The sequence below is a fragment of the Haliaeetus leucocephalus genome, unplaced genomic scaffold (assembly GCF_000737465.1).
Source record: "Haliaeetus leucocephalus isolate CR32 unplaced genomic scaffold, Haliaeetus_leucocephalus-4.0 Scaffold656, whole genome shotgun sequence".
Classification (NCBI taxonomy): domain Eukaryota; kingdom Metazoa; phylum Chordata; class Aves; order Accipitriformes; family Accipitridae; genus Haliaeetus; species Haliaeetus leucocephalus.
In genome coordinates, this window is record NW_010973092.1 from 4,666,963 (window position 1) to 5,189,239 (window position 522,277).

At 40.1% G+C, this 522,277-nt stretch overlaps 2 protein-coding genes across 3 annotated transcripts in view; one reads left to right on the forward strand and one right to left on the reverse strand.

Annotated features, from left to right (window-relative positions):
* Window positions 1–73,849: 73,849 nt before the first annotated feature.
* Window positions 73,850–394,391, forward strand: SPOCK1 (sparc/osteonectin, cwcv and kazal-like domains proteoglycan (testican) 1). Its single transcript, XM_010578881.1, has 11 exons — window positions 73,850–74,017; window positions 179,482–179,490; window positions 182,619–182,664; window positions 263,181–263,295; window positions 294,465–294,597; window positions 332,222–332,336; window positions 379,751–379,867; window positions 386,645–386,866; window positions 387,470–387,532; window positions 392,752–392,889; window positions 393,914–394,391. Exons 1-11 carry the CDS (start codon window positions 73,850–73,852, stop codon window positions 394,102–394,104), a joined length of 1,317 nt encoding a protein of 438 aa, XP_010577183.1. The 3' UTR covers window positions 394,105–394,391.
* Window positions 394,392–476,224: 81,833 nt separating this feature from the next.
* The window catches only part of KLHL3 (kelch-like family member 3), a 59,614-nt gene continuing 13,561 nt past the window's right edge, over window positions 476,225–522,277 (reverse strand). Inside the window, exons 3-16 of one of the 2 annotated variants that reach the window (XM_010578883.1) lie at window positions 514,585–514,701; window positions 511,518–511,624; window positions 505,944–506,065; window positions 497,805–497,967; window positions 494,702–494,811; window positions 489,637–489,753; window positions 488,469–488,618; window positions 485,758–485,875; window positions 484,816–485,013; window positions 483,874–483,975; window positions 481,074–481,202; window positions 477,471–477,611; window positions 477,113–477,256; window positions 476,225–476,856 (exon numbers count right to left, since the gene is read on the reverse strand). In XM_010578883.1, the coding sequence (XP_010577185.1) occupies window positions 476,828–476,856; window positions 477,113–477,256; window positions 477,471–477,611; window positions 481,074–481,202; window positions 483,874–483,975; window positions 484,816–485,013; window positions 485,758–485,875; window positions 488,469–488,618; window positions 489,637–489,753; window positions 494,702–494,811; window positions 497,805–497,967; window positions 505,944–506,065; window positions 511,518–511,624; window positions 514,585–514,701 (1,747 nt within the window). In that variant the 3' untranslated portion in view covers window positions 476,225–476,827. Of the gene's footprint in view, window positions 476,857–477,112; window positions 477,257–477,470; window positions 477,612–481,073; window positions 481,203–483,873; window positions 483,976–484,815; window positions 485,014–485,757; window positions 485,876–488,468; window positions 488,619–489,636; window positions 489,754–494,701; window positions 494,812–497,804; window positions 497,968–505,943; window positions 506,066–511,517; window positions 511,625–511,721; window positions 511,790–514,584; window positions 514,702–522,277 lie in introns of those variants that run through there. The other variant, XM_010578884.1, reaches the window with a different exon arrangement.

The window sequence follows — 522,277 nt, forward strand, 5'->3', positions numbered from 1 at the left end:
GTGTGGTGTGTAGGGCGGGGGGGGGGGGGGGGGGGGGAGAAGGTGGATTTTCCACAGAGGGGTAACACAATAGAAGATGTGTCAGGGAAGAGCAGGGGAGTACTGTTGCAGATGTCCTATATTCAGAAATAGCATTTACTATATAATATATTCTTATTTTCATCCATGTTTCAGAACAACTAACAAAAGAAAACATTTTTATATGTGCATGGGGAAAAGGGGGCATAAAGCTCAAGCACCAAGTTGGGACTATAAACCCTACCTTGAACTACTTCGTGTATTTGTAATAAAATTCTCATGTAGAGTCTGATACACCTACAGCAGTGTATGCTTTCCTGGGTAAAAGTCCCATTTGCTGATATATATGCCACTGAAGAATGAATAAAGACAGTCAGACTAGAAGTCTTGCTACTTGTTAGAAGAATAATGCTATCATTATCAAGTGGATCTAATAATTAATTTAAATAGGATTGTGTTGTAACATCATCTTAGCCCCAGTCCTAAAGACAAGGTTGTGAATGTGATATGCTGAACTCCATCAGTCTCTTGTAAAAGCTGAAGAGTCCTCTACGCTTGCAGAAGACAACTGTTAATGTACAGACAGGAGAGCTGGACTTCTCACACCAACAATATCTTTATCAGATCTGGTGCAAACATTTTTGACCAAGGGAACTGCTGTGTATTTCTGACTTGTAAGGTTGGCAGGGGTAATAATACAAAATAAGAAGCTAGCTGGGACAGAAAAGCTTGCCTTTCTTACTCTTTCCATGATAATGCAGAGAACAGGGTGAATGAGGAGAGGAAAGGGAGATATCATCAAGTTTGCAGGCACTTTATTGTGTAGGTTTGACAGCTACTTTGGTCAGAAATCAGTTATAGAACAATTGGTGTTGGCTGCATAAACATTGCATGAGCTGTTCGGTTTAGAGTTTTTCACAAAAAGTTCAGCGATGCTCCTTTGGCTTTATTCTTCCCCTTCATAGCTAAGTGACCCTGTTACTCCCCTGAAATAATACGTTCACAGTTTTAGGAAAGCAGACACTGCTGGGAGAATGATGCAAGCCTTCATCTTGGTGAGGGATGCCTTTGCACTTCTGCAAAGTCAACGCTGTGTTTGGAGACTTCAGTAGCTGCGCTTTCAAAGGGAGAGCAATGCCTGTGTTGCCCTGAAGACCTGGGTGTTATGAAGCAGATAGCTTTGCATTTGCACCTCTCTTGGGGTGTGATGGAGAATGAGGAAGTATCTCCTGTTATTTCATTTCAGTGTATCTTCCTTTTCCTTGCGTGAGCTTATAGAATATTCTACATTGATTTATAAGCCTCCTCCCAGCTTGGCTTTCTCCTGCTGACAATGTCCATAGTCATAAAAGGTAAAAGCTTCTCTGAAATGGATTAAACCACTCAAATTTTATGACATATTTTCTTCCCTCTACCAGGAGATTTTTAGCACTGGACATACAAAGCATCGCAGACTGCAAATCTGCAGTCTCTCGCTGGTGGTAAGAATGAATTGGATTGGCTTTTCTTGGTGAAATGGGATAAAAACAAGACACCTAAAGGCCCAGCTCAGAGTGTATACTCTGCGTTGGTACGCTGCTGAGTACTTACTGATTTCTGTGGGACCCTGTATATAACCAATACTGATCAATGTGAACGAAGGTTCTGCACTTTGCAGTGATAATGGCTGCACTGAGAGGTATGTGTGCTTTGCTGGCTGGTTCCTTAGGTGATTACCAGCCTTGAGATAAACACACCCTGATGCAAATCCCATACATCCTCCAGACCCAGGACTTACTGAAGCATGTTGCCACAACATCCCTGCCAGCACACGAGGGGTCCCGTCTCCCGCACGAGCAGGGTGTGCATGTGGGGACCAGGGTACGCAGCAAAGAGCACCGCTGGGTATCTGTCTAATGAGTCCTCCTGGTCTTCTGCTGGCCTAAAAATCTGGTGTCAAAAGAGTAGTACAGCCAGGAGAATTTGCCTGGATGGAAGAACATGTTGTTCAATACAAATTTTCCTGCATCAGAAAGCGGAGGAAAGAAATGAGCTCAGTGCTTAAAGAAGTTGGAAGGAGCTGCCTTTTGAAGAACAGTGTAGTAGAGCCAGAGAGAGCAATTCCTTTCTGGCTGGGTACAGAAAGACAAGTGTGTGCTATCTTGAGCAGTTAAAAAAACAAACAACCCCCCCCCCCCCCCCCTAAAACCAAAAACCAAAACAAACCAGCAAAAACAATAATAAACAAAAAAACCCTGAGCAATGGTTCAGTTTTAAGCCTTACCCACACTGTTTAGCAAAGGGAGAAGCAATTTAACAGACCATGGGCCAGTTTGATCACTTGCTGTCCCATGTTAGCCCGTTCTCCTGGAAGGCTCATATGCACCCTGAGCAACTGTTCTTCTTCAGTAAAATGTAATTCACTCCTGAGTTTCTTCTTTATGCCTTAGTTTCTGCTTAGGGATACTAGCCATTCGGAAGGGAAGGCCTCCATATTTTCCCCCATGTAAAGGTGGCATCATTATACCCAGCTATTTTGTGCTCCTTGACTTTTTTTTTAATGAGTAATGCTTGAAAAGGATGCTGGCTCTGACTATTGTGTGAAGTAGTACCCTGCACTGACATTTGTGAGAAAGCTCTTCAGTCCAACTCAGGAGTGATATTGCTGATGTGCCTTTCATATAAGGTATCTTATCCCTCTTTCTTACATTCAGATTGATGGATTTACTGGGATTATTCCCTCTGGGCTAATAGCTACAATTTCTTTGTACATAGAAAATTTAAAAGGAATAGTACATTTGATTGATTTGTTCAGGAACTAGGTGTGATTTTTGTGAATACGTTTGAAGTGTTAGATGTTTAAAGCTAAATGCGTGTTTAAGTGCTGAGCTGCGCTGAGATTTAACTTTAGCACTGAGGGCCAGATGAACCAGCAGGTACACACAACTGGCTAAATGCTAATAAAGCAATGCAACCCTGCCTATCCAACTTCTACCTGGGTTTTGTTCATGGCTGCATTTTAATCATATTTCTGCCACTAGAGGTTCCTCCCTGCAAACAACCTTGCTAATACCTCAAAATGAATTTTGAGATGAAACAAATTGCCTAGAGAAATTGTGGATGCCCCATCGCTGAAACTGCTCCAAGTCAGGTTGGACAGGGCTTTGAGCGATCTGATCTAGTGAAAGATGTCCCTGCCTGTAGTGGGAGGGTTGGACTAGATGATCTTTGAAGGTCCCTTCCAACCCAAACTATACTATGATTCTATGTAACTTAAGATTTTAAAGAAAAGTTGTTATACCTCCAAAACTTGGTCTCCCTTGTTATCATAGTACCAGTGATAGGCACTCTCCTACCTGGCGTATTGGCCATACTGTAAACATCTTGGCAAAACCTACTTAGTTTTGGTAGACTTGGTATTTGTGGTGGCAAGAAAAGCATCAGCCGTGAGGGGGATGGCATTGTTTCTGTATCACAGGCTTGTAGAGGCAATGGGCTCAGGGGTGATTTACTACTGGTGAGTCTTGGCCTTGGATTATTTACTTGCCCCATCTTTCATGATTCTATGAATTTAAGACAAAACTACGTTTTTAGTGAGGCTCTCTATGGGTCAGTAAAAAGTGGATTGAATCCACCATCTTCCCTTGCAAGAATAAGCGTTAAGCTGTGAAATGTCACATGCTTATTGGAATGCCAAAACCACTACTATCTGTTTAGATATTTTCAATGAAAGACAGACATAATTATTTTTCAGAAAAGATATTTGTTACAAATAAAACCACAACGCTAAAGAAAGCCTCCAGCAAGTCACTCAGGTACCAGTAGCTTTTTGCTAAAAAAATACTCAATTCCATTCCAATAACACTTACCAAATGTGGCATATTGTTCACTATGTGAAGAAAGTTAGGAAAGCATTGTAAGAAGGCAAGGTGGACCAAAATATTTTCCAGTTTGTTGCAAATCTGCAGCTGAGGACATAAGTGTGGGTAGGGTGCCTACAAATGTGTTAACATCACATCATTAAAAGAATACATGTGTTTAGCATAGTCAGGTATTACCATCTACATCTGCAATTATTGACACTCTATTTCATGCAATTATTTGATTGTCATTTGTTATAGGCACTTATGCCTAAAGTTGATATTTTTAGCTTTTATGTACTCCATTTTATATCTGTAATCCTAGAATAAATCACTAACTGCAGAGCTGTGCAGAAGGGGCAACTGCAGAACTAACACTGCTGCAGTTTTCTGTCACTGCTGTATTTCTGTCCTGATGCTTTTCTTTCATGGTTATGCCGGATCAACATATCTTGAAAAGCCTGATTTCTTTTTATTCCTGTCCATAATTGATGAATGCGATCAGTACTTTTAGGTAATTCTCTTACAACAGTTTTTTTTAGTGCTTTTTCTAGATTTCCTTTTTCTTTGGTTTGCTTTCTGAATTAAAGCCACTGTAAATACCTGTGCTGCAGCTAGTTATGATTTAGCAATAAGATTCACTCTAGCTTTTGCAAATTGTTTTACTTCTCCTTTGAAGCACTTCATTTCTAGACTTGTACAGTATCAATCTTTCACACAATGTAGAGTCTCTCTCCCTGAAAGAAATGCTTACTTTTGCTTCAAAGAATCCATCTAGGGAGACAGAAAATTGGTTTGCCAGGTTTTGGCAAGAGGTCTCAAGAGCATCCAGCTAAGTACCCCCATGCTATTGCAAAAGTGTGAAGACGGATTCATCTGACAGGGCTGGGGGGAGAGAGAGCTGAGCAGAAGAGGGGAGGGGAGAAATCACATTCACCAGACTGACTGCTGCTCCAGCTGCTCGGACATGGAAGTGTCTGAGTTGTAGATAATCAAGCACAGCCGCGTTCGCAGCTCTGATTAAGAGGAGGAAAAGGATGTTACAAAAATCAGTCCTGTCTGGCATCTACACTTGCTTTCTCCAAATTCCAGAAAATAGATTAATTCAAACTCTGCTAATAGACAGCAAGAGCAGAGTCTGTGCTATAACACCGCACCATGGCATAGGGGATAGCAGAAACCATCCCCCTGTTCACAGAAAAGAGAAGAATAAAAACAGTATCTCCACAAATTTAAAAACATGGAAGGGAAGTCATACCAAACACAAGCTCCTCTGGTCCCGTGCTGGTCCACTGTGCACAAGAGGTGTGGGTCAGAGAGGTTTGTCCCCCACAGCCAAAGGGGCAAGGGCTGGAACACAGAGGAGTGTGCAGGGTGGTCTGCAGGTGATATTCCCATGGGGATGAAGAGCTTATGCCAAGTGTGACACTACCAGAGCACTCCTCTTGGAAGCTGCGTCCCCACCACGTAAGGACTAACAATTCCATTCTGGGTCAAGCAATTTTTCCCTCTCCTGGTGTCAGAGAAACAGGACCCAAAGGTTTTCTAGGCAGGCAGACTCTGTTTTCTCAGTCCATCTTCCCGCAGGGGTATTCTGGACATGAGGCTATGGAAAACTGAGTCAACGCTGAGCCCGTACAAATGAACTGTGATTGTTGCTACTTGTTCTCTTGCCTTGTGCTGACACTTCAGCTCACTGTGTATCTCGGCTATCATTCATGAGCGTAGCTTCTGATTTCTTGGCAATCATCACGCTAATTATTCATTTCTTTCCTGCGTATATACACATTTCCTAAGTCCCAAAATAAGACACCTCAGTGATGTGAATAGAAGGCATGTAGGTAAGTCCTATTCTACATCATGCTCCTGAATATTTAGAAGGTAATTTGAAAATGAAAAAAAACCTGCAGCTTGCTAATGAGTTATAGCTCAATGTTTGCAAGTCACTCACAGATAGATATTCTGCCTGTTGATCACTAAGAAAACTTGTCATGCACAGGGAGGATCAGAGGAGCTCTGGATTTAAAGGTTTGCTGCCCTGCAGAGCAAAACTGGAATGTAAATAAGAAAGGCAACTTTTAATGACCTTTATTTATTTATAACAAAAAAGAGGCAAAATTTCTCACTATAAAAAAAATTTTTAAATTGCCCCAAACACTCTTCCCTCTACTGCTGAGATTTCTTTTTAGCTCCAAACTTTTCCAGTAGAAAAATAAAACAAGGAAGAGTGAAATTTTTGTAGCCTTTACTCTCCCTCAGGAAGAGTGGTTCAGAGCAGTTTTATCAGTATGAGCTATTAATGAGCCTTTCTTTCCAAATTCCCTCTTTCTCCTTTCCTGGAGAGACCTTATTCTCTCATCCTGAGCCCTATAAAATGGCACAAAGTACAATTACAAATAAAAGATAAAAATGACAGCATTAATAACCCAGGAACTGCCTCAGTCATGTGGCAAAGCTCCTCCTGGCAGATGCAGTGTGACTTCGGTGACCCCTTGAGCAGTATCTGGGTTGGAGCCATGCGGGAGGTTGCTCCTTCGTTATGAAGCAGATCAGAAAGATGATATGAAAAACTTCCCAGCAGCAGTTGTCTGCTCGAAGAATAGGACATGGAGTAAGAGCTGTCTGGCCTGTATCTTCCCTTTTAGAGGTCTTAATTGCGCTGAGTTCAGTGTTCTGGAAAACCTCTAGGCACCCTTCACTCTGCATTAAGTTTCTTGTCACTGAGTTATATGGACTTCCTTGATCCGCAGCCCCGTTATGATTCTGTGAGATGACCCTGGGACTCTGCCCGCTAATGCCGTCCTGTGACGGAGCAGCCGAGGAAACACACCTTGGGGCAGAAACTTGTTGCCCTCTCTGACCTTGGCATCATCGTGGGGAAACACAAGGGACTGGCTGGACTGGAAAAGGCAAGGCGCTCCTGACCATCTACCCAACGTTGTATCCTTTTGTGCCAAAAATTATTTTTGGGGGTGGGACGTTTTTGGTAGAAAAGCAAAGAGACAAAATTGTCTCACCTATTTGTAGGCAGAGCTGAGGCTCGTCCTCTCCCCACAGCAGAAGGGCACCGTGCAGGTCGAACACCAGCTCATTTGATGCTGCAGGCTGCCAGACCCGGCTGGCTCGGCTACAGCCTTCCTCTGCTGAGACGGCACCGTCCTTCACAGGTGGAGTCCTTCTGATTCGTACAACTGCACAGGTACCACTGCAAAATATATCATTTGCTACTTGCAAGGGGGTTTCTGGTGTTGAATTAGTCGTGTGAAGCAGCATCCCAACCAGGCTTCTGCTATGGGTAGGGTGGCAATCTTTTGCTTCTGGAAACTGAGCTATATATGCTGTACAGGACAAAGTTGCTCTAACCACACTAGAGTTTTGCCCTTGCTGGTGACTCAGCCTCTCCCTCGCTCCTAAGTATTCCTTGTATTTCTTTATGGCTTTCTTCTTTCCCTGTAATAGAGAAGTGGACCACCTCCCGAAGAAAATAAATAAATAAATAAATTTCTTACACACTCTACCTGTGTAGCAGCAGCAGCACTGTGGGAGATGTTATTTACATGAACTTCATGAATATTTATAGTAATATTTATAGCTTTGTTCAGCAGGAGGCTTGATCAAGTCAGTAGTATGTCTGGGGATCAGTCTTCAGTATACTACTTTTAACGAGAATAATTTACATTTAATAAAGGGCCTGAAGTAACAAGTTTCAATCCAGATTTGAATTTTCTTGATATTTGGGGAAATATTTGGATTAGTGCTTTTATTCCACATCCATTTTCACTAGCAGTGATGGAATGAAAATGGAGATCTCAATGCAAAGAAACAGGCTGACAGGAATGGAATGAGAATATGCCAGAAATTAAAGGGGAATTTTTTTCCCTTGTAGTCCCTGCAGCATGGGTGCTGCATAATTAGAGCTGGACCCTGATCGCTCTTGGTGACTGCCTTTCTCTCTGTCATAATTGCTGAGACAACTAGGATGCGCAGTTGGAGAAGCCTAGGAGCCGTCCTCTGATGCATTTTAAGTGTGGTGTACCTCTTAAATCCACCTTTCCCTCCCCACAAATGTATGTGCTCAGGCTGCTCTGGGCACCCCATGTGCAGTAGAGCCTGGAGGGAGGTGTGGGCTGGCTGGGGGGGCCTGGGGCTGCCAGGCTGGAAATGCAGAGCTGCTCTGGTAGTAACTGTGCCAGCACAGCCAGCGCTTGGCACTCAAGGGGTATCTGCTGCCCTCTTAAACCTGCGCCAATAAAAATACCAGGTACCACCCTCCCTGTTACACCAGTTATCTCCTAACTGGATGTCTTCACCTGACCAGCTTGCTGTTCAGTGTTGAGCTAACTAGAGAGAAGTAAAATCAGTTTTTTTCTCTGAATGGAGGTGTCTGGAGAGGAATCGGTGCTCTAATTTCACCTGTCCCTAGTTGTGGCTTCATAGAGATACTATTTAGAACAAGGCTGTTTTCAGGACCAGCCTTCAAAGGGATCCTTTTGCCACTGAAAAAAAGCACAATATTAACTTGGCTGTAACTATTTATAGGCCCAAGTGTCTCCACAAAAAGTTGAAAGGCCAAGGAGTTAAGAGATGCAGAATGACTTCAGCTGAAGACGGTGCACAGAAATAGCTCCAGGATAAAGCACATAAGAAACCTCTTTCATTCATCCTGACCTCTGGGTAATTTTGGGGAAGGGATTTATTGTCTTTTCTGATAGAAGAGAAACAGAAAGAATTAGAAATACGCTATACCTAGTTATATGCACCACTGTTCCTCATGCTTTTGTACCTTTGTGATTTGGTTTAGCTGAAAAAATTTTTTTTTTTCCAAGGATCGGTGTTCTGCTGGCAGCAGTATTCTACCTGGGCAGCTGGTACGGACAGGCTGTGTCTACAATGGGATCTGCCTGGTGGTGGTTGTTATCGCTTGGGAGCATTAAACTGTGACCACTGTAAGTGGTATTATAGAGGAATTAATAAGCAACACCAAATTACTGCATGCCCTGAATAATTGTGATGCATGTGGTTCCTACGGATCATTTGAATCCTGTATGATGCGTTTCACAGAGCAACCCGCTGGGACTGAAGATGCCCAGGTTCCTATCTCTTGCTTTGGTTTTGGCTGCATCATTCCATTTTTTGAGTTTTGCTGCTAAAGCCAGCAGCTTTGCTATAAAGTAGTATTTGACAAGGGCTTGTGTGTATTACTATTAGAGTTGGTGTGAGCCATAAACGTTTGGATCTACAGCTACCTCCAGCCGCTCACAGGTGGTTGCTGAGTTGCCATCTCCTAGCATAAATGTTACAATAACTTCACTAAAACCCATTTACAGCTAAATTCAATGTATATGCTTGCAGTTTTAATGTTCTCAGCTAGAAAAACATGAGTGTAAGGATTGTATTATGGAGACTAGAATCAAGTTTTAAACAGTAGTTAGAACAATTTCTTCTGGATAGGCATTTTCTGTTGAGCTTGTTTGCATATTTTGCAATCGTTTCAAGAATGGTTCAGCAAACACTAAATGAAGGGGCTCACTGAGGTCTGACCTTGCCAAGATGAAAGGAGGAGGAATAAATAGAGGATCTGCATCTGTAGGTGCTTGCAAACTACTGAAACCTTGACCCAGGATGATTTAGAGCCTGAGCAGGGTTTATGCAAATGCTACGATTCTTTTGCATTCATACTTCGGTGCTTCTTCACTTCCTCAGGAAGATATTATTGTGTCCCAGGTCATTAATCTCACCACACAGTGTACTATTGCACTTGAGATTTGTTAATACATTTGGCAGTCTTACTTGTTGTTCTTAAGCGTTTGTTGAATATTTACACAGCAGCTATTTGTACAATTCCTGTAACATGCCAGGACAGATTCCAGTTAGTGTCAAGAATCAATTTTCTGCCTCTCTGGAAGGACTTTTTGAAAAGAAGGAAAGATTTAAAAGACCTTACCAAAACTTTTTTTACTATTTCTATCTCTCTTGCATTGAAATTTACCCTTTGGCTATTACATGCACCTACTAATGTATTTATTAAGAATGTATCTTCATGATTTGAATAGGGTTTTTTTGAAGTTTGGGGGTTGATCACTAGATATATTGGGGTAAAAGCCAGCGAATAATTTTAATTACACTCTGGAGGATAATTTTAAGGTCTCTCTGACCTTCTGCAGAATTTGGCCCATTGCATTTGCAGATAACAAAGAGGGTCTGGTTGCTCTGTGCTCTGGGTTTGCATTTCTGGAGCTGTTAGGAAAATCCAGTGCAGAGCCAGACTGACTCCAGCTATTGCTTGCCTGTGTTCACTTCTCTTCTCTCCCTGCTTTTGGGACTGAAAGGGTGTCAGCTTTGTACGGAGTGAAAGCTTATAACTAGTGCAAGTTAAGTATAGCAGGTAACTGAATCTCCACTGAGGAATAAAACTACTAGGGGATGGGATGTCTGTGTGTCTCAGCCAGGCTCTTCACTAATTAATCCATACTCACTGCTGATAGTCTCTGCAAGAAGCTTCCAAATGTTAATTTTCATTGCAAAATTTTCTGAAGGGTCTATTATTGCTTCTTCTCAGTTTATACTTCATAAAATAATCGGATGTTAATGGTTGCTCTGCATTTCCAACCATACTGCAGGCAGTCCCTGTGTAACAGCCAGGGAAAAATATTCTGGGGTCTATATTTCCAGTGTGGAAATACATACTTTTGCTTTGTGTTCCTGTGCAATATAGTGGGAATCATCTGCATTCACTAGTAAAATATGATTAATGGCATCGCTATTCTAAATGCAGAAGCTGAACACTTTCAAACATGGTAAAGAAATAGCAGAAGGAAAATTTTAGACTTCCTTGTTACAGTATGCAAAGATGAACTGTCCACAGGAAAGGAAATTAGTGGTAATGATGATAACCTAGAAATGTATGTTTATAATCAAGAGGGGAAAATTAAGATAAGTCTCAATAGTTGTATGCACTTTCACAGTTTCACAAATGTCAAATTCTAGGGCACTGTGGAAAATCATAGTTGTATTTGATTAGTACAAAAAACATTTAGATATAAGTGAGAATTAAGACATATAGTGTGGAAACTATATCAATAAAGACATTGCAATATGCAGCAGTCAAAATATATTGTTGTCCATGTTGTAAACAGGATGTTCAAAACCTGAAGTGGTTACAGGAAAGAGCTTCAAGACCGGTTTGATGTTGGACAAAAACCTCTCCAAACGCTCTTTCCATTTCATACAGCAAGATCAGAAAGGTTATGATTACCAGTCAAAGTTATTTCTCCACCGGTACTCTTTAACCTAGGAGAAAGGGATGAGAAGAGTGGGTGACTGGAACCTGAAACCAAACCAATCCTATCGAGAAATGTGATGGATGTTTTTATCAGCGTGCATGATTAGCTACTGGAACGACGTGCTGAGGATAGTAATACTTTTTTTTTAATCAGGGTCTTGTCACAAAGATTAGGAGTCTCTCTGAAATCTGTGCTTTAGTGAGAACTCAAGTTACTTGGCAAACACCAGTTGGTAAAGGATATTGGTTTACGACATTCATGTGCTTAAACGAGGACATCAGATGGCTTTGAGCAATGTGCATTGGTCTGAAGTCTCTACCAACACCTCCACTCCGGTGAGGTGTCGGTGAGCAGCGCAGGCAGCCAGCGCGTCTTCTCCACCCGGCTCTTCCTGCCAGAGCGGCACCAGAAGAAATACTCCCAATTCTTACACTGGCATCCTAAGACACCCCTTTGATTAGGGTACTGGGAGTTTTTAAAACTAAGGATTGTTTAAACCAATTATTTTAGCAAGTGAAGTCTGAAGGTGTCGCTCTAAAAGGACATATGTACACAATTATTTCCACTTAATGGAATTAGCTAAGTAAAATAACTACATGCTTAACACGCACTCCATTTATTCAGCATCCAGTTATCAATTTAAAAAATGCAATTTTCTAATACAAGTAATTAATTATTACTTAAAGCTATTGGGATGCTCAAATGAATGTAGAAAGACTAGCCTGCACTATTTGCTTCCTATCACAAGTGCCGCTTTGCTTGGTTTATGTTCCCTAACCTCTTCCATATGTCACACAGCCATAATTTTCTTCTGTATTAAGAAGAAAGTGTGTGATAAGGCAGATTGAGATTTCTGTATATTACACATTTTAATTTCTTTCAGGACATAGTTTTCCTACAGAATGCTGTACTAGGAAGTATCAAAGCTGGGAAAAAAACGTTAGAACTAAGAGCTTTATTAGTATGATTTATTTTTTCAATTTACTACTATACCTGGAGCTATTTTATATCAGAATTCATATGCAGAGGACACAATTTATAATACAGAACAGCTTGCAACTGGAGTTTGTTTGAGATGTTTCACTGCAAAAAATGGTTTTGATTTAAAAAAGAAGAAAAAAAATCACAAAACTGTACCGATGTCAGTGGAACTTCTCATGGAGAAATATTTCCACAAGATTTTTTTCCACACCATTTCAGTTCTTTGAGACCATGACCTTGATCCAGATTTGTATTGTATTACAATAGGTTAATATTTTGGTAGTTAGACATCTATTATGCTATCTACTGGGACAAAAGTGAAGGGGAATGAGAGCCTCCACTAATCGGTTTTGAAGGATGCCAAGTGTGTTGCGAAGGGGATATAAAGTCTAGGATGTATTTGGGAGAAACGAACGGGGAGATACCAATGAATTATTAATCTCCCTATTTTGAGGTATGTAATTGTCAGCAGCAGTTTGGCAAAATGTTTGGGGGTTTTGTGTTGTGGGTTGGTGTTTTTTTTTCCTTTAAACGTTAGCCCATAAATCCACAAATAAATGCAAAGATTAGAATCAGAAACAGTATCAGTGCAATCTGGAAGTCGTTCCAGTAGAGTTAGCAGTGTTAACCTGGTTTGCATAAAAGCTAAGGAAATCTGGCCCTGTGCGGAAAGGGTGAGAAGAGCTCAGGGTTTTCACTAATAGAGTGGGTGTCTTGTGTCTGTCTCGCATTGAGAAGTCACAGAAGAAAGGCATCATGATACATGTGCTATAAGGAACATTAAAATGTATCTGAAAATGAAAGATGCAAAGCTGCAGAGAGATTTGGGCAAATATTTCATTTGATTCTCATCATGTAGAACTAGTTAATGCAAATGGATATTTTTATAATCAGGGTTCAAAGGTGACAAAAAGGAAGCAAATTGCAGTCAAAATGGAATCATTTCACCGGAGGCACATGCACATGAAACCTTGAAATGCTGCTTGACTTTTATAGGAAACTGTAAATCAGGCTTCGATTACTTGAAAAGTTCAAGAGCCTTAGAAAATGTTTTAGCAAAATGCAGCTGAGTTTTGTGATTTGTGCTTTTATGCATCAAGCTCTGAATATGCGCAATGCAATGAAGTTATTCAAGAATCTCCCTAAAGCAGAAAGCTGTACCTGTCAAAAAGAAAAGTAAAAACTTATGATCTGTTTGTCATCTTTGTAGATGTAGCTGTAAGGTTCACTAAGGTGAATGCATGCTAAAAGAAGCAGCATTCTAAAGGTTGCAATTTGTAGGCATTCTTTATAAGATTAAAAAAAAAATCATGGAAATCATATTTGTCATGTTTTTAATCACAATTGTAGAGCTTTTAAGTGCACTGTGTATTTTGTATTATACAGGAAAGCAGAAGAGATGCAACACTTCTAAACTAATGAATTTATTAGCTATTTGCAATTCAAGAATATAATATTAGCCATTTTGATGTCAAAAGGCAGGGGGCCTAGGATCTTACCCTGTAACATAAATGTGCTCTGATGTTTCCTGGCTGCTCTTTCTGCTTTCTATGACATGGGAAAAAATGGACTGTTATTTTGTCTATTTACTTTAATATATCGATAGAAAGGTCTACCATAAGAAAACGCAGGTTCTATTTTGCAGAGCAACAGACATTATTCCTAAACCACAAATTAAATCCCTATAGTGATGCCCTGATTAACCTTTAATACACATTTTTTCATGCAGATCATCCTGCTTTGGTGCAAAGGACAATTTCCATTGCTGCTGTCCTATTTAAACTACTCCAAAGGCTTGCAAACCAACTGGCAGCCAGAGCTGGGAATCTGAAATGTGTCCATTACAACCTGGCAATGTAGTTTCTTGGGTTTTAAGGAAACTTGAAAAGAAATCAATTTTAAGTGTTGAAACATTTTGTGAATTGATACACAGTAGTGGTGTGCTGCCTGGAAAAGAATACAGAGGAAGAGAGAAGAGGTTTCCATGCCAGCAAATGTGTCTTTGACTGTACCAGAGAACAAAGTGTACAGACCTTGAATATAATTTATATTTGCCACGAGACCTAGAGATGTCAGAAGACTGAATTTAGTCAGGATGAGGGAGCCATCCAGGGGGACCCTGACAGGTTTGAGAGGTGAACCCGTGTGAACCACATGAAGTTCAACAAGGCCAAGTGCAAGGTCCTGCCCATGGGTCAGGGCAAGCCCAGGCATAAATACAGGCTGGGCGATGAGTGGATTGAGAGCAGCCCTGAGGAGAAGGACTTGGGGGTGTTGGTTGATGAGAAGCTCAACATGTCCCACCAATGTGCATTTGCAGCCCAGAAAGCCAACCGTATCCTGGGCTTCATGAAAAGCAGCATGACCAGCAGGTCCAGGGAGGTGATTCTCCCCTTCTACTCGGCTCTCATGAGACCCCACCTGCAGGACTGCATCCAGCTCTGGGGCCCCAACATCAGCAGGACATGGACCTGTTGGAGTGGGTCCAGAGGAAGGGCACAAAAACGATCAGAGGGCTGGAGCACCTCTCCTATGAAGTCAGGCTGAGAGGGTTGGGGTTGTTCAGCCTGGAGAAGAGAAGGCTCTGGGGAGACCTTAGAGCAGCCTGCCTGTACCTAAAGGGGACCTACAGGAAAGATGGAGATAGACTTTGTACAAGGGCGTGTAGTGATAGGACAAGGGGTAATGGATTTAAAGTGAAAGAGGGTAGATTTAGATTAGATGGAAGGAAGAAGTTCTTCACTGTGAGGGTGGTGAGGCACTGGGACAGGCTGCCCAGAGAGGTTGTGGATGCCCCATTCCTGGCAGTGTTCAAGGCCAGGTTGGATGGGGCTTTCAGCAACCTGGTCTGGTGAAAGGTGTCCCTGCCTGTGGCAGGGGGGTGGAACTAGATGGTCTTTAAGATCCCTCCCAACCCAAATCATTCTATGGTTCAAATTGAAGGATTCCTACTGTGTTCTTTAGCCAGAATGTCTCAACTGTGAAACACTTCAAAAAGGAATAAAATTGGGTTTTATTTCACTGACTGACAGCTGTACATATCATTTGCAGGAAAATCACCAGCGACATCTGTTAGCTTTACTTATCATTTGTAAACCACAACTGCTTTGAAAACCCTTCATTTTTTTTTCTAGATCATCATTTATGTCAACAAGATTCACCCTTGGCTTGAGCCCATACTGGAGCCCAGCCAGGGTTGGGGTGAACAGCACATGGGTGCAGCTCTGCGTTTGGTGCCTGGCTGGGTGAACACTCTTCATGGAGAGAGCAAAGAAAGCCAAGCTGAGAGGACAAAGATGCTGCTGGAGCAACTCGGCCCCCTCCCTGGCGTGGGCTCTCTCTGAAGGGTGTGTTTAGCACTCACAACCTGGTGCCTGAGGATCTGCTTTCTCATAGAAAGGTGCAGAAGTTACCAGTTACAGTGGCTCGTAAACTAGCTAGGGGTAGCCCTAAATAGTGATGACCATGGGGGATCATATCCTCAGGTACCCATAAGCTCTTGGTCAAGAGCACCGGAATGACCTGCCAGCGTGATGCGGTGAGGCACAACATCCAGGTTGGAGCTGAGCTGCAACGATGGGTAGGAAGGCAGTAGAAAGTGGTGCAGCCTCTAGCACAGGGGCTTATAAAGTCAAGCTTTGGTTTAACAAGTTATAGTTGCAATTACTTTTGTGGCAGGGAGTGACAGTGCCTTTATAGGGAGCTAATCAAGTAACCAGCACATGCATTTTATGGCAGTAACCGATTTGATTCGCAGATGTGATTCAGGAAACTGGACTGAAAGGTTGAAATGATGATGACAATCATTGTTGACTTCGGCATTAACTCACAAAAAATCACTCTGTAGGAAGTAAATTAAAATCCATGAATGAAATTAACTTAATTTGTACTACTTGACCAGTAGGCTTTATATTCCATCAAAATGTCATACACTACAGCATGTACTTACAGGGCATTTTTGTCACAGTTATTTGAAGAAGGGGGGGCAGGGAGTAGAGTGAAGAGTGGAGATGTAAGAATTAATTTGAACCCAGACTCAGCATGGTGCTTTGGCAGATGTCTGATTTTAAGCAGTTATAGTCACAAGTGAATTCCAGCTTATGGGAACTTCTGCTGAGGCATGAAATTCCCAGGTATGGAAATAAGGAGTTTGAGCTACGGCAAGTGCAATTCTGCTTATGGAAAGTATTTCATGGCTGAGCAGAGCTAAGTGCTGAGATCCCCTGCCTGGGGGGCTGCGGACCCCCCTCCATCACTGAGGTCTTCCTGAGCCTCTCCCAGGAGGGGTGCAGGATTGCTGACCCTGCCTTGCAGTGGGGGATTGGACAAAATGTTTCTGAGGTCACTTCCAACCCTTATTTTCTGTGATTTTATGAGAAACTTGGCTTTTTAAAGGAAAACCAGCTGCTTCATTCTGCTGGAGAGAGTCATCCATATCCTGGGGTGGGGGTGAAACGTGAGGTCAAATTTGCTGTTTCTCTTGGTGCGTATTCTGCCACTACATTTGCTAAGGCAGGCAGTGATTCTTCTTGTGGAAATCAAATGTAATTAGCTTTGTGCTAATTTCTTTTCCCCTCACTCTTTGCATGTCTCCCGGTTTCCTTTCAATATTCTGGCGGTTCTCCAGACTAGAAATTTGAAGAAAGAGCAGGGATGTGTTACGAGCATTGACAAGGTTTCTCATCTTCGCTTCTTTGTTCTCTGCTTGCTTACCCTCACGTGAGCAATGAACAACCATGCCTCTATTTTGGGTAATGAGTACATGGTAACCTGTCAGAAAAAGTAGATGCTATTCAAAGTTTCAGACTGTAAGAGTATCTAATGAACAGTAAGCATGTCTTTAGACACTTCTGAGCCTGCCACAGGAAAAAAGTCCTGGATATCATTATGACTTTTTGGTACCAAGGAAAATTGAGCTATTTGACATGTTCCCTGCTCCTGGTGATAGGTGCTGTGCTTTTGTTTCTCAGCGATGAAAACAACCCTTGGAATCTGAAATCAGCTATGAAACTTGTCTGCTTAATGCTGTCAAATCTAATAAAAGCCAAGACTGGTTTGCAGGCTCTTTTTGCACTAAGATTGATACAAGGTGGAAATTAATAAGTCAAGTATACTTGCTCCTTAGGCCAAGCATATCAAATTCTTTCACTTTTTGGCCTCTGATCCTCTGTTTCTGACATCTTACCCTGGACATCCATCCCTGCAAGATACAAGTTTGAGGAATAACTCAGAGTGTCCAGAGAAGCAGAACTGTGCTGTTCCCTGCTTCCATTGAGGAAGGGGTGGCCCTTGCAAGTCACTCCAGGTAGTCAAATGCAGAAACGCCCAGCTCTGCAGTATTATTCCCAAAGGACAACCACCACCACAAATAGGAACAGGACTCGTAGGCCATCCTATCCCTCTGCAAATCAGTTAGAGACTGAGACTAGTCCTTCATCTTTGCAGACACAGATCTCTTACACTGCCTATAGAATTTAAACCTGAGGTACATGGAATAACTCCCCGTGACTGCTAGCAGTAAAACACCTCATAAAGGGGAACATTTTTAATTGCAGCTCAATGTTATCTGTCCAGGTATGTTCAGAAAATGTGTCAGCTGGGCTCTTGCTTGTACAGATGGGCAGAGTTTCAAGCAGCCTTCCCCAGCAGCAGTGAGGGGCAAAGGGGAGCCCTGGACCGATTGCTCCATTTTGAAAACCTGAAACTTCTTTTCTGAGGTTCAGAAATGGACCCTCCCTTTTGCTAATCATGGTGGATGTTATAGTTGTGCCAACAAGACAGACCTGGGCAATAGAAGCACAAGGAAAGTCAGCGTTAAGGAACTTGCCATCAAGTGAGCTATTGATTGCTGCACAGGGAAGGCTCCAGCACTCTGCCTGGCTGACCGAGGCGGAGCAAGTCTTTTCTTCTTAGCAGAATTAACCAAAGCTTCAGCGTGATTTCACCCTCTACTTACACATCAGAGATGCTATCCAGCAAAAAAAGAAAACCGCCCATGCCTGAGGAGCGAGTTCTCTAATATAAACTCCAACAGTGATTGCTGTTTGTCTCAGCGTTTGGGTGTTTGAAAGTCTCATCTGGGCTTTCTGATCCCCAAGAAGCGTTGTTTCTGCTGCACTCTTTCCTTAGCGGAGGCGTTAACAAGTCTCTTCTCTTCTTGGCTGTCCATTTTCACAAAACTTGCAGAAACTTGTTATGTCTGGGATAACAACATCTTTGTCACACATGATTCATCTGAGGGGAGAAGAAAGCAAATCATAAAGGCTACAAGGCATAAAAAAAAATGAACTGTGGACATGATTTCATTCTGTGATAAGACAGGTGGGGCGTGGGGGGGGGGGTGGTTTTGTTTTTTTTTTTTTTTTTTTAAATGCTTATACATACTCCTTTCTAATTAATGCCAGCAACAACAAAAATTGGTCCAAGTAACACAATGACAGAAATTATAGATCAGTTTTCTAAGAATACAGACCTTCACTTTTATTAATAGTAGACAAGGTTCTCTTTTCAATAAATGATAGGCAGAGGAATCAGGATAGACTTAAAGATTAATCATAGTCTCTAGGTTTCATTCTTCTTAGAGGAGAATAAGAAAAAATAAGTCACTCAATTTTTCACATTTTTCTTGGTCCTCCTCTCCCTTAAATACCCTGTTCCTCCAAACCTGGGCAGCCTTAACCTTCCTATTTCACAACATGCAGCCAGCCTTGTCCTCAAAACTTACCAAGAAAAGTGAAATGGCATGTGATGTTTCTGAAAAGACTTTGGTATTCAAAGCTTGAGTGAGCCCTGGGAATCCTGGAGAAGAAGCAGAAGCTCATCAACAAGTAAACAACAAATTTAAAAATGGAAAGGTTTCTGATTTAATATTCATACTGTAAAGTAATAATATTATAACAAGTATGGTAATGTCTGTCCAGAAGCTTTTGTGTAACTTTCTGAAACCTGAGAGAAGGCTGATTGAAGATTATATGTTTAAAGCCTTAATCTCATCTATGCAAGTTTCCATATGTTTTCACTTTAATAGAGAATACCCCTTTGGAAGATCTTCAGTGCAAGGTGGTACAGCTAAACTTGAGTTACAAGGTTAATAATTTGTTCTGGCACTGTTGTTAAAGGTAAAATTCACCTTAAGGTCACATCCCCACAGTGTGACTTATAAACAATTTACTTGCTCCTTTTCAGCGTGGCTGACATACAGTAGAGAGCCACCTATACTAAAAATATAGGAAAAGCAATAATTAGAACTGAGCAAAAGCAAATATCCATGCCAATCCTGTAAATCTGAGAAATCCCATGAGGATAAAAGAACAAAAAGAAATTAAAGGGTACCTCAAAGCTGGAATGAAATTTGAAAGATTCTGAAAATGTGTATAGGCAGGCTTACAGCTGGAATATAAATAGCTTTGCTGTCTGCCTTTCAAGAAATCCAAGGAAAGGTGCAGCTATAACTTTCCCTTATTGCCAACTCTAGTGCATCTGCAAAGATAGCAATATTTCTATGTAACGCTTCCAGCTAAAATACTGCAGAAGTAGAACTGTAGACTTCCAGGCTGGCACACGTACGTTAGATCCTGAGACCCATATATTCATGCAAGGGCAGTACTCGGAGACTTGCAGGATGCCAGTCCTGCATCTCCTAAGGCACTGTTGCTCCTTCAGTAAATAAGAAGTTCCTTTATCACCCAGCTCCCCATCTCCCCAGCAGCTCTTTCCCAGAAAGGGTTAGAGAGTTCTGGTGGGTGATAAACCTTTACAGCTGGTCCCTGTCTCTGTCTCGGGGACCTGCACCAAAGGGAGCTCCAGAGTTCATCTGTGCTGCAGAAATCACTGTCCCCAAACTGTTGCAGTTTAACCAAAAAGTCTTCTGGTCCTGGGCTCCTTGCTGATTGCACTGGGGTGCTGTAACAGTGCAGTCTTGGAGCTGAAGAAAAAGATCCCAAATCAATTCTGGCTTCATACAGCAGAATTAGGGTCCGAGTACAATTTATCTGCTCTGTATCCAAAACTGCAAAGGCTTTATTTCCTGAATAGAAGGTCCTGTGTGGAAAATAGCAGAGGGCATTTTGTTACTGTGTAATCTAGAAAAGGAAAAAAAAAAACCAAACCAAAAAAACCCCAAACATAAAAAACCAAAACAAAAAAACCCCCGTATAGTCAGGTCTCTTTCTGAAAACAGGACAAGGGAGGAAAAAAAACCCAAGCAGATGTGTTGTCTTGGCTGGATGATCTCCTTTAATAATAACCATAGGGCCACCATTTCCATATTAACTGGCAAGAGGAAACAATTAGCTAAAGTATCTCACACCATTTTGTCACTGCCACTTCCAGGCCTGAGACAGGAATGACAATCATGTCCAAAAATCAAAAGAGTTGCTTGCTAGCAGTATTAGTGTGTGTCAAAAATGCTGAGATACAGCAAAAATGATTCAGGGATATTCTGCCAGGAACCCACTTATCCAGGGTTCATAACCAGTTTAAACTTTAGTCTTAAGCGTAATTGTAGAAAATAAAATCGTTTTCAATGCTTTATATATATTCACAGGATTTTTCTTAACTGCAGTACTGTCATAGGCACTTGAAGAGGTTTTTTGTTATTTAACAATAATTTTTGTATGGTTTGAAAAGAGGTTTCTATGCATGAAGTTGAGGTCAGACAACAAGGTAACCCAGCGCAACCTGGGGCACTTGGTGCATACGCACGATTGCACCCCCCAGTTGCGTGTCCCATCACACCTAGTTCTTGTATAAAAGCACAGAGAGAGCATTTTAGATGGATATATTATTTGCAATAAGGAATTAATTTTCCAAACATATATCCAGCACTTGTAAGATCCGTTTTGATTTTATTCAGTGAAGAGGCTCCAGACTGATAGGCGCTGACCGCTGCAATTAAGATCACAGTGTGACTGTTGACCATTAAGTGCAAGATTTTAATTCGTAAAGATGTAAAGGATGTTGGTCAGACACTGCCTGGGTAATCAACCTGCTGTTTTGTGTGAACAAGCATTGAAGAAAACCATTGTACATGCCATGATTTTTTCAGTGAACCCCAAGGAATAATTTAATGCATTATTAAAAATTCTGTAATTCAGAAGGAGAATATTAATGGTGTTTGGTGCTGAAGTTGAATATTGAATGGAGAGAAGCAGAACACTCAATTATAGTGGAATTTCTTACCATTTACTTTCACATACTTCAAAGTAATTTAAATAATTAGGTAAAGTTCACTGCCTCTGCCCTTTCTTCCAGGTGGTAGCATCATCTAGTTTCAGCAGTTTCTGTGTAAACTGCCAACAAGTTGTTGATTGAAACACATTTAAAATATTTCTTTAGATTAATGAGAATTCATTGATTATTTTGATTCCTAATCAAATAGCTGAAATTATGTGTGACCTATTTGCCTGTGTGTATTTTCAGATCTGTATAATTAATACACCTCTATTTTTTTTTCCCATAACATAATCATTCTAACTGTAGTGTGACCAGCACCTCTGTAGTGTCTCCTCTTTGAGGAATATATTCTTGGTCTCACTGACAGAAAAGGAGGGCTTAGGAAGCTCTTGCCTATAGGTGAGAAAGGTGGTTTAGGAGCAATTAACTGCAGCATCTTAACCTGAGACAATTACTGCACTTTAGACTATGAAAGCTCACTGAGTGAGTTGGATACTTGGAAAGCAGCAGAAACACCCTCGCAGCATCCTGCTCTGAACTATGCCGTGCTCCAGAATTAACTCCTGGGACTGTCACCGGCCCCTGGAGCAAGGGCTTCGGAGAGGTGGACGTGAGCCCTGGGGAGCATCGCGCAGCGGTTGCCGCTGCTGCCCGGCACGTGCACCGTCCTTCTCCTTCGTAGAGGAGCAAGGGCCAGAGACTGACTGCTCTGCATCTCCAGGGAATGTCCTGCTCTGCTCTAAAAGGTCACTGGCTAATAAGATCACTACCACCGTGATACTGTTAATAGCTGGGTGCATGATTTCGCTCTTACAGGGTTTGTCCAGTTTTCTCCTGCCTGTTACTGGAGTCGGTGCAAGAGAGACGTTTTGCTTTCTCTGGCACTTGCCTTGAAAACCTCCCCAGGTGCTCCAGGAACGCGCAGCAAGGGGAAAGTCATTACACCAAGAGTTGTACGACCGGATGGGTCCAAGCAAAGGACGAAGAAGCACGAAGTACCCAACAGCAGCATGGTTGTGCTTTTAAATTCATCTCTGCTGCAGGAAACGCTCAGACCTGGTGAATGATGGTTTTGAATGCAGGAAGCTTAGGATATGGCAAATCTGGGGTTTGAGCGATGAAAGTGTCACCTTGGAAGAGAAGCACAGCATTTCCCAGGGCTTATGTCAAGTAACAAATAGAAGCAAGCAGGGACAAATTTCCTGCGGTTTCATACTTCACGTGCTAAAAGGCTAGTTTGATGATTAAATATACATTGCTGTCCCAGCCTCTGCTGTAACTGTTCTTTTCTGTTATGTTTGTATGTGTTTATTAAGAAGGCCTTTCAGACTTGGGGAAATTATTGTCCTGCTCAAACACTGAAACGCAGACAGAAGGATCACTGCACAGCACCACTTAAAAACCCCATTATTTTTTTAAGGACTTGTGAATCTTCTGTCTTCCAGCACTCTGACACAGCGTGCATCCCCAGCACCCCGGCTACTGGCCATGGGTTAGGCATGTGTAAATCAAGAGGTTTTCATGCCAGATAAACTGGAGTTTGAATTTTTCATATTACTATTCCCTTTGCAATATTTTTCCCTCTGCCTACTAGAAACCACAATCAGGAGGGATTTCTGCTGCTGATCTCTTTTTGTCTGCGCGGGATGCTGGTGCCCTCTACTGCTCTGCCCACCTCCGAGCCTGAATTTGGGAGATTTGCCTGGAGGCAGCTCTCCCTTGCTAAATCCCACGGGACAGATACACACTATCCTGGCAAAGGGTTTGTCCTTAGTAGTGGAGAAAAATTTAGCAAAACTTAGCACCTCTGACTTTCTCCAAGTGATTTTTTTAATTCTTTGGGGAAAAAAAATCCCCAGTAAATTAAATACCACTGTCTTACTGGCTGATATATGCGGATGTATGGAAGTAACCACCTGGCCGGGCTCCTACGGTCACTAATGTACTCGTAAAACCACTGTATCGAGGTATGTCTGCCTCAGTAGCTCTGCTTGCTCCCAGGATCAGTGTGAGTCTTGATTTGGTTGTGTCAAGTTCTGTCCTGGTTATGCTCATTGCCACAGGTCACGGAGAAACCCGTAGGATGTAGTCAAGTTAAAACCAGCTGGTTCCTAAGAAATGTCCTGGAGCTGTAATGCCACCTGCAGCCCCACCACATCTGGCAGAGAGTCCCTTTTGCAGAGTATTAAAGCCATCTCAGAGAACTCTATTAAAGGGAATGATTCTTTATTGTCTGATTAAGGTAATTCTGTGCTGCTGTAGAAACACGACAGTGTCTTTTTTTTTTTTTATGTTTCCATTAGCTCTGTAATTTTTGCACAGTATATTTTTATCCCATTGCTGTATATTTTTAGCCACACTTCCATTTGCAAGTGACACATAGTACGATAGCTGTCATTACAAGAACACCCATGTCTGGCTTTTAGCTAATCATGTGCTGTCCCCTCTAACATCAGCATTTAATGTCTCCGTATAATACCTGGAGCTAAAAATAACACCCCACCCTCCTCCTTGCAATGTGAAAGCTGCTTAGTGCAGAAGCATCAGCACGTTTTAACTTTCATAGTCACTAGATGTAATGTTAAATGTCAGGTCTGTCACCAGCATTTCATCCCACGAGCGGCTCCCCAGTGATGTTCAGGAGACTGAATACATTGGCCACCATACACGCTGCTGACTTTGATGGATGTTTTAGTCTTTTAGCTCTTTACAAGAGTTCAAAACAAAACATATGAAAACGTATATATAGAAACTTAAAAAATGACCTTGTTATCTAACTTCTGTTTATAGGGTGGGAGTTTATATAGGGGAAAACAGTGTTTATGCATAGTGTAATTCTTTTGGGGGGTAACATTTGTACTAAAAACAGTAGAAAAAAAAGATGTGCCAGTGATGGTAGAGGAAATACTTTAGGTCAGGCCTAAGCTAAACTGTTTTTTTTCCTTCTGTCTAGTCAGTGCTAGGAGTACGTTGGACACATTTGCAGTTGGATAGATTTCTAACTAAGAGATGTAGCTGAAAAGGATTTACACAATCCTGAAAATTCCAGAGGCATATATGGTTATAAAACTTCCTTATTACTGAACTTAGTTTTCTTCCTTAAGCTGTCTTAGATTTGAAGTGTTGTTTGAAATAAGGGCTGGGCTTCAGGGGAGTTGAAAGTGCACCCTGGGGGTGCCTGATCTCTCCTCCTTTGCAGAAGAGGTATTGAATTTGTCTTGTAAAACAAAGTCAACTGTAAGAAATCTCTATAATCTGTAATTTGGTCTAGCCTTACCACTTGCTTTTATCGTGAGAGTGTAAACAGATCATAGGTTTTTGCCAAAGATATGCTTTATTTGGTCTTGACAATGAACAACTGTTTGGTGAGAGCAGTAATTTGTGCTTTTTCACAAAACTTCAGGAAACAGGAATCTGAACAGGCTACCAGCACAGATCAGTGCCTCTGCCAACACATGAACCTTCAGCTAATTACTGGTCAGTCTCCTCGGGAACCTAAGCCATTCCCTCCCCAGCTCCAATGCACTCTGCATCTGCACAGGCAGCCTTGGGGAAAAAAAAAAAAAAAAAAAAAAAAAAAGAGGCAATTAACTCTTCTGTCTGAAGCAGGACATTCAGGAAGATCTGCGTAATGCTGAAGAAAAGACAAGTCAGAATGTAACCAAACAGATATTGCTTCAGTGCAGAGCAGCAAGTGCCCAGGAGGTGTTTATTCTACCTTCTCTGGCACTCCCCGGCACGTAGATGGTGACTTCATGTCTGGAGCTGCTACAGCCAACTGTACTGTTGCTATTGTATCCAGCCTGTTTGAGCTTACAGCATCAGAACCTTTAAAATAAAAATGCCTTTATTCTGATTCTTCATGGATTAAATACTCCAGCTGAGTTTCTCAATGTTTTCATGTCTTTTAGAACAGCTAAGCATCTGTTGCTAAAATGCTTTATTACAGATGAGTCACTAATCCTTGATGCTGCAGTTCTTCTGTATTGTTTTTTTTTCCTCTCTCCACACAAGGCAGAAATCCTGAGTTTCCATTTCAGCTTGATCTCCAAAGCCTGAAGAAAAAACAACCAACCCCCCTAATTCTTTTAACTCAAGCAATCTTACCTGCTCAGATGTTTCCTCACTTTTCTTTCCTTTCCTCTTATTAGCCTTCTGCCCTTCCTAAGATTGATTCTCGTGCAGTTGTCTATAGTCACAGGCAAAGCACTCTTACTATTGCTACAAGGGGTTTGTATTTGAAAACAGGTGTCAGAACTTGTGATTATTTCTCCCTGAATTTCAATTGTGCCCATCAAACTTTATTTTATCTTTCATAGCTGTGCATTATCTGTTTGTTTCTGATTATTATTTGCTGTTAGCAACTGTTCTGTCACTATCTGTGGGTTATTTTGCTGGTCTTTCAATTATGTTGAGTACACATGTAAGATCAATACAGTTGCCTGACAATTTGTGAAAAGGCTATCTATTGCTGTTGTGATTAACTAAGCTTTGAAAACTTTAAGAACTGAAGTCTGATTTATAAGCTTGAGTATTTATAGCAGTTTTAACATAGCTGGAGTTTAACCCTGAAGGTGAACACTCAAATGAATTTTGCAGAGTTGCTCAGAAAAACCTAGAGAAACTCTCTCGGGATTTCCCAATGTAAAGAGGAATAGAGGCGGGAGAGACTCATGTGGCAAAGACCCAGACTAGGGCATTTAAAGAGTATTTCAAGGGATGTAAATTCCCGAAGGGCTTCAGGGCTCCTGAGATACTTTTCTAGGTGCTGGTGGAGCAGAAGTTCTCTGGGGGAGGTTACAGTGGGGCTGAAGGAAGAGCTGAAGTCGTTGCACACAGGGCTCTTGTTAGTGATGTTGCTGGGCACAAAAAAGGGGCAGAGTGGCCCTGAAATTTCAGAATTTCAACCAGGTCCGGAGAATTTCTGGTTTATGATACTGAACCTGGACCCAAGTCCTGAGTATTTTAGCATCCAAACCAGCATCTAGTGAGTTCACGGTGTAATTATTTTCAGTAGGAATTTTTCTCTGTCTTAATATATGCTGCAAATCAGTATAAACATGCTGGACAATGGTCTAGAGGTCCAGGTAGTCTGTCTGATATCCAGTACCTAATATTGAAAGTAACAATTTGAAAAACGATTTTAGAATGTTGTTTTTTTTTTCTAGCTGCTGCTTAGTGTTGCACACATCGTTCTTTTTAAGCATATGAAGAGTAATAAAGTAATGGCAAAACACACACAGTTTACAGCCACCCGGTTTTAAATGCCAGTTTTACTGGAAGAAATTCAGCAAGAATCCAGAGGAGGGCACTGTTGGCTGCCTTAAGACTTCAAGTTGCAAATAGCTTTTTCTATTCGTGTCTGTGCCCAAGTCTGCCACCTACAAGAAAGACCCTCGTTGCATTTGGCCACGTAACTAGTGGGAGTACTGGGAGCCTTTGCTCAGTAGCATTTACAGGTTACTGTAATGATTAATATAAGTGTTCATGGTTCTTGGTTAAGTCAGTTCTAGTCAATGATAAATCTGTGTCCTAAACTCTGATCGTTATGTTCACAAATAGTGCTGAGCAAGTAGGACTCCAGCTGATGCTCTAGCTGTTTCAAATTAATAAAGCAGGGGATCCCTATCTCTGTGAGCACTTGATCCATTTCACGTGCCTTTTCATAACACATTTTGTGCTACAAAATTCAGCCAGGGATGGATGTCGATGGTCTGTTACTGAGGAGAGAGCTCCCCCAGGATCTCTCTCCTTCTTTACCAAGGAGTCCTATCAGCAGCTGCCCCAGCGTGGGCGGGTGGCCGCTGTCAAACACTGGTCGGTTGAGAGCTGCACGATGCAGTTTCCATGCTTGATGTTCCTAATTACAAATTTCCCTGGGTCTAAAGGAATCAACAGTCAGGTACAAAACTGAACTTGTCTTCTCACAGGAAGGTTGTAAATGAAGCTGAATTTTGCTCTCAGATTAATCATGAGGATGAACTCACAAGAAAGGTCCAAGCATATAAATGGAATTCAAAGCCTCTGCTGGATTTGTGTCCCAAGAGATGCCTGTATGTGGGAGGAAAGGTCAGGAGAAGCCTTTGCAAAGTGATCCAGATCAAAGAGCTCTCCCTTGCTGACAAATCTGGTTGCATAAAGGACAACACCTCTCTCCAAAGTTCAGGCTTCTGAAGTTGTCTTTAGATCTGTGAAATGAAAGTCAGTTCATTGATCAAATGCCTTTAGATCCCAGCGATTTTCAAGTCATCATCATAACTTTGAGCACGTAGAGTTGCGAAGGGGAACGTTTCCTCAGGTTCGCAGTGGGGGACAAGTGCATCTGTGCCGGTAAGGCAGTAAGTGTCATAACCAGAGCCCTGCACTCAATTTTGAAATGTTCCTTTTATGAGCTGGCCAAGCCTCAGATATTTCTTATGCATATGTTATGTTAAAAGGGTGATTTACCAGAGGCTGTACCTTTATGTTAAAATAAAAACTCCAACCCCTGTTCTGGAGATTATGAAGAGTGTTTAGCCATGTCAGCTTTCTCCTACAAACCTCCCTTGTTCTGAAATCCCTGACTTTCCTAGCACTAGTGTTTCTTTCACCCTGTTAGCCTTCAGCGTGAATGACACAAGCGTCCTCAACAGACCCGGTAACGTCTGTGTGCAGACTACCGCACGGCCCCTGCAGTCCCTGGGCTCTTTGGGGGTCTCACGGCCATGCCCATCCCCTGCAGCTCCTGCTGCCTCCCGCATGCAGCTGCAGGCTCCTTCCCAAGACCATCCAGATGTATCAGAGCAGTTACCTCTCTCCTATATGGCATCTTCATAAGCAGGCTAAATGCCCTTACTTTTTTTCAGTTTCTTTGTTCTTTCTTTTCTGTCTACACAAGAGGAAGGTAGATAAACTGTAAAAACAAGTCACTGCTCACAACAGTCTCATCAGCCCTTCTCTTGCCCCCTTACAGTGCTGTATAACTCTGTGACTGGTAAAGGACCTTTACACCTTCTGAAATGCCAAAGCCACAGAGGGAAGCCCAGTTTCAGATCCGATGTTCAGTGGCACTAGAAGCTGTATGGAATAAACCAGTCATGTTCCTAACAAGACTCGCATAGTGTCTGTGTAGCCAGAGGAGGGCACGCTTTCAAAGACACTTGAAGTTTGAAGCTGTGCAGATACTCATGAAACAATTTGCAATCAGATTTCATACTGTTAGCTGGGCAAATGAGTCATTAAGGTGTACAGGGAGCTGGCTTCAGCATGGGTAATAGTTGTTATCATTCCAGTGAGCAGGAAAAACAACAAACGTGTGACTTGATCTATGACTCTTGCGTGTATATTGTGTATATATATACACAATATATATACATTTTGCCTGTATATTTTGCTTTTCAGCTCCGACTTCTCAGTGCAGAGCACTGTATCTGCAAGAGCTGCATGTTTCCCATGTGCTGCAAATATTTGTGCCTCATCTATATCTTTGCGTCTGGGATACAGATTGCTTTTAGTGATCTTCCTTTCAGAGGTGGGTAATTCATGCTACTGCGTTTTAAAAGCATGCAAAACAAATGTGGCATCTTTGGCTTGGGCACGGATAGTAGCTTTCCACTTTATTTTAGAGAGGAAATCAGTGAAGTGTGTGAAAAAAGCACTTGTGAAAGAAAGGTGGAGGATATAAGAAGCTTTTGAAAGCTAGAGAGCAGCAGCGTTCCAGTGAAAACAAGCAGGGAAAAAGGAATATTAAGGAGGGCAGTGTTAAATGGAAACCTGGCGGGATCACAGAACAAGTGAGCATCTAAGATTAACAACACAGCTAAGAATTAATGAGCCAACAGTGCTTTCCTCAGTCTGCAGCAATAATGCATAATGCCTATGTGGATTGCCTCTTGTGCTCTCCTGCTCACCACACCTCATCTCCCACTGATGCAGAATCATTTTGCAAATCTACATTAAAACTATAGGAGAGAGCACTTCATGGGCAGTGTTTTAGGTCATTCCTACAGTGAAGCTACAGAAGCCAAATTTCACAGTCCTAAAGTCTGATGCTTCCCTGATGAGACCTTGAGCTGAATCAACCCAGGCAAAAATCTAGATAAATGGGTGGCATCAAGCAAGATGGGTATTTGGCATATTTGCATCCTCCTGTCCTGTGGCTCTTTGATCGCTATTACTGTTTGCAGAGGAAAAAGAAAGGCCTGAAGCCATTTCAATCTGCTGTGACATTTCATATTCTATAGGGGATTAGGTCTAGAAACTACAGAGCTGCTGGACTGAAAAGAAAAGAATTGCAGCAGTACTCATCACCTGGGTGTTTAAGATTTGAACTTTTTTATATCACCAAAAAGATAAATAAATTTTAAAATAAATATGCATTAAAAAAAGAATGTGGCATATGATAATCTTAAACTCTTAAATGTAGCTAGCTTTAAGGAGAAAAGAAGTCTAAAAAACAACCTAAAAATGCTTTTCCAATAACAACCACTATAGGCTTGCTCACATAGGTATAACTGTTATACAGGTTGCTATGATGCCTTGGTTACTAGTAAAATGTGTGCAAATTGATTGCAGTGTCATGTGTGAGTTTCAGTGAGAAGATACATCTATGCTGATTTAATATTGTCTATCACTTGCATTTCTCCCATATACATCAAAGTGTTTTCTTGTGTGCTAGGTTGCTTTTGCATTAGAATTTTTTTTAAAAGTTTCCAAGCTTTTTAAATCATTTTGCTGTATCTTTTTCCTGTCTTCTCAACTCTTAAAAATTCTGACAATTCTGGATTGTAAAGAATCTCATTCAAAGTTGATGCAGCAGTGCTTCAACCCAGACATAATAGGGAGGATCAAAATGAGATGTGAAGGTTAAAGATAGGTCTGAAACAGAGGCAAAAATACATTTAATCCAGGAGCTATCTCAGTAGGTACAATAGGTGACAGTTTTGTATATTGATAATCAAGGGCTCACTCTTGTTGCTTTTTAAGTCAGTCATAAATTTCTAGTGACTTGAATAGGAAAAATATCAGAACCTTGTTGCATAATTGTGCTCCATAAAGAAGAAACAAACCACTTCACAATATAGAAAACAAGAACCAGAAAATAGCTCATAGTGCTAAAAATAGCACCCCCAATTCAATTTCTGAAAATCCGTGGTTTAACACTGACTTGAGTTTCCTGTAACTCAGCACCTTCCCCTGTCTCTGAGACCCAAGCCCAGAAAGAAGAAGAAACCTGCTGCCAAACCATCCCTCTGCTCCACACCATGTTCTCCCCAGTCATTTCCCTCCTGCCTTTCTTCCCAGCTCCCATTATAGATGCATACATCCTATAACGCATATGCTGAAGTGATGGAAACTTTACAGCCAAGTGAACGCAGGCAATTTCAGGTTACTGCCAAGAACAGAACAATTTACTAAGAAAAAGAACAATCAAAGTTACCACCAAAGTCTACTTGATCAAAGCCTCCACTGAGAAATGCCCTTTGGTGGGAATGAAAACACGTATCGGAATAAGGTTTTCAAAGCAGCTATTTGCATATTATTTGTTCTGCTGTTACGGGAGTTCAATAACGCTTGTACTCTAACCCCCCAGGGACTCTTGTATGAGTAGATTCCTCTGTTCGTGGGTTACGTCTAAAACCAGAAGAACCATGGTGATAATCTACTTTGATCTGTTGCATAACTCGGGACAGGAACCTTACCCCATTTCTCTGTTAAACTCTTACCTCCTAGTCAAGATGTGTCATACCACTAGTAATTTCTTTTCTGGGGGGGAGACAGTTTCTTATTTGGTGATACTAACTCCAGGCTGCTTATTGTAGGAAGTGAAACAGGAGCCAGAGTGCAACCCTTGCTGTGCAATCTCAATAGAAGCTGAAACTATAGACTTCGAGGGAGCTAGGATTTCATCTCCAACCTCAGAAAGCCTCACAAATGAATCGCCCTTCACATTTGCTCTTGTTAAAGGTTAGAATAATCTATTCCTTTCCGTTGCTGCAACCTAGAATACCGTTATCACTCCTAAAACCTATTAGATTTCAAAATACAATTAAGTGGATTCTTGAGGGAAGTCAGGGGTGGGGAAAACTAGGGTGTTTTTTTCTCCTGAAAGGTTAAAATTTTCATTTGAATATCAAGCACACAGCTTATAGGAATTCTTCTATTTTATGATGGTATATAATACCCAGAGGAATTACATATTAAGAAAACCTATTGATCTCTAGATTTTCATAAACACTAAACTACTGAGCTTGTTGAAATAATGTTTTTTAATCATGGATGATTCCAACGTGGTGAAAGAAGTATCACAGTGTTTCAACCTGCCTTTTTCAAAAATGTTGCCATCACACATAATGACTTGTTGAATCAGCTGCAAGGAGCCGTGAAGAGGACAGCAGTTCTGTCTCATTAGAGACTGCAATCATTTCAAATGGGATTTTACTCTGAATCTGAAGAAAAGCAGAAAAGGTCAAAATTTCTGAACGAGTACTCCTGCATTTGTACATTTTGCTCCAACAAAAAGGAAGTGCTTTACTTCATGACTTTGTTTTGTACTTGTGGATTTTATTATCGAAGGAAATCCAGACTAAATGACCCAGTTGTGGTGAGAGTTATGAGTGAAGTGGGTGGGAGACGATGTTGTCATCTGGCATCAGGTGCCACGGGAACGCAGACCTCCCTCCGCCAGCTGATGCTGACAGCACAGAGCTACTGCAATACACCTGGCTCTTAACTACCTGAGGCTTTTTGCCCCTTTTTTTTTTTGTATTATGGTAGTGTTCAGGGCATTTGGGTACTCTGAGAATGTGATAATTGCACAGTCCTAAGCTAAAGCTTTTACTTGAGGTTGATGTTGAGTGGCTTTTCAAACTGCTTTGAAAATAGGAATGCAGGCTATTGAGCTGGAGCTAACCAGCATCTCTAATACATTCACAAACTGCAAGATAGCTTCCAGAAAGAGATCATTTTGTGCCATGGGACACTAGATGAAAGGACAAGATCAGGAACATTGCTTAGGATATCCAATGCCTTCCTTAATAGTCAGCTGGCCTCCCTCCAAGGAAACTCAGACAGCTGCTTCATCTCAAGGCCAATTTAATGCTCAGAACAAACTTGGGTTTAAAGTATTCTCAGAACAAGGGTAACATGAGAGGACTGAGTGCATTACCAGCACCATTGCCAAACTGAGAATAACCTGCATGCCACTCAGCATGCATGTTTGAAGGCACGGTGGAAAGGTGGTGTTGCTCTGATAAGATTCCCTTACGTGACAAGAAGTTTCACTCTGCAGAAAGACACTACACTGTGATACAGGGGAAACAAAAGGGAAAAGAGTGAAAGCAATTTATGATATCTCTGCTGTGAGTCCTGCTGTCGTACTTTAGCTAAGTTTCTGGTTTGGAAAACACTTGACTTGTAATTTTGCCTTATGTGTTATTTTCAACAATTAAATATTAAGTATGGAATTTCTGTTTACTGTACCCTATAACTATTCTCACTGATAAGCATGTCCCTTTGCTGCCTTTCCACAAACCCATATATTTAATTTCTTTAAAATATTCAGAGTTGGAGGCTATTCTGTTACTAAGTTGTTTGTTTTGGTGTAGATTATGCATCATTAGAGGGTCTATTTCATCACTGCTTCAGAATCTGTTTGATACTGTTGTTCTGGCAGCATCAGGGACAGTTTCTCTAAGGGTAATAACACTGGAACCCTCTATGTGCAGGTTTTAGATGAAGACATATTTTAAAATGAAAGTAAAATTGTGTTACTTCTAAAATGCAGTGAGATCACTTGATGGGAACTCAGTCTACATTTATTCCACGGCTCCAGCCCTTTAACATTAGCCCCCAAGCATTTTGTAAGTGCAAAATGTTTTAGGACATGCGTGTGGTCATGAGCCAAAAGCTATGCTGAATTATGAATCAAAAAACTCCAACTGGTCTATCATTATTAATCTGTAATTCCCCATCTGCATGGTATAACAGATAAAGAACCCGGTGTTCAGAAACAGCATCTGACAAGCCAAAGAAAAATGCATGTCAGCAGTGGTAATGACAGAGGTAGACTGAAGAGTGAAAGGATCTTGCACATGTAAGAAGCATGCAAAGACGTTTTAGCAGAATAAATGTGCATGAAAACTCCTGATGCACGAGTACTGGAGGCAGAAATCTCTGCATTTCAACTTTATGAAGTGATTTGGGTGACAAAACAAAATAGCATTTAATATCCACTTTGCATAAGTGTTAATGACTGTACAAGGTTCAAAAAAATGGCAAGTATGGTCTATTTATTTCATCCAGCATAATGCTATAGTGCAGTAATTTGCACAGTAAACTGTGCTCCAGAATGTCAAAATCAATTGTTTTGTCACCAGAATGTTACTGTCCACCAATCTCAAACCTAAAAGGCATAATCAAAACTGTATCCAAGAAGTAAAAATCCAAATTTTTTAAGTCAATGCCTGTCAAGTAAATAGGGTTTGAGAAGTGGGACTGTCATTTAATCCACACTTCAAAGTGGACATACTGTGGAAATAACAGAAAATACATTGAAGAAAGCTCTGCAGAGCTCCTCTTCCTTTTTGCAGCAGCTCTGTAAGTTGCTGAAGGATGCTAGTTGTACTGCTACCTGCTGTAACCGATGTGAAGGAGAACAAGTATCAAGTTGAAGCTGGATCTGGGAAAGTAAACACAGAAATCAACACTTGGAGAGCTCTGGAAAGGAGTCCTCCAGAGAAGCCACACGTGCAGATATTCTTGCCCTCCACTTATGTCTGCCGTTTCACTTGTTGTGCTGTTTTTGGCTGAGGTAGAGTTAATTTTCTTCATAGCAGCTAGTATGGGGCTGTGTTTTGGATTTGTGCTGAAAACAGAGTTGATAATTCAGGGATGTTTTAATCATTGCTGAGAGTCAAGACCTTTTCTGCTTCTCCCCCCAACCCCACCAGTGAGCAGGCTGGGGGGGGCACGAGATGTTGGGAGGGGACACAGCCGGGACAGCTGACCCCAACTGACCCAAGGGATATTCCAGACCATACGACATCATGCTCAGCATAGAAAGCTGGGGGAAGAGGAAGGAAGGGGGGACGTTCAGAGTTAGGGCATTTGTCTTCCCAAGTCACTGTTAGGCGTGATGGAGCCCGGCTTTCCTGGAGATGGCTGAACCCCTGCCTGCCCATGGGAAGTGGGGAATGAATTCCTGGTTTGCTTTCCTTGCATGCATGGCTTTTGCTTTACCTATTAAACTGTCTTTATCTCAACCCACGAGTTTTCTCACTTCTTTTACCCTCCTGCTTCTCTCCCCAATCCCACTGGGGGGGAGTGAGAGAGCGGCTGTGTGGGGCTTAGCTGCCGGCTGGGGTTAATCCACGACACTTATGTGATTGTGTTGACAACTCAATAATGCACCGAGCACAACCCGGCTGCAGGCAGGACCCACCTGACATGCTTCCTCTTTGGGAAGTGTTGAGGATCTCACCTTGAAGGCAACCTTGGAGCCCCTCTTTGTTACCGATGTGACAGTCACTATAATGGCAAACATTCCCATGGACTTATTTCTTGTTCAGTCCTGGCCTGCCCTTCCATTTTTTTCTTCTCTGTAATTAAGCTCGGTTTTAGCTGCTGTAGCTCAAACAGCAATTGTCCTTTACAAGATTACACTGAAAAATGATTTAACATTGTATTACACTGAGCAGACAAAGGGTGATACTAAAAACAGGCAAGTATGCAAACATTTCAGTAGGCAGGTAATCACTGTAGCCAGAAGAGTATATTTGCTAGAAGTTCTGCAAATATTTAGCGATTTAAAGGTTGCTGCTGTTATTGTACAGACTTACAACGTCTTACCAAATTATACTCTGCTAGCCTGAAAACTAATTATTTCTTTAGCAGAAGTCATAGATGCCAAAAATTAGTCAGCTTGTATGTGTTGGTCCTCTGCAGTTTTATGCAGTCTTTTCTGTAAGCAAACATCTCAAAACTCTTTATGAATGATGCATGAAGTTTTAGTCCAAGTCAAAAAGGGACTTCAAAAGTTGTAGGATACTCTGTCAACACAAACCCTCCATCCGGTAGGATTTGTATCATGACTTTTTCTAAAGAATCTAGTTCTAACTATTGAAACGCTGCTGCTTATATATTGTGTGATGGGAAAAGAAATAGAATATTTCACTCAGAAGTTCTGTTTCTGACTGCTTATAATGACCACTTCCTATTTACATCTATAGCAATGCCAGTGTGCCTTCTCATATAAATCAGACATGCAGCATTCTTCTGATTCAGCATGCTAGCAAGAAAACTGATTATTTATTTCAAATCTATAAGTAAGCCTTGGGATGACTAACCCTACATCCCCAAATCCTTTTTCAAAACAAGTTCTGTTGAGATAGCTGTCTTGTGGCCAGATCTTCCTTGAAAAGTGAGCAATTTCAAATCCATTTGTCTCTAATAGAATTCAGATTCATAGAAAGTCACTGTAACACTTAAAATGAAAACACATCCATTATCTCTCCCACTAGTTTTTATTTTTAAGGTTTTTTATTGTTGATTTTTGACAATGTGGACTCCTCAGCTGCCTTCAATAAAACAACTTTGGAAGAGTGGCCAGCTGGAGGCATCACTAGGCTGTCTAAGGTTTAATCTCATGAGGTTATAATGACCAAAGACTCTTTCCACCCAGAGGTTCTACAGGCAAGATCCCAAAAGATGGTGTTACAGGTCTAAGAAAGATAAAGAGCTATTTCTTGCTCAGCTGCACCAGAGCATACCAGGAGTAGCTCCATTAGTGTTAATATACTTGTATCAATTGGGAACTGATGTGAGAAGAAAATAAATATGTGGGTTATCTCTCTACCACTGGCCTTTAATTTGTAATGACAGTTATCACAAAGTTCTTCTAATCACTTGTTTTCCACTGAAGATTAATACTGAGTAACAGGGTTCAAGAGAAAAGATTTTTATCCTGTAAGGTCTTGAGTGCTATTGGAATATTTTTCAGTACTGTGTACTCTAGAGGAAGCAGCATGGATGATTAGAAAGGGCACCAGAATTAGGAACTCTCTTAATGAGGTTTACATTGGTCTCTTGTATAACAGAAAGGTCTTTTCAGTTCACTGCCCCTGCTTCTTCATCCAGACTGCCTGACATTGGGATGCTCCTTGCCTTCTTTCAGTCCAGCATCTGCTTCTCTTATTCTGAATATCTCTCTCCTTGTCCTTGTTATGGTTTAAGCCATACAAAGAATAATTTCTAAAATAATTCGAGAATCAAGCTCCCCAGAACTGTGAGATATTTGGGGATTTTAAAAACCATTTTAAATTAGATTCAGTTAGGTTGCTTTTCAGTTTTCTGAGCTATTAGAAGTTACTGGTATGGGGCTCGGGGAATCTAAGCAGTGTAGAAGATAGAAATTTGCATTTAAAAATAATGACAGCTAAGATTCTCAGGGGGTTAGGGAACCCAGACTTTAAAGGAAAGTACAAAATATTTTGAAACCTAAGAAGTGTTGCAAGAACTGACAACTCGACTACACTGTGCTTTTCGAAGAGACCGTGCAAGCTTTCTGTTTCTTTTCTAAAGACATTTCTATCTCCTCCTTGTGCTCTTACTCTCAGAGACCAAAAGCGTGCCTTAGATTAACACCTGAGTCTTCCTAAACAGCTAGTTGCAAACGGGAATTCCTCTTCCACCTCCTCCGCATTTCCCATATGCCACCACTTCTTGTGAGGCTGCAGGTGAGTCATTTAGCTTGAGGCCACCCTGTTCGGCAGCAGATAGACATTGAATCAGCCTAAGGCCAAACTGCAGCCTTAGCAACCAGTGGCTGCTCACACTGATAATTTCTCATACTCCCAAAGTTCTCCTTCCACTGAGAAGTCTGCTGGGCTTTTATTCTGCATTGTTTTCCAGGTGGCCTTTATAGGACTTTGAAGTCGTTAGACAAAAGTTTCAGAAGAGCCTTGATCTCATAGAAATCAGCTGCAGGTCAGCAGTGAGTCTTACTGACTCATCTCTCTCTGTGATATCCCTTTCATAAGCACATACGTGACTGTGGATGCCCAGTGTCAACAGCAATCTATTTTCAAGACATGAAAATATAAAATTCCTTGAAAAGGGACCAACTTGTGAACATTTGGATATGGTGTCTTCTTTTCAATAACAGTAAAGAATTGAAAAAAATCAGTGCTGAATAAATGGCTACAGAAGCTGTTGCAAGCTGAGACAAAATAACTTCCCATACTGTTCTGTTTAAAACTGAAATGTGAGTTGGATTTCATCTGTAAGTAACAACAAATAAATAAAGTGTTGTAATTATTTGTGTGTGCTGGGAAAGAGGGAGAAGAGATGAGTATTGAGCAGAAGACTGGACTTTAACAGCTCCAGATAAATTAAATGCTACAATACAGCTTTGCGTCTTGGGTCGCTGTGTAGGTAAATAGTGACTACAGAAAGGTTCATGTAGTTTCACATCCATCAGTGGCAGATGGCATCAAAGGTTTTGATGAGGCATCAAAGTTCCAGCTGTGCCGAGGGCACTTAATGATGGCATTAAATGTGTTCCCTTTTCTTGAAAACTGGGGAACTTTGAAGGCTGAAAGACCACGTTAATCTTTAGGATGTAGGGAAACTAAGACTGGCAGAGCACCAGTTGCAGACATTGATTTGAGTTTGTGCAGTTCTTGCAAATTCAAGGAGATTCCTCAGTCTCCCCACTCAGTGCAGAAGGATCTGTGTACACGTGTGTGTATAACCCCTCAGCTTAACAGGATGGGCTTTTAGCAAAATAGTGTGATGAACTGTAGATGGAAAAACTCCTGGGAAGCAGCAAAGTGCTGAGAAGCCTCAATGTTTTCTGTTTGCTATCTCGCAGGAAGCTCTCAGCACTTTTCATTTGATTCTATATTTTGAATCCCTGAAGAATTCATCAGCACCAAAACCAAAAAAAAAGTTCCACTGCTTGTCATGCTCAGTTTTTGCATGAGAGTCTCTGAGGGATAGAGTGTCTCTGCAAAGACAAAAGCAAAACTCCTCCTTTGTCAAAAAAAATGGTCCAGAAAGTTAATACCTTTATCTCCACACACAGAGTACTCAATATCTCTAAAAGCTTTTTAAATTTACTTTTAAATGGAGCTATACATTGTTAAAGACAGTATTTTTGTGTGTGTGCATAAGGCTCTTTTTCTGTTGGTTGAATTTACTATGCATAACCTTTCCTTCACATAATAAAGTCCCCAAGGAGAACAGGTCTCTGCATTTGGAATCTTCAGTGCCACCAGCAAATTGAAGGGTAAACCTGTTCTTAAGGGAGAGGCTTCTTGGGCTGTTTAGCTGTAGATATTCCCAACGTGACAAAAGAAGAAAGGGCTGAGGAGGCAAGTGCAATAGGTTGACACCATAATGTCAGAGAAGATACCACATAGTCCACAGGAAAACTTCAGTAGCATAAACTGTGCAAATTTAAAAAACCAAAAATAGGTCTTGCGCTACGTTACTTAGAGTTAAATAAAGACAAATTAGGCTGTAGTTGTTTCCTACAGTCAGCTGTGCTGTATCAAGCACTTGGTTAGGAAGAGAGATCTTCACCTAAGTCAGGAGTCATGGTACCCAAGAACTGCATCTGAATGTGAATTTCAATTTTACAAAATGCATCTTTGTTTTTTTAATAGATCGCTAAAACTTTACATTACAACACTCTGGTACATTAAGGTCTTGCAACTAGTTAGAGGTATATGACCAAAGGGTCAAGTTATTCTCCACATGTTGCAGTCTACAGAAAATTCTCTCTGGGTTTTCAGCAGTGACAGGTTCACTTGCTGTGTTTGGTATAAGAGGATGGCTCAGTGACGAGGATTTAGGGACCATCTACCCAAAGGGTTCAGACAGAGACCCAAATACACGCTATGCTCCAAGCTGCTAGAATGAGCTGTCTGGCAGAGCTAGACTTGAGGCTGAGACTGAGTAGATAGATCCTGGCTCTCAGCAGGGGCAGAGTGCTCTGCTCAGAGTAGCTGCCTGGCTTCTGACCTCCAGCAGCCTCACGTCTTGCTGGCCTGAGGGAAGAGCGAGCTCGGATCAGTCCCTACGGAGATGTCCCCAGAGAAATGGATTTAAGTCCACTGGGAATTTAAGAAGTTTCTTAAGTACTGGTGAAAATCCCTACTAGGCTGCTCTCTTTGCAAATGTAAACACTTTAATAATCTGATTCCTAGTGTCTCAGTCTCTCTTTCGCAGTCTTAGTTTGCCTTTAAAGTGGGGAAGTCCTGTCCTCCTCAAGCATATTAAAAAATAAGGAGCTCAGCCGATGTAATAAACCAGGGATTGCAGAGGAGTTCATAAGGGAGACCATACAGATACAAATATTATAGCCTCTTTAAGCTCTGTTTCAAAAAGAATTTTGAATTCTATTAATATATTCAATTCAATATCATATCCAAGAGCAGTATATGAAGACATACAGTTTTCACATAAAGTAGATATCGCAATGTTGCACAGGGCTCCAATACCTGTATTGTTATCTGTACTGGGTTTGCATGGCAAGATTTTGGTAGCAGGGGGTGGATTACAGGGGTGGCTTCTGTGAGAAGCTGCTAGAAGCTTCCCTATAGCTGACAGAGCCAATGCCAGCCGGCTCCAAGTTGGACCCACTTCTGGCCAAGGCCAAGCCCAAGCCCATCACCAGTGGTGGTAGAGCCTCTGTGATAACAGATTTAAGAAGGAAAAAAAAAATTGCAGCAGGCACAGAAGCTACAGCCAGAGAGAGGAATGAGAATATGTGAGAGAACCAACCCTGTAGACCCCCAGGTCAGTGCAGAAGGAGGGGGAGGAGATGCTCCAGGCACTGGAGCAGAGATTCCCCTGCAGCCCGTGGGGAAGACCACGGTGAGGCAGGCTGTCCCCCTGCAGCCCAGGGAGGTCCATGGTGGAGCAGATCTACACCTGCAGCCCGGGGAGGACCCCACGCCAGGGCAGGTGGGTGCCCGAAGAAGGCTGTGACCCTGTGGGAAGGACCTGCGGACCCGTGGAGGGAGGAGCCCACGCTGGAGCAGGTTTTCTGGCAGGACTTGTGACCCCACGGGGGACCCCAACGGGAGCAGTCTGTGCCTGAAGGACTGCAGCCCGTGGACGGGACCCATGCTGGAGCAGCTCATGAAGAACTGCAGCCCGTGGGAAGGACTCACGTTGGAGAAGTTTGTGAAGGACTGTGTCCCATAGGACGGAGCCTACGCTGGAGCAGGGGAAGAGTGTGAGGAGTCCTGCCCCTGAGGAGGAAAGAGCAGCAGAGACAAGTTGTGATGAACTGACGGTGACCCCCGTTCCCTGTCCCCCTGGGCCGCTGGGGGGGGGTAGGTAGAGAATCCGGGAGTGAAGCTGTGCCCAGGAAGAAGGGAGGGGTGGGGGAAGGTGTTTTAAGATTTGGGTTTATTTCTTATTATCCTACTGTGATTTGATTGGCAACAAATTAAGTTCATTTTCCCCAAGTCGAGTCTGTTTTGCCCATGATCGTAATTGCTGAATGGTCTCTCCCTGTCCTTATCTCAGCCCATGAGCCTTTCGTTATATTTTCTCTCCCCTGTCTAGCTGAGGAGGGGGGAGTGATAGAGCAGCTTTGGTGGGCACCTGGTGTTCAGCCAGGGTCAACCCACCACATCATCCTACAAAAAACACTATAGGATGTAGTACTCGGTACTTGCTCACACAAACAGCAAGATTTAAGTCCATATAGCTGTTTCTAGGAAGACAGATCAAAAGAACTGAGCTAACTGAAGGTGAATCAGCTGTGCTATTCTTGACCACCATGGTAAGAGAGCTGAAGTACAAATACAGATTTCAGCAAGGACAGCCTCTATTTTTCTGCCATCAAGATTTACCCTGGCTGATCAAGAAACACGGAAGACATTGCAAAATATTTCAGATCCATATTTTAACTGTTATATTAAGTTAGTTTATAAATTGCCTGCTAAAGATGACTGGCCCGCTTAAGATTGCTTTTATTTGGAAGTGAAACATATTTTATACCTCCCTTTGCCAGCACTGGAGTACCTATGGCTCTCTGCTTTGAGGCAGTTGTTACAGAGGAGAATCACTGGAAGGTAGCTTTTCAGGTCACTAGCCATTTTTCAATGAACTGAAAAATCTGCCCTCTCAGGTGGTTGGCATATAGCTGGGGTCTGAACCTATATTTCCAGTTGTCTAATGAGGACAGTGCTTGAGCAGCATATAAGAACAGGCAGAATTACTTTCTGCAGAAAATATTAGGTCATGGTGATTCTCTCATCCTGCCCAAAGGACATGTCTCAGCTGAGATTTTTGAAGTTAGAAAGTTTATGAATTTGTATCTATGACTTAGAAGTTCTTTATGGCAAATTCAAACAACTGGAAATGTAGTTGGTAAGTTGTAGTTGCCTGTTTGTGTACTGAGCTTAAAGAAATGTATATTATATAACCTGGGCTTTTCTTACTTCCCAGTGTACTATAAGATATCTTCTCTCTGCATTCTTGCTTTAGGGAGTTAATCAATGTAGATGTTCGGATCAGATTCTCTATGCAATACATAACCTCTCTAGTAATCAGGAGACACCAAGGAGTTATAATTTGACTAATGACAGAGAATGTCCAGGGGAGACCATTCCTGCCAGGATATATGCTAGAATACACACAGCCTGCACAGCTACAGCTCGGGGACAAACATCTAATGACACTTTTCACTTATGTTCAAGGAGACAACTAGAAACAGCGTCTAAAATAGCTACCCAGAAAGAAGTGGGAAAGCTGCTTGTAAGGCCATACAGTTATTTTTTGAGATGATTTAAAGATGTGGGTGCTGGAAAGCAATGAAAGGGAGCCTTTTACATCCCAGGTTGGATCCCATTGGAAAGAGTCACTATTTCCTATCGCTGGTAGAAAGGGAAACTAAGGCCCTGGGGGCAAAGGGAGCAAGGACTAGAGGGGACCAGATCTGGGACTATCCAGCTCTACAAACTTTCGTGCATGACCATGACTCTAATCAGGACAAGGCCTTAAATGCACAAGACAAGTATTTGCGAATGACTAAAAGTTTGCTTTGTCACGAGGGCATTGCTACAGACAGTTCAATGCTGTCCCTTGGCAGAAGGCGGCTTTGTACCTCTAAGGCATCCTTGCAGGGCAGGATGCCTGTGGGCAAACAACCAGAGTGGGAAAGGACCTGATGTGGCTTCCACCGCAGACTACATGGTGGTAGAGCAAATACATACTTTATATAGCTTGCCAGCTCAAGCTTGCTCAAATAGCTGTTCCTGTTTTATGTTCCTCTAGCTTCCCAATGGGATACGTTTTTTTAGTTGGAAGCAGAGATGTGCATTTCTAAACTGCAGTGGACCCATCCCTGGAAAGGAGGTCTGTGTGATGACCTTTCTGTAACTGGATCATTTTTTGTGGTATTTTCTACAGACTGCAGCAGGTAGCAAATAGTTCTAGTCAAAGCTTTCAAATACTGTAATTTGATGTTCCAGATGGCGGTGTATGATGTTATTTTGACTCTGCCGTTATACTGTTTTATGCTCTTTTTGAAAACTAAGTACATAATGTGAAAAAAAATCCTATTAAATTATTCAAATATTTTCTTATGAGGCTATAATATAGGCAAAATGTGGAACAAAAAGAATTGCTGGAGATGTCTTTTTTCACCTGAGAACTATGATTTTCTAATAAATGTAATATTCCTTGCTGAAGAAGAGATATATTTATTAAAAAGAGCCATTGTTTGCTTTTCAAGGTAATGTTTTAGACTTTTGTTTGCTTCTTAAGACTGAATGAATAATGTGTATTTACACTCACTGCATATAAACCCACATTATCTTTCATTACTCTTGCAGCCTTTCTAGGGTGTTAGGTTTGGAAATATATTGTAATTAAAAACAAGGAGCTAGCTTTAAAAAATAGTTATCCATTGCCATGCCTGGGAAAGAAATGTTATTTCCTTTGTGACAAAAGAATAATAACCCTGGCAGATGGGTTGCTGCAGAGCTGGAAAAAAAGCTCTGTTAGAGTGGGACTGACAAAGCCGTCTGTGCAGAACAGGAAGTCCTGTCGGGGAGGTAATAAAAAAGACACTATTTCAGCCCAACTAGTTCCAAATAATCCCTACTTCAAGCTTGCCTCCTGACTTGCTAGGTAAATATCATGGTGCTAAGATATTAATGACTCTTCTGGTTTATTGAAATGACCTTGTTGTTGTTACCTCAGCAGAGACTGTTTGAAATTTAAAGTTGTGTTGAACACAAAGCTTCAGTGTCTTCTGGCTTGAATGGTACAAAAGTATTCAGACATCCTCTGTTTGCTTTGCCTGGCTCTTTTTTCAGCAGATTGCTATTGTTAGAAGGCTATTAATATGTCATTGAGCCTGCACTTTCCCACATCTTTTCATCTTTGGAGAGGGGTGATACTTCTTCCCTGTGAAGAGCTGTCCAGATGGCTTTGATATCCCATCAACTTCAGCTTCATAAATGATCCCACCTGAGGGAAACAGGGACAGCTCCACTAATGCCCCTGCACTGTGAACACAGGTTATGAAGGAAAACATTTCTTTAAAATACTGAACCCCGTAAAACTCATCTTTACTTTTTCCCCATGACAATCAGCAATAAGCCTTCCAGTTTTCCAGTAAGAACTGGACCAAAGCTGAAATAACTGGCACAGGGGACACTAACAGATAACCACAACTCTGCAAGCCTCACAAACACGGTGTCCCCACATCCCAGAGCAGATGCCCTAAGCAGGACTGTATTCCTGGATGTGTCCCTTTTCCCACACAGGTCTATGAAACCTGCAAAGTCTGTGCTGCAGTATAGTCAAATTAGCTTTAACTGTGGCTGTAGTACCAGATGTGGGCTTGCTGCAGTATTGTGGGAGTCTGTATCAGCTGTAATATCAGTAAAGAATTGAGTATCTAGTCTTATTCTTTCCACTGGATTGCTACCAGCACCTGAGCTAGCTGGCATTAACCCAGTGCAGGTCCGAGTAAGTTATATTGCAGTCACAGCCATGGCAGCTATAGATGCATCCAACCAATACAGGAAGAGATGAAACATTCCTGTATTTAGAGAGTAAAATGAGTTTTTGAGGAGGATTATCTGGAGCAAACTTCTCAGTAGAACCTCAAGGGAATCATTTCAATTCAACTTTTGTTTGTTGACTATTCAATGTTACCCAACCTCTTCCTCTCTTAAAATAGATTAATGGGTTTCCCACCAATCATTTTTTCTCTCATTCTCTCTTTCTTTCTTTCTTTGCAGTGGTTTTCAGCTACTTTTGAAGGGGAGGAAGGGGTAGAGATTTGAGTATTATTGTCTCCTCTGGCCTCTTATACAAACGAGGCAGATTGCTGGCAAATAGGAGCCAGATTGGATCCCCACTATTTACTCTCTTTATTTTTACATTCCTTTTTTTGCTAAAAAATCCATTTAAAAGAGGTGAAGCAGAAAAGCTCCTTTCACAAATAATTAGCTAGAGTCTTTCCAGCCATGTGAAAAGGAACAAAATCTAAAAACCTAAATCTTCAACAAAGAAACACGAATCCAACAGTAACAAGGCCTACCTTGAAAAGACGGAAACGTGCAAACCAAAACATTCAGATCCAAATCCCACAGTTTCTTCTCGAAGATAAAGATGCCATCAAATTCCAGATCTAATCAGGATTCTGCTTTTTCAGGGTTGGTAAAGTCAGACCCAAGCAAACTGGAGATTGCTTCCCGATTTGGTCTGAGCTGCAGCCAATGTCCAGTCTTTCACCTAGTATTTTGTTAAAAGGCAAAATATCAGAAGGGCTATTGATGCTGTGATCAATGCTGCGTTTGAGAATAGTAAGAGTCTTACAATAAACAGCAGGGGTTGTCTTCTCATTTGTGGAGGGGCTGAAATACTGTAGCAACTTGCAGACATTTGCATTATAAAACCTGACTTCTCCTGGCATTCCAATCTCAGACCTGTTGAAGATGTAAAGCCAAGCATCTTCCTGAGCTTGTACCCAAAGATGGTGCCTGGAAAGCTGGTTCAAAGCATGTGGACTTGAGCATTTACTTTGTCTGAGGCTGTGTGCTTAAAAGGAATACAACCATACTTTTTTGATTCCTACTTGATAGACTTCTAGTACCTAATACAGACTTCTTACTGTATTTTGAAATTCAAACATTCCACATGAAACTTAGCAGGCTTTCAGATTAAGCAGTGAAGGTGTATTAAAACATGTTATAGGTAGCATTTGTCATTTATGTGTTTTTCACTTGTCTTTATTGACTAATTGATACCTACAGTGCTTTCTTTCAACCTACAGTTGCTTGGAATAAATTTGCTGAGACAGTGCCTCTTTGCCAAGTAACGTGTATTACTATTTACAAAATCACTTCTAGGGGAGCAATTATTCCTAAAGATAATAACGGGTTCTGTGTAAAAAAGGCTGCTACTTGATTAATTATGCCTTTTTGCTGGTTTTGTAAGAAGGAGCTGGACAGGGAAGGAAGAGCAATATTTCACAACTTAGCATTTGTAGATGTTGCTGAGAAAAGAGTTCACCAATAATATCTGAGTCTCACTAAGCTAGGCTTAAATTTTTTGCCTATATGAAGGGGACAAATGCTTCAAGTCCAAAAGCAGATTTAGTTCTTTGCTTTCCTAATCTGTTTTCTGACTCCAAACTCATGTTTCTTTGCTTTGCTTTATTGACCCCCAAATTAACAATGGTGAACAGCCCAATATAAATCACCTTGCTAAGATTAAGCTCTTCTTCCATGGGCCCTCTCATAAAATATCTCTGGGGAGTCATTGCATGATTCTTTGTAGTCAAATAAGTAACAAATAGCCTTAATTCCATGGATGAACAGAAAACACATAGTTATTTAATGGTACTAAGAAAAGTTAATGAACAAAGTAAGATGATTAATTCAGTGAGATGTCTCAAGTAAACACAAGAATTTGAGTTTAATCTCTGGATATGTATCCACTGGTGAAACTGTTATATTTTTATTGTAATAGGGAAGAGAAAGTAGAGCTGACATTTCTGTCAAGAATGTGCTTGGCTCATCCACAGGCACCACAGTTGCAAGCTTTTGAGGTTTTTAAGTTGTGCTGTCCATGCCATAGCATTCAGAATTACTCTGCTTGCAGAGGTCAGATTTACAAAGAGTATGAAAAAGAATTTCTAGAAAATTAGATCTATAGCCCTCTGCTTCCATTACTATTATCACATCATATGCAGCAAGGAATGTAAAAACTTAATTCAAATCAGTGCAAGCGACTCCTCCTCAAGTAGGCAACTGGAGAGCTCCAGCTGCCTGATTCCAGCTGACTGTCTACCACAAGAAGCCTACCGTAAGCCCATCTCATGTCGTAAATGCAAACACACTGTCTGGGGTTCAGATGAGACATGGCAGATTGCATTTATGCCAAGGAATGGGTAGTCCTATTGAAAATGTTGGAAGAGGCTGAAATCTAGCAAGAATAAGTCCTCAGTTGTTTAACTATTCTCTTTCAGCAAGTTGAGTTACTGAAGAAGATGGGATCCTTTTCTATTCACACTTAACTGCGATTCCTCTACTGATACTAGAGATTATGTGCTGAAACAGATACTATTGCTTCTGTTGCTTAAATGTTTGCTGCTTTTGGGCCTAGATCTTTCATTGCATTTAACAGGGAGTTAATGGCACTTGAAATACTCTTTGAAGACATTTAAATCTCAGGCTTTAAGTACTGACCTAAAGCCCACTGACATTGACCCGGGTCCTAAAACCCTCATTACCCAGTGACCAAACTGTCACTCTCTGAAGACATTTCTCCTTCTGCAGTAACCCTAGAGTTTTCTGAGAATAGCAAGCAAAATTTCATGAAGATTTGCAAAATCTAATGATTTTGGAGCAGAATAAGAGCTGATTATACATATCCAAGTAATGAAGGGAAAGTTTTCATTTGTATGGAGAACGTAGGACAAAACTCACTGTTAACAATTGCCTCTAACTGGGGATTTATTAGTTGCTATGGCAGTCTTAAGACTTTTAAGACTAAATTGGACTCTTTAAATTCAAATGTCTTTATATTTTAGCTCAGTCCCAGTTAATTCTTTATTCTCCTTGAAGAGCAGCTTAGTAACAATTAAATAGCTTTTGTTCCTAGAAGATAAACCAACTTATGAAATGCTCTATCAGAGAGTCACAAACATGAGGTTGAAGTGAATCTTACTATTGGGGGAATGAGAAACAGTCTTTATGTTCAGTCTTAATAGTCTATCTTTGCCTGTTTAAAAGACCTTCTATAGTAAAACCCATTAAACTGGTGATAACAGTTTTTCAAAACAGATTGAATTAAATGTTAAAATTTCAAACCGTGTTGAACTTCTGTTTCTGACAGAAGAAAATTAAATGCAAGATGAATATAAAAGTTAAGAAACTATTTCCTATACCTGTGAAAGGGCTAGGATGAGAAAATTACTTTCCTTGTAACCAGTCAATGGTTCAGCTACCTACAAAGGGACCATTTCATCCACTGAAAAAAGCATGGGCAGAAATATCTCAGCTTCAGAAGTGCTACTTTTGAGGAAAGGTTTTTAATTGTCTTAGGCTGAACACCCCTAAGTGTCTTTTGGTCTGGGGAAATTATTTTCTTAGTGCCTTCACCTTTTCTGACAGAGAATATAACACGCTTCTTCTGTTCTACTAAGCACTCACCATTATTGCAATATGAATGAAATTTATAACATTCTGAGCACCATAAAGTTAGGCGGGCTGCATCTAAGCCAGTTGTCATCATTCTCTCAGAAATAATACAATTCTAAATAAATGCAATCCCAAATGTTCCCTTTAGTTATCACCACAGAACAATGCATGAAAATATTGCTTGCTACAGCTGACATGATGACTGATGGTAGCCCATTGAAAAGACCACTCACTTTCTTAAAATGCAAATACCTCAATACAAAACCTGAAAACAACTAATGAGCAATTGCCTTTGGAAACATATAAGACAGAAGACGTTCCATCCTGTTCCTTTATATATTCAGAGGCATGACTTCTTGGTAATCCACCAGAGCCATCACTCACTATATGATTCATTAGACGTTAAAAAAATGTTTGAAGTTGTCATATATAAGATGACAAATGTGCAAACTAGATATGCAGCTGTGATGAATCTGCAGAAGATGAACAAAGCAGACTTTCATGCTATTCAGAAAGTTCAGAAAATGCTTTAAAAACTCTCAAACCACAATACTCGAACATAGGCATGTCCCAGTTTAGCAAAAGCTTTCATATACTGTTTGTCACAACAAATGTATCTGTTTAATTCTCAAGTAAATGTTCTATAGCAAATTGTCAGATCTTGTGACGAAAGACTAAAATAAAAGCAAAACTTCTGAATAATCATACTATACATCTTAGCTATTCTGCCCAAAATGTTTTGTTTGACCAAGTGTAAAGGTTTTTTTCTGCCAACTTCCAAGATTCAGAAAAACCGCTATGTATTATTAAACTACATAAAAAAAGAAAATAATTTTGCTCTAGTTCTGCCTAGCCATACAATAAACTTTCAGACACTGCACAGCAGTTGAAGATTCTTCAAAACACAGACTGTATCACCTGAGAACTCTGAAATGTTCCTTCCTTGAAGACTAAATCCCTACATCTACATGCAGTCTCCATGTAAAGCCATTGTAAGCTGTAGCTTGAAAACTGGTGTGTTTGGGGCTTTCAATACTCCACCTAAAGAAATTCATTTTGTTGGTCAAATTCCTTCTTCTAGTTTATGGTTTGAATTTGCTCACATTCAGTTTGCCTGTGAGGTACGCAGTACTGTGAATATTGCAAAATAAGAGGAAAGCTTACAAAGGTGTGTGAGGAGGATAAAAATATTATCAAATACAAATGAAGATGACCCAAAGTTCTACAAATTTGGATTGCATATTAGGAACAAATTAAGGACTGTAAGTTTGCTCATCAGAACCTTTCTCTGATTCCTGATCATGTTAGTTAGTTGAAAACCAAATGCTCTAGTTTGGTATTTTTTTACAGTTTGCCACATTTCTATAAGAGATATGGATTGATGTCAAATGATGATCAAAATGATATCGTTCTAATGATGACTGGCAGCTTTCAGCTGTACATCTAGTCTGTGCTCTACTTTTAGGAAGTATGCCAAGCAATACTAGATAATAAACTAACCTTGTTAGTTCAACTAACAAAGGTTCAAGTTATATTTCTGTACTGTGTTACACCACTGTTTAGAAATGGAGACAAAATAGTTGTGAAACAAAGAAAATGGTCAAAGGAAATGAAGAGTTCTACATCAGTATATCTCTTTCTTCTTCTAATATGCACATCATCACAGATTTTTTTTTTCCAGGCAGTGTTTCTGCAGAGCTAAAAGGCTTGTAGATTCAACTGATGTCCACATCATGCTATGAGATTAAAGGAGATGGGGTATAAAGATAAAATACAGGAATGACTTATACACTCTGTGAAAGCATTTTGTTTCATACTATTGTAAAGAGTCTTTTGATTACGAAGTAAGGAACTAATTTCATAAGCCTTTCATGTAAATAATTCAGCTCTGAGAAACCATGCAAGGCCACTTTCTTTTTGATGCCTTGCAATATGTGCACAACAGCAATCCTAACAAAGCAAAACTTCTTGTGCTTTTGAAAGATGCTGACGACTCTCCAAGAATATTTATAACTTGCCAAATAGCCTGAGCCTACTAACTGTGGGTGCATTGTTTGAACCTTTTATTTTCCTAATCAAGATTTGCACATTCTGAGGGAACAGCTGGGTTGCTTGCACTACTGAGACTTTGTAATTCCTTCCTTTGCTCCAAAGTGGAGACAAAAAAGACTTCAAGTTTTCCTGCAGGTAACAGGTCAATTCACGCCATCACCCTGTGGTTGTGGCTCCCATTTCAAAGCACCTTTGCTACCCTGTGGATAGGAAAACACAGCCTGCTGTGCCACACTACAGAGGCATGTATAGAATAGGTAGGTAAATTCCCTGATTCTCACGGCTGTGCACACGTGCTGCATAACCTGTCCCAATGGGGGAATCCATGTTCTATTAAAAGACTCTATACAAACAACAGCATCTAAACATGACAGAAGCCCTGAATAGTACAGAATGGAGGGAGACCTGTGCTATGGGAAAGGAAAACAGCCCTAAGAAGAACTTGTTAAGTCATCCTGGGATGCCAAGAAAATGATTTGGGTTCCTCTTCTGACAGATTATTGTGTACTCTAGGAGAAAAAAAAAAAAAGCCATACTGTGAATAAAGAGGCCAGGATTTTACTTCTCAGTCTCCTACAGGAAAGACAAGCCCTACCAGAAGACTGCCTTTACATACTGTCCAGAGATGAAATGTTCAGGTTTTGATCAGCAACTGAATGCTTTGGCACTGCTTTTTTCTTGATAGCTTTCACAGGGCTTTGGTCCCATTCCTGCTTACTGTGAAATAAAGCTGTCTAATCTTGAAAGCTGCTATGGAAAAGAACGTGCGTCGTCCCAGCAGTTTCGCCTGTCATTGACATGATTGTTTCCATGCTACACACAGGCAAAACAAAGCTGAGAGATTAAAAGATATGCTTTCCCTGTACATTTTAGTTCAGGTTTATGTCCTCATTTATCCTCCACCTTTATCCCCTTCCACCCTTTGGTTATCCTATCCTATCCTATCCTATCCTATCCTTTCAATTTGTGGCTTCTAGAGTCAGAGTGTGCCAGAGCTTTTGGGTAATTTGTAGGTTGGGTGTCTGCATAGCATGAATGAGTCCTGCAAGCTGTCTCTTTCCACTACATCTTGCTCAAGACTGTATGGGTGTCTCCCAGTAGCCTGAAGTCAGAAAGGGCGGCTCAAGTGATGGGTGATTTAAGCTTCCTAGGTTGACTTTTTGCTCAAAGAGAAGAACAGTTCTACAGCATAACACCAATCTTAATTGGGAGTGAAGTCCAAAGACTACAGCTGGCATGCCTAGCTGTCTCTGAATTCTTGGACTCGGGAAAGGTGAGCCAGGAGAGCCATGAAAGCCAAATCAGTGGCTCAGGTCACAGGTATGGATGCTACTGAAAATAAACACAAAGCTAATGTAAAAACTGGCAACTTTTTCCCAGATGCTCATTCCTACTAACCACACCACCTTTTCATTTAAACCATCTTGCTTACTTTTGCACTGAGTTATGTGAAAAGCAAATGATGCTTTGAATCCATGATTTCCCTGCATGGCACTTGGAAGGTTTATTTCCTCTCTGTTATGTTCTCCCTCTTGCTGGGAGGGTCCAAGCCAGTCCTCCCCACTCCTCTCACTCTGCTGCTGCACTTACTTTTGTTGTAATTGATTGCTGTCTCCTGCCTGCTTCTTAGGGATTCATTTTGCCCACCTTCACTTCATTATCTCATGCCCTTTCATTTCTACTTAATGTGGACATTTTTGTGTGTTGGCATCTAGGCTATGCCTTAACATATGCAGTGAACCTTTCTGATTCCAGTAACAGTCTGCTCCTGGGTGACAGAATTATCTTACGAAATACTCCTATTCTTTTGTGACACTTGTTTTCTCAGGTAGGAGCTTCTTTGTTCTGTTCTCACAACTGAATTCTTCCAGCAGAATCCTAATACAGGGATCTTTTGATCTGAAATTCTCAGAATTTGAATTTTTTTTTCCCCAATGCTCTGTAGTTTTTATTTCCATCAGTTAGCTTTAGTGAATGCAGTACTTAAAATTCCAGTGAATGTGTTCGGTCTCTTTGTTATATGTATATGAGAGAGAAACTCAGTACAATTTCATGCATTAAAAGACACAAGTACCAAATTTAAGAGTCTTTTTATTGATCTAAACATTGAGATGTACCTGCCTTACAGAAAATTCCTTCAAGCATGTTAACTCTGAGATGGTGGCATGCTCAAAAGTGTAACACATTATCACAACATATAATATGGCTATTGCATAGAACTCTGTTTTAATGATCGTGAATGTGACTACCTTGTAATTACATGATATTCTCTACATAGCTAATAAAAATACTTATGAGCTGATGGGTGACTTATGTACACGATTTGCCTCACGTTCTGCAGTGAATCTGGATTGTGTTTTATAGGACTTGGCACAGGAAAGCAATTAAAAGATCAAGCTAGAAAGCCCACAGGGGAAAGAATCTCTCCACTGCTCTGGGGAGAAGGGAAAAGAGCTGGCTCTTGCCACAGTTATGCAGCATATACAAGTCTTAGCTTATAAACTGTAATGTTGATCCTTGTTGACTCTAGATAGTGTGTTACATTGTACTTTACAGGGCTCATTCCATATGGGACATCTCATAAATACTGTGTGTAATTGGACAGGAACATTTGTTCAAGGTGAAGGCTGGAGAAAATTACCTGATAGCCCAGTGCAAAAGTCAGGTTCAAGAGTGGCACTGGGGTTGAAGAAGCAAGCTAAGAAAGTTCTGCTGTACTCTTGGTTTCCTACCTGGACACTCTTGCCCACTGGGGTAATTCTGAACTTGTGACACTTGATCAGGAAGCAATATACCAGCCCCATAACAACTTAGCTGCTGAAACAATCTTCCTGTGAGTGCTGATGCAGGAGCTCTGATTTTATAGAAATTGATCTAAAACCAATGAATTTTGGGAGGAACTGCCTCCAGCCACTTATTTGACCATAACGAGAGTTGATTAGAATGTGTGCCTGAGGTGAATGAGAGACTGCAATGTTAATAAGCTCCAGACCCTACTGAACTAAGTAAATAATAACCAGAACTGTGAGACTGGGCTAAAAGCCTCAGACAATCTTTTGTTGCTTTATTGGGTGAACTATGTCTATCTTTCCCTTTGCACTTTCTGGCAAATGAAAGACGTGATCTATGTTCTGAGAGTTCCTATATGAGGGGAAAGGGGCAAGTAGTGATGAAAATGCTTGGAAGTATAAATATTAAATCTAAGTGACAAAAATATTAAAACAACTCAATTTTTACTGTTACTTTTTTTAGCAGGCATTTCTAGACAATATCAAAGCTAATCTTTGCTTTGCTAATGACAGACTGCATAAAGATCAGAGAACCTTTTAAATCCCAGAGTGCTTGTTAAGGTGTATCTTGTGCATTAGACCCATACAAAAGATCCTGCTCTGTCTCTCCTGTAGTGATGTCTTAGTTGGTTGAAATGGTGTCATTTATGATGGGTGTCAGAACTTCTCTAGGGGGGAGAGATTTGAACTAGAGCAAGAATATCATTAGATACTATTAGATTACGGTGACCATATTGTAGCATTTCAGTAAACATCCTCTTTAGACCTCTGGTTCTTGACCAATCTGCACATAAACCAATAGAACAGTTTTATCTCTTGTCAAAGAAACATGCAAAAATACTGCAGGGCAACAAATACTTGGGGCAGGCAGATGATAGGCCTTTTTGCAAACTGTCTTATTCATGATCCTCTGTTGTGCCATGTATCCAGATAATGATGGGATCTGATTTTTTTTTCCTCTTTAGAGAAATAGCGTCTATTTCTGTGGATCCTAACAATGAAATTTACATTACAATGCATGGCCTTTCTAACCTTCTGCCTGCAGTGTTCAAACTTTCCTTGATCATGATAATGATTAAAAATCTCCCGAGCACACTGTATATTCTGATGTTAAAAGATTTTATAAAAATCTTAAGTTAAAATGCATATAAAGAAAATTAAATATAGAGGGTCTACCTTACACCTTCCGGTTTGGTGTATTGCTGCAGGTTTCATTGCTTGTGATCAAAAGATGCATACAAAGTTCAGATAGACGCAAATAGGTCATACTCTCTTGCCTGGCTGTATCAGTATTGTGCAGCTGTAGTTGAGGTTTGCAAGATCTTTAACAAAAGTTCATTTCACATTCAGAACACAGACAGATTTGTGTTGCTGAATCCTTTTCACATCCACTCACCACACAAAAAGCATGTGCTAAATTGAGTTCAGCCCATAGCAACAGTTCTTCTGATAACCTTGGAATGCAAGCTGCATGGACAGAGGACACTTTAAGTCTTTAGGAGGAATACTTATTAAATAAGCCCCTGCATTTATAACAAAAGCCCAATTTTAATAAAACACTTTCAGGCATTCTGTTTAAACTAACTACGGCATTTATATAGCCAGGTGCTCATCTTGCTTTTATCTCACCACTTCGAGCACAATCTCAATTTATGGTTTTAAATCTTTTTCCTTCTGACTTTTGCCCATCTCTTTTTATCATTGGCGTTTCTGTTTAACTCCATGCTTGCCATCATGAAATCATGAAAATGCAGTTGCCACAGCTGTTCAGATTCTGCCATTTCAATTGTTTAATTACAATGCTTCTGGCACTTTATATCCTATTCTTTATCACTCTAATCCAGATTTCATTCTGAGGAGAAGTAGCAGCAGGGAACCACGGAATTGAAGTGAGATTTCACACTTTCTCTCTCTCTTTTCTGGCTCTGAAAGGTAGGGCACTGTTGGAGGTGCACAAACAAATGTTTGGATTTCTCCTTCCCTTTCCTCAGCATCTGCACCATCCAGCAAAAATCAGACTACTGTTTTTTTGCCTAAGCTTTCTAACAAATACAATTCAGCTTTTTGGATGTCTGCTGAAAGAATCCTGTTAGCGGGCTTACACTCTTTCATTTTGCACAATACAATGTGCCCTGCTCACTTTCTAAGAATTTGTCTTTGTTTAACAATGGCGATGTAGCAGCTATACAAAGAGAGATTAATGGGCATTAGGCAATATTGGTCTCTCTGTCCTCTCTGGGGCCACATAGCTTAACCACGGGGTTGGCCTGCAAAAGAATCCAAGAAAAAACAGATGAATGACCTCTCAACAGATTATCACCTACTTTTACTGGTTAGGATAATACAATATAGGTAAAATACTGTACCACATGAAACTCCCATTTGATAAAAGGAAGGCAGAAAAATCCCATTAAAGTTGAGCATACATGGAATATTTTCAGAGACTCATCTGCATCTAGTTTCATGGTATTGTAGCTGCATATCTTTATCATTGTCCTTAGCAAAACTATTCCAAATTCAATTACTATAGCCACTGAAAATATTTACTCTTATTCTTTTTAATTTTACCCTTCTGAATTTTCCCTATCGCTAGGTGTCATCCTTTTTTTCCCTCGATTCACTTCCTTTCTAAGGAGACAAATTCTTATAAGCAATAGAGCCTTCCTATCATCCCATATCTTGATATGCTATGAGTCATCCTTTAGGAAAGCTTTGCATATCTTTCCTCAGAAATCAGTTATGTCAGCAATTAGTGAAGTTAGTGTTTCTTATCTAAATTACCTCCTAGTTCCACCTGGCATTTGGATGCTTGAAGTAGAGGACTAGATCTTTAGCAGACATAAATCAACATACCACTATTGATTATAATTATGTATGGTGTCTCATACTAGCTGATGATCCAGCCTGGAATTATATTCGAACCTGGAATAATAGTATAATAGATGGCTTATGCATTTCAAGAAAGGAGGCACTTGTTTTTTCTCACTGAAAGCATCCAGCCTTGTTGTTTACACCTTTTTCCTTCAGCAGCAACATCGCACAGGGGTAATGAGACTCTCCTAAAGCTTATCCTTTAACAGAAAAAGCATTCTTGTGGTACAGGAGAGTTTCTACCTGAATTAGCCTTTGCTAGTTCAAGATGCAGTTGTACGCTACCAAACCTGATTCACACAGCTGTGGATCTGATTTAGTAAAAACCTTTCCACTAACCAGTGTCCCTTCTCTTCAAGCCTGGATGAAGACACGATGACTTGATGAAGAATTACTTAATACTTCTTCCTTAATGTTAAAGAACCACTGTGGATTTGGACATGGTTGAATAAAAGGTTGGTTCTGAATCCCTGCTCTGACAGAAGACAAGTGTGCCTTTATACTTTATGTGATTTATGTGCTAATTAGACACTTCTTCTCATTAGCCAGTCTGAGAATGGAGCTGCCTTCTCCAGAAAAGAGTCAAAAGCTTCCTCAATTTCTGTGCAAAATACACCTGTTTCAGTTGCTGAATCTGATGTGTACACACAGAAACTGACACTCAAAAGCCTACAAACTACAGGAAAGTTAAAAACAATTGACTAACAAAAAATGTGTGTGATTCTCCATCTGAGAAGACAAAAAAGGGAAAAATACAACAAAAAAAATCTTAAGTATGGCCATTACATGCTGGAGGAAAGACATTTGATACAGCAACATAGGTGACACTGAAATTCATCAGCTAAAATAGAGTATTATTTTTAGGGTTAGCGATGGCAATTGCAAACAACTGACAGTCCTGACAAAAAAAAAAATATACAAATGTTAATAAAACTTTTTTCTTCAAATACAGTTCATAGAAATAACTCATAAAAGGAAAGATAATTCTGTTTGTCTCCCATTCAAGGAAAGAATAGTTAAATTGTCAAGTAATTGTAAAGTTCCTAAAGTTGTTTATACACACTGGATTACAGTGATGACTAAAAGTGACCAAAAGTCATGAGGGAGTACTTAGATTGGCATCTCTCTATAATGAAGTGAAAGCTGTGTTCCTGTTCCCTCTGGTCAATGCATGCCATGAAAGATATGTATCGCATATACTGGGATCAAATTTTAAACATAATTGTTATAGACTATAGACTGAATAAAGGGCTAGATTCTGCAATCTAGTCTGATTATGTGCAAATTCAATGTGACACAGTCTTAATTTGACACGTACAATTAAAGGTCATAGCAGCATTTCCTAGTTTCAGAGACTGATTTTTTTCACCCTGTCTCAGCTACTTAGATACATTTTAAGGAAAATTTTATCCGGGAGAATAATCACAAAATTTTTAAAACTGCTTTCATATTCATATTTAGTGAGCAATATTTACTAAAAAGAATATAGACAGTGACTTCAGGAAGGCTGTTTTCATGAATAAGATTGCACACTGTAAATATGAATTCTAGAATTAGGCCTGACTGACTTTTTTTTGTAACTGCACAGTCCTGCCCATAATGTTACTCAGCATTTGCTTTGACCCAGGTTTATTAAATTTATCATACATAGCTACATCATGACAGTTATTGTTGGGGCTGAAGACAGGAGATGGTGAATGCTGAACTGTACACCACAGCTGAATTTTGAAGATAGGAACTGTGTTTTAGGTAGATGTTCATTTCACAGCAAAGCTTTGTCATTCAACAAGTTAGTGTGAATGTGGGGAGTGCACATGTAGCTGGATGGATATGGAAGGTGCCTTCTGAGCGCTGGATGAATATACAGTTATGTGCTGTGAGTGTGCACTGAATACAGTGATGCAATGTTGAAGAAAGTCACAGGATACTCTGAGTTGTGAAAACTCCTGTTGCTCACACATGGTAGAGAGAACTCAAAATCATGAAACCTGGGCTCCTGCTGGGTATTGCAGACAACAGTGGTTATGCAGACCGTGCTTCCTGAGTCAGAAGAACCTTTCATAAAAAAATTATTCCAGTGCCTACTTTTGCAAGCCTTAGACACAGCTGAACATATCTAACTCATTCAGTAGAGGGCCCTGAATGTACCCACTGTAGCCAGTTCCCTAGCAAAATTTTTACCCTCATATTACAGACTGACACAACATTCCACTTTCTTCCTATGGTATGAGGCATAAGGAAAACGTAACCTAAGCAAGAACTCCAATGGAAGTCAAATGTCTAAGGTAACAGTGAATGAAAGCAGCCTTCTGAAAACAAAAAAGCCCCATATATAATATCATGAGAGTGGAAGAGAAAATAAATGCTCTCTAGAGTTTACCAGTCAAGAAAAGTGCATGAAAAAAACAGGCCAGCAGGTTTTCTGCTGCTTATCTGAGACCTGAGTAGTCAGACCAACCTGATCTTGAGGAATAAGGTGTCTCTGATGCTGTCACTGAAGGTCCTTATTGAATTTCTGAGTGTGAATTACTTAGTATTTTAGCTATGCAGCAGAACTTGGAAGCAGGAATGGTTAGGTTAAGATACTGTATCATACTTTGCTGATATTCAACCTTAGTAAAATGTTTCCAAAATAAAAAGGCAAGTAATTTTCCCTCCTGATAAGGAACAAAGTTACTACAAAGATGATTATGTCTCCTGAGTTTCTTTTACTACTGTGCTTCTCTTTGGGGTTCTTAAACAGCCTACCAACTTGGGGAGCAAGAGCTTTAAAAGAAAAATATGGGAACAAAACAAAACAAAAAAACCCACAGAAGTTGCCTCTAAGTTTACTCACAAGGTCATATCTATGTTTAAGCATTTGCTGAACAAACTTCTGCTATTGGGGCTCTGGCAAGGACTGTCTCATATTTTATGTATGAACTCTGAAATCCCTGGTTGATGTTATAATATAAACACTAGTAATTATTTTTAATGTTATGGCTGAAGATAGCAGTCAGCTACTGCTGATGTAAAAGATGTAAACTATCAGGTTGCCCTTGTCCTGAAAATTTTACAGTCTAATTATTAGTTGAAAGTGGTCTGAGGATCAACAATCACACATCTACATACACATATATTTTTCTCCTCAGTTCCCCAGAGAGATACACAAAAACAAATCTGTACTTCATTTAAGGCCACATTCAAAGAAAATGAGATGTAGTAAATAAAGCTGAGACTGAGGGGAGAGAAACATATGAGTAGGATTTCTCAAGTTGCATGGAAAGGAGAGGATTAGGAAGAAATATACTTGAAAAGTTATTATTTTATTAGGCAGAACCTGTTCACACGAATTGGACAATAATCAATGGGATTCAAATATGTACTTTCTTATAATTTACCACTTTAGCAAAGAGAGACTTCGAAAAATAACATCAAAGTCCCAAAAGAGTCATGTACACAGATGCTAGGAAATTTGATAGCTTCCAGAGCAATGATCTTTGTGTGCTTCATCTGATATGATCAAGTCTGTGAAGTGACAGAAAAAGGTTAGTTAATAAAATCAGGGTTTAGAATAAACATACAGGAGTTTTTAGTGATGGTATAAAAAAAAAAAAAAAAAAAAAAACAAAACAACAACAACAACAAAAAAAACCAACCAACAAACAAAAAAAGCCAGAACAAAAAAAATCAAGAAATTCAAGTACTATTATAAAAAGAACAGAGAATGTATCTCATGTAAAAGGTCAAAATGACATTCTGCCATTTTTAGGGTTTGCCAAAGCTGTAGTTAAAAGTTGCAATCTACATTACAGACTGTACTGCAACCTTAAATATAGAGGGGTCTATATTTAGAGCAGCATTGTTAGTGCTTTGTTAAAGTGTTGTCAGAGCAGACTGTTTTCAGATGCATGAGGCAGACCCAGTTTGTGCAAGGAATCTCAATCAAAGCAACCCCACCTTAGAACTTCCACTTCAGGTGCAAATCTTCCATGGCTCCGTGGCTCCTGCACCTCTGTTTCTCTTCAGTAGTCCATCATTCTCAGAGCATAGCCTGTCCCACTCGTCATCTTTTCTACAGACCATATAAAAATAAAATACAGGATAAAATGAGATACAGGATTTTTCTGCATAAGGTGATGGGTACTTTCTTTTATAGCAACAACAAAAGCAGCTAAATGTGAAGCAGTAAGGTCTTTCCTCTGCTTATAAGAAAGAACTATGCCACCACTGTCTATGAGAAGATAAAAGTCTTAGATATATAATGAATATAAACAACTTGATACATTGGATTGCAGATACAAAATATCACAAGAAAATTTCACATCCTCTGGAAAACTGTTACCAAAACTTGATCCTGTTGCTTTGACTTGATACTGTGCCATTGTAAAGTTTTGCTGCCTGCCTCAGGGTTTGGGAGCAGACCCTCAGCATTTTGGGTATGTACCTGGAAAACAACAAAGATGATCTCAAAGTTCCTGCTGTGTGGCTTGGTAACCAAAAATGATGCAAGAGGTGAAGAAGATGTGAGCTCTCTTCATTTATGGAACTCTGCAGGTATTTATTTGTCTGTGGTTCACCAGGAAAATCCTTTTCTTTTTAAAGTGTACTTTCACAGGAATTGCTGCCATACCCATTCTGCATTAATATTCAGGTTCTGCACTCATAATCCATTGCTAAGCAACACTTAACAAAATTGATCTTGCATTAAGCAAGCTCTGGAGCTTGAATAATACATTATTTCCTCTTTCTACTTATAATCAGTGAAAACCTTTGGTTGCCTTTTGAATGTCACAATATTAAAACTTTTTATTTTAAATACAGGGTTTAATTACTAAGAAAGTCCATTTGGATTTAGGATCAGATGTAAATTCACCCTTAGTACTGTTTAATGTGAAGAGTAAATAAATTACAAAAATTGTTCAGCCCTTGAAGAATGTGGAAAAACTTAAAAACCAAAAGGAATGTAATACAAAGCAACCATATCCCATTTTGTATTCAGATACATTGAGGGCAATACTTTGTCAGCTACTGTGTGTATATCTTAAGCATCTCTGTCACTGTTTATTTATATTCTGTATTAAGATCACACAACTGTGTGCATTTATATGCTGAATACAGGAGTTTCTGATTCCCATACACGAATTTTATGTACATAGGAAATAACCTTGCCTCTCTGGAGTTTTCTGAATGGCTGCTGAGGATGGAATTCCATGCCTTGAAGTTGCTAGAAATTACCTGGTTTGTCTTCTAGCCCATTTCTCTGCCACTGCAGGATAGCTCCCCTGAGTATATTCACCAATGCCTTAATCATCCTGTTCTTAAGAGTCTCAAGCAATCTCCCCTTTGGGAGTTCACTGCACAGTCTATTAGATCTTAGTGCTAGACAATACTTATTTATATTCAGCCTGTATTTATTAAGCCAAAGTCCTTCCTGTCTCTATCCTTCCCCAGCCCCTGCTACACCAGTGCAAGAGAGAATGCAGGAAGTGGTTTTCCTGTGATTACTGAAGGCCTAGGTGTTGGGATAATTATGTATGCTACCACCATCAAGATTTTCTTCACTTCCACAGACTTATTAGATGTCTTAAAACTCTAAAAATTGGGCCCTAGAGAACATGTATTGATTCATTTTAATTATCTCACACTTCATTCTGTAAGACAGTTTTCTAAACTAAATCTGAAATATAATTTTAATTCAAAATTCCTAACAGGATCCAGACAAGGTGTTAATTTGTTGACATCTCCTATGAATTATTTTTGCTTATGCTCTGTTAGTGTCCATCAAAGAATCTAGTATCCATGTTGTAACACTTATGACTGATGTAAGGAACTTTAATCAAAAGCTCCTCCAGGAATCTATACCTTGCATTTAGGAAGCGTATGAGTTGTTTAAATGAGTCGAGAATATAAGCTCTGCATCATTTTCCCTAGGGACTTTTTTGGTAAAATTAACCAAAACACTCCATGTAAAACTTTATGTTGGGACTTCTCTGTATTTCATTATCCTGATCCCTCCCTGTTTAGTATTCTACACAAATTTCAGTCCTGGGCTGTGCACTCCTTTTGCCAGGTAATAGATGAAAGTGTTAAATAAGATAATCCTAACATTCATACTTGCTTACTTACTATTTGTTTCCCACCAGCCAGCATCTCAAATGCTTGACTAACACATTTACTGGTCTTTGACCATTCATTTCCATCTGGCAAGTCTTGTAACTCTACTACAGACATAACCTCCAAACCATGTTCCATCACAATCCAGTCACAGGCGACAGTGTACGCTAAGTGCTGCTCTGCAAGATGCTTCCTTCCCACCTGGCACTGCTGCTGGATTCATCCCCACTGACAAATACTTTGTATTTTTGCCTGTCTGGGATTCATTAAGAATAACCTTTCCAGACAGGCCAACCTTTCCAAGACCAACCTTTGGCCTTGGTTTAGTTGCTCTTCTAGACATCCTGTGTTAAAATAAAATTCTTGGTGTTTTTGAATAATCATGCAAATAACTGAATGAAATCTTCTATGACAAGGTATAAGTAAAACCAGATGCATTCAGGCCAATGAATGCAAAACTTCCCAAACAATCTTATTGTTTAATTCAGCATAAATATCCAAAATGCTTTTCTCATCATGTTGCCACCAATTTATCTGATATTCTTACACAGCTTCTGTGAGAAAAACATAATATGTAATCTTTATTTAATAAAAATGTATACAGAAATTAAAACCACGAGCATAAACTTCAAATATTCAGTGGGGAGACATTTAAGCCCATGATAAGACTGAACTTGATTTTTGAAAGGTATCTGAGTCTCAACGTCTTTATCTCACCCGAAATTTTGCTTATTCTATATATTTTATCCCATTTTATTCCTTCTCTTTGTTTATAAAGGTTGAAAGTTATGATTTTTCTCTGACAACTCATGGTCCAATGCTGTGATGGCAGTGTATCTCTGTTACAAACATTCCACCATTTGAGAAGGTGGTTTGTATTTTTTTAAAGATGGAGGGAGTTGTATTTTTTCCATCCAGTTAAGAAAAATCCATTACTCCGTGCTTTTCCATATGACCTTAAATAACATTTTGCTCGTGCTGAATTGTACTTTATATGCTTTCCTGTCACTGTGTATTTATTAGGCATAAACCAGGATGTAAACATCTGGTCTTAATTATACAGTCTTTGTATTTTGCAGTGAACATAACAGTTTGCATTCATCCCTAATACAGGAAAACAGAATTATCACAGTAAGTCAGAAAGAGTCAGGTTTTTGTGCCCATATGTCCTTCTTTCTGGGATTTAGAGACAGAGAAGCCTTGAGTGAGAGCTGTGGGATAAATCTGAGACCCAGCTATATGGCTGGTTTTATACCTTCTTCTTGTGACTTTTTAGCTGCATGCCTCTGATGAGTGCAGCTTTAATTTTTGAACATCCAGGCAACAGGTTTTCAGTTTTCTGTTGAACAAAATGTCAGCAAGTGATGACCTATGTTTTGCTAAAACTGTTTTTTAATTTCAGTGTGAAGTCTGGAAAAAACTCCAGTCTGCCTGAGCAGGTTCTTTGTTCTTTTGACACTTTTTCCCACCAACCGTTTGGACTATGAATTATGAGAAATATTGGTCAGGAGTCCAAAGCGACATTTCATGTTAATGGCTTGAAATCATACATACTAAGCAGCCTATTGAGCTTGTCAGTATTTACATATCTAGAAAAATAAATTGAGACACAGTATTGTCTATTTAATTGTAGAATCTTGCAAGAAAGCTGATGAGGGGGACAGAATAATGTAACTATTATTTAGTTGTTTCTAGTCATTGTTGTTAAATCCTTCTATTGGAGAGGACAGCAGAGGACAGGCAATTCTTTTTATGTGGCATCAGTGTGATGGTGATTGTCTCCTAATGTGCTCTTTCACTCAGCGTGGACTCTATTGCTGGCCTAGGTGACAATATTTAATAGCTCATGCTTCATTTGAGACCAGACTTCAGACCTTTTCTTAGACTTTTCAATGTCTAAAGTCACCTTTGTGTATATCTTGACACATTTTTCTATGAAGCCTTGGGGGATCACTATCTTTGCCCCTTTAACAATTTAATGATCTCATTAAAAAAAGTATATGGGCCCAGAACATGCAGACCTGACTTGTGCTAATAGTATTAATTTCTTTCTTCAGAGGGATCTCAGCTGTAGCTTTGGAACTTGCAGTTTTTACTTCATCTGAGGTCAGATGGTCTGGTTTTGTGAATTGGATTTAGAAAAACATGTATATAATCAAGCTCTGCACTTTGCCCTGTTGCACTCCTGTCAAATGCTCCAGAGCGTGTGCATGCAACCAAGAATCCTGTGCTTGTAAATGAGGAAAAATAATCTTCTCAACAGGTTATTTGCCAGATCCTCTGGCAATGGCAATAAGTTGTCTATACTCAGTTTGAGCTGACTTTAGGATCCCAAAGTACCTAAGAAAAATGTTAAACCTTTGACTGAGGTGAAAAATTCCTTATCTATCTGAACACATTACTATTAGGTTTTTGCAGACATAATGGCCTTGAGACTAAGAGAACTGACTAGTCTCTTTGAAAAAATATCTATGACCAACTTTGCTTACTCTATCATAGTGTCCCAGACCTCAAAATTGGTTACAGTTTGACATGATTGGCAAGTCAGGATAGAATTGCAAGATCAAAATTGGGTCCAGGCAGAGTAGCATTGTTCCTATTTTGTCAGCCCCATAGATATTGGTGTGGGGAGCCTGTACTACATGAGACAGACCATTTGGTTTTCAACTGGGCTAACTTGTACTTACATGTGTAATATAGCTCTCTTACCTGAAACCAGAACCGTCCAGATCAAACTATGATACCTGGAAAGTCAAATTCCATCTCTGTCATAACTTTCAGGTTTCAGAAGTTCCATTAAACACAAATATCCTTTTCCAGTTAATTAATTCAAGAAGTCCTCATACCTTCTTTGGTGTGTTGGAGGAATATATGGTGTCAATGGATAATCTTCCTGGCTCTATTAGTTTCTCTCATTGTCTCATTTATTATTTATACTACATGGAATCTACTTAATTTTATTTGTAGGGTCTGTTAGTTTGGTAGCTCTCATTACTTCCAAAGCTGCCTGGAGATTTTATATTGATACTGTGGTTTTGCCCTTGATGCAAATCTTAATTTTTTTGTGTCATCAAAAAAAAATGTTACTTTTTCTACCAAAAAAAAAAAAACCCTCAGGAAGTATGGAAAAAGACAGATCTTTCCCAGAAGGGATGTTGAATGCACAAGAATGAGGAATCAAAAGCATAGGGGCAAGAAGACTTCAAGAAGCCATCTAATCAATCTGCAAAGACTCTCAGAAGTCATCTTGCCTGCTTATATTTTGTTTCCCTCCCTACAGACCCTTTTCAGAGCTTGATGATGCACAAAGAAGAAAGGTGTATTGTTTCAAGGACTTCTGTCCCTTGGTGAAAAACACTTCCAGTTTATGGGGTTAGTTCCTTTGAGTCTAATCATGAGGAAAAGTTTCTACTTTTTCCCATCTCAAGGGAATACTTCCCTTGGGATAAAACAATGAGCACTGCATCTCGTTGCTTTTCATTTTGTCCTTTTTTTAAATCTCTGCCTTAAAGTGAGAGGAACTTTCCTAGGATTCTTCTGTGTTCTGAAATACCTCCTCTGTCCCCTGGATAGACTCACTTATCCTCCTTACTTATTTTGAATTTCTTGCTTTTCCAGTGACTTGACATCATCAAGAGCAGGAATCAAACAATAGGCTTATTTTCCCTTGAAGCAAATGTAATCTGTAGCTTTTCTCAAATTCATGTCCCTGTAGATTTGATTAACCCTCTTAAGAGAATATGTGAGCTCCCCCCTAAAATGCTCCAAACCACAGTCACTTAGCTTATTCTGTTTGGTTTTGTTTTCTTTTTATTTTCTTTCTCCTAAGAATACTATTTTTGGCATTCCATTGGATTGTGCACCAAAATCCAACCTAAAATTAATACATCTCAGTTCCTCTCAGGCAGATAGTCCATCTTCTGCTTCAGTGTTATGCGCTGCTCCTATGAAGAATTTTTCTGAGCTGCTAATGACACTGTCATGTTTTTTGATGCAGCACATACTCTTCTAGGGCATGTGAAATTATGTATGCCTTTGCCATTGTTGCATTTCTTTCCAGGCATCGGCAAAATTTTGGCTCAAATATATGGCACAGTGTACCACCCCATGTGCTACTTTTTGTGTGGACTTTGACATTTAGTTCTGTATATATTCCTGGCCCCAGGCGTACTTTCTTGAAATATTAGCAGATTATTTCTACTCCCTATGGAATTAAAGCACTGCCCACCTTTCATAAATTTCACTGTAGCACGAATTTTACTTGGCAGATTCTGATTGCTTTGTCTGGGGTGAATTCTGGGTCTTCTGCAGTTTCTCTGCCAAAGCTTTGTTCCCACTTGTGAGCTGGTCTCCTCCTCCCTTGGTGGATTCATTTCCTCCCACACGCCTTGGAATTTCAAGACCTTGAGCTGCATTAGAACGTGGGCAAATTCTTCTATTCTTTTTGTACTCTGAATTAAAAAACTTAACACTTGTCTTTCATTTCTATGCAGAGTGAAGTAGTACTTAGATTCCTTTAATACAGTTTCAAATTTGGCCAGAGTTAACTGAAAACACATCAAGCACTTCAGAATCACTTACTGTGAGAAACAAAGCTACTGTCTGTCTGCCTGCCTTTCTGCCAGTCTCCATGCTTGCTGACACAAGGTGAAGTTTTGCATCCTCCACATTTCTAGAGACTGTCACTGTCAGTAAGGCATTTTCCCCCTTTAGAATTCCTGACGCTAAGAATATTATATGGGTTTGGAGGTTATTTTTCTTTGTGTTTATAATCCTGTTATCATAGACAATTCGGTAATTGCTTAAAACAGAGGAAGATGTTCAGAATTCTTTTTAAATTTCTGTCCATTTTCTGACCACCACGTGGTCCTTTGCAGAATACTGTCCCTGGTGCAAGGACCTGCTTAAAGTACACATGACTGAACTGATTGTTTATAGCAGCAGAACTGTTTAGCTGGATCAAGGCCTGCCTCTGCCATGCTCGAGCAATGACTGTGCTGGGGTAAATACAGTGATACAGGCTTGTAGCAGATCTGAGCCAATGGCCAAATTTTGGTCAGTCACCTTCAGCATCCCAAGGCCTGAAGCTGACTCTGAGTCAGGTGTTCAGAACCCTCATGCCATACCTAGGACTTATGGTCCACATTCCTCAAATTTCTTACAGCTACCCTGGGTGCTAGCAGACAGATGCTGACCCTATATTACACCTTTTACCCCTCTTTCAGCTATTGCCACACCTAATGCCTCTCTTCCCTCCCTACCCACATTCTTCATCTTAAGCACACTGATTTCAAGGGATTCGGTGTTTGTGTAAAATAGCATTTGGTTTTCTGTAAGGGTTCAAGTTATTGGCAAAGAGAATCATCAGCTTCCCTAGAGAGCTTAAGCTTCATGCCTAAAATGTAGCGGCAGGGAGAAAGAAAATTGTTTCTTTACATTATCTGAGAGTATTGCATTCTAGCACATTCTTAACATTATCCCCCATAGGAAAACACTGAAGCCGCAAAGACTGAGAAGGGTTTATGAGTATGCAAACCATTATGGCTCCTCTGTGGCTCATCTTTATTGTCCTCATCTGTAGACATCAATACTTTTGTTTTATTTTCTTTAATGAAAAGGGGGTTTAGTGAGAGCCAGAAGATTGTTTGGTACAATAAATCCCCAGTTCTTGTTGTTTTCACACTACTCAGCAAATTCAAATCTGATGTTAACCATATGTAACTGGGCTGATGCCAAGCCTGGCCTCTGAAGCTGCAAGATGTTTTGGGACTCTTTGTCCATCAGGCAGCACTGCTTCCAGAATGGCTCCATAATCTCCAGGAAAGCTCCTGCTTTTGTAAGGATCTTAGTATGTGTTTATATGAGCAAGAAAAAAGGGGGGTGGGAAGAATGAAGTAAATGAAAGGAAAAAGGGAAGAATGGAAGAAATGATCATTAAGAACCACAAAGAGCTCAAAATGAGAAGACTGCATAAGATCGTGTTAGAGAGAAAAGAAGAAAAAGTAGCAAAAATGGGGAAAATTGAGGAAGTTTAAAAAGAAGAAAAGGAAAACATGGGGAAAGAACAAGCACACTTGAGACTTCTTTTACATTTATATGAATGCAAATTTAATTTTTGTAGTTCAGCCATTAATAATGCTCCATCTTCCATGCAAATTTAATTTCTGAAATCTGACTGTTAATATAAATAGTTGTTACTGGTTGTTGTTTGGTGCTGTGGTGTCTCACGGATGTTCAAAACTGGGTCTTACTGTGGTAAAGATTGAACAAACCCATTTGATATTCTACATGTTAATCTCCAAATCTCTGTTTCTGTTCATATATTATAGAGAGGGCTTAAGGCAACTCTCTAAGAGTGCTTGACAGTGGCAAATCTTGGGATGATATGCTGAACAGAGCTACAAAACTTCGTACCAGTGTTTCATCCCAGCTAAGTATGAAGTCTGAGGACAAATTTAATTCTATTGACCTTTTCAGTCTGAAAATGAAGGCTGCATTGGCAGAGTTAACTCTGGCATTAAATGGTGAGAGCTCTTCACTGCAATATTTACGTTAACCGATTTTTGTGATGCAATTCCTAGTAAAAGTTCCAGTAGTAATAAAAGCCACTATAAAATAAGGTTGCCATTTTACAAGATACTTTGTGAAATACCATAAAATTACTTTTGTCATGATCACTATACCCACTAGAAAGATAAGAAAGTGAAACCATTTGTCAAATATGCAGGGATTATCTTCCCATTAAACACTTGGTCTTTAAATTGATGAATGTTCTGATATGACCCGAATAGACTGATTCATGTGGGTAAAGTTGTTTTTTTTTATGTTAGTCTGCAGGTCCTTTGGACAGTAATCACAAGGTCTAGCTTTTACCTAGTGTGCCTCTGGTTTTGTAGGCTGTTTCTGAAGTCAATAATATCCTTCAGTAAACAATCCACAGTGGCTAGGATAGACTTCTGCTCTGAGGCATCATTCAGGACTTGTTTCTTTTTCCTGATGACAGAGGAAATTGAGGATTAGCCTCAGAAGGCAAAAGTTAAGCATCATGAATACCTTAAATGTAACCTTGTATTTGATTATGCGTTTTATCTGAACACAAGTCTTTTCAATTTTAAATGTATTTTACTCTTTTCTCTTCTAGACACCTGTGGGCAAGATAGCTCTGTAAGGTGGGAAAACCTCAGTCCTGAAATCCACCTCCAACTTCTGTAGGTGATAACTGACTTTATTTATTTATTGTTTTTTACTGTTCTCTTGCTTGAGTTATTTTGGTTCTTATACCTCTCTACCACAAACTGTGTTCAGATTTTACTTTGCCCAGAACTTGCCAGTATTTCAATTCGCTTTAATCTGGTATATTACAACTAATATATGCTAGCAAATAGATTGCAGAACATGTTGTAGGATCTTTCCAGGTCAATGGATGTTTTCTCTTACACTGAAATCACTGACATAGGGGTTAAGTGCTTCAGGAGGACGAGAACACAGGGGATTGCACCAACTGCAATGTCTCAAAAATAGCTGGTGCCACTTTGCCTGCTAGAAATCCATAATTTTCCTGCCATGTGACATACTTACAGCATTTCTAGTTGCAAGCATTTAGCAAATTCTTGCAAAATTCCAGACACTGTTGCAATGAAATATGGCTGTCTTATATAGAGAAGAGGCCAGGAGCAGAGATGAATAAAGAGGTCAAATCAGAACCTGTATTTGTAGTATTTTTCAAGAAGAGGAATTAGTCTGTTGTAAAATGGACAATGTCTCAGGAACTTTGTATAAGCCAACAATCACTTATTGCACAAGTTAAACTAGTTTTTTTCTGCACAATTGCCTAGCTAAGCTAACAAAGCTGAATCTGCAGTTCTGAGAATCATGGGAGGAAATAAAACCCCTGTCTATTAAAAGGATACAACAGTATACGGAAGATACAAAAGGGATGTTAAATAAAGGTCTGTCCCACTGCATGTACCTTTTTAGTGACATATTTTTAAATCCAGCTAAATTACAAGAATTGAATTTTCCTAATCCAGCAGTGAAGGACTCTGGTACACAGTAAAGTACAGAAATGCACTTTAAACATTTGTTACTGTAAAGATTTTCTTTCCTGAGTGAATGTTTAAAAAAATGAAGTCAGTGGAATTGTGCCTCACAAGAGGAGGGGAAAAACCATCAATAAAAGTCCACAGAAGATTTTCAAGGCTTTACTACAAAGGCTGCAGCCACTGCCTCAAGAACTATGGAAGCAATCAAGAAGGTGAAAAAGTGAGTCTTGCTGCCATGTAAGTATAACTGGGGGAAATAAAATCCTTTACATGACAATGTTTATGTGCTATTTCTACCAACTTTACCCTACTGGGTACACAGCTGCTGGCTACTGGCTATGATGTGGGGCAAGTTCAGTGTAGCTTTAGAAAAAACAGGAGTGGCTGACTTGGTTTCCAGGCATTGCTGTTTTGGTCTAGCGGGAAGTTAACGTGTTTCAGTTATGTTGCCTGCAAGACTGGTGCTGAAGGCTTTCTCTATTAACTCTAAGTCCCAAAGTGCCCTATTAAGACAACTATAACATTCCTCTGCATGGGGAATTTAGCTGGAGATGAGATCTGGCCCTTGATCCTTGTGTGTGTGAAATGCTTTCTGCACCAGAAGGTTCTGCTTCCAGAATGAACCTGGACAGGCTACAGCATAGAGAAGCTGGCAGGGCATGGTTGTAATTAGAACTTCTGATCAAATGATTTATACAGTTGAAGAGAATTATCAAATAATATCCCAAATCAATACTGTGGCACTTTTTACAGCTTCAAGCATGATAAAAATGATTTTTAACTCTTCAATAGTTCTTCTAACTTGGAACAAAAGAAATTTTTACATCCAAAATACTGAAGAGTTGAATCATTCACTATAGAGAGATCTCTAATATTATATTCTTGGATCAGGATTAGAGGCAATTATAGCACTGTCCAGAGATAAAAACCAGCTGACAAGGGTGTTTCAATTCTAGTCATGGATGATAAACAGTGCGGAGGTGAAATGCTGCAGCTGCTGAGTGATAGAGATTGCTATCAGAATTAAACAGGAAGCCTGTGTTTTGCTGGATCAAGAAAGATTAGCCATGTTTTGAATATGGGATTATGAAGTAATTAAATGAAGACACATTTCTGACACAAATACTACAAGTAAGAATGTAATTACTCACTTTATATACAATGTTTCTGTAATTTATCATTCAGGTCTTTGACTTGCAAGCATATCAGCCTGCTTCATACTAAGTGAAGTCAACCGTACTGAAGTCACTGAAGGATTGAGCCTGGTGTGCTGTGCTAACAAGTGTGTTTTACAGGGATGAAGTAGCTACTGCTATAAATATATAATGGGTAGAATGCCTACAAGTTTGGGTGGAAACAATGTTCCGCTGCTCCTTACCAGCCTGGCCTGGCAATTCATGACTTGGAGAAATGGTCAAGGGAGGATTAAATTGATCTGACCTCCAGTGGGATCAAGAAAGTAGTAACTATGCAAAACTGGTAAGCACTGGTGTAGTTCCATATGCATAAAAATCCTCAAATATGTAGCAGGTAATGTCTTTTGTGTATGATGGTGCTGAAATGCAGCAATGTCTGGGGTGAAACACGAGTCAAATGGAACTGTATATAGCTGAATGACAATAGATATCTGTAAGCTCACTGGGGAAATCTCTTAACCATAAGATTTAAGATGGCGCAAGATCTTTAATGTCTGTGCAGAGAAGACAAATTTTCTGTTGTTAAAAGCCTTACAGAAAAGGCGCATACAGAATAAACTGCACAGTACTCTGTTAATCTGAGTAAGAAAGGAGAAAGCTTGTGTTCACCCTGCCAGGTGGAAGTTATATAAACCTTATCTGTCACTGAAACTAACAGTTTTATAGGAACGTCTGTGCAAAACAGAGAGATATTTGAGAGGAATACTTACCCTGGACTGCCATCAGAAAAATGGTATAGTCCAGAATAGGAGTGAAGGTGGAGCAAGGTCTTTGGATATGGATTTACATCCAGATCTGCAGGGCTTTGGTTTGGATCTCTTCTAGTTGTTGCTTTTATTGGGTTATACTTTGCCCTCCTGCAGGCACGTAGCTTTCGTTAGATTCTATGCGCACCAAGGGGAGAATGCAATGTGGGGTACTTTTGTGTGTATGTGCTTGTTCTCTGCTGTTAAAATTAATAAAACCTCATTTTATTTTATTTTTCAGTCCCAGAGGCTTTTATTATGGTTACGTGGTATTTAGGAACTGTATTTAAAATTAGATCTAGGAATAGAACTGTATACTGTGTTCAGTGCTCAGACATAGCAGTAAAAAACAAATAAACGTGACCCCTTCTGCGTTACTAAAGAAATGCCTAATGTGTCTGTCTGGACAAAGTGGAATTAACCCTGTTGATAGTTTTCTTGGAGAGAAAAGGCACTATTTACAAGACAGTTTAATGAACCATATTTGAAAAACGTCATATGGAACACTAGTCACAGCTGTATTTAAAATGATTGGCAAAAGTAAAATGTCCTCATTTTTGGGCATCATATTAATCAGCAAGGGATAAGTTCTCTCTTCCATCCAGGTGCAGAGAATGAGACCCTCAATGAAAGCCTCCCCTCCACATTTTAAAAATAGGGTTTGGATGTGAAATTTCCTGCTTTCCTGTCCCTCGAAATGCTCAGAAGTAAAAGGAGGAGGAGGAGTGCCTTCCTCAGGTCTTTGGGGATGTATACAGCAACAATCACCCAAATCCTGACGTAGGAAATCACCCAGCCCTCTTTCCCACCTCCTCAGTTGACAATGGAGAGCTTTCTCCTCTCTTGCTGGAGAAGGTCTCCAGTTTTCACCCTAGTTCCTAGACCAGTATGTAGCTCCCATCATCTGTCTCCTTCCCATTTTAAAAAATGGAAGATGGCTTTTCCCCACACCCTTCTGATGGCCTGGGCAGTCCCTACTTGATTATCTGGTGTGGGAGCACAAACCTCTTCACGGTGTGGGGTGCGTTCACCAAGGGAGGGGAGCTCCTTGTCAAAAGAAATTAAGAAACCTGGGATGACTCCTGTGCCTTTGAAATGTCATTACTTTTGTAAATTGTAAAACCATTGACTCAAGACAGTCATATCCCACCCAGGGCTTATAAAAGCTGGCATTTGTTGGCGGGGTGTGTGTGTGTAGGTTTTTAAGGCCAGTTTTATGGCTCTGTAACTCTCCGGAGCGCAGCAGCAGTGGAGACTTGATAGCCGACCCCTCTGAAGAAGCCATCCCCAGCTTTCCGCACAGAAATCCTCCCCAGCTGCCCACCCTGCCCCGCCCTTGTCTCCACAGCCCCTTCAGCACGTCCCCGAGACACCGACCGTTAGGGCGACCGTTGGGCGCGCGAGCGGCCCCTCGCCTCGCCCTTTACCTCAGGCGGGCGCTGCCCGCGAAACCGCGCTCCGCCCCCGCGCCGCCGCCGCCGCCGCCGCTCGGCGGGTAGATGGCGCCAGACCTCGGCTGCTGGCCCGCGTCCGCCCCGCCACCACACACACACACACACACACACAGCCGGAGACGCTGACGGCGTCTACTCGGGGCTCGCCGGTTCTCCGACCCGCCGCCCGAGCAGCGGCAGCCGCACAAAGGGGAGGAGGAGGAGGAGGAGGAAGAGCGTACGGTGGTCGGAGCCCCGGCCGGCGGCACTGCCCGGAGGTAGGGGCTTCCTCTCCGCCCTGTCAGCCAAAGTTCGTGGAGCCAGCGCTGGCTGCTCCGGCGGGAGGCTTTACTGGGGTTTCGTAACGCTCTATTTTCCCCTGGCTGGTGTCTCTGCCCGGCCCCAGGTGGCCCGTTTTATTTTTATTATTATTATGACTGTCGTTCCCCGCCCCTCCAGGCTGGGCGGGTGGGGTGGGTCTCAGGGCACCTGACAGCTCCGCAGCCAGAAGTTGGCGAGGGGCGTGAGGGGAGACGAGCCCGAACTTGGGTCCCCTCAAACTTCCCCGCCCGAGAAAGCCGCCCCCGCGGCCGCTGCCGCCGTCCGCGCCCGCCGCCGCCGCCTCGCCGCTCCGCTCCGCTCCTCTCCGCTCCTCTCCTCTCCTTGCAGATGTCGGGGGTGCTGGTAATCGCTGCCTGGTGCTTCCTCCAAGTGGAGAGCCGGCATCCTGAAATCATCACGAGTAATAGCAATCATGGCAATTTCCTGGACAACGACAAATGGCTGAGCACCGTTTCGCAGTACGATAGAGACAAGTACTGGAACAAATTCAGGGATGTAAGTACTTCTTCGTTTACCACGTACTTCTTGTTCGTTCCATTTGACCGTAGCATCCTTTCGATGGGTGGCTGCTGGCTTTTAGAAGCTGTGGGTAGAAGAGAGATGCAGCTTGGGCAACCGGTTGCTGCTTGTGGGAAGGATGTTCAGAGCTGTTTGGAAGCTGGACAGACAGTCCTGGCATTCTTGATTACCCCATCAATTGGGGCAGCTTGGGCTCGGTGTCAGTCTCACTGAAAGCATATAGTCTTCAATTTTCCTTTGGGGAGGAACTTTGAGCAAAGTTTCTGTGCCTGCTGCTTAAGAGGCTAGTTAACTGTAAAACAATTAAATGGTGTCTGTGTAAGAAGGGAATATTTACCAGTTCAAGCCACAAGGTGGTAAACAGTGAAGCTTTTTTTGCCTGCAGATTCGGTGGAAAACATTTTATTGTCAATTCTGCTCATGGAGATCTTTGATGCTAGTATAGGGTTAGAGGAAGCAGATCTTTGGTTCAGGTCTTTTTTCAGTCTGGAAAATAGGGGTAACTTCAGGATGCGTTATGACATGTATCTGTAGAAAACAAATAATTTTCTTAAGTTTAAAATTAATTCTTGAATACCCCTACTTTGAATACAATTGTGTGTATTAAGTCAATGACTGGAGAAAGTGAAATGCAACATTTATGGTAAATGTAATATTTACGGAGCTCCTTTTGCTTCTGTTGTCTATACACTGAAAAAGCTTTCTGGGAGCACACACAGAAAACCCTGCTTCAGTCTGCCCAAGACTGGATAAGGGAAACATTACTGTTAAATCACAAGCACATTGAGGTTAAGTATTCCTTATTGCATGGGATTTGTGCACTGTGGCTGCATTGTGACTCTAGGAAAGGGAAGAGCAGAGCTGGCTAGCAGTTCTGCTAGTACTATTCTGTAAGAATTTTTGTTTGTTTAGGAAGCTCTGGTGTTTTGTTAATATATTAACAAGTTAAACTTTGATGCTATATGTTTGTGGTGTTAACACTGTATCTTACCGTGGCAAAGAGGAAGTCAAAAGTATTACAGTTAAATGTGACCTGTCTTTGCCTAGCTCGTTCTCTCTACATTTTTCTGTAATTGTGGTCATCTCTGTGTCTGAGAAATCATGCTGCTCTGAATCTCAATATAACAAAGTATGGCCTTAACAATGGTATCAACAGATATGTCAGAATGTATATTTGTGTGCAGTCACGGTGATGACATCCACCTGCTGGGACTGTTGAAGTTCTCGTATAATAAGTGTCTGGAAAAGCCTATGCTTGTACAGTAACTACTATTTTATTAAGGGGACTTTATTAATAAACTTTATTAAGTTAATATGGATTTATAGATTTTTACCAGGCTCCAAGGGAATCTTTGTTAATATCTGGTTTATTCTCCTGGGGAATGCAGGTTAAGGGTTTTACTTGTTAATTTCTACATCCAACTTGATGTGAGAATACAGCAGCATTTGAAAATGGTAAATTGAATGGACTGCCAAATTAATCTGAAAACACTTTTAACTAGGGACAGATTTATAGCAAGGGACATCTTTCAACAGGCTCCTTCCAAATTGAGGCCTTGTATTAATCACAGTCCTTGACCTTAAAGTTTTTATTTAATTTTATGCCATTATTCTTTTTTGAAGCCTGGAGTCATTGCAACTTGTCTTCTAGTCCCCTTTCCCTGATCTAACAAGTGCAATTGTCAGACAAATTATTCCTCTTCCTGTAGAAGGTGTTTGTAAAGACTACCTCTTTCATGTTTTAAGGTTTCACATCTGAAAATGTTTTTTTAGACTTTCTGAAAATGCTAACAAAACCCATAAAGCCTCAGAACTCTTTTCTATAGGAAGAATAATTTTATGGAAAAAAAAAAACCCTCTTAACCAGTCCTCTGCCAAGCAAAAGCAAATAGTATAAAGTTCACACAAAGTTTAGGTACCTTTTCTTCCCAGCCATCTTAATGGTTCTATTTAATTACTTCAGAACTAGCATGTTACGAATACATATATCCATGAAACCTTTTATGGAGCAAATTAGCAGAGACTGCTAATCATCTCCTACCTAGCTTTTTTGAAAAAAAAAAAAAAAATCTTGCATATGTAATTAAGCTCTTAATAACTTGTCTTCAAGCAAAGTGATTTATTGCATTGTAATCTTCTGTGAGAGGTTCTGTGTCCACAGATGAAGACATGCATAGGTAGAGTTGCTGCCAATGTAGTAGGTACAATAGAAACAGCATGCTTCTTGCATACTGAGATGTCATTAGAAGAAATGTGGTCCTTGCTTCATGGCTGTGTTGTCGGGGATATATTGTTAAAACATTTGTTAAAAGACTGCCTGGTGAGATGCAGCATAACAGTATGAACTGCTATGTATGGGGTAGGCTAGCATTTCATTCATAATTGTTGAATTGTAGGGAAACTGTCTCCTCATCTTCCCTTCATTCCCAAACTGTAACTATATATACATCATTGCTAGATGAGTGGGTGTGGGCTTTGCATGGGAGGTGGAGCATAGAAGTGGTGTTTCAGTTAAAACCTTTTTGGGTCTGACACTACAGCTACTACAGAGCAGACGACCTAGTTCATTCCCTGTAAATCAGCAGAAGCAAGGTTGCTGTAATTATCATAATTACCTTTAGTAGCTTTCTGAATTTTATGTTATATAAATAAAATTGCACAATTATTTACATAACTGTGTCCTCATGTAGAGTAGGAGAAACACTGTCACGTATGGAGCTAAGATTTGATTGGTTTTGGGTGTGGCCACTTTAAACTGTACATGCATGCAGCATAAACATCTGCGCGCACATGTGTGTATAAATCTGTTAAAATGTTGCAGTACTGTGTGGTTTTTTTACAGATGATATATAATTGAATATAAAATTTTAAATTGGGCTTCTCTCAACTTTTTTAGTTATTCTTTTCAAAATCAATTGGTTGGTCAGCCTTATTGAGCTATGTCCAATATGGCCTGATTTGAGAAGACAGCTATTGATCGCTTTTTTTAGTATGACCCATATTTCTTTTGGGCGAAGACAGTGTGGTAGTTGCACTTAATGGCCCAGAAGTCATTACTTTTCTTCTGTGAAAAGACAGCACAGAAGTACATCTCATTTGAAGCCTAATCAGGCTAAATTTTTAAGTCTGACTGAATTTAATAGTGTGAAATGATGACCTGTCAACATTTTCAAAAGGCCTCAAGGGATCTGTTTAAAACAATACTTTACAATACAATCTTTTCACATGATATGAACACAATTTGTAGAATATTCAAGTGCTCCATTTTTAAAAACAAGCAGAGCCTGTAAATGAATAGTAAGACCAATGTGATTGGTCTGTTGTGAAGCACATGCTATTGAAAATCTTGTATATTGTCCAGCTGTCCAGTATCAATAATGGTGTAGTGTCTGATGTATTAATAAGCTTTTGTTACAATCTGAATTTGATATTCCTATCTGTCTTCCACTCCTTTTTCCTTGTCTGCCATGGGTTTTTTGTGTGACCAATGACAAAATCTTAGCTCTGTCTTAAGTCCCATTTATATAGTTGGGGATAACAGTATTTCTCTTCCTCACAACTGTGTGTTGAAGCTGTAAAAAAGAAAGGACAGAGCTCAGGATCTGTGGTAATATGGAATTTACTATTCACCTAATCCATATATTGAAAGTGGCTTGATACATACTTGAGTAACTGACTAGGTCTAGTTTAGTAAGTATCTAAAAAATAAAACCTAAATCAGTATAATGCTTACTTTTTTCTAGTAATAAAGCTGGAGTCTGTAGGGAGGAACTGCAGCTATTTCCTTTGTACAGATTTGAGGCCTGGAAAAGCAGGCATCAGGGATATGAGAGTCAAATTAGACTTTTTGATATTACGAAAACAAATGTTAAGGCCTCGATCTTTCGATCAGATCTATCGAAAGAGATCCCTTGGCTTCAGAGGAGCTCAAGCACAAATTCGACACCTGAATGTGAAGTGAATTCTTATGAGTCTTAGAAAGCATTTATAATGTGAATAGCCATACACATTATTGTAATAGGTCACACTGCAGCATCTCATTGTGTTCATAGAGGCTTGGCACAGAAGGCATAGAGTAAGTGTCCACTTAGTGTTAGGCCTGTCTTTTTAATCAAAACTATATGAGCAGACTAATTCTATTACTTCTACTTGGAGTTATGTCTATTACATTATTAATGCTTATATATAAAAAGGTAATAAGTTCAACTAGCTATGGATTAAACTGCAAAAAGGAAGAAAAAATTGAAATTAACTTGGAGGATCTAGTATAAACCATACAAGGAATTTCTATGAAGTTGAAAGCTAAGAATCTTGGCATGAACTCTGGTTTCAGTGCATGTTTATGCATGGCAGGCTGCCAGACCATGTTCTGAGCATTAAGTAAGCTGTTTCTCTAAATGTTATTGCTTACAGAGTTCCAGTTCAGGCTATCATGTTAAAACCCCCATGCATTATATGCCTGGAGATGCTTTGAGACTGCGCATGCCTAAGAAACAAGGCATGAAATGTTATCATCTGTGTGTATACATTTCTCAGACTTACTGTGGATAAATAAATAGTTACATATAACTATCAGCAGCATGAGTAGTCATATATAAGTAGATTAGATTAGATATTAGATTTCCCAGGTTGGTCATAGACTACCATTCCCTGATACAATCCACTGAAGAGACAATTTTGTCAGTTATTGAGTACATCACCTTTCTGAGCCTATGAGTTCCTCCTCACGCCTGATCAGAAGTGCAGTGTTAGGTGATAAACAAAATACAAGGCTAGGAACTGGAGGACCTGTATTGTTCCAGCTTTGCCACTGATGGATTGTTGGACTTTGGGCTGGCTCTTCACACTTCTTCACTGCTTTTCCCATTGTTGCACTTACCTTTCTCTGATTTGTTTAGCCCAAAATTAGAAGTGTGGTAGTGAAACTTGATAGCAGAGAGTTGGAAAACATGACCAGTACTGAGAAGGGTTGGAATACCAAGCAGGCAGAATTGGAAGACCTTGGGAACTCAAGTAATAGAAATGAAATGAAATTTAAAAGTACAAAGTAGAAGGTCACGGAATTGAGAGCTAACATGAATTTATTCTGGGTCCTGGCCGCTCAGCTTGAAATAGATGAGAGGGAAAACCTGTGTACTTTTATTGATTTGCAGAGTTATTCTAAGTAACAAAAGTAATGCTACTCTGAGGAGAGCAAATAAATTGTAGGAATGCATAAAATGAAAGATCTTTGGTTCTGTTGAAGAAATAAAATTGTACAATGTATAGAAGAGAATATTAATTATTAATATTGTGAGCACTTCTGGTCACTGAAATTCAAGACAGACAAATTTTTCTGGAGTTGGTGAGCCAAAGGCCTTCCAGCATCATGGGGGAAAAGAGCCTGTTTTAAAATAATATAGTATATTAGTTTACTCACACAAAGCTAATTGTGTAAGAGTAGATTTGCTAGAATGTTTATTGAGAGAGGGACAGCAAAAGCTGCCTTGCATGAAGTTGAGATGAAGTAAGTGGATAATTGGTGACAAAAATAACCTTATTTCTGAATTTAAGAAAAAGGTTATTATTCCATCCACAGTTATGTTTTAAAAAGTTATCTTAATAAGCACTTCAGTTTCAATATGTAGGTTGTATGTTAACAAAAAAGATTATGATGTAATAAACTGTAATCAATGAACCTGGATTTGGGGATTTTAGTGGCCTCGGAGTTTTATATCACACGTGGCTGTCTGTAAGTTTAAAGCCCCTTGCAGGTGGTTGCCTTGCTCCCTATCCATACAGCTCCTAGTGTGGTGGAACCTGATCTGCGATACCCAGCTATCCCCTGACCCTTTGGGATTTTTGAGCTAACAGTTGATTTGTGTAGAGTGGGTTCTTTCTGCTGTCTCTGCCCTGGTAGATCCATGCCTTCAACATGGTCTCACTACCAAGGACTCGACCAATTTCAAGATACCACCTGATACACTAGATGCTAAGGGGAAGCTACTTAGTTTGGGATTGCATTTTCTTTTTCTATGTTGTATTTAGGTCTACAGGCAGAATGAAGTATTTTTCTGCCAACAATTTATTACCAGAACATCACATTTTCTACTTTCTACTAGCCTCAAATGTAGGCACAGGTTTTTCTGTGATTCAGTGATCAATACATTCAATATATATATTCCTGGAGAAACCATCCAGGCTCTGCTAATTATGTAGTAGTGAAGATAGTCATAAGGAAGGTTACAGTACACTTGAAGGATGCCTACTAGTTAGGTAATGGATGTACCTGGTCAGTAAAGTGGCTGGGTTATGTGATGGGACACAGGCACCTCAGGCTTGCTTCCCAGGAGATTATCATTGCAAGCCCACCTTGAGATTTAAGTGAAGATAAAGATTGTGTGTATGGATTCCAGTGGGTCTGGACTGAAGTACAACAGAGTTGAAATGTGATTTATAAGTCTACCCAGATATTCTTAGCATAGGTTGTCTCTTAGGGCAATTCTTAGTCAACAGAAGGACAAGGCTGGAATATAAATGTGATTGAAAAGTACAGCTGAGATGTACTTGCCAAAGCTGCTTGAAGTTTAAAAGAATAGCAAAACATGAGACTGAATCTGTGCAAACGTAATTCATAATCAGCTTCTTACAAACAGAAGAGGTATGCTTACTAAAAATGCCCTTCTCAAACTTGACACTTTCCTTCTGCAGTGGACAAGGGGAAAAATAATGGCATTTATGTCAGAATAATTAACTTGGCAGGTACAGAGAGCCAGCTTTTTGTAATTAACTGACACTTATCCAGCTTCCCTGGGAATTACCTAAGACTCCAAAGCTAAATAGGTCAGTAGAAAACTAGCGTGTTAGTTTCTGTATTATATGTTTCAAATTATAACTTGAATAGTTTCCTCACTTACAAAAATGTTCTGTAGACTGCAGTCACAAATCATATCCCTGCTATGGAATTCTGTAGATTTGAAGTTTTCACTAATATGTTTTACAGGTTTTTAGAGTAACCATTCTTGTATTCTACTGCTCCCCCCCCCTCCCCCCCCCCCCCCACCTTTTTATAGGATTTCTTTTCCATAGGGGCTCTCTTTATTACAAATTTAAACTGCAATTTTGTCAGATTCCTGAGAGGTGAATCTTCTGTTACATTTCTGGATGTAGACTGTATGTTTTAAGAGTTGCAGCGGGACCTATAGGAAATATAATGATGTGAAGAGCATGCTGCACCTTTGTAGAGGACAAAAGAGAAATCTTTTGTTTCTTGATGAGCGTGAGGTTAAAAAGGAATAAAAAAGTGGAAGAGCCAGTTTTGATGTATTGCAATGTTAGTGCAAGGGTGGGTGGGGAGAAAAAACAACAAATCAAAACCTGATACACAGTTGTGGGTTAGATTTTATTTATATATTTGTCAAAACTCACTCTTGTAAAAGGAAAAAAAGGGGGGAAAACCCACACAAATGAGCCCTGCGGCATGTCAAACCATGTCAGTGTAATAAAAAAATCAGTGGACTGAAAGTAGTCATAGGAGGCTGAGTTCTGATGTGTTAGTGTAACAACTGTTATTAGGCTCAAGTATCCATGGGTAAATGATACTACTTTTATCTAAGGTAAATTGTCCAGGATTAGGGTTGAGAAAATCAGGCTCATTATTCTCAAGTGACAAAAGTTAAAGCTCGGTTATGATACTATGTTTTGAACATCAGGGACATCATTGCCTTTTTTTGTCTCAGATATTTTACCTGTTTGCTCTATGTTTATGGTTTTAACCAGCAGGCTAGAAATACATAATTTCAGTCAGCACATCTTTAACAGTGTATGCATTTTTTGAGGATAAAATACAAGACTGTCTGTCTGAATTTGGGGTGGGGCAGCTGAGCTGCTTTTACAAGAGGTAGGACTTCATGAGGGAAATGGATGTCAAATACTACATCTAGAGGTATGAAAGCTCTTTTCTTTTTGACAACATCTGCTTATACAAGGGCTGTCTGATTATTTCTTTCCTTGTGTAACCAAAAATGAGATTCGTCCAAAACAGCTGTAGTCAAGTCTTGGTTATGTTGAAGCTGATGACCAAATTCTCAAAGACTTTAGTGAGGCCCAAGTTTGATTCCCATATTCCACATCTTCCTGTTCTCTTAGACAAAGAACAACTGTACATGAAAGACCAGTTAGATTAAACAGTTCTCTGGCTTTTGGAGGACATTACGTAATTGGAAAAGGCTGAAAGATCAGTTGTCTGGCCAGCATAAATAGAAGAAGCTCCCTCAAAGTCCCTGGAAGAATCAACCTATCTGAAAATCAAACATCTGCAGTCTACAAAGTACACATTTTGTAGATTCCAACCAAAATAAGAAAGGGGAGTTGAAACATAGCAAAGTTAAGGTAATGCTGCTGCCTCCAGTGTGAATTTCTGTACTTCCAACACTTAACTCTGTTTCAGCTTTACACAAGGCCTTATTGCTGCTAAGTTACCAAGCCTTAACTCCATGCAAGTAGTCTGTCATCATCAGGTAGATAACTCCAGCAGTTATCATTGGTGGATTTACTATTGCAGGTTGGCAGCTAAAGGTGAGTTATACATTTGGACTGAACACCTAAGGTCTAATGAGTTTCAAGGCTAAGATATGATTCAAAATTCAGTTTGCAGATAAATTGCTAAGCTACTGAATAGAGGTTTTGGCAGGGAGTAGATTGGTCTTTATCTGTCACTTCTATAGCTTGGTTTGTAATCCAGGGTAACAGAAAATCATTCTCATTAAATAGGTACAAGGGGGCATCAATTAATTCTGTGATCTTAGCTGTCCTCTTAATGAACTTAGCGTCATAAATCCACTTCACTGATTGCTTTCTCCCGGGCAGATAGAAAAATACTTTATTAAAAATTACTGTTAGAGTAACTATATTCAGATTGGTTTTCGAAAACAGTTTCAATCATGGCTTAGAGTTGAATTCTGACTGACACTGGGATTGATAGAGGCAGTGATACTTGTCTGTCTATGCAGGTTATCTTGAAACTGTCTAATCAGGAAATTCAGCTGTGTGTACAATTTCATTTGAAATATCACAGCACATTCTGTGAATAGTTTTTATGTGCTTTTTAGCTTGGACATCTGTGTTTCCCCTTCCTTCCCTGAATTCCATTGGCTATTCAGAAGTCTATTTCAGCATTGTCTTCTAGTGTTTGTATATTCTCCTCTCTGCCTTTCTTTTCAAGTTGTAGCAGTTGGACAACTTGAACCTGAACAGAAGGTTGAGGTAGAGGTAGCTGCAGCCACTGGAATTGGGGTGGGGAATGTTTAAATTTTAGAGAATGGAGTGGGCGGGAGGCTGAAAATTATAATTGCAGGATTGAGAAGAAATGAGGCGAGTTGGTCATTCAAGGCAGTGAGTGGAAAACATTGTTTTTAGAGTAGTGTTTCTGGGTGTATTAGGGTTGTTGAGGTTCTTTGTAGAATTTGATTGCAAATGGTAAATATTAATAAAAATCAATTTTAGAGAATTCAGAAATGCCTGTCATTTCTTGTTTGATAACAGGAGTCAGCTGGACTTTGAACACTGATTTCTAGGAGAACTCTGTTAGTCTTCCAGGACTTGCGTATGCGCCGATACCTCCTGTACTGTAAGCACTCGTACTCCTTGCTCGTGCGGGCGTTTTGCTGAGCGTGTTGTGTCATCCGCGGCGGTACGCGCAGGGCAGCGCAGGGCAGCGCAGGGCGGGCGGCCCGGCCCGGCCGTGCGACCCGCCGCGTCCGCCGCGCGGAGCCCGTCCGGCTCGGAGCTGTCCAGTGCTGAAGCCGCCCCCGGGGTCCCGGGCTGCGCAGAGCGAGGAGAGGCTCCTCCATCTCCTTTTAAGAATTCCGAAGCTTTTTGTGGCTTGCCTTACTACGCCTCAAAGCGCTTTTCCGGTGTGGTTAGGCCTACGGAGATGGATATCTAGATGAGACAGATGTGGAAGCAGAGGATAAAGCTAGTTCAGAGTTATCCATCAAGCTAATGCCAGATGTAACAACAAAACTTAGGTTGTTTAAGTCCCAGGACAGTGCTCTTCTACTGAGCTATGTACTGTGTTGGAATACAGAAAGACAAAGCTTAACAGGTCTGTATTCTTCCTTTGGATATATCTGCCAGTATCTGACAGCAATGTTAATTGGGTCAAATTCATTTCTTTTTTGATAACATAAGCTTCGCTCAATGTATAAAAGAGATAAATTTTGTTAATTTCTTTCCTAAGTGAAGTCAGGGTAACCAATCTTTTTGATGCTAGCTAGATGTTATTTATTTATTTAATGCTAGGTCGGTACATCTCTAGTTTGATATCATTTTGATGGGGGACTATGTATTTCCTGTTAAAGCAGAGATATTAGGCAAAGCAGATTTCCCGTATCTTGGTTTATTTCAATGTTAAACTACATCTGGTGAAACTGGTGACTCTCACAATTTTTAAATCTACTGATCTTTTTAAAACTTGTTTCATGTGGCTAAAAAAGAAATTGTGTCACATAAAAGAACACTGGAGTGCTGCATTCAGTAAGAATATCTGCAGGCACAGGGTAATTAGTGATTTAAATACAGAATTGTCTGCCATATTCCTTAAACACAATCATGAATCTCCACATTATGGTTCACTCAGGACAACAGCATCCAAAAAGAAATCATGTCACATTTAATTAGGGTAAATACAAACTTGAAAAATACAGCACAACTGTCAGTTATGCATATAACTGCAGTTCCAGAGCATGAAGGAAACTGGTAAACCAGATATATTTGCTCATAAGGAAGCATGTAGTAATTCAGATCAGTGGCCACAGATTTATTAGTCTCTTCACGCTTATATAACAAAGTTAACTTGGATATAACAAGACACTTAATGGTTTATTTTCATTGGAATATGAGGCAAGATGGACTGAAATGATGATCCTTATGTGACACAAATGTCTATTTTTATATCTAGTCTCCTTTTCTTTCTATAAAGCCTTTGGCTCTTCTCATGAAAAGGTGCTTTGTGTCTTATGCATGTATCTTATCTTAATAAATGTTAAAATGATTGGCAGAGCGAAGATTTTGTGGCTTGTAATGAACTTCTTATAACCTGAGATGAAAGGTAATCTTTTTCCCCCAGAGATACTGCGGTTAGAGCTTGTGAGTAAGCATTTCCTATCCAGGTGCAATGCCTTGTAAAAGAGAAAAGAAGACTGAACACAAGCGCAAAAAACTTTAATGGGTATAAATGGACAATTTTTGAGCATTCATAAAAAGATAATATAAACAATTTTAGAACCATTTAAAAATATATTGAAACTTCCACTTCTAAAGCAACATCTGCCATCACAAATAGTCCTGTCTCTGTATGTAAAGGAAAAAAAAATCCAAACTTCTTATGGGCCTTATTCTGCTATCACTATTTTTTAAAGTAGTCGCAGAACCTCAGCATTAGTTTCTATTGAGAGGGTTTAATGGCAGAATATGGCCCTATGTAATCAAGAATGAGCAATATTCTATTGCAGCAGGGCAATGTACAAATAGAGATAGATGTGACGTGCTCAGTATGGCTGTAGTTTTCATTAGTAGTGAAAGAAGCTGCTAACAGGAAGCAATTCTGAAACTTACCTCCATCATTGCAAAACCATTACTGATATATTGGGGATGGTGCAGCTGATGTGTTCCATCCAGAATGATGCAAGACTGTCTGTAAAATTTGAACTCAATAAGGAGATATGTAGATATAAAATAAGGTACTAAGCTGAAGCCTTAGGGCATGGCTGATTTTAAAGCTGAAGCTTCCTGAAATTAGGAGTTACTGAAACTGCAATGATGGAATAAATGTGGTTTTTTCAGTTGTTCCTTAAAAAGAGAAACTACAGGTGCAAGCAAATGAAAAAAAAAAAAAAATCAACAAAAAACCCCCAGACATACAGTCTGTGTCATAGGCAAATGAATACTGGATTATTTAGTGGATCCAGCCAGAGGAGTCATGGCTGAGATGCAGATATGCTCAGTTAGGTGAGAAATCATGGTTGGAACAATCTTTTCTAAAGCCCAGAGATCTTTCCTCATGGAAAATGCCTGGCAGAAAGAGGAAATGAAGGCCATGACATGCGTCTCTGTGTGTACTTAGGTAATGAATTTATAAACACAGAATAGGAAGGAGATAGATAAGGAAAAACATGTTCTGCTTTATTAGAGAGGATTCCAAAATGGTCGGTTGATGATGGTGTTAGGGCCAGAGGGAGAGGAGAGCAGGAAGGGATTTAGAGAGTACACAACTGAAAAGTTAGCTGCTGATCAGTATCCTGCATGACCCTGACCTGGGCAGCAAGTGTTCTTGTGAGCAAAGCTACTGGTAAGCCCCACTTAAGAAATGTGTGTGATTCTGGGCGCAGTTGTAAAGATTGTCTTGCTGAGTATACACAATACATTTTGGACTCCAAGCAATCACCATGGGCTTATTGCCAGATGAGAAGCTATAAACATCTGCCCTCACGTGGTTTTCCTACTGTGTGACTTGTGTGTTGTGTGGCGGGTGGTATTGCTTCTAATTTGAGATAAACAACAAAGATGCATTGTAGAAAGAATACATGTGCTTTAATCACTTTTTTCCTTGCAGTGTAGTTGTGGATATCTGTAGCATTCATAATTAGCAGAGGAACAGATGGCAAAAGCTTGTTTTAAAACAGAGCATCCACTGAGTGATCATGTGCTGCTGCAAACTTATTTGGGAAGCTGTTTGCTCTGTTCCCTTGGATGGTGCTCTAATACAGTGGTGCAGAAGTAAAGTAGGAAAAGAATTTGTAACGGTTGGTGTAATTCAGCGTGTAGGACATATATGAAGCAGGGAAAACATCTAAACTTTCAGAACATCTCATGGATGCTATTGTCTCATGCTGCACAAGGATGAATTTCAAGCTTTATTGTCCTGCATAGCTGAAACCTGTTAGGTATGCATTCATATATAGGGTAAATGTAACAAAATGTCCATAAGATTTCTCCTTTCCCCTGTTCTTATTTCTGCACAAAAGGGAACAATTCTGTTCTCTGCTCAAATTTTGGTAAGTATTGTACTGTAGCTTACTTTAAAAAAAAAAAAAACAAACAAACAAAAAAACCCAACAACAACAAAAACCCCTATATATATATTTTGCTTGTGTGCTTCCAAGATTAGCATTGTGCTGCAATTTTTCAAAGCTGGAAAACATGAGAGGATTTTGTCAGCATTTCACCATGACACTTGTTTCACATAGAAAGCCAGAGGGCAAAACAAAGTGGTTTCTTTTGGTCCATGTAATCTTTTTAGAAAGCAGTGATAACCCTGCAGGCACAATCACGGAGATTCGTATGAGGTAATGTTCAGAATGATGAGATCTCACATGTAAAGGCTGATTGATTAGTTGTGTGATTCCATTCTCCAAATTAAAAACTTAAAAATATTTGATTTTAAGGAGAGGCAGGAGCAAGGAGAACAGAAGGTTGCTAAAGAGAAAAATAGTCTAAATACGTTTTTCATCAATAAAGTAAAAATATTGTATTCTCTGTTCCAGAGGAGCTGGATGGATTATTGCAACCATCCAATCTAGTCAAGATCACATTTTCTTTTTTAAAAAAAGAAAAATGAACCCATGTTGAGATGTTTATCTTGGTGAGATGACCTGTATTTACCTTCAAGTCACAGTGAATTGGGTATTCTCTTAGTCTGTGAAACTATTTTATATCACTCTTTCTCCCTGCAGACTCTATGGATGCAGACATAAAATACTTCTGTGAAAACAGTGGTGCCATTCCCTCTATGTATAGAGTATTTGGGGCAGTATCTGTAATAGTCAATGAAATGATCTTTGATAGCTCCCATTTTTCTCTATGTGCTGAACTATAAATTTAAATCTGGTGTGAACTGTTTTCTTTTTCCATCATAAACTTCCTGTATCTGCTCACAATAAGTAATTCACAGAATAAACATGTAGTTTTGTGTTTGCCTAGACATCTTTCTACTCTCCAATTTTCATATAAAACTGACTCAAAATTTTTCTAGTATGAAAATTAAAGTTTCCAACAGTGCCAGTCTCTTTGCTGACAAGATTGAATGAATTGTTTGTGTTTATATGGTTCAGTTGACATTTTTTTTATTTTTGAATGTATTTAGATTGTAAACTTCTTGGGGTGGAAACACTTCTATGTGTTTTTTCATGCAGAAGCCAGCTCACTGGGGACTGTCATCTTTGCAAGGGCTGCTGACCAATACAAATTTTATAATACAAATAATTAATCTTTATCACCAATGGATGTGGTCAGGAGTAGAACTAAATTTAAAAAACCCGCGTCGGTTTGGGGTTTTTTTTTTTTTTTTTTTTGGACAATCTCTGTGTCTTTTCAGTATGCTGCTCTTGTTAAGAGTGTTTTTCTCAGACTAGAAACAAACTTCAGCTAAGTTTATTGAAAGAACATCACTTGCACAGAGTTTGACTTTTCCTGGGCCCGGTGTATCTTCCCTTTCCTCTTGTAGACCTCACAAAACTAGTTCAGGTTCAGGATTAGCCTTTTCTAAGTTAGTTGAAGTATTTTCAATTTAGTATTGAATGAAGTATTTTCCATTTGGTGATTATCAAAACAGTCACAAGCATCATGTTCTTGGGTAACAGCATTCTAGTCATCTAAGTATTCAGCTACAAAAGCTGCAAAAGCAATATAATTTCAGTTGCTCCATAACAGAACTAAACCTAAGCTGTTTCAAGCTTTAGTCAGAAACACTTCCTTGATCAAGACTTTTCAGGAATTATTTAGCTTATTTTAGAACCACTTGAGCCAAAAGGTTCATGAGTCATAGGAACTTTGCCCAGAAGAGTTCCACTCTCCCTTGTCTTTGAAGCTAAGACAGTGAATTTTTATGATGCCTTTTTCTCATAGCGATTCCTGAACACCAGATCAGTGGCTCTTAGTTGCATGTTGTTGCGGGGGGGATTTAAAAATGAGGGGTGGGGGGTGTTTGAATTGCTTAAAGAATCACCTCCAATTGTATTAGCAATAGAAAAATGATTTAACAAAGTTGTATAAAAGTGTGACTTCACAGAATTTGATGGCAAGGTTCACTCTATTACTTGGTACATGGATGAAATGCACACACAGGAAAATTAAATCAAAATCAAACTAAACTTACTCTATTATGCTTTCAGTCCCTATATACATAAAAGGGAATGTGGGAAAGGGTAAGGAAGACCCTCCTGTTGAGTCATGAGGTTCAGAGAAGACCCCCTTGCTTTCTAAACTCCTGTCGGAGTCTAGATGGGGCTGGATTGACTCCTAGTCCCAGACTTGGTCAACAGTTTCTATCTAAAGGTATTATGAGTATAATAGCAGCCTAAAATTCATTCACAGTTGAATAAAAATCATGACAGTAATTTAAGTATAAATTTGAAAGTATTAACTTATATGTTATAATATACTTGTTATGACATACTTGTAATATACTTGTTATAACTTACTATAGACTGTTCAGGTTAGTACATGTGGGTGCATAAAGACACTAAGAGAAATACATAAAAGAGAGTAAAAGAGGGAGAAAAAGAGGTATACCTGTTAAAAATTCCCCTCGAGGTCAGTGAAAATATTCATGTCAAATGCTTCAGCATTTGTCTCAACGGGCGAAGGGTCAAGCCTCAAGGAGCGAAGAGAATCAGCCCAGGTTGTGTTGGCTTTCGGCGACAGATGTCCGATTTTCACAGACAGGAAAGTCTGCAAGCTCTGAGATGTGTCACACTCAGAGGGAGATGCTGGTCACAGCCTGCTGTGGTCCAGGAGAGCTCAAAGGGCCTCACTCAGTACTGCTGTTTATAGGTTCAGGAGATGATTGACTTTTGTCATCAACAAATTGCTAGAATCCCAGCTGCACTGGAAGATTCTGAGACTGTTTGAGAATAACTCAAAACATAAATACAGGATGCTCCAAGATTGCCAGGGGAGGATTATAATGTCTTGAGGCTGTTACGAGAACAGGCTGCAGGTTGTTGTGAGACCTGGCTGTCTCTGCTCCTGTCCCCCCTCCTGTGGCGGGCAGCAGGAGTCCTTGAGACACACAGCATATCTCTCTGTTTTAGCTGTGTAAGAGTTCCTGGCACAGCCAAGGGTCGCTTAACTGCCTGACTCATTACACATATGCTAAGGCCTAGTGAGCCTTCCTAAGTTTGTAAATCAGCCTGGAGAGGGGGAAAGACATGCACCACCACACGTATTCATGGCTTCAGAAGGTGATGTTTCTTAATTGTTGAAAGTATGGAATAGCAAGACAAAATGACTTATCACTCAGGATCTGAAGTTACTGCAGCAGTGCTACTTGCAACTTCAACTGTCTTGAAAGGCTGAAGAATTACATACCATTCCCTATAATGATAGGGCTTGCCACTGCCTGCTGAGTGGCAGAATTGTTTCTTTCAGGTTGGACTATAACTTGCACTAATGTGACTGTGCAAAAAACTGAGGAAGAAATGAAGACCACCTAACCTGCGCTCTCAGTAGTATTTAGGACTGTTTATTGACTGGCTGCAGATACTTTGAGAAAGCATGGGGGACATACCACAAGAAGGTACAGAGAGTTGGAGACCTGACTTGTTCTTTTTAAAAGGATCATTAAGTTACTCTACGCAGCAGTAGAACATGAACAATATGCCTGCTATGGTGCTATAGAAAACCACATGAAATCCAATGACAGGGAGTAAGCAGCTTATTGTTAACAATTTGGGGGAATGACAGGAGGGAAAATAAAAAGGGTTTTCGTAAAGCAAATTTTCACTTGCTGCTTAGGCAGTGTTTCTTTCTGGGGGAAGGGAGAATGCAAGTTGTTGCTCACTTTTGATCCAAAACACTGTTTATAGAGTGAATTCCTGATTTGGAGGAACGGCTACCTTCCTGAGCTTTCTGGAAAGGCAAAGGCCATGTTAACTCAAACCATGTAACATTTGCACCCTGCTGTGACATACAACGCTTTCTCCTCCCACCTCCTTTGTATATGTCAGCAGCAGTGCTAGGCCTTTGCCTGCTTGCCGTTTCTGAGCTCTACAAATCCTTTTTACTGGGCCTGTACACAGAGACCACATATGTAGGAGCTGGATAGTGACTTCTATATTCCTGCATAGAACAAACACAACAACTACCTAGCCTTTCATCTATGTCTTCCAGTTCATAAGTCCTTGTAAACCTGACACAGATTTCAATTCTGTGCTTAGTTAAGGGTGCTTCTATTATCTTTTGCTTTCACATGCACACAGCATGCAAATAGGAAAAGCTAGAGCAATACAGGACTAGCTCCTCCTTCGTTTTGGCCCCATCATTTGTGTTACATAAATGGTTTTATTTTTATTTTCAGCTTTCACTTTCTGAAAAGCAAAGCCAAATATATGGATTTTTAATCTCTAAAGTCTTGTTTGTACCCTACTGAATATAAGAAAAAGGCGGCTGTTTTCCAGAGATAGACCTTAGATCATGCTTCAAAAATTCATAGTAAATTCCCAAAAGTGAAGCAGTGGGAGCTATTGCTGTAATTTGGATAATAAAAAAAATAAGAAAATGCTAGACTAAAAGTCATGGCCAGCCTCACTTAACAAATGAAATGGCAAACTACCAGCCAGTGTTAAAAAGAATATCCAACTGATGCTGATTTTATCCCTGTACGTTTGGGCTCCTAGATTGGTGCCTGAGAGAGCGTTGATACTTGTCTTGGGTATGACTGCACATAAGTGGACTAGGCCACTAAATCATTTGGCACTTCTGACAACTTGATCCCAGGAGAGCACTGGGATTTCTGCTTGTCTCCATTGAGTAGGATGGCTGCTCTGGGAAAGGAATCCTAATGTGCTTGAGACCTGAGTGGAAAAGATCCACTGGCATTTTCAAGTACTTCAGAAGTTCTGACAGTATGAAGCACTAGTGTCCCTGTTACTGAGATTCTGAGGGTAAAAAACCCTGAGGTTAAAACAAAGAAACAAACAACCCAGATTAAAACTGGCTCTAGCAGATTGTTTGCATGAAAATTATTCACACTTGGAGGCGATTAATTCAAACCATTGTCTAAGATGTAGAGTTTTAAGCCTAAATATAAGCCTGTTTGGGTAGGTTTTATTGTTTATTGTCATTGAAAAATTTGTAGTATTTTTCATCAAAAATGTTTCAGGAATCTGCATGCTCATTTTATAAAGATGTCATCTGTAGAGTGAATTTACCTTGTTCTCGAAGAGCTTCTTTGTCATCAAAGATATATTCAGGAGCAAAACAAGCTGCTTTTATTACTGTTGTCCTTGCTATCAGCTATGATACTGTTTTAGTTTCCTCTCAGAAATAACTGGTATTCCGTCTGTTCTTTTGCTGTACTTTGCAGTGAGCCAGGCTGTGAGGTAATTCCTTGTAACATGTTGAACTCTCCTATGGAACTAATAGAGTGTGACAACAGAGGCCAAACTTTCATGATTTCTAGAGATGCAAATTTTAATGTGATACTAGAGCTGAAAAGAGTCTTTGAGAATGGAAAATGGATGTTTTCTACCTCCATTTTGAAGTGTGGTCTAAAGTAAAAACAATTAACAGCCCTTTATTTTTCTTTCTGGTGGCCAGTTCTCTGACTTTTGCCAATTTGGTGACCACTTTATACTCAAGCCAAGTGTCTCGAAAAACAGATAAGGTATCTTCCTGCTCCACGCGAGGTTAACTTAGTATTTCTGAAAGGGCTGTTACTAGTATAATTATCCTTCAGGCAGTGCTCTCTGCCTTTGGAAACTCTGTACTGACATTTAAAATCCTGTATTTGAAATATTCATCAACAATATAGGGATAGGTGATGTGCCTCCTGAAAGAGATTTAGTTCATAAAGTATTTTGATTCATGCCCTAGATAAGGAGATCTTAGTAGAATTAAAGCATCTTGGATTACAGCATCTAACTCTGGATCCATTTTGAATGAAAAGAGAATAGAGAAAATATCTCTGAAAGCTGTTGATGTGAGAAAGTGTCTCCTTGAACTGTCCACCTGTCCTGCTAGTTTCTTGATTAATTTGAACAGCCTTTAAAGCTGTAATGGCTCCTGGGGAGGAAGGGGGGAGAGTCTGCTGAGAGCCTAGATTCTCCAATAATCAATAAGCCACTAGATAATGCTGTTTCAGAGCTATCGAAACTACAGGTCTCTGCAGCCCTTTTCAAACAGGGACTTGGCTCTTGGCCTTTGCTTAAGACTTGACTGAGTACCTGTGGTGTCACACTGTTTTCAAAGTGTGTTCTTTCTGGTTTTTAAGGCTTTCTGCTTTGTCTCCAGATTCCCTGGAAGCCATCTACTCTTATTTATCTCTGAAGCTGACTTTAAGTAAGACCTCGGCTCTCAAGGAAAGAAAGCTTTTAAAGGATTTCTCATCAAAATGTTGTTAGCAAGGCATACTTAAAAATAAACTGCTGCTCTCCTTCCCTCCTTTCTAAAGTGAGCTGAGAGGACAACACCAGTTGAATCATCCGTCTGAGTCATGCAAACAGCTGTCATTGTTAGATGTAAAGATGAACTAAAAAGCTGTCATTTGCTTGGGAGTATTTTTATACTTGACTCACTTGTCCAGTGAAGGGGAGAGTTGTTTGGTTTTTTTTTTCTTTTTGCCTCCTTTCACATGGAAAATTATGATGAAACCATGTGTTGTGGTAATGGCTATAAACTCTCTACTGAAAAAGCTTTACAGAAATCTTCCACCTCAGAGCATCTGTCACTCTGAAAATTTTTTTCTTTTTGCACTTGTGCACAAGCTCTGTGAGGCCCTGTGTAGACATCCATGCTGTCCTTCCCTCAAAATGCCTGGGCCTGTGCAAATACCTTCTCCTTCCCAACTGTGTGCTGCCTGAAGTAATTCACTCTTGCATCTGGAGTGTAAATATGGACTACACTCTCAACCGACATATAATACTTGACCCTCAGATTCATGGTTTTTTTTCCTTGCCCTTCTCCATCTCTCTTACTCTCCGTTGTTTTATATTTCTGTGTCTCTTGTAGCTGACCCTGCAGCACCTTCTTTACTTTGCACTTCTCAGTTTTTTTTCTTTACTCTTGTCATCTCTGTTGTCCATTCTTTCTTTACTGCACTTTTCTAGTTTTAATCTTTCTCCCATCCTTTTTTATAGGTATCTTTCATATCTTCTTCCATTAGCCAAGTCCTGTGAGTTTGCTACCAAATATTGCTAGCCAGTAAGTCACCGCAGCATGGAGCTATTTTATCCAAACTGATGATGATGTGGTCAGTCTGGTTTTGATCTTAAACTTGGCTCATTGAAAACTGGTGTATATTCCTGCACTATGCACCGTGGGGTAGCAGTACTTGAAGAGTAAGCCAGTGCTGTAAGATGACACAACCTTGGCAAAACACAGAAGTGCAGAGACTACTTTAGAGTCCTAATTTCTCTAGTACTCTGTCCAACTTATTGTGAGCATTTGTTTAAGCTCTCTAATAACAGCTTCACAAAAAAAAAAAAAGTTTTGAAAAACTGTCTAGTTTGTAACATAATCTCTACTTCCAGTTCAAGGCAGTGGAAAGGAGATGAAGATGCAGCTACTCTTTATTACTGTGTCTACCATAAAGCTTAACATCACTGACTTAAAAGGCTATTATCATTATATCTCTGAAACAAGTCACGTTTTTAATACTCTTCTGACTTAAGAAATCTAATTAATACAAATCTTCTAACATGAACTGGAAGGCTTATCTGTCCAGTTCTTGAGTACTTGAAGTTTTTTCTAGGAGCCACATTAAAGCAAAGTGCCATACTCCTTTTTAAGTGTAGTAATTTCAAAATTTATTATAGTTGATCTCAAAATATTAAAAGAAGGGAATAGTGATATTTCTGCTTATATAACCCTACAGGAGCATTTATTTATACTCCAGAAGATAGAATTTATGTTGTGTAAGAAGCTTTGAGGCTAAGCCCAAGCATAACACTGTCCACAGTGGCTTCTAGGATGCACTATCATGTTTTTTTTCCTCATTTATCTGTAGTCAACAGGGCAAGGTTCTTTTCTGAGATGTATCACTCTCTAAAGTTTGTTGGTATGTTTTTGAATGCTTTTCTTGTTTTGGAATGGGTTCATATTCTTTACTTTCTAATCACCTAGTCACAACTCAGCAAGCAAAAAATGACTGGATGTGACACTGGCTACTCCTTACAGTTCCTAATCCTATGACACCAGGTGTTTCCTGCTCCCTGGGAAGTGAGCTGTATAATCTGGCAGAGCTGTGGGTTCAGAATGGGCTAGTACAGCCTCTCTGCTGTCCCACTCTAGTGTTACTCCTAGTGTCTGACCTGCTGCTTTCACTCCTTCCTTCTCTTCCTCCTTTTCCTGTATGTACAGTCACTAACCCTAAACAAATTTCTGTGGTTGCTTTTTCGTGGGGTTTTTTTGCTTGTTTTTTGTTGTTTGTTTGTTTTCCCTTCTCTGTGCTGCAATTATTAGTTCCTTGCATTGTGTCCTTTACATGGGTAAAATCTTCTGGTGTGTTAGGATTGGGTATATTTGTGAATATGTGGTGCTAAATAAATGTTTTAGCATAGTATTTGTCTGTAAGAACTTGGATTCCTGAGTAAGTGGTATATAGGTACCAGACCAGTAAGAGTTTGGATTCTTGAGAAAGTGGTATATAGCCTCTACCAGATCAGTACAATCTTTCCAGCAAGTTTAAAGCCTAGCTAAAGACATTAATTTTTCTGTCAGATGGGAGATCATTAACAAGTGTAATTTTGTCTGCCCCGAAAATAAATTGAACCTCTTGGAACACTGCACAAAGGATAGACACTAACATAAAGCACCTATACTCATTTAATGCAGGAAATAAAGCTATTGTATAAAGCAAGTTGCATTATGTAAAAGACCTGTTTGAAACCCAAGGTTAACGCTTCATACTGAGTATTCAGCATTATATAGGTGCTACAAAACTTAATTTAATTTGTAAATGTCATACTCTATTTCAGGAAAATGGTAGTCATACCATTATTATGTAAAATACCATGGAATTAAAATGCATTCTTTTGATTAAGTCATTATTATGTTAACTAATTTCTGTAGCCAGAATTACTAAGCGGACAGCATGTGTATGTTATGTTTTCAATACCATGCCTGAAGCTTCAAACAAATTGCTGTTTATAATGAAGTTGTGAAGTGCTCACCCTGATAAAGCTTTATCATGTTCAGATTGAAGATACTGTTTCAGCATATTTCAGAAATTCATAATAACCCCCCAGGTTCTCTTATCTTCTTCATGGAAAACGATAGTTTCTACTTATCTGGTCACTTACCTGTCAAAACAGTTTCCCTGAGAGCTTGAGAAAATTAAGTGTGAGGCATATCACTGCCTCTTTAAGTCCCACACCATTTTTCTGAAAGAAAATCTGCTGAAGTTGTTGGTACCCTTCCACTTTAGCTATATACATGTCGTGTAACCACAGCGATAAAAGTCTGTCATATTTCCATTCTCCCCAAGGGAGTTCTGATTGTCCAATAATTTTAACGTGTACTTATTTTTACATTTGTGTTTAGACCCAATGCAACCAGCAGGCTTTTTGTAGATCCCAGTAACCTGTTCAAGCAATTGGGCTCCTCACACTTAAAAGTAAAGAAATATATAACCTTTCTCTTTCTTTTCTGCTAGTTTTATCAGACAACTGACTACAAGTTATCTTTCTATTCTGTTGCCCTCTCATAATTTTTCTTATGATTCTTGTCTTGTGTATGATAAAATAAGGTATAGCAATCTGTAACATCACCTGACATTTTATAACTAGCTTACTTGCAGCAGTCTTTTAAAATCTGTCTCTACTTGTCCATATCTCCATATTTGTTTCTGCACAATAGTGTTTCTGATGTGTGTAAACAAAAAAACTAAAAAAAAAAAAAAAAAAAAAGCTAGCTTTTTGGAAGGGGGTGAGGAGAATGCCTTCCTTTCAAAGGAGTTTGAAATAAATTAAACCAAAGAAAATTCATTATTCATAGATTCATTATGAATTTTGGTTACTGTAACAAATACGTTAACAATTAATTTTGTTAAATATGTAGACAGAATGCTTAGTGTTTCCAGATCTGAAAATGTTTAAGTATGTGTTCAGCTTTGGATGAGCAATGATGAAGAACTGTGCATGATGAAGTGGACTAGTTTGCATACTCCAAATTCCAAATTAGTGTCTTCCATAGGTGTTTACAGGATTTATGTTCAGTGATGCCTTTGATTAGCTAGTGGTTGAAGTTTGAGCCCCAATATGTAGTTGCATGATTGCAAGTTTAAAATCTGTTTGCTTTCACCGGAAAGCTGTTTATTTTACAAAAGTAATTTAGTCATTCAGTCCTTGTAAGAAGACTTTGGTTATAAACAGTCAGAAATTTTGTGTTTATTGTGGTGACCATATGTTGACGCCATAAAGTCATAAATACATTACCAAAAGAATAGCTGTGTTTGAATCCTAGAAACAGTATTTAGGAAAATCTTCTAGTGACTGACTTATTCCTAAAATTTCATAAAATTGTGAAACACTTTACCTGCCTTTGAAATGCAGCTATCTGCAGGGTGAAATGTAGCAGCTGGTCTTACACAAAAGAGTTAACCCAACCTGACCCTGCAGGGCTTGGTATCTGACAAAATCACAGTGTGAGGCTGTAAGGCTGCAGGCAGACCTGAAAATAAGCAGTATAAACTACTGGCAATTCCAAATAAATGAGTAAGTGTTGTAGGAGATACGGAATGTGCCATTTTGTATTTTACTGTGTGGGATCACAAAATGCTGAAATGTATTTTATTTTGTGAGATCAGGTGTATTTTGAAGCTTTTTTTGAAGCTGAGCTTGCCTTCTGTTTTAGTGGGGTTGATACTTCTCTATGAACCCACTTCAGTGGTTTTGATTATAGGTCCATTTCAGAATGACAAGGTGATGGTATTTTCTTTCCCTGTTTCAGTGTTGTTAAATTCTCAGTGCTGGCAGGGCTGAAATATTAGTCACTGGGAGAGATTTGCCATTTTTTTCTAAGAAGTCTGGTGACATATTGGTGCTCTGAGGTTTTCACTTTAAAGAGAACGAAACCGACCTTAATGGTTGTCCTAGCTCTTGTTTCATGGTTGAATGCTTCTATATCTGATGTGCAGGTCTTCTCTGTTGCTGATCAAAATCAAAATAAATACTCATTTCTGAATTTGAACTTCTCCCAATGTTTTCCAATCTTTAGCCATTTACAGATGTTAGTTATTTGTAATTTTCAAGTGCCTGGTGTTTAAGGTTGAAATTGTGGTCCCACTGAAGTCAGTCAGATTTACCTTTAGTGGAGTCATGTTTTCCCCGTGAAAATGTTAAATCTTTACATTAATTTAAAGCTGCTTCTTCTGAAGACAAGAAAATAAGCCTTGCAAAAGAAGCTGTTTTTTTCTAAAATGTCTCTGTTTTGCTATATAAGTCAGCCTTAAGTAAAAAATTAGAGATGTAGGCAGAAAAATATAATTTCAAGTCAGAACACAGGGAAACTATTGCAAGTGGCCTTTAGAAATTGTTCAGTAGCAGAATTCATACCTAGCATGTGCCTTGCTGCTGTGACTGCTGCCCTCCCATTGAGCTGTTACTGGTAGTTCTTAGCTGCCTGCCATGGTCAAATCGTTATCAAGAGACAGATGTTTCTCACTTGCAGATGTTGGTGATTGTATTATTTTTTTTCTTTCTTACTTTTGGAGCAAAACTTCTAAAATTAGATTCTAGCAAAACGTCAATTTGAAGCTGTCAGTTGATAGAATAAGCTGCTTTATTTTTGTATTTTTTGTTGTTTTTAATGTCAGGGCTCTAAATGAATATGAAGATCAATACTCCCCTTCCCTTCAATTAGAATGTATCAGATAAACTGAAATTACTTTTCCACCCGGAGTTGCTGTTTCTCCTCTGTTAATGGCAGTCATCACTGCACGGCTCAACCATTCCTCAGAACCATTCCTCAGAAGTGTTACATACTAGCCAGAATTGATGATGGGGACCTTCACAGGCAGGATTGTAGGAGCACGTATTTCTGTGCTTCAGTTTAAAGTGAATGGAGAGAGGGGGAATGAGGGGATACCAATACCTTTCAGAGAAGATAAGCAGTTTAGTACTATGTCGCCAATTGTTTTTTCAGTCTTGGAGAAGTATAAGAAAATGAACATTGGTCATTAAATCACACCCAAAGTATATTGAACCACCACTACTTTTCCCCTTGTTAGATGTGCTGTTGTTGCAGAAAGATCTCTATTCTGGTGACTGCAAGAATCAAGAATGCACAGTTGTAATCCCGAATGTTCATTCTCATACTTCACAGAACAGGACAGTGGTTCTCAGTAAGGGCCGCTTAGGCATCTAAAATTTCATCGGCTTCTGGAATGTTCAGATATTTATTTTGCAGCACTGCTATCCCAAGAATAATGTCATTCTTTTTGACTTTTATCTTTCTTTTTTGTATCTAATTTCTTTTTTTTTTTTTCTTTTATTTGGTTTTTTCAATATGAAGCTTGGCCAGGAAGGCAACAAAATTCATTTGATAATAATAAACCAGGCTCTTCACCTAATAGTAAGCTTGAGTTTCTCTCTTCTAGTATTGTAGCTTCACTTCCTTTCACAGTCTCAGCCTTATGTCTTTCAGTTATTTTCTTCAAATGCATAATGTGGTTCATTCTGTCTTACCATTGTCTGTCTGTATGTAATTCTTTCTTCTTTAAATATGTTTCTCCATTGACCTTACTTCATCCTTTCTTTTAACTATTTGTGTGTGTCTTTCTGTATCCCTTTGCCATGTACTCTGCTTCCAATACCTTTCTTCTCTCTTAATTTTCTGTTTTGTTCTTCTCTATTCTTTAATCTCCTCCTTTAGCTCACATACCAGCTGGAATTATTGAAGACCTTGCTATGTATCATAGTTAATTCTGACATGATTTAAAGTGCCTTTCTGGAATACTTTCAACATACAGCAGTCCAGAACATTTACCTTTACTAAGGAGTTATAGCAGGTCAGAATAAAACACCAACTGGAAAATTATTTTCTTGGTGATTAAACTGTAATCAGCCTCAAAGAAGTCATTGAAGCTATGCTGATTTACACCAATTGAAGAGCTGATTTTTTTTTTTTTTTTAACCCAACCTTCATTGTTATTTTTCAACTTGGAGTGTTGGACAGTATCTAAATTCTTCTGTGGCATACTCTGCATACGAGATCTCTCTGTTAGAATACAGATGATGCACAAAAGATGGAAGAAAAGTATATGTGCTTCCAGACTACTAGCTTTGTTACTGCTGTGCTTGTCACAATGCCTCAGTAGAAGAGCTGTTGGTTGGCTTACTGCAACGTATGATTGAAATGACTAGCATCAAGCTTGTTTTCTTGTCTTTCTCCAGTGAATAAGTAAAAATGCAGGAATTAATCACTTGCAGGAAGTAGCATCTGGTGACTCTGAAGATGACATTAACCTTCATAAAAAGGACTCTATATCTGTGTATAAGTGTTTCTGTCCATGCTATTGATGTCGACAATGCTGCATTTAGTTTGTTAAAAATGAGTATTTTCTTTCCACCATTAGCATAATTTTATTTTTAATTATATTTTTTAAATTTCCCAGTCATCTTTCTTATGGTTATAACAGCAATCATACTGGGTAAGTCCAGGTGTCTACCTAAACTAGTATTCAGCCTGTGTCCAGTAGCAGATGTCAAGATAAAACCTGTAAGAAACAGGACGTAACTGCCTATTTTATTTGTCTTCTTTTAGGGGCAGCATTTGTGCTGGGGACAATAGTGCCCACTCCCACCAGAACTTTATAATCATTTTTCAAAGTCTTATTTCTAACTGGCATTAGGTGCAGATGACAGATTTTTTTATTTTTTTTTTTTTTAAATTTCTGCTGTGTTTTATGACAGTATCAGCATGAATGCCTGTAGCACTATGGCAAGGTAGTTGTATGAGCCATCTGTACATGCAAGAAGGCATCCTGGGTACTACTTAGTTCTTGGACTTTTTTCTGCACCTTAATAGAAGAGTCTCAAAGCGTGTACTCACATATGTCATGTCCAATACTCTTACAAGATGAACTACAAATTCATGGAAATAGTAACAGCTTCTAAATACAGGGGTGGGAGCGGGGCAGGGAAGGGGGCGGGGGACCTCAAACCCTGAACTACCTTGAGGTCTTGCTTTGTTTATAATGTGTGCTAACTGTATAAGGGGATGGGGGGATTATGATTTAGCAGTTTTAATCTGGTTACATTTGCAGCTCTAATCCAAGGGAGTTCTGGTATTTCTACTCAATCAATTTATGTGTCTTTTCTGGTATTCTGTAGTTCAGAGTAATTTCAGATACAGGCAGTCTTCTCTATTGATTTTATTCCCTGTGATATTGCATTTTATATGGCAGTTTTTACTGTTAGTATTTCATCTGACAACCCATCTAAAGTGCCCCAAATATAGTACTTTGTACTGCTTCAATTTGTTTACCAACTGGATGAGAATATTAAAGCCAGACTTTCATTGATCTGTTGGTATTCTTCATAGTGAGCTCCCAAGTTTTCCTTGGAAGAGGTTGGTATGGCAAGTTTGAAGCTTTGCATCCAGGTTTCCTTAAGTTGTGTTATACACAGGTATATACAGTAGAAATGTATCCTGCTATTCTTCTTAAAAATAAAACTATATACATTCAGGTGTGTAGGGTATATTCCTCAAAAATAATTTTGTAATGGTAGTGATTCATTTAAATAATAATTCTGATGAAGTTTCGTTGTGAGAAATGTGCAAATACACAGTTGTGTTTTTATCTTGTTGTAGGTATGACTGAAAAATAACATAAAAAATAAAAAGCTGAGAAAACCTCCCATGTTTTCATTCTTCTTGTATCTTCTGGAAAATCCTGTAATGTGTTTGGTTCGTGTGTGAGGGCTTAAAACAAAATCCCTCGCTCAGGTTTTCATTTTATGCTCTGTATGTGCTCTTATCCACAGTAACAGAATATTAGCAGTCACAGGAGCTTGCCAATGCAACTGAAATGGCTACATTTGACCAATAGTGTTATTTGCTTTTGACATCTGATCAAAATAACGTGGTGGTGAGAAGTTTATGATCAGAAAGCATTAACTCACTCACTTGTACTTTACTGGACATCAGCATCAAGGGAGGATGATAAAAGAAATAAATAGATTTTATTCTGTCCCAAATAGGTGTGTCACTATCTGCTGTTGATTCAATGGACTCCAAGTTTTAGGCTGCATAACACAATCTGATAGATGTCTCCAAAGTAGAAACACATGGATTTTATTGAGGGACTGACAGCCCTAGGGAAGGAGAAGGATCATGTTAAGAGAATGGACAGAAGTAGCTGTTCCTCATTTATTGTTCTTAACTGGATCTACCTCCATAGGTTATATTATACTTGCTCTAGTTTGGATTCCTATTTCAAAGTAGTATTGCTACTTAGTAATTTATGAAAGGAGATTTTTATTTTCCAATTAAGTCTTATGCGTTGACATTAATGAATGATGCTATGATATTTTGAAACACCTCACTCTTTTTCTTTCCTTTTTTCTTTCCCCTCCGTATAATTAGTCTTTGATTTAAGGTTGCTATTGATTTGTTATACACTTGTCCTTGGTCATTGTGCTGTGTGGTTTCTTGGTGTAAATAGATAACCATTAAACATCAGATAAGAAAGCATGAATGACACTTCCCATTATAGAGTACTGTGCTGTCACTTACCAGGAAACATTTCCTGCATTTGAAAGGATCCTCCTATGGATTTTCTTTTGTCATGGAGTCTATTTTGGGGTTATTCATTGATGTATTATCCTGGATGATAATGGAAATAACTTCTTGTCAAATATGATTAATTATGTGCCAACAATCACTTTTCTATCAAACATAGCTATATAACTGTACATGGTTTGAGTAGAAGGTTAAAATCAGGTAGTTTATTACAGAGTGTTTTTTTAACTAGCTTTCTGTTTACATGTGGTGTCTTTAAGTGGTGCTGAAGAACTTCAATGCATTTGGAGAAGTGAGCAAGAAAATCACAGCTCTTGTCATCTACAGTTCTTATTGTACTCTAGCACGTTATTTGCTTGTGCTGACTTCTATTGTTTCTGTGGCGTGATGCAACATAATGGTCTGTTTGCTGTGACAGCCAGTTTAGGTACTGCACGCTTAAAGAACATCATGAGCCAGTAACTAGATCAGTGCAGAATTCTGCATCTAAATCCAGCAGTAGGAGTGGGTTGGTGTGTTCTCTCACACTGCCTAGAAACATGTGCATGTCTCGGGTGTTGCATGGTTCACAGAGAAAGGGGAAATATACTTCAGATGAAAATGCCTTTAATGTGAATTGGCAGGTAAAGCAGGAAGATGCAAAGGTTGGTCTCTGATCTGGACTGCATTTTTCCACAGACCTCAGGAAGAAACCCTGCATTTTTCAGAGATCCCATTTCTTCCAGTCTCTTGAAAAGCAGTTGCAGGCAGGCAGGAAATAGTGGCCGACTGTTGCGGGTCCAGAAGAATTGGAGTTGAACCACTGTCTTCTGCTGAATGAATGCTAAGATCAGCAAGCCTTGATGACATTAATCTGCAGACCTCATAAAACCTAGTAGCTGAGTTTATTAAGTCTTTTGTTAGCCTTTTCCTATATATGCATGAATGCATGCTGTCTCTTTCTCTCTAATTGAGAAATTAAATATAATTATATTTAATTGAGAAATAGTAAACATCCTTGGTCATAAAAGAACATTGCCCTCTCCAAGTGAAAACACTAAGACAAAGTAACATCACCTGACCTGATGATGCAATTTTCCCCAAAGGCACTGGACAGGGGCAGAAGAGTTTAGATGTAGGAGTTGTAATTCACCCCTGACAAAAAGACCTTGAATTTCACATAGTTCCTTCTGCTTCTTTTGTAAGTTACTGAAAGTTCTTTTGTTACTTTGTTCAAAGATCATCATCATCCTGGCAAATCTCTTGCTGAATTTAGCGTAGCCATATAAAAGCAGAATTCTCTTTCTGGTAGTATCAGTCCTGCTAGGCAATGTAAAGACGTTCAAGGATTGTTCTGTCATTAGCATGCTTCTCCAAGCAGAGAGCCTGTCTTCAGGGCAGCTGACATGTTTGTGAATCCTGGAGATGATGGCATGAAGTGAATCCTGGCAGGAGTCTGGACAGACTGCTGCTCTAGAAACAGGTAATGGAAGTGCCTCATTATCGCAAAGTAAAACCAGATTCTTTCCAGTATGCAGTTCTTCTCTAAAACCAAGATTCAGCTCATATTTTACAGACTGAGCCACAAAGGTTTGCAAGGAGAAATTACCTATGGCCTAAGACAGAAGGAACTGGTTTGCTTTCATAGGACATGCTTGTCAAAAGTCATCAGTGTTTGCTGGGTATGTCCAGGGTACAATAACTCTTCCAGCAAGTTCCCCTGTTGTACTTATCGCTGCTGCTGGAGGTAGGATTTTGATGTATGTGACTAGGAAGCCAGAGTGGAAGTTGCTGTCTGACTCACACTTCAGTGACTTACTGCAGGACTGGTTACCTGAGAGATTAAATGCTGCTGGACTTGGCATGAAAAGGCTTCTTGGTAAAAAAGGAGATGGGATGTCTAGGAGACTGTTTTCAGTGAGAGTTCATTGGAAAGTTTGTCGCTTTTAGTCTGACATACGGACTACTTGCTGACCTTCAGAGGAAATAGCAGCATTCTTTCTTTTATAGAGATTCTTAGTGGAAAAATTTTTCCTTGGGAGGGATTTTTCATCTTCGTTTTGCTTCTGCTTCGAGGCCTGATCTGATTGTCACATGATGCATGGATGTTGCTACATTTGGTCATTGATTGTGTCATCGTCAAGGCTTTCTAGCCCTCAGAAGAGATGCCCTTTCATGTCTGTCCTTGTGGTAGTCACTGAGTTTCCTGCAACAGGAAACGGGACATACGCAGTAAAATTGAACTGTTACTGTCCCATAGCATAATGAATTTTAACTTTGATTCAACAGGAAACACTAGAGATACTTGGTGTCAAAGCATTTAGATTCATCTGCCTGATGTTTTCTAATGCTCAGAAATCTTAACATAATGCTGGTTAATATGCTACCTATTTTCTAGTTTTGCAGTACGGAGTAGCATGTCACAAACAATTGATCTAGGATCATATTTTGCTTTTATTGCCATGCAGCTAGAAAGGTATACTAGTCACTTAATTAGAGCCAGCTTTTAATGAAGATAATGAAAGGAACAGCAATAAATGGAGCAGAAGCAAGATGCAGGTGTTGCTTAGTGCAAGTTACAGGATAAAGACTCAAAAATGTCCTTTATAGGCCCTTGATTCTGAGGCTATTCTGTGCAAGGTAAGCAAGTGCATGGTTTCTGTACCCTATAATAGCCTGTTCTAGCCCAACAGAGAATAGCATCAATCTGGAGATGTGTGGTATGTAAGGAGAGTCTATTTGCATCCCGTCTTTTGAATACATCTCTGGCTTAAGCATCTGGAATGGCAAAAGAATTTATCCAAGAGATTTGGTCCTGAGCAACAAACTTCCATCTAGATAAAAACCTTGCCATACTCAAGGCATATAGAATATTCATATTAAAGGCACCAAATAAATAAATTAATTAATCTCTTGAAATAAATATAACATAAAGGTAATTAGTTAATCTAAATAAAAATACTGTCTAGGAATCACTAGAGAGATCCAAACTGCTACCAAAAGACTGTTTGTGGCACCATGTATTATGGCAGAAAATCAAATGCATCAGAAATGCAAATTCATAGCATAATAATAAACAATGTTCCAAATAATTTGCAACAACCTATAGCTGAAGAGAAATATAACTGTGATTGCTACCGCAGCAAGTGTTTTCCAAGTTTATGGAATTCCAAAAGAGGAGAGCAGTAAAGCTGTAATTTTTTTTTTTTTTTTTTTTAATCAGACACAGATTGGCAAGACACAGCTCTGAGCCCAAGGACTCAATAAATGAAACTACAAGGACCTACAAAGTTGCTTTCAATTTGAAAGGGTTTTGGGTAAATGGCAGCATTTTAAACATGCATTCAGGGGTGAGAGAACAATTGTAGATAGTGAAAAAAATGATGTATTTGTGTAGTTCCAAAGGCAGAGGAAGTCACAGAAGAATCTCTGGACTTTTCTAAAACCTGTGGCTCCACTTGCACTGGATCATTTGAGAAACTTCAGAATGGGGGGGGGGGGCATGGCAGGAAGGGGAAGAGGGAAGTCTATTATAAAGAGAACCTTCCCTTTTTTATTTCTGTGAAAAATCTCAATGCAAGAGACATAGCTTTGTAGTTAAGTTTGTAAAAAAATGCAATGTAGAAGTGGTAGTGTTCCTACAGAGATATTCTGAGACCAAGGAAAACATCCCCTTTTTCATCCTGATAGATTTAAGGACGTTAAATCAAGGTGAAAATATTTTCTTGATTTGCAATGTATTGTCACAATGTAACACGTTAAAATAAAGGTTGATTTCTGTCTTATTTGGAGGTCATTATGAATTCCTTTTAAAACAATGCATGGATCAGCAAATTCCCTATTTGTAGTCTACCATCTGTAAGTCTTACTGGATCTATTTAATTAGATTTCAGTGCAGCATCTGTAGCACTGGTAAATTCAAATAATTAAGCTTCATGATTTCTTGTGTATTATAAATGTCACAAAACTAGTTGCTGCAGAGCAGATAATTCCTTTTTGTAATTGGAATTTCTTTCATGAATTGTTTCCTCATTTACAGCTATTAGAACTTTGAAAATAATTTTATATAATTCAGTTCAGTTTGAATTACTTTTTGCTATAGGTTCACTTTTTTTTTCTGATGTATCTTATTTTCTTTTTCTCTTCAGTTAAATTTTATATGTTTCCCCTAAAACCTCCTTTTTTCAAAGCAGCTGAAATAACTGTGGTCTGGAAGAGGAAGAAACGGAGAAACAGAGCTATTGTGACCCAGATGTAAGCTGAGTTGGATTCATCCCAAAGCATTACATGCTTGTGCCAAGACTTGCGTTTCTAAATGCGTGTCACAGATGACAATCTGTTTCATTTAAAAAAAAATAAAGAAAATCCAAACAGCAACATAGGCAATACCTGGAAGGCTGATACCTGCATTTCAGTCCCTGGTTCAAGGGTTGTTTCTATAGTTTTCAAGATTTTTCAGTAGTTTATATATAAGTCCTCTGAGTAGAGATTCAAATGTGACCTTCTGGGGGTTTCACTGTATGGCAGTTGCTGCCTAAGACATCTGAGCCCTAGCGCCTGGCAGCTGGAAAGTTTACATGGTATATTCTGGGCAGATACAAAGTCCCTCTGGCTGTGTTTCAGATCAACTCAAAGCCACCAGGTGTAGGTTAACCCTGCTCTGAGAGGTTGGCTTTATCAGCTTGCTTCTGTCATTGCACTAATACAGTTGCCTGGCTTCTTGTCAGCTGCTGGCTCAGTGAGCTCCTGTCTGCCTGGAGCACGCTTTATATCCAACCAAGGTTAACAGCCCAACAGTGCTGGTATCACTGCCTCTGGGAACCCAGCACTGGCTACATCACAGAGCAAGGGGGCTTCAGAGACCAATTTAGCACTGTTAATTAGTAGCCTGTTTATTATATTTTCAAAGTTCTGTATGATGATAAGGTTAATCGTTGCTGTTATGCGAGGCAGAAAGGAAGATGTGAGCATCCTACAGACATGGTTCTTTGCAGGACTCTTGTGGTTGTTTTGTTGAATGGAGAGTCCTGTTACACAGCATGTTGAGTTAGACTTTGGATACTGAACGAAGTCAACCTTAACTGGCCTTTGGCACCTGAACGTGAGAGAGAAAGTTAGCTTAAAACCAGTCTTGTATGTTTTAGCAACTATCTGAAGATATCTGGTCTTGGTTATAAACCAGTTCTTGGGGGCAGATCAGGTCATCTAGATTTCATTTTTGTTTCTACCTTCAAAATTTTGGGAAATAGTTGAAAATGTAAGTAAGAAGTACTGTAAATGTTCTAAAGCTAAAACACAAACAAAGCCCTTCCACATAAAATTTACTTATCTTTTTCAAATCCTTTGGCTGAATATTTGATCTCCAGATTTCTATGACTTCCTGGCTTATGATGTTTAAATTCATATAATTCAAAATAACAAGATTAAAACACAGAAGTCTGTGGAAGGTATCAGTTGACAATGTAATTTAATTGGTCAAACACTGACATTTGAGACTAAGGATTATTTTAATTCAAGACTGATCTTTTCAATGAAGCCAATACGTGAAATTTTAAAACTGTGACCAGATTTTCATTTACATTGGCACCTAGCTTCAGGTGTTGCCCCACCACCCTTAACCAAATGAGTGAGTGGGTAATCAGGCACTTTGATCCCATTCTTGGATAAGACCACAAAGCTTTCTCACTGTTCTTGCAATGTAAAGGTGTCTTAACATGTCCACAGAAATGAAAATGTATGGTGCCCCTTAATGAGGTTGGAGTAATGGGAAACCATTACTTTTACACCTCATGCTGTCTCTGCAGTCACAAAGTGTGTTTCCACTTCAGGAATCTGAAGCAGAGAGATGATATAACTTTTGGGTTTGACACTTTGCTGGGTGAAGGGCAGAGCCAAGAATAGAATTCAGGTCTCTGCAGTGTGATCCTGCTCTAGCTGCCCTGCCTCGTTCTTTCAGCCTGCTGCTACTAGAGGCTTTGCTGACCCCGCTGCAAGCAAATTTGGGGACAGCCAAATTTTACTTTAATTGCATATGTTCTTTATGCAACTGCAATTAATGATTTTTCTTTCAGTTATTGAAAGTAACTGCACTTGCATCTTACTGTTTATGTGGTAATTCTGCCAAGCGATGGCAGATTTGCAGTGATGCTTGTGAGAAATGTTGCATTTATCAAGTGTTTATTACAAATCCCTTACTGTAATGGAAAAATAAGCAGCATGGGGAGCATGCCAAATAAGTTTTAAAGAAAAAGCTTTAAAGCTTTTGTTAAGAAACACTAGATACGGAAACACTGATATGCTGACCAGCTCTTGAGAATTGCCCTTAAAACACTCAGAAGCCAGTTCTAGTGTCTGTTGGGGGAGACTGTGCGTCTGACTGATCAAAGCTAGTGTTACACTGGTACCTTGGCAAGGTACTGCTTAAAACATAGAAAGTTAGCATTGTGATTCTGTAGTTTTGTAACTTGTGAGCAAAACAAAGATGCTCTGGGATCAGAAGAAACAATGTGCTCTATAGGTTTGATTTCCAGCGCAGGCTGTTGAATAAAAAGGTTAAGACAGAAAGAAGGTTCAGTTTTATAAATGGCAATATCAGTGGCTAGCCACTTATTATGTTGGTCGTAGGTCACACCGTGTTGAACATTAATGCAGCAGTCCCAACACATATCTTTTGTAACATTACTGACTTTTCCAGTGATTAATGAATTAAGCATTAATCTATTACCACCACTGGGAATTGAGTGGTATTGGGTATTATTCATAATTTTCCATTTATACAAGTTATCAGTTTCCAAAACATTTCTAAACTAGTGATTATTTGTCTTTCAAGGGGTCATTGAATTCTTTGTTTATTTTAAACATGTTGCATGTGATTTATTGTGATTTATGGAGCTGACAATGACTGGATCATTGGGAATATAGTGACTGAGTTTGCATATCTGTTGAGTAGTAGCTTTTGTTGGAAATAAACTATTATGTTTTGGGGTAGTTCTTAAGAAATGTAATTTTCCTTCTTTCCTCTTGTTGCATTTACTTAATGATTTACAGATTTATTTTTTTTTTTAGTATTCTATTTCATTCTTCATAGAAATAAATCAAATTCTAGCCATCTCTTTTTCGGTCCCACACAGTTCTATACAAGCCAGTCTACAGAATGAATTCAAATACTCTCAGCCTAATTCACTATCATTGTTTTTAAGCCAGTGAAACTTCACTGAAATAATGAAATTAATAGAATCACAAAGCATAATACTGGAATACTGTTGTGATGAATCAGGTTTGGCTATTAGCCAAAAATCTGCTGATCTAACTCCAGTAACCTTGCATCTGCAGAATTAAATAAACCAGATATTTTTCAAACCCCCCCGAGACTGTGTTTTCCTGAAACTTTAATGTGCTTTTATTATAGTTGCATATCTGTGACCTTTGGAATCACATAGATTTTTCATGATTAATATGGATTCTCTGTTAGCATAGAAAAAGAGCATCATCAAAATTCATATGTATGTCACCTGGCAAGTAGCATCACTCAAGCGATAATATGAAAGCCTCTGAAAGCATAGAAAAAGCTGATGTTCACTGGCATGAAAAGAACATCCATAATAGTCAAGCCTACGTCTCTTAATCCTAATGAGTTGTTACAGAAGTTTCTGAAAGGTAACTGCATGTTTTTCCAGCAGTGGCTAAAAGGAAAATATTGATCAGCATGGTTGATGTAATGTAGTATATTAAGACTTTTGGCATGTTCTAAACATTAGGCTGGTTTGCTTATACCATGGTTTTAGCAGCATTCAGGCAAATAACAAAAATGAAGGTCAATAAAAGCATTAGAAATAAATGTTATTCACTTGGGTGAAGTAATACATTGTGTTGCACCTGAACAAAGCATAGGTTTACAATATTGTTCGTGAGAAAGCATGATGGCCAATTGATAAAGGAGTTGTCCCAGAGATCCTGTCTTCAATATTAGAAAATCCTGTTATTGCCGTTAGTGAAACAGGTAAAAGTCAATTCTGTGGACTGGCTTGTGTAGAAAAGAAGCTTGTGATATAGAAATTCCCAAAAGCACTGTACAAACTTCGTCCTGTCTTCTGACTTGTCAGTGCCATTTTACTATGTATTTCAGAACATATTTAGTTCATACGTAGTACAGAAATAATACCTTTGCACCTAGAAAGACTGAAGAGATCCTGTTCATTAGAATTGGGTCAAACATCTGTCAAAGAAATAAGTGGCAGTTCCTGGCTCCTGTAAGAAACAGGTACTGAGATGATTGAGCCTAGATGTCCAGAACCAGTTTTAGAATAAATGGCTGCAAGGCATATTCTTGAAAGTAATGGACCATGAGGGCAGTCTCAAATTTGCTGCATATCACAGACTCAGCCAAAAAATTGCCTATTTCTGTATATATTGGGCATTCAGTAATGCACGTATGAAGACAGTTGTGTATTTGTGTTTTGAGCGGGAGGTTGGATGAGAGACCTCCTGTGGTCCCTTCCCACCTGAATGATATGGTGATTCTATGATTCATGTCCTGATACAGATATGTTCAACAAAAATGATTTGAGGTGGTTTGTTTTTTCTTCTCTTGCTGTGTTTTATAACTGCCAAATTGAAATCAGGTGGCATTGACTACTTCAGTGTTTGAAATCTGGATAGTTGTGACCAATGAAAACCTGTTTTCTGTTACAGAAGGTGTCTCTGAAAAACACAGAGACCCAGAGGACACACAAGCAGGATTTCTTCCTGCTTCTGGTGGGACGGGGGAGGGGAGAGAAAAGAGGCAGAGGCTTCATAAATTATTGATGGACTCTTATAGCTGAAATTTGTTGTCCTTACTGAGTGGTTGCACAAACAGTTGCGACGCATGTGACTCCTGCTGAGCTGTGCTCTGTGGGAGTTGAGACACGGTGTTCTTTTTCAGTAGAAGTGGCTGTCATTTTCTAAGCTTGATGTTTATGTAAAATATGGCTTTTAAGTATTAGGGTGTCTTGTGTGTGTGTGTCTCTATCCAATAGTAGTACAGTTCTTTCAGATTTATGGTGCATCGTCTTTACATAACCATTTCCAAGCTGGTTCAGCAAATGAAGCAAGGAAGAAAAGATTCTGTTGAACCCCTAAACCATGAGATTTTATTTCTAGTCACTCCTTTGGGGGGAATATTCACATGGAATAAGTAGCCTTTAAAAATAATACCCCTAGTCCATATACTCAGAGCTGATCCCCAAAATTAGTGTGTAAAAATACAAATAGAAGACAGCTGTTTTGGAGGAGCTCTGATCAAATGCCATTTGGTGAGTTGGTTTTATTTCTTGATTATTTTGATAGCTAAACCAGAGAGGGGGAAAATAAATGTATCCTGTTTATTGGTCTTATTCTTTCACTTCTTATATAAATTTCTATATTTTAATGGATTCTAATATTTCTAAGTGGGTACTTGGGCAATTCTTGCAATCTTGTTCTAAAGGGGAGATTCAGCGGTAGTGTTTAAGAATTGGATCACTTTCTCCATGTGTCTACTTTCACAGTAGGCATGTTGAACAAAGCAAACATAGAAACAGAAGGCAATGCTGAAAAAGTCTACACACAAATGTGTCTGGAATTCACCATGTTTTCCCATTGCCCTCCTTTTCTACTTGTTGCTCAGAACTGCTAGAACAAGATTTGATTTCAAGGACAGCTGACATTTGAATCATTTGAAAACTTGCTCTGATGTCCCAGAGTTTATGGTTTTAAATGGCATGTTATCAGAAAAGAAGTTAAACAAAGGACACATGTAGAAGTGTGCTGAAAATATCAGAGGAAACGGTTGTTGCACTCTATGATCTGAAAAGCATGTTGCAGCTGATAGGTGTTTTATTCTAAAACATAAAGTCATTCTGACTGTCTGTGAAAAGAAGATATTAAGAGCATGGTAGTAAGGGGATAAAAAGTTCAGTACCTGTGTAGACAATAAGCTTTACAGAATGTAGACTTGGAGAGAGCTGAAGTAAAACAAGGAAATAAAAATTACATAGCCATAGTGCCTAGTTGTCACTTATTTTAAGGCCCTCTTTGGCTGGTCTGGCAATGCAGAGCAACATTAAAGTGCAAGTAGTGTAAATGAGGATTGGGCCACAGTCAAGGGAAGAAGGGAAACCTGTCGCAATCATTTAAACAGAATAATTAATGAATTCTCAATGCAGATTAAAAAAGCCCTAAATACTTGCTTTATTTTGTCAGGATCTGTTATATTTTGGGGTATCTGCTCCATCTTCAGCTACCTAGCCACTTTCAAGCAGGAAGCAGGTCCCTTTGCTCTTCAACACTTGTAACATGCTTTTCCCTAGGTATTGAAAGTATCTTTTTTTTTTTTTTTATTCAGCTTAATTTAAATTATTTCCTTAGCAATTAATAACTTGCCTGAACACAGAAACATTGGTAGGTGGCAAACATACAATAGGCCCTCTTCTGCCTCCCACCATCGTTTTCATAGATTCTTCTCTGTCATGAATAGAACTGTTCAGAGTATTTTATCAAAATCAGCATTACTTCTGAAGCACAAAATGTTTCATGGGTACCTTTTAAATGTCCCATTTTCAAGTGTGGATGTTTTCCAAGCTCCAGAGCTCTCTTGGTGCAACTAGTAAGAGAGGAGCACTGAAAATGTTTCAGTCTTGTTTCTTTTTCCAGCTGGAAAACAGACATCATGGTAAACTTCTACTGTTAGAAAAGTTTTCAAATATTTAGGAATTTTATTCCACTGGGAAATAAGGAAACAAATTTGAAACTTTTCAAGTGTTGATGGAATGGCATTGTCTGTCAGTGGTCAGCTCTGGTAACACTCACATGTCAAATGTTTCCTGTGTCAGGATCCTTAGATGGCTCTGTCCGGCTGTCACGGCAGGCAGGTGGGTGGCTATGCTCCAGTACGCTGATCAAAAGTCCTGTGGGTGTACTCAGTTTAGCTGCCAAATGATGGCATTCTTGTGGAAGAGAACTCACACGTGACTATTTGGGTGACTGATGGGATTGAAGGAGAGTAAGGCAAAACGAGTGCTTTACAACATGGTTCGTTGGGCAAAGGTAATGGTGTGAACCCTGACGGGCATAGCAAGAGATTTGCTTTCAGAGAAAAGTCATAGTCACAGGAGCACTGCATTTCCTAAAAGACTATAAATTAAACCTGTTCCTATAGCTTTGCTGGGTAGCAGAGAAGCATAAGATTAGATGGGCTGAGTTGTATTATTCTGAAATAATGTCCTATAATGTTGTGTTCTATTTAGTGCTAAATGCAACTGTTTAAGAAGATACCAGTCACTTTAAACCCTGGTCACAGGGTCCTTAAAGGAGCACAGGTTCTGTTATGCATGGTTGCAGTTAAACAAATGGCCCAATTGAGGATGTCTTTCTCAAATCACAGAATTAGGAGTGTGAGAATTGCTAAATGTTGTCGCAAACCAGGAAAGTGAAACAGCTGTCAAATTTCAGATAGGCAGGGTAGAGGGACCAGAAAAGGGCAGAGGAGTAAGCTGCCACATTACTGTGATGCTGGTTCTCTCACATGTCTGGACACGCACAGCCTTGTCTGCTTTCATATTTGTGTCAGTGCAGGACTTGAACCTGCACACTAATTCAACAGGTAGGCTCTCCATACTACTACTGTATCACTGCTGCAATATGTCTGATAAGGGAAAATGCCTTAAAAATAAATGATAAAGGTTTTAATTTAAATGAGGAAAAACTTGATTTCATTTGAATTCTGGATTTTTGGTTGTCTGTTCTGTCTCTCATACTGCAGTGCACTGCTTTTAGTTCAGAATTTATTATAGCATTTTAAATAACAAATAAATATAAATACCTCATTATAATTTTAGTCATATAATCTGGTGACTTGGTTTGATTTATATAGTGCAAGCAAAAGGGTGTTATTTGGCTGTTATGTACCCACAGATGCGTGCCTAGTCATGCTGTTTTATGTACAACACAGCTGCTACTGTGTTACTGAGTTTTCCATCTAAGTGAAATCAATTTCTCCCACGTACAGCCTGATTAATCAGCCTGTACAAAAAACTGAAACCAGGCTGTAACTAAAATCTACCATCCTTACCCATGCATGGCTGGACTGAAGAATAGCAGAGCAGGTGAGTGGCATTTTTTTCATCTAAGGGTTAGGGTAGCAACTGCAGCTTTTAAGTGTCACTTGTACTCTGTTAAAGCCATCCATCACATCTGCATAGATACAAGTCTTTACCCCACTGTCTTTTTGAAGCTGTTATGGGGGGCATTTCACAAAGAAGAGAAATATGCAGGCATTTCAATTGTGAATCTCTGGCTGTGACCACATCACAGAGGAAGTGCAGTTCCATCAAAACGATGCAAGTCTGGGATTTAGAAAACTGGCTTTCATTTCATGTCGCTTCAGGTTTGCTCTATGACCAAAGTCACTACATTACTGTATACCCCAGGTTACTGTCCAAACACCTTTGGAGTGGGAACAATGTTACTTGCCATTCCTGTAGGGACGGTACAGATAATATACCAGCATTTGTGAGGCTTACAAAGATCACCACACAGTGGCCCCATTAAGTGCCTTAGATGGACTGTAAGAAATGGTTTCCTCATGCCATGAATGTCTCTTAACTCTCTGGAGAATTCGGGTTTTCTGTAAGCTAAAATCTCAGGTGCTAAAAGTGCTAGGACTTTTCCCTGACTTTTCCTTTCCATACTTGTGTCTCATTATTCTTCTGTTCCCTGTTTATCATTCCATAGTTAGCTGAAATAATCAGGGTTCCAGCAGGAACACCTGCCGTGATTAAACTGAAGGACCATATGTTGGCTCAGCAGGGCAAAGTCACCTATAAACTATTTTAATTTTTTTGAAGGGGAGGACAGATCTTACTTTCAGGGAACAACTTGTATGAAGGGGTAGTGAAAAATCCCTCTCCAAGTGAACTGGCATCAGTGTCCATACTGCTAGGTAAGCAGTGCAATGATACTTCAGTCTTGATTTTTCATTACAGAATTCTGCCAGGCTGGTGATCTTTCAGGCTTTAACAGAGCAAAAGATACACTTTAAATGTGATTCATCTAACTTGAGCTAGTTGTATTTCAGCCAACTGGTTAGACTTGTTTTGCAGCCACTGGAATGAAGCAGACAATTCATTCTCGGATGTGGTTCATCTGACCTGATTTGGATAGCTGTGTTAGAATGAGATGAATGGTGCCTGCTTCTGCCTATTGACTAAAGGAAACCTAGATAACTAACTTAGATGAATCCTACCTTTCATGTCAATATTCAGATATCTTCTGATACATGATCTTTCTATAGTTTAAGCTCAAGCAACATATAGTCCTGAATGGAACAAGAGTTTTCTTATTAAAATAGCACCAAATTTTACCAAGTCAATGTCTTCAGGTTGCAGAGTTGGAACTTTTCTGACAGACTACATATGCAGTTCTTTAAATACTGCAATATTATGTATTTTAGATTATAGATGGCCAAAAATTCTCAGCATTGCAATATTAAAATGGTAATGTCCTAAAATAGATGAAACACATATTACATATCAAGATGAGATGTGACCTATTGAGAAGAGATTCTTATAGACTACTCTTTTTCTTGATCCACAGAAAACAATTATAACACCTATGTATTTGACAGTAGTTTTGGTATTTTTCTTTAATATGATATAGAAAAATACATTAGTAGAGTGATAAAGATCAATACATTACAGGATTTAGAGATGTCCTAGGTTTTTTGTACTTCTCATTTTTGTGGGAAGTTCTTCAGTATTTCATTGTAGCAATGATACTAATAAGCTGTTCTAAAAGCAATTCAGTAACCCTCAGGATTCCTGCTGTAACACTCATAGCATTTTATTTCCATTCAGTGGATAAAGATTAGAGGAGCATTTTATGGTAATCACAGCAAAACTTATGGTGACAGATGACAATGCCGAACTCCAAAGAATAGTGTAAAGTTAACCTCATAATTGTGAAGGTGGTTGCCGCTAAAAAGTAAGATTTTCAATTTGCGGTTGAATTTTTGTATTGTATTGAATTTTGTATTGTATTCTTTTTTGCTATAGAGTTGAACAGAGATTCTCAAGATGCACAAACCCAACTAAAACCTTACTGTAACTGTGAATAGTTTCTACACCTTAATTGTCTGATTGTCTTGTATTCATATGAGAATCAGTGATTGTTTTGTAACAAAGCAGGGGGCTTCTGTGATACCTTGGATGTGAGGGGAGACGATTATCATTGCACCCTACCACCATACAACTCTGCTGACTTGATTAGAATGGCTCCTGATCTTTACCTTCAGAAATGAGATGTTTTAACCTTATGATCTGGAAGAAATGGCAAAAAAATTCTATTTCATATGTTTTATGAATAATCCGTAATTTGTAATTTTGAGTCTGGCAAGCACTTGGAAGTTGAAACTGGAAATGGTGCATCTTTAAGTTTCCAGAAATCTAATAAATACATCCTTTTCTTATGACAAAATCTACTCCCAATTGTAAGCAGATGCTGTGCAATTTACCAGAAGATTATTATCAGAAAGGAACTTCTCTCTCTGTCTTTCTTCTTTTCTTTCTTTGGATAGAATCTGGTGACGTAACAAGCCTCAGGTTCATTTTGGTAATGATCAGATTCATTTTACCAAACTTTTCCTGGTTTCATTTATATAAAGAAGCCCAAACATATCTGTAATAGCCTCAAGTTAGTTGTTACCATTAAGGATTTAGAATATAACAGCATGATGATGCATACAGACCTGAGTGTACAGCTCTGACAAAGCTATGGAGGGGAATCCATTTATGGTTTTTTCTAGAAAGGCCAGTTTTGTCCATCAAAATGCTTTTAAGGTCTAAGGGAGCCATTTTTGGAGAGTATTTCTTCTAATTGGTGAGGAAGGGACAAGTGAACTGGTTCAAGCTAGTTGCTTGCTGGCTGACACACAGTGAAGACTTATGGATAATCTTGCATTTTGGTTATCATATTGGAGATGGGGAGAAAACCATGGCTGTGCATTGCTGATGCCCTTTATGCAACATTTGAGAGACTTGGGTGGGTGGACATGGTAGACTTTGCATTTCCTGAAAGTGTTTCCAGATGTCTGTTTCTTCGTATCCTGAACCTGCAATCTGCAAGAGCTTCCAGCAGCTCCGTTCACATATAGCAGTGAAATGAGACATGTTTTTCTGTCAGTATATCCTGTAACTCTCACAGTCTTTTCCATGTTATAACATATAACATATGGAAGATAAAGATTTTATTTTAAAGAGAACATTATTTTACACACAAGTTTCTGCTCATAGAGAGACACTTTCTTATGAGTATTTAAAGTAATATTTCTAGCTAGTTGCGTGCAAGAGGTGTTCCCATTGACTAGCATCATGGTAGCATCCTTGATTCATTGGCAATATTTCTTCTATACGGGACAACCAAATAACCCTTAAGGGACAGCTATTAGACTCATCATTAATGTTAGTAGATTTGTGTATGTGACTGTGCAAACCCAAATCTGGAGAGACAGATCTGAGACCCCTTGTGGAGGAGGTCCTGGATGAAGCTGGATCTCTTTACTCCTCTTTTGTGTTAGTGAGATTCCTTTTGCTGTTAATCATCAGATTAAAGAGATATTCTTCAAATGGATTATTAAAAATACTGCTGAAAACTGGCAGTCACCCATTTTCTTACTCACCAAAGAACCTCTCTGTCTCATTAGAAACTACCTAAAACTCTTTATTGTATACTGAAAAAAACCATAGTAAAAAATAAAATAAAATAAAATTTTGAAGCTTTGAAAGTCACATATTTTTTGCCACAAGACAGAGCTGATGCTTACTTCAGTTTATATGAATCTCTATTGAAAGATTGTCTCTCTAGTCCTTCTACAGCCAGAAGTTACTAAGAGGGCCAGTGTTTTTTGAAGGTTTTTCCATCCTATTTGTTGTCTCTTTTAGCAATGTAGTTAACTGTATTGGTGAAACTGTAAGAGGATTAAGGGTGGGCCAAGACATGAAAGATATCTAAACAATCCAGCTCCTGGCTAAAGTCTCAGATCAGGAGCTATTTGCTTTGGTCTGGGGAAAGATCCACCTAGTGTAAGACTCTAGTGCAGTACACATGAAAAGGCCTAAACTCATGGATATGCCAGAGTTATTAAATTATGTCCCCATTTACTCTGGCTAAAGAAGATATGATCACTTGGGTTCGTTCGAGTTGTGTGCCCTTTTATTCTTGCTTTTTCTGCTACGCATTCTTCACAGATTTTCTGAATGGTTTCACAGATTCTTTTGTTATAACTGATTGGTCTTTTCCCCTCTCTTTCTTGGCCATTTGGATTACAGCACTTACATGTGTTCTGAAGTTTCCATGACATCTAAATTCTTTCTGTGTAAGTGTGGGCATTGAATGAGCATTTAACATGCCACACCAAGTGGGAATTCTGTTCTGTATGTCCTGAAAAGATATGGTCGTGTCAATCTGTCTTGTTTGGGGATTTTTTTTTTTTTTTTGAGAAGTACTTGTGGATGGATAAACATGAAGCTTCATGGGATCGTGTGACATAATTATCACTAACCAGTGGCTAAAAAGATTTTTAGATATTACAGAATATAAATGAGTGCAGCTGGTGTACTCAAGAGGCAATTGGCAGCATGGAAGAGACTGGTGCCAGGTTATGATTCTAATAAATCTTGATATTTAATATGCAGTAGTGATCTTCTGTTTGAAAGATAGATAATCTAGTTATTTTGCAAAGAGGACAAAGAAAGGTATATCTCCAGTGCGAAATGTGAGAGAATGTGGCCTTCCCTCTCCAGAAGCAAGACATCCTTAACAAGCAGACCACGGAAATAAATATATTGGGAAGAGGGTAGGAGTAGAGTATTCTCTTCTCCGTCATGCCCTGGTGACCCTTGGGTTTCCTGACAGGAAATCTACACAGGAACTTGGCATGTAAAAATGTACTTAATTTTCCACTCTACAGCACAGAGGGAAATGCCATTATATCAGGTATGGGGTTCAGATATTAATGAGCTAAAGTGAGCATTGCCATCTGATAACCTCATCTATAGCTCAGAGATGCGGGATTCACTATCTCCATGTCTAGACTGGAGAATGAAGCAAGTACCTGAGTGTGCCCAGAAACACTGAGCTAAAAACACTGCACATGGGGAGAAGCCAGAGGCAATATTAAGTTCTTAAGTAAGACTCTGTGCACATCGAAGTACAGACTTGAGATGGCAGGTCAAAGCAATAGCAGTACTCTAAGGAGAACAGAGATCTGGAGGGCAAGACACAGCCTTACCATAGAGGGTGAAGATTATTCACTTGGGATCTGAATATGGAACATCTGGACTATACTGTTTTTCACTGTCAGTTCTCATTGTTTGCCATTTTGTTACTTAAGCCATTGTTAATTTGAAGGTGTTGTCCATGATCAAGCTACTTACTGGACACTTTAGGTAAGAACTTTGTGTTCAGATAATGTTTCATTTCATTCTAAAAGCAAAGTAGCTCTAGAATCGAAGTCTATACCTGCTGGCTTTTCCTCATTTGTATGGTTAAAAAAAAAAAAATCTTTGGCATTTTTATGGATTTTTTGAAAAATTAAAAGAATGGATCAGAAATGAGAAGCTGGGTTGGAAAAATACACTTTACTCTTAAAAATAAAATAAAGGATGGTGAAAAGTAGAATTCATTAAAGTTATAATCTTTCTGTTCACGTGCTTTGTAAACATGTAGTTTTATGGTTATGTTCCATATTTCTACACCATCTGGAGAGTAAGAATTTTAAAGCAAATTTTTTTTTTCCTTATTTTCATCAGTGTGTCAGAAGTTTGCTTTAAATGCTTCATTAAGAGCAATTTTCTGATATAATGAACTTGAAAGTAAGTTTTGATAGAGTCCCCCATTTGTCTAATAAGTAGAGTTCCGTAATCCAGTATATGCAATTGCTGCTGAGAATTTTACAGATTAATTTTCTAATGTGCAAAATGACATTTAAAAAGTAGTTTACTTCTTATTAGGACATTACATGCTCTTTAACAAATTATTTTACTCTTTCAAATTCTACCTGAAATGAACAACATGTTTTAGCAGTAACAGCTTAGAGTATTTTTATCAAAAAATACTTGTTCTAGTGTATTTAAAAATCAATGTATCTGAATGTCTGGTTATATATTTGTATTCATAAAATAAATACTAAATGCAAAAATAATTTGATAGGTTCTAATGTTAATTAAATTGAACAACCAATCAGAAAGAGCCATTTGAAGTTCTTTTTCCAGAGAAGGCCAGAAAAGAATTAGCATGGAGCAGTGCGCTGAAATGAAAATGCACAGTTGAACACTTTACATCATGCAACCAAGGACATTTCAGAGATTCTAAAGTTAAATCAAACCAAACCAGTGGGTGTACAGGTCAGCTGGTTTGCCTTTGAGGTTTATGCCATGGCTCGGAGGTAGTGTAACTATCTAAAAGTATGTTCTGTGCTTTTAGAGTATGTTCTGTGTGGTTGCACAGAGCCAGTCTGAGTGCCTGAAGAAACAATACAGTATGTAAGAGCACTAGACACTTGCAGAAGGTAATTTCTTTTTAATGTCTTATTCCTAGAGTCATTTGGTTATATCTGAATCTCATCTTTTATGTTTTTCCAGACTGTATAGGAAAAGTTAGGAACCCACAAGTCAGAAGCTGCTAGGCTCACACATTCATTTTGTTTAACGCCGTCATCTTAATTTTTTTTGTGATTCCTTTTGAATTGCGCTTTTTTTTTTTTTTGGTAGTAGTAGCTTCTCTATTACTCCTTGAATGTTTGGAGTTAGTAATGCTGAAAGTACTGTCTGCTGATACATACAGTATTTTTCATGAGATGGTGGGGTTGGGCTATCTGTTATACTTCTTATAGTATCTGGAAGCAAACTGCAGTTAACAATTTGCAGGCCTGTTGCAAAAAAGTCTTAGTGGATGGTCCTTGTAATAATAATAAGAGCAAGTTTGGGGCAAGACTACTTTGAAAAAGTTTGTTGTATTTTCTCCTTTTCTAATATCAAATGTAGAGGGATCTAGGTGTCAAGTAATGTTACATAACAGTTAAAAATTTAAAATCACCTGACACCAAACCCACAACCTTTGAGGAGGACTTGTGAGTTGCATAATCTGAAAGAAATTTTTTAATAAGACTGTTAACAGACTGAGACTATACCGGGTGGGAAGGGAATTCCCTGAAGACAAAGGACATTTTGTTGGATCTCTAGGAGTTTTGTATCGATCTCGCAATACATGTTTCCAAACTCAGTTATTTTGACAGGGAAACCTCATTCTAAATGGACAGAATAGCTTGGAGGAAAATATGAGGGGGAGGCTTCCCTTCCTGGGGAGCCATCTGGTTCACAGTTTGAAGTTTCCTGATCTACTCTCTAAATTGTCTTTAGTTGCAATGACTATTCTAGATGTGTCCCAACACTTGGATCCTAGTACATGTGGTAGTTACTGTAAATCAAACAGAAGATATATGTCTGCAATGGTCTCTGAATTTTAATTTTTTTGATAGATTTATTTTTAAAGCATGATTTTAAAAGTATATTAGAAAACATTAATTTAATCAAAACATTTATTCTGCATTTTGGATTATTTTTTCTCCTGTATCATAACACACGGAAGTATTCCTTTGGATTATTTTCTCCTCTACATTCAAGAGATGTGCCTCAATAGACTCTTTAAGTCATAGCCTTACAAAACAGCCTTACAAAAGCTGATGGTTACCTACTGCTGAATGTAATGGATGAAAAAAACAGGAAATACTTGTAAAAGTTATTCAAAATGCTTCTTTGCAACTCTTCAACATCTTGAATAGCCTTTGAATGTCTCTAAAAGCTGCATGCAGTTTCCTATTTTCTTGCCTACTGCAATTATATAAATTTAAAATTTTTAAAAAATGCTATATATAACAACAAGTGAATTATTAACAGTGAATGAGGGTTGCTCACTGTGACCCAGCCTTTTTTCCAGCCTAACAAATGCAAACCTTTGCATGGTCAACAGAAAGAGTTATTTGGCTCGTTTAATTCTCAGTTTAAATGAAAATGGATTGTGGGAAAGAGAATCAATAGTTTAAATAGTTTACTTAAAAGCAATGCGGAGATCAAAAAGAGGCTTTATAACAGGTCAGATATGTTGAGAGTACAGTGCTCTGTGCTTAGTCAGCTCTTGGCAGCACTACTGCTAGCCACGGTAATATTTATATAGCACCAAGGTACAGCAGGACAAGAATGATATCTTCCAAAGGACAGTTTGAGAACAAGCTTTTGAAACCTTACAGTTCTGAGGCTATTACAGCCAGAATCTAACTCTTTCAAGGTAGAAATCCCAGATTTACAGAATGAATAGGTTAGTCATCAGACTCAGATGTTATGAAAATGAGAAGAGAATGATCTGTTCCCTGGCAGTTGATAGCACTCGTTTGAAGATTTCTTTCTTGTGTTCTTTTTCATTGTATCGTCTGAACGACTGTAAGTAATGGATTTCCTTGTTGCAAGATTTTTTGGAGTTACAGAATCTTTCATCCTAGTTCACAGCTGGGGTTGTAGACAGCAGATAGCCTATAGATTTATTCAAGTATTGTTCAGAAGAGTACACTGAACCCGTAACTGAGTCCACTTTCTTCATGAACAGTTTATTGTCCTTACATTTTCCAAAATGACTTCTCCATGGATCATTTCTTGCTGTTGCACTAAATTTCAATAAATTTAATCTGGAAAAGCAGAATCGTTGTAAATCTTGTTAAGTTTTGCAATTAAGGAAGCTGAGTACTACTTCTCTGGGTCAGCTTAAGCAGCAGAGGTGATTTTTTTTTTTTTTTTTTTTTTGTTCAGTTTATGAACAGAAGAGTTTGAAGAGGGGAAAAAAGAAATCAGTTTCAGTGCAACCAAAACTGGGGTAGAAGGCATTGTTTTATTTTTTAAAAAGCCTATACATACCATATATGGAAAAAAACTTACTGACAGAACACAGTATTTAATTTGTTCTGTGGAAAGACGTTTTGCACCTTTTTTGTTGTTGTTGTTGTTGTTTGTGTGCGTGTGTGTCTCGCTTTAGTCTTTTATCTAAACTTTTCCACTTCTTCCAGTGATGAGAATTTTGTGGAGACTGTAGTGGTTGCTCCAAGAACACAAGGATTGCCTAGTGTGTGTCCAGCATGCATCGTAATCCAGTTGATGAACACAGTCCTTATGTCTGTTCCGGGTTATATTCTGCTAAGTTTTATAGCATGTCAGAAGGAAGGAGAGAATTAGATGCCATTAGAAACTCAGACTATTCCAGTTTAATCTTTTTTCTTCTCCATTCACTTCTTCTGGCCTGCATTTGGCTGGTAGGATATAAAAGAAGCTAACAACTTTATTTTTATTTGTCCTTTATTGTATGCTGATCATACTATATCACAATAAGTGCAAGAGGGTTTTTTGGGTTGTGCTTTTTTAAAATAATCTTATCTGAAAAGAAATTCTGCCTGAAACAACTGGAATATTATCCTACTAAGCTTGGATGAAAGTTTTTGTGAGTTTGTGGTTTGGTTAAAATGGAATAAAATAGGACTGGTTTGTCTGATGTTAAAGCTGTGTGTGGCAAAGTGTATTTTAAAGTAACTTACAAAAAATAATGTTGGGAAAACACAAGGGGTGTATAGCAAATTCAGTGCGTAACATTCTTGATAACCTGACTGCTGACTGAAGATGAATGGACCTGTACTGAAGCAGTTTGTTAGAATGGTTCCTGGAAAAACAATGTTAGATCATTTATGTCTGAATACACATCATTGATAACAGATGAAGAATATTAACATAGAATTACAGAGTAATATAATTAATTGTATTTTTGCTGTGTTTGTAAGTGGTCTGTAGCCATTTATAAGTTAAATCTGTTTGGGGTTTTTCTGCAATGAATATGTTGAGTGCAGAATTTAGCTGATGCAGTAAAATGGACAAGCTGTTCAGTCTCATTGTGTGTGTTTCTACGGGACTAGAGGCAATTCAGAGATCTGTTCTCAACTAATTTCCAGAATTCAGTGCTCTTGAAAAGTGACTTACTAGCCCAGTCTTGTTCCTACAGATCATAATTACAGTCCCTCTTAAATCTTCCTCTGGTGGAATTGACAGTAGAAGGTGCAGCTGAATGATTAAGAAGTCCTTGTGAAAATACCTAACAGGGGTGTATATATATAAAGTAGCTTTTTAAAAGCAGAATCTTGTTAGAGCCCAGCAAGAAAGCTGAAATAATTTGCATGTTTTTCCAGCAGAATATGTCACGTAACTTCTATGCAGTATTTCTAAAAGTGTATTTATCTTGCTTGTAATTAAACTTGAAATGTTGATGTAATTGCAGCCTGGGCTACATGCAAAGTATAAAACAACCTTGCTGTGTGTTGTTCAATGGGCAATTTAGAAAACTGCTAGTTGAGTATAAGCATATTGCTGCAAGCTCCACAGGATGTAGAGGTAGAGTATTCCCATAACAGGGCAGAAGAGTAAATCTGAGGACGCTGCAGAAATACAGAGCAAGCTACAGCCTCTGGTCATCAGAAGTTACTATATCCAGTGTTAGTGTTTCTAGTCTAGTACTCCTAAGGGCCTTTGAAATTTCTCTCTCTCCTACAGTAGTTGAAGATTTTCTTTGCTATATGCCATTTCACTTAGAAGACTGCCACACAACCAATAAAACCGATTTCTCCTTTGTGTGCGTATACACAAATTGATCAACAAAGGAAAGCAGGCTCCATGTCTTCCATATGCAATTTCAAGATACTTTGGTGTTAAGCTTACTAGTTAGCTCTCAATGAAGTTAAGAAGCTTTCCTACCTGAATTTCCTACCTACATTCTGTAGAGACATACCTTTAATCTGTGGTTTCATCGAGTTTCAAGAAGGAAAGGATCTCCCTGAGTCAGCAGTAGTGATTTCTTCCTCATGAAGAAAGCATGGCATTCAGCTTTGTATACTTGGGAAACAGGCTTTGTTTCTCTGAACCATAACCTCACACAGGCTTTCCCCAGTGAAGCTGGGCACTGCCTCATTCTCTTGGGTGCAGTAGTGAACCTTCTTACTTCCTTTTGGCATAAACAAAAGTAAATTCACTATGTGTATAGGGCTGGGCCTTGAACATTGCAAACTCTGGATTTGTGTGGGAGTTTTGGAGGCACAAGTGACTCTACCATATGATCGATTAAATGCCTTTTTTTTAGCAGTAATAATTAATGGCTGTTAAAAGTGATTTAACATGACTTGAAATGTGGTATCAATATCAAAGATTTATACAGTTTATGAAAGAACAAACTAAAATTATAGAGAAAACTAAGTGGTAAGGTGATTAGTATTTGTTTTGGCTCATTTTACAGAAAGGAATTGTCCTCTTCAGTAACATTATTATTTCTGCTTATTAAAGTGCTGTTAATAAGATCTGAATAGTTTTGGAAAACATGCTCACTTGCTGAATACTCTAAGGGAGCAAAACTTGAAAGGAACCATGCCATTTGAAATGTGTCAAGCACAAATGATTGATACGTCTGTCTGCCAAAATTATATGGCTTCAGTTGGCTTTCTAAATGGTTTTTTTTTTCACTAGAGTCATACATAAGAGATGATTAATAGAATGAGGAAAATGAGGAGCTGAAAAAAAAATAAAAATCACACAATAATTTCCTTCCCTTGTGTTATTACAGGGTTGAAAAATCCTGAGACACCCTACAGCTGTTAGAAACCATTGCAAAGAAAGCTTTTTGCCCTGCAAACAGCTTCATGAAAAGTAAGCATAAAAAGACATTGCCATTTTAGCAGCATCTTTTGAACATTAAGTGTCTCTTCTTGTACGTTAAAGCCTCAGAAACACTTTCCCTTATGGTCTGGGAATTCTCTGTCTTTGAGGTAAGGATGAATCTGTGTTTGTTTGATCCATGTTATGTTTAAGGAGATTAACATATATTCAGGATAATGAAAACCATTTCAAATGCACAGTGCATCTTTGTTGTGATAAAAGGCTGATATTAGCTTCCTGCTGAGGTCTGCAAAACCAGAGCCCTTTAATTTAACAGAGCTCAGAGGCATGCTTCTGGACTAGCATTGTGCGTTAAGAAGTTTCTTCCTTGCCATGTTGGGTTGCAGCATTTTTTGTTATGGTTTTGGTTTGTTTGGTTTTTTGGAGAGGAAGGGTGTTGTGGGTTTTTGGGGGGGGTGGTTTTTGGTTTTGGGTTGTTTTTTTTTACTTAGACATAATTCCTATTTATTTTCTTTTGCTACAAAGGGACTCAAAATATGTTTGTAAAGTTGTGAGGTCAAGGTACTGTGTCCTCCTCTTATTTATTTATTTATTTTCAACATGTATTAAAGCACTAGCAGAGCTGCTGGAGTTTTTGTTTTTCTTTCACTCCTCTTGTATGGTTGCCTAAAGAGTTCTGTATTTAGATCTCTGAATATAACTTAAATTACAGACATGTTGCAGTTCTTAAGTCTAGCTTCAGATGCCTGCCTTCAGGTTCTCATGTATTCAGGTTAGAGAAAATGGAACAGGGAGGAACTTTCTTTTCATGTTGGTCTAAAAAATTCTTCAATATGTTTCTGTAGAGTATCTATGCCTCTAACTTAAGAATTGTTAGATTTTTTTTTTTTACATTTATGAGTCTTTTTCTACATGAACCTTCTTTTTGCGATACCAACTTCTAGTAAGGAAAAGTTTCATTTGGTGCTTGTGAGTTTCATTCCTGCGTGAGAGTTCATGGCTTAATGTTGTTATGGAGTGATGGGGAAAAATACTAAAGGTGGCAGCCCGAATATACAGGCCTTTCATGCTAGACCTATTAAATATTTTCTCAGTTATCAGTTTCACAAAAAAAATAATTCAATTATAAGTAGCTTTTTTAATTACTGAGCGTCTCTGAAAGTGCAGGGGGTGATTGTCCTGGGGGACTTGGAAAGCTACCTTAGGAAGCATGTAAGTCATTTGGAGTTTCCAGCATGCTGCGTGGCAGACAGTGGTGGCACAGCTTGAGTGTACCCTCTGCCCTGGCACTCTTCCCTGGACAATTTTGGATGCCAGCCTTTTCTCACTCTGCACCATGCTAGGGACCAGCTGCACGAGGGCAGTGTGGAACTTGGATAGGCCAAGGGAGCTGGTGAACTGAGTTGTCCACTGGTGAGAAACGTCTAGGAACAGCAAGGTGTGTTTTGGGGAAGACCATCAAGGCTGTCAATAGATTGAAAACCAGAGTCAGTGGCACAAATTGCATTGAAGGGATGATTAAGTTCTTGGAGTTTTTTTCCTATCTCTTTCTTTTTTCATTTGGTTATTGGTTAGGATTACAGGTCAATTAACAACACTCCTCTGTGCCTTACTCTGCTCAGTTCTTCACTGAAAACGTTGAAATCAACTAAGTTGTCAGACTCAACTCCTGCGGAAATGATGAAGGCTTTCAATTAAAATTGTTAAAATTGTTTTGTTATAGACATATTGTGAATTGTTAATATACAGCCACCATATTGGTATGTTGCTATAATTGTGCTATATAATTTATACTAACTACAATTTTAAAATAAAATTATAAAAGTTGTTGACGCATCAGGGCCTGTAGACTTTCCACAACTAAAACTTACCTTCCAGAGCATCCCTTCTCTCTCAAGAGCTCTAACAGTATGATTTTATACAAATTTGGAAAATGCAGACTCATGAATACCTTGATTTTTGAACAATCATGGCTCTACTTAATAGAGCAGAAAATTAGATCTATTAAATTTCTGGTAACTATGTAAACCAACATATTTCATTAATGTATGTGTGAAACATTTTCTTCCAGGCAATTACAGAACTTAAAGGCATCCATGCAGGAGAAAGAAGCAGGGCTTTCCCCTTTTTAAAATTCTGAACTCTGATACTTAGGAGAAAGCAACATGACCTTGTTGTGCCAGGCTCCTCAGGCTATGTTTCAAATGGGGCTGTGATTATTATAGTTGGCTTCATTCATTATTAGTTCATCTTTTCCATCAAATGCATTTGTGTATATGCCTAGTCCCGAGCTAAATTTTAGCCTGTCACCATCAGCAAGCCAACTTTTATTTTGATAAAACCAAAGTAAATAGGCATCTGTTTTGTGTCCCTTTTCAGTGCCTTGCAACATGCTTGTGAGATGACGTCATATATCTAAATCAGCCCTTTCACCTAATTTTAAACATATTTTTAGTATTTAAGGCATTCTGACACTTTTTGCAACTAACTTTATGCAAAATCCTCAAGTAACTCAGGCAAAAGCATGAAAAAATCTTTTTGCTCTGCAGAATCCAGGGTAGGGCCCAATACAATACAGAAGGAAGCTTATAGAGCAAGATCCTATGAAAACAAATCTTCTATAAAAGCCTCTTAGTCCATGAACACTTATAATTTATACAAAAAAAGACTCTTTAAAACACCTGGAATTCTTTTACCTCCTATGATTATCTTGTGTGCACTACAGGAAGGGTTAGGGCTAATGGGTGGCAGTAAGTCCTTACTGTGTAAGAAATGTCATAAATATGGAGTAACAGAGAGTTTCTGGTCAAAAGAACTTAGTCTAAGTATACCTAATCTTTATGGTGTTATTGCCCTTAAAAATATTTGTCAATGAATCATTTTTCTGCCCTCAGCCTTGCTTAAGAATTGGAACAAAATATGTCAGAGGAAGATGTCTTAAAATATTTCTTGGAGGTTTCTGAAAAACTTCTTTGTTACACCATAGCTATGGAATCTCTTTTTTTGAGCTGTGATAATTGATATACTTGGAAATGTTTTCCTTATGGGATAAGGACCTCTGGTTTCAATAAAGTCTCAGTAGCATTTCCTCCTTCTTTTCACCTTTATAACCGTTAAAATTTTTTTAGAACCAAGTGGAATATATTCTTCTATTTCTTTGTGGAAAGACTAAAACTTTTTTTTAATGAAGTCTTCTCTAATGGTGAATAGAAAGATGTCTTCAAAATGTTCTAGCAAACCAAAACATTCCCATTTTTTAAGGACAGCAGATGTCATCTTTAAGAAACGGCATATTATAAAAAATTTACTTTCAATCAAAGTGTGTTTTTCATAGAAAATTTTCAACCAGTCTAACTATGCATCACTTCAAGCATATTACTGACTGCAGTTTGAATTTGAGGGGGAAAAAAGCATCCCCAAACTTTGAAGTAGCTTATTACATTCTCTCCGTATTTCCTGAGGACTGAATACATTTGACAACTGTTTATGGTTATAAACTTAATCTAAAATGAACTTTCCTAGGAAAATATTACCAAGGTAAATGCACTGACAAAGGTAACTAAGGCAAAACTCTGCTTTGGCTTTGTTTCTTCAGTAAAACATTTCATAGATAGAAATTATATTCTCAAGAGTGAGGAAAAATCATTATAAGAAGAATTTCATTATTGCTGAAAAGAATGTAATGGGTTTATATATGATGGAGAAAGACGGTATCACTCATTTGAAGCCTCCCTTAATGCACCAGTGACTTTACCATTTCAGTGAAATGCCAAAAAAGATGCATGTTATGAACCCTGGTGTCTTTATTACTGCAGCATATTATCCTGGCATATTCTTTATTGAGTAAGTGCCATTGAGCAGAGCCAACGTTTCAGAGTAGAATTCTTCTCTGTCTCAATTTTTTTTTTAGCATTTTCTTGCCATTTGGTTCATTCCTCTTCAACTCCCTCTTGCTTTGAATTTGCTGTTCTTATTCCTCACTTTTTGCTTTCCCATTCCTTTTATAGTCTTGTTAGCATTAGTTAAGTGATGTTCATTGCCATTTAAACAACTCTGGGAAAAATTTAAGACTTGCATCTGATTATCAAATTGTCTTAGAAGTGATAATTCAGTACCATTCAGGCCTGGTTTTATTACTTTTAGGTAGTTTGCTTTACTGTTATAGCTAAAAATAAAATGATTTATGAAGATAAATCAGATGTGCATCATTCTTCTAGTTTGCAAGAAGGGCTGCATATCACATTATTTAAGTCAAAGCGGTGTGAGAATATTAATAACTCTGTCAGTCGACTTAATGTTTCTTCATTTTAAGCCATGTTTTACCTCTAATCTTAAAGCAGAATAGTAATCCCCAGTTTTAAAGTATAACGGCTCTCCAGTCCATTCCAAAGTGCCTTTCACTGTATTATTCCTGTTTTATAAATCAGGAAAAACTGAAGCAAAAGGGGAAGCAAAGGTAAAATTAGATTTCTGGGCTCCATTCAGCTTTCCCCTCAACGCCATTATACTTCACTTGTAATTATAGCTCTTTAATTAAAAGCCTTTATTAAGATGGTCATCTTCTCTTGGATTCGCACCACAATCATGGTCATCTTTTCTTATTCTGTCCTTTTTGGCAGCAGAGAAGAGGGATAAGTTGCTTTTTTCTTCACTATCACAAATGAGTCAGAGGGCTCATAAATATATACAGAGGGCCTTATCCTACTCTGAAAGTAACTTTAGCCTGAAATAATTTCAGAAGCGTATCTGGCCTTGCTCCTGAATTCTGCAAGTTTCTGGGAAGAAAGCTGGTGTCTAAGGAGATGAATAAACCTCTGTGGAAGCAAGGAAGACATTAACATCTTAACCCGAGCCTGCAGTGATGCTGAGGGCAGCTGTGACGTGCCAGCTCTACTGGTTTTAGCAGCAAACAAAAGAAGGGAGCTTTTTTCAGATGAAGGTAAATGATACCTCTTTTAGAAACAGTTGAGGCTGGGATGAATTCTTATAGGGAATAATAGCTGGGCTAAGGATCCCAGACTTAGTATGCTAATCACCACCGTACAGTTTCAGCCCTAAACAGATGCAAGTTTCAGACAGCAGTGAAGCATAAAGAGAAACTATGCTGCTCAGAAGCAGGAAGCAGTCTGGCTCAGTATCATAGAGTTCAGCATAAGGTACTTCGCCCTGCCTCTAGTACTGTCTTTATGCATTTGCAATGATTTTGGTGCCCAGACCAGCTCAAGTGTATGTGATTGGTACAGGGGACACAATTAGTTGAAATACATTGCGTAAACATGCTCACAGTTTTTCTTTCTCTCTATTCATTGGGTGACTGTAGTCAGCCTATTGCGATGATCATTTGGGGTGTAGCTTTTTTTTTTCGTAGCCCCTTGTCAAAAAGAAGGGTAGTGCCTTAGACGTACCACCTCTGTATGGTCCAAACACTGTTCTCATAGAAGTCCTCCACCTTTGTCCAAACTTAATAAGTTGTCTTAATGATTCTCTTGCTTGGTGAGGAAAGTGGAGAGCATAGTTGCACTGTGGGGATATGATTAGCAGAAGTGCTTAGACTACTGTGTGCCATTTAATGAGAAAGGAAGTGGCAGGTGCTCCATCTCTCTCAAATCAAGGTCTTTGTACATCACACTGACATCCACATATTGGGTTCCTCAGACTTGGGTACAGCCTCCAGGCAAAAATAGCATGTCTCTATTGTCCTGTCTGTTCTGAAAGGTTATTTCTAGGATGGTTATTATTTATTTCTGTTTTCTTTCCAGCTGTTAACACTAGTGTTTCTGCACATCTTGATTCCCAAAGCCCAGCTGTTGATTATGTGCTCAAGTAAATGTCCCCAGATGTAGTTTTCAAGCATTCACTTCATAAGTAATATTCAAGTACATATGAATGCTGATATATTGAAAAAAAAACCCCAAACCCTACCACAACTGTGGATTGGATCCTTTCCTGATGTAAACTGATGTCACTCGGAAAACATGTAATTCAGAATGTTTCTGCTGGGAGTCAACATGGAGTGACCTTAATAGCTAAAGGTTGGGAGACACAGTTGCATGGAACCACTTTACACCTTTGTAAAAGCAGTTTTAAAATACTCTCCAATTGAATTCAAAGGCTGTTTGTGGCAACTCTTTTGAAAAGGTCATTGAGTGTACAAGGATGAAAGTTGTGGGCAATCAAGTTCTGTAATTTATTTCTGCCTACTGAAGAAAAAGGGCATATGTTTCTAAAGAATTTGTTGACTTTTACTCCTTTTGATTTATAAAAACTTTAATTTAATAATTTGGGGGGGGGCAGGAATAAACACACAGGAAAAACACAACAGACTAATTGGCATACAATAAATTACCCAGAATACATGCAGTCTCAGAATTTCTGCATATGAAGTACATGGCACCGTTTAGAACCTGAACTTCAGGCTTCTAGATGAGAAAGTGATGATTTTATTTTATGGTATTTTGGTGGAGTATTTATAAGTTCAGAGTAGACATACATGATGAGAAAGAACATGTTGTCTGCAACCTCAGATTATTTGGCTGAAGGTGTTTTTTTTAAAAAAAAAAAAAAAGGGGGGGGGGGGGGGCAAATAACTTGCCTAGCATGTTGCTGTCAAGCTGTGACCTACACAGCTGTTTGTTTGAGAACTCTTGCCCATACTGTGATTTCAGAGACGATAAATGTGAAGCAATTAGCACTGATTCATGCTCGTAAGTGCTACTTGAAGGTTCAGTTGAGGAGCTGTGCTTTTGTATGATTTTGTGTAAGTGGTGCTTCAGCATATTTAATAAGGTCAGTTATAATACATGTTTGAAAACTGCATAAATGCAATCAGGAAAACATTTCTGATTGCATGAATAATAGTTGTTCTACATGTTTAAAATGCAGTAAATTATAATGTGATATAAATTGAGCTCTAGAGACATTTTTACATTAATAAACTTAAAATCTCATATATTTTGACTAAGTGTTATGATTAAGCAGGCATTTGAAGAGAGTGAGGAGGGAATACCCAGTTGCTGAAGAAAAGGCAGTTGCACATGTTGTAGAACCAAATCCTATGTTGTTTGCATTAGCACATACATTCCAGGCAATCACAGTACATCAGTGCAGGAGCAGGCTTGGAGACCTCATGACAAATCTGCAAATGATGTAAAGCTACATCCAGAATTGTGTATGAAGTCAAAATGTGGCGGAAAAAAACTCTGGCCACCTAAAAGCTGTCATTTACAAGAACAGCCAATGATTCTACCTGCACTCTGGCTTAAATATCAAATTGATGTTAAGGGGTTCATGCTTGTTTAGAGTAGCTAAAACATAGTATGCTTGATTGTCCTAGCAAAGGCCTAAAGCTTGTCTAGAGTATGTCCATTGATTACCCTGAGCTTAATCAGCCGCGTCCTTCATGGAAATTCTCACCTGAGATGATGACACAGACTAGGATGGATGGGAGTTGTGCAAGTAAAGTGTAGGTGATGCTTAGATAAAGCATATTATGAAGAGGTCTCTCCAGCAGCAAGATGATGATAGGCAGCGTGCTTGTCCCTCATTCTCTGCTCCTTGCAGTGTCAGTGAAGGTAAAGAGCATATATGGGCAGTCCTTTGTTTCAGGGGCTCAGATCGGCTAAATGTGAGGTGAGAACAGAAACATGGACACTTGGAATCAGAATACCTGTGAGAGAAGTGACTGGAAATGTCGTGTGCTGGAAAAGAAACATTGGTTCTAACAAAAACCCAACTGCTTTACAGATTTATGACTCAGTGTAGTAGATCTGCATACCTGAAATAAGAACTGCTAAAGGGATTCATGGGAACCCAGTAAACTTTGTAGCAGCTTTACAAAAAAAAAAATAAAAATCAGATGTGTAAGTAGCCAGCACTAACAGTGGTAAGGAATCCTGCAAAGCCTTTCTGCAGATGGTTGTAATATCGTCTACTAATGTTTTTCATGTTTGTACCAGTTGAAAATTGTGTAAGTACCTCTCCATTATACTGATGAGAGTTCTATGTGGTATTTTTTTCTTGTGCATCAGTGAGATCCCTTTTGAGGTTTTGGTTGAAACAATTCATACGTGAGAATATCTTCTTGAAGATGCACCTGCAGTTACGTGCTTTCTCTATTCTGATACAGGTACTTCAGGCTTATTAGATGGTCAGCCAACCAACACATGGTGACTCTTTTAAGTCATAGTAGAATAGGGCTGGCAAGGCCTCAAAGTTATTTGGCCCATACTTTTGCTCCAATACCTGTGCTTTTCTTGACAAATATTTATCAAGCCTGTTCCCACCCTGAATATTCCTACCATGTGTTGCTCTGCAACTTGCAAATGTGCTTTGTTCTTCTTGACTTAAATAAGATTTTTCTAGTGTCTAGTCAGAATCTTTCTGCTGGAATTTGAGGTGATTGTTTCTTGTCCTGTTTACAGGATGTAAAGAATAGATACTTCTCCTCTCTATATGAATCTTCTGGGGACTGTTTCTTACCTTACCTGCAGGCTGCATGTGTTATTAGTTACTCGAGAGGGCACAGTATCTGTTTTTCTCCATTTCCAAAGTCAATATGAGTTTCCTTCACTGCTGTTCATTTACGGACTATTGCCATGATTCTGTTACATTCCCCAGCTTTCACTCCTGGAACAATTCGGAAGGCCCATTGAAGAATTCAGTGTCCATGAACAAGTTAATATGGTTTCTGGTTCAGTTAAGTTTCCTTCTACTTGCAACTGCTTATTTGCCTGTTAATTGTATTCCCCATGTCCTTTTGATATGCACATTACATGTGAAATTTATGTACATAAAAGCTGTTTCTGTATGTTTTGCTGCATTTTAAAGAAGTCAGTACTGTAGTTTCTTGAGTATCGTTAAGTTTTGGGGAAAAAAGCAGAGGCTGTAGGACTTGAAGGACTAGTGTGTTAGGTAAGAAGAATGTAGGGATGAAGGTGATGAATATGGTTTCATAGGTGTATGAGAGCTTAAGGAACTCTGGAGAGTAATTGGCTTTGTGCTTAGCCTCTAAAGAGAGGAAAATTGCATTGACTGATACTGAAACTCCCTTGGGTTTCCTATTCAATTCCAACCTTTTACTCCATGGGCCAATAAACAGATAAAAAAGAACTAATATAAAAAAGAATCAGGTTAAAGAGAGAATCTGTAGCTGCTAGCACTGCTGTGGTTAAATCCTGTCCTTGCATCATAGATTCCTGTCAAGCAAAATCATTCACTAAGGCTATTGAAGAGACAAAAGCTTCTGCTTTTAATCGTTGCCTGCTGAAGTGATTGACCTCTGGCTGTGCTGAGGCAGGAGGGCTGCAAAGAAAAATGCAGATTGGAAATTTGTTTGCCTTCATTTTTAGGACTGTTTCCTTCCTCACTGCAGGCCATAGCTGCCAACAGGTTTCTCAGAGCCACTCAGATGGCCCTTGGGCTCTTTGCGATCCACACACATTTCAGATGGGGTCAGCAGTTCTTCAGGTGCTGGGTTCTCTTGCTAAAGGCCTTTTCTGCCCTCTGATAGCAGAACTGTATCTTCCCTGCATGTGCTGTAAAGAATGAGGAGATCTCAGTTAATTTCTGGTTGTTTACATTTATCCAATTATGACTCTGACCCACTTTCTGCCCTTTGAGTTCAAGATATCCATTGATTAAAAAAAAAAAAACCCAAAAAACCCCTAAAGAACTCACTAGAAGTGGTTCATGTATATCTAAGGACAAAATATAGCTATGTGTATATATTTTCTCTATTCTTACATTAAATTGCATGACTACAAATCTTTGTTTGCTTAGCCTGCTGTATTTTCCCATGCCATGGTATGATGGCAAAGCAAAATGCTTCTGTGTAAACAGAAACAAGTTCATTAAAATGGAAACCTTTAAGTTGGAATGAGTTTCAAATCAGGCTTCTAAATGTTGCAGTGCATGTTTAGTACACCAATTCCCGGTGGTATGTGCAGCACACTTCATTCAGGTGGATAGCTTAAATTTTATTAGGTCTGGCAGTTCTTTATTTCACTGCTGATTAGATGACCTATGAGCAGTGTAGCATGTCACCCTTGCATTGGAGAAGAATTGGCACTGCCTGTGGAGTTGGATTCAATTGTTGGAATGTATGAATGTCTGCTTCCAAATGCTTGACAGAGATTAATAAAGTGCAGAGTTTCTTAAAGCAAATCAATGACAAAATGGCAGATGCTATTTTCTTTATCTTTTTTTCTAGGGGGGTAGGGAGGGGAAGTTGCATTTTCAAAGTAACAAACATTATAAAGAATTGTAGACAGCTAACAAGGGTTTGTGAAGATCTGGTACATCTTGAGCTATCCTGTGTGGTGGGTTACTGCTTACAGTTACATATAGTTTATATTTACTAAACAGTAGGCAGGTGTTTGATTTTTTTTTTTTTAATTATTATTATTATTTTTTCCCATTAACATTTCAATGCAAGTTTTGGTGTGATGTTGCTCTTGGGAAAATCTGTTCTTGTGGAAATGTGTCCTCAGAATGAAAACTCTATGAGGGGGGAATGAGAGGCCCAGCATTTTCAACAAAATAGTTTCCTTCAGCTCCCATGAAAACCCTACTTGCTTTTCAAATCCTGTTCCAGCTGTTTTAAACTTTTAGGCCTACAAGATAGTCATGCTATTCAGTGCTTTTATAGAATCAAAAAAAAAAAAAAATCCTACCACCACCAAAAAATAGAAGCTATTGATATGTCAGAAAGTGTTAATGCAATCCACCTACATGCACTTAATTTGGTCTGTTTAATTCTTCTCGCTTTTCTCCTACTCCCCCAACATTTTTGAAGAGTTACAGGGTATGTGGCCTTGTATATATTCCTTTGCAACTCAAGTCCTGATGTAGCTGAGAAAAAGAGTATGGAACCTGCATCTTTCTGAAATAGTGTGCCATTTTCCTATAGATTTATATGCTCCCCTAATAATAAAAGTGTTCATTTTAAACACAATTTCCCCAATAAGTATTTCTCATATATAACTTATACTGAAGACTCCCTACTGAGTTAAGTTTCAGTAACCTTCCTTTGAGACCAACTGGCTTGTGAGAGAATTTTTTCAGACTTCAGTTCCAGAAATAATACCTGAAAAAGCAGTCCTGTATTTCCCTGTACTATGGGCTTTGTGGTCATTTAGTTCCTTTTGTGGTATCACTGAGCGCCTATTAAATTGGAATTCAAGGTAGCTAGATATGAGGCAGGAGATACAGGAAGAATCTGTTTTAAGTGCTTAATCTACCCTAGCAAAGTTTTTGATAAAAGATCTGCAAAAGCATATCACGTTCTGATTGGTGGGTGTATATAGAAAGCAAATGGAAGGAAACCCTTTTCATCACTTGCAGATAAATTTAGCTGCAACATAAAAATATACTGTAGGGGGGAAAAAGAGAATGTATGTTGAAAAGTTGAAAGACTGTTAGGGGGAAAAAGTCATTCTAATCTAAACAACACAGTTTGTACAAGGGAAAGACAGTTTTGTGAAAGTTTCACCCATTAGGTTACATATTTCATTTCTTTTATCTGTATAGCATGTATGAGTGTATTAAATGAAATATATTTTATTATGGATTTTAACTGGTAAAAAAAAGGATTATTTTTCATTTGGGTCAACATACAGATTTATTTCTGATTTTGCTAATAGCTCTAATCTCTACTGTAAAATTTTTGCCATCAAAATTTGCTGCATATATAAATAGAAAAGGCTTATATGGAAGAATGTATCCAAGTGATTAAATGACAAATTGTGTTGCTTTTTTCTAATAATAGAATAAACTAAGGGCTTCAGAAAGTGAGAGGAAAAAATCAGGAATTAATTCCTTTTATGAGTAACTCCTTTTATGAGTAACTGCCTTTCTAACCTTTATCTAAGTAGTTTTTTACATTTCCCTCTTGAAAACCACGAGTTCATTCAAACAAAAATCTTTCTGTGGGAAGGTACCTGTTTCCACAGACCTGTTATCAGAACAGGATAGGATTTCATATCCAAACTGTATTGAGACAGACAGATGAGAGCAGGTCAGTAATTAAGGTATCAGCTTGGGTATTGCATGTCTACCTGAAGTGCTTGTTCTCACTCATTAGGGTGAAGGATTTGTGCAGCATCACAAGTATCTTTTCAGTGGAAGTACTACTCTAGGCAGATCCAAGCTTTTTTGCATATGTAAACCTGCCTCTTTGCAGCCCACTAAGTTGTGATGGTCCATTCAAGAAGGTTGTATCTGCCACACAGACATTTGTATTTGGTCTGGGGGGAAGAACAGGTAGGGGCAGAGGAGTAGGGCCGCCTAATCAAGCATTGTTGTATAAAGAAACATTTGTCAGGTTGGGCCTTAAGTTCCGGACATACTTATTGTAAGGAACTGAACCCAATGCTGCTGCCCTGTGCAGTAACAAATAGCTTCATAATCTTGGTCTCCTTTGTTTCTGAGCTTCTCAAGGGATAGTGGCTATCAGAGATTAATTGATGACTTTTCATCAGTGTCAGAATACATTCTTTTTCTATCAATGTGAATTTTGATGCGAATGTGGAAATCTTTTCTACAAATATGTTTTTCATTTGTGGGTTTTTTTCTTTTTTCCAAGTACTATTAAACAAGGGCCACTAGGGGAAATAAAAACACTTTAGTTATTAACTAGAAATGTAAAAGGAAGAAAATCACAAAATGATGAAAAAATAGGGTCAGCTTTGGACATTTAAGAATAAAAACAACTTTGGAAGTTCTCAAGTGCTGTCACAAGGTTTTGCAGTTTTGAATCAGTTTTGCTTTTTACAGAAGTCTCAAGTCCCTCCTCTTGTGACTTGTTACAGTTTTTCCAGATCCTTTATGAAGCTCATGGAGGCCAAGGGATGAGTGATGTCATGAGAGGGTCGTCCATCAACTTCTCTGTAATTAAGCTAAAAGCACAGTGGGAGGCTCATCTTCATGCATTGACCTTCCTGCAAGAAGGGAGGTTATAAAATAGCAAAGCAAAGTTTCTTTCCTGGTGTAATCGAATCTCTGAGACTAGGCTTATGTACATGCAACTTGTAACCGTGACAGAGAACAGAGCACTAAACTGGCAGTACAGTTATTTTTTTCTCTTCTTTCTGATAGAAGCCTAAATATTACACAATAAATACATTAGGAAGTCACCATTTGGCAGACAGATGAATTTCATTGAAGTATTTTATTCAGGATTTTGCCATCTCTTATTAGAAAAATTATTAAATTACGTTGGGCAAGACACAGGTTTCTCGAAGGTGGAATGGAGAAGGTGACATAGGGAGCTTCAGAGAATGGGACTAAACCCAGATTACTTTAGTAAAAGACCAACAAATAGGTAAAGAGCATATTAATGAAGTGTACAGACAGCACTGGGCAGGAGAAACTGCATATACAACTAAAGCTGTGACTGTAATGAACAGGGACTGAGCAGGTAAAAACCAGAAAATTACAAAAGGAGAGCCATCTGTGATACATCCAACCAATGCATGTGAAAAAAACAACCCCCCAAAATTACAATCAGATTATTAGGTAAGACACAGTGGTGACAGTGGGAAGCAAGTGAAGTAGAAGAAATGCAGAATATCGGATTTAGAATTTCAAGGTTAGTTATCTGTCCATAATTGCAGTCTAAATGGGGCTGCTCTGACTAACATGGCTTCTGGTTTACCCATCCTCTGTAGTGAATTAAGTTCTGCTGCTTAAACATTTTCAAATCTTAAGGGCATATTAAATGGTCCTTCCTTGAATTGTGTGCACTGAACCACACAGTGCAAAGTCCTTCAGGATTTTCAAAGTAATCAGAATAAAATCCTTATGACTAGAAACTAATGATGACAAGTTTCTGAAGGAGTGAGAAAGCACGTACTGCTGGGTTGTTAACCACATAACTTAGTGAAGACAAGAGAAATTGTTTTTTTCTCTCAACAGATAGGTCTTACCTTTTATTGTGCTTATACTGTATTCCCAGCAAACTGCAGGTGCTGGTTTTTTTTCAAGATAGGATGTTCTGGCAGCTCCTAAACTCTCATAGTACACATGACCCAGTGCTGTCCTTTGAAAAGCTGCAGACTTCGAATGTATCTGCCCACTTCTTCAATGATGGATTTTCCAGTCAACACATCAGAACAGTTTTCAGCGTCTTTGCGCTGGCTGTTCATTTGTGTTCAGGAGCAGTGTGGTTTTAGCTTGTAAAGACTTAGCTGTCTTGGAACACACCTTTTTAAATAACTGTCTTGCGTTGTCTAAGCTGCTGTGATATGAGAGAGGGCTGGTATAAAGAGTCTTGATCGCTTAAAAGCAAAAAGAATAAAGTGTGGGTTACTGTCACACTTTTTGCTTTATTTCTGTAGTTCTTACCTATCTCAATTTGCAAGAAGCTGGATTTATTAACTTTTAAGGTCCTTAATATTTTAGCTTTATTCTCAGGTTTTTGAACAGAAAGCATGTTCACAATCCTGGGTGTTTCATACTGAGTTTGTGCCATGTACTAATACTACTACTTAATGTTAATTGGATGCTTGCTAGGCTGATGCATCTCATTACCTAGTATATGTTCTGTGGCTGCCTCCTGTTCTCTGTGTTTCAACTACGTAACTGTGTCTGGGGTTCCTGACCCTGATCTTATTCGTGCTGCAGTGGCGCACAGGAGTCTCACTCTATCTTGGTGCGTCTACATTTTGAAATATAGTTGTCGATGTTTGGCTGGTTTATGCTTTGAAGAGATGGAAAGCTAATGCTAACAATTACCTTTCCTTGTTAAGATTTAGGGATACTAAGCTGCAGAGGAGTTTTGTACAAGGTTATTTTTTGTGAGGTTATAACACACTTTAATAGGTTGCAATTGTTTTAACCAGAGGCTGTAAATATTAGAGAGAATTACATATGCTATAACTTTTGCAGGTTGTTAAACAAAATTATAGGGGGAAGGGAGTGTAGGAGAATGCTTTCATGTGAGATGCATATTCTGGGTAGACAGTCTAATGGGGGTCAGTATTAGGATATGTGTTCTCAGCTGTGTAGCTGGTCTGCTGGGTGACCTTGTGAAATACATTCCCAAGTTTGTACCTCAGTTTCCTTACCTGTCTGGCTATAACCACTTCATTTGCCCTTCAGTTCCTACAGGGTTGGAATATATTGTACTGCTGCAGCTACAGTCAGCTGAGTTTTGCTTGGTCCTTGACATGCCTTCTTCTGCTAGCATTTTCTATGCCTAGTAGTTGTTGGTGAGGAAAAGGTATCTGGAAATCAGATATCTTATTTTTTTAAGGCAAATGATGCTAGATGTGTCCCAATTTGCAAATTGTCTAGAGAACAGTCACCACTTATCATTAGCAAAGGTCTAGGTCTGACACTTAAGTGCCAAAATACATAGACAAGCACCTATCAGGATTTCAAAACTCACTTTCTATTTCAAAATTATCCCAGAAGCTTTCTCCATCTGTCTCCAGTTCCCTTCCCATTTATTAATACAAGTTCATGAATTCAGTTTTACTTAAGAAATGGATGCAAATTTGGCAGTGATGCTCTCTTTTTGAATTGTACTAAATTAAACGTATGCATCTTTTAGCACCTAAAATTCATTTTAAAAATCTGGCCCTATGAAAGCAGATTTCTGATGCAATAGTTCTGTATACCCAAATGTTTTCGGAGTTTGGAAACAAACATTTGACAAACAAAATAATCAGTCAGCATATCTACTTCAATTAAATGTGAAATAGGAAGTCTTTTTGCTGTTACAGGATGTTATACAAACATGAAATGATTATTGATTGCCTGCACTGATTTCAGCTGTTACCCATCACTGTGTTGAAATGAGACAAAAGTGAAAGGAGCTAGAACCGATATTATGATACCAGATTACTTAGCTCTTTATTTTAGAATTCATCAATCTTAATTACAGGGGGAAGATTTTTTTAGGTTTCATTCTTATTGAAAGCCATTCTCTCCTCCAGTCTTTCTGAAAAAAACTGTTGGGATTAAGCCTCCTTCTACCTGCAGTTATGAGAGTTGTTTTACTTTTTTTTTGATTTAAGACCAAACAGAAAGATTCAGGGCTATCTCAGACTCTTACCTGGATGTCTGGATAAAGAGCAAAGATCCAGGTGCAGAGATGCAGCAGAGAACTTTGTTCTGCTTAGGAACGCATGGAGCATCTCCCCAGTTATTTCTGTGCCCTGGGAGAGATTTCTTCTCCCTCTTGCCAGAGTTTTTGCTCCTGTCTAGAAACTACTGCTGTTTTCATGATTTGTTCCTTAAATGTTAAAGGGTGTGGAATAGGAGTTAATAGGGAGTTAACATAACAGTTTTTTAATCTCACTGTTTTCTTCTTCTATGCAGTTTCCCTGATAGAACCAAATTCTGCATCTCACTCGTAGTTGGGGCTGATTCTTGTTCCTGTAATGAATGTCTCTAGACCTTGTGCCTAATTGAGAGGGACTAAGTTGTATGTTCAGGAAACATGCTCCTTTGCTATACCCTTAACAGCTATGTTTGATCTTGTGTGCTGTTCTTGAATCTTCTCGTGGTAGAAATTTACAAAGCGTGTAATTATCACAAAATGCTACTCTAGAATAAATAAGACTAGGAGAAAAGATAGCTTTCATTTCTCCCAGCCACACTTGCTCTTTGGGGAAGAGGGGGGAAAAGTGGGAAGGAAATTAGGGTCAAGAAATTGAGAGAACAGAACAGATAACAAAGCACTCTGAGGCCATAAAAAGGAGCAGAAAGAAATTATATAAAAATATATATTGAGTGTATTTCTTCTGAAAAATTTTACTGAAAAAATGTCAAAGTAGTAGATAGAGTCTGGAACTTATTGTCTTCCTTCCCATTATTTGCCTACCCGTTTCTTTGCCTTTTTCTTTGGAAAAAGCCAGGTCCTTATATAAATATCTGGAACAGTTTTTATAACAAGAGTGGACAGACTGATAGAAGATGCATTCCTTAGGGAATATCTGAATAGTTTTCCCTTGCAGCTGTTAATGATATTTGTCCCTCAGATGAGAAAGCTGTTCACTGGCAGTTGATCGAGCATACTTGACACTATTTTAATAAACATTGCATATTTCCCCTATGTTGAAGTGGACTACTTTTATCTGATGGGAGAGATATTTGTTCCAGATACAGGAAGGGCACCTGACAGTGGTGCAAATATGCCACTTAGATTAATATAGTGATGGACTACCATCCTAGTCTGACTTACTTTGAAGAAGCCAAAGCACTTATTTCTCCAAGGACTGGCTGCTTATTCATATGGATGAAGTATAAACAAAATAGAAATGAAAAAAAAAAGTGAAGAAATTAGTACACTAACATTTTTGTTAAATTTTTCACAGGATTTTGAAAAAAATTATGATAAAAGAAAAAACTGTGAAAATTGGCATGGCTTTCTTGCCAAATGTAATATTAATAAAAGAAGGTGAATAACATTGAAATCAAGTTTTCATCTTTAAATCTAACCTCTGGAAATGGCATGTCTTTTATTTTGTGTATTACACTTACTATGAGCCCTAATTAATATACATAAACCCATATGCTTCTATATCAACAAAACCTTTTGAAATTCGCACAAGAAAAATGCTATTGCTATGCTAAGTATTTGCATGAATGGTAATATATGTGACTTTTGCTACCAGTGCTAATAATGTGCTGGGGTTATAGAAACAAGCTATGGCAAAATAAGCTATGTCTGTTTATTTTTTATGCAGATAATGTGCCCTAGCCCCACCTGTGGCCAGCTCTGCAATGGAAGCCAGATAGATGAATCCTATATTGCTTTTGGGTATACAGCAGGAATCCACAAGTAGTCTAGTTATCCATTATTCATCTAGAGGTGATACCTGCCTTAAGAAGTGCTAACTCATTTGCTTCCAATTGTTAGAGTGTGCCCATGGTGGAAATGGTATTTCCACTTGGGTGTTAACAGATCGGTAATTCACACCAGCAGAACTGTGGCCATGGTTACCTGGTTGTTTTATTCTTAAAAACCAAAAAAATCTCTCCTTGGAACTGAAAGGATTTGTTCCAGCCCTGCGTGGCTCCAGCTTTTGTGTGGCAGTGTAGGAAGTCAGATCCGAGAACTGCTCTGTCTGAGAACCAGACTGACTGAAAGAGAGATGAGTTTTCAGTCTGATAGAGATGTAAAAGTCCCTGTTTTCTATTTCTGTGGCAGCAGAGATTCATGTCAAATTCAAGTGGCTAAGTTAAACATAGCTCGAACAAGGAATTTAGCCTAATCTGTGGTATTTACTTGGCATAAGAAAATAGCTGATATCCTGATGACATAAGCAGGGCAAAGCCAGCATTCTGATCTTTATTATGCCCGTGTAATCACACATACCATTAAATTTAATGGCTTTACTTGGGATTTAGTATAGAATAGCTTCTAAATCTTCTAAAGAAGTGCAAATAGACATGATGTCTTATCTAGCATCTACAGAGCTAAACTTGTTCTAGAGAACTTGGAGACCCACAGTGAAGTACAGTTGAGAAGAAATAACTAGATGATGGGAGGTTGAATGTAGAAGAGAGCAGGACTGAAATACTTCACTGAAAAGAGGACATGTTGGGGAAGGAGCCCATTGGGATATGTAGGGTAAGAGGGGATTTTCTGCTGAAAGTTGGGGCTTTGATAGTAGCTGCTCAACTACTACATGGTGTGTATACTCTGTATTTCTCCACAGACAACATGGGAAAACTGTAGGTAGTGTTTGAATATCAGGTATCAAATCTGATCTGTTATGTGTCTTCCTTCCTCAGAGTAGTGCACATAGCTTGCCTGCTCGCTGCAGCTTCCGTAATGGTATTGTGCTTCTTGCCTTGTAAAACAGTGATCAGAAAAGTGGGCGTTTCACTTTTCTGACCTAGTGGTATGGCCTTACCTTAGAGGTAGGTCTTAGTGGTGTGTGAAGGAGATCACTGGGTAGACAAAGCGACAGTTTCAGAGCAATGATTGATGCAGTGTGTAACGTGGTGCCAACAGGAGGTATGCATGGTTCCTAAGCAGATAAGGAGAAAGAAAGTCTGTCTGAGAACTGCTGCTGCTTTTTTTCTCAAGTTTTTTTTGAGTTGTGAGATATTCTCTGCTTTTCTTGCTACTGTTTCCACAACTAATGAATAAACATAAACTAAAGTAAGGTACTGTGTCTTGGATCTACCCATTTCTCTCCCACCAAGAGAATACAAGCTTGTCTATCATGCAGTCACCATGGTTTCAAGTCATGATAGCTGAATCCTCACAGCTAAAAATCCTTGACAAGCCTCTGACACTATATTTAATCCTAGCTTTGTTTTAATCATGATTGTGTATTCTATACTTCTGAGACATGATTATAAATGTGTAGTAAGCTTGTCAAGAAGTCACTTCAAGGCTTTACTGGTTTTGGCAACTGATACACAAAAAAAATAACTTTCCAGTGAAGAGCGCAGCATGCTGTATCTAAGCCTAGGGAGTGCTATGGCATCATCAGTTGAGTCCCATACTGGTGTTGCCACAAGGGACCCTCGAATAAGAGTTGACAGCTTCCCTTGTGTCTGTGTTCATATGATAGGCACAGGAGGCTGCACTGTGCACTCTGATGTGACACCAGAGTAACTGAAACCAGAATTCAGTCCAGTCTATTATAGCAAAAACGGCTGACATAGGTATGGCCTGTCATACTGTTACAACATCAGACATTGAGGGACGAAAGCAAGCCGACTTTCAGTAACCTGAGTAACCAGAATTTTTTGTTAGATTTTTTGGATGAAAGATTGGGGTTTTTTTTCTGGAAGTTTCTCATAATTTAATGTTTTATTAAAAAAATAAATTTTTCCCTACAAAACTGGAGGGGGCTGGGGGGATGGGCAGACGCTGAGGATAGTGTAAAGAGAATAACTGAATTGGGCAGCAGCTAGAAAATACAGCTATGATGCAATTATGAAATAAGCAAATCTGTATTTCGATACTACACTAACTATGGAGCAATGAAAGCTACCTACTGCACTTGATGACTGTTTGGATTATGATCAAGTAACAGCAGAAGAATATGGATTTCCAGACCAGTGCAGTAAACTCAGAGGTTTGGGTAGGTCAGGTACCTTGAGATGAGCCTATCGACATTAGGATGTTTACCTGAACTTTGATAGGTTACTAACTCTTTTGACATTCAAAAGTTAGCAACCTAAATCTAACACATTTTCAACAAGTAGTTAAATCCAGAGATAAAGGATTGCTCCAGAGGCTGAAAGTAAATTGTAATGTTTCCTTATAGCATATCTCCTATTAAGTGCCATCTTGTGATGCTGAAGTATGTAACATCACACATTTTAAACACTTTGGGAGAGGGAGATTGTGCTTTGGAACGCTATTTTTAAAAGGCCATGTGATGAGCAAGTAAGTTACTTGAAAGTCAACTTAAAGAATAATTGCCTAGGTGACTCTGAGAGCTGCCATTAAACAAAAGGATGAGCACAAACCAATAAACTATTTGGATCCAATAGCTTCCATGAATCTGTCTCCTTTTAAAGAAACTATTGATCTTTACCATCAAACATCTAGACAATCAGTCATTCTTTCACAGCCACACATATGCATGCAAGCAGTAATCATATCGTGCATTCTGTTCCCCAGCAAAATATTGAATTTTTATTTAAACTTTTTTTAGAGAGTTTTCCAAAGATGATCTTTTTTTAACAATTTTTCACCACACATGGATTTTGTAGGGACCCTATGCGACGAGGACAAATATGCAGTGTTGTGATTTTTTTTAATTTTTTTTTTTTTCTTTTTTAAAGCTGTGAAATCTCAGGCCTGGCTAGGGGACTAGTTTAAAAGAAACATTGATTTTTAGGAAGGTTATTGAAGTCTTAAATGCTTAACTGCTTTATTTCCATTCAATTATATTGAAATCACTGGTCTTAACAGTTAGCCAAGTCAGAGTTTTTTGCTTTTAAGAAAGATTTAAACATTATCTGCTCTATTGTCCTTCACAAAACATCAATATTATATGTTGATGCATCCTCACAGTGTGGGAGCAACAGACAATTAATTGTCCACCCAAATCATTTAATGCTAAAGATGTTATAGTTTTCAAGTATCCATAAAAAAAAAAGAAAAGAAAAAAAAAATCCACCAGAAAAACTCGAACACTAGGATTGAGGGTTTTGAATGTGGTTTCACTGAAGTGTAATCACTTTAGTTTGGAATGTGTTATTCTTCGACTACGTGCAGACAAACTGTAGTAAGATGTATCTAACGATTACTGGAATAGCTTCTTTCTTGTAAATTAATAAACTGCCTTGTTATGTCCATAATTGGTTATTACATATCTCTCTTCTGCTATGCTTGTGGTGGAATAAGCCTCTATTTATTGTTATTGTTTTAATTAGCAAATGTAAGATTATTTTTTTTTTTTAGTTGGAATGCTTGTATGATTTCTTGGGTGCATTGATAACCGGTTATTTACTGCAGTTGATCCAATAGGCAGAAAAAGGAAAACATTTATATGTGTTCTCTCCAAGTGATGTTGATTCAGGCAGGATTTTGAGCTTTGATTTTTGTCATTAAAAGTAGCTGACGACTCAGAGAAAAGGTGCTGAGAAGAAAGAGTGATCAGAAAACATAACTGAGCATCTGGTTTCAGAGAACTGTTTCAGATTTCAAGAAAAAATATTTAGAGGCCATTCTGTTTTCCATGGATTATCAAGTATAAAGTCATAGTATATTGAAAGGTTTCTTGCATAGTTATTCGCACTGAAATGTTGACTTCAAGTCAAAGATAAAACCAAAATTTCAAAATGGATGTCTTAAAGTAAATCTATAGCTTTGCTCCATATCACTGTTCCCTGTATTTCAAGAGATGTCTGGGTAAAAATATTTCCTTATGTAAAATGATTTCTTAGACCATAAAATAAATATTCTATCCTTTTTACAGGACTTTTTTTTTGTGTGTGAATGAGATTTTGAGTTTTTCCTTGAATTTAGAATTGCTTTAGAAGAACAGGGCATTTGTAGTCTGTGTTGCATTGTCACACTGAGACTTCTGAATAGATCACCGATGAAATTCACAAGAGCTGTAAGTATATTTTTATCCCTTATGTTTAAGAAACACATCAGGCAGAGTCAAGAAAACTATTGAATGAACTTTCTTAAAATTAATTTTGCAGCACTGTTAATATTAAAGTAGCACAATGTTAAAGCAATCCTTCCAATATTTGAATCTGCTGACTAACATTTGTAACTTTTAATACTTTTAAGCTTTAAGATAACAAAGGAAGTACATTCCCTAAACCTAATCTGGGAGAAATGTAAAATTCGATCATCGGACACTATTTGTGGGAGAGATTCTAACCCCCAATAGCAAGAGCATTCATGAGAGGGGATGAGGTATAATAAATAATCGCTCATTTTGCAGCACTATTATGGGTTTCTCTCTGAAGCTGTGTTTTGTGTGTGTAGTTTTATCTGTTTATTTTTGTTTTTCTCTAAACAACTGTCAAGGAAAGATCCACATCAATAGATATACAATCAATACTGAACTTGGGTCACCTAGCTTCAATAAGACAGCCTGCTACAAACTATTCTAATTGAACTCTCAGCACCCAAACTATGCTGATAAGATTGGTGTTGCCTTCTGTTCAAGGATGATAAATCATTCAGGTGAAATCTCAGTTCATTTAAACAAAGTTGTGTATAGGATTGAGTTTTATTTTCTGGGAGAAAAGGGGTTTATCAATAATAGTGGACTTAGAGTCACAAATATTGGTCTTTGGGCTGCAAAATAATTTTTCAGAGGAAAATCTTAGAGAAGGAAAACTACAGAGTGAAATTCTGAGGGTTGTTTGGGTGAGGCATGTTACTTTCCTCTCTTCAATAATTGTATTATCTGCAAGACACCTATACCCCCAGGGAATATACCAAACACAAAATAGAAGGTACTTCCAGAAAGCAGTTCAAGGTGGTGAGACTTTTCATTTTGCATTTTTCCTATTTGTGTTTTTCCTATTAGAAACATCATCCCTTTTTTTTTATCATTTAAGTAAAATGCATTAAGGTTTGGTCTTGTGGCATTCCAGATAAAGGGCCAGACCCTTTAACATAGGAATGTAAAAGGCTGGGCCCCAGAAATGGTGCTGTGTTGGAACTGATCTTCATATTTGGTCCAAGAGGAGATCCAAAGTAGGCAACAAATGCACTGTGTAGATAGCCTCAGTCTACAGCTACCAAGAGACAGCTAAAAGGCAAGCACTCAGGAAGGACATGAGGCAAAACCTGCTGCAATCAGAGCAGCAGAGAGAGCCTGAGGTCCCCAGGTGTAATTCCTGATGGGGAAAGTCTGTTCTGCTGTTTAAGGTCATTATTTTAAATAATTTAAATTTACATTTAATTTTAAACCTCTTCAAAAGGAACTCTAGCAGCAGAGCTGGATAAGGTGCTCTATATCAATGTCTGAATTCTAGAGACATCCAGGAAGAGTGTGAAACATTCCTTTCTGTGCTTAGCTAAAGAAGTGGCTTGAACCCGTGGCTGCAGTTACTGTCTGATGCTTTTGTTGTAAGTTGTTCTTCTCTTGGAGCCTTCTTGTTGTATAATTCAAAATTGATCGAAGCAAAAATAGTGGACAGGAAGGGCCATAAATCTCAACCCTCTGTAGGAGAACATAGCCATATTTTTAAGAAAATACCAAGAAAATGTAGAAAGTGTGCCCTGATGTGCCGTTATTAGTGCAGGACTACTCCTACCCACATATCCCAGTGCAGAATACAGGATGGGAAATACGCCATTTGTGTCAGATTCTTACATGACTTGATGTGTGGAGTCCCTGTCTCCATGCTTAGTGCTTTGGGAAAAGATTATAATTTAGAAGTGTAATAGGTAAAATTACACATCCTGGAGCAAATATAGTTCTGAATATCTTCACGCCACCAAGATAAGGACCTGTGTTCCTGACCAAACAAGAACATTGGGATGCTCTAGTGTAGTGGTAAACATCCTTACTTGGACCAGTGCAGTTTTTGTTTATTTTGTATAAATGCACAGCAGCAAGTGAAATTTACAGTAAGCCTTTTGGGTATTTCAGACCACATTGGTTTTAACTTTTTCATATTGTATCTAGGATTCAAGGGTGTATACTGAGTTTTTTGACCAGAAGATCCTCCACAATAAAATAATGAGATGTGCCGCTTGAAATGACCTCAGCTGATCTGCTACAACTAGAGATGAGGTCTGTGTAAACATGAATATCTAAATGTTTCAACTATAATATCAAACCCGAGATTTCTAAGCAGTTTTTATTTATTTATTTGACTAAAAATATGAGGAAAACTTTCTTTTCTCTCTAGTCTCACATTTTCATCCCAGAACAGCAGGAGCTGAGCAAGATAGATGGGTTCTCTTGAGAGCAAGCAAACTACTTGCTACTCATAAATAGAAAATAATGATGTAATAGCCAAGAGAAATAAAATTCACCTCATCACTGAAACTTTAATATGTACAACCAGTCCTCTCCTGCAGTCTCTTGGGAGGAATCTCATCATTACTAAAAAAAGATTTTCTTGGGGATTTCAACAACACTTGACCCTTTGATTTAACATTTCAACTACTAACTTAAAAGCTGTGGAAGAGTCACACAGTAATTTCCATTATACATTGTATACACTTATAACAGTGTAGGATCTGCTCATATACTGCAGGTTGAAGACTATTTTATAAATGCCTATGGTCTAATACAATAAAATATTAACCTTAGCACATGCATGAATACATTAGTTATGTATTAAATATATTATTAATGTATTTAATACATTATTTAATATATTAAAATACATTAACCAGGATAACAATAACTTGCAGCGGTTCTTCATATTTCTTATTACTTAAAGCTCTGGGTGACCCTATTAATTTTGATTAGATGTCATCCATGGGTGTCTGTACATGCAGATATGTGTGAAGGAAATAAATTTTGAAGACAGAAATAGCACTTACTTAAATATAGATTGCTTGACTATTGTTTGATACTGTGTACTAAGTACTGTTCTTCTGGAGTCTCCAAGAGGCATCCATCACAAGTAGTCCAGGACTTGGGCCTAGGTTAGTAGTCTTCCCTGAGTTTGTGCCAAGTCTGAGAACATTTTCCACTTAGCAAATATATCTCTAATGGAGATACAGGTGACTTGTATACTAAACATATGCTCCGTACTGGAGATTTAGTGGGGGGTGTACGCATGTGTCCAGGCATAGCCTGGACTCACATGTTACATTAGTTTTACTCCCGTTCTCTGTAAGCTACAGAGATGAATCACAAACTGTGACATTTCTCAGCTCTGGTAATTGTAAAGCTATGTGTTTCTGTGCTGTTTTGGGCAAATGGTTTGTGTTTTCATTTCTTCCAGTAAAAACTGGACTATTTCAGGAGGAATACAGTATTGTCTGGGCTCGTCTTTCAAAACAGAGAATGCATCTAAGCAAAGATGTGGCATGCCCTGCTAAAATCTTTCTCCTAGTTGTAGAGGTTTAACCTTCATATCCCTAGACAGCGAGGAGGTATCTTGCGACATATGTTACGCTGTGTGTTCTCTGACTCCTTGGTTAATATTGTTACACTTCCTACAAAAATGCGTAAATATTAATGAAAGCCTCTGTTTGGGCTGTCTTTCAACTTTTACATCCAACTGGCAACAGAAAAATTATCTGTCTGGCCTTTTGGATGAATCAATATTTAAATATCTTATGCAAATTGGAAGATTTTTAACAGGCAAATAAACTTTTAATTCCAAGGCAAAGCAGGGGTCTGCAACCTGTCAGAAAATGCCTTTAACCACAAGTGGGAATAAACCTGCTGTTGTGTGCTGACCCTAACGGAGTACTTCTCACATCTTTGCTTCAGCTACTGAGCCAACCAACCAGGAAAGCTGAAGACTCCTGCAGTCTTAGTTATTGGCATAAATATCATAATGTAGTATTTATTTATTTTTTTTACTGGAATTTTGCTCTGCTAGTTGCCTTTTTTTGCCTTACTCTTGCTACTACTCAGGGTTAATCATGTTTTGCTTTTTTGGGTAGTTCTGGGATGTGGAAATGTGGCAAAATCCATCCCTTAGTGGCTGCTTTGAAATGCTGTCTCCTCTCTTAATTTTATATAGTTAACCCCCCCCCCACCCCGCCAAACCAAAACTTGTTTATAGTTTCTTCTATCTTCAAGAATTCCTAAGCAACCTGGCTTCTTGACAGATCGATAACAAGAATTCAGCTCATATGCCCAAAGTAAGACAATTTTTAAATCACATCTTTGATTCCTATAAAGAAATGATTTTTCAGACCTGTTTTGACACTGTTTATCTTTGATGCTGTCAGCTACCTGCAGCAGCTCAATGGGTAGTGTCTAGAACTGATACAGTATTTCCATGCCATCACAGTCATTCCTCACTTACCACTAAGGCAGCATAAATGAAAAATAGGTGAACAATAACAGGCCTATCAAGTGATACCTATGCCTCCCATGAAATCTTAGCTTCAGTTGGTCAAGATTCTTCACTAAGTGTTTTGAGTATTGACCTTGAGTATACTCCTTCACATGGGTGTGAGACATTGATTACCATATGTCAGAGTAGCACAGGAGACTTATGTTGTCTTTTTCCCAGCTGGGATAATCATGTTTTCTTCAGGGAAGATCTACAGAGTAAATTATCTTGTTTCTAAAGTGTTATGGAAATGCTGCATTAACCCTAATGAGGGCCATGTGAGTAGTTCGACTTAAGTCCTAAAATGCTTTGTAAAATTTTAAGTATTTTTAATGATAATTAAGCTTGCTAGAAGCTTGCCACTTTTTAGTGTGGGGTGGTTTTTTTTGGTTTTGGTTTTGGGGGGGGGGGGTTGTGTTTGTTTTTTTTTTTTTATTAATCATAACAATTGGACTAATCGGTCACAGAGAGGAGAATAGTCCTACAATAGTATCAGGCTTGTTCATGTTGTTTGCATCTCTGGTCAGCTGTAGGTCAAATGCCAAAATCTTAGAATCACACATGTGGAATTGGAAAATACAGATAAGCCTGCAGTGTCTCCACTGATAATTAGGTTGGATGAGCAAATATTCTCATAGCAGCAAACTAACAAGGTTTCGTTTCCTACAGATTTGTGCCATGTGAAAGCTTTTCCAGCTTTCATGGAGCCTCAGGCACATGAATAATATATGTGTTCATACTACAGCCTCTCCCTTAGTATTCTGTTAGGGGCAGTTAGACAAGCTCCCTTCTCATCCATCTCTCATGTTAGGACGTAGTTATCTATGAGACCCCCTACCCTTCTATCACACCGATTTAAAATCAGTCAGTGTATTCAGAACTTGGTGGTGAAGGAGATTTATAGACTTGTACACAAACCCTAACAGAGAAAGAATGTATAAACAGTGTAGCCTTAGGAAACTAGACTAAAAATTTAGTGTAGGTATGAAAAATGATTATTTCTTTTATACCTGATGGAGTATATTTCTTCTCTTAATCCAATTACATAAGTAAATGGCTGGTTTATCTGATGCTATGTGTCCTGTTGTTACCTTAGGAAGGATTGGATTCAATGTGAAAATTGTCTCCATATGTTCTGTGTTGAAATATTGGAGAATGGGAGGTCTGCACTCCCAGTAATGGCTGAAAGTGGTCTCTGGATGTCAGATTACAGGATGCTAAGCCGTGATAGCATGACTGAAGAGGTGCAACAAACTGTCTGTCTAAGTAATACAAAGGTTTTCAAGTCCCTCCTAGTGTTTCCCCTGAAATAACGTAAGTTACCTATGAATTTTTCTTCCTTCTTTGTTGGCTTGTGGCAATCAAATCCCTCCACCGCTCAAGACCCTTTCTTACCCACACATCAGCTCTCTTCTAAGGATCTTGCAGAATAACCTCCAGAAGCAGCCGCTCTCTGCAAATTGCCTTCTGATGCCATCTGCTTGATGGAGAGGATTAAATCTATAGTTTTCCTGCACTCAGAGAGATCCATTTCACATGTCATTAATGAATACTCTTGTCTAGAACCCTAGGCATTAAAGATGGAGTTTTCTGTGTACTTTCTACATATCCAGACCAAATATACTTAGGCTTTGAATTTCCTGCCACAACTACATAAACTACAATACTTACCTCTCAGTTGTGTCACTGTGATACCATGGAACATCTGACCCTCTATCTGAGCTGTTGAGTGGACTATAGATATCTTCAGTTCTAAGGAATTATAATTAGAGGAATAAGCACCTGCAAAAATACCTTTGTATATGCACCTGAGAATGCATATTGTTTCACTCTTTGTATCAACTATATCATGTTTTATTTTTGTATCACTATTACTTTGGTAACATAATTGCATTCTAGGAGTCTTCTCTCTACATTATTATTAATGGCTATCATATTGGCAAGTTAATTTGGATACAGTTACTTCCTTCTTCTAATACAAACAAGATTTGATTAATAAGAAACATTAGGAATATATAATGTGCCCATTATTACAGTTGTGTATTTGCCAGTGTGTATTGATGTTTGGAAGTGGCATTGTTTGTTTTCATTCATGCATGCATTTGTTTCACTTGCATTCAGCATTTTAAATAACAGAAAATTGCTAAAGCAAGTAGAGAAGCAGCAGTAAAAAAATGTGTTTAGAGCTGGTGATTAAGTCATGTGAGTCCGTTACACTCCAAGGTATCTGCAATAAGTATGGATACCATGAGAAAGCCCGGTTATTTCCATGCTTTTCAGAAGCTGAATGCTGTTCCTGTTCTGAATTTGCACTAGTGTCAGTGATGGAATATTGATGTGCTAATGCTAACACTCACTGGTGCCTCCTGGTTTGAAAAGGTATCAATGAGTGAGACAACATTCATATAAGTACATAAATAGTTGTCCTGCCTGTTTATGGAAAGCCTGAATTATGAAAAATAAATGTTTTATGTATATCAAAGAGAGTGCCTGGAGTTGAAGGTGTAATCTGTTTCCAGTTCAGTCCACCCCTCTACCTTCATAGCTTTCTACAACAGTTAAATCATACTGCACTATTTTTATGCTCGGTCTCTGCTCAACTCTTTTTTTTCTCTACCTCACCCCCCCAATATCTGGTTTTGATTTGTAGGAGAAGGTAAAATATACAGTTCCTAAGCATTTTTTTTTTTTTTTTTAACAGGAATATTGCTATGTTTGAAACTTGGCATAACAATTGTCTGTATGGTTTGGGGAAAGAGAAGGTAAGAATAGGCACCTGTAACATCCCTTTCCAGTGTTCCTGGTTGGACTCTTCAATAATTTTAGAAGAGCCTAATGAGAACTTGACCCCTTACAGCATCATTACATGCTGTCTCTCAGCAAGCACTGAACAAACCATGCATAAACACCAGACAAAATAAAAAATTTTGAGTATGGAAAGTGGCAGGGATTCAAGGAATGCGACATCCCTGTAAATTTTGTGTGTACCACATAGCCTTACAGGTTCAGGTAAAACAATGTTATTCTGTCCCTTTCTGTTGTGAATATAAGGATATTCCAATATATGCCACTAGGCACCTATCAATAGCCAAACTGAGTGAAAACTTACTGCTACCTGTTGGTAGGAAAGTCCAGTTAAGGTAAGAAGGGTTCAGGGAATTCCAGAATTGGAAAATCAAAGCAATATATACTGGAGGATTTGCTTGCAACCCAGTGTATGTTGCAAGAAGGACAAGTGAGCTCAACTCCCATAATCCTGTAGATATCACAGGCTCTGCAACATTCATTCAGTGTATGCATCAAAAAGAAACAAAGATGCTGTATGGGCAAGGGCAAAGATCCAATTCTCCCCTTCTCATGCTTCTAACCTTTGTTTGCAAAAGCAAAACTTAAGTCTTTCCTTCTTTAAGACCTTCAGAAGGTCTCAGCTGAAAAGTAGCCATCTTTGCCATATTCTGAACCCATAAAGTACTTACTTCTGTGGTTAGCTTTGTTTAGCAGGCTGAGACACACACCTTCTTCCTTTCAAGGTCTTTAATATTTGTTGGTCCATCTACTGGTATCATTCTATTGAGTCTTCAGATGCAGCTATGTTTTTAGTCAGACCCGTTGCATGGGTAATGCAGTGCCGCGGGTTTCAGGCACACCATATGCACTGTTCCTAGAGATGTACAAGTATACCTTAGCACAGTGTGTTACAAATCTTTTGATGTTTGATTTGTAGCGTGACAAAAGTTGGCTGCCATTGACCTCCCTTCCACTTGAAGTTCTTGAGCATTGTGCTTTAACTGAAGGGTTGGTTTGTTTTGTGGGATTTTTTGCTTTTGCATAATTTGAAGAAAACTGCCTTGAAATTTCTGTGAAAAAGAAGATATCAGAGCCAGAAATTACCTGAAAACAGACTGAGGCATTTAAAAGTATTGCTTAGGAAAGTTTTCATCTTTATTTCTTATCTCTCTGTCCCACAATTGTCATATGCAGGCACTGTCAGGGTTTTTTACCCACAAAATGCAGCAACATGAGAACCAAAGGTCCCTGTTCAGTAACACCTTCTGGAGCCTGGACGTTCAATTCAGTATGTTCTCTGCAGCACCAAGGCATGAGTAGAATTGAATTTGCAGGGAAGAGTAATAATACATATGTATATTCTAGGCAGTGTGTGAATTCATGAGGCATTAGGGATAATTACAGAGAAATATCAAGGATCAGTTTCCATGGTGTCTTCAGCTTATTATGGCCAGTTCCCAATTAAAAAAAAGCTGCTGTTTGCCTGTATTAATAGGCCAGTGACTGTTGTTTACAGATGCTTTGTAAGACTTGAACAGGGAGATTATACTGATGAGTTTGGCCCTTTTAGTACATAGAAATATTATGCTGGGTGCTACATTATATATTTTTCTATGCGCTAGTGAATTATTATTCTTCGTAAGTCAAGACATAGTTTTAAGCAAATAAAAAACTTTCTACCTATACCTCGTTACCCATAATGATAGAGAATATGAATGCTCATTTTGAGCTCATGAATCTTGTGTTACTAAACTCAAGAGTGCTGGAGACCTCCTCCTGCTCCTCTTCCTTTCAGACACAAGTCAAGTGGATATGACATTTTCCTGAGAAGCAGGTGGTGTGATTTGAATCCTGTTAGGTAGAGAGGGAGCTGAATTCCTCTCTTGGCTCTTCTTCCCCTCCTCGGTGGTTTGCAGAGGGCTCTGAAATCACCCTATTGGGTCTGCCCCTGTAGCAAATTACAAACACCTCTGTGTCCTGAAAAGTACCTAGAGTAGCCAGGTACTTCTCTGCTCGGCACCATCAGGACTTTAGCTATTCTCAATATTTCCAAAGGACATCCAGTGGGGGAGGGAAAGATGAATAGGAAGCAGAGGAAGCCACCCAAAACTTTAATCAGTGCAGTTCCTGATCCAGGTGACCACATAGCTAGCTGTGTGAGTGCTTGTACTGAGATGATGAAGAGATAATATAGGAAAAAATAATGACAAAGAGGGTGGGGCTCATTTTTTTCAGCCTACGCCAGGTTCAAGTAGCTGTGAAGATGTGGCCCACCCTTGCCAATAAGGAAGCATGTATTGCTGTATCCTCCCCAATGCAAAGCTGTCTTGCAATGTCGTCAAACCTGTTCCGTGTATTTTAGAAGGTACCACCAACTCTGAAGGAAGTAAATGCTCTCACTGTAATATAGTCATGGTTGTTCAACATACAGCTTTGAGAAGTACAGTGAATCATGAATAAAGAGGATGGGGGATTTATTCTAAAAGTTACAGAACATGGATAATCCATTTCACCACTGATGATATCCATGAATCTGTTTGTCTGTTTTGGCTAATCTGCGTAGGCATTTGTATTATGAGCATCACTGTGCTGTCTCAGTGCTTACATATCTGTTGTATATTAGGGAAGAAACATCTCTAATTTAATTAGTTCAATTTATGGCATGAATGAGTTTAGGATTTATTATATGATGGTTGCTTACTTAAGAGAGACTTAATTATTCATTTCTACGTTTGGGTAAGAGTAACGTAGCCTTAACAGAAATACATTCCCGTTAAATTTATAGGTATTAGTTTCTTCCGCTGAGCTGTATAAAAGTCTGATGAAAGAAAAATCTAATGCAGACACAGTAAATTACTCTGCTCCCACCTCACACTGGAATTGAGCTCAGAAATGATTAATGTGCTATAGATTTCTATAGCAGGTCAGAAGAAGCAAAGAAAATGATCCACTCACTCTCACCAGGACACAACAGCTCTAGTGTTTAATATGTTCATCCATGCTTTGTCTGTCTGAGGGATACAAAATAAGAAGCCAAAAAGGCATTTGTCTTTATTCTATGTAAAGGAGGGAGAGGATGACAATTAAATTACATAATGGAAAGGCAAAACCTTTGCAATTTGTATTTGATCTAAAACAACTATTATCTAAGAAAAGTGGATCAAATTCTACTTTTGGTGATGTTGTTACTATCCTGTAGTGCTAATTAGGCAGCATGAGTGCAATTGAAGAACCTTTCTCAGTATCTGTTTCATTGGGTGTATAAAACACAATGTTATTGATTAAGAGAAAATTATGAGAATTAAATGGGTGGTGATTGGGACGAAGAGACTGTTTTCTTCACAATTCAATTCATGATCTCTCTCTCTCCCCTGTTGTCTTGGGTGTGTTGTGGCAGCATTTTCCCTAAGAGGTTGCTTAGCCTAGGTTTTGAAGCAGAACTAGCTTTCACTTCTAAATTAATGTGCTTCATTTCAGGACATACTTGGGACATATCCTGTGCTGGGAGAATTGCAAGTGTTCGTGCACCTGTTTGGCAGTCCTTCTACAGCAAACAGACACTTCTGTTTCTCTTGTGTTGTGGGTGGTGTTTTCGTTTTTTTCTTCTACAAAGTCATTGTCTATAGGGGAAGTTAATGTACTGTAAGGTTGCATGGGAATGAACAACAGCTTATGCAACAGATAGGCTCTTTGTACTCACAAAACGTGTAAGGTAGGTTATTGTGATAAGAACAGGGGGATGGGTTTTCCTGAGGAATTAGTTGTGTTGTATGCAGACAGGACTTCAATTTGATTGACAGATAGCCACAACTGAAGTGTGGTTTTGGAAATATTAGAAGAAACAATAACTGATCTTTTCTCAGGATACCCATTTTGTTTCTCAAGCCAACATACATTAGGCTCTTTGGGTGGTCATTAGTTGTCTAGGTTTGTTGGAATGGTTTAAAGTATATGTCAGTCACTGCCTCTTGAGCATGATTTTCTCTCTATTAGTAATCCCACTCCCCACGCCCAACTTGAATCAGGGATGAGCAAAAGTCGGGAAGTAAAATAAAGCTGTGTGTGAAGCATAACAGAACTCAAGTACAAGGAAAACTGAAGTAGACTCAACTTGAAAACCATTGCAAGGAGAATGGAGAACCCATTTGGAAAAGCTATTTGCAAACAGCTCACTTTCTCACACATTACAAGCCCAGTCAGCAGCCAGGCTACAGCAAAGCAGTGAATCTCCAGAGCTTCGGTGCTGTGTATTCATGTCTGTGCTCAAGAGAGGCTGCCAACATCAATATTGATTGTGCCGTCCATTCCAAAATACACTATATATGTCACAGTTTTGTGGCAGTTGAATCAGCTAATATTGAATACAGGACAAGTGCCAGAGCTCAGTGGCAAGATTGTGAGGGAGGATTGTTAGTTTCCCAGCTGAAACCAAGATACAAGTGAAAGACATTTTCCTTGACCAATACATGTTTAGGGGGTGATGGGAAGGAATTTGATTTTCAGGGGTTGTTAGTATTTTGGATGAAAATCCATGGAATTTTTCATTTTATCAAAAGATGTCTTTTTTGTTATCTTAAAAAAAAAAAAAAAAAAACAAAAAAAAACACCAAACCCCGAAAAACAAAACAAAACCACTCCCCCAAACCCAGATTTTTCTTTATGGTCTATTTCACGTGCCTAGTTTTATTCATGCAATTAAACATAATGTTTCAAATAACAAAGTTAAGACAAATGTGAAATATATCAAAGGTAGATCTTTGGGAGGTGTAATCTGCTAGTCCATTGGTATTTTGTTAATATATAGCTGAAAATCTGCACCTACACTATAAATAACCATACTATACAGTGTATCATCAAAACTTAGCTATTTCCTCGTAAGGGATGAGATTTCAGGATTTGTGTTGGTTAACATTCCTATCATATTCTTTATGTATGTATGATTATACCAAGCAGACAAGTTTACATGTGGAAAAGGTTGAGTCTGCATTTTTAGCCTGTGAGTCCCTTGGGTTCTGCAAGATCCTAAAAGATAAAGATTTTGCCAGCTTTTTCAAATTTGTAGGGAAAGTAATTAATTTCTTTTGCTAGTGAAAAGACACCAGAGTGTCACTGTTGATGCTTAGAATTCAAAACTAGACATATTCAGACTAGCAATAACGCTCTTAAACAGTGGAAATTAACTAGTAGATATCCAGATGCTTCTTGGTCATGTGAAATCCTTAAATTAGAACTGGATATCTTTGTAAAAGTTTAGGCTACAGTAGGTATACAGATTCTGAGTTTAACACTGAAAATACTGAAATTTAACATTACAGGTGGTCATCTTTCAGTCAAGTTTTTACTAGCAGGGCAACTGCTACCTTACTTTTTTTTTAAAATATGCAAAACTTAAGTGTCATAACAGAGCCTTATAACATTAAGGTAAACTTTGTTTTAAAGTCACAGACTGTAGTGTTCCTGCATAATGAGGCAGACAGTAATTTTGAAAATAATTTTAAAAGGTCACTTTTTCCCTTTTTGTGCATGGGAAACGTGCCAGCTTTTTCAGTACTCATAGTTTCATAGACTTCACAGTCACAGTGGTCTCCTATGACACTTTAATACTTTAGTCTGATTTCCTGCATTACCCTTTGACAGGAGAGATTGAATTCTTCAACATCTTCTTTGATGCTATTATCTATTTGTTTGTTTATTTATATTGCAATTTTACTGGAGATCTCAAGTCAGGAGTGGAATTTCTTCATGCTGGGGTAAAAAAAAAAAAAAAAAAAAAAAAAGCCAGAATACCCAAGATTTTGTATAAGTCTCTATTTCTAGTATGTTAATTACTTTCTTCCATTGAATGAGCAGTCAGTGTTTTGGCTTCAACTGTATGGCTTTTCATTGTGGCTCACACAGCTGCTGTATCTTTTTTATTTTCCCAAGATCATACTCCAGTTTCCAAGACATTTCCTTATTGTTCAAGGTGTGTCTGCTTTTGAGTTTGAGTTGGTTTATACCAAATTGCCCCCATTCTTTTAATGTAGGATAGCCCACATCTGATTGAAATAACCCTAATTTTCCATTGCTTGTCATTTGAATGTTACTTCCAATCATCACAGTGGCTCAAGTCTACCTGTAACTGTATTTGGAAAGAGTTTATGGCTGACTTGTTTCAGTTTCCTCTGTTTTAGGAAAGATAGTGCTACTCCCCTTTTTTTTTCCTTTCAGAATAAAAGTTATTTCTTTATTTCATTCAGTGCTTTTGACATCACATAAATTTCATAAAATTCTGTAACTTAAAAAATTAATAATTTTTCTGTCTACTATTAATAATAAAATAAGGAAATCAAGTGCAATTATCTTCAGAGTCTTTCACAGAAGTGTACAAAGCTACACATGTCTGTGTTTCCCTACAATGTTCCATTGTGTTTAACTGTTTCTACATTTGTGGCACATTGGTGGAATATTTCACCTTTCTGCTTCCAGTTTTTTAATTAGGGCTGCCTTAGTCTGTGACTAACCTGTGTATCAAAGTATGTAATTTCTGTCTTGATTGTCTCTGTGTATGTGTAAGGGAGGAAAGCAATGCTGCAATCTGTTCACTGGCATTTCTTACAGTAATAGTAAAAGAAGGTAGCACCAGACTTCAATGAAGCCCTGTTTTGTTAGAGCATGCGTATCTCTGTGTAAGAAAATAGTAAATTTATTGAGAGAATAGCTCTGTATTTGATACGAAATTCTCTTCCCCCCTCAAAAAAAAAAAAAAGAAAAAGCTGGGTGTAACATTTGGGAGAGGAAGGTTTGGGTGTGGATTTTTTTCTTCTGTCTTTTTTTTTTTTTTCCCCCCTTTATACTGAAGGAAAAATGTGTCCCAGAGAAATGTTTTTTGTACTACTTCATGGTGAACTCAGACGCTTCAGAGTCAGACTTTCAGTTCATAGAATCAGCCTCAACTCACATGCTCTCAAAGTTTGGTCAACTTTCCTCATCTGGCCGTCAGAATTTCAGCAAATCTGTTCTGCAGGAACATCTAGCTTCTTTTTGAACGCTGCAATACAATATATTCACTGTTCTGTCCTGGTTTGTTTATTTTAAGCAAAGTGTCTTTTCATGCTTATGATAGGTTAGTCATCATCAGAAAATTATCTCTGATGTTTGTTGATCAAGAGTGTATGCTCCAGAGGAAAGGGAACTTGAAGCTGTCACATTATTTTTGTTTGTTGGAAAATATATGCCTTAGTTGCTATCAGATGTGATACTCAGAGTTGCGTTAGGACACAGTCATTCACTTTGCCATACCAATGATAAAGTCAAACGAATATCTTTAAAAAAGAGCAAGCCTTTTTCTTTCCCTTTTTCCAGTGCTCCTCTCAGGTAGAAGACAGCTAGCAATTTAAATGAGTTGAGTTTATGGATGGCTGCAGAAGCTGTCTTCATTCACACCCTGTATATATCCATCAGCCACTCTGCAGCATTTTACTGCAGCAGCAGGGGAACAGCTAATCAGGCCCATCCCGGTGGAGTGCTGTGACGGGATGGAGAGTGCTGGACTGTGTGTTTGTGTAGGCTTGGAAATGCACTGGAACAAGAAGGCTGTTTGGAACTTGAGCAGTCAGAGGCATATTTTGTGAGTAACACACACCCCCCCCCCCCCAGCAAAAACCCATATTAAAACCCTTGGAGGCTTAATAATGAAACAAAACGTACTTTCCTACTTTTAGCTTGTTCTTGTGTATTTTAAGGGCAAAAATTGCTTATGGCAAAAATTAAGTACCCATTAAAAAATTTGTGGACTGTACCTAATGTAATCAGACTTTCCTTACATCACAGCAACTGAATATATAACAGTATGTTTTTTCATCTTCAAATCACTTTCAAGTGTAGAAGCAATGTTCGTGCCACTCTACTGCAGTGGGTACATTGCTCCAATTGCTAAAGAGAATATTTTAGTAAAGAAACAATGTTAAGAGCTTGCTTGGCATACAAAAGTGTAGGTCGTCACACTTCAAAAGGAAGAAAATTGTTTTAAGTAGAGTTGGGTATTTCATGGATTTATATGAATTTGACCCAGGAGATGAGAGGTCCCTAGACCATCCCCCAGATTCTTTCTGAAATTACCTTCTTTTGACTGATGAGCTGAAATGAATAATATTGCTATATAATGCAGCCAGTATAGAGTGATTCTTGCTTTGGAAGCTTATTTGTGTTGCACGTATGTCCAGCACAGTTCTTTCCCTCTTCCATCTCAGGCTTTTTTGCTATGCATTCCAGAAAAGCTAAGCATACTCTGTGACAACCAGGTGAATATATATGGTGTTAATAAAAACAATATTTTAGCTATCAATCTTCTGAGCTGGAGAGATACCTGTAGTAGCTCAGTGCTCAGAGGTAGCTCAGAGCTCTATACTCCAAAGACCCAAGCAAGTTTTGACATTATAAGAGATGTACTGAGGAAAAAAAAAGGGTCCTTTCTGGGATCCAAAGAGTATTTTGGGGTGTTATGATTCATCATCATTTTGATTTGATAATCCTAGGTGCTAAAACTTGAATAGGTCACTCGGGGGCGGGGGGGGGGGAATTAGCTGTTCCTGAATGACTTGTTTCCCAAGTGCAAGCACTGGGAAAGGAGAAGACATTTTTAAATGATTGAGGAGAGAGTTGGGGAAAGTGACTGTCTGCAGCAAGAAAACTGTTCGTCTAGGAAAGAGGAGAATGGTCTGGTCAGCCATGTGTGGAGAACAGCAGAACAAATCAGGGAGAGAAGGAGCAGAGCATAGGACATGTAGATGAGTTAGAGAATAAACAAAGGCCAGCTGCTGCCTTTTGGGGAAAATTACCAATTTTAACTTTGGCAAAGTTACCTTCAAAGTTTACCATGCCATCTATGGAAAAATAAGTTTCAAGATCACAGCTGTGTGAACAGCCCATAAAACTCTGTAGGCAAAAATTTTGAATAAGGGATCAGAGACCTTTCTCCTTCACTGCTTTCATCAGTGGTCCCACTTCATTTGCCCCTAGGGTCAGCAGAGTCCTGTCCAACCTGCCCAGGAGACCTAACCTGGGAGCAGGTGTGTGTGCGTATCTCTACATCTTAATTGTTCTCTGCCTGCAGCCTTAAGGCATCCCTGACACATTTCACATTTCAACAGCCCTTAAATCCTAGCATCTTTTGCCCTCCCACAGAGGTTTTATCTGTAGCATTTTACGCGCAAACCTCTACTCATCTGCTCCTGCTCCACACCATATTCCCAGCCTCATGCTGTTTGCTGATGAACTGGTGCTCAGCCTCCTATCAGAACTCCTTTGCCATCCACTGCTGCCAAAGATGTCCTACGGTATTGGCACAGCGGCACAGCCCATGCTCTGCATGCCTCTCTCCTTATACAGTTTGTCTTGTTGCAAGAGAAGAAATGTGTCTGCATTCAGGGGGCTGCTGCTTCATGCTGGTAAATCACAGGTTGACCATCACTGAACGTGTCTTCGTGAACGAGCTAATCGTAAAATAAACCAAAAAAGTAGCAGTGGACCAAAGGTGTTTTGCAACCTTCAGCATAAAAGAAGAGAGACCTGACAGTTTAAATAACACATGGGAAATAATCATGCATTAGAAGCACTTGGAGGATTTCTTCCTAGTGAACTGGAAATTTTAATCCACTGAATGAAAAAATATGTTATTGTCTGGCTAGAATGAACTGAAACTAGATTCTGATTTATCCAGTATGGGAATATTGGAATTGCCATAAACTGTGAGAGCATTATTATGTTCTGAGCTTACTGGCAGTAAGTTGTTGAGGTATGTCCATAGGATTGCATTATAGCAACTGTCTAACTTTCTAAAGATAAATTCTTTGGTTCAGTTTTCACAGAACTACTGGATGATTGAATCTTCAAACAAATAAACTACAGTCTGGTTTAGATTTCTCTAAAAGCTAACATTTTCTGGTTTTAAATATGATGTAGGAGGCAATCCATTGTCTAGCTGATGAGTATAGGTATAAATAATCAGTGTTCATCAGAATGTCAGAGAATATGTGTAGAATCTGGAAGTGGCAGGGTGGTGAAGAAAGGCAACATTCTGTGAGTACCCCCTAAAGAATAAATTAAATTTTCAGGAAATTCCTTCAAACTTTTCTTGACAGGTATGTAATAGATATGTAACATTCTTTGTTTTTTCTCTGTAGCATCAGCAAATCATGAATCAGTGTTTTTGCTAGTGCTGTTGCTGCAGATGACCAATATATTCAGAAAGGAATCCATTATGCTTAAGCTTAGGAGGAAGCATTGTAAATTCTCAGCCATGATTTTCTGTTATTTGTATAGAAATAAATTAGGCATTAATTCTTTAGTCCATATTCTGCTCTCATTTCTATCACTTTTACATCTGCACAAATCTGCTAATTTCAGTTCACGTACTCCTGATTTATACTGAAATAGCCGAGAATATAATCTGTCCCAGTAAGTGCAAAGTAAACAAAGAGAAATAGGTAATTAAAGATATCAAGGACATATAGGAGACAGAAACTCTAGTGAGAATCCATCAAATGCGTCAGGACAGACAGTGAAAAATCATGGTATCTAGATGACAGCCAGAAGTGAAATAGAAAGCAGAATAGGAGTTGTTTTTCTAAAACATGTTGAAGAAATGCCAATGTGAAAGATAGTAAGTGAGAATACATTGAAGATGCTAATTGCAGAAATCCAAAAAGGTCATAATAAGAGGAAATAAAAAAATTAGGTGCTTATCCTGAAGATCAAGTTAGAAAGACTTGAATGCAAAAGGGAAAGAGACAGAAGAGAGTAAATGTAAACTGCCTTTTACTAAAAAAATTTAATGTGGGTGGCTGATGAAGTTGAGAGAAATTTAACAGATCAGTGGGAGCAAAGGCTTTTTCAACCTGACTGAATGCAAAACCAAGAAGAAAATCTGAGCCAAGGTGAAGAAACACAGGTAATGAGAATTCTTTTAGGGAGTTGCATACTAAAGTTGAAGCAATAGTCACAGAACAAAAACTACTGCTAACAATCTTCAGTAAACACTCATTCTGCTGCTGGAGTCATCAGCAATCACAGGGAAATCTTCACAGTGTTTGTAAAATGTAGAACCACTGAACCTTGCAGAAAGAAATAAAAGATATATAGGTAATTGTGCAGTTCTCTTTAATGTTAGTACAAACCTTCAAGAGAAAAGCTGTGAAATTCAAGAGGCACTCAGAAGATGCTGAAGGTGTTAAAATCCAGAATTATGCAGATTTATGATTAATGACTTTTTGCCTCCCCAGCTTGTTTTGAGATTTTGATGATTTTTTTTGAGGCAGGAATTTTAGATTAACCATGCAGAACTAGATACAATAAGCTGTAAACCAGGAAGTAGAGGCAGTTTGGAATGAAGGCAAAAGGCTGCAGTTGAAAATATAATTGCACAGATATGGTAACCAGGAAAGCACACTACAGGGTCACACCTTATAGTGACAAAGAATCACACAGAATATTGAATATGGTTGTTTGAGATGTCTAAGTATATTGACTTAGTGTGGGTTTTTCAAAAACGAAAAGCTCCATTTTTGTAGCCTATTTGTAGATATAGGGAAGAGGGCATCATACTGAGTGTAACACAGTCAAATAAAGCAGTACTGGATCATGCAGGGATGTTGGTGTGGGGTGTATGTTTATTCATCCTTCTGAGCAGATGTGAGAACTCATTGTGGCCATTGTCTTCAAGCTCTTCCCAGCTCTTGTCATGATTAATGACACTTGATTTTTGAAAAGGTAGTTACAGATGTATAATGATGCCTTCCGGCAAATTTCAGGATCTACCAGTCTTTCTCAGAGGTGAACTGTAGATGTAATCTCAGAGGAGGATCTGCTGTAAGGAAAAGAATAATTTAAAAATTCAGAACATGGTCTGTTGGCAGCTGGTTCTTGAGGTTCCTGCTTGCCCTCTTGCTATTGCATTCATTACACTTCACTTTCTGGATTCATCTCACACTGCATCAGACTTTCCCATCACTTTCTCTTCAGTTAGTAGGGTTGCTCAGCCCACAACAGTCTAGCTCACGTGATCTAGATCTCTTAATCATCCACTATTTAATCAGGATCTGTTTTGGTCCTTGAAGGTCTTAAAAGTAGTGTACAGTGAGCACAGGGCATTTCTTCATTAGCATTTTAGTTTGCATCAAAGTATGCCTTGGAAGCAAGTCTCCCATTTGTCTCCAGTTACTGTGCTGCTGTTCACATTGCAGAGCATGTGAAGTAGATTCCTTATTGATGAAAGGAGGAAACAGATGTGCTTGGAGATATCTGTACCTAATAACCAAGAGATTAGTTCAGGCGATCAGGCTGGAGCTAGTCTGAAGCAAAGTGTGGACTTCACGTGCAGAGCAGATGTTAGATCCTCAGCATGAATTACTCCATTCTGCAAATCCACTCCTCAGGTACCATGCTGCTTGCTGATGTAGATGCCAGAATCTGTACTGTAGGAGGCTTATAAGCTATGTTCCTTCCTTCTATAACATGTATCTGCAAACCTGCTTGTGTAAATTGCAACTGGTGAAGGGTCCAGTCCTTCCCCTGTCACATAACATAGTGTTTTTCAGCCATCAAATATTCTTAACCTACTGTTAAGAAACAATACATTAAACCATCATTTGCATTTTATTAACTGATTGCAGGGTTCTAACATGAAAACAAGTGCACGTAGCCTCCAGACTGGTGCTAAGGGCTCCGTTTCCTTTTAAGCGTCCCCTGTAAAGCTGTGGCAGTCTTAGTGTCTCAGTGTGGTCAGCTGTAATTTTCTGAGGACTAGACAAACTGGGAGATTTAGGAGAGTCTCATATAGGGCAGATTTTTCCAGTCCTCAAGCTAATATTAAAACTCTGTGGGGTGTTTTTTATTCAGCTCGATTTTTGTCTCTTGATTTCAGGTTGCTGTTCCCCTCACAAACACTTTTCAAAATACTTTTTTGAAAATGTGTTCACTTCTGTTGAAATATTCTACCAGCTCATATTATGTTTGACTGAGCTGACAAATGGCTTGACAGCATTCCTGGAATCTGCCAAAATACAATTTCAGAAACTACAGTGCCAACCAAGGTAATAATCTAAATGAATGTTACTGCAGCTGAGCACTCACATTCCTGACTTTCTTTAATTCAGTTAGAACCAGGCAAGTCCCCAGTTGTTTGTTTCTTAGTAATTGCAAAAGTTTCTGGTTTGTATTTCCCTGTTAACACATGATTATAATTCACATTTCATGGTTAGCTTATAACAATTTTAACACCTTTCAAATTGTTCCTTAAATAATGGGGTGAACAGTGGGAACGACCTTAATGTACAACTACAAAGAAGAATGTACAACTACTAAGAACTAGCTTCAGTGCAGGAAATGCTATGTTTTAATTAGCTGTTCAAACTCCATTGGGTCTCCTAAAAAATAAGCACGGGCTGCTGTTGTTTAGTTCCTCAGAAATCTCAAACATATATGAATTGGAGTTTCGTAGTGTTTGTGGAGATGAAGTTTATCTTGTGCATTCTGTAATGTTACTGGGTTTGAAATGTAATTTTGAATTTGAGCTTTCTTAGGTATTAAAGTTGCTTTAGAGGACCTAGAAATAGGCATTATAGCCCAACCACTTCTGCAGTTGAGAAAATCGCCTTCCTAGGACACAACAGCAGGGAATTTTGCCTTCAGTGGAAGCAGAAGGGAGCTAAAAATCAGAGAAAAGATGATGGTTGGGTGATGTGAAAGTAATGCTAAATCTGTGTCTGTCTCCAACAACAAATATTTAATAAAGGTAAGATTGAACCATTTCAGGACACTTTTCTTAGAGGGTAGATTTCCATTTCGTTCCTTTTGCTAAAATCTGTTAGGATGAACTCCTCTCCAAGTCCATTCTTGTATATATTGAAACAAATAGAAGTGTGACTCTCAATCTCAGCTCTTAGCTTGCGTGAATACTGGTCTTTATTAAAGAAATCTGCATTATTAATTTGCAAGTAAAACATGCTATTTTGCTGGAGATTCTCAGAGCTTTCCACTGCTTGTGACACTCATGAATAAAGTTGAGGCTTTGGCTTAGCAGCATGAAAAATTGTTTATGAAGAGCACTTAAGGCATATGTTCATTGATTAGGTCACTGAAGACAGAAAGAAAAAATCCCTGCCCCCCCCCCCGCCCCCAACTGGGTAAGTTAATTATAAAGCATCTGCCTCAAACCTTTTGGTACTACAGTCCATGGAACCAAGAAAAGGGTTAGTTTATAATGTGTATGGTGTTGAACAGAAGACAGAAGAGTATTTTAAGAGTAAGGGATTAATGTTGAGTTTTACTCACTGTCATCTTAATATATGTGTGAAATTCATAGTAAATGTGTGTATGTGTGTCTGTGTTGGAGGGAGGGTTCAATTAGGGCGCATTTCTGGAGATCCTCAGCACATTTACTTAATAATTCTTTATTCTGTAGATGCAGCTGCTCTCCAAGATATGTATTTCCTCTGATTTTACATCTCTAAGGTTTGGAGATTAGTTAGACTGCATGTTTGAACTATTTTCTCAGTTGTTAGAATTAAATAGCTGGTTGTACTAGACCTAAGGTGTAAAATTGCAGGTGATCAAAATTCAAATGTTCTCTTGTGTCTAAAGCATTCTTTATGACCTTCAGTACTCTTCAGTTGTCTCTCAATGCTGGTTTTTTCAGGTTCTATTCTTTGTTAAAATTCTGTTTTGATTTGCTTTGGACCCATTTCATTATTTAATCCCTTTAACAGTGAGCAACTGTAATGTCTAGAGATCAGGAACATACTTCTGTTTACCACAGAAGAGTTTAAAAATACCTTTTTGAGATCTGGAAGCTATTTATTCTCTTGAGCCACGGTTGTTTGGTTAGAAGGTTCCTGCGATTGTAAAATAAAGTTTTGCTACATCTTACTTTCTTGTGTCATTGTTCATTCCATGCTGTGGCATGCTACATACTGACCTTTTATCACTGATGCACAGAGGCGTATGTTCTGGCAAGTTCAAGAGTGCATTATATCTCCCTACAGGAGACTCTTTCAGATGTCTGTCCTTGATGCAAGAAGCATGCTACTGTAAAAAACGAAAGGTCACTTAGTTTTCTCAATTTGGTCAGAAGAACTTAGCTTGAATGTTGCTTTATCATCATAATCACAGCTATATGGAAGCTTAATACAATATATATTTCATATTTTTAATTCATCCTTTTCTGAGCAGCTCTGAACATGCATCACTAATGACAATGTTCATGCTGAATATTGTTTCTGGAGTGTGTATTGTGTGAAATTCCCTATGTACACAATTGAGAATTTTACACGATGAATCAAGAGCCAATGAAAACACAAAATGTTCAAAGTTTCTGAAATCATGTAGCACCAGTGTATCATGTTTGAATCTTTCTGCTTACTCATTTGTCATGATTCTGAAGCAAAATGGAAATACAGCCTGAGTATAGCTGACATAATGGTGCTTGCTAGTATATCGACTTGTAACTCGTGTAATGATGTAGTGTCTGCAACAGTACTTTTGGGGGGCGTAGTTCTGGGCCTAATGTATAGGGTATGAGGGGTCACTATCTCCCTCCTTGAGGGGAAAATACTAAGATGGTTGTAGTGGTCAAATGGAATAAAAACTTTATCCAGTAATGATGATGTTGCCTTTGCTAGCTAGAACTCTTGCTAGCAAATAGAGGTGTGCAAATTAAGCTATTAGATCATATTTTTCATTGCAAATGCAAGTAGAACTCTAGTTTGACTTTTGTGGCTTAAAATGTTCAGCATGGATCTGAAGTTGCCTTTGGACAGTGTTCCATGGACTTCTTGAGAACAAATTATGCACTAATTGGGCAGTCAGGTGCTATCTTCTGCTAAAATAAAATAGGATCAATGCATATGGAAATCTTTGTACTGTGGACACTAACAGCCTTGGCATTTAAATCCCACTGGAGCCATTACTGCAGTTTACCTATCCTTTGCCTGAACCAGAATATTTTGTTTCTTTGGCCTTTTTATCTTACCTTTTTTCTTTTTTTTCCATTGATTATTTGAGCTAAATCTTTTAAAATACCATTCCAACAAAAACTGTTTCTTTCCAAAATACTATTGCTTCAACCAGATGGCAAGTAGCAATCATTTATGAAAGGTAACTTTTTGTTATTGTTACTTTACAACTGACACAAGAAATTAGTTTCTTAATATTCAGAATAATCTGTTTTATTTTGTCAGTTTAATGGATTAATGAGGTACCGTCAGTAAAATGTTACATTTGTGCACCTCCTATGATTTTTCAGGAAATGGGTAGAGATAACATAAGTCTGTCAGAAACAAAATTATGAGGGACTTTACTTGAATCAGCCAGCCCCAACTATTATGGAAAACCTCATCACATGATAAGTTTTATAAACTGAGCAAGGTATTTAAAATAACCTTCTATACGTTAAAGTTGTTGCTGATAAAGTGAGGAGCACTTTCTTGAGGGAGGACAGGATTTCTGTTTGCAGCAACTGCTGCAAGTATTTAGCTGTTTTGTTTCCATTAAGCTCGCTGTCAGTTTTGCATAATTATTTTTGATGTGTTCTTTTTTTTACAATGGATAAAATGCCAGAGACAACTAACAAAATGGTATTATAAACTGCAATGGAAACCACACATTTGTAATGGCTCACAGGCTTTCTGATCTGAAAATGTGTACAACTGTCTCACACAGTCAGCAACTGGTTATTTCCTAGACTAGTTGACCATGACTGTTTTTTCCTGCTGCAGTTCTAAGACACTTCAAATATTGGCTAAAACTGGCTAAAAGGCTGCAAAGTTGTCCTTTCCAAGAGCAGCCTGGCTAGTTTGATCTCACCTTTTGCAAAGGTTTTTCTCAACAATACTTGGATTTTCCTTGAAGCTACAAGTGAAATACAAACAAAAGCATGTGTGCTCCCAGGGACAGTTCATTGCTCATAATTCAATATAATTCATACAGCCTCCTTCCAGTCATTAGTTATGCATTTAAAGAAGTAATTTTAAAGACTTAGGACACAGTAACTAGTTTAACTGTCTCTATGGATCTCAGGAAATCGTGTCACTAAATATCAAAGTTAGATAAGTTGATTTTATTCAAGTACTGTTTGTTCCCTTGTACGTTTTAACCACTGGGATTTGTGTATCTAAGTAGAATAGCAGTATGATTTTATTCATAACTTTTATTTTATAACTTTGATGTTAGGAGAATTATCGCTTTATCTCATAATGAAATTATTCCTATAATGGTAAATTAAAAAAAAAAAATCACATGACTCAAAACAGATTTCTGAAGGCTTGTGAAATAAAACAAGAAATAACTATGTATTTACTCATTATGCAAATTGTTATTCACTGTAAAGCAGTTCTTATATGTGAAAGCACTGGTACCATTAGGATTCTTTTATGTGGATGTTGTTCTCCAGATACAAACCCCAAATGTTCAGCTAAAAAGGGCCAGTGAATCTGTCACAAACAGCTACTGCAAATGTACTCTCGAAGCAACAAAGATACTGAAAGTGAAGTAACATTGCTAATGGCTTTATAACCTTCAAGCTCAATGTGTTTGGCTTTCAAGCTGCCTAAAAACAATTGCTTTCTAAGTGTGTAATTTGAGTCTTGAAAATTAAGATGTGGAAAGAGTTTAATAGCTATCATTTCAAGGTATGTTTTAAATATTACACCTATTGAGAATACGATTTTATTAACAATACTATTCTCTATATAGAGGGAACCTGCATGGGGCCATTCTTCACCAATATTCACAATAATAAACCTAGATGAAGGCACAGTGGTTTTGATAAGTGGAAAACAAGCAAATGATCATGTGAGAAAACAACACTAAGCCAGGTTCTCAACTTGTGAATCTTCAATTCATGCAGCAGGCACTTACGTTATTTTTGTGCATTTGTTGGAACCTTGTAAGGATCACTAGATTCAGTGAGTTAGCCTGTCTACCCAGTTGCTAATTCATGCGTAGTGTTAGTTCAGAGATTGGAAATAATGCTGCTTTAAGGAATTCCACCTGGAAGGAGGAAGAATATATTTCTGTAATCTCTGGCTCTGCTTCTTGCTTCCTGCTCGACTAGGTGCTACTCAGTTTGTGAAAGTGGGAGTTAATGATTCCCAGGGCTGCTTCTATCTGTGCTCTGTGCTGAAGCTGCTGCACAATTTAAGTAGTTCTTCACGGGTCAAACTGAGGACCAGCACAAAGCTCACAGGGAAGAGGGCGTGTGTATTTTCTAGCTAAGAAGTAAAAAAACCATTGGTCTTGACTGTATTTTCCCCATCCTCTGAAAACAGTGTAACTCCATTGACTTGAATGTGTTCCATGGCAGACTTTTGTTTTCTAACTGTGTTATATAAATGCCACAGCAGATAGTACAAGTGCCAAGCATCATTATACCAGAGGGATGTCTCAAGCTTATTTTACTGAAAGAAGTTTGTTCTCTGGCCTCCCACGAAGGCACTCAGCTTTGCTACCCTGTATCATCCTGCTTGGGCTTGGCTCCTTGGGTGGGAACTCCTTGGTAATGAGACCACAAACAGCTGCTGCAATCAGGACCTCTTGCACCCTGTGGAGCTCTGGTCCTCTTTGTCCCAGAATTCTGGTGCTGTCCTCTTCCTTTTACTTGTCTCCTATTTGCCACCTACATCTTCCCTCCCGAAGAGTCCTGTTTCTGAATAAGTGATTATAAATTTAATTTACTGTCTATCACTGGGAACCCTGACTAAAGTTCAGAAGCTGAAGCAACCATGTTTGTTGTGGAAGGCGGATGGGGAATTCTGGTTCAGTAGAGATTTGCATAAACATGCTGTAGGTATTGGGGTATAATCGGAGAATAACCAAAGAAGTCGGAAACGCTCAAGTGTCTGGGACCAAATGCTGGAGAGTGTAGGGCCTTACAAATTTGTTTAGGGGTCAGTAACTATTGAGCTTCCCTGCAGATTGCCCCAGATTCTGATTACCTGAGGAAATTGTTTCAGCTGAGATGGTAAATCATCTCTATACCACCTCTCATCCTCAGGCCTTGTTAGAAGTATTCCATTGCCTGTCTTCCCTCCATCCTAATTCCTTCCTCACTTTGCTGCCTCTCCGATAGCAGCAGTGGAGGCTCTTTGCAAAGGTCATGGAAGGGGAACTTGTGACTGGAGAAAAAAATGCATTGAATGTGACTCTGTAGTGCCTCTAAGAGAGTTCTGAGTGGCTGAGGCACTGTAGCTAGTGAGTATGTGTTGTTAATTTACAACATAAGCAACCAAGTAGCGTTCTGTTTTTCAGCCTAGTCTTAGAGTTGTAGCATCTGTGAGGACAGTAGGGCACATCCAATGCAACAAGGATCAGTGAGCCCATACCTTGGAAGTCTCCTGAGTTTTACCTTTCTGGGCTTGTGAGAGCTTTACAGCTTGCAGCGTAACCTCGTGTGGCTGGTGGGACATACTGAAGAGTGAAAAACTTGATGAAATTAAAGTTAGAAAGAATTATTTAACTCTAGGTGGGGATAACAGGCTTTTTAGCACATGCTAATGGGAGGAAGAGTTCAAGCAGAAGTGATAATGTATTTCTAATAACGTCTACGAAAAGGGCCAGCAAAGAATAATCAAACTCAGGCTTTTTTTCAGTTTTAGGTATTTCAGCACAAGCTAGCGTAGACAGTTGTGTGATTGTTCCAGCCACCCAAATATATCAGCTGTGTATGCTGGCACAGTGCTGTGCTAAAGCAGCTATATAGCTTCTGGCTCACAGCTGGGCCTCGTTCATCCTGCTTGAAGCACAAGCAGAATAAATGAGCATCTGTTTGCCCTCGACATTGTAGACATATCCTCTGGCTTCATTCTTACGGATAAACAAAGAGTGGTTTGGGTTTTTTTAAGAAATATTTTTAATTCTTACTCTATTTATCTTTTTTACCAAAAAAAACCCCAACAACAAAAAAAACAATAGAGCAGCTGGAAGATTTCTGTGTAAAAGGCCATATGATTGAGTTCTAAAGAATGAGAATTCTTCTTCTGGCTGACATGGGCTCAGTGGTAACTTACTTCTCAATGTTTTTTCAATTTTTTTAAATTTCATTTCTGAAATTTTTGCCACGTCAATGAATCATTGTGACTGTGGGTAAAGAAAGCCTATGCTGAAAGTTTTGCCTACCACTTTCTTACTGGAAAAGTCTTCCAGTACAACAGGAGTGGCAAATCTTGTTTCCTGATATAGCAAAAAAACCAACCCCAACCAACCAAAAAAACTTTTAATTTATGAAAATAAGAAAAAAGTAACATTCTGGGCCATATTGAGGAGAAGAAATTTTTTTGCACGTTAGTGGTAGCTAAACAAAAAGTACATGTGCTGAGAATTTGAGTCTTATGGGACATCTGAGATTGTAATACGTGGTCAAGGGTCTTTTCTATGCCATACATATCTGAGGACTTATTTGGATATGTATTTATGTATTTTATACTGTTATTAATAAACAGGTATTAATATATTTAACATAATATACAAGTCCAATGTGAATCCTTTATACCATTTCATTCTAGGCTAAAGCATTTCATTATATTTTTATTACTGACTTAGCTACAGTATTCTAAACAGGTCCTGACATCCTCAGACCTTTCATTACATGTGGTACTACTGCAGTCTGGAATGGTTTCTTTCAATTTCACCACTTACTGTTGCTAGCTCTTTAACTAAACCCTTACATTCCTGGCCTTTCTGGGAAATTTATCACTAAACTTTTCAAAGATTTCCCTTACCAAATTTAAAATTAAATATCCACAGCACAAGCACTACTAATTCCCTAAGCAAAAGCATTAGTTTTGGATGCATATTCTCTGATTCCTGGGGAAGAGAGCGAGCTCAGAAGTGGTTAGAGATGTCTTAAAGTGCTTAGGAGTTTGGGGTCAGCTCTTGACACTAATGCAGACTCTGGACACTAGCTACCACTGGGAAATCTTTATTCACTGAAGTACTCAGGGGGTAAAATATTTTCTCTTCCTCTTAAATAAATAAATAACATGCAATTTGCGGACACAAACTATTTGCTTAAAACAGGCAATAGGCTTTAGGGAGATATTTACGATACAAGCTAGATTGACTTTAGCAAGCAGCAGCAGCTGGTGCTTTAACACTGCTCAGTGTTGAAATGATCTTCTGTTCTGCAAGGTAGAGAGGCAGAAAATGCAGCTGCATCTTTCTGGAGCTAATTTTAAAAAAGCAATGAGCTGGTAATTACCACTTTCCCCAGCTGGTCTTTGTGAGGGTAAAAGGTTTGATCATAGATTGAGGATGGAAGAGGAAAATACTAAGCAGGCTGCAGACAAGTCTTAATAAACGTCCCTCCTGGAGATACTTAGAAATTTAAGCTCTTGTGGGCTGGGAGGAGCTGGGAATGAAGATTAGTTCCAACAGGTTATCTGACAGTCCTTGGGGTTATGCCTTTTGTATATGAGTTTTCTCAGGAAGGCTATGTGATGAGGGTTTCATGATGGCTGTGTACCCTGTAGGCTCACCCAGTTGAGTGTGATCTTCCCAGCCCTTGGGGGAGGAAAATGAACTGAGCTGGTTCTGAAAGGTGCAAAATAAGGCAGGGGGTGGTTCTGTGGAGTTTCTTCAATCAGCATCTCATTTCTGCCTGATTCATACAAGTAATTTATAAGCTCAATTAACGCAACAAAATATAAATATTTATGCACCCATTTAGCTAATGTTTGGCTCTATTTATAAACAACAGCATCTTGCAAGAGCTTCTTTTTGACAAGTAAATAAAGTAAGTATGGAGAGTGCCTGTGTGTTAAATTAACCATGCTTCGTTAACTCCTCCAAAATATCAAGTCTTAGGTAATAACTAAACCAAAAAGTGACAGTAGAGTAGGTTTGGAGGGAATAACTTAAATACCTTAAACTTCAAGAGGACAAGAAGCTGTTTTTTCCTTTCTTAGTTGATGGGGGGGAAGATGATAAATCTGTTTGGTTTTACCATTAATTTCACTTTTTAAACTGTATTGTAGTAATATGGAGGGTAATAGGAAGGAAGAGCAGTCACATATTAATGTACTGGTCTTACGGTCAATTTCTATTTGCTAACTTTTTTGATATAACTAACAGGAAATTGTGCCAGACCCAGGTCTAGTTCAAGGTTTGATTTTTGCAAATCAGAACCCAATCTATGAATTCTGATGAATCCTTGTGCTCTGATGAATGAGGTTTTTCATAGTACTGCCTGTAGGAAAGCTTTTGTGAGCTTTTAAACTAGCACTTTTTAATATGCCCTTTGCATACTTAGTTTAACATATGATCAGTCTCTTGATTGACTTTGTTGATGGCATATCAATCTAAGTTGGCTGGATTTGACACCTATGTATTGAATGATAAAAGAATATTTTGCTCTTGTTAAGAAACAATAATATGCATAGTATGGCAAAATGGATTTAAATAACTTCAAAAAGTGTTTCATATCATCTCTTGATTGCTGAAATCAAAATAATCAAAATGTAATAAAGAACTGAGGCCCAAATCTAGCAATTTATACTTGCTTTTCTAAATTTTTTTCATTTTTATGATCATAACTTATTCCTCAGTTAAATTTCCTGAGGATAAAATCTTGAAGAAGGATTCCATGATGCTAAGTGATGAACAGATACAGAACTGAAAAGACAGCTCCTGTCCCAAGTCTTGTAATTGATTTAGGTCAGAGGATGTCAAAAGGGAGCTGTTCTCTGTGTGAAGAACCATCTGCTATCCCAGGTGGATGTCAATCCTTGGCAGGCAGTAGACTTTATGAGGGGGCAGGAGGGAATCTTGACAAAGGCCTCATCCTGCACCCAGTAAGAACAGAACTCGAGATTTCTTCAAGAATGGGGTTTGGGCCAGTTTGAGAGGAGTCAGATTTCTTCTCCTGGTAGTGGAAGCTGAGTTTTGACCTGTGATGTGAGACACTGAGTCCATCATGGACCTGGAGTCACAGGACTTGCAGTAAAGCTCTGTACCATTCCCATCAGTGTGTCTGTGCTCTGTGACAGGGACAGGCAACTTCTAGAGTTTGGGGTTCACGTTTATTCCTGGCTGTGTGCGGAGGCCAAGCCAATGCATCACATTTATATAATGCTGGGTTGAGCTAAGGGAGTCAGATCCAGTCTTGGTTTGCAGTATCAATTCTTCTCTTTTCATGCATGACTTCAGGTGTGCAGTCCCTTCAGTTAATTAAAAGATTGACTTAGTCATATGCAGCCACTGAACCATAGGCAGAACCTTCAAAGTGTGAATTCTGTGCAAGGAGAAAGATATTTTAAAGTATTTGTTAACCAAAAATATTTCTCAGTTGCTGTCACCTGTTGTATTGAAGTGGATCCACACCTGGTTTTGCCTTCCCTTCAAAGTCCATCAAATAAATAGCCATTGAAGTCAGCTGGGGGTGGGGGGAATTCTCTTTTATATCAGGTATATAACAGATGAGTATGTAGGAAAACACTTTCTGGTGGTTTTGTCAGCCAAAAGGAAATGAAAGTGCCTTTTTTTGGAGCTCTACAAGACAGAAACGTGCTAATAGAGTGGCATTTGGCTAATAGTGCAGCAGATGAAAACTGGGCTATGACGACAAAGGTGAAAAGATCAGAAAAGAAAGAGAAAATTATTTCATTTGGAGGTGAAGGTCATCTGAAATAAGTGATTTCACATTTAAAAGGCCGCCAAGGAGAAAATTGATGAATGTTAACATATTTTTATATTGTTTTATTTCATTCTTTTTTCTTTTCTCATTTGTAATGCTTACGTATTCAGGAAGTTGAGGTAGGTTTTTCACTTTTAACTTGTAAATATCCATAGAGAGAATGAAAGTATTTACAACATATAATTCGTATTATACTTTAAACTTATGATCAACTGTTAATATTGTTATAAATGAAATGGTTTGATATGTGTTAATTATTAATGTGTTAATACTGATCTATTAACATGTTAATATTAAAATGACATAATAGTTTCACATTGTACAGCAGGCATGAGGTATTTTAAGCACATTAGTATCTGTCCTAGTAGAAAGCTCAGAAACACACAGATTTCCGTGCAGTCATTTTTGTCAGGAAGGTGTTTTATTGAATGGGAATGCTAAATCTCTTTAATCAAGCTGATCCTATTTTATATACATATATACACACACATATATGTGTAAAAAAAAGATATATACCTGGAAATCACTGTCGTGTTTAGGCACTGTATATTGTTATATCAGCATGCTGTTTTTCTGTTGGAGGAAGTTACAGTGAAATTGATGGTATCCATTCAGAGATGTTAAGAGTTCCTCCTCCTAACAAAAGTCATTTCAGGTTAATGTATAAATTTCAGCACCTTGCAGAGTACTAACACAAAAGCCCTGTCCATTTTTCAAGTCAGAGCTTTAGGTGGTATTTAAATGAGACATAGATTTTCTGCTCAGCCATATCTACAGGGTGAATTTCACCTTTACAGTGCCATAACCATTCAGTTACAGTTCTTGCTGGTATCAGTACTGAATTGAAACTCTAGTGCTGTATTTTCCGTTGTCCAACTTGCATAAGTTATTTCGAACTGCTATTGACCGTATTGCTCTAATGTATGTATAGTCATTATTTACTCCTTTGAATAATAGTGAGTTTTATATATTGAAAGTATCAAAGATTTTCTCTATTCTACTTTTTAGGTTTTTTTCCCGTATTTTTTTCTTGTGTATTTTCCTATGTTATCATATTGTAGTTTCAGGCATATTCTAAAATAAATATAGTTTCAATTTTCAAAAAGGAATACTAAGCAGGTGTGCATAAAGGAGAAAAGGAGAAAGAATACGTTTACAGAAGAGATGGGTGTTTTGTAGGTTTCTTGTGAGGAAGGTGCATTTTCTGTAAAATATTCCTTTGACACTGAAATTGAGATACACCCCCTTTCCAATCCTTATTTCAAAACTGGTTCCATATGCCAACAGCATAAGAAATCTTTCTTGGGATTTGAATTATTTAACAGTTTCTGATGCTTAAAACCCAGCAGCAAAGCAACACCTAAGAAAAAATGTAAGCAGGCAAAAAAAGAATATTTTGTTGCTGGAGAAAAATTATTCTGCTCAAAAAGCTTAAAACCCAACACATTCTGAAAAGTGATTAATGCTTGGTGAATTTAGCAGTACATCATAATCAATTACAAAGCACTGTATAAACATGAGGGGGTTTTTGTATTAACAAAGCTGTGGAATTCAAAGGCAAGTCTGTGATTCTATTTCTGGTGCCAAACCCTGTACTTCTGAAGAAAAAGTATAGACACTTCTGATGTATCTGAAATAAATTATGAATAATAATCTCTGTTGTTATTGTGGAACATTGTCACTGTCCATGAAGTCAGTATAGACACCAAGCACGAATATACTTTGAAAAAGAAAATGCACTTCCTCTGGATAGTCATGCAGAATTACATCCAGTCCCCTTCATTACAGGGAGCATTTGCCTGTCCTTGCCTGTCCCCAGAGCAGGCAGAGAAGAGCAGGATAACAGTCCACAGTTCTCCATGCTGTAAGCATTAGTACTTTCTCCTTCTCATGCTGGCCACAGCATTCAGAAAGGAATGTGCTGCATCTCCTGGGGTTCAGTGAGGGCGTGGAGAGTCCCTACTCCTCCTGTAGCAGCCCTGTGGGCTGTTCTGAACCCAGAAAGTAAGACATGCTGGCTTCCAAGTCTCCAAAATATTCCAGGTTAGGGTGACTGGATAGCATGAGAGCATGTGAAATTCAGTGGACTGGAGATAAATGATAAACAAAGCCCTATGGAAGAAATAATTTAGGTGTCTTATTCACACTGATGGGTTTTCAGTTACCCTCCTGGCATGCAAAAGAAATCTAGGTGTCATTCTGGACAGCTTGATAAAGACATCTCTTCAGTGGCAGCCCTCAAGAAATGAATATAGAATACTGGATATATTAAAAAGGAAATAAAGATTAATATGCAGAAAAATATCACAGTGTTAGAGAAATCTTCCGTGCTTCCTCACTTCAAATACATTATTCTGTTGTTATCACATCCTCTCAAGGAGGACACAAGTGAGATGTACAGAATATGCTGAAACTAAATATTCCAGTTCTTGAGGACTAGGGTTGATGGCACTCTGAAGTGGGGGAAACTTTGCCTTCAGGTAAATATTTGCTAAGTGCATAGAATACAGATTGATCCAACACACAGAAGGGTTTTCTGTTCTTTCTGTGCAGAGATTCAGTTGCAACAGGACGATCATTTGCCCAGGCACTCTGACATTTTCTACTTTCTCCATTTTAAAGTCCAATCAGAATTATGTAAAACAGAACCACAGGACTCACAGCAGAATAGTATCTTTACATTAGATTTAAGAAGATTTTTAAAATTTAATGATGGGAACAGTGACAAAAGTATTCACTGCAAGTGCTCCTGGATTTTATTGTACTTTAAGTACAACGCTTATGATATTATTGCTGTATTTCTGTACATTCACAATGGTGTGATTTACATGTGTCCAAAGGAGTATAAGTATTTTTGGATTTACTTTGCTGACCTTTCACCAAACCAGGATGGTGTGGATCATGTTACGTTATCTGAACAATATGCTCATATCTTTGTTATCAAAAGTTGTAGACTGATATGAAATAATACAGAGTTATCAGAAAATATTTAATAATGAACATACTTTGAAAAACAATTCAGAAGAAAAATTCAAGGTGCTGAATCCAAGGAATTTTTTTATTCTTTAATTTCTAACCTGCATTTTCTATTCTGTAGGACACAACCCATTGAAAGTCTTATCTGATTTGGGCTAAATATGTTGGCATCAAAAGATGAGTTGATGCATTTGTAGTTTAGTTATGTAAAATTGTAATGAAAAGACTGATTATATTTTTCCTAAGTTTCCTTTTTTTCCTCTCCATTTAGGATGATTATTTCAGAAACTGGAATCCAAACAAGCCTTTTGATCAAGGTAAAGTTAGTATGTATTTTGTGGTTGTCTTCTGCTATTTTGTGATATCTCCATATACTTTATGCCTTTCTTCCTCATCTGTCCCATGCATTAGTGAAGAGCTATATTCATACTTACGTCTCATTCCCAACTTAGTCACAGCTTGAGCTGGTTTTTGTATAAGGGTTTGACTCATCTCTGTTTTTTTCAGCCACATTTTTTAATCCCCATCCATTCCAGTTTATAATCAATGATGATATATATGCTTAGAAAGATTCTCTATAACCATGAATCTCGATCTAACATGCAATTTAAACCAGGTATCTTCACGTACATTTTCTTTCGTGTTAAAAACATGATTACTGCACTTCCTAACACTTCAGGGGCCAATTCTTTGAAGCCAGTTGTAATGTATGAATTTCAGGGCTGTTTTTCAAAAGAAAAGGGTGTTGTGTATATGCTGCTGATTCAGATGCAGATTCTGTAAATGACACTTTGCACTTTGTCTTGGTGAGTTCTTAAGTTATGGCAGTACTTCAACGATTTCTAGGCCAGCCACTGAAGGATAGGAAAAACCAATAAAAAAATATTCTAATTGTTATGTCCAGGGTAGCACTGGAAACAATAACCATGCCAGGAAAAAGAACTTCAAATTGACAACTTAAAAGAGATCTCAGATAGCAACTCCACATTAGGCATTCTCTGCTTGGTGTTCATAGCTAGCAACAAACTTTTCAGCTGGGATGGTAAGAGACATTCACTCTAAATGCCATAGATGAACATCACTGGAAACACTAGTAGCCCTGATGTTGCTGGGTTGTATTTGATACTTAATGTCTCGTCAGTAAAGAACACTGTACGCAAAGAAATCTCAGCAGTCTGTCCTCCAAAAGACAGATACAAAAGTAGTGCAAGCTGATACTATGCCATAATTTGGTCCTTAAAATCAGAATATTGCACTTTAACTTTGCTATTTGTTATATTTGTCACTCTGACACTAAGGTTCTGTAATGGTCCATACCGGAGCACCCTCAAAAAGTGTAATATGAAACCACTTGGGTCTTGTATTTCATTATTTCTTAAAGCTTTCCAGAATGTATTTTTTTCAGGACAAATGTTAAAAATTACATTTTGCACAGCTTCTTTTCATTTGGTGGAACCAATTATCAGCTGTTTGATTTGTGGAAGATAACAGCAGACAATATAAAGAGCACGTCAGTTAGCTTCTCTGTTTGCCTTTTGACAGTTGCTCATTTTTCCTGTTTGTAATGTTCAGTGAAGCTCATATAACTCCTGCTTGAGAACACATATGAGGGGAGAATATTACAGCTGTAAAATCACAGGTAGATGGTAAAGTTTTTCCATTGCTTAAGGTGTTTTTAGGATCTTGGATTTCTTTGAGTAGTTTTGGTTCATTATTCTCCATCATGCCTCTTAACTTGCAGAACGGCAGTGTCCTAGAATTTTATTCAAATGGTATTCAATAAGTTTCAATCTACTTCTGCTCTGAAATTTGTAGGGATTTGAAAATATGTTGTCCTAAAGTCATATAGAAAGGAATGATCATGTACATGGTAACTACAATACAAATGAATTTCAGTCATGTAGATCCCTTGATTCATTGCACAGTCCTCCTCTCTTTGGGATCCTGTGTTCAAAGTTAAGTGGCATTCAAGTGGAGTGTGAGATTTCCTCTGCCCTTCAGAATGTGAAGTGGCTATCTGGATATATAATTGTTGTGATTTTTACATTCAGAAAAGGTATTCCTGCAAGAAAATTGCTTAGGCAAATTAATGAGCAGGCAGGTAGTGCGCGCTTTTTTTTTTTTTTTAAAGAAAAAAAGAGTTCATGGTGAAACAGTCACAGTGTGGTACGCAGAAGGAGACAGCAAATTAAAATGTACATGGCCTTCTCCAAGCGTGACTTATGCCTGGTGTCACTGGGATTTAACCAGTGGATAATGGTTAAATAATGTTAGATAATATCGGTGTTGCATAATTGCAGGAGGTGCCCAATAGTTTAGTTAGTTGCTATTTTTTTAATAACTGCTTAAGAAAAAAAGCAAGTCGTGTTACAGAAAAACATTTTTATGCCTCTGGAAGTCAAACACCATGAAATTATACTTGTGAATCATACCACAAACAAGAAGAAAGAGTGAGTCAGTTCAGAAGGAGAAGGAAAGGCATGAACAAATGCATGAAGGGACAACTAGATAAATGACAGGCCAGTGGAGGAGATGGAACTACAATGCTTTCTTTATTTGCTTTCAGTTTCAGCTTTGGCAGTCATTTATTTTACAAACAGGAGTCATAAAAGGGAGCAGCTTTGCTGATCAGAGATTTGAATCTTCAAAATTACTAAAGTGTTTAGGGAAAAAATACCCATTGGAAGTCTCTGAAGGTGCTTTTGAAAATTCCACTTTACATCTACTTCTGTATTTCCATTGCCAGGCATGTTCCGTGTATTGTCTGTAGGTAGCTTGCAGGAATATCCTTGGGGGCTTTTACACGTTACAGCTGAAGAGTGTGGATTCTCTGTCTGTATGGAACTTAAGTGTCAAAGGAAATGGAAAGATGATGTTTTTGTTAAGGCATATATCCACAGAGATTTTCAAAGGCATTTGAGGGATTTAGGGTTACAAATCCTATTGACCTCAAATGGAACTTAGGCTCCTACCACCTGCAGAGGCCTTGTGACCCTCTTTCTTTCCAAGAGGAAAAGCAAAAAGGTAAATCCTGGCAAAATGTTGCAAAAAGATTTTGAACTGACATGCTTTAAAACTGTATTGTTCATTGTGTTACTGAGATGTCTGACTGAGCAAAAACACAAATCATTTTAGAGAATCTAAAATCACAGGTGGGTACCTTGAAGCAATACAAACAGTTGTACATCTGTTAAATATTCCCATCTCTTTACAAAGAAAAGGATCATTTCTCTATCAGTGTAAAATTTCTCCAAGACTATGGATAGTCTGTTGTCAGAAAGCAGAATGCAGACTAGGCAATGCAGTCTGAGCATGATACTCAGCCTTGCATAGAGATCTGTGCACTGCTTTTGTCTTATTTAAATCTTACAGATGGATTTTATTTGGCCAATAGGTCATTCTTTTTGACAAAGTGGTCACTACTCTTGGCTGTGGTAAAATTCACCCTCACTAGAATGTTAAAATAGCCACTCCTTTCTAATGAGATTTCTTACACAAAAAAATTACCTTAGAAAACTGTTGCTTAGTTTAGTTACATATACGTGGAGCATGTGAGTCTTTAGCCACTGACTCCTATGTTGTTGTCACCCAAAAAATGAAAAGAAGAGAAATCATGTCATGTTGCTGCTTTGGCCCATATGAATCAGACGCTGACAAGACTAATGCTCGGTTTATATATCCATATAATTATATATACATGTGTAAAGGTGTATATACTATATATATGTGTATATAGAGTACCATTTAAATAGGAAGCACTGAGACGAAGGAAGGAATGCTTTCTTTCTCTTTTCCAGGTGTTTTCCAGCACGTTTAATTTCTGTCATTTTCCACACAGAGAAAAAAGAATAGTCAGAAGAATTTGTCCTAGACCTTTTGTGGTGCAAACTGCAAGAAAATTGTTTAATCTGGCTTCAGTCTTTACTTCTCCATTCACCCTGCCCTGACATTTTTTTCCATGTTGTTCCTTTTGGCTTTGGGGTCTTTAAATGCCCCCTGTGCTCTTGTATGTTTTTGGAGATAGAAAAGCTTTCATTTTGTATTCTTTGGGGTTCTTATATCCAGAGAGCCTGTGCAGATCCTGCAGTAAGGAGTCCTAGCTTGCTCTTGTGTAGTAGCAGCTCCAGGTTCTCACCACACAATTGTTATTTTGAGAGATATCCCAAAAGCAAATTTTAACCTCACAACACCAAGGTTCTTCCTACAGTGACTGAAGAGAAAAAACTTCTCCAGTGGGTGAATGAAAGCAAAAAACTGCCTCTCTCCCTGGGCTGTATGGGAAATCTGAGTCTAGCATTACTAAGCTAAGGCTAACTTGTATGAATACCCACTGTTCGGGACAAATTTACAAGTTTTTAATGTTTAAAGTCTATTTCTCAACTCTAAATGTAAAATCATGTTTGAATATTCTAATCGTGAAGTCTTTATATGGAACCCAGACTGTAGAATCATGATGAGGGAATTGGGAGAGCAGTGCTTAGAAGTAACTGAAGGTGGCTAGTACCTGCCAGAAGTGATCTCACAAAGGCAGCTGGAGGGCTCAGTATGTTTAAGAGATTTGAAAACCAACAGCAGCCAGAGGTTTTGAAAATGAGCAGAGTTCTGCTTCTAGGCTTGTATTTCATTTGCATCTTTTTAAGAAGAGTCTGCTGGGTCCAACCAACTTACATTCTTGTCTACAAAAAAAAAAAAGCTAGCTTTATTCAGCAGATTGAATTATTTAATTATGCATTTAAAAACAATAGCAGTGGAATCAAGCTGTCTGCTTTCTGCTTGCAGTGCGGAGAGAAATATCTGCATGTATGTCTCAAGAAAAGAAATACCTTGTTTTGTAAAAAAACACACCTGACTTTCACTGAAACAACCCCTAGAGAGTCACACAAGGTATCTTTGCATAACGCGCCTTTTCAAGGGAAGTCAGCTTGAATGGTTCAGCTATGTCTCAGAGGGTACTTGAGTGATCAGCATTTATTTTTAGCCTAGCTACCAGCCCAGATTTTTATTCATCTTGAACCTAGTAGAAACCAATACAAAGGTGAGCATCTTACCGACTGAGCCAAGCTAACGAGGCATTCGGACTGCAGAAGGCAGGAGAGCGTATAGCCTGAAAATGATTGCTAGTCATTAATATTGAATTCAATTCTGTCAGAGTTGCAGAATCCAGAAATCAGAAGAGTGGAAGGGGCAGGTTAGTCAGGTTTTTAAAATATGAATCAAAGGGTTAGTTTGGGGTTTTTTTCTGACAAGGTCATTTGAGAGTTCTTAAGGAACTTGACGGCTAACTTGACATACATTCCTAGTCTTCTCCATCTACATTGAAGAAAGAAAAGTGGGAATCAGAGAAAAAGTTTAGTGTAACATTCTCAAGTCAGAGATTTTGGTATGGAAATTAAATGTGTCTGATGTCCTTGCCAGAAAATTAACTCATTAAGACTTTATGTATTATTATAAGTGAAAACTGTTAAATAAAAAAAATAAGTTTAAGTTACTGACAATTTCTGCTAAAAGCCACCTCTCAATAGCTGTAGTAAATTCTTCTACAGACAAACAGATGTTATTAATTTTTCCAATAAGGTGCACAAATAAGAGTATATTTTGTTAGGTTTAAAGCTTCTGGAAGCAGTTTGGAATGGTGTCCAATTTGCTTGCCACATAGCTTTTTTTTTTAAAGTATCGTTACCCAGAACATAGGAACTGTGGAAATAATGGAATGCACTCTGTATTGCAGATACATAAGCTCTGAATCCAAAAACGTTTAGACCATTGACCTGCCGTTATTATTAACAAGGCTGTAGAAGGACACAGTAAGAGGGGGGAAAAACTTGATTCTGTTGTAGTGCTGAGCTTTTTCCCAAACCTATGTCTAAAACCATCCACTGAACTGTGGAATTTTCTGTTCAAGTAGGTGCATGTCTCACCCTTTCCATTTTGATTTGACACTGGCAGATGACTGCACTGGACTGAGCTGGCCTGAGTCTTCTACCTTGACTCTGCCTCCTGCACTGAGCAAAGGGACTGGCTAGAAACATGGTACAATTTTACTCATTGCTGGTGATAGCAGTCCCAAGTATTCCAAGCTGCTGGACTTCTCAGGAAAAGAAGCTCCTGATGAGAAATAGTCTGAATTTTCCCCCTTGTCCTCCAGCCTTTGTCTTTATTTTTCAGTCTTTATTCCCAATCCTCTTCCCCAACAACAGAAATCTGAGCAGGGATATTACTTCTCAGGGCTTTCATTATCTGTCCTGGAGGGGGAAACAAAAAATTCCAAAATCCCTCTTCCACTGTACTGTGTGAAAATCTTCATCTGCCTGAATTGGACCTATCAATGACTGTAGTCATACATGCTCGCATAGACTCGTCGTGAACTCTCTATCATTTCAAAGAATTCCCCTTGAGCACTAATGAAAGTCTGAACTGGCAAAATACCCTCACTTTTGAAGAGGAAACACTGCTTTTGAGTGAATTGTGGCCTCCAGCATAGCATAGCCTATGACTTTCACAGTCCAGCAGCCCCATGGAAGTGAATTTGTCAAATTTAGAGCTTTATATCTAGAGATGGATGTATTAGTATTCACGTTTCCTCTCCTGCATTGAATTGTACCTATGCCTTTCCAGTGTCTAACTGGCAAATCCAGACTCCAGAAATGGCTGCCTGCAGCTGTGCAGAATAAAGTTTGCCTAAAATACATAAGCCTTCCAAAACAAAAAGGATGATAATGGGAAGCCTGTGATGCAGGATAAAAATCATAGAACCTGCAATTATTTTTGAACATGTAATTTTCTGTTAGCCCAGTTAAGATGTTCTTTCAGAAAAGCCTGAATAAATTCCTTTCAGAGAGTTATTTAGTACTGTACACATCTCTAGCCACAAATATATGTTAGTTTTATAATAAATGTTTTCTATTACTGTGCCTCAGATGGCAGATTTCAATTGAATAACTTATTTCGCAATTTATTTTTTGACTGTGGTTGAATTAGAGGCTTATTCGTACAACAACTACACATGAATTATGTTTGTAAATCTTCAGTAAATCAGTACAATTTTAAAACATGCTAACTGAATCAACAGAAAACAATAGCTAAGATGCAGCACATGAAATATACTATCTTCCATCAAATGCATTTCAAGCACATATGGCTGCTTATATCCTCCAAGCAGATGCACGTGGTTCTCTTTGTGCACTAGAAGCATAATATTAAATTCCTTATATGCTTGTAAGCAACCGATTTTGTCATTAAATATGGCATCAGAAGTGACAGAGGTGGGGTCCCTGTCTGTGATTGTATTATGGCTGATGTACTTTGAACTGAGACAATGATTGATAAGGTTGCTTGTCTGGAATTTTATTAGCACTTGGGGAGCACTTGTTAAGTTTTGTCAATAATGGTGCTGGCTCTCTTTTAATATCTCTTACTTCATTGACTATGAAGCAAACATGATTTTTAAAGGGAAATTCATGCCTTCCCATGCTCATCCAGATCCTACTGAAGTAAATACATTTTTTGGAGTATCACAGGGCCCAACCCTTCTCTCATTGACATCACTTAGTGAGCAGGGGTCTCCTTCCCTTTGCTTCAGTTCAGTATATAGGAGATCATTTTTGGAAATTTACCTAAACCTTTAAAAATGAAGTGTGTTTGGAAAATACATGCCTGCAAAACTTCCCTCCTTATTTGCTGTAAGAGAGACCCCAGTGTATTATTCAAACTAGCTGCTTCGGTTTGTTTTCTGACTTAAATAGGCCAAACCAATCAGGGGCAAAGTCTCCAGCCTTGAAATATTATTTTACTTAAATATTGGATGACATAGCAGTAGATTTATACTGCATGTCAGAGTTAGTTTTAAATCACTGGCCAGTCAGAAGAGTAATTTGCACAGTATTTAAACTTGTTTATATGCTTGTGAGTTAATAGGTGATTACTAGCTGTCATTTGATTCTAATTGAAAAACAGGAACTCCTGTGGAGAATGAAAGTAGAAGGCAGAGTGACAATGGCCATAAAAGGGTATAATGCAAATTTTTTAGGAAAAGAACATCAAAGTAAAGACAAGTTATTTCAAAATCAGTTTCAGTAAACTGAGAATTGGTAAGGCAGAAATTAGAGGAAGAAAAATTAGGATAAGTGGCATTTCCACAATGTAAAGGGCATGAATAATCCAAAAGCTTGGATAATGGTAAGGCTCTTAGCAACCGCAGTGGCAGGGAGTTAGTAAAGAAAGCGCAACTAGGTTGAACTCTTAAGGGAGCGCAAACGGTAGCCCCAAGCTCAGAAAGTCAAGTATAAAATGAGATGTTTGGGCAAGGACTTAAGAATAACAGTTTTTTATAAGTGTGTTAGAAGAAAAAGAAAAATCAAGAAAAATGATGGTTCACTGCTCAGTGGAGAGAGATGCTTATATAAAGGCATTGCTGAGAAGACCAAAGCATTGTTACCTGTCTTTGCTTTGGTTTTCACTTAAAAGGTCAGCTGTGACCAGGTGGCTATCATAATTAATATCTTCAGCTGAAGTGTAAGATTCTGGATTAGGGAAAGAACAGGCTTGAGTAAATTAGATGGTTGCAGATCAGCTGGAATTGATCTAAGGTTTAAGTGAATTGGCTGAAATAAAGATACTGAAAGTTATGTTTGAAAATTTATGAAATTGTAGAAGACTGGGAAAGGACAAGCAGCATGCACATTTTTTAAAGTTAGAGAAAAGAAGAAAATTGGAAACTATATCCCGTGAATTGAACCTGAAATCCTGAAAAAAAAAGTACTGGAATAAATATTAAAGCAAGTATTTGTTAGCATCAAGAAGATAAGGGGATAAATAAAGCTGGTATGGATGTCAAACAGAACTAATTTTCTTCTGTGACATTTACAGGTCTTGAGACTCTGGGATAAGCTTGCAGTAACACATATCTTTAATAAGGCTTTTGACATTGGCTTACATTACTGTCTTAGAAACAAGTTAAATATTGTCTAGAAGAAATAATTATGAGGTGGATACAAAATCAGTTGGAAAACTACATTCTGGTAGTAGCTGTCAGTGGTTCAATGTCTGGCTGGAAGGATAAATTGAGTAAGGTTCCTCTAGCTATATTGGGTTCAGTATTATTCATAATTTTCATAAAATTGTAGATCTTGAAATTAGTATGCTTATTAAATGTAGCACAGAAATAAAATTCACAGTTGCCTTAAGAAATTAAAGAAATGGTCTGAAAACAAAGGATAACTTTCAGTCTGGGCAGATACAAAGTTCTTAGGTAAGAATAACCATCTGCACAAAACAAGATGAAAAAAATTGAATAGTAATAAATTTGGAGAAAAAGGGTAGGGGATTACAATGGATTACAAATAGACCATGAGTCAACAATGTAATTCTGTTGCAAAAAAGGCAAATGTTGCACTGGCATGTGTAACTATGAGTAATCCTTCTGCTCTAGTCAGCGCCAGTAAGACCTTGGCTGGAACACGTTGTCCAGATTTGAGTACCAGGCTTCTAGAACACTATGAATCAACTGGAAAGTACCCAGAGAAAGGTAACAGATATCATCAGAGTTGCAGAAAATACACTCTCTGAAGAAAGACTGAAGAAGAGGAGCACCTCCTCTGTGGAGAGAAAACAAACAAACTAAACTAAACAACAACAACAACAAAAAAACCCCAAAACAACCCACAAATCCTATTTTCAAATACATAAAATGAACTGCAAAGTGGGGGACTTGTTCTCTGTCCATTGTGGATACAACACGGAGCAATATGTTTACATTGCAGCAAAGATGATTAATTTTAGCCTTTGTAATGACAGCAATACTTAAGCACTGGGAGAGTTATTTTAAAGAGGATGTAGAGTCTCCATCTTTGAAGGTTTTCTAAAACGTGTTAGATAAATGTGTTGCAGATAATGACACATTGACAGCAGACCTAGCTATGGAGAAGGGGAATCGAATCAGCATCCTTCCCAGAATTGCCATTCTAGCACTGTGATTCTGTGATTGTATTTTGATTAATGGAAACGAACTAATTTCATTGAAAGTACAGAAGAAATGCTGAAGAAGGTATTTCTTAAAATAGATTTCCAGTCAAAGCAAAGAAGTGAAAATAAATGAATCAGTATCCTTGACAGACATTTTGGCACCACCTAAAAAAATACAGGTTCTCATTTGATGGGAGTAATGTGCATAAAATTCAAGATCGACAAGCATGGTTGTCACAGGCTTGCAAACCTCCATGAATGTAAAGAGGGACTGGCAAAAAGCAGTCCATTTTCTCTGACTGCTTCTCCCTATCTCACTTGCTTTCTAATATAGAGTTAGGAGGACTTCCTATGGATGATTCTGTACTTGGATAATAGTGGGGGTTTTTTGTCCAGGCAGGAATAAAGGCCATGATCTAACCCTAAGATTAAAGATGTGAATGAAAATTGGTTAATTAGTCTCTTTCAATTCATTAGATAAAACATGACAATGCATGTGTATTTAGGACTTAGGTTTATAGCAGAAGGAGATTTAAGTGCCCAGGTCATCAAAACACTAATTGAATCACAGCTATTTTTCTTCCTGTTCTTATTGCTTCAGATTAAACGTATTTGCATAAAATGATAGTATTTCTGCTCCAATCTGATTGATTGCATTCTAGCTTTGCATTCCTTGGTCATTTGGAAAGTTACTTTAAACTACAAAATGGTGTGAGCAGCAAGATTAATAGAAAAAGTTTTCATATGTTTTCTGGTGGCGTTCTGCACTAAAAAGTTCCCTAATCATAGTGTGTTGAAAATTAGTATCAGTTTGGTAAGCATTGTTTAGTCATTTAATTATGTTCTGTCTTTTTTCTGTGTCCTCTGGTTGCAATATATCAATGGACCTTGCCATTGATATGTGTGTCTGTGTTGTCAGTTATTGCCCAACAGCTTTCTTTAAAGGTCTTGTCAACTTTACAAACATTGTCTTTAAAGTGTAGGGACAGGAAAGCTATATCTGAGGACCAGAATTTGACTTCCACTGTCCTTCTTGAAACCTCTCTTTGAGGATTTGATCTGTTTTATCTAGGGGAGATTAGTAAGCAGTGTTGTTGTCTTATATACGTGCATCTTTCCAGTGTCTCCTTAGTCGTATGAGAGCGATGCATACAAGCGAAGTGCTGCCACAAAATCTGGAACTGTCATGTTCACTTTAACCACGAGGCAAACAGGAGAATTGAATCTGTATATATATATATATAAGTAAGTTCTGTTCCTGGGATAGCTTTAATTTATAAGCTGAGCAATTGAATCACCTAGTCCTCTGCTTGCCATCTTATCCTTAGCAACAGATAAACAGAACTCTGTGATAAATGGATGTACAGATAAGCAATACTAGGGATCATTGCACATTACAGCAATCTTTAATGCAATGTAAGTAAGCATTATAGTAATTATTTTAATGTGATACATCAGTGTGTTAATGGAGTTTCTCCTTTCTTTTAATTGCTGGGGGTTAAAAAAAAATCAGAAGATGCATGTAGTAGTCTCTAAGAGCAAATGTATCTTTGTTGTGAAGGCTCCAGCATTTAAGCCGATTTCTCTGTTCAGTGGGGACCTTTGTAATGACCTTTCATATTTAAAACCAAGCAATGAAAAGTTGCTGACACAGGTTGCAGAAGTCTGCAAAACTGAGAAAGGGGAAGAAACCCTGCTTTTCATAGGGTTGAATACAGACATCTAAGAAAAAATGTGTCTGCTTCTCTCTCAGTAGACCATAAAGCTACCTAAGGAATCAGTGTTAGCTTAAAAAAAAAGTAGCCATGATTTGTTAATTCTATTCTGAACTCTAGCACTAATGGTTTTTACGGTTATAGTACATTCACTCTAACCCATAGGACCTATTTATCCTCAAAATCCAGATTACATTTAGCTATGTCAAAGGAGAGCATGGTGCAATAATTGTGTACTTATGTAAGCAACATTTCCATCTTTGATTTTATCAGTCATCACCACCTTGCATCCTTGACATTAATGGCAGAACTGCAAAATGTCCATTCTTCTGTAGGTGCCAATGCATTTGTTTCTCTTCCTCCCTCCTGGTTTTTCTACAACTTGCCTGACATACAAGTGGTACAAGAGTCACATGATGATTGTCTGCAGTGTGCCCTTAAAAAGGCATTATATTTTTATCTAGTTTTTCAAACAGCAGTGCTCATTTTAAATTTAAGCTTCTCAGCACCCCTTCACTGTGGTGAATAACCACAGTGAATATCCGTCTGACAGCCATTTATACAACCAAAAGCCAAATGCTCTTACTCATCTTCCAGGTTGTCTTTGTTAACTGTCTGTCTTCCACAATTGCTTACCTCACTAAGCTCAAGTTACTTCAACAGCGTTGAGTGTTTAAAAACCTGTGCTTAATTATGTGAGGGTTTTCTTAAATCTTGGGAGATTCTCAGGTTGCTGACATAAAAATGCAATGTTAAAAAAAGTGCGTATCTCCAGCAGTACTGAGACTGTCTGGTCCTTCTGCGTGCACCGTGCATCAAAGGGAAGACTGCTTCTTCTAACGTTTCAAATTGCACATTTGCGTGAGTGCCAGCTAAAATCTGACATTCATGATAGAGCCTCAAAACTTTTCAGCAATCACTCCTTTCTTTGTTTCTTTTTGTGTTTTGTGGGGCTTTTTTCTTTTTTCCTTCTTTTTTTTTTCTTTTCTTACTAGCATGGTAAGAAAATACCTGATCTATCTGAATGTCCACTTGGGCTGATGACATTTACAGAGGTCAAACCATTTGAAGTATCCAAGTAAAACCATGAAAAGCCATGTCAAGTAAAGCCATGAAAAGCACAAGTCTATTTGAAATATACCAGCAGGACCTTAATGTGGATGATATGTCCCAGTAACAGAAACATAAATATATTGGTCGTGATAGTTTAGAGCATAAAGATCATGAGTTATTACTTCTCATCCTTAGATATTTCCTCAATAGAACTCCTAAATTTGCCATTGCTGTATGCTGGGTATAGGCTGTACTTAGTTGTTCTCACTCCTAATTGCTTAACTTTGCTCCCAGCTTCATCGTTACTCTATTGCAAGAAATGTGACTTGGATATTTAGGCAAACAATTTTCATTTTCTTTATGTTTCTCCTTTTGAGCTGCTTTTTCATAAAGTGGCACTTCTAGTGTATTTTCCTACACAGGACTGTGTCAATAACATTTTTCCAATGCCTATAAATAAATTAAGTATACTGTGGCTTGAAAGAGAAATTGCTATCAGCTGGTGTACTACTGCCTACAAAACATTTTATCTTCTTTCAGTTTCTATTACTTTGTTCTCCCTTGACTTTGTATAGGAAGTTGTATTCCCTGTTAGTGTCATGTGGTGCATTTGTGTGTAGCATGCTTGATGTATGGAACTATTGCAAACACCTACTGCAGATAGCTCCGCTTTTGAAATTGCATTGAAGATGAACTTTTTGACAGATGGAGCTGTTGATATGATTTGGAAATAGGCCTTTTTGTATCAGTCAGTCAGGTACTCCATTTTTCAAAATGGAAAAAAAATAAAGGTTTGAGATGAAAGAGGAGAGAGAGGCCACCCATCTAGTGAGAGCTGAGAGCTTGAGCCCAAAAGGAGGAATGCACTCGAGAGCTATAGATGTTGTTTTTATAATGATACAACGAATAAATTCCTTTTCACAGGCTGTACTTTTAAACAGAACATAGTTGCTTAACTTCATCTGTCTGCACAGTTGTCCAAAAGCCAGATGCCTAGCCTGAGGTAGTTGTCCATTTTGTCTTTGTGGCAGACACTGAAATAACTGTTTGAGATTAGGAAACTTTGAGGTCTAGATAAGACTAATTAACTTTCAGAAGGCTAAAGTTAGGTGGATTCAGACATTGCACAGATCCTGTCCAGGAAGGCAAGATGCATATGGGGACCTCTTCTAGACACTGTGATCTCAACTTCCCCAGAGAAGAAGAGGTCAAAAGCACAATGGTTGTTAAATTTATGAGGATCCTGTCCCGGTTTTGAAGCTCAAATTGAGTGAATTTTATGCTTGAAACTACTTCCGTGTTTTGTGGAAGAGATGGTGCAGTTCAGGAGAGAAGCTGTGCAGGCTGTTGTAGTTCATTACATGACCTCCCTGTTTTGCAGGAAGGATGCTGCAGTCCAGAAGGGTTGAGTGGATTAGCGTCGTGGTACCAGCTATGCTGTGCGTAGTCTTGGTGCAGGGTCCTCGATTCTTTTCAGTGTCTCGCATTCCCCTTTCTTCGGGCTCCCTCCGGAGTGTCTTCCCTCTGAGTCTCCCCAAAAATTCTTTGGTTCCCTTAGTTATAGGATGGGAAAGACAATACAGGTTCACAGGCTTACGCCAACAGCTGTGCTTATTAGGCAGAGCTCATACTAGTTTATACACCAACACAAGATATTTGGAAATTGCTTTACCCATGTTTTCTGAAACATTAAAGAACAACAAATTCTGCCAGGCTTTCAAATGAAGAAAAGAACTCAGAGGAGTTGTGTGACATTAAATAACCATGACAGGTGTCCCTTACCAGCAGGATTCTCCTGGAACACACCCCTCTAAGCATATGCATCATCTTTGTGAAGGCCAGAGTATTAGAAAATTACCCAGCTAAGAATATGGCAAAGCACCAGATAGTCAGTGGGGAAAAAAAAAAGCATGTTGGGGTGAAGGCTGCAGGAGCTGGAAATTTATGATAGTGTCACTTTTACTGTTTTCCATTAAGTTGGGAAGAGAGGAGGAAGAAAGAGAGAGCTGAGAGAAGTGAAAATGAAGTATGCAGTAGATGATGTTTAACACTTTGAAAAAGCATCAGATAGTTTAATAATGGATTTGCTGTGTGACAGTCCTTTGGCATAGCTGATTTTTACCTGTCCATTAGTATGCTGTCTGTTTTGTCAATCTAGCAAAGAGAAAAAAGTCCCTTGCTTGCTTTTCTGAAAGAACTGGAATTCTGTGATCTCTATGCAGCTTTTAAATTAAAAATTATTGTTTTGAATTAAAATACTGAATCCAGACTCTCCAGACCTTAAGATATGAAGTTTTTATCTCACTTCTAGTTAGTATTCAGTGAAAGAAGGGATGGGGCTTCAGGGGGTTGCTGGAGCAAGGTAGTACAAGATGGAAATACTGCTTTCTGTGCAGTGGAGAGGCCAAGAAGGGAAGATTTAAAGGTATGTCTAGAACAAAGGTTTTTCTTATGAGAACATTTTTATTAATTTTGGGGATGTCTACGTTAAATTCTATTTTGGTATCTCTCTCCATATGTTTGTCCAGTACATTGGCACAATAAGATGTTTCAAAAGGAAATTATTAAAAATTAAAGTCTGAAATATTCACAGGCATGCTTTTTTTTAAGGCACTGAATAATTATAAGATGCCATTCTTATATGTAGGCAATTTCCTCAATGATAAGAACTGTTAGTTTGAGAAATTAATTTTCAGCATGCTGACTAAATAAAAAAGTTCATTAAAATCTTTGTATGGTCTGTAGTAGCAGGCTAATAACAATGTTTTGTCTTGTATTTCAATTATGGTAGATGTGAATTAACTAGTATTTTAATAAAACTTAGTAGTAACATTTATTTTCCATTGAGCAGCATGAATTTACGTGATGTGTCTGAAACATAAAGAGCCTACACTGTGGATATGTGTGGTGAATGGATTTTATTTTAATGAATTATAATATAATTGCCCTGTCTTGGCAATTAAAGTTGGGCATTAAATCTTAATTCATTAATTCCTTTGCATCCTTTTTTTCTTTGGGGACAGCAGAGGAAGTACTAGAAATTCCTTTAAGCTTATAAAGCTGGAAGATGTGTATGACAAATAGATTTAAAACGGATTAGTAAGAGGTAGAACACAAAGGCAGAATTACATCAGTGTCAAATTCTGCCCTCAGTTACGTGCAGGCTCCTTAGTGAAGTTACAGTGATTTAAATTTAGCTTAGACTTGCATTACTTGGATGGAAAATGCATGCTCACTGGATATTTCTCTTTTTCAGTTATTCTGATATAAACCTGGCTAATGAGCTTTAGTATCACGTGCATTTTCCTATCAATATAGACAGCATATATTATGAGAGTAAATTTGGGCCAGATTAGCTTCTTCTTTTAAATTTAGATGAATTGTTTATCTTGGCTTGTGGATTTAGCCCATTTCTCCTCTGGCAGATAGAAGTACAAAGGTGCAAAAGCAGTGTTGATAATGTTGGTAGAAATATCTAAAACCTTTGAGGGATTAGGAAGCCACCTTCTCATCTCTTGCCCTCCTTTAGCACAGTAGCCACAACAGTGCTGCAGATCTCTTCATCGATTCTGCTGGAGGTATACTTCTGAGTAGTGACCTGGTGGCCTTCTTGTCTCTCTCGTATGTGTGTGGGCATACTTATTTTAGCAGAATTGGACTAAGCTGTGGATAATAAGATGGTGTCTGAGGTATCTGGCCTCATTCTTCAAATGCTTATGAATTACAAGGCCATGGATTTGAAAGAAGTTTCAAAGTGACTAAAGCACATGAAGCAGAAGGATTATGCATGTGTCCCATTTTGCAGTTTTGCTCTTCAGCACTGTTTTCTAGGGGATTACTTCATAGCAGAGACTAAAAAAATACCAATAGTCCAACCATTAAAAAATGAGCATGTGACCAGATCTCTGATTTCCACAGTTTCCTATCAAATATGCCGTAAAGAAGCAATCTGCAGATCCAGTGGTAGTGATGAGCTCAGCATGATTCTGAAGTTTGACAGTCTTAGTTCTGTTCTTCTAAATGCTGTCTGATGCTGTTATGTGCTGCGTCCTTCTACTGAAGCAATTTCACACCTCATCTGCTAGAGATGAAAATGGCAGAGAACAAACTATAAATCCAGCAAAATCTTAGTTTAGTAGGTATATCATCCTATCAGAATCTTTTCACATAAATAATTAGTTCATCACTTCCTCAATCCACTAAACTTGCAAAGCTTTGGAAATGATATGGGGTGACGTTATCTCAAGAGACTCTCAAGGAGTTAGCTAATCCACCCCTTCTCCCAAGGCAGCATCAACCGTAGCTGCATCATTCCTGACACTTATTAACCATGTTCTTAAAGACCTTCGGTGCAGGACGCTCCACAGTCTCCCCAGCAATTTATTCTGGTACTCTCCTCTGGTACTCTTAGCCATTAAAAATTTGTAACCTGAACATTCCTTTTTAGAGTTCAGACCTTTGAATTGAAAACTTTTGTGTTGTGTGCCATTGACGTGACAAACAATTGGGTGCCACCTTAAATTTAGTGTCCTTTTCATAACAACAAGCGTTCATATAACATTTCCCTTCAGTGCTGTCATCTTAACCACAGATCTGTTAGTTCTTCCTCACCGATCGTTTACTAGCCTTATTAACCTTTCTCAGACTCATCAAAATGGGGCTTTTCAAACTCGTGACAGCAGATAGCAAGAAACCACGTGTTTAGGAACTAGAAGGTCATCCTCTGTGTATGATGGTACACCTGTGTACATGCCTGTGAGTTTTTATGTAAGTGTGGAACAATCTATGTATACGTGGGCATGGAGGTGAATGTATTTGGTGCTGGTTTTGCAAATAGGCAGGATCAGAGGAGCAAGAATGATATGCAGTAGGATTTGAAATGGCACTTTTACATTCTGTTCTTTCCAGTTAAGCTAGACAGTTTGAAAGATTCTTGTCACATCCGCCCAAGATACAAAAGTGGTAACGCAGTTTCTATCACAAAGAGTTGTTGATATGTTTTCCAGAGACCATGTCAGAGGCTTTATAGCTCCCAGTTCCTTAGTGCTAGGGCATCTGGACATTGGAGCATATGTATGTGTTAAGATCTTAATTATGCAGTCCAGTGATAAAGCTTGCACATGCAACTGGGACTGTAACAAATTTAGGATATTATCAGGGCAGATAAACTACATCTATAACTTTCCTCTTCCCTACTTTTTCACCTCGTGTTACTGGTCTGAAGAGGGTTGTAGTCTGTTCCATCCCCTTGGACTTGTTGACTGCTGGTATCATGGATCTGGCAGAATTGCCAGAATCAACAGTTTGCCATGCACCTGAGATTCTTTAAGCACCTCTCCAAAGGTCTATGATGCCAAACCTAACTCTTCTGACTGCAAGCATGGGCATGTACTCTTCATTTTTCATACCTCTTCGATAGTTCCATCTTGTTTTGTATGCTTTGAATGTGCAGAAAACTGAGATACGATTTCATGTGTGCACCCAGCTGTAATGCTCCAGGCATGAGATCTAGGAAGGTTTTCCTAAACTGGACTAGTAATTATTCAGACACATAAAGAATATCAGTCTAATGGAATGATCTGGCCAGTGGTAGATTCTTATTGTTGTATATGACTGTTCATGTTTTATTTGACTGCTGTTAGACATTTGCATTCATGTGCAAGCATTTGAACAAAATATATTTAATCTTTCTTCAGTGTAAATTGCATGTAAAATTAAAGAGAACTTGGGAATTTCTTTCCTGCACTTTGGATTTTTTCCCAGGATTGTATCTTCCATAAATAACGCAACCCACTGTTTGTATTCCTTGTGCTCTTCACCAGAATCTCCAGTTTTCAGTTTGAAACAAATGGTGTTTCCAAATTGTTTGAAATAATTTTACCCTTGTTGCTTTCATCTGGTTAAATAATCCTTTAATCCATGCTCAGAACCAACAGATCTTTTATTTTTTAATGTTTCACTAGTGGATGCCTATATTATGCTATGGTAGTGCAGATAAGGTATGATAGATCAGTTTATCAAATGACACTTATTACTGGACCATTAATTCTGGCTACATAGATGATTAGAAGTACAGATTTTTACACCTAGGCCCAGTGATTTTTTTTAATAATATGCATTTAGAAGATATTTATGCAAGCAGAAAATTGAATCAGCATTACCATCAGTGCATTAAATTATGGCATTTTATTAGAGAAGAATTCCTTTAGAATATAATAGCAGATATACATGGGGGGGGGGGGGGGGGGGGGGGGGTGGGGATTACCAGGAAGGTTTTAGCATCTTTAAATTACATTTTGAACTTTAAAGTATTGTACATGCCCAAAATCATTCCTTTTGCCTGCAGGATATCACTCCTATATGATTTATGTGTGTTCAGTGTGCACACCTCTCTCCCTGAATCACTAGATGCTAGTGATGATTTAGCTTATGTGCTTTGATTTGTGCACTTTGAGATAGTATGGTCTCCTGGACCAAATTAAATAAAAGAAAGGAAGGCAAAAATTCTTTGCTATATGGAGGGCTGACTTCTGTTGTGTTGCAAATAAGTGAATCATTGATATGACAAAGAATAACTCTGCTACTTAAACCTGACTCTGAGCAGCAATACTGTGATTGAAATTTCTGTGCCAAGCTGCTCTTGTCTGAAGAGTCCAATTCAGCTGCTGACTGGCAGAGTTAGTACACTTGAGCAGAAGACCGGGTGGGCAGGTAATTCCCTTTTCTGTACATCCCCTCGCTGCCATAGAATTTCCTCCTAATGGTTTGCACAAAGGTACAATTGCACACCAATTAGACATTCTTGGCACCAAAAGCTGTCTATAAACTAGATGTCATACAGTGAGCAGAGTTTCTATTTTCCTGGCATAAAGGCATAAATGCACAATGCTTGATGGGAAAACAGTCGAGTTTGGTCAATGGTCATCCTGAGGGAGACCTTCCACTTGCAAGGGGCAAGCAAATGGGTGGATACATTTTTTCTATATGTTGTTCTACTCTGGATACAACCAGAGGCTGCCTGAGAATGTCCTCACTCCTGTAACAGCAACCTGTGAGGATGAGTTGAACGGAAAGACTGCTGGTAAAAGAGTAGTGGAACACTGGATCCAGTTAATCTCTGCCTTCAGGTACCCCAAAACTGTTACTTTTGTGGAACAGGGTCACCAATGCATAGCACAAATCCCTAATGCATTGCAAACTCCTGTTTAGGTTTTGGGGTTTTTTTGTTACTACTTCTTTAATAACTCTTGTTTGTTGATTGTAGTCTATTTGCTTGTGTAGCAAATGACGTTTTCCATACATGCAAATCACCTTAAACAAGTTAGGAACAAGCTGGGACCATGATATAAAGTGTCTGAATTTTGTTTCTAGTTGGTCTGCTTGTGTGTTCCACTTCTTTTCTTCTCTTGTATGCAAAACCTTTTTGTCTCATTCTGGGCGTACTGGAAAGTTAGCAAAACTCATCTATAACTAAGGATCCTGCCTATTAGAGAGAAGTAAATATGCTTCATCCTTGGAATGTCCATACAGTAGGAATCTGTCCTTTGTGATCACTATCTTTCTGTCAGATTTGTAGCACATCTGTTAGGGAAAGTACCATCACAGCCAGCTTTTATTTAAACCACTTGATAGGTTTAGTTTATAAAAAAGCAAATTGTGAGGTGATAGATTGTGTAGTATGAATTCCTTCATTCTAAGGAAACTCTGACTGCTAAAGCATCTTTAATCTCACAGAGGAAAATTGTAAAACAACTGCCAGAAGTAAACCTAGATTAATTCAGTCTGGCAATTACACTTACATTTTTAGAGTGCAACTAAATTGTGCACCTTTGCTATAATAGAAAATGGCCATAGAAAGTTGCAGAAGATTATTTAAATCCTCATTCCTGGACTTTCTCATAACAATACACAGACCATGACACTAGATGTTCTAGTAGTTAATTCTAGCCTTCATGTCTGTGAGCGAATCCGTTCCCTAACTCCGTGAACAGTTAGACTGAGAATTATGAGATAAAGTTTTGTTTTCCAGCTCTAATTTCAGCTATGTGGGAACCTGAGATGAGATCATAAAAACTGAGTTTTAGTTTTAGTTCCTTGTGCCTGTAATTAGAATAATAAAATTTTCTTTTTCCCCTTCTCCTCTGCTTAGTTTAAATGCATGTGGGTGTGACCTCCATGAATTGTGTGCTCTATAATTCTTTACTAGGACTACTCTCTTAGTTTTGGCAGAACCACTTATGGGGAAAAAACAAACAGTTGCAAAAATTGTTTCCATCCCTCCTCTTCCCATGTAGTCCATCATCCTTCCAAGGTTCTGCCACCTTGACTGTCCCAAATATTAAATCAGGATTCAGGATTCAGTGTTTAATAATCAGTATTCAATACTGAGATAATTATGAACTAACAGAAAGGAGAGAGCAGTGGGCAAAAAGGGGGCAAGAACCTCTCCAGGTCCTGAAACCAGGACAGAAAGAGTCACTGATAAACCAGTTACCATTTAACAGCCTTACTTTTTTCCTCAGCCACATACCCATCCTGCCCTTTACTGATCAGTACCCACAAACTTTCACTGAGGATGAAAACCTCCTGTTTGCCCCACATCCATTTAGTGGCTTCATTATTAATCACTGCTGATGGTCCTTCATCTTCGTGCTGTTGGACTCATCCTTATGGCCAAGTGAATTTTTAGAAAACTTTGGAGTCTGATCATGCAAATTCTATCCAATGTTTCATTCAGATGAAAAACTTACTACATTTCTGTATACCCTTCAGCAACTAATTTCTGTAAATTGATAAGGAAAAAAGTGATGAAATCTTTTTGACACTGTTTGTTGTGTGTAATCCTGTAGGATTTAAAGTTCACAGGCCCAATATGTTCTAACATCAGCCCCCTTTGTAGTCAATGAGAATGCTGTCATTTATCTTAGTGGAGGCAGAATTTATACCCAGATCCTTGCTTTCTTCTTGACTCTGTTTGGTTCAAAATTAACTAGACTGATTATGGAGTTTTTTAAGAGAGAAAAGGGGAGATATTGTTGTTCAGGGTAAAAGGCAGGATGCAATGAAGCATCCGGGAGGGACTATGCTCCAAATAAATACACTGTTTTCACTAGACCTGCAGCCACTATAGGGTATTTTCAGATCCCAGATTCCACTCCACAGCCCCTAAGGAGGAGCAGCGCCAGACAGATGAGTTTTGCAGACTGGTAAGTGTGCAAAAGGAACAGCAGGAGAGGAGTAAATGAGGAGCATAGGTTGATCAGGTTTTGGGAAGGGTAATAGGAAGAGGGAAATGGGAGTGATCCATGGGGGGGAATTGGTGAGGAAGAGAGATTTAAAGAGAAAAGAAAACTTGGAGAAAAAGTTATTGCCAAAAAGGAGATAAAATGAAGGAAGTGGGGAGAATACTGGAAGGGAAGAGAGCAAAATTGTTCTGATATGAGCTAGTTATAGTGGGAGGACTGTGAAACAAAAAAGAATCAACTATTAATAGCAGTGGGGTGCATGGAAAATATTCTGTCCTTGATGTTGAATGAATGATACTGGAAGTACCTTCAGATACTGCCTGTGTGTCCTTGGCAGGTGCCACTATGTCTATGGGTGCAAGGCAAATATGCAGGAAGATATGCTGCATAACAGCCTTATACTACTGGATTTTTCTGTAGTCTCTTCCTATTGCTCCTCCCACAGAACATGGTATTAATTTCCACTTTTTATAAAAGACTTTTCTTTAGGAAAGCCAGGTTTAAAAAAAAAGGGGGGGGGGAGTACAATGGTCTCTTTACAGCTTCTTCCTCTTACACTTTTGTTTTGTCTATATTAATTTTCATCCTCCAACTGTTTGTAACATTTCTCTTCCTTCAGTTCCAGTTTTTATCCTGAATTTAGCAGTTGTGTGATACTATTTTGGTTTTCTTCTGTACAGTTTTCATATCACTGGAAATTCATGAAATCTAGCTACTATTGAACCTTACGGGGAAGAGTACTTAGTTTGTGTGAACCACTTCAGAGACAAAAAGCCCCTGTTGAATCTCAGAATAAGACTTTCTTATGCACATCGATTTTTTTGAATTGGGTCTGGCTTTTGGCTTCATTTTTTCAGAATTTCTGTTGCATCTTCTGATGCCTTATCTTCTGGCTTCTGTGAACATTGCTGTTCTCTCTGCCTTTTATGCCTTTTCTTTTATTCTACTATGTTTTGCTCTCTCCATCCCAACTGTTATTACCTGTTTTCTTACTGCTTCAGTTTGGATCCCTCTCACTCATGTGGAAGCGCTGATATGTTCCACATCAGTAGGGCTGATTGCTCCCATTAATATTTTGCCAGTATCTTTTTATAAGAGCAGGTGTGTGATCAGACAGATCGGATTAGCCCCTACATTGTGGGCATAATAGTTGATGTTTTCTCTAATATTTAAAGTCATCAGAGAAAAAGGGAAAGATAAGACTAGGGAGCAGCAAGATGCTTCTATGACTGTAGGGCAACTGAGAATCATGAAAGAAAGGATTGCTGTCATTGCATGTCTATGTGGAGTCAGAAAATGACAATACTAAGAATACTAAGTTTTAAAAAGATGAGCTAAAAGGTTGAAGTTTTACTCCTGGAAGTCAGAACTGTACATTCTAGGGCCAAAAAATAAGGTTGGTCCTGCAGGAGTTAAGAAAACAGAGTGCATTTGTTTAAATATGATCTCAGGCAGTTATGTTCAACTAGGTAACTAGAAGAGCAATTAAGGGTAAACCATCAGTGAGGAGACCTGCCAGAATGAAAATGAAACTGAAGATTACTGTTGTTTACCTTCAGCTTCTCTGAACTGAAATTACTTTTTGTTGCTTCTGTATTCAAACACAAAGACAAGAGCGGTTTAATCTATTTTATGTCTTTTCAGAACCTCCTGATGGGAATGATCATTTTTCCAATCTGCCTTATTTGCTTATAGAGAAATAGAAAAGTAGCCAAAAGAATATGTTATTTTAATATGTTCCTTCAGTTGCAAAACATAGTGTTCACAGTTTCTCTCAAAGTTTTTTTTCTTCTTCTACACCATAATTGTCACTCCAAATGTCGTCTAAAATGAAGAATGTGTATCTTTATAAGGTTGTCACTAGATTTGACAGTGTGCCATTTTCTGTAGATGGATATAGTGACATTGGCCATATTCTCATTAATTTGTCATATTAGGATGTGTTAGTGTTTTTACTTTAATGTACCCCTGCAATGGGGTTATAACCAAGTTCAACAAAACTGGATAATTAGAGAAGTAAGATATTGCTAGAAAGGTTTGAGTAGTTTTTGCAGCTAGAGTCAGTCACAGAAAAATGATTTCTAATACAACTATCAAACAGTGATTGCATGTAAATACACGTAAATATCCCTCATGCATTCCCCAGAGCCTCTGTGTCTCACATTTAGAGTTAAAATACCTAAAGATGACCAGGAAAATGAGGGTGAGGATGTGTCATGTTCATACTCAAACTAGATAGAATCTTATTACTCAAGGATAATCAGCACATTCCTCATTGTGCTTTTACCTTGAAAATTTGTAATCTAGTTGTCTCTTAAGAATTTAGGCTCCCGGAAATTAATTATTTCTTTCCAATTACAAAAACTTCTACCACATGAAACCAGCTCACCAGAAACAAACTCTTTACCTTGACTCCCTGCTTTTCATATTCTTTCCCAGTGAGTTGGGGGATGGTCTTTCCCACTGCTTTCCCAAGGACAGCAATTCAGTAGCAGAACCTGTGATTGTCCAGGGCCAGAAAGGCAACAAGGAATGGTTTCATCTTCTCTTCCCATCCTTCTGCTGGACCTAACCCCAACAGAGGTCTCAAAGAGGTCATATAGCTCTAACAATTGTTTGCCCAGGCTAATCATAAACTTCTGAAGAAGGTAGTCTGATTCCTCATAAAGATTCCTCCAATAGTTCACCAAAACCCCTGTGCTGCAATTTGTCTGTTGTTCCTTGTTCTGTCCTCACAGATATGGAGAACAATCTTCAAGGATAACTGCTTGCTTTATGACAAGCATTTGCTCATTTCAAGACATATCATGGCTCCCTTGTTGCGTCTTTCCTTTCTCGACTAGTTCAATCTATTTCCTTTTTTTCATTTCCTTACAACGCATATTCAAAATTTTATCAATTTTACTGTTCCCACCTGAACTCTTATCCTTGTCTTATCCTCTTATCCTGTATATCTTGTTTATACTTTTACCCAGACAGAACCATATTCCAACTGAGGGCGTCAACAATGCTTAATAGAGCAGAATAATTATCTCCCATGTTTTAGTTAAGACTTTCCTGCTAATAAACTCCAGTAAAAAGAGTTTACTTTTTTGCAACAGCTTGACAGTTTTGATTCCTATTCAGCCTGCAGTCCATTGACACTCTGGGATCCTGTTTTGTGTTATTTTTACCTAGTCAATGCCCATTTCATGTTTATTCCTTTGATTTGTGCTTTGTAATGATGCTGCTTTATTTTTGTGTATACTGACTGTTGCCTTATTCATTCCTCCCATTTCTCAAGATCATTTTTCACTGTAACCTCCAGAGCATGACAGCTCCTTTCCTCATTTTTGTGGCTTATAAGCCTGCTCCCCATTCCATTATCCAAACAGTTGATCTCTGCTTTTTAATCTCAAAATACTTCCTCATTTAACGGAATCATACCAATTAGCAAAAAGTCCCTCATGTGAAGACAGACTAACGTAAAAAAATGAAATAAAACTCCTTGGATCCCTGTGTTCATTTTAGTGTATTTTATGCTGGCTGGGTGGTTTTGCTTGTTGGTGTTTGGGGGCTGGGAAGGGATATTGCCTGTTTAGCAGTTATTCTTGAGTTATCCTGGTATTATCTACATTCTCTGAGGACTGAGCCTCCAGAGGCTCTAAGCCTGCCCAGCAGTCCATAGGAAAGGAACAGATGTACCAGCTTCACGGATCCATGGGAACAGGATGCTGATCCAGGGTAATGTTTGTTCTGTTTGGCAAGGTGATTATCAGACTGCCCAAAACCCAGGAGCCTTGTTCTCACTGTTGGGAACTGAGTATCTTTCCTGCTGATAGTGCCTGAACCTAAATCAAGGCCATTAGGAGCAACATACTAGTTCCTAAGTACCGGCAAAGTGACAACAACAAGTCAAAGTGGTTTTGTCAGGTTGTTTTTTTCAAATCAGAAACTGAGCTGTTGAAAACTTCTTAACAACAAGAGAGATATTTCATGTAGGGAAAATCAACTATCTGAGGCTGATAGCTGCAACAGGCATAGAACAAGAAATGCAAGTCACATACCTCGGTACATAAAACAAATTTGAGAGTGTGTCCTTTGTGTACTGCCCCTGTGTCTGTGCTGCCTGTGGGAGAACCGCTGTGGCTGGAGCTATGGGTAAATAGTATGTGATCGTTGGAGTCAGTACCAGCCTATGGTTTTGCTGTGGTAGGCAGTTGCACCACTGGATCCTGCAGTTTCTGTACCAGCAGGGACCAGAATATTCTTTGTGGCCAATCCTTCCAGCTTTAGAGCTTCTCCGTGTCAGCAGACTTCCAAATCAGGATAATACAGTAAATAAAATCAAATGCAAATATCCTGCAGTGAATCATATTTCAGTAATATTTGATGCTTTTCTTTGCATTTCCAGTTTTCTTTTCGCTAGTCCAGTGCATGGGGAAAACACGTCAATGCCCTTCGCGCAGGCACATTATCATATCGTCTCTGCTGTGAAGTCTGAGTGTCAGTTATGTAAAATGCACTTTGATACCCATGTGGTGTCATGTTAGCCTTTAACAATAGCAAGGCGTAGATGGTATGTGTGGTAAACAGTTTAATTTGGTCAATAGTTTAATTTGGTCTGCAGCTTAATGACATTTTAAAGTATGCGCTGGCATTTCTGCTAGGCTGCCTGCCATCATTTTTGCCTTGACATGGCAAATAAAGGCTTACTAACTCAAGAAGGCATTAGCATGAAACATGTCCATCAATCTCCATAAAGAAGGATTATGTAGTAGAATTTTATTAACTCTGAAGTAAAGGCGGTATAATTGAACAGAAATGTGTGCAGCAACTGATAGGGTTGTCTTGAGAAATCCTCAGCATTGCTAGTTTTCGTTCTTTTTGAGCACAATTTTAATTCAAGCTTGCATTTTTTGTTATCACTCCTCAGCCTGTGGACAGCACTAAATATTTTATTTTGAGAAGCTTTGCAGAATAACCTGTGTTTCTTACCCATCAAAAGCAACTGACTGACCTGAAATCAGATAAAGTGCACACAGGAAGGTACATTCTATCACCTCTATGCTGCAAAGTCACTTCTAGTTCAGCTGGCTGTTATTAGCCCTATCTAGCAAAATAGTTCACAGCATCCTATATTGATAGCAGAAGATAAATGTTATAGTAGATGCACTTTAAAAGTTCATTCCAATTTTAGAAGCATTACTAGTAGCTGAAATATCCAACATTTTAGGTATGAAGAGTATCACTGGAATTGATATTACCTCTGCAAAAAGATGCGGAGAATCTGTTACAAATTGGCCTGGCTATTATGAACACATTCTGTTTTATAGCATTATATACTGCACAGCGTGTACACTTTGGAAAAAAGTGGACATAAATTAACCTTGTAAATGGTTTCATATCTTGTATTAAATGAACTGCTGCGAGTCTAATCAGAAAAACATGGAAATAAAAGAGATTCCCATTGATTTTCATGGTCTTGGGTTCAGATCCTGTGTGTGTGTGTGATCATAAAAGTCATATTGTGACACATTCAGGTTCTAAAAAAATTAACATATCTTCCCTCAGTTGCTTAACATTTAAAGCTGTATGTTTTCCCATCAGTTAGATTCAGGAACACCTTATGCATCAGTATCACTCTTCCTTTCCATGCAGAGCTCCTGTTGACTGCAGTAGGAGTTTCATGCATGGAGAGACTGTAGGGTCAGCCTTAAAAAGGTGAGTGGGCAAGAAATGATCTGCTCGGCTTTCTTTACTCAGTGAATTACACAAGCTTGGTGACTTTTCAATCATTAATTACAACTGACATGAAATAAGACAGAATTAAGTTTTTTCTGTTGTTTCTATGGTGTTATTTTACAAGGCTTCCTATACATTCTCCATTTTTGAGTCAAAATGTTTGTACCAATTGCATTATCTGTAGCCAAATTGTTGACATTACCAAATGTTGAGAAACTCTGGTAATCATTCAATTTTTACCTTGTTCCAACTTCTCTGAAGTTGTGCAGGCCTATAGCTCTTTAGCTGAAATCCACAACATTGAAATCAGAATGAGGTTTTTGGTTGCTTGAGTAGATCAATGGTTTTGTGACACAGTTTTTAGTGAGATTAACATTCTTAATTTACTTTAAAAGCCTATCTAGTCCTTCATATAGTCCAACAAAATAACTGCCCTTGGTTTCTGGAAGTCTTTTCCTTTCCTCTCAAAAATACTGAGAAAGCATCTTTAACTACATAACGAAGGAGCTGTGTTGACTTTTTTATATTGCTACATATTGCTACCTACCACTTAGGCATAATTTGCTGCAACTGCATTCTATGCAGAAAAAACTTACTTTGATTGAGAAATGTCCTAATGATACTTAAACTCAACAGCTTTTTTCCATATCCTTGTACTACACTATAGTAACTTACAATTGATTTCTTTATAAGCAGCTGAGCTATGAAAGGGGAAAAATGGACAAAATTGCATTAATGCTTTGCAATCAGATCATTAGAGATGCAGCACTTGAAACTGCTGATTATTAAATCCAGAACATTTTTTGCTTGCAGCTCTTTGGTTGAGGTACCCCAGAGACCAGATACATATGACATTAATACTCAGTTAGCTGTTGCATCAGTTCACTCCATCAGCTTTATATGGCACTTTGTAGAATTCTTCATTATTGGGTTCAGTACCCCAGATGAAGCCATGCTGTGACCACCTCAGTCCTGTGAGTTTCCCCATCAGAGAATATAGCGAAGAGATTACTAATTGCTTTTGTGAAATGCTTCAGTTTGACGATACGCACAAGTAACTGTCCAGAATCTCAGATCCCTCACAGGCGAATTCCCTGGCTTGTTAAAGAGACATCTTTCTCTTTTTTAATTTTATTTAAGATACATAATAAAATTGTACATTTTTATTAGAGACAGTAAATCCTGGTTTTGCTTTGCTTGGTCTCAGTGTACCAATATTTTTAAGCCTGCTAAATGCTTCTACCTTCATCACTGATGTTTGTGTCTCATTGTTTTCTTTCCAAATCCTCATTATTGCTTTCTTAATCCATCATTGTTTTGTTCTGGGCATGATAAAAGCAAAAAACCCATCTTCTGGTTTGTTGCAGCTCACTTCTGTTTTAGCTTCATTCTAAGTCAGGTTGCCAAAACTCAGCATGTAACTCACACTTTAGATCTGCAGCAGCTTAAGCCTTTCTAATTCCTGATTTATGTAACCCTGTTCTCTTTCCCAACCCTAGCTGTGCATTCCTTCAACTCACTTGGACTTTATCCAGCATATCTTGATTCATTTTTTCCTTAACTTTCAAGTAAATCTACAACTTCTGCCTCGTTGTTTTTCCACTCAAAAGCCCAACAGAGGTTACTCACACAAGCTACTACTGAGTGTGATAAGTAAAAGTAGAAAACTCTGGTCTCCGCTCAAATAATCTTGAGCATGAGCCCAAAATTGGATTCAACAAGCAGCAAGGAATGGAAAAAAGCTGGAGAAGAAGACAGAAAGATTTCATTAGAAGTAGTGATAGTATGGCAACATTGATTAAATAGGTGCAGTATTGAGACAGACATATTTCTATGTGGGATTTTGTAGGAACGTTAATACTTTTTCCAGCTTAAATTGAGGAGCTTCATATGCATTGTAACATTTAGGGCAATGTAGTGAGTGATATACAGAGGTATCACAAGGTGCTTGTATGAGGTATTTGACTCATTTATTATGGATATGGCATTAAAAGAAGTAGTTCTTAGTCATGTAGCTTTAATTTTCCATGCAGAGTCCCCACATTTTTCTATGTAAGATGCGTTCTTTCTGTCTGTTCTTTAGTTAATTAATTTCTGTAAACAGCACTTTTTCTGTAATATGGAAATACCATGAATTTTTCTAGAAATAAATCACTCCTGGGGTAAGCCGTGGATTTAAATTACAGAAAACATTCCTAGTGAACTAACATACCTTTTAGTTACCCCAAATAAAACTTTAGAGGTTTCTGTCACCTCAAATGCCATGTAATTCATGCATAGCCCAAGTGGTACTGCTTTGCTGAAAGAAAGTATGGCTTACCTTTCTACATTTCTGGGTCTTACAAGTATAGCTGTGATTTTCTTTTTTCTTTTTTTTCTTTTCCCCCCCTCTCCCCATAATAGAAACTTGGGAGTTAGGGAATTTTTCTAGTGATACAGTTGTGGTCAGGCAGGCTAGTTCAGTTGGCATGTGTTAGATACATTGTCAAAATACAGATCACCAAGTGATAAATATGTAAATACATAAGTCTGAACAGGTCTGTGCAAGATTCACATCTCCAAGGGTATTTCCTGGTGTCCTCTAGCAACCATAACTTCAGAAATGGCTGTAGGAAGATAAGCTTTTAATTCCTTAGTGTCAGGTCATTTTCCTGCCATATAACAAGGGCAGCCAGAATGTGAGAAAGTTCAAAGCTTGCAATTTTTTCATTGCTCTTAAAATTTCAGGTAAAATAAGTAAATAAAAGGCACTCAGGGAAACAGTATTTGTATTTCTTCTACCTTGGGGCCCAATTATCAAATTCAAATACTTTACCGTGTATTTTACCATGTATTTACTTTACTGTGTATTACAACTCAGGACAAAATGGGAGAAAAAATTCTTGGATAAGCCTTCAGAAAAAAAAAAAATGGAGGTGTGATAATATGTTGGGTTTCGGTATATCTACTAAGCCTGTAAAATATACTCTTTTTTGTTTTGCCTTTGTATCTTGTGCTGAATTTACTGGAAAGGCATCATTGGAATCAGTGTAAAACATTCAGGACACTTGTTCCTCTTGTGTTTTTTGCACAGATGCATTTTGCATTTTGGATTGTCCATAAACACCTCGAACCACCATGATTCTTCACTTGTAAACATTTTATAGAGCGTGTCATGTCTCTAAACTTCCTGGAGGGGAATGAGATGGAAAGAACAAGAAAAACAAAATTCTTTTTCAGTGTGAATTGGTTCTTCAGTTTGTTGGAAATTCCAGAACCAATGTACATGCAGGACTTCAAATGAATAGATGTGAACATCAGGTACTTGATGCTGTTGAAAATGAGGGTCTTGGAACTTGCTTATTAAGGAATTCAATAGAATTCTTCTCTTCCCACTTCATCTGTTCCTATTGCAGTGTGTAACCTGTCTCATGGCTGGGCCAATGGAGCTGATAGCAAATTTTTTTGGTAGCGTTTCTGTAGGCTGCGGTGTCAGAACAGTGGTTCTTGTGTAGTCCATATGATGTTCACTTGTAGCTTTCCACTAAGCTAGGAAAACTGTGCTAGGAGAAATTTCCTTGCTACTTCATTTCAGGAGTCTTCAGATAGGGGATGAGCTAAGATAAAAATTGGTGATTGGTAGTTGATGTGTTGATCTCTTCAAAATCAATTGCAGTCCATTTAAATGATTGTATAACATCAGCAGCAGGTTAACAATGGCTCTTTAGTTGCCCTGAATCTAGAAGTTCACTCTTTATTCAAAGTTACCTACTTCTGAATATGTCAGAAATGTTTGCCTGGTTTGCAGAATGAGGAGATATTAATTTGTCATTTGAAGATCTGATAAGCATAGTGTTGAGGGCTGGAAAGAAAACAGTTCCCAATTTACTGTGGCAATAATAGATGGATTACATTCACATAGCAGGAAAATGATCTGCTGCCACTGATTTAGTCTGGCATTTTTTCTTGGGTTTCTCATGGAAAAGAGCTGCTGATGTTCTGCTGAAATTTGCTGCAAGACGGGCACATCATTATTTTACAATTCTTCAAAAGTCCAAACCTTTCCACTGAAATGAAAGAGTTTTGCTTTCTTTGTTGCTTATTCCATAGACATTAACAACTCTCTTCATTAAAACTGTACGATATAGTGAAAAGAATTCTTTATTATTCATAAATAATGGCTGTTGGCCTGGAGAGAAGCCAGTGAAATGATTGATATAATGGGGCCTTTGATTTTAAAAAGTTTTATTTGTATTTGAGCTCTGGCAGCAGGCTTTTATTGAGTGAAAGCTGTAATGCTCATAATGCATTTTCCATGATGGAAGATCGGCTCCAAACCTACCATAAAAACATTGCTTAAGTGACAAAGTTAATCAAGCTTCTGATCATTTGGGTCTCCTCAGATTTGATTAAATTAATGAAAAATAGAGAAAACATAAGTACGATCAATGTTGAGAAGGAGAAGCAGCATTATGGATAACTTCAGGTTGTTTGTAAAAAGATAAGGAATGACCTAAGATGACTGCATAAGCAAGTTATCAGAATATGAGTAAGATATAAGCCATTTGAATCTGTTCAGCATTTTATTAATCTGTGTTGCTGGAACTGTTTGTTCAGGTGCATGAAGGATTAAAAAGTGCACACTGAATATTTCAGCAGGGAGGCAGTAAAGTTGTGAAGCCATGATAATAACATTGAAAAAAGGGCTATAGGAGTTTTCTGGCATCTGCGTTTTGGCTGCTATCAGTCCAAAACTGTTTCATGGAGCAAAACTGTATTCTAGTGTTTTTTTGGCACTGGGAAAAAGTCATGGAAGCTTAAGCAACATTAAAATAGTCATTAATGAGTTGTAAAATCATGAATGGACAGAGGTACAAAATGTCGTTACAGGAAAAGATGAAATATTTTGCAAACATGAAAATTGATTTATTCTATTTTCTTCAGCTGCAGTTAGTGAGTTTAAAATGGCTTAGGGACACTTGGGTGAGTAGAAGAGAAATTATTTTTTTTTTTAACTGATGTGACCTTCACTATCAGCTAGTAGTTTATGGTGTAAACAGACATCATAGCATGGTTTAGGACCACTCCATAAATTGCCATTACCTGAGGTAGAGGCTTTGTTTTGATATCCCTCAGCATATTCCTGCATTTTAACTCTGTTAAATCAGAGAAGGATTTGAGAATGGCCAAATTACTGGATCTGTCATAGAAGTCACACTATTGTAGAGCTTGAGCTCTTCAAGATCAAAGTTACAGCTGTACTTACTGGAACTAGAACCAAGTGTGTACTCTTTCCCTAGGAGCAAAAGTGTGCCCAACAGTGCTTAGAGAATCCCAAGGTCAGCTATTTGGACAGGTGAAAGATAAGCTGTTGCAAATGCTGTTCAGATTTTCCCTTACCTTGCTCATTAACAAAGTTTAGGTGCGTGTATGACCCTACTTGTTTTCAGGAGAGGTTGGAATGTTTTCCCCAGAAGTTCATGCAAATTAAGGATACATTTCATTAATTTGGATTGTATGGACAGCAACAAAAATTTTCTCCTATTATTTTTTAAAGAAAATTTTTCATGGAAGTTGTTACTTCACCACAGCAGCTGTTCTGAGGTAGCGCGGAAGTGTCCTTCCTTCAACTTTTGTAGGCTCATATACTGAATAGTTCTGAAAACCTGTAATTTCTTCTGTTTTCTTGTAAACCTTTCTTTAAAAGGTATTGCTCGCAAATCCTAAAACTATTCTTTCAAGACTTATACAAAGAAGTAAATGTCTTTGATATGTAATAAAAGGATTCAACATATGCATATACAATCATATTAGCTAAGCTAAAAGGGATGGGGCTTTTACTCCTTAGGCCTCATCAGTAGAGCCCTGAGAGCATAATCCTCTTCATAGGTAGAAATTGTTACTCAGGTGCTTGATTTTGACAGATGCTGTGATCTGTAGTCTTGAATGATAACCACTCTTACTGAAATCAACAGGAATATCAATAGGAAGAGATGCAATGTTCTATAGGAGCTGCTTTTTGCTCTCCTAAATCAAGCTTGTCTTAAGATGATGGAGATTTTACTGTTTCTGGATAGCTCTTTCTATAATTGTGGTAGAGATAAATCAACAAACAATGGGCCTTATTTCCACATCCTGGGAAATGGCTGTTCTCTGTATCTGTGCAAAATGGATATGATACAGGAGATTTAGCTTAGTTAGTAACAACAGTGGTTTTATACCTACTTTACTCTGAGTCTCCATAAGTGCAAATGACTTTGCATGGTTTTAGAGAAACCTTACTGGTTCATACCCAGTTTTCATAATATACAAAATTTGTTTATTGTTATTCTTTGGCTAAAGGCAGCATTTGTTGAGAGATCAAGTAATTTGAATCATATAGCTACTATATTCAAGTAATACTATCTTTACCATCAAAAGCCTTCCATTGAAAAGGAAACATGTTTTAAAATGTAGCTTTCTAACTACTTGTACACCTGTGTAACCATCTGGACCAGTGGTATCAGCCCCAGTCCCCCCTTGCAACTATCAGTGAGATTTTGGAGCCATCTTCCATTCCAACATCATACATCACTGAATCTGCTCTTACAGTTTCTTGTTAATATTCATGAAACACGCTTTGCAGATTTGTATTGCAAAAAATCTTAATACCTACCACTGTGCACATCATTTGGAATGAATGATTTTCCAGCTTGAACATTACTAGCCTTGTTCCTATTAAAAAAATCCCATATTTTATGTAAGCAGCTTGTTGGACAAATTGTTTAGATGATGAAAGTTTTTCCTGTAGGCATGTTTGTTGCTTATCTTAAATTTTTAAGGATTTGGTAATGTAAAGCAGTAGAAAGCTTTGCATCAAACAGACTCAACTCTTTGAGTTTATGTCTAATGACTGCCCCAGGAACAGAGCGCAGGTTATGGGAATTACATTCCAGTCAATGCATGACCCAAGCTGAAAGATTTGCCTATAAAACTTTGTTAGGAGTGAGTTGGGATACTGTGTCCAATTTTCAAATGTGGTCTGCCACTTGATAGTTTTGAAACCAGTGGTACTTAGGCTCCTGAAGACAGATTTAGTGATGTCATCTCTAGGAAGTATTGTATCTAGAAGATATCATCTCTGGAATTGCTCTGGGAAGCAACTCTTTTAAATATGAGTTTAAATAGATTATTATGATGATTCTTGTATATGCAGTGCATAAGGATCTTAACATATATCTATATCTTTAAAACTCTGCCTCCTGACTTCCAGGGTCCTCAAGATGAATTTTGGAAATGAGCAATCATACTCTGAAAATGTTCCCATAGTCCAGATTTATTAAAATAATTATGACGATTAGCCAGGTTTGACTCCTTTATTTTGTCAGGGCTAAGTCGTTGTCACTGCAAAATTCAATTTTCAGTTAATGAATCCGTTTGAAGAAAATTGCATAGACTTTAAAGGGGGAAAGACAAAAGGTTGTGGGCAATTAACATGAAGCATTTGCAGCCAGACTATAACAACCAGCCCTCAGATGTAGTTGAGCGTGGAGGTAGGGTTATGGCTGGGGTCTTGCAGGTCAAATCTTGAGTGAAGTGAAATCCCCTGCCAGCAGTCAAGACCTCGGCAGTGATTGTGTGTATGAAGTTGAGAACCCCGCGTAGCCCCACGTGCAGGTGGACAGCTGGGAGCCTAAGGAGCGAGTAGGAGCAAAGGGGAAGAAGAAAATCTTTCTAAAGATTGTTAATGTAAACCAATGAAAATGTTAACATCCGGGTTAGCTGCAATTTCTTCTTTTAACTGGATCGTTCCACCACTGGTACAACACTGAACGTCTATTTTGGTAAAATCTGAAATACTGTCTGCACTTCTGACAATCTGCTTAGCTTACATACATGCACTTAATCAATAACACCTGGTAGTGCTTGTTACACATTATACCAAATCCCATCCGAATCCAATGCAAATAGTATTTTAGCCCATGTAGAATATTTCTGAATTTTGGACTGGGAATGGATTGCTCTGATTCTTTCTGGAAGGTTCCATATGCCTTTGTAATAATTTCCATATTTCTAGCATTGATCTCCAGTTAATGCAATCGACTTGTCTGACAGGCTTTATGTCCTTAAATCAACATTTTCCTTTGTTATATACAGAGAGATGAGCAATCAGCAAATCCAGTGAAATCTGACAGTCTCATGTTAGGCTGCAACATTTTTAGAGACAAAGGTATAAATATGCATTAGTAACTTCCACAGATTTTTGGAAGATTTTGTTAGCTACTTGTCTTTCCTGATTTTACTTTGGAAGTGAACTAACGCTTTTTCTATAACTGTATGTTTTTGGTCTAACAAATTAATGACAAGCAAAATAAAAAGAGGTTAGATTAAAGTTGCTTTGCCAGATCATTTGTAATTGGCTGCTTTTGTGACAGTGACAGATGACGTGTGTGGACTTTTTCGGCTATGGTGTATGTTCTGTCAGTATGTGCAAACCCCACATTCAAAGGAACGTTCATTCAAAGCGTTATAGGAGAGCTGCGAGGAATAAATAGTTAATTAACAGATAAAGAACCAGCAGATGGTGGTTAAAAACACGGCATAATATCTGGGCTCTGTGGGCCATGGGAAACTTGCTGGAGATTGGAAAAGGGTTTTGTCTAGCAGCAATTTACTTTCAACAGGGGGAATTATGTTAGGTAGTAGTCAATGGGGAGTATGATAACATGCCTGCTGAAGCTGAGAGGAAAAATTCTCTGTGGGGAGAAAAGACAAAGCCTAAACATTGCATGGTTGTGATCCTTCTTTCTTCTCATGCTGAGGAGAGAACATAACGTTAAAGCGAGGCTACTCCTACAGGTACATACCAGCAAGCAAAACAGAAAGATCAAACAGTAGTAATGGAAAAATACCAAACTCCAGTCTTTGAGCAGATGGACATGAAACAGGATCTGTTTACTGTTGAATATTCTTCAGATCACAGTGGGTACTGTATGAAAAGGCAAACAAAACATGAGCAGAAGTACTATTACACAGACCACCAGCAATTAGTTAGCAGCAAACAAAGGGCTCCACTCAAAGCTCTAGGAGCACTCCAGGAATATTTGCAAACCACAGAAATGTCACAAGAAAGATATTCAACCTGTGCAATCAAGGACCTGAATAAACACTAAAGGACTGTTTAGCTAAGCTGTACCAAATGATTTGCTCATGCAATTATCAAATCTTAAAAGATGAGTTAATTCCTGATAGATTAGTAATAATAACAAAGAAGGAGATCAAATGAGCGTTCAGAGAATCCATCCTAAGTCTATCAAGATCTCTAGACATTTAAAAAACTCTCATGAGCAGGCTCATACTGAACACAGAGAATAAAAGGAGCGGACAGAGATAATTCATTACATTGGGGAATTCATGAAAACAGAAGTATTGAAACAAAACTATGTAAAAATAGAAACGTACTATTAGTAGATAAGAGACAATAGAATACCTGTGGGTAGTGCGGAAAATAACATGATAATGGAAAATAACCAGCATAGGGACTCTTGCTGTAATGGCAGCAAAAGAGATCAAACTTACAGATGGGAAAATTGAAGGGAACATGTTAGCAATTTAGTTTACCACACACTGGACATCAGCCAACAGATACAGATGCTGAAGAATGTCATTTGGGATCAGTCTAGCAGGTGGACAAACGTCAATGCCGCAAGCAAAAAATATTAATAGGATGCAAGGATTTGTGTAGAACAGATGATAGAATATTGTATAGATGTGGAAAGACAGTGGATTCCAAATTTTCTTACAGACAGTTTAAGCATATAGTGGCCACGCACATGAGTAGGCAAAATGAGAATTTAATTGTTAAGACCTGATTGGAAAAAGCTATAAGGAACAAAGAAATCTCTTGGCATGCAATTACTGAATGCATAAGAAATCCATAGATGGCTTCAGTTGCTATCCAGTGACAGTACTTCTTGTCAAGATGTACGTCTAGGGGGTTATCTCTGCCTTCCGCATCGCTGTAAGCAGCTGTAGTCAAGGAGGCAATAGGCAGAAAGGAAAAGCAGCACACAAAAGCTGGAAGCCAGTACAGTCAGCAAGGTCAGAGTCTCCCATGAACTACAACCTAGAATTCCTGTCAAGAACAAAATATTTCCACTGGACAAATCAGTTACTTGAAGCAAGCTACAAGCTATGTGAGCAAATAAATTCTTTTTCATATGACCTGTCAACCAGTGGGTACATTTTTCATAAAACCTCTAATACATTCAGTGACTACGAATAGAAACCAAAATTATTTACTGAAGCAGGCACTCTAGTGAGATTTAATTAGTAGGACACAAAAGGAATCCACAGCAAAGATACCAGATTCTCCAAATACCACCACCAAAGTGCCAGCTATAACACATTCTCTTACTCTCAGAAGGAAGTTTTTTCCCAGATTATTGCATTAAATCGCCTGTAGGTTATACACAAGGCTTTGTGTAATGTGAAGGCTTGAAAGTATAGGTCTACTGGGCCCAAAAAAAAATGGTAGAAAAAGACTTCAGTCTGAAATACAAGTGGCAAACTTAATCAAATAAGGACCTTTATCATAATCAGTACATTTTAACCTGTTTTATGGCAGTAAGATTTTAAGGGAGTACAATAAAATGCTGAATAAGTAATCCGGTTATGATATTCATGCTTAATATTGCTTTTTTAGATAAAATGACAGAAAGTGGTTTGTGACAGAGAGCTTCCCCATAACATATATATGTCAATATCCTTATGTAGCAGGTTATATGTAGGAATGTGAAGAATACTAACTGCACGAAAGTGTTTGTTGGGCATAGAATAGAAAGAGGACAGAATTGCCTGTCTTTTTGTACATGGCCACCATCAAAATACCTAGCTTCAAAGAATTTTAACGGCTCTGACAGGTCCTTGGACTTATTTGTTATTGGCATTAGAGGGTCTACTAGTAAAAATTAATGTGTAAAATATTTGTGGTTAACCAGTTTGTATCTTGTCCCACTCCAGGGAAAAGAAAATGAAACCTTTCTCCTTGCCCTAGTGCATATCCATATAAACTAGTTTTTCCCTAAATACATTATGAAGGGGAAAAAATGAAATGTGAGAATTGTGTTGCTATAGGTAATAATACATTTAGTCTGATGATACTACAGATACAAGTCCTAAAATGAAAAATATGTATCAAATCAATTTTCCAATGGAAATTTTGCAGGCAAATTACAGGGAGGAGCAGATGAAAGTCAAACATTTCTGTAACAAGAAATCAGAAATCATAATATGTAAGCATGAAATCAAGGGTATAACATTTAGGTTTGCATTCTGCAATTAGTGTTTTTGTATTTTTAGTCCTTTTAGAATGTTTTTTTTCTATCCTGATCTACCTGCAGGATGTATTTCTGTAACACAGTGGCTTTCAGCTAGGTAGTCCACAAACCCCCTCAGGACTTTATGGGCTACTTTAAAGGAGCCTGGAAAGGGGAACCAGAGGTAGGAAACCTGCTGCTAAAAGAGTTAAATTTGCTTTCCTCCCCAAATGAATTTTCTTACTGATCTGAAAATCAAAGACAGTTGAAAATCAGTGGTATTTTGGTTTTGCTGTTCTTTAGTAGCAAGGGCAAACTGACAAATACACTGATTAATGGAAATTCAAGTTCTGTTTATATTTTGTCACTTCCATGATTATGCTGATCTCTCAAAATATTTATTTTTGCATCACCTTTAACTAACTTCAACATTAAGTTCTTTAAAGGCATTTTATGTAAAGTAATATACATTTAGTCAGGTTCAGTCAAACCCAGCATTTTGTAATCTTTTTCACTAGGTAGGAATAAAGAGTCTCTTGATACCTGGCTGAACAAATTGTTATGAAAATAGTTCTATATACCCTGCCTGTGGTAACATTCTTCATTTGCTACTTCTATTAAATAAATTTAGAATGCCTTTATCAGTTTGAGTAAATCCAAAAGAGAGGACATTTTCTTAGATTTCAAAGTGCTCTATCTCAGTTTACACTGCTTAGATTTTTTTCCCCAAACCTTGGAGGTTTTTGGTAGCATCAGCTTAAAAAAATGAAACATATAACAAATCTAGATTTTATTAATAAAATTTAGTGTTGCTGAAGCATGTTTTCTTTTTTAGTATACTCTGATAATAATGACTTTTCTCTCATATTTTCCTAGCGTTAAGATGTCACTAGAACAATTTTTGGGGCCATGTCTGTCAGTGATAAAGTCTATTGACCTGGGAACACATACAAAGAGATTCTAAAATACTGAACATTTGTGTTCTTGCTCTCTTTTTAAAAACTGGGTTCTTTCAGCTTTTTTCTTTTTTCCTTGTAGTCCTAAAAACCATAAATACTGAGGTCAGTGGTTCAACTGTTGGTTGGTGCAAATGTTATATAAATCATTGTGAAATACACGACTAGTTTCTGACAGATTGGATTCCTGAGTTTTGCTGGCATGATAAAACTGTTTGAAAAATTTGGGAATTTAGCTTTAATCTCCGTGTTTGGCCTTTGGTTCTGTTGTGGCACTGCCTTTGCTGAGTGTTTGGCTAGCCGCTGTGGGTTTACTGGGAGCAGAAGAGAGGAAAAGTTTGAAATTTTTATGACTTTTCACTACCTTCTTGGGAGAAGCAACAATGATGATAGCTAGTTAACCCACTGTATTTAACTCAGGCTGTGCTCTTTCTCTAGTGTTTGTGGTATATACTATGAGGTCCCAAAATATTCTTCATGCTGCTGTCTGTTTCTTCCCATCCTCATATAAAGCTGTTGATGTTACTGTTGACCATCTTTGCAGAAAGGCTGAGGAACAAGCACGTGCTCACCAGAATATCCTTATACTTCACTAAACGCACGTCCCATACAGAAAGCAGACATCAGTGTGTTGCAAAAGAGCAATTTTTGTCTAGCAGTAAGGTTTGTTCTAAAAAGCTTTGGAAAAATTCTCAGTGGATTATTTTTCTTATACAGGAATATACTCTTGGGATCTAGCTAGTTCTGCAATTACTTTACACCTCTTCCTCCTGGAAATAAATAAATAAATAAATAAATGGATTAGTGTAATATAGCTATAGTAAGACAAGTTGATTTCATTCTTCTGCTCTTTAAATGATCGGAAGTGTCAGATTTTTCTGACTTTAATCCTTTTTGATTAATTTCCCTATTTTATCCTTAAAGTAATATCTTTCTCTCCTATAAAACCATTCCACAATAACCTAGAATATTTAGGGGCACTTTTCTGCTCTCAGTTATAAAACAGTAAATCCACAGTAATGCTACAGAGTTTCAAGGCTTTGCTTTCAATTTACACTGGAATAACTGAGAACAAGAAGGAGTTCTGGCTCTTAGAGTGAAAGTAGAGGAAAAATAAAAAAAGCTGTCCTTGAAATTTTATATAATAGTAAAACTGCAGTCCCAGGGTAGCAGCAAATTATGCTGCCAGCTCTGCAGGTTTAGCCACAGACAGGAGTATGTGACTAGATCCTCACAGTGTAAAGGTCTTGTCGATTAGAAGAAAGTTCTCTCCAGATTGTAGGCATCTTATTGAAGGAATTAATATTGTTCCTTTTTCCATCAGGCTGATTTCTTGTGAACTCAAAATTTCCCTGTTTAGTACATTTATTGCTGTATCAAAGCGATTGCATGATACACTGGTTCTGCATAGAAAGATGTAATAGGCAAATGCACTGCTTTTATGATATATATCTTTTTTGTTTTGTTTTAATTCTGAAACTTTGAAAGGTAGCATTTACGTTAAAATGATTGTCTCGATTCCCCATAGGGGAACAGTCTTCTCCCAAGATTTTGGCATACATGACAGAAGATTTTGGTGTGTGACTTAAGCACCTTCTGGTGCAATGACTAATGTTACTTTTTTCAGATGTACCCCTTTTGAAAAAGTAAGCCATACACCAAAGAATATAAACATGCTGTTTTCAGTGGATGAATATTCCCATTAGAAAAATTTCATTCCTTGCTTATGACTTTTGAAGTCTCTGGACTTGTGTTTAAATGGTTATAGATACCATATTGCCCTTTAAGTTAGGGAGGGTGAGTGATAGTAATGTCAAGAAACATTAAGTTTCTTTGCTTTAAATTTGTAAGTTCAGTTGTCTGGATCCACAAATAACCTCAGTTTCCAGAGCTGTGAGACCAGTTCATCATCTTTATGGATCTTAAATTTAGCCAAAACAATAAAAGCAAGTTCCACGAGGAAGCTCATTTGCTGCCAAGTGGCAGTAGCCTTTAATTCCTCTCCAGAATCTGACAGCAGTACTCCTAGGAGAACAGAATTGAAAAGCAACAAGTAACAGCCTCCCATTTCACCCCTCACTTTTCTGCATTATCTGCAGAATATTTAAATAACTTTATTTGAATTTTCAAACCTGTTATTAGTCCGTATCTTTAGGCATCTTCAGATATTTCTCTCCAGTGTTCTTCCCTCAACCTGTCACTTTGATTAAATAATCTAGGAAGAATGTAGCAAAAAAAGATAATTTCTTCGAACCATATGAAATGAGTTCTTTTTTTCATGTATGTGTTGAAATTGGAGTTTTCCATTGAATTTCACTGTTGGCATAAACACTTTATCAAAAACATTAATGTTAATTCAAATGTTTTCAGATACCTTATGGATTAAAATGAAAAAAAAATTTTTGTCACTTTTCAAACACTGTTTAAAAAGTATTTCTGCTATAATAGGAAAACAATAAAATTCAAAGCAATGTTTGGGGAAGCAACCAAGAAGATCCTGGAGTTAAGAAAACCCCTCCTGTTACAAGAGTATGGCACAGAATAGGCCGTGTTTTTTCTCTTGGTTGCAAATACTCCTTAAACAGAAAGCTTAGCTTGACATCAGTAGCAGTTTTTCCTGAAAATGGATTGCATTATCAGGTCCCAAAGCTTTTACTTCACCTGGTGATCCATCAAGGCTTTCAGCAAAACGTTCTAGCTAGAACCCAAATAGTAATCCGTCTACTGACTTTTAAATGTACATAGACGTGTGTGAAGTTTATCAAATATTGCTAAGACAACTAGAAAGAAATCTGATAGCAGCAGTCAGCTTCTCTTCAAACTTGGGTAATAAGTAGAATGGAATGAATTTTCATTAGAGATAATGCAGTTGTTAAGAATAAGTCAGCTATAAAAACTAGCTATAATCAGTTCTTGGAATAACACCAACAAGGTCTGGGAGAGCTGACTTTCACCCTACTGCAGAAAGCAATCAACATTCAATTAGTCAAGTGTTTTGATTAGTTGATTAAGAAGCATTTAGGTACTGAATATGTATGAGATTCCTAAATCAACATTCTCAGATCAGTAGATGAATTTTTTCATGAAATCACTTGTCCAGCAAGTTTGAATGGTTTATAGTTAATGAATATTCATTCATACATGCATTTATAAATGAAATGTCCAATTCTGTTCCTTCGCCCTTAAGTAGGAGGTGGCTATTGATGACCACCCAGTCAGTCTGTGATTTATTTTTTTTTCCTTTTTTGTCTCCAACATGTTCCAATACAATAATTTTAATCTGTGAGGTTTTTAAAATCTCTTTTTTAGTAGAGCTGTACCTAATCAGGAACTCAGATTTAGGAAAAGGTCTGGAATGTTATCCAAGATGTCGTTTTCATAGGTACTAGTGTTTTTCTTTAAAATTAAGGGAGTGCTGGGTATGTGGAATGCAGAAATTTCTGTCATAGTTTATGCCTTCTAGGTGATTTCTGTAGTTTAGCAACAGCTTGGGGGTGTCGGAATTCTTCCTGAAACTGTAGATTTAGGGAATACTATCTACCCAGCTCTGCATTTGGGCTACAAACACCTAGAGCATTCGGATACCTGGGTCTAACCACATTCAGCCCTGATGTGCATGAGGTGGCAGGGAAGTGGGCTGCACAGCTGCAGTGTATGGAAATATATGCAGAGCAAGTGATGGGAGTGGGGATGCTGCCCATTTGTTTACCTTCCCTTCTTCTCATCTGCCCTGCTCCTCTCTCCCCCAAGGCATTTGCACTCACAACAAAAGCAGCTAACTCTTCTGAAATCTCCTGACATCAGGAAACATGTTGCAATCCAGTCTAAACTCTAAGAAGCCTAATTGTGCCAGCCTTTTGAAAAAGTCGACCTTGAGGATTATTCGTCTAGTGTTGAATGAAAGAGCTGTCTGGTACTTACCAAGACACTTCTTTGTGGTGCACTTTCTTCATCCATAAAATGGGATTAATTATATCTCCCATATAGCAGAGTTAGAAGGGTTTTAATGTGTTCTACTGCACTTCAGAAACATAAACTACTGCCTACGTGTAAGCTCCATTACTGTGTCATGGTAAGCCCTTACTTCTGCTTCCGTCATACAGATTCTAACTGTATCTCAGTGAATTCAACCTTCTGGTCCTCCTTTCAGTCGTCTAATGTAGCTGGGGCTTTATACCACCACAATCAACCATTGGGGTTTGGGGGGATAACAAGATATAACATTACATAGCTATCAACATCAAATTTTAACACAGATTAATTTCAAATGATAGAATCTGAAATTGGCAGCAGGTTTTGGATAAGTTCCTGATACAGCTGTCCAGGACTTTTTTTTCAATAAAGCTAAGTGTATTAACAAGGGAAATATTAGAATCCCCATAAAAGGAAATTGAAATACTATAACGTTACGTTTTTTATAAACAAATATTAGAGAGAGAGTACTTGAAGTTAATTCAGAAACAGCAGGGAACCTCATTAATGTTATATAATGCAGATAAGTATGTCAGACTTCACAGCAAACATCTTTTCTTTGGGTGCGTTTATGAGAATGTTAGTAATTTCTCAATTTTTAGTTGAAAATATTCATTTTTATTTTTAGCTTCCATGAAATTATTATATTCTATTGGTTCCTATTTTGTTGTCTTGTTCATTAAATTTTGAACACCTGTAACACACTTGTCAAGCAGAATTGCCTTTTGTACACCTAAGTGACGAGCTGACAGGAGAGTTACATAATGATTTAAGTCCTGACTGCAATGCAAGAAAACCGCAGAGGAGGGGGAAAAAGCAATCCCATGTTAGCAATTGTAATAGATACAAGTCCAGTGAGATTCCAAAGATTTCAAGATTTGCCAAAGAAGCCAATTTGACGAGAGTCTCATTTGACAGTGAAATTTGTCAAGGAGGGAATAGATTTTTCATTGAAAAAGTGACAGAAACAAATTGAGAGTCATGTTTTGAAGTTGCTGAGTTTAGCCATCTTATATATAGGAGAAACTTAACAAAGTCAGAATGTTTTGGTTTGACATTTTTAAAACGAAGTGTTCCATTTGCTTATTTGAAACTTTTTTCCCCACTATGTACCAACCTTATTATGTAATAATACTACTACTAATAATAATAGTGTTATGTATATATATAAAAGCAATAGTTAAATAAACAAAACAACCAATGAAAACTGAAACCTGGAAGCACAGTATCATTTGAAGAGAAACAAAATCTCTGCTATATTCTATGTTTTAATTTATTCTGAAAGAATTAAGTTAGTGATAGCTACTCACAGGATTAGTGGATTAATTAGCTGCTTTTGAAAAAGAACTATATTACGGTCTCATTACAGTAGCAGCTTTGATTAAAAAACTCTTGTTTTATGGAATTAGTTAAGGGTGAACAAGTTCTTTTCAGTAAGATTCATGAAGATAATACTACCACATAGTCTTGTACCTCTTCGTATTCTTTGTAAAAAATATTTATAAGTTTCCAACTTGAGTCACATTTCTATGTCCGCTTTAATGTTTGATGAGTAAATGGTTTTTGTCATTGTTCTTCAAAAAATTTTCTCATGCTTTGATGAGTTGCAGTAGAGTCTCTGTCCACAAACCCCTAAAGCACTGAAGCTCTTCTGCAACCTTATGAGAAAATCAGAGGACCCATCCCTAAACTGATGAAGAAGGCATAACAGCTCCCCTGTTATTTGCTTTACATTATAGTAGATTCAATTATTTTATGAAATGGGTTTTTTTTATTTTCAGGTTGAAAACCCACAAAGTTCATGTAATATATAAAAGAGAAAGAATTTCTATAGATTACTTGTTTTATTGTATAGCAGGCAGTGACTGCAATGTAAGATCTCACAGCCAGTTAGTTCCTCCCGTTTTACTAAGATGTTTTTCTGAAATTTATAGCAGAAAAACAGAACACAGGAAAACATTTTTGTCTTGTTTTTCTGCTAGAGGGAATGTCAACTGTACTACAGGAAGAAGTAAATAGTTAGAGTAGCCACAGGGAGAAAGACATGTCTAAAATTCACTAGGGACTTTAACTTTGGCACATGAGAGTAAGAGGGGCATGCAACAGGGTATTTGGAACAACAAAGAATTAAAAGGGAAATCTTTGATAAGTAGAATTTGAATTTGCTGTGGAAGTGCCCTGCATAATGAAGCATACAGGCAAAAGAAAAGATTAAATAAATTCAGTAGAAACATTTTGTTGAATTGTGTCAGACTTTAATTTTGAATCAAAGTTTTTCTTCTCTAACCTTTTGGCTGGGTAGTTACAGTGTCTGAGAGTCCTGAATGACTATTAAAATTAATTAATTTGAAATTATTACTGAGGAAAGAAATCAACTGTGGGATTTGCTTTAAGAAAAAAATTCTTAGCAAATTTTGGTACTAGGTGAACAAACATTTTAAAGTTTTAACTTCATTTATCTTAACAATTTCAAATTCAGTATTTCAAAAAATAATGTTTGTATGATAGATGCTTATTCCAAAAGTCACACAGAATGAATTGAACCTTTTTTTCCCCTCTGCACTCTGTCAGGTAACTGATTTGTGGTATTTGTTTCAGCTACAAAATTCGTAAAGACGTGCAGCTCAGATATTAATCTCTGAATGCAGCCACTTAGTCAAAAAGATCTACAAAGCAAGGAAGATCAGAACAGAAAAAGTTAGAGACCTTCTGGTATTCAGCTTCCTGAAATCTTTGAATTACGGATAATTCCTGCATCAGAACTGGCATTCTGCTGCCTCCTGTTTATCCTCTTATGGCATTTTAAGTTATCTTAGCATCAAATGAAAAGAGGAGATTTGATTTAGAGAAGAATATGAGTCACAGTGCCAAGTGTGAGCAGTGTCACAGTTCACTCACTCTCTCCAGAGATGGAAAATTAAACGAGTTTGGCCCATTGAGCAGAGCCCAGAGGGAGGAGAGCAGGTGTTGTAAGAGCTGGGAAACTGTCTGGAATAAAGGAGAGCCCCATGAGATCAATAAGATGCAGCAGAATCCCTGAGGGCTTGTGCCTTGTGCGTTTGAATTTTGTGATGTCGTTCTGTGGTCATGAAAAGAAAAAAGTATTTGTGCTTGTTCCAGAGGCGTATTCAAATGATGCTGAGGTGCTCAGGCAAGTCAATGTACATTTTAAAAATATGTGCATTTGGTGATGACCCTGTATAGTTTCAGTTTACATATTTATCCACACATTCAGTGTTGTCCAGGCATGACTGGATAACAATATAATTCCTCAAGCAGCTCATACAAATCAATTTTCTGTTTTAAATGTATTCCAAGCTATTCTGTTGGGTACAGAACATACCATTCATTTCTACAAGGGAATTCATTTGCTTCACTAGGCATTTGAAAAGCACAATACCATCACTAGAGGATGAATGGAGATGAATTCATACAGGATTTTAGCACAGCCTATGGGCCCAGTGTTGGCAGCACATTGGTGCTGGTGATTTCAGAGATACCAGTTCATCCAGATCATGATTCATCTAACAATTAATTAGAATGAAAAAAAAAACCCTAATAAAAACAACGGCAAGTAAAGCAGACATCTCAGAGGCAGATTTCAATTGTGGACTTCCAGTGTGTTAGTGATAAAATGAAGTTATCTTCAGGGAATTAGGATGCTGATGGAGAGGAAAATGTGTGATCATTTGTAAGGCAGCAGCCTTCGCAAGACTTATGTAATGGTTTCCTTATTCCTGTAGAACAGAATTAATTTGTCCTGTCAAACACAAATCAATGCCTGTCTTTTACAAACTTCTTTGTGATTCTCCTACGCAATCATAACCTGAAGTGTAATAATGCAGGACATAGAACTCAGTTACTGTGGAAATTAGTGGTATTTCTAAAAAAAACCTAATATGAATCAATAGAAGAAAAGTCAAAATTCCCATAGAATATATGTACTTAGAAAAAATTGTTTTGATAGCCCTTCATTTGTTTTCATTATGATGTAAACAGAATATTATATAATAGTGTAAAATAGAATTATATGAAATATAATTATTTTTATAATCAATCTATTTGTAAATTAATTCATTTTATTATACATTGAAACACATTTGTGTTGAGTATTGTTGAAATCTTATTTCTGCAGAACGTTCCTATTTTAGAGAAATTAAACTCCCCATTGATACTCTTTAGTTTTAATTGCAAAGCCTTCTTGGTGTAGTGTTTTTGTAGCTCTCAGAGAAACTGTTCCAATCCATGACTGGAACAGCTAGACGCCATCACCAAATAATCGATTCTAATGAAAAAATGAGGGTCAAATATAGTGGAAATTGATAGATTTAGCATCTGCCTCTCATCGTGCCAAATATGAGAAATGTACTTCTTTGGGATTAAGATTGGAAACCATTGCCTAAAATGCAGTCTATGTGCAAGCCTGCTCACCTGTATGACTGTGGGGGTTCAAATGCAGAGGCTTGGGTTATTGGTTTGGATAGAAGAATGCATGTGTGAGGTCAAAAACATCAGGGATGATGTACCTACAACGTGAAGTACAACAGAAGTGATCAACAGCCAAGAAACACTGATACTATGACCTGTAGAAGTAGCAGAGCTTTTAAAATACAGTGCTGATTGAGAAAGGAGTTTAACAATTTTAGGCAAGGAAGCTATCATCTGTTGTTTGATTAATTTTGTTTTTCAAGAAAATAAGACTACTTGCCTTTTTTTTTTTAAATAAGGCTTTCACCAAAAGCATATCTGACTGTCTTCCTCCTAACAGAAAGAAACCTGCAATAACTCCAATTTTGGCCATTAACTCTTACAGCTTATTAAGATATGATGATTTTATGATGTCTGTCACTGTAATATATAAGTCCTTCAAAGTCTATCACACTTCTTCATGAAATATTTTTGAACTAGGCAAGAATGGCAATATTACCTGTGCAGAAGTGAAGTTCAGTTACCATACCATATCTATAGGTCTAAAGTTTCCTCAGGGTAGAACCCAGGTTTGAGGGGACACAGTTCAGTGCCTCAAATACAAGATCCTTCTTCCTTCCCTTTCAGGCTTTTCTACAACAGATCATTGCTGTTCTGAAGAATGGGGGGGGGGGGAACCAAACAAAACACCAACTGTAGAAAATAAATTTAAGATGTGATATTTTTTATTGAATATTCTTTCAGTTTGTAAAGGATTTTTAAGCTACTCTCCATTACAATTTTATCCTGTTAGTGCCACTTGAGTTATATTACTATTCTATACTATGTGCATTGTCAATAAACAAATCAGGAAAATATGCATAAGTTTGGGAGCTGGGTGAAGGACGTTGTGATTTTAGTTATTGTACCTGCTCCTAGTCAAGTGCCTTTGTTTCCTAGTTACCGTTTGTATTTTCTTTCATTCTCTGCTGAATATGAGCAGAATTTACATTTGCTGCTTAAACACCTGTGTTGGCAAGATCCTTTTGGGGCCAATTTTGTGGTATTTTCATGAGTGTATTCTCCAGACCACATGCATCCCTGGTGTAAGTGTATAGTTTGCAATGGGCCTTAACATGAGATTTTGAGTTTGGTGGAAGCTGTGCATGAGCAAAAAATGCAGGACTGGGCATATTTTAGACTATATTTTAAAAAAAACTCTGCTCTGATTTAAATACAAGTATAATTGGTCATTGTTCCAGTTGGGACAGTTTACATATATTAAGTGTGTACAGAACCTCTTGGCAGGAATGAAGTGTGTGTTTAAATTGGGAAAAGATCGGTCTGCTTTAAAGAATGTTATGTTAATTAGGAATATACCGCAAATAGCTGTTATGTACGTGGGTAGTCTCTGGAGGCAAATTATTCCTGCCCCATGACATTGTGTAAACGTTTGTGAGGGGATGGGATTCCATAAGCCAAAAAACAATTACAACCTTTCCTGCATTGTTAGTTATGATAACTGCTCTTAGTAAAACCTCTCCTTAAGTCTTCCAGCTTATTCTACCTCACTTGGTCCCTTTTTCTTTTGCTTTGCCTCCCACCTCCTCTCCCTTTCTCCTTTTCATCTGAATAGTACTTGTATGGCATTGCACGTCGTAATTTCCTAGGTAATGATATGTTATTGCTGTGTTTCAGCATCGACAGCAATAGGGGTCGGAAAACAGTTTTAGGATCTTCCTCTTCACATGTTCTGCTAATGCAATGGCTCCCACTGCGCTTAGAGACAGATTTTGCATGTGCGGGAGAGGGTGCCCCTTTATGAAGCTGATCAGAATCCCTTGCAGGCAGTACAGTTCCAGGCAGACCTTGCCAGTGTTCTTCTGCCCTTGCAGAAGAACTACACCTGCTCGCCTGCCATAGGGTTCTCTGCATGAATGGAGGACAAGGGCAGGGGTGGCTCTCGCTGGGTATAATAGGAGTGATTTGCTGTATCCTTTTTCTGTCCTGATTGGGCAGCTGTCATTGCCTTGCTGGTGAAGAGTCATGTTTTCTATATCCCCAGAAATCTCTGTAAAAAAGATTGATGTGTCATTTCACTCAAGGTTTGTAATATGCCACTCTCCAGACATCTATTTTCACAAGTACACTCAGAAATAGCTTCTACTAAGACATTTAATGAGATTCAGTGAGCTTTTTTAAAAATGACAACAAACACGAGCCACAGCCCTTGGTTATTTGTGAAATACATTGTAGCTAAGTAAGTTTGATATGACAGTCATGCCAATAATACAACATGGTGCTATAGTAGATATGGAGACAGAAGAGCTTGGGGATGATGTGTTGGGACAGGTCCTTGAGCGTCCCTCTGTAAGCAGTCAAGGATATATGTGTCATTTCCAGGAGCGTACCAAGGTTAAAGGGCTATAGCTGCATTAGTAGCAGCTAGGCCAATATTGTGAGTTATAATAATTAATACATTTTTATAGGCTTTGATTCTGCAAAGTACTGCATATCTCCTTGGGGATGCAAAGTGCCCTTAACTCCCAGTGATGCTAGTAAGAGCTGAGACTTGTTTAGCCCTCCTCTGCTCCCTTCACAAGAGCCCTTAGAGCTCTTTTGTTGCTACTCTCAGTCAAAGCATATAGTTGAGGCTTTTTATATTCACCAGCGTGATCAAACCCAGGTGTCTGCTGGTGTTACAGAATAGGTTTCAAGCACTGCCTCTGTTTTTGCAAGTGCCAGTTACTATAGCATTCCTTTGTTGTAGGTATCTTTCCCTCTTGTTCCTGAAATGGCATTGATCCACCTACTCCAACTTCTTGAATTAAAAAGGGAGACTCAATCAGTTGAAGTAATTGAGACCATCATTTCTTCATCTTTTAATAGGGCAAACCCTGTGTCCTTTGCTATGGGGACTTGGGTAGCATGGTACCATCAAACTTTACATCCTTCTAGAGCTGGTTTGTCACATCACAAAAAAGAGAGACCATTCTCCAGCAATGTGGAGCAAGAACATTCAAAATGGTTTTGAAGTGGAACAAGTACGTAATTTGTTCTACCTCAGGAAGACATGGGGAGCAAAAGATGGTGTAAGTCACCAAAAGAAGAGGTTATCATCTGCTATAAATGTGCATGTGTTAATATATAGAAATATGTATTTACAGTAATTTTTGTTTGAAATTTCTCAGTGCTTTTAATCTTTAAACTTCTTAAGTTTCATAAGTGAACAAAAAAATGTCATCTTGGGCACCAATTATTGCTGAATTTCTCACTAGTATTTGATGAAGTTGTGCTAGCTATGTGTCAAAAAATTTAACCCTCCTTCATATCCACATGGCTGTTGGCAGCTTTGGGCCCTTATAATGCTTTAACACTGCAGAATTACTGTCATTGCTTCTCTTACCAAGAAACCACTTTGTGAAGAGAGTTAATTATGTGTCCAATAAATTGATGGTACTTGCCACATGTGGTGGATGAAGAGTCATCCCTGTGTACCTACAGTACAGGGAAGCAAGAGGTCAAGTGGTGATGACAGACATGAAATAGTTTAGGGCCATGAGACCATTACTTAATTTCAAGATTTTAATAGTACATTCTTCTCCTCCTTTATACTGAAATTTACATCAGGTACTAGCCTTTCAGGTGTACTGTGGATTTACAAAAACAAAACCCTCATCCTGAGCCTCTGGTATAATCTGTGCCCAAGCATGTAAGCAGCTTGTGGGAGACAGCAACTGGCATTTTAAGATTCTGGTTAGACAACAGTCTTGTCTTTTGTGTATATCCAAATGAAGGCTGAAGCATCAACTCATTTCTAATTCTTCTCAACTCATTTCTTATTCTTCCCAGTGTCTCAAAAATGTGTGAAACATATCCTGTTTGCTCTTCTATTGCAGTAGAGATTGGAGAAATGATCTTCCAGCTAGACACAGCAGTTGCAAAAACTTTTGAGTTCTCTCCTTCATCTCTCTAAAGCAGAGTGGGAGTTGAAAGGGGAGCAAGCTCACGGTCAACAACCTGATAAGACTCCACAGAGTGATCCAGGCAGCTACCCAACCATAATGGGTTTATATTATCATACATTATTTGTAGCTGTGAGAACTTAGCTGTCAAAAGCCTACACAGGCTCTGTATTTGCATGTGAGTTTTGCTGAGTATTGGGGGATTCTGTTTAAAGCTCCGAAGTTTTTTTTTCATTTTGTATTGAGTAGATGGCGGCTTTGTTTAGCAAATGCTTTGCAAGAGAAGGGTTAGAATAAAGCTGCCTGTATTTGTCCACTCCCTCTCTACCAGGGGTTACTATCATTTTTTCTTTGCCATTTTTAACTCTGTTGATTTTTTATATGTATATATATATGTATGTATTTCTTTAAAATTAGAGATTCTTTAAAGGTTTGGGACTAAGATAGACAAATTACCAGGAAGGAAATAGTTTTTTCTCATACCACCAACAAGATATCTCAGAAGCAGCAGTGTAAAGCAGCCAAAAAGTATTATAGCAGTATCCTATATTAAAGATCTTGGCAGCCTAAGGGGAGGGAGTTATTTATTTTGAGGTTTGTTTTTTGGCATGATTTACTGATTAGCAAACTCCATGCTAATTCATGTTATTGAGGTCTAGTTTACCTCAAATACTACACTAACTAAAGCATCTTCCTTACAGGTATGTATCTGATTTTTAGCATGACTAGGTCTTTACTCTGAGGTTCCATTACTTTTTTTTCCTTGGGAAATATTGGATATATCTTGTAAACCACTAAGGGCAAAAAAAGTAATACAATAAACTGGTTTCGACCATGATTTGTAGTAGTTGCTCATGTTGTCAAGTTTCAGTTATGTTTAGATAAATTAAAGTTAAGGCATGTTTAAAGTTATTCATGTTTAAAATACATCAAATGTATTGCCCAGGCATTCAAGTCATTGAACTGTTCACATTAACTGCATTTATTCCTTTTATAAATATTACTCAGAGGCTAGATAAGTAGCAATATTGTACTCTAATGAGCATATGTATGCTGCAGTGCTTTTCAGAGAGATTTAGTTCAGTGATTAAGTTCCCTTGATCTGCCAATCTGCACATCAAAAGAAGCTATTTTGTTTAAATAGTCTGTCTACCAATATTAACTTCACTGAATAGGTGAACCCCCCCCACATGTCAGTATGTTTTAAAACTATTGGGGGATTATATTTAAGCCACTGTAACACTACTTGTGCCTAAAGGTACATCAGCGTCTGTTGTAGCATAACATCCACAGATGAAAGGCAGAGAAGATAAAAGGCAAAGGGAATGTTATTCATTAACTGTGGATATATATGGGCCCCACTTCCAGTCCAGTCTCTCAAAAATAACTGGCATGCAGAACAGGCTACAGATGGATTGACTGCAGCACACATATGGCTGCAGATAACCAATGCACATGTCTTGGGTTTTTACTTGTTGGATGGCTGGCTTATGGGAATGCAATGACTCACAGTTGTGATATAGAAACATAAAGAGATCCTGGTGCACTGGCAGATCTGTAGTAATAACTCATCTTTAGGCCAAGATGGGAGCCAGTAGTTGATGGCCTTAGCTGAACATTGCCAGAGATAGGGGTTCTTTTCCCATTGCATGTATGTTTGATGCCTGAGTAGACTGTTGACCTCTTACTGGAGTCTCCAGTTGTTCTTATGAATAATTACAGGCCCAGAGACACCTGTCACTTTTTATTTTTTTATTGTTTTACTGTCTCTGCAAGGTTCAGTTTCACCCTTTGAATAAGTCAGCCACCTGGCACAGCTTATTTGGTTTTTAACTCAGCAGAAGTCTATCACATATCTGGCTGGAAAAAGCAACACAGGAAAACAGGAATTTCTTTTCTAAATGACACGAACTAGTCCAACGTCCCCTTTCTCACAGTGACTTGGGGCAGATGCATCAGAAAAAACTGTGTTAAAATTGTGCAATAAACCAATAGGCAGGAATTTGCTACATACACAACGTTGTCCTCTGAAGGCCACCTCAAAGCCCTCTTCAGAACCAGAGAAATTCCCTACAGCTGCAGACAGCAGGGCCAGCAGGAATGCTACAGAGAAAACAGGACCTTCTGTAGCCAAGGCACATGGATTCCTAATATGCCAGTAAGTGGTTTGGGATGCCAGTAGGCACCATGTGTAGAGAGAGCAACTGAACTAGAAAGCAAGCCATGCACAGCTACCGCCACAATCATGCATCACAGCTGCGTACATCTTCCCATTAGGTCTTCTCCTGATCTTTGGCAGATAATAGGCTTAAACCTTGAAATATTTAAGCTATAAGAATCCTTTGTGTGATTAATTATGATAGCGCTAGGTATTTTTGCTGTCAGCATAAATGTCCAATCCTTTGGGGACCTCGTTAAGTTATTAGCTTCATCACCTTCCTGTGGCAGTGATTCTGCAGTTCTGTTCAGGATGGGTCAGCATGAAACAGAAGTACTCATTTTGCACTTTTGCCTGTTGATTTCCATGCAGCAGACAAAGTTTTGAATTCTGAGAAACTGAGCAAAGAATGACTGTTTTCCTGATATTGGAGCTTGTGTTTATATGCACAAATGTCACATTTGAAGAAAAGCATCTTGCATACGTGGAACTATAAGTGGTCTGATATTTCTTCACTCTTGGAAAGACTGTTTGAACATCCCGGGAGAAAATTCCACTTGCCGTACCAATAAGACTTGCCTATGCTTTTGCCCTGAGAGCAAGAAATATTGATGCCAGCTTTAATCCTAAACTTTTCTTATGAAAGCCAATGTACAGGATAATGCAAATATCTGTTGCGTTGACGGTGCCCTGTCATGCTGAGAAAGCTCTCTGCAGTGTTTGTTTACCACCTTCCTCAAGAGATGGAACAGCAAACGGGGCCTTTTTTTTAGTGGCAACAGACATCCTGCTTTAATGCCATCTCTGTCTTTTCCTGTGCCTGACTGGCTTTTCAGAGCCGGCCGTGCTGTCAGACAGCAGGGATCCCGTGTTTGGGCAGGTGGTGCACTGCTGACGGTGGAATAGCTTCAATAGCAGGAGAGGTGGCAACATGCCCACCTATTTCAGATCTGTTTGGGGTTACTAAGCCTGATATTAAAGGCTACAGAGAATGAGCAGCTTTAATGATTGCTTTCATGATTTCTTCACATTTGTTATGACAGTGTCTTGACAAAGAGAGCAAAGCTTTTGGGTACAGAATCAAAGAGAGGATCTGAGACAGCTTTTCAGTTGTGTTACCTGTTCACATACTCCCCTGAATCAAGGCTTAACACTCTAACTTGTGGTAGGTACTGTCCACTACCCTTCACGCTTGCATGCTTTGCACTCCCTCATAGGAAATGCCAACAGTTGGGTGCTTAAATATTTCAGAGTCATTATTGCCAGGGTCCTGAGCATCACAGCAAGCTCCAGTGGTTTAACACGTGGGCATTTTTCCTGCCATATTTTATCCATCTGAGAACCTGCTGTTACAGAAAATGCAATTTCAAGTATGGTACTTCATTAGATGATTTTACAGTATTACAGCCACCCAAAAGCTTTGATGTAGAAGATAATTAGTAAGAAATTATGAGGAGATAAAGCATGGGTGGGCAGACAAGGCTAATGAGTCACAGTCAACAGAAAGTGTGAACTGAAGTAGTTTGCTTTCATTAATATCCCAAGCATATTCCTGTTGCATTTCGTCTCCAGGTGTGAGAGGAAGACACTGAGAAGACGCATTCTCAGAGCCAGAAGTTGATTCTAGTCTTCCTGTGTGGTCTGTCAGACAGTTGGCAGTATCACTGCTGAAATCACAGTGCCTTGATTTCTGAAAATCTCAGGTCATAAAAATCAGATTGATTCCAAAACAAGCAATGGTTTAAATGGTTGTTTTTCACCTTAGTCTGAAAGATTCGAGTTTTTTGTTTAAGGGTAGTATTAGCCATGTTAAGATGCTGAGCTTCATTGCAGTACTGATGTGAGCCTGTTTTCAGACTTCTGGCAGACTTTGTGATTGTGCCAGGGATGGTATTGAGCTTCATCATAAATTTAAACATATGTGCTGTGTCTGTGTCCCCCAAACAAACTCTGCACCCTAGTCTCTTCAGCCTCTTTCCTCTTATCTATTTCATCAAAAGATGGGAAGAATCACTTAAAAGTAATTATTTAGTGTTTAACAACACAGGATTTCCATAGCAGTCATGACACACCAGAACAGGTATCGCCACGTCACAGCAAAATTCTGTTGTTTTCATTTGATGTAGCAAAATACTCTCAGTTTGGTTTGGGTTTGGGTTTTTTGGTTGGTTTTGGTGGGGTTTTTTGGGGGGGAGGGGGGCGGGAGGAGGGGGCAGGGCGCACAGGGTGTGTTAATGTTGCTGAAGTTGGTTTTGTTTTATATAGAGTTTTAAGGCAGCTGGTCATTTTCAGATGTCTTTTATTTTGCTTGGGTCCTGTGCATAACCTGGTTTATAGAGATAAGGTAGAAGGTGATGAGGATGCAACTGTGGTGTATCTTGAAACCAAAGATACCATTAATTAAGCAGATAATAGTCCAGAAGTAAGTCCTGTGGGTCTGTTGTTTAAGGAACAAAAAATGTGATGATACTGGAAAGACAAAATTAGGAAAGAGTTTGGCCTTAGCTTTGTGTTGAGATTTTCTTTCCAGCTAATAACATATGCTATTACTGTGTTCCTTTAATTCAGCAGAAGGTGGTTTTACAGTACATTGTATTTGAATAACCTCTTCCCTGATGCTAACACTGCCCCTACCATCTCCCTTGCAGTTCATCTGTATTCTGTTGCTGACATAACTTGCAGTTATTGTCTCTTGCATTCACAAAGCTGCCTTCCTGAGGAGTTAACAGGTTATCAGCTCTTGTAGTCATTTTTAATCATTGTGAAGAATCATATCTTTCTAATAAGGCAAGTGATTAATTATCGTGCCCTTTTTATCAGTGTAAAGCTTGTCAGGGGTGTAGTGGCTTTCAATTACAACCTTTCAAGGTTTACTTTGGTAGAATCCAGAATAGAGAGACAACCCCATAGCTAGGCAGACTTTTTCTCTGTACAAATTATTATTATCTCCTCACTTATTGTTCTATTTATTTACAAATAAAGACCAAATATCCTCAGTGGAACATATGAGAAAATAATAAGAAATTCCATTACCCCAATACTGAAGAAAAATTTGACATCAGAAGCTTAATGGAAACGGAAATACATTATCCATTTGTATGATTAGAGAATAAGAGCCCTTCGTAAGCCTAAAATAAATGAAATACCAATATGAAATTAGGAATATGTTTTTCATTTATAAAGAGTTCTGAAGCAAGATGCTTTTGTCTTTTTTTAATAGCCTCACTTCAGACTCAATTGTTATAGATTACTGTGGAGATGTAATGGAACTCTACAGGAGCAGAGGGAAAGAGGCAAGAGACCAGTGCCTGGTAAGCCAAATAAAGCAGCCAGGAACTTACACAGAGAGTGTGAAACTGCTTTATGGCAAGCCATATTGCTTCCTTCTCCATAAAACTGTAGGAAGGTTTGGCAAAGGAGTTGAGGCAGTACAAGATCCAGAAGTACTGAACATCTTCCAAAATCTATGTCACTTGGGGTGGCCACAAATCCCTCCATAGCAAAATCCTGGTGTTCCTCATGCTAATTGACATTTTACATGGGCCCATCAGGTAGCCCTGGTACAGTTCTCTTCTAGCCTATGCCTAGGGAAATAAATACATATGTGCCCCTTGCTGCTTTGGGAATTTTCAAGTGTCCTTTGAATTGCTTCCATCTGCCTTTTGTGTATGCTCTGTTCTTTGAGATGTCCCTGCTTTAATACTGTACTTGACAAGCTCTTTAACCCACTCAGTGGGTGTATGGACTCTGTTTTTACACTGTGGTATGAAAGATTTCCTCCACAGAGGGAAAAACGCAGCCCTTTTGTGTATTTGCATAAATATCAGAAGGATTTGGAGGGACACAAATCTCCTTCAGCAGTAATCACATTTTTGTTGCTATTAGTATAACAAACTAAAAATCATTTTGCATTTTGCTTAGACCATTTGTTTTCCCAAGGGGGACTGTTCTTGCCATTAAAAACTCTTTGGATGTGAAACAAGTGCATAAATAAAAAGGCAACAGGAGAAAGAATATTTATACTGTCACCATTCAGAGCATTATGGAATCTTTTTTATTTTTTTTTCTATCTAAAATTGAAATGACCAACAAATAATGAACTTTCTTATTGAGGAGGTGTTCTTAGGGATAAATCCTGCCACTAGGCATGGAGATATGGGGGTGCTTCTGCCAGTCTTAAAATCTTCTGATCCAGTTCCTCCTTCAAGAGTAGTTGTTGGAAGGCATATATCTCTGTCTAGCACACTTTGAAGGGACCATTACCTAAAAACACCCAGCGTTTCATGACAGAGGGAGAAGGAATTTTGGAATTTGATTTTAGAATGAGATCTGGAAGAGATTTTTCCCAAAATTTGCAACTTCTATTTGCAGACTGTATTGATCACCCCGAATATGAAATACATGTGCAATCACAGTACTTCTAAGAGCATGAATTGTCTTTTTATGGCTTCAGCAACACAATTCACTTTCTATTCCTTCCTGTGGCTGACGTCCGTTAACCTAATTGTATTCAAATGTCACTATGATTTATTAAAGCCATGTGAATTCTAGTTTGCCTGTTAATTCTAATTCTTTCATCTGTTCATACTGGTTCTTTCACTTGTTTCTTATAGGGAATGTAGTGTGGATGTAAGTGATCTCTCCCCTTTTTTGAGTTCTGTGCATGGGTGGGAAATCCTCCCCAAATCCTCCAAACTTTGCAGTTGCAGGAAATTTTCATGTCCTGCTCTTTTTTTTCTCCCAAGCCCAGTGCAGTCTGGCAGGCACCATACTATTCATCGCTTGGCTGGCAGTGCAAGACATAGTATGCTCTGAAATTGCTTCATAGTACATCTCTGCAATAGATCAGCAGGGAGCTCTGAGATGAGGAGTGTAGCCTGCATCTCCTCTAAGATTTACTATGTCATATTCAGGGCTCTATTCACATTTCTGTGAATATACAGGGATTTTTCTTGTCTACAGCACAAATAAAATAATCCTCTCTTTAATCCTGTCAATACCAGTCCTTCAAATAGCCAGTAGAGGCCACTCTCCTAGTAACTGCGCTCTTTTCCACGTGCAGTTGCATCCAGAAGCTTCCAACTTTTGCAAATACAGAGTGCAGCATACAATTTGGCTAATTTGTGATGACAGAGGAGCATATTTCAGTGAACTAGCACAGAACTGGCAGCCAGAGATACTAGAATTCTCTGTCTAGCTCTGCCTTTTATTCTCCATATTTCCTTGCCTAAGACTGATAAACCTCTTGCTTTCATTTTCCCCCAGGCTAAAGTGCAGCTCCTGCAATTTTATAAGGTTCTTGAAGGATTACTAAAGAAATTTAAAATCTTCCTAAGGTGCTAATAATGTTAGGCTGTATCTATCAGAACAAGCTACCAGCTCTGATAGATAACTGAAGTATAAAAGCTCAGGTTAAGAAAGTCACTGTAACTTATATAGTCTAAACAGTGAATCCATAATACTGCTTACCAGGCTTTAAAACCTCCATACTCAAAAGATATGCAGGGACAGATCCTTAGATTTCAGGTACAGGGCTGACCATATTGCTTCTTTAATAAGTAATTATGGTACCTGTTGATGTATTTGCTGACTAAATTCAAAGCATAAGTGCTTTTGGAACATTTTTGATGAGTAAGCGAAGATAACATGCCCCTCTTTTTCTCCCCATCTAAGGAAACCTCTTTAAAAATTGCCCAAATGAAATGGCTGAAGGACAGAATTTGTGGATTCTTCACAAGTAAATTGTGTGAGACTCCCTCTAGTTGAAATTTTTTTCATGGTAACATTGTTAGTAATTAAATAGTTTTAATAGCATTGCCTCAGTAATGTAGGAGCCAGACAAAGTCTTATTTTTTCCCCTATGGGTTATTGCAATATCAGTAGGGTGCATCATCACAGAAGCAGGGATTCATCTATCTACATTTAGGTGTCTGTTACTATGGATCTGATTGTCTGGATTCTGTTTCTCATTGGTACAGGCAAATAGATACTCTAGGGTGCAATTCATCTCATATTCAGATAGCTGTCAAAAAACAAGTCAGAGGAGTTGTTAGGTTTTAGATGCCTACAGTGTGGGAATCTAATGTTAAATGAGATGGTTTCCCACCTGGTATGTTTATGTCTTGACATTTCTACATCAACATAATTTCCCAACTGGTAGTTGTCAAACACTGGAGAATTTTAGATTTTTTTTTTTTAACTTAAATGTGGAAGTGTGAGTGAGTCAGATTTAAGTGATATAAATGTTTTCATTTCTCGTTTTAGTCTCTTAAATGGAGAAAATTACACTTTTTTGTTTTGTCCTTTTGTATTATATAGGCTGTAAGGAAATGTGGAACAAGAATGTATAAAGGGACTGCACTCCCTTATATGAAGGAAACACCAAGCACTTCAAATTGCCTCAGCTATTAGAAAAAATGCTTTAGTTTGAAAGGGTGTTGCTGAAATGGCAGTTCCCATCAGCATTAGCAGCCCCTGCACAGAAAAGCTGTGTGTAATACCTTTCCATACAACAGATTCCTCAAAGCAGGTGTGCAGCCAGCCACCGCGAGTAGGAGTTTGAATTGGACATACAGTTAACTGGTCCCAGTTTTGCGGTAAATTCAGCGTGTGTTCATCATCACTTAAAATACTGTCCTGGCATTTATTACCTTTTAATGAAGCGTATCATCACTGTAATAGTTTAGAACCTTGAATGCCAAATTCTGGCATCTTGCAGTTGCTGCCCAGTACCATATTTTCATATATAGAGCTCATCTGTCATAGAGGGCTAAAAACAGGAGACTATAGGCAGGGGAAGCTGCTGAGATGAAACTTCCTCTTGTACCACTATCACATGCAAGTGCAATGCCATAGAATCCAAGCTTGCTCTTTTTTTTTTTTATTATACACAGGAATATATAGTAGTTGGTGTAATCTTTGTATTTCACCAGGACGTAACAGCAATAGGATATTGCTTACAAGCTAATACTTAAAATAAGAATATCTAGTCAATATATTTTTCCAGTTTTTTAGCTAGTGAATATTCTAAACATTCTAAACACCATGTTGCATTTGAAACTCAAAATTCTGAAACATATAAAATTAGAAAACTGACCACAAGAATGTTAATTAGGGCCATATCCTGAGTAATTGGGCAGGTCTAGCCACACGTTCTTACAACCTCTTATAATCCGACTTGCTTGGAACTGAAAGTTCAATTTGTATTAATGAGGCAAATCATTCTTTATGCTGTACATCAAGATGATAAAACGTATATTCATTGACTAGACTACAAGTAGGAACATAATGAATTCAAGGGCTCTCAAAACAGCAATCTGGCTTTACCTGCCACAGCTAAAATCTGTGCCATGATACCATGCCTTCTGTGGCTGATACCTGCTTTGAAATCCAGTTTTGTAATGCCTCACCAAGCCCATGCTACTTTCCCAAGAGTTGGTGTGACCACATCCTCTTATTGGAGTTCTGCCTTCTGGCTGACATCACCATCACTCCTTTCTACTTTATCACTGACTCTTCTATGCATACTGTAATGGATGTCCCATCAGTAAATGCAGCTCACCCCTTTCATTTCCTCCTCATTTTCTAGGCAACCTGTTGATGTGGATCACATGGATTTTCTGTGGTGTATTCGGTTGACTAACTGGTTTTGATACATTTGATCAATTTTCAGAATAATAAATTCAAGGCGAGGGAGAAAGGCATTGTTGGTGCTGTTTTATACATATGGTACCAACATAAAATTCTGATTGTTCTGTAGATTCAAGATCCTATCACTTGATCTGAATAGAAATCTCTGGATATGTTCATGTGATCTTCAGCTACCTGGTTAATCCATTTTAAGTTACTGTTTGTAGCTAAAACTTAGCAGCCCTCAGCTAAAACAGCATAAAGGATATTGTGCTGCCTGTAGTCTCAGACAGTGCAAGAGGATTCATTCAGTTGTCAGGGAGCAGCAAGAACTTACACTTCTTTTCATTTGCTTTTGATCTCTAAGTGACCAGTAAGAGGTACTGCAGGTTATAGATTTCACTGGACTGAGGTATTTAGTTATACCAGAATTTAATTATTATCCTACAGTCTGAGTATTAAGATCATATTGGGCTATAGATGCTAGTTCTTGTCTTTGTGCTGTTTGCAGACTCATCTAGGAAATGTAATATCAGTTATACTTGCTCCCTCTTGGCAGAGTAATTTGGTAGGTGGCTAATTAATGACATTCCACACACCACACACCCCCCCACATTGAACATCAGTGTAGTTTCCCAGGTCAGTATTTCAAGGCAGTGCTGATGAGGTAAGATATCAAGTTATAATAAAAGAAGATCATGTTGGTAACTAAATTTAACACATACTCACTCCACCTGGAAAAATTATGGAACAACTAGATTTTCAGAATGTTAATTGGATATTGAATCCTCTGAGTCATTTTGAGTGAGGTGAGCAAGTCTTTCCTCAAAGATGAGGATGTAGCCTAGAGATAAATTAAACACTGGCTGCAAGCTGAATTAGCAAATGAGAGCTGGGCAAAACTTTAGTGGGGAAAATTAGGATTATTTTATGTCAGCAAGTAGACAATCTGTGATTAAAGTACCAAAACATACTGGCATGCTGAAATACAGCATTTCTGTAGTACTTCAGTTGCATTTGCAAGCTCTCAAGTAATGTATGTGCTAGAGATACCGATGAGGTCAGTGGGCCCTCAGAAGACGCAACACTCAAGAAGAATCTCTGGTACTTCTGTCTCTTAGTACTTCTCTCTGTCATGCATTTCCAAGGGCATTAGTTGATTGGTATTTTTTAGGTTTGTTTTTTTTCACTGAAAGAGTCACAGTTACCAATACATGGAGCCTTCTGTTCTTCACATAACTTTAAGTATTCCCTGGGGGCTGTTCATGTAGGTGTTCTCTGCTAAAGATTTGCCTCAGGAGTCTGTAATTCCTACAAGAAGAGCATATATCTTTATTTCAGAGTCATCGCAGGCTATCATGCTGGTTGATGCTCGCTCACATTCTGCTTCATTAACTGTTCCACATTTGTTTCCTTCTCTTGCCAGCCTGCTTAATCCACATCCCCAGTGTAACTCCATTAAAGCCTGTATCCGTTTCAGTCAGAAGACAGATGGCCTCATGCCCTATTCCCTCCCTTTCTGTGATGTACAAATTGTCTTGAATGCTTCTTTTGCATGTTACCAAAATACTGACTGCACTCTTGCCTTTCTAATAAAATGACAAACGTGACAATTTTTTTTTCTACTGGATTTGGAAAAGTCATGGTGCTGCAGAGGAATCAACTAGACATTGGAGTGTGGGCACAGCTTAAGATGTCATTAATGGGCAGCAATAGTCCCCTAAGGATTTTCTGTCTGTTCCCACCAAATCTGAGCCCATGCGCTGTGTATTTGCATATTCTTAAGGTATGACCTAGGACAGTTGATAATAGGCACACTTAATCTCAAAGAAATAGTAAAAGGAGTCCAGAAGCTTTTAAATGTTGATGGATAATGTAACTCTAGTTAAATGTGTAATCTAATCTAATAAAGTGGCTTCCAGTTGATCATCTTCTTGGGGAGGGCCAAAAGCTTCCATTATGAAAGACAGTGTGATCAGTTGTGGGTTACTTCATCTGATTTCAGCTGCAGAAAGATGTGAGATCATTTCAGACAGTATAATGGTATGTGTTATATGGCAAATCCACATGTACAACTGTAGGCTTGAACAAATTTTAACATCATTTTGAAGCTACATGCATTATCTAGATGTTAGTAGTTACGTGATGCTTTTAAGATTTCTTCTTCCTACATTGCTTGTGTATATGTTCTGTGTGAATGCACATTGTCATCTTTACATTAATTTGAAGAAACTGGTAAGTGAAGCATGCAACAAATCCACTATTCTTTATTAGCTAATTATCTGGTTGTGAGTCCCAGCATTCAGCAGTTCAAGCAAATAACGTAGATGTGAATTATTCATTACATGAAAACTGCCGTAATGGGTAAGAATAAAAGATTCTAGCTATTCCACTGTCCTCTTTCTGATAGCTCTATCAAGCATGAGCAACAAAGATATTGGCACCATAACATCATGCAGAGATAGGGTCATTGACCCAAACTGTGCCTAATGTTTGGCTTCCATTTTCTCTTCTAGAACACAGTATGAGCAGTAATATGCATTGCCAAGCTATCAGCTTTTGCATGGTGGCAAGAATGTTTATGTCTACTGTTGTTGTATTTCCATTTGTTTCTTTTTAGTTTGTGCATTTTTTCTCAAATGTGTCAGCGGTATAGTAGAAGTATTTTAATCCTCCAAGTGACCAAAGCTGCTGTTTAGATAAGCCTTGGGTTTCCCTACCTTCTTATTGGTTCTATCTTATGAATCATTTAACAAAGCCCATTTAAAAGCAGAAAGTGAAATCCTGATCCCAAAGACACCAAAGCTTCCACTAGTCTGTGATATAATACCCAGTGTTTCATCATTAAAAGATAAGTATCTGTAAAAACATGGCCATTTTAAAATTTGCACGTTCTCTGGTATAGGCACTTAGTACTTCCCATACAGGTAATGGCTCTTCATATGGGTGGTGACGTTTCTATGGCAATTTTTAAGGCTGCCAGTTAATGCCATCAGAGGAAGTTGTGGATCAACAGCGTTTTACAGGATCAGCACTCCAGCTGTAACACTCTGGGATTTTAAGCATGATGAAAAACTTGTTTGAGGTTACTCACAGAAAAAAGAAACTATATGATCAATTTATTTCACTACAAAAACATGACAGTCTACTGTCAGTAAAAATGCACATCACTCTTCCGTATTTGTAGTCACGAGCCTGCCGATCTTCCTCTTCATTTGTTTGCTTTCTCAGGCTGCAAGTAAATAACAAGGGTCAGTAAAGCCCTTCTAGCCACAGCCTTTTGGCTTTGTCCTGTTTCATTATAAAACCAAATGATCCGGAAATCCACCTGAAAATGTAGTTAAGTGATGTGAAATTTAGACACACTAACAAATTACCAGTAGGCGAACATGCTGAGTTTCAAATCATCCTGCAGTCTGAGAGACTGCTAAATTAATTAGCTGGATAGAAAACTTCAAGGAGGAGCTACTGAGACAATCCGCTGAAAGGAGGAAAGAAGGATGTTTCTTCTGAAACAATGACATTGGCGTTTTGATGCCTAATGTTCTGAAGTGTTTGCCAAGCCCTTAAAAAAACCTATCTATATATTAATGTCAGGCTACCTCCGTCCACCTTCAGCAAATACTGAGAGCCAGTAGTAAAGGGTACACACATAATGGCCGTGTCCTATAGAGATTCTTCCATGTTTAAGGAGCCTATTACGTCTAATAAATATCTTGACTGTTATTGACTGTTCAGCTTGCATAAAAAGACGTGATATGGTAGTCTTCCTGTAGAGAAAAAAAAAACAAAAACAAGTCACAAAGATTTGTGGGCCATTTAAAAACCTCTAGGGCATGAAATTGATACTGTGTGAGAAAGAGAGAAAGGAATTCCCTCATTAGGTCTTGCACAGTAGTACAAAGGCTGTTGCTGTAATTTAATCTGAGTTCTTGTGATATATCATTGTAGCTCATTTATAACAGACATGCATGTGGAATAATGCATTAAAATACTGATATTTCTTTTAATTATATTTTTTTAATGTCTTCATTTTTTTGTGTGTGCATATGTATTGTGTATGAAATAGTAAGGGATGATTATGTAAGTAGCTGAATAAAATACCCTGAACTGAAACACTGACTCCCTGCTTCCAAATTGTGATGTATAACATAATGGCTCTCAAGCATTTTGGGCAGAACTATATTTTTTCTCTGTTGTTGATGAATTTAATGGTACTGAATGCTAAGACTGCCTCTGTGGCAACAGTAGAAGCTGATGTGACAGCATTTCTTTCCAAGGTTTGTGATATAGGCAATTGGACTGTGCTTTAACTGCTGCTTAGGCTTACTAGTTTGTACAGCTGTTCCTCACCTCTGTATCTCAGTAAAGCAAGTTACTTTAATATCCAAAGTGTTGAAAAGGGGTCAAAGCACAGAACATGAAGCTCTTGGTTAGTTTTTTCTCTCCTGCACGCCTAGCATATTCAGGTTGTCTACAGTCTTTGCTCTGACATGACTTAGAGTGGATGAAAATTTTGAGTTAGGTTTTCTGGCATTGACTTTATCCTGAAAAGTACTATGAAATCAGCTGGAAAAATTATAAATGCAAACTCAGTCATCATGTCAGACAAACACATTTTCTCTGAACAGATTTTGATATTTGACTATGGTAAAATCAAGCTAAACTAATTTTCCAGTTCAGTGTCAGCCCAAGTAACACAGGGAGGTATTGCAAACCCCACAGGAGAGGGAGGAGGAATCAGAAAGGAGCAGAGATACTCCCTCATTGTCAGTCCGTCTTACTGTACGACTTTCTCTGCCTTCTTCTTGCAGTAGTAGTGATGCACCCTTATCAAAATGTCAATTTACTGATTAAAAGCAAATGGAAATATATTCTGCAGAAGAAGCGGTGGGATGGATAAATCGTGCTGAAGTACAATTTCTGTTCCCTTAACATCACAGCACATTTATATAAATGGAAATGTTTTTTTCTTCTTAATACTAAGTTCACAATTATACTGTTTCTATCTTCCGACTGTCATTTTTCAACAAGGATCTTGCTTGAAATTGGAAAAGCATCTGGCATTATTTGGTATTCCCTCCAATCTGAGATCCACTGCTTATCCTCCTGGGTTTTCCTTATTCACTGGGAATGGTGAAGTCTAGAAGGGGATAGCAGTTACAGGTAACATTTACATCTCTTCAGATCAAAACTGAATGAAGTTAATTCATTTAGAATTATAGTAGTAGTGCCTGCTAGTGTCCTCCCTCTTTCCCATCTCCTATCTCCAAACCACTGTAACACTGTTTCTTGCTCTTCACATTATTCTTGTCTCAGATTGGGGGCAATGCCTCCAGCTATGTCTAGAGATAGATCAGACAAGTTGACTCTGGAAATATAATATATATTCCCTGAAAGAGTGTAGAACTCAGTTTCCAATTCCATTGTTACTTTGTGTTTGAATTATTCAGCATTACTGATACACATGGTTCCTTTTTATTAGAACTGTATATTTTATCTTTGTTCTAATAAAAAGTAACATGTACATCAAGAACCCTAAATAATTCAGTTTTACTTCATAACTCAAGAAGCTTACTCTTTTCCAAGGCATTTCTTGCCTAGGTGTTCCAGAAATCAAGCAGTTCTCTTATGAACAGTTGTTCCTCTGTTGTAGAAGTGGATTTTAGCTACCATGATGAGTGCAAAGTTACAGAATTCGCCGTTGTATTGCCTGAGGCAACCTTGGCTCTTTCTCTGTGGGTAAAGGACAAAACAACATTTTAGTTATTCCAGAGAGTTACTGAAGTATCCACAAGGAACTGTTCAAACTTTAATTCCTCATAAAGGATCTTCTTTCAGAATTATTTTAGCTAACTATTGGCAAGAGAAATAGCATTTCTCCTCTGTCAGATGATATCTTCATTAATGTATAATTTTTTAAGAAACATAAAGCATTTTAATTAAACTGTGAATCCATTTAAAGCCTTCTAAATGTTGGTTTTGTGTGTTTAAAAATTATTACCAATCACTTATCTAAAGACGTATTGAGATGCCCTGGAATGCATTAATGAGGCTAGAATTTTAGCATTTGCCAGAGAACTATAAAAAGACAACTGCAAAGTGTGTTGATTTAGCAGTAGTTCTGTAGAGGTGATCTTTTGTTGTTAAAAATTAATTCTGAGGTCTCAAAACCAAGACATGAACTGTAGGCTGTGTAAATTAAAAGTTGATCATCAGTTTCCATACTTCTGTAGCAACTAAAGTATAGCAACAAAAAACCCTGTAGAAAAACCCCAATGATGTTTTTCTTCCTTCTGCATGTATTGTTCTGCAGGGCTGTATGAGTCCTATAACTTCATGTTTTCATTGCTATCATACCACTAGACACTTCTAAATTGCAATGCTAATGCTCTTCCTTGTGACCACTTTCTGTCTTGGGCCCATTTGACAATCTGCTTTTTCCAATTCTGAGGTTAGCTGCTCATTTTACCCTTCTGTTTCATTCTGTGCAGAAAAGTCACCAATCTCCTACTGTTTAGAAACTCCCAGTCTCAAAATTTCTGCCTTTGGCACAATTCCAGCAGTTGCTGGTCAATTCCAGCAGAGTGGAGTTAATTTTTACAAAATGATTTTGTAGTTTATAAATTTTCATCTTTATTTGTTTCACATTAGAGATTCTCTCTTGTACTGTGGAGTGAGGAATGGTATTAGATATTCACTGATTTTCACAGCACTTGTCTCTGTTAAACTCATGCTAGAAGAAGGAATTCTCTTTACAGTATTTATATTTACTATACTTTAGAACCAGGCAGGACAGGTATTTGTCCTTTCATTTATTTCCCATTTAAGCCTCTTTCAGATATCAATGATATGACAAATTGATTATCCATAGAGGAGCTTAGTCTTTTCCTGCTTAGGTAATTCCTCTCAAAAGCAATGGAAATTACATTAAGCAACAATCTATTAAGCTAGCCAGCCCCCAGCCAGTTTACACTTTTGATGTGTTTTGTGTGACACAGATTTCTAGATTATGTACAAGCTATGTGTAGTAGCAGCAGCACTCATTCTGTAAGGGGGTTTTTTTGGTCATGTCTCATGGCTAAAATCCCTATAACTTTATAATTCTAGTGGTTTCTTCTGACAATAAATTCTTTACCTGTAAGATTACAAATCTGTGCTTTCTCTATTTCATCCCTAATCCAGAGGTGTTCTGCAGAATGCTGCTCATCTTGCAAGGTTTTCCACTGTGGTATCAGGTTGACAGGAACTGCTTCCGTGTGATAGGACTGAAACTGCTACCTTTTCATAATGAAATCAGTCTTTGAAAAGTCTTTTATTTTTGTGTTTGTTTTGCTCAGTGCACACTAAAACTAATGTAATATGGAAACAAATCTTCCTCTGTTGATGTAGAAAATGAAGTGTTTTGCCCATGTTTCCATGGAGACAATCAGACTGCCATAAATGAACATGAAACGGCTCTTAGTTCTACAGAATTTAGCTGTTTTGAAATCATTACAAGTCATTCACAGGGGCCCTTTGCTTGTGTTCTGTGATGCCTTCCAAGAGTCCCAGGGTGATTTCTAGACAGTAAGTATTACTATCCCCATTTTAAATGCTGAAAAAGAGAGGGAGGCATAGAGTGACTAACCCATTTATCCCAAGTCACAAAAAAGGCAATGATAGAAGACAACAACGTAAGGGTGTCCTTTCCTTCCTGCCTCATTGACTAGGACAGCCAGTGCCTATGCGCTAAGATGCTAAGAATGCTAAGAACAAGTGTAAAGTTGGTAATTCTTCCATGGCATACTGTTTCAAAAAATGTTATCCATATTGCACCTAAGCATAAAATGAGCTCCTATATTTTATACTCAATAGCTGATAATGTTTGGAGCCAAATTCTGTTTCATTTATCCTAGCAAATAAACAAAGGAACATAATGGAAAAAGTAGAGATTTTCTTATTTCCAGGGCTGAATGTCTTATCTAGTTTAACATTTAAATACAAGTATGTAGAGATACGCAGGGTGCCTGGCTGGGAATTGCTGTAACTGTTACAACATTGACATTCAGTCTGTCGACAAATAGAACAAACTCGTCAGCTTTTCAGAGAATTCATATCCAGAATTTTTATTGCTTGCCTAGCTCTCTACAATGCTGTATTAGAAAAGAATCGTAGTTACGCATACTGGAATACTGATTTGTAAAAACAGCCACTTGGTCCTTATATTTTGCTATTTGCTGACGGAATCAGTAATAACAGTGATGCACTTTTGCTTCTGCATTACCTCTAAAAAATAAGCATTAAAAGATACGTTTGTTATTCATGTTTTCAAATGAAATTTAATGACATAAAATATCTATTGAAGAACAATAACATCTGATTGGTAAGAGATTTTTCTCTATGAAAACTACAGAGGGGTTCTGTATTGTTTCAATTTTATTTTTTCCTACTCATAGTTCACAGTATTACACACTATAGTTTTTAATCAAAGTCAGAAAAGTGATCAGTATCTCTCAAACTTGCTATCTGAATTAAATAGTGGTAATTTTTTTCCCATTATATTATTGCTTCAGTTAAAGTATAAATTACTACAGCTTCAGAAGTATTACAGAAGTGTTTTGTGACATACGATGCAACTTCTTTCCAAGCAAATCAAAATACCTGTTTGTATTCATCTGAAATGGGAAAAGTGTATCTTTAATTATGCATTAATAATTTAAAATATTTTCTGAAGGAGGTATAACCTGTTTTGTTTTCATTGGCTTTGGAGCAAAGTATTTTTTGTATTAAATGAAATCCCACTAAATAAATGATAATTAACTCCAGTGTAACAGAAAGCAGAAATAATCTAGGTCAGTTCACAGGAAAAATTATATCTGGGATTTCAAAATTACCATAGGAGTGTCAAGCCCAAGTATTCAGAAATCTCGAAGTTATCTTAAATATACTGTCTTTTTTTTATAATGATTTGGAGTCTTTTGTATGGCTTTGATTTTTTAAAATCTTTGTAGTTTATATCTTCAGTATTTCCCCAGCAACAATGACAATAAAATCTTACTGTTTTTTGGAGAGAAAAACAAAGTTCTGTTCTGATACAAGGAGTTGCAGATTTAAGGGAATCAGCAGGTATCGCAGGACCCAAGTTCAGTCACAGATAGGGAAAATGCAGCCTCAGCTTCTCAAAAAACTAAAATCTGACTTACAATTATTTCACAAGATATTATCAGCTAGCCAGTTCTACCCGTGTGGAGATCCAAGTGGTTTCTCTGTCTTTTCCTCGCACTCATTTGCTAGAAAATTGAGCTTGCAGGTCTGAGGGAGTATATGTCATTCCAGAAGAGGTATGGCTGGGACTGGGAGCACCCAGGGGACGGGGAGGTGGGGTCAGGAATGGCTCTCCTGCAGAAAGAGCCGGGCCTGCTTTGGCAGACCAGTGAAAAGCTGGTAGGGTGGAGATCATTTGGAGTGAGTATCAGGATGCCTGGGCTTAGAGACGCTTGACTGCGTTGGTGTGGGGTACCTTTGAAAAGCAAGCAGAGAGCTGAGGCTGACCAAAGGAAACAGTCATGTTTTTAGCTCTGCTCCTCTGCTGAGGATCTGTGAAGACAGATACTGCTGAACCGGGTCCTCCCTGGAAGGCAGAAGCAGAGGTGTCTTCATTTTCTCATGTTCCACCAACTAAAGATTAGAGCAGTCTTTCGAAGCGCTCTACTTCCATCCCAGGAAGCTTGAAGCTGGATCACCCCAGGGGTTTGAGGGATTCTAAAAGAGAAACTGTAGAGCTGCTGTCATTAAACATATGCCAAAGCCCTGGGAGTCCCAGAGAATGGGGTTATTTTTGTACCCTCGGTACTTCCTGGAATTAATAATTGAATGGAACATCTGACCAATGTCCTTCCGTCTGTAGGTTTCTTAGGTCTGTTTTGCCTTCAGCTTCCCAGGATATGCAGAAACACACCCTCGGGTATGACATGTAGAAGCACAAATTATCACATAGTGGAAGTGCTTGGAATTTAGAGAAGCATTATGGCACCGGTGCCAGATCATACTTTATTGAACCAATGCAAGTGCTCTGTACTTGCATGTTGGTTGAACCTCCGTCTTGCAGGTAGGAGAGTTGTTTGTGAAAAGTGCACCTGGTGCTAGCAGAAAAACACAGCAAGTACCTAGCTGGATTTGACAGCTTCTTTTTTCTGGTGGAAGTTTGTTTTTTCAGAATGAAAAGAAGGTGTTAAAAAGATAAATGTATTAGCTAAACATACCTAAGTATATGAAATATTTAAAACTTGCCCCATTGTGGGGAAGTATTTGAGATACATTTGTGGTATATTGAGATATAAATCATAACGATTCATTGTCAGAAATCAAACGAGGAGCTTCTCTTTTATGACTCTCTAGCAAATCAGCTTTGGTCTTGTACATGTCTCTTTACTAGTTGCTAGCCAAATACCTACGTTGATGGTTGTGACTGATTATCACATCCGCCAATGGAAGCACATTTCCTAACTTAGAATCCTATCTTTTCTTCCTTTTCTTCACTTATTTTCACTGCGTCAGATTTCTGTATATTTGTCAAGCAAGTTCATTTAAATACTCGGGTTCTTATCCTTCGCTTCAGAAAGGAAATCTGTAGAGTCCTTTGAAGCATCTTTTGCTTTGGATGGCCCTCAGCAATGTCAAAAGCAATTATATGTCAGTTATGTGAAATGATTTTTGAAAGTGCCTGTAAAAATTAAAATAGATGTTTCTGTGCACTGTACCAATGTCTTCAGCCACTCAAATGTTAGAGTGCTCCAAAACAAAACTATACAAAAATACTACACGGTGATGGAATAAATGCTGACAGTTTGAGATGTCACTGTTTAACTGCCTTGAGAAATTCCATTTACTGAAAATAATTCACATACATGTTTGAAACATTCAGGCCTACAGTAATTAATTTTCAGCCGAATTGATTTCTGTATGCAAATTGCTCTGAGTAATTATGCAGAGAGGGAGCATGCGAGAGAGAAAGAGAGACTTAAATATCTAAGCTTGTTAATCGAAGACATGTTCTCCCCTAGACTTGGGGGAGGGCTAACACCAATTTTCTCCCTAATGAAGCAGAATGATTTATGCCAAGATTTGCAGAAGCAGAATAAAAAACATTGGTAATTATTTGCAATTGATATGGGGGGGGGGTAATCTGTTATTAAATAACAATTTTTAAAACGAGAATTATTAACAATACCAGCTCTGAGAAGAAATGTTAACTCAGCTCCAGTAAACAACAGAGTCTTAGCCACTCAAAGCCACTTACCAACCTGTAAAATAAGAAAATCTGGGGAAAGAGTGTAGGCAGAAACCTTCTGAATGGCTATAAAAGCCTGGAAGTCCATCCCAGGCTTACCTGGGTGTCTTGTTCGTACAAGGGCGATGGGGTAGTCCCATTGCACTTGGATTAAGCTCCACCCACAGTCTAACCTCAGCACGTGGGTTGGTTGGAGTTTACCACTGGACCATTGAAAACTATCATGTTTTCACAGAGAAGCAGAGCAACGTTCACTTGAGTGCTCTTTAAGTTAATATGTATGGGCATGTTCACCTTAATAAAAAAAAGCATAAATTCATCATCTACTTTAAAGCTGAGTAGAAGCTCTAATTCTGGGGGAAAGTCTATGGTTTACTTCGAACAACTGAAATGTTAAAACTGAAACTGGTTTTAGCCATCATGTGTTAGCCATCATGTGTTGAAAACATGCCCTTCCCCTAGCAAAAATCAAGGGCAAAGTTTGTAGAGACTTTTATTAATACATATTTAAGCTGGCTGCGTGGCTTCTTACACGTTTGCTATACAACAGTTTTCATGGAAGTATATAGTAAATTCCTCCAAGTCACTACTTAGCTGCTTTGATCACACTTTCTCTTTGGCTGTCACTATGCTGTAAGCGGAGACAAGATGCTGATTTGAAATGTTGCCTCTTAGATCTGAAGTTTGAGATGAGCTGCCATTTGAGCTTCATGCTGAGTGGGGAGGAAGCCAGGTGAGGAGTCAGCCTTCCGCCCCTGCCTGCCCAGACCAGCTTGCGTTCACAGCTATCTCATTCCCGCGCCCTAGCTGCTGGCTTGTACGGCCAGGAGCTCTGCTTTCCTTCTCGTGCTTGCTTGTGGAGTATTGCTGGAATCAAGTAATACATAATAATATTGAAATGCACACCTATAATGTAACGCATCATTTGATGGAGAGGCTTTGTTTTTTTATCTATCTCTTTTGTCTTAAAATATGCACTAGGATCTCTGCATCGAAGACAGCAGGTCCCATTTTCCAGTTCATCATACCTTTCTCAACAGATGTTGTTCTTTTCTCATATAGTCAGAACAGTTCCAAGGGGATTGCATAAAAGCAACTGCTCTTGACATTTCATTATGCAGAAGTATTTTTGTCATTGAGTGATCATAGTACTTATTGTCAGGCAATTTTGAAAACAAAAAACCCAGTATTTACATAATGCTGTTTCTTTTTGATTGTGTAGTTTGTTTCAGCTCCACTAAACAGCTATGAGTTTGAAATTACTCTCTTCCCCCAAACGAATGGTCATAAAAACGGAATCAAGCTCATAAATCTTTCTGTGAACTAGTTGTACAGTTTCTGCAGGATTACACATCCATTGCTGCAAGACATTGAAAGTATTTATTTGTTATCACCCTTTTAAAGTCAAATGTGTGAAAAATAAATTTACTCTGTTGTGATTAACACAATGACCCACAGCTGCAGCGTATAGAGCTACAGTCTTTTAGAGCAACTTCTCCCTGTACTGCCCTTGTCTGAACTAAGGAGGTTCCTGCAAGTCATAAGTCTTCTTTTATAGTGGTAATATATAAAAACATGAAATGTAATAGAAAAGTATCTCCAACACTGTTGTTAGGTCTTTGTCCAACACTGATTTATACTGCAAACTCACAACCTCTGGTGAATGGTGCAGGGAGGGGAGAGCAAAGTATGTACAGTTCATAAGCAAACGTTCTCTGGTGTGCTTTCTGGAGCTGCGAGGGAAAGGGATTTGGGGTGCAATTGGTGTTTGTAATCCTTTTTGATATTGGAAAGAGATGTCAGTATACCGTTAGGAGGTTGTTCATGGTCTGATGCAATCCCTGGTGTTTATTGTTTACCAATTATTCTGGTATCTCTGTGAGATAACCACAGAAGTTTCATAGTTTTAAGAGGGTACTTAGGTTGCTATGTATAATAAAAGCTTGACTAAAAAAAAGGAGTGCAAGTGTTTTGTCTCTTGATGACAGGAATTCTGATTCTGCACCTCTATTTTGTATAAATGGCCCTAGCACAGGTTTTGGGTCACTGCATACATATGAAAGCCTTTCCCCTTTGCAGTGCAATCAGCTGACCTGTAGAGTACAATTTTCCTCCAAAAACGTTGTGGCCAATGAAGCAGAAACTTTAGCCCATCTAAACACTTCACTTGTGCTCTGCCACACAGGAAGAGACTTCACAGCCCACAGTACCAGGACAGCTGGCCAGAAAACAAATGTCAGCAGCAGAAACATCTAGGTGTTAAGTGAGGAAGAGTAAGACTTTTGAGCCAAGATAAAAAGCCAGAAATTCTAAATTCTTCCAAGATAAAGAACTTCTGAAAATGATTGCACTGAGAGATATGCAGTACTGTATTTCTCTGTATTTCAGACAGCTTTCTCCTGGGATGGATACCTCCCTTGGAGACCAAGTGTGCAGGGATTTGAACAACATGGGAAAAGCTCGGGACAGGGAACTATGAAGCCTGGACTCAAAAAAAGATAGGCAGGGTGACTGAAGTGGGTTTTCATCAAAGAATTTACGTTCATATGAAACCTTTCCTTCCAATTCTGGCTGGACAGGTATCCTCTCCAAAAATTTTGGACCAATCCTCAGCCACCGTCAGCTCAGATTAAGTAACATCAATTTCACCTTCAGTCTCAGCCTAAGGAAAAAGTAGAAGAATGTTCACATATTAAAACCAGGCTTGAGGTATTTTTGTTATTACTGTGCAGACAGACCTGAGTAACTATGTGCAGACTCTTTGACATAAAAAAGGGATGGCTGTAGTTTTCCTTTCAAGCTGATAAAATAACATCTTTAAAATAAAAACCTTCAAATTTTTGCTCACTCCTCTTCCCACTTTCATTTATTTATTTGTACTTTTGGCTCTTCATTTTCAAGATTTCATACTCATTGCTTTAGGGCAGAAAGAACTGTGATGACAAATATGGTTGTTGTGTTTCATCTTATTCCCAAGGGTCTTTTCTTCTGCAGATGATGAGCATCTGCTCCTAGTCATGTAGAAATCTGATTAACAAAGCATGATCTTTGATTAGCATATTTCAGAAATTGTTTCTTATTATGAGCTCTCCTTAGGGCTTGTGTTGCTTAGCAGTAGAACAACCTTCCAAACTTATTTAACATGGTGAGGAACTTTGCAGACATATAAATCCCTATTTTGACCCTTTATGTTCATATGGATCATGCATTCTGCAGAAGTGGAAAAAAACCTCAAGAAATAATAATCTGCATCATGGGGTTTTTTGCTGTCTTCTGACAAAGCCCACAGTTTTGCTTGTATTTAATAAACTTCCTGCTACTGTTTTGAACTGTAGGCAAAGGCTGTTTATAATGAATAATAAATGATGCTTCTATAGTGTGTCCCATTTAAGGATCTTCATAAGCTTTTCCATGATGAATGAAATAATTAATCCAACATATAGGTGGGGAAAAGCTTTTTTATTATTATTATTGCCAGCATTATTATTCTTTTCAGATTTTAGAAGCAAGACGCTGAGGTAAAGAGAAGTTCAGGAGGCCTGATTTAAAAGGAAATAGTGACTGGGATTTCCAACCACATCTTTTCCCATTCCTTTGCTTCAAACTGATCACCATTCAACAATATTTTTCTTTTTCAATAGACAATTTTTTAACTGCAAAATATTTGAAAGTTTTGTTTCTTTTAACAATAATATATTGTGTGATGCTATTTCAGAAGGTACATACTTCAGAATTGCATTCATTTTTATTGCCTTAGAAGACCTAAGGAGTTCCTGAAGTGGATATAATTCTTCTTTTACTGTGAAAAAATGCTAAGTATTGAAACTGTGCATGATGTCACAAAGACCATGGGGGCCTAAAGCTTGCTTCTCTTATTCATGACAAACTAATATTGACTTGCAAGGCTAAACCCACATCCCTACTTATGCAGGCTCTGGCTGATAGAAGACTATGAGCGCAAGGCCAGAGTGCTCTCCAGCAGCCCAGCGAGGTTGGCAGCTATTAGCCCTGGGCTCCTAGCCAGTTTGCACAATGGTTTCTGTTGATGCAGCGTTTTGCATCAAGGATGTGTCACCAGCAAAAGCAGACAATGTGCATGAGCTCCAGTAAAAGAGCAAGGCCAGCTGCAAGCAAGCAAAAGTTCTGGTCATTAAATTTTTTCGTGTGGATATGACCTTTGAATTACATCAGCCCACTGAACCTATGATCTGGTGACCGTTCATGCTCCAAGTGGTGCTTACTTATTAAAGGCTTTGCAGAAGGAGGGTATGTTACTCTGTTTTGCAGTTTAAGAATATCTACGTAGACAGATAGGTAAGGAAATTGTGGCTTGTCATTTCAATCCCTGTCAAATATCTACCTCGGTCTTTAACTCAGTCTCCGGTGAGAGCAAAGTAAGAGGATTAAGAATGTGTATCTCACCTGCTGTGTTCTGGGAATTTAAGGAGCAGGGGATGGGCTACTTCTCATGTGCATGTTAGTCTGACTTGGAAAAGACACCAAGAGGCAGCAGCAAAACACCCCTGAAGGGCCTTTTCAGCCTTTGGTCTTTTCAGTGGGACAGACCCTGGCCCCTCAAACACTGCCTATATATTTTCCTAATGGCAACTCATTGGATGTTGATGCCTTGTTGTTTATGGTGCAGGAAACAGATGGTCTTTTCTCCTTCCTTGCTCACTTCACCTTTTCTATCAGTTTTAATGGCTTTAAAAGAAAATGCTTTTAACACTTCTGGTTTGTTTTTACGATTTCCCCGTGTCTTGCACCAAAGGCATTCCACTAAATACATACGCACTAGTGAAGCTCAATTGCCCATCACAAATGTGTAATGGGTGTTAATGTGGTAAGAGCTTGTAGCTATGGCTGTTTAAACCAACACCGAACAGCTGCAGCACTTTAGCACTGCAGGAAAACAGAAGAATCCTCTGCTTGTTGAAAGTACGTTTGCTGCCATATAAAGAAATTTGGTACATAGCAAACTGAAACTTCTTGTACGTCAAATAGTATCCTTTAAAAGTTTCTCTGATCATTCAGTAAAAGTGGGAAGCTCAGTTATCATAATATGCAATAAGAGTTTTATACAGTCCCCAAAATGAAACTAGGAGTTGCCCATTTCCACGAGTGGCCCATTATGTGGGGAGGGAGGGGAGAGGTAAAATGGGATTTGCGGGTACATTGAAGAGGCATAGAAAGTCAAATCCAAGGCAAAATAATGTCCAAAAAAAGCTTATCTAAAAATCACTTCTTAAAGGTGAAATTTCTCTGTATGGCTGTGACTTCCCTTCTTCTGAAGTATTCATATAACCATTTTTTGAATATTTGTAATTCATCCTGGCAGATACGTTGTATTGCTGATCTTTAGAAGCATCCTTTTGTAAGAGAACGAATTTAGATAGATAGCTTTTCAAATGGGACTTGATTGCAGAAAAGTATTTATAAAAGATTTTCCCAGGTGGGATCAGTGCTCTAATTGGAGTGGTATCCAGCATAGCACTGTATCGCTCCTCTTTTTTTTATTTCCAAGATTACCAAATCACCACTCATTTAAGGAAGCGTTCTATAGAAACTTGGCAGGAGCAGACAGACTTGCACACTGGCAGGACAGCAAATACTGTCTGCCTCTGCTGAGCTTCTGTAGGGACCAGGAGGCTGCTCCGGCACCTGCGCCCGTGCCTAATGCACCAGCATCTTCTTGTCTCTGTGAAGGAGCAGCTCCTGCCTCGACTGAGATCAGACCCTCGCTCACTTTGGGTGCTAAACAGGATGATCCCAACCCAAATCCTAATTTTACCACATCAGGCCTCTGATATATGCTTAATATCTTCATTTATTTGAGAAGAGGGGAAAGGTATGTGCAGTTCTAGTAAAACCCAGTGTAATATGCCATGTGCTAATTTCTTCATTTAGTGTTAGGAGACATTTTTGTATATAAAGAAAAAAAATGAAGGGGCTTTTCAGACTCTCACTGCTCCTTTCTGAGTGTGTTTGGGGAAAACGGTTTATTGCAAACTAAATGAGGATCTTTGCAGGATCCTCCTGTTAGAATATTGGCAGTGTATCGCTGTGCCATTTCGGTCTCTGAGTGCTCTTTTCAGATAAGCAGGGCATGTGTGTGTGTGTGCACACGTGTGTGCACGTGTGTGTTAATCCTTGTGTCCTGGCTAAATGCCAATTTTGACGCTTACTTTCTGTCTGCAGGCCTTTAAGTCTATTTGCATCATCATTACGGTCCAGCATTATTGTGCTGCCTTGCAGTACGCTGTCATAGAGAGGCAGATTTTAACAAGAGGACTGGGAAATAGGTATTAGGAAAGATCCCATGAACCTTCCCCCTTCCTTCAGGAGGAAGGTTCATGGGATCTTTCCTAATCAAAACTGTAAAGACGGTACCAAAGCATAAACCCTAGTACCCTGCGCTTTCCAATGCAGGATTGCATGTCACTCTTGCACACTCAATTTTCCAGACTCCTGACTAGCTGCAGTACCTCAAATCATCCATCGCATTAGAGGGAGAGAAGCTCCCTTTACTACTGCCATGTCCTTTTCTCCAGCAGCTTAAGAACTGTTGAGAGAAAGATTGACCACTGTGTTATTCATCCTGGGCCTGACTGAAGTACTGAAGATACATTTCTGGGCTATGTGTCCCTGTCTGTCCCCCAGTCCCGTCAGGCTCCTGTTGGGCTGCTGGAGAGAAGGACAAAGCAACAGTGATCAGTCCGCAGGGAACCACAACCTCAGACCAAAGCAGGGATGCTACCACCAAGAGGGGGAACTTCGGATAGTGTCGGAAGGAGAACAAAGAGTGTAAGGATTGACTTTAGAGGAAGAAATTTCTCTGGGGAGCATTAGCAGGGACAACAGTTTGGGCATATTTGCTCTGAGGTAGCAACTCATCATGCTTTCTAATCTCACTTCCGACAGCACCGCTGGTGATGTAAACTGTTGTATAAAAGCCCAGGATTATTTTATTGTTATTACTGCTCTTCTACTTAAGCATTTTAAGTACAGGAGATGCTTGTCTGTAAAAATTATAAATAACTTCTACAAAATAATATGCCTGTTATACATAGTATCTGTGAAACTAAATTTATTAGCACTCTGCAATATGTCAGTTATTAGATAGCTTCTAAAATACCAGTCATTTTGTTACTTGTGAGTGTATTTCATTCCACCATAACTTTGCTATGAAATAAACAGCATGATATAGATTATTATACCAGAACTTCATCCCAAAGTATCATGTCTAGTATTAATGTGAATGCCAAGTTAGACTCAGATCACTGTTCAATGATCAGAGTCTTTAAGCTCTCCATCTATCTTTCTACTTAAACATTTCTATTTAACATGCAGTCTGAAAACAACGGCACATACTCTAAAATGGCAAAGTATTTATTCACTCAGATGTGGGAGTGTTCATTCTAACCAGTTGTCATCTGTCAACCAAGAGATAACTTTATATGCATTTCTCACTTTCTTTTTTAATATGTCTGGTTTTTTATAGCCCTTGATCCATCCAAAGATCCATGTTTGAAGGTGAAGTGCAGCCCACATAAAGTGTGTGTCACTCATGACTATGAAACTGCTATTTGTGTAAGCCGCAAGCAGCTGGTACACAGGTAAGGAAACTTTAAGTTATTTGAGGTTTTTGTGTCTTCACAGGCATACGGTATGATGAGAAGAAGTAAACCGAGAAAACTCCAAAATGGACATGAAAAAACATAATCTTAAAACATTCCTTTAAAGTTTAATTTGCATTTTTTTCCAAAAACAAACAGAAGTCTTATTATTTATAACTGAGGCTATTCCAAAAAGATGAACTGGAACATGGTGCACCATGTAGTCTGGAGTGCAGAATGCTCTCCCAGTTCTGGGAGTGGTTTTCTCCTCCCAGAGAGCAGTAACTATGCATATGTTAAAATCTGAAAACCTGGAATATGAAAACATTGTGTCAGAGACATCTACAGTTCCCGTAACTTAATTAGAAGCAATTAAAAATATTAATAAAGGGCTTTTTTTTAAAAATATCAAACCTCTGTTTAAATTTAGTAAAGAACTGAAAAATGTTGGTGGAGCTTTGTAGAGCATCTCCCTGGTGAGTCACATAATTACAGAAATCTCCAGATCTGATGGCTGAATGACTGAATTAAGAGCAAATAAAATAGCTAATATGTTAAAAGCTTTGGCCAAGATGTTCAAATTAGACTACAGAACTTCACTGAAAGAAGCTATGAATAAACAAAGAAAAGCCTCCTTGAGCATAGGTTGAAATATGCTACGAACAATCAAGAATGAAGAAATTTATAAACAAATTTAGAGAAAATAAACTAACATTGCCCTACTTTGGAAGCAGAACAAGTAGAAACAGTAAGGAAACTGGTCTCAAGTATCTCCAGAGGCTCTCTGAGTCAAGATCTGGAATAAAACTGAAGAAATAAGCCCCTCCACTTGCCAACAGATGTCAAATAAAACTGTACTGCTGTAATGGGCAACTCGGAATGGTTGGTCTGTACTTTAAGAAATATATGTTGTCTTGCTTTCATTACATTTGAGTGACAAATCTGGGGACTGGTCTCCAATTGCTTTCCCTATTTAGTAGTGAAGCAAAAATTCACCTGTAACAACTCAGGTCCCTCAATGTCATTGTCAGCTGAGATTGTAGTTCCACAACTGTTTAAGCCAAACTAAATTCAGGATGATCTGATTCCCAGGTATTAGTACTACATCTCATCTTACCTCACTGCTACCTGCCTAAGGAAGCTAATGCAGTGAAAAAAAAAAAAAAAAATTGCATTTGATTTATAATACAAAGTTAATGGTGTAATGTGCATGAGGCAGTACGTTTAATCTTTGGTTTTCAATATGGAATGAACCCTGGAAGGATGTTAGGAGTGTGTCTATGTGCAGTGCTTACATTCTAATGACATTTTTGGCATTATGTAGCTTACATTTTCTAGTTCGGATGGATTTAAAGCGCTTACATTATATAGTAGTCCTTATGATATATAGACATAGATGTTAAGCCAAACGCTTTCTGAGCTATTTCCAGTATTTAATGTCCCAAAAGTGGTCAAAATGATACAGAGTAATGGTATAGAGGAGGAGCTGAATATCCTTTTTTTTCCAGAAACCAGGCTGTGTTTCATGTGATCTCTCTCTGATTTCTCCACTGCCTGCAGCTATTTCAGCTAACCTTTGAGGAGCACTGTGACTATGGAGATGAATAGAAAAGTATTGAAAACTTACTTTGAAAATTCTCCAAACAATTTCCTGCAAGTTTTGTAATGCTGAAAGAACTACTGCTGATGTGTGATAGTGGCATATATGTCCCCAAAGTGTTTTTATTCTCAAAATATCCAGCTACCCTTGCCTCAGAGGGTAGACATGTCAATGAAGAAAGTAACTAGGCCAAATTGTCTGCTGATTTGAATCTGTGGAGTGACACCACTAAAGATTTTCATCTTTAGTCCCACAACATTCTGTTCTTTTTTCTGTGCCTGACCTAAATACTCCAGTCATATTTAAGGGTGTGTTAATCAGGAGTAAATGCATTACAAGAGGTGGAGTTGCACCTATTTAAAAGTAGGGAAAGCCTGAATATATTCGTGTGGTCATATGTGTAGTAAGAACCATCAAATAACACAGCACCATTGCGATTGTTTTGCACATCCACAGTGATTTTGGGTGTGCTCAGAAGGATTTTCCATTTTATGCATCATTATCAACTTGCTGTACTGGCTTTACAAAGCATGTAGGCTCAGCAAAAAGTAATCAGGAGAGCAACATCTTGTGTTATTGCTGAGGTTTCCAGACAGAGCTGCACGGATTTGCATCACCTGATTAACTGGCCTACTGAAGAGTTGCAGCACAAGGAAACTGTATTTTTCCAGGCATAGCGTAGCTAACTTTGAAATCACCAGTGACAACGCATTGCCATTGCTGTTTCATTTCCTTTGTGCTGGAATGCACACTTTTTAAACCACTGCAAGAATACAATAACAGTGTATAAAATTGAGTTAAATGGAAACTTGTTATTTTATATTTACTCAGACCCTGGCTCCCTGATGGCTAACTCATCCTGTAAAGCTTTCAGTCTCATGCTTTTAGAGTAATTCTCACATCTGGCAGCACGGCTGCCACATATTTCACAGTGCTGTGGCTTTGATCCTGCCCATGGTGACCTGCTGGATGTGGGATCCCCTGACCCAGCTGACAGGGCACACGGGCTGGGTCCATGGGAGAGCAGCTCACGGTGCCGGTCGGTTTGGTTGGGGGTTACCCCAGGGGTGCCAAAGGAGCCTGCTACAAGTCCTGTGCCCCAGGGGCAGCCTGGCAGCCTGACCCCTCCTGTGCAGCCTCACCCGTCCTGTGCAGCCTCCTCCTTCCCTCCCCTCCACAGTCACCTGGTGAGCAGCCCTTGGTCTTGAAAATAAGGGAGAAGATGTCTGAGAGGTGTTTCAGACGGATAATAGCGTTTTGTCAGCACATCCTCTAAGGCGTTTACAGTACAAATTGGACAGGGCATTAAGAGAAAAGGCAAGACTGAGCAGTGATTGAAGAGAGTGTAAAAGATAAATTTGAAGGTGCCTTCTTATATGTTTAACAGTCCTTGGACTAATGATGGAGCCTTATGAAATCTTTTGTGTGGCTTGAAACCCCTTTCAATTTGGACATGATCTATGAGGAAGGTTCGTTATTAGTTCAGTTTTGCATGAAATGCAGTACTTAATATCTCTCAAAGATTACTCATACATTTGCAGTCCTGGAAAACTTCATGCCATTTGTCTCTTCTGGTGTTGCTAGTGAAGCTGGTGGGAAGGAAAGATGTCACTTGTGGGCTTTTCTGAAAAGAACAGAATTAGAAAAGAGGATTGATGAAAAAATAATGGGCATATTAACATGTCCAGGGTTTACAGCTTTGTTCAGTCCATTTAACTGGCAATCACCAATTAGTTCATCACTGCAGTGTATGTCACTCACAAAGGTAATCATGCAACCTCTCTGCTTCTCTGCTGTGACTTAGAAATCCAGCTATTTACTCAGTATTTCTTAAGTATTTTTGAGGCTACTGTTGCTGACAAAAAAGGCCACTACTGAGTTCCTCACAAATTTTTTTTAAGATCTAGACAAGTTCCCAGATCGTAGAATCATAGAATGGTTTGGGTTGGAAGGCACCTTAAAGATCATCTAGTTCCACCCCCCTGCCATGGGCAGGGGCACCTTCCACCAGACCAGGTTGCTGAAAGCCTCATCCAGCCTGGCCTTGAACACTGCCAGGAATGGGGCATCCACAACCTCTCTGGGCAGCCTGTCCCAGTGCCTCACCACCCTCACAGTGAAGAACTTCTTCCTTACATCTGATCTAAATCTACCCTCTTTCAGTTTAAAGCCATTACCCCTTGTCCTATCACTACACACCCTTGTACAAAGTCCCTCTCTGGCTTTCTTGTAGGTCCCCTTTAGGTACTTTCAGGCTGCCATAAGGTCTACCCGGAGCCTTCTCTTCTCCAGGCTGAACAACCCCAACTCTCTCAGCCTGACTTCATAGGAGAGGTGCTCCAGCCCTCTGATCGTTTTTGTGCCCTTCCTCTGGACCCACTCCAACAGGTCCATGTCCTGCTGATGTTGGGGCCCCAGAGCTGGACGCAGTCCTGCAGGTGGGGTCTCACGAGAGCCAAGTAGAAGGGGAGAATCACCTCCCTCGACCTGCTGGTCACGCGTCTTTTGATGCGGCCCAGGATACGGTTGGCTTTCTGGGCTGCAAAGGCACATTGGTGGGTCCTGTTGAGCTTCTCATCAATCAACACCCCCAAGTCCTTCTCCTCAGGGCTGCTCTCAATCCACTCATTGCCCAGCCTGTATTTGTGCTTATACATCAAAAGCTTGGTCTGACCAATGTGGCAGTGTTGGCAACTCCACTTAGCCACATTGAGCAGTCAATTCTCCCTCTTTCTTTACAAATCCTGCAGTTAATACACCATTTCTGGTTAGGAAGGACTCTGTTGAAAACAAGTCCAGTAAAACATCCCCATATGTGAAACTGAGCATTTTCATACCAGTGCTATTCTATGTGCTATTTGTATTTGTGCTTTAAATTGTATCCAAAAGGGAATTCATGAATGAAGAAAATTAATAATTGCAAGAATGTCAGTGACCCACCTGCTTTCAAGAACTGCTTGGGAGCATTACAGAAAAATCTTTAACCACAGCAAATGCACTTCTAGGGATTTACTGAAAAATCATGCACCTAAGCAAGGATTTTAAACAGCGCTGTTCCTCAATGGCTATGTATTAGATCATTACCTTTTAAAATGCACTAAATATAGGGCCTATAAATCTTAAGCCCGTTGTTTTGCTCTCTTCTCTGACTCATGCATGTCTGTGTTTTCTCTTGCTTGCTTTGCTGCTAAATGCTAGTGAGGGTTTGCAAAACACCAAGGACTCCTTTGGGGTAATATCTTCCTGTGCCCAAAACCTGACTCCCATATTCTCAGTGGCCTGACGGATGTGAGGGAGGACTTGTTCCTAAGCTCGTGATGTTTAATTCTGCATGATTTATGTGGTAATATTTATCAAAGCCTGAATATGTGAGCAATCTATATGAGGTGTTGTAACAGACCCAAACCTGGGAGGTGATTAATTATCTTTGGATCTACTAATAACATCAGTTTGTTCCCCAGTTAGCCTTGCTGTGCTCACAGCTTTTTTCTATTGTTCATTTTCATGCTGATTCAGAAAATAATTGTTGTTCTTTTATGTATTAAGTACAATTCAGGAAAAAAAAGCATATCCCAAAGGGAACTTTACAAAAGAACATTGTTCAGCTTCCTGTTGGTGTATTTATTAGTGTTAATTTTATGTGTTTTACTTGTATGTATTTTCTTGAATGGGCTATCACAAGCAGCAAGATGGGGGAACCCAGACAATAATAGGGCAAGACCACTGGGTAGTTTATTCATTTTCTTGTCTTCCTCCATGGAGACTATCCAAGTAGTTTTTCTAGTAAGCTTTTATTACTTCAGAATGTTTCCAAAGTAAAGTGTCGATATTTCTAACTTCTCTGCAAATCCCTACTTTTCTTTCAGTTTGTGCTAAAATGAAAAGGGAGGGGATGTGACTCCCTAATAGGGTGAATTCTCCCCCTTTTCACTGAAGCCTTGATGCTTTCTTGTAAGCTGGCAGGTGCAAAAGTGGCAAAATTACGCAGAAAATTTGAAAAATCTGCTGTAAAAATACTGTTCTTTCAATTATTATTTAATCTTAGCTGAGGAAAAATGCAGTTGTTTTCAACAGTGCTGCAGTGAAACACAGTTTGTTCATCCATCCTGGGTAGGCAGCATGCCAAAAAATGTGTTCTGGGACACTGAGGCTTTCCTAGAGTAACAGGGCCTCCATAACTTTAGTGGTGAGATGTGGGACTCCACTCAATAATTCAGGATAATACAGCTCCATAATAAAATCATTATGAAGATTAAATTGGTAATGTATGCACTGGATGCAGAAAACATAAATATCAAAATTATTTTTCACATCCCCAGAGTTTCTTCTAAGTTCTGGGATGAATTCACAGTTATGAGTTAATTTTTACTGCAGATTTGTTTATGGGCACCAAATGAATTCTTTTGTTGATTAACATTTTCAGAATTAAGGGAAGAAAACTGCCCAGTTCAGAGCAAAAAGAAAATCTTTTGACAGTTGTTTTAGAAAAAAATAAAGCCATTTAAAATTTGTTGGATTGTTTTTTTTCAAGTAACAGTACAACAATATTTACATCTCTCTGCAAACTCTTTTGGAGTTACTAAATGTGATTTTCCCTGAAAACAAGAAAGTTTTCATGTGAAACATTTTATCCACTTCTAATGCTAGGCATTGATTTCTCTAATCTACTGGCATAGATTTTTGCTTCAGAAGAAAGAGCGTTGAAATATTTGATTAAACACACACTCACAAAAAACAACAGATTGCATTAAGTGTTTTTTCAAACAGATATATTGTACTGGGGAAATTGCCAAAATTTAGGCTTATTATTCCCAAGGGTACCTTGGACAGAATCTTGTAGAATTATTTTAATCTTCTATGAATGAAAGTTCTAGACATGAACAAGATGGAGTAAATGGCTTTTTTTTGGTAATTTGTAAACTATAATGCATTACTCTGTAAAGACTATTATTCTTTCTAATATCTAATCACTCATGGTACATTGCACAGTTTAACTGTAGCTCATGCTGTTTGTCCAGAAAAATAAATGAGAATCCAGGAAAATCAAAAGAGCGAGGGGCCTTTGAGGTCACAGCCAAGTAAAGCACATAATGTGATGTGCAAGTGGTGTGCAAGTGATGTGTGGAAGTCCTTAGAGAAAACGTGAAAGCTTTTAGAAGTATTTCATTTCTGGACTGCCTGACAACAAAGGCATGCCTCTGCTACAGTGCAAAAGCTTTGGGTTTTGCAGCAGACAAGTAACAGACATGTGGAAATCAGGAATGTTTGTTTTTCTTATGTGGGCTATGTTGCCTTGTAGTAAGACAGAGAGCACATGGTATGATGTGCCATCAATCTACAAGTGCTCAAGGGGACCACTGAATATTAAGAGAGAACAGCATAAGAGTCTGGCACTATCCTTTGTTCCCCATTACAATTATTTTTAAAATTTTGATTATGAAAATTACAGTCTAAGCATGAACCCCAAAAGGTCACTAGCTTTTCCTCCAAGACGGTTTCCATCTTTAACAGCCTGGGATTCAGTCCAAGGATGCTTAAATATTGGAACAGCACTCACTGGTTTTAAAAGCAGGTATTACTCTCCTGAACAGGATAATCTGTAAACTGTAGGTCTCATTTTCCAAGTGGTCCATTTCTCAGTTTCAACTCTGCCTAAGGTAAATTGCTTTTAACTAAAGAGACCATAGGGAGAGTCTGTGGAGGGACTGGCTTTCATCAATCAAGATGATATGAGCTGGTTCTGTTCTGAGTCACAAGAGTGACCTACTGGCTGCCAGGAGTTTCTGCACAAAAATCCTCCAGTTTCTTATTTTCTGGAGGAAGCTGGCTATGGTATCTCACCTCAAGAGACAAGACTTCATGTACCTTTTAGGCTGTTTTCTGGCTTTCCTGAGCTCTAGATACGCTGCTGACTTTGGTGTATTTCAAACCTCAGAGGTAAAAGACTCCTGAACCTTAGCAAACAAGTAGAAGGAAAGATCCACCTTCCTTGACTTTAAGTACTGCAGTCATCTTTAAAGCTGAATTCAAATATGGTTCCTGACTCAAAGCAAAAAGTTCCCAAGTTTTGCACCATGCATTTTGGAATTTCCATGCATTTTCAAACTTCCACAGAAGAATGTAGACATGCTAAAATATGATCAGACAGAGCATAGACATCTCCCATGGAAATTGCACAAGATTGTCACCAATAGCCTAGATGGGAAACTTTCTGCATTCTGAGGCCAATTAGCCACTCTGCACTTCTCTCCCCAGAACTGGTAACTCATTGCTAGTCATGCTTCATCAGCTTTAGAGCTCATTACAGTAGTGCAAGGTGACTGTCGCCTATTGGACATGAGTAATTTTTGAAATATATGGTAGTGCACAGCTCTTTTATAATGGATTTTAGAGTGTGTAGTCCTTATCTCTGTCTGCTTTGGCAATAGCAATAGATGAACTCATTCTTGCTATCAACAGGGGATTTACTGTATTTTATTCACAGTCACCAAGCACCTGGCTGCTGGGGTGAACATCTCACTGCTAAGGTCATTGTCTTTTACTCTGCAGCTCCTATCTTACTGTGCTCTACTTTACTGTGAGGATGCTGCAGGCACAAGAGGAAATACAATGGTTATTGAGACATTCTCCTGCTGCAGAACTCCTTTTAGACCAGTATCAGAGCACTCGCTGAAAACCACCTCAATACCTCTGGATACCTTTGCTGTCATCAGAAAGTTATTATAGTGAATAGAATAAGAAAATAATCTATTATCTTCTGCACTTTAATTAACATTTATAAATAGTTTGTGCATTTAAAGGTAATATTATTGGATGGATTGAATACCATTTTGTAAAATTCCTGCTCTTAATATTTCTAGTTGTACGCTTTTAGCAGTATATAAAAATGGACCAGAAGTGACTTCTTGGATCATTAAGTTCAGTCCCTCTGCAAGAGTATCATATAAACTTTTTTTATTAGCCCACCAAGTTCTGTCTTAAAGATAATAAGGTTTATTGCCCCCTCTACTCTGTTTGGAAGAATCTTAGCATCTCAACCCTTCTGGTTAGAAACCTGCTAATATCTAGCTTAAATTTATTCAAATCCAGCTAAAATTTCTGTAGTTTTCCTAAATGGTTCCTCAGTATTTATTTGGAAATAATGACTTTCTGTGGTTTTGCTAGACATAGCAAATGCTCCTACTCTTTTCTTACAGCTCTCTTAAAAACACAGTCCTCTTGACTGTCTTAGTTTTCCTTTGCGGCAGAGCTTATTGGGCTTGGCTGCTGAGATCAGTCGAGAAATTAAACTCAAAATTATCACTTTGTCTTCTTGCTATTTAAACTCTTTACACATCTTTAGGTATTATATTCCCTCTGAGTCATTGCTTATTAAGATTTTAATCTTTATTTCTTAAATTAATCCCCTCTTTTAAGTGCCTGTTCTATTCATGCCTGCTTTAAACCTGTGGTTGTCCTTCCCTGAGCCCCAGTAGAATATCTGCAATTCGAATGTCCGTATTCCAGGTGGGCTTTCAGCTGAGCTTTCTGGAGGACAGTTCTGGCTTTAATGTTCTGTGTACCTCTGGACTGATATACAGTCCAGAATTGGGTATACATATATGGAATTTACTGTTTCAAGGATTTGTACATAGCATTCTACATTTGTTTCATCCTCACTAGAAACATACAATAGCCAAAATTACTTTTCTCTGAGCAAAACATTTTTTATTAACATGATAACAAAAAGAGGGGGAGGAGGGAGTTTGAAATAAATACAAGCCATACCTAATAGAGCATTACATATAAACTATATATAAAATTCAGTGTTTAGAGCTCTGAGTTCTGACTAATGTGAAACTTAAATGTATAATGATGGAAAATGCATGTCTGAAAGCTCATGTGTGAATGTAAGTTTGTGCAGCAGTTTCATAGGGAACACAAGCCAGCAGGAAAACTTAAATACATGAAAGAGAAAATAAGGGCAACACAATGTTTGTTCTTCAGTGGTTTTACTATCTCAGTGGGCTCTTTTAGTGACTGCAGAATTGGTCATATATAAACCTCTTGATATAGCTCTTATCAACTTGTCAAGAGCTAGCATTCAAAGCTAAGTTAGCATCCAAAAACTCCTGTTTCCCTTGAGATATCTAGAAGAAGGCTGAGTTAAAAGTTCAATCACCTCCTCCATGGCATTTGTCTCTTCCTGACTCGGATTGTGAGCTGTTTATAGCATAAGGGATGTTGGCTTTTTTGTTGTTTGGAAAGCTCTTCTTGCTCACTCTCAAGTGAGCAAGGTACGAAAACAGTAATTGGTATAAATGTCATCTGCTTGGCAAATGTCAAGAGATTTGTCAAGAAATGAATAATGAACAAATGAATAAAGTTGGATGGGACTCTGCCTTTGTATCCTCATCCTGTAAGAAGACATTAGGCTTTGCATGCTTGGTAATTCTTGGATTTTTAATGCTTTTTCAAACAACCTTAACATATCATCATTACCACTATTATTAAAATATAAACAGGTAGGTATATTCAGATGTGGGACCCAACAGGACAGTTCTACAGGCTGTCCTTATACCTGTCAGCAGTACCACATTTGATCATTTACCTTGGAGGTCGCATGCACGTCTTTTTGCCTTGAGTTGTTGGCTGAATTTATGACTACGTTAACCCTCAAATGACTTGGAATCTGCAGTCTTTCTGGGTTTACCACAGCCCAGTAGATTAAAAATGTATTTCCCAATTCAAGCCCTTTGTATTTTCTATGTGCTAAAAATCTTAACCACAGAATTGCTGGAAGCAAATTTGTAATGGTATTTAATACGTGTCTGTATTTTTGCTGTTTATCCCTATCTTAAATCTGTTGAGTAATCCAGTCAGTCAGAAATTATTATTTAATGTTTACAAATGACCTCCAATACTCCAAAAATTATTCTGTATTTATACAATAATCTGTTTACTGGAGATTCTAAATTTATTGCTGGTTTTTGCTGTAGAAGCCCCAGGACATGAATGTGTTCAGTGGAAAAGTCTTTTTAGTGCTAATAAAAGGCATGGTTTTGTAAGATTGGGACTGATGTTTATGGCAAAGGAATTTTATTAAAGCTTTTCTTCAATTTCCAACATCCCATTATATTGGAAAAAGTATTAAATGTGCAGCATTTTAAAATCTGCCTTTTGATAAACAGCACAATACATTGCAATTCAGTGAATGTTACAAACAATATGTTTTGTATGAAATTTTCAAATTAGGCCTTAAAAATATTGCATTTCATTTGATGCTGGTCAGCTTGCTGCTTTTTACAATCGTGTGTCTTCAACATGATGCAGACTCAACATACGTAACTTTTAAACCTGCTAAAGACTGATCTTTATTGTTTGTAAAACAGTTCTATATTTTACCATTACTCTTCTGAGATTTCCCAGTTATTGCTTCTAAAGCCTTTCGCTAGCAGTGAAAGGCATTGGTAACAATAGGCTAAAATTCTAATGAGTTGGGCCAGACTCTTCTTTTACACCTCCTGCCTTACATAGTTCACAGCTTTCTATCCTGTGTGTATGGCTCTGTTGGGTGGGAAACCTTGGCTCCTCTAAAGATGGAAGTGGTTTTCTGCAGAGTTCTGCTGAATTTCATATCTGGTTCAACATCCTTCATCATTTCAGGCACAAAACTTCACTAGGAAAAATGATGAAGCCACATCCAAGACCACCCTGAGGAATTCAGCAGCGAGTATCTTTACAGGCTTTCATTTTTGAGTTAAAGCTTGCAAAAAACTTACACTGTGAAGACCTTTTCCACATAGGTTTGCCAGTTCCAAACTAGATTAGCAACAAAGGTATGAATGACAGCTAATATAAGAAGTTGAAAAAGGTAGTCTTAGGTGTTTTATCCCTTTCACAGCCATGCAGTTCCATCTAATGGCACTCTTTTGAAAGAAATGGCATATGGAAACAAGAGAAAGGAGCTTCTTGCATGGATCATTTTCTTATTTGGTGCAAGTTATGTTATCAAAATTAACTTCTAATCTGTTACTTCCTGCTTCTTTAATATTTCAATTTCTATCATTCTCTTTTCATTAATAAGCTTATGATTGCCTGCTTAGTGCTCTGCCAGAACTCATCAAGAGCTCAACCTACAGATTTTCAATTTAGTCATTTTATATCAGATTAATTCAACCAACGAACCACAAATGACATTATTTATGGACATGAGCCACCAAAGTACAGTCTGTTTAAAGCTCTGTACATAGGGAGTACTAATGATGATTAGAAATCAAGCCAAAATATTTTGCTTCTTTAAATATGTCAGTTCGGGTATCACTGTTCCACTTACAAATTAACGAAAGAAAGGCAATGCTGTGCCATTAACTTTTTAGGCAAAAGGAGTAATACTTTAGCACGCTTTTGAAAGACATATTGCTTGTGTCTTTAGATTTAAACCAGACTTATAATAAATTATAATTTCATTCCCAGGAGCATCTTCTGTACCTTAAAAAGAGGGGCGGAAAAAATCTTGATATTTCTGTGTAATACTTTACACTTATTATGCAGCCAATTTCTTAAGGGAGTCAAAGAAGGAAGCACCATGCCGATGTGCGTTTTAATTACAGTCCATATCACCAATGCAAAACTCTTGTGTGATCTCTCTAATAATTGGAAAAGGTCATCATATGTTTGAACTTCAAATCCTAACAAGGAAAAGAAGGAAATTCGCTTCTGTAGTTTGAGCTGTTCCCCTCGTTCCTTCTCACTTGAATCTGCTGTGAAAGTCAGCGCTAAATTCTCAGTGCCTGTAGTCAAAAGATCAAATTTTATCTCGTATCACGCCTCTTCGTGTCTCCTTAAAACTGAAAAGAGTTATCATTTCAGGATCCCAGAACTCTCAGGATTTGGCCTGGTGGATTTGATGGTCTGGAGGCTGTGAGCAGGCAGTCCATGAGACGATGTGGAACTCCAGCATTCACTTTCCTCAACAGGAAAATATTGATTCATTAAAGCCCATCTCATACTTACATGCCTGTAGAGCTGGAAGCCTACAGGGTCATTTTATGTTTGGAGGATCAATATTCACCTTTCTCATCTGTAAATTCAGTGGTATATCTTTTATCAAGGACTGTATATTCATTCTAAGCCACTTAACTGGCTACAGTGTAGAGCTAAAATAAATAAATAAATAAATAAATAAATACCAAATATATCATGATAGATTCTGTTACATTAATGAAGCGTAATTACCAAGAAACATTTCTACAGATCTGTGCTATTAAATCTTTGTGGAATAGCAGGGGCAGGAAGAGTAACAAGTTTTCAAATTAGTTAAGAGAATTATCAAGCCTTCATTCTGCTATCAATCATTGGATTTATGTTCACTACTTTAACAATGAAATCCTAAAAGATTCATTTCAAGTAAATACAGAACATTCAGTGATTGCAATTTAAAAAGTCAAAATTTCTAGCAGATTCCACGGAGTTATTTCCTACTCTAATTAGTATATTAAAAAAAGAAGAAAAAGAAAACTTGTATTGCAGCCAGTGTAAAACTGCCACCTCTATGAAATCAAATATTGCAATTAGATACAGTACTTAAAACTGGGTTTTTTTTAACGTTCTTGGATTAGCTCTTAACTTTGTAGAATTATCTGTATAGTCTTTGCAGTCTCAGTTTGCACTCAGCTCCCTGCTGAGATTTTTTTAACATGGGAACATTTTGAGAAAGTGGAAACAGAAATAAGTTTAGAATGAAAACAAGCTTTCAGCTTTAAGTATTGAGTAGACATGCACAGGAGTTTTCTGATGAAATGGTTTTCCTGTCAATTCAAAAAAACATTTTCTAGGACTGTAAAGAATAGTTCTTGACAAGAGTCTCTCACCTCAGAAATGTGAGTAGGATGGTGAAGAGACCTTGAATGTAGAATGTAAAAAAGAGAGGTTCAAGCCTAGTCACTCAGGTAGAATGGTCTTCTGGATCTTCTGATAAGTGGTTATTGCCTTTTTTTTATGGCTTTCCCTGAAAGTCTGTAGCTTTTATTCCTTTCTCTTGGTGTTAATTGGAGAAGGGATTTGGTCCCATCAGCCTGGGTGAGTGCCTTCGTCACTGGGTTGTCAAACTGGTATCTGTCCATGTCTGACCCAATGAACATTTCATTAATTATGCAAAATTCACTCAGTAGCCTGATGGTTATGGCACTCAACTGGGACTCAAGCTCTAGTGAGTCTGTACTGCTATTGTTAACAGAAAGGTAAATAAAATCCACTCCCGTGACTTTCCAGCATACAACCTTTGAGAAGTCAGTAAAATCAGACTGATGTAATCACCACCCCCTGTCTTAATGATATGACAAATTTACTTTATATTAAAGTGGTGAAGAGAGTCTATAGCATATAGTTACTCCCAAATGACTTGAGCATTCAATTATCATTTGTACCTAGGGAAGATAAGGCATTATTTTCTTTCATTATTATCTCAAGAGGCAGAGTATGGCTTTGCTCCTGGAAAAGTGTCCAGAGACATTTTCTCTACTCTTTTCATTATTTGGGAGTGACCTAGCATTGCTGCTTTCCTATTTTATTTCTACAATGGTAGAGATGAAACATATTGGATTATGATTTCTGAAAGATGCAATCCTTTGTCTGGGTCTTCACTGGTTTCTGATGAATGCCTACTATCCAAAAAAAAAAAAATTCCCAGTCTTCTTTCTTCCCCATTTTCTGGGACAGTATCTTTAATAAGTGGATATTGCAAAGTAGACTTTCCCAATAGCCTTCAACTAGTCTTTTTTCTCAGAATTCTCTTTGCATACTGAAGAACAGGTAATTTCTGTCATTATCTCTCTTCATACTTTTCCAGGAAAATCAAATGCTTCAGCATGTTCTGAGGCCTTGCTACTAGACCTGCAGGATTCAGGAAAAAAAAATCTCACAAATCTTGTGAACGCTTAGTGATGTGATCACTCTAACTACTGCAGTATTTTGCTTATATTACATTTTAACTCTAGCAGCAAAACTTGTCATGAAATAAATTTTCTCTGACAGTCTCTGTAGTTTTCTCCTGCCTAGAAGATCAGCACTTTGAAAAGAAATTATTTTGTCCCTTAATGAGGGCTTATGTTACCTCACACATCTGAATAACCATGCTCCTATACAACATAACATAGTTTTAAATTAAAGAACAATTTTTGTACCTTGAGGCTCTTTTACAACCCCGTAAAATTTCAAAATTTTGTTACTTTTCAAAAAAAGGAAATGTACCTGAGGGCTAAAGCATGCTGTGCAGTTCATTGGAACCCAATTATTTTCACTGATATATTTTATCTCCTGTTTATTTTTATGTATTTTTATTTTTCCTCTGGCCTAAACTATATTCTCATCTTTAGAGTTTTCTCATCTTTCTTGCAGCACCATACTGAATCTGTAATACTTTACACTTCTTATTGTGCAGCCAATTTTTTAGGGGAGTCAAGAAGGACTGTCCCAAGTTATGATTAGGATTAGAGGAGCTTTCAGCTGCAGTCCCAGTTTTGACCCAAACTGAATGAATCATCTGTTAATTTTTCATGTAGCGCTCTCTGCTAGAAAGGAGTAGTTTTGTAATAGTTTTGGAGCAGATATTTGAACTAAGTTATTTCACTTTTGCAAAGAAACCTTTGCAAAAGATGTTGTTTACTATTTACCTTAAAAACACGATAGTGACATTTTGTTCTGAAGTAATATTTAAACTATCACTGATGGAGAATACAGCCTTAAGACTTCAGATTATGTTGCAATTTTGTCAATTTTTCTTCTGTTTCCCCTTTTTCTTTCTCTTTTTACTGGCAATAATTTTGAGCCTTCCAACTGTATTAATCTCAAGAGGCTTCATAAAATACAGAGGATAAATGTGATCTAATTACTCTCATTAAATCAGTTTATTAGTATTCTTTGTTGGAATTGGTGAGAAACTGTTTTCTTGTCTCCTCACAAATTTGGAGTTTTAGCATTTTTCCATCTTAACAAAAAGAAAAAATCTTGACAAAATTCATGTTCAGATACACAATAAGGTTCAATCAATTTACTTTAAGTGTTTGCTCATCTGATCTTGAAATATTCCAGTTTGATTTTGATGTTTCTTTTTTAACAGCTTCTGGTGTAAGTTTTGCTTTAACACAAAAAGGCTTTTAATATAAACTAGCCTATAACTCTGAATTTGGGTAAGTAAAATATTTTGACAAGATTAGCTCTTTTCTCCTTCAGCATCCATTTTCCCATGGATTATTTTGGTTTCAACTAGTTGGCAGTCGCTTCTTTGAGAAAGAAACATTAAGTATGTTTCTAAACTTTCCATATTCTCTGTTTCAAGACAAGGGTCACTGAGGCACCAACTACTTATCCTGACGCACAGGAAATAAAGTACTGGGTGGGAAATGATGATTCTAGAAAATAAGGTCAAAATAGCTGAAAGAGAGGTATTCATAACACCTTTTAATATCCTTTTATTTGCTGAAGTTTGATGGAATTTGCTAAAAAAAGTGGGGAAACAGCTCTTTCAAACAAGTGATTACTTGGCAGTAGCATACCAAGCTATCCGTACTCTGCTAGAAGGCTATTGCTGAGATCCTTGGATGGCTGCATGCCTTACATCTCACAAACTACCTGGTCCACAGCAATATCCTGTTACTGCGTGCTTTGTTGCGGCTTATGGCTGTACTGTATTTCTTGTATTTATCTGTATTTATGCAGCTACTAAAGAGAATTGTCTTTGCATCATCCACACATAGTATATAAAGTTTGGTAAGAAACAATATGGTCTGCTTAGCCTAGTTTCGTTATTGTAACTCTGTCACAGCTTTATTATGATAATATCCAGGAAAATGTTATTTAATATGTATGGGGAGTGACAGCTGGGAATTTTGCCTTGCTGATTTAGCTAGCCTCTAGCTTTGATCACCACACAACCCATCTTCTTCTATGAAACAAAACAAACCGTCATAATTAGTTGGTTGTTACAATCAGTGATCATCAACTGCAGAAGTCTAATTAACCTTAGTAGTAAAGCATAATGTAAGGTTTTTTGTTCATTTGTTTAATGAGTTAAGAAGTCAAGAGAAAAGGGTTAGTTAAAAAGTGTTGAAAACACTAATAAAGAATCAAACCTGCTCCTCTAGTCTAGCATCCAGTCTCTTGCCTTGCTCAGAAGATGACTCAACAGATAGAAATACAGGAAACTTGTATGTCCTCTGCTTTTTTCTTTCCTCTTCTTTAGAAATTCTTTCTTTGTACCTTATTGGCATTTAAATTGATGGTCTGTGTTGAACAGAAGGGACATTTTGTAGTTTGATTGTATAAATTAGTCTGTCCATTCTTCATTGCTGTACATTGTAATGCTGTGTGCTGTTATTCTGGTCAGTCATCTGGCTTTAAACCTCTTTCAAGTCCTTTGACAGATATTTCTAGTCTTAGCTAATCCAGTTTACCTGAAGCCCAAGACTGCCAAATTGAATTACACTGCAGTCATTCCTGCTTAGCACCTCATCCATAGTTAATTTCTTGAGCTCCTATGTTTTATCTGTGTATAAATTTTTCATTTGCAACAATATTTTACTTTAGCAAAGGAAGACCTCACAAGTCTGAGGGATTTTTTTAATTAGTTCCTTTGTTGGTTGAGAAATTTTTGCTTCATTTTGAACCAGCTGCCTGTATAACTGAGGTTCATAGTCCTTTCAGAAACTCATATTCCAGTTTTTGATGAAACACAGTGAGAGCTATTCATTTCATAACAGGTTTCACCCAGCCCTTGACAATACACCAGCAATATGTTGAATGCTGAAATGGAAACCCTGCCCTCTTCACAGTTGGGTAGAGAAGAGCTCCATCACTGACACCTTAGGATCATGATCAAGATGAGAAAAATTTTCTGAAGGCTGTTGGTCAGAAAACACAATCTGAAGTTTCAGTGTTCCTGGTATTCAGTGGTCTGATTACTCCAGCTCACCTGTTTATAGGGCTTTCTGCTAAATTCTGAAAGGTAGGAAAGAAATAAGGATCATTAGAGCATGAATCCAAAACACAGTTGTCAATACATAAAACCGTCTTACAGCTGCTATATTGCAACCCTCAGAGTAAGATTTAACCAGCCTTTGGCTTCCTTTATATGTAAGGAAATGGGCTCATGCAGAAGGTATCTCAGAGCCTGTAAATTACTTTCCAGCTCTGGGAAGAAACAAACTGATATTCTGTATTTTACCTTTGCAAATACCTCCTTCCCTTGCCCAAAGTATTATTTACTAATGACCCAGAACTCTGATAGGTCTAAAGGTAAAAGTACATTTTGTATACTAAACAGTATGCAGACTGAAAATAAGAGACGAATAGATTGTAAACAAGGAAAATGTGAGAATGATTGTTCAGGTGATCTGAAAGGACTTTAGGAAGAAGGTATAAGACATAGCTAAATTCATGATATTTTCCTCTTGGACATAGTGGAAAGCAGAAAGATAATATGCTATGGCTTGCATCTGGGAAAGGAAAGATAAAGCTAAAGAATAAGTCCAGATGATAAATGTGGCGATAGGGAAACAGTGACTGAAAAATAGAGAAGGTGATGTGAGAAGAAATATTGTATGCTTGGTTTTGACATGGTGAGCTTCTAATGTGGGTAAGATGCTCCTGGGAAGAAATCACAGCAATAGTACAAAGAGATAGAAGAATAAACCAGAGAGGACACCTGTAAAGTTTCTCAGACTTCCAAGGATTCAAGTGTAGAAAGGTAATGAGACTAGACTATTACAGGTAAAGCACCAAAATGACATTGAGAGACCATCTAGACAGAACATAATACTTAATATGATACTTCCTAGCAGAGATGGAAAGAATAGTTAAGAGTAGGTGAAGAAATAACTGCTTCTCCAAGGGATCTCATTTTTGAGGTTGAATGAAGCAGAACAACGTTTCAGAGGTAGGAGGGGGAAAGTGAGAGGAAAAGGAGCTGGGAGGAGGTCTGAGCAGAGTGGTGAGGCTGAAAGATTAGAGTCAAAATGGTTAAATACAACAGTGAGTAGGAAAGAGCACTGCAATTTTTTCACAATTTTATAAAATTCTCCTTAAACAAGGTGACCAGATCTTGAGAAAACAGGGCTGGAGGAGAGAATCAGAGATGCGAGTCAGGCAGAAGGTAGACCACAGACAGTAGGTTTTGAAAGAAAAAAAGTGTTTTATGAAGAAATGCAACAACATTGGGGAAAAAAATAGGATTCATTTGCCGTGAAAAAAATTAGTGCAGTCCCTAGATTTCCACCACAGCAGCAGAGAAATGGTAGAAAGAAAGAATAAGAATAAGAATAGGGTACAAGGAATCAATAGCAAGTAAGAGAAGGACAGGGGAGAGAAGGGGATTGAAAGAGAAATTGTTGAAAGCCATCTGGGAGCTCACAGGAATAGAGCTCAGTACACAAGACAATTGTGGTCAAAAGAGCAGCCATCACTTATGAGTGAGATGGTTAATTCAGGATTAGTCCAAATGAGTTGATAGAGATGAAGAAATGTTGACCCTTGTTCAGTCCATTAGTCTCTCATAAGCTAAGTCACAAAGGATGAATGGGGGCAAAATCAGAGCAGTGAGGACATAGGTGTATAGTTGATCACAGCAAGATAAACAAAGGGAAATGTATACTGAAGTGAAATTCAGGTGGGAAGGAGTGACTGAAAGTAAGGTGGCACATGCTAAGCCAACAGCATTGTCTGCACTAAACTGATTCCTGTTTAATAACTTAGCAGCAAAGCATTTAAATCTATTTTGTTACAAAACCTGTAGAAGTCCCAGGTAATGTTATGCTATATATCTAAATATGTCACTGGTTGAGTCTCACTTTTTCACACAGTAAAATATGCTTTTGAGGAAGCTGCTATAAAATGCTGAAGCTTTCAAAAGTGTAACTGCATAGCTACATTGCATTTTAATGGCACCTTGAGCCTCCGTGGGTAGGGGAGCCTATGGAGCTACATATTTGAAGAATATGGGAAGAATGGATGGTTTGTAATGCATGGTTGCTAGGCTTCATGATTCAAGGTCACAGCAAAGTGAAATTTTAATAACTCAGTGGAAGTAACTCATGAAATGTATATCTTGCATTTCCTGCAAGTATGTCGATTGCATTCATCTTCAAATTTTACCTAAAGGTGTGTTTCACCACATGCTGTCTCTAGACTGGATCATGTGCATTCAGTTAGTATCATAAATTAATGTGATTATGTAAATTCTGTCTATCAGTTTGGGACCTTCCTGAAGCTCTAGTCACCTTTCATTAAGACATAGCCTGATATAAGATGGGCAATGCTCTTGATGGCCTCATTTGAGAAGCTGGGAGTGGTATAGATATTATGATCTCCATCTCTAGCATCAAATAACCAGACAGACAGCACTGAATATGTTGAGAAATTCAGCAGAATGTTTAGACATTCATAGTACTGAGCTCAGTAAATCACCAGTGCTGAATAAGCAACAGGAACATTAGCCTATTTAGATGCTAAAAAGGATGGGATTTTAAAATTACCCAGCTCCTTACAATATTTATAACTGGTTTGGTTAGCATGCATTTCACTAACATTCATTTTATTCTAATATAGGAAACTGCATTCTGATTATTTTTCCAAACCAACCTTGAATAGTGGATTTTGACTACACCCTGGATGTGGCTTTGGGATTGTTTTGTTTTTTTAATTGTCTGTTGTTTGACAAGCCAATTCTATTCAGAAATCATATATGACTTGTTAGGCAATGGATGCTAATTGTAAAAAATCCTCAACAGCTTAATCTTCTGTAGCCTTCTTGAGAATTTAATAAGCCTCTCTCATAATAAAATGTGTCAGAAGGGGCAAATATTTTGCTAGCACAGCTTGTAACTGATTGTTTGTACCATGGTTGCAAGTATTCACACAACAGAAGTACCGTGCAGTCATTTTTAAAAAGAAACATTTGGTTTAGTGCCTTAGGGGCAAGAATTATTACTATATTTTTTAAAATGCATTTACTTTCTCATCCCTACCAGCAATATGTCAATTTTTGTGAGGATTGCATGTTATTTGCCTTAGGAAAAGCAAAATCAACATAATGAAGCAGAACGCGGCTGAGCTGTCTAAGGATGCTTGTTTGGGGGGGGGTCATTGATTTTTCCCCTGCAGTTGCAAAGTGACAATAAGATTTCTGAACCTTTTTGCTTCAGAAAAAAAACAAACTCACACTTTTGGGGCAGTAGGGCCTTTTGGAGTGTAGAAGTAAGGAATGTGTTGCATGTGACTGAACTGCTGCCGTTGCCAGAGTAAATAAGGCCAGGTTATAAACCATCCTGAAGGACATAGAGCTGATAAAGATCCCAGTGTGGGTCTGCCACCTATTTCAGCCCACTAGTTTCTCCCAACAGTTTCATTCTGCCAAGCAGCTGAATGTCTGCAGAGTCATGAGGCAGTGGAGTTTTGGTGGCATTAAACTTGACAGACCCCTGCATTTGGCCGAGAATGAGGACCCTTTTAAAGCTTGTCTATCCACAGCTTCTGGGAGGTTCATCAGTCATGTCGGAACTCCCCGGTGTTATTAAATGCTGCCAAGAAATCTGCCATGATTTGTAGCCTTACCAAGTAACTTGCACCTTTCTCTTTGCACAGCTACTCAGCCACACAGCATTCAACATTGTAACTAGAAATATGAGCTGTAGCAGGGAAATGGTGGAAAATGACTGCTCTGCCAGATTCGGTGAAAACAATTTTGGAGCTGTCTAATTGCATGAAACAGGCCACAGCGAGTGAGGATCAGCTTTCCTTCCCAAACAAATGTGACAGCTCAGATTAATCTCACATGCCATCAGCAATTCAGCTTCCTTGGAGATCTTGGCAAGCTCTGCCAGCAGGAGGAGGCAGACCTGATCAATACAATATTTTAATATCAAAAAACATTCAGAACCTGGGCAGAGAAAAGGTACCTTCATCCTCTTAAAAAGTATTCTTTTCTGGTAACAGGGAAAAAACACACAGGCTGTCACAGAAGGAAGGAAAGCAAGCCAATGCCAACAAAAGTATTAAATTTGCTCCACACTTCACCTTTAAGCACTCTGTGCCAAGTTACAGCATCTCACAGAGCATGCAAAATCCAGGGTTCAGAAGTGGCTGCTGAGGATTACTACAAACTGAGGAGCACTAGAGAAGATTTCAGCTTTAATTATGAACTTCCTGCTACCTCCCCTCCTCCTTTGAAATTCAAGGCACTTCATTTTATTTTTACATAGTTTGGTGTCTGAGATTCCTTTTTATGTTAGTATAAAAATAACGATGAAAAGGAAAGTAATTCTCTTATGAAAATTCATGAGAACAGACAGAGTTTAGAAGCTGTGTTATTTATTCAGAAGAGCATAATGACTTTTAAAAACACTAGGATTGTATGTTTGTGTGGATTTCTTGTTTTGATTCTTTTCCTTTGTGTACCTGGCCAGTTTTCATATCTGTGCAGCTGTGGAGCATATGTATTAGGTCTAAAAGTTGCAAATCATTAAGAATTTAGATGCAAAAATAAATCGCCTGTAAGAACAATAATCTGTTAGCTAAGAATGTAAGGAGACCTTTCAAACACCATTTTTATGTATTAAAGTGCCCAAAGGCAGAAATCCATGTGCTTCTTTAATGACCTATAAGAACAATCTTATAATTTTTAGTCTGGGAATAAGTAGGGCCAGGTACTAACATCTCAGAAGGATACTTGTACTGGGAGATCCTGATATTGTGCAGAAAGAGTTGTCTTGGAAGTTTAACAGTATCCATATTTAAATGCCATATTACAGCTGTTTCGACACAGACCTTGCTGTTGTTTGATGGGCCTTGCTCAAGTAGATGCACTCGGGGGTTTCTCTGACTCAGAAGCAGTGTTGCTGGATCTCAGGAATTAACCTGCAACAGTTCTATCGAATCAGTCAGTCTAACAGACTACAGTTTTTCTGACCCTCTAGGTCCTCGGAATCTATGTCAGCTTTTCCAAATCCTCTGTTTCTTTAAAGCCTGTAAGAAAATAAAAAGTATAAAGATCCCTTCACCTTGCAGAACCAATAACTTTGAGCACCCTGGGCCCCAAGACCTCTGCAAGAGTTGGTTGCTAACTGGACCTAGTAGGATTCATGCAAGAATCTTCAGAGCGTTTTCCTTGCAAGATGTGTCAGGTTTTTTTCTTGCAAAACATACTTCTATACCAAAACTTTCAGCCTTCCCTATATCTAGCTGACAAGTTCCTCCTGGTACATTGTTTTCCCCATGCTTATTTTTATACTGCCTTCTTACTGTTGGTGAGAAATAGAGGCTTGACTCTTCCTTGACTCTTCCTCTTCCCTTGGAAATACCTATTTTTCATTTCATTGGAATGACACCTGATACACTTTCACCTCAACAGTCAAGATTTTCCTTTTCACTCTTTCCTAAATTTTTCATCTCCAAATCTATCTTCTGAGTACACCCTGCTTTCTGAGAATAGTCCTGTGGCTGCTGGTAATCCCCAGCAATGGACAGATTTAATTCCCAATATAATCTCATCGGTGTCATTGTTTGAAAGAACAGCAAGCAAGTAGACTATCCATTTACTGTGGGAGAAAGTCTTGAACAAGCCTCATTCTGCCAGAAACATCCCCAGTCACCACCATGCCCCATTAAGAATCTTTGCACATCTACCGAAGTACGGTGAGTAGAGGCCTTTTATTTCTTATGGCTCTTTTAAGTCAGATTGGTTGGGGAGCAAGAGAAAGTAATCAACAGCCTTAGTACAATCAGATAGTTGAAATTATTTCTTTGAATAATGAAATCAAAGTGGTAGTATCTAAGTCCAATGGGATGATGCTGAAATGCAAAGCAGCTCTGCATGTTATTATTCTTTGTATGTGAAGGTGTAAATTCCAGGTAGAAAAATTACTCTAATCATATGTCTGTTCTCATTTTACAGTGTTTGTATTAAATAAGGAGTCTGTGTCTAATTCAAAAGCTTAGTATCCTTTTTTTTTCAAGGTAATAAGCGTAGACTGTTTTCTTCGCATAGCTTGACTGGTAGTGGCTCAAGGTATATACAGCTCTTGTGAAAAATATGAAAGGTTGTAAAAATGAGGCCAAACTCCTAGCTCTGATAAACAGAATACAAAAATTATACAAAGAGAGAAGAAAGCATTGCCATTTATACTGGCAAATTTCAGCTCTGTCATTCTTTTCCTCAAGAACAAGAGGAACAGCTTATGCAAAGGAAAGATAGAAACAGCCAGGCACTGCTGGGTTTATCTTTAGTGTGATAAGCTTCCTTCAGGGAGACAAGAACAAACTGTGCACAAGGCATAGAGAAGGTACAGGCAGTACATTTTAAACTCTTCCCACAGTGAATTGTTCCAGCTTCAGGAAACCATTTTAGTTCGCTCTGTCAGAGCTCATTCCAACTTCTCAGGAAGCAGAAATACTTGGTACCTGCTTTGGTGCACTGCACTTTTTAATCTTATTTCAGTAGGACGTGATTGATAAGTAGTATTATGTGACATTCAGAATTTTGGTTTGATATAACCTCTAGAAAGAAAGAAAGGTGGATGAAGTTAATCCTAATCTTGAGGAATGTCTCCATGTGAGCTATAATTGAAAGCTAATGCACACAACACAGGTTATATGGAGAATCCTTGCGGTGGCTTGGCCCACCTGTGGGTGCCTAACTCCAGCTTGCCTCCCAGGGAACCTGCAAACCCTGAGGATGGTGAGATTGCTTTTGCTGCAATGGAAGAGGTCTCTGAAAGAGACGGTCTTCCATGCAATCAGCCCAACTAGGACCAGAGCTCTGAGAAGTCTGAAGACTTCTGCCTTTAGAGCAGATGTCGTGGTTTAACCCCAGCCAGCAACTAAGCACCACGCAGCTGCTCACTCACTCCCCCCCCATCCAGTGGAATGGGGGAGAAAATCAGGAAAAGAAGTAAAACTCCTGGGTTGAGATAAGAACGGTTTAATAGAACAGAAAAGAAGAAACTAATAATGATAACACTAATAAAATGCCAACAGTAGTAATAAAAGGATTAGAATGTACAAATGATGCGCAGGGCAATTGCTCACCACCCGCCGACCGACACCCAGCCAGTCCCCGAGCAGCGATTCCCTGCCTCCACTTCCCAGTTCCTAAACTAGATGGGACGTCACCTGGTATGGAATACACCGTTGGCCAGTTTGGGTCAGGTGCCCTGGTTGTGTCCTGTGCCAACTTCTTGTGCCCTGGCTGGGCATGAGAAGCTGAAAAATCCTTGACTATAGTCTAAACACTACTGAGCAACAACTGAAAACATCAGTGTTATCAACATTCTTCTCATACTGAACTCAAAACATAGCACTGTACCAGCTACTAGGAAGACAGTTAACTCTATCCCAGCTGAAACCAGGACAGCAGAGGAAATAGGAACATGAATTTCTGTCCCTGCAGCACTTCACGTGTCAAGGCATCTGCAAGCCCCAACCTTGGGACCTCAAGGTCACTTGCAGCCTGAGATAAACTGGCACACCACCATCTAGACCTCCAGTGGCAATGTCATTAGAAGTTCAGTAACACCAATTTATCTCCATGAAATAATTTGGGTTTGTCAGGTTAGTATTTTGTATTTAAAGCCTCTTTTATCAAAAAATTCCTGACCAGCTCAATATTATTCAGACAGGACCTGAAGTAAGCAGTTGTAGTATTTTAGGCAGCAGAAACACAGAGGTGAGCGTAGCAAGTAATTGCAACGTGTATTGAGCCAAATTCTATGCTTGTGTAATGTCACTGACACAGTAACTTCAAGAACAAGAAGAGACAATACCAATCTCTCTATTTTGCTTACCTGATACTTTCTGTTAGAAGAAATTGTGTAACTTGTTTGTTGGGGGTTTTTTGAGAAACTTTCTGCCATTATTTGCAGCAGACCTTTGAAAATTCATCTAACAAAAACTCCTTTGGGTAAAGAAGTGTCTTTTTCTTGTCCAGTAAAAATTATTAAAAAGGTTCTAAAGTACTAAGGAGGAACTTCTACTTATTGTCTCCTTCCTCCCAAAACTTTGGCAGGACTTTCAAAATAACAGCCTGCCAACTTGTATTCAAAGGAGCCTAATTTGTAATTGCACTAAAACCATCAATGCTTAATCTGCTTCCTGTATGTGCATTTGGGAATAACTAGTCTTGAAGAGGAGTAAGATACTCTTAATGTTGTTAATTTTCTTCTGGATGAAACGTCTGAATTCTAGTGTATTTTATATCTTTACTAATGCTAAAGTTCATGTACAGCTTCAATTGAATTTGCACTTGGACGATCAAATATAGCTACATAAAAGCACAGAATTGGTCTTGCTTATGAAATCTGTTGATATTTTGGCTGTTTCTAGCTGGCAGTGATAAGACAAATATTAATTGAAACAAAAAAAGTTGATATAATTTGCCATTTTAAATTATATTAAAATTTCTCAATTGTTTTTCTGAGTTATAGTCATTATCTGATGTAGCAATATTATACAGCTTATTAAAATATAATATGCCCATGTTTTCTGATAAGCTGTTGTCTCAAAATTGAACATTGATACTCTCAATTTGCACATTCGGTATCAAATTTATGAGGTCCCATTTTTAATTTCATGTCTTTATAGACCATCTAATCATATTGTACTATATTTACCACAGCTTCACCTAGAGACTCCATCGACAAGAGAAATCAACTGCAGAGCAGAGACTAAGAGATCATTGTCTTCTCAATAAGTAAATTAATTAAGATCTATCAGTTAGCTCAGTAAATGGTAAGAAAATGAACTTTGTGCAGTAGTTTGGAAGTATTGGGTGAAACTAAGCTTACCCATTTCATATCCACTCTCACTTCCTATGGTGTGGTTGTGATGCCCTCCAGGTTTCACCCTAAAAGATAAATTATTCTTTTTTAAAATACTAGTTTAAAATATTTTAAAATTCCATTTTTTTCCAAGAGTATTTCAAGACAAATAAAAATGAAATTATTCATAGTTCTAGGACCTGTGTAAAATTTAAAATTAAATGTAAATAAAACCAATTTTAAATGTAAATAAACAAAACATAATTTTTGTGCAAGTGACTTTATTTTGGCCTCTGGCTTTGCCAAAATTTTTTTCCATATATGCTCTTCTGTGCCGTACTGGAGAGAATCGTTATAAGCAAAGGTGTGGAGATCCCTGAACGGCACAGCCCATATCGTCCACTCAGAGAGCTGGTCAGGAATTAAGGCTGTGGATTTTTTGGAAAAAAAATATGACTCAATGTGCGATATTTTGTTTGAGGCACTGGGTTTGATAAACTTTTGCTGAATCAAAGGCAGAGTTCAAACGCCCCTTGCAGGCTGTCTCAGTGCCAAGAGCCGGTGCTCCCAGCCAGGAGCATCCCCGAGTCCCCAGCCAGGTGGGATGAGGCTCAGTGATTCGCATCCCTGGGGCTGCCAGCTGGGGCGAAGCTGCCAGCTGCACACACCAGCTCTCATTGGGGACGAGCTTCTGGCTCCCCAGGGTGCACCTGGAAGCCTTAAAATCTTGGGTGGAGCCAGGTTTTCTAGACCTTCTGAGCTCCCTCTTCCACAGCCGGAGCGTTGTGCTTGGAAGACCTGTGCGTTTGTGGCTCTGGGGCAGGCTGTGCAGCGGGGCTGGCCAGAGCTGCCGCGTACGGTCCTAGCATCTGGCTGGTGGCATCTGGAAACCCTGCTGCATTCTCCCTGTTCCTGTGCGAGCAAAACAGATGTAGTCTCCCTGTATTTTCACAGTATGTGGTAAGTCGTATGTCTCTGTAATGAGTAATGAAGTTGAGTCAGTGTATGTTCTCCCTGTGGTGAAGTGTGAATGTTTTAAACCACTAAAATTTCTTTATGCATTAAAATGTTAAGAGGCTGAATTCTGTAAAACTTAACTACTCCTTAAATCTTACACCTTTCGGTGCATCGGTTTACCAGTCTGAAAAGCAAAAGCAGGCAGGGTTTGCCTGTAAGTCTTAATACTTGAGCAAGACATTTGTGTCTGTTTGCTTCTAGAATATTGAAAATACTTGGCCTTCTTGTCCTTGTAACTGTGGCACACTTTTACCCCAGTGGGGAGTTTCTGTTTTGTTCTTTCTCAACAGTTGTTATTTTCTCATGATTTGTAGTAGATCCTTTCAACTCTGAGTCTTAAAGCAGGATTAAAGTTGGTTAAGTTGTCAGAAAAAAAATAAGGCCTCATTTGCTTTGGCCTGGCGTGCTCCTGACATATTTATTCTAAAACAAGATGATTAGCATAGCAAAACATGTTCCCAGAGTATGTGAACGTGCATTTCCATTGAGAAGGGATTTGCTGGCTGGCTGCTTATGGCAGCCAATATTCTTGTCTGGGTTTTAATTTGTTTGTTTGGATGTTTGATGTGGTGTTAGGGGTTATAGGATTGAAAAGCTTCCAAAAGTCTTATCTAGCCTCTCAAAATAGTGCTCCAGAAAAATACATGTTTACTTTTGGAAAATAGATGTTCTCCCTAGGAAATAGGTGCTTATCTGTATTTTTGGCAAGGGTGTGGAATCAGGGCATCCAGTTAAAACTTTCAGCTATTGCTCGCTTGGCCAAGCTGACAGTAATTATTTTTTTACTTGCTTCAAATACAGTGATGCTTCGCACTATTGTTTCTGACAAAACTGTAGCTCAAAAAGTATATATTCATTTTTGAAACCCAGATTGTTTCTTGCAACTAAAATGGCTGCTGTCCTGTGCTGCTCATCACATCACACATGCAGAAGTTAGGATTGCTGCAGGTGTCTTGCAGCAATCCCCTGCCTCGTTATGCACATTGTACGAAGTGCTACTAAAATTGTTAACTTTTTCTTTTCAAAAGAATAAAATGCCTTGAGATGTAATCCACTGTGACTTCTTGTTATTAAATAGCACTCTCTTCAAGAGAATAAATTTCTTCTTCTTAACCAAAGAAGATCCTGAAGTTGAAGGGGGGGGGGAGAGAGAGAATAATGTTTCTTTCAGGATCAGTAAGTGAAACACTCACTGCAAATCAAGCTCAGGTGAAACCATTATAGTTCCTAGCTAAGGGGGAGGCTCTGCTTTTACACACATGGCTTGCTGTTGGCTTCAAAGCAGCTGCAGTGAGAACAGAGCTTAGGCCTAAGGCTGTGCATGTTCTTTTTACTCTCAGTAAAGTGATGGAAGGGGCCACCAGGCTTGATGAGCTGCTGAAATGACTTGAAATGGACAAATTAAATTACTTTTTTTTTTTTTAAAGTGAGGGTAGAAATCATTATTAGCTCCAAAAAACTCTTCCAATAGAAACTGGCTTTGCAATAGCAGTCTTCAAGGGACCAAGGTAGGATTAAAGAAAGTAAGAGCTGGGGGTGTAAGGCTATGCAGAGAGGGACAAGCAGCCGTGTCTGGAGTGGACTTGTCTTTTAGGGTTGTAGTGTAAAATGCCTGAATGTAGTTTGGTCTGCAAATGCTGTACAATGTATTTTATACTTGTCGCTCAGAGCCTCAAGATCCTGTCATTTGTTAGGCATCAGTCTAGCTAAGAACTCCAATCTGTATTTAATTTTGATGAGGTGCTCATTAGTTCAGTCGCTCATCTCCATCCTGTGTGCTTTGTGACTAATGGCTTTGATGACGATGGCACTAAATCATACACTTCAAGTTTAGCATCTTAGATGTTTTTCTATAACTCATCCTAAAACTTTCTTCTTAACAATTTTACATATAGACGAGGGTCTGCCTTTTGAGATTGTGGAAATCAAAGTCTGTGAAAAGGTAACAAGTCTGCTTTGTGCCATGATCTGTCCTTCTGCAGTCCCCAAAGGAGAAGCACAGCACCTTTCACATCTGTCTCCGGTCTCTGCTCATCAGTATCTACAGGACTACATCCAAACATATTTTTGACTCTGAGTTTGTGCATTTCTAGAAGTGTGGGGCTGTAAGTCAAGTGAACGAGGAAATTTTCTTGTCAAGCTGAAAAGACAAAAGAAATGCCTGTAATGGAAACAGTTTGAGAAAATAAGATAATCATTACATTTTGGTAACAAAGCATTGTTGGAGGCAAGGGGGCTGCAGAAGAGTCAGTTACTCTGGAAAACTTAAATAAATGGTTTGTACAGCTCTAGCCTAAGAGAGCATGTCTGCAGAGTTGTATTTGGGGGTTCAGAGCCAAGTAACCACCCATCCGCAGCATTTAGCATCTGGTATAATCGTAACTCTGCAAGGCAGAATGCATCTGAAAGAGGGAAAGCTGCTCTGTGCATTAAGAAAACTTCTTCAAAATAACAAGGGAATTTAGTCTTAAATACTAGGCTTCTATTTTCATAGCGTATGATATCATGATTGGATTCCTTCTGTGGACACAAGCTTCTTAATAGTACTAGTCATCACTGTGACAAAGGTTAGACTTGAAGAAAACTAGAACTGAGATGAAAGAATAGAATTTTTATTATTTTAGCAGCTGAATGTGTCATTACATCAGAGTCAGTATTGTGTAGCAAATTGCAAGCTGTAGTGAAATTGCTTTAAAAAAATATCTGTATATATTTTTCTAAAACTATGATGAAGTCATTCAGTGGTGGATTGAAATGTATTTCTAGCTGAACTGTTATATCTTTTTTTTTTTACTGTGGTATGAGAACAGATGGCAGTTATTTTTCTTAACAGTCTCCAGCAAAGCTGATGCAATGCCTCGCCTTCCCTTGTAAATGCTTTCAAGTGAAAGACAAGTACACATGGCCAAAATGAATCTGCATTGTAACATTGACTTGTGGTTTCTAAAGCAAACTTTTAATCAGCTTACAACAGTAGGCTGGTGATAATTACTTAATGTTGGATCAGTCAAGTAGTTCATTATGACAGGAAAATGAGCCATTAATCAGAATCAATTGCACATGTTTTGCAATAAGTTTTTTGAGCAGATGTCTTTTTCATAGACATTTTTAATGTAGTAATTGAGTAGTCCATGACTTGAGGACAACTGCAGTCACTCCCATGGTACAAATGCATCTGTAGATTTGGAGATGCTCTCTGTTACTTTATAGCATTCCTGGGGGACCGTGATTGGTCCGAGAAGAGCAGCTGTTCAGTAGCTGGCATGTAGAGAGGGCTACTGCATGTACAATGACAAAGTTGTTTGGTGATTTTTATACATTAATTTTTTTATAAGCATAATATAAATTGCAATGTTTTTCAAAGGATTTTGTTTTAAAATTGTTGCTACCTCAACAGTAACTTGGCAACTCAGAGAAGGCCTGGTGAAGATGTCTCTAAATACAACCTGATGTAACGTTACTTGCCTGTTTCACCAGAAACGCCGTGTAGTCCAGCAGAATGCTGTGTTCTTAAGTGAATTCATTTGTAGTTATAAATCAAATGAAGCTGCCAAGTATTGTAAATCTAGGACTGCCTACCAATTTATGACTCTTTAGATTGCCTGCTGTAATATGCCATGTTATAGAAGCATTGTTAGGAGCTATATTTAATTTACTTGCTTTAAATCAACACTGTGTTGAAAATCCTGCTTTGCCTTATTCAGAGAAGCTTTCATTCTTCTGTTTTATACAAGTGTGTTCAAAAAAACCTTGTGTCTCTTATTTTACAGCCTTCGACAAAAGAAAGGAAACTTGGCCCAGAAGCACTGGGCTGGACCAGCTAACATAGTAAAATGCAAGCCTTGCCCCATGACACATGCCAACGCTGTCTGTGGATCTGATGGACATACATATACTACCAAGGTAAGTTCTGCTTCAGGGACCTGAAATTCTGTCAGTAGTAGTCAACCAGGCTGCGGTATGAAGATGAAATGGCTTTCATTAATAGGCGGTATTAAATTACCGTCTACTTTAGTTTTGGAATATTTTTGTGTAAAAAGTGCTGCTAAATGTAGATTTTTACATATTTGACAAACAGCAAATCAGAATGACAAATCAGAATCTTATAACTTTCATGATTCATGTTTCTCTAAATAGCTTATTCATGCTAATAGGGTAGAACACTTTCAATATTGATGATGCAACAGAAAAAACTCATTTGATCAGATTGGCTTGTTCAGACAAGAGGATTTGGGGATAGTTCTTGTTTTTAAGATTTGGTCTCCAAATGGTAAAATAACTTGGCACTACCATTGTTTTCTGACTTTTTTTTTTTTAATAATTTTTTTCCTAGGCTGCACGGGTAACATGTTGCAATTTGTTTAAACCCAGTGGGGATAAATTGGCTCATTGTTGTATTGAAAATATGGTCACCTTAGGGCTTGACTCAATAAAAGAAGCTGGCTTCAGAGCCATTCAGCAGTCCAGATCTCCCATTACCAAATAGAGCCTTCCATGTCTCACATACATGTTCCATAAACAGCGCTTCAGTCACTGGAAGTCATGTTCAGGGAATACCCCTAAGGTTTTCTTCTCTTCCTGCATGCAAGGTGAGTTTGGACAACCAGTAAAAAAATCCAAAAATAGCTCCCCCCAAAATCCAGGAAAAAAAAAGTGAGGGGGGGGGGCAGAAATTCTCTGCTGGGCTGTAATAGTGGTGATGATTCTGCAGCTACATTATCTTCTCAGTTGGGCAGCTTGAATTCTTCATCCGCTAATGGACACAAATATTAAAATGGTGCCATGGCTAATTCATTTAAGCATGTCTTCTATTGTGGCTGAAGGATTTACATGGCCAAAGGAGCAAATCAGCAGAAACTCTCTCATCCTTGCACACGTAGACTGCAGAAAAAGGGCTCCAAGTTGCCTGTTAAACAAGCTACTATTTAATATTTTCTAGGAGTACGTAATGATCTAATTTAGCACTGGTATTTAGGATTAAAATGGGGCTTATTTTGAAAACAACTTTTTCCACCTGAAGTCTTGAGAGTATATAAGACATTTTGTAGTAAATAGCTTTTATTGCATATTCTGTCATCCTGTTGAGCTCATTTCTGTGCATCTTACCTGCATCTCTGTTAGCTCTGAGTCTTTTTTTTTTTTTTGACCTTCTGTGTTTCTTGCCATAAGATCCAAATGGTTTTCATCAGAAATTCTGCCAATGTAATAAATTCACCAAACTATTGTGACCATGATATAAGCCTGACAGCTATAATGAAGACGTCAAACAATTCCCATTGCTGATATGCTTGACTATCAAAGACTTACCTCCCAGTTGTGTCTGAGAAGTATTTTTTTTTTATAGGAGACTTTTAAAACATTTATTCTGAAGCAACTTTATCTCATGTTCATTTATTGTGTGTTTAACTATCAATTGCTCCTGTCCTAGCAATTGAAAATTACAGTGTCCTGTTGGTCTCTCAAGTGCAGCAACTTCTTTTCCACAAATTTTTTCCTCCTTTACCACTGCCTGGGGAAAGTAGGGTTTTACTGCTTTTTGGGTACCATTCCACAGGAGCGATTGCTTGTCGCATTGCATATTTGTAGTTGCTTTTTCTAAATTTTTTTTTTTGATTGAAGGCTCCTCTAGTGTCATGCTGATTGTTAATCTTTCTGTAACATCCAGTCCTCATGAAAGGATACAGCTGCTTAACGTTTATGCAGTATCAAGGAGATGCTTATAGCAGTACTATTGTTCTTTGCTGTATACAGTACATTGTAAATCTGTGAGTATGTTATTACAGTAACCTGTAGAACATCATTGTCTCTCTACAATTTCTTTGAAAAGCTCTGCTTCATTGATTTTTATTTTATATTTTTTTTATTTCAAAAGACAAATTTTGGTAAATGAGCTGAAAATACTTTAGACTGACCATTAAAACTAAATGGTATATTTTAATGTCCTAACAAATAACATTTTTATGGTCAGGAATGATCATGGGTTTCTGGTATCTTTTATGAACAGAATACAACTTCTTCCCTCAAATTCACTATTAGTTTTCACCAGATAATGTTATCCCTTTTTCTTGCCCTTAAGTCTCCAAAATCAAAGCTTTTCTTTGATAATTTTCTTTCACATGCAGTGCTATTGGCAAGTATTATTTCTGGCTCTGCAGTGCTGGCATGTTCTAGTATTGACTGTGAAAATGCAAAAAGGTAGACATTTGAGTGTGGGCAAATAACACACTGCTTTGCATTTCTATGTATGTATTCCTATCTGGCTCTGCATCAGCTGCTTGGTGAACATGTAATGATATTCTGGGCAAATGAAAGGATTCGTGCTAAGCTTGTAAACAAAAGATGGAGAGTAGCCACTACATTTCTGCGGGGGGAAAAAAGTCTTCTGAAATTGTATATTGGCCATCTACTCACATAGGCAGAGAGGCAGTATACGCATGCACACCAGCACTTTGATCCATCCTGGCTCAGTTTGATTTTTGCCTTTCCCTGCCAGCGCAGCAGGGGTTAGATGGGACACAGGCTTTGGGCTTATAGCTCGTGGCCTGGCAGAACAGCATCAAGGCATTCCACTGGAGACTGGGGGCTACCGTTCAACACTCTTGGTAGTGTTTGTACTGGGTTTTGCTCTTTCCATGCTTTGAACTGTTAGCTGAGGTAGAAATGAATGAAAAGGACAGGATACAACAGGAGTATGACTGACTGATAAAATGCAGATGAAACTTGGGTGTCAATAAATGCACAGTAATTCACATTAAGAGAAAATAACCAAATATATCCATCACAGGCTCTAATTTAGCCACTTGATCTCAGAATAATTCTGGCTGTTTCTCAGAAGACATTGTAATGATCACTGTGAGGCAAAAATGCAAATAAAGTGTTAAAAAAGGAATTGAGAACAAGCACAAAACATTATTATATTTCTCTGTAAATGCCTGGTCTTCTCATTGCCTTCAGTTATCATCACTTTATCTCAAAGCTGACATGGTAGAACTAGAAAATGCTCAAAGAAGGGCAGTAATAGCTGTCAGAGGTGTAGAACCTGCAAGGAAGCGCAGAATTAACTGGAACATTTCAGCATTATTTTACATGAAATTATGACTAATATTAGAAAAGGAATGTTGTACTTCATAATACAAGATCTAATGAAATTGCAAGTCAGTAGTTTCAAAACAAAGGAAGTATTTTTATTCTTTCAGCTCAAAATAAAATTGTGAAATTCACTGCAGCGCAGTATTGTGCAGGCCAAAGATATAAATGGGATTTATACAAATCCATGGAGAATGGATCCACTGCAGGCTGGTAAACCTCTAGCACACTGAGTCCCTAAGCCAGTCATGACCAGAAGCTGGGATGATTGGTGTAGTTCAGCAGGACCGATTTGTTCTGTTCCCAATTTGCTCTTTCTTTTACTCCTTTGTAGTTTTCTTACTTTTAAGGGTCTGCAACTTGGCAGGATACTAGGCTGAGGGATGGGAGGGCTGAACTAATGTGATTCTTATGCAAAAGTGAAGGCATCCATATCTTTAGATAAGGTGAGCTGAAAATGAAGCTAACATACTCCTGTTCATCAGAGTACTGCTCTTTAAGAAAGGACCCTATTCCTTTTCCATTTCAACTTTGGCTAGGGTAGAAATTTCTTTTTAAACAGTTTCTGAGTATTCCTTATATCATTACTTGGCATTTTTAGTTTCTACCCCTTAAGTTTAGTTTTAGACCTTAAAGCAAAATTAAGACTGCAGAACTTGATCTGGAATGATGCTCAACAGAGCTTGAGGAATGTGGAGGACTTTGATTTGTTCTCTTCTTATGAAAACTTCAAGAAATCTTTAAGGATTCAATTCCAGGAAAGTAACATAAAATGCATTTTTAGTTGTTGTTTTAAATGATGTCTTACTCATTCCTGACTGGATAATAAAATCTTCCATTCATAAAGGCTGTATGGCAAAATAGCAAAAGCATTATCATCTTGCTGGTTTGCACTGTTTGATAATCCTCAGATTGTTATGCTCTTTGTTCTAGTGCTTTCTGCGGAGATTGCATTTTGAAAGAAAGCATTTTGCTTATGTTAATTATAGTGCTGGTGATTCTGGGAACTGACTGTGCCCATCCACCTCAATTATAAGAGATTAGGATTCTCTGAAGGCAGCCATTTGCAGAGCAGCAGAGGAACTGTTATTGGCCCAGCAGAAATACGGGCTACGTGGCATATTCTTGAGGACCACTACTGCAATGTGGTGGTGTGCCTGGATGTCTTTAGAGATGCTCAGTAACTGATACTGTGGGTTAAGAAAAGAGTGAAACAGGATGATGGATCCTTACTCAGGTTAATGTGTTGGGTTAACAGCAGGTCCAAGCATCCTCAGGAAGTCAGTGCGGCAGACTTTCTTGAGGTTTTCTAACTGAAGGGCTTTTCCTCAAAGACAACTTTATTTTTTAATTAGTAGAATTTTCTTCATGAAGAAAGACATTGTAGACCTAGAGGCAAGAATTTCTTGATAAAACGGGAAAGTGATCCAACCCAAAGCACTCAATAATACAAGGGTCACAGAAAAAGAAAAAATTTAAACTATAAACCACCATGTTTAAGCTTACTGGTCAATTTAGATAGAGGCTCAGGATTTTTAACTTGGTCTCTCAGTTCCACCAAATACATCAAAGCCTTCAGCCTCTCAACTAATTTACTGAGGGCTAGTCAAAGGAATCTCTCTCTTTTATCTTCCATTGGAAAATATTCGAAGGTGTTGGCTTCCAACACAAAGGTAAATGGGGAAAATTTTGAAAATTATGAGAGGTCCATGCCCAGATCTTGTGCTACAATGGATTTAAAGTGTCACCTAAACTAGCACAATAGGAGATAGAAGGTAGTGAGTACTTTGATGGATCTTAAGTTGGTTTAGCTTCATATGTGGTGGTTGTACTGCTTGAAAAATCTTACCACCCTTTAGGCGTTAAACCTTTCTGGTTCTTTTTCTGAAGTGTCTTCAAAACTTGTCTCTGTTGTTGATCTGGGTTATTTGCCTCTGCTTCACCCAAGTGCTAAAGTTGAAGGGGATGAAGATGTTTGGCTATGCTGTGCAGTGGGTTTTCTGTTCTTGTTTTGTTTTCGAGATGACGGACTAATTCTTCTGAGCGATGGGATTCTTTAGTCGCACCAACAATTCAGTGTTTGTACATGACAAAATTTGAACATGGATGTGGCCTGTATCTGTTCAGTCCTCATGCCCCGTTTCCAGCAATTTTTCTTAGCATTTTTTTGGACTTGCATAATTTTGTTATATTTCTGGAAACTTTAGAAACCCTCTATCACCCTTTCCTATTAACTTTGAACTCTCTGGGCTTTAGGTTTGTCAACGACTTCACTAAGTCTCTCATTACTGCTTGAAATGCAAATGGCTTTAATTGCGTACACTCTCTGCCATATTATAGAACTTTGTAAAGAGAAATTGCTGTTTCCTGGGTATAACAGCTCTATTTAATACTGTGACAATACAAAAGCACTTCCATAGTATATTGCAGTCAGAGTTTTCAAAGCTCTTTAAAGTACTAATGAATTAAGCTTATGAGGTAAGTAAGGCCTGTAAAGAGTGCTATGTAATTAGTTAATGTTTTTGTCATCAACACATTAAGAAGAATAACTCTGTACCTGTCAGTTTTACAGGAAGTTTAATTAAGCTAGTTAATAAAGCAATTACCTGAACATGACGATGACTGCACTTAACTAATCAGAAAATGAAAGTAAGGATGATCTTAAATTACAAAACATACCACCTCAATGACTAATAGTCCCTTCAAAGATGGAAAGGTACCTTGGTGTAATTATTGTGCTTCTAATTAGGTACATTGTTGTTCTGCAAATTTTAATTAAATCATTGCAAACTAATTAAGTCCATGATCATGTCTCTTTGTTTGAAAATGGAAAAATCACCTCCTGTTGTCATAACATTAGGTAACAAGTTTGATATTAAGGGATGTGCAAGAGAAATAATTTTCCAACAATCCTGAAATGGGAGGAAAAAATAATGACCAAAATAATGAGACGCTATTAGTTAAATATGTACAATGTGAGGGCTACTATGTTTAATTAGGAGGCGTCTGTATTCAGAAGCACAATTAACAAATATTTGTTGAAGTGTTCAAGTGTCTAGTGCAACATGGTTTGTTTTTTCATAATCCAAGTGTCGGCTGGATTGCCTGTCCTCTGGGTGTGGGATGCTGTTCTCCAGCTGTGGTTTTGCACAGCTTTCCCTGCCTGCGGTTTGTCTAAGGGATGACTCAGCCTTTCCTGATGGAAAACAAGATACTCAGCAGAGGCTTAGTGAGTGTTATGACCTGTTGTGTCCTCAGTTAGATGAAGAGTTGGATTAAATTCTGTGTTAACTTTCAGCTTTGGCTTGGTAAGGGAAAATTAATGAAATAAGGGGGGAGGTGGGAGGGGGGAACGAAAGACAAGAAGAGTAAGAAAAGGTAGGATATGGTTAAAGAAATCCAGGGAAAGGAAAATTAAGTCATCCTTATGCATTTGCTCACTGTACAAAGTTTAAAGATTGTTAGTGGGAGGTACAAGAATAAATTATTCTTTCACCTCCCACTCCTCTTTTTCTTCATCTTCTTATTTTAATCTATGAATTCAATTCTTTGCTGGGAGTTCAGAGTCTAGGCCTGATATAGTCTATCATGGCTTGAACCTATACATGGTAGATCTGGTGCGTTACCCAGTTCTTCCACTGACCTGTGTTGTGATGCTGGGCAATTCACGTTATCCTCACTTGTAGTTTGGAAAGATCTGGACTTGCTCCCTTAATAAAGTACTGGAAGAGCTACTTTGAAGTCATGATGAAAAAAGCTTGCATGATTTAGGGATTGCAGGGGTGTGATGATGTTTTTTAAGTCAAATCTGTCTGTATAAGACGTGACAGCAGTGTTGTTAAGTTTCCAGGAGTTTTCTGATCAAGCTGGTCAGGATTTTTAATGGAGTATTCCAATATCTTTTTGTGGAAATCGATGGGTTTCATGGTATGTGACTGTTCTGATGGAGTTTTCTACAGGAAAAATATTTTATGGTGTCGTTACTGCTTTATTCCAGTAGTAGGTTTTCAACATTCATTTCTATTTCATTATTTGATTCATTTTGTTGCAGGGGGTTTCCTAACTGTAGAAATACATCTGGCATGAGGCTTTTAGCATTACTGACTTTATTCTCACAAATAACAACAGGGAACTCCAGAGGACTGTGGGAGAACTAGAATTTGCCTAATGCTGAGTACCTCTGTAGACCACTCATTTGACTCCAGCACATTTGGCTACTCTATTCCCAATAAGGTAGATGTTCCCTCAGCCTGTAGTCTGGGCCAGTGAGACTCGAGTCCTATAATCCAAAAGCTATGTGAAGCCATTATTGCATAATCAAATCCTAAATAATAAACTTTGTCTCTCAGAAGGCAAAACGCATAGAGCTCTGTGCTGTACCTACTGCAGCTGCGCAGTTTATTTGGCTTGAAGCATGAGGTGAGCGATGTTATTTGATGAAGTGCTGTTTATCCTAAAGACATCCTGTTGTTTATATATTTGGGTTTTTTTCTCTGCATGGTCTCAAGGAATGACCAGAGAATCAGGGATAAGATAGATCTCGATTCCTGTGTACCTTGTAATCCATGCCAATGCCTTAATAGAGTTATGTCTAAGGGGTATTTTTGCATATGCTCGAAGACTGACATCCTTTGGTCAATTAATGCACTCAAAAAATGGCTGTCTTCTATGTTCTTTTCAGTGCTGCCTCATAGGGGTGTTTTGGCCACAAATAAACAATCCGGGACACAGAGATCTGCCCTTTCCCCTGGTCAGGGTAACCTTTGTTAAACTCTGAGGGAGCTGGGAAATACAACTTTTGAACTCGGCTTAAATAACCATGCAATTCAACAAATTCTTGAGCTTCCTTTCAAATCCCATTTAGTTTTATGTTGAAGTGGAGAAGCTTTGCTTTTCAGTGGTGTCAGATAGTAAATTCAAAATCCCAAACAATCCTCTACCAATTTTATATCCTAACTGGGAAAAACTAGGCCTGCATAACTACTGATCTATGCATCGTAGCTACTTCTGTGACAGCTTCCCAGCTAAACTCCATGAATATATACATGTTTGCAAGATTTTTCACCTGGCGTAGTATGAATTGTGAGAACAGCCAAAATAGAGGCTTCTGCAGTGAATCAACAGATAGAGGAAAAAATTAAGAGCTCTGGGAAATTTTCACAGGGCAGGGGCTGCTTTGTCGTATTGCCAGGTTTAAGATTCTATGAATTAATGAGAAATTGCTGTGGCTCAAGACATGATGTTCTTTAAGAGACTGCTTGTTGCTATCCTTTTAGTCTTTGGAGAAGGAGTCTTCATTAACGCAGTTCTGCAATCACTGACTGGCAAAAAAAAAAAAAAATCTCTTTTTAATCCCATGAAGAACCCTCTTATACAGAGGATACTGATTGTTTTTGTGGGAAACTGGCTACTTAAAACTCTGTTAAAGCTACTGGTCAGTGTTGGAAAGAGAAGAGGGCTGCTTTGGTTCTGCTGGAGACTGGTGATTTCTCGTATCTTGCATAAAAGCAGGACAGAGAAATATTGGAGGCATTCTGGGGACAGGGTTAGATGGATCACAACCTGGTTTTGTTCGTTCTTGGTATAATTTCTTTTAAGAGGATTAGTTAAAATTCCTACCGCTTTGATTTCTACTGGGGCCAGTGAGTAAAAGGCCCTGACAGAAAGCAAAATTTATCCAGAGTTGTACCTCCAAGTTTTAACAACTATGGGTTAAGCAAGTTGGTCTAATTGGGGGATGGCAATGTTTATCTCCTTTCTCTAACCTTGCCTAGCAGGGAAAGGATATTTTTGGTTTGTTTCTCCATATCCTAACATTGCTCAGTCCAAAACAATTTGGCTTTGACAGACTGGGTTCTTTGCGATTTAATACATTTTGTCAGTTTCTAAATCCGTATTTTTTTCTTTAATTCCTGAATCTGTTATTTTACCATAGTTAAGGCTTGTCAGAGTTGAATGTTTTAATTATCAAGTTAAGCCCACAGAACCTGGGGGAAATGGCAATAAAATGTCTCCATTAGGCATGTTGCTGCAAGTGGTAATTCATTCTTCATATTATTTTGGTAACTTGAGTATAGAGAAAACACCACTCTAAACTCCCTAAAAAAACCCTTCTCAATATGTAGCTGTGGTAGTGATGTATAAATACCACGCTGGGAAATGCAGTATAAGAACCTGTGCAGAATAACATAACCTTCAGGTTTCAAACAAACGCACACCATCACTGAGTGACAGGAAGAGATGAAGTTGCAGGCAGCGTAAGGTGGTTTCTCTCACGTCCAACCCCCTTAAATTCTTTACAAGCCAGTTTTCCCAAATGGCTCTGATAATACTCATACAGCTCTGTAAAGTTACTGAATGAGCTCATCTTTTTGGTGCTGCAGATTTTGTGCAGGATTTTGTGGTTGTTGTCTTGAGTTTCACTAGTGCTCCCACGGGATAATAAACTCTAAATAAGTCAAACAAAAGTAGTACACTGTTGTGGGGATTTTATGCCTTTTTTTAATTGCATTCATTTAAATTGACTAGAATTCAGTTGATAAGATTCACTTAAATGTATCTTCGTTAAATTGGATATATTCATTTCATGTTTACCCACTAAGAGTCTCTAGTCTTAACAGTTAGACCTGCCATATGATAATGCATCTCCTCATGTTTACATGTCAGCTGTTACCAGATTAAGCAAAAAAAAAATGGAGGGGGGGAGGATGGTGTGGGGGGGTGAGTCAGACATGTCTAAAATACTCTTTCCCAAGGTATTGACAAACAACAATGAATATTTTGGGATTTTGTTATGGCAATTTGTAGCATACTAAAATAATTTTAAATTAGATGCATGTTTCATTCTGGTTTTGATGTTTTGCAGGGGTTTGGTTTTGGTTTGTTTTTTTAAAGTGGGGGGGGCCGACTTTCATGACATAGCAAAGACCAATGCTGAAGAAGGGCAACTCATTGCAGGAAACATTTGCTCCTTATGCCTTTCTAATTTGCTCACATATGCTTTTTTTTTTTTTTTTTTTTTGGAGGGATGAAATAATGTTTAGAATGTCACTGATTTTCTCCTTCCCATTTATGAGCTTCTGCAGTGTTGAAGGCAATGTTTTTATTTAGGCACCCAGGTAACTTTTGCCAATAATTAGAAGTCTGAATACATAACAGTCCCACTGTTGGCTGCTCAGCATTCCAAAAACTCAGAAAAACAACCATTTTCTAGGGAGTGTTTTTAAATATATGTGCTGAAGTCTTACTGAATTAAATGAGACTGCATCTTATTAGCATCTTGAAAAATGAAGTTATGTGCCCGTTTTTAGGCTAGATGATGTAGGCAGATCAGCCATGTTTTACACAGTCAATGAACATCTTGGTTAGTTTTCTAGGTCACTCCAAAAGTTTGGGGTTTTTTCCCAGTGTTGGCTGTTCTGAGGCTGATTTTTTTTTTTTTTTTTTTTTTTTAAATTCTCATTACCACATTGCATTAGATCTAAAAAGTATTTGTTGATGAAATGCATCACCAGCGATGACTTGCTTGGGCATGTTACCCCAAAGGAGAGAACATCAGATGCTGCTAGAAGAAAAGCATAACTTGGGGCTTTTTCTTTTCACGTGTGTGGAAGAAGCCAGCACTGAATGACAGAAGATGATGTACTTTTTATTAATAAAGCTTCTACATTAAAATTACAGCAGGTGCACAGGGAGAAAGAAGAAGCAGTGAGTAGACTATGCCTTGTGTGCTTTGAATTACTGTGTCAGTAATGATGGATGGAGCAAACAATAAAATTTGACCTGTCACACTATGCTTATGAGGCTATAAGCCTTAAGGCATTTGTAATTGGCTTCAGCCAGCAATGTTAACGAAGGTGGATTGGAAAATTAGGTTATTTGAATGATACAGACTGCTTTACATTTTTAGTATTCAAGAGAAAAGGCTAGAAACGCAAAGGGACTGAAGCCGTAAGGCTTGTTCTTTGTAAACTGTCTCTTGTCCCTTTATAATAGAGCAGGCAAAGGAATAGTTTTTAGATAACAGGTTCATACTGTGTAGAATAAGAGTTATTTAAAATGATTCTGTGGGGCATAGTTTTTAAAGAGTGTGTGGGAGTGTGCATTGCACATGGTTTCCATTAACAATAATGGGATTTATGTGTGTATCTTTACATTATGCATCATGCTCAAATGTGCCCCTATAGTATAATTGGACTAGAAGATGCATCTTGGGGTTGACGTTACTCAATGAGTTGTCAGTGTGGCATGAAGAGCATGAGTGAACACATTTCTCATATTTGAAAAAAAACTGTGCAGTATAGATGCACAACTAAACAGGGTTTTAAACAGTCACGCGCAAAGTAATTGCATCATATAAAATGTGTGTTTACTTGGTGTTAGAAAGAAATCACATTGTTACATAATATTGAGGAGATATTGTGATAGTTGTTGCAGGTACAGTGATGTGAGTATTTTCCAGTGAAAGCATTTTATAGAAAAATCTCAGTCTGAGCTCGTAGGGTAGTGATTTTGATGAAAACACTGAACCTTCACTGAATCTAAAGCAAAATTCAAAGAAGAACCTGACTGGGCCCTCAAAATATCTGTACCATGGGCTGGAAATCAGCTGAGAACCTGGTCAATGATAACTTGCAGGTTGACAGTTCCCCCTGAGGAGATAGGGAGTGGGGGTTTTGGCTGTGTCATTTTGTTTTGTTTTAAAACAAAACAAGTGAAGTGATGGAGGTGGGACAGAGTCCTCCAAATCTTCAAATCATGGAGTCATCTAGATTACCTTTTAATGGTATTGTAAGGATTGGGCCATTTCTAGATGACTCTGTCTTTTCCTTTCAAGGGCTATTCCTATCCTTTTCTCCATTTTCCCCCTCCCTATATCTCCAGGTACTCTGCATTAAGTCCTTTACTCCATCCAACTAAAGGAAATGACAGGAGGGAGTTTGGGTTGTGGAGAGGACCTGGGAGCATTGCAGTGATCAGCAGCAGAGGGTGTGGAAGGTGGTTTGGAACTGATGGTCTTGGGAGACAGTCTGTGGGAAGGAGAAAGAAGAATGCTAAGAATATTATAGTGGGGGTGGGAAGATGTAGGGGACATGAATTCATAGAAAAATTGGACTTTGTTTCACTGTTTACAGAACAACTTACACATACTGGGCCTGTGCCCAGTCACTGGCAATTAGGTGGTACAAGTGGAGTTCTTTGATTCACTGAGGATTTTCTACCCAGAGGTAATGCTACACAAAACAGGAACGGATAGCTCAACTAGTTGCATTCCCCTCATCTGTGATATTTTCATCATAAATGGAGGAAAGCATAGAAGAGGGTTTAAAAACCATGTACTTATATCCATTAATTTTTGTTTCCATATGCTTTGGGCTGTTCTCCAATGGTGTATGCTTTGCTTTTACCCATTTTAATGTGTTACATATAGAAATAAATATGTAGGGAGAAAGGATCACAGTCAAAAATAAAACATTCTTCTAGTTTGCTGTAATGTAATTCTAGTAAAAGTAGTTTCTGCTGCAAATATACTTTTGTTTTTTCCTGGAAGAAAATGGTATGTATTTTGTTCCACGTGTATGACAGTGGAGGATATTTCCTTGTTAATGCAAGTTTTGTCTTCCATTGTTGTTACCTGTTCAAATTGAGAAAAGAATGTGAAGTGGGTCATTTTAGGTCTAGCCAGCTGTACTCACTTTTTATTGCAGGAGATCTTGATGAAAAGGTAGGGAAATAAAGGAGAAAGGGAAGTTTCCTGGTTTAGATTTCAGTAATGCTGGTTGTGAGATCTCAGTACAAATTTCTGCAGATGATAGAGCAGACATCTCAAAAGACTTTTAGTAACCTGCATTGTCAGGTCAAAAAAGACTTTTTTTAAAAAAAATGAGCGGTATGAGGGGGAGAAAGTGCCAAAGCGTCTTTTAGAGAAAACTTTCCTTGGGTAGCATGGACAGGGTAAAGAGCTTTTAAAACTTCAGCAGTTGAATGGGGATGGTGATGGCTTTCTTCAGTCAGTGGTGTAGACATAGCACTATATTGCATTTCATGATGAGAGCGAGTTCAAAAATGCAAGAAATTATTAATAGAAAAGCAGAGGCTTTCAGAGGGGAGATGGCACTGTTATTCAAGCTGTCTCTTCCAATTCCTGTGTAGGATAGAAAAGACAGAAAAACCTTGTAGGATGCAGTTCTAATCTGGGGTTCTGCCCAGCCTTGCAGAGTTCACCCTGCAGGACCTCTGCAAATAGATCTCGTGTCCTGGGGCAATACATGGCAGCATCATGCAAATCCTCCCTATTTGATTGTGTGTCTTCTGCAGATTACATCCACCCCCGCGTGAGCTCTGGGGAGGCAGACTGGAACTGCTGGTGGGGCTCAGTCAGCAGGGGAATATTTTTGTCCTGTTCCTGCATGTCTGTATGCAGCCATGCACCACGTGGTTCTTGAAAACTGGCCTGCAGTCTTAATATTTTGTGTTGAGAGAGAATTTCTTTTCTTACAGACATGTAATCACATCATGTAATGCATTTTGTCTGCCACCCTGTACTGTTTTGGCTTTAGGTGAACCTTTGCTTTTTATTTTCTGTATTGTATTTGGGCTGTTTCTAGTTCCAGTTAGGGGCTAACTGAAGTGTTAGATTGCTGCAGCTAACTGGAGAGATGGAATCTGGCTTTTTTTAGTTAGTCAGTAGCTCTGTCCTTCTCTCACATGTGATAAAGTGCATCTTTTCCACAGCTTTCTCACACCTCCCTGGCTTAGGATGACACAGCATGAAGTCTGTAAAAAAAAAAAAGCTGTTTCTATTTTGGCTGTAAATGCTCTGAAGCAGCTCTCTTCCTCCATCATGCTTCAAGTAGAGAACAGATTTGAAGACTTGAAGTCTGTAGTTGGATTTCCAGTGGCAGCTCCAAAAAAAATGACCTCTGAAGCAGCACCCTGTTGGAGTGCAGGATGCTCTCCCTTCGCAGTACAGCTCCCTTTAGAGGTTAGGGGTAATGCTTAGCACCTGAAACTTGAGCAGATGCAGATACCAAGTGCTTTGCTGTGAAGTAGGCTGCTGGGTGAACTCAAGACTTGCATAAAGTACTACAGTATTCACTCAAATGACGGCCAAGTTTGTGTAACAGGTACACTTACGTATTACAGCACTGTGCTCTTAGCAATGTGTGTGTACTGGCGTGAGCGGAGAGCTTTTGCGTCTGAGCTTGCTCTCGCTCAGACAGTTGGCACACGAACAGGGCCCGTGACAAAGATATTTGTGGATACTTTGTCTTATAGTTGGAGTCCACAACACCCATAATTATGCCCGCTTCACTGGGATGCAGTGGAAACTTAGTTGGTTTCAGATTTCTGTGTGGTTATTTTTCAACTATGTGATCTGAGCTACCTTGGTTAGTTCAAAGTGTTATCATAACATCAGGAATTCTGTTTGTTTGCAACTTTTCCTGGTTTCACCATTGCTCACAAGACTGAGAATAAATAACGAATAAAAGATTCTCCTTCAAAATCTCAGCTAGCAAGAAAGACAATTTAATATAAATGTTGGGCATAGATGAACAAAAGACAAAGTTAATGTTTCCACTATTATTTCACAGGATGACACTATTGCCAAAGCTGAATTGTAGACATTGAGATGCTTCTCATCTTCCCCCTTTGTCTTTCCAACATGTCTTGAGGCTGGAATTAGTCCTACCCCTAAATTTAAAACTCAAGTTATCAACAAAAAAATAGTACCTCAACCTGTAGGACTTATACCTGCATGGACCAATACTGTTGACCCTGCCAAACAGAAACTTACTGTAACACTTTGGTTTTAATACTGACGTAAGGTAAAAGTAGAACTGATGTTTTCAGAGAGATAATTAAAAGGAAAACTGTTCTCAAATGGAGGCATTGGCAAGGGTATATACCTAGAAATTCACAGTCTGCGTATCAAATTAAAAAAAAAAATTAAAAAAAAATCAAAAAAAACCCCAACACTATAGGTGATGGTACAGTTAATTCCCTTGTGGATGTGAAAGACTGGCTCCCACAATTCCTATTTCCATTATTTTTGCTCCATTACTTTCACCAGTACTTACTAGGCAAAGAAGAGGTCAGCACAACCTGTCACGTGGCTTCTATATGCTCCTGCAATGGCTAGGAATAGACTCGTAACATCTGGTGTCACAACCGTGTGCAATTATTTCATCTTTTAGTGTTACTCGGAGTGTAGTTGTGATAAAAGGTGAGGGTAAATCCGAGAATGGAAGTGATCTTTACATATTTAGAGTCAGTGATAGCACATGGGAGTGAGATGAACCTCCAGTGAAATAAATAGGGTATTAAATGGAAATGTGAAAACTATCTGTGTCCCCAGATATTTTAAACCTAAAATGAGTGTATAATCACTTATTCTGCCTGTCAAACCAATGGCATCCTGAAACCTTTAGTCATGTTTGGATATGACTTAAAGTATACTTTATTTCCACCCTTTGGTTAAGATTCAGTGCATAAATAACAACTTGCAAGACTTCTTGACCCAGGTCATAATCAACAGCCTGTTCTTGGTTTTGTGGGCAAATTTTTGTTTTGACCTAACTATAATAGAGTTGTAAATAGAAGATCACAAATAAAAATGGCATAAATTGTTATTACTTCTCTTAGCTGCCTCTCTAAGAGTAACAAATAGAATTAATCAATGGGATTAATTATCTGTGGAAATGACATCATTACAAGGCAAAAGCAGCACCAGGACTAGCTATAAATTTCAAGCAGAACATCTAAAGATATAAAACTGAACTCTGCAGAAAGTACAAAATAATTAATTTCATTCACAGGGGTTCTTACTGGGGATTGTGGATGCACTGTTTGAAAAAAAAAACCTGTCTTATTAAGTACAAATTAGATTAGATAAAGTGCTAAAAGCCTCCTGTAGATCAAGGCTTCAACTTGTTAATGGACTTTTTCCCTCTTAACTTCAGATTTTCAAGTTATTTCAGGAATATCTTGCTTTTGAGGCAAATGAAAGCTACTTGCTAGAAATTCCAATTTTAAAGTCTCTGTGTTTAACATTCTCAGGAGAGGTACGTCAAAGAGGCACCTGCCACCCAGGGGGGCTAAATGCTGTAAGATACAGTGTGAAGCTTGAAGACATTTACAGATCATATGTAGCCAATTTAAATTGCAGGGAGACTGAAATGAAAGGCTGCTTCAGCTGATGCGCCGCACTCGGCTGGAATACGGTCTGGTTTGTGCTGGGTGCCAAACCTGGGACCGTAGGCTGCGCATCATGACCAAATTCTGCTGAAGTTGGTATCAAAAGCCTTTCAGTTCAAACAAACAAAGAGTAGAAAATAACCAGCAAAAGCCTCTGTAAAGAAAATGGAAGAGGAGTGCTAGCCTGTACAGAGACCTCTCTGTATTTTCAAAACTAAAATCTGTCATCGTAGAGCCTGCATAGAGGGTTAGTATCAGAAGTGTGTTTTATTACTTAAATATATCTTACACCGGCAACACTGAGCAAAGAAAACCCTTCTGAGTTACATAACTCTTTGATGGGATGCCATAAGGTCTTTCATTTTAAGCCAGTAAATTCCAAAGCAGTCATTTAAAGACTACACTTTTCCTTATATCTAAAAGCATGTTCTAAATCTTTTTGTGTTTAGTTTGAACACTTATCTGACATGCCTGATCCTTTATTTCCAGACTGAGAGTTACATCACCTGCAGGCTCTCTGACATACCTTCTGACAACCATAAGGCAGCTTGCCCAGGAGAAGGCACCAGGAGGCAAAGAATGTTGTCAGCCCAAATACAAATATGGGCTAAACAGAAAACAGGGTGAAGGCTTGCGGTCCTGTAGGATGTACCACTATGTGTGGTGGCAAGGGATATCTCAACGCTAATATCTGCAGGCAGCGTACTTCCAATGGGAAGTTAGTTTTACCTGCCGTAAGCTGCCAGTATTACTAATTCAACAAACTTTAACCAGTTACTCTTGCCAGGCGCTGGGATTGCCATTCCATGTGTGCACTAGAGGTGAGGTGTGACTCCGCAGCCTTCCGCAAGGGAAGGCACGATCAACCTTTGGGGTTTTCCTACGCAAATTTTGTTCAGCTTTGGTAGGATGTCAGTGTTTTTGATAAAGCTATCCTGTAGATGCTGCTGCTTAACACAGGGGTTAGATGGGGACACTTCAGTGTTCAAAGATGTTTGTCTACTTTCTTTTCAGCAGTAAATTTTCTTATAGGAGATACTGAATCCAGTCTTGCAGCTCGAAGTGTTCCTGCTGATGCCAGAAGATACGGGCTGCAGGTTGAGGGTAGTTAACTGTTATTGTGTTCACTTATCTATTTCTTAGGACCATATAGAGTCTATAAAAAGAAAAAGAAGCTGTTCCTTGGGAAATGGAAATAGGAAATAGGGCATGTAAAGATTAATTCAGAATGCATTTAAGAAGTAAGAATGTTATGAGCTCATATGGTCATATACAGAGATAGCTTTTGCTGTCAAATACAGTGAAATATTAGATAAATATTAGCTTAATAAAATGAATAATATATAAATTGATGGCTGTGACTACAGGTTAGGATTAAGTAGAAGGCATGTCTGAATTCAATCCGCAGCAAACAGCTTCCATCTGTGCTAAAGGCTCACAGCATCAAAAAAAAATACAATAACAGGAGATGTTCCTTGCTGTTTAACTAGCTCTGTGCACTTAGCAGGAAAGGCAGTCAGGATTTTGGGGGCACAAAGGCCATTGGTTGGGGCCAAAAACTGAGGCTCCAAAAGTGCCTAATACACCACTACAAGGGTAATGCTGTGATCCTAGGGGTATTTGCCATAGATGTGCTCTCTGATGTTGAAATATAGCCTAATGTCTGATAAGAAGTTTGTTAGGTTCTTTTAGTCAGCTTTCTCAGATTACTGTAATAATAGAAAAGTATGAATAATACATGGGTTTAGATGATGTGATAGCTGTAATTCAGGAATGAGGGATGAAAAACTCTTGCAGATTTACAGGTGAAAGTGAATCATATTTCTACTGTGGTGATAAATATGGCATTATTGTTATCTAAATTTCAGCTCCTTTTCTTCTGTTTGTTGATTCCATATATTTTTATTAGAGTAGTTTTCAGACCTAAATCATAACTGCAAAGTAGTAGGAGGTTGTTTTGAGCAACACCAAGGCTAATCTGTGACTAAAGAACAGCGATTGTATTGGTTGGGAAAATCAAATGAGAAGAATTATTCACTTATCTCCTTGTGGAATAACCCCGCAGGTTGATGCAACAGAATATTTGAATGATAGTCAGCAATAGTTTCCTGGTATTTACACCTTAAATCTTCTCATTCATCCTGGTCTTCTATTAGTTTAATTAATGGTGTTTCTTTTCCATAACTAGACAGTTACTAGAAGGTTGCTTTTTTCTTCTCCTTATATCTAATCTAAGAAATGATTTAAAATCCAGTTTTTGTCATTATTTCCATTTTCATTCATCAGAAGCCTTTTTAACTCATATTTTTCTTTTGATGCACTATCATAAACTTTTCAATGTTGTCAGTGGAAGAATGAGACTCCACACAGCACAGAATGTGAAGGCTTTGAATAAGCCTGGTGATTTCCAAATAACTGTCTGCAGTGAAGCTTATAAATTTCGGTAGAAATGGCTTAGAAAAAAGCTTTATTCATTATCACTGATTATCTCTACGTTGACATCGTGAGTTAAACCCAGTCCATCAGTGTCTAAAATTTTATCATCTAATTCTTCGAGGAAGATGCTGTGCAACTTCAGTATCAAATCTTGTGGTTTACCAGTAAATTGAGTGACCCACTTAAAGATACCTTTAGAAGAGAATCTGAGATGTGAGCTGACACTGAAACTCCAGTATCTTCTTCCCTTGGGCAAAAACTCTCAAGACTAAGCATACACTGTGCTTTAAGGGTGGCAGATTACTCTGTGGGATTTATTGCTTTGTTAATATGCTCAAGACATCATCTTTCACTACTGCGAGAGCTGAGAGCACTGTGGATTTTTCTGTTCGTTGTTCTTCTCTGGCTCCCTCATTTTACAGCTTTGGCTTTGGGCTATATCCTAGGTTTGGGAGGAGAATCATTTGCCACTTCCCAAAATCTGATATTCTCTAATCCTTGTGTTTCCTTGTGTATCGACAGTCATTTCCCTGCTTTTGGTCAGCTCCAGGATGCCACTTAGAAATTTAAAAAGCTGATCCTTTGACTTCACAGGCTTCTCCTGGATGCACTGTTTGTCAGTTTAGTGACTTTAGCTTCATCTTTGTATCCATGATTTTGGGAAAGTGAAGGGAAAGGTCCTTTCCTATTCCTTCTTTCCTCTAATCAGCTGATCCCCTTGGGTTTGTGCTTTCTTTCCCCACCCTTGTCTTCAAGGGAGAGCTCTTCTGTCTCCATAGATGGAGCTCTCTGCACAGGCACTGCCCCTGCTTCTCCGGAGCTGCACTGAGCAAACAGTCACTTTCCCCGGTGCTAAATTCACTAAAAAAAAATCACCACCACTTCTACCCCCTTCTTTTTTTTCCATTCTATCCCAGGGCACAAGACACTCTGCCATGATATCAATACATTTTCTAATACAGGCTTTGATATTTAATAGCTAAATGCCTCCTTGTTACTGAGCATCATCTTTGTTTTGGGAGCGGGGAGGAGACAGTGGGATGAGCCGAGCAGTCACGCATCGTTACACAGAGAATGTGGTGTGGATATAAAAAGCAACAGTGTATGCAGGGAAAGCATTTTCTTTAGCATATCCGGGAGGCTAGGAAGGAAAGCCAGTTGTATAATTCATGTTAGGTGCCCTTGCTGCTGATCATGAATTTAGTCTTGATCTTGGCAAATCAGTCACAGTTAGAGAGTGACAAGGAACTGTAGCACTGGTGACAGCTCGTATTGTGAATATTTTTAAGGTCTTGGCTAGAGCACAGTGCTAGCCCAAAATATAGGCTCAAGGCCTCACTAGACAGGCACTCTTGTCAGGGGCAATTGTGACAATCTAATCTTTCTTAAATTAAATGTTTTTCTACCCAGAGAGTTGTGCAAATCAGTCGTATTCCCTCAGTTTCCAACCATCAGCCTATGCAGTGCTTAGGGGATAGATGTCCTTGGTGATCCCATGGACAGGGCTGCAGTTGACTTCTGCACGCTGCTGTCGTCCTTCAGCATCGCTCTGACAGCGCAGTTCACCCGTTCTCATGTCGTTTTTAAACCAAATGATCCAGATCACATCCCCTCCTCAGCACCTTGATGGGGGGAAGGAACCCTCCCGGCTGAGATGAGACAACCAAAAGATCAGGAGAATGCGTATGGGCGGTGAGGCTTTATCTGGCTGCTCAGGCTGTGGTCAGAATGGGAAGGAACCAGTGCCTTTCCTGAGGGATGGAGGTCAGTAGTCACTGACTTATTAAATGCCTCCCATGGAATTGAGGGCTTGGAAACCCGAACCATGCTATCTGGGGCAAAGGAGCAGGTGCTTGCAAAGCAAGACAAACTCTACAGTCTCTTAAGTGTATAGCTTTAAATCAACACAATGACTCTTCAGTTCAGCGTCTTCTGATAGTACCTTCAGACAGTGCACCAAATAGTGGCAATTAAAATATTTACATTATTTTCAGCATTTTAATACAATTAATTTTTCAATATGTGTATATATGCATCCCACTGATTGTGTGAGCTAATGAACAGCTGAAATAAGTCACTTTATCCTTCTATCTTCAACAATGTTCACCCGTCAAAATAATCACAGTTTCCATAATGTTCAAGAGAAAAATACCACTGCTAAAATGACATTTGAACCTTCAAATGCTGAAGACTGTCCTTCCAGCACCAGCTCTAAGGATAGTCAGTAGTGCTACAAGACCAAGAGGACAAGTCTGTGAAACGTGTGGCAAACATGTAGATACTGAGCCCGAGAATTTAGTGTCCAAGGCATTAAATGTCTGCAGGTTGAACAGATCAAATCTCATTTGAGTGTCAACTCTATAAATGTCTGTTATCAGTCACTGTGGGGATTAATTATGTGGCAAAATAACTGCAATAGTCATCAGTTGGATTAACCTCATTCTCATTGATTCTGCAGGGAATTAAACCCTTTCCAAATCCAGATGAGAAAAGGCGATGTTATAGTGTCTGTCCAAGGCATGTTGCAGTATTTGGCCGATATTGCCTCTAGGACCCAATTTTGCAGCCTCTCCTCTGAGCAGGGCATAACTTTGTGCTCGGAGTTGTAAAAGCAGGACTTGGGCAAAGATGCCTCAATCCCTTGCATTTCAAAGGTAACGTCCTCTGGACAAGTCAGGTACTGTGTCAGAAACCACAGGGAGCTCTTTTTCAACTGCAAGAAATGGCTTCAAGGCTTAATATTGAAGTATTCCAGAAACTGGTTCCAAAAAAGCAGTCATCTTTGACTTCTAATTTGGTGAAGCTTCAACAGTAATTTACAGTATTATTATTATAGTCTGGAAGGGTGATGTATTGCCATTTAGAAGGGTAATTTCTGAGTTCTTGTGAGGACATGCAGGAATGCTTCAGGCCTGTGAGGGGGAAAAGGGAGGTTTTTGTCTGGAGCATCACAGCAGCGTGAACTGCTGTGACCGGCTTTGAGCTCAGCCATTTGGAACGAATGTAACATTCACGTAAATGGGGAATAAGTGCACATACCAGTAAATGGATAACTAACTGGTCAACAAAATGTACGGTATTAGACATGAGAGCTTTGCTTTTTTACTTTCTATGAAGTAGCTTTTTAAAAAGAAGTTGCAAAAAAATACAAAAATAGATCTCTTGCTAATTAAAACAGTTCAAATATCAATGGTATATAACTGGCTATTTGATACTATGTGAAAAATACTGATTTATTATCTAGGCAAATCTTTTGATTCTTGAGCTATTTGTATTTTAGGGAAAAAAAAATCTTAGCCTAATGGGCTGAATCCCCTTCAAAAGTGTAAATGCATTCACCAAACATTTTTCATGGACTTTGAAGCATGCAAATGTGACTTCAAATACAGTTTTATTTAGGCTTCTATGGGGGTAAACTTTAGCAGGAATGTTCTTGTATTCTGTTTTGTTCAGTCCTGTAATACTACACAGAAGCTGGAATAGATGGCATTTTCCAGTTCAAAGGGTGTACTAATCTTTGAGGTCATTGTACATCTCATTGCAGGAGAACACTTTAATCTTCTGGAGTCTTGGAGTTCTTTGGGAGATAACATCTACATTTTACTAATAAGTTTCACTCATTCCTGATGAATTTATATTCGAGAATAATAAGATATATGCCACAAACCTCATCTGCACAGTGGCCAGCTGGAGAATATATTAATCCCAAGAATTAGTAATTAGTAATTCCAGACTATATGACACCTTCTACAGTTCTACTGTTATGGTTTCCTTACTGTAAAGTTATTGTATTTTAAGTTGGCCTGTTAAATGGAGAAAAACTGAGGAGTTTTGACCAGTTGGTGTGCCTCATTTTGTGCGACTGTTAGCAGAAATAAGTGGAAAAATTCTTTTACTTTTCTAAAAAACCTGTAGCGTTCAGCTGTAAGGGTTGGATTTTTTTACAGAATTCGTTGCTCATAGGCTTTTCCAACTTGAAATAATTTGTTGCCGACCATTCCTTTTGCTAAGAGACAACAGTTTTATTTTTATTATCAGATCTAGTGCCACTCAACACCAAGCTAAGTCAATAAAAGAAGACTTCACCTCCACATAGAAGCCTGAGACTTACCAAGAATCAGTTTGGTAATCTGAACCAATGAGTTTCGGTGGAAGGATTGCCATGTTGGTTGATTTACGTTTTTAAGCAGTGGATTCTGACAGGTGGTCTGTGGGCATTTGACATGGGGTCCATGAATTGCTTTGCTTGGTAGAAGGTCCCTGAACTACTTTGCCTGGTCAAGAAAGGTATGTAAGAAAAGCAAAGCTATTTTCAGGAGGCTTAAAGTCATGCTATAGTGGACTGAATTTTTAGGAGCCAGTAAATAAACAAAAGTCTGAAAGGCGCCTGTATTAGAGTGTATGTTTAGTACTCTAATCTGGTTAATTGGGTGTTGTCATCTCTCTGGATTTAAAGATCATCGCTCCGTCTGTACAACCCATTACTTTGTGTGCTGATGCAGAGCATTTTGATATTTCCTGCTGCAGAATTGGCTGCACTTGAGCAGTAGTATGTATTTAAGTACATGGGACTTTGACTCCTTTGTAGATGAAAGGAGCCATATAAATGGTAATTTCATTGCATAATTGTCTTACTGAATATTTTTCAGAAAATATTTAGTAGGATAGATGTAGTACATCAATACCAGTCAATTAAACTGCTTTGGGATCTTTTCTGAGGATTAATGAATGCTCTGTTAGCTGCCTGGTGTTTATAGAACATACACTATTTCTCTCACAAAACCTACCTGAATATAAATGTTCATGCCTTACCTTGTGTTGCACCAAGACTGCAACAACTTCTCACTAGAAATACCCACAAGGTTATAAACATTCTTGAGAAATTTAGTGCCTTGACCTATAGTAAGTGTGAGAGTAAGAGCAGGGTATATTAATGGTAAAGGTTTTTCTTATTTAGGAGGCATGCATGCTGTAGAATATCATATTAGAATAGTAAAAATGCTTCAACTTTGGAGGAGGTTCTTGAAGCCTTTAGGATTTCTTCAGGGTCCGTGACCTTTTGTTCTGCTCCCTGAAGGACAGATGCTCAAGCTATTCAGATAGTCTTGCTGTTGAACTCACTGAAGTAGCAAAGCTGAAATCAAACCTATGTTGTAAACTAGAATTTTGTGTTTCTTGTTATGCACTTCATTAAACCAGAGGGGTTTTTTTAGATAAGCATTTGTCATCTCCATGTCAGGTTTCTCAAAGAACATGGTGAATTAACAAGACATGTTTAATGCAGTCTTGACAGGAAGGTTAATGAGAATTCAGAAGGCGGTAAGGAGGGAAATAATATGTACTGCTCCATGTGAAAACTACAAGATACCAGAATAAGTTGTAATTCAGCTTGTCTTAAACGGAGGTATTTATTTGTTCTACAGTGAAGGTGATTAAAAATGTTTTAAGCAATTCCCTCCTTCAGCAATATTCAGTACTGTCTATCAATTCATACTGCAGTAGGACCTAGAAGGTGGGTGCCCACTGGGCTGAATTATTTTGTCAAAAATGTGTTTGAGACAGGGGTCTTCTGCCCTGCGTACTTTGAAGGGAGAAGGGTTCGTGCATCTGCTTGGTTCAGACTCTGTAGGAACAAGGTCACGTGGCTGAGAAAGGCAGAGGGAGAAGTGGAAATGAAGGGAAATGTCACGGTCACATCCTGATGAGGGTGGGTGCTGTGTTTTATGGCTACATGGCTTTCTCCCATCATCACCCTTGTTGAGCCAGTCCAATTTCTCAGAGGACTGAGAAGGGCCCACAGGACAGTGAGGCATGTGGCTCCCTTGCACTTTAACCGTGACACCTGCAGACTTCAGCATATTTATATAGCTTATGGAAAATTCCAGGAAGTTCCCAGGCCTCTCTCTAAAGCTGCAACAATTTCCATTGAAAGGATGATCAAAGCATAGAGCAACCAAGTTTGAGTAGCTTTCTGTTCTTGAGCTGTCTGTGGCTGGTTGATGATTTGCGTTATGCAATGAATGCTTTTGCGTTGAGCCAGAGAACACCCTTGAAGAGAATTCAGCAATAAGCGAGGATTAAAAATACAGTATTTGTTCTTTTGGGGAAAGCTACCAATCTTGGTAATCACAGGGCTCCTGTTCTCACTTGATTAGAATCACAGTTGTGACTGCCAAATCAAACAAATTGGCATGTGATGGTTGGAACTTAAAAACCCATCAATTACATACACTCCTCTGTCTACAGTTTCCTCCGCGCTAAGGACGACCTGATTACTTTTGTTGTTAGTTCAGCTTGCCTGTTGTACATTTTATGTGTAAAGCCAATGTTATTTTTAAAATCTCCTTTCTGCAGCCGAAGTCAAAATAGGAGAAGACAGTTATTTACATTATGAATCATCTGCCAAAGTTCAAGCATTGAAAGTTGTGTTCTTGACAGGAACAGGAAACAAGAAAATCTTAAAGTTTATTATACCAACTCATAGCAGATTACACAAGCTTTAGTGCAAATGACATTCTTATTTATTTAGTTACCTTGTTCCAAGCTCCATGCCTGCATTCAGTTAAAATGTAAAATTCCTTGTTCCAGTATCTAGACAATGTGATATAACTGTTGTAAAACAAGGGGATTATCTGGTTTTGGATAACTGTCTTGTAAGATGCTTTTATTCCAGGATCTTTTCCCTTTATGCATGGGCAGAAGATACACCAATGCTTGAGATGCTTAAAAGCTGTGAACCTAAATGCTCTGACCTTCCTGAGAGGCACCAGCCTCTTAGCACAGAAAAATGACTTTCTTTTTTTTTTTTCAGTTTCAGAATTCATATTTTGAGTTTTTACCAGCAAACAGCTTATTTGAGCCATTTAAAACATCAAAGGAGGTGTTTCTTGGCTTGGGTACATCTTTAATTTAAAGCAGATTTATTAAAGGCCGAAACAGGATAATACTGCAAAAGGATTAGCTGTGGTTACTTGATTTCTGAGCAAACAGACTAATTCTGCTTTCTTTGTATGGGTGTCTTTCACAGTGAGTCCATTCACTGAGCATTGAACTAGGCCTGGGGTTTGGTTTTTTCTTTTTTTTAATTTTTCACTGTTTCTGTTGTCTTCTTTAGAAATCAGAAGCATTGCTGAAAGCTTTAACTTCAAAGCTTAAGCCAGCTTACTCTTCATTGGTTGCTATGCTTCAAAATACATTCCTGAAGCTTCTTTGCTAGTAACTGCCAAATGTTTTGTTTCAGCACTTCTTAGCATTGGGGCTTTCAGTTTGGCTTTTGTTTTGATTTATTCTTCACAAAATAAAAATTCTGAGAAGTCAATTAAAAAAATAGGTTGGCATTCTTAGCACTTAAATCTTGTTGCTATTCTGAAAGCAACGAGAGCAGTTGTACTGCAGAATGCTCTTTATTTTGTATTAGTACCTGCACTTCAGATTTGCTCTGTCTATAAACAACAGAGAAAAACTCTCTCTGAGAGCTGAAAATTTACTGAGGTATGAAATGTAGTGTCAAATAACAAGGAACGAACACTGCTAGGGCCACATCATGGTCAGTGAAACCTGGGCAAATCTCTTGTGAACTAGTTAATCTAATAGATTTGATGGGAAAGGAATGGGATAACTATCCTGGAGCAGAGGATAGGCCTCCTGAAGTTTACCAGTGATGTTATTTGGGAACAGAAAAACCTGGACTGACCTTCACCTCTCATGTGGAAAGACCAAGTTCGGTTAGAAAAGGACCACACAACATTTGAAAACCAGGCATGCATGCTGTAAAAGCTCATACTTCCACTTTTACAGAGGCACTTCAGGACTTGGTTGTGTGTTTTGCATATGACTGGTAGCACAAGTAAACTACTGAGTTTGGTAAAAAGGAAGAATATACTTTAGCTGCTCACTGCACCGCCAAGTTGTCAAACAAGCCAAGGCGGTCTTTCAGTGTATCTATGTCCTTTTTCGCCCATCATTTTTTACTCATTCTAGAAACAAAAATGCGGTGAGTTTTAAGAAATCATTGCTAGCTAAAGATGTATGAGCTCAGAAGCCCAGAGTACAGCACCTAGCCTGACCCTTGTCCTCTTCTCTCAGTCTCTCCTGGAAGCTCCCCAGACCCTTGTCCATGTGGGCTCTGAGATGTTTCCAAATACTTCTTTCTTCTCCCCAGTAATTTTATAACACAGGCCCTGGGAAGCACAAAACCTTATGAACGTGACGTGCTAGTTTAAGAGTTACTTGTCATTTGTGGCAAGGTTGCTAGAGAAGGAATAGGCAGCAGAGAACAAATTCAACAGACTAATTCACCAGTGTTTCAAGGGCTGAAGTAGGTATAGTAGCAACTTTTCTTCAACTTTAATTTGTAAAAATATGTACATCAGAGAGAGGGTTAAACTGTACTTCTGAACTGTTCTCAGCCTGTACAGGCATGGCGAACAGAATCTCATCCCTAATAACATACTGTCAGATGCATCAGACACCTTAAAGTAACTGCAAATACGGTGCTAACTATGGGACCCACACCTAATGCCAATACCCAGTTCTTTGCTTTAGGATCCTTATGTGCTATAGTTCTCCTGCAGAAGGCACGTGACTCTGCAGTTACTGATTGATGGGGAGTGTTGGTTGAGAGATTTTTGAGATGCTAAGATATTGCCATCATACCAATTGCATAAAAGCTGAAGAAAACATGCCTGCCCTTTATAGTGGTCACCAGAGGCTGCTTTTTGCCCAGGTATGGACAGATGGATATGAGAATGCCTGAGTAGATGGAGCATTGCCTCATCTGAAATCTACATTGATAGAGTTGCATGGTGTAGCTAAATTGCTCTGTTTAAAATGTCATTGCCTGGGTGGAAGCCCTGTGCTTGGGGATCTGAATGTCTTGCATTGCCTTCCCTCTGCCCTGTGCAGGCAGTTGTTTAGGTGGTAACTGGAGCATCTCTATGTGCATAGAGCCACAGATCGTTACCTCTTGATTATGTTCATGTTATCTGATGTGTCATCTCCATGAGAGAAATTAAATTGCCTTTAGTAATTTGAAGCAAGTAAAAATGACAAATCATCATTCTTGTGTGATCAGTAAACGGCTACAGAACAAGAATGCATCTCAATTACATGGCAAGTACATTTCAAGCAGCATTGATCATTCCAAATCTCCAATTGTTTTCCTGTGATTTTCTTTACTTTTAAACTAAGATGGCTTTGGTCTATTTAAAAAAAAAAAAAAAAGTAGCTTTTTTCCACTTTGAATAACACTGTTAGCTATGAACTCTCAGCTCATAATTATGAAGAGTTAGAATAGAGAATGATTTCATAGAGACAAGAGCAATATAATAGAGAGAGAGAAAGAAATGAAAGAAAACAAATGCAGTAGGAAAGTGATTTTTAAAGTCCACATCTTGGGATGTGGCAGTCTACTGGAAAGCAAAAACTCCCATGTGCAGCTAGAAAATGGTCATCATTAGTGAACTATCATGCAAATCCTGCAGGAAGAAAAAGGAATAGACATTTAGCAACAGGAAATGCTTTTGTATGTGAATATAGAATATGGGCTATAAGATACAGTTTTAATATTTTTTTTTTAAATAAGCCAGCGTTGCTGCCTACATTTGCATTTGGATTCTGATCCTGCAAATATTCCTGGCTACAGAATTAGCATCTCCAAAGACAGTTCATAGCAGTAATTACCAGACATAGTGCACAATTATGCCACGCGATGAAGCATTCTGCAGAGATCCCCAAGTTTGTGCCAACCTGCGGCAGCGAGTCCCCGCGTGCGGGAGGAGGCTGAGTTGCCTCTGTCTGGGCTGCCTGTGAGCTGGAGCTGCCCCTTGGGGACGAGTGACTTTGCACCATCTCCTCGGCACCTCAGCTCCTGAATTCGTGCACAAGGAACCAGCTCACAGAGCCCAGAGGGTGGGCACGACCTTGGTAGTCGAGTGATCAAACTGCAGGCTGAAGCCCAGATTTCAGTCTAAGAATGTGACTCTGCTGGGGAGAAAACAAGCATGTGCCTACCTTGTAGTAGCCTTTGGATGATAACTAACAGGCAGAATCAGAGGAGAGCGGGGGTAGTTTGCAGATTTAACACAGGCTGGTACTTTGTGTTAAATCTCAGGGAGAAGGAGGGATGGGTGCCTCTATTTTGACACTGCCATTCATAGTGACAGAAGTGCTTTGTCTTCATTTGCCTATTAACTTGTCTTGGTCTCTTCAGCCAGCGAAAGAAAAATTGAAATCAGCATTGCATAAATGTTTCCACTTATGAACTGACTCTTCTGTGTCAAGTTCCAGCCCTCTTTGGCCCCTGCTGCTCCAAAAAGCACCTAAATTTCTTACAAGATGAAAAATCAACTGAGATACGATATGCCTCCCCCCTCCCTCGCCTTGGCCTAGGTGTTTCCAGAACTGGCATCTAAATTACTTGTAAAAACAAATTTAATTTCTATATGACATGCTAGATTTTTGGTGCCTAGAACTAGTTTGTTCAAAAAATGGCAACCATTTGTTTTCATTGTTGCATTGCATTAATAAATGGTCCCTTGAACGTCCTCTGCCTCCTGTATCCAGTGCTGTGACCTTATATACCATATCATCTAGCTGATGTAACTAACTGCATTTTTTTTTCAAAATTCCTGCTTCACATTGAGCTGATTGCCAGCTATTTCTCAGGGTGATTTGTTTTGTATTAAAACAGAATTTTGTCCTTCAACGGTCTGTCCAGAAATTCCCAAATTAGCCGATTTTGCTCTGTCCGTAAGGGCAGTTTGCAGCAGCACGAGTACATGATCATTTCCTTGGTTTGCAGCCCTGCCATTCAAGCACTGGAATGGTTCAACGTGCCTACAAGCAGTCACCCTACTAACTCTTCAGCTCAGTCAGTTTGGGAAATGGCGCTTTTTTTTTTTTTTTTTTTTTTTTTTTTTTTAAGGCTGTAGTTCTTTCTTCTTTGGGTAGTTTTAACCAGCAGGGTAACATTGAAATGCAAAACTTTTGGCTACTTGGAGTCCAATTACAAATACGAAAGATCAACCAAGTAGTCCTTTAGAAACAAATTAATGGAAGAACACTTAGGAACCCGTATTCTGATTGCGGTGTGATTTGCTCCAGAGTCACTGCTTTAGCTGTACCATTACCCTGGGTTTCCACACCACTGGGGAATGCTTCCAGGCGCTGTCCTGAGAGCCCACTGGCAGCATGCCTGGCCCCACAGCTCTGCCCTGCTCCTTTCCTCCCCCTTTTTCTCCTGGCTGTGGTGTGTAGGACTTGGACCCCATGGGCACAGGCTCTCTTTTAAGGCGCTCTTGTGCACTAATCTGAAGGCAAGGAAAGAGACGTGAACTCTTCTTAGGAGCAGAGCTGACCCTCTGCTGAGCAGTTTTCTAAACAACTCTGACTTTAACTGATGAAAACAAGGAGCCCCTCTGCTCTTCTCCTGCCAAGAGGTCGAAACCTGTTTTTAGAGAGGTGTGCATGCTTCTACTTATAGTGCGGAGCCACAAAATATGCAATTAAAGCCATTCTGAATTGCGTGAAAGCTGCCTCTTGCAACTCAGCTCGCTCATTTCTGAAGCCCAGGCCAGGAATCGATTGTCATGAACCTTCTGTCTTTGCAGTTGTTCTGGAATTGGTAGTCAGTTGTTTAAACTTAGGCTGTAAGAGTCAAAACCATGTAATTTACTGATTGCATAAGGGCGGGACCTAATAAAAAAAAAGCAGGTGAAAAATTTAAAAAAAAAAAAAGTGTTGTTACATTTTAAAATCTTAAAATTGACAAGCATAATTTTAGGGACCTGAGCTATGTACTGGGAGCACCGGCGGTTGGCAATATTAATGACGTGACCTCCTGATTTAAAGAGAGATGTTTAAAGATTGCCCGGGTCTTATGCTTTCCCTCTGCTCCCGTGGTTAATTCTACCTGGAGGGCAAAGTCCTGCAGCTCTCCCTTCATTAGAGCAGCAGGATTGCAGAGGGCAGAGCTGTGGAGTGTAGAACAATTTGTGGTCCTCAGAGCTTTGCTGCATGAGACCTTTTGGTGTTACTGCATTCAGCTGCGTAGATCTGTTCAGCCTGTTTAATATCAGTGCCTTGGAACCTGGGTCTCTTTCTTCTTGACCCCACATCTGGAAGCTGCTCTCTCTTTCTAGCAGATTATGAACCACTAGCCTGTCAGCTAAGTGTGCAGTGAGAGACTTTCTCCAATATTTGTTGTTTACCTGAGATATAATAAGGTCCTTCATGTCATTTCTTGCAGAAAGGGGAATTTCTGAGCCAATCGGCTGTAACATCTGCTTCAAAGCTACAGCTAACACATGTTTTAAAAATGGATCAATGTGTATTTACACAATAGATTGTTTGTGTTAATTAGAGTTTATTCCACCACTGGTATGCATGCATAAGTCCCATTAATATCGTCAGCAGCTATATATTCTCATAAGGAGAACAGAGCTCCTAATTAGAACTCCAGGTTTTTAAGATATCTTTGTACAGCTTTTACTGCAAAGATAAAGTGCTGTGTGTTTGCCTGGCAGCTATTCTAAAAGAAAACAAATGATTTTTTTTTTTTTTTTTTCCCCCTCCAGGCTCCCCTTTATTTTTATTGCAATACCATGAGCCAGTCCTACCCAGGAGCAGAGCCTGTGCAGGGCAGGAAGCCCTGCTGCAGGGAGCTTACCCTTCGAGCAGAAGGAACAGCAAGTGTGTGCGCAGAGAAATTAAATGACTATACTAGCTAGCAAAAATGCGCCTCCGGCCATAGAATGCCACTTCTGTCAGTATAAATCCTACCCAAGCGGTCAGTCCTGGGGATAGAACTTGGTCCGTATTTTCGGTGCCCCCTCTGAGGCACGGAGTTCTCCTGCCCTGTCCCAGGGCAACAGGACCTGGGCAAAAGGCGCTGGTTTGCAGAGCAGCAAAGAGGCAGCGGAACATGCGGCAGGGAGGAGGAGTGCTGAGGGACCCCACAACCCTGTCACATAGCCCAAAATTTGAGACTCGGGTCAGGATTTCACGTCTGACTTTTTACAAACATGAATTCACGTGGTTGACTTTGCTGTCTCCCAGCTGGGTGGTTGTTTTCAGGATTTTGTGTTTTACAGAGCCTGAAAGTTAACAGAATTCCTATTAAAACTTTTTAATGTACATGTTGAGCAGTATGCAATGGGAGTGCACCATATAACATTTCTTTGGGCATTTGAAGAAAAGATACTGAACCTTTTTTATTGTGCCAAGTTTCAGAAAAAAAAAAAAAAAGTCTTTTGGTCTGAGAGTGTTCCAAATATAGTATTTTTTTTCTTCCATCTGATGAAAACTGGAAACAGAGTCTTATAAAGAAAATACTGATAAGAGTCCTAGCTAAGGAAGCAATGGCAAGCGCTGCTCTAAAGCATGTAAACAAACAATCCTGCTCAAATGAGTGTCTGAATTCCAATGGATTCTAATTATCTGCTAAGACAGATAGGTACGAAAACCTACTGATATAAAGAAACTCTCTGGACTAAAAAATATATATGCTGTAATTTCAGGAAGTTTTAGCTTCTGCCGGTGGCAGGTACCAAGTAAAAGATTAGGTAGAAAATAATGAGCTTTTGTTATTCATATCTGAAGTTTAGAAGAGATATTGTGAGTGAACAAAAGATGCACCATAAAACAAACACTCACTGAAATAATTCTCGGCAGAAATGTAAAAAGCTGCAGGGTGCTAAAGAAGATGCAGTGTCTTCCAGGTGAGAGCACTGTTCAACAACAGAGTTTTAGAACCACTGCTATTAGTAAGATGTAACATTTCAGGTTTCTAACATACATTTTAATTAGTATACTATAAAATTTAACCTCCTATTCCAATTTTCAGTCTTTTGAGAAAGAGACTTCCTAGTAGTTTATCTTCATCATGTATATTGTCTGCTAATTCCTGTATACTCCCACCAACAAAAATATGGGTCTTCTTTTTAATTCACATTTCAATTAATGACAGAAGCAATAGAAGTTTGGAAGTGAACATTTTCTCCTTTACTAGCATAACTACAAGAAGTTTTAAATGATAGATTTTGTATTACGGATTTTATGCATTAAGACCAAATCAGGGGCTCGGAGAGCCTCCCCTCTGCTGAACCCTGGATAAAGTGTGCTCTCTCCTCATCCCCTTCCCTGGTGTGTGTTTGTTATCGAGGCTGTGAGATCCCCCAGGATACTGAGCCTGTGCAAAGCGCTCCGGTCGTCTGTTCTCTCTGTGTCCCTACGAACAGGAGTAAAGTTAGGCACATAGTATGTCCCAGGCTATCTGGGGCACCTACAGCAGATTCTCAGTTACATCTGCATTCCCAATGAAAGGTGCTGTCAGGGCTAGGATCTGACGGTATTTCCCCTATATATTGTAATTAGAATCACAATGAAGAAATGCAGAGCTATGTCCGCTGCTGAGCGAGCTGCCGGTCTGCTTCCCAGCATGTGTAGTTAATGCATCAAATATTGTCAGCGGGCACCAAGGCCATCTCTGCTGTTGGGAGCATTTGTTGTTGCAGTGTTCCTGTCTGCTCTCCTCCGCTGGCAGGGGAGTATTAGCTGATCTCAGCAGGGACCAGCTGGGTATCTGCTGGTGGAAGAAGTAGCTTCCTAAACTGTTGTCTCACCTGTGGCTGACTGGCTGCCAGAGGGAGTTTCAGCTCCGCAGCAGAGCGTGGTGCTGCACATCACTCCGTACCAGCCGGGAGGCAGCTCCTCCGGCTCCTCCGTCCCGATGCTCCCGAGGGCCAGCACCCCCGAGCGCTGCTGTCCCCTCTTTCACCCAACTGCTGCCTTGGCCGCGTTTGAAGCAAATACCCGAGTTCCTTGTGTCAGGATGCAAAGCCCTTCAAGGTATTGAGAATTGATGTGGTCTGGAGGCTGTACTAAGCTGTCCACGTAGACATTCGTTAGTCAAATATACACCCTTGTGTAAAAGATCACAGTAACTTATTCGACAATATTACTTACGTGCAGGTTAGATCAAAACCTGGCTGCCAAAAGTTGAAAGCCAGGATAAAGACAGAAATACACTGGTTTATTACATCATTAAAAAAAACATCTAGATTCTACTCTATCAGGGACTCCAGGCTGGAGACTGACAGACAAGAATAAAATAGCTGGGAATAAATTTTATGTAGCTATTTTCTTTCTCCCTCAAATGTGAATGCTTATGCAAAACACATTGCTTTAGATTCACTGACAATAAAGAGGGAATCATTATACGAGTAGTGGATTCTCAGGGGAACACTTTAGCCAAAACACACTCTGCAATAATTTCCCACATCTTAGTTGAATAAATTAATTTATGAATTTTCCATGAATATGTTCAACCGTTTCTCCCCTCATATATTTTATTGATCTCCATATACATTTAGCAACAAATAACAGAGCTGCTTTTCCATTTGCAGTAAAATAGTTTAGAGATGTTTATGTGGGCCTTGGGGTTCATAGTAAACAAATGCAGTTCAAACACCAGGGAGGTAGCAGAGAAACATGAAGCTTGACAGGACCCAGGGAGCTCTCCTAAGAGAAGAGCTCAGCAGAGAGTCAAGGCATACCCAGTCATAGCACGAGTGAGGTGGGTTCCCTGAAATCAGAGGGACCAGCCCCAAACTGCAGGACTGCTCCCGGTGAGTCCTGCGTAGAATTACTGCAAGGTCTTAATGGCTCGTGTCTGCAAAAACTCTTAATGTCTGTTTGGTGTTAATGACTGATAGGTTGGATCATTCCCTCGTTTAATGTTTTGTCCTGTCGTGTGTATCTTTTTACATTCACGTGAGAAGGAGATGATGGCAAAAGCAAAGAGGGTATTTGGGTTTTCTCCACAAAAATAGAAACGCAACGTCTGTGGCTTGGGGGAAGCCAAGATGCTCCTTCTAGACTGTAGATCCAGTGGCGGAGTAGTCCAAAAACTTCATTATTCCACCACAAGACGTCTTCTGTGGCCCCTCTGCCTCTGAATATTGCTTAGTTTGGCTTAGGCAACATCATTAAATCCAAAGTTGAGCTACTTGTGTAGGTTATTACAGTGAGTAAGCACACCATCATGTGGAAAGTATATTTCTATGTTTTTCTTTAGGGAAGGGACAAACAGTTGCATACAGTGATTAGATGTTGAAAAGTAATCAGTGTTTCCCTAATTTAATATTAAAAACAATAGAGTTCTTTCATCTTCCTCCCTCAACACCAAGCTGCCACCCCAGTTTTATATGTTACAAACTAACATCCCAAACAAGTATGGTGGGAATATAATGTGGTTAATCATAGGTGTAAATTTACTTACATGTGACTGCACCATTGTGATCTTCAAGTTTAGCTCTCTTTCTTGCCCTGCACACTCAAGTAATAGAGATAGACCTTTTTAAGCAGTTTCTTTTTTTGGTTTATTTTGAGCTTTTTGGTTGTCATTTTTATCAGTCATAAGGAAAGCTGAGAAAAAACTCGCCTTGCTCTTTCCAAGTATAAAACTCTTTCTTTCTTAACTGCAGATAATTAACAGGCTTGAAATAGGCCTTACCATCTTAAAGGTGGTATTTGAAGTATAATTGCTAATGCTTAGATACATAATTTACATTTATTATGTATAATAAAATATGCAACTAATTGATGTTCTGTAAGGGACTAAATGATCAACTCCAGCTGCAGGAAGAAGATTTATGCCTGTGTTCTCAATAACATATTGACTATCAGAATATGCTGCAGAAAAAGAGTCACTGCCTTCAGGACTGTGCGCTCAGAGAGTGTTCTCCTTTCTCCTGTTCTCCTTTCCTTCTGATGTGCTTTCTCTTGTGTTTGTCTTCTATCCAAACAGCATAGATTAAGGAAGTGTATTTATGGAGCAGACAGATGAAAAATAAGTACTTACATTCTCTTCAGTCTTGCAAGAAATTAGCGTAAAGCGCAAGCTAAGCTTGCACATGTTTGTGTGTGGCCATGCATTTTCTAAATCGGAAGAGCAGAACATCACACAGGGCATGCAACCACCAGGGTACGTTGAAGTTCAGAATGGCTGGGAGATAGTGTCAACAGAATAGGATGGAGGCACGGGATAATGGTCTCCTGCTGCTAGATTAAAGCCTGGGCAAAGATGAGCCCTTTTAACAAAAACAAACAGAGGCAAAGCCAAGATATTTGCAGTACTTTCAAAGCAGGAGGCATTTATCTTGTAACAACATCCCGTTCTGTTCTCTTGGCTTCCACTGTACCAAAATAACAGAAGATGATGCTGTGATTTTTGTCAGTGGCTGTTGCTAGATGAGCTCCAGTTGCCCACTGCATCCTCTTTGGGTAACGCCATGGTCTTATGCCGTGTGTCCTTCGGCCTTCAAAAAAGCTTCATGTTTCAAAACACATTGTGTCACGCTGTGTAAGCATGCTGGCTTACTTTTAAATGAAGAAGAATTAATCTATAATAAAACTCAGCCTTATCAAAGGGATTTTACAGCCCAACGTTTCCAATTTCCCCTGGCAGGAGGCAGTCTCTGCAGGGAGGAGCGCCAGCCTCAGCACTGCAGGCAAAACTCCCCCTTGCATTAAAAGCCCTCAGATTCCAATCTGGTAAAATCAGTGCTTGAAGATGACAGAAAATGGAACTGAATTCAGTTCATTAGGTATCAAGCCAAAGAGAACGCCTCGCACGTTTTTGTTCCTGCTTCTGCGTGCTGTTTTCTTTTACTCCATTTTATTAGTAGGTTAGTCTAGTCTCCAGCAACCGTGCTGCTGGGCACAGTCTGGGGAAAATATCCTTGGAGCAGTAACTGCAGAGAGGACAACTACGCAGGCACAAAGCTCTTAGGAAACTCAGCACTAAAATATATGTAATGCAAACAGTAAAGGCTATGAATAGTCAGTATGTTATAAATCAGGGCTTTTTTAACTAGCACGCTTTTGCAATATTAATTCTCCTGGGTTGTCTTATTTGTTCGATACTGCACATGTCCTGCTGTCCTAAATGGTTTGAATGTGGTGACTGTCAAGAGGAGCTGTAAATCCCATCTGCTGAGGTTTGAAGGAAGGGAAAGGAAGAAGTAACAATATGCAGATATAGGCAACTATCCTGTATTGCTCATGGTTTAATCTTCACTCTTCAGTTGTACAATTTTGTTGTATTTCTGGAGTTGATTGCATGATGATTGGCTATTTTTAGGGATGGTGCTGTTAACTGTTAAGGCAATTTATCGTTATTGGTAGGAGTCATTTAAAATTTCCTCCTTGTTCAGAGAAGCTGACGTGTTGAAGGACCAGTCTCATCAGCTGATGAGCTGATTTCTTTTAGTTCTCACTATTGTGAGGATTGGTGTCTTTTCATGGATGTTATTCAGACCAAGCCTATTGCTTGCAGTGGAAGTTGAGTGTTCCCAGCTCCGCAAAAAGACCGAACTAATAAATCAGTAGTGGTAACAGGTGATAGATGGCACGATTTCACAGCCAAAACATGGTAATGCAGCATAGGAAATACATGGGATTCTGGAGGTTTGTATTTTCTTCCCAGCTTTGCCACTGATCTCTTAGGTGACCTGGAAGAAATTGTTTCAACTTTCTGTGCTGCAGATTCTATATATTTAAGCAGGGAATAACAACAACGCTTTATGAGGCATATTTAGAAGTGCCGCGCAAAACTCAGCATAGGAAGTAGCTATTATTGTTGTTATCTGTAATAATAAAAACAATGGTATTTTCAATAGAGGCTGAAGTTCTGCAATCTGTCCAATGCCATTACTGCTAAATGCAATTTCTCATTTAATCCACAGCTGCTGCTTTTATATCTTGTCCTAATTCAAAATGTATTTTTGCTTTTTTTTTATGATTCTAGTGCAAGTTGGAGTTTCATGCATGTACTTCTGGCAAGACCATCACAGCTCGATGCGAAGGGCCCTGCCCCTGCCTTCCAGGACCTGAAAGTTCAAAACACAAGACGGAGAAGACTGGTAAGTTGAGCTGTTAATGGGACTATAGTAGATTAATTGGTTCTTGCTATGTTCTTAGAAAAATGTAAGAAAGCTGTTTCTTAACTGGTAGATTTTTATATGTAAAGCTTTCTGAGAAAAAGCGAAGGTACAACTAATCCTTTTCTAAACACGTAGTGTTTTCAAACATCTCGACTGCTGCAAAACTAACATAAGATAAAAGAAGATAGAAAAGATAAAATACTACTTGATGATTCCTTACTTCGTAAGTTAAAAAAAAAATAATTAGTAGCCTGTGTGTTAACCAAAAAGTTGAAGTCAAACATCTATATTACATGGCATCTGAATTCTCGTTTTCATATTTATTGTTATTAACATTATCATTAAAAGTCAAATATATATTAAATAGATATACGTATCTGTATTTATATATGAAATTGTTTCAACAACAAACTCATGGCAAGTGATGTTATATAAAACTGAAGGTTGGAGTCTCAGCACAAATGGCTGTTTTCCCTGCCAGCTGTCTGGTGAGTTCTCTGTTTAGGTCTGAAAGCCTGATGAGCTAATTTAGTCTCCCAGGTCTTTTCCAAGGAAGTAAGCCCAAGCTGTCTCAGAGGGACTTCATCCAAAGGGAATTAGTTCTTGCAAAAGAGACTGATGAAAAGCAGAAGTCCAGCAGCAGGGTGAGTGCTGCAGCCAGGTTCTGTCTTAAGAGTTTCCACCCTGCTTTGGGGAAAGCCCTTTGGAAGGGAAAAGAGTTGTTACTTGTGGCTGTGGTTTCTTGATATGAGTACAGATGTGCTGGTGAGAGCATCTGTGGCAAAGTGAATACTAGCCTGTTTTAAGTACAGTGTTGTCTCCCCTCTCTTGGAAGAGTGCTAAGAGGGTTAATGCGCTGACAGCTGCTGGGCTCCTGGCTGTCTTAGTAGCTCACAAAGCCAAAGCAGTGACTTAAGCAGGGTTTGCTCTGTCACGTTAAGCAGTGAAATGTGTTTATTTGCCTTGTGCACCCCAAGGAGTACAGAAAAGATGAAGCCTTAACAGTGGTCTGTTTGACCCAAAATATTTGAGAACCTCTCTTCGCTCTTACTCCTCCCCACTATGGACACATTCCAACAGTAGCAGGCACATAAACAGAAAAAAAAAGTTTAAACAGCACTTCCTCTAGTTATTTCAGGCCCTGTCGCTTCAGCTGAAAACACTGATGAACCTGCTGGTGATGCCTCACACACTGTATCCTCTAGCACAGCACTAGTTTTCACATTAGGCCTCCATCTACTTTCTAGAAAAAGAAGTGATTCTCCAGCCTAGATTTTGAAAATTCAGATTTATTCCAATTTTTGCAAACCACAGACATTTTTCTGCATAGCTATCAAACTTAGATGAAGTATTTTAGATGGCAAGATTCTGATATCAATATATAACTGTAATATTGTTTTATGTGGCTTGAATCTTTTGGTTACAGTATACCCACTGATAAATTGCCTTATTCATATTTTCTATTTCTCGTAGCCCTTATCAGGCTACAAGAAATATTTCTTTTTCTTTGCCCTTTCTCTTTCTTTGCCCTTATCAGAAAGAGGATCAGATTAATAAATCTTCAGTGACATTTTAAGCTTACAATTTCATTCACACAAGAGAAAAAAGATTCTAATAACCCTTATCTTGATAAATGCAATTTGACAGGGTATATGTATTCTGAAACCCAGGCTTTTGTTTTGCTTGACTCAAAACTTTAACTCCAGCCAACAAAGCATTAATTTAATAGATTGGGTGATCTGCAGAGCAACTTTCCTGAAGGCTTTTTCAAGAGGCCAAACTTGAGCTAACAGTACTCCTGCCATTGCCCTGGTGACAAGGATATTAAATGCCTCAGTTCTGCCATCTTCAGTGTGGCATGAAGAGAGTGCTCTGCCCCCTTGGAGGAACACAGTCACCTGGGAAATAAGGGAAATCATTGCCACATGTGTGTGGAAATGTTCAAAATGCTGAAGACACTAGTCATCTCCCACATCAAGTGTATGCAAAGAAACTGCTCATAAGCCTGATTATAGTGGCATAAGCAAGACACTTTTACAGGCATGGGAGTGATTGTGTGTATGTATGTATATGTGTATGCAAAAAATAATAGCAGTATAATATTTTGCTTTATCACTGTCTGTTTCGTCCTGGGGTTAGGTGCTGAAAAGCCCACAAGAGGATTTGCTGTTGAGAATCAAATAATCCATAGCAAAGGGGCTTTCTAACTTGCTTTATCTTAAATTTTCTTCTGGATCTTTGAATGTGCCAGTAACGTGCCAGTTAAAGACTTCCTTCAACTTACCTTCTCAGTCTCCTTTCTTCAGATGTTGTCTTTTCAGCTGACCCACTGAGTGTAATGGGGTCTCAAACTGAGTATTTCAGAGTTTGTCAGTCTTTTAACAAAGAGCTCCCAGGAGTTTCCATGACAAAACATGAGTAAATTCTATATACCAGTATAAATCTTACCCAGGTGCAATTTTAGCAACATCTGAAAAGGGGTTCGGTATTGTGTGTGTCTGCCCTTTACAGCCTGGAAGCCAGCCAGCTAGCCTTAGGTTTATGGGAGAATTATGAATTCTAATTGCTGACCACAAAAAATTTCCATAGCACTGCCTTTCATAAGATTCCTTTAGTTGATCAACAAGTAGTGTCACCTGGCTTTGGAGAAATAAGCCCTGACTGGTATCTGAGGTGACATGCATGAGACATACGAGGCAATCACATGGCAGAGCGTGGCAGTCCCCCAAAGCCTGGTCACGGCAGCACTTGAGCGATCTCCCCTTCATCAAATCCCCAGACCTCTCAGTCTGGAGCTTCAGACTGGCATTTTGGTTACTTGGTACCTTAGTGTTTTCTCTGGTGTTCACACAAAATTATTTTATTTTCTTCCTATAGTATAATCGTCTCATTAATATTGCTGAATTGGTATAAAAAATGGTCGTTTGATTTCTCATATAAAAATTTGTATAAAAGAATTGTGTAGACAATTGGGACTCAGTTTCTGCTCCTTTTTTAGTTGCCAGGTTTGTGAAATCTATTCAATACAGCGTAATCTTAAGTAGAAAATGATGGAGAGTTAAACCTCATGCCTCATACAGACATGTCAGTGGAAAAATACTAAGGAGAATTACAGTGCAAATGCTTCCAGCAAAATGGAAATGCGGCTCTTACAGCTACTGCATAAACTTTTTTATGCCTATTATACAACAAGGTTAAATGTATGTGGTTGTGAACTCCCAATTTGAAGACAGTTTGCATTAATCTTTACACATTCATTCAATCATATTCAAATATTATTCCATAATAAATTACTTTCAGAAATTAAAAATGTAAAGGAACATCTAATTTCCAGAGTACTGTAATTCTAAATGTCATGACCTTTTTTTATAGGCTTGTGAATAAAATTGGCAGCAGCATCAAAGAAAAGCAATCTAACTGTATGTGCTCAGAGGTAACAATTGACTGCAGTGTCTGAGTTGTATTCCTTCCTCCTCCCTAGGCTCCTTCAAAAACATCTCTGCTTTGAGGATGAAAATCAAGACTAATAATAATGTTAAAAATTGGAATTCCTTTTATAGTGCTAACTGGTACTATGGAGTCGTTAATAAAATAGTACCAATGCTAGCAAAAGAAAACTACACCAGAATTACTAGCTTTAATGGCAAATAACAACAATATAATCTCTCTGCCATCAAGTTAAATATTTCAAGAGATGGCAGGATCATGTTCTTCATTTTCTTAAATGGAATTTTGAGTCAGAGTCAGAGAACAGGACTCTGTGAAGGTACTAATGGAAGATTTTGGAAAAGAAGACAAGCCCTAATGCTTCTTCTCTTTTCTTTTTGAGGCCCATTTAGATTCCTTTAGTTTATCAAAACACTTGGTAAGCCTCATTATGCACAGCAGTATCCCAGGTTTACAATATGCTTCCATGATAGCCACTGACTTTCAACTCAGCTACCCAGAGACAAAGGTTGCGCTATAACCTGCCCTGAGGTTAGTTGCCCTTTCAGAGGCTATGTGCCCTTTTATCTAATAATATAAAATGAATAAGGCTATAATTTCAACAAAATCAAAGGACTGGTAACAGATTCTTAGTGGCACCTAAGTGAGAGAAGTTACTTAAGACACAAAGTCCTGTCTGCTGGTGGTTTTCAGGTACCTCTTTCCAAAACCTCTGCAATATTAACTAGAGTTCTCATCAAGCATAACTTATTTTGTCACTAGCTGAAGCTTCTAAAACCCCTCCATAAACAAAGGACTTCAGATGAGAAACAACCAGTTTTAGTTTTTCAGAACCTACTGGCAAGGGAAGAGTTTTTTCCCTTGAGTGTGCAGTTCATTCTATCAAAAAGACAACATTGTGCAATGATTCGAGCATCTCTTGGCAAACGTGAATTTGGAGTTGCAATAATGTGGTTCTGTCGGCTTCCCCCATACCTGTGTGACTCCTGTTTGTTACGTATGTTAACGGTGTAGTAGCTCAGGCAGGATGGTAAGTGTTTAACAGCATGTCAGTGCTTTTTCTGACCATACCCTCTTCATGTTTTCTAAGAAGTTGAGTGCTATACTCCCAACATACTAGTCTTCATTTGTTGCCATCAGGGTTGCAGAGCCACTGGAGTGGATGCAGTAATCCAAAGGAGGTTGATCCCTATCTGTGCATTGTGTCTTTTGACCTTGCAGAAATGCCCAAGGCAACTTCTAAGAAAATGCTGTTATCTCAATAAGGGAAATGTAAGGTCAATAGGCAAAAGCAAATATATTCAATTATACTGAGTGTTGTTTAAATTTCTAAAGGGAACCAAGAGAACATTTTTAAGTTACAGGAATAGGTCTTGGCAAGCTCAATCAAGAATCTACCTTGTTTAGGGTATAGTTTAGAATATGAATGGTAGCATTTAACTACCAGCCCTATTGGGTGTGATGGATGAGAAGGTCTAATGTTCCATTCCTTTATAAAAAGAGTACTCAGTGCATGAAATTCATTTGAAAAAATCACAGGCGTGTTTCCCAAATGAGTTGTATCGCTTCTTGTGCCTGAATGACTGACAACGAAAAGAATTCAAAGTCTTGGAACTAAGTCTTTCTTTGAAATCCACTTTCAGCAAATATTTCAGTTTCAAATTGCTATTCACAAGTTTTCGTGACTGCAGCGTACATAATTTTAAAGTTTATGAAGTATGAGTCATGAACATGGTTGAGTTGAAATTGGTTCCTGGGTTTGATTTGCCAAGAAATTTTTCATTTTGTGGCTTTAGCTTTGAAAAATGACTCCTTCTGACACTGAATTTCCAGGTAGATTTTTAAATGACCTATTTGAGTCTCAAACTCTGAGAATGGTAAAGCAAAAACATTCCAAAATTAAGATTACTGAGAGTTTCAAAGCTTTTTATTATATCTCATTAAAACAAGAAGGGGTTTTTTTCCTGTTTTACAGAGGAGAAATTATGTTTGTTCAAACCAAAGAGTAACTTTCAGTGCACAGCGGATATAAGGACATGGAACACAGTGATGTGTGTTCCAGACACTGACACGATCCTTCTTTGGACTTCATCAGTAAAGAGTAGGATTATTACCTCTAAACTTTGCATGATCTGATATTTTTGCTTCAAAATTTTCTGTAAGAATACTGCAGTTCAGTCTTTTAATTTGTTACATGATGAAATTCCCTTACCCAAATAAATCTGAGTTACGTAGTATCTTTAAAGAATAATTATAATAATAATTATTACTATTTTATTACTATGATTTTGCCTGCAAGCTTTCACACAAGCAGATCAGTCTTTATTATTCCTTTCCTGAAAGCATGAAGGATTAACTTTTTTCATTTCTGCTAGATATTATCTGCGAGTAGTGAAGTGGCTGCAGCCAATTAATATTTGATTAAAAGAAAGTGAGAAGCAGGCGAGAACAGGTACCTTTGCTCTTCATGGATGGCTATTACCATCACCCGCTCCTATCAGAAGCAAAAGCAAATAGCTTCAAGACTGAGACAGCAAAATCAAGTTCTTGCCAGGGTCAGAAGAAAGAGCAAAGTAATGGTAGCTGGAGATGTTGTGTTCTGCTGCTTGACCTCACATGTATCTTCCTTTTGTGCACCAGACAAAAGCAGGAGCTTACGAGAGAAAGGCTGCACATTCTACATATACATATTTCATGGGAAAACTTGTATTTTTGTAGGAGTTTTATGTTAAATAGAATGCACAATCTGAGAGCCAAAAGAATAAAATGTTCACATGCTGAAAAGGAATGGAGCAAAAAAGCTAATAATGAGAATGAGACATGTTAATTGATTGATATACAAATGCTAGTTTTTCCTGATATGTTTTTTATCTTCCTATACCACATCACTCTGATATCATCTGCTATGTCTGTGAAGAAAGTGTGCTTTATCAAGAGTCATATGTAGAACTAGCCTTGGAATAGCTCAGGAAGGAGCCATAATGGCTCCAAATGCAAGTCCTTTTATTGTAGCTCAGAAAGATGGTGATGCCCTTACAAAAGGTTTTATTGAGAGGCCACTGGGCCCAACTCTGCTGAAGGAAATGTTGGTGCGATTGTGTGGTCAATACTTAACCACAAACTACAGAGGATTGCTTAGCAAAGCTTCGTGTTTCTAACTCCCTATCTGCCTAGGAAGTCCTCCATGCACTTGGTACATACAAGGCTCTTTCTGGTCCATTTTGAAAATCTGATCATCCTGAAGCATTTATAACTAAGCAATAGATGTTGCTGAATTGGAAACATTGAAACTGCTGCTATTTATATCACTCCAAAATTATATCACTTACATTCCCATCAAATCATACATCTTCTTTGCACTGATTTCTCAGCTAGCTACATGTAATGAGGTGATCAATAGTAGTTACTGCTCTCCTTCAAATTCAGTGAAACATCTTTAATCAATGTAATTTAACCTCAAAAACGTCCAAAAATTTTTTAATGACTTTGCTGTATTGCAGAAGTGAGGTGGAAGGAATTTCCATGGCGTACAATTAACAAGTCATCATGCAGAACAGTTACAGGTACTGCAAAACCCTTGCAGATAAATCGCTTGCAGAATCTTTTAGGGTTTTGTTAGCAAATCAGGACAGACCTTGTAAGGCCTTACAATAAGTAGCGATCACATCTTAAAAGTATGGTACTTCACTGAAGAAGGCAAGGAGGCATCTTGAATCATGTAGATCAACTCAGAAGCCAGATTATCTTGTAAGGCTTCCTTTCAAATATTTTCATGAAAGCAACAAGAGCGTAGAAGGACAAGGCACAGTATAACCTTTTATGCAAAGTATTGCCCCATTCTGTCCCAAAATCAGCTGATATTTACCTACTTTGAGGTGGAAAGGATCACCAGCTTCCACAGGGGTTGCATGCATCAGGATTCACTGGGAAGACCTCACATAATGGTCTTCCCTATCCATTTATGCAGGTTTTAATATTCCTTTTTTTGAGGAAAAGTTAAGGCTTGGTATCTATATTCCAAAGTTAGCAAAAAACTATTGGAAGAAAAGAAAGTAAAGAATGCAGAATGTAGCCATCAATTAAATAAAAAGACATTAGTCATGCCAGGAAGAGAAATGGGAGAAAGGTACTACACATAGTTAGATTTAAAGTAGACACAAAACTAAAATTTTGAACCCATGTTTTTTTTCTAGGTCCTAGCAAATAATTCTCAATAATCTTTTTTAAGAAGCTGCACTTTTTCCTATAGTGATAGCTGAAAATACGCATTTCTTGACTGTTTTCATTGTCTGAAATTCAAAAAAAAGTAAATGACTTAATTATCAATTAAAAAACCAACTTGTGCTGCGAGTTGAGTCTTGTCACTGCAAACACTTGTACTGGGCAGTTACAGCTTGAGTAAGTAGGTCCATTGCCTTTGGTGAATGAGATAATCTGACTACATTTAAGAATATCAATATTTGTAATACAAGGCCTTTAGCTATTTATAGAATTCACGTGGTGGTTTTCCTGTTCCCAAATACAATTGACTGACTGTATAATTAGCCAACACATAATGTGAATTGTAAACTTTATAACTGACAAAACAATTCTAAATTTCACCAATATGTGAGCATCATATTTTAGGATGCAGGTGTGAACAGCCATAATGGTATAGTTGAAGGGCTCAAACCTTCACAAAGAAAGACTACAAAGAGATTGCAAACATCATATCAAAAATCACTCTTCAGTTTGAGCAAACACTATTGGATTTTTCACCACCATTCATTCTGGACATACTGAGGTTTTGAATTATATGTGCAAAGTATTTATACAACAGAAATGAAATGCGTATTTTCAGACTGCTGCATTTTTCCATTATAGCTGTGTTGTACATGAGAATTGCCTGCCCAAAAAGCTTTGTTAGGCTTGAAGTGTAAATTCAGGTTTGAACCTATGATACCTGAATGCTTTTTTACCAAAGAGTATAAATTAAAATATTTTTTGTACTTTCAACAATCATACACAGAAAGCACTCGGGTGTATGTGTGATGCCTGCTTTGATGTGAACTTGAAAAGGAGAAAGAATTCTTCCCCTGTAGAAGTTATTTTGCACTTTGGTCTGGCTCTAAGGTTTCGGAACTCAGCACAGAATCATTGATCATAGCAGACCCCAGACGGATAACAAGTTAGGGACGATACCATCCATTGACTAGCTGTCACTTCTTTGGCATGATCTTCCTTGGATTTGATGAAATTATAGCAGGTTCCAAAATATAACAGACAACTTCTGCTTTAGAGGCAAAAGTGACAGAAAGGAGGAAAAGCAGCACTAGCAGCAGCGTACCATTCGCTTTGTTTCTTTCAGGTGTTTGCTGAAACGATGTTGGCTGTAGTAGCGACATCACTGTCAGCAGGATTTGCACTTTTAGTAAATGCATCTCTTTAACAAGGTAACATGCCGATAGAATAAAGTTGAGCCAGAATTCCTGTCATAATTTTCTGAGGTTGAACCAGGACATGAGACAACTCTTCATCATCGCTAAATAAAGACTAATCCCAGACGGCAGCGGGAGACAGGAACTGCATAAAAATAACTGTGTCGTGGTGTAATTATATTAAAAACAGTAGGATTTTGAAAAATCCTTTTGAAATCTTATGGGAGAAAACTTTTAAGGTTGTGCTACTTCTCTGGCAGCTCTCCGTGGCTGAGGCAAGTCCTTATGTTTTCATAAGCATTTATAGCCGTACTGTTACCCCAGGCTGATCAGTGGATATGGGTTTCACCGCTTGCCCAGGAGCGGTCACCACCTAAAATGGAAATATTATAAACAAATCGATTTGGTAGGTCTCGTCCGCGTAACCAGCAGCTGTGGGTTGCTTACTTCCACATGAAGTTCAACGCGGAGGTTCCCGAGCTGTAGCAGGCAGGGTCTGTTCCAGCGCGGGGCATGCACAAAGCTGGGGAGGAAGGAGCTGGAGGTGGCTGTCTTGCAGGGACGTGCTCAGCAACGTGGGGTAGCTGGCAAGCCCAAAGCTCAGCAGTCACACAGCTGCTGTGAGCTAGAAAGGAGCTGGTGTTTCTAGCGTGGACAACCCCGTTTCAGGCACCTGACTCGGCAAACCCAGATCTGAACAGGGCACGGGTCCCAAGGGCAGTACAGGTGTAACCTTAGAATCGTAGAACATCTCGAGTTGGAAGGGACACGTAAGGATCATCAAGTCCAACTGGGAATTTCCTCCTGGCCCCTGGGAAGGCTTAGAATCATTAAGTTTGGAAAGGACCTCTAAGATCGTCACGTTCAACCATCAACCCAACACCACCATGCCCGCTAAACCAGGTCCATAGAGTCATAGAATATCTCGAGTTGGAAGGGACCCATAAGGATCATCGAGCCCAACCTGTGTCACTGACCCTGCAGAAAACTTCCCGCTTTGATATGCAAAGGATACAAATGCCACTGGGGTGTATAAACTCACAAAATACAGTAAGAGCGTACTTAGCTCCATGATAATCAGAGTTTTGTAAACAGTTATTAAACAAAATGTTAAAATGGCTATTGATTTTTTTTTTTAAACCATAAAGAAAAGGTTAGAAAATGACAGGCATAGTAAACACTTAGACCCAGCAAGTAACAATAATTTTCAGACAAGAAGTAATTTGATTTTGGATTGCCAACAAAAACTATTGAAGTGGCACACTGTGTTAATGGAAACACCATCTAGTAACAGCAGGTGTTTGTGTGCTGATAATGATAATTAGAGCACTAAAATCTCTCTCATCATAAACAAAACCAAATAAATAAGACTGGTTTCATATAGTTTTTTCTCGTGGATATTGATTTCTGCATTTTGGGGAATATTTCCCCAACATTTAATACAAGAAAAAGTTTGTAAAATCTCCAGAAACCTGACAGTGAAATAAATTATAGTATTTATCACTGCAGTGTTAAGCTAAAACATCCCTAGGGTGAGGAGAAAAATCCCAAACCTTTTCAATAAAATACAGGAGAAAATCAGACTTTTGAAATTTCAAATACATCTTTTTCTGGTGGTTTGTTGGTTTGGTTTTTTTTCTTTGGCATCTTAAGGACTAAATTCTATCTTTGATTACTCCACTAAATCTGGAATAGTTCCATCAACAATGTTGAGCTAGTTGCCTTTGGTAAAGTTATCCAGAGTCTGTGATGGTATAAAAGAATATAGACTAGAGACTAATTGATCATTTCAGAAAGTTTGTTACTTTTTATGCAGCATTGTGTCAAATCAGTTCTGATTTTTTCTGTTTCCAATTCCCTGTTTATTAGTGCAGAAGAAGGGAGATGGTATTTGAGATATCACCACCTCTTTCCAAATATATATGCTTACATATTTTAGAGCTTTCACTGTCCCAACAGGGACATTTCTACATTCATTTTCCTCTGAAGAATTGCATTTTTTTTGTAATTCAGTTTAATGGACTGTGTGTAAATCAAAAAAAAAAAAAAAAAGTTATCTGCTTCCTGTAAAGCAGATGTCTCTCCTTAGAGATAGACTAGAATGAGCACCAGGATCTGCATTTCTGTGTTATTAAAATCTGAATGATTTGGCTCAAGTCCATCTCTGTCAGACAAGAGTCCATCATCCACAGAGAAAACACTTAACTAAAATATCTTGCAACACAAAAAAATAAATGTCAATATTAGAGAAGCTTCTAGGCAACCCACGTAGGATCTTTATGTCCCAAATGTTAAAACATACATGTTTCTGTCTAGTTATTTTTTCAGATACAGGCTCAAACTCTGAAGACTGGGGCTGGTCGCTCAAGATTGCAGTTTTGTCTTCCCTGCAGGTGTCCAGCCTCTCTGGAGGTCTCCTTGGGACTGGCTTGGACAGTCAGATCTGTATTTGGAGCTGAATTATAAAGCCATAGTCCCCTAAAAGCATTCAGACGTGCCTTTATAATATTTCTAATTAATAGTAGCATAGAAAGTGGCTAAGCTAATGTGCAAGCAATCTGTTCACTGTATGATGATTTTCCAACCTAGTTTTAATTATGATTTTCTAATACCATGTTCCACTAAGTGAGACAGAATTTCATGACTAGTTTGTTTAGAAGGGTATGTTTATGGAGAAACAGTTTAGTTTCCTTTATGAAAATATACTATATACAATGATATCACTATATTCTTGGATTTAATAAATTATGGCCTTGGCTCCATCTTGCTTGTCTAAAGGTAATTTTACATATCATCATGTCCTATTTCTCAATTTGTTTACAGTGACAGTCAGGGCCTAGGTGTTATCAGGTACAGACAACACACATATTCTCTTATTGTCCAAATTGTAAGTATGGTCTGTAACAGCAAGTACTCACTTATCAGGCAATCCCTGTCAATGAGAAAAATGAAAACTGGGTAAAATAAAATCATGTCACAGTCATTTCAGGCAGCAAGTTGCATGTTACAAATGCGTCATTGATCCTTCATGATTGAAATTCAGGTTTAGGCTTTCAGTTCTTGAAAATGTTGCAATGTTCTTGGAGAGTCTAAGATGCAAAAAAAAGTGGTAGGGGTATAATCTTTTGAAAAACACAGTTCCCTGAGCATTTTAGTTGAGACAACCAAAATTAGGCTTCATTTGGGACTGTAAAGTGAGGAGAAAAAAAAATATATATCTCTGTTCACAACATGATTTTCAAAACAATTATGATACATGGTTGTTCATCTCTGTATTATCTCACTGTGAAAAAGGAATGCCTAAGTATTTCTCAAGCCTAATACATCTTTTGTTAACATTATGTTATAATATTCAGGTATGGTTAAGAAAATAGTTATATATAGAAGGCGCCTCATTCTGTTTTGTGGTTTTCAGGATGGGATTAATTAGCTTCTGTTTAAGGTATGTTCAGTTGAAATGAAATGCAGGAAAATGCCAGAAACGGCTCTGTCTCCAGAAGTCCCAGTGCCAAGGTACCAGTATAGCACTTTTCCCGATAAGACCTTAAGGGCTTGAAATTACTGAAGTCATAGGGAAGCTTTGCAGACCGTGAGTTTTCCTTGCATCAAACCCAGTGTTTATTTGTAGCTGATTGCATCCAGAAAAAGTGAGATCCTACAGTTCCACAGTGCAGTGAGATTGGCACGTGTAACGGTGCAAAGCCTTCCCTTGTTTGTGGTCCTTTCTTCTGAGCCTGATGAGCTGGAGAAGCATTGGAAGAAGTGTCTCATAGATGAAGCACCTTATCTCTAAATTACATTGTTGGTGGACAGCGGAGAGTTAGTTTGAGGGAAATTGCCAAAAGCACAAAACTAAACAGTGTTATGAAGTATGCATCATGCTTCCCTTTCATTTTTTATGTTAACACTATCTTTCTGGATATTTTAAATAAAAAAATCTTTCATACCCATTTTCACTTGGTATGTTTAAGAATGAAGCTTATATATGAATCACTTTCCTCAATTTAGTAAAATCCGATAAGCAAACAAGAAATTCTCAGCCAAAAAAATAGATCAGAATTTTTAAAGCACAGGGCGGTGGGGGGGGGGGATTAGTAAATATAATTTTTAAGTGTTTTGATTTTTTTTTAATGTATGAGGAGGAAAGATATATGGTGACTGCTATATAGTGTATACAGTAACTTTGAGAATGCTGTTACCCAGAAGGCAACGAATAATTAAAATAGATTTTTCAATAAGGAAGCAAGTGGGAGGAAGTGTTATCTGTTCAGTTTACATTTTTAAGAAAAGAAGTCAGGTTGGTTGCAAAAACACTGGACAATATTTCACATTTCTTTAAAGAAGTTCCTTTTTGTATTTTCAATTGGATGTCCTTGAGAACTGGAGCAATAGAAATGGGAAGAAGTTCATCAGCACGAAGTGCATAATTATACACTTGGGGTCTAATAATATGAACATCTGCTTTAATCTAAGAGCTCTTCGGTTAGAAATGTCTAAAGGGGAAAATGACCTTAGTGTGCTAGCTGGTCACGGAATAACTATGAGCAACTATGAGCGGTGAAAAAGACTTAAATAATCCTCAGGTATGTCAGGGGAAGCATTGCCAGAAATATTGGTAATACTTTACAGGGCATTGGTAAGACCTCGTCTGGAGTCTTTGTAGATTTGGGTCAGCCATGTTCCTCAGAGCTGATTTCAAGATGGAATAGGAGAGAGAGTGAGTTTTTCTTTTTCTCTGCCTCAGTCTGGAGCTGAGCCGCTCCTGCCACTGACTTCTTTGTGCTTGGTACAAAAATGAAGTAAAAAGTCCCATCTCCTAAAAGTTAACGCTACAGCGCTCTTGAAAAGATGTGTTATAGCCGCTTTAGAGAAGACATTAGCCTGGTGTAGGTTATTTAAATGGTAGTCTAAATATAACTTTAAGGCAATTCTTTCAGTATGCATTAATTCAAAAAGAGTATATTTTTGCACATAATTTTATAGACTTTTTTTTTTTTTAGTCATATAGTTTAGGGTGTAAAATGAATGAGGAATTTGAGGAAGGGGGAAAGACATCTGCTACTTGTAAGAGATTTAGAAAATGAAAGCTCATGGCAGCATTTCACACTGTCGAAGGTTCTTCTGTTGCAAAGGCAACCTTGCAAACGTCTATCCACTCATGTACCCAGACTGATTTTCTTTCTTTCTTTTTCTCGCTGTCTTTTTTAAGACTTGTCTGTTAAACATCACTTGATTCTATTTTTTCATTACCAACACTACCATAGTAAAGGTGATTGAGGAGTTTCTGTTCTTGGGCTGCTGTAATTTCCATCAGAGTTTTGCAAGGCTGTGCAAAGGTGATGTGTTACTGCTGAGTCTTGGGGCACAAGGCATTTGGCTACATTCTTGTGACAAAGAATTCATAAAACGCAATTTATGTGGTGCTTTATGGAACCAGCTGATTAACTGCAGCCCTCAATAAAGGAAAGATGCTGTGTGCAATTGAAGTACAGGTATAAAAGGGTAACAATAAAGAAGATGCTAGTGAAAACAATATATTAAGCTTCTGAGAAGCAGATTCATTGGCAGGTCTTTGCATTTCAAAAGAAATTCAGAACCTGCTGATATGTGGCGGTGCTATTTCATGTTGCACGACCGCTGTTAAGAACAAGGGTTCAGAAACAAACTCCTCCTCCTGACCTTGGGAAACTGAATTACATTAAAGCAGCTTATGTTTAAAGCAAGCCTGGACTTGCATGTCACACTCTAAGAACTAGTGAAGGCCACAGAGTAGCTCCTGCATTTAACTTACTATAAAGAGAGATTATTTTCTTATTTTATGGCAAAAAGCTACCAGGTTCCAAACAAATTTATGTTTGGTGTGTTGACTGCAGATAATTTTTATCAGCATATGTCACAAAAAGTGATTATATATGTGAATATTTGCATCTTAAGTTTGTAAATAATCCCCAATAATGTTCCAATTATTATTGGAATTCCAATTTCTGTAATTGGAAATTTTGCAAAAAAAAACATGAAGAGTTTGAGGTTGCTCAGTATATCGTAAGTTTACAAGGTGATTGGAAGTGACTGGGGGTTGGCGCATTTTTTTCTTCCCTCTGTAGTTTGCACAAAACTTTGCTACACATGATCTAAAGGTTGATCTTCAAGCCTGCTCTGATTATTTAGTAACCTCACAAAGCATTGTAGCATGCCCACTGGAAAACCTGAAATGTGTCTAGGTAAATAACCGGTTCTTTGTGGTAGAGCTGCTGTGTATATAAAACTATCGTATAGCCAAGACTTTTGCTAATGCTAAAGACAGTGCTTCTCTGGCAACATTGAGAGTGAAAAATACTGTGTTTTATTTCTCCTGGTGCTTCAAATACATTAATATGGATTAAATGTGTTATAATTTGGACTGGTGGAATCCCTAAGAAAGGTGTTGCATGAATTTAGATTGAAAAGCAGTTATTTTTCAAGTAGATTATCAAGGGGGAAGTTCAGAAGCTTATTTCACTGGTATGGCAAGGGATTGAGAGTAGCAAGAAAGTTTTTAGTCATGAAATAATGGAATTACAGTTATTGGCGCAAACTGTGAATATATTATTGTGTCCTTGCCCAATGCCTATCCTAAAGAAGAGTTAACAAATTGGTGCAATCTTTCTTAAAAAGCAGCCATAAATGCAAATATTATATACTATTAAATTATAGCTTCACATTCTAGATGACAGCAAGACAAATTTCAGCATGCTCAGCGATAGAGCATTTTTCCTTGGCAACATTGTGACTGGTATATTTTCTTACCCTAATTCAAATGTGAGAGAATACCAGTCTCCAAGCTCTTCACAGTCTTTGAGTAATTGCCATTTGTTTTTGTCCTTCACCTCTTTGCTCTTCTGAAAACAGATTGTATTCCACAGCAGGGTTTCAGTGATGAGACGTAAAGTAAACTCTCCTCTAGCAATTGGATGCTTTGACTTACTAAAGTCACTGCTGCTTGACAGGGAAATTGGCTTCCCTTGAGAACATGTGAGTAATAAAAAAATAAAGCTGTAGATGAGTTTGTATAAGGGCACATAAAATCCAACTTATTCACTGTAGACGTATTTATGAGAAGTAGAAAACTGATTCGCTTATTACTAGTGTGACCATTGTATTTGTTTAAGTCATTTTAGAAGTCCAAAGACTCTTTAAAAGAGTTTATTTCCCTGAGGAGACAAATGCGGGATTCTGTATTGCAAGTCAAGTATGCCAGCCTTTAACAAGATTATGAGAGTCTTTTCTATGGGTCTGCAGTGTGAAAAATGTCCTTAGCTGTAGGTCACAATGAATAAGAGGAGAACGAAGTAGCCAGAAGACATCCAGCCAGCCAGCTGGTTTTATGGGTATGTTGTTAGACTGACTGTAAACAACTGGTTTCAAATTTAGACTGGCGCTTACAAAAGACCTGGATGTACACATTCTATTGAAAATAATAGTCTTAATGCTGTAGGGCAAAGCAGTTACAGTATTAGATACTTTTAGGAAATTCATTTTAATAGAACATAATGCCCTGGGCTTCCGCAAATGACTTCTCTTCCTCCTTCAGAATACCCAGATGTAAAGCTAAACTTAGCTTGCTTTATTTCACAGATTACTGTTTTGAATACATATTCCTGACGTTATAGCAAGGATGAAGAGTGGCATTGATGCCACAATGATAAATGCTCTGTAAATGCCTACACAGAGAGATAAGGCACGTGGATAGTCACTCACCGGCTAATTCAGGATAATAAATGAAATCTAAGTGAGATGTAATTTGTGTTGTTAGTAAATCGCTTCTCGTGTTAGTAACATGCAAATCTATGCAAAATTATTTGTTTTGCATAAAGACATTGGGTTGGAAAGATGCCATGTGGCCTAGCTACAGAAGGTCCTTAACAAATTACATTTATTGTGCAGTGCTTGCTCCCTCACGTTACTCTTCTCAGATAACCTGTATAATCTTAATATAAGTAAGCACAGCCTAGGTGTTTGAATATGTTCTTAATCCGGTTCCTCTTGCTGCCATTAAATACTAACCAACATGCCTGTTGTGGGCATTTTAACACTTTGTGCCATCAAAACCCTTTAGTTGAGTTCTTTAGGCACTTTGCTAATGTTAATGGATTCAACCTCACATTGCCTTAGGGGTTTGTTTATATACACAGGTAAACAAACGCACACATGGTTTCTATGATTCATAGAACATACTGCAGGAAACCTCCAGCTGAGGTTTAAAGCTCTTGCTTTAATTGCTGGACTCAGCTTCCTTCCAAAACAATAATTACTCTCCTCCATAGAGAGATGTTTCAGTTGGACTGCCAGAGGGCTCTTTTCCAATTTCTGCTCAGGCCTTTTTGTGTAGACACTTTGCTTCAGGGACTGTTGTGTCATGCACATCCTTTTAATTTCTTTCCAGATTTTGGAGGCCAACTTCTCCCTCACTTTTTTAAATGGCTGTCTTCTGCTGAGAAGTGTTAATACCGTTTGCAGAGACCATCTGCCCTCTCGCCAAGTCAGAGTACTTGGGTTCTGTGACACTTGCCAGCTTTTCCACTTTCAGCAAAGCTTCTTCTCCTCTCTTTCCCCATACATTTCTAAATATAAATTAGGAATAGCAGTCAGCTTTTTATAAGGCTCTGTCAGTCCTGTGGATAAATTCCATGTTTATTCTCTCTCACTCCCCATTTGATTCCCCACTGACTTTTGTATGTGCTTGTCTTCTCTTCAGGCCTTTTTCCCTAAAACCAGTACTGTGCAAATAATTGATTTTTCAGTTTACTGACTGGACTGGAAAGTCAGGATTTGAGGGGGTAATTCTTCATGGTAAAGTAAAAGACTTTTTAAAAAACTCTTTTAAAATGAAAACTGACAGTTTTTGAAGCAGAGACATCACTTTGAAATGAATGTGCTTAATTTCAGCATTTCAGTGCTTCAGCTTGTCGATCTCAATTTGTAAATTATTTTGATTGTCTCAAAACTCCATTTTCCAGCACAGAAGCTGTATGCAAAATAATAATAATAACAATAATAATAGAAGTCATCATTTTTTTCCCAGGAGTGCAGTAACTTCCCATGGTATTAGGTATTTTCTGTTAGCGATGATTTTGCTTGTATGTAACTCCGCTTGCTTGTGAAGGCTTTTCAGTTCTGGCATACTTCAGAGACACTTTGTCATTGCATCTGTATTTTGGCCTCCTGTTCACATTCTTAATCTGTCTCAGCTCTAAATAGCAAAAAATCATGGGAAGTTAGAAGAATGTTCTGGAGAGGTACGACTGTACATTCTCCTGAATGGCACCGGGCATTGGCTATCATCACAGAGCATTAGGCTAAATGAACCTGGTATGACCATCCCATATTCTTTTATTCCTTAGCGTCCTGTCCCCCAGGCAATTGTTTGTCTCCCTTGGTCTCAGAAGACACCCGTTATTCCTTTCCATTCTGCTCAGGGTGAACCTGTTCATATGCCCTTTGAATGCAAATTTAGATGTCCTTGTCACTTGGCCAAAATGGAACCAGCTCCAGCAAGAGGACACGAAAGCAAAACTCAATTTCTCTTCTGCTGCACTGGAGTAATCTAAAGATAGTTCATAGTTGCTCTGTGCATTGGCAGTGTTGTGACAGATTATCCTTCCATACCAAGGAGACATAACTGGCTCCTGCATCGACCACATCAGTGATTCAAATTACTCCTGAAATAGCATTTGCTGGTCTCTGTTGAAGTACGTGGTAATCAGTTCCAAAAAGCTGCAGTGATGATTCTCATTTCTGTGTGTTAGAAATCATACTTTACCATATTATGAAAGGAAATGAACAGTTTTTTACTAAAGTGCGTTGAGTACTTATCGTATATGGTATACAGTAAGTGGTTTTATCATTATAGAAAACTCTTTCTTCTGTCTTTTCTTTTCATGATTGTTTTACCTCAAATAGACTTTAAATCTCTCAGTACTAGTGACTTGCACCATACGCAGAGGTCTGGCAGATGCCAAAAATCAAAAGTTGTAGGGAATACCTATTTTCAGTGGAGTTCTCCATGTGGTAGAGTTGTCAGTTGCTTTAACACTCTCTGGACAATCGGCCAGACAAGATCTCTGCCTGCTGTAAATCCAGATAGCTCCATTAAAGTCAGTACTGATTTATATCAGTGGAGGACCTGTCCTGGAGTATTCACAGTTTGATGGCCTCCTCCTTTCAACAGAAATAAAGCCAGCTCTGAAAGAACAGGAGTTTAAAGCAGTTCAGTTCACACCGGTTCATAGGAAGTGTGACCCTTCACATTGCTATTATATATATTTAGGATTCTGTTAATGGCCACCTTAGAAAATTAGAAGTATGTATAATGTGGGGGTATGTTCTCCTAGCTGCCCTAAAGATACGTTTTAACCGCTATTAGAATGGAAGGCAAAAGCAAACATACTATTAACAAATGCAGGATTTGTGCATTAATTCAAAGGTTTATTACCATGCTTCTCTTCTCATCTCACACCTGAATGTCACCAGCCTGGGAATTATGCAAGATCATGTTTTCACTTTTTTCAAGAAAAGTGTCTTTTGAAGCTTCCTGAATGGGGTTTTAAAACCTTTGATAATTGAAACCATTCTCAGATAATTGTTTGGTTTTCAAAGTACACCTGAAAGTGAGAGAGGTTGCTGAGTCCATCTTTCAGATACAATTAATTCAACCCCTTTTCTGTATTCAATATGATACAGTTTTTAATTACATGTTTGTCTACCATTTAGTCCATAGCATCATTTTCTCATTCAGTACAGAATGTTCCCGTTTTGGCCATATGTCACCTTGCATAGTAGAGGAGACAACAGTCACATTGTATTTCTCCAAAGCTGCAGAGCACAAGAGGCAGCAAATTGCGAAGGGTGAAGAAAACAAAGAAAAAAAGTCACATAGGCAGAGCAGTTGATGTGTGCTGCCCTGGAGAAATTTGTTCTTGTGCAGTTCCTGGCACTGATTTGCATTGCAATGCTGCCCATCTTCCCAAGCCAGATTTTTCACGAAGGGTCGCTAGCTGCGTCTTCTAATTTTCCAGGTTCCTGATTTGACGCTTTGAGGCCTCATTTGCAGAAGTGCTGAGCACCCACAACTGAAGTGAATGGTCACTGTGAAGTGAACTTGTTAACAGTTTTCAGATGCTGTGAAAAAGCAGGTCCTCAATACCTGGAACTAGATATCCAAAAATTAACTAGCAATGTCCTTCTTGTATTACATATGCCTTGCTTTGTAATCTGAATTGCTATATAATAATCTCTATGAATGCTATACTGGCAACAAACAACACTGGTGATTGATTAAACACTTCAGCCTCCCTTCAGAGTTTAATTAAACTTAGCAGCTCTTTATTGCTTTGTAGGCTACAAAGCAATAGAGATTATTGCCATTTTAGTAGGGAATAGAGAGTAGCTTCTCTGCGTGTTGGTTGTGGGTTTTCCCCCTTTCTGAAAGTCTTCCTAGACGCGAGCAGAACGTCAACTTGCTTATGAGTTTCAACCACTTGAAAAACCCAATCCCCCTTTCCTAGGGTGAGTAACTAGGATGTAGCGTTAGATCTTCATAGAAACTTTCAAGCCGATCTCTGACAAACTCAGCAGTGCCTCATTAGGTGAGCTCTCCCCAGCCCACGCAAAGGAGAAGTAAATCATCATGTTTGAACTACCGAACCCACCCCCAGCCAAAATATTTCTGGTTGGACCATACATCATTAAGCTCTCAGGAGTTTTGTGATAGAGGTAGGAAAAAGAATGAAAGAAAAAAGGATCCCGCCTATCTCCACTAAATGGTCTGCAGATACCTATGTAAGGGCTTGAATGTCTTTAAACTGGGGAATAGGATATTGGTTTTCAAAGACCCCTTCCAGCCAGAGCTGCACTTCTCTCTGTATAATAGGATTCTTTCTAAAATCCCATTAAAGAGGAGTTTTCTCCCTTCTAGGGTTTTTTTGTTGTTGTTGTGGTTGTTCATTTCTAAGAATTTTCCTGTAAGGAAGGCACACTACAGTAAAGTTTTACATCCTTGTGATATAGGGGCCTTCGTATTTTTTATTAATTCATTTGACACCTATAGTGTCCATTCCCTTACTTCTATATACCGTGACTGCATTGTTGGGGGTATGTTATCACTCCATATATCTTTTATATATTTTTATATTTATATATTCATTTTACTTATATTTTTATATATATTCTTACATTTTATACTCCTTGTCCAGCCCTTCTTAGAAGAAAACTTTCCGCTACTGATACAGAAATTGTTCCAGGAACTGACCTCCTTTCTTAGCCTGTCTCCCCATCTCTTTTCCTGGGAGAATTCTTGTGCTTAGCTATGGGAAAGGAATGGCAGGGCAGCATCAAAGGGTCAAAAGGAGAGTCTCTAGTTTTAATGCAATATATTCAGATGATGGGTCACATCCTCCACATTTGCTCCATGCTCTCGTTGACTGGATATATTGGCTTCTCCCTATTTTCTCTCAGCACGTGCAATACCCTCTTTTCTTGCATGACCTTGGGTCCCTTTGCAGTTAATGCCACAGTTTAAAACGATAATGAGAGAAGATGATTACCTGCCACTTATTTTACAAACTACTCAATACTAGGTTCACTTTTGATTACTTTTTAAGTATCATACCCTCCCACCAAAAAAACCTGAACCCAAAACACAATAGCAGGAAAAGGATTAGCATTGGGTCATAATACACTTTCTGTTTCAAAACCATTCTCTCTATTTGAGGGTCTCAAACCTTTTAAGGGTGAAGGGTGACCAAAACTCCCTCCATCTCCAGAAAGAGTAGATTGTTTCACACAACATAAATACATGTGAACTATTGGCAGGATAAAATTAGTACCAATCACACAGCCATCTCACTCCTTTCCTGAATAATTTTTATCACTGTCATGAGAGCAGTCATAGTCTGCCATTTACTTTTCTTCCTAGCTTTTTTCTGGGTTGCAGAATATGAACATACAGTATATATAACCTATAAAAGAGTCACTTGCAGTATGAAGTTAACCTTTTAAAGATTCAGTATTTTGATTATTTACCATTCCACCTGTTCCTCTCAGATTACCAAGGCAGCCAAAGAACAGGAGTGACCAGGGAGTCAAACTGAAGAACCATGAAAAGGTCATATTAGAAAATGTATAATGCATTTAGTGTGTATTATTCTGCTGTCTCTTAAAGACTTTATGGGGGATTAAAAACCTCCCTCTTGTGACAGAGCTCATAATGAGAACTGAAAATGTCACAACATAAATTGATTTTATGTTAATGATTGTAGCAAGAATGGGAAAGATTCAAATATTACTTTTTTCACTAAACCTACTGTTGCGACATTGCAGTGTTGTGCTGCTTCATGTTTTCAACATTCACGGCATGTTCGTGCTCAGGCTGAAGACTGAGCACTCCCCATGTAGGAACAGGCACTCATCTTACCTTGTGCTTCACACACCTGCAATTACAGGATGGAACAAAGCTTCAACGTGTAAATTTAAGGAGGCCAAACCAATAGCTTCATCGCTCTGAGCCTGATCAGTGTCACCAGCACAGCTCCTCCTAATTGGACTTGGAGTTGAAGGCCAAGCAAAGCAAAACCAAATTTCCCTCCATGTTGGGCTCCCTGGGCAACTTGAATGTTCTATTCCGTTTCCTCTGTTGATGGGCTCTGTGTGTTGGTTTCCATACAGTCTTATAGTTGGAGAAAACACAGAAACTTTTGAGTCTCACTTAGACCATGCTTTAGAATAAAATGTAAATGTATGCAGTTTGTGTGGGGGCCTGCATTGCTTGCATGCTGTTATTACCTCCTCTACTTATTCTGGACTCTGTTCACTTCTGGGAGAAGGAGGGGCTGAATGCTGGCACCCTCCTTATATTATTCTGGGGATGAGACTAAAATGTACACAGTAACGTGGATGATCTGCAAGGACCTCACTGACCAGTAGAATTGAATGACTTTCAAGTGAACAAGTCAGGCAACTGTTGCAGTGATAGTGCTGTGTTTTCCTCTGTCTCTAGAAAGTATTAACTTCAGCAGAATAACCACAAGAACACTTTCACGAGTAGCCTTATGATATTTATGTATTATCCTAGTGGTCAACAGTTTTGAAAAACTGGTTGGTAAAGTAGAGTGGAGTTCAAAGCAACCAGTTGCTCTCTTAAAACTGCTAGTGATTGGGATTTTGCCCTTTTATATTCCCCTCAGAAGGATATCGAAATATATTTTCCAGAAATGGCTCACTAGTGTTTCAGATGTCCCATAGGTATGTAGATAAGAAGGAAAAGATTAATATCACTGTAGCCTAATTCTAAACAAGATATCAAGATACTTTTCACCAAAGCACTTTCTAACCACTTATTCTGCTAACTTTCTGCAAATTCCCTGAGAATATAGTATAGCCTTGGGTTTATCTGCACATGGACTCATTCTTGAAGGAAGCAGATATGCTTTTTCTTGTCTATAAAGAACTTCATATGTAAACAAGCTCTTAACTGATACTCCGCAAGAATTCTGGGAAGACACAGTAAAATAAAAACATAGATTTGCAGAAAAGATTTTTAAAAGGCCAGTAATAAATGACATACTTAAGGAACTGACAGATATCTGCCAGGAGACAAACAAATGGGAACAACAGATAACAGTGAATGGAAGCTTCCTCCAAGATTTGCTGCTTATATGAAAAACTCACAGTATGAAAAAGGGCAAGGTAGGCATTCAGATTTCAGCATTAAATACCCGTTCCTGTTCTCATTTTCCTGAAAGGAAGAAAAAGTTGCCAGAGTTAAAACTTTGGAAGTGAAAAATGTAATTGCTTGATATTACCAATTCAAAAGTCCCATCTTTCCATTTTTTTGCCTTACTGTTAGCTACTGGAACTTTAGGAGTCTAAATTGAAGAGGCAATAGAGAACTTCAGTTGACTGTCTCAAGAACTGTTGACATTATACATAAAGATGTAGCTGATCATTTTAATTGGAAAATCAGTGAGAAAATGAGATTTGAGGCACTGTGTGGTGTGGCAATGAAAGAGAAGGGAAGTCTGTGTCTCCTCATCCCTCTTATTATATCTTCCTTCCTAAGCTGTGCTCCTGTCCTGCAGTACACCTCAGTCTCTTTTTCCCCTCCATCACCCCTCAGCTGGCTTACACGCACTCTCCGTATCTGCATCCTGCTCCGTCCTCACTCCCCAGCTCATACGCTGCTCTCCCGGCTGTAGAGCCACCTAGTCTCCTGGCAAAAAGTCACGCTCTTTGCATACGCGGAATCTCTCGGAATCTGTCCTGTGCCACCAAAAACTTCAGTTCATATCCAGCGAACTACCTGAGCGCGTACAGATTGGCTCTTTCCTCTCCCCATTCATTTGATTGCTCCTGACTCTCTTCTCATGAGCACAAGACTTCATAAACTGATTCTCTCTAGAAAATGCTTTTCTTCTATGTATCAGCTACTCCAGCTCTTCAGCCCTGATCTTTCATCCTATTTGTATAATCTTCATTGTATTTTATTCCTCATCTGAACTACATAAATAACTTGAGGAAAAGATCATATAATAAATATTATTCACTTTGTTACAAATATTCACAGGTAAATCTGTGAAGGATACTCTGCAGTATGAGCTAATGTTCTTTTCAGAATGGAGGCACGCCCATTAAGTAAAAACTTATTGCATAGCTTCAGCTTAAAACCTGGTGCAATTATATCTGATATTCCTCTATTTTAATTCAAGAATTTGCTTGCATGTGTAAAGTCATTTCAATTAGTTTCTTCCCATTATCTCTACAGCCCTGTGAGTAATTGCTGCTGTCTGTGAAAGAGTATGTGTTAATATTTTGTTAGACAGCTTTGTAACAGATGACTTTTTACTCTGATTTTCACAGACTGATAAACGTGATAAAGGGCAACTTTTCCAAAAAGGCTAGTCTCTTTGAACTTGCACGCCCATGTGAAAAGTAAACAGCGTTCTTGATTTATAATATTCCATGTGGAACATATTGTGATTTGACTCCTAATGATGATGAAATATTGCCATTAATACACGAGGAAAATAGCCAGAAATTTTATTTCAAATCAGAGCAAACAGAAGATCTGCCCACATCATGACATTTGATGCCAGGCTTATTTTCACCTAATCAAATTTGTTTCAATGAATGGCAAATTAAAAAATTACAAATATAACGTTTTGATTTAAACCTGTGACCTTCATTCCCAGAAAATCTCTGTATTTTTCCATTAAGAAGTTTGTACTCTGGATGGAAGAAAGTGGATTAATATGCCACCAGACAGCAATCTGTGCATATAGATCCCTTCAGCTTGTAATTGTTATTAAAATGGTTTACTGCACGCTGCATAAAGTGTTAAGTCTCTTGGTCAGCGAGTACATAGACCTCTGTTTATTCTGAGAAACTTGTGAACTACTGTAATTCATTTCAGATTTATAGTTTCACCATCTTTAAATTGATGTAGTTTTTTACAAGGAAATGAACAGCCTTTTTTTTTTTTTTTCCCCAACAAACCACTGCAATTTAATGCTTATAGGATTTATCTGCCTGTGGATCAGCAGCATAACAATTTTAATTACACCTACCACACTTCACTGAATTCTCTCATTCTGTAGCAAAGTCTTATCGCAGTAAAGGTCCATGAGATGTGTTGAGCTCTGCTAAGCCCTAAGTCACAAGGTTTGCATTCTCATCATTAAAAAAAAAGCCAATCATTTACCCTTCTGTCTTAGAGGGAAGTGATAGTTACTATTATATAGAGAATTAATGGAAAATACAAACTACTAAGGGCCTTTGTGGTTAAGAAATCAAGTGCAAAACCTTCTAAGAAAATATGATTAGAGAAAAAGGAAGGAAGTGTTGAAGCAGGTCAGGAACACTATATCGAAATAATTATTGTCAGTTGTTCATTATGTATTAATACATGGCTAAGTGGGTTTTACTACTTTCTTTGCAGTGCAGATATAGTTCTCTGGTAGTAAGGCTTTGTATCAGACCACTCATACTTAACTGCAGTGTTTTCTGAATATATAGATATTAATTCATTGCAGCTGCCTTTATTGATGTATGTAAGAGGCAAGGAAACTAATGAAAGGAGGTCATGTCCAATAGCAAAGACCTGCAAGTGCTTCTGCACGTGTTGTCCCCATGTCTTGTTAAATACAGAAGTGCTGTTTCCTCACAGCAATCACAGAGGGGGGAGAAGGCTTCAACATTTATACTTAATGGCTTCAACACAATTTTTCCCAATTTCAGAATAAACAAACCCACAGAGAGGAATTACCTGCATCGAGAATTATTTTCCTTTATTGCACTGAGATATATTGGAGGGATTTTTAACAAAGGCTATACAACCTGTTTGCCGAACTCCCTTTGTAACTCTTGAGCGTATAAGTCAACTCAAACAGTAGTAGAGGTCGTGATTCCTATCTGGTTTGGGACAAAATTGAGAGATGGGCAGAAAAGACAGACCCAAGAGAAAGGCTCAGCAGTTCCCTGGGCTGATTGGCTGTTACAGGTCATGCAGACAGCAAGTCCCCGCATCTGCTCCTTGGAGATTTAGTTTTGTGGGAAGGGAAATATTTCAGGGGGAGTTTGGGGATGGCTTTGGCACGTGTGGCGTTGGAGAGTTACATTGGCTTAAGCTGTTGGGACATAGCAAACAAATCTGAAGCAAAGCAGGCTTTGTTAGTTCTGTTACTTAGAGCACTATTTATTTTCTTATTTTTATATGTAACTATTGACTGATGGTTGTAGTTTGTCTTTCCATTGGAAGAGTAAAAATACATGTACAATAGAGGAATGAGGAGGTAATTTCAAGAAGTTCTTAGGAAGATTTAGTTAGTGATTTTGGTTTGAAGTGCATCTGTAAGTGACTGGAGAGAAGACAATCTGAAACAGAGATCTTAATCGATGTGCTGTCATCTACCGTTCTGTGCTCCTTGGCATATCTTGTAACGTCTCCAAAGTTTGACAGCAGAAGTAGTACAGCACAGTAGTACCGTACTTTTCGAAGCAGAGATGAGCCAAGCACAGATGGCTGAATTGCATCCTGTACAGCCTCTCAGTTAAACAAATATGGAATAATTTCACCGATACCACTAGGTTTTTTTCCAGATTTACAGTGAAGTAAATCATGCCGTGAATTTTGGATTTTTTCTTTACCTCCTTATCATCCATCCCAATTAGTGGGTTTTCTTTCTGACACTGTGCCAAATTGTTGTCTTCATTTTTCTTATCCTTTGCAAAATATATGTTGTACATCTGGAACGGTTTATATAGTTCTCTATTTTAAGATAGCTTTCTTCTAACAATTTACTTGCTTAAGATAGTAAGGGAGTCAGATATTTGCTATGCCCGTTTCATGTAAGCAGAATAAAAAGATGGTTTCTGAGCAAAAAGTTTACAACCTGCAGAAAGCAAAGAGAAGAAACAATGCTGGCAATGCTAATTAAAAATGTGACAATACAGGTCAGCAGTGTGGGCAGTCTTACAGACAGTGCCTCAGAGCCTAATTATTATGCATGTGTCTGGGTTTGTGTAGGCATCATGTTAAAGTTGCGCTTTCAGAAGTATTTGCAGGTGTTTACAGAGAGTTTCTGACAGGTATGACAAGAAAAGCTCAAGATACTTTTTTCAAAATTTAGCAACTGGGTAATAATGGCTGTCATCGCTAACAGAGAGAAGTCAGTGATGGCTTTGTAGAGGTATGATTAGAAGTAAAATAGAAACCGAAAGGTCTTGAAACAGAGACTTACAGCTTATGTGCGATGCAGTGGGGACTGGGAGGCTGGTGGAAAAATACAGGCAGCAGAGGATAGCATGGTCAGCAGGAAGAGCTGGACTGCATTATCTTTGCAAAATTATCTTTGCAGAAGCTTTTTGAAAGGATATGAAGAGGAGATGGTGGGACTCAGTAAAGCCAAAGGAAAGGGCGTGAGAATAGTCAGGAGGAAAGCTGATGAAAGCTGCTTACATGTGAGAATGGATTGGAAAAGACATGTTTTAAACTGTCGTTTACTGACTTTGCAAAAAATTTAAGCAGAGCTGAAGTTTGATATAGTCCCGGGAAAGGCTACAGCCCCACTTCAAGGTAACAGAGGGTTGAAGAAGATCAATGAAGGGGTTTGAGCACAAGAGAGGAATGATGAGGAGATCAGTTCTGCCTGTGGGGATCTTAAGCTGACAAGTTGGCATTTGTGAAGAGATGTATGAAACATGGACAAAAATTTCAATTTGATGGGAAAAAAAGTCAATCCATCAGTCTTTCACATGCGTGTGTTGGAAACTGAACTGAGTTTGTGTTTGTGGAGGACAAAAGAGGGGTGGGGACAGAGGACCTCTCCCACATTGCTGCAGAGAGCACGAATGGGACAGGTAGAAGACAGGCAGAAAAACGTGGGAGGCAGAGCTATGGGAGAACAAGATTCTTGAGAAAACTGCACTGAAGGTAGCTGAGAGTTGAAGAAATAGAGAAAGAGCAGCTGGCATCAACGTTAGCCAGATACAGGCCACTTGAAATGAATGAATTTGGCTTTACTGATGTGCAGAAAGTGGACGCTGAGTTGGAGAGGAAATCCTGGTGGTGCTCTGGGATGGGACCCAAGACACTGGGCAGGGAGTGCAGTGAGTGTCCAGACAATGGGGAGGTCACTGGGGTTTATGATAGAACTGTAGTAAGTAATGAAAAATTATTTCATATTTTAAAAGAGAGAAGTCATAGTGATTCTTATACTAGAGAGCTTTTATTCAACAGAGTTTTACAAATTTGTTCTGATGTCAGGGACAATGACATAATTGGGAACATCTGTAGCATTTGCCCAGGCAACACCAGTTAACAAAAGATACATTTTTTTAATTGAGTAAAATATACCAAACTGTTTGAAAGTGAACTGATGGTGAAAGCAAGGGGAAAGAAAAGCGGGTATCATTTTCATTTTCTAAACAAGTAGAATAATGATCTTTAGAATTCAACACAGCAGCTATTGAATTTTTTATTCTGAGATACCATAAAAGATGCAGATGTACAACAAACACAACTCCCACAAAAGCAACTGGGTGAAAAAGGCTCACTGAGACGTGGCTAACTGAATTTCCTCTTACAGAAGAAGTGATTGGCAGATCAACAGCCAAAAAATCCAGCTCTTGAAAAATCAGTGAATGTTCAGTAACAACTATACTGCAGATCTCAGTTCATCTCTATGAGTGCTTCTTCCCCTCATAGGAGTTCAAGAATGACATTATTAATCTTTCTTGACCTTTACGTTTATTTCCTAGCATATGGATTTACTTACTTTTGAGAATTCTAAGTTACTCTACATGTGTACATATTCCATCATACTGTATATACAATGTAATGTGTAGAGAATTGATATATATCCTTTTTGCTTTTGCTTCTTTTAAAAAGTGTAAGAGGGTACTGAAAGGGGAAAACAATCATTTCTTGTTTGAAAGCAGGTCAGCTCACGAACTGTGCAACCAGTTTGTAAGCTGCGAGACACTGCCAGACATAAGGTTCCCCCTCCACGACCCTACCAGCCGTTCTCTGTTCCCTGTCTTATTGTGCCCTGACGTTGGCTCATATAACACATCTCTCATGTCTGCAGTAAATCCCACAAAAAGTCAGTTCTTTTTATTGGGCTCTTGCTTGCTGGCTCACAAAGGTTAGCACAGGCTACCCCAGCACCGAACTTACTCCCCACTAAGTACTTAATTGCGGTAAGTTATGTTGCCTCCACGCTTAGAGCTGTGTCCTGGTGACTGATGATACATCACCTCCACCTCTGTAGTATCTTTAAAAAATTCTTCAGACTAATGCTTTGTGCTGCTACCTTGTGACTCTTCGCTGTAAATACACCAGTGCCTGAGTTCGCATCTCCTGGCTTTCCCGTTCAGCATACCTCTGGTGTCAGAAAATATATAGGCTTGTTTTCATGAAATATGAGTGCTTGAGATTTTTTTTTTTAATTACTTCTGAAATTCTGTTACACAGTAAAAAAGCCTTGTAGGTTGAGTTAACATTCTCACTTTATAATTTTGACAGGGCAATACAGTACAATTGAATTCCTCAGGTTTCCCTGCTTTTCTGTTACAGAGATTTTGAGGGTCTCAGTTAAATCATCCTATTTGCAGACTGATTACTAGGGAGGGAATGTATCATTCTAAGTTTAAAATATCTTGCTGAGAACAGATTTTAATCTTTCCTTTTTTTTTTTTTTTTATGGAGTCCTGTGGAAATATTATATCCTATTCAACTATATGTTTACAAAATGTTTTATATTTTCATCTGTGTTTAACGAAGCATGTAAAATATTCCTCACTTTTTGCACTTTAGAAATCTGTAGAAATAATTTCTTTTCCTACTTTTTGTCAGATAATTTCTTCAGGAATACAAAGAAGGACTGAGGATTTGGTTTACTTTTCCAAAAGAAAAGCTGAGCATGAACTCTTTCATGCATGAGCCGTTTTTTCCTACGTTTGTATAGCATTTAGCATGATGGGTTAGTTAGAGGTACCACCTTCTCAACTATGCAGCACTGGGATTTAGAAATTTGGCGAGGGTTCAAAGTCTCTAGGGGACCAGTCTGGCAGGACAGACTGCACTCAGAACTGCTTGCTTTCTAATTCAGCACAGTGCTGTTTCATTGCTGCTTTCTAGGAAATAAAATGGTATTTTGCGGGAGCCCCTGTGTGCCGAGATCCTTGCAAGGCTTCTGGGTGCCGGATCTGGAGCACCCAGGGCATTTCCCTGCCAGCTCAGCCCCAGCTCCTCAGCCCTCAGGGACAAGTGAGATTTCAAAACTCTTTCTGTGCCTCTGGCTCGGGTGAGATGCTCTCTGCCTGGGGAGCGTGCAGGTACTTTGAGTCAGGAGCGCGAGCATCTGACCTTAGGGCTTGGACTCTTTTCCAGGAGCCATTGAACTAAAATTTGGATGATTTAACACCCGACTTGGGGACACCAAAGTACTTACCATGCTGAAGGTCACATTCGATCACTCTAGTCATGATGGATATGAGAGCAGAAGACAGCTTGGGGGAAATCTTCTTTATTTTTATGAGACACCCTAGGATCCCACCATGCTTGTGGTATATATAGATAAATGTGTACTGCAGGGAATTGGTTCTTTTCTTCATGTCTTGTTTAGTAGAAAATAAAAAGGATCTATACACCCTATGAAGAAATCCAAGGCGTATTCGCCTGGAGAGCTGCAAATGCTGCTTTCTTTGGCGCTGGGTGAAAAACGGACAGGAAGGAAAGAGAGGAGGAGGAGGAGAAGTATTTAATCCTGATGTATGACACTGCTTAGATAAATACTTCTAGATTAGCTATCAAACCATTAACTACTACACTCAGTTGTCGTCTGCTGCTACATACACTGTTTCGGTTGAACTTTCATGTTTTCTCTGAAGAACTGATTATGTTTGGATACCAATCAAAATTACATTTTCTGTAACAGGACACTTGTTTTCTTATCTCTTTTTCTACAAGCTATTGTTTTTCAATGAAACCAAAACCAGCAAAGGTCAGGATTTATGCAATAACATTAGCTGTGAGTACAAAGAGGGAGCTGGAATAGAAGCTGGAAGCCAGCCATTAACCATGGCAAGCTCTCTTCTTTCTTCTCACAATGTATCACTTGTTCATGAAAGAATATTAACACCCTCTATAGATACCCTCTCTATATAGACTGTTGGAAATGTGTAATGTTGCTCTTAATAACAGCATTCCATTATTTTCTATCTCACAGTTGTCAATAAATCATTTGTTAAATGAATCAAGCCTTGTGAACTTGTACTGACAACATTGATTTCTGCATGACATTTCTTTAGGAAATGAATTAAATCTTAGAAAGAAAAATGTGTGCGCAGTGGCAAAGTGTACTTTCACCGAGAGGGTATTTATGATGAATAGAAGGAAGATAGAGTACACATGCTTCAAAGAACACATTCTTGTAATGATGCACAGTACTAATATGATCTGAAGTAAAGATGGTAAGATCAGAAGCTTTCAATGCAGAATGATTACCATTTCCTTTGAAAGCATTATTTACTATAAATTCCTGAGATACTTTTAGAAATACATTGAGTTCTTCCGTTGTAATTTACATAAGTCCTTATTTGTTTGTCTCTCCTCAGTATCCGTCAAAATAATTGGGCTTTCAGCAGGGCTTTTTGCAGGCAGGTGGATATGAATCCAAGGGTGATTTTTTGTCTTTACTTCTTGCCTTTACAACCAAAGGAGGCTCCTCTTGCATTATTACTTGTATGGGGGTAGCTCTGTGATTCTGCCTGCTCTGCAAAAGAGTGAATGTGTGTGTCCTTCACCTGTTGTTGCATAGATTCTTAAATCCAATCTCCTCTTGCTGTCAGTGAAGGTTTCAGGAAGAAAAAAAGAAAAAAATATCCCAGTGACTTCTGTAGGATTTTCTTAACATTATAAGTGCATTTCTCTTGTGTTTAGTTACTTAGAGCTATAGCAAATGAACAAAACATTTTCAAAAGCTGATGTTTGTAAAAATATTTGAGAACTTTACACTTGAAAAAAGTGTAAATTTTCATTTCTCACACTGGAAGGCTTTGTAGTGTTCTTATGTGGGAACAGGGTGGAGAAATGCCTGTTACAAGAGCACAACCCCACTGTCTTGACTGCAGTAGCTTAGTTTGAAAATGTTGGGTTGACTTCCAAACCCATTTTGCAACCAATTAGCCAAGAAAATACTATGCAGTGAGCTGAAATCTACACTATTGTAATTTATGTGAGTGTAAATCTCAACTAGTCCACTTGATCTATTTATAATGTAATACTTTCTATGCACCTTCACCATGGAATAAAAGAAATGCTGTGTTTTGCAGAACAGTCCTGATCAAACAGTAATCAAACTGTGTGAAGTACCAGCAGATCATTCATGTCTGCTTTCTTCCACAGAGTTTAGCCAAGTTTAAAGCAAATACTTCCACTTACTAATAATGTCGATATTTAAATAGTTGTGTTTGAACGGTTGAAGTGTATCAGCAGATTTTTTTTCTCAGATCCTTGGTTGGCTTGTGTTGTGTTTGGTTGATGAAATACACATCAGTATTTCTGCTAAAAGGGAATACCTAATACAAGTCTGTATGACTGTAGGTAATTTTTGGTCTAATGGATTAGACTGTAGTTTACAGCCCTGGGACAGGAGAGACACCCTGAAACTTCCTTCACAAGTCTACAACATATTACCCTTTTTTTTCACTTCTTCCCTTCCTCCCCACCGAAGCGAGCCAACCTCCATCATCACTGATGAGTCAACATCTTCTCCCCAAACTCCTTCAAAGCATTTTACTCTCACACCTATTTATTGGGGGAAAATTTGGTACATTAGTCTCTCAGTATGACTGCTTTTCTAGGTAAACAGCAAAAAGAACCTTCTCAAACTCCATTACTATAAATATTTATATTAACACTCCTAAACGTATTTGTACAAATCTTTTGCATGCTCATTATTGGTCATCATCTCTTGCCTAGAAACAAGGAGTAAAGTGACTTCTGCCTCCCTAGATAAAAACCAATCCCTTGTGCCCAAGCCATTTGTAAATACATGCTGAAAACAAGGACTTGATAGCCCCAGCAGTGCAGGACTGCCTCTGTTAGCCAGAAGGAAATGATAAATGAAGAAAGATAAAGAAAGCAATCTTTGTTATTTAGTACAGGACATAATTGTTGTGTTTTACTTAGGCAGTTTTCAGAAACAAAATGGATAGTTTGGCATCACTGTTAAAATATTTATACCAGTTAGTGGCCTCAGCCCCCACAGATTACTCTGCAGAACACTGTTCAGTTAATGCCCATTACAAGTGCTGTGTACCTGCTCAAGTGTCTCTTTTCCAGATGAAAGATTATCACTAGAATCAAGGGAACCATTAAAGCTTCCTCAAATCAAATTATTCAGAATAATTGGCCTAATTGGTAACTTTATCCAGCTTCACATATAGGTTTTTATCATTAATTAATATTACTCATACATAGTTTTACATAGTTTTACTCATTTGGATTTACTCATCAAAATTTAACATCAATACTCTAAGCCATTCCCCAGATTACTTTTTAAAGAAGAGTTCATTATCAAATTCACTGAATCCTTTTGGGATGAAACTTATCAACCAAACTGCGATCCTCTGTTAGCCCCACAAAAATCAAACCACCCAATTCTGCCATTGGCTACCTTGTGGCCACATTGGCTAGCAGAGGATTGAGATTTGGGATGCTATCGTCCTGAAGGATAGTTGTGAGTATAGTATCTGACTCTTGCTATTAGAAAAGTAGAATTATACTGACTAAGTGTGTAGATTTGTGGATACAAGCTATGATCAGTCATAGCACACATAGTAGGAAATTATTTTTAATCTTTTGCAATGACACACACAAAACAGCTTGCTGGTTATTAGCTTACAAGAAAATAATGGGACTTCGTTCCTTTAATGTAATGACTGCTTTTTCTGAAAATGACAGGCATAGCAAATATTGTACTAAAGGCCTGTAAGCCTACAGATATTTTAGTGTCCTGCTTTTAATGTCCAAAAACTGGGGGGGGGGAAGAGGGAGAATGGGAAAAGTACATTCCAGCTCTGCAGTGAATTAAAAAAATAGTAAAATTAAAAGGGCCAGAGTGTGAAAACATATCCTTGCATCTTTAAGGAGCCTCAAAGGAATAATGAAATCTGAAATGCACAAGGCTACTTTTGGAGGGAGACTGAAAGATATATTCAAAAAGTTTTTTAGCATACTGCACCTAGAGAAATCAGACTCAACTTTTAGTTGCACCCAAGTAAATTCAGAACCTTGGAAAAGCAGAATCAGGCCCATAGTCTAATTTTAATAGTATGGTCTAAATATACTGAAATGTAGGGTGTGAACTGGACAGCCTGATAAATGAAAAAATCTAGACAAAATACCGGTTTAACTGAAGGATGAATTTCTGTAGATACCTCTGTACAGCGTAAGAGAAACCTGCCAGAAGCATGGCCTCGCTGTTCCCAAATAAAAAGCTGCCACTGGAAAGCTGCTGGTGTTTGCACAACATAAAATTTTATCTGGAGCTCCGAATCCTCAGTTCTGTAGGATGTCTTGCTGGACCTTCTACAAAATTTGTTAATCACGAACACTTGGAGAGCATTGATCCACGGCCGCTCTGATTAAATAATTATTCTGAAGACCACTTATGAGGGCTGACAGGTGATGGGTCTGAAAGAACCGCACTAGATCTACTTTCAAATGAGTGCCGCTGGCCCCCTCCCACAACATTGCTCTTTCCTTGCCCGTTCTTTCAGCAGGTACAGTTCCAGCTATTTAATTTTCTGCAGAATGAGTAAAGTTTAAATTAGATTCAGATTGTTTTCTCTTTGGCTTAAGCTGTCAGCAAGTAAACATCTAGGCCTGGGAAAGGGGGTGTACTTCCCAGCCAGCGTTTCCTCCTTTTCTCTGCTTTTTTACTCACAGACTTGTGCTTTGGGGAGATGATAATAATTGCTTCTACAAAAGCTTACAACTACCCTACAATACACCCTGTCAGCCTGGCCGCTTTCAAAGCTTTCTCAGCCACAGTTCCAAATCTGTCATTTTTTTAAAAAAAAAAAAAAACAAATTCCTTTCACACAAGCCATTTTTATCCTTTTCAGAATTGCTCAGCTTATGGTCTTCATAATACCACAGGATGGTTTTGATCTCACTTGCTGCCTTTTTTTTGGGGGGGGGGATGTTAAATAATTTAATAGTGCAAATATTTTTAAAAAATCGGGACATTTTCAATAAATCATATCCCTGAATACACAAAACTCAATCCTCCCTCTAAAAGACTTTAAAAATACACAAATGCGCATGAAGGACTGAGAAAAGAATTGACATTTCTTTAAATGATTTTTCAAAATACGCATTAGTAGGGGATTTTCGCAACTCCATTCCATACTTTTTGAAGTTATTGATTCCTACAGTATCTAAGTGGCCAGGTGCTCATTAGTATGTTCATCTCATACTTTTCTTTATACTGTTAAATGAAGTTATGTAGCTATAGGAGGTACATGTCACAGTAGGTAAACAACAGACAGTGCATCTTTTGAGCCTTTTTTTATCTACAGCCTTCCCTGACACTCAGCTCGGCTTAGCTATCCTCTTTTTAATCCCAGAGAAATTTGCTTTGTGCTTTAGCAACACCCCAGCTCTTCAGTCCAGAAGCAGAGGCCATAATGGCTGAAACATCAGTGCCTACCTCAGCCAAAAAAACCAAAGCTTGCTAAAAATTAAGCCGCTCCACCACTTTGCCAGTGTAAATCCCAGCAAGTTCCTGAGCACCGGTTTTGTAAGGGAAGAGGTTCTTCCTCATTTCACACCCAGTGAAGGTCCCATCATTTGGGGAGTTTCCACAGTCCCTGTTGCTCACACCGCAGGAGGCAGTTGTCTCACCAGAAGCTTGTGAAGCACCTCCTTCACCTTCAAAGTCACCTCCAGGGAGAAGTGTATTTCTAAGTGCCTTCGTTAATGTGATGCATCTGAGCGTCGATGAACCAACCCAGACAAGTGTGTTTGCTGATGCACCAATTGCCGTTCATTCCTGTGAAGTTAATGGCACTGCACCGGTGTAAAACTGGTTCCAATAAAATCCTATTCAGATCTTAAATGCATTCAAATCTGATTCTCAAAATACGTTGCATTTCCTGACTAAAATTACTCCTTCACTTGAGTGTTTCATATTACCCTGAATGCTGCGTTATTATGCCGTATTCCCTGGCAGGATTTATGCATTTCTTGATTTTGCAAGGTGCAGTAGTGCAGAGATAGTTCTGATTTCCTTCCAGGGGATCTTTGCAATCCACTGGGGAGCTGTGTTGTCTCATTTGCACTTTCTTATTGAATTTCAATCAGTTTTCCCAACAATTTGCTGGAAGAATTCCTGTGGGACATCTTCAAATGCTTCTAGCTCCATGCTGTCCAACAACTCCTTATTTTCTCTTCTAGGGTTGTCTGTGTTTTCTCATTTAGGAATAATTCACCACATGACAACATTTTACATTAATGAAGCCCTGGTGGTATCGGATGTGATAACATTCAGTAGGGAACACAGAAAATAAGAACAGGGATATACACAGTATAAAATAAAAATCAGCTGATGTGCAAAAAAGTTAATGAGGGGGAAAAATAGTTTCTGCTAGCATATGCTGACTCACGAGTATCTCTCTCTCCATCCTGCTAAGGCATGGGCAAATTGGATTTATCTATCACTTTTCAAGGGTTCCTGAGGAAGCGAATAAAGATGGTGGACTCTGGTACAAATGAAGTGAATCTACTCAATTGCTTCCTCCTTTTTTTTGTATGATAGAGTACCAATTCCTAGCAAAAAGGAGTCTTTCTAATAAATTCCTGGGTCCCTCTTGCAGCTTTTAGGCAGTATCCTAAATCACAGCAGGGACCCTGAGAAGGATGTGGGGTAGTTCTTTTTCCTATGGGAAAGCAGATCAGTCATTGTGCTCACTGGCCCTCTGGAAATGCCCTGTGATATATAGGCTGCATAATAAGAGTGCTGCTTTTGCATTTCTGTACAATGTTCTGCAGTTAGTTTCTTCAGGTAGCAGCAGTGATCGTTACCGTAAGGATGGATAGCCCAAACTTTACCTCCAGAATAGGCATCTACCAGTCCAGTACACCCTGGCATTTAGATCTTGCTAGCCATAAAAATAATACCTTTTCTCATTAAAACAAACAAAAAAAACCAATAACCATCTGGGAGCTCATGAATTTTAGATTTGAACAAACTTACAGAGATGGAGTAGTGTCAGAAGAACAGAACTGTGTAAAAGAAGCAGTTTTATCCTATGAACTGCTCAAGAATTCATGCATTTTAAAAGAATGGTATCAAATAATAATGAATATCCCTGTTTACTATGACACTTTACAAAAATGATCTACTTGCATTGGGGTTTTTTTCCTAATTCAGTTTAGATCCATCTGTGATTGTACAAGGAACTGTAAAAATTGGAAGTCTTTTACATTTCATTTCATATATAGCCATATTTTCAACTTAGTTTTTGAGAAGCGTTGCATGTGCTTACGCTCTAACATTGGCATTCTGTGAAATCATCTTAGGTTTTTACTTTTTTCTCTACATACAATCTTTTAATTTAGATTCTTGGCTGTTGCTTTCCTGCTGTGATTGAACATAAATAGATCTGCCCATTTCTTCTCAAATACTGTCAAATTACTAATTTTACTACCTGAGTTTTGCTCGTTCAAGCTCAAGGCCATTTTCATTATGGAAGCTAGCAGCTGCCCTTATCATCAACAACTCAAGTTATTTCCAGCAATTGTAATTCAGAACATTTTTACTGAAGATCAGAATCTAAAATTTCTCTCTGTTCGGCTCTAGAAAGTGGAGCAAAACAACCTCCTGGATGTGGAAAAGTTCAGCAGGTTGTCTTAACACTTTCAGCTGTGGCTTTGGAAAGTCTGTAGGAAACAGTTCCATCTAAAGCTCAAGTGTACACACCATGGTAGCCTATACTGTTTGCCCAAAAATAACCATCTTTCAGTTCCCTCATTTTAAGCCCAGTGAGTTTTGTTTCTACTCTTATTCTTCCAGCTTTGCTTATTTATTATTTCAAATGCCTAAGAGTACTCTATCTGCTAAGCTGTTAGCAGCGAAGTCAGGTATTTGTGAAGACTTCCCATGGACTGTGAGCTGTGGGTCTGCTTTAAACACTGCTTTAAAATCAAACCAATGTTCAGTTTTTCTAAGAACTCGGCCCTCTTGCAAAGACTGGCCAGTGCTTGACGAGCCCCGACTACAGCTAACTGGAGTGCCTTCTCTGAGACTCAGCGCAGAAGACGCTGGGTGCATACGTACGTCTGCCGAGTCGAGGACGTCTGTTCAGAGTAGGCTCTGTAAAAATCAGAGAGGAAGGAAGGGAGGCAAGAGGAGAGATGATGACTTTACTAAGACTTTTTTCATCCAGAGCACAGCATGAACTTCTGGAAAAGTCCATTCAGTTAGACATTTTTATTTGCTCTGGTTTAGTTTTCAGTTGATACAACTCTCTCTATTCCTCCTTTCAGGTGATATGACAGAATTTGAATGAGAACATTAGGGTGAGCTGCCAAATGAATTTTGGGAGGCTAAGAACCATGCAGGAGATTACGTTTTAATTAGTACCTGACATGGCCAAAATGTCACGAGGGACGTTACTCCGACAAGCCTTCCTACCGAGTTCTGACAGACCCCCAGCATCATTACAGTTTGACTGTGTTTAAAAGAAGCCTCTGGGCTTCTGAAGCACCTAGCAAAGATGAACTTTGCAGGGCTTTCACAATTAATGCAAGCACAAAAGGAGCTAGCGTTAAGTACTATGAAAGCAGATGTACGCTTTGCCTACAGCTTTAGAGAGTGAGCTTTGTAGCTCTAAATCTTTGTTTATACAGTTCTAGCTGAGCTTTGTTTTAAATGTACCATTTTAAGGAAGCTTGAGATCAAAGCCTATTTCGTCTTCCCAATAACTCAGCTGCTCCTGTAATCATCTCAAAGTCGGAACTGTAGGATCTTGGCATCTGCTGCTGTATTTATAAGACAAGGCAAAACAAGTGACAGAAGGATTAGAGGTGGTTATCAGCAAAGGTGTCAACCCTGTGGAAGAATAGCCAATGAATACCAAAAATGCAGTGCGACAAATACACCTGCATAGGACTTTGTCATGAAATGTTGGTGATTACAGGAGCAATTTTTAATGAAAGACCTTCATTTATCGAACCAGCAAAGCATGTTTAGAATGCAATACCTTTGCTTATAGTAATAGTAAACAGTCCCTTCCTTTCTACTTCATAAAATTATTGGCATAATACTTCATTTTTTATTGTTATAAGAAGTTGTCTGAAGCCTCAATGAAAAGATCAAATTAGAGCATTGCCCCTTCCAAACAAGAACGGTGAAATATTTGTGAAGGTAATTATTGCCAGAATTGCATCACCAAAATATCACAGATAAAACACCTGGAGTCATCTACAAGTCACATATACGTGTACGTGTTTATATGCATATGTGTGTAGTTGTATTTGAAGTAGAGGGTTAGCACAGCACTGAATTTATCTTGATGTTTACTTACAAATCAGCTCCTGCAGCAGCAGTTTTTAGAACACGCTTTGTATTCTGCATGACTGGGAGCAGACACACTCCCTGAAGCCTGAAAGCTGATACATTTTTTTTTTTACTTCAGTTTTAAAACCTATTGTGATAATCCACACACAATTATAGCAGGGTGAAATAAGTTGTTGACTTACCTACAAGAGAGAAAATGTAGTGACGTTTGTCAGAGGAAGCATGATTAAAATTGACATATTTTGTTTTTATGCGAAGAATAATATAAAAGTTAGTACAAAAGATGAGCATTATCTCCTGTCAACTTCCATGCTATGATACCTTTACACCAAACCTTTTTAGATAGTGTTATTACGGTGTTTTTAAATACGTGTTTTACCATATAACTTTGTCAGGCTAGTCTTCAAAAATACAAAAAGGAGACCTCTTTTTCCTTCTGAACTGTTGAAACTATGCCTGTCCTATTTGTAACTGGAAGAATATAATACCACTATTGGGCAATGTCATGTAGGTTTGTGCTATATCACATTTTAATCAAAACTAAATGGACTTGTCCTCCAGGCTCACAGGACAAATGACTGAACTGCTTGTTACAACTAATATGTCTTACAAATACAGCTGGCTTTCTGCTTGTGAGCCGAGCAGCGCTAGTTTCCATTGATTCATCCACTCCCTCTAGTTGCTCAGGGAACTCCAAGTCTGAAATTTCAGACTATGGATTGAGATGGACTCTCTTGCAACATTTGCCATTTCTTATTCACATTATGTGGCTGGTCACCTCACTCGCAACACGTTGGTTCTGCTCCATGGCAGGACATTTGCATCTTTTTAAGCAGGTGACTCAAAATTAGTGACGTGTTCCTAAGCTGAATTCTGTCATGGCAGATTTACTTCATGTGGAAAGGACACTAACCTCAGGAGCTAAATATGCGGGTTTTTAAAGATTCTACTTTATTTCTTTTTTTTTAAATTTCTCTGCATTTGCAGTTTACTTTCCTCTACAGTACAGAAACAGTTCAAACTAGTCCAGCTTTCAGGGAATCTTCACATGCTCCACTTTGGCATTCAGGGAATAGGGAATTTGCTCCTCAATCTCTACCTAAGAGACTATTTAGTATTGTATAACAATAACATGAACCCAAAGAACCAGTCTTTCCATGTGTAACTGGTAGTAATGTAGTAGTATTTGTAAGAATTATTATTACAATAATAACAGTAGTAATGTTAAGGCAACAGATACATGCCAGGTAGGTGACAGAGAAGTCAAATGACATAAAACGTTACACACACTCTGTGAGTCTGGTTGCATAGCTTGCTTATTGTGAAATACAGGGTAATGTATCACTGTAACTTTTTTCTGGACAATATGGACTCCTTGCTTGTCACATAGTACCAGAACGTTACGGCAGCAAGTGAGACATTAATGCAGTAATGCAGTAATGTACTTCCTTAGTACTAAGTTTTGTTTAGAGTTAACTGCACTATGAGTTATAAGGCTTGTTTTGTTAGCAGCTGGAGATTTTACAATATTGTTTTGCCAGGCTGGAGTAAAAATGGGATGTGAGACAACATTCAATATTGATTTAATCTTATGCGTCTACAGGTAAGTTCAGTTTTAATGTTGATTTCTGGCACTGAGCACTTTTGAAAGTTCCCCCTGAAAGAGTGACATTAAATATTTTACTGTCGTGGTTTAACCCCAGCCGGCAGCTAAGCCCCACACAGCCGCTCGCTCACTCCTCCCCTCGGTGGGACTGGGAAGAGAATCAGAAGGGTAAAAGAAGTGAGAAAACTCATGGGTTGAGATAAAGACAGTTTAATAGGTAAAGCAAAAGCCACTTGCACAAGCCAAGCAAACCAAGGAATTCATTCCCCACTTCCCATGGGCAGGCAGGTGTTCAGCCATCTCCAGGAAAGCCGGGCTCCATCACGCCTAACAGTGACTTGGGAAGACAAATGCCCTAACTCTGAACATCCCCCCTTCCTTCTTCTTCCCCCAGCTTTCTATGCTGAGCATGATGTCGTATGGTCTGGAATATCCCTTGGGTCAGTTGGGGTCAGCTGTCCCGGCTGTGTCCCCTCCCAACATCTCGTGCCCCCCCAGCCTGCTCACTGGTGGGGTGAGAAGCAGAAAAGGCCTTGACTGTGTAAGCCCTGCTCAGCAATGACTAAAACATCCCTGTGTTATCAACACTGTTTTCAGCACAAATCCAAAACACAGCCCCATACCAGCTACTATGAAGAAATTAACTCTATCCCAGCCAAAACCAGCACATATGCCATTAATTTTCACCACCAATGTATATAGATTAGTATCTGTAGAGCTGAAAAAGTCCATAATGGAAGGATGCTTATAAAAACCTGAGCCTTTACAGCATGCTAATGGCTTTCCATGAGGTCAGATTAATGTTTTCTGCTTGGTGAAAATAGGTATTTAGCGACAGTGCTTTCAGTTTGTTAGGAATAAATAACTGCTGGATGAATTGCTTCACCCTTGGGAATAAATCTGCACTTTCAGTGCTTGCTATTAAATCACTTCTGCAGGATGATTCTTAACATCTGCAGATTCAGATCTGAGGATGTCAGTTGGATCCAGCAGCAGAGATCCTCATCCTGCGTTCACGTTGCCGTGACGCAGGGAAGCGACGGATTCTGCCGCTGCTCGTGGTCCCACTGCCACGTCAGACGCAGGGCACTGTGCACTGTGATCAAGTTGGCGAGCTGGATGTTAACCAGCCTGCCTTGCCATCCCCGTTTGTAACAGCAGCAATACCAACCTGCTGCAGGCAGGGAAGCTGTGGGCTATGAACGGACGTCACTGAAGCGCATCGGCAGTGAAGGATCCGGGAATTAATGTTATGTGGGGACCTGGCATCAGAGGGCTGCTAAGGCAGAACTTTTGGTGACATCAATAAAATAACAAGGATAAAGTCTTTTGGGTTTTCCCTTTTTAAAAGGTGTAGGAAATGAATTGAAGCCAGATTCTCTTATCTTGAAGAAAATACACACAGAAGTAAAAATGCATATTTGCATGTGTTTGCACTTGTGTCTTTTTCAGAGCACTAGAGTTTTAAATGGCTGTTGACAGTTGACTGGACAGATTTCAGTTGCTAGAGAGGGGCTATAGAGAGGTTCCTCCCTTGGTGTGTCTCTTTATCGCAGATTTTTTAATCAGTGCTTCAAGTCATGTTAATATCCATATTGTTTGCAACCTAGGTATTCTCTCCTTATAGATCTTCAAGTAGCAAGAGACCCATTATCACATCTATTCCTCCTACAGCTCTATTCTTCTCATCTGAGAAATGTTACTTGAAACTTCTATTAATAGTAAAGAGGTACATTTGCACTGTATTTCTCATGAAGAGGGTTCTTAAAAATGCTTTATAACTTATACTAATGCAAATTTATATATGAGGATCTTAGATCTGGGGTTCCTCAGAGCTATGCTTCCTAATTGTTTGATATGTAACTAATGGGCTCTACCACAAGAAATAAATCATTAAGTGCTCTGGTTCCTGGACACCCAGCTGGAGGCTGAGCCTGACTTTGTGTGCATTAGACTCATGCCCCCTGAATGTCAATCCACTCTGAAGTGTCTAAAATAACATGTCCCAAACCAAACAAATTCAGAATTATTAGGAACATCTGAAAATGTTCAAATAAAATAAATAAAATAGTTTCATTAGGTAGAGAGACAGAATCTTTTTAACCACACATAGTAGCATTAAAATACAATTTAATACAAGAAATGTAAAATAGTACTTCCTCTATTTTAATGTTCAGTAGAAAGTAAGATTGAGAGCATGAAACACTTGAATAGAAATTTAACTGAACTTTGCATTAAATTTTTGAAGTCTCATGAAGAAATTTATTATTCACTACATATTAACAGCACAGTTGGTTCCTGTTTTACTCATGAAACAGCAGTTATTCTTGTGAAGAAAGACTGCAGTCCTAAGAGAGAACCTCAACATAATATTCACTGTTGAATTATCCTGAAGCAACATACTTAAGGAATATCTCAGTTATTCACAAAAAAATGTGAATTTCTCCAGAATGCAGAAAACTCCAGTTCTGGGCTTGCTGTCAAGTTGTGCGTCGGACCAAATTCCAAAGGAAATCTGCAGGGTTTGTGGCATTTTGCACACTTGTTGGTGAAAACAGGAGAACGCGTCCTCCAGAGCCCGCTGTTAAAGACTGCCCTCGGAGCGAGTGAATGAGGCAGTCTTCGAGGAAGCTACAGCATAGAAGAGGCTGAAAGCCTATTCTTGCTCCATCAAAATCAAGAGAAATATTGTTAGGGAATGACAGGAGGATACAGGGGTCCTGTGTCTGTTTGAGCAGCCGTAGGGTATAACCGAGCTGAGGTAGGTCATGGATTGCAGCACTTGGGGAACGGCAGAGAACTGGTGTAAGCAGGAGTGTACATGTGCGTGGTAAAAGCTGGTTCTTGACATGGTTAGCATTACAGACAAGCAAAAAAAAAAAAAAAACCCACTTCACTGTGAATGGCATTTTACAAATCCTGACATGTTTGATTGGCTGGACTAGACAGAAAAATCGTTTCAAGTCTGATTTACCATTAATTAATCTACTTCTGTTCCACCTACACTGTGCATTCAATCCTGTTTTCTATTGCAATTTAAAAGCATGGATTCAAATTACCTCAGTCAATGCAGTTTAAACCAAATGACCACTTTGTGAAATTTATTTCAGAGACATTAGTTTTCAGTGGGAAGGCCATTCTGCATGGTGCTGAGGCAGGGAGAGGAGGCGAGCGTGCTCCAAGCTCCCGCCTGGCACTCTGCACTGGCAGGATGGCATTGCGAGTTTGAGAGCAAATACAGCATCCCTCAGAGCATTTGACTTACCTTAGGTTTCTGTGGTGTCTAGAGTTGTCTTTGTATTTGGAAGTACACAAATCTGAATAAGGAAAACAGCCCTAGAGGGTATTTTCTTTAATTTTTTTTTTTCCCCTGTGACTTGTTGACTGAAAGTCCGTGAAGCTCAGTATACCTATACAGAAGGCACGATGAGGGTGTCAGGATGGCACAGGAATGGCTATTTGTAGTCCAGAGTTCCAGCCTTGACTTCCTAAAGATGTCGTGTGCCACAATAAATATTTAATAAGTATCAGGTTTTCACAATAAAACTACGTTACTTGTTTCTCGATCAACTGAATCCTCTTTTTTTTCACCCACTTGATATAATTGGTAGTCAAAGCTGTGTTTATATGTGCAGTTTTGACTGGAGATACATTTGTGAAATACTCTGAACATATGGATAACCTGTCATATATGAGGTATGGGCTAAACAACACTTACTTGTTATGCATTATATTTCTCTTTTTTGCCTTTGCAAAACTGACTTTCAAAGAACGAGACGGCTACTTGGCAGAAGGAAAGAAAAGATACTGCCTGCTTTTAATTCTGAAAGATGATACAATTATCAGTACGCTCCTTCTCAGAAAACATTTGTGAAGACAGGTTATTGAAAAGAAGGCTATTATGGTCTCTCATGTTGCTGTAGTTGCCTAATAATATTTTGGCAAAAATTATGTCTGATGAAAATCAGCTGATGGCAATTCAACAGGGGATGCAGAAAGAGCATCTCGATCCCATGTAAAAGCAGTATCTCCATCACTTCTAACATGTATTTAGGTGCCCAGCTCCGCTTGAAATTAGTACACGATGGAAATTTCCTTATGGATCTAAATTCACAAAATAAGAAATCATTCGTGCCTGTCTAGAGCTAGTTCATTCCTGAATATTTATTACCTATAAAATTAGTTTTCTTCCTACCCCCTCACTCCTTCAGGCAACATCTCCTGATGGGGGCTTGTTACAGGCAGGATGATAGAATTTGTTCTGGTATTATTTCTGTTGTGATTTTTCTCTGATAAAAGACTTTGTGAGTAACAGCCAAGGAACAACAGTGGCATGAGATGTTCCTTATAAAAAAGATGGCATGGTGGGCTCAAAAATCCTATCACTCTATGGATTTTGTCTTAGCTTGCAAAGATAGGATAGTTTACAGTGAGTAAATATAATGTTAATTTAATTGAGAAAATAAGCTTTTTCAGTAATGTAAGCCACTTTAAGGTTAATATTGTATTGTCTTCCATTTATATGACGTTAATTGTTTTTTTCTTTAAGACCTGATTTTTCCTTACCTGGACTCAGCCTTAGTAGGATAGTGACCTTCATATTTTTATCTTTAATAGGAAAATATATCAAATTCTTTCAGCATTACAGAAAAATGGGAAAATCTTTCTTTTTCACACACACACCCCCCGCAAATGCTAAAAAATTTTCCACTTAGAAAAAGCTATAATGTCCTATTTTTAACTTCAGAGTTATGTCTGACCCCAAAAACCCCTGTGAGAACAAACAAATACTCACCAGAGCCATGAGGTATCGGCAAGTTCATTGCAGTCATTGGAGCAGTGAGTTTAGCTTGGGAAGACAAGCTGTGGGACTCAATTGTTCTTCAATAAGGTGGAAGGAGGAAAATTATAATGTGCAGTGAATTGGAGAAGACATATTGTGGCTTGCCCTGTGAAGGATGTCTGCCTCTGTGGCATAAAATCTTGCTCTGTATTCCAAGAAATGTCATTTAAAATGTAGAATGAGTGCACAGCAGGAATAATAAAATTGTCTGAGCATGTGAATTTTAAGCACTAAACATGATGCAGAAACAAGAATATTTTTTCTGACAGAGACTGGTGACTAATGCAGCTTTCTTCCTTAAAAATATTTGCTTCCGCTGGACATTAATCTCTTGGCAGAAATTTCTGGAAAAATTAGATATTTCTCAGTAAAAATTTAGAAAAAAAGAAATGTTTTACCTAGCTAACAAAATGGAATTGACAACCTTCAGAGGTGGCAAAGTCTCATTTGCAGTAGAACTAGAGCAACATAATGATTTTCTTTTTTATGTATATAAATAAGTATATATATATCCTATTACTGTGATAATAGCCTTATACTAAGCCAAATGTGGTTATAAATTATTCCTAGCATCTTGTTCGAGTAGTATGTCTAGGCAAGTATGTCCCTCCTCCCCATCTGTTTCACTGATATTTTTCTCTGAAATCCTAAAAGGTGAAAACATTTAAGTGAAGTAGTCACGTAGCTCTGATTGAGAACCTGCAGGTAGCTCTGTGTGTCACTTCTTCCATCACAAATCATGTCAGCTACCGAGGAAGTACCTGAGTACAACTTTTAATTCATAATGGCTTACATTTTCTTTTTAACTTGCATCCTTTTCCATAACCTTCTCTTCTACTTCAGAGCTCTTAATGAGAAGGACTTTACAACCATAAACAATATTTTTTCTAACAGACTATCAGGAGAAAGGTTTTTTGTTGGTGCTCTTGACTCAGTCCAGTGCTTTGTTCTTTTTCTAGCTTGCACAGACAAAGAACTGAGGAATCTCGCTTCGCGACTAAAAGACTGGTTTGGTGCTCTTCACGAGGACGCAAATCGTGTCATCAAACCAACAAGCTCGGAGACGGCACAAGGCAGTAAGAAAACACCTTACCCGTTGAATATTGAGTGTTGTAGGCAGCTTCCCGGCCTGAGAGAGCATTGAGCTGAGCACAGCTGTTAGTGCTACAACCTCACGTCAAGCCGGTGCCAGCAAGTAAGCGGGTACGCAGGAGACCTGATCCTGCAGATAAACAGCTGCACCATTTGCTGAAGGAGCTGCAGTCGTTCTGTACTCTCTCTGGCCCAAACTGCTCTAAAAACTGGCAGTCAGAGACAGAGAGACCTTTACAAGTTAATCCGGCAAGTAACTGTGTCCGAAGGTCACGGAGGTCGCATCTATACTAATAAATAAAACTGCTCAGGGACTTTTCTCAAGCTCTGAGGTTAACTAGCATGACATAGTTCACGTCTGTACAGTTAAATTCCATGACCTTCCAAATCCGGGTGGCTGCATCCAGATCACTTCCTGGGGATGGACCGTGGCATATGCTTACCCCACAGTTTATGGGCAAGCATTTTCTGACCCAGTGTCAGTGGCATGAGACAAAAACATGGCATACAAGCATAGGGAAAATTATGCCAATGTTGGAAAAGACTCACTTCAAGTATTTTTTCCAATTTCCTGCTAACACCTTATATAAGAGCATGAATAATAAAAACATCCCCATCACAGCCACAGAGCTGGAATAGTTAAATGGTGTGGAAAGCTGAAATCTATTGTGTCCCACGTATTTAATAACACCATCTTTGCTTCCTTTGATGCTTTTTTTTTTTATTAAGAAAGGAAGAAAGTGAACAGTTTAGAGGACATTTACTCTCTGTAGGTTAAGCCAACATGACTGATTTTGATGTCATTTACCCACCTGGGAGGGGAAAGATTCAGTTAACAGCGTCAAAAGAGGTCATGTTCATCAGAGAGCAAATGCGAATTTATTTTCTGTAAGGACTCATTAATCCTTTTAAGTAGTATGTCCCAAAACACGTGGGCCCTTGGGTTGCAAAGTAGGATGCACAAGTTTTATCTAGGTGTGTGACTGACCTTCACTTCACTGCCCTGATTCTCTGGTACAAGCTGACTAAAGCCAGGGTCCACACACACAGAATCTAAAGGGTTCAGTCAACCGCTCCCTTTTGTGGCTCTTTTGACCCAAGATCCTGGTTTCCCTGTAGTGTGAGACTGGAGAAGCTAAAGGTGCAGTACAGCAGACCTAGCACATCAGGATGGGCATTTGCTGTTGGTCCGTGTCTCCACAGCCACTCTTCTTTTGGGCTACTTCTGAGCTTGTGTAGCAATACATCGCCTCTTCCTAAAGAGACAGAATATACCACAGGCTATATTGCTCAAAACTGTAGTCAAACCTCATTAATGCCAAGTAATTGTATCTTAAAACTATGTGGTGAAACAAGTCATGTTCTGTGTAAAAGATCTTTTTCATATGTCCCTTACTTTGCATAGTATTTACAACGAAGTCAGTATCTTTAAAACCATATGTCCTACTTACTTATTTCTTAAACGGTACTCCAAAAAAGGGTATTATCATGCAGAGGAAGCCAAAACGTAGTGCAAAAAGAGAACTGGATGTACAGATAATCGTGCCTTCAAGTTGGGAATTCATTTCAGACCCCACGACAGAAAGCGCCAGACTTAAAACTGTCAGAAGTCCTTTACACCCAGAACCACATGAAATCTCATTCTATCAGATTGTCGAAAGGATGTTTTTCATGCAGATGACCTGTGAGCTGCTCATGAGGACCTTACCAAAGGCCAAAGACTAAATTCATTCCTTAAGGTGTTGGGTCTTTTTTTTTGCTGAAGCAATTTCAGTGAGAAAAACATTCCTAGTAATTCTGCAGTGTTTGCTCTGATTCACAGAGGAGCTGTTATCTTTTTTTAGTTTAGTTTGATTCCTGGCAGCTTTTATATGAAAGGCTGCCTTGATGATCTTAAACACTTGATCTCACAATGTTCATTTTTAGACTGTTGACTTAGTTTGGCACCTTTTTATTTTCTTATAGGTCAGTTTAAAAAAAAAAAAAGAGAGAGAAACTTTATGAGTTAAGAAGCCTAAATTGTTTTTGAATGCCACAAAACTTGGGCTTGTTTTTAAGAGTTTGCAACAGTATTCATGAATTAATCTGCATGTGCCAAATTCTGCAGCTCCAATTCTCTCTGGTAGCACTGAAAATAGGAACAGAGTAAGGACAGCAGTATTTGGCTTCCTCCAACTTCAAACATTTGTGAAAATGAAAGACATCTTAAACAGGGCTCAGAATTCAAAGCAAAGTTCACATACCCAAGCTGAAAAAAAGAATTTGTGTGAATCCTGGCAAACAGGACACACGCAGCTCTGGAAATACGCTCTGATGTACACATTGCCCTTTTTTTATTGCTCTGCATGTGTTGCCCTCCTCACCAGGCTGATCACTTCATTAAACTGAACTGGTTTGGTTATGCCTGTAGAGTCTTAAAAGGCATGCACATCCTCAAAGTAATCCATTTTGGGTATGCCCCTGTGGCGGTAAAAGGAACAGATGGTGGGATGCGATGACTACGATGCCTCGGACACATCAGCTGTCTAGAGAAGGTGTTCCAGCAGAGATTTCTTTATGCTACATTAAATTTTCAAGATGTTACTGTGAGTGTAAATAAGCTTTTTGAGTGTATTAAGTTCACCCCCAGGTGAAGAAAAAAGTACACTACTTTTTTTTTTTTTTTTAACTCTCTTGAAAGGAAAAGGATGAGGGCAAGTCAGTGTGTTTGAAATCTCAAACGCTCATTCAATGAGCTATCTGCCAGATCCCAGAAAAGCACCATACGCCAGGAACTTTGTCTTCTGCAGGCTTTGTACAATTGAAATCTCCTCAATAAATAATATAAGCAATTCAGGGACATGCTTTGACATAAGGAAATAATAAAACTAATTAGGTAGTAAGATCAGATTCAAATTGCTCCTGAGCCCGTTGATAATTCATAGCATTCCCATATTGTATCTAGATAGTCTCGTTGGTTGGAGTGGGAGTTGTTTTTCTTTTACTAGAGATCTATGCAATATAAAGGATTTTTTTCTGGGGAACATTTCTTCTCCTCCTTCCTTTATTTTAAGTGAGGGGGGAAATTAGGTTAATTATTCCCCTGTTCATTTAATTGTAGTACACTTTAATAAAATAAAACTGGCTCATGTAAGTCAACTCTTGAAGGGGGGAAATAATTTTACGTGCCAGAAGGTGTGTTTATTTTTAATTAGGATTTTCACTTAAAGGCTTTTTTTAATTTAATTCCATTTTAATTCAGAGGAGGTGGAGCGTTTTACGTAGTAATGGGATATGAGACTTTTACATGTAGGTCACCAGTTTAATTTCCTTCCAGATCTGTAGTGAATGAAAGTTGTTAGGACGCTGAGCAGCTGTCAGTCAGAACGAGAAACATGATGGTCTCAATCCAGGTCCTTGCGAGCAGGTGTCCAAATGAGAGCAACCACCACCACAACTGACATTAATTGGCATCTGTGTTGGCAGCCTCTGCCAAGGAGCCAAGAGCAGGAGGGATACGGAGCCTGCACCGTTCTCTTGCTTCTCACCATAGGCACTGCAGCGCCCAGCTGATGCACAGAAAGATGCAGAAACGTTCTCACTGAGGTTACTGTTATTCCAGGTCTGTTGTGCTAGAAGTTCAGCCTATTAACCAAGCACTTAATTCATTACACAATTACAGTGTGTGGTCTATTTCAGCCAGCATATTGCATCATATTTATAAGCAAGTATATCAAAAGACTCTGAAATGGAGTTATTTCATTCAACATCGCTTGGCCTCACCAAGTTGATGGGAGCACAGTGACCTCCCAGTGAAGGTAAGTGAGCTCCGAGAACCATTTTGCACCAGCTGCCCCAGTTACACAGTAAGTCAGAGCCTGCGTTGCACACCAGGGGCACACTTTGCTTTCATTCCTGTTGCTGGGTGCCGAGAGCATCCAAGATCGCTGGTTTTGGACTGCAGATGCAATGTTGTAAAAGGTGATTTACGGACAGTAGCTTTTACCAGGAGACAATACGAGGCAGAGGTAGATACTACTATTCACCTTCAACCACATATTGAGCACCAACTAAAGAATTAACATTTTCACTGATAATAACCATCTAGCTAAGGGCTTTCCATCACACCTACCGCTGTAATATTTAGACTTCCAGACCAGACTGTCTAATAATCCAGCACTGACTGCTTAATAGTACAGCCTCTTAATAAACCTAATTTGGAACTCTGGTCACAACAGTGAAAGCTCCCTTGTTTATAAGAACTTACAATCAAAAACTCTTCAACTAATGTAATTAACTGTCTTTGTAAGTGACCTTTCATGATCATATCTTGCATCCAAGCCCTGGCAGTATGTCACAGAGCAGCTTCCTATTCACATCAGTCACTACCTTGTGATCTGCTCAGACAGATCCGTACTGAGGGCACACTGCTGTTGTATCCCTGAATGCATGTTGTACACACAGATAAAGACTTCCCAGCAGGGCCAAAAACAAGACTCAGAAATAACCCACAGTGGCAAAGTTCATGCCAGGATCTCCTCTTCCCTGTGTTGATCCTTGCCAGTTAGGAGGTGACCTTTAGAGACCCACAGGGCTGAGCAACACGTACTGTACTCAACTGGTTGTACAACAGACCTTGTAGTTATTCACCTTGGCAGCAGTAAGTGCCACGACAGGGGGTAAAAACCATCACCAGAGAGGGGATCTGTGCAGCAAAAGAGCAGCCGACGGAACCCAGCTGCTTTTCCCCTGGAAGCTGTTAAACTGGGATAGCTGAAGCATATCCTGATCCCAGCTCCGCCATGCAATTGAATGATCCACGCCTGCCCGTTTGACTACTTTTAACTTGCCCCGTGGTGGGGAATCAGGCACAGCATATACCCGCACAAGGCAGGACTGTGTGCCCTGCTCCTCGGTGCTTTGTAAAGGCGAAGTCAAGGATTCTTAAATCCTTTCACTCAACAAGAGATTGCGCGGTGACCAAATCCTGCTTGCCTTCTTCAGATGAATAAAATAATTGAAGTCAATAGTCCTAATTGCTTCAGCAAGGCAAGCAGGCTTCCTCCCTACATCTATTCACATGGCCTTTTTCTTTTTCACTGTGCTCAAACTCGATTAGATAATGTTAGAGGAGATAACAGCACAAAAATGTGATGAAATGTTCAGCATGATTTCTCTCTTCCCTGCCTGAGCTGCCTCTAGCCCTGAGGAAATGGTGTTACCTTCTTCCTTTCTTAGAGAAACATGTATTATGAATGACATAAACCTTCCCATTAGTTAACCCTTCTGATTGTTCCTCCATGTCACTGACAACCTTCAGCTGCAGTTGCATACAAAAAGCATAGCTTCCAGAATAAAGCACTGCCCTCCTTCGGATTAATACTTAAAATAGCAGGTAGGCTGCAGAGCTTGGACAAACTGTCAGCATGATTCCAGCAACATCTCAGGTTTCACTTTAACAAAGCAGCATCGTGAAATGGGACTTGACATGTACAGCAAATAAGGCTAAGCTTGACCTCTTTCAGTGAAAGATGCAGCGAAAGGAAAAAGCCCATCAGGTTTCTCCACGTGGCCCATAGCAGAATGAACAGTGCACAGGCAGGTTATCGCACACAGCTGGAACAGCGGGAGCACGAGGAGCCCAGGGTGCATGATTCGGGTACCCTCTGTGCCTATAAATCCCCAGCCGATGTATGCGTGTTTCTGAGTCCTTGCTGAAACCAATATCCTTATCAGATTTATTAGTTCTGCATTGCAAATATACTTTCTTGCATCATAGATAAATAACATGGAAATTAGTCTGTATTTGTACCAAGCATTGAAAAATACAGTGACAGTATGCATTTATAATGCCCTGTCGTCTTTGTGAAAGAAGGCACGGCCACTGTTTTTGTGGGGACTGCAGAATACTGGAACATGTATCTCATATACATCGTGGGTATCTATATGCATGACTTGGTCTTTCTGTGATAACCGCTGCTGCTGCTGCAGTCTTTTAAGGAACTGGGCTATTAAAATGAATGATGATGATGGTTTCCAAAGCGCTGGAAGAGCAGAATCCTGTATTGCTGCACAACGCTGGAGGCCGCAAGAAGGAATAGTGCTGGTGTGGCATGCAAGAGCATATGCAGCTCTCTGGAGCTGCCAGCTGAAGCAGTGCCGTTCTTCAGCGTGGTGCAAGCAAAAGAGACGCTTCGTCCCTTCTCTCCCCCTGTCTCCCCCAGACAGCTCGCAATCCAGATCAAAGCATCTTGTTGTCCACCACAGGAGGCAGGGCTTTGAAGAGTGAAAACCTAGGATGGGAGGTGGGAGGTGAGAGCACTGTAGGAAAGAATTTGATCAGGGAACTAGAAACAGGTCTGGGAAACAGGATTTAGATCGCGTTCAGGCTCAGTCTAGTTTGAAAATACAGCGGATGCAGCCTTTTCTCATCATATTTCAGTTTCTTGGAACAAGGCCAACCCACTTGGACTGAGGACAGAAAAAAAAGTGAGAATTTTCTGAGTAGAAATAACTTTGAATTACAGTAATCGGCTATGAATCTCAACCCTCCCCACCCCACAGCTCCTAAAGAGTGTCAGTAGTGCTCTAGTCTGTAGCTGTGCTTGGGTTTTAAGCTTTACACAATCAGCTCAGTCTTAGAATTTTATTCTGCTTTGGGCAAATCAGGTTAATGTTCAGAGTCCAGCCAAAAAATATTAGCAAGGCTTCAGCTTAGCAATGATTTCTGTGCAGTGAGTGTGCTGGGGTTCAGCTGGAGATATTTGCCTATCTTCTTACAGGATTTGACACCAGCATACTACCAATCTGTAAGGATTCCTTAGGCTGGATGTTCAACAAACTTGACATGAACTATGACCTGCTGCTGGATCCCTCGGAGATCAGTGCCATTTATCTGGATAAGTATGAGCCATGCGTCAAGCCTCTCTTCAACTCTTGCGACTCCTTCAAAGACGGAAAGCTTTCAAACAACGAGTGGTGCTACTGCTTCCAGAAGCCGGGCGGTGAGTTGTGCAATTTGCAGTACAAAGAGAAGTTGTTTGGGTCTCCCTGCGTTTCAGGTTTGATTGACCTGCTTATAGAGGTAGTTTGGTAATTGGCAGTCAGCGGCCTTAAAAAGCTCTTTTCTCCAGCGCTGGTGTGAAAGGGCATTGTGTAACAGTGTTTAATGTGACAGACAAACTACATTAATATCCCTTGATCATTAAAACAAACAAAGAAGTAGTAAGTGCCAGTGCACACAGTCTAGAAATAAGCTCTATTGCTGATAGAAAGCTCGAGAAGTTACCCTTTATTAATGCAAAAATTAGTCAATTAGCAAATCATAAATAAGAGCTGGCATTATGTCAGTTGGGTGAAAAGAGAGGAAAAAATGGTTTAACAATGAAAATGGCCCCCAAACACTATTCTCAACTACAGTGTGTTGCTTTTTTTTTTTAATTAGTGGAGCTAATGACATAAATTTGTTTTGCAGTACAGTACCAGCATATGGGCTTCTTTCGTTCCCAGGTGTACAGTAGTCTACATTTCATGTCAGTAGTGAAGCCAGTCATTACAGAGTCTGTCCCGTACCATCTGGAAACTGATTCTCATACATTATATTTTAGGTCTTCCTTGCCAGAATGAAATGAATAGAATTCAAAAGCTAAGTAGAGGGAAGAGTCTGTTGGGTAAGTTTGATTACTTGCTATTCATTTACTCAACTAATTAAAGCTTCTGTGATTATTGTAACTTTATATGCAGTAATGGTTTTTCAATTAGAGACTAATGTTTTGAGTCAGGAATATGCACCACAGAGTGTAGGCCTGACACTATGAAATTAAACAAATAATGAGATAGCAACGTACAGAACAGGTGTCAGTGTGGCAATGGGTTCAGAACTAATTTACAGCTCTCCAGAAATGCAAAGCCTTGTTCTGCACAGAGCTCAGTACTGCCTTCATCACCTCGTAGGTCAGAATAAGTACGGAGGCTGCTTGATAGTCAAGCCTCCCATTTTTTAAGGGAGACTGAAGGTGCCACAGAGCATAACCAATGGGTTCACGTCTTCTTCCAGTTATGGTGTAATGCATGCATTCCTTGGGCTTCGGTTTTGCCTAATCACCCTTAAAAATACTTCAGTATATTCTGTGTGTATGGAAACGGGAATTCATTTCATCTCATTTTAGGCAGCCCTGCCAGATGCTCTGTGCGGTAAGATGTGATAATGCCTGCCCTTCTCTCTACTGACTATTGGGGCACTGAACTGATTGAAAACTTACACTGCTCTGATGCATATCTAAAATTAGGTGAAATAAATCCCCATATGGCATTTTGCCATTTAATTGCTAAAAAATAGGGTTGTTGAACTGAGTAAATTTAAGGTAACTGATTCCATACCCTAAAATCACAGAGTATTCTGTAGCCTAGCGTTTATGTGGTGGTATCTTATTGAAACTTCTGTCCTAGTGCATTTGTGTACCTAGAGCCAAATCATGTGAGGCATACCGGTACAGATTAAAGTCTCTGTTTACAGCAAGCACTGCATTTCACCCTTGAAGAGTCTGGCTTACCTCAGACCCGGGCTGTCGGGCCCATCATCGCGGACCCGTGTCAGGTTCTTACAGCATCACTAGCTGCAGCACAGAGCATGCACGTCAGCTCTGCTGCAATGCTTCTCAGATTGCACTCTGCTTCTCAGGTTGCTCTCAGGTTTTAGTCTGATTAGCCGACCCTACAAACAGAGCTTCTGCAAAGCTCATCTTTGCCAAACCCTGCCATTTCCCGATGCTGCTGCCATTTGGACGCAAGGTTCAGGTACCTTACGAACAATCCCAACCTGGATTTGTTGGTTTAAACTAAGAATAAACATTCCCAAAGGCCATAGGCACTATGGTTTAGTTCCATCATCCTTTCATAGCAAGTTCACATAAAGATTAAGATGTTTCAGAGTTACAGCTCCTGCTGTTCATAGCTGTGGGAGCAAAGGGAGGATTGATCACTCAGTTGTATGTATGCTCCGTTCAGTAAATATTTTGCATTTGCGTTCAAATGCATGTTGTGGCAGAGGAAGTCACCGTGTTCTCTGTCTCATGGGTGTCATGATTTTCAAAGCCACCTAAAAGAATAAGAAGCCCAGTTCCTAATAGATAGCTTTGGCTATCCTATATTTATTTTATGCTTTGCTGTTATTTGCTATATGCAATAAATGTCATCTAGGTTGAAACATAAGTGGTTTGTTCCAGTGTGCAGGGAAAAATGATGGCTGTATTGCAGGTAGTACAACATGCAGGCAGTTGTAGCACATGTCACTGGGATCTGATCACAATAGCAGGAGTAAAATGACAAAGTAAAAGCACTAAGAATGGTCCCTTACCACAAATAACTTCTAGTCAACTGTATTAAAAAAAGTGAAGGATGAAAGTGGCTAAGCTCAACAAATCAAGACGTGTCAGGCATAGGTTGTTCCACAAGCTAGAAAATTATAATATAGAGAGGAACTCTTTGCTTCACCTACCTTGAAAGTCTGCCTGCATAATGGCACCTGTCTGTAAGATTTTAATCTGATCTCATAGCTATTTATACAGCGGAAAACATTGTCTTTTCTCTTCACTGACTGAAAAATCATGCAAATGGAAACCAAAACATACACGTGACAAAAAACACACTTGTAGCAACAATAAAGATTGAAAAGAGAGATGAATATTTTCAGAGAAACTAACCTTTAATTATTCTCTTTCCTCCTCTGTCCCTGACATACAGAGCACAGCATTTACAGTCTGGGCAGTACGCATGAAAAAGATTTCTGTTAACTTGTATCTATTGATAAAAAATGATGACTTCTGATATTTTGTTCTCTATATATTTTTCAAAACACATGACAGTTGCAACAAAGTACTTCAAAGCCATTGCCATTAGATATGTTGAATTTGGAGGCTTTCAAATAAAGTCTAGCATCCCAGGGGACTGAATTAAAAAGTAAACAGCACTATTCATCTTTTCCTACCAGATTTATCTAGAGTACAATTAACTGCAGAGAGTGTACTTTTAGAACATACAACTGTGCAGCCTGATAATGCTTCTCCCACATCACTAAGGTAATAAATTTCTACTCCCGTCACTATTTTCTTCTGTATCAGCCCTGTGAATTCAGCTAATATAATAGCTAATACAAGGAGCTTTATGCTGGCTAGCACTTAATTCTGTCAGGCTTTTACCTGTGTGCTTCACTATCTTTAGCATATAATTATTCTCCCCATGTCCTCTGAGGAAGGGGAGCATTATATAGATAAGGAAATGATGCAAAAAAAAGAAAAAGAGAGATAGGTCTGGATCCGTAAAGAGGATATAGGTGCAACAGTGCTGTTCAAGTTTGCATGGAATACTTACATACTCCATGGGACAAAGGGAGATGAGGGAAGCAGGATTCACTAGCTTGAGGCAGTTCAGTGGGGAGTGACTAACATTTTGTAGTGCTTAATAGCAAAGCTGGTCCACCAGGGATCCCCTCCACACTTGTGGGGAAGCACGGCCTGTGCAAGAACCTCTGGAGAGGAAAATTCCTTTCTCCTTCCAAAGTCTGCAGATGTTGTCTGATGCCAGACCAAATTATGAGGTGCAAGAGTTCCACTAAATGGGCTGTGTGGATGCCATGCTCCAGACTAGCAGAGCTTGTAGCCAGAGCTTATTTCTAATGAACGCAGGGGCTGATTTGTGTAGGATTTACAGGACGAATCACCACGCTGTGCAACACTTGCTCTCAGTGACTCGCGATCCTCACCAGATTATCACCTGCACCTGACACATTGGAGAGGACATGCTGTAATCTTCCCTCTGATGGTTGGCAAATACTGTGACATTAGTATGCGTAGCTAAATATTTAAAGCTCCAGTGTTACATACAAATTGGCACAAATTTCCTATGCAGAAGGAAAAGTACCTTCTACTCTTCGCTGTGACCCAAAGTGTGAATCCTTTCCACGCACAGTTATGTTGGCAGTGAGCCTGGGCCATAATTTATTTTTAAATCTATGGCTTTTACAGGCAGTGTGGAACTTTTTAGTACCTTAGAAGAAACACAGTGAAACTATGCAAAAAGGCCTGTTTCAAAGAAGGGAAAGGTTGCATTGCCTAAGGAAAAGAGAAAGCATGAGACAGTTTAAAATGCAGAGGCTGCTCTCTGCTCACCCTGTAATGCCACCGAGGTTCCCCCTTTGGTTCTTCCCTGGAGCCAGATGCTCATCTGATGTAACAGGGGAGCTCCAGTGGCACGGGTACAGCTACGCTGAGTTACACCAGCTCAAAATCAGCACCTGAGCGCTTTTCCCAAGCTTGTGTATAGTCTGATAAACACCTGGAGTGCTTAACAGAGAGAGGACAGGAGCATAAATATGAAAAAAAGAAATTCTCAATCAATGTTGAAATAAAGGATTGAACAGTGAGTAAAAACCTACAAAAGCAAATACACGTACATGTTTATTAGAACTATTTTTTTTATAAATAGTGAAAATGGGTCTTTGGTAGTCATCGGTATCCTTACATTTGTATGTGAACATAATGGTGGTACTTTTAAGCAAATCTGCTATAAGATCATGCTTTGAAGTTGTTTAAAATACTTTCACTAATGGATGTGAAGTGGTCTCCAAAACTGATCCCATATACAAAGATTTCTACAGATGTTCAAAGATTTCTGCTCTCATCTTCCACACCTACATTAGTGGCACTCAAACATTAGGTAAGATCTGCAGGGCGATGAGTTTGGAAATTCAAGGATTCACTTTATATAGATGTGCCTGTGTGTGTATGAGACTGAGTGACTTCCCCTTTTATGTCTTTCTTTTATATAGGAAATTTCATGACATTTGGGCAGCACCTTCTCATTCATTTTTTCTGTGAGAAATAGTGGACATAGCCCCTTTGACACATGAACTGTCTGAAGAGGTGCTATACACATGGAACTAGTTAAGAAACTTACTGCATGACCAGTAAATCACTGGTATCTTTGACAAAGGAGAAAAATACTTTCTCAAAAATTATTTGAGACATGAAATTTGGGGGCAAGGGTGAGTTTCTGCCATGTTTCAAATTGAAGCAATTGGCAAAGAAGGGAAAATGACTGTATTGACCTCCCCTGGGAATAAAGCTAACTCATCTTGAAGGACAAGAGGGCTTTTCATATTGAAGTACATTTGCTGTATCTGCTGAAAATGGTGGGAACAATAAAACGGGTTTCTCCCGAGAGCTTCCCTGTCTGCAGAAACCAGAATAAACCACACACTACAAAGCTGAACTATATTGGGTTTATTGTGAGACAAATCTTGGGCTTCAAATCCAAAGACTTACTGACTTCAAATCCTGTTGTCCCTCTCTGTAAAGCTTATGCATTACTTCTCCTTTTGTACATGGGAACACTCAGTAAGTCGAAAGTTGTGCTTGAGATTAGTATGAATAGCAAGCAGATGGCAGATACCTTCCAGGGATAATTAGTGTTGTGGAAGGACTTATATGATAAACACTGAAGGAGTGCAAATGGAAGGCAAATGCAGAATTAATGAAGTTGGGGTAATAATCCAGTTGGGAAGAAAAGTTTAAAACCAGGAGTTAAACCTGAAAGGGGCTCTGCGGGAATATTAATCATTCAGGGGCAGACTGAACCTATCTTTAGTACCGTATGCCATCGCCCTCCATGTGCTATATATGCACAAACATTTATGCACTGTGCAGTGAACAGGGTGGCCAAAAATAATCATATATAATTTCTGCTCCCTTTTAGGTACCAGATAATCCCATGTATTTTCTTGCCAACATTGTAAAGATCTTCATGTAAATAAGTGACACGTTCATAATACTCTATGTACCTGCTTGCTCCTACAGAGGCTTGCATTACTGATTATACCTTATATTTTATTCAGGTGTTTTCATCCCACGGTGCAATGAAGAAGGTTATTACAAAGCCACTCAGTGCCATGGCAGCACAGGGCAGTGCTGGTGTGTTGATAAGTACGGGAATGAGATAGCTGGCTCAAGAAAGCAAGGGACAGTTAGTTGTGGTGAGTAATGATGCGCTTTCCTCGGACAACAAAGGCATTAACACTGTTGTAAGCCCTGCCATTGCTGTACGACGGAGTATGATAACAAAAATGACAACAGGGAAACATGACTACCAGTGTTTAAAGTGTTCCTGTATTTTCCCATTCAGACTACAAATGGGGCCCTTATATATGTATTGGTCCTTTGGACTGGGGGGGTGCAGAAGAAGTTAAAAGGCAGTAACCACTGATAAGAAGCTATTTTTGCTAGCAGCCTGGAAAATTTAATTGAGATATTAAAATTAAGGCTATGGGTTTGCTATGCATGGTTATTAAATATATTGTTCTGTATACTCTGGAACACACATTTACTGGGACTTCATGAAAAATGTCTTTCCAGACAAAGGAAGGCCTAAACGTGTAAAATTTTATAAATTAACAACCACGCCCAATAAAATTCCTGACAAGACAATATTATATAGATATGTGAAATCACCAAATAGCTGTTACACCTAGGCAACCAAGATTTCAGCCACATTCCTTCAGAGAGCCACAGCGATGGTTGTGGATGCAACTTTCTTCTGCGAGAAAGAACAGAAAAGACAGATACCTAGAAGGTCTGAGAGGCCCAGAATCACATCACAGATGTTAAGCTCAACAGCTACATTTGCAGAGCATGGTTTATCCACTCATATAAAATCAATTTGTGGAATATTTTTAGCCTGGTTTACAGAGTTGTGATGGGATGAAAGTATTTACAAACAAGTAATGATTGCATGCCTGTGAACTGAGACTCTCAAGTTGAGTCTCTAGGAGGAGGGCGATGCATAGTTTTTCATGCAAGTAAATTTTTCAGAGTAAATTGATATATATTTATCCCAGTTCAGGATGAAAATTGAAATTTAGAGGTTGTTTCATGAATAGCTGAACTGATGAATTTAGAAAGTCACATTGCAAATGACAGTGGCTTGAATGACAAAGGTAGTGATGAACGAGGGATTTGGTGTCATGTGAGGGAATGACCTTTCTTGCTCACCTGTTTCAGAAGAAGAGCAAGAAACCTCAGGGGATTTTGGCAGTGGTGGATCTGTTGTATTGTTGGATGATTTGGAAGAGGAACCTGAAGCAGCAAAAAGAGACAAAGAAGGGAAACTGAAGATACATGTAAGAGCAGCTAATGAAGATGATGAAGATGAAGATGATGATAAGGATGATGAAATTGGTTATATATGGTAGTGCCCATCATAATGAGGACTCACGTTTTGCACAATATTGCAAGTCACATCATATCTCTGCAATTGTATCTGAGAGTACCTGGCACAAATATTCCCTCTCTACTGAATTTAATTTTGTATAGTCCGTTTAATTTGGAAGACAACTTTTTTTCCCAGCAAGGACTGTTTGGAATACAACTTCTGTTCAGTTGGTTTGGGGGATTTTTGTTCTATTAATGGGGGCAATGGGTTTTGTTTCAAAAACATTTCATGTCTTAATCCTCACTCACACAGCTTATGAAATATATCCTGTGAAAGAAGAATCGCAGAAGGGGCTCAACAAACCAATACAAGGCTTAGAAGCCCTTCTCATGTTAGAGAATTTGCGTCATAAATTGTTACCTGGGTCATATCAGAAACAGTTATTTTTCTTTTATGAAGAAGGAAAAGTAGGTGCCTCATTTTCTAGTTCATATTTGTTATGTTCCAGTAATAAGTAATCAGTCTCTTTGGATAGTGACTTCTGGCTGCTCAGCACCAGGGGTTTAATCCAGAAATAAACCCACTGGTGGGATTTTCTCTTCCTTACATTCTCCGAGAATGAGTCCAACAGGCTTAGTCCAGCCCACACTGAAGGCAAAGCTCCCACCAGAGCATAGATCAGCTCACTGACACTTTATTTGGTTAAGGAACACGGCCTTGATCTTAAGAGCTGCTGAGAACCTGCAGCTATCATGGAGCAAGCCCTACAGGCAGGGAACAGACTCCATCTGCCTTTCAAAGTGTTTAAGGAAAAAGTGTTTTCTGAATTTGTAGCATCATAACCACCTCCATAGCTGTTCCTCAGCTTCTGTCTGAACTCATTTTGCACTAAGAGTTGCACTAACATCGTGCAGGCAGCCTCCGCTTCTTGCTCACACACTATGGATCTGCCTGTTCTTCATTTACTCTTAGCAATGCCTCATTCCAAAATTATAAAGCTGTCAAAGACACTAACCATCAAAAGTAATAAGCTGTCATTTCTTTAATTTAAATAGTTAATATTTATTTGGCCTGTTTAAAAAAGCAACTTCAAGTGGCCGTGTTTCAAAAGCATAACCCCTTTGCTCAGTGTGACAAGCTACACACTCGTAATACACACACGTAAAAGAGAATAGTATTAAAATACAATCTGTGATTCCCTCAGCATCTCCCGTATATTCATCAATCTTCAGTTGTATCACAGCATATTGACATTAAATTATTTGCTGTATCCTTTCCCACTGCAGTTCTCTGATGCAGTAATGTACTGTGGTGACCTGTTATTATTTCTGCTGTTTTCAGAAACAGTAAGGGGTACCTTAACCCCACTCTTGCGTTAGGATGCAGATGTAAGTATTTTAGCAGTGCCTGTGATTTGCCTGTGAGTTATTTTGCAGAACGAAAAATGTGCTTGTTACACAGAAAACTAATTAGATCGAATCTTTTTTTCCTCTCAGTTAGTGTGGGAAATAGAGGTGGAGACAGTGTGCAGTCAAAGCATGGCTGGTTATATATTTGCTCAAAAGCAGGAAAATACCATGCTGGTTGGCAGAAGTCAGGTTTTTTAGGGTCACTGGCCCAAGGGCTGTGGTCCTCAGCCCTCTGCAAAGTCAGTGCCCACTGCAGAGCCTGGCAGGGCTCCGCAGCCCCTCTCCCCCTCTGCGTAGGACCTCTGCTTTCAGACGTGATCCCAAGAGCAATAGAGAAGAGGAGCTCCTTTCAGACACCATGTGTTGCAGGGGCTCAGTTGTTCTCTCCTCTTTCATTTCCTATTTATCTAGATGACCTGAGAACAAAGAGCAAGCCTGCGTAATTGTTATTAATGCAGAAGGACGTGTAAAATTGTGAGGAATTTGTTGTGTGTTGTTTCACGCCCCCGCATCCTCCCAAAAATCTGCCATCGCAGTCATTTGCAAAAGGCCTGTAATCTGCCCAGCCTCAAATCCCTTTGGTTTTCCTATAGCTTTTGAAAATTTATTTTAAAATCATTGTCCGTGAGCTGCACAGCGCGCGCACACGCACACACACGCTGTTTCTACTTACCTTTCAGAGAAAATGATGCTGAGTCGCAAGAGGAACAGATACAACCAGCATTTCTGCTTCCCTAAATAGTATGATTTTGTGAGAAGCAATTGAACACCATCAGTAGCTTGCTTCTTGAACATCATGGCTTGTTTCCTTCTGGTATTTTATTAATTAAACCCACACCCTCTGGGTCTAGTTCTGCTGTCCTGTGTGGGACCTGCCTAAGGCACAGAGTTATCATTTCACTCTGACATAAAACTGAGGTCCAGAATCAGTAGAGTTATGCTTATCTTCCTGACTGGACTCATTCTCCGCACACAACTAGTGTTTTCTGCTGTCCTGTGTCCCTTTGCAACGACTTAGCCTGGAACTATGCCTTACTTCAAAGGCCACAGAGTAAATCCCTTCTCCTGCCCAGCAGCTCCAGGGTCCAAGGTTGCAGCCCTTCTGTGTCACGTGCAAACATGCAAGATGCTTAAATAAAAGCTGTTAAATAAGCCTTTAAAAGTGAATATGGACATCTTTCAGTTTGCATGAGCAGACTTGCCACCACCATCCATTCCTCAACACCCCTGATCCTCTCCTAGCTGTAATCTCTCACGTGCAACTAACCCAAATCGGAGCTGGCAGGTTTTATAGCTTTCTCTTAAACTAGAAAACAATTACTGTCCACACACACACACACGGTTTAAGCCCGCTGGCCTGGATTCAGGAAAACACCCCCGGCCAGGCGATCGTTCAGTCACCTGCTTCAGTTGTTCAGATGTTCTTCTGAATCAGGGCCAGCATTGGAAAAATGCCATTTTATTGACTAGTTCCGCCGGGTACGACTACAAGAGTTTAAAGAGAGTAGTGTCACATCGCAAGGGGTCACAGCCTAGTCAGGAACAGGGCAGACAGGCTGTCGTGCTTGGAAGGGCAGCTCAGACTGTGGATTGCTTTAAGAGCAAGTTCCCAAATACCACAAAGTTATTTAGCAAAGCCCTTTTGTGATCCACTGGCATCCTCCAGGGGTTGGGGGATCTGCAGCCTATATATACATATGTATATACATGTGTGTCTGTATATATACATTTATATACATATATGTGTGTGCATACGTGTGTGCGTGTGTCCAATTTGGGAAGATGCATTAAGAAAATGTTTTATTTCTTTAAAAGAAACCAGCGATTCTACCAAGAACCAGTTCTCTTCCAGATCAAGCCCCTTCCATTCGTCATGCTTTGTAAAGGATTTAATTTGCTTCCAGCTTAATTTAATTCCTTTTTTTTTTTTTTTTTTTTTTTTTTTTTTTTTTTTGCAAAGCAGGACTTCTCATCTGCATCCAGTCATTGACCTTCCAAACATTTTCTCATTGGTGAAAAATGGAATCAGAGTTGTCCCATTCTTTGAGAGACGCAAACCAATTTTTAATCTCATTTTCTTTTCATATTAGAGACTATGAAATACTGTTAGGCATTGCTTTATGTTTCAAGGTGTCCTTTTAACTACTGTGGTTAAATCAAAATCTCCTTGAGTTCAGATTTCAGCACAGTTGGGTTTTTTGGGTCATTACTGGCCTTTGCTGTGAATGCAAAGAATCCTTTTCCTTTTCTTTGCCTTTTTTTAAGCTATTCTGTACTATCATTTTAAACCATTTGAAGTGTTTATTTAATATTTATTCTACAGTTTATATTGAAAATGTAAAGTTTATATTTAAAACAACACTGTTTGTTAGTGAATGCTTCTCTCCACCTCTCCAGCCTAGTCTGTTAGTCTCAGTGTACATTTCTGGCATGGGAATATTTTGATATTAGGAGTTTTGTAGCATTTTTCCCCTCAAGCAGCAAATGACATAGATCTAAGGTCCCCACTTGGTACAGACCACCAGATCGCTCAAGCTTAGCTTCCTACATTTGTTGGCTTCTATTGCAGTCCCTTCTGTATGCCATTCAAGTTCCTTTAATACATAGACTGCTTTGTACAGTTACTATACATCAAAAAGCCCTTTCTACAGTAGGTGGGTTTTGGTCTTTTTATACTTTTCTCAATGCTGTTGATGTCCATTACTGTTAAACGTGTAGATCAGTGAGGAGAGATCCAAATATTACGTGTTTCAGTTTGATGTCCCTACTGTAGATGGATGTAGACTATCATAGTGAGTAGAATTGCATAGTAAATTCTGAATGCTTTTTCCATAAGGAATTAAGTGGAATGTGAGCATTTTGCTATCTTTGGTTAACTGTAAATGCTTAACTGTAGTCTGAAATAGTTGCATTTTTGTCTGTCTCAATAAATTTTAATTTGTCTGCGACTCCTTATTGCCTGTCCTGAATTTTATTAAACTTTGGGGATCAAAAATACTGCAGTACCTTGAGTCAGCATTTAATCATGCATGGAAATGGACGGTCTTTTATATTTGGGTTATACCTTATACCTCTGTTCAATGTCAGCTGTAATCTGTGAAGTTAATGTAAGGTCTCTAGAAAGCTATATTTTAAAGGCAGAAATGAAACCAAACTGAAGGTAATAACTGTACCAAAACCAGAACTTTTCAAATTACATGAAAATTGATTTTTAATGAACTAGCAGGGCAGGGGGGTGGGGGTGGCTTTCCATTTTACTTCTTCCCCAGTTTGAAAATGGTGTTTTTCTGTCTCTTCTGAAGTTATCCAGGGAAATTGAATAAACACAGATACATTCTACAGTGGCCTTTATCTACAGTATAAATGAAGACAAAATTATATTGAATACAGTTGGGGGGAAGCCACCCTCACTTTGAAATACCTGGTTTTGCATCTCTGTTATTAAATTAGAGCTCCTCTTTAATATTATTAACTAATTTAAACAGCCAACATTATTACAGTGCTAATTACAAAGTTAAAAATGTTATTCCATCACCTTTCCTCTGTATGTGCAATATTAAAGTACCACATGAAAGCATGAAACGTATTTTCAAACATTTCTGCAATTATCATCTCATCAGGTATACAGTTATAACTAACTTGTCTATCTGTACACCATTGGCTGAGTTGTGTCATCTAGGGTCAGAACCTGCCTTAAATTTTTGTTAAATTGACTGCATTCATTAGTTTATTTTTATTGTGGGTACCACACATTACTTCCAGTATGTTACCTTACCTGACTCTGAGAACAAATGGGTTTTCCCTTTCCAAAACCACTCGGAGACTCTTTGAAGTGTTTGATCTTTCATGTTTAAGTGATCCGGCTGTGCCAGATGTCAGATACTGTCACACCGAGGCCTGGAAGGCAAGCAAACCAAATCCGAAGCTTAAGAGTGTGTGAGTTGCAAATGAGGTTTTTAGTTGTTGGGAAGGGTTAGTGATTGGAGGGTTTGGGGTTTTTTTTTAATATCCCTTCTAGATTCAAAATTGCAGGCATCTTGCAAGCTTTGTTTTGTATTACACATGCATAGCTATGCACAAACACACATCCCTCTTCTCTAGATACAAATGTGTGTGTGTGTATATATATATATGATCATAACATATGTGTGTGTATGTATATATACATGCATATACTGTTATGATCACCTGCCCTGAGACGTGTTGGTCAAGGCCAAAACATGCCAGAGTATTTTTGGGGAGCGAGGGAGAGTTCACAACGTGCATGGGGACTGAAGCCCACAGTTAGCCCAGCCAGCAGCATCGCTGCCATCTCGGAGGAGTTGCTGGGCAGAAAACTGGCAGGTCCCTCCCATTACGACCGTCCTGCTTCGGTCGCTGCTGTCTTTAGACTCTCCTGTTTTGGGATACCCGCTTCTGGGAATTCCTTCTGTGCCTCATATAAGGTTGAGCTGGTGTTTTATCACCTGTACTTTGCTAATCTCTTCTGTAACAACTTGTACTGAGCCAAATGCTGTGAATTGGTATTTTGGTTTCATACACTAAAATACTCGTAGTAGATTATTATATCCCACTTGTCACGTCCTGATAAGCTGTGTTGATTTATATTTAGCTTTTCCATACTTCCGTCCTCCATTTCGAATGAGGATCTTGGACTCATTTTCATGAACTCCTTCGTAGGGAATACAGCCTTTGCTTCCCTAGTGATACTGAAGAGTGTCTGTGGCTCAAATGTTGTCCCAGCAATGACAAAAGGTCAGTTTGGGCTAAAGGTGAAACGACCCGCAGGGATGGCTCTTTCCTGGAGGACAGTGGAGTCCATCCCCACTCAATCATTGTACTTTGCATCCTCAGTAAAATCTGCGAGAGCGGGCAGTACCGCACTGGGGGGGCTGATACCTCTGCATGGAAAGAGGCACACATGACAAAGTTACAAGATTAACCATTTACAAAGAAATAAATAGCCTTTTTTCCCCCCTGGGTTTTTTTTTTGTTATCTTACTGATACTATTTTGCTAATGATTATACTGTTCTTGGTTTTTTTCTGTGAACCCTCGACTGTGAGATGCATGTGTGCACTTACACACACACGCAGAGCGTTTTACTTTCTCTTGTGTAAAATTTTCTGTTGAGATCCACACCAGCTATAAAACAGTAGCATTACAGCCTTGACTGATGATTAGTTTCCTTTTTCCTTAAATACTGACAGTCAAAGGGTGAGATATTAAAAAGAAAAATCATGTCACAACAGCTTTACACACTGTACAGCTTTTTGAATAGATTAAAAAGAAGCAGAGAGCTATTAATAAGCTTTTGACTTTCTAAGCACTCCCATCTTTGAAACTAGACCATCTTTCTCAGAAGGGGTGGGGGAGGCAGAGTGAAGAGCAGGCTTTACGCAGTCTTGGAAAAAGAAAAAAAAATGGTGAAACAAATAGATTTAGGTAAGCTGTGACTGGGAGGGACAGACCCACTGAGCATGGACAGAGCAGTCCTACCTGCTGCTTTCAGGACAGAGCCTAATTTCTTCAGTGGAAATTTCCCACTGACTCGAGCAGTTCAGGATCAGCCCATCACAACCCACAAACTGCAGAGGCAGGTTCCTGCCGCAGGCTGGGGTGGTCTTGTCCCCTGTGTGCACTATCTAGTAAATGCTTAAATGAATCCCTGAAAACTAGGCTTTAAAAAAAAAAAACCAAACCACACAATGGCACTCCGGGAGGAAGGAAAGAGCGAGGCCAGAAGCAAATTCAGATTTTGCCAGCACTATATCAGCCCAGTAATGAGGCAGAGGTATGTAAAAAGCTCTAATGTGTGCATTCAGTGGCTATGAAGCCACCACCCCCCCCCAGCTGTAGCTGTGCAAGAAACCCCTCTGCTGACAACAGATTTAGAATGAAATACGGTGTCTGGCAGCCACTGGTCTTGAGTATCAACTTCTTTCACGTATCACTATAAATTCCTGCAATTCCGCACTAAAGGGTTGGGCAGAGAGAGAGTTTGTAAAGAAAACTTAAAATGCAGGGTCTTTGCCAGGTAGTAACTGCCTTTTCTCATCTATAGTTACTCAATAAAAATCATTGCTGGAGCATGACTCTACTTCCATTTCCAGCAAATACATTTGCAATCTGGCCCTTAAACATGGGAAAATCGACCCCAGAGTGTATTGTTAGAGGAAAGGTCCAGAAACACATTGGTTTATGCTTTGAAAACATATTACCTCTGAAATTATTTGCAGGTTTTGAGAGACTTGCAGGTTTTGACACTGGTTTTTCTATGTTGAATATCACAAATCCAGTTAATGCAAATATATTCAGGTAAGAGTCTGTACAAGTAGGAGCATACAGACACAGCTTTGCTCCATCACAGATGATATATCAATTTATCACAACTGGCAAGGAATTGACCTAAATAACTACTAGCCTAAAGTAAAATTAAATAAAACTGAGACTGTAACAAGATGTAAGTTTTCACAGATTAATGTAGGCTATTGAAATACCTTGGGTTACAAGGGGCTATTACAGAAGATCAATATTCCCATTGCTTTTGGTACAAGTCACGTAAGAATCCAACACCTACATTGAGCTTTGGTGGCTGTTAGTGACACTAATGCTGCAGCTCACCTCCCCTCCTACTGCAATAGCTGCTGCTATAGCGAGAGGAGATGGGGGTGCAAATAAATACATCTGCTAAACTCCTCCCTTGTCATATACCGCATGGGCCAGCTTTAAAAGGTGGGCACTATTCAGTTACACAGAAGGAATTACCATAGATTTATTTTGGCAAGCAAGAGAGCACAATTTGGCTCAGCTGGCTGTAGCAGTAGAGACAAACATCAGGCTGGTTGTTAAACTACCCAAAATAACTCTGATGATATCCTCTCGGAGCAGGGCTGTCGTCCCGTCTGGTCTCAAGCCCAGTTTCCATCCTCAGTTGAAATCATTCTCTCCTAACTGATTCTTCTGTAGGGTTTGGGGTTGGGGTTTTTTTTTTCTTTTTTTTTTTTTTTTTTTTTTTTAATTTTGTCTCCAAGCCTGTGAGTTAATTAAGTTTTAACAATGAGCTGTATCACTGTAGAACAGGTTATCTGATTGCTCATCTGTTTTACATAATTGATTAATTAATAATCTTGCTAATTGAGTCTCATGAAATCCTCTGTTAAACTGGAGCAAGGGTATGTCCCCAAACCATTGCTTGTAGGGTTACATCAAAATCAGGACATTTTGGCTGCTCCATCTCTCCCAGGCTCTGTGGTGCAATCACGGCACAGCATTAACTTAATGGGGCTCCTGGGCTGCTGTAGAGATGCATGATTTGGTGGGTGACCCTTGTTTTCACATGTACCCCAAAATTTCAAATTTTTTTTCCTTCTACACCCCTAGCAGCAGGTCCATGTGTTTGTGAAATCCAGGGCTGCCTCTCTTGCTTTACACCACCAGCCACCGCTTACGTTGTACAGAGGTACAGCCTCACGGCCAATTTTAGTCAGCGACATTTTCCCCCACTTTTGGCCGAGTGTGAGTGCCAGCACAGCTATAAAATAAAGTGGCAAAGCAATCCTGTCCCCACACACTACCTGAAAACTGCACCGTGAGCTCTTCTGAAAGGCGCTGCATTCAACACGATGTGACCTACATCTTTTCTCGGGAGCAATCACGGCTGAAATAAGGCATAACATGACGGATTCTGTGCTATTAAATGGAAGAGGACTATCCATGGAAATAACCACCGACAATAGTTTGCATTTTAATGTCATTCCTTTTCTTCTTATTACCCCTAGACATGGAGCACAATGTATTTCTACCACGTGATATCGACTGCAAGCCAGCAGCAAGGTGGAGGGGTGCAATCTTTGCCTTAAACCCTGCTCCTGAGGGTGCTTTCCAAACGAGCTTCAATCAGAGTGAGCAGCAAATATTTTCTTCCAAATCTGTCCATTAGAGAAATATTTTTTCAGTCCTAACCCGCTTGCATCTAACTAGCCATAAACCCACAGCAACTTCACCAAACGCTCAGGGATTTTAGTCCACTCACGGAAGGCAGGTGAGCAGGGACATTCCTGCTGTGCTCCGCGCAATGAGTTAAAGATGTCCTAAGACAAAGCAACCAGATTCTGAAACAGCAAATGAAGGTCTAAAGTGTCATCCCTCACCTTCGTTTTCAGAAGTCGTCACCCTGGAGGCCAGGGTGTAAATCCGCCAGCCCTCCTCCATCCCAAATCTCTTCCCACACCGCTTGGTCCACCCGCAGTACTGATCTCCAGCTGCTTTATAACCTCTGCAGCAGTGGCTGAGCCTCATCCCTAATTCAGGCTGCAGCCCCACTGGCGCTGAAGGGTCTTGGCAAGGGCTCGTCTTGATGAGAATTTAATCCCAAGGATCTGGAAAGGATTTAGGACGTGGAAACAAAGAGATGGGTTAAAATCCTACACGGTGGACAAAAAAAAAAATCTGTCTTGATACGTGCATCTGCGGAAGCAGCTAGGGACAGTGAACATTTATTTCTGAATATCACAAGGATTCCCAACTCATGGGCGGGGGGGAAGTGGAGTGAATCAAGAGACAAGAGTTAGCGATCAAAAGCCCATTCTAAATGGCTAAATTAGGGAAGATAAATGCCATCCCCTTTTTTTTTAATCTATCTATAGTGGTGTGAGAAAGGCTGGAGGCATCACTCCTGCCAGGATCATTTGTACGTTGGGGTGGAGGTAGGAAGTGGGCTGGTAACGCATCTTACTTCCACACTGCTGGTGAAGTTTTTGAGTAATGAATCCAGGGGCTAATTCATCGTGCCTGCCATTTCAAAGAGCCCTGATAACCTCGTCTCTTCTTGTTTTCTTCTCTAAGGCTTTGCAGATTTACTAACACAAGCTTTCCCTGAAGAGGGATCACATTTCAGGCCTGAAATGCTCTGATTATTTACAGTTTGTCACACCATAATTTATATTTATTGGTTGTGGCTCTTATTTACACGTGTTCATTACTTTCCTATTTTAGTCATTTATCCTGCATGTCCCCCCCCCACTTTTTCAATTATTTCGCATACTCACAGTTTATCAATTATATTGCCAAGATGCACTTAGAGAGCATAATTTGTTTCTAATGCATGATTTTTTGACAGCATGATTTGTTTTCATGTTTGCAGAGAATTTTAAGATGACAGTGGCTTTAGGGCAGAGAATAAAAAGTTGTGAATCTTTTTCCTACAGGGACTTGTACTCTCACATATGCAATATGCATGTTGCATCGGCAGCATTTGCTGACCTGCTCATCAAGTCCACATTGGTTCAGCTCTCCGTGCGGTTTCCATCCTCCCAGGGGAGTGTTAGAAACTCTTAGAAATTATATGTGCTCCCTCAGTGCTGCTCCCCTACCAGCCAGTATTGCTGGGTCAAGAGGGGCCTGGGAGGCTGATAAAGCAACTTCAGTGGGCTGAAAGGGTCGTCGAGCCTTGCCGGGTCTGGCAGACCCCAGACATGGTGTTCCCTTCGGAATAATCATCTTTAATGGCGAGGATGGAAGAGCCCTGCCCGCCCATCGCTGGGTTTGGTTGGGAAGCAAATGGATCCTTCCTAGAAAAGTGCTGTCATGAAGAGGGTCCCTGTTCAGGTGGGGCTGGTTTAAGTGCAGTCCCTCAGCTCTGGCCTCCTTGGTCCCTTTGCTTATTAACAGCAGTGAGGGGTTTTTTCCTGCTATCTATCATCTGGCTTTTGCTTTTGGAGCTTTACAGGCTGTCATGCTCAGGCTGGCGAGGCAGGAGGATCTGCTCTTCAGAGATGAGTGCCAAAAAGCGCAAACCCTCCCGCCATCCTGCAAATAAAACATCCAACGTGCTTTGCTCTAGGACTCATTACCTGCGTTTATTCATTTACTGAGGCAGGCTGGCCTTTCCTATGGATGGTGGCTCTCCAAAAAGCTGAAGAAATGACAAAGACATTTTCTGGTATTTGCTCTCTTAGTGGTCTCTATCCCCGGTCTGGAGCTTGGCAAGTGCAGCCCAGCTAGCTCCACTGGTAGAGCATGAGACCCTTAATCTCAGGGTTGTGGTTTCAAGCCCCCACGTTGGGTGCCAAAAAAGATGGTTGTGGTTTAACCTCAGCTGGCAACGAAGCCCCACAAAGCTGCTTGCTCACTTCTCCTGCCTCCCCGCCGGTGGGATGGGGGTGAGAATTGGCAGAAAAGTAAAAGTCATGGGTTTGAGATGAGCACAGTTTAGTAATTGAAATAAAGTATAATAATAAGTTGTAATGAAAAGGAAGATAACAAAAAGAGGAGAAATAAAACCCAGGAAAGACAAGTGATGCATAATGCAATTGCTCACCAACCGATGCCCAGCTAGTCCCTGAGCAGTGATCGGCCACCCCCGGCCAAGTGCCCCCAGTTTATATACTGAGCATGACATCCTATGGTATGGAATATCCCTTTGGCTAGTTCAGGCCAGACGTCCTGGCCATGCTTCCTCCCAGATTCTTGTGCACCTCCTCGCTGGCAGACCATGGGAAACTGAAAAGTCCTTGACTTACTTACTTAGAATAAACACTACTTAGCAACAACTAAACCATCCACGTGTTATCAACATTATTCTCATACTAAATCCAAAACACGGCACTGTACCCAGTACTAGGAAGAAAGTTAACTCTATCCTAGCCGAAACAAGGACACCTCCTCTCCATGCTCATTATCTGCCAGTCTGAGCTCTGGCTCTCCAGCACAAAGTCTTTCGTGGTTCCAGCATCCCTCAGGAGATAGATACCCAGCAATATTCAAGCTAAATTTATCGGTCTGCAGCTCCAAGCTGTGACCAGAGCTAATCATCCTCCCAGTTTTAGCCTCATCCACCACCAGCGCAGGGTGAAGGAAGAAGAAAGAACTGCTTTGCGTCAGAGGCTCGTTTTCAAAGACATGGCACATTAGGAAGGGAGCAAGTAGTCTGCTGGGACACAGCACGGTATAGACAGAAGTGCCAGCTCAGCAGTGACTCAGGCACAGAGGAAATCTTTTCACCCTTGGGTTCTGAGACCCAATATTCAGCAGAAATTCAGCCGCGGTTTCTCTACTGCAGCCCCTAGACCTGTTTTCCTCCATGGTCTCTGTCATTGAACCCTTGTGGTCTCAGAGCGTTTTGCTCCCGTGATCCGATTTATTCTGTCCAGCAAGGCTGTAAGGGAGGATTTATGTTAACAAGGTCTAAAGCAACCGTGTCTGACTGTTAGTTGCTGAAAGCAAATCAGGCTCCATCTCAGCAAAAGCCCCAGTTAATTGGGCAGCGCTGTACCAGTAACAGGGAGATGTGGCACATTTTTATCTCAGAGTGATTTTAAAAAAAGCCAACTAGAAGAGTGGGGGTACTTGAAAGGGTTCGGGAAGGGTGAGACAATAGATGTTCATTAAACCATTTTTTACGTCCAGGAAAGGTGAAGGCTGCTGGATGACTTTGGTGCCCTCAGAGAAGTGGCTGAGATCTCACACTTTGTCGTCGTCTCGTTTTTCCTTTCTGCACATATTTTTGGAGCACATCAGTAGCGTTGGTAACAGTGGTTGCGCTAAAAGCACAGCCAAGTTAAAGGCTATGTCTTTAAAGGACCGAAAGGCCAAATGTGCGCCCACTGTGTTCACATGTGAAATCATTCACGTCCGTCCTCTTCCTCCCTGCCTCTACCTTGCTCCCTGCAAAGCCCTTTCCAAGGTGTCTCAGCCTGCCGGTGTCAGGGCAGATGGTTCCCAAACATCACGTCAGCTTTGCCCAGCTAAGAAACCTGAGCTGAGATGGACCTTCTGAGTTTGCACCTTCAAAAGATACGCAGCTGCCTTGCAAGATGTATTTCAAAACTAAAACATTTTGTATTTTCTGACCTAAAAGTGCTGCATTCATGGCTTGTCGAACCCATTTTAGGCAGCAATTCATTTCTGAAGGTTGAAACTGTCTTTTGAAAAATGTATTTAAATAAATATTTGGAAAAGGTAAGAGATAGTAAGAATACATTTCTTAAAGTATTTATATACAAAATCAAAGCTTTTCACACTGAATTCAATAAACTAGTTTTATAGGGCTCTAAATTTAGAGTTTGGTATACAAAATTGGGAGTCAGAAGCAAATTTTATAGGATTTTATATGACTGTGTAACAAAGAGCATAATCACTTTTCAGAGAAGAAAGCTGTATATGTCTTGCAGCTCTGTATAATAAAATTACAAATGGGACATCAGATGGGATGTTTAATTCCTAGATTGGGTACATTAAAAAAAGGTCATTTAGGTTAAAAGAAATGTATTCACTCCTTAGCCAGGGCTGTAAATCAGTGCAGCTCCACTGAAAGCACGTAACTTAAAGAAAGAGATGCATACCGAGGAGGACCTGACCTGTAATTTTTGGATCAGAAGGAATCACAGGAGATTCACTGTCATCCCACAGTGCTTATGAAGGCACTTTGAACCTTTGGTCCTTTCACATTTTGAGTTAAAAACTAGTATTTTTAAAGGCAAAGCTATCACATGACAGATACCTACAATTTCCAAGAGACTGATGGGGAGTTTGGGGTATGTCTCTGGGATGCAATGGCAACAAGCCCCGTCCTCCGGCACCCTTAGGGCTCTCTCCTGCTGGTTTTTGGTACAAAACCAGCTAAATCAAAAGCATTTCTGTTTTGGCAGGGAAAGAGCCAGGGCCATCTCTTGCCCTGCATGTCCCAGGCTGGCACTTAGCTTGTAGCCAGGTGGGAAACGCCAGCCTTGGCACGTGGCTGAGGACGGAGAGAGCAAAACAGACCAGTGGGCAAAAGTTTATACTTCGCTGCACCAAGCTTCTTCAAATACAAGCCACAGCTTTTCTTCCTATCCAGATTCATTTAGCCCCTACACGAGTCAATGGGGATCGGCCGTTACTGGGAGCTGATTCATGCCCACTGAACAGACTTCATTAAGCTGCAGAAATTTCAGAGAGGATATTTTGGGCAAACACGCGTCCCTGACTTTCTGCTACTGCCATTGCAAAAGGGCTCATTCGACGTGGGAGTGTTCAAGCTGCAAATGTAACACTGCATTCCTTCTTCAGCTCTGCAAATGATTCTTTTTTTTCAGCAATATGTTATTGAGGGGGTTTACAGATATTCCCCCCTCCAACTTTCTACAAGCAAAGCCTTGTTTCCACCTTCAGTCTGACCTTGTAATCCATGGTTGGTTTCAAATCAGCCATTCAGTGTGGTAATGAATGGATTAACTTTCTGCTTTCTGATGAATAGTAGGAAAAATGTTTCAGAATTATCAAAAAATAATTGGAATTAAAATTGTAAATGGTTTCTACAAGGGACATTTTTGTAATTAGTTGAATTCGTGTGATGGAAGCTATTATAAATAACAAAAAAAATGTATTTACCTAATCACTGGGAAAGTGCACATTAGCTCTCTAATTAGAAGTCCCTCACGGCTCTACTACAAACTTTGGACATAAAATAATTTGTTTCATGCTTCCTTTAGCAGGCAAAGGAAATTCCTTCAGTTCCATGCATGTCCACAACTGTGAAGGCAGCTGCAAATTTCATTGCCAAATTCGCAATCATTTATCTCAGCACATCCCTGCAACTTCCCAGCACCTTGTCCTGAGCACAACCCACAGACACCCAGAGCCAAACTGGTCTGTCCCGTTTCGGTCACTGCTGACCCAATACATCACTTGGGTGCTACCGCAGGGACAGCTGCAGGTTACAAGGTTGAAGCAGGTTCGAGCACCCCTGGGTGCAGAGGGTTGGGATGGAGCAAAGCCATGGGTGCTCCGGGCACTGTGCCATGGGCTTTTGCTCTGGAATAAATGCCATTTTCTGTTGGCGTGAGCTTGGTTTCTTTTTGCTGTAAGTTGCCTTGCAAACTGCTCTCAGACCTTTTGCCATCCTGCCTTCCACACAGAATGAGGTTATCACGGACAGAAAGGGGCTTTCTTTTTAGAGACACTTTCTCATTCAACACACCCCACGTTTCTAACTCCAACGAAGCATCCCTGGAGTCCTCTACGCACATCCCTAGGTAGGTATCAGAGCAATCCCAAATTCCCTGGGTAACAAGTACTTCTTATATCTATAAGTACCTGTAGGTCCCTATAGCTGTAGCTACGGTATGGGATGGTGAGGCTGTGCTGTTGATGGAGGGGATTGCTGCATCCATAAAACTCAAGTCTAGATCGAAGTTCTTTAAAACAAACACAAAAAAAAATAAGAACAACCATCTAGCAAACAGTTGCAGTATTTCACTGCATTTCAGATGAAGGTCAAATAGCTGCTCCTAGTACACTTGCTCTGTTTCCAAAAATGAGCGCACTACAGCTAAAGTTATTTTTTAAATAACAATATCATACATATTCAGATGAAACTGCTGTGATATAGCTGGTTCATCTGATGATTGTGATTTTCATGCCTCTCAGAGCCAGGCGTGAGCTCTTGTTGTTTGAGCCAACAGTGTGATGTACTTTATTGCACAATTGTTTTTCAGCTCTATATAGAGTCAATTAGATGGTTTGTGTGCTTTGAATTAAGCACTTGCCTAAGCGTCCCTAGATGTGGCTGTAGGAAAGCGCTGCAGGTCCTTGGTCTTGGCTGCAACAGGGCAACCTCCAGGTATGGTGAGAGCCACAAGTTTTGACCCCCCAAATGACATCACATCTGTTTCTGCCCCAGATATTTTATTTTGGGAAGATAAGAGAGCTTTTGTAGGTCACCGAGGAAGGACAAATATGTAGTGTCTGCAGTCAGCAATACTAATTACAGTGGGTATCATGGGTGAGGCAGTACTTTTGTAAAACTTTTCACTCCTAAGCCGTTCTCCCAAAGAAGTCTGGGTATTTAATACAGCAAAGCTAGTATCTGATGATTAAGTCACATTACAGCAGGGGTTTTTTGATACATTTGACCTATTTTGTGAATAGCGAACACAGATTTATCCTTGTCATTCTAAATAGCTGTTTAAACCTGCTGTGTTAAACTGAGCAAAAATGAAGATTTTTTTTTTTATTATGGTTACAGAGATAAATTCATAATGTGAGGGGGCTTTTTAGGATCCAGTTTGTATGATGAAAATCCTCTTAAATGACTGGAAACAGGAAACACTATTTTACAAATGAAAACACCCTTTACCATTTAAAAATATATGACCTACTCAATCTACTTAAAAAAATTTATTCACTAGATACATTTGGCATGGTATCAATTTCTGCAAAGGGGCTTATGCTACGTTTCATAGATAGCCTGACAATTAAAGTTGCTGCTCTGCTGTGATTGCCATAGCACCACAGCACAAACATCCTCTGCGCTTGAAGGTAGCTACACAGAAAAGTTCTAATGTCTTCTTTTTCTTTAATATCACCTAGAGGGTAGGCAAGCAGAGGGAGTGTATGATTGATGAAGATGCTTTCTGTTTTCCAGAATCTCATAATCAATTAAATTATTTAAGTTTTTGAGATCAAGAGAGGAAAAATACATAGGTTTTGAAATTAGGGTATTAGAAGTTGCCTACCTAAGACTCACGGAGATTAGCAGACCTCATGATAATGCAGCTGCTTTCCTTGTCTCTGGTCTCTCCTCAACCTGCTCCCCACCACATGTGTCCACGCTGGGGGACAGCTCCAGGCTATTTCCCACCCTCCACAGGTAGCTATTTTGGATGTAGAAACACAGTTAACTTTTCAATGCGGGAATGCCAGCGTCACTGGGAACGCCGCTTGGCTCTGCCCACGCAGGACATGGAAACGCGGAGTGCCTCTCCAGTAAAGCAAGGAACAGTAAAGCAAGGAGCTCTGCTCCTGCTCCAGGCACACCGAAACCAATACGAGAGGTTTTACTGAGCAGGAGATGGTCCCACTGCCCTGAACCGTGACAGAAGAGACGTCACTCAGGAAGGTGCAAATCCATCACCCCGTAACGGAGAGCTTGCTGATACCATATGCCTCTTTTTTGCTATTAGTTACTTTAGAAGGCTTCAGAGTGTTATTTAGCATGGTAACATGGGAAATAATGGTATCCATATAGGGAAAAACTTGCCAATAAAGACAATCCAAACAGAAAAGAAATTGGGAAACGATATTCCAGAGCTGTAAAACCCAATTTCTCTCCTGTCAGTACAAAAGTTTATAATGTTGATTAAACATGTTCATTTTCCAAACATTTCCATTCAACTCAGAGCAAAGAGTGACAGCAAGAATTAAGTAGTGCCTTCAGCCCAGCAGCAAGTAGAAACGAGGGGGCAAACCCTGCCCTGGGAGAGCCCCTTGCTGGGTGCTCTCCCAAGCACACACGAGGGTACCAAAAGCTGCCCCAGGGCTGGAGAGATGCAACCCATCACCTGGATGCCAGGTCCAAACTCCTGTGTGTTACAGTATAAAACTTACTACTTCCACCTGAAAGGCTTTAAAAAGTAATTTTCATCATGAATCTTCAGTTTCTTTGAAAATGGGCACGGTGATGCAAATTGTAAGCGTGAATGGTAAATACTTATTTTTGTCCCGTTTTAATAATGCTGCTGGTTGTGGGCAGCAACAGCGTGTTAGTTCCCAAGAACTGAGGATGTAGGGCTGTTGCGTACAAAATACACTTGGTACTCTGCAAGTCTGGGGAGAGACATAGGTGCCCCAAATTACTGCCAATCTGAATAAGTTGCTCAGGCTGTTACCTCAACATAGGAGGCAAATACCATGAAATCAATTTCTGTGCCCAATTTACTCTCAGTAACACCTGCACACATTTTAAAGGGTAATTTGTCATTTTGCTCCTCTTGTCATGTTATTTCAGGTCATGGGATCATCAAGTCAAAATTTGGGTTTGACCCTCCACTCCAAAATCCAGAAAACGGAAAGTCAAACCCTCCATTTTCCCCCCCCCAAAAGAAAAAGCCACAAGTTATAAATAAAAGTGGATAGAGTGGGTAAATCACTCCTGGGTTTCTGTCACCTTAAGCCCACTCTATTGTAAGCACCTCCTTTATTATCCCACAGCCCATAGTGGAAAAAGATCATTTAATGACCAGGGAGAACGTGACTTGCCGCATGGCCCATGGATCATGGGAGGTGCGACGTGAGCCCTCCAGGTAATTTATCCACCTGCTTGTTTAGGCGGAGCTGCAGCCTGAAGCAGCGGCAGCAGTAAATGGGTATGGTAAAGAGTGACAGGATGATATTCGGTGATATACTGAGCAATTGAGGATGTAGGGAACATAAAAGGAAAGGAGCAAGACGGTACTAAATGCAGTCCCGAGAAACAAAATGATGGAGCCAAAACAGTAAAAAATATATATATATACATAAACCAAATAAACCCATGATGCAAGGGGAGCGAGACAAGGGAGGGAGGGCAGAGCAGAGCAGCTCTGTGCCGGAGGAGGCAGCAGGACGTGGGGAGCAGGAGAGGGTGAAGGGCACACGGGAACTGATTGCTGGAAAAGGGGGAGAGCCCTGCTATGTCCCTGGTAGCCAGTCCTCGTCCCTGAAAGGTCTTTCTAGCCCTCGCGGGAGATCATCCATCACCCGGTGGCAAACAGTAGCCAGGGACCGCTGTAAGGACAGCGGGGTGCCTTGGCAGAACCCTGAAAAGCGTGACTGCTGCTTGAAGCAGAACGTGTTATATTCCAGTGAGGGCTTTAAAAAAGGATTTCAATGCTTGTGAATCACTTTTTATACATAAAAAGTTATACATATATATAGAATGGCTGTTAGTCATCAGTAAACTCCCTTAATAATCAATTGCTAATTAAGTACCACTGCCCTAATAGATCTAAAGCAAATCCCTTTTTGAGACACTAGTAGTGCAGCCAATAGCATCTATTGATTATGCATGTCACAGGCACTGGAGAGCAAAAGGTGCCTTTTTTCCTGCCCCTTCAGAAGCTGTATGCCAGCCGTATCTGAAAAACAGCAATATTAGAATTACTGGAATAATTTGTTATTACCTAAGTCCTTTTGACTCTGGATGTGAACACATTTTCTACAGGAATAAACATCCCAGGAGATGTCTGGTGCCTACCCAGACTGTTACAGAGGTAGAAAGACATCAACGAGATACTAATAAACACTGAAAAGCTGGCTCCCATTCAATGCCTCTTGAACTTTTGCTGGAACGGCTGTTCCAGTGAAACATACTGCACAATGCTGGCTTTTTCCAAAAAGAGATTTGTCCCTAAAACACTTGGTCCTGTGAGTTCTTCCAATGTGGCATTACCGAGCCTGAAGGAGATCTGCCTGAGACCTCAGCCTGCAGCCAAATGTAGGCAAGCCTCCTGTTGAGACCTACTCTATTTTGCTGGGCTGCTACTTACCATTTACATATTAAAACCATAAATTCCTTCACTAACAAGAAACAATGCTCCTTACGTAGTTTTTTTTAAATTATAAATCTTACACTTAGAGCAATTTAAAAATGAATTTCAGTTGCTTTCTTGCTGCTATCAATCAGTGATGCACTTCAATTCCACAGTGCTCTAGGGACTCAGTAGGTTAGAAAAAGCAAATAGGAAAACAGAATGAATATTTTATTTTTGTTATTCATTGCAATAGCCAGAAAGCAGTCCCTGAAATCTGCTAAAAGTAATAGGAACTGGCTGCCCTTTTAATATGCCCCCTTTTAAGGTGCCTATTAGGAGCCCAGAATACAATTCAATATTCATTACAGCAGCATGCCTCAAGTTTTTAATGAAGCCCAAATTTCTTATGTGGTAGAGTTTATGCACTTTCTTGTTGATATTTTATTATGGTTCAAACCTCCTTTGCATACTAGTGACTGTGTGGGTGTGCACGTGAGTGTGAGCTTGCGAGAGAGCAAAACTTCACTTGAATGTGTCAGTGTGTGATAACTGCATGCCACTGTCTGTAGCTATATGGTCACCGGCTGACCCAAGAAATATCCAGTAACACTGTGCATAAGCCACAGTTTTCAGCCAACATCTTATTTGTGAATATTTCCTGAAATGGTTCTACCTGTGCCTTTTTTTTGCTCTATATTTTCCTTTAAAAGCCCAAGTGTTCAAAACCATTACAACCATCACTGATGCTCCAGACAAGCCTTTTTTTTTTTTTGCCTTATTTCTACAGCAGGAGGTGATTACTGTCAGAAGTTCCCTCATTCTTCCTGAAAATCAGCCCAAGTTTCCCATTGCCTCTGGGCATGAGTTTCCCAGCCTGGGAGCCTGTCATCTGATAAGGACAGAAAGAAGAATTGGGCACTTAAAATAAGGAGAAGAAGAAACACCTTAGTCAGTGTTTAATCCTGTACTGCAAAGATGACATTAGATCATTGGCTCATAAATGATGTAAAATCCCACATATCTTCCCCCATTTTTACAAGGGAAAATAATACTCTCAGTATCTTAGATGGTTTCCACTTTTGCCTTGTATGGAATTATTTTACCTTCATCAAACTGGAGAATAAGCTGCCTCGTATCTCGCTGACAGAAAACGTCTCCTCATTACATGGTGATTATGTGCAGATCCCTCACCAGAACTGTCGTGTTTGATCAGCAACGGGACACGCCGAGATGCATGGTAGCTGTGATAAAACAAGGGTTCCTTAAAGCCTGATCAAAAAGATAATAGACTGGGAAGAGATTTATCTTCAGCACCAGGAACACACCCCAGCCAACACCACCAAAATGCCTTCCTGAGTGCACGGGAAGCCGAGAAAGCAGAATAACGGGAATAAACTCAAACAGTCCCAGGATGGCACCTTCTCATGCTCAGGAGGACGGACCCAGACTCGAAAGTGCCTCCGAGCCCCAACCCAGGCTGCCATCTGAGTAATCTTGCAAACAGCGAGGGTGGAAATGTCCCCAGCCTTTCTTTCCCTGGAGGAGAGACCCAAATGTCCGCTGGTGATGGTACAGAGATGCCAGGGGAGAAGCCTGCAGCTAAGGAGGACCTGCAGATCCCCCCATTCGTACCAACCACCCCATCTCCCTCACTCTGCCTAACCCAAGTAATCCAGATAAATAAAAAATAAAGCAAGCATGCCTCGTTTTTCCTGACACCAGAAAAAGAGCAAATTAGCTGCTTTTGAGCAAAAATTAGGAAGCAGAATATTTCTCTAGGCATTGCTACAGAAGTAGATCATTCCTCAGAGCAGAAGCCATAATAGCTTTTGAATCATTATAAGCACCACACATTCAAGCAACAGTGATTTGCACTGAAAATAATCTAGGGAAGACAGTGAAAGCAGCATTTATGTAAATAAACTAACCTTAGCATTTTGATACATTTGTATTGCACAAGGGTTTTGTTTTTCTACATCGAAGGAACCTCATATAAGAGAAAGAAAATAAGAACAAAAAGGATTAAAGGGCTTCAGGAATTTTAATATTTCACTTTCTTTGGTGGACAACTATTTTCCACAATCTGATACTAGATGCAAATAGTTGCAGCCAAATTCAATTCTGTATTTACCAATGTAATTTCAGGTTGATATCAAATCATCAGATTTACTCAAACCCAATGAAAATTGCACATCAATCACAATGTCTGTATCAGAACCAGAGCTGAGAGTATTTTAGAAAAAGCTCTAAGAAACTGCCATTCAGGAAAAAAGGTAGTTTTGACTCTGTTACTCCTGTGAGACCCTAACACCGTCCCTAGCCACCTGTGCCTCTGCAGCTGTTTAAAAAACCATTTTATGTATTTAAAAAGGAAGCAAAATAAGAAGGAACAAATTTGAAAAAAAATCTCTTGGGAGAAATGGTATAGACGTGCAGCTCTGCAGGGCAGAAAGCTCAGAGGGTTTTATCTAACTGCACTTCTGCATTGTAAGACACCAACAAAACATGTATTTCCAGGACTACCTAGTTAAATTAATGCAGCTCAGTCTTAAAGTCTGTTTGTCCAATTCAACCAGAGGAACTGATTTCAGTTAAACTGCTATTCCCTAAGGGATTCTGCTCCAGTTTTATTTGGTTTTACACTCATTTTAGTTAAACTATTTTAATTTTGCCTACAGGAACAGTGCTTGGATTTAAAAATACAGTTGCAGGAAACAAAAAAACCTGTCCCATGATGCTAATTGTGCCAACAAAAAGCTGAATTTCTCATGTGGCGGTACCCTGTGTGGGCTCTCGCTTCTCTTATTGCTTGAAAAATAACGCCAGGGTAGCAATCAACAGCTTTACCAGGAAAGATGCAAATATGGTCCTTCTGAAGAGTTGTCCCTGTCCCCATCTACCCAAGGCAACTCTGATGGAACTTTTTTAGGCAGGTGAATTTATGAGGAGTGCACACTGCATACATCTTCACTGACCAGCCTCACAGCTCTAGCACATTGACCTCTGAGAGCTTCAGCACAAATTAAGGTGTCCAGGCAAGTTTTGAATAATTTGTGTTACTCTCAGTCTTGTTGTTCTCAAGAGTCCTTGATCGAGGTAGGAAAAACCAGTGCAAAGCGAGGCCGAGTCCTCACACAACTCTTCCTTAACATCCTTTACGCTGCGGGGCTTCTGATGGGTTCAGAGCCTGTGATGGATGAACCTGCAGTCACTGCTTTATCGATGGCAGAGTTTTCAGCCTTTACTCCAGGGATACTCAGCTAACTCAAAGGTCACCGACGCACTGGCCCCGTGCCCTGCGTTTCACCGAGGAGGGACCGGAGCCCGTTAGTGCTTTGATCACGGCGCAAAGTGCTTCAGCCTGAGCCCCTGAAGAAAAGCGACAGAGGCGGCCGTCTCGCTGGAAATCATCTCGAGGAGGTGGCACGTGCCAACAGAGACGTGCCGATGAGTTGGTGCAATGGTTGGCAACAAGGCACGGGGAGGATCGCAAAAGCCGAGGCAGTTTGGGGGAGAATAAAGCAACGTGTCAGAAGTGGAAAAAAAGATATCCAACACAAGTGAAGGTGTGCTGGGCATTACCGTTCTCCTGCACGTCTCACTTGAAGCATTGCAGATGTTGCCTTTACAAACTCGATCATATTAAGGTGGCAAGAATACAGCCTGAACACTGCAGCCGCGGAGCACTGCTCGGCAGCACGGCAGCGCTCCCTCTGCCTCAGTGCCCCTGCTTTGGGACTTTGGCACTTATCTTAGCCAACAGGCTGCCCAAAGCCAACTAAAACATGGGTGGTAGGCCAACAAGACAGGTTACAGGGGCGCAGCTGAAGTAAATCTTGAAAGCGATAGCATCACGACATCTCAAGGATGTTCTTACATTTGCTATCCAAAAAAAGGGGGGGGGCACGTCATAGCTGTTCTGAAAGGCTGTGGAGAACCTTGTTGGCGAGCAGAGGACCAACCCAGAAGAGCAATTCTACAGCCACAGCAATTCTCCAGGCCTGTCTGCACCGCAAAGTGAGATAGTGCTCCGCTCACGTCAGTGAGAGCAGGCTTGAAAAGCCACGGCTGCAGTCAACGTGCTTCCATCCCACCACGGCATGGGGCTCGCTCATGCTATTTTATGATTTTGCTGTGTATAATTTTCTGTTAGACGGGGTTTGCAAATCTGAGGCAACGATATTTTATAAAATAAATTGAGTTCTCTCCTATATGCATAATAAATATTAAAACATCATCACTGCAATTTTAGGCAGGGAATATTTATGTAAGAACATCGTGCAGATGTGGCGAAAGGCTAATAAAGCGATGCTAATTATCTAATCAATCTTTCTTAACCTTTGTCTTAGACACTACATAGCGCTTATGCTAAGATTAGACCCATTTTTCAGGGTCTAAATAATGTTGTAATCATAGCTGTAATGTGTGGGTTCATTGGAAACTTCTCTTTAAATGCAACATTGTCAGTTTACACAGAAATCTGTCTATAAGCCATCTGTTGCAGAAACCGGTCATTATCAATTTCATCAATCTGTTCCCAAATTTTGCAGATGCCAGCCACTAAGAACCATCTGTTAGTGTCAAAAAAGTAACAATTCAATAAGCAGACTATTTGGGGAGGAGGTGGGGAAATATGCTGCAATATTTGGCGCAAAAGGCAAACTTGCTAATTGTTGCAGTTTTACTACTGACCTACAACTTCTTTCGGAGTGATGCCCAGCTCATTGATTAGCCCTCAGTGGGAGGGAGATTTCCAGAAGACAGTCATAACCATCAGCAGTAATGAAACTGGAGAACTGACACCTACTCCTGCTGTAACATATTGTCCAACAGCACCCAGGCTGGTGCCGGCAGTGACTTTTCCAAAGTCACCAGTGCAATCTGAGCAGCTTTGAATGATTACCTCTAGCAGTAGTTTAAATAAAGACAGAGTGTATAAATGGGCTGAGCTTGCACGTTTTCATGGATTTGTTCAGTCTTGTGAAATAAAACAAATTCCACAGCTGTTTCTCAAATGACCATCCCTCACTGTGACACTCACAATTGCCGGGACCATCTGGACACCCAAAAATTGAAACCCCTTGAGCCCTCCGCTGTGATGCGGCAAGGCATGTCGCTCCTGCAGCGTTCCTTTACACCCCCACACGAAAAAGTTGCCAAAGCCATGCCAAGCAGGAGGCTGGGGGCCGACCACAGGGCTGGGGGTGTCAGGGCCCATGGTGGGGCCAGGACCTGGGCTTCATCTTCTCAGAAGTGACAGAAGACGTAAATGGGACGTTTTGGTTGAAAAACTTTTTGTCCCTCATTTTATCATTTGTGTATCTGTAAGCTCGCATGTTAACCATCCAACTCAGAAACTTGGATATTAACTGTCATGATAATAGGCATTTGACTGTCACCAAATTGCTCGTGCCTTCTATACCCATTACGTCCACAAGGTCTGCTTGTTCCTAAGATGCCTCTGCGGAAGCCACCACAGTTGCCTGCATGCCATACCGTCTATGGATACAGAATCATGAGAACTAAAAAGTTTTGTGCAAAGCAAAGCACAGGCTGGAAAGCAAGAAAAATCAAAAATACAGCGGACATGGTGATACTTAACTCTTGGCCAGATCTCATGACCCTTGCTGACAATTACATTTTCCCTTTGTTTTCCTTGTCCACAGAGAAGCCTGCTTTGACAAACACCTGGCAGATAAACATGTAATGCTGGAATAATAAAGCACAGAAACTCAGTGTTAATGAACTACCCTTGCAGCAAGAGGAAAAAAACCATTTGTTTTCAGACACAGCTTTCTCAAGAAACAAAAATCCCAATTCAGGTTCAATTTGTAGGAGGATATGCATTCAGAAAGTGCTTCCATTTGCAGTTTCTAATGGGCACTTTTATTTGGGTCAGCTGCATAATTGTATAAGCAGTCATCCTCTGGGAAAGCTTTGTCCATACAGTCAGCCTTGGGACTCTTTCACCTCGGCAGTTTGGGTTAAATCTGTATCTGTCTCAATCTCATTTAAAAATGCAATAAAAAAGACCAAGCCATTTTCTTCAGCCAAAATAGAAAGACAGTATCTGCAAAACTACTCTACCATCTAATCACCATCTTCAGGCCTTGCAATTCCTTAAATATATTCTGGTAAAGAAACTGTATCACAAGAACACACACAACTCCCCTCGCAACAGCTCCTGTTCAGGAACGCACCTATGCATCTTACACATCTTGCTGGAATAATGCTTGTTCTCATGCCTATATTTTCATATGCATGTGTATATATATGTTTGTGTATATATATATATGCACACACATGAAAGCATGTGGAAGTACTGCATTAACTATTGCTTATCCTGACAAGCTGAAATGGCTCTTCCTATCTGACCTTCAAAGACATTTCCTTTGGGTACGTGTTCCCCATAAATCACAGCTGGAATGAGCCAAGCCGGGGCTGATAAATGTGCAGGGCAGGAGCGAGTGCTCTTCATCGAGAAAGGAGCATGGAGGCAGGCCAAGATGAGCAAGGGAGTAGATTTGTATGTTAGGGCTCCAAAAACCCTAATTAAATGTTCATCGGTGCTGCCGGGGGACAAAGAAATGCAAATACTACACTGAGGAGGTGAGTGCTGGGGTAGGCAGGCAGGAGGCAGCAGGAGAAGCTGATATTTGTAAACATTTTACAGGAATTGAAATAGCTGAGCAGTCTGCTGGTAGAAAAAATGGAAAAAAATTAAAAGCTCAATATTCATACGCTGTGCAGCGAAAGCCATACCTGTGTGGGATTATTACAAATGGATTTGGCTGTGCTTAGGGTTTTCAATTCGGTGTTTATAATAAAGGGTAGCTAAACTCTCTTACAGCTCAACATCAGCATGCAGACCTGCAAGGATAACTGACCTTTTTGAATGTTAATTATCTTTAAAAGGCCTGTTTGCCCAGAATTGTCTGAACCAGCTGTAACCAGCCACCAGTGTCACTGAGGAGAAATGATGGACGTCATGAGGAGTCATTTGATATCCATTAAAGTGGAGGAAAGTCATTAAAATATATTGGGCCCAGGGACCTTATGAAACAAAAAGAAGGTAATTACTTTAGGCTCGGATTTACCTGCCTGGACTAATCAATAAAAAGACACCCTGAAAAGGAGAGAGGGAGTAGAAAGAACACTTTTTGACATGTCTGCGAGGAACATCTGTCACCAGGGCAGAAGAAAAGGTCAATCCGCCTTCCTGAGCGCTGCTTGCCCGGCTTCACCCCTGCGAGGGGAGAGGGGCCAAAAATACACCTTTTTAGAGGAGTCATGGGTCAGAAAGACCGTGCCAGCACACCCTCAGCCCAGTCGTGGCTTTGGCTCGTTGTGTGACCTTGGGAATATCACTTAGGACACGGTCAGTTGCATTAACTAAGCAGACAGAGGTACCTAATTAGGTGGCCTCATTTTGCTGTTGCTGTGTATGGATATTAGCTGTCCTCACGGGGGCTGAGCTGTGGGTAGCAGAGCATTTCTGAAGCTTAAAGCATGTCTTCAGTGGCTCAGCGGCTATGTGGAAGCAACCAAGCCGCTTTTTCGGCATGGCAATAAGGATTAACTTTGCAAAATTTCCCTGGATTATGCAGCATTTTCTGGGGCTCTCCATGGCCAGATGCTCAGAGGCAGCAGGATTCAAGCCCTCACAAGTATCTGCTGACTTTTTAACACCCTGGTAGGCACCACGCTCTTTGAAAAACCTGATCCCACCTAATCTCTTTTAAAATGTAATGGCAGTTTACTTCTTCACAAGGGTATGTACAAATTAGCTCAGCTATAGAAGATGAGCAAGGAAGGCTTAGGCACAGAATTGCCATGGGCACCTCGTGGCACAGAAGTGATGCTATCCTACCTCCACCGAAATCAATGGGCATTTGGGCACTTCTTTCCCCAAAAGCAAGTTTGCTGATTTTATGCACTGTGCAAATCATTTGATTTTTTGCAAAAGGAAGTATCCTCTGAGCCATTTCACAGAAGTCCATGTATCTTCCAAAACGAGACATGCAAAAAACCCCACTAGTTAGTTTTGTATCATTATTCATTCTAATTAAAATCTTTGTCAAGGGAATCTATTGCCTTTTTTTCTATTTTCTGCTCAGATGTTGCAGTCCTTGACATTACGCTGTGGTCTATGAAGACACAGAATATTAATGCCTCCCATTCTAGAAAAAATATATTGAGTCTGCTCTACTATTTTGACCTTTTCAGTACATTGTATTTTGATTAACTGGCCACCTTGCCTCTGCCCCACAGGTCTGCAAGGCTATAGAGGGACGAAGAGGTGGAAAAGCTACCAAATCACATTTCTAATCACTGGGAAGGTTAAAGGAGTGCGATAAAACACGGTATCTCACAGAAAGGCTGAGGCACTCAGGCTGCGGCACAACGGCACACGTAGAGGAGAACGGTGGAAACCAGAACCAAAAGGCCCCACCGTCATCACAAGCATCTTTTCCATCTTGCTATTCTGTATTACTTTGTCTCGATAGCCTCTGCAAGTGCTGTCTTTCCTGAGAGCCAATTAATTCAAGTCACAAATATCTGCCCTGAATTCTTGCAGGTAATTAGCACCACAGGTTATCAACAGGAAGCTGGTACCCACAGGCACTTCAGATAATTGTGTTTCAATATTGGCACATTTCTGCTTACCACAAAAGGTCACTTCAGTTTCTTTCCTCCATTTTCTCCCTCTCTTTTACTAAATGAATGAAAAATCGTTATCATTATTCTGAATGCTCTAAACAGTTGGCAAAGGCTTTGGGCATTACAGGACAGACATGAGTGACGTGGGCACTTTAGGAGGTTGCAAAATTATTATTTTCTAATCCTTGGTTTCAGATATAACCCTCCTCAGCACACCAGTTAATGAAAAAACGCCCAAAGTCTAGTCAAATACTCATGCGCTTGAACTAATTTCAAAGAAAAGCAATGGAAAGAATACATAATTATAATGTAGCAAAACTGTTGGTCACTTTAACCAGCATCTGCAATTTGGGTAAAGCTGTATTTAGTACTGCACAAATTTGGAGGACTCTTTACCTGTTACAAGAAGCTGTAAAGGGTAACCATTCATTTAATTATATGATGAATAGCTTCCACAAACAGACTAAGTATTATACATGAAGGACCGTGTAATTACTTTGTAAATATAGGATTATATCTGTCCTTGAAACAACAAAACAAGTGAAATCAGCCTTGCAAAATTGTACTCCCCACTCACAGTAAGTGAGTAATTCTGTTGCAAAAATAAATTACAAATCATCATCTTCTTTACAGTATGGTCACAGTAAAAGGACAGCTGTGATGGTTTTGTGACAGGGCCAGATAATTTCAAGGCAAGGTTGTATTAAGTGTTAAATTTCAGTAATGACAAAACCTTATCTGCAAGAAGTATTTGAGAGCGTGCAGTAAGTTTGTAGTCGCCTTGGACTGCTGAATAAACAATGTATTGAAAAAGAAGTCAGCAGAAGTGTGCCCTGCTAAGCTGTATGAATCAGAAGCATCACTGCTGGTTAAAAGTTTGAGGATAGTGGGGGTAAGCCGTGCCTCTACAGCTCTTAGTTTATACCATCGTGTACACTTCTGGGGCCTCTCCTGTCTTTTTCAAGACATACAGCCACGCTATTTACCCTAGCATTTTCTGCGAGAGCTCAATCACAGTCATTTGTTCTTCTCAGCCGGCTATCTGCTTATTGACATACATATCTGTTATGCCAGTGTATACAAGTGGAGCAAGTGAAAGCCAAAATTATCCCTGTACAGAGAGGTTTGCACGCACAGACCTGTGGTACTGGTCTTTGAGGTACCAAAATGAATCAAATGAATCTTGCAACTTTGCTTTCTGAATTACTTAAAGACAAGATCTCATATGGAGCGCATTAACAACAGGAGTGCTCTGAGTTGCTTTGAGTTACTCCCTTTCTATCATCGCTGCATTATTACACTTAGGGTTTTTTTTTTATTGTATCATTAAAGTTAATGAAACCTTATAGACACAGAACTGGTGGGTGGTGCAACTGGGAACATTAAAATCACACTCTTGTTTCAATCACTCACAAAACCAGAAAGCTAACCACTTAACCACTAAAGACCGAAGAGACCTTGCTTAAAGAAACATCTTGGCCCTTTAAGGGGAAAAAAAGTGACGCTACCTCAGTAAAAGAAAGTGTAGCCACAGTGCAATTCCCAGTTGCCTTCAGGAAATCAATACTCACTTCATATGGTACAAAACTTTTCCCTTAACCTTTATTCAAGGTACAACAGTACAATCAATCCAGGGTTTCAGCCCCAGTGACCTTCCCCAGCGGCGCGCACAGCCCAGCACACAGCGAGCTCCATCACCCCTGGCAGACCCAGCCCCTAATTGATGCCGACCCCGCGAGCGTCACCCGTTCTCCCCGCAGACGAGCAGTCTGTCACACACTCACCCTTTGCCCTTGTGCTCCGTAGAAGCTGCCCGGTGACATTGGAAAGTGGCCGTGTGTGAGCGGTCGGGGTCCCCACTCACCCGTCCCGCAGCGCTCTGCTTGTCATCGGGGTACAACGCACCGAACAACAGGGTGACCGTGGAAAAGGAGAAAGGGTTATTCTTTACAGCCACCCAAGAAACTCACTGCTTGCCTAAGACAGCAACAGACTGCTCACAACCCAAGAGATTTTTTTCTTTCCTTTTTTTTTTTTCCCCCCAAACTTGCTGTTCTAAAAGAGTCATTGGGAAGTTCTATGCATTATCACCTCCCGCTGTAAAAAGCAGTCAAGTATTTTCCTCCTAAAGGAATGAAGCAAAATAACAGAACAGAAGGTCACTTCAGCTCACCTATTTTGAATAAAGATTATTTTGTTAAACCCAATTCTTTTCTTTTATTTTTAATGGGGTCATTGGGTGATTTAAGCTTTTATGTACAAAACTTAAATGCTTCTCACTACAGTCAACTGCAAAAGCAGAGTGAACATCATTCCCAACCTGACTTACATCTAAAATCTCCGGCAGGAATCCTGCAAAGCAATGCCATCTACACCTCTCTGTGGTTCATGCCTCTGCTGTATCTCTAGATAAGAGCACATGTCCCAAGAAGTTAGTCGCTCCTTTAACATCAGGTTTCAAGTAACTGATCTAGGAAGCACACCTCCTTGGCTAAATTCAGCCCAAACTGACTCCTGTCCAGGTGTGAGAGCTGTTGCTGTTTAAGCATTACCCTTAAAAGTTTCAACCTACTAATCTCAAAGTTGATAATCTCACAAAGTTCATAGTCTGATACGACCCTTGATGGTGTAACTCAGACACGACCTGCACATGCCACCCAGGCTGCGTGCAAGCGCACGGCTCCAAACGCAGGCTGAGCCGATGCTAGTTATGAGCACCCACACTTGCAGTTTCCTATAAAAAGCAGAGTCAAACAACAAACTTCAGCTCCGGACCCCCATGCCCATCATGGGTTTTTCCCAGTCACAGGGAGAGTGATGCTCTCCGTTCATACTGATACACCACGAGCAGCTCAGTGGATGGTGACAATCCATCTGTCCACACGCTTGAGAACATGATTATGTTTTGCTTTTTAACTGATAATGCCTGTTTTCAGTATACTTACTTTCACCTCTATCCCTGACCATCTTCAGGAGGCAGCTGCCCACGTCCAGTGGGTGCGCGCATCAGTCTCCTGAAGATGCTCAGGCGAGAGAGATGTGTGCGCGCACGCCGTTGCATGATTTTCCACTACCCAGATCTGGAAAAGCAGGAGGAGTTGGGGTGTGGGTTTGATTTCTTTCTGCCTCCTGAAATGTGTCTGAATGGATGTGCCGGTGATGGTTGCCTTAGAAACCAGCAGAAGTTATCTTGCCTGGCCGGGGCAGAGTCTCTCGTGCTGCCAAGAGCAGGGAGGCAGCAAGGCAGGTACAAATGTTCATGCTGGAAAAGTAAAAGGTTTTTCTGCTCTGCACGAAGCGGGAACGCCATGAAGCGACAGCACCAGCAGATCCCGGCATCCACCAGCCCCTCTCCAGGGCCAGGACATTCAGCACCGAACCGCTGCCAACCAGGGTCCGACCATCCCAGGAGGAACTTTGTCTCTCTGCAGGCGGAGGGGAGGTGGGTTTTTGCTAAATGAACCCCCAGATCTGGTCACAGCTCCTGTGCCTCATCTGCTTCATAGATGGGAGCAATGGGACAAATTGTGCCCTGCCCCACGCTGCTGCTATCCTGCCAGCTCTTCCATCCCTCATTTGCTCAGCCTGCCAACACCAGTTCTCACCAGTACATTAGCATAGCATCTCTGCACTTCTTGTGTCTGTGCCGTTTCTTGCAGAGGAGGAAAGGACGTACCTTACCCTTCCATTTTTAATAGTGGATCTGTTCTCACAAACTGTGTGGTTCCTTCACTTTCCTGTATCCCTTGGCAGGAGAGGTTTCTTGACTTGGCTCCCGGTCCCCATCGCCCCAACGCTGCTGCAAAGCCTTTCCACGGGGTGCCAGAGCCGATGGCAGCCGGCGCCTTTGGAAGCATTTCCTCGTATTTCTGCTTTGCCATCCCGACCTAATACTGGCGGCGGGAGAGAGGTGCTGCCTATCCTCACCTCGCCAAAAAGGCCAAACCGCCTGCCAAGAGGGTCACCAGCAGCAGGGCAACAATTCCAATGGAAAAAAGGACCCAAGTATTTCATCCCGCTGATGAATATATTTTGTTACAGTGGTTGCTTTTTTTCCTTAACCAAGAAAATAAATTAATTGAATTAAGCAAGCTTCCTTCCACTTTTATGTGTAAATACAAATGATACATAATGGCTGCAGATAGCTATCTAGATGTTTATATGAAGTCATCTACAAATGAAAAGGCTACTGTTATGATCATTTGTATTTTAATTATCAGCACAGATCTGTTAATTTCAAGCTCTAGCAGAAACACAGAAAAATCAATGTTTGATAAATAGAAAAAGGTTTTCACGGGTCAAGGAGGATTATATTTTTGCAATTCTGCAAACTGTAAGCAAGAGAAGTAAACAAAGATGTTGGAAATTATTTAAAGAAAAATATTTGACAATAGCCCTTTAAAGAGATTTAAAATTTACATATATTTATGCCAAAACTTTCCCAAGATATTTGAAATTATATTCATGATTTTTGGGGGGAGAGGGAGAGTGAGGGAAGAAGGGGTAAGAAAATATACAAATATTTGAAAGCCAACTTCAGAATGTATTTAAATCCTTTTCAAATGCAGTCTAAAGGTCTGCAGTCTGGGCAATCGTTGCCTTCAGTGCCATTTTTGTCAGTTCAGTGCAGTATTCAAAATCCATTTAATGCTATAAAAAGGAGCAGCCTTTTTCATGAATTCTGATTTATTTAATATTAAACCCGAGTCTAATACGGCACAGAAGCAGCAGAAATTGTGCTTGAAGCAACACCCAAACTTACTTTCCACCTTGACAGGTGAACAAGCAGTTATTACATTTCTATAGAGCACCTTCCAAACTCCGCGTAGCCGAGTTTCCTTATTAAGAAATGTAATTTCACTTGGGTGCTGCAACAGCAAAATATGGCATGCTAGGTCATGGCTAACAATGGAGACGCGAACATGAACACAGATATAACTAACTTTTTCATTTTTTTTAAGTGCGGCAGCAATAAAAATGGAAATCAAGTCCAAAGCTGGAGCTGCTGCCAAGTCTTGGCCAGCGCTGAGCGACGCCAGCGGCCACAGCCCGCGTGGGCAGCGTGCCCAGCGCTGCCCGGCGGAGATGGGCAACGGCAGTAACTGAGCATCCTTCCTTCCAGCGCCGGTAAAAGCAGGGCAGGCGAGGGTCTGCCTGTCCCCTTTGGTTTATGAAGGTTCAGGAGCACTACCGGAGCACAATATTAATTTTTTGGAGGGGAGGCGGCAGCTACAGTTTCTTGACAACACGTGCAGCAGCTTCTTCTGCACCCAAGACAAGAGAGTTCATGGGTTGACAGTTCAGCGACAACCCAAGATATAATGAAACCAGCAGTTAAGGGATGCCAAAGTGTAGCAAGTGACAAAGAACTTCTTCCTCTGCGGGAGAAAGAGCTTGCCCCATGATGAAGAGAGAAGGCTGATTGATTTATCTTGATATCCTGTTCTCTTTAATGAAACTACAGAACGATTTCAGACTAGGGTAGGGATATCAAATAAAGTAATTATTAGATCCATGAGACAAGCAACCAAATAAACTGAGCTGAGCTCCAAAATTAAGATGCCAACAAGAAACAATTACTTATCCTGGCTTTTCTCTGCATTTGAATTAAGGATAGTTAACTTCACCAATAACATTAGTTACCAGAAATGATGAGAATGACTAATGCCCTGTAAGTAAATTCATTTTACACCTGATCTATGAATGTATTTTGCTGCATTTTGACCAGGAATAACTGCCCTCTACCTTAGTACAGACGGACAAATCCCCAGATGAAGCAGGGCAGCAAAGTCAGCTGTAAATCTGGCCCAGAGTATTTGTACTGCATTTTTCATGTATAGATACCTTTAACAAATCAGGCTGTCTCAGGAAAGGGATTCCAATACAAAAGCAATAAAAAAAAGTCCCTGTGGTGGCTTGGCAAATGTTTGTTTGAATGAGTTCATGTCAGCTGTATTTGTGCCAGTTCTGTACTTTCTCTCCTCAGGTGTTCATGTAACTGAGATTTAATTAAATATTCCTAAAAACGCACTCACCCAGCTCCTAAAGCAAGCTCTAAATCAGCAGCCCCATGGTAGGAAACGAACTGGTGCAGCTGAGCAGCAGAGGCTACGCTTCTGCCAGCAATCACCAAACCACAGCTCCAATTTCAGATTTTACCCATCAAAGGGCCAACAACAGCGTAAACTCAAATCGCAGCTGACTTAGGGACACTCGTACAGAGACAAAGGCCGCATTTGTCAAATAAGTGGGCTATTAGAAAGTGTTTGCCTAGCTTAGCTACATGATTTGCAGGTGAGAGAGAACAGGCTTATATCTGAAGAAGGGGTTGCACCTATGAAGCGTGGACATCGGTGAGCACCGCCTGGGGCCAGCCCTGCACCTCCATCCACGAGTCCTGCAGGACATCCCACCGTCATGCTCAACCACGTGCCTTGAGCGTAACCCTCCGGCAAAGCAGCACTGACCTCCTCGGGACCGAGCCTGGTGTTTAAAATAAGAGGAGCTGTGCAAGGAAAGTACGAATTGCATCACACTTACTGGAGAAATTCAGGTCCTGAGGCTACAACCTACTTCATGTTATAGGGGTGTGATTTGTGAAGCCTTTTCCCAAAAGGCATTTTTCCTGCTCAGATCAAAGCATCAGCTAGTCCCATACTAGCCAGGGAAGGGAAACGCCATGGCAATTGCTGACTGTCCAGCTCCCCTGGATCCCCTCCCCTCCGCTCCTCCTGTGTTACCACCCTCAATTAAAAATGCTCATCTCTCACTCGCCTCTACCACTAAAGACAGCTACGGACATCACTCCTGCGACATTGCCACAAGCACACCTAGTTGCTGAGGACATGGGAGAGGCAGGGGCAGAGCAAAATGGAGAAAGGTCTTAAATAAGAGTAATAATATTTAAAAGGATGGCCGGGAAATAGCTGTTTGAGATTGTATGGAGTCAACTTTGACAAACAGGCAGAGGACTGGGAAGAAGACTGCTTAGTTTTCTCTGCACAAGGTTATGTTCCTCTATATTTTACCCACCAACATTGTAATTCTATTTCTAAGCCTAATAAATTTTCCACAGAAGCCTTATTCATTCTTAAACCTATGACTGCTGATTCAGGGAACTGTCATGTTTTTCCATGCCAGCATTGGTTCACACTGTACTAAAAAAGCAAGATAAGGACTAGAAAATAAAAGGCAACATTGTGCTTTTACCCAAAAGAAAGGGATGGCTCAGGGGGACTTGACAGTCTTATTTTGCTGATCGTCAGTCTCTGCAATAGGCTCTGCGACCAATTAATGAAATGCAGGCTGCAAGAACCTTGATTTCACAAGAAATCTGACCTCTCTTACACTGAAGCTTAGAGATAAACGTGGGGTCTAGTTCTCCCCATCACCATTCCAGTTTGTCTCAGTGAATTGCTGAATATCTGTGCTGTACAGCTCAGGCTGAGAAAACCACCCAAATGTGGATATCGGAGGTGGTAGGAACATGATGGGCACCTCCCCACTGTCCCAGGGACCATGGTACAGATTCCCACGAGCAATGTGACACTTCCAGACCAGAAAAAGGGGATTTTTTTTTTTTCTTAAGCTTTGAAACAGATGCCATCTTTATCTCAGAAAGACTTTTCGTTTCCCTTTGCGAATAGAGAACAAGATCCTCTCTTCCATTGCACAACACACGTGTTACCACCAATAAGAAAGTTTGCAGCCCCACGACACCCCCAGCTCCTGACATCCAAGGATTATTTCAAAGTACCCAACACTCCAGGCTACCCCACCTCTGGGCTTCCTTCAAAGCCTACCAAGAGGATTTTAGCAAAAAAGCTGTGTATTTTTTGATCCCAACATCTGTTCAGGAGTAAGTGGTCTGATACCACCAAACTGCTATTTTGCCATCCAGAATCAGTCAGTCTTACACCGCTGTCCCACGAGACCGTGTTTCCGCGGGCAGCCTCACCTGCCTCCTGACACTCCTGCCATTCCCTCTGTTCACATTTTCCTTTTAAAAAAAAAACATTTATATAGTCAAATTTCAGACATTTGATTTCACTGGCCCTTTTTCCCTCAGGTCTGCTCTTTACATGCTTCTCTCCCCCTAACCTAGCGTGTGTCACGGTGCTAAGAGAAATAATAATTAACACACAAATATTCAAAGGACAATAGGCTGAGCAACAAGAATTGCTGTATTTGTACACATTCCCTTTTTCTAAGGTCATTTCTCTCATAATAGAGTCTCAGAATTCTCTTTGAAGCTGTTTTAATTGGGGAAGAGCTGGCTCTTGCCATTTGTAATAACATTGAAGTTTGTTATCGAAAAGGTGTCTTTTGATTTGGTTTGTCTTTCTGCTGATACAATTTGCTAAGCGGCCAACCTCATATTAATTTATTTATTGGCTCTACTCTAGCAATGGCTACAAGTTAATTACAGTTTGCTTTTTTTAACACAACAACATGCTGTAAAATGTTTTTATCAGTGATCAAATCCTTGGATTACTCTGTTAATTGTGTCCTGGCTTAATCACGAAGAGTATTCCAATTTAGTAGACAATTTCTCCATCTTATCTTCACAGTCACAAGCTATGTTTCCCTGGCAGAAAGTAAGGTAAAACCATTAAGTGTGCTTTGGGAATGACATTTAATTTTTGTATCAGGTGTTCTCCATTTAAATCTACCACCATTTCTACTATTAAAAGAACAAGAGCAGCAAACCAGCCTTTTTGTAATAATTTATAACCTCTCAGCAACTAAGAGCACGTAACACAGAAACCGCTGCATGATCCATCTCCGCCCTGCACAGACTCAACTTTTGTTGGCAGATTTGTCAATCATGTTTATAGGCTCCTTTCTGCTGTACAGTCAGGAATTCTCATCCCATTTTGATCTGTGTCATAAAAATGTACTAGGACTGATATACACCCAAGGACTTTCTGTTGATTTGTTTCTGTCGCGCAAGCTATGTCTAATTTATGTATAACTTATCTCATTCTATTAGATCACTTTGTAATCATATTTAATTTAGATTTATTCCCGACAGTTCAGGCTGGCTCCAGGCATTTAATTAAATTTTGCCCTCTTAAGCCACTTAGTCAGTCTAGATTTCAAACATGATGTAGTTTTTCTTTGGACAGCTCTTTTCTATCCATAACCTTTGAATTGGTAATTTGTGCAGTTGCATCTTACATGACATTATCGAGAGCTCCTTTAAAACCTGGCCTTGATGCTGCGCAGCGTGAGCACGCAGCGAGCACCAGATGAAAAACCCAGGGAGAGCACAGCACCATCCAGCCATGCTTTAACGGGAACTACGCCATTTAGACACCACTTTACCATGCATAAAAACCTGAAATTGCAACCACCGAGTCAAACATAGCACAAGGGATGAGGTCAAAAGTAGGGATTGTAAAACTAATAAATTGCGCTATTAAATTATAAACTGGGTTTGGTTTTGAAGGCTTGAACCGAGAATTAAAATATGTGCCTCATGAAAATTTGAATAGAAAAATATTGGTTGAAAATTTATAGAATGCAATTAATATCAATTCAAATTATTTTTATTCAATATAATTGCCCTTTGGGAGATGGACGTGAAAGTATTTAGGAAAAGAATAAAAATACGTAACTGAAAATTAGGATTAGAAAACAGCCCTAAATACAGTGGGTTTCTTCCCTGATTTTTATTAATAAGCAAAAAACCTTTGCATGAACAGGACTCTTGATGGTTTCTTAAGAGTTCTCCCTCTCTTGCTGATTACTGGAATTGTCTCTCCCCTTCTGCTGTTACTGACAAATTACACTATTTCAGAGAACACACTTTAAATTTCCTTTTGTCCTGCAATTTGTCTCACCTTTCTTCCTCAAACTTGAACAAAACCCTTCAAGTCTCACATATGCTCTCCTCCCTACTGCAAACCCTCCCTCTTAATTTCTTCCTGCCACTCTATCAAGTTTGATATCATCAAAACGCAGACAAGACATGACTCCATAATAGCCACACACCTCTGCACATTTTATTGTAGTCTGGTGTTCCTAAAGCACTTAGACAACCTGCCTGCTGCTTTCTTGTTCGTGCTCATGGCAGAGTGCACTGCAGAGACAGCTGGGCTAATCATAATGCAAATTCAGTGAGAAACTAGTCACTTAAATTCCACTAATATATCTTAATTTTTCACCCAGCGATATGAGACACGGTGCCAATATAATTCAATCTTCTTACATTTTTCATGAGTTAAATAAATCGTATCAAGATAGAGTCCTTCAACCATCGTATTTTACTCCGCATGCAGATCCCCTTCAAACGGATGCAGAGCAAACCCCACATCCCACTTTATTAGCTTCAAGGAATTTGAACCCAGGTAAATGTGGATCCCAGGAATCAGCACATCATTGGATACAGGCAGTCCACTCGGGTTAGGATCCCATCTCTGTGAATATTACTATTTCAGAGGAAGGCATAAGAATAACCTGTCTGCAAGGAGTTTTCCTGCTGCTGTTAAAGCTCAGGCACCGGGATAAGAGTACTTATACTCCTTCCATAATTCTTGACTTGCTTTTTAAGGCAGACCAGTTGTTTCAACCCTTCCTCCCCCAGCCCAACATATTCACAGCATCCACAGAAATGTCTGGACCATTTTAACAACATCAACATCTTGCTTTCAGCACTGTTTGGCAGGAGCAGCGAGTGCCATGAAGGGCATTTTCCCAAAACTGATTTCTGAAGGGTTAAAGAGGGCTCTGATTTACTGTGTATCCCAGCTCACAACCTCGCAAACCTGGGCCACCCAGGGTTTCTGTATGCTGCTGCTAGATTTCAGTAGTGTATTGCAGCACCCCAAGTTTATTGAATGAAAATATTGTAAAACTCTGTTTTTCTTCTCACTCTTTTTATAGCACATGGAAAAGAGCAAATGGATGATTCACATGAATAAACAGCCAGTATTATAAGCAAAGATCGCAAAATGAGTCTTTGGAGGTACAAGCACTATTGTTACCAGAGTAGTCATTTGTATACCTCAACATTCATAGTGGTTACTCTGGTTTAGGAATTATACATTTATATGAAATTTCTTTTATGTTCCATATCATAGCATTTTGTGATCATAAAAATGCAGAAATCAAGAAAAACTTATTTCATTTACTTGCTTTCCATTTTTCTCTCCCTATCAGAGGTCATTTTGCTACAGAACAGTAGCTCTCCTACCTCTGGCAGAGCTGCTCTTTGTCATTTTCCTTTCATCATTTATTTTCAAAGCTGCTCTATAAACTTTCTATCAATGCATTACTAATAATCTTAACAGACTTTTATCAAGGAAAACCATAGGTTTCCATTGTCAAGAGGCCTTTCTCTGAACTTCAAGTGCTGACATTTTTTTGACAATTTATCTAAAGTCAATTGTCTTCTATTGACTTTTTTCAGCTGCTTCCAGAATGACGACACTTTTTAGGTCTGACAGTTCATCTGGCTTGCTAGACTCTCTCTCTTCTGGTTTTTACCTGCCATACATAAATCTTGACAAAAAACCACTGTACCTTGCTAACAATATCTCACTTCAAATGCGTTTCATTAATTTCTCCGATTGCTGTTGCTCTCATTGCCATCAAAACCAAGCATCAACAAAACATTTTTAAATGCTTCTGAGGTTCTAATTTGATAGCCAATATAGGTACGTTTTCAATATTTTAACTTGTAGGACAGTGACGTGTTACTTGCTCCCATCTCCCTTTGGGAATCACTAAGTGCTCACCCAGGAGCAAACCCTAGAAGATGCTGGAGCTGGCAGATGAGCCACAGCTGCTTTGTCCCCACTGAAGCCAGTGAGCGGTGGCCGTGTCCCTTGGGCATCCCCAGTCCCTTTGATCGATCCAGTTCCTCAGTTCCCAGCTGGTCTGAGGTCTGACTCTGCACCTTCTCTGCTGCTAGCTCATTACAAAGTCCCCTCGTGTTCAGCAGCGAGAGAGGCGAAAGCATCATTTACAGGCTTTGCTGAACTGGAACCACGTGTCTGTTTTCCTTCTGTAACATACTTTTTCTTCAGTACAACTCCATTTTCCTACTCATTCTTTCATTCTTTATACACAAACAATTTGATCAAACTTTACTCTATATTCTCTCCAACAAGCCATTTCAAGATTTATTCCAACCTTATGTTGCTGCAATGTCATGTTAGGAAGCAAATTAAGTTTATTTTTATATCACTTTCTTACAAGACTATCTGTTCAAACAGGGATCTCTTCCTCTTCTAAATGCCCAGGTTTTTTATTCTCTTTCCAATTCCCATCACCCTTGACTTCCTTCCTTTCTTCTGTGCCTTTGTATTTCATTCATCATGGACTAATGAGGTCTTTCCTTCACAGCATACTAACAACACCCACACACCGCATTTTGGACATGAAAGCAGGTCAGCTTTTCCAGCATCCCTATCTCACACACACACACACAAGTCCAAAAGACGCTTCAGAGATCATTGGGCCAAGCCAAAACTCAGCTTTATGGAGCTGTACCCACTCACTGCTCCCCAGCCCAAGCAGAATGAGGGCTTGATACCAAACAAGACGAGAGGGAAACTCTTTAAATTGCTGGATAATCTCTTCGTCTTTTTCCAAGCACTTCTCCCCATTGCATTTCTTGGGATGTGCCTGGCACACCTTAAATTCCTTGCGTCCACATGCCGTGGATTTGTGCCTATTGGCTGTAGCCATATCTACACTGGCAAGAAATCCCTCTCTGCCCCATAAAAGATTCTTTAACTATGACTTGCAGTTGCTAATTTTAAATTCATAGTCTGTCAACACTGAAAAGCCTTCTTCAGCAACTTCTGCCACATATGTTCTTAGCTATTACACCAAACCCTCCTCTGCTACATAAGAGAACAAACAAATTCTAATCACATGCACAAATCTCCTTCCAATGTTTGCTAAGCACTAAATCAACTTTTTATCTTTTCTCTTATTATTTCCCAGAATACTCTTAAAGCTCAAGAGAGCCAGAAAATGAGAGGAAAAGTGCAGAGCGTGCTAAAAGAAATGGGGAGGGGGGGAACCTTCTTTGAGTCAAGGGAGAAATCAGAGGTCTGAGTGATGGCTGACAACAGACTGGTTGTTTAGGATAAGGAGCCCAGCACCAGATTTGAACCTCACTAAAGTCTGAAGCTGATAACTAGACCAGAGCCTTGAGAAATCTCTTGTGTAAAGAGGTTTATTATTATTAAAGCAGAAATTGTGTAGGAATTTTATGTAAGAGATGTAAGATAGAGAAAAGAGCCTGTCTTGTCTTTTGGCAGATGCTGGCACAGCCTCTTTCCATTTTGATCTCCCCTAGGTTTTATTTTTATTTATTTTGGGGCATACTCACAGCCTTAAAAAAATCTAGATATGATTCAGGGTGGAGTTTTTCTACACTTCTGAACGACTCAGGACCGTGAGTCCCTTTGGCTTTTGATGGCAAAGGTGTTCCTAAGCAGGTTTGAAATCTTTAATCTTCACTCCTTGTGAACTCCCCAAAACTAAAAACCCAGGAGATATGCATTTGGGTTCTGGCTATTAAAACCACCCAGCTCCCCTTAAATGAGTAGTGTGCGCCAACATTGCCCACCTACCCTTTAAGGCTGTGAATCCCTTTGCACATTTGCTAAAATAAACCAGAAGTTAAAAAAAAAATAGCGTGGCTGGGTAAAGAACGTCCCTATCGCTCCTCACACATGCTGTGAACCCAAGGTGATAGTCTGTAGGATGTCCCACTAATTTACAACTCACGCCCCTGCCCATACCTCCGTCCCCCTCCCTGTCGGCCAGAATTAGAGGCGGCAGAAGGAGCGTGGCTGTAGTAGGTGGAAAATGTCATAGCAACACGGGATGCAAAGGGACTCCCTCACTCCCAGAGCCACGTTAGCCTCAGTCAGAGGCAAACTGCCTTTGCTTGCCCACGGCTCAGCTAAAAACCCCTCCGGGAGAGGGGCTGCCCTGCCCAGCTGGCGAGCGGAGCCGAGGAAAGAACAAGAGGTGGTCTCAAAGCTGCTACCGAAGCAATCAAATGAGAATTGAAAGCCTCTGTTGTCAAACTGCAAAGTCAGAGAGAAATGGGAGCTTTGAAATACACAAAGCCAACTTGAACATAAAATGGGTTTTTTTCCCTAAAAAAATTCAAGAAACCCCCACACAAATGCAATCTCAGCCTTCAATGTGCAGCTGCGCACGGACACGCAGATACCCTGTTTTTTCCAGCTCCAAATCTGACTCTTGCAAGGAGAATGTATTTAATCTGCATTGCCAAATATGTTGCTATAAATAGCATACAAAGCTGTGAGGAACACATAATGCTACCAAGAGAACTCCTTCATTTCATCTGAACCATTCTTTGCAGTTTTCATAATTTTCCTAACTGAATCCCACCATCATTCTGCATTGCACAAGGGATTAACAAACCCATGATGTTTTCTGGATTCCCAGAAATCATTGCTTCTGGAGTGTATTTGGAAAAGAAGTTCGCAGAAAGAGCATGTTCCCAGTAGCATAAAATGAAAACCAGACAGGCGTGGAAAGGTGACTGTGCTGTAGCGGGCTGTGGATGGAAGCAGGACCCATAGTCCTGTACTGGCGAGTACCAGTAATCCCACACATCTTGTACAAAGGGTACACGAGAGAACACATTTATGGAGAGAAAAGGAGGATGCTACAGGGCTAAGGGAGAGAGGGGGAGAATGCCCCCCAGCACTGCTCTATAAAGAGCAGCTTTCCCAGGTAGGCACTAACCTCTATCATGGAGAAGCCATCAGCTTTTGGCAGTACCCAGGGAAGGATGAGTATGAACTGCTTCATCCTTACCTACTCCAGATGAATCTCCCTTCTCAGCTCTGCTCGTGCCAACGGGAGTTAGTGTTGAGCCGTAATCAGTGCCTTTTACTGGTGTAATGGACTCTGAGTGCAGAGAGAATAAAAGTGGGCATTTGGGACATGTCAGTCAGCACATGCCACAGATGATGCTTCTGACAATTTCGCCCGCAAACATTATGGGTTGAAGGCATCTACCAGTTACAGGGAGCAAAGGACCTCTAGAGCAAAAATGGTAAATTAAATCAAGGGTGTTTGGAATGAGGAATGGTTCCAGAGCACCTGATGGTGTAGGGAAAGAACAAGGAAAATGGTCCTCATGGGGGATGGAGGAAGCTTCAACCTGCAAAACAGTAGAAAACAGTAAAAAACTTTCAGGATTTGGAGATGAGGCAGCAGATTGAAAAAAAAAAAAAAGACATTGGGGTTCATGGGAGTGCTGGAGGAGAAAGATGATCCTTCTCTTCCATGGAGAGGAAAGGAGAAGAAATGCTGATGGAAGGGGTCCCTCATCCTTATAAGCTAACGAGTTAGGCTGGAAGTGACCTCTGGAGCCCAGCTCCCTGCTCAAACTGGAGCCTGATCTGGTTGAGTTTGCTTGAAAACATCTGCTGATTTTAGACTGACAAGACACTGCCCATTTTTGTTATGAAGTTTTGGTGCTTTAAATTCAGATTTCATATGTATTTGCACATGACTTACACAAAAGCAAATGAGCTTACTCTGGAAAGCCAAGCAGCCAAATCCTGCTAATTCCTGCTAATAACCGAGATTTCATTGCAAGTTGCTGAAGCTAAAAAAATTAGTGAGCAAACAAACAAATAAGCCAAGCTGAAAAGCAGAGTATCACAAGCTGTTCTTTACTGGAGTTGTTACATTTCAACAACTTGTAGTTGCTTGTGGAAAGCAGCCACGTAGTTTTCTACTCTGTCTTGTAGGACGGTCGGAGGGAAGGAGGACAACAGAGCCAGTAACTCATATCGCCAGAACAGCTCCATCCTCCTCACCAGAGCAGCAACGTGCTGCCTCCTGCAAACTGGTGAGCAAAGGGAGAGAGCAAGTCCCAGCAGGACGAGGAAACATTTTATTAGGCTGCAAACTCAACACCATTTCTATAGGTCATGTTACATGGCCCAAGAGGAGACCGTTAGATCAAGTGACACAAAGCCATTAAGCAATGTATTTCCCCAGTGCAATTCGAGTAATGAAACACCTAGAATTAGATGACTCTGTGCTACTCTAGCCAGAAAATATCAAAGCTGTTGCTACTCGGGAACTGTGCACGGATTGAAGGGGCCGATACGTGTGAGCCAGAGGAGATGCAAAGCCTGGGGCCAGGTCTGTGCCCTGCAACAGAAGGACACAGCCCAAACCGCTGCAGCAGATAAGCAAGCGAAAATGGGATTGCGAGGAGCACGACGGCTCACGGAGCACCCGAAGGCGCTCAGCTTCTCAAGGTGCCCTTGTGGGAGAGCTACATGCTTTCGAGGTGTCATTTTGCCGACGATCAAAAGCGATAGGCGTGCAAACACGCACCCCGGAGCGGCATCAGACGAACGCGATCGCCGTTAAGCGACTGGCTCTGAGCGGGTGCTGAGGCAGCAGCATTCGTGCTGACGCCGTCGCCTGTCGAGGCGAGCAGGAGGCTCCGCACCCTGCTGCGACCAGCCCGGATTATCCCAGCGCGGGCTGGGGAGTGACAGGGTGCCACATCCCATCTCCGCTCGAGTGCTAACGTACCTCGGGGTCAGTCCCGGGCTCGTCCCTCTGCATTACGAGGTTTCAAAACGGGCTGTAGGGACGCACAAGAAATAGCGAGAGGCGAGACGTGCATGCTGCCAGCGAACAAGTGTACACGCTTCTTGGCAGGCACCAGGTACGGGGAGGTTTCCCAGAGGACGCTCGGGCTTTCTTGCACGCTCGCGACCCTAAAAGACAAAGTGAAATGCATGGAATTAAATCGAGACGGGGAAATGCAAACACCAGACCAAACGTGCCCAAAGGCGAGAAACAACCTCAGCAGCTGATTCCCAGCTTCACAGGGGTATGAAACACAGCTCCGCGGCTCCTCCACCCAGGAGAAAGTTTCTAAAAAGTCCCTTTTTTCTCAGCAATTCCCCAATAGCTTGTTTGGGCACACTGACGTGCAGCACGGTACCTAATGCTCTCCATTTCTCCTGTAGCGTGTAAATGCACAGTAACCACCCCTGCACACCTTGAGCCCTCTATATAATAATGCCAGGAGCTGGTGGGTTAATTAGCAGTGAGCCTGGTGAGAGGGAAGACTGGAACAACCCCCAGAGCGTTCACCCCCGCTCCCAGCCCTGCTCCAAACCCTCACACCCTCTCAGCACAGGAGGGCACATTTTTTTCCAATTTTCCTTTATGATTTCTTTTAAAAACACCATATAAATCTGAGTCTGTGTGAAGCCGTTTCTGTAAAAATACTGCTTGCTGATACTCACTTCAAATGAAACATTTCCTCTTATTCCATTGCTGCCAGTCACCAAACCATGAACACCCTGAAATAATGAACACTGCAGCTATGGGACATAGAGATACCACCCAAAATTAAAGTGTGTGAGACCAGGAAAGGACAGAGGTATGAAGAGGTCAAGAACTGCAGAAGAGCTACAGGTGCTTCTGGTCTCCCTCTCATCCATCTGCTCCCCGGAGAAACTGTTAAGGTCCTGCTCCATAGCAGAGAGCTGAAGAAAAATAGTAAAACTAAGAAAAATTTCATTTTTAGCTCAGACTTGTTTGTTGAAGGGAGGCCTCAACTCTTATTGTATTTTTTTCAGACTTCAGGATCTGATCACATCACTTTAGAAGTTTCCTTTTTTTCCAGGAAGATAAACCCCTGTCACTTTATTTCAAATGCCTGCACTTTAATATAAGCCACGGGCTACTTCAGGAATTATATATATCTAAAAAAAAAAAAAAAAAGACACATCCAAAAAGATGAGGAAGTCAAATTATTTTCCCTGCTTTGATGTTTGTTTGTGTTTTGTACTGCAGGGCACTTGTGCAATATGCACAGAAACGCCAGGAGAATGAGTGAATCCTGTTCAAGTAATTTAGAGGATGAAATAGTAAAAGGAACCGCTTTGAACTCAGCCCGATGGCACATTGTGAAATGCACTTTCTGATCTGCACATTGTCACTTTTCCCTAGCTTGGGTTTGTTATCACCAGGGCAAGCCTGGCCATAAACATGCAAGGCAGTACTGGGACTGGGATTTCATGTTATTTCTTTCTGTCAGGGTTTAAAAAGGCAATAGAGGAAGATTTGGTACCCAGGAAATATGTGCCTCATTTTTCTTCAGAGCCCCCTGGATTTAAAAACTTTAAAAAAAAAAATTTTTACAAAAAAATCGCGGTTTTATACATAATTTACAAAATTGGTCCAAAGTTACAAGGGCAACATGGAAGAAAGCTATGCAACTGCATGTTGATTTTATGAACACCACGCCAATGCCAACGGTTTAGCTAAATAAACTTAAGTATTGCAACTATTAATTGAAATCCAATCCTTGGCTAATGTGAATTAGTGCTGGATTATAATGCTACATCATGATAAACAGCTTGGAAATATTTCAAACAGATTTGGAAAGTTGTTCTCCGTTAGATTATAAATACTATTAACAGATAAAAAGCCATAAAAGAGCTGTCACTTCAAAGGGGATCTTCTGGCCATTTTCTAGCAGAGGAGCTGAAGGTACACAGTTTGCTAAGCCAAATTTCAAAGCAGAAAGCAAATCGTGGCATCTAGAATTATTATTGATTCCTTAAGTTATTAACTTAAAGGATTACCTTGTTCATTTTTGTGAAGGATAAAACATTAGCTAGATATAATAAGGGCTAAGACATGCCAAGTTTTAGCTCTAAACATTAGAGGCCTTTGAAGATACACATGAAATCTGCATAATGACACTGTTTTTTCTCCCCAGAGCGATGCTGGGGCCAGCCAGGGAAGAGCAGGGCTCTCACCTGGGCTGAGGAAAGGGGCAGGAGCTTTGGCAGGGAACAACGTCAGGTCTGAGACACCCAAGCGCTTTCCCATGCCTGCACAGGACACGTCTTCATTAGCAGTTTATGAGATAGTCGTTATTGACAGATCCACTTAAGGTTATGCCAGTAACTATGCAAACATGTCGTTTAAAAAGCAACAACAAAAAAAGTCCTTCCCAAATGAACAAATTGCAAAGAGATAATGAAACGGGCCAGACAAGGCTTCCCGAGGGAAAATGAGATTAAATTAAACTTGCCATCAGCTGATCAGCATGAAGTTTTCTTTTCAGCAAAACTCATCGAAAGAGATATCATTGCAAAACACTGCTTGGACAACTAGTTTTTATTAAAGGCTTCTAAATTTTTTTCCTGCCTACTCAAGAGATTAAGTCAAACTTTTGCTCAGTGTCGGTAACAGCGTTCACACCGATCTGGAGAGCGAAGGGTTTTCCTGACTCCCTCTCTGTGATTACAGCTGAATTGCCCTGCTGAGATTTATTTTGATCCTGGAAATAGAGATAACCCTGTAGATCAAATGGGTCTGTATTTAGATTGTACTGTCTTGCCACTGATAACAGAGATTTCAAAAAGTTCTTCGTAAGAAGGATTACACCGGGATCTGTACGTCCGATCCTCTTGTAAGTACAATCCCCTTTCCCAGATTCCCAATGCACTCCCTATAGGCAGCTTGTCTCAATGGCTACAAATCTCTCATATAAACCACATAACAGGTAGTGACACATTTACAGCACTTTTCATCTTTACAACACTGTGTGCTGGTCAGTTTTTATTATACTTACCAGACAAAGTGCTTTCCTTAGTGTCCACTAGGAAAGAGATTTTTTCTCAGACAAGCTTTTAGCCTGGCCAGCTGTAACTACACAATAAAGATATATACACATTTTCCTGTATTACAGTAATTGATAGAAAAAGTTAGGTCTAAGCCCAGTATGTTTGTTTCTCTTTTCCCAGCTAGCCCAGCACATCATCCTGAAAATGTTCTTTTTTATGGTACCTTAGTACTTGGTACCGTCTAGGCCCGAAGTGCTCCCTCAAGGGTTTGCATTAGGCTCAGAAAGGATGAAAGAACGAACTAACAAGATCAGAGCTGTTGCAGGTTCAGCTTTAGGGGCCACAGAAAATAAATTTCTAGTTTGTAGTACTTGCTTATTCCTAAAGTTATTAACCGCTCCAATATAGTATTTATAGCTGGGCTGCCTGCCCCTCTTTCCCCCAAGCAAAACTGTCACTATTTTAATGCTATAATAAGAAGCTGATTTACTAGTGTATAACTTCAAAGGGAAACTTTCTTCTTCTGCTTGCTAAAATATTAATGGGGGAATAACAAAGCGTGGTGACGTTACACAGAACCCTGGGAAGAAGTCCTTTTGGGGCTCCGAAGCAGCATGTTCCCCGGCGGGTAGCTTTTGTTCTTGCCAGGTTATCTAATAAAGTCACCTCGCTGTCTCATTTCCCAAATTGTGGCTAGGGACCAGAACTACTTACCCAGCACAACCCCTTCCCTTTACAACCCCAAAGCTCCCAAGCAGGGTCATGCCGGGAGGACCAGCTGCAGACCGGGCTCCTTAAGCCATTTCACACCGGGGAGGGTTTAGCAATGATGCAATAAGTTGGGAGGGAGCAAGGAAGAGGCAGGAACAGGCTGGAGCAACGTATGGCTTAAAGCCTCCTCCAAACAATACACAAAGGATGCATCCACCATCCCAGGCTGCATCTGCCAGCCAGACACCCCACAGACGATACCCCAAGGTCACGTACAAGCAACAGCCAAAGAGGCATCTCCCTTTCAGCCAGAAAGGACCTGGCAGGGTTCCCTCAGCCAATATTTGATGCACAAATACGTCAGTTGAGTAAGTCAAAGAAAGCACATGCCCTGGTCCTGTGTTTTCGGGACCAGTCCCTATTGCCCTCTCTTTTCCCCCTATTTGTGCAGACAGATCAGCAAGCACAGTAAAGCGTTACCAGGAAAGGTTGTTAATCACCTGTGCCAATGTGGTTCAGAGGCAGGTTTGTCAGCGTATTTTATGCTATTACTGCACTTTGTACGGCGCGGAGCCTGTGCGTGACAGCCCAAAGCAGACAGGAAAGGTGTGCAGAGGTGCTTCTGCATTTAGATGAATTTGCAGGAGCTGCGCACAAAACTACTTGAGGAATTTAAACATGTAGGGTGGCTGGAAAGCTGTAAGGGGAGTTGTCAGGGTAAAAGAAAGCCGCAGAAGGGCTCTGACAGCAGTTCTTGCCTGAGGGCTGGAAGCCCTCGGGTGCCAGCCCCACACAGGCATTTGCATTGCGCAGAGATACCAGAGGGGTGCTGAGCTGAGAGGGACGCCGTTTCGGATGAGACCTTCGTGCCGTATTGCGGCTGTCCAGCTCCCATGCAAGTAGAAGAGTGCCATTCTTCTCTATGGCATTTTATTCAAATTCCCATTCAGTTCTCTGGATTTTCTGTAATTTCTTTTTCCTGCATTGCCAAGACTTTTGTGTAAAATGAAGATGCCGTAAAGCTCGGCACGAGCAGCTCCGCGTGCACGATCTAGCTCAGCTAACAGTGGCATTACGCAGAGTAGCAAGTCACACCCTTCTCATCTGCACTGAAATAAAAATCCCCCAAAAGCTGGTGGTTCTGGCCACCCTTCTCAGGAAAGATTGAAAAGTTCAGTGCTTCGTAAAGACCATAAAGGACAAACATTGCCGCTTTCCCTCGTTTTGGGTTCTTGCACCAACAAATACAACCTTTGCAGGCAGGATTCAGATCCAAAGAGGGAACTCGCTTCTACTTGCTCTTCCAACAGACTGAAAAGCACATGCAGGAAAAGCCTATTGCCTGAAAATATATCATGATGTGTTTTCTTTGTCTATTATATTGTGGTTATTCTTTACATATCACTAAGCACTTGTTTTGATTTTTTGAACAAATTTTTGTGCTGATTTTTTGAGAGTCGTTCATAGGTAGGTCATCCGGAATGTGCCAAAGAAGAGCTTTGGGAACATGTATGGAGTAAGATGTATCTAGATAGGAATTGCAAGAAGGATTGAAGAGAAAACTTTACAAATCTCCAAAGGAAGTAACTTGTCTCTTCACTCCTCCCAAGTGTTTCCCAAGGTAGAAGGCAGTTACTTTTTGCGTGCAGCCTCCACACATGCTGGACATCCTATGGAAACCCATCCTAGCACATGGGGTTTAGATACACTACTGCCACAAGCGAAGGAAAATTAAGCGGATAAAAGGCAAAGCAGGTAGGTTACAATAAAAGCAGCAGATGGTCAAAAACAAGAATAGCATGATCCTGACTTGGTTCTTGCAATTCATATTTCAATTCCTTACTCTGCGCTCTTGGGCAAGTGCTTCAAGGCCCTCAGAGGTGCGGAGCCACCAGAAGGATCTCTGTGCCTAAAAAGCATGGTGAATTTGGGGCTTCTGCTCTCCCTTTGGGCTCTGCACACACAGCACTGAGGAGCCTGGTCATCTGCTGCATACAGGGAAATACAGCAAGGACTGAGCTGAGGTAAGGCAACTGGGTTACCTCTTGGTGGTAATGCTACGTTATCATTGTTTATGGGGTTTCTTTCAGGTCTTTCACTGCTTTCCATCTCATTTCATAATGACTCGTATAGTTGCTGTCGTAGTCCCCAAACACTCAGGATTTCAATTTTGTCAAGCACTTAGAAATACCTTAAATCTGAAGGGTACTACATGACAAAATGGATTCTGTACTATCAGTGCCATCCCACAGGTTTAATGTCACCCCTGGCTAATCTCAATAAACATTTCAGGACCCCAAGTCATTATTCACTATGGAAACATTGGCTGCTCGCTCTGTAATGGGTACAGTACATGAGGTCTTGTGATGGAACCAGAATTACCCCGCACAGCCGCTGCAGTGCCCAGCTTTCTTGTGTGGGAGCAATGCAACAGTCGAGTCACTTATTCAGCTTCAAACAGGGGAATATTCATTAATGTTTGCTGATGTAGAGTGCATACACTACATTAGTCACAATCCTATAAACAAACATGTTTTTAATCCACACTACATTAATCTTGATCCTATAAATAAACAGATAGAGAACAGTCATAGCTTTCTAAGGTACCCCCTGCAGAAGGAGAGTTACTGTACCAAAATACATCGCAGAGCAGGACTGCGGCATCGGCTGCTTCTGAAGAGACCATGGCTTCAGTCATTACTTTATTATGGGGTTATTATTTGTTTGGGGAGGATGGGTAAATTTATGTCCTGTAGTACTGACTTTTAGTACTATCTGGTTTTAAGGTGTGTGCTGCCCACAGCCTCAGGTAAGAACTTTATAACAAATCCAGCTAAATATAACTCGGTGTCCCATGAGCAGCACCCAAAAAACTGAATCGCACACAGAGATTTTTCCTTACAAGATGAGGAATATACAGTACCATCTTGCCTTCACACAGTATCCCCTCTACTTGCGTGTCATACTGAAGGAAAACCACTATGGTTTTCAAATTAAATACCCATAGGAATCACTTTACCAGCCACAGAAATGTAGCAGCTGATTAACTGCAAATCAGCTTGGGACGGAGAGGACACTGTTCCAAAATAAGATCACGAGGAAATGTAGGGAGGCACAACACACTTACCAAAAGTGGGATTTGAAGCCAGTGTGAGCAGATACTAGTGCCTACATATAAGCTGTAAAATCTGTTCTTAACAATCCACGTTAGCTACCAACCAGCTAAGGAAATGCCAGCAAAGGAAAGAAAAGAAAAATAAAAACCATCAAGATGATGGAAAGGTGCAGAAAGAAAAACAGAATGAAATTGAGCCCTTTTAACCTCAAGCAAGTGGGCCTGCAAACTTGAAAATAATTCAATACAGGTAAAAAGAAAGGAAAAAGGAAGGGGGGAGATTAGTATTTGACCTAAGGCACAGTTGCATTAGCTGTGTCTTATTCTTTGGCACGGTATTGGACTAGACCCTAGACGGTTTTGTCTTTACAACTAACAATACTTGTGTTTTAACAAGTGATGAACCTATGAGTAAGAGCATCTTACAAGTCTCGCTGTCTGTGTGCACGCGCACCCGTACAACCTGAATTATGTTCAGGAGGCTGATCAGAGAGCACTGAGCACTACCCAGATGATTGGTAATATGATGCATTGGCCATTTTAATTAACTTTCCCACTGGGGGTTGACTGTTTATATGCAGTGCAATGAAATGCGTTCTTAATTTTTAAGACCTTAAAGACAACGAGACAAAATTAGAGCATGCTATCGAGGCTGTCCCTAGAGATCGGGGCCCTTGTGCTCCTCTTTCCCCCACGAGGAGAGGACCAACGCAGCAGCATTGCGCAGCGAGTGCAGATGATTGCTACGGCATGAGATTCCTTTGATATACAGAATGTCTGAGGCCTAAGCAAATTTTTGTCTAACATTTCCGTTCCAGTGTTTTTACTGACTTCTTTTACTGAATCTCATCTTAGTATAGTCACTTAAGCAATCAGAAATAAAGCTGACTATTAATAATACTGCTTCCTTTTATATTTTTCCTTCTCAGAAGGGTGTAATCATGAGAAATTTCATTGTTCATGAAAGACATCTGAATCACGTATCCATCATATTTCTACTTAAAAAGCTTCCCAGTGCAGCTGTTCTGTTTGGTGTGCATTGCCTTTAGTCTCATCATTAATGAAGTTGATTTTGTTATTAGAGGTCTGGAAGCTGTAACAGGGGGTGATATTTACGTCCAGAGCACGTGTGTTCATTTTATAGGAGATGCAGTTCATCAAAAGCAGATACAGATGACTAAACCAGTGGGCAAGGTATGTTGACTTTTTATTTTATTTAACAGTAATGAAATGTAACAAGTGCACCAGAGGGATACATTTTCATAAGCAGACAAGCAGATGGGTGAAGAAATTTGACTTGCTATAAAAAACTCGTAACTGCTGAGCAGTCTGAAAGGCTCCGTGGAAAGAGTCATCTATACTGCAAAGCGTATTCCCCCTTCAAAGATTTCACATTATATGTGACAGTGTCTCTCTTTGGCATTTTACATCCTACAGGTGATGAGCCTTAAAGCATGGCTGCCGGCATCTAGCCAGAAGCCGTACACTTCCAGACCACATTTTGCTTGAATTCCTCCCAATTTCCCTCTTACACAGAGGCGGGTGGAGTGGGGATGGGGAGGACAGAGGTTTAAACATGGATCGTTCATTCAATTGATTTCATTGCCTCAGGGAAATAATGTTCTTTCAATAAATTGTATTGGAGCATCAGAGATTCTCTGCTTCAAATGCTCCAAAATCATACACATGCTGGAGGAGAGGTTAGCATCAACCATCACCTGAAGATTAGGCATGTAGACTAACCAAGCCACAACAAACCAAACCCCAGCTCTTCCCCATTTGCACAGCACCGGTCAGAAAGGCAGATGTATCCTTTCTGTACCTTAAACTAGAGAAATTTGTAGTTTTATGGAACACAGTGGGACTTAACTGTAAATCTGTTCTGGGCTATGTCTATGTTGTATGTCTATGTCTGGGCTATAATCTTGAGTGTTGAGTGTGTTGAGTGAGACCAGTGTTGAGATGTCCTAAATCTGCTGTGACTGTACTGCAGCTACGCTGCTAGATTTTAATGGCAAGAATGCTTTGGATCCTTTGTAGTTGTGATCGTTGAATCCACCCAAAATACCTACAAGGCACCAAAGCAATAAAAAGGTCAGCAACTGAGCAAGAGGGAGCAGTAAGCAGAGCACTCCTCCCATGCTGAGCAAGTAGCAACACGCTACAACTGGCTGCAGCCCTCAATGGCAAACCGTTCTCCTTATGTTCACAGCACACACAATGCAAATTTAACTTGCCAAAATCACAATCAATAAGACATTTCTTAAATTAGTTAGATTCAGAGGAAAGGAGGAAAATTAATTAGTGTTGCTTATCCCTCAGCGAAGGCTTACACCGAAGGCCCAGATCGATGCTTTTGAATACGGATGGCAAAAGTCGGGCACATCACCCTGACAAGACCGGTGGGCGCCTGGCACCCCTAAAGACCAGACAGCTCACTATCAATTTCCCCTAAGTTCTTTATTGTACCAGAATGTTTGACTCAGAGCAGCAATCATGGCCAGACTGCCTTGATGTTTTCAACGTGCCAACCTGTTGCTTTGTTGTGCTTGAGTCTTTTGTCTTCGGGATTTTACATGCAAACCAATTTTCTTGGTTATTTGTGTTCATTTGCAAGAGGCCTAAGTCATCAAAAGCAGATACAGATGAATACTCCACTGCACATTGTGGGTTTTCTTTTTAATACCAACAAAACATAACAAGCCAACTTGAGAGATGTATGTTTACAACCAGTCAACCAGATGGATGCAAAAATCTGATTTGCTGTAAAAAGCTTATAGCTGCTGAAAATCTTAAGGATTTGCTGGAAGGACTCAGCTGTAACAAATCATGCCAGGGTACTAAAAAGACTGATCCTGCTTTGTCCAACTGTTGTCTCAGCATTAGCTTTCCTACAGCCATGCCAAGGCTATACCTAATGCAATGCTCTACAATGGGATGTGCAGCATGGGACAGCTGGTGCTGGGGGCCAAGGCACATTAGCACTGGAGCATATTCCAGCTATACGTGCCAGTTGGGTTCATTTGAAGGGAATCTGCTCTGGGCACTCAGAGATGGCTCTGCAATACAAACCAAGGCATGAGCAGTGGAGACAATCAGGGGATTTGCTTCAAAAGCACACTCTCATCCAAACCGCAGTACTACAGTAGACATAGTCGCATACACATAGTTTTCCTGGGCAAACAAGTGCCTAATGAGCAGATTTGCAATCAGCATGGAGCGTCTGTTAACTCCAGGCGGAGCTCACCCTTCTACAAACTGCCATTACCCTCCAAAATGCAGGTCCCTACCTCAGTTACATCTTCTAGTGAGACTTCAGCTCTCAAGGGCCTGAACCCCTCCAAAGGAAGGGGAGATGCTTCTGCCAAAAGACCTCATGTCAAAAGCTGTTGTCAGGCCTCCAGGTCCGCCCTGTGCTGGAGGAGTTGCCCATGCCATCCTGGTGGCTTGCAGACCTCCCCAGCACACAGGGACACCTTCCAGCTATCCCACGGAGCCCTATTTCCACACTCCTTTACCTCATCTCCACCCAGAAGGGACTATTTTACTTTCTACTTATTGCTAATGGGTTTTGCAAGTACAATTCAAATGAACTTTTCTACAGGCTATAACATCTCTCCATCATCCACAAGCAGAGCACACAGAATATAAATCTTTTAGCCTCCACATGCAAAGCAAAATCTATTAGTAGTCTTGTGCACCTAAAATGAGATCTGCAGAGACCCAAAAGGTGTCCAAAATCTGCCATAGGCTGTTAGTCCAGTTGAACTGGAAGCTCATCAGAGCCAGCGAGCCTCTCAAGGCACTGGGAAATGACTTGCCTCTCCTCTATGTAGTTTTTCTCCTGCTTCAGGTGTACACAAATTATATCCTGATGGGGGAAAATTGTTATTCACTTTATAATTTATGTTTTCTTGAAAGGCAGTTTTCATATTTTTGGCTCTGAGTCTCTGGAAGCCCGGATCAGAAAAGGGTCAAGGCTCTCCAGCTATCCAAGATTGCCAGGCAGATACCGTGATAAGAATAAAGTATCTGTTCAATATAAATGAAAACAAGACATACCCGCTAAGAAACAGCAAAAATAATAAGCCGTGCAGATTCGCACTGGATTTTGACATTGTAATATGACAGATATCCTTAAAAGCACTTCCGAAGCAGCTTTATCAGCCCTAAGCGCTTACTAAATGAAGCTGTTGGGTCCACACCTGCATGTCTGCTAAATGCCAGGTTCCCCGTTTCATGCCCCAGTGAGAATTCAGCTTCCCACTGGTGACATGGAGAGCCCCAGTGCGCAGCCCTGCGGTGGGAAGGCACCAAACGCAATATCATTCCTGCTCAGGTAACGCTCCTGCCTGTTTTCCTGAGGTCGAGCAGAGGGAAGCATCACTGAAAAACATATTCTGCTGCTTTAAAACCCAGCAGTGATGACTGGAATCCATAAATCAGGTTGGTTTTTTTTTTTCCAGACCTGTGGGACTGCTCAAAGCATAATTAGGTTTTGGGTTTACAAAAAATACTAGCATCTGTTGCCTGTTCTGTGCACGCTGCCGGTCTGAGGGGACCGCTCTGGGCTCACTACAGCATTTGTTCTCACAAATAGAGAAAACTTTGCCGAGCCTGAAGCAGGGCTGCTGGCCAAGGGCCTCAGAGACCCACGTTATATGTGGGACTGGGAGCAGAGGTGGAGGAAGGAGGAGAGGAAGGGTATTGAACTCAGAGCGCCTCATCCTTTGGTTGAATTTAATTTGATGAGTCTCAGTTTAAATTAATACAGGGAAAAATCCCAATAACAGCTACTGCCAACAATCCCATTACAAAATAACGCTGGCATAAAATAATCACAAACATATGTCTATCTCTCACTTTAAAGTCAGTTCCAAGAATTTAGAGGCTGACCGAGCCCCTTGCTGATTAGCAAGGATATGTCCTTTTGTTAGATGAAAAAGCTCTCCTTCCCCACCCGCCAACAGAGAGAAACATCACAGCAATTCTACCAGAGCAACACTGTCCTCAGCAAACCCGGACGCTAGTGAAGGGTTAGGAGAGAGGGATCTGTCAGCCCTTCTCCTCCAGTTTCTGGAGGAAACGCTGGGTGAGCTTCTTGGTGACCGTGGTGCCAGCACCATCCATGCCACCTTCATCACACCTGGGTTGTCGCTTCCCCAACAGCAGCAGCAGGGTACAAAACTGCAGAACACAAAACCTCTGGCTGTGGAGGCTTTAAAGGAGGACTGTGGCTTTTGGGGGTTGTTAAAAAAGTATCTAAAAACTGCTCGTCTTTTAATGACTGCAGGTGATGGTCACTGAATACAGGATTGCAATGCAAACAGCACTCTTTGTAGAAATGTGCCAGCCCAGAAACTTCTATCCAAATCCAGCTGAACTTCTAATTACATTTGGCTTCAAATCCTTCAAATTCCAGCTAATTTAGTGTTACTTTCATTTCTAAATAAGCAGCTCCAAGCAGTTTCTCTGGTTTCAAACCTGAACTTCTACCCTGATCCTCTCCCTTGGCATCCAGATGCCTCTTTCCTTTCTCTGCACACAGCTGCTGCAAGTGCATCGTCCAAGCTTGACGATGCTCTTCTCTTCCTTCTCTGAAGCCCAGAAACACTTCCAGGAATCCTCCCACTACTTTGAAAGTGCTAATTCATTTTCCCAAGACTGGTAGAGGTTCATTCCCATACCCCCAGCATCTTCTGTGCAGGGGGACTAACCTATTAGATTATTAGGTTGTAAGTAGCATTGATTCGAACTCAGGGGACCATGTTCAGCCAGCGCAAACCTGAATACATTTTTATGAATACATTATGTATGAGGGTATAGCTATACAAGTGGGGTTAAAGAAAAAAAAGCTGAATATTGAAAGAGGGAAGAGCCAAATTACCTGCCCTGCTTCATACCACGCTCAGTCCCAGTACAAGAGTTTTATGAAGTTGATATGAACATGTATTTCATGGCATAGGGGATTGGCAGGTGGCAATATATGCTCTATACTGTCAGAAAACAAGTGGTATATTTTGAAAGACATTCTCCATCAGGTGCTTCTTAACAAGGAGGGACGCATACAGCCGCACACAGGGTCAGGAGCACGAGCCTTTGCACTCTGTCTTCCCTACAGCCACTAGTAAAGAATTACACTAAAACCAAAGTGAGTTGTCATGCCATGAAACACAAGGTTGTGCAAGAGCTGTCTAAGGGGCAGGGCAGTACTCCTGCAGAAACAAAGCAAAATCTTCCCCAAACTGTGTCTAAAACATGTACAAAAACTGCTGGAGGTGTTGCTGTCATACACCAGGCTCTGGAGTCCCTGCGGGGTTTCTGTCAAAGATGCCAGAGCTTTGATGCCAAAAGAACCAAGTTTGCAATTATATCGTTTGCCTTTTTATTTTCTTATCTCCTTTTCTAAAAAAGTAGAGGAAAGAAGTGTTTAAAATAAATTGACAAAGGATTGATTAAAAACTGTCTTGAACTAAGAAGGGTAAAAAACCATTAAGTGGACATGTAGAGGGAAAACTGTATAATGATATGCTACACCTACATGATTAAGAAGTTAAAATGGACTATGAAAGGAAGGTAGTATTGAAGGCAAAATAACAGCACTATTTCCAGCACATTTCAAACAAAAGGCTGGTAACATGAGTTGTCAAACCTTTCTGAGATTAAAAGACAAAAAATTTACCCCCTGGGATATGTAAGAAAAATTAAGAGAAACATTTCTGTTTGCAGGAAGGAGGGTAACAGGCACCAGAAGTTAACATTTTCTTCTCTCAAGAAAATGCTGCTGGCCAGCATACTTAAAGCCAGAAGATACCACAGAGGATTCACAACTGCAGATCAACAGAAAGCCACCACAGCCATAATCCCCCCTCAAATTCTGCAGAAAAAGGGAAAAATAGACAATAATACCCCAGCTACATTGTGCTGAGAAAGGCAAGTCTGGGTGAGAAAAAGCTGGTTCTCCTTAGCATGACACAGTCCTGCCCTGCCAGTTTAAGAGGCAAAGCCAATACTATTTGGGAATGACCTACGATGACCAGGAATAAGTGATGTACACAGCTCACTGCAGGGAAAAGCAGACGATACCTTTGCTCCGTGATGTCTGCTGTGGGACAGCTAAGCAAATCCTGGTGGGGAAAGGGCAAGGGTTACTGCACGCGGTTTTCAAAGACATGGTCACTGCTTTGATGGTCCTTCAACTTTCAGTGCAAAGTGGCAAAGAGTTAAAATATTGTGAGAATACGGTGCCTCAGCACTGGAGTGCTCCGCGCAGTGCAAATGTAATTACCTCCTCCATTAGCAGGCCATCGGGGCTGCTCTGTGGAAGCAACCACCTCCTGGTTATTTTGAAGTGCTAGTCTAGCAATTTTGTCAGAGACCATCTAGATAAAATTAATTGAGGAGTCAGGGTATAACTGTTAAAGAGAGTGGCTATGTTTTGAAAAAGCCCTTCTTCATCTCTATGTCAGTCTAATCTTGTTTAACTCTCCAGTATCAGCCATGCTGAAAAAATATATCAAGTCATGCAATATCTTTTGGGCTTGTTTCTTAAGCGACTGAATATTGTCATAAATAGCAATCACAGGCCAGGCTTGGAAGCCCGCTAGCTCAAATACCCATCGACTTCAGTGGAGTTTCCATGTGTGAAGTACATGCAAGATCAAGCACAACCATCACGGTTACAATACCACTTACAAAAGCATTTGATGCTTCAGAAATAAATTGATAGCTGCAAGAGGAACAAAAGAGCATGCACATTATTGTGCAACTGAACGGAGGCTCTGCATTGCTTTATAGGTTACTTGGGCCATACATGTTGGCTGCTTAGACTGGAAGGGCTACTAAGACAATTCACTCTCTTATGCTCCTATTCTGCCATAAGCACACAGTAAAGCCCATGACTTTTTCTAAAAACAAGAAAAAACGTGAATTCTGCGAGTCCTATGAAAGCCGAAGCAACACACGCAACAGTTGAAAGAAATTAGCCTTCGGCAGCACTAAGTTGTAAAACACGACAACGGAGAACCTATGGTTAGCACTTGATAAATCTCCAAATGCCTTGCCATAATCTTGTGACACCGTGAGTTACAGTCTCTAGCATGACATTTTGATAACCATTGCTTTTAAAACCAAATCAGCAAAAAAGGGAGATATAAATCATTAAGAGAAGAAGGAATGAGATTTTTTTATCTCTTTGTATAGGAGCGTGGCCATACTGGAATGCTGTAAAGAGCCTCTTCCTTTTCTTAGAAAATACCACAGATATAGGGTACAAACCAGCATTTTTAGAAATCTTTCTTAACCAAAAAAAAAAAAAAATCAAAAAAACACAGCTCTGACTTCTCTGAAAAGACCAACAAGTACCAAGGTATTGAGAGATTACTAGCAGATTACTACTAGATTTGCAACAGTAACTACAAAATTATCTGAATTAATATAAATCTCAGGCCAGCTAGTGATTGTTCACAGAGATTTATGAGGCAACATGAGTATTTATGTGGATTTTTACTTTAAACAAACTTTATGAGGCCAAACAGAGTCAAAAGGGACCCCTGAAAAAGGATTGGAAAAAAATACGTGTGAAGCATCAAGCATCTAAATGAGGACTTCCATAAAATGAACTGCAATAAAGACCTTCAGAACACATTAGATGAGTATTAGACAAGGGTAAATATTGTTGTTAGCTTACAGCGAACAACTGATAGGCTTTAGGAGGCCTATGAGGGAACATAAACCCACTTAGATCTGGTATGCACAAACAGCAGAAAAGCATTTGCAAGCAAAATTTTGTTCATGCCAGTAGTATCACAATCAGCAGCTGTACTGGCTAATCTGATGAGTGGTAATTTCATTTTATGCATCCAAAATAAGCTCTTGGATAATACAATTTTCTAAGAGACACTTGTGTGACAAATGCTTGTTTCATACCAGTCTGCTATTAATTTTAAAATGTTGGGGTTTTTTTTTTATTTTAAATCCACTCTCTCGCCAGTCTGAGGTCCTTTTGCAAGCTTTCCTTCCTTCACTGCATAATCGATGCCATCTTGTGGTGGAAAAAAACCTGTCTCCCAATGGTTTCAGTCTCCTTTAATAGCCAAAATAATCCTTGACTAACTCAGTGTTACAAGAACGGTGACTATATTCCAAACCTACGTCTCTCCTCCTAACTCCCAGCCTTCAGAGCAGTATTTCTATTAAACTCTAAATGGTTATTCCAGCACTGTGAAATTAGCTGAAGTGTGAGCTTTTAGAAATTGAAACTGCATGCAGATTTCTTCCTCATTCATAGCTGAAGTACCAAACCTGCATCCACGGTGCTTCCAGGGACAGCCCACACCGAGGCAGCTATTCCAGAACCACCATCTTTTATGTTAAGCGATTCAATTTCTTCTCTTTTGCTGAGTTTTTCTCTCACAAACTCATTACTTTCAGACATCTCCACTCTTGCCCTACTTTTAGTTTCTTTCAAAGAAAGCCAGTATATTGCTCACACCACTCTGCATCTCTCTCTTTCCTCCTTTCTATCACCTGGAGGTGTTTCACATACTCCTAGATGTTCTTCTCACATTTTTTTTCCAACTCTTTTCTGTGTAGTGACCTCATCTGTTTCACAGAAGTCTGGTCTTCCCTCCTTCCCTTCAGTGTGCGAGCGTACCCCACCTCCAGGCAAAAGGAGCTGGTCCCTCTGTCTCTCCCACCCCATCTTCCCCATCCCCTTCACCAAGGTGACCAGTGCTGTGAAGCAATAACAGCACCTGACGTAGTTTGGATGATCTGCTGTGAAAGCGTGCTGGTGGACAGAATGACCAGGAGAGGCACGCACGGATCCAGCTCCCTTTCTCAAACTCCTTCCTCTATTATGTGCAATTACCTATTGCTCCATCAGTCATTAGTTACATGCCCCAACCTGCAAAACACTTGCTCTTTAGGTATATCAGACCTCTACTAGTGAGATGGCCATGCTCACCATCCACCCTAAAGCCTCCATGGACCTTCTTAACTCAGACCTACTTCTCCTCAACCCCCTCAGGAGGTGACTTGCACCCCTCCAGCCCACGCAGCAGCCGGTACCCGAGTTAGGAGCATCACCCTGAGCATCACCGCAGCAAGCCAGGCTTTGATGCTTACAGCACAACCACGAGCAGGAGAGCACCCACCCCTCACCCAGAGGTGTATGACTGGGGGTCCCCAGGCTGCCCTGACCCTCTCTGGGCAGCGAGGACACTCCTGGCTCCTCGGCTGGTGGGGCTGGAGAGAGGATCGGCACTGAGCACGGCTTGGAACAGCGCTGGCTCGGAGGGAAGGGAGCAGAAGCCAGGGCACAGCTGGGGATTTACTACTTTAACTTTGCCTTTCTAACAGGGGAGATGCCAAAGAAGAGCGTCAGAACGGGGGATCTGCCAACCTTAAGGATCTCCTCCAGTCTTCAAAAAGCCTCCGGATTTACCTCTCACCTGCTATGAGATGTATTTTACTGTCCCAGTACAGGCCAGATGAGCCATTTGCCTATCAACCAGCAAAAACTGAGTAAGACCAGGAATAAAAACCCCTCATGCATGTGAGTGAGCATGTCGGATGAATAACAATGATAGAGAGAAAATTTCTTCATTTCCCACTCCCGTTTCTTACTGAAGCTCCTGGATAAAGGCAGAGAATACAGACAGCAGGACAGCATTTGCAGTGCTTCACTCCAGAGCACCAGAGTTGAGTCACTAGCAGCGGAAACCTTTCTGGCTTTACTAAAATTCACACGTAGCTACGTGACTGAGAGCTCGCGGCTCCCACTGTGCTCTCTACCACGACTGCCTGCGGTACCCTGCACAAGGGACGATACAACCAGTAAAGACCGTGCATTCATCTGCCTCGGTGAGATCCCCATCTTCACCGAGGGTCTCGAGCAAATTTTCTTCTGTGTTTCAGGTTGCAGAAACACCAGGCTTTTCTGAACAACAAATACGGCTAACTAAATCTCCCTGCTTTGTGAAAGATAAGGACTGGGAGGGAATCTCTTTATATTTTGTTTTCCTCTAACTTAATTTGCTGTTGCTTTATTAAGTATTGGATTTTGGTTTATATAAAGGTAAACAATGTTATCACACAAATCTTAATCTTACAATTGCAGCCTCCCTTGAATTACTTGATGATTAGCCTCTAGGCATAGCGCTCATCTCGTTCAGTTATACCTTCATTATCATCAGATTCATTAATTTCATCCTCTGTGTGCTAAAACGTTGCATGGTTAAAGGCAACATTTCGCAACATTCAGAACATTGGCAAGGTTTCCCATTCTCTGCTGAAGAGTTTGTACAAGCAATATTACACCAAGAAGATCAAGAAGTTTATTTTTCCTTTAAATCCTTGAAGCATTGAGGAAATAGTTTTATTTAAAAAAATATTAGTACTTAATTATTTAATTGTAATTTCAGTACATGCTGGGCATAGCGAATGGCCTCGAGGTGGACCCCAAAGGGGCTTTGTCAGGGCATGGCTGGGTGAGCATCCTCCTCCTGCCGGCATGGCCGGAGAAGCTGGGATCTGCCACCGGAGAAGGCACTTGGCCCCTGGTGTAAGAGTTTCGCTTGCTAAGTGAAAGTCAGCAGCTAAGTTTGCTAATCCTCCCATTAGCTAGGGCTCCGTAAGCAGACTTGTCTTTTTTATTCCGTAGTTGTTCTGGGCAGTGCCTTACGCTGCCAGGTTGTACACAATTCCTCTCTATTCCAGTTCCATTATTACTGTTTTAAATCAAGCCCTTTGGAAGGAGGCTGAGAGAGCAGTCAGTCACACAGCAGGGAAGTGAAGGATGGAAACCAGCCATCGAGGTTACAAGCTCAAGAAAAACTGTCTCTAAGTGACACAGGTGATGAATCCAGGGACAGCAAAGTCATCACATCAACGTTGGCATAGTCTTTCCGAGCCTCCCAGAGTAACCTCATCAAATTATTGTTCGTTACAGCTATGATAGAGTAAAAAAGGGTGTCACACCATTTGCCTTTAAAATGTTGAATAGTACCTGCTTGCAGAGCATGGTTTTGACAAGATTCCCCCACCCTCCCATAACAAGGGTAAACCCCTTCCAGATGCTAAATGTGCCCTTCAAGAACTATAAGGGGTAGATAAGTAAAAATGAATAGTGTAAACCTAGTTCTGTATCAGCTTATAAAAAACTCATACAGCACCATCAGAACAAAAGGTACTATGTGAACATAACATATTACCAAACCGGTTCACGGCATTATAGAACATTTCTGTACTCTTTGACCATTAAGAACAAGTATACTGTTTATAAAAATAACTGTAGATGTTCCAGCTAGAGGCATAGGGATCAGGAGAGTTAAGGTATCAAGCACAGGGATTTTTTTTCTAGATCACTCCATTAAATTTTATGTTATAAACACGTATTTTAGCTTCTTAGTAAATCAACATCTTTGGCAACATGTAGTGATTGATGCAACACTGCTTGTAGGCAAGAAGTGATACAGCTGACCTGCCAGCAAGTAAACCAGAGAAACATTCCCCTGACACACTGAATATATTTGGTAAAAGGAAGGAATTAAGTAAATACATATGCAAATATATGTAGGGCAATTTAATAGAGGCCTTCGAACTCAAGTGCTAACATTTGTACAGCTTATACTCTGCACATCTCTTGTGTACTTTGAAGCTACAGACAGCTTCATTCAACAGGACAAATATGACTTGCATTAGAAGAGGAGGTGGAAGTATTTCTCTGGCCTGTCTTCCAGGGTTGGAGCCCCGATAGAGGATGGAAAGTGGAACTGAAAATATATTTAATGAAAGGAAGATTTATAATTATTTTGAATTTATAATACCCATTTGAGAGAAGAAAGATTATTCACATAATATTTATTTCTGCAGAAGAAGATCCCCTCAACATAGCAAGGATTCAGCAGCTAAAAAATGCCTCAGCCCTGGGGCTACAGTATTTTTCCTCTATATCCCTTTAGAAAGCCAGCCTCAGACATTTGCAAGGTTACAGACCAGTACTTTCCCAGTGTCTTTTGGAGGTTTCTCACAGCTTGGTGGGGATGATATTAAACTGAGTTAGGGAGGAGCGAGCTGTGCTGATGTGCATGAGAGTCCTCAGCTCCACAGCAAAGGCACCATCCTATACCAGACTGGACTCCTCCAGGGCATTTGTCTTTTCTTTAAAAATAAATTAAAAATTCCTAACTTCTCAGTTATTTACAAATTTGCAGTCACAGGGAGAGCTCATGAAGCCTCCTGCTATCTTCACACTGCTTTTATCTGGGCTTTGGACCAGCTCTTAATGACACTTGTGAGTGGCTGATGGCAGACTGGCACTGCTACAGCAGGGATGAGAACACGAGTTTGGCTACAGACTTCATGTGTGCAGAATCATGCCCAAGAAATTAAATTAAATTAAGTTATATTGAAGCTGGTGACCACTTAGGGACCATTAAAGTGTCAGTTAATTAAAGCTGGGTTTAGGAAAGGTTACGAGACAAATTGTGATCTGTTAGTCTGTAAAAATCTGAAACTGAAATGCCCTGAACAGTTTAGGGGATGTTTTAAGGCGATCAGACAACAGAGCAAGTTACCTTTTTTCACATTGACTTGCCTACATGAAGCTGCTTGCCTTCCACAAAAGAAAAAAGGGCTTCAAGAAGTTACTCATTCCCTTAAGGAGCCACAATGAGACCAGCTTCCACTAATAATCCCAGCCATAAATCATGAGATACGGGAAATCACTTGTAGCTTCGTAAGATTAAAAACATCAAGGAAAAATATTTAATTGAAAGGGCTTGATTAGTTCTAAAACTATGTAACAGTAAAATTTATGAAGTATTTGATCTTGATTTTACCTGTTGCTTTTACATTTACTCAGGATCAAATCCAGACAATCTCTCATTAAAAGCAACAGCCAACTGAAGAAGAAAGGTATTTTCTAGAGAGCACAAAATGAGAGGAATCTGTTCTCTATTTGTTTAAATGGCAATTATAAAATGAGTTAACTGCAAAAAGATACAGATTTCGGAACCAAAGACCTTCTCCTTAACAGCCACATTAAGAACTGATGGTGTATGCATGTCTCATCTCACATATCTTTTCAAAAAAACTAATTAAAAACATGGCATGGTGTCAAGCTTTTGTGTAAGTCTAAATCTCATCTCCATAAACTAATAGAAGCTTTTCTGGTTCATCAACAAGCCACTGACAGCACAGGCAATCAGTCCCGTCCTAGGCAATGCCTGCTTCTGTGTTATGATAGAAAAGTGAGATGCTAATAACCTCTTGGGCCTTATCTCTTGAGTTTAAAAAAAAAAAAAGCTGTCAAGGCAAGAGGCAGATTGAAACAAATAAGGGGCTCTAATTTCAACCAAGAGTAATTATTTGCCCTGTAACTGCCTGCACATGCTCAACAAAATCATACTCTTTGACCTCCAGAAATTTCTAAGTGTTATTTACAGAGCTGAGCAGCTTTTAGGTAATATCAGAGAGACATTTTAAATTATGTTTCCATTAGATTTGAATCCCAGAACTCAGCAGCTAGAGAGCATCCATCTCACTCTTCCGCTAAGGGGGTCTCCGAATCGCTCACTTTCTCCAAAAGGCAGTTTCCTTCAGTTTAAATTTTGACCAAAGCACTTCAAGCACAGAACACCTTATTGCTAACAAGACTTTTGGGCAGTGCTGATGGGGCAAACTTCCATTTCTACTGGAATAAAAGGGAACTTCAGGTCTTGTAGCAGTACAGTAGCCAGACAACCAAGAAACCCCACGTGAATGAAGACCTAATCCGCTAAACACCGAACTAATACAGCTCCGTAGGGCAGCAAACAACCCGCAAAAAGTTTGGAAAGTCACCATGGCCCACCAGGCAGGTGGTCATCATGCCCTGACACAAATCCCAGTTTCACCAGTTACTGTGCTCCATGATCCCTTTCCTCAGCTTTCCCAGTGCATTTTGACAAAAAGTCCCACCCAAAAAAGCAAACAATATATTTTTATATATATAAATTTTATATATTTTTGTGTATACACACTGACTATATGCATAGTACAACTTTGTACAGATAAAATACATGACAGGAGGAGGTTGCCCCCCAAAATCTGTGCAGACCAGCAGGTTCCTTGCAGGTCCCTGTAACCAAGGTTTCCCAGTGCCTGCACCTTTCTCCCTGTGAGCAGGAGTCCCGTGTGACTGCCTGGCACCTATCGCATGCCCAGCACGCCTCTAGGACTTAAGAAAATGAATGCAGTTGAAATAATTCCTTCATTTATTCATCCACATACACAAGCAGTGGATCACAGCAGGTGTGCAGAAGACCCAGGTTTTAGCTATTGGAAGAATCAGAAGGCAAGAGGGATGAAAGACCCCTAAAATAAGCTGCGCAGCATCCCACGCTGATCCGGCTCGTCCCGTTCTCCTTCCCTCCTTGTGCGCACATCACACCTCAGAGGCCTTTCCGAGAGACAAATCAGCAGAAAGTTAACCTTTTTTCAGGAGACATGGGAAGAGTTGAGGACAAGAAGAGGCCAAGACCAGCTGTTAGTTTGTCTTAGGTTGCCACAAAGCATGGATCCAAGACATTGGACCACATGCCATTTGAAGCCAACTTAACCCTGCATTGCTCCCAAAAGCAGCAGTCCCGTCCTTACTCCAAGCTTCTTATTTCCTACCCAGGTAACCCTTCCTTACCCCAACACCAGCATTCACACAGCAACATGGCAGGGGTGAGATCCGATCGCTTTTATCTCATGGTGCTTTTTTCTAAGCTCCTTTCCAGCTGGGCACGTTCACATTTTGCTGCACGGGCAAAGATGTGCCATTCCAGTGCTCCGTGTCACGGATCACCCACTGCCCCGGGTGGGCTCCAGGTCTTTGTCACCTGCACCCAAGGAACAGCACAAGCTGTGGCAGGATTCAGCCCCATATACAAGAGGCAAAAGGCCAAATTTCTCCCAGGCATCCTTGGCATACCGCAGCTGGAGAGACAGCCTCAACCTCCCTATTTTCCACCAGTGAGGGATAACTTCTGCTTTGGTGGGTTTTTGGGGGGGATAACAATTAGCAGAGAATCAAACTGTGAAGTGGGGTAAATGACACCCCTAAAAGTTCACAGGTGGTAGTCAATATTAGTTTAATTGAGGCTACAACCCCACAGTGCACAGGTTTTGCCCTAAGATCAATTTAAAGGCTCCCCCCTGCCATCAGCTGTGGCTCAGCTCACTGCCCCTTCAGGTGCCTCACACTAGAAAAAAGATGACAAACCATGTGGATGAAAAAAATACCCCTTAAAAACTCCTGCTTCCTGTCCACAAGTTACTTTTAAGACATCAAGTGAGGGGTTCAGATGAATGAAGCTGGAAAACAGAGCAGGAAAGATTTGTATTACAGTACTTTTGATCCCAATCTATATGCAAAATTGAGCTTAGGTGCCTGTATTATGAAGTTGCACTGCTTGAGAAGAAAAATTTGGGGGTTTTGTTTTTTCCAAATACTATTTTCAGGAAGACACCCTGCATTGCAAATGGCTCTTGCTAGCCAGGTTTGCGCTCATTTATTTGGCTGTGCTGACCCCCAGAGTCTGGCACCCTGTACGGCACATCCCAACCCCGAACCCATCGGGTGGCTGACACGCTTTCCATCCACTGCCTCTCATTCAAAAGAGATTTTGCTGAAGTGATTGCTCCCGCAGGCTAGGGCTGATTGCACCCTAACAACGTGAGAGAAAACAGACATTTACCCCATGTCGACTCAAATTGCTGCATGCACGAGAAACTGCAGAATTAACTAGATAAGGGGCAAAAAAAAAAAAATACATAGGCATTACAATAAAAGCACATAAAGAAACTCATGGGGAAGCTGTCTGATTATATCAAATATCTCCAGCTGCACACCTGGCAAAACCCAAATTATTACTAGATAAGCACCAGCTGTGGCAGAAGGGAATCCTTTATTTCTGCTACTTGAGTCAGGAGGAAGCTGATACTATTTTCTATTTTATATTGCACATTTTTAGGACTTTCTATGTCCATTTTTCTGAAATAATTGCTTTCCATATTAACAACTAACAAACATACTAATCAAACATTATTAAAGTCACAGAAAACAGAGATGGATCCTTTTAGTTAATTTTTCTTAGGTGATTGCTGCATAAGAGAAGTTGTTTAGAACACAGTTGTAATGTTAAAACCACTGTGACAGAGACCAAAACTACTCCAGCACAGGAGGACACTGGAAGCCGAGTGCCTCCTCTTTTTTTTTTTTTTTATTGAGAAAGACCAATTTCTCAATTTCAGAACTCAAGACAATAAAGCATATACATCAAAGCTCAAAAGCCCCTCAAAGCAGACATGATTACAATATTTGCATGACGGACAAGTGCAGAGAAAAGGATGCACTCAATGCAGTTCCCACACAAATGCCACCAAGGCAGCACACCTCACTGCAGCACCCATTCTCTGAGCCAGCGAGCGATGCCCTGAGGAGCTCCACAAATATATATCTGCAAGACAGCGACCTCCTCGTCCCACAGGGCTGTCTTCTCCCATCACGTCCTTTCCAGCAATGGTTCACCCCGATTTCTTTTTGCCACCAAATCCATTGCTGAGCCCTTTCCAGGCTGCCTGGAAAAACATGCTTGTCCTTTGTCATGGTTTAACCCCAGCCAGCAACTAAGCACCACGCAGCCGCTCACTCACTTCTCCCCCACCCAGTGGGATGGGGGAGAAAAATCGGGAAAAGAAGTAAAACTCATGGGTTGAGATAAGAATGGTTTAATAGAAGAGAAAACAAGAAACTCATAATGATAATACTAATAAAATGACAACAGTAATAATAAAAGGATTGGAATATACAAGTGATGCACAAAGCAATTGCCCACCACCCACTGATCGATGCCCTTTTAGTCCCCGAGTGGCTATCCCCCCACTTCCCCTAGTTTATATAGTGGACATGACGTCCCATGGTCTGGAATACCCCTTTGGCCAGTTTGGGTCAGCTGTCCTGGCTGTGTCCCCTCCCAACTTCTTGTGCACCTCCAGCCTTCTTGCTGGCTGGGTATGAGAAGCTGAAAAATCCTTGACTTCAGGCTAAACATTACTTAGCAACAACTGAAAACATCAGCGTGTTATCAACATTCTTCTCATACCAAACTCAAAAACATAGCACTGTACCAGCTACTAGGAAGACAACTAACTCTATCCCAGCTGAAACCAGGACATCCTTTAACACTAATCCACAAGGAGACTTAGATTTGAGTAAGGGAAACTGTATGGTCATCTTAGTGCTATGTGCAAGAGAAAGAGACTTCAGTTAGTTCCTAGAGCAAAGGAGAAGGCACAAGGCAAGAATCTGATCCTAACAAATGACAAAGTAGCTCCCCCCGCCGCCCCAACTCCCTGTTTGTCTACCAGACCTCCTACTTGCTGGTGTCCCTGCCAGGCTTCATCTACCAGTTCATCCCAGCCATTAAGAAATACAAGATTCAGCTGGTAAGCAAGGACAAGAGAAGTGGGTCAGACATGCACAGACATCTATAATTTTTTTTTTTTTTTAAACCACAAAAAAACAAAACCCAAAAAGCAAATGGAAACATTCCTACCCAGGCAGTCACAGGATGGGGTTGGATATCTACTACACCTACAAAGCAGCCAGATGTTTCTGGGGGGACCTGTGCTCATTCTGACTCCTGGTGAGTTTGCAGAGTCTGTCAGTTTAGTCTATTTTGTAGAGAAGGGGGAAATTAAAGTGATCTTCCCTCTGCATTTTTTAATCTTTAAGTTTGATGGATCTAGCTCTTCATTTTGTTCAGGAAAGAAATTTATTTAGGGTCCACTTCATAAAGTACCAAACCAACCCTGCAAAACCTACGGCTCCAAATAAAGAGTTTGTGAATCAATTATTCCCCTAAATGAAAAGAATTCTGTCAAACTAACACATTTACAATTTTTTTTGCTTTGTATTTTTCTTTTGTTTCCATTCACTTCCCCCACCTTGGTTGTCTTAGGACAAGCCTGAAACTTGGGAAGAGCAATGGCAGCATGTCAAGATCTCACTGATAAGAATCCCCACTTTGCTTCTACCAGCATTCATTTTAGGCTACTTTTATTCAGAGGACTTCGACATCCCTTACAAATGGGACCCCATGCCTCCATGGTACTGCATACTCCTTAAAACCTCAATACTATTGGAGACAAAGATGGGCAAAACCACCTACTTTACTCCCCTGCAAAGTTATTACCACAATTAACATTTCTGTCTCTCTCCCTTTTCTGATAGGTATTCTGTTACTGCTCAATGCTTGGGCTGCTTTATAATTGAAGATACATGGATGTACTTCATGCACAGATTAATGCATCACAAGACCTTCTAACCATATTTACATAAACTTCATCATGAATTTAAGGTGTAATCATAATAAATTGGCAATGAGTGGCAGATGGCATTCCAGAGTGCAGCTGAACTGTGAATGGGCAATTATGTCTCTCAGTCTTTGGGAAAGGAGTAAAAATTCATGTTTCATAAAGTACATTATTTACTAAAAATCAAATGGGCCATTACCCAGTAATGTTCATACTCTGGGGAGCTGGGAAGGGATGAAGAGAAGAGAAGGGGTGAAAACAATCTTCAAATCAGTCAAGATGCTTGAAGCAAAATAAAATTATGTGGGAAGATTGGGGGTCCTTGAAAACCACTGCCTGAGCTCTAGTGATTCACCAAGCCTTCTCTCGCCCTTGATGCTGAGCCCTTACTGTATTGAGACATCAATCACATTATCTTTTTACTCAACATTTACAAATAACTGAGCATTAAAAGCAGGAAAGTGAGAAAACAGACTGCTGGGTGCCAGGACTGTTTCCTATCCAGTGCTCCCCACATACACTAACCAGATGCACGCCCTGCAGACACTATTTGCTATGCATTCCCTATACATCAGCCTGGGAGAGTACATCATCACAGGAACAGGTATCTTCACTGCAATACATATTTTCTGCAAACACTTATTCATGGCAAGGGTTTGGTTCACAACACTTCTACTGAAAACTACGGATACACACAGGTAAATAACCACAGAAAAATCCACCAGACTGGAAACGTTAAAGTGCTGTTTGAACATTTGGGGGGAGAGTATTTTGTCATTTGTTAGGATTAGATTCTTGCCTTGTGCCTTCTCCTTTGCTCTAGGAACTATCTGAGGTGTCTTTCTCTTGCATATAGCATTAAAAAGACCATACAGTTTCCCTTACCCAAATCTAGGTCTCCTCGTGGATTAGGGTTTAAGGCTTGTTTTCTGTGCAAGTTCAATATACCCGCATACTTTTTTCACTTTTAATGCTCAATGCCACCTTCAGGCTAGAAAAAAAACAACTGAAGTTTGTCTTCAGGTAAGAGGCATTTTTCACAATCCAGATGGGAATTATCTTCCCTCTCCTCCCTGCACAAATGGCAACCTGATAAATCTCTTCTAAACTCTATATATCCTCCTGTGAAGATAGGATCTTTGTTCTTGGCTGTGCTTCCCAACCTCCACCTTTTTCTGCACCACCTTTTAGACTGACACGCGTCTCCTCAGCCGCTGCTGTAGCTCGGGGGTCTGTGAACAAGGACATCGCCCCTGAATTTCCCCCCCCCGTCACCAGCATGCTGGACACCCAGTTGGAGCTGCAACATGCTCCCCAGCTGCAGGGCTGGTTGTCATTGACACTGTGTGCACACAGGGGACAAAGGGAAAGTGCTGAAGCAGGAAAAAAAGAAAGAAAAAAAGTAATAATAAATAACATCCTAGAAATGAACCAGAAGAGCGGTATGGCTTGATGTATCATTCAGGTCCACGTACTACTTGCAAACCCTGTATCAGCAAGTGGGCTGCTACAGCACCAATGCATCACCCATGCTAGGACAGCCCGGTGGGAGCCAGGACCAGGACTCCCACCTGCAAACAAGCTGGAGCCCCTCAGCACCAGTGCCTTGATGTGTCCCACCGCCAGCAAGATTATAGCAGAGCGCCCTGCATTCCTTCTTTCAGCACCAGAGGCCACAATATTTTGCCATAAACAGGTGTATTTAACACTAGAACTAGTTAAGTGTAAAATAGCTATTTCAGAAAATACCCAGCTCCAAGGACAGGTTAAGCCAAGAGAAATTCTGTGATGCTGTATCCTCAATGTATCACCTCCTTGTAGGAAAGCATCCTCTACACTTAAGGTAGGGATCCCAGCACTTTTTTCTTCTTCCAGCACAAGTTATTAGGGATGTACAAAGAAGGCACAACAGAGAAAACATAAGACTTCACTGTGACCTTGCACAACTACCACTACCATCTGCAATATGCCTGACACTAGGTTCCTTCACAGCAAGAGGGGATTGCATCCATCTCTATCCAAGCAACAAGCCACCTGCACAACATGCATAACCCAGTGCTAAGAGCTTCCAGCCCTTTTTGTACATACCATTTCTCCTGCAGCTTTATCCTCACTTAACATGCCCTTTCCTCTGGCCGCAGGGGCACAACGTCCCCTGGGTCCCACTCCCCTTCATGGCTGACACCACTTTCCATGACTTCCACCACAGCAACTTTCACAGAAACCGCTCTCCTGTCTTCACCTGCTGGGACAAGTTGTTTGGGACCGAAGAGAAGATTAAGGCATTTCTTGCCAAAAAAAACCAAACAAACAAACCAAACAAACAAACAAAAAAAAACCCCCAAAACCCACCACGAAACAGAAGGAAATCCAGGCAAGTGGTCAAACTTCCCCTACACAGAGTGGCTGGGGAAAGAGTAGAGAGATGTATGCAAGTGAAGCAGTCAACACCTGCAGCTTGAACCAATTGATCACAATTAAGGTTTAAGTCATCAAGCAGGTGTTCCTGTTTTAAGTAATTCACTTCCACCTGGTTTCCCACTTTTTTTTTTTTTTTTTTTTAAGGTAGCTCCCTAACAAATGCAGTCCCTGTTTGTTCCCAATAACCACCAGGATCAACCATAGCTATAGCCATTTTAACAGTTAAATTACCAATGTTCCAAGACTCAGGCTCCACATCATGCTGGATGATTCCTCTCACAGCGATGTGACCTTTTGCTCTTGGAATTTTTGTCAATCTGTATATTAATAAACATTGGGTTTAACTAAGAATATAAAAATAACAGTTTAATTTCTTGTTAGATAAGCCAAACTGTTCCCAATATCTCATATGCTTTCAGAAAAGAAGCACATTTTACATTCAAGATGTAGTTATTAAAAATATCTGTAGCTAGTAACCGGACTGATTTTTGACACATACCACTTCTTCAAGCCATGCAGTCCAGAAGTCCATTCGCACACCGGGCTCTTGTAAGCTATGGGCCTTTTAAACCTCCTTTTGCTTTTGCTCTGTCCATTGGGTGAAGCCTGGACCATGCTGCACCACAGCAGATACAGGCTGTGACATGGTTCACAGCCTTTGCTCTTCGCAAAGCCTGAGCTAAAGAGGGATTTTAAGAACCACAGAGGAGAAGAGGAAGCGAGTCATGGACCACCGATCTCACAGGACCCTGTTAACTGATGGGCGTTTTGGCAGGTTGTGGTCAGACTGGAGGGTAAAGGGAGAAGAAGCACTGGGAGTCCCAGCCAGCGAGTGGTTTCCTAACATCAGGCTGGGTGGTAGAGATAGGTCCTAAAATCTTAGAAACTCATTTAGTGTAAGAGCCCCCAGCCATTTAAACCCTCAAACCTAGTCTGAACTTGGAAAGTCAGCTTAGAAAAAATCTAACACTCCTGGAATGATTTTATCATGGTCACCTTTCTAGGTAACCACAAGTTAAGTGTCTCAGGCCTTTTTCCTTTAGTCCAAAAATTAGCTGCAATTTACCAACAGCATTTTTTCCACTAACTAACTGAGGTCTGTTATCACTTCAGGTCTGTGCAGCTGCCTGAGGGATTTCTGGGCACTGGGTCAAAGCTCCAACGCTCTGGCACATTACGTGTGCCCTGGGATGCAACAACTATAGTAATGCATTAAAGCACATGTGATTACGTACTTTATACATATTATTGCATTTAAAACTAAACCAATAAAATGCAAATTGATAGCTCATTAACCTTTCCTTACACTAGTAAGAAAATTATCCAATTCTGAATCAAATTACAGCTGTCTGGAAGACTGTAGCTCTATAAATACTGTAGTTTCCATCAGAGAAAATTCTGTCATGACAAAAAAAAAACCAAAACCCAGAGTAACTTGGCAAAGATTCCAGCCTAGGAGGAGGCAGGGCTGCATGCAATGTTTCCCGGTCATTAAGACCTGAACTCTAATTTGGCTGAGGTGCCCGTAGGTCCAGCTGGAAGGGCGGCTGCCTGAGCTCCCCCAACACAGCAACAAGGTGACTTTGCAAGCGCAGGAGCCCTGCAAAGCTGGAAGCTTTGTGCCATTTGCACCGGAGCTGTGGGGTATTTTACAATACGTACAGTAGGCAAAGTGTTCCAGGTAGGAAAGTGGCAGGGAGGTGGAATGGGGCACTAGGAAGAGATTTGGTTGTGAGTAAAGCACAACATAAAACAAAACTTTCTGTCTGTGTGTGTCTCAGATCCATGTGACTTTCCCTGCTCCTCTGGCAGAAAAACAGAGCCCAGTAATTTCTTTAGGTAGATTCAGGAAAGGTAATCTGTGTGGAACAAAATGCAAGGCAGAAAGAGATGCCCCTTCACAGGGCAAAAAAAAGGAAAAAAGCAGGCAGCATATATATGAGTTTGTAATACAATAAAAAATGTCTTATGAACAAGTGCAGTTTTTCTGATGTTGCCTGCACGGTTCTGGCAGCTGGGACTCACCAGCACAAATTGTTTGTTCTTAAAAATCCTTAATAAATATCAAATAAAGTCTTAGGGTATATTTCTGTCCCAACACAACTCTGACTTAAAGAACGTGATTTAAATTGTATTTCATCATTTCTCCAGTGGGACAAACTCACCACTGAGTGAGATAATATTGTAGAAAGTGTATAAGGTAAAGACGTATGAGAAGGACATTGAAAAATAACATTTAAACCTCTTATGCTTTAGAGAAGAAGAACAGATCCTTTGGGACAGGCATTGTACATCCTTTAAAGGGCCCCTTTAGAAGTTTTACTGATTGAAAAAAAGAGACTCTAACATTTTAAGACCTGTAATTCACTGAGCAATATGCTTAGCAGAGGCTGTGGAGGTTCGCAATGAAAGAAAGAGGAGAAGGCTCATGATAATGTAGTTTGTAAATCGAGGCCAAATCAAACGCATCGAGCTTCAGCAGCTGTGCCAATTAAATCTCATTCAATTTGCTGAACAAGAACGTTAACATTAATCACTTTGGCAAATTTCTTAGAATATTTCATGTCACTAAGCAGTTAAGTGATTTTGTGCTTGTTTACAGTGCAGAATAACATTATATGAAGCAATATCATTAGTCACTGAGTAACTGCGGGATGCTCTAGGAACCCCTGTGCGGTTCATGGCAATGTTTCTGTGGTGGTCCTGTGCCTCCTACAGGCTTTTTTCAAAAGTATCCAACAGATATTTTTATTTTTTTTAAGTGCAGTTATTCTTTGCCATCACACAGCACCCTCAGCATGGCCAAAGAGCAAGCTGCCAGCCAGGGGAGAAGCAGTTTTGCCTTCTGAAGCCCCCACATCCACGTCCCATCTCCAGGCCACATCGTCATTGCTTGGAAAAAGGAGATCCTGTGCAAACTTCCCACTGCAGTTGAGGGCACAGGGATGCAGGGAATCTCTCTTTGGCCGTATTTATTCATTTGGACCTACAATTAAATAAGTTCATCTTTTATCAGATGTTTTCAATTTCCATAACTAACACTGCTTTCTGCCCTACCTTTGATTCCATCTCCGGATGACTCATGTACCAAATTACACAGTATCGCTGTTGCGGAAGAGGCTTATCTCACCCCGGGTTATTTCAAAACGCGTGCTACCCAGCAACAAAAAGGCGAGCTGTTTTTTCTGAGCTTGGCAACAGCAACCCAGGCTGGGACGCCCGGCCTGAGAAACGCGTGGGTGCACAAGAGTCTGCAGGAGAACCACAGGAGCGAGCATCACCTGCGAGGAGAAGCTCAGGCGATCAGCCCGCTTATTAGAGAGAGCGTTTAGAGGCGAACAGAGCAACAAGCGTCTTTCAGAGGGTAAAAGTCTCAACATCTCACAACATCAGTGATGCTCCCTGGAAAGAGCCCTCCTGCAAGCCGGAGATCTGCACGGTGTACCGGCAGAGACGAGGTGGGCAGCAGTGTGGGGAAATGCCAAATTCGGTCCGGGATCAGAGCTGCTCTGCCGTACAACCCCGCTGCATGAATTTTCCCTGTATTTCCTTTCCTTTCCTCGCTGCAAAAGTACTTGCCCTTCTGAGGTAGATGAGGCAAGGTGGGAGCTACTGCTATATGGTCCTTGCCCTGCCAAGGGTGAAATCTGGGGTGCAAGCCATGCCGCCAAAAGATTAAAATGTAGGATGCAAAAAGAAACAACAGTAAAAAATTCAGGCAGCAAAATCAAGATAGTGAGGTTTCTTCCTGTATTGCAAAGGATTTTCTTTAGCCGCAACTTCATGGATTTATAGATTTATCAGTTTAAACATGAATAAAAAGGGGCCAACTGTGCAGGAGACAAGTCATTCTGAAATAAAATAAGGAATAGTTGCAAAGTCCCCTGGCTGCGTAAAGCAACCCACAATGTGTCATTACCTGTTCATCAGGTAATTAAATTTCAGGATCCCACATGGTAAATTCAACGTCATACATTGTTATTAACAGATGAGGCACAAGGAGCATTTCAGGAAAACTAGAGAGCTCAGTGAGACGTATCGTAAGCATAAGACAAAATGAGTTGTGCTACCTGTTAAACGTGTTGATCTTCCCAGTGGTGTAGGAAATGTGTTACTTTATGGTATTATTAAGAAATATTGAGCCCAGGGGGGTAAACTCTCCTTTTTCATTTTCTTCCCAATCGCATTCACTAAAAGGTTCTGTCTTCTGTCATCGATGCCGCTAACCAAGGGCTTTCCCACCTCCAAGAGGAACACTCTCCTCCTGCACCCCAGGAGCCAAACGCCCTTAAACTTCCCTTGGAAAAGGAGCAGCGCAGACCCCAGGAGAGTGTCAGAGCCGGGCGTCAGGGCAGCATCTCCGCCAGCATTTGGATCCCTCAGCATCGGCACGTGGGAGCATCGCTGCCCCGCTCCAAAGGGCACAAAGTAAACCCAGGGTTTGTATTTGCTGTAATTAAATAGGGGGGGAAAAAAAGGCCACATGGAGTGATGAGATTGTTCCTCGCTGTCAGAAGCTGGCAAAATCAAAACAGACCCAGGAGAGTTTCATTAGGCCAGTTTTTATTCAAATTAAACGATGGGGGACTACAACGTGATTTTCTTTTATAATATAAATACGCCAGTGAAGAATGTTTCTTGAGTCATTTATCGCACTGGACAAGACAGCTGTCAAGAGAATTACTTTGCAAAGTCCTTGGTCCTTCACACTCATGCAAAAAATCTTTAATTAAAAAAATTAGCTTAAACAGTCAACTGACTCATTATGTTGTACTGTCAGCTATCGAACCAACAATGTCCGTTTTACAAAAACAAGAATTTCACACCCAGGTAAATTATTTCACAATCGTCCATTTTTCTTAAAAGGGTTTTTTGTACATAAAATATACAAATTAAAATTCTCAATACTTATTTATTGTCACTCTAGAGGAAAATAATTTATAAACCCATAAACAAACATAAGGGCAGAGGAAGAAAACGTAAATTCGCTCATTTCCAGACTGTAACGTCTAACACACTTCCAAACGCTGCAGCTCTGAGCAACAAATTATGCTCATGTGAATGTGATTTATGGGCATAATGTTAAGCCAAGGGGACAACTGCTTTGATACTACATTTTGTTAGCAAAGAATCCCAAAGGTTAAAAATGAGCTGCATTTATCTGTTGAACCATCATGTTAGCTTGATGAATAGGCATCACACATCGCTGGATATTAAGGATTTTGGTCTCCAAACACTGCAAACGAGAGAACAGCATTAAGCTTTCATGGTGGTGTCATGCAAACGCTGCCAAGTATATTTATGGTAATTACAGTGCTGTACACATCTGTACAAAAAAAGTATTTGGATAAACTGAATGAACTGAAAATTGGTTTTAATCACCCCCAATTTATCTATTAGGCACAAATGGAAAAGATGGACTTGATTCAAACTTGTTTAAACAACAGATTGCTTGAGGCAAATCTATCCTGCTTTACATATGCTTGCCTGTTTTGCAGCGTGTGTACCCACGTGCGACGCTGTTGGCTTTTGTGGGTGCGCAGCCCCGGGGATGCTTTCTCTGCAAAAGCAAAGTCACCTTTGGGAAACCCACGGCCAGAATCCCGCAGGGGGTCAGCACACGGTGACCCCCCCAAAAAGAGCCGACAACAGAAGAGAGCTGAGGAAAAGCTCCAGATTCACAAAGGACCATCGCGAGGAAGTAGCCTGAGTTGGGTTTGTAAAGCTTTTACAAAACCTCCTGCAATAATTTCACTGGTTTTGGCAGCCCAGGGCGTTTGATCGCACGCATTCTTGCGTGCGTGGCATCCTCCCTCTTCCAGCAGCGCCGCGCTCACGCAGGAGCCGAGAAACGAAACTGCTGAGAGACAGCTTGTCCACCAAGCTGACCGGGAAGCAAACACGTGGCACAAGAAAATTAAATCAGGGTATTGAAATTGCTGTAAAATAACTAATCTAAGAGCGTAGGGGTGACTGAGGTAACGGATTTTAATTTATCTCACAATTTTGAGCCCAATGCTGTCCTTCTAATACGTTAGAATCAACATAAGAGCTATCCCAGATCTTAGTTACAACATGTAATTTCTTGTGCAGAAAACATACAGATTCACACCTACATCACAGCCAGCAAAAACTGTACTGGAGTGTAAGAATTAGATCCAGAATTTAACAGAAGTGTCATTGGCGACCATAAAAAGCAATCCAAAAAATTATTTAAAATTGTCTTATAAAAATATTTACAGTAAAATTTGTTAGCGCTAATGCTACGTTTTCAGTCCTAGAAAAAGGCAATCTTCAAAGGATCTGGCTCAGGTGCTCAGAATTAACAATACAAACATGAAACCACACGCCAAAGACGGACAAATTCAAAAAGCATTTCAAGGGAGGGGGATACAGCTGGTTCATCATGTGTTACGGTTGTTCATATTGCATAGCTGGAAAACGAGGTCACTTGACTTGCATAACACTGCAATGTTTGAGAAGGAAAGAAAGAAACGTGTCATTTGCCATCGAGGAGAACCGGCTGCAGCCAGGAACAGCATCACTCATCCCTGGCAAGGGCTACGAGCCCTAGCCCTGTCCAGCAAGCCACGGGTCTAGGCCAGCAGTGGGCAGAAATGCCATTTTACAATAGCAGAAAACCACCAAAAACTGTTTTCCTTATAAGCAAGGAAGGTTTATAAAGAGATGTATAGCGGGGGAGAAGTTATCCAACCTTCAGGCATATCCACCTTTCACATCTGACAAACATGGCAAATTTCAAACTTGCATCTCTCTAGCACTAACTACTAGGTTTTATCTCTAGCCCACATAAACTCTTAGTCTCTGGATAGTATTTGCCTTTGCTCCAGTGATACCACGAGTGTGAAAAGGTTAGCTGGTAACCGTTCCCAACTACTGAGCTGTAGGTTGGGCTATATAGTAGCTATTTAGCTTTACGTTCCCTATGTCTATACCAGACCTAACGAGGACCCTGTGTGCCCAAATGCTTGTCCACCCTTGTCCAGTCATCTCAGCCCAACAAGAGATGCTAACGCTGATCAGAACACTTTGCCTGTCCCATTTTATCCTCTATTCCCACAGGCTGCACCTTGTGGTGTTTGCTTTTGGGGCAGTGAATTTGAGTCCGTCCAACCCAAGGCATCATCTTGCTTGTGTCACTGCAGAGATGCATCTCGGGACTCTGATCTGAAGGCAGCTGCAGTCAGGGACACTGACTGACAAGATTCCTACCAGCCTCAATAGCTTTTACAGTAAGCAACACCTCGTAAAAGAGCAGCATGTCGTACTAATATTTTGGCACGTTTCACTGCGGATTGTAGAAGCCAAAGCAAAAGGTTTAAAGGGTATTATAGAAAAGACTAATTTTTTCAATTATTGTTTTCAGGACCTCTGAGCTGACACACAATGGAAGGGCAGACATCAAGAATAATACTGCCATTTCTTTGGGCAGTTTGCTTTTGTTTGTAAAAACAAGAACATCCAAAAAGGAGTGGGTGCTACCTAACGTTCCCCATGAAGGTCAGGCCCCTCTGTGGGAGGTGACACAGCAAAGGTAGGTGCTGTTTCCCCCACAGTGAACAGGCACCCATCTTACAAGGACCGTGTCAACCCAAACACTAAAAATCTACTTATTTACAGAGGTAACCCACTCCTCTACAAAAGCTGTACAAGGTGATGTAGCCTTAGATCCCTCTGAAATACATTTTTAAGTATTTTTCTTTTCTACTGTAGACGGTCACATGGAGTCTTTTTGATAGGAGATCTATGGAGAAAGAAAACAGCAGAACACTGGTACATGCTGGAGCTCAACAGTAACATGGGCAGATTTGGTCCTGCAGGCCAGCTGCCCACTACAAAAAGCCTCAGCTGATTTACAGTGGGAAAAACAAAAAACTAGCAACAACAAAGAGGAGAGAAAATATTTTTCTTCACTAGTTCCCTTTAGCTAGGGAGTCTTCTAGGAGTCCACCCCTGTATGCATGCCAGAGCTCACAAGGAGACACAAAAAAGTATTTTAAAATAAAACACCTTCTTAAACAGAAAGCTTCAAGAATTCGGGATGTAAGCAAGACAGTGACCTTACAGCTGGATTAGATTTGTCTTGTCTGTTTTGAATAATCTTATGATTCTTCATACTAATAGAGGAACACCTTCAGTACGGGCAAGATTAAAATAGCAATTACAGTGACAGTGATTAGTTAATCTCCATACTCTGGAAGCATTAAAACACCACAGGTATTTTGCTTTGCTCATTAATATCTGCTTGGGTGACAGTGGGTTCTTGCTCTATGTAATATCTCTATATTAATGGCACCATAAGGTATTTCTTTTAACATCTAAATGCTCTATTATGAAATGGCATCGAGACGCTGGACAGAGCTAGAACTGGGGCTTTCAGCACAGCTGAAATGCATGGGTTGGGAATACTTTCTATTCAAGCAACATTTGTTTCGCAGGAGCAATAACTCCCATCAGAGCAGCACACGTTTTGTGGGGTTGTGAGTTTTGCGTCGTTCAGGTGCTGAGACTTCAGCCCCAGGGAAGGCACTGCCCAGCAGGTCCCATCACGTACAGCAAACAGCATTCATGGCAAGTAGAAAAATCACATGGTATTTATTTCCACCATACGACAAGCGTTTCAGGGATACATACAGTAGTCCAGTGGCATATACAAACGTATGACTGAGACAGCGTCACACTCAAGCCAGAGCACCCTGTTCCAGTCCATTTCTGCTGACTGCTTTTCTCCGTTGGTACTCAGAAGTTTCCACTGCCAGTAGTAATGTCCACCCTCCAGGCACAGTGAGTAAGTAGTTCAACAGATAATGTGCACAGAGCATCAGTAGTGAAGAAATCCCAAAGTGTTCATTTTTACTCACATGCCCAAACGTAGCAGTTTTGTTTCACACAAGAAATTCAGTGCCGGCAGTTCAAGCACAGTGTTTATCTCAGGACACTAGCCATTGAGAAGAACAGTTGATTGCACCACAGATAACAAGCAACACCTCGTGTCTAGCATGGAACATGTCCCCAGAGGGATTTTCGCTCTGCAATCCGCCGCAGAGCAGATGATGTCTGTAACATATCACTTGTCATGCTAAGATGTTAACAGCAATGCGATGGGTCAAGTCAGAGGTCAGTCGTCTTCCTAGCTGGATCCACTTCACTTCTGCTCCTCGCATTGGCTTGATCGTGTGTCACAACGGTTTGTGAATCACAGCCACACCTGATATAAGAACGGATGAACAGACACAGTTATCGTAGGAGCAGCTCCTGGGTTGCGACGTGGCTAAGATCATCCTGCAAAGCCAAAGACCAGCAATAGGCTAGCAGAGAGAGAGGTGTCTACTATTTCTGTGAAACTTTCCTCTACTGAAAGCAACATAAAACATACAAAAATGCAAGATTAAAGCTTTAGGAGACACAGCCCTCAAGTTTATGAACGACCCCAGCTGTTGCCAGCTCTCCCACTGACTATTTACCTGCGTAACTCCTCCCTGTGCTCATGCTGGTTGGTAATAACGTCCACTTGTCTGTGATGGGGTTGTAGTATTCCACCGAGGCCAAATTGCAGGAACCATCATCTCCTCCCACCACGTAGAGGAGACCATTCACCGCACACACACCTCAAAGCAGAGCGCAGATGGTTAGACACGGGCTAACTCGTCCCCCACGACACGTCGCCTGCCACATTCTGATTCATTCCCAAGCAGATACTTCGTCTTCCATTTTTATCACTTTCTTACAATACCGATCGCTTACATCACTAGCACATTAGTTGCATTAAAAACCACACAGACAACTGCAAGCAAACACCACAGAAAGACTTATTGTGGTTACCTGCATTTCTTCTACACATATTCATGTCTGCTACTTGCTTCCAAGTGTTTGTTCCTGGATCGTAGACTTCCACACTCTTCCTTACTAAGGGACCATCGTGCCCCCCGGTAGCATACAGCAGCCCGCTGAGGACACCAACACCTGCCAAAGAGAGCCCAGCGTTACCCAAATGTACAGGGGAAAGGGTTGCATGTCCCTGGTTCTTCTGCTGGGTACTGCCTTGGCCTCTCCAAGGCATTTCCAAAACATGGCCCACGTGTGCCGGCACATGGTCAACTCTCCATCTGACCACCACGTGGCACTACAGCAGGTCTGCGCAGCGATGCCTGGCAGATGTCCTACCTTTCAGGGCTGTACTGCTTCTCAGGTAGATCTTAGTCCGTGTGAGATCGATAGTCTAGTCCCACGACATTCATCTGCCTTTATTCAATCTCTCTGGACAGACACGTCTCTCTTCCTTTGCCTCCCTGACTGCTGCATCCCACCCCACCTTGTTTCCACCCGCCTGATCTCTTCTGCCATGGGGCCCTTTGCTTTTAACCCGATTTCCAGTTTCAGGCACTTGATTTTTGCTTTTCCTGCTACCTTTGTGCCACAGGGCTTCATCCTCTGGACACTCTTCCTCTTCTCAACAACTTATAGGCTCCAGTTCTTGAGGCTGCCGCTGGGTTCCTGTCCCCCCACTCCTGCCCCCAAACACGGCAGCAGCACTTCACACAGACAAGGTGCCTCCAATGCCCCCTTCCCAGCCACTTTCGCAGGCCCCTGGCTCAATCTCTGGAAATAACAGGGATCTGAAAGGTGCTTCTGCCTAATATTAAGTAAATTAATTAAAATGTTCACCGATCCTTGAGAGTTAAAACTTCCAGCAACATATCTTCATTAATAGGTTCAAAGGCCTCTATTAAAATTAACAAGGTGGGATGGTAGTAAAACGGGAACATAGATCTGAACTGCATCATTTCAACCACGGGCATTAACCAGCAGGATGGCCCCTGTGCCTTGAAGATGGACTCGTGCTGACGATTGAGGGAAAGGCACAGAGCTGGAAAGGCGTGCACGGGGAGGAGAGGGGCCCCACCAGCCCAAAACCAACTGGTTTTCAAGCTGGCCCTCGTGCAAATATCTTTCCGCATGCGGCACAGAGAAAGGAGAGCACAGGAGCAGTGCTGCGATGGTGAGCGAGACAGCAGGGACCATCCGGGCTCAGCAGGTCCTGTGCCACCGGAACATTTCCTGGTGGTGTGTCACATCCCGAAAATATGATGTGTCACATTACTCCGAGTCTTGCCACGGTCAGCAGGAGCACGGACCACAGCAGCCGCCACGCTCCATCTGCGGGATGGCAACATGAGGCGGGGAGGGAAACCATCTGAGCAGTCTTGCTTCTCCGTCACCCAAAAATGGGCCAGCACCTAACTGAGACTGACCGATGAATTAAAGCTCCGGCAGGCACACCACCGTTTGGGGGACAGGTACACTGCTGCAGGTCTGCCACCGTCAACTCTCTCGTCTCCAGATTTTCTTAACTTGCTACTGCTGGGTTTTACCGGCCGTCTCTCGCTGTACCAAGAGGTGCTCAAATCCCAGCAAGACGTTGGGATTCATGGTTCATCTCTGGCCAACACTGGGAATTAATCTCTAAGTATCCACCTTACTGGGCCAAATTCCCAGTCTGGTTGAAGTACTCCAACGCGTACCACTTAGGAAGAACAGAACACATCCCAGTGTACGTCCTGGCCCCAGAGCTGTACAAGGTGCCTCCCAGTTGACTGGGGAATGGGAACTCACTTAACTGGTGAGGAAAGCCTACTGCGTCTGAGCCCAGCAGCCTGGGTTTGCAGCACCTTAGCATTGCACTGTATTCCGCTGTCAGCAAAAATTTTATACTTTTAAGAAATAATTTAATTAGTAAACTAATTTATGCAAGTAGGAGAGCAAAAAGAGTCAGAAACGCTCTAAGGCTTTTCCACCTAAAACTGCCTCCCTGTGCGGCGAGACGGACAGGGCACACTCCGACAGGACATCCCTGCCAGGAGGGAGAAAGGGAAAAACCCCAGCTGGTCCAGCAAACCCAGGCAGCACCCACACATCCACACAGCCCCACTGCCTGGATTGGGGTCACCCCGGGGACTTGGGGACACCCGTCCTCACCTCCGCTAGATGTCAGCACCAGGACGGCAATGGTTTCATTCAAAGCGTGGTTTCATTTATGGAGCTGTACGATATAGATCCTGCCGCAGCATCAGTGGTGAGGGGGGGGCACTGGGCAGTGCCCTCCCCGGGACCTGCTGGAGGGGCGTCGGGGTGACAAGCAGAGCTGGAGGACCTCAGCTTTAAGGTTGGGAAGAGAAAATTGCAAGGCTGTTTGGCAGGGAAGTAAGAGCATTCTTAATACTGGACTTGCCGCATGGAGGTGTACTTGCAAAGCAGCACTCGGAGCAGAGTGTTTCAAACAAAGCAAATTCACTAAAATCCATCTCACGACAGGCACAAACTGTTTTGCTATGTTTCAACGTGCTGTCAGCAACACGAGATGCTCATTCTGTTCTCCCATGAGGCTGCATTGCTTAAGCATCAAGCAGATACTAAAAAGCTCTTCAACTGAATTCAAACAGTGTGTGACCATATTTGCCTCACCTGGAGTTACAGAAAAGGTATTAGAGCGAGGAAAGAAAGACGGTGCGTAGAGAGAAGCCTCTCAACTGCCCAGCTCAGAAGCAAATTCCCACCACAGCTTTACCTGCGGGGTCATTTCAGCCCCCATGCAAGGGGCAGCCTCCGGGCTTGGCTACCTCTGCATAGCTGCCACTTCGGCTGTTGTACGAGAGCTGCACAATTTGAGATCAGGGAGGACCCTCTGCACACACGGAGCAATAGGACCAACACTGACACACTCCCTTTCATCTGAAGATGATTTTAAATGCAATGGATAAGAGCTTTTATCCCTTTCAGAGAGGAACAGCCACAGAGAGGGCAAGTGCCTACCTGGCCTAACATCATGTAGTAAGTTAGAAACCATTAAGACTAGAATATAATCCTTTTTTAACATGTCCTTTCCTCTAATCCTCCAGATCACCAACTCTTGCCAGCAAAAGCTACACTAAAAACTAGCTTAGCAGGGGCAATCTGAGATCAATTCCATTACTTTGACTTGATATGCACATCAGCCAGTGCAGGTGTGCTTTGTGCTGCAAAGCACCCACCGGGTGCTTTCAGAGAAGACCCAGAAGGAAAAATCCATCTGACAACCCCCAAATGATAGGAGAGAAGGAGGTGCAGCATGGCTTTCCAGTCCCTGGCTGACCCTGCAGCTGGCAATTTGGAAAGATAACTCTTTGCTTACAAGTGAGATGCATCTGTTAGCAAGGCTACTTAGAAACATTGAACATTATTTCATTAATACAGAAATTAATTTCAATTTGGCAGGTTTTAACAAAGTCAGGAGAGCCGCTAAGAGCTTCCAAGCAATTACGGTTTTAGCTCTCATGGGAAGGGGGTGAAATAACAGGTTGCACTTGCCAGCCCAGCAATGCCAAAACACACTTTTCCCTCCCTTCCATGAGCAGAGAACCCAGTAAGAACACATCTCAGAGCCAGTACCTGCACCGCTGCGTCGAGTGCTCATGTCGGCTACGTAGGTCCATTCGTTCGTGGCTGGGTTATACTGCTCGACGGTACTAAGGCACTGACGGGACGCTCCATCGTAACCCCCCACGGCATAGAGCTTACCTGGAAGAGACACACGTTGGCATCGGCATTACGGCTACGACTGATTTATGTCACCGTCACACCTGACAGTCCCAGGTGAGGACAGATCCTGGCTGAGGGAGACCCTGGGAGATGTGCCTAAACCTGCTGGGACATCTGGGGAAAATCCTAGCAAAAGGATCTGAAGTATAGTCGCAGACAGGCAGGGCTGTTTTTAAAGCTGTCAGCTAAGACAAGGAAACAACAAAACACAACAGCTTAATTAGAAGCCAAAAGCCCAGAGGTTTTCAACAAATGACTTGTTGGCCCAGGAGAATAGGTAACATCAAACCGTGTTCTGCTGATCGAGTGCTTCCTTCTGTTTAGGTGCCACAAGGCAAGGCGCACTGTCAAAGGTCGATACTGTACATTAATTACAATATCACATTAGCAATAAATATGCAATAGCCTCTTATGTTAATAGAATACCTGCATGGAAACCTAGACCTGATTTTGAAGAACCTGGGCCAAATCAAAACCAACCAATGCTGCTAGTACAGCCTGTTCACTCAAGCCAAGTGATCCCAACGCAGAAGATAACCACGGGAGACCCTCGCAGCGTGGTGTATCTGTCCCTGCCTACCTCAACCCAGGGAAAGCTGAACAACATCCACCTAGCGAGAGCAGACAAGCGCAATCGGATGTCACGGGACTACACCATACACGAAACACGGCTGATGCTCCGCCATGTCCTCTGTTCACAGGCCTGACTGACGCTCTCTCCTTGTCTCCCTGTATCATCCACCAGCTTGTTTTGCATTTAGGCAGTAAACTCTCTGGGCAGAGACAGTTTCTTTGCGCTTCTTTACTAGAGGACCTAGCACAAAGGCATTCTGGTTCAAGACCAGGCCTCCCAGACGCTACAACAACCAACCATTAAAAAGTTCAACAAATATGCAGGAAAGCTCTAACCCAAGTTTTTGTACAAAACCCATGAATAAGACCAATTTTCAATCCGTAACAGCAGAGCCTGGCCACAAATGAGCTATGCAATTCTTTGCATGCACATGAGACTCCCACCAGCAGTTATCATCTACGGTCTTACGCTTTTGCATCCTCCTGTTTCCTTGATGTTTGCAAGGCTCCAAGAACAGGCCAGCTCTTTTCTTTCTCCCTCAGCTCCACTCACGGCCTCCTCAGGCTGTGCTCATTAGGAGAGGTCTGCAAGGATCAGGTTTACGACTGTGCTCCTTCTGCATCTTCCTGTCTCTATAAACATTTCAAACTCTTATTTGTGCTGTCGGTTCAACCCGCCCGGTGTTAGCCAATGAATCAAGGCAAGAGTGCCAGACCAAGCAAGACAAGATAAAGTTCCCTGGCTGGCATCAATTATTAGATATTTTCAGTACCCACAGACATCAGATCAATCCTCAGCATGTTCACATGAACGCTGTGGATTAACTGCAGGCTGCAGCTTGTTCCCTACACCAATATGATCAGCTCTTCTTCCCCATCGCATGCCCTCATTACTATTTTTTTTTTTATCATGGACTCCAACATGTGCAACACTTATTTTCGCTTTCAAACAAAGCAAAGGAAAAAGATTTCCTATGTCTCCAGTAGAAAACCTGTCCATAGAAACGCATCTCTCGGGTACGTACTTAATATTTGTTCTGCATTCAAATCACTTCACCAAATCCCAATGACTGTCAGCAGCCCAGCACTGCACAAGCATGGGCCAATTTGGAAGGATTTGCTTCTTAAACAAACAGGCAAATTTAGCACAACCACCACTCTTTATTCTATCTCCCTTCCTCTTCTCACATAAGCGCATTTCATGTAGATAAACACATTTCACATATTTCCCATTCAAGCAGGTCAAACCACACCACTTCAAAGCACAGTTTATAAGAAGGCTTGTGCCAGTGGCTGCTCCGCACTGTACTAATTGGAAACTGCTACACCACGCTAAAGACAAGGTCAAATAAAACCTTTCACTTGCTTCAGAATTGATTTTGCTAAAGGAAGATGAGGTTCTTTCTCCTGGATCCAAACCAAGCTGCTCAGCTCCAGCTCACTCGAGTTCGGTGCCGACACATTGGTGCTGACAAATGCCACGATCCCTCCAAGCTCCCTCTCCACCCACCTCGCCCCCGACCTGCCCCAGCACCAGCGTTTGCTATCGTCAGTCCCTGCTCGTTTACAAACCAGAGCAAAGCGTGCCGTGCGTGCCAGCAAGCCTGATGTCAACAAACACGGGTTTTAGTATTCCTGCCAACCCACCAGTTTGGGGCTGTGGGACTAACTACGCTCCTGTTTCTCTCGCTGAGCAGATTTTTCTGTGATGGGTACTCCATCCACACAGCCTGCTGATAGCAACAGCACACACTGCACAATATCATTTGCTTTCAGCGACCAGAAGCAGCCCAGGAAAAATGAGGATTCAAAGAAACCTGCACGCACTTAATGGCATTCACAGGAGGCATGGGCTGGGCTGATCTGGGTGTGAGGCTCTTGGAAAGCTACACATGATTTTTCACTAAGATAAAAAGGAAAATGGAAAAAGCTGCAGCAATTACATCATATAAAATAAATCTTTACCAACTAGTCTAGAGAACAGTTCCTGCAGTTCCCTCCTATTGCACTTAACCGTTCAGGCTTCTGTTTGGCACAGTAACGTTTGCTTGATGGAAATGGCTGCTGATTTTCTTACCCTCCACAACTCCAACTCCAACACTGCTTCTTCTTGTGTTCATGGGAGCCACAAAAAACCACTCATTGGTTTTATAGCTATAGGCCTCAACTGATGCCAGACCTAGTTAAAAAGGGGATACACAGGTTTTCTAATTAAAAAAAAAGAGAAGAAAAAAAGATTGGTGTTGCACTTTCATCTGCCTTCCACCTCCTCCCAAGCCCGTAATTCCCCCCACTCTCCTGCAACCCAATTTTCTAGTCCCTTGCCTTTCAGGCTGGGACCAGCGTGCCAATGCCACTTCTTCAGCAGCTGGAAAAATTGTTACCCCATTGCCCCTGCCCAGGGACTGGTGCCCCTCCAAAGTGCTGGGGACACCAAGGTGGAGCAGAGTCCAGATTCCAAGCCCAAAAGTCCCACTTCCTTTCAAGTGTTACAAAATGTCCATGCAAAGGTTTAAAAACTCCCCCAGACCCTCTTGCATTGTACTCATCACCAGCTGAACTCATTAGTTGAGGGCTTAACCAAGTGGCAAAGCTCTACAGCAGAGGCAGAGGTGTGAATTTAAACATGCAGTTATGCCAAGATAAATCCCGGACACACATCCCATAAGGTGCCTTGCTGGCATTTTATTCATGTTGCTATGAAAAATTTCACTTAAACAAGGAAAAATCCCTTTTCAGTCCAGAAAAAGCATATTCATACAGAGAATGAGACTGAAAGAACTGTATTGCTAAAGAAAAAAAAAAAACTAGGGTGAGATCCTCTGCAATTATTGATGGGTCAGAACATGCACGCGGTTAGTTAGTTACAACACGCAGCAAACCCAATCTCTGGCTCCTTCTCTACAAAATCGTAGAGGAAAGGGCGCAGGAACCTCACTAAAGCTCTGCAGTCTTTGCAGGGGTCTCTGAAAACAGTTTTTCAGGTCAGGCACTGCCTCGTTTTTGCTCGGTCACCTACCAGTGCTGCCATCAAAGCCGCCCACTGCGTACAGGAGATCATTGAGCACAGCTGCGCCTAAAGTGCTTCGTCTTTCCTGCATGCTGGCTATGGATGTCCACTGGTCCTTCACGCCATCGTATACATCAACCGTCCGTACCCTTAAAGATCCGTTAAAGCCCCCGACGGCATAAACGTTGCCAGCCATAAATACCACACCTGATAAAAGAGGAGAGAGATTTTACGGAGGTTTTACAAACAGTTTGGGGAGCGTGTATCATCAGACGTCTGTCAGGGTGCGTAAGACAGCAGGGAAGAGGAGAACGTGGGCAAGTCTGTGGCATTTTCTGCAGGTTAAGAGCATTGGAGCCAAGTATGATAACACATACGTGTCGTATGGAAGGTGAAATGCACATAAATACACGGCAACATAAGGCACAGATGGATTTCCCACCTGAATGAGTAATTTTCTGAGCCAGAGAGAACACCAAATGGTGATCCACATTCACAACCCTGTCAGATGTCTTCAGAGGAACACTCCCAACTTACAGATCTGCTCTCCATCACCCACTCCTCAGCACTCAGAGGGACTGACTCAGCTCCTTTGATTTTCACTAGGAAAGCAGCAAGGAAAACTGGATGCCTGTGGGCTGCCAGGCCAGCGGGATGAGAGGAGGCGGGGAAATACCGATGGAGGAGCAGCCGGGAGAGAGAGATGAGGAAGGGGGGACAGCGGCTATGGAAGGCAGACAGGCAGGAGCAGCCCCTCTAGAGAGCAGGGCATCCACCTGAACGAGAAGGATACGTGGCTGTAGGGAGAGAAGAGGAAGGAATGGCAAAAAGAAAGAGCTGCTTGAGGCCCGGGGCACAGGGGAAGGTTGAAGGGGTGACTGAGGACATCCATCCAGCGCTGAAGAGCTGCACTAGGAAAACAAAGAAGGTTGCAGGAAAAGTTCCCGTTACCTGCTCTGCATCGCCGGGAGGGAAGCTCAGCAACCTGATCCCACCGCTCCTCCTCAAAATCATAGCACTCCACACTGCGAATGGCTTTGGGTGCTTGCCCACCCACCACGATCATCACCTGGAGAGGGAAGATGAGAGCTAGAAAAACTCAGACACCAGCCCGGGCAGCTGCTCTCTGCAAAGAAACCACCACCAACCTGGTCAATAGTAGCTGCCAAAAACATGCTGCAGGCTCACTACAAGCCTCTGCAGCGACACTTATTTCAGTCAATTCTATTCCAAGGGGGAAAAAGTCATCTCCAATTTAATGCACGCTAACTATGGCAGCCCCGTTAACCCTTCCTCACCATTTCTGAGGTGGGCAACCTGCCCTATTTCCCCAGAAAACACAAAACTGCTCAGCACCACAGCACACGCAAGACTTGCTGCAGAAGTATTTTTAAGTGAGGAAGATCCCAGCGTAATTTCCACAGCCAGCCCACTGTTTAGTCATTATCTCCATGGTGGTGCTAAAAATAATCGATGCCACTTAGCAAATAAAACCTGACAGCTGTATTGCCACCTGCGGGGAAGATGATACTCGGGGAAATCACCAGGACTATTAAGACCTGGGGTGCTGGGCTGATTTGTCAGCTTCATTAAGGCTTTTGGCTGCAACATGTATTGATGCAAATCCAGTAATTAAACCCTAAATTCCTTACAGATAGGGAAGAGCTATGTGAAGGTGAGCAAGGACAATCTCAGGAGTGCGAGAACCGCTCTGCTGGGTCACGCTAAAGGTCCGTCCAGCCCCAGACTCCGTTCCCAGCAACGGCAAGCAGTCGACACTGGTGGAAAAGCGAGAAGACCTGGATGGCGTGCAGTGCAGTCCTTCCCAAATCTGCCCTGTCTGCCAACAGAAGACAAACTCCCCACAAACTCGCTGACTTGTGGTCCCAGGACCCTGCAGCTCAGCACTCAAGGGCTGCCCATCGGTGCTGAGCCCCAGCTGGGCACTGCAAACCAACACGTGCACAGGCAGCGTCCAAACCATATACGGCTCGACCCGCACTTTGTTCTGAACACATTTCCTTCAACCCTCCAGTTATCAAGGGGGAGGATTTGCTCCCCTTATCACAACAGATCAGCAGGAGCAAACACTGCCCAAGACAATCTGATTTTTACAAGGCCGAGGAGCTAGAAGCAAGATAACTGGGTTTCAAATATAGTCAAAGAGTAGATGGGAAACTGGCTTTAGCCTCTGCAAGGCGGCTGTGAGTAGCTGAGGGGATAAGATCGTCACTCGAGGTCACTCAGGTAATGAGCTCAACTCCCAGTCACGGTTGCTTTAAAAGTACAGAGCTAGACAGCAATTTAAAGAATTTGAGGAGTAAGAAAATAGTGGACCTTTTGATCTACAAAGATGAGAATGTGACATTAGAAAGCAAACTGAGTCTAAATTAGCAGCCTGACTACTAGTTGTGTAACAGTCTTCCATGGAAAGCTGCAGAGCTTCACACGATTACAGAATTAAGAGATTTCACAGCAGACGGTAATCCCTCATCAGTGGGACCAACAGACCAGATGAAAGTTTCTCAGTAACAGGATTGCTGGAAGATCATCACCTTCTCCCCTTTCTTCACAGTTAAAAAGAAAGGAGGAGAGACCTGCAGAACATTTGGGTTTGTACTCATAGGTCATGCTACAGAAGATGCTGAGAACCTCTGAACTCGCTGGTTCACTGTTCATTTTATCCTTAACTACTTTAGTCCTTGAACAAGGGTCACACCAGCCCATCCTGATACCCCCAAAGCTACATTCTACCAACTTCATCTCAGCGCCAGCAGGCAGAAAGGACACAACATACTCTGCAGAACCACAATTTCTCGATGGACAGTCCAATATCTAAACATCTAAATAGTCCCTCATAGCACAGATCTCATACACCACCCCACAAACCACGCTCCCTGTGATTTGTGCTTAGAAAAATAATACACTGTGGTTTTGATGTCTTACAATCTCCGAAAGGCTTATTAGCAACTTCAGTGACAGTCTGTTGCGAGACATCGTGCCAAACTGCATTTATCTCCAGGGCAGAGGGAAAATAGTTTCTGTTGTCATTTTTTTCTTCACTAATAAAGTGGTGGCCAGAGCATCACACGACTGCAGGATAAACCTGGGGAGTAACAAGGATTATTTATTCAGTAGCTGCTTTGAGTCTATTGAAATTTGCTTCAGACTTCCTGCCCATGGCTCTGCGTGCCGTTGTTTCCTGCTTTCCTGGCTTCCGATTATGGATACGGGAAAAGGAAAGACACCTACCGCGACCTTCCTCAGCAGGGCTCCACGACACTGCCAGAAGCCGGCAGAAACCTCCACCGACCCTCCGAGCACCGCAGGCAGCTGCCTGCAGCCGCTCCACGGCTGGGCGATCCTCAAACCGCAGCTCCGGGAGCAACAGCCGCTCACAAAACCACTCGTGGCTGGCAAAGTGGTTCAAAGAGCAGACCCTCGCCCCTGGGAGCAGAGATATTGCTTCTCCTAAGTTTATCCAACTTAATTATGTGCCCTTGGTGGGCACAGGCAATACCAGAAGAGGGAGTAAAAGACTTCAAAGGACAATCACGGAGTTAGTGAGAAGTAACGAGGGAAGTACGCAAACTCCTTTCAAAGACAGAAAATGCCACCAGTCATACGGTGTGAGGTGACACGAAGCGACAAACCCGGCTTACCTTTGGCAGGCTAACCGGAGTCCTCGGCTTTGTTCTGGGATTCTTTATCAGTTGCCTTTGATCCAGAGGAAGCAAATGATATTTCATGGCCTCGATAAGGAAGTCTTTACAGGTGTTGTTATTCTTGATTAAAGCTTCTTCTTCAACTGTCTGAGAACATGCACACACATGAAAGATCATTTAAACTGAAGTATTTGGTGGCACAGGTCACAAAGAGTTTTGTAGAAAGAACACAAAACCTGGAATTTCTCTTCCAAAGTACCAACGTAAAAAAAAAAAAAAAAATGCAGAAGACAAACATGGACTTCCAGCTCTTCCCAAAGAAACACATGCAGTAACATTCAAGCATCTCAGTTTTTTCCCATATCACTCAGGAGTAGCAGTGCTCCCTCGATTTTACCACCCTCTGCCAGACACTTAACTCAGCAGAGGAGAATTCTCCAGGAGTTTGGGTACAAAATAAGTAATTTCTTTTATTTGAGTCAGAATATTTAGGGAGAGGCAATATCTTTTACTCGATCAGAAGATATAGTTGAGAGAAAAAAATATGTGATGGGTTCATCTTGTGAATACCAATTTTATTTCAATTGTATTGATTTTTTTAGACACATGATAAAAGCATAGGAGTCAAAGAGCCCATATGCCAACCCCTTCTTTGGGGATTCTCAGCTCATTATCAAGGCCCAGATCCCAGGACTTAACTTGTCAAGAACAACCTCTAAGTCAGAGAACATCTCACCTACCAGTCGCAGAGCCCCATCTCTATGTGCAGAACACATCTTAAGCCAAAATTATCACACGTGACGCGTTTTCACCAAGCTAAATTTACCTGTGCATTAGGGAAAAAAACTGCACAAGCCTGTACCACCACCACCCGGGTATTTTCAAGGTGAAAAACCCCAAGATACTAACTTCTAAATGCTTCTGCCAAGAGGGGCAGGAGGTCTGCTCTCGGCCCTGACTGGCAGAGCACGGGTCACATTTACAAGAAGGTTTCTGCGCACACACACATTGATTTCAGAGTCCACCCAGTTTTTCCTTTTATTCCTCTGTTTACAGGCTCAGCGACATGCCAAATTACCCATCTCAGACACAAACAGCCAAGCCATTGTGTAAGGAGCTACCAGCAGCTTACGTGCAAGTATTAATTACTTATTTGCAGACTAACCTGTACAAGGTAATCTCTGGGCAGAAGGGGTAGGCGAACATGCTCCATCAGTTTAGCCATGTGCTCTAAGCGAGATTCCTTCTCGTAATTTATCCAAGAAATAACCGCTTCAAAGACCTACACAGATAAAAGTACAATTAAACTGAGAAGAGGGAACTGGTTTGCACAGTTACCTACCCAAAATCAGAAGCCTTGTGATTTCACAATATTGAAGGAAGGAGGTGCAAGATGTCTATCAAACAGATGAAAAAGTCTTGACTGTGCACAGAGGACAAGCACCACGGTAGCAAAGAGGTGAACTGACAATGCATATTAATAAGCAACTTCACATCTAGATGTGCTGTATCACTCTCAAAGCTTAAGCATGTGTCCAGGACAATCATACACCTCTCGGACATTAGTACCGGAAGGCAGCCAGGAAACTTAATTAGCCTGCTGACATTTGCACTGGACTTTATTCAAGAAATCAGCCACAACGACTACTCCTGATAACAGAGATCTCCCCTCCCAAAGGAGTCTGGTCACACAGTAAATCACTATGCTCACCATCATATTTAATCACTGCACCAGTTCCACCCCCCGAAAGAAAAAAAAAAACCAAGAAGTCTTCAGGACAAGTTCACCGCACACGCAGGAAAACCCCTGCCTGCAGCCAGGGAGCCTCTGCACTGCATGCATTTCACGGCTAAAAATACTCGGATACTCCAGCTGGGAAACAAGGGCACGCTGGACTTCTAGTCTGAACCAAAACCTAGTTTTCCTCCCAGATCCAACCGGTTCAGATAAGCATCCAAACTTTGACTCCGTGACAAACTGCTCACAAACAACCCCACGCAGCAGGAGCTACGCAGAGCCCTGCACGACGAACAGACGCGGGCAGAAGCGTCCTGCGTGGGCTCCTGCACGAATATGCATGTGCTCATGTAACTGCGAGCCTCGCTCCTCCCAGAAGAAAGGCCTAAAAATGTCGCCAGGAGTGGGAAAGGCTTCCCGAAACACCCAGCAAGGCAAGGAGAGGGGCCGGTGCAGTCTCAGATGCTGCACGGCAGGATCTGGATCATTGCAGTGGAGTTTCCCCACAGAGTCAGAATTAAATTCCGACCCTTAACTCACATCTACGGGCAAAATTCCCCAAGTGCTCTCGCTACCCAGTTACTCAGGGTGGGGGGATGAGCACAGCCCTCTCTCCCACAGATCCCGGCCATCCCGTGCTTCCCCCAAAAAGCATCGCTGGCTCTTCGCCCCAGCACACTCAGCAAGTGCCCTTGGTTTAAATTTCCCTCCGGGGTCACCAAATGGCCAGGCCAATTTGCACGGATATTTTTCTTTCTTTCTTTCCATCCCTCCCATCACTTCCCAGGAAACCATTTTGTTTGGTCCAAGGTCACTAATTTGACAAAAATCAACCAGAACCAAGGGCACCATCTCTCGGTCCCCAATTGTCGCTGGCAAATGTATTTGCGTCCTCCCACAAAGGAGAGGCAGAGCGGAAAGGGGTTTCTTCCTCTTAGGCTAAACTATATACTTCAAAAAAAACAGTAAAGCATCAGCCTCATTTCCTATGCCAACAAATGCTCCTGCTGAACCGTTTGGAATTCAGGACACTGCGATGAGGATTTAAGCAACACAACAGGGGGCCGTGTAATCAAACCTCAGTGAACACGGAGGAAAATAAGTACTGCAGAACCTTTAACTATTTTAAAATGAAAATAAATAAACAAACAAACAATTTCACTTTGGCTACAAGGCATTTAAAGTAGAAACTAGGTTGTTACAAGATTTTTAATTGCAAATGAGCATGGAAGGAGCATAAAGCAAATGTTTAGCCAACAAACTTGCTTTTCATTAACCTCTTCTGCACAAATGCTGAGCTACAGAAGAGGTCACAGGACCGGGACATACCCAGCTACAGACCAAGATGCCAGCGAACAAGTCTTAAAGGAAGGTAAAGCAAATGTGCACAAGTAATAAACTGCTTCCTTGGTGCTGGAGACTGCTCCCGAGTTAGTCGTACACTGATGCTACCCTGCTGTGCCTACTCTAAAAATAACAGAATTTTTTAAAAAAATCAGATTCTGGCACCTTCCATTGGCTCTGATTCCTAATTTTATGAGAAGGGGGAAAAAAATCTTAATCCAAGACAGCAATATCTCTATTTAAAGCCCACATCTGTTTCCACTACTGCCATACCCTCCCTCCGCACGCTGTGCCCGCTGCAGACCCCGAGCAGCTGCTGCCGCTCCCCCAGGAGACGCGTTTTTCCAGCCATGCACGACCCACTGACGGGGTGTGATGAAACGAAGCAGTTACCCACACAGCTTTATTTAGAGCAGAGGCACGGGCTGAGTTAGCGGCTGGCACCTGCCTGGCTGTAGGAGCAGTCCCGAGCTTGGAAGAAACAGATTTCCCACTCTATGGAGCAGAAGGCTAAAAGCCTGGAATATCCCCTTTCTGCACACTACCTAAGCAAAGAGCAAGCCCAGATGTTTTCCCAGTCTCTTCAGCCCAAAATCCAGTTGTTAGATGCTCCCAGGACTGAGGACCAAACTGTGCATCAGCTTCTACTGCACACTAGCGGCATGAGGCGATGAGTCGATTACTGGACCCTGTGTAAAATCCCCAATCCAAAAATCCCAACCCTTTTAAAAATTTCTTTCGTCACTGTTCTGAGTTGGCAGGAGGCCCTTCTCAAGGGCTGGAAGCCCCTCCTTTTCACACATCATTAGTAAATATGAATAAACTTTTTTTTTTTTTATAGTTTTTTCTTGCTTGCATGCATCATTGCAATTAAAGAGCCAGTTAGGTCAGGTACAGAAAGCATTGATAAAACTGTTTTCAAAGTACTCGGCTATAGCAAAAAGAGCAGGCAGGGACCAAAATAAACCTTTGCCCTAGGCTGAAAGGGCCTGTGCAACTGCAGAGGCTGGCAACAGCAAAGGGGAGAGGGAGAGAAAGGAGGATAATCTTTGAATAACAGGGAAACATCGTCACCATTTTACAATTAAAATAGATTTCTGTGGTAGCAGACAGTTTTTGTAATTCTGATGACCTAGGGGATATAAGCATGCCAAAATTTGTGGAGATAAAGAATATATTTTATTAGGCCAGTTGGTATTAGTTGGGGGGTAGCAGAGGAAGGGGAGAACACACAAGCTCTTGGGCACACATGCCCTGAAGAATTATAAGGGCAATATTTTCCTCCCTGGCCTTGTTACCTTCTGGCCCTGGCAGGACTCAGCTATAAAACTTCCCAATGACCCAGAGCTGGCAACACTCTGGCTCACAGGCTGCAGTACATGTATGAGACACGGGAAGAATGGGAACGAGAAAGCCTCTCATGAAATCTAGCTGTGACAATTTAGCTCTCAGATGTTTGAAGTATTTGCCTACTTACAACATCTTGTTGCTTAAAATATTATCTACCCGTCACATGTGCACATGCATACACATAGATATGTGTGTGTGTATGTATAGATATACACACACACATATATATATACTTTTTTATATATACATTTTTTTTTTTTACAATATATATCTTGTACATTAGCAGATAGGAAGAATAAAGGTCAGGAAAACTGCTTGTCTGTCATGGAGCTAACATAAAACAGCAGCCTATGAGTCTGTCCTCAATTTTCAGCACTTCTTTGGACTCCAGCACGTATTTCATGTTTATGCTCCAATCCCATTCTCTGCCCTTCTCCTGCTACTCGTATCTGTTGTTTTGAACGTGCAGCTTATGCTCACATTTCCTTCCACTGCCTTGCATTCTCAACTTTTACAATCAGCTAAAGAAATACTGGTTTTGATTGTATAAAGCTCAGATGAGGGAGGGAGTACTTTGATTTCTCTGGGCACAAGGCCAATAAAAGCTTTTTAACAATGCTGCACAGGACTGGAAAAATTGGTTACTAAACTTGCACTTCCCTTTGCAGGCTGCTTGGCTCATGCAAAGCCATTCTGCTGCGAGTTCACGCCATGTGGTTTTTTTTCCCTTTCTGGCCCTGCCTGTGTGGCACCTCGCAGCACCCCGCCGAGACGCCCACGCCAGCCCCACGCCTGCGGAAACACGCTCCCGGAGCCTCCGAATTTGCTGGCTCAGGATCTGAACGAAGCCTGGCTGCATTCGTACCTCACGCGGTGCAGGTTTTCTGGCAAGCTTTACGGTCCCCCGTGGTCCCAAGCACCCGTGTGTCTGCAGCTCAGAGGGGCTGAGCAGGATGGGTGCCCACGCCTGGATGCGCAGCCTGACCGGCGGCACCCAGCACACCCGGGTCCAGCCTCATCCCACCAAAACGCGGGCGTTCAACAAGGGTCCTGAAGTTACGAGCCACAGAACCCTCAAGCTCTGCTGTGGCGTCCCATGAGGGTCCATCTCCCCACAGCGACAATTCGGAGGTGAGCTGAAGGACTCGAGGCGCGTACCTCTCCCCAAAAACCTGCTGCAGGTCATGCAAGAAGCCCACACCAGAGAAAGGGGCTGGAGCTGGTGTTCACCAAGTACCATAACTGCTGGACACCCTCCTTCCCAGGACTACAGACTACACAGGACGTGCTGAACGTTTCAGCCACAAAACAACATCAACCGGTGCCTTTTTTCCCCTCTTCCATTAAAAACACCAATGATGCTAGGAACGTGTCTCCTTCCTTCTTTTCGTTTGTGGGCCTCCTTTAGTTGTTTTGGCCAACACGCAACAGAAGCCAATACTCCTCCCTGGTCTAATGAAATTCAGCTTTTTTTGAGGTTTTACAGCAGGTAATAAGAGCTTTACACAACAGCAGATGAGAGGTTCCTAGTTTTCCAGAGAGGGAAAGTATTCGGTTCTAGCCCCCAGGGCTTTTGGAAGTGATATGGATCTGAGAATCATTACTTCCTGCAAAGAACAACCAAGTGAAGGTCATTTCTATGTGGTTTTAGGATTCACGTTATTTTTAATTTTCCCTTCCACGTGATCGCTGTTGGAAAACGGCCCCTAAAGAGCATAACACGAGAACAATTCCTGATGTAAGGTCTAGAAACATTCCAGCATTCTTACATTCACTGTTGCTATACAATTTACTGTACCTTTTCTTCAGAGGAGACTGTGAGCTTGTCACTTGATATTAAACTGCAAACCTGGTCCAGGCTAAGGCTAAGAAATTCTTCTCCTAGCATCACCTCAGGAAAGTGCTGCTCTGTTCAACAAATGAAAAGGGGGAACAGAAAATTATAATGAAATCCATGCTTTAAGTCAATGGAAGGACTACAGCATTCAGAGAACCGCTATTATTACAGCTGTAAGCACCCAAGACAAATGATATGCTGTGACTGCATGGCGGAACAGAAACAGAAAATAGTCTCAGAGCAGGTTAAAGACATCTGATGGTATTTCAAGTAACGCAAGCCCCATGAGACGCTTTCATAGATGACACTAAATGGGAACCGAACTTTCTGCAAAGCCGCTAAGTACCTTCCAGTGGCAAATCTGATTAGAAGTGGCAATTGAGAAAAGTGCCAATGCCTTTCTGAAGTAGCAAATAACCTGACCACTTCGAGATTCAGTTCTTGCCCACTTCAACAAGCTAGATAGAATCAGATCTGCTCAACACCTGAATGAGAGACTCCAGCAAGGGTCCTTGATATTTGTAGGTATTCAAAGGAAAGCCCATCTTTAACATGAATCAGCCAAACAGTCAGTTTGGTGCACACGCTCAGCAGCAAATAGTGAGGGATCCCAGGGCACCCAGCTGTGCGAGGGGGCACGCAGAGAGATGAGCAACGGGGATCCGCATCCCACGCACGCACATGGGATCAGCTCTCCTTCTCTCCTTCCACCTTTTACTTCTTTCCCCCAAATGTGTAAATTTAACTTTTCTCCCGCTCCAAACCCTCAGCACCCATCTTCCCCAGCAGCTTTGCCCCTTTCCACTTAAGTCTGCAACTGTACGAATTTTATTTTTCCCCCTTTTGGCTTCAAAATCCCTCCATGCCGTAACTTTGGGAGCCACTTGAAAACAAAATACGCATCACTGCTTATAATCCCAAACTGGAAGAATTATGACCGACTGCAACACAGGTCCAAAAGGGATCATCAAATCTGTCAAGCTTTACATCTAGCCAAAGGGCACTAGGAAAGAATTACTTTCTAAAAAATAATTTCTAGGTCAAAACAAGCCAGTTGCAGACAATTTAAGTTTTGCAAACATTTGTTACGTATACATGCCAATTTAATCTCACCTGCCATTTGCTGAGTCCCATTTATCTTTGGTTGAAATACAGAAACATGAATCTCAGACACTTTATCTGAAGCAGCTTTTTTCAAGCTCTAGTCCTTTGGCTTTGAGAAGCTCAGACTCGATGTATCCAAAGAGCTCCCTCCGCAGCAAGATCTGCCTCTAGTTTTCACGTCTGCAAAGTGCTTTGCCTCCCAAAAAGCAGCACCATGGGGACACAAGCTGGCGTAACTTCCAGAGAGGAGCTCCTTGGAGGTCGCACCTGGACAACTCCTCCCCAACGCTGCTGCTGCAGAGGGCACTTGGTCCTCCCCAACCACGGACCCTACTTGGTCTAATGGGGACCAAAACACCACAGCTAGGCTAAAGGCTCTGACTAAAAATAGCAGTATCTGGATAAATTTTAATACTCTCTTATGCTGGCAATCATATATAAGATCTAATGAACTCTTCTGGCCTTAAATAGTTGAGAAGCAGGAAATGTTCCCCACGCAGTAAGCTGGATGCACTCTGACTTCTGGACACAAACTCCTATTCATTCTGGACTGGTGTCTGGCGGTAGAAAGGCATTTGATCTCTTGTTATTAGTTGGAAGCAAGTAAAAATATTTACTGATTTTAATAAAGCAACTTGTGCCTGCATCAAGAAGGCTCCTCCACCTACTGAAGTTATCCATTGGCCAGAACTAAGCATTTCTCAAGTAACTGAGCTCATGCACGCACAGACTCTTGAGCTTGGGGACTTCTGTCTTGGTTTAATGCTGTTACATAAACAATATAGTGAAAAGAATTTTAATGGCATTTTTATTAATGGAGTTCCATTAACATTACATGGGCTGTTGTACTAACTGGGACTTATGAAGGCCAATAAAACAACAAAGCAGACTTTCTAATTGCCAAACAACCAAATAAATGTACAGTGAATGCACTGCTTGTTGGGTTAAAGATTAAACAGGGCCTGGAAGCAAGGATAATGAGATATTACAAGCAAGCCTTTATACAATTAACCATTCCTTCCAGGGTGCCTTTTCCTCCAGGGGATAATACAGCCAGAGCAGCTGAAAAGGTTTTACTTTTATTTGCAGGAGAATAGGGGCGGACTTGGTGGGCACATTTTTATTCCACCGAGCCTTCTTATGGTCCAATTAAGGACAAAACCATACCAAGGAAAATACTGCAGAACAGAGCAGGTGCTCTGGGAGACAGCAGGTGTATTTTTCCCTATACAAATAGACAGAAAAGCAGAAAAACAAACTGAGAAAACTACCAACTTCCCCCAAGCAGAGGTCAAGAGCAACTCTGCCAGAGAAGACTGGAAAGTGCTAGGGAGTTAAGAGCGTGGGGCCGCTTGGAACAGCTTTATATTTACAACACAGAGAAGAAATGCTGAAAGCCATTGCCTGCACCTACTGATGGCGACCAAACACATCCACTCTCGAGGAAACAAGAGTCTATCTACCCTTGGGGTAAGTGGCCATTCCTCCACAGATCAGAGACTCAAACTGCATGACAATTGTAGCTGAGTGTTCCCACTCCCACCCACAAGGCTTAATTTTGCCTGGTGCCATTTATTCCTAGAATGCACAAATCCCCAGCATTGCCTACCGCTCTCACAGGGCAGTGTACGTGGGGAGGACACCAGCACACCAACACTCTGCTGTTCAACAGGCAGCCAAAGAGCTTACTACGAACACACTAAGGAACTATTTTGTGGGCTGCAATCCAGAGGATCAGGGTTTTTTTACCTCCTTAGGTGTTCCTCTGCGACCAAACCACATTTCACAATTTCCAGCATCACAGAAAGTTACAAGTCTACAGCCCAGCAAAGTATTCCCTTCCCTGTTCTAATACTAGAAGCCTGAAAAGACCAACCAGGATGTGCTGATCTTGCTCGACCTACGAGTCGCTGTACCTGGAAGCAGGTTTAACTCAATGAACGGGTGACCCTTCCCTCACCTGCGTAGGCATTTGCCTGCTGCAGCAGTTCGGTACACGCGTGCACATCGGCAAAAGCTCGGATTCCAAGGCAGTTCGTGGGATGGAGCTGGGACTGAAGAAAGTCACAGCAGTTTTTTCTAACATCCATCAATTGCAATAAACTAGCAGCTGGCAACAAAACCTGCAAAGGCAAGAAAGGGGAATTAGACTTAACAACAAAGAAAGTTTGATTCACAGCTTGCACAGATTAGATGCAATTCCCCTTCAGACAGGGACACATCCCCGTGGGGTACCAGAAGGAAGGTTAAAGTTTTAGCACTATCTGTACGCAGAAGATCCCAATCTGTGCTCTGAGAGCTGGAAACAGCTATCCCACGCTGGGCTAAAAGTGGAGCTCTTCTCCTCACAGCTTCTCCCCACAAGACCTCAAGGCAGGTAAAGGGAGGATGAAACACAAGCAACCACAGATGCACCTGAATTTCTGGCTTTGCTGCAGGTGGGTCCTGCACACAGATTTTTATTTTGTTTTTCCCCTGAAGAGCTTATGTTGTTTAGATGCATTACCATCACATTCAAAGCCCATAGCAGCCCAGCACTCCTCAAAACCTTGAACTTTCTTATTGCCAACAAAACCATGTTGGCTTGTGAGCAGGGTGCCCAAACTGCCAGGTAAGAGAGGGAGTTCACAGAAGCTCAAGCAGGTTTTGGTGACAGCAAGGCCCTCAGGAAAGATGGGGCCAACTATTCAAATCAACAGCCCTCATTTTCATTCACACAAAATGCTGCGGACACTTGTGGTTCATGACTGCATCATCTGAAAATGAGGTACTGCTTTGTATCTACAAAACCAAGTACAGAAAAGGGAGACAGAAGTGGATCAGGAATGCGACATCTGCTGGAAAAACCACCTCTGAGGCCAGTGAGCAGGACAGGAAACAGAAAATATAGTCGGTCGGGATGTTACAGCCCATGACATCAGCTACTTCCTTTCTTATGTCGTACAGCAATTGCAGATGTGTCTTATCCCAGCTCTTCCGTAGCTCTGGCTGCTTCACACATGTCCTTCTAACTGGGCATCTGTGCTCACCATCTCAGCACAGATTTCCGGAAAATTATTTCCGACTCAAAAAAACAAGCGGCTGTTAAACAAAACAAACAGGTTAACAGCATTCGCCTCCCTGGATCTTGATGGCAGGGAGGGGAAAAAGATGTCCCCTCCCTGTCCCTGCCCACTCGTCCCCAGTCCCGTTCCACATCAGGACAGGACACTCACAACCTGCCCCAGGTCTTTTCTAAGCCACTGACACATTTCAGCTGCAACCCAGCTATATGGTGTCTGACTGCTGCCAAGCAGCCGCCTCAACAGGCAACAATAAAAAAAAAAGAACTCAATTAACCTGGGAGCCCACTTTGGCCCAAGCCTCTTGATGCCAGGAGGAGATAGTTTGCAGTTTTGATTAAATCAAGGTAGCAATGCTCTCCCATTTTTGAAACCTAGCTGTGAACCACTTTCTAGCTGAACCATCTCCTTCTATCAGCAGAAAGGTGAGTACCTGAGCTGCATAAGGGTTGTGGGTACAGAAGTCAGACTCTCTGCAAACCATCTCTGGCCATATACCAGCCAGAGCTTCCTCCATGCACCCCCCATCCATCCAGTGTGCATGCTGCAAATGCAGGTGGGCTGCTTACCTTGAGTGTTTTGGGATATTGCCTCCAAAACAGAAGGTACTCACTACCATCACTAATACCCTCATGCTACAGCCCCCTGGACATCCTAGTACTGCTATTACGGCCTCATGCTTGCTTGAGAGGGCAATGCAGAAGGAGCCTTACACCACTGCAGTTATTGGGAAAGGGGCATTATCATATAATACTTTTCAGAAGTAAGATATAAATAGCCTATCAGGAGATGAGTGGATTTTCTCTTTCTTATTTCCCAGCTGAACGTCTTGCCACTCATCTTGTTTTTACCAGGGAAAGCAAAAAGCAAGCAAAGGATATCCGCTAGCACAAAGTCTGTTTCCTTTAGAAATAACAAGAGGAAATGCCCTGCCTAAACATGCAGCAGGACCAAACTGCAACCCCATTAATATCCAGGCAAGTTACTCACTTGGTTCTGGAATTGGCTCTTAATATTTGAACTCCAACCACCGCGAACAATTTACAGAGAGCTGGCTTCTCTACCAGGTTGGCCTCCATACCAAAGCCCAATCATCTTTTGAAACTATATCAAAATTTTCTGCTATTACTACTGAGACTGACTTCTTTGCTAAATAGTTACATCCAGAACCTCAGCTATGGGGGGTGTGTGTATATATATATATATATAGCCATAACCATCTAGTTTGCAAGCTGTGCTCTCTCACTCTGTACACTCTGTACCAATCTCAAGTTTTACACAACATTGCCTGTGCAATTAAATACTTTCATAAACCTTTGATGTCTCTGAACCGGGAACATCTTTCAGCCAAAAGTGCTCTGAGTTGCTGTAAGGTTCATTCAATAGGCAGGGCATTAACGCTGGACTTCAGAGATGGGGTTTAGTTCCCTGCTCTGACAGAGCCCTCCAGGTAACCTTGGCCAAAAGTTAACCTACACCATTCCTCCTCTGCAAAACTGGAAGAGGAGCATTTCCCCAAGGCAGAGGATGTATTAAAGCTTATAAGCAGCTTCGACAACTTAGTCAAAGCAGGAGCCAAATAAGAGTACTGGCTGTAATCCTCAGCAGCACATCCAGGGCCACAGCTGGGACTGCACATCTGCCCAAACAAGGAGACAGCTCCCAAGCACCCTCCCAGGGGAATCCGTGACCAGAGAGACAAGCAGATCGTGTGCTTGCAGGCAGGTTAAATGCTCAGTTTTAAATGAACAGCTCTAAACTGCACAAGTAGTGGAGATAAAACTACATTACTGTAATGTGGCTTTCCAGTGCAAGGCAGGCAATTAGGCTTTATCACTCCCCAACTGCTACCAGGCAGTGCAAAGGGTCAACAACGGTGCTTCTACTTAAATGCTCCACCTGGGGTGAAATAGCCCAGGTGAAGGCATGTGTGACAGGATCGGGGGCCACAAAACCTCTCCAGGACCAGGCATGAGAAGGACAAGGGATACAGAGGTGAGAGAGAAAACAGGGGAGGGAGCACCTGGCAACTTCCCTCCTGATCTACCTTCTCCAACTTCACCACACAGAGCAGATACACCGTCCCTTGGTTAAACAGTGGGGTAAAAATGGGGAAACGCACCCACCGGGCACAGCATAGTCCTTGCTGCCACATCCACAAGTTTCTCCTCACCTTTCTATTAGGCCAATCCAATTTAAAAGACTTTCCATAAAGCCTACGAAGGGTCCCCCACCCATCTGCTGTAACACCCCAGAGAAGTCAGCCCTGCTGCTGGCCAGGGCTCTCCAGGAGGGTGAGGCATGGCAAGGAGCTTTTGCTCCAGGGAGGAAGATAGCTCTGATTTATTGCATCTCCTAAAGCTGAAGGCAGAAAGGCTCTCTGCCTCACCCTGGGCTTGCACCTACTATAGTTGCAGGTTTTGCAGTGAACAGGGGGAAGGGAGATGAACTGACCCACTTATCACGCCTTTATCATCAAAACTGCATCTGTCACAGACAGTCTCCTTCCTTGCTGTGAAGTCCTAAGTCCCTCGGGAAAGCTGAGCTGCAGAAGCACACTTCTGAAAAGGAAATGCTACAGCTTCTAGGCAAAGCTTTTTTCCTCCTTTCTCAAGCCATTTTTTATTAAAATGACTATGTCTGCAAAGCTGGCAGTTTCAATATCTATTTCCTCCAGACAGCTGATCTCAGACTTCATTCCTTCTACGTGAGCCATATCTTGAGCTGCAGTAGTTTAGGAGGACACATCACACATAGTACGCTGCACCTCATTCGTAAGAATTTAATTGTGGAATCAGGTTAATCAGGACTTTTCCCAGGGAACCATTACAACCCTAATGGTAATGACTTTCTTAATTGGGAGGGTAATTCTCAGGCTGCCTGCAAGTAATTAAGTGCTATCAGTAAGGATGGGCGGGACACACTGAAGAGAGACTGTATTCACTGTCTACAGCCATAAGTCCAGCTGTCTTCACTGCCTAGGAGAAGGCAGACTCCTAAATCTCCTTCTTCATTCAGCTCCACTCAAGGACACCATGTTGAGCCTCTGCTCCATCGCCGGACTTTGCTCCCATCACTCTTCACTGAGCTGGCAGGTTTGATACGAGCGTCGGAAAGCAAGCGGCAACGCAGCCAGTTCAGCTGCAAAATCAAGACCTAACTGAAAAATTCAAGGAACTGAGATGTTAAAACAGCCATACAGGTACGGAACAGCAGGCCCTCTGCTCTGTTTGACACGTGCATGTGGTTTCCATCGAAGCCAACCAGGGCTGCGCACGAGCATCTGTGAACTTCCCCAGGTTGCTGACTTTAGTTTTCCTCACTTTTACAGAAACTGCACGGCACAACTTCTTTCCAAATAAATTTATCAAGCTCTGTCTTCAAATGAATGAGAACTTTTTGTCACACATATGAATCTTTACGACCAACCTTGATGTGGGGTGCAACAGAAGAGAACAACAGAACACAGCAGGGACAAAAATCCCAGGATGGATTTTCCTGCAACTACAACATGACTGCAACAAAGACAGAAATTCTTCCTCTGCTCCATCCCTTCCAAACAAGTGGGAGGTTAAATCCCAAACGCGCGTTCAGAAGCAAAACACTGCTCGGCACAGAAGCCCCTCTATCTTCCATCACCCCAAGCCCTCCTACTACTGCGTCTATATTGCCTTGAAATCTCACTCTGAAAATGAAGTTCCAACGCATAATTTCTCACCCACATACCCCCAACGGAGTTAGAAGAGGGTATTCGCTCCCACATGGGCTCAGTGCTCTCATTCATGGAGCTAGGGTGGACTGAAAAATCCCCTTTACCTGCACACTTGGGACATACTGTTGAGGAGAAATTGCATGAAGCCCCCCAGCAACCCACTGCATAGAAGATGACTGGAACTGACTGTACTGGCTTGACCCCTTGTACACACATCCTTCCTTATTTAAAAAAAAAAAACAAACAAAAAAAAAACCCCACTTTGTGCAATGAAACGACAATCAGCTACAAAAATAGGCACGTAGAAAGAGAGTCTCGCTTCCTGAACACCATACCAGCCTATAAAAGCAAAAAAGACAGGTTTCTGTCAGGACAGAAACAACAAAAATACTGTAAAAAGGCTTCTTGTTGTGAAGTGCTGAGCACTGCTCAGCATTTGAGTACACTTGGGAACACTCATCCTTACGCTCCACGTCACCTTTGCTGCTCATCTTTTTTCTCACTTCAGTCCTGCTCTCATTTTATTTTGCTTACTGACAAGATATTGTCTTTTCATTTATTCACATGTTTTGGTAGCTTGGCTGCATCTGTTCACTTAATGCCGTTTAGCAATCTTTTTCTTGTAGTTTCTACAATGAAATTACCTGGCACCTATACCCAGAAATTGCTTTCTCCAGCTGCTGAAGAAGTCCGAAAAAACCCTTTAAAAAGGCACCCTTGGCCTGCCAGAAAATCAGAGCGCATGACATGGCAATAGGTGACCTCAGGAGATACCTGCTGGGAAAAGAAAAAGTTCCACCGTGCTCAAGCAAGACTGGGAAGCAACGTTGCTGAAACAACGCAGACAGGCATTGCTGAGGCATCCTTCCAGACACAAAGCTGTGCAGCTGGAGGAGGTGACGATGCAAGGGACCAAACCTGCTCACTTCTTCCCAAGACTGACATTGCTAATCCAAACCAGAGACTGCAAGGAGCTTAATATTTTCTTATTCATGTTGTTTGCCTTCACTGATATGAACACTTCCAATGAATTACAGAATATTCTTTCCTGTAAACTTTCCTTCCTGTGGCTGCAGGTGAATCTTAACCTATTTACGGCATTCTGTTCAGGGGTGAAACACCCAGAGACAGCATGGAAATTTCTCTTTAAACTTTTTATCGGTTTCATCACAAAATTATACTAAATTCCATTAAACATTTTCAGCATGGACATTTTTAACACATAATAAAATTTAAACTAGTCAGTTAATCTTGCATTAGATCAGCTTCATTTCTTAGCTCCCATCAATTAATTTACCTCCAGCCTAAAGAGTTACTCATAGAGTTGTTGTTTAAATAAATCCTGTAGTAAAAGGACCTGCTTTACTAGATTGGGAAAAAAACACCATGCCTGAACCTTAGCATTCACCAAACTTACTTTTTTTTAATCTCACTGTCTGAAAGATGGAAGCCAAAATACAGACAGCACTCTGACTTTAACTCTTTGTAATCCCTAGGTTGCAGAAGGCAGGCTTTGGTTATGTTTTACTAAAAAAGATAGCTTTCTGGTTGCTCAGAAAGGCAACATCTGGACTTCTTCATAGACCTTCCAGGCAGGTCTATGCTGCCGACGCACAGCAGGACCGAGCTGGCTCTCCAACCCGCTCCAGCTCCCGCGACGCCGCTTATACCCAGGTGCAGCTGTACTCGAGCACTGAAAAGCTCTCATGGGAAAACAGCCAGGGCATGCGTAGTCACTTCAAGCAGGCTTCATTCAAGGCAGACTGACTGGGACCAGCACACCAGATGGTACCCTGAGCTCAGCGCGTCCCACGTGCCAAGTGGGTGCTTCTGGGCCACCGAACAACCAGCAGCATGGAAGGAAAGCATACGTTTCAGGGAGCACATGGGTACAAGTCTTCACATTTCCCACAGGAAAAGAGACCAGCCTGAGAGCGTGTACATGTCATTTTTCCTCCAGCAATGGAAAAAAGATCCAGAGGTCCAAGGATCTCCACCCCAGTTCCCCACTGAAGTAATGTTGTATCTCAGCTGCTGATGACCCTGACTATACACTGTAATTAAGCGTGGGCTACGCAGCAGACAGCTCGTCCAAGCGACCCACCGTTGGGTTTGAGCCTCAGCTTCTCTGCTATAATGGCACTTTGAAGGTCTCCTCGCTGCCGGTCCTCAGCCTTGCCGTAGGGCAACCAGGGTCCACACTCCTACCAGTGTGACAACTGTCGGGTTGAGAGCATGCCAGCAAGTCAAGTTTGTAAAACTAGAAGGGCAGAAGGGGCAAGAAAAGGCACCCGCAGACTTAGGTCATGAAGGATGGCACAGAGCTTGGGCTGCGAAGTGGAGATAGCTCAGGGTTTTGTCCAAGCTCCTGCAGGAAGAGCGGCAGGTCAGCAAGAACCTGCACCCTCCCTGCGGGGCTGGAGCAGAAGAGCATGTCCCATCCACGGCAAGAACCTCATTTCAAGCAGAACCCGTCTAATTTTACCACGGTAATTAGGTCAACAGAACGCACGCAGCAGTGTTGCCCCTGTCTCTCCAGCACCGCAGACACAGACTTGTTACCCTGACCAACGTCCAAGTCACAGGGAGGAAGACAACAGACCCAAACTGCCGCTTGCAAACAAAAATGGAGACCAACCGAAAAGCACGTCCGCACGCGAGCTCCCAGCGTCCCTTCCAGAAATCAGTGGCTAAGTGCACAGCCGTTTTCTTACCACAAATACAAGTAGAGTCAAAGAAAAAGCTTTACCAGCAGCCACAGCCACGTGACACAGTGAAGCGCTCTCCTCCTGAGCATCCCGCTTTATCTGTAGGCTGCCATTCAATTACTCTTTCCACTTCTGGACAAATATTTACCTCAAAGAAATTCAAGACGGAGCATGCACACACACACAAAAAAAGGAACAATGCCCTCATTTGAACAATATATTCCACTCAAAGCTCTGCCAAACAACTCAAACTACCCAGAAGAATTTAAAAACAGCCAGATTCTTCTGCCATGACCTTAAAACAACGTTTGACTTGCTGCTTGTTTGAGTCTATTTTGACCTTCGACAGACTGACCCACAAGTCAGCACAGCTTCTTGGAAGGCAAATGCCTGCTCTCATTATAAGAGCTCGACACAAAAGCTAAATGCAACATGACTTAAGCACGGGGAAAGCAGCGAAGTGCCTCAAGACTAAAGAGAGGCTCGAAGTAGCTCTTTTCAAGCTCAACCTTTTACTTTCTGCAGCCTGAAGAGATCACTCACCCCCAAAGGACCCGTGCCTTTGAGTTTCAAGCTTTTTACTTGGGTCTCCACGGGAGCCGCTGAACCAGACCTACCTGCACATTCTCTTCCGTGACCTCGATCTCGGCGGTGTAGATGTAATCAATCAGCTTCCTCAGGGTCTGCCCATCAACGTCTTTTATCTCAATCTTCTTGGCTTTACTTTCAGACATGTCTCCTGAAATTCATTTCAAAAGGACAGTTAGAGTTGGCTTTGCAGGACATCGTCGCAGGCCCTTGCTCCCCACGCATCCAGCACATCCTCCTGGTATCTGACTAAAAGACTGCCCTGACACTATCCCTGACCATCGAAGGACAACCAGTGAGATTCCCAGAGGCCTCCTAATGCCACCTAACATCTCAACATTTGAAGACACTACTGTAAAATAAGTCAATAAATGCAACAAGCTCGACTTCTTGCCAGAAAAGAACCTGCCATGGTTCACCTGCATTCAAACACATATAGGGGCTAAAAAACACACCCAGTATGACCCTCGACCACGTCTCAGCACAGGGACAGACTCAAAGAGACTGTGGACAAGTCTTAGGAGGGCTTTTTAAAAACATACATATTTTATACATTTATTAAAAATATTTTTTAAAAATTTTTTATATATATATGTGTAGATGAGTAAGTTGCAACAGCTAAGTTAGGGTGCTTTGTGGTATACCCTACAATAAAAGCAAGGCAGCATTACCCTCTTTCTTTAGGAAGAGCCTGAAACCTGCTGAGGAAAACAAGCACACGAGCCAGCAGTCACATCCAGCGTGCTGCAAGCTTCTCTCCTAAATTACCCTGCTGTAACCTGTCTGCACAGTTACACTTTATGCAAAGCATCTGTGCAGAAAACTGTATTTCTCCTCTCTCACCTTCCCAACCTCACACCTCAGAGGCAAGGCAGCCTTTGGATCCAAAGTGTATCCTTTCTCCAAAAACATAACTTAAAAAAAAAAAAAAAAAAAAAACGCAAACATGCAGAACTAGAGCAATAATTTCACCTATGGATATACAAGTAAAACCCGTATCTGCGTAAAAGCCTATACATGAACCGGTACTTTATGTGCGCCCTCCCCATCGCTGTTGCGGCCAACGCTCTGCAGGCACCATACCCACATAGCCCGAGCGTAACAGGAGCACGTCACAGGAACAAAAGCATCAAAAGCATGCTGTGGGGAGGAGGAGGAAGGGCTCCCCGGGGCCCTTCCATCGTCCATGCACACCCTGACCTCACCCAGGTTTTAATCACCAAGATCTTGAGGAACCACACAAAAGAAAGAACAAACTCCCAGGCAGAAGGAAAACAATAAGTGAAAAAACAAAGCTGAACAAAGCAGAGCATGAAGAAGTGTCAATTCTTAAACCTGGGCATGAATAATCACTACCTGAGAAATCTGGTGACTCAGTATTGCTGTGGGATTAAGAGGAAAAATAGTTCCTGCAGCCTATGGGAGAAGTAATTACAGCCTACATCTCCGTACAGCGTGCGACAAGACGCGGCTGGGTACATTAAGTGCACAGCACAGAGTCAGATGCTAAAGGGGGTCCAAGCCTGAGCAAAATCTGGATCCTGGAAATTGAACTCTGCAGGCTTCACTTACGCCAATAAGGAGGTAAATAACAGGAGCGGGGTCAGACCATAAGTATTAGAAGAGCCAACAACGTCCCAAGGGAAATGTAGACTGAAATAATATTTGCCCCAAATTCAATTTTTAAAATTAAATATTAAAATGTTCTTCAGAGAAGCCCATGAATGCAAACGTAGAAGTACAAAGGGATAAATGACCTACATTTGGGAGGCCTTCAAAACAGGCAGGACTTTTTAATTGACAAAATAAATGTCAGCTCCTTCACACGCTTCCTCCCCCACAAAAAAAAAAAACATCTCCAGAGATGAGAGGGGTCTTTCTGAGAACAGCCCGGTCCCCATCAGCCCGTAAGGAGCACCCAGCCAGACATCACCTGCACGGCGAGGGGCGAGCGGAGCAGCCGGTGCCCTGCCGCGTTCGCCGGGAGCACACGGGGCAGAGGGGAGGCTCGGACGCACGGACCCGTGAGATCGATGCAGGAATAGCTTGGAGGGACCGATCCGATAACATCATCTGTCTTTGCGGCGTTCATGTGACACAGGCAACAAAAATAAAGGCTGTGTGGGCTCCCACACCCACCAGCAAGCTGCCAGCCCTGCATACTAATAGCCCGCGCTGCCTCGGCTCCACGAACAGCCCAGCACGCGATGGGAAAGGAGGGTTTTGTGTGCTGCGCCCCACGGTTGGATGGGACCCGACCCCTCCAGCCGCTCTGGCGCGACGGAGCGCCTGCCGCTCGCCAGACGGTGATGCTCTGGATGCGTCTCTAACGCTGCGGAGAGAGGAAGGACCTGAAGACCCCGCAAGCGAACCAGGGCAGGGGTCGGAGCAGACCAGGAGCGGGCAATAAGCTGCCCCCTCCTGCGAGCGCAGAGCCCAGGCAAACGCAGCCTCTAAAGCACGGTGGGTCAATTGGGGCATCTCATCCCACACGCCTTCAGGAAAGAAAACCTCACACCTTAAAGCCCACAAAACCCAACCCCTAGGATGTCTTTCATAAGTCAGACTCGAGCCTTACCCGATACCTTAATTACAGAATAATTCAAAGCACTAGCGTCATCTCTCTACATAAGGGCTGTGCTGAGAAAGGGCTGCACAGACCCCAATCCCGCACCGCCGCGGTCAGGCAGACACGAGGGACAGGGTCGGAGGGAGCAAAGGCAGGTAAAAAAAACAGGCAGAGTAGCTCCAAGCAGACCCTCTTTAGGGGACAGACTTTGCAGACACCAGCCCCTGGCAAAGGCAAGCCCTCTGGCATCACGCTCAACACCCAGCGGTGCTTTCTCCATTCCCCTTTGCTCACGAGGGCAGGGAGAGAGCAGAGCTCTCCCGCTTTGTCGCAAGATGAACTAGAGTTAAAACTGCAGCAGCTCGCGGTGCCTTGTTTACCCAGCACAGCAGCTTGCCCTGCCTCCTACGTACCGCGCTCCAGGGAGGCTTCCCAGTGCACAGCTACAGCTTTCCTCGTTTCCTAAATCAGAGACGTGCTGAAGGAGAATACGAGTGCATCGGATACCAAAACCACAGCCTCTCACACGTGGGGCGAGCGCTTTGAAGCGGCGTGCAAGACCTGCAAGGGGGGTTTCTGCGTTGATGCCTCCTCCTTCGGCGCTTCTGAAGTTCCCCCAGGTATCTCACAGGAGCAGTCCTAGCAGCATCACTGAAATATCCGTTACCCTTTCTGAATTGATCATGTTTTCTTCTAAACGGACAGAAATTACTGTCCCCAATCATCCCCACAGAACAGTGCCAACAAGGACCAGCCACCATCCAAAACGCTCCAGAAAGCCAGTACGGGAAGGGACACGCAGTTAGGAGGTGCTGGGTCCCAGCAGTGGAAGTCACAAACGGAAGATGTGCCTGCTTATTTTCAGACTTCCCAAGGCTATTTCAAAGAGGAATGCCTAACCAGAGGACCCTAAATGGTTTAGGAAAGACCCCACGGTCATTACAAGGTCATTCACGAGTCCAAAGTCAGGCCCAACCGACGGGGACAGGGGCTGCAGAGCAAGCGTCAGGTGGAGGTGGATGAGCTGTGGGTCTCGGTTTGGTTCCCACCGTTCACAGCTTTATACTGATCGTTCTCTCCCGCGTGGCTGCCAGCACTGCTGGGGAACCCCTCCGGCTCCCCACACCCCCAAAAAGCGGCTCCTCCAGTGAGGACTCAGCACACATACAAGCAGCTGCTGCCCAGTCCTGCAAACACCCGCATGGTGCAGCTTGCCCCCCCAGCCACTGGGCTGCATCACTGATGTGCAATGCAAAAAAAAAAAAAAAAAAAAATCCAAGCCACAACATCCAACCGAGCTTCAAGCCGTGATTTTAAAACGCCCCCGCTCCGCAGAGCGAACCACCGCACAGCTGGAAGGAGATCGCGCGCTCGGTCTTTGCAAGAGGGAGATCCAGACTTTCGAAATTCGGGGCTAGCTGGACGGAAAGCAGAGGGAGAACTGGTCCATGCCTGACCCGCTGCCCCCGGGGACGGGCAGCTGCCGAGGCTGTCGCCCAGGGGAGCTGCCGAGCCGGCCACGTGAGAGCGGTTAGCTGATTACTGTTTAACTCGCGGCGTGAGGGATTACACGGCCCGGAGAATTCCTGCACGGAAACACGAGCAGCCCCGCACCACTGCCTTCCCGCTCGGATGACCTCTAAGGATCAGAGGGTTGTTTTTTTTTCCCCAATATTTTTTTTTTCTTTTTTAAACCTCTCGTCAGGAACGAGCATCCCAAGCACTCGCAAGTCCTCCTCGAGGTGCCCTGCGGGAAGGGTTGCCTCTGAGCAGCGTTTGCTCCTCTGCCTCACCACCGCGGCCAGTACTTCCACGGCACAGCACCAGTGCCCTAGAAAACACAAACGCTTCCCACCTTAGCTCACCACGCTGATAAAGCCACCATGGCGAACCTCACATCTCATCTCACGTTCGGACGTCTGTTTACACCTGAGGTTCTTTCCCCACCTCCACTGCAGGAGGGAAGAAAGCTTCCCAAAGGACAAGCTTTTTCCTCAGAAATGCTGTGTTCTGCTTCCAGTAAAGCAAATAAAAGGAGGTCTAATCTCAAGGCTTTTAGAAGAAAGAAGCAACCCCTAGACCACAGGCAAAGGAACGTGAAACAGGGGCAAAACCTCCAAACCTCGTTTACGCTAAAGCTGACTGATGGTAACAACCATTCCCTGGAGCGTACAATCATTTTCTTCGTATTTGGTTAAGTCAGTTCCTATCCTGGAAAGGAGGGCAAGGAAAATGAAGTAAGCTAAGGAGCTCCTGACCACACTAATTTTACTAGAATGACTTAAATAAGCTGGTCACTCCCCTACCTGGGGATTGGCACAGGTTTTTTTGCTGGGCACAGCCTCCAAAGGGCACCTGCTATAGGGATCAGGCAATCAGAGCAAGAATTTAGTCCTCTCCTTCTCTTCACACAGAGGTTGCATCTGCCATTACCAAAATACACCAGGCTGCAGCAACGCACCCTGCAAAAAGGCAGGGCTGCTAAAACACACTGGGATCAAGAGAACAACGGTGTTATTTCGGGCAGCAGCAAAAAGTGCCACGGGAGATTAAACATCCGTGACTGCAAATCAGCATCAGCAGGGCTGAGCCTTGAAACTACAACTCCTGTGCCAGCAACTTCTTTGATGTGCACCATGAACATTTAGGGCACTGCACACGTGCTTGATGTTAATGATGTGTTTTCATGACCCAAGGTCTTGTTTGGGGGGATAAAAAAACCAACCCAAAAACCAGTGAGACAAACCTCATAGTAATAACCTTCCTGTGACTCTCATGCTACCCACTCCCCCCACACCCATACAACCACCCCATACACCATGCCTCGAGGAATTAGTCAAGGACGACCAGCATCATCCATCAGGTGTAGAAAACTGCAGACCTAACCCTACTGCTTCTCTCTCAAAGAAACCCTTTCCTCGCTGGCCATGCCTGCTGCCTGTGCTGCAGCTCCTGCTGGAGACACAGCCAAAAGCCTCTGGGTTTGCAATGGCCCGTTCAACCCACGTACAGCATCTGGCGTCAAGAAGAGTACCTGTAAACATCGCACAAAAATAAGGGCTGCAGGCCGCAAGGACCACGCGGTGGGCTTCCATCTCCACAGTTTCGGCCACAATCACCACATCACAGAGGAGCCGCTTGCTGGAAAAACACCAGAGAAGACAAAGATCATTTCAGAACTCCTGGTCAGGCAAAAAGCTACATCAGTATATCCTGAAAAAGTAAGCAGAAGACCCACCATTACAGACAAGGCACCTGAGCTTCTGCCAAATCCCAGTGGAGGGTCCTCTAGTCCTTCAGCTACCAGCTCCTGTCAGTGTTTGCCTACAACGCAAAGCCTAGATCCTCCTGATGCTGCAGCCCTGCCTGTGGTTCTGCTTTTCCCAGAAAAAAAAAAAAAATCTGCAAGCCAAACTAGGCATACGTGCTGCTGAAGAACAGATGGGTAAGGGGCTCCTTCCATCTCTCAGACAAGCAGGGCTGGGAGAAGGTACAGAAGTGCTTAAGAGCTTGGGCACTACGTGGAGCCAAGCTCTAGCAGATCTACGAGACAAGAAATAGCTGCACAAGGGAACACCAGCAGCGCTTTCGTCTTTCCATAAGGGAAAGGTAAAGTGGAAAAATGAAGTTATTTCCGTACTTCCTTCCATGTTTGGCCCTAAAGAACGTGACCACCAAAACATCTCCTGGCACTGACCAGCGCAGAGGCTGCCTCAGCCATCTCCCAGTGAGGAGATGCCAGTCACTGGAGTTTATCCATGGGCCTGAGGACTTCATTTACCACATGAATTAGTCTGGGATTAAGAGTCACTGAGATAAAGCACAGGGCTCCAAAGAGGAACCAAAAAACTTCTGAGCTCCCCCACTGACTCATTGTACAGCTTTGGAAACGTCACTTCATTAACTAGTGACCTTTTCTACGAGCCCCACATATGTCCTTTGAGGATTCATTAGTTAATGTTTGTACAGCGCCTCGGAGATGCTGACAGCTAGAAGTGCTTAGCCTCCCAATAAGTTGGTTTAAGATGTTTGAGCATACAAATGCAAAATAAGGGTGTTCTTTTCAAATGCCAAGCCTGAAAAAGGATCAGTGTCTGTAAATCTAGATGTCACCTTCTCTTCAGAAATGCTTATCACCACGCTGCACTTTGTCTTTAGGAAACTGCATGTCAAATAAACACTCGTAGAGCTTCTAAAGGACTAGGTACGTCTCCTCTTCTCCATATATTGGAATACGTGAACAAAACACCTGTGAAATGGAGGGTTATAGTTGGAAAACAGGAAGAAAGTAGGAATTGGTAGTCTGTGCTCTACATTCACCCCAGTTTGGAAGGGGGACGGCAATGAGGGAAGCTCTTTAACAGCCTCCTTACGGAGGCTTCCTCATTTCCTTCAGCTTATGCAAAAGGGGCTCTGTTCAATTCCTCTTTGGACTATAGTTATCTAAAGTACCACTCGTGGAATTAATTTCATCTTCATTTGAAAGCTAAAAATTTCAAGCGAGCAACATGTAGCAAATAGGTTAAAGGCTTAGCAAGATTTTTCTAGACCCTCCATATGAGATTTCTGGATGCATTTGGAGGCACTATTATTCAAGACAGCTATTAACATTGATTGTTGACAGCTTAACGGATCCCATACCATAGACACGAGAACTGTATATTCCGGAACAACAGCAGAAGCTGACAAAAAGGAGGACCCAGAAGAAGGAAACACAAAACAGGTGCTTAAGGGCAGCTTTCAGTCTTCTACATTTGATCACTTCAGTATTGCACAAGATCTAGCTAACTACAGGCAATAAGAAACATTGTCCGTCTCCAGCTATTCCCACTACGCTTCAATTAACAAAGTAATAATAGTAGCACAATAGATTTCTGAATATAGCTGCAGAAACCTCTATTTTCAGATCCTTTGCTTTCAGTACAAAGAAAGCACTAGAGGGATGCCAATTAAAAAAAAAAAAAACCAAACCATACTCCACTTCATGTAATTGTTACAAGGGAAGGACATTTCCATTTTCTGTTCCTATGCAACTGACAACCACTGTCAGACATCTGTGGAAGGAGACATTTCTAATCCTTCTCCACACCAGAGTATGTGTATATTGGGAAACTACTTAATCCACAGAAGAGAGGTGGCTATTACAGCAACTTTTGAGTACTTTGAGCGTGCAGGAAGAGTAAAGGGTGTTATCTGCTTTCATCACACCATCTGGACACAAAGGGAGCACATACGTTCATGGGTATGACACATGTACTTTCCATAGGAATCCTTTTAAAAATTGGGTTTCTAAGTCTCTATTTGAATGGTAAAGGACTCAAACGAACCAGGCAGAGAAATGCTCGCTGAACTTCTTCTATCTGGTTCATGGGATAACAACAATCAAGAAACAACTCAGGTTTAACCACTGCCACCACATTGCTGATGTGATGACAGCAGTTCTTGAAGACTGTGTTTGCTGATGTTTTTTCAGCCTCCATTCTCCCTGTACCCACGCAGCTGTGTAGAGATGAAGGTGTTCTCTTTTAACCAATATCTGGATTTTCAGATTTGCAAGTAGAGAGCTGACATTCTTCCCAAGTTGTGGGGTTTTTTTCCACTCCCTACTTTGGGGTACTAAGCCCAGACTGAGTGACACTGCTAGTTAAAGAGAATAAGAACAGCACATTAATAATGTTTGGTCTGTAATTATGCGTAGGTGTCTTAGTGTCTGTAATGTTCTATTATTGGTTTTCAGACCATTAGCTCAGTTAAGTACATAGTTTACAGAACATAGTTTACAGCTGAATTTGCTGTAAGTAATCGAAAAAACTAAATTAATTATCATCTATGACTGAAGGCTCTTGCTCAGATGGTTTTGAGCCATAGCTGGCTTCCTTCTGCTGGGAAGATGGACAGGTCTGAGACTGGGAAGAACAACCCACCACAAAAGGGCTATATTTTAGCTGCCTCTTCCTACTTGTTGATTAATCACCTACATGTAACCATTAGCTGTGACAAAGATGGCACAGATTTTTTTCTAAGTCTCCCAGAAGCCTTTCTGTTCCAATCAGCACATTTCTGCTAAACCAGAGAGGGTGCCCATTAAGTCAAAAGTGTACCTCCGTAATTCATTCATGACCTTGAATGCCTTTCTCATGTGAGAGGGGTTGACTGTCACTGTGCGCTGGTCCTTTTCATCTTCAGCTGCCTCAGAGGATCGGGAACTCTGCTTAATGCTAAAAACATGGACAAAAAAAAAGGAGTAGAAAGTTTGATTCAATGACACTTTAAAAAAAAAAGTATCATAAATCTGCAGCACAGGGTATTATGCACGGAGTTACTGGCATGTTTGTTAGCCTGCTCAGGTTACCCATGTGAAGAGCATCAAAAAATGCAGCTACTGCTGCATGAATGTTGAAAGCCAACCCAGCCCACATTTCAGTCAGCAGCGAAGAAAAGGAAAAAGTGCCAAACGCTTGAGGACAAAGCCCAGCCTTACAGGCTTCAGGCCAGGAAAGCAGTATAAGTTGAAATTCAAGCCAGAACATAATTGCCTCACTGAATAGAAATAGACTTCAGCACTGGGAACTACAAGAGTACCACGGATACTTTAACATCCATACAGAGAAAGAGAAGTTCAGTCTTCAATGTCCCATCTGAAACCGCAAGCATACAATACATGACTTGTATCTTCTTCTATAGAGGCAAGTAGAAAAGGAATATTAAAACTCCCTGCACAGCTTCCAAAGCATTAGCTTTACCGAGGCCACATCCCCTTTCCGTTTTAGAAATAGGTCTATTTAGTGCCACTGGAACATATAGCAAGAATCATTAAACCAGACCTTCCTACCAGAACCACCAGTTATATAGGTAATATCAAACCAGATGCACTCGCTTATGTGCTGTGTTTAACCAGGCCAACAGGTGCCTAAGGCACATACGTGTCCTCATTACTTTGTTGGGAGCACTGGCTCTTTACACAGAATTGACATCAGGTCAATATCTCTACCTCCGTGATCTGAAAGCGCGTGAAATCACTCAGCGCTAAAGGTTTCCACCTATGAAAAAAGCAGCACTTGGAGCCAGGTCCCTGTTCTGCTTACACCCACGGCTCACCCCTCAAACCTGCCAGCAGGCAAAGGCAAACAAGACAAATCAAGCAAGGTTGTCCATGTCAAAAGCCAACGGCAGACCTCAGCAGGTAACCCCGTGGCCACCGTGCACCAGACTGGAGACCTTCGCAGAGTTTTGTTTCCAAAGGACGGTCTCCCTCAGCTTCATGTTTGTCCCCTCCTCCCTGCCGCCTTTCTTAGTTGGGCTTGTATCACGATAAAAAAGGCTGAATTGGGTTAAACCAACAGTCTGGGCAGCCCAGCATCCTGGCGCTACCTGCAACCAGAAGATGATGTCTGAAGAAGGGTGGAAGGATCCTTCCCCAGAACAGCCCGCCAGCCTCTGCTAAGGTGCGTATGCATGCACATACATATCTATATATAAGTATACTCACACACAGTGACTCTTCCTTCGAAAAACACTATTATTCACAATTTACAACCCCCTGACAGTGTGAAGCCCTTGCTGAACACTACACCCTCCCCGCTGCCGGCTCCCGACCGGTGGCTGTTACCAGCACGATGTCCCTTGAGACCACACGAAGCTCTTTGCCCCCCCAGCTGTCCTCGGTGGGTTGCATTGTCCTTCTTCTAGAAACAAGATGCTGAATAGCAGCCAAGCTGCGCGCAGCTCGAATACACGCCTGCATACTGAGCGGCCTCCAGCTTTGTGCCCAAGACAAAGGTTAATGCCAAAAACCAGCCAAGTCCAATTCTTTCACTTTGCTGAGCAAGTGAAATATTTTCAGTCATAAGTGAAGCTGCAAGGCTGAGCACAACATCACTCAGCACATGTCCCACTGAGGGAGACAACTTCCCAGACTGCGTTACAGTCATCATCCAATTAGTTTAGTGTGGCTGGATTAAAAGAAAAAAAAAATCAGAAAGAATACCTTTTGTTAAATGTTCGATATTCAAGGGACTGGTACCAGGCAACGACACAACCAGCTTTTCTGTCCCCAAAGAAAGCTGAACTCATTCTGTGCCACACGTACCACCGGCAGCGTTCACGGGCACGGAGCGGCGGCGGCTCTCAGCTCTTCCCCAAGTCCGCACGCCCCAGCGAGGGAGTCTCCTTGCTCCAGGGACACAGCCAAATTCAGCTAAGCCTCGGTGTTGTTTCTATCAAAAGCCCTGGTTGAAATCTTAGGCCAAGCAAAGTTTGACCACAGCTTTAAACACCCCGGCATAAACCTTTGCTTTTTAAACAGCTAAACACGCCCTCGTGGCGCGCCGGAGCCAAGGCGTGAAAAACGAGGCTCTGGAAGTGCAAGTGACTTCACTGAGCTTTCAGTCTCCAAAGCCAAAACACGTACAGGAAGCAAACCAAACAAACAAAAAAGAAAGAAAAAGGAAAAAAAAAGAAAGTGAAACCAAAAGGCGGCGGCAGGGACAGCTGTACCCATCCCACCAGACCGCCGCGGGACACCACTTCGGTCATCGTCAAAGACGGACCTTGTGGGATCCAAAATCAAGCGATACACACCAAAATCATGGGGCTTCTTTAATAAGAAAAAGCACACCGCTGAGATTTATTTATTTATTAGCACTCCAGTGCCGGAGACAAAAGATACCTTATGTTCAAACTTTTCCACCGGCAAAAGATACAGTTCAAAGGAGACGGCAAGTTTCATTAAACACCAAAGTAAATGTCGGATCAACAAGCCTTCATAAAGCCTCAACTCCACCAACATTTGTCTGTGTATTTTAAAAGTAAAACCTTGCTTCAGAATTTCTGAAAAAGATCAACCAGTTCTTCCTAAGAAGCATGAAAAGTAACTTTTTAAAAAGCATCCTAAATCATCCTCAGCTTTATTAGCAGGGGTGGATTTCACATTTTGCCAACAGCTCACCATAAGAAAATACTGCAGATTGTCTGGTTAAAAACTCGTTTCAAAAAAATCAAGATATGCTATTTAAAGTTTTTCCAAATGACTCACATAAAAAACACATTTGAAAAATTAATGGCCAAGAGCCTTTAACTCATCTTTGAGACTGACTCAGCTTCCACAGAACTGTGTTCCAGTAATGGACGGAGGATGATTTTATCTGGGAAAAAGATTTCACACCCCCATGCACACACTCTCAGAGATCACCGACACATTTCCAATGTAAAAATGCAAGAACCTAAACACTCCAAGCGAATGCGACCTGCCGCAAAGCAAAAGCTACCCCTGAGAAGACCAAAACAGTACATTGCGTAGCCCTTTTCTGGTTTTTTTTTTCCCCACAACACTAAGAATTATTACACTTATTACACTGTTATTATATTAATGGAGCAAAGCAGAGGAGGACCAGGGTCCTCTGATCAAAGGTACTGGCCGAGACCACCTGGACGTGCTGGAGCCCCTGCACGTTCCCCCCAGAGAAGACTTTCCCCCCAGCACCCTCACGTTTGCCTAGCTGATGTCCTACTACACCAGCGGGACTCACAAGCCGGCTGCCAGGAGCAATTTGTTCTATTCCTGGGCTATCCGAGGCCGTGCACCGAGCAAATGGACAAATGATTTCATTTCCCTGGGCCAGATGAATATCCTTGTTAGGGACACAGCAGGATTCTCCTAAAATAAGCAAAGAGGTTGTTACTCTCATGGAGTGCCAATCCCACCGCCACCTCCTGCATGGCCTTTCGACGCTGTCCCCAAGCAGAAAAAACAAACCCTGATTTGAGAGTCCCCAATTAAGCCAGCGAAGCTAATCACAACCCCGTTTACACCGTGTTCCTCCTCCCCAAGACTCACTAGCAGGAGTTGGCTCAAAGCACAGCTCCTGCCTGAGCGCGGCCGCATCCCAACCGAGAGGTATTTTAAAAACCCATAACCTGTAGCGCTGCTGCATGCAAGTATCAACTATAAAGTTGGGTTGCCGTAGTTACCAGCAGTAATTACAGATGTCTTTGCAGATTCTACGTGAAAGAATAAAAGCCTCGCTTAGAGCTAAACTGTCCCCTGGCAAGATGATTGCTGTTCGTGGTAAACCCCCGGAACAAAAATCCCGGCTCTGCCAAAATCAATTCTACCACTGGCTTTACTGGAGCCAGGAGCTCACCCTAAAGGAGGGGCAGATCTCAAACGCGCTTTCCTTCGGAGCAGAGAAGGATGAGCTTCTGCTCATGTTTCTGGAAGAAGAGCCGCTGGGCTCAGCTCCTAGCCCACACGTGGACACCACGAAGGTCCCTCTCCACCAGGTTCTCACCTTGGAGAGATGATGGGACTCCAGATATATCCAGTCCAGCCCAGCTTCACCCCACTGGGCAGCACTGGTGGTGGTGGTTGGGGGGGTCTCTGGGAGCTGCTCTCACCTCCTGCCTGCGGACCACAGGCTGAGCTCCGCTCTCCTGGGTCGTCCCGTCACGCCGCAGAGCTTCGGCCCCCCCAAAGTTGGCCAAAAAGTTAACGGGGCTCGGAGACCTGCCTTCCTGCAGCACGGGCAATCCAACACCTCCGCAGGCACTTCTAGCCTTATATTAACTTAACAGTGACACGCTAAGGGTAAATTTTCAAAGCCTACGGAGCTTCTTTGTGGGATACGTTACAATCATCCCCGTAAAACGTTCATCTTCAGTTTGAGAGGTTTGACATAGCTCTGATCCAAAAGCTTGACAGATGGCCGATAGCAGTTACTAGTGTTCAAAACTTAAATGCCTCTACTAAGACAAATGGAGACCGAAATATTAATTTAGTCTTCGCAAAATGAAAAATCATTTTACCTTAACTGGCATAATTCTCTGTTTAGAATCAATGGCCAAAATCATGGTGCCAATACATTACGCCCAATAGTTTTATTCCTTGAGTCAGGCAGACACAGTAAGAAAAAGATGTCAGTGTAATGGCATATTTATAAAAATCTCAATTTCCGAATTTGCCTTTAGGTACATACAAAGATAGTAAAAAAAACTTGACTGAAGGAATCCAAATATTGAGATGGATTTGGAGAGGATTTCAGAGAAACATATTATGATTAAAACACAGGGGATATAGAGTAACAGAAAGGATTTTTTCGGTTTTTAATAGCAATATTATTTTCCTATTTTGTTGAACTTTTTCAGTGCCTACATCAACATGGACACATTAGCTTAGAAAAAACACACAAGTGGTATACAACAGATCCCCAAAAGGATATTCGTATCAAAGGAGACCTCGGGGGAAAAGCGGACTTCAGGAACTACTGAGAAGAAAAGTCTTTGCTGACAGTAATGGAAACAACACAAAATAACTCAAATATGACAATACCTTTTGCTTTCAAAGGCAAATATTGTATTTCTCAAACAAATACTACGAAGAGACTACCCTCACTCAAACATAAAGTTAAAATTACAGGCATTTTAATTCTTTGGGGGGGGGGGGGAATCAACATTCCAGGGTTTTTTTTCCTATTCAAACTCAAACACATCTTACTAATTCTGAACCAGAGTACCATGCCTGATCGTACAGCCTTATGTAATTTCTCCATAAAATGAAAGTCCCTATCAGCACAGTAAAAGAAAATCGGGATTCTGAAATAATTTACCGCCAAATGTGAACGTTTCAGGTTAAATCCCCCTTGCCCCTGGCTGCTTCTGCCCATGTGCAATGACATGGGCACATGATACCACTGAACAACTCGGATGTGCAAGTTATCAGGATATTTGAGTCCGGGCAGGCTTCGGACCAGAGTCAGAGGTGATGCGAGCACCAGTAACACGTTCCTCACTGACTACAAAAATGGAAAAAGCAGTAACATTAAAAACCAGGGGGAATTCTGCTGTCATGAAACTCACAGAGTATAAAATTTGAGGCCTAAACCACATGACATAGATCCGAGTTGAAATGCGGGGCAAAAGTACAAAAAAAAGGGAACAGAACCAGCCCACGGTGCTGGCCCACCAAGGTCATTTTTTAACACCTCCTCCCAGGACTTGCTCCGAGCAGGCAAAGCAGCCTTGGCGCAGTCCCACACGATGTGCCCTTTCGAACCAGAAAGCAGGTGAATATTTCCAGCTTTCCTTGCCAAGAGTCAAACCCCACATCGTTACTGCCCATGAGCAGTTCAGGGCCGCCCTCCTCTTCCTGAAAACTAGAAATACAAGCAGCAATTTGGGTAATCATTCCTCACTTCCAGAGGCAGAGAACATGCTGATGGGGACAGCGCTTCATGCCCTAAAAACACATGGTCTGGAAAAAAAAGGGTGAGGCAAAACAGTCCAGGTACTTTCCCAGTGACTTTTTCACGGCTGTATCCCCAGCAAAAGGCCTCCAGTCAAAATGAGACCATTGCCGGTAACCATAAAAAAAGGTAATAAGTAATAGTGCCAAGGATGATCCCAGCCTGAGGTATCAAAACAGCTCCTCTCCGCTTCCCCAAACACTAGACTCATTTATAAAGAAAAAAAAAAAAAAGGAAAACCCATTCCATGGGCTAGCATCTAGCATGACGAGCTAGGATTTCAAGGGACTTGAAATTAATTAATATCTGGATTACTATCCAGAGGTGGCCATTCACACCCTTATGGGAAGCAGCACCCCTACAGTGCAATTTAAAGAGAAATGTGGCAGACTGAAAGTTTTGGGTTGCACATTAAATACACAAACAATTGCAACCCTTGAGTCCCATAAGGGTAGAAAGCTGCCCTTCGGAGCTTGGAAAGCAACTCCCACAGGCTGCTGCGAGTGTTTTCCCTCAACAGAGGGAAAATTTCCAGAATTTGGGGACTGACCCCGGCTTAATTTTCCGATGTGTCATATTTAAACAAAACCTCTGCCAAGCCCTGACGATCAGTACTACCAGCGGGTCAAGCCCCCTCTTTGTTCCCCCACCCCCTGCAAGGTCACCAGCACAAAAGGAAGCACTCAGCATATCCTGTTTTAAAAAAAAGAAAAAACAAAAACAAAAAAACAACACCCAAGCCAGCTTAACGTTTAGTTTGAAGCAGTGCAAGCGAGCTTCTGGTGTGCGAAAGGCACCCCGACAGAAGGGAGGAAGAACGAAGGCAGAGCACAAACGCCGGCGAACCGGCGTCTACGAAGTCCCTGCGCAGCAAAATCCTCTTTTATGCATTCAGGGGACATTAGGTCGACTCCGCGAGCACCTCTGCACGCAGGTTTTGGGGCAAAATAGCTGCCTTGCAGGAAATCAAGTATATATGGCCCAGCTAGCGTGCGAGGGAGACACGGGATCCCCTCCTGCCTGCCGTAACACCCGCGCAGCGTACGGCTTCCACGGACCCGGGCAGGTAAATCCACCACAAGACGTTACAGATTTTCATTCATCACTCAGAAAAACAGCAAATATCAGGGGTTACGCCTTCAACCGAACGACGGAGCGAGCTGCTGGAGGTTCCGGACACGAACAAGGCGGACAGGAGCCCAGCGTTTTTCCGAGGCGCATCTTCTTGCTGGAGTGACCCCGCAGCACCCCAGCCCACCTTCCCTGCCCCACGAGCGATTTTCGAAAACACCCACCGGCGGAGCCTTCCCTTCCCTCGTAATCCATCTCTAAACCCCACCCCCCGGGGGAAAAAAAAAAAAAAAAAAAAAAAACCACCACTCTCTCCCTTCGGTTTGGGTACACGGGGCGAAGCAGCCCGTCACCATGACATTGCAACATCTAGCGCTCATCGCGGGAGGGATTTCTGCGGGCAAGAATGAGGAGGGAAAGAAGGGGGGGGGTCTCCCCGCATGCCCGGGCACAGCCCCCAAGAACGGCATCCCCCCCCCGCCTC

Bases quoted from the DNA above. Each gene is read 5' to 3' on its own strand.
- SPOCK1 (XM_010578881.1), top strand. From the start codon at position 73,850: ATGTCGGGGGTGCTGGTAATCGCTGCCTGGTGCTTCCTCCAAGTGGAG. The intron at 332,337-379,750 runs GTAAGTTGAGCT...TTCTTTTTCTAG, and splicing joins ACACAAGACGGAGAAGACTG to CTTGCACAGACAAAGAACTG. The intron at 379,868-386,644 runs GTAAGAAAACAC...ATCTTCTTACAG, and splicing joins CTCGGAGACGGCACAAGGCA to GATTTGACACCAGCATACTA.